The following is a 555,315-nucleotide window of genomic DNA, read 5'->3' on the forward strand; positions in this document are numbered from 1 at the left end:
TGCAAACTCCACTCAGACAGCCCCCAAGGTCAGGTCTCTGGCGCTGTGAGACAGCAGATCTACCGCTTCGCCATTGTGCTGCCCGAACTCTGTACGTAAATTAAACTGGATCTAATAAATGTATGCCATTTTCTTACTTGCCCTGTTGGCTAATCCTGGTATTCTGTGGAGATCTGCATACAAAAATCACCCCATTTCTCCATTCCTGCACTTCTCAAGGCTGTATCTCTTGCTTCATGCAACCTTTTATTTTTTTCTGACATGGCCATGGTTTGTGAAATTGCACCTAACGTATGCTCACCCATTCTGTCAGAACATCTGTATCCTTTTGAAGTATATTATCTAGAGATTTAGGCTTTAGAGATACAGCTCAGAAACAGGCGCTTCAGCCCACCGAGTCCACACTGACCGATGATCACCCCGTACACTAACATATACACATTAGGGACAATTTTACAACTTACCAAAGCCAATTAACCTACAAGCCTGTACGTTTTTGCATGTGGGACGATACCTGTGCACCTGGAGAAAACCACAAAGTCACAGGGAGAATGTACAAATTCCGTACACACAGTACCCATCGTTAGGATCGAACCGGGTCTCTGGTGCTATAAAGCAGCAACTCTACCAATGTGCTCCTGTGCTGCCCTCTTTGCTGACTATAATTTCAAGTTCCATATCATCTGTAACTCTATCCCCTGTGCACCCAGGTACAAGTCATTAAAGTGCAATGGGAAAGGCCATGACTTAAATCTCCTTCAGATTGTGCAGAAATAGGCTTCACCCCAGAAATCAAAGGCTGGAAGAGAGGAAGGACTGGACAAAGCATGGCAGGTAAAGGTTGATGCAGGTGACGGGGTGTTGGTTAATAGGCAGATGGTGGGCAAGGACCAGAGATGAAATAGAAGGTGTGAGATGAAAAGTTTGAAGAGTTACGAATTGTGAAGCTAGATGAAGGAATGTAGGTGGAAGGGGAGGGGAGAAATATCTTGATGTTTGTCAGCATCTTCCTCATTGCTTATTACATTTCTAAGATTTATGTCAACTAAACAATTTGAAATTATACCCTTTTCCCCCAAGTCTAGGTAATTTATTAAAAAAATTGTAGTGGTTGCAATGTTGACTCCATACGGAAAACACCACATACTTTCCTCCAGTATGAAAAACATTTGTTCACCACTTTTCTACATAATTTGCCAAACTTCTGTGCATGACGTGACTGTCACATGAATACTACTAGTTTCAATTTTGCTAACTTGCTATTAAGTTATACATTGACAAATGCCTTTTGAAACTTCATAAACATATCAATCTCAAGATCCCTATGAATCTTCTCTGACCTTCAACCGAGAACTCAAGCATGATTTACCTTTAATAAAACAAACTTTCATTTATTTGATCATTTTTAAATAATTGTCAGGTCATTTTGTCCCATATTATTAGATTAAAATGTCTCCACTTCTAAATTTAATGAGCTTGTCCTGCAGTTGCCATAACATCCTCACCCTTTGTGTGATTATTTTTTACCCCAGCCCCCTCCCAATTCACTACCCTTCACCCATTTATCGCAGTCACTGCCTCAATAAGCTGGCAGTATCATCAAAGACCCACACCATCCTGGCCACACACTCATCTCCCTGCTACCTTCAGGTAGAATGTACAGGAGCCTGAAGACTGCAACGACCAGGTTCAGGAATAGCTACTTCCCCACAGCCATCAGGCTATTAAACCTGGCTCGGACAAAACTCTGATTATTAATAACCACTTTCTGCTATTTGCCCTTTATCAGTTTATTTATTCATGTGTGTATATATTTATATCATGGTATATGGACACATTTATCTGTTTTGTAGTAAATGCCTACTATTTTCTGTGTGCTTAAGCAAAGCAAGAATTTCATTGTCCTATACAGGGACACATGACAATTAACTCATTTGAACTTGAACTTGATCCCTTACCACACATAAAAAACACAGTCTAAAAAGGGTTTCGACCCGAAACAGAGTCTGAAGAAGGGTTGAGACCCGAAACGTTGCCCATTTCCTTTGCTCCACAGATGCTGCCTCACCTGCTGAGTTTCTCCAGCATTTTTGTCTACCTTGTTATTTTATAACGTGTCTGTAAAGCAAACAGCCAACATGCTCTACAATGACACTTTGATCTGTATTTAAAATATAAATTAGCAATAAGGCAGGATCATCCTCTCTTATCAGCTCTTTCCCCCCTCTGGGAGAATATCAGAACTCTTCTCAGTATTCTAAGTACACCTACACAAATTCAAGCACTTGCTGCTACTCAAAGTGGGCAATACCAAGAAATATATTGTATATTAAAATGGGAGATGATCCAGTGTAATGAGCTCCAAACTTATTTTGTGCCACTGCCCTCCTTTACACTGCAAGAAAACTGGCATAAAGTGAAAGGAAAATATCTCCTTGAAGATCCCATGGCACCTCTTGAAGAAAAACAGATGTTCAAACAATTAAGCCAATATTCATACTTGAGAAGCAATATCTAACAGTGTTCTCCAGAGATGCAGCCTGATCCGCTGAGTTACTCCAGCCACTTAGTGTCTTATTTGGTTAACCAGCATCTGCAGTTCCTTGTGTCTCCATCTACCAATAGATTGTCTGGCCAAATATCTTGTCACTTTGTCAATTGCACCTATTTTTATTTTACCATAATTCGAATTAAAATTTCCATTTGTCTTTTGCTAGAATACAATTGCAGACAGACGGAATGGGTGAAGTTTTGTGGGTTGAGACCCATCTTCCTACAGAATATATATCCTGGAAGTATGGGATTACAAGCAGGGAGTACAAGTTCAACCAGGGAGTTTAAATTTGCTAAATAACAACTCATGCAGTTTTGCTCACCCCATTACAGGAAGGATGTGGAGGCTTTGAAGAGGGTGCAGTGGAGGTATATCAGATGCTGCAGGCATTAAGGGGTTTCAGCTACAGGGAAAGGTTGGAGAGACTTGGACTGTTTTCTCTGAGATGACAGAGGTTGAAGGGATACGATAGAAGTACACAAAATTATGAGAGGCAAAGATAGTCTAAACAGACAGAACTTTTTTTCCAGGGTGGATATGTCCAACACTAGAGGGCATAGCTATGAGATGAGAAGGGAAGGTTTAATGGTGATTTTATACAGAGACTGATGGGGACCAGGAACACATTGCCAAGGGTGGTGGTGGAGGCAGATATGATAGTGGAGTTTAAGAGGCTATTAGATAGGCACATGGGAGTGCTGGTAATAGAGGGATATGGATTATATACAAGCAGATGAGATCATTTTACTTGGCATAATGTTCGGCAGAGACAATGTGAGCTGAATGGCTCGTTCCTGAGCTATACTGTTCAATGTACTCTGTTCTATGTAAAATGTAAAAAGTAAAAAGCTTGTGTCAGCAACAGTGACCACGAAAAATCCTGCTAATGTTTAAGATCAAGTGGGTTACTTTGTCTTCCACCACAATCCCTGGGTACGTTCTGTGCTGCCATGGGGACGACGTTGCCAGATGTCCTGTCACATGATATACAGAGGGGAGCAGTGACCTCATGGGGTTTCAACACTGAATCCAGACCTCAAAGTCTGATGGCATTCGGTCAAATAAACCTTATGCTTAATAGCATTTTCTGTCTCACTCAGAAGATTAATCAGCCAAGGGGGAATTAGTAAAAGGGAGGGTGAACTTTACTGTTGCTATAGATCCAAGCAAAGTAAACACTCCCCACACAAACACGACTTGTCAACATAGTTCTCATCCTGTTGTATTTCATTTCCTGCCATTGTAAGAATCTGATGCTCGAGTATGGGAGCAGAAAATGTTTAGTTTAGTTTATTATTGTCACATGTTCCAAGGTACAGTGAAAATATTTTGATTGCATGCTATCAAGTAAAAGAAAAGACTATATACAGGATGCTTACAATCAAGCTGCCAACAGTGCACAGTGTAAAGTATAAAGTGTACAACATTTAGTACCATGTAAAGTCCGATAAAGTCCAATTAATGATAGTTTAAAGGGCTCCAACAAGGTGGATGGGAGGTTAGGACCGCACTCTAGCTGAGGAGAGGACCATTCAGTTGCCTGATAACAGCTGGGAAGAAACTGCCCCTGAATCTGGAGATATGCATTTTCAAACTTCTGTACCTTTGCCTGATGGGAAAGGGGAGAAGAGGGAGTGTCTGGGGTGAACCCATCCTTGATTGTGGTGGTGGACTTGCTGGAGGCAGCGTGAAGTGTAGATGGAGTCAATGGAAGGGAGCTTGGTTTGCTTGATAGTCTGGGCTGCTTACACAACTCTGCAATTTCTTGAGGTCATGGACGGAGCTGTTCCCATGAACATAACATGCTTTAGCATCCCAGCAAAGTTACCTTTAACACCATTGGCACCCATCATTCACAAGCATTTATTATAACACACATATTTATGTCTCATCTTTGCAGCCTCCTTGCAGAGAACACCTCACATTCAATAGGTTCAACCTCACTATTAACTCTCTTTACATCCTCCTCAAACTCAGCTTGTACATTAATATCTCCCCACAAATATTTTCACTGTTGGAATTTTGAACATTTGATGACAAGCTGTGTGAAAAGAAAGGCTTATTTAAGGCAGTGACTGGGGTGGGCCTCGAACGGAGATGAGGAAACATTTTTTCACACAGAGAGTTGTGTGTCTGTGGATTTCTCTGCCTCAGAGGGTGGCGGAGGCCGGTTCTCTGGATACTTTCAAGAGAGAGCTAGATAGGGCTCTTAAAGATAGCGGAGTCAGGAGATATGGGGAGAAGGCAGGAACGGGATACTGATTGTGGATGATCAGCCATGATCACATTGAATGGCGGTGCTGGCTCAAAGGGCCGAATGGCCTACTCCTGCACCTATTGTATATTGTCTATTGTCTATTTAATAACTAAATGAAAAGCACATTATTATACAAGATAATGACAACATTTATTTGGCTCTGCGGAATCGAACACAAAATATATTTCAGTGTGCCACAGGATACTTTGCAATACAACACACAAATAAATATGCAATATTTTCAGTGGTGGAATTGGAATACATGTTCAGGAGATAATTATGCCTGAAACTAATTGCCCCATCCATCACCAAAAACGTTCTTGTCGTTAAAATAATGTGAAATGTGAGGGGATTTCCAGCAATGAAGCAATATCCTCATCTGTTGGAGAAATTCGGAGCCACTGCTGGGAGAGGAAAGAAAATCGCATGACTATTACACAGCAAACAATAAAAGCGAGGTGTGTGTAAGAAAGAACTGCAGATACTTGTTTAAACCAGAGACCAACACAAAAAGCTGGAGTAACTCAGCAGGGCAGGGAGCATCTCTGGAGAGAAGGAATGGGTGACGTTTCGGGTCAAGACCCTTCTTCAGACTGGTTAGGGATAAGGGAAATGAGTGATATAGATGGTGATGTGGAGAGATAAAGAACAATGAATGAAAGGCTTGCAAAAAAGTAATGATGATAAAAGAAACAGGCCATTGTAAGCTGTTTGTAAGCTGACCATAAGAAGCAAAGATACTAGAGGAGCTAGATCCTCTAGTATCTTTGATGAGAAGCTAGTGTGACTAGGGTGGGGGAGGGATAGAGAGAGAGGGATTGCCGGGGCTACCTGAAGTGAGAGAAATCTATATACATACCACTGGGCTATAAACTGCGGAAGCAAAATATGAGATGCTGTTCCTCCAATTTACATTTAGCCTCACTCTGACAATGGAGGAGACCGAGGACAGTAAGGTCTGTGGAGGAATGGGAAGGAGAATTAAAGTGTCCAGTAACCGGGAGATCAGAAAATGGAAAGAAAGTTAATTATTTTGAAAATAATCAGTCTGATATATTGTATAGGAAGGGACTGCAGATCCTGGTTTAAATCGAAGGTAGACACAGAAAGATGGAGTAGGTCAGTGAGTCAGACAGCATCTCTGGAGAAAAGGAATGTCACATTTTGGGTACAGACACTTCTTCAAACATTACCTATTCCTTTTCTCCCGAGATGCCGTTTGACCAGCTGAATTACTTCAGTCTGATATACTCTTATTTTTAAATGGCGGAGGATGGTAGAATTTTGCTATTACAAATTTATTTACAATATACTAGACTAAGTGAGACCCATTGGGTCCCAGCATCACACGGGAGGGCTGGTCCCTCAATGCAATATTCCACCTCACCACCAATTCCAATATTGGTGGCCAGTGGGGGGGGGGGCTTTCTGGAGCACTAGTATGGGTGTTTTTCTGCTGAAGGGACTGGTTTCTGGAGGGCTAGTATGGACATTGTAGGCCGAAAGGAATCTTGGGCTGGCGGCTCAGTCACTCAAGCCTGTTGTGCTAGCAGCTCACTCACTCACGGCTGGTGGGCTCGCAGTTGACTCACGGGTATTCCTTGAAATTTCATTTCAAGCAGGTTGCAAGGACACCAAATTCAAGTGCAGTTTCATACCATTTCAACCAGAGTACAAGGCCACTAAAGACAGCGAGTTGTGACCTCTCCCTCCCCCATCTTGCAGAGACTGAGCCACGCATACACTTCTTGATTTAATAGTACCTCCCCCCTCCCACCAGAAGGAGCGTGGCCTTCATGGCGTGAATGACAGGAGAGAGAAAATCTCAAAATTATTTAAACACTCTTTTATTTTTCATCGATGGGAAAAATCCTCGGCACCTGATGAGCGGAGGGGGACTCTGAGTAAGATGGGCAAAAATCACAGCTGTACGTGGCAGCGTTTTCTCTAAAATCAATGTAAAGCGCAAACAGGAAGGGGTCAAGATTAGGCTTTTAATTATATAGAAGGCAAGGCAGCTTTCATTAGGCAAGGCAGCTTTAGCACTTTCAAACCAAAGGCAACGCAGCTTTAGCACTTTTAAACCAAAGGCAACACAGCTTTAGCACTTTCACACCAAAGGTAACACAGCTTTAGCACTTTCACACCAAAGGCAACACAGCTTTAACACTTTCACACCAAAGGCGACACAGCTTTAGCACTTACAAACCAAAACACACTTTTGCATTTTCCAAACCACAGTAAGGGCACTGACAGGTCAATAAAACCACACAGTTTAGTAGACATGTGTTCAGTGTTATTCACAGCTCAGACTGAAAATTGTGACCTCTTGCACCGCCATCTTGCAGAGAACTGAAGCACCTCCACACCTCCGGGTTTTATAATCCCTCCGGAAGGGGTGTGGCCTTCAGGAGAGAGAATCTCAACATTTTAAAACACTAATAACTCTTTTAATTTTCATTGATGGGAAAAATCCTCTTGTCCTGCGCAGTGGAGGGGGGCTCTGAGTAAGATGGCCAAAAAACACAGCCATAAGTGGCAGCTTTTTATCTAAAATCAATATACAGTGCAACAGGCAGTGGTCAAGATGAGACTTTTAGTAATATATAGATAACCTGGCACTGGTATAACACCTTTCTGGTCTCTTATATTCCTCATATTATGACATAAAATGGAGGCCATTTGGCCCATTGAATCTATGCCGTTTTAAAACAATCCCATTTCCCCACTAATTTCCCTTTAATCTAATATCCCTCAACTGAAATCTGATTATTCTAATATCCACATTACTCTATGGGTAAATTATATTCACCCCACTAACCTTCCTTTTCAGGATGTTTCAAGAAACCATTGTGCAGCTAGTATTGGAATGCAAGGAATTATATAACTGGTGTCTACAACAATAACAAAAGTGTTAACGACTGACAAACCTTTTTCAGTAATGTTGATCGAGGGATCATATTAAACAAGATGCTGGTCTTCAATGTAGTGACATAATATCTTGTACATCAATCATTTGAAATAGCAGACAGAGCCTCAGTTTCGTATCTCACCTGAAAGATTCCACGTTGATAAAGCAACCTTCCCTCTGCATGAATTTCTGAGATCAGGTCTCTGGAGGGGGAACTGAAATGTACCACTTTCTGGCACAGAGGTGAGAGCATTACAACTGTTAAAAAAAATTGACAAAGTTCTGAAAGATATGCTGAGCTTGACGATGTGAGATTTTCGACATTTCTTGCCACAGATCCCACCTTACTTGCTGGGTATTTCCAGCCTTCTTCATTAACCTGTCCACCTATTTCGACACTTTCCAGGAAACATGCTCCTGTGCTGTCAAATCTCTCTGTTCTGCAACACTCTCCAGAGCTTAACCATTTACTGTGCAAGCCTTGCCCTGATTTGACATACCAAAGCGCAACACCTCACACTTGTCAAAGTTAAATTCCATTTGCATTCCTCGGTCTACCTTCCCAACTATCTAGTTCTTGGTGTAAACTTGGATCTCAGCCCATCAGGCAAGAGGTACAGAAGTTTGAAAACACACACCTGTAGATTCAGGGACGATATTTTCCCCAGCTGCTATCAGGCAACTGAACTGTCCTCTCATTACCTAGAGAGTGGTTCTGACCCCCCCCCCCCCCCCATGAATTGGACTTTACAAGACTTTATCTTGCACTTATCATTAAACCCTTTATCCTGTATCTGTACACTGTGTACGGCTTGATTGTAATAGTAGTCTTTCCGCTGACCGGATAGCACATGACAAAATGCTTTCCACGTGACATTAAACTAAACTAAATGAGATAACCTTCCTCATTCTCTATTATACCATCAACATTAGTGACATCTTGCAAATTTATTAACAATGTTAACTGTATTGTCCTCCAAATCAGTCATGTATATAAGAACCAGTAGTGGACCTAACACCGACTCCTGTAGCCCTCCATTGGTCACAGCCCCCTTATCAGAACAGTAACCTTCCACAACTATCCTTTCATTCCCACCTCCCAGTCAAGTTTGAATCAAATTGGCGAGCGCACCTTGAATTCCATGCACTTTAACCTTCCAGACTAGCCTACTATGGTGGGACCTTTTCAAAAGCCTTGTCAAATTCCATATAGACATGGTCCACTAACAAGCCCTCATCAAACCACTTGGTGACCTCTTCAAAAAACTGACTATCCTTAATCAGTCCATGTCTTTGAAAGTGTTGGTAAATCCTGTCCCAAAGAATTCTCTCCAATAACTTTCCCAGCATTGACATCAGGCTTACAGACCATAGTTCCCTGGCTTATCTTTGCTGCCCTTTTTAAATAACGGTACAACATTAGCCATCCTCGCCCTGAACTTTACCCGTGGCTAAAGAAGATGCAACTAACTCTGCAAGGGCTTTCTCAATTTTTTCCCTTGCTTCTACACAAGGTCGGAGAATGTATAACATCAGGCCCTGGGAATTTATCCACCTTGTTGTGCTTTCAAGTTGCCAGTACTTCCACTTTGATAATTTGTATATGATCTAAGATGTCACAACTCATATCCCTCGATTCATTGGCATTCATGATCTTCTCCTCAATTAAAATGGATGAATAGTATTCATTTAATAGACAATAGGTGCAGGAGTAGGCCATTCAACCCTTCGGCCCTTTGAGCCAGCACTGCCATTCAATGTGATCATGGCTGATCATCCCCAATCAGTACCCCGTTCCCAATATCTCCCCAACTCTTGTGGCTCTACACAAAGATGGCAATTCTGATCTTTTAGGGACCTATCCTCTCCCTAACCTCCATTTATAACCTCCATCAGGCTATTAAACACCATAACCTCCAAATAAGCTGTGAACTACATAAACTTGGGGACATTGTTTTTGTCTTTGCACTGGTAGACTAAACTTTAGAGATACAGCGGGGAAACAGGCCCTTCGGCCCACCAGGTCCGCACTGACAAGCGATCACCTCAAACACTAGCACTATCCTATACACTAGGGGAAATTTACAAATTTACCAAAGCCATTAACCTAGAAACTGGCAAGTCTTTATAGTGTGGGAGGAAACCGGAAAACCCACGCGGTCACAGGGAGAATGTACAAACACCGTCACGTCAGCACCCATAGTCAGGATCGAACCCTGGTCTCCGGCACTGTAACGCAGCAGCTCTACTGCGGTGTCACTGTGCCACCTGTATTACTATTTTTTTTAATATACGTTTAAAAAATATATATATTGGGATTTATTTTGGTATTTACAGAGTACAATGTTTACACATGACAATAAAACACTCTTGACCCTTTATGCATTGATGGTGAACATAGTGCAAGCTCCACTTCACGTCCTCTGTTAGCCTGCCTCTTGCCTTCTTAAGTTGACACCTACACTTCCTATACTCAAGGACAGATTCATTTGACCCGACTGCTTAAATCTGACACATGTCCCCCTCATTTCCCCTTATCACAGCTTCAATTAACTAAGATTTAACTTTGCACAGGCATTCAATGTCCGTGGTGTAGGAAGGAACTGAAGATGCTGGTTTAAACCGAAGATAGACACATAAAGCTGGAGTAACTCAGTAGGTCAGGCAGCATCAATGGAGAAAAGGAATGGGTGACCATTCCTGTCGAGACCTTTCTTCAGACTGAAATTCCTGAGTCTAAGAAGTGTAGGAGTGGACTGAGCAATCAAGAGAAGTGCTAAAAGACGACTTGAAGTGGAGCCTGCATCATGCTTACCACCAATGCATATAGGCTCAAGAGTGTTTTATTGTCATATGTAAACATAGTACTCTGGAAATATCATAACAAATCCCAAAATATGAAGTCTGAAGAAGGGTTCCGACCCAAAATAGCACCCATTCCTTCTCTCCATAGATGCTGCCTGTCCCGCTGAGTTACTCCAGTTTTTTGTATCTTTGTTCGATATCCATTGGTAGGCTGCCAACATTGCTGTGTTCTATTGCCAGAACAAATTACCCTGTGTTGAGATGTGTAACATCAGTAAGTGCACACATTATTGTTAGTGAGTGTGGTCGCATGAATGTGTGTGGCAGTGCCAATACAAGTGCAAAACTGGTGTCCCATGAAGGCCACTATATTTTACTTCATAAAAAAGTATTTATTTGTACGAAACTTTACACTCGCCAACAAGTTAGAAAGGAATTGACGCTCACCAACTGCTCCCACATGCAAGTAGCTGGTTTACACATTGGTAAAAGGTAGCGTAAAGATAAAAGAGCATGGGTTTCTCCAGCATTTTGTGTACCATGGGTTTCCAGAAGACTGGTTTTCCTAATGAGGCAAGACACCTCTCATAGCTGGGAACAACCTCATCCTTCCCTTTGGACTTGGGCAACTTTGGATCTTCCCAGCGGTGGATCTCCAGTTCACACTGACTTAAGCATAAATTCAGCAGAATACTCCCTAAAATGTCCTAATTCCCAGGATTACAAAGAGATTTCTAATTTGGAGATGGTACAGTCACAGCTGGTCACAGATTTAGACTCTCAGGAATTTGGTGGAAGCATTAAGTTAAACCACAGCAATTATTGAGGGTATGTTCTCATGCGTGTTATCCTACTCTTTGGCACAGTGGTAACTCCTGCATTAATGCTTTGACAAGTTAATCCACCAATGCAGCTGGATTACCTCAAATCGTCTTGGTTTTGTTAACATGTGTTTATCCAAGCCATTTTGAATTTACATAATGTTTAAGTTTTAGCTGAGAATTATAGGTCAGGGGTCAGTTTCAAAAGTCAACAGGATAGAAACAAAAAAAAAACAAAGCAGTGCAAAGAAGGCAAACTCAATGCTAGTATTTATTTCAAGAGGGCTTGTATACAAAACAGGGATGTAATGTTGAGGCTCTATAAGATGCTGGTAAAGCTGTATTTAGAATATTGAGAGCAATTTTGGGCACCATATCTGAGGAAGGATGTGCGGGCTCTGGAGAGGGTCCAGAGAAGGTTTACAAGAATGATCCCAGGAATGAGTAGGTTTGTTGATGAGCTAAGATGAGCAAGCGTTTGTCGGCACTGGGCCTGTACTTGCTGGAGTTTAGAAGAATGAGGGGGGAACTCATTGAAACATACAGCATAGTGAAAGGTTTGTGGATGTGGAGAGGATGTTTCCACTAGTGGGAGCGTCTAGGACTCAAGGTCATAGTTTCAGAATTAAAGGTCATGTTTTTAGGAAGGAGATGAGGAGAAATATCTTTAGACAGACGGTGGTGAAGCTGTGGAATTCTTTGCCACAGAAGGCTGTGGAGGCTGTCAGTGGATATTTTATGGCAGAGATAGAGATTATTGATTAGTAGGTTATGGGGAGAAGGCTGAAGTATAACGATGGAGAGATAGATCAGTCATGATTGAATGGCGGAGAAGATGGTGGGGCGAATGGCCTAATTCTCCTTCCATCACACGACTTTATGAACAGTGGATAATGCAAAGGCTATTTAGTCGGACAACATCCTACCTGTGGCAGTGTTCTGACTTTGAATGAGCCGCACAGAGACTGGAGCTGCAAATATTACACGTCGTTGTTTCTTAAGCTTGAACAGACAGGCAAGGAGTAAAAACAAGGAACTGCAGATGCTGGTTGACAAAAAAGACACAAAGTGCTGGAGTAATGCAATGGGTCCGGAATGTGGAAAGGTGACGTGACGGCTGATTACTGCTCATGTGATACATTGGAAATAGTTTAAAGAAATTATTTGAAATAATTAAGAGTTGAAATAGTTCTCCTTTGTTTTTATGGCTGCTCCAAGCTTCCCCCCGATTGTTACATTTTATCCCTAACAGTTCAAAATCTGAGTTCCACAGCCAGCAATACCTCCAGTCTAATGTTCCAGTTTAGTTACAACACTGAATCTATGCTTCAATGGTACTTTATTATCATATACATCGAATTACAGTGCAATTATTTTTTCCATACGGTTCAGTAAAAGCATTACATTTCTGGATTCATCCATTTTTCTAGCCACCGACATTAGGCTAAAAGATCAGCAGTTCCCTCTTTTCACTTTCTTTCCTTTCTTAAATAGTGAACTTGCTTACTTCCAATGCACAGGAACAATTCCAGAATCTATTAAACCCTAGAAGATGATGGTTAGAGCATCAATTATACCTAAATCCACCCTCTTTCAATGCCCTGGAAGGTACATGGTGCCATGATACATTATTGTCGCTTTACATATGGAAGTACAGTGGAATTCATTTCTGCAAACAATTTAGAAACATAGAAAATAGGTGCAGGAGTAGGCCATTCGGCCCTTGAAGCCAGCACCGCCATTCAATATGATCATGGCTGATCATCAAAAATCAGTACCCCGTTCCTGATTTCTCCCCATATCCCTTGATTCCATTAGCCTGAACAACTATCTCTCTTTTGAAAACATCCAGTGAATTGGCCTCCACTGCCTTTTGTGGCAGAGAATTCCACAGATTCATAACTCTCCGAGTAAAAAAAGATTTCCCTCATCTCATTCCTAAATGGCCGACCCCTTATTCTTAAACTGTGACCTCTGCTTCTGGACTCCCCCAAATGGAAAATGTTTTTCCTGCATCTAGCCTGTCCAATCCCTTAAGAATTTTATATGTTTCTATAAGACCCCCTCCAATCCTTCAAAATTCCAGTGAATATAGATCCAATCGATCCATTCTTTCATCATATGTCAGTCCCACCATCCTGGGATATAACCTGGTGAACCTAAGCTGCACTCCCTCAATAGCAGGAATGTCCTTCCTCTGTTCACGAGACCAAAACTGCACACAATACTCCAGGTGACGTCTCACCATGACCCTGTACAACTGCAGCAGAACCTCCTTGCTCTTATACACAAATCCTCTCGCTATGACCGCCAACATGCCATTTACTTTCTTCACTGCCTCTGTACCTGCATGCTTAGTTTCAGTGACTGATGTACAAGGACACCCAGGTTCATTGCACCTCCCCTTTTCCTAATCTGACACCATTCAGATAATAATCTGCCTTTTAGTTCTTGCCACCAAAGTGGATAACCTCACATTTATCCACATTTTACTTCGGAGTCACGCTAGTGACTACGTGAAGACCCCGCCAGCACGCATGCGCGACATAGCTTCTCACGAAGTGCAACAGCGACGGACGGGAGCACGAGCTCTCCCAACAAGTTTTAAAAAGGGGACCTCCAGGTAAGTAAACTTACTCTGAGGTCGTATTTTGGAACCCTTGTTCTGCTTTACCTTACAGAAATATGAACAAGGGAAGACAAACAAAGAAGGTCGTACCCCGTCCGGCTGCGATGGCCCAAGAGGGTCCTAGCAGTGGGAGGCGACCGGCGGCACCTGGACCGCACTCGCTGCGATCCACAGTCACCGACGAAAGCTCTGTACAGCCAAGTCCAGTGCCGCTAGTTGCACAGCTCGAACAACCACTGGAGGCTGGAGGCAAGGCTAAACAGAAGTTGGTCCGGCTGGTTCTCTTTGATGAGTCCGGCCCGGAAGACTCACCGCCCAAGAGCGGCAGAGGTGACCGTTTGGGCCGCATGGAACGGCTCATGGAGCAAATGCTCCAGCGGGACTTGCTCAGGGAGATGGGGCAAGCCGTCAAGAGAGTACAAGCACTCCCACTACAGTGCATCACCAAGCACTGGCCATCACATTACCCTCAGCATAGGGGAGCATTGGCGACCAAGACTGGGCTGGTCAAGAACAGGGGGTCAGTAGCTGAAGAACACGATAGCATGCTGGGGGTACAGGAACAGGAAGAGCTGCTGGGAGTGGTAAACCACTACGATGCAACACCACGAGCGGGACAGTCGTTACAGCCCAAACTGGCGAATAACATTGACTACCTGTCCTTTAATCCACTCCAAGAACAGGTAGTCAATGAGGCGATGGAACTATACATGCCTCCAGAAAACTGTATATCGCTCAATGTACCAGCTGTCAACAGCCAAATCTGGGGGTATATTGGGCTGGGTATCGGAACCCAAGGACTCAAACTACAGAAAATACGAAAGCTCCTGACGTCGGCAATAACCTCATACGCTCGTTCCGTGGACGGTGTCGATATGACAAATAATCAACAGGACACCCTGGCTCTGCTGTGTACCACACAGTATGAAATAAATAATCTCTGGAAAGAAGCCATAAGACCTGCCCTCAACCCCAAATTCGCAGGACTGTGCAAAACTCTGACCTCACAGCCACAAATCCTGATATTTGGCAAAGATCTACCAAAACAAGTGAAAGATCTGGACGAAGAGTCCAAAGCATTTGGCCTCATGAGGGCAGGCCCCGGAACGAGCAAGACCACGCAACCCAGACGGCAGTACCCCCACGCGTCCACCAGTAGGCGTCTACAGCATGGTACTGGTGAAAGTTCGGGGCCTGCATATCATCCCCGGAAGTCTTTTTAGGACAGGGCCCAGAGCGGACCCCATGGAAGATGCGCCACCCCCACAGAGCACCACCTCAACAGACACAGAACCTCAAGCCCAAGAAATGAATATTCTACCAGTAACAATGGAGGTAGGTGGGTCTGGTTCCTTCCAGAACATAGAAGGTGCAGGGCCCTTACTAACAGGAGGGAGGTTACACCTGTTTTTGGAAGCTCATTCCCGATGTTGGGGAAGTCCAGAACTAGGGGTCACAGTTTAAGGATAAGAGGGAAGTCTTTTAGGACCGAGATGAGAAAATCATTTGTTACAATGGTGGTGAATCTGTGGAATTCTCGGCCACAGAAGGTAGTCGAGGCCAGTTCATTGGCTATATTTAAGAGGGAGTTAGATGAGGCCCTTGTGGCTAAAGGGATCAGGGGGTATGGAGAGAAGGCAGGGATGGGATACCGAGTTGGATGATCAGCCATGATCATATCGAATGGCGGTGCAAGCTCGAAGGGCCGAATGGCCTACTCCTGCACCTATTTTCTATGTTTCTATGTTTCACCACGATGAAGGTCTGAGCTATAGTACAATCAATTGTGCTAGGAGTGCACTGTCAGCCTAATTGGGGAAGGCACCAGGACAACAGTCCATAGGCTCTCATCCTCTGGTGGCCAAATTAATGAAAGGCATCTACAATACCAACCCCCCTAGACCTAGGTACACCCAGATCTGGGATGTCAGTGTCGTCCTGACATATCTAAGGGGATGGCCACCAGCCAGATCCTTCACTCTGGAACAGCTTACCCTAAAAACGGCAATGCTGATGGCTTTGGTCTCAGCACAAAGGGTCCAGTCCATTCACCTACTCAGACTGGACAACATGGTCATAACATCTGACCAAATAACTTTTACTATCCAGGAGCTGGTAAAACAGAGCAGACCAGGAACTTCAGGACTAATTATGGAATTCCGGGCGTACCCACCTGACCCCCGTTTATGTGTCATGATACATCTACTACAGTAACTCAACACAACCAAAGATTCCCGAGGGAGAGGAAAGGTCTATGGGTCAGCCACAAAAAGCCACATGTTCGGGTGTCGGTTCAAACCATCTCTAGGTGGCTCAAACAGGTATTGGGAGCTGCTGGGGTGGATACAGATATTTACACATCTCACACCACCCAGGGCAGCATCTACATCGGCTAAGAAAATGGACGTAACATTGGACCAAATCCAGGCAACAGCGGGGTGGTCCACGGAAAGCACTTTTCAAACGTTCTACAATAAACCGAATATAAAACCCGTGTCATTTGCACAGAGGATTTTAGACTCTGCAAATATATAATTTAAGCCCGCGGGAGCATTATTTTCTTTATTATTGTGTTAAAATAAATATTGTTATTGTTTTAAACCAGATTCATGTTTAATTACGATAATATACTTCCTCCCATGGATGACTTCGGCAGTGAGTGAAGCATGGACTGTTCCACGGTTTGAAATCACAGAGCTTTAAAATCTTCATGTAGTCACTCACGTGACTCCGAAGTAAAATAGTAAGATTAAATGAGAACTTACCAGTTTGAAGTTTGATCTTTATTTTGTGAGGAGTTACGATGAGGGAATACGTGCCCTCCGCTCCCACCCTCAATTATAAAGGACAACTGGTATCTGAGTTCTCCTTATCTTTACTATGTTTATTTCAATTACTGTGTTTTTCTGTGATTCCACACCGTGTTTTGAAGAATGTCACGCATGCATGCCGGCGGGGTCTTCACGTAATCCCTCATCGTAACTCCTCATAAAATAAAGATCAAACTGGTAAGTTCTCATTTAATCTTACTATTATACTGCATCTGCCATGCATTTGCCCTCTCACCCAACCTATCCAAGTCACCCTGCAGCCTCAGAGCATCCTCCTCGCAGACCACACTGCAATCCAGCTTTGCGTCATCCGCAAACGTGTAGATGTTAATAAAAATATTACTATACATTAGCATAATGTTAGATTAAGTACAAGTGTATATGATTAGTACACTGAGGCAGCATACAAGAGACATCATGATTTGGCACCATTTTCAAGTCCAAGTTGCTATAAGTGTAGAGTTATTATCCTGGACATGAAGGTCTGTGGTCCTGGCAGCATTGCAGAGTCAGCCTGGCCAAGCAAAGCTGGGCTCCACCGTGTCCTCGACTGCTGCTCCACTGCTCAATGCCGCTGCAGGTCACGTCCAGTCCGCGTACCCAGTCTCTTGGATGGGCGCCTGATCCAGCCGAGCCCCAAGCTACTGCAGGGCCTCCAGCGGCCCACTCCACTGACTCTTTGATCTGCATCCACACATCAGCCAGCAAACCATCATTCCTTGCCTCACCCGGCCACCGTTCAGTCTTTGTGCACCGTGGGCACCTACAGGCAGCCAACCTCATGGCGTTCAGCGCACATTGAGGGAGCGTGAGGTAAGACACCAGTTCCACTTACCAGCTCTTTGTTTCCTTACGTCCGCCGCTGCCACCATCTTGAATCTCTTCACCCTCCTCTCCAGCCCTTGGGGGCAAGCTGGGCAGTGCTCTGCAGTTGCCTCTAGGGGGCGGGTTTCCTGGCTCTGCTGAGACCAGAAAACTAATTCCTTTGCTCCATAGATGCTGCCGCACCGGCTGAATTTCTCCAGCATTTTTGTCTGCCTCTGCTGAGAACAAGCCAGGCTAGTTGCCGGGGGAAAGACACGATACCAGGGTCTGCCAAGTGACACCATGGTCACTAATATATGAAAAAATGTCTGGGTGTGCCCTGTTTACAAAAGGTAGGAGAATGCAATCTGGTATGATTGGTCTGCTATCAATTGATAAAATATACTAGAGAACACCATGACAGTGTTACTTACTTACATTCTTATTAATGGCCAATATGTGATTCATCAGGAGCACTCAACTGAGCTGTCATAACAATTGGATCAGGGAGATGAATCCCAGAGTTAACACAGAGACAATAAACAGTGGGCCCAACACAGATCCCTGTGGCACATTACAGATCACTGGCATCTCTTCAGAAAAACAATCCTCCATTCCCATCCGCTGACTCATGCCACCAGGCTAATATTGTATCAAGCTGGCCATCTCACCCTGGATACCACGTGATCTAATCTTCCAAACAAGTCTACCGCCTGAGACCTTGTCAAAGGCCTTGCTGATGTCCATAATGCCTACAATGCCCACAGCCCCACACTTATCAATCCTCTGGAGTGAGGTTTAAGTTATTTTCTTGCCAGGCTAACATACGGTTGCAAATCGCCATAACATTGTCAAGTACATGTCAACAATTTTAAACCTCTTACATTGTCTCTCCGTTATATTTTTTCTTTTTATATTGAAGAAATAAAATGCATTCATGCTCTCTTTATTTTGTAATGGAATTACCTCAGAATAACACGCAGAATACAAATCCCTCATCGAACAATGATCTTAAAACAAATATTGTTCTGAAACCTACTGGAAAATAGTGACAAGTACGAAGCAAATTGCAAATGTTTTTCAGCCTTGGAGCTTGAGATTCCTTTTCTTGTTGCCAGCTTTCAAACTACATTTTGCCTCTTGTGTCGAGCAGCAGTTTCCCAGGAGCTAAGCTGGGGAATTGGTCGCAAAAAATAAATCGCAATCGCCATCGCCAGCCGGGGGCTTTGACTTTGACTCTGACATCGGGGGGGGGGGGGAGAGTGCAATGGAGAGATAAGTTTATTTGGCCTTCCATCACAGCAATGTGATGGATGTTTATGTAAATTATGTTGTGTCTTGGGTCTATTTGTTTGTAATGTATGGCTGCAGAAACGGCATTTCGTTTGGATCTCAAGGGGTCCAAATGACAATTAAATGTATCTTGTATCTTGTATCTTGTATGAATCTGACCTAGACAAACTTGGCACAGCAATAGCGAGTGCATTCATTTCAATGGAATGGCACAGCTGTGAGGAGACTATGTTTATATCAGGCAATTTGTATTCTTGAAATTAATTTGGTTTGATATTTAACCTTACAATTTTTTTCAAATTAAAAAAAAGGGTGCCTCATCGATGTTTTAAAGTGATATTTTGCACATTGCTGACTTTCAGGATCATCTCTTGACATTGGCAGATTGGACATCTGGCAACACAGGAGTTGAAGCAAGCTGGCAAAACCTTTATCCATATCCAGCTGGTTTATTAGTAGCACTTGGTCTGGCCCACCCATAAACTGACATTTTGCTGCATAGCAGGGGTGACGCATTAGTACCAGAATATAGTTGTCTTTTGCTTATATTCTGCAACCAACTTGCTGATCAATCTCAAGCTGCCCTACAGGTCAATGCCGTTCAGCAGCAGCGGCCCAACAACTAAGTCAAAGCAGTTTTTAGAGGTATGATGAAGAAGGATCCCGGAACGAAACGTTGCCTATCCACATCCTCTTGAGATTCAGCCTGATCTGCTGAGTAACACCAGCACACTGAGTCACTGGGATGTGAAATAGCATAAAGACATTGGCTTTTTCCCAGCACAGCAGAGGACTCCAAGCAAGACTCATTGGCTGAAGTGTGTTGCAGTTTTCTGTCACCATCTCCTGGATAATCTGTTTCCAAAGACTGCTTCTCAGCCAGATGCATTTGTAAAGATAATTAAGTGTAACTCTACAAGAGCGCTTCTCTCCATCCACTGTTCTATAGAACACCTTCAACCAAAAGAGTTGGTTTAAATTATATTTGTAGATTATAAACCCAGCCAAAGGCATTACCAGTTCAATGGCTGATTACACTCCTCTCTGAACAATGGTGCTCCGTTGCGTTTTCATTGAAGATGGTGGACTTAGTAAATTTCCCATGCATAAAACTCATCGTGGTCAGCGAGATCATCACAGCCCAGTTTGGTAAGGCATTGGTAAGAATAAGCAGTGTTGCGTGATGATTAACTTCACCAATTGTCGACTCTGCACACTCCTGGTGTATACCCACAATGCACATGTTACTGCCCTATCCAACTTGAGAGGTTGCGGGATTCATGCAAACATATCTGCTCCCACAATTTGCAAATTCAAATGCCTCCACTTGTAGTACTGCAAACAACAGAGATACACAACTTATTTACACACCCTTGGCCTTCCTGTTTCATTGACTACATTGTACAGTGACACTTCATCAGTTAATTCACAATACAACTGCAAATTATAGAAAATATAGAGGGCAGAATTAATCAAATGCCCCATAAAGCATCAAGGGATGTTCTGCACCACAAATTCCCTTTGCAGAACTTCATCTCCTTCCACACCTATGGCGTTAATACCAACATGAGCCAGGATTTTTGACCACTCACTTTCCCCTTTCAGAAGGTTCTGCAGAGGACAAAGTTTTCCGTAAAATATCCCCTTCACCCTTTTAAACCCCTGACCATGATCCCACTCTCACTCTAAGTCAATTGCAATTGTTAACATGGGATCAGGAGACATTGCCATGACATATTTAGTTTACAGTAGGACAGGCATCATCTCTGGATAGAAGAAATGGGTGACGTTTCAGGTAGAGACCCATCTCGACCCAAAACGTCACCCATTCCTTCTATTCAGAGATGCTATGGGGTGGGAGATTGCAACCTTCACGTGGTCCGCCCTGTTTCGACTAATGCAATCAACTCGACGTGCACAAACGGAAGATCAAATAGAAAAGATTGTCCTACAATTTTAGGCTGTGCACGCCACACGAAAGAAGAAGAAGAGATGCTGCCATCCCACTGAGTTACTCCAGCATTTTGTGCCAATCTTCAGTGTAAATCAGCATCTTCCTTTCTACACATTTTTAGTTTAGTTTATTGTCACACATACTAAGGTACAGTGAAAAGCTTTTTGTTGCATTTTATCCAGTTAGCGGAAAGACAATAAATGATTACAATCGAGCCATTCACAGTGTATAGATACATAAGGGAATATCGTTTAGTGCAAGATAAATCCAGCAAAGTCCAATCAAGGATAGTCCAAGGGTCACCAATGAGGAAGTTGCTTAAACTTTTCCCAATTCATTCCATTTCAATTCAACTCATGCACAAAATTGCCTTTACTTAACAATAAACTTCACACTGATTTTCACGTGAAGAAAGTCTTATGGCTGACTCATAGGTTAATTTCATACACAAACTGCAACATGTCATAATGGTGGACAGATGAGTAATAACAAATTGCCTTTGAATCTATTTTTAATATCATAGCTCAACATTGATAAAATGTTCATCCATGTCTGTAACATTGATACAATTTGTGCTATTCCCATTGCAATTATGTTTCTAAAATAAATAGCTTTGATCCTAATCCTATTGTCACTCTGGGTTCATGTGTTTGCTGCTAATATTGTTGGTTCTTTCTTCAAGCATAAACCCTCTTCAAATTTGCAATTGTCATTGTGTCAGGTACATATTTTGATCCCTCGGTGCTTCATTACAAGCTGTTTCTCATATCTAATCACCATTTTCCTCTCCCAAGTTCTTAAACAGGGCAGCACATAGATTCCATTGTGACCTCTGGTGGTCTCTGTGTAGAGTTTGAACTTTCCCCCAATGACTGTGTGTTTGTACTAATGCTCTGCTTTCCTGAAATGTCGCAAAGTCATCATGGTAGGTTAATTGGCCACTGTAAATTATTCCTGGTAGGTTACAGGAAAATCATAGGGAATATGTTCAAAGTTTGCATGAAATGTGTGTGAATGGGATTGATTGGACTGCTTTAAAACTGAACATGACAAATGGTTTCCTTCTGTGTTGCAAGGGTATATGTAACAAAACAAAAACTTTGATCTTGTTATCTTCCGGTTTGTGCAGTCTTTCTATTTGCGAAAAAACATTCCGCGTTCACTCACCATTCACTCAGCAGCCCGGCCCCAAGCAGCCCAGCATTGGAGACCCCACATCAGAGATCCAGCCCAGTGTCAGAGACCCTGCCCAGCCCAGAGTCGGAGATGTTGCTGATGTCGCCAAAAGGAAAGCCGAGATTCTGATTCCGGCGATGAACGACCAGCGACCAGCACCCGCTGTGAGTCCCCATCGCACCGCAAATTCCAGCCACTACCTCTCTGGTCCCCCTTGCTGGCTCCTTACCCCCGTGATGCCTCCCTCTCGCCCATTGCTCTTCCCGTCTTTTCTTCAAGCTCACTCCTCCCTGCCCACACACACCCCTCTTCCACAAATTCTACCCCGCTCACACACCCACCCACCCCCCTCTCGAAGATGAGGGGAATTAAGCCGCGCCTGTGCAGTTAGGGGCTGTGGTGAAATATTGCATTGGGGGAACGGTTTGCTTTGGGGGAATGGGCGAGTGGTGGAATATTGCATTGGGGAATGGGTTGCATTGGGAGACCAGGCCTCCCGTGTGACTGCGACCTAACGGGTCGCACTTAGTTTAGTATGTAATAAAAATAAGGACATTCACAACTCATTGACAAAACTGCATATTCTTATACAACCCTGTATACAACCTGATTTCTGTGCCCGCTCGTTATTACAATGTCTCTTATCAAAGGCACATCCTGTGTTTGACTTTAATAATAACTCCTTCCTCATAGACAGTAATAAAACTTGACTGCTAAAACAACTGGTTTTCCAACTGCTCATCTTCCCCTATATAACCAGACTGATAACTTGTATTGGCAATAAAAAGGTTTGGTTCTATTAAATAACGCCAAACCATTATTTCCAGTCTCTGCAATGAACTTCATTCCCAGTTGCTGAATCCATTCCCAATCCATGGAAACTGACCGAGCAGAAAAAATAAACTTTACAGTTTTTGTGACAATTGAACAATGGACTTTGAATCCATATCTTTACTAAGACCATCTACTTTACACCTCCATAACATCAACTGACAATATTCCTCCTCCAGATCAATTGGATGGCAAAGTGGTGCAGCAGTAGAGATGCAGCCTTACAAAGCCAGAGACCCAGATTCGACCCTGACTACGGGTGTTGTCTGTACAGAGTTTATACATCCTCTGCTGTCTGTATGCAGTTTGCACCTTCTCCCAGTGACTCTGCGGGTTTTCTCCGGATGTTCTGGTTTCCTACCACACTCTAAAGATGTACAGGTTTGTAGGTTAAGTGGCTTTGGTAAAAAATAGTAAATTGGCCCTAGTGTATCATATAATGCGAGTGTACGGGGATTGCTGGTTGGCACGGACTTGGTGGGCCAAAGGGCCTGTTTCCACGCTGCATCTCTACACTAAATTAGACTCACCTGCCTCTAAATCACTTGCTAATTCCTCTGTTATCTCTGATGTTACTACTACAACTCATTCTAGATGGCTTAAGGCTTAAATAGGCCTTGAGACCAGATGGATCCCTGCCAACCTTTGCCCATCTACACTAATCCTATCTACCTGCATTAAAAATGGATCCTTCACTGCCCGACCTGAAGTGCCTGTGCAAATGTCCTTAAATGTGATGATTGTATCCGATTCCACAAACTCCTTGAGACACAGGTTTCCAATACAATATGCTTTTTGTGTGGTAAACAAAACAAACCTTCCCCTGTACAAACCTTTCTCCCCTTAAAACCTCCTCTTCTCAATTTACATCCTCTCACCTCTGTCCTCTCATTTCTAAAACGTCTACCACAGGAAATAAGCTTGGATTACTTACCCTGTCTGTGTAGCTGATCATCTAATATGCCTTTCAGCTCAATGCAAGCCACCATGCACTAGTGAAAACAGGCCTAACTTAGCAAATTCATCCCCTTTACTAGATTCTTCCAATTCAGGCAGCTTCCTGGGAAATCTACTTTACACTGTCTGCAGCTCAACCCCATTCAGCAGTGTGGCAAACTGAACTGAACATGCTGGATTTTGAGGGGTTTTTACAACATTTTTAATATTAACTTTCACTCTCTCATTTACCAATCAGTTCTATACTGGAAGTAATAAGAAGGAACTGCAGATGCCGGTCTAAACAAAGATAGACACAAAATGCTGGGGTAACTCAGCGGGACAGGCAGCATCAATGGAGAAAATGGGTAGGTGATGCTTCCAGTCGGGACTGTGCTGTATGGTTCATTTTAGCTCCTGATTAAATAAATCCCGTTTTACTTTCCGAACATTTGCCTGTTCATTTCTTCAGCCTTTTAACCCTCTGAAGTTAATTCCCCCCCCCTCCTCTAGTCTGTTCTTTTTATCAGCTGTAATATGAATCACTTCAGGAGTGCCTAAAGCTGACAATATCCATGGATTCAACCTGATTGTTAATTGCCATTACAATTCAGTAATCTAGAAGAGTTTATCAAACTATGGGAATTGTATGTTATTGTTAGCATGATTCTCCATCACTTTTGATTTATCAAACAATATTTTCTTGTTTTGGATCTCAGTCTTTAAAATATACGCTCCTTTATTCCAGAAAATACATTCAAGAACTCTCAATATTTTTACTTTATTTACCGTTTATAAAATGAAATGAAGCACCTGTATACCTTGATTCAATTGATTCAAGGAACATGCTGTCTTTGGCATTGCAACATTTGGTAGTTGGTTCAAAAAAAGTTGGATTTTTCAACCTAATATCTTGCATACCAATTCTAAGTACTTACAGTTCATGATTTTATTGATATATTTATGACACAATTATGAACTGAATATTTCCGTCCAACTGATTTAACTAAGGAAAATGTGTTTCTCCCACCAAGATTCTGAGTTTCTTTCAGACATCCAACATTGTTTTTCTGAATTCCCCAACTGTATCCAGCGGAGATCAGAGCAGAATACTGTTCTGTATCTCAGACTCCTCCAAGCTCAAGTTTTCCATTTGATACATGTCCAATAAGTATTGGCATCAATAGGTTGTACACCAATGCAGTACGTTTGTTGGAATTGGTTCCAGAGCAAAGACAGGGTAATAGAAAAAGAATTTGCATGCCTAATTTCAATATCAGCATGTTATAAAGGAAGTCTAAGCAGTTTGGCCAGAGTAAAAGTCTTATTCATTTTTTCTTCATCTCTTCAAGTTTTTTTTCCACTGTTTAAAGAATTGGATCTGGCCAGCCTCTCCTGCCTCACGGAATTCTTTGCTTTCCTGGAAGGAAGGTTCCTATCATGACACACCAGGAGGCTCTTCATCATTAGTTGAATTGCTGCCATAGCAGCAATAGAAAGTTGCAACAACCAGCATTGCTGGTCAGCCAGATATTTGTCCTAAAGAAATTCCCTTTCGGCAAAAAGAGATGGTACAGAACGCTACATCCTGTTTGTGTTTGAATGCTGTTTGACCCACTCTGCATTGCAAGGATACAATTTTTCTGAACATTGTGCTATCGGCATTAAAAATTGCTAATGATAGAGTTCTGCCAGCAGTAATCTGTCAAAATGAAGCCACTTCTTCATGTTCTACCTGAAGTTAACCCACTCTGGTGAGCCCGTGAGATTGCTTGTAAATGGGATAATTAATCAAGCTTGCTTTACAATCTTTTCCCATCTAACTGAAGAGCATCATGATGATCTCTTAACAGATGAACTACACACTGCTAATATGTTTTTCATAAAGTGTTTTCAAAAATCTCTCAAGCTCTTTGCCAGTATATTTGAAACACTGCTGTCAGCACTCCACTATAAATCAACCCTTGATCCTATGATCTTGCAATGACAATACTTTGCAGGTGAACTGAAACTGAATTAAATGAGGCTAAGCCAGAAGAGGCTCAGAAGATAAGTTTGATCTTTATTTTGTGTTTTCCTGTACATCAGTCAAGTCGTGCATACATCTCTAAAGTAGACTTGGTTTACCCTGCAACAGAATACTACTAACTCAACCTTCACGCGCTATCTCCAACTGCAAACCCCTTGACCTCGTTCCCTCAAGGCTCAACTCAGTGCAGAAAGAAAAGGCTGCATGAGGAGATGATGGAATTCAGCAGTCACTGCTTACACCCTAGCAGTATGAACATTGACATCTCCAACTTCAAGTAACCCTTGCTTTCCCTCTCTCTCCATCCCTCCCCTTCCCAGTTCTCTGACCAGTATTACTGCCTACGACTACATTTTATCTCCGTTTGCTTTGTTGTTACATTCTCCCAGCTAACAATGAACTATTCTACGTGTGCCTTGATCGCCATTCCTGTTTTCACACCTTACACTTCCTTATCTATGTATCTCCCTCTCCACTAACATCCGTCTGAAGAAGGGCCTGGACCCGAAACGTCACCCATTCCTTCTCTCTAGAGGTGCTGAGTTACTCCAGCATTTTGTGTCTATCATCCATTTAACATCAACCTCAAGTATTATAATGTTTCATATATCCATAATCACACACAAAAATCAAGAAAATATGTCTATATTTTATGTCCTTGACCTATTAGCATCGCAACTCCTCATTGTGGCATTGGCTGATTTTTGTCTGAGATTATGGACATTTATAGTACTTGAGGCAGCTGTTAAATTGATGGTGGCTGAAGGATTCCATCATCTCTTCATGCAGCCCTTACTTCCTGCACTGAGCTTAGACTTGAGTCTTGGGATTTTAGACCAGCAATCACCCTGTACACTCGCACTATCTTGCACACTAGGCACAATTTACAATTTACTGAAACCAATTAACCTACAAGCCTGTACGTCTTTGGAGTGTGGGAGGAAACCAAAGCACCTGAAGCACCAAAGCACGCTGTCACAGGGAGAAGGTACAAACTCCATACAGACAGCACCTGAAGTCAGGATCAAACTTGTGTCTATGGCATTGTAAGGCAGCAACTCTACCGCTGCACCATTGTGTCACCCCAGTATTCATATTATTAATTATTGTGACGTGCACCAAGGTGCAGTAGAACTTTGTTTTACATGGAATCTAGGTAACTCTTACCGTATGTGAGTACATCAGATAATGTAAAAGAGAAAATAAACAGAGTGCAAAATAGTGGTGTAGCTTCAGAGAAAATCCAGGTTAAAAAAAGTGCAAGGGCATCAAAGAGGTAGATTGTAAGAAGACAGAAACTTTTGGAGCGCAACTCCCTTAATTTTGTTTGTATTATGTAATTTATTGAATATTTAAACTTGGTTTTGACCTCATGTTTTCTGGTTTATAAATCTATCAGAAAGTAAAGGATTGATGATCTGCAATAGAAGGCTTTTGGCACATTGGCCTTCATCAGTCAGAGTATTCAGTTTAGAAGTTGGGAGGTCATGTTGCAGTTGTATAAGACGTTAAGGCTGAATTTAGAGTAATGTGTTCAGTTCTGGGCACCATGTTATAGGAAAGGTGTTGTCAAGCTGGGAAGGGTACAGAGCATATTTACAAGGATGTTGCCAGGGCTAGAGGCTCTGAGCTATAGGGAGAGGTTGAGATGGCTGGGACATTATTCCTTGGAGGGCAGGAGTCTGAAGGTGATCATATAGAGAGGTATAAAATCACAAGAGGACTATATCAGGCAGATCCAGAGAGTCTTGCCCAGAGTAAATGAGTCTAAGACCAGAGGACATAGGTTTAATGTGAAGGGGAATAGATTTAATAGGAATCTGAGTGGTAATATTTTCCACACAAAAGCTGATGGGTGTAGGGAGCAAGCTGCCAGAGGAGGTAGTTGAGGCAGGGACTGTCCCAACATTTATGAAACAGTTAGACAGGTACATGGACAGGACAGATTTTGAGGGATATGGACCAAATGCATGCTGGTGGGACTAGTGTAGCTGGGACATGTTGGCTGGCGAAGGGCAAGTTGGGCCGAATGGCCTGTTTCCACACTGTATCACACTCTGACTCAAAGAAAGATAAGGAATGGCACATTTGGGTGGTGTAGTTGAGATTTTAAATTACCACCATTAAGATAATTCATTACGTAATTTTGTAGAAATTATTTATAAAATCACAATTATGTTTGCGCCATGGACAGTGGTGCACTTGCCCTGTTTTATGCAGCAGTTGTAACTACAGCAAATGTGATATTTCATTTCAGTCTTTGGTAAAACTATGTAATGGTCGTTGTTTAAGTTGAGAAAGAGTACTTTTGAGTCCTGGCACATGTTCTTTCTGTCAATACATAGAAACATAGAAATTAGGTGCAGGAGTAGGCCATTCGGCCCTTCGAGCCTGCACCGCCATTCAATATGATCATGGCTGATCATCCAACTCAGTATCCCGTACCTGCCTTCTCTCCATACCCCCTGATCCCCTTAGCCACAAGGGCCACATCTAACTCACTCTTAAATATAGCCAATGAACTGGCCTCAACTACCCTCTGTGGCAGAGAGTTCCAGAGATTCATCACTCTCTGTGTGAAAAAAGTTCTTCTCATCTCGGTACATTTACAATACATTTTCTCTCCTCCTCTTTCTTTGCAAACAGCATGCCTTCCCTGCGTGGCTATTCACCATTCCCGTGGTCTGGATCAATTCCCAGGGAAACCCTGCCAAAGCAGCCATGCCCTGTTCAATTTATTTTATGACAAGATTTTATTTGAATAAATATTTATTTCAGTGCAGCAAAAATTCTCTCTGTAGACTATACAAAATGTGTGCAAGTCTAGGAAACCATTATTCATGCAGATAATCCTGGTCAGAAATAATAATCCAGCAATTAATCCCATAAGGGGAATCTCACAATCTTCTAAATAGCACCATGAGGGAGGTCCTTCAATCCATTTAATTAGATAAGGTACAGCATTGGCTCTATTATAGGCTTGGAAGGTTGCATTGCATATTGAAGACTGACAGCATGCTGCCAGCAATGTACAAAGACCTTTCTATTTTTACCTTAAGGGCATCTTTAGTTTAGAGATACAGTGCTGAAACAGGCCCTTCAGCCCACCGAGTCCGCTTCAACCAGCGATCCCCACATATTAACAATAACCTACACACGCACTAGGGACAATTTACATTTTTATGCAAATTAACCAACAAACCTATACGACTTTGGAATGTGGGAGGAAACGGAAGATCTCAGAGAAAACCCACTCGGTCACGGGGAAACACGCAAACTACCCTTGCCAATGGATCTTATTCCTCTGTCCTGCTCATTATTTCACCCCGGTAATTTAATAGATTGGTGAAGAGAATTCAAGGAATTCCATTTTGAAACATGTTAGCTGCTCAAGGTTAATATTTATCACATTACAAAGCTATTTTGATGTAATGATTGAAAAATAATACAACTGGGACCAGCAGTGTGGGGCCTAATTATGGAACTACAAATGTATTTTAATATAATTATTCTAATTAATAATATTCTAGTAATATTCTAATTATTTGGAATATTGTGTTCAGTTCTATAGGAAATATATCGTCAAGCTTGAAAGAGTTCAGAGAAGATTTACGAGGATGTTGCCAGAACTAAAGGGTATTTTTGTTTAAGAAACAGTTAGACAGGTACATAGATAGGACAGGTTTGGTGGGATATGAACAAAGGAGGACAGGTGGGATTAGTGTAGCTGGGACACGTTGGCCAGTGTGGACCAAAATTGGACCAAAGTGCCTGCTTCCACACTGTAACACTCTATGACTCTAAACATTTCCACAAATCTATCTTTATCTATAAAAATTAGTGGAAACTACTGCTTACCTTTTTGTTCCTCAATGAGCCAATTAAATTCACCGGTCAGCACCGGCTGCAATCTACGAGAAACTAAGAGAACCTTCGACCTCCTGACAACCCACTAGGACCTCCTGGCAACCCAGCTACAACCCAATTACTCCAGCATTTTGTCTATCTTTGACTTTAAAATTGCAACATAAAGGGAGTGGTGTCTACCGATAAGATGTTCTCATATCAATCAGCCAAATGAAACACAATGGGGGCATATTCCGACACCTACTTTAAACCAGGCATCTTCAGCTCCTCAAGTGGCAATTTTCACAATTCACAACGGCCTTGGAAGATTTGAAGAGTTTTGATGATATTGGCCAGAGATCTACAGATGGAAGCAAAACCCACATCTCCTCTTCCTTCAGTTAATCTCTGCGTTGGATTTGAGAGTGCTTCATGTTGTAGCCCATTTGGTGCATAAACATTTGTTGCATGTCAATTGATCCATCTGGAACAAACATGCTTGGAATACTTAGAGAAAGAGGCATTAAATCTCTGACTGTTAAGATTGAAATGGTATTTAAAATAAACTTTCTAATGTGCAGCATGTATTTATGCAGATCTGTCTATTGAATCCAAGTGGCACTATGGGGGGTTGCTTTGGACAAGTATTGGAAAAATAAATTAAAAAAACAGAAACAGTATTGCTAAATTGATGCTGATGCAAGAATATTGTTTAATATTGCTTTGCTTTGTTTTATTGAAGAGCTAGTGTTAACATGTAATTATTTAGCACGCTAAACAATACTGTGACTGAGTTTGATGTCAGTGACAAAGGAATAAAAGTCATTGTTGAAGGGTTTCGGCCCGAAACGTTGCCTATTTCCTTCGCTCCATAGATGCTGCTGCACCCGCTGAGTTTCTCCAGCTTTTCTGTGTAACCTTCGAATAAAAGTCATTGTCAGTTACCATCAGGGTATTGTGCAGATTAGCCAGTGTACAATTCCAGCATTCTGCTGCCAATTAATTGCAGGATTCTCTGCAGGGAAATATGTTGTTCATGATGTCTTCAGCCGATCAGCATTATAAAGCAAATAAAATAAAATTGATTTATGTCACATCCAGAACACAAAATAAAATTTGGGAAATAAAATGAGATTAAAGAAGCTGATTAAATAAAATCTGTCATAATATTCAACAAAAAAAATATTGCAGCATTTATTATTGTGAGTGTGAATTAAAATCTGTGCCTGTAAAAGGTAAATATTCAGGACCGTAAAGACTGGGTGAGAGAAACAGAACTCCTAAAGGGCTTGTCCCACTTTCACGACTTATCCAAAACCTCTGCCGAGTTTAAAGGACCTAAAAAAAAATCGTGGTAATCTACGAACTGCTACGACCTTCCACGACAATGTTCACAAACTCCTACGAGTATATCTACAAATTCCCACGATTATTTTGATGCCCTCCTTACGAGTAAAAAGTTGCAATTTCTTTCATCCCGACCATTTTTCTTTTACTCGTGGACATTTAAAAAAAAAAAATAAATAAAAAAAATCGGACTGGAAAAAACGTCCCGACTTAACTGATGCCATGAGCAACTACGGCTAGTCGAGCCACTACGATCTATCTATGAACTCCTACGACCTCCTACGGACTCATTACTAACATTCTGCGAGTTTGAATCAAGGGGAAAACTCAGCAGAATTCGTAAGTAACTCGTGAAAGTGGGACAGGTCCTTAAATATGAAAGCACTAATTTAAAAAAAAAAAAATTTTAATGCCATAAAATGGGTAATTAGTCTAAGTTTGCACTATCACAGCCACTTCAGCACTAGCTCTTTCATTGATTACAGCAACATCAGTAACTGTGAAGAGCAGGCCATGAATGCAAACAACTTGTAGGTTTCTGTGTTTAATTGCATATGTCAGAATCCTAGAAGCTGCTGTCAAATTTACCGTGCAAAAGTGATGAGACTAATAGTTTGTTATAACAACAAGTAGAGGATATCTCAGTACACATTAGAAAGCAGACTGAGATGATGACAGGTTTTTAATGGAAAGCAACTAGACTTATGATTGCCCAGATACACTTGGCTGAACAGTAATTGACCATCGAGTGTTTGCAGCATGAGAGAGTATAACTGTTACTTCATGATAGAAATTTCAAAGATACCAGAGTGTTACCTTTGTGAATAAAAACCATTCCCTAGTTGTATATCTTTTCATGTAGTAAGATAGACACAAAAAGCTGGAGTTGCTCAGCAGGACAGGCAACAACTAGAAATACATACGTAAAGCCCTAAGGATACAGATGGATTGCTCATGGCTTGGAATGCTAAGTAACATAAAGAATATGGGGTACAAGACATATTTAAATAATGACAAGCCATTACCTGGGTTTTTTTTTTTTGAATTTTCTGAAACTGAGCTAGCAGCATGCAACTTCACTGAGGCTGCAACTTCGCTGAAGTAATATTGGAAAAGCAATAGTGCATCATCCCTCTTTCCCCTTTGGTGATAGTGGCCATTGTCTGATGTTTCACTTCACATTTCCACCTTTCATAGGGCTATCCATGGCCATTTTGAATGAGTCCATTTTGTGAGGGTGGTTGTTTAATGAAGCTATTAATCAGCGGTTGCTAGCATTGGGGTTGCTATTTGAATTGCATAAAAATTGGCAATACATTAAAAAAAAACCAATAAGGTAAAAATCCTTGTTGATTATTGTTATGCTTGACATTTTGTTTTGCCTGTTTGCAAATTGTTTAAATCACATTACAGGAAGAAAATAATTGCATAAAAGGGGCTAACGGACAAGAATAGACGCGCTCAGCCGAGAGAGAGACAGAGGTAGAGAGAATCAGAGGGAGATGGTGAGGAAGCCTGGCTGACTAATTCTGGCTAAGTCATTTTTGTTTGTATGAAAATGTTTGCTCAATGACAATCCTGCTGGATGAAAATTACTCAACAGATTTATATAAATAGATGTGCCTCACATTGCCAAGAAAATACTTTATGGTACTTAATGTATCATGTTTATACTTAATGTGTATAAACACGTCTTAAATAAAATGATGGGTGCACACAAGCCAGAAATATTTAATAAAAAATAGCAAATTAATTTAGGAAAAGTTTAGTAGGTTGGATGTTGGGAGTTCATGGATAAACAGTAATGTTCAATTCACTTCTTTCGTATTGTATTGATCTTGATATTCGTGGGAAGTTTAACATAGAAACAGAAAATAGATGCAGGAGTAGGCCATTCAGGCCTTCAAGCCAGCACCGCCATTCAATATGATCATGGCTGATCATCCAAAACCAGTACCCAGTTCTGGCTTTCCCCCCCCCCCCCCCCCCCATATCCCTTGATTGCCTTAGCCCTAATAGCTAAATCTAACTCTCTCTTGAAAACATCCAGTGAATTGGCCTCCATTGACTTCTGTTGCATCGAATTCCACAGATTCACAACTTTCTGGGTGAAAAGGTTTTTCCTTATCTCAGTCCCAAATGGCCTACCCCTTATTCCCAAACGGTGACCCATTCTTCTCGATTCTACCAACATCGAGAACATTTTTTGTGACTACACCGTGTCCAATCCTCTAAGAATTTTATATGTTTTTATAAGATACCCTCTCATCCTTCTAAATTCCAGCTAATGCAAGCCCAGTCGACCCATTCTTTCATCATATGTCAGTCCCGCCATCCCGGGAATTAACCTGGTGAACCTAAGCTATGGAATTCCTTAGCCAGCATCTCTGGAGAAAAGGAATTGGTGACGTTTTGGGCTGGAACCCTTCTGGAACAATAGGCCGGTGAGCTTAACATCTGTAGTTGGTAAGTTACTGGAGAGTATTCTGAGGGATAGGATATACAGGCATTGGATGGGCAAGGACTGAGCAGGGATAGTCAGCATAGCTTTGTACGTGGGAGGTCGTGTCTCACAAATCAGATTTTTTTGAAGACGTGACCGAAAAGGTTGATGAAGGCAGAGCTGTAGATGTTGTGTACATAGACTTCAGCAAGGCTTTCAACAAGGTTACACATGGTAGGCTGCTCTGGAAGGCTAGATCGCATGGGATCAAAGGAGAGATAGGTGAAAGGATAGCAAATTGGCTCCATGGAAGGAAGCAGAAAGTAATGGTGGAAGATTGCTTCTCAGACTGGATGCCTGTGACTAGTGGTGTGCCTCAGGGTTCGGTGCTGGGCCTGTTACTGTGTGTCATCTACATCAACATAGGGGAGGTCATTTAAGACTGAGGTGAGAAACATCTACAATAAAGGAGAGGTCATTTAAGACTGAGGTGAGAAAAAACTTTTTTCACCCAGAGAGTTGTGATTTTATGGAATTCCCTGCCACAGAGGGCAGTGGAGGCCAAGTCACTGGATGGATTTAAGAGAGAGTTAGATAGAGCTCTAGGAGCTAGTGGAGTCAAGGGATATGGGGAGAAGGCAGGCACGGGTTATTGATAGGGGACGATCAGCCATGATCACAATGAATGGCGGTGCCGGCTCGAAGGGCCCAATGGCCTCCTCCTGCACCTATTTTCTATGTTTCGATGTTTCAATGATTTGGATGAGAACCTAAGCTTTGGAATTCCTTGATCACCAGCTTTCTATGCTCTTAGATAGACACAAAATGCTGGGGTAACTCAGCGGGTCAGCCAGCATCTATGGAGAGAAGGAATTGGCGACGTTTTGGGTCTAGACCTTCGATTGTTCCAGCATCTGCTGTTCTTTCTGAATGATAGAGAAGGTCTGTACAAAACAGGGCTGGCAACAGAAGACATCAGGAAGGGTAGAGTCCATTGTTGGATTATACTCTTGGTTCATTTACTGGTTGTTTAACATCAAGATAATTAAGGACTAATTAGGGACCATATTTTATTTAAAGACAGATGCTGACTTAAAAAAAAATAAACACAAAGGACTGGATATTACTTTATTATGAAGATTGATGGTGTCCATGTGAATCACTTCCAATCCCGCCCAATTTTGTTTCCTGATGACTTGAGTTTACTGTGCATGTGTTGCCTATAATCTAGAAAACAAAATCATAGATTCATACAACACAAGTAAAGGACCCTGAACCCACCCAAGTACACATTGCCATCTTCTGCTTTCTCCCCTGACTCTTGTTTGAAGAAAGGTCTCAATCCAAAATGTCACCCACTCCTTTTCTCCAGAGGTGCTGTCTGACCCGCTGAGTTATTCTAACTTTGTGTCTATCTAAGTTGCCATCAATTACCTGTCTATATTAATCCCATTTGTCAGCATATCATCTGTAGCCTAATAATGCCATGGTGATTCAAATGCTCTTTCAGATGCTTCTTAAATGTTGTGGAAGTGTTGGCCCCCATCCCCTTATCAGGCTGTGGTTCCCAGATTGCAAACACCCTCTAGGTGAAAAAAAATCTTCCTCAGATTCGGTCTAAATGTTATATTCCTCAGCTCAAATCGATGTCCTCTGGGGTACGACCTGGGGGATTGTTTGTTTTACTATCTCATATTTTATGTGCCTCCAAGTTACGAGGGCAATGCCAGTGAGATTTATGCACTTTTGGGAGATCAAATTAACTAAGGAAGCTAATCAACAGACTGCTTATGGAAATTATTTAGGTACATGTTCTTCAAATTAGAAAAACTGCATTGTAGAATTGCGTACATTTGTATAAGCCACAAAGTCAGAGAACGTTATAGTCATAAACGCTATAGGAAGGGAATTCCTTGCAGTAGGGTTAAAACAAAAATGCTTAGTTCTAGTTTCCATGTCCTGCAACAGTTATTATAACTAGAACTTTCAAGAGGTCCGGCAGAGTCTAGAAGTATTTGAGCTACGTTACCTATTATTTAGATGAATGCCGTCTCCCTGGAATACATTGGTATGTTATGTTATGTTATGCTGTAAATCATCAGGCTCTCTGAAGTGTAGGCTAAGTAGTTATGGTCATCCAAGGACAGGAGCAAGACCAGTGTTTCCTTCCATGTACAGAGAGTGGCAGCACCAGCTGCAACACACCAGACTGATATGGGGAGAATATTTTAATCAATAGACAATAGGTGCAGGAGCAGGCCATTCGGCCCTTCGAGCCAGCACCGCCATTCAGTGTGATCATGGCTGATCGTCCACAATCAGTACCCCGTTCCTGCCTTCTCCCTGTCTTTGCAGTTCAAGCAGACTTATTGTTCACAGTTCCCCATATACTCATGTTTATTACTTATTTCCTTATGACATGGAAGGGCATTCTTACACTCAAGTCGACAACAAATCTCCGATCAATTTCTCTCCTGCCCAACAACTCTTCACCCATCTACACTGAGGGATTTAATTTAGTCATTTCACATATAAACCAAAATTGATTCACTTGCACAGTTTAGGTGGTCTATTTTTGTGTGATCAGACATAGCCAGAGATCGTGGTAAAGTACATCAGGAATAATTTATTGCAACAATGTCAGAATGGGCCAACTGTTGACAGAGGGGTAGTTGACACTGGCCAAAAGAACACATTGAAAGCATCCAAAAATATGGACACTCAAAACTTAATGATTATGAAACGTTAAATTTAAAATGGCACATACCACCACATTTGGAAATGAAAATTTCTTGATTACTCTAACAATAACCTTTGCACCATAATGATCTATTTCTGGCACTTTAATCACTGGCAAAGTGTATTTCCTTTTAGAATTCTGGCTAAATCTTCACTGTGTTGGCGTTCTTAGTTACAGCTTGTGTTTAGCATCAGCTTGACAATGACTTTCCCTGAACTTGGCCATGTCTCAGTTATCTGTGCTACCATGGAGATAAACAAGCAATACCTGGAAAACAAACTGGTTTGGGACTACTAATGTCTGGTTGTGTGCCATTTAAATTTAAGAGAATATGGAGGAAAACAATATCTTTAAACCCATTACAATCTGTGTTGTTACAGTTTCTACCCAATTATATCCCTTAAGGAATGGTGTGGCAAGCTCCTTTAACCCCATAGTTTATCCTACATTCTGGGCATTTTCAAGGTAACAGCTGTTCATATGATATGATACGATATGATAGAACTTTATCCCAGGAGGGAAATTGATCTGCCAATAGTCATAAAAACACAAAATACATGAACCATTAAATTAAAGTGATGAATCAAAAGGATTGGGGGTGTGAAAAGATTGTATTGGGGGGGGGGGGCAGTCAGTCTCAGTCTATTGTTTCTATTGTATTATACTGGTATCAGATCCAGGGTAAGGCGGGAGAATGACAGTCAGAGCAGTGTACTGTTCTGGATGTCAGATGTGGGAGGTCATGGTGTCGGAAGGCCCTCCAGACGTCCAGCGAGATGGGGCTCCTAAGGGACCGTATTAGGATCCTGGAGCAGCAGCTAGATGACCTCTGTCTGATCAGGGAGAGTGAGGAGGTCATAGAGGGGAGTTATAGGGAGGTGGTCACTCCAAAACCATGGGAGAGAGACATGTGGGTCACGTTAAGGAAGGGCAAGGGGCAGAGGCAGGAACGAGCGAGTACTCCAATGTCGGTACACCTCGCAAATAAGTACTCCTGTTTGAGTACGGATGGGGGTGACAGCCTGCCCGGGGGTAGTGACAGCGGACGGGCCTGCAGCACAGAGACCGGCCCGGTTGCTCCAAAAGGTAGGGAAAAAAAGAGGGCAATAGTAATTGGGGACTCTATTGTTAGGGGGTCGGATAGGCAATTCTGTGGACGCAGTCGGGAGACCAGGATGGTGGTCTGCCTCCCTGGTGCCAAGGTCTCGGACATGTCTCAACGCATCCAAGATATCCTTAAATCAGAGGGAGAGGAGCCTGAGGTCGTGGTACATATAGGTACCAATGACATAGGTAAAAAAAGGGAAGAGGTCCTGAAGGGAAGATTTAGGGAGTTGGGAGGAGAGTTAAGAAAAAGGGCCAAAAAGGTAACAATCTCAGGATTACTGCCTGTGCCACACGACAGTGAGAGTAGGAATGGAGCGAGGTGGAGGATAAATGCGTGGCTGAAAGACTGGTGCAGAGGGCAGGGATTCAAGTTCCTGGATCATTGGGACTTCTTTTGGGGAAGGTGGGACCTGTACAGAAAGGATGGATTGCACTTGAACCCGAGGGGGACCAAAATCCTAGCGGGGAAATTTGCAAAGGCTGCTGGGGAGACTTTAAACTAGAATGGTTGGGGCGAGGGACTCAAATAGCGAAAGCTAGTAGACAGAATGGGAGGCAGGAAGCAGAAAAGGGAAGCACTCGGACACAAGAGGAGAAAGAAAAAAAAGGAAATAAACAGAGAATAAGAGACGGGGGGTTTCTTAAATGTGCATATTTTAATGCTAGGAGCATTGTAAGAAAAGTGGATGAACTTAGAGTCTGGATTGACACCTGGAAGTATGATGTTGTGGCGATCAGTGAAACATGGTTGCAGGAGGGCTGTGATTGGAAACTAAATATTCCAGGATTTCGTTGCTTCAGGTGTGATAGAATTGGAGGGGCAAGAGGTGGAGGTGTTGCATTGCTAGTCAGGGAAGATATTACAGCAGTGCTTTGGCAGGATAGATTGGAGGGCTCATCTAGGGAGGCTATTTGGGTGGAATTGAGAAGTGGGAAAGGTGTAGCAACACTTATAGGGGTGTATTATAGACCGCCAAATGGGGAACGAGAATTGGAAGAGCAAATATGTAAGGAGATAGCAGATATTAGTAGTAAGCACAAGGTAGTGATTGTGGGAGATTTCAACTTTCCACACATAGACTGGGAAACACATTCTGTAAATGGGCTGGATGGGTTGGAGTTTGTAAAATGTGTGCAGGATAGTTTTTTGCAGCAATACATAGAGGTACCTACTAGAGGGGGGGGGCAGTGCTGGACCTCCTGTTAGGAAATGAGACGGGACAGGTGGCGGAGGTATGCGTTGGGGAGCATTTCGGGTCCAGTGATCACAATACCATTAGTTTCAATATAATTATGGAGAGGGTCAGAACTGGACCTAGGGTTGAGATTTTTGATTGGAGAAAGGCTAACTTTGATGAGATGTGAGATGATTTAAAAGGAGTGAACTGGGACATTTTGTTTTATGGGAAAGATGTAGAAGAGAAATGGAGGACATTTAAAGGGGACATTTTAAGAGTACAGAATCTTTATGTTCCTGTTCGGTTGAAAGGAAACAGTAAAAATTGGAAAGAGCCCTGGTTTTCAAGGGAAATTGGACATCTTGTTCGGAAAAAGAGGGAGATCTACAATAACTATAGGCAGCATGAAGTAAATGAGGTGCTTGAGGAGTATAAGGAATGTAAAAAGAACCTGCCACATTTCCTGTGCCAAGTGAATTATGTAATACTTCCTCATATAAATATGAAAAGAATACTGCCACATTTCCAGATACCACTGCCATCTAGTCATTTATCCTGCTTATATATCCACTCAACAACATTTATGCAGTTTGCCCTCAAAAGGTTAGCATTTTAAGATAGCATACATTTAGACTGGTTCATTTAATTGGCACTTTTAAAATTAGATAGAGTTTTATGAAACCTCATATAGAAACAGCAACTTCTATTGGCATCAATGCAAGAAGAAATGCAATAGACAATAGGTGCAGGAGTAGGCCTTCCGGCCCTTCGAGCCAGCACCGCCATTCACTGTGATCATGGCTGATCATCCACATTCAGTACCCCGTTGTTGCCTTCTCATCATATTCCCCGACTCCGCTTAACAATCTTAACAACAGAAGAACCATTAACAGGAAAAGAGGTCCAGAGGATACAGTCTCTCTTGGACTACAATCGGCTCTGGATCACTTTGACAAATCTCCAGTAGGTCCAAAATGTCAAGCACGCCCACCGCAAATGTCGATGGGACCCGTGCTGCGAGAGTGAAGAGAGACCCGTGAGCAACCGAGGGGCGGAGGGCCGTCGGATATCGAGGAGCGCCGTTGGAGATCACAGAGGGCCATCAGAGAGCGAGTGGGTCTAGAGAGCTGAGGGACAGCCAGAGAGCGAGGAGGACCGGAGCTCAAGGAGGGCCACCACAAACGAAGGTGGTCACCCAAATCACATGACAATTTTGCACCATTCAGCGGCTTTGCTCGTTGTTGTAATTGTTGTTATATTTATCATTGCTCCTATGAATTTCCATTTAATTGTAATTATTTTCACTGTATATTGTCTACTCTGTGAGCTTCATGTGAAGAAGCAATTTCATTGCATCCTGGTGTATTTGAAAATAAACTAACCTGAAAGCAAATATGAGCTGTTTTAGAGTGGAATTTAAAGTCCATGTTCACACATGATAAAGGAAAGCTAGAATTCTATTTGATTTGTTCTTTTCATACCTCTTCAATTTCCATCTCCCCTGACCCTCAGTCTGAAGAAGGGCCTCGACCTGAAACGTCACCTATTCCTTGCCTCCAGAGATGCTGCCTGACCCACTGAGTACTCAAGCATTTAGTATCCATCTTCGATGTAAACCAACATCTGCAATTACTTCCTACACAAAGTGTGTATATTTTCGGGTCACATGAAATTTGAAAGACTGTTTCTCAGCAGATCTTCCCAAAGAATATGAAGGAAAAAAAAAGTAGTTTAATTAATTGAGCAACAGAAAAAAGCTACTTGAAGGATGAAATGGACTCAAGGTCATCACCTTTGAATTCAATGAGTTTTACAGCCACTTTACTAATAAGGCTCTATCATTATTTTACAGATACAGGTGCACAACCTTTTATCCGAAGATCCAAATAACGAAAACCTCCGAATAGCGACATTTTTTCAGTCCTTGAAAAAAGGTCCTTGAAAACGTTCACGGAGGGCGGCCCGCAGAGGTGACAGAGGAACCTCCGGTCGGTCCTCGAAGAAAGGGGAACTAAATCCCCATCCATAAAAGAGAAGGTGAGGGTATATTGCGCGGGAGGGTTAATAATTGACAATATGCTGCTGTCTGCCCGCTGAGTTAAAAAAGTTCCCACGGTAGACTCACGATACACAGTGTATCGTGAGTCTTGCGTGGGAACTTTAACTCAGCGGGCAGGGAGCTGCAGATTGTCGCTCCCTTCAGTTTCACCCCACCTACACCCCTCTGCTTCCCGGCCATGTGTGTGACCCCTTCCCTCCCCTCTCCAGCTCCCCGCCCATTGCACCGGCGTGGGGGCTTTGCACTGTCTTCACGTCGGCAATGCCAGTCACCGGAGACGTCAGGACCAACGGGACACCGACCCCCAGGCCCACTGCAAGCACGGAGATCCCAGAGACCCACAGCCAGCAGCAGCCCAGCCCCGTTCCAACTCCAGAGGAAAACTGCGAACTAGTGGGAGACATCGAGACCACCAGGAGCCGCTCCCCGATGGGCCGCTACGGCGACAAGTGGCAGTTCGCCCACAGCCCGAGCTGTGCCCCCTCATCGGGACACCGACCCCCAGGCCCACTGCAAGCACGGAGATCCCAGATCAGCAACTCCAGCCCAGCCCCGCTCCAACTCCAGAGGGGCAGAAACTGATGGTGCGCAAGGTGCGTCTTGTTCTTGAGGTCGCGCACCTCTGGCTGTGGGCGAACTGCCACTTGTCGCCGTAGCGGCCCATCGGGGAGCGGATTCCTCTGGAGTTGGGGGTGGGGGGGGGAGGGGGGGGGGGGGGGGTATTGTGCTGTTTGATCGCCCCCCTGCTATCCCAGGGACAGGGAAACAGGACGTTCACCGAGGGCGGCCCGCAGAGGTGACAGCGGAACCTCCGGTCGGTCCTCGACGAAAGGGGAACTAAATCCCCATTCATAAAAGAGAAGGTGAGGGTACATTGACCGGGAGAGTAGGAATCCCAAGACAAAGTTGAGTGAGCGTTCACCGAGGGTGGCCCGCAGAGGTGACAGCGGAAACCTCGAACGGTCCTGGAAGAAAGGGGAACTAAAAAGAGAAGTGGAGGGTATATTGCGCGGGAGGGTATATCGCCTACCTGGAAGAAACCAGACATTTTTTCCAGGATGTCGTCTGCACACCAAAGCTCACGTTTGGCGTCTCTGCTGCACACGGATATAAGAGTGTGAAAATGTCGCCTTAGGCCGCCTTAGGGCATGAAGCCCCGCTAGGGTGACATGAGTGCGGGAGGTGATTCAATGCTGCGGTCACATTTACAAATTCAGGAATTTATTCAACACACGTCATTTCATACAGACATTTATTCTGCAAGAAAAAAACTACACTGAAGACTCAAACTCGCGACCGAGGAACTGCCGGGATCAAGGCGCAAACTCGCGACCTTGCGGATATGAGCCGGGCACTCTACCACTGAGCCAGCCATTAAAATCTACGCTAAAAAATTTCCATTCCGAAGACCGACAAATTCCAAATTACGAAAAGTGTTTGGTCCCAAGGCTGTCGGATAAAAGGTTGTGCACCTGTACATATTCACTGTTTCTCTCTTATTTATTTTTTATGAACAGCTTCCATTGTCTTTGCCCATAAAAGTCTAGTCCATTTAATTAAAGATATAGGTGAAGTTAGCACATGACATTTTTACACGTGCAAATATTAGCACTCACTCCATTATAATTCATGACGCAATCTCAAACCATCAAGCTGATTCAATCCTTGTGGTTCAGGATAACTTGTGTTCACTCCTGTTCTGTAGGTACTGAGGTCACTAAATATTTATTTGTGGGATTTCCAGACCTTGCAGCAGGTTGGGAACATTGTAGTCGATGGAGATGTGGGTGTTTGGGATGTTTTGATTTCTTGGGATATTTTGAGCTAGGCCACCATGAATTTCTCCATAAAATACTGTCCCTCATTTTCGCATGTTTAAGAACAAACTGCAGATGCTAGTAAAATCGAAGGTAGATACAAAATACTGGACAAACTCAGCGGGTGAGGCAGCATCTATGGAGAGAAGGAATTGCCAATGTTTTGGGACCCGAAACGCGAGGGGTGGTGGGGAGGGTAAAGAGGAAACCGCTTTTGATCGCCTCCTCCACGGAGAGGCGACTTTGTCCATGTTGTCTCTCTCTCTCGGCCTAACAGCATGGATTGGAGCGTCCTTTCCTGGAGTCAGGCCTGGAGCATTGGCAGCGCATTGTGGACTTTTCATTGCGGAACGGGCAAACCCTTGCCGGGGGTCGCCAGAGAGGAGTGCTCCGATCGCCGGCTTGGTGACTTTGACATTGTTGGGCTGTGATCTGCGGAGCATCTAGCCACGGGCGGGGCATGGATTTATCATCCGGAACCCGAGATCCCTTGCCAGGGATCGCCAGAGAAGAGCTCCGACTGCCGGCCTACGGCCTATAACATCCTGAAGCCATGGCCTGCGGAGCTTCTAGCCGGAGTCTGGGATCTCTTGCCTGGGATCGCCGGAGAAGAGCTCCGACGGCGGCCTATAACATCTTGAAGCCGCGGTCTCCGGTAGGAAAGTGCCGATTCGGGACCTCCAAGGTTGTGTCCGACGTGTGTCCGACCGTCCCGACGTCAGAGTTCCAATCATCCCGACAAGAGGGCCTGTACATCGGACCATCCGTAGCGGCGACTACGGAGGGTTCATGGACCCGACCACGGGTGATCAAGAAAGAGGACTGGCTGAACTTTGTTGCCTTCCACCACAGTAAAGAATGCTGTAGTGGATCTTTGTGTTAAATTCTATTGTGTATTGCGTGTTATTTTTAAGCGTATCAATGCTGGTAAATTCATTTCACTGCACCTTTGGGTGTATGTGACGAATACAATTGACTTTGAATTTGACTTTGACTATTTTCTAAATGGAGAGAGGATACAGAAATCGGAGGTACAAATTGACTTGGGTGTGCTGAGACAGGATTCCCAAAAGCCAAATTTGCAAGTAAGGAAGGCAATTGCAATGTTAACATTTATGTTGAGAAGACGAGAATATTAAAAACTGGGATGCATTGCTGAGGTTTTAAAGTGGTCTGGTCAGACAACATTTGGAGTATTGTGGACAGTTTTGGGCCCTCTATCTGGGCCTGGGTATAGTGGATACGGAGAGGATGTTTCCATTTGTGGGAGAGACTAGGACCAGAGGGCCTAACCTCAGAATAAAAGGAGATGAGGAGGAATTTCTTCAGTCAGAGTGTGCTGAATTTGTGAAATTCATTGCCGCAGGCAGCTTTGGAGGCCATGATTGGGTATTTTTAAAGTGTAGATTGACAAGTTCTTCATTAGTACGGGTGTCTATGTTTGTGGGGAGAAGGCAGGAGAATGGGGTTGAGGGCAAAATCAGACATGATTGAAGGCAGAGTTGAAATAACCCGATTCTGCCCCAATAAATTATGAACATAAAATTGTTATAGACTTATACAGCATGGAAACAGGCCCTTTGACCTAACTTGCCTGTGCTAACAAAGATGCCTATCTACACTAGTCCCACCTCCCTGCATTTGGCCCAACCTTTCCTATCCATGTACCTGTCCAAATGTCTTTTAATTATTGTTATGATACCAAAAATAATTTTAGATTATATTGTTCAGATAAAAGTGAGGCACCTGTTTCTTTAGTGATAGATCTTTGCAGGGGGGGGGGGGGGGGGGGGGGGGGGGGGGGGGGAATCTATCCATTATGTTTTCGTTATATTTAGAGATACAGCGCGGAAACTGGGCTTTTGCCCCATCGAGTCCACACCGACCAATGATCCCTGCACATTAACACCATCCTACACGCACTAGGGACAATTTATAGCAAGCCAATTAACCTACAAACCTGTACGTCTTTGGAGTGTAGGAGGAAACCGAAGTTCTCGGAGAAAGCCCACACAGGTCACGGGGAGAACTAACAAACTCTGTACAGACAGCACCCGGAGTCGGGATCGAACCCGGGTCTTTGGTGGTGTAAGGCAGCAACTCCACTGCTGTGCCACTGCACTGCCCAAGATATGTTATCAGCAAGTCTCTGAAATAACTAAGGCACAGAAACGCAGGACATTCATTACCTTCATTTCCAACCACCAGGCAATTGCAATGTTAGCATTTATTTCGAACAGAGTAGAAAATAAAAACAAGGATGTAATGCTGAATCTTTATAAGACACTGGTCAGACCACTGGCCCTTTAACATTGTTTGATGACCATCCCCTGACAAGACATATTCATTTCTCTGGGTTTTGGCCAGAACAGATAATGACTGGTGCGTGTACCTACTTCACACAGAGTTCACAATTTACAATTCCGCGTTCTTTGAAGAGTAACCTGGATACTTGGCTATCACCTAAACGCATTTCAGATTTCCTAATAACAGGGGGCAGCACGGAGGTGCAGCGGTAGAGCCACTGCCTCACAGCGCTAGAGACCCAGGTTCGATCCTGACTACGGGTGATGTCTGTACAGAGTTTGCATGTTGTTCCGTGGCAACGTGGGTTTTCTCTGGATGCTCGGGTTTCCTCACACATTTCAATGACGTACAGGTTTGTAGATTAACTGGCTTCGGTAAAAGATTGTAAATTGTTCTTAGAGTGTAGGATAGTGCTAGTGTACGGTGGGACGAGTCTCTAAACAAAATTAAAATAAACTAACTAAAGAAGGCCACTCTGCTCAGACTCTATGCTATTCCTCAGATTAATCCCATTTACATCCTTTATTTCCCTGTATTTGTTTCTCACTACCTCCGTACCAATTCTTTGTGGGAGCCCAATGAGTGTTTGTTCAAAATTGATAAAAGATGGCACAATGGTAGATTTGCTGCATTACAACGCCAGAGACCCGGGTTCGATCCTGACTACGGGTGCTCTCTGTATGGAGTTTGTATGTTATGGTTTTCTCCAGTTTCCTCCCACACTCCAAAGACGTACAGGTTTATTGACATGATACAATTGTAAATTGTGCCTAATATGTGTAGGATAGTTTTAAGGGCCTGTCCCACGAGCATGCAACTCCATGCGGCAAGCACGACCTAACGTGGTCGCTTGAGCCGTATGGCCTCGCGGGGCCGGTCCCACTTCGATCGCCGGAGCCGTATGGAGTTGTGCGGGGCTGGTCCGGACATCGCGCGGGGCTCCGAAAAACTGACCATGCTCAAAAATTCCGCTCGGCAACGGCCTGCCAGCCCACAGCCGCCTCGATGCCGTAAACACCGCCTCGACAGGCATACGCACCGTCTCGACGCCAGACGCACGTCTTGACGCCGTATGTCACGCGCGGACTTTGCGCGAACTTCACGTCACTCACTCGACCTCCGCTCGGCCCCCGTTTCCGGTTTGGTCACGCTTGCCGCATGCAGGCACATGCTGATGGGACCGGCCCTGTACGGGGATCACTCGACCTCCGCGTGGCCCCAGCTTCCGGTTTGGTCGCGCTTGCCGCATGCAGGTCACATGCTCGTAGGACAGGCCCTTTAGTGTGCAGGGATTGCTGATCGGTGTAGACTCGGGGGTCAAAGGGCCTGTTTCCGCGTGTGTCTCTAAAGTCTAAAGTGACGGATTGATATACACCAGAGGTTATAACCTATTACCCACCTTTAAACCTAACTAAACAATAAATGTAAATACTTTCTATTCTCAAATCGTCGATATTGATGCACATTTTTGAGGAGTGAATTACAAAAATGATAAGGAATGCGCAATTAGCAACTAATAAATATTCATTTAAACTACCAATGTTATCCTTTGATATCTCCATGTTTATGCATGGCCAAAACAGAAAAATAAAAGATTTTATGCTTGAACTGCATAAATAGAAATAGAAAATGATTAAGGAGCACCTCGTGTTAATTAGCATTCAGAGAGAAACCTGATAAATCTGTTGGGAATAATTATTTTTGGTGAAGAGACAGACAGCTTGGTAAACCGTTGACATGGAAATACAACTCCAGGTTGCCAATGATAAATGGGTAGGATAAAAATATGTAGATAGTCAGCATTTGAAATTATCAATTAAACCTTCTCCATTATAAAATGGGCATAACCTCAAACTAAAGCAACTAAATTGAATTTAATTTAGAGATACAGCGCAGAAGGCAGCAACTCCACCGCTGTGCAGCCCTAGAATTTGGGATGGAACTGAGAACTACGAAGTCACACCTCAGAAACACATAGAAGTCCTTTGTAAAGGACCGAAGAACCATAGTACCTTGACTACCTACCACTTGCCATGTTTGTGAAGGGTTTCACAGTCCCACATTAGCCGAATTAGCCACTTCAGAACCTCCAAAACCAGAGTGAAAACACATTTGATTCAGAGCGACTTTCTCTATTTGCAGGGTTTGGTTGGGGCTGGTGGCGAGTACAGCTATGGTAGACAATTACATCTGAAGAAGCAATATTCCCAAACATTTAGCTAAATTATATCATGTAGGAGTAAGGCACAGACAACAGGAACTCGAGCACTCTGCATCTAGCTAGTGGATGTGTTCTCACAAGATGTGTGGGTGAGTGAAAATTCTGCAAAGCAGACACCACATCTTGGTAGAGAAGACCATTACTTAAGTGGAGACGAAAAGAATATGTCTGTAATAGGAGATGGTGTAGTCATAGGTAAAGCTGACGTTCTCCGCAGCCAAGTCTGAGAGTTCCGGTTGCATTTCCTATCTCATGCCAGGGTTAAACCCATTACCTTGTGGCTGGTAAAGAACTTGGTATAAAAGAGAAGGTTCCAGTTACTGCGAACAGAGCAATGAATGAATTGCTACTTTAAAGAAATAGGTTCCAAATTACAATTAAATCTGTCCTAGGGTCACCTCTGGAATATTACATATGTCACGAGAAAAGCTGGAGAGATGAACAATTAGAGTGTTCAGCCATGATTAAAAGTGTGGAATATAAGAGGTTTGTTTCAAGGTACTGAACTACTGATGCTTGGGAAACAAGGTGATGATAATACAGAATATTGCCAGTTTTCCTGGTAGGGTCTTATTCTCTGTTGTTCAAATGGAGAGTGAGGATCCATATCTCCACAGGAAAAAAGCTCTCTCAAAACTGAGTCTCTCAAATGAACGAAGGGTTATTTCTCTTATCGTGCAAGGGCGATACAGGGGTGCAGCTGGTAAATGCAGCGTCAGACACCTGTATTCGATCCTGATGTGGGGTGCTGTCTGTGTGGAGTTTGCACTTTGTTCCTGTGACGTGAGAGTTTCCTCTGGGTGCTCAGTCATCCTCTCAGACCCAAAGATGAATGGATTTGTAAGTTAATTGGCCTCTAGACTAGAGCATAGGGAGTGAATGCGAAAGTGGTATAGCATAAAACATAACGGGGCTCATTGGTCAGTGACTTTCCATGCTATATCTTTCAATCAATCAATTCAATCAATTTATCACTGCCAATGGCTTCTCATTGAACTGCAATTGACTCCCATGACCACTGCTTTAGGGTGGGAAGTGCCATTTGCATGCACACAGTTGAGGACTGGTAATGAAAGTTGCCCAAGGGCAATCCATTGGGATTAGAATATGCTTCAAGCTCTTCTGTTTTATTCTTGTCCTGAGTTAAATTAAAGATTAGAGGTTTTGATCCTGGAAAGTAAATTTGTAAATTTGAATTGCGACTTCAAGCTATGAACCAAAGATTTTACAACTGTATTTTAATTGGAAATAAATTCAGTTTAAAAAATAAAACTTCTATTTATTTTTTCTCCCACCCAACTAACAGACAAAATTGACTGACTTGGAAACTACTAACACCTAAGGGAATTTAATGACTAACTCTGGTTACAGTTACTTTGAAAACTCATTGCATATTTTCCCAGCCACCATAAATAATTCATTCCATAATGATCAATGGCTCTGAAATACTTAATCACTTTAGCTCTTCTAATTGTTCAATCACTTAACCAGCCAGTTGTAAATAGCCCTCCTTGATAGCCAATTCCCCTGTGCAAAATCAGCCTTTGCGATCCCGATGTGGGGTGCTGTCTGTGTGGAGTTTGCACTTTGTTCCTGTGACGTGAGAGTTTCCTCTGGGTGCGCAGTCTTCCTCTCAGACCCAAAGATGAATGGATTTGTAAGTTAATTGGCCTCTAGACTAGAGCATAGGGAGTGAATGTGAAAGCGGTATAGCATAAAACATAACAGGGCTCATTGGTCAGTGACTTGCCATGCTATATCTTTCAATCAATTTATCACTGCCAATGGCTTCTCATTGAACTGCAATTGACTCCCATGATCACTGCTTTAGGGTGGGAAGTGCCATTTGCATGCACACAGTTGAGGACTGGTAATGAAAGTTGCCCAAGGGCAATCCATTGGGATTAGAATATGCTTCAAGCTCTTCTGTTTTATTCTTGTCCTGATTTAAATTAAAGATTAGAGGTTTTGATCCTGGAAAGTAAATTTGTAAATTTGAATTGCGACTTCAAGCTATGAACCAAAGATTTTACAACTGTATTTTAATTGGAAATAAATTCAGTTTAAAAAATAAAACTTCTATTTATTTTTTCTCCCACCCAACTAACAGACAAAATTGACTGACTTGGAAACTACTAACACCTAAGGGAATTTAACGACTAACTCTGGTTAGAGTTACTTTGAAAACTCATTGCATATTTTCCCAGCCACCATAAATAATTCATTCCATAATGATCAATGGCTCTGAAATACTTCATCACTTTAGCTCTTCTAATTGTTCAATCACTTAACCGGCCAATTGTAAATAGCCCTCCTTGATAGCCAATTCCCCTGTGCAAAATCAGCCTTTGCAACTTAAACCGAAGGAGCTGTTCATATTATCAATATGCACAGTATTGATTGTATCTTCATTAACGAGGAAAAAGCCTTATTAAGATTCCACCATGAAGTAGTATTTTAATTTCTGGTATCACCTCTGGCAGGGTCAGTGTTTATTTCTTATCTATAATTTTATTTGTGCAAAAATGTACTTTGTTCATGAAGACGGGTCTCGACCCGAAAAGTCACCATTCCCTCTCCCCAGAGATGCTGCCTGCCCCACAGAGTTACTCCAACTTTTGTCTATCTCTTGTTAATGAAATGTTTAAATATATAATACAGCACATTCATTTATAGCCATTCATTGATGTTTTGTTCCATTTGCTTGCATTAGTACATTCTATCACCATGCCATGTATTATTCTCAAGTGTATTCACTGAATGATAAGCCTGAGATGTTTTTATACAATTCTAATCTCGTAGGATAAGGATCTTCATCCATGGCTATTACCTAGAGATACTTAGCATCAGCTGCACCAGGCTTCAGTGGATCTCTCCATAACAATCTGCAACTTGGAGTATCCCTGTTAGATCGCAGGCAACTCAGTCCTGGAAGACCAGCAATTTTACAAAGCAGGCTAAAGTTCACCTTTCACTGAGTCTTCCATCAGCAGCTCATAATTTATATCTGCAGGAACAACCAAAGGAGCTCAGAGTCCTTACACTGGATGAACATTGACAAGCTCACTGTGAAAGAAGGAACTGTAGATTACAATGCAAATAGACACAATATGCTGAAATAACTCAGAAGGTCAGGCAGCATCTCTGGAGAAAAGGAATAGGTTTTGGTCTGAGACGCTCTAACTTATTCCGGCATATTAAGATCACTGCATCCCTTTCTCAACGTTCTTGCCAACTTCCCCTTTGCAACTGTTGTTGATCGGCATAGTTATTTCAGAAATTTTCATTTATAGCCAAGAATGGATCGACTGGGCTTGTATTCACTGGAAATTATCAGGATGGGAGAGGATCTTATAGAAGCATAACATTCTTAAGGGATTGGGCAGGCTAGATGCAGGAAAAATGTTCCCCATGTTGGGGGAGTCCAGAACCAGGGGTCACTGTTTAAGAATAAGGGATAGGCCATTTAGGACTGAGATGAGGAAAAACGTTTTCACCCAGATAGTTGTGAATCTGTGGAATTCTCTGCCAGAGAATACAGTGGAGGCCAATTCACTGGATGTATTCAAGAGAGAGTTAGATTTAGCTCTTGAGGCTAATGGAATCAAGAGATATGGGGAGAAGGCAGGAAAGGGGTACTGATCTGGATGATCAGCCATGATCATACTGAATGGCAATGCTGGCTCAAAGGGCCGAGTGGCCTATTCCTGCACCTATCTTATCTTAATTACTAAAACTCTGTTCTTGACCGCTTTTGGCGATCTGTGCTGCGATGTCCGAGAGAACGCCGCCACCTATGGCCGTCATTATTGGCCACCTCGCTCAGAGCCCCCCTCCGCCGCATGTGTGCCGAGGATTTTTCCCGTTGATGAAATATGACAGAGATATTAATGTTTTTACAAAATTCCCCATTCTCTCTGCTGCTCCTGCTGGTGGGATGGGGGAGGGACTATAAAACCAGGAAATGGTGTGCCTCAATCGCTCTGTAAGTGGTGTGCCCCAATCATTCTCTGCAACATGGAGGTCTGAGCTCTGAATGACTGAACAAATGTCTACACAGATGTGAGTAAGTACCCTTAATTTGGTTTGCAAATGAAAATATGGTTAAGGTTAGTTTGAAGGAAAAAAGCACTGCCTACAAATGGTTGTTTGGGGGGTTTGGGGTTCTCTCTCTCCCCCCCCCCCCCCCCCCCCCCCTCTCTTCTCCCCCCCCCCCCCCCCCCCCCCCCCCCCCCCCCTCCCCCCCCCCCCCCCCCCCCCCCCCCCCCCTCCCCCCCCCCCCTGCCCCCCCCCCCCCCCCCCCCCCAGTTCTCCTCCTCCCCCCCCTCCTCCCCCTCCCTCCCCCCTCCGGGCCCCCTCTCCCTCCCTCCCCCAGTGTCCCCCCTCTCCCCCCCCCGTCTCCGGTCCTCTCCCCCCCGTTCCTACCCCTCTCCTCTTTCTCCCCCCCCCCTCTCTCCCCCCCCTGAGCCTTCTCTTTCTCCCCCTCACTTCTAATAAAAATATATTTTTTAAAAGGAGCAGGTCCTTCAGCCCACAATGTCTGTGCTAAACATGATGCCAAGACCAAGAAGGTAGGAATGGGGTACTTATTGTGGATGATCAGCCATGATCACATTGAATGGTGGTGCAGGCTCAAAGGACCAAATGGCCTACACCTGCACCTATTTTCTATGTATCTATGTAGCTCTTATCAGCCTGCCCATAATCGTTATCCTTCCATTCCCTAAATATCCACATGCCAATTCAAAAGTCTCTTAAATGCCACTATTGAGTCTGCCTCCACCACCACCCCTGGCAGCACATTATAGGCACTCACCAACCCGCGTAAAAAATTTGCCCTGCACATCTCCTTTAAGCTTTGCCCATCTCACTTTAAACCAATTCCCTCAGGTATTTCGTTTTTCCATCCCGAAGAGAGAGGTCCTGACTGTATACTCTATATAATTGTAAGTGCCTCTCATAATTGTAAAAAGTTCTATCGTCTCTCTGCAACCTCCACCACTCCAGAGAAAACAACCCAAGTCCCGGGGAACTGCACACGCGGTGTGGGAGTATCTCGGGGAACCGTACGCGGCCCATAGAGATTGAGGACTCGCACGCGCCATGGAAGGGGTGGAAGGGGAAAGAACAATGGAGGACCCGGTGTGGGGGTCTACCATGAGGGAGAGGAGAGGGACAGCGGAGAACAAAGGAGGAGCCAGTGGACGTTTAGAACTTTGTCAACGCCATTCATGTGGCGATTATTTGCATACCTGGGATACGCAAGCAAAGAATTTCACTGTACTTTGCCACATGTGACAATAAAGCATTCTATCCTTCCATTCCAAGTCTGTCCAATCATTCCAGCCCTAATCTAGGCATAATTCTGATAAACCTCTCCTGCATCCTTCCTGTAATGAGGTGACCAAAACTGTACGCAACACTCCAAATTCAGCCAAAACAAAGTCCTGTAAAGCTGCATCATGACATTCCGACTTCCATACTTAATGACCCAACCAATGAAGCCAAGCATACCATACGTCTTCTTCAACACATCTTACCACAATGGTAGGTCCTTTACCATCCTACCAGTCCCCTGACTCCAAGCACAAATTCCCACCTTCATACTCGAGCAGTCCTACCTTCTCCCTGGTTATCCCAATGTTTTTAACATCAGCATAACTAACTTTGAGATTTGCTTTAATCTACATTGCCAAAGCTATTTCATGGCCCCTTTTAATTTCCCACAAGTTATTTCCATTCTTCATATTCCTCAAAGGCCCTCTCTGATTTGTAGTTCAATACTTTGATGTTTGAAGTGTTTGGAAGACGTGATACTTGGAAGACCAAATCCTATAAGATGGCTGGCCTGTTGCTTTATCGTTATTTGAAATATGTTTTTAATATTGGAGTAACTATATTGTTCATTATGGCAAGTAAGCATCCTGACATTCCCCTCAAGCCAGGAAGTGTTTGAAAGCTTCAACGCTTGCATAGAGTTAGCTAAAAATAAGGAGCAATAAGGAGAAGCACATGTTGATAAAATCCTGGAGCTTTTTGTGGCGTTTCCAATCAAAAAAATAACTTAATAGCACATGGTGTAGACAACACAAAGCATTCTCCACTATCTCTACCCACGTTTACAAAGTACAAGCAGTTTGTCACTACCACTGCCTGGAGAGCTAATAAATGGCATACTATATTTGCTGACTTTGTAATGATCTACATATACACTATCTTGTATGTGTATGTGACAAATAAAGTTGACTTGACTTGATATACATTGGGGGATTGCAACAACTGAATCAAATGGTGAACACTAAGATTTCTGATATTCTTTCTGTGTCATGAGCACAACCTATGGACATCCTGGTGGTCAACCTACAGATGACCTTGTGATAGACACAAAATGCTGGAGTAACTGAAGGGGACAAACTGCATCCATGGAATGAAGGAATGGGTGATGTTTCATTTCTAGACCATTCTTCAGACTGAGAGTGAAGAGAGAGAGAGAAACGAGATATGGAAGGGTACAGAGAACATGCAAGGTGTGAAAAGAACAGATCAAAGCAGACGCCAAATAAATGAAATGTACAATGGTTCTTTGTTGGATGAGGGGTATTAGGGGGGGCGCCGTCCTGTGTGGTATGGCTGCCCAGCCTGCAGTTGTCTGTTTTTCATCTTTTTAGCTAGTTGAATGTTTTGTTTTTAGGAGTTCTAGCCTTTTTATGTGGGGGGGGGAAACTGCTTTCTAGGGTCTCCTACCTGGTCGGAGAGGCAGCTTTTCTGCACAGCAGCACAGCGCTGGAACGCTATCGTGGAGCGGGCGATGCCTTGTCGCCGCGCTGGAGCTCCGGTGAGCTGAAGACCACCGAGAAAAACATCGCGGAGCTGCGGGTCTGTGGAGCTGCCAGCTGCGGGCGACGGTGCTGAACTTAAACATCACGGAGCCTGGGATCTCTCACCGAGGTCACCAGTTGTGGAGCTCCATCCAGCATGGCCTTGTTGGCTTCGGAAGCCGGGGCCTCCAGTATGGAAGTGGCTATTCCAGGTGTCCCAAGCCGCTATGAGGATTTTCCCGACGCCGGAGCTACATCATCCGGCGAGAACGGCCTGGAACATCGGGCCTCCGTAGAGGCGACTGTGGAGGCCTCAATAGGCCCAACTATGGGTGAACTGGGGATGGGGGCTGGACATTGTGCCTTCCCCCACAGTGGGAAACATTGTGGGGGGATGTTTTTACGTTTATTGTTAAATCTCTTTAATGTTATGTCTAATCTTTATCTGTGTGCTACATGGCAAGACAAATTTCACTACACCATTCGGTGTACGTGACAATAAATGTCCTTTGTCCTTTGGGTAGGTGACAACGAGGCTTACAAACGCTAAAATTAATCAGGAGGACTGTGAAACTAGTCGGAGAACTAGGATGGGGAGGGATGGAGAGAGAAGGAAAGCAAGGATTACTTGTAGTTAGAAGTTAATATTCATACAGCTGGGTTGTAAGCTGCCCTAGCAAAATATGAGATGCTGTTCCTCCAATTTGCATTTGGCCTCACTACAACAATGGAGGCAGCCAGGACAGAAAGGTCAGTGTGGGAATGGGAGAGGGATCTCCCAGTGTTTAGCAACTGGGAGATCAGATCAATTTAGGTGGACTTACCAGAGTCATAACAATGGTATAACAGATACCGGACCCTGAAGTACAACAGTGTTCAGTGAAACAGTCTAGGGTCCTTCTGCTGTGGACATGGGGGGCACGGTACGGTATGGTGGAGACCTCAAATTAAATTAAGGGAAGGTATCCCACACCAGGGGGCCACATGAGTGGCACGGGTGGGGGACATTTTTGTGGAATTTAAAAGACATAAACTGTATTGAACAGTCTCGATAGCCTACACTCGATAGCAGTGGATAGATAAGTTTTTTTGGCCTTCCATCACAGCAATGTGATGGATGTTTATGTAAATTATGTTGTGTCTTGGGTCTATTTGTTTGTAATGTATGGCTGCAGAAACGTCATTTTGTTTGGACCTCAAGGGGTCCAAATGACAAATAAATTGAATCTTGAATCTTGAGTGGCACGGGTGGGGGACAGGTTTGGTGGAATTTGACAAATGTAAAAATATTGTACGGAAAAAAATTTGTATAGTCTCCGAAAATGTCGGATGAATTTTTTGTTCGAATGGTTCATGAATTGTATATATTTATCAATTGAATAAAGTCTATTTTGAAATAAATTTTTAAAAAAGTGTTCAGCGATACTATCGCCCCGTCTGCGCTTAGTCTCGCTGATATATAGGAGCCCACACCTGGAACTGCAGATGCAATAGATGAGGTTAGAGGTGGTGCAAGTGAACCTCTGCCTCACCTGAAAGGGATAGCAAGTTGATGTATTTTCTCTGGTGCCACGCCTTCTTGACTCGATGGCCATTGTGGTTGAGCACTCCTGTCTATACTGGCCAGTCTCCATTTTCTCCACAGCTGCTCTTAATTCTACATTCGTAATGATGTGACCTCGCACCTGGAAAATATTAATGTTTTCCATCCCCTTCACTCCCCTCCTCTCTCGTGCCCCCATTCACCCATCCATCCATCCCATCCCCCCCACCCCCCTCACTTATCTTAACCACCACCCCCCACCGCCTCTGCCTCACCAGCCATCATAACCAACTGCTAGAGAGGCTGCAAAGCTTCTTTGTTTATGTTCAAATTCAGGTCAAACCATCTTGCCCTTGGGTCAACCTCATATTTATCTTAATGCATTCCGATAGACTATGTAAGCACAGACAATGAATTGCAAAATTGTTGGTCTGTGTTACGTACAAATTTTACAAATTTCTACAATTATAAGTCTCTTATAATCATGTGAGAAATGCAATTGGGTGACTATCATTTATTTCTCCAGACAAACAATTGCACTCCACTTCCCACTACATCTTTTACACCTTGGTCCTGTTTGTTGCTAGTCCATGAATTGGATGAAACAATCCATCATCATTCAGGGCCTGTCATTCTGTTTGATGCTCGGCCATTAGTGTAGTGAGCATTATTTGAGGGGAAAATATCTTGAGTTTATCAGGATTGGGAAAGGATAGTAAATAAGGTTTACCATTGAGAAATTTCTGACATTCACCATTTAATGTGGTCGCTGAGAGTTCTAAATTTGGTAAATTCATGATTGTTACTTATCCATTGACATCTAAATCTTGTTAACTGCCAAAACTCAGAAAATCAATATATGGTCCAATTACTCTCCATTCTGTCTGTGTGTGAATGAATAGCCCTTCCAGCATTTCCTTCAGTTACTGTTTGAAACGTTTGGCGGGGTGGGAGATTGCAACCTTGTTCACGTGTCCACCCTGTTCGAAGAATGCAATCAACCTGGCGTACACAATCAAATAAAATCAAATAGAACAAGTTGTCCTACAACTTTAGGCTGTGCACGCCATATGCAAGAGGAAGAAAAGTTTGTCAAAAAAACTTGTGTTCTCTCACAACATCCAGGGATATGGTTGACTCGGTCAATATTTATGTGGGAGTGTTACAAAAAAGCTTTTAGTCCAGCTGCCTGACCTCCCTTAACATGCTTCTCTAACTTCAAGTAACCACTGCATTCCCTCACTCTCCATCCCTCCTCCACCCAAGTCTTTTGTTCCCACCTTGCTACATATAACAATGACCCGTTTCCTTTATCATTGTTACTTTTTTGAATATCTTTCATTCATGTGTTCTATATCTCCATCTATTTCCTCCGTTCCCCTTTCCCGTGACTTTCCGTCTGAAGAAGAGTCTCAACCTAAAACCCATTCCTTCTCTCCAGAGATGCTGCCGATCCCGCGGAGTTACTCCAGCATTTTATGTCTATCTTTGGTTTAAGCCAGTTCCTTCCTACACCTGTCCATCTCTCTTAACAATGGTTTATTTCAACTAAATGTGGAAGCGAATCTGAAGCAAGAACAACACATGGAGGATTTATTGCACAAACTTTGGACTAATTCCTTCAAAGTCATGCACATTTGGGGAGAAATCGGAAAGTGCTGGCTAGGATAGACAAAAATAAGCTTAGTAGCTTCAGCCTATTCCTTTTTCGGTCATTGATTATGTGAACGTTGTGTGAAAGGGATACAGTGTTGGTTCATATTCAGATTGTAAAGTTTTGTTCTTTTTAATGTATGACCGAAATAAACCATTCATTCATTACGTATAAGGATTACAATCCACCACACGCCAAAGCCCAATTGTTAAATATAACAGACAATACAGCACAGGAACACATTGCCCCTAAAGTGTAGGGAGTGGATGTAAAAGTGGAACTAGGGTGAACAGGCAATTGACATTTGGTGTGGATACAGTGGGCTGAGGAGCCTGCTTCTATGCTGTATCTCTTTGATAAACTACAATAAAAGAGACTCCTGTTTCGAGACTATGGTACAGAGCATACAAGGTATACACACACTGCTATATTGGGCTTTCCGAGCAACAGTCTTTATCGGCAGTGATGTGACATTTAGTGGGCAGACTCCAACTAGTTGCATTGCCAGGACTGCTCTGCCCATCAGATTTGTATTCAACTCCAGCACCAAACCTCGGGAACATTACAGTTCATCATGTGACCCTCATCCTGTTTCGCCCCCTGCCTCCTAGAGCAATATCAGCGGGGCCTTTGATGTTTTGTAGTCAAGAGGAACTAATTCCCTCTCCATTTTCAACACTGATGGAAGCCTTGCTCTATGGACACATAAATTTCCTGGCATTGTCAGCTTTTCCAATGCTCAGGTGATATTTGACTGCACGTGGAACACTGGCTCCATTTCGAGCTCTATATGATAGGCATGCAATTCCTCACCTCCATGATGACCTGGAAAAATGTAGGTCATCATTATAAGAAATCCAGGAAACTCAGACAATATTCTTATTTGGTGCAAGTCCACTCTACAGGACATTGTGCATGGAAAACATGGCACAAGTACTGAATTATAGTTAATAAGGCCTACGCTGACTTTCCAATGCAGTCCCCTCTCAGTCTTCTAAACTCCTGTGCTGTCAAACACTCATCATATGTTCACCCACTCATTCCTGGAATCATTCCTGTAAACCTCCTATGGACCCTCTCCAGAGTCAGCACAGCCTCAGGTATAGGGCCCAAATTTGCTCCAAATGTGGCTTCATCAGCATCTTACAGAACATTACTTCTCTGCTTTTGTATTCCAGTTCTCGTGATATAAATGCTGGCATTTGCCCGAGGGACCTTGGCAAGAAGAGGAGGAATCACGACAAGAAGAGGAACATTGACAATAGGCACGACACACACAAAGTCTGCTGATCATGGCACTCACCTCAGGAGAGAGGCGATGACTGGATTTCCAGATCCGAATGGCCAGAAGCTTCACTTGAGTACACCGCCCTACTCCCACACAGCTCACCATCAAAACCACTCTGTTGTTAGTCTGCATGCCTGGCCAGCACAATGCAACTAATGATTCCTAACAGTCATCTGATAAAGCAGAAGGGATGATTGAACCCAGCCAATAATCCCTTAAAGCAAAGTCTCACCAGGTCAAAGCTAATGGGGCACCTTGTTTCTGAAATGTCAAAGGATCATGGCCTCACACTCTGCATTACATGCTTCACAGTAAGACTGCGGGCATGCACTCAGTTTTTTGCATCAATAAGGATTCAATAATGCCTATATGATCTGATGGTGAATGGGAGACTGCTGAGAATATCAAAATGAAAATTCCTTAGCTTAAAGAGTTTCAAAAGTAAGTTCATCAAGGGCAAATTACAGCAGCTGTGTTCAATCAATATTTGTTTCTATGGGGGTGATTGCCTCATTGTGATCAGCAGTGTGTTAAGGGTCTCTAACCAATTAAACCTGTGTAGCTATTTCACAAAACAGTGACAGCATAGAGGATGGCCATTTATGCCGTCAATTTGTATCCGCTCCATACAAGTGGAACCCAAATAGTCTTTAGCTCCCCTATCCTCTACCCTTAGCCCTGGAAATTTATCTTTGTGTACTTTGTCAAATCCCACTTGAAAGCCGCATTTCATCTGTTACCATGCAACAGTACACCCCAGACCCCATCCAAATGTCACATCATTCTAGGCACAATGCTGCTTTACAACAAAAAGCCTTATTTCATCACTTTGTGTCTTTTGCCGAATTTTCTTCCTCTTGCCTTCCTAACCTTTGACTCAAATCATCAAGATTCGACAAGCATCTAACAATGGGAGCACCTTTAGTGAAACATGGTCTACACACATCAATTACCGGTTTGTCATAAAGGGTCATTAATAGCACATTTAATTGCTGCAGTTGGTGCCAGCTAACTGCATAATGAACATCAATTAATCATGTTCATATAAATCATTCCCAACTATGAGTGTGCTTTTACCGCTAATTAAATGGATATGCAAGTTGTGCACGGAGCCCTGGGAAATTGATCTCATAGGGCTTGCCTTTTTAGTGTCATACGGGACAATTAAAGAATCTAATCTAATCTAATCTTTTTGCTGCTCCAGTCTGTGATATCTGGCTATGGTGAAAAGGTGAACATGTTTTCAGAGGGCCACTGGTAGAACGAGGAACAGTACTGACTTCTTAGGGGAGTAACAATGGGGTGATCCAAAATGCCATCAGATCTACAATTCTGATTGTCATGCATGTAGTTGAATCAGTACAAGGACACCACACAATGGTTATTTAAAGCTGAAACAAATGGAGCTAATGAACCTCTAGGTAACTACCATGCCAATGCAATGGTAGATTTTCCATTATTTCCTATACTGCTCCTGCAGAGTCAGTGATGGAGGTTACCAGCAGAACCCATCATAATCCCAGTTATAAAATCATGGTCCACACATCTCCAGGTCAATGCCTCAAATCCAAGCAATAGTCAGTGATGTGTGTATAGGAAGGAACTGCAGATGCTGGTTTAAACTGAAAATAGACAAAAAGCTGGAGTAACTCAGTGGGTCAGGCAGCATCTCTGGAGAGAAGGGAAGGTCTCGACCCAAAACGTCACCCATTCCTTCCCTCCAGAGATGCTACCTGTCCTGCTGAGTTACTCCAGCTTTTTGTGTGTATCAGTGGTGAAGTATCACAGGTTTGCATCTGAAGTCAAATATGCTTCCAATTTGGGGGAAAGAAAATTGGCAAGGATAGAGCAGTCAGGAAGAAATATACAATCAGGTTTCCATTGAATACCTTCCTGCTGTGAATAAATTAAGCTGCAAGTGATGTCTCGGCCTGGAAGCTGCGAACCGTGGCCTGCAACTGTTGATTATTTGTTCCCCAAACTTCTGCAAGCTGGAGACAGAGGATCCAGCTTGTCAGCTGCATCCAAGATCTCAGCAATGAGGTCTTGATTTGATTAGTGAAGTGATATCTGGTGGCAGGACCACACCCCACAAACTCCTCTGGCAAACTGTGAAATGACTAATGGAACTCGGTCAGTAGCTTTGAGACTTCTATCTTTTCCACAGACTCTGTAAAGTTATGCCCCTGTCCCACTTAGGAAACCTGAACGGAAACCTTTGGAGACTTTGTGCCCCACCCAAGGTTTCTGTGCGGTTCCCAGAGGTTTTTGTCAGTCTCCCTACCTGCTTCCGCTACCTGCAACCTCCGGGAACTGCACGGAAATCTTGGGTGGGGCGCAAAGTCTCCAGAGGTTTCTGTTCAGGTTTCTTAAGTGGGACAGGGACATAAAACTGCTATTTATATGAGAAATGGCAGCGACCCTGTGGAGCTACCAGCATTCCTTGGGCTGAAATTTCTTTTTTTCCCTCTTCTTTTCGATACCCAGTCTCCAACTTGAAATGTCTAGAGAGTTATCTCGCCCACCTGTCAAGGAATTGAGAGAAAGAATTGCAGAAACCTCGATGGGATGAGTTAGATTAATGATGACCTTACAGGTAAATGCATAGTTGCGTTTTTTAACAGAGGAAAGATTTAGACCATAGAACACAAAACAGCACAGCAACAGGCCCTAAAGCCCACAATGCCCATGCCAAACGTGATGCTAAATTAAACAAATCATCTCTGCCTGTATATAATCCAGAACTTTCCATTCCATTTGCCTGTCCAAAAGCCTTTTAGAGGACAATATTGTATCCGCCTCGACCGCCACCCCAGCAATACATTCCTGGTACTCAACTTTAAAAATAAAACTTGTGTTGCACATTTCCGTTAAACTTTGACCCTCTCACCTCAAATTATGTGCTCCACTCCTTAACATTTCCACCCTGGGAAAAAGACTCTGACTGTCTGGCCTAGCAATGCCTCACATAATTTTATATACTGCTGTCAGGTCTCCCCTCTGCCTCCGGAGTCCCAGAGGAAACAATCCAAGTTAATCCAATCTCTCCTTAAAGCTAATACCCACTAATCCGGGAAGATTTGGTTCATATTTGCAGCTCTTGGGTGTAATGGTAAAGATTAGCACAGTCAAATAGAGCAAGAGTCAAGCTCTCAGAACATGAGAAATGGTCTTTTAACATTTTGGTGGAACTAAAATATATTTAGTTCGAAAAAAAATATTCTACAAGCAGCCACAACAGCAGCTCTCTCTGCAAGTTAGGTGATCACAGCTGGGTCATGTGGGTGCAGTGATGGGGAGCGGCATTGGTTGTGATGTGGGATGCTGGTTGTACAATGCTTTGGAGCAGGGGTGGGGAACCTGTGTCGCATGCGGCCTCCTAGGCCATTAAGTGCAGCCTTTTGAATGAATCTGAATTTTGTAGAACAAATCCTTTTATTTTTACTAATTTACTAATGTTTTTGTTCGTCTTTTATTATTTTAATCTTAAAATGAACGTATTTAAAATACCAAAGAGTAAAATAAGATTTAACGAAATAATCCTCCCCGACTGACGGCCACAATTAAAACATTAGTAAGTCATGAGGGCTATTTTAACACCTGTTATGCTCATGATTTAGTTCTAATGTGACTCTAGAATGTACGTTAACCTCCGTGCCTGACTGGCGCCACCATCGCCTGAGGCTGGTTGACAAGACGGAAAATGTCGGGGAGAGTCCGCTGGTCGTCTAGTCTTCAGTGTTATCAACTTTTGTTAGCGGTGCTTTGTGATACTGCAATATCAATATGGAAGAAATTCAATGCTCATCAGCATTATGCCACTCATAAGGACCACAAATATTTCAAATTGGAGAGTGAGGCGCGAAAGGTTGCATTGCAGAAATTAAAAGATAAAAAGCAAAGTCAAAGGCAATTATTTCAAGCAGCGGTTAGACCCAGAAATAATGCTACTGAAGCGACTTATAAAGTAGCTTATATACTCAAGAATAAAGGGAAGCCATTTAGTGATGTAGAAATCGTAAAAGAATGCATTACCAAATTTGTAGGATGCTTAGACCCTGATAAGGTTTCAATGTACAAACAACTGCCTCTTTCAAGGAGAACTATAACTGATCGGTAGCCCTCAACGTAACAGAACAACTTCACGCAATACTCCTAAAGGAAAATATATATTATTCAATCTCTTTGGATGAATCAACTGATATTACTGACTCAGCACAGGTTTTATACTTCATTCGGGCCATAACAGAAGATTTTCTTTACTACGAAAAGTTACTCGCTTTGGGCACTATTACGGGTAGAATACGAGGATTAGATTTCTTCAACAACTTTCATGATAAATGTCGTGAAGTTCGACTGGATTTGGTTAATTTAGTAAGTGTATGTACAGACAGTGCACCTTCCATGACAGGAAAACGTGATGGGTTTATTGCACAGATAAAAAAGGTCTTTATGTCCCTGTTCGGTTGAAAGGAAATAGTAAAAATTGGAAAGAGCCATGGTTTTCAAGGGAAATTGGACACGGTTCGGAAAAAGAGAGAGATCTACAATAATTATAGGCAGCATGGAGTAAAGGAGGTGCTTGAGGAGTATAAAGAATGTAAAAAGAATCTCAAGAAAGAAATTAGAAAAGCTAAAAGAAGATATGAGGTTGCTTTGGCAAGTAAGGTGAAAGTAAATCCTAAGGGTTTCTACAGCTATATTAATAGCAAAAGGATAACGAGGGATAAAGTTGGTCCATTAGAGAGTCAGAGTGGACAGCTATCTGCAGAGCCAAAAGAGATGGGGGAGATATTGAACAATTTCTTTTCTTCGGTATTCACCAAGGAGAAGGATATTGAATTATGTGAGGTAAGGGAAACAAGTAGAGTAGCTATGGAAACTGAGGATCAAAGAAGAGGAACTACTGACACTTTTGAGAAATATAAAAGTGGATAAGTCTCCAGGCACGGACAGGATATTCCCTAGGACATTGTGGGAAGTTAGTGTAGAAATAGCAGGGGCTATGACAGAAATATTTCAAATGTCATTAGAAACGGGAATAGTGCCGGAGGATTGGCGTACTACGCATGTTGTTCCATTGTTTAAAAAGGGGTCTAAGAGGAAACCTAGCAATTATAGACCTGTTAGTTTGACATCAGTGGTGGGCAAATTAATGGAAAGGATACTTAGAGATAATATATATAAGCATCTGGATAAACAGGGTCTGATTAGGAACAGTCAACATGGATTTGTGCCTGGAAGGTCATGTTTGACTAATCTTCTTGAAATTGATGAGGGTAAAGCAGTGGATGTTGTATACATGGACTTCAGTAAGGCCTTTGACAAGGTTCCTCACGGAAGGTTGGTTAAGAAGGTTCAATGGTTGGGGATTAATGGAGGAGTAGCAAGATGGATTCAACAGTGGCTGAATGGGAGATGCCAGAGAGTAATGGTGGATGGTTGTTTGTCAGGTTGGAGGCCAGTGACTAGTGGGGTGCCACAGGGATCTGTGTTGGGTCCACTGTTGTTTGTCATGTACATCAATGATCTGGATGATGGTGTGGTAAATTGGATTAGTAAGTATGCAGATGATGCTAAGATAGGTGGGGTTGTGGATAATTAAGTAGATTTTCAAAGTCTACAGAGAGATTTATGCCAGTTGGAAGAGTGGGCTGAAAGGTGGCAGATGAAGTTTAATGCTGATAAGTGTGAGGTGCTACATCTTGGCAGGACAAATCAAAATAGGACGTACATGGTAAATGGTAGGGAATTGAAGAGTGCTGGTGAACAGAGGGATCTGGGAATAACTGTGCACAGTTCCCTGAAAGTGGAATCTCATGTAGATAGGGTAGTAAAGAAAGCTTTTGGTGTGCTGGCCTTTATAAATCAGAGCATTGAGTATAGAAGTTGGGATGAAATTTGTACAAGGCATTGGTGAGGCCAATTTTGGAGTATGGTGTACAATTTTGGTCGCCTAATTATAGGAAGGATGTCAACAAAATAGAGAGAGTACAGAGGAGATTTACTAGAATGTTGCCTGGGTTTCAGCAACTAAGTTACAGAGAAAGGTTGAACAAGTTAGGGCTTTATTCTTTGGAGCACAGAAGGTTAAGGGGGGACTTGATAGAGGTCTTTAAAATGATGAGAGGGATAGACAGAGTTGACGTGGATAAGCTTTTCCCACTGAGAGTAGGGAAGATTCAAACAAGGGGACATGACTTGAGAATTAAGGGACATAAGTTTAGGGGTAACATGAGGGGGAACTTCTTTACTCAGAGAGTGGTGGCTGTGTGGAATGAGCTTCCAGTGTAGGTGGTGGAGGCAGGTTCGTTTTTATCATTTAAAAATAAATTGGATAGTTATATGGACGGGAAAGGTATGGAGGGTTATGGTCTGAATGCAGGTGTATGGGACTAGAGGGGAATACGTGTTCGGCATGGACTAGAAGGGTCGAGATGGCCTGTTTCCGTGCTGTAATTGTTATATGGTTATATGGTTATATGGTATTATCAGATCAAGATGCTCTCATTTCTTTTCATTGTATATTACATCAGCAAAATCTCTGTGCTAAATCTACTATTTTAAATGACATTTTGCAACAAGTTATGAGTATTGTTAACTATATTCGTGCAAAAGCAACACAGCATCGTCAGTTTCGTAATATGCTAAAGTTGGATGATGAGGCATTCAGTGTGGATTTGCCGTATCATTGTATAGTGCGTTGGCTATCGCAGGGACAGGTGTTAAGGGCTGGTCCCACCAGCATGCACCTGCATTCGGCAAGCACAACCTATCGTGATCGCTAGAGCTGTACGGCCTCGCGGGGCCGGTCCCACTTTGATCGCCGGAGCCGTATGGAGTTGTGCGGAGCTGGTCCCGACATCGCGCGGGGCTCCGAAAAACTGACTGTTTAAAAAATCCGCGCGGCAGCGGCCTGCCGGCTCGCAGCCACCCTGACACCATGTCACTCACTCGACCTCCGCGCAGCTCCCGCTTCTGGTTTGGTCACGCTTGTCGCATGCAGGCGCATACTGGTGGGACCAGCCCTTTAGGTCGCTCTTGCCGCATGCAGGTCACATGCTCGTGGGACAGGCCCTTTAGCAACATTTTTATCTTTGCCAGAACAGATAGTTAAATTTCATGAAAAACAGAATCAGCAATGTGAATTATTGAGAGAAGATTTCTATAGAAATACTGCATTTCTGTGTGATATCATGTCAAAGCAAAATGACTTGAATGTTTCTTTGCACGGTAAAACTAAAACTATATATATGTGGCAAAAAATCCAAGCTATCTTTTTTCAAAACTCCTCTTCTTCAAAACAAAATTTCAGATGAACATTTTCCCCAGTTAGCGAAGGTCATTGATGAGCAGGAGGATTCATGCGAATCATTTGAAGAATACACAGCTGTTCTAGACTTATTAATTAAAGAAAACAATGAAAGGTTCACTGACCTTGAGAAACATAACATCACACTCAAATTAGCATTTCAACCTCACCTAGTTGTCAAGTCAAGTCAAGTCAAGTTTATTTGTCACATACACATACGAGATGTGCAGTGAAATGAAAGTGGCAATGCTCACGGACTTTTGTGCAAAAGACAAACAACCAAACAAACTATAAACACAATCATAACACACATATACCTTTACATAATAAATAATGGAAGGAAAAACGTTCTGTAGAGTTAGTCCCTGGTGAGATAGGCATTTACAGTCCGAATGGCCTCTGGGAAGAAACTCCTTCTCAACCTCTCTGTTCTCACCGCATGGCAAAGGAGGCGTTTGCCTGACTGTAGCAGCTGGAACAGTCCGTTGCAGGGGTGGAAGGGGTCTCTCATGGTATTGTTAGCTCTGGAGTTGCACCTCCTGATGTATAGTTCCTGCAGGGGAGCAAGTGAAGTTCCCATAGTGCGTTCGGCCGAACGCACTACTCTCTGCAGAGCCTTGGTCTCCAAGGCTCCTAAAGAACTACAGATGGAATTGATTGAGCTCTCAGAAGATGACATTTTAAAGTCCTTATTTGACGCTAAGAAAGTTCCGATTGAAATCTGGAAAAAATCAATAGAATACCCACATCTTCGGCAACATGCACGAAAAATGCTTTCTTGCTTTTCAACCACATTGCTGCGAATCTACATTCTCCTACCTAACCCAAATCAAGACGCCCTTTAAGGTCACAAATAACAGATACCCATCTGGAAGCTCAGCTGAAACTGCATACCTCTGCAACCAAATATTCAAACGCTTTCCCACAAAAAGCAGTCACAACAAAGTCAAAGTTAGTTAACTTTAGAATTAACAATATTTTTATTTTCTTGAAGTTAGTACATAGTAGTTAAATTTTTACAAAATAATATGCATTTTGAAGTATATCTAATTGAAGTTTCTTGGATGCGGCTTTATTAGATAACAGCTAACTTAATGGGGCATTCCAACATGTAGAGGTTCCCCACCCCTGCTTTGGAGTGATTTGAACTGTGCACAACTACAACATTATACAGTAATTCCTCTCAGTATTCTCCTCGCAGCACGAACCCCCACACAGCCATGTATCATTAGCAGCCTTGAACGTACTACACTTGGTTCCCACCTCCTGATCATTACTATATAGTTATTCATCAAATGTCTCACTACATGTAGTTTGGTAACTCAAAAAGATTGGGTAAAACTCATTAAGGATATTTCAGCACAGCATATTTCTATAGGCAAAGATTAATGCCATTCATTTCAGGGACAAGTTATTTTGTAAATCAGAGACACATCAATTGTGTAGGAAGGAACTGCAGATGCTGATTCAAACCAAAGATAGACACAAAAAGCTGGAGTAACTCAGCGGGACAGGCAGTATCTCTGGAGAGAAGGAATGGGTGATGTTTTGGGACGAGACCCTTCTTCAGCCTGAGAGTCAGGGAGGGGGAGGGGGAGATAGCGAAGTGGATGGTGTGAGAACAAGACATCAAAGGGGGTAGAGATCATAAAAAATGTAGAATAGATCATTGTTAGATACGATAAGGTAATAACAAAGAAAACAGAGATAAAATGTAAGGTACACAAAAATGCTGGAGAAACTCAGCGGGTGCAGCATCATCTATGGAGCGAAGGAAATTGGTGACGTTTCAGGCCGAAACCCTTCTTCAGAGATAAAATGTAATCAGGGTCTGTCAGACTGGTCGGAGAACTGGGAAGGTGGAAGGATGGCAAGAGAGGGCCAGAGCTACTTGAAGTTAGATAAGCCAATGTTCATACCGCTGGGGTGTAAACTGCCCAAGCGAAATATGAGGTGCTGTTCCTCGAATTTGCGTTGGGCCTCACTCTGACAATGGAGGAGGCCCAAGACAGAAAGGTCAGTGTGAGAATGGGAGGGTGAGTTAAAGTGTTTAGCAACCAGGAGATCAGATAGGTTTAGGCTGACTGCGGAGGTGTTCAGCGAAATGATCACCGAGCCTGGAGAAGTGTTTATTCCTATTGTTTTCTGTCTGTTAGATAATCTTTAACCTATGCAATTGTCATGTATTTTAATTTAAAATGTACATTTACATTTGTAATCAGTCCCTTCAAGTATTTCCCAACTAAATGAAAACAGCTAAAGTCATACCAATACATAAAACTGGAGACAAACATGTACTTTCAAATTACAGACCCATTTCATTGCTTCCACAGTTCTCCAAAATACTGGAAAAAATATTTTACACAAGACTGGATGAATTTATCACCAAACATGACATGCTGTACGAACAACAATATGTTTTAGAGCTAACAGAATAACTTAATTTGCAATTATTGAATTTATAGAAAAAATTACTAAGGCAATAGAAAATAAAGAGTATGCAGTAGGGATTTTTTTGGACTTAAAAAAAACATTTGACACTGTAGACCACGAGTTATTAATAAAGAAACTACAAAGATATGGCATTAGAGGCATCGCACTATCATGGCTATCCAGCTACCTACAGAACCGGGAACAATATGTTGAAATACAAAACCATAAATCACAATTACTGCAGGTTACGTGGGGGGTGCCCCAAGGCTCAGTGTTATGGCCATAATTATTCATATTGTATATCAATAATATATGTGAAGTGTCAAAAACTCTTGAAACTATTCTCTTCGCTGATGATACTAACTTACTCTGCTGTGGAGACAACTTGGAACAGCTCCTGGATAGTATGGAAAAGGAATTGAGCAGGATGAAGATCTGGTTTGATGAAAATAAACTCATATTGAATTTAAGTAAAATTCTAGTTTTGGGAGGTTACAATCGTTCAAAAATTCTGAAGCTTTATTATTGTCTATTAGCGTTTTCGATGTGTATAAATTCTTATAATATTGAGCAAATCTTTTATTGATATCATTAGGTAGTGTTAATAATTCCCCTCTATCTGATTTAATCTTTAAAATTGCATGATCTTTTTCCCGTTTTTTCAGTTGGCGTGCAAAACGTTTATGGGGTTTATCCCCAAATTCAAAACGTTCTTGTTTAGTAATTTGGAATAATCTTATAATCTTCTCTGATAATAATTTATTTAGCTTAAATTTCAGAATTAAAAATTTATTATGTTTATCCATAGTTGAATCTTTAGCATTATCTATATCTAGTTGTCTGTTTTGTTCTTCTAATTATCTTTGTTCATTTTTATTCTTTTTGTTTTGAAAAGCTTGATACGAGATAATGACTCCTCTAATAAATGCTTTGAAGGATTCCCATAATAAAGTAGGCGAAATATCTGGTGTATCATTTATCTCAAAAAATAGATCCATTTGTTTTTTTAGATATATACTCCCTTGTGGGTCTTTCAAAATTTGCGAGTTAAACCTCCAGAATGATTTGTTCGTAGAGATTCCTTCCAGTTTTAAAACAAAAGATAGCGGGGAATGATCTGAAATCGTATTGGTGTGGTATTTGGGGTTAAGGGTATAAGGAATTAGTTTTGAATCCACTAGGAAATAGTTTATACGTGAGTATGTTTTATGCACCATTGAATAAAACGAGTATTCCCTTCCAGTCGGGTTCGAGATCCTCCAAACGTCTGCTATATTTGTATTTTTTATATATGTATTTAAGAGTTCACTAGTTTTAGATTTCATCTTACCTCTTTGTTTTTGCGTCAATTTATCTAATGATCTAAACGGATCTAAAGCACAGTTGAAGTCTCCTCCAATTATAACATTTTGGTAGTTAGATTCTGCGATTTTATTCAGAATATTATTAAAAAATTGAGGATTATCAAAATTGGGCGGATATATGTTTACCAAGGTGATTGGCATAGCATAAATCTCTCCTGTGACCATAAGGTATCTCCCTTCCTTATCTGATATAATATTCTTTGATTTGAATGGTATTCCTTTGCGAATAATAATTGCGGTGCCTCTGGATTTCGATGTGTATGAGGAGTGAAATGTTTGGCCTATCCATTTCGCCCTCAATCTCATCTGGTCTTGATGTTTAAGGTGCGTTTCTTGTAGAAAAGAAATGTCCGTGTTATATGATTTCAACTGAGCTAGTATTTTGCCCCTTTTAATTGGTTCATTAATACCCCTTATATTCCAGCTACACAGTGTGATTCCTCCCATTTTCTTTTGTTTATCATCTTGCATTTTCTCTGATTTTAGTACCTTTATTTATTACGGTGCATCCGTACCTCAGGACTCTGGATAGTTGGGGGGCGTTTATATTATTAACTTCCTTGGTAGATCCCTTTTGCGATTTTCCTTGAAAAAAAAACACATAATAGTGACATATTGTGATAAAAAAAAAATTTGACAGGTAAAATTACAGTGTCTGAAGTGTTCGATACTGTAATGCGTGTCCCACACGTCTGTGGGGTCCGACATTTATTCGACTTCCGAAATTGATGATGTGCTGTTAGCTCTGCTCTTTTTATTATTCTGTCCCTAAAAAGGCGGTGCCATTTCAAATTCAGCTAAATTTCACCCGTTACCTTATCTATATCTGTATATATATATATATATATATATATATATATATATATATACAGCTATAGATATATATATAGATAGATATATAGATATATATATATATATATAGATATATATATATATATATATATATAGATATAGATAGATATAGATATAGATATAGATATATATATATATAGATATAGATATAGATATAGATATATATATATATATATATTCATTAGCCAGTATCCGATCTGTGTTCAGCTACTGTGAAATTTATTTATCTAACACTTTCATCTACTAATTATTTATAGTTAGTTATATCTTTGATAAAAGTAAGCTGTTAGCTGTAAGGGTTGACCAGAAACAGGCTCCTGGAATTGTGCCAGGTGCCTGAGTCTTCTCCCTTCTTCACACGAACTACTTATCCCTTATCATTTCAATGTTATCTACTTTAATTCTAAAATTAGTCATCTCTATATATGAACTAGTCAGCCTTATAAGCAGATTATTACATTTTACCCATTATATAGTTCAGGTTAGTTTCCATTTATATTTCTATATTAGTATTGTTAGTTATTATTAATTCTCTATATTTTGTAAAACTGTTTTAAAATCTTGATTCGCCATTCGACCTTGGGGTGTTTTCCACATTCGGCTCTGATGTTTATCTTTGGTTAGCTCATCAGTCTTTCCTTCATTCTGAACAAAGGATGTCCTTGAGTTGAAGGAACAAGAGGAACTGGGAGCACAAATTACAGATAAGGAAATAGAAGACACAATAAACACACTTAAGAACGGAAAAACACCAGGACCAGACGGATTCAGCAATGAATTTTATAAATGTTTTTACGATACAGTGACCCCACGTCTACAGAAAATGTATACATTTGCTTTTAAAGAACAAATCTTACCTGAAACACTAGCAGAATCAACGATCACACTAATACTTAAAAAAGATAAAGATATAGAAGAGCCAGGATCATACAGAGCTACTGCATTGTTAAATACGGATCAAAAAATATTAGCGAAAATACTAGCTAGAAGACTAAGTCAATATGTCAGTAAATTAATAAATAAGGATCAGACGGGATTTATACCTAAGAGACACTCATTTAATAACCTGAGACGTCTGCTTAACATAATGCACTCTCACAAATCTCAAGAACAAGAGTTATCTATCATTTCAATGGACGCAGAAAAAGTGTTTGATCAAGTAGAATGGGATTATATGTTTAAAGTATTGCAAAAATTTCAAATGGGAGAGAGCTTCATCGCATGGATAAAATTATTATATAACAAACCCACGGCTAGAATATTAACTAATAATATACTATCTACGAAATTCCAATTAACAAGGGGCAATAGACAACGGTGTTCATTATCACCGCTATTATTCACTCTGGAAATTGAACCTTTAGCTGAAAAAATTAGAACACATCCTGACATCTATGGTTATAATACAAAACATTCAAATAACAAAATATCCTTATACGCAGACGATGTATTACTGTATATCACAAAACCCCAAATCAGTATACCAAACATATTAAACACAATCGAGGATTTCGGATCTTTCTCAGGATACAGAATAAACTGGAACAAAAGTGAAATTATGTCGATAAAACCGAAAGACTCAACACATCTTTTGAAATTCCCCTTTAAAATAGCTACAGAAAAATGTAAATACTTAGGAATTGAAATCACTAGAAATTATCACGATATATTTAATGCTAATTATAACCCCTTACTTAAGAAATTAAACAATCTAATTAAATTCTGGAAACCGCTGCCGATGTCTTTAATAGGTCGAATAAATGCTATAAAAATGAACTCCCAAAAAAGTTTTTCAAAAAATTGGACTCAGACATTACAAATTTTATATGGGATTATAAATCCCATAGAATACAAATAGCACACCTTAATAAACGAAAAGAGCTGGGGGGTCTAGCGCTCCCTAATTTTATGTATTATAATTGGGCAGTAAATATTAAAAATATGATTCACCTGCTGGACAATTCTGCCCAGCAGGCGGACTGGATGGTAATGGAAAAAGGGGACTGCTCCCCGAGTAATATAGGAGCGACCATCCTCTCACCAATAAATTTGAATAATAAAAATTATAATAAAAATCCAATTATACATAACACAATTAGAACATGGAAACAAATAAAACAGAATTTAAAATTAAGAAACCTATCTCTTTTAATACCAATAGTCAATAATCCATCATTTAAACCATCAATCATAGACAAATCATTTATACAATGGGAAAGAATGGGAATCAAAACGCTCGAAGATCTGTATGAATTGGGGAAATTACTATCATTTCAACAACTACAACTGAAATATAATTTGAAAAATAACCAATATTTTAAATATGTTCAAATTTGTGATTATCTGAAAAAACACACAAAGGACTATCATAATATGCCTTCCGACTTATTGGATGAAGCAATGAAGACAAAGGCGGAATCAGCTAATTTAATATCGTACCTATATAATATCATTTTAAACATAGAAATACCCACAACAGATGGAATTAGAAGAGATTGGGAACAAGAATTAGCTATAAAAATCTCAAAAGAGAGCTGGGATAATCATTTACTACAGGTGCATAAATGTTCGATCAACGTACGACATACGCTCATCCAATTTAAAACATTACATAGATTATATTATTCAAAAACTAAATTAAATAAAATCTTCCCTAATGTTTCACCAATCTGTGATAAATGCCTGTGTCAAGAAGCTACCATAGCGCACTCTTTTGTTTTTTGTACAAAAATCCCAAAATTCTGGTATGAAATATTTGATATTTTTTCAAAATTAATCAAAATAAAACTGGTACCAAAACCAGAATGGATTATCTTTGGAATATCGGAAGGTAACCCTGAACTAAACGTGTTTCAGAAGAATTTATTTAATTACGGGCTAATAATGGGAAAAAAGCTTATACTTAAATTCTGGAAAAATGCGCCCACACCAACAATAAAAATGTGGATATCAAATATGTTTGAAACATTACATCTGGAAGAGATGAGATTCCTCTTAGCAGGTAAAGCAGACCAATTCCAAAAGACGTGGTCTATGTTTCTGGACCTATTACAAGTATGAGGTGCAATAGTAATTTAAATAAATAAATAAATGGTATCAGGACCTGGTAACGGGAGGTAAAACAACAAAAACAGACTTGGTTGGTAGTCCCCTTTCTGCGGAGTTTAATGTTATAATAGAGCAATTGTTCCTACCTTCTTTCTCAAGAAGGCTCATCAGCGTCTCTTCTTCCTGAGGAGACTGAAGAAGGTCCATCTGTCTCCTCAGATCCTGGTGAACTTCTACCGCTGCACCATCGAGAGCATCCTAACCAACTGCATCACAGTATGGTATGGCAACTGCTCTGTCTCCGACCGGAAGGCATTGCAGAGGGTGGTGAAAATTGCCCAACGCATCACCGGTTCCACGCTTCCCTCCATTGAGTCTGTCCAAAGCAAGCGCTGTCTGCGGAGGGCGCTCAGCATCGCCAAGGACTGCTCTCACCCCAACCATGGACTGTTTACCCTCCTACCATCCGGGAGGCGCTACAGGTCTCTCCGTTGCCGAACCAGCAGGTCGAGGAACAGCTTCTTTCCGGCGTCTGTCACTCTACTCAACAACGTACCTCGGTGACTGCCAATCACCACCCCCCCCTGGACACTTATTATTTTTTTATTCAAATCGTTTGCTATGTCGCTCCTCAAGGGAGATGCTAAATGCATTTCGTTGTCTCTGTACTGTACACTGACAATGACAATTAAAATTGAATCTGGATTTTTCTTTCTTTTCTAGGGTCTATTTTCTCACTTTACTTCCTTCTCTAACTTCTTTTCTAACGGCTTTCTTTTCCCAACACTCTTGCACTTCACGACTCTTGCGCACTTTCTTTACTTTCCTTACTTCTATCTTTTTCTTAAAGCTCAAAAAAAATGAAGCGGTACAAAAAATGTATTAAGATATATGTGTTGTGTAGTATTGTAATTTACCGTACTTCTAATAAAAATAAAATAAAAAAATAAAAAACTGATCTTTTTACCACAAATCCTATATTTATTTCAATCAATTCCAATATATCTTCCAAATTTTTTTTTCAAAAAATTAGACTCAGACATCACAAACTTTATATGGGATTATAAATCCCACAGAATACAAAAGAGCACACCTTAGTAAACCAAAAGAGATGGGTGGTCTAGCGCTCCCTAACTTTATGTACTATAATTGGGCGGTAAATATTAAAAATATGATTCACCTGCTGGACAACTCTGCCCAGCAGGTGGATTGGATTATAATGGAGAGAGAGGACTGCGCTCCTGGTAATACAGGAGCGACTCTCCTCTCACCAACGAATTTGAATAACAAACATTATAATAAAAATCCAATGATACATAGTACAATTAGAACTTGGAAACAAATAAAACAGAACTTAAAATTAAGAAATCTATCTCTGCTAATGCCAATAGCCAATAACCCTTCGTTTAAACCCTCAATTATAGATAAATCATTTACACAATGGGAAAGAACGGGAATCAAAACGCTCGGAGACTTGTATGAATTAGGGAAATTATTACCATTTCAACAATTACAACTGAAATATAACTTGAAAAATAATCAATATTTTAAATATCTTCAAATCCGTGATTATCTGAAAAAATATACAAAAGACTATTATAATATGCCCCCAGACATTAGATGAAGCCATGAAGATAAAGGCTGAATCAGCAAATCTAATATCATACATATAATATTATATTGAATATAGAAATACCTACAACAGATAATATTAGAAGAGACTGGGAACAAGAACTAGCTATAAAAATTTCAAAAGAGAGCTGGGATAAACACATTATATGTGCATAAATGCTCGATCAACGTACGACATACTCTAATCCAATATAAAACATTACATAGACTATATTATTCAAAAACTAAAATAAATAAACTTTTCCCCAAGGTCTCACCCATTTGTGATAAATGTCAGTCACAAGAAGCTACCATAGCGCACTCTTTTGTTTTCTGTATAAAAAATCAAAAATTCCGGAACGAAATATAGAAATCTTTACAAAATTATTTAAAACAAAACTACTACGCAAAGTAGAATGGATCATTTTTGGAATATCGGAAGGTAACCCAGAATTAAATATGTTTCAAAATAACTTACTTAATTATGGGCTAATAATGGGAAAAAAGCTTATACTTAAATTTTGGAAAAATGCTCCAATACCAACAACAAAAATGTGGATTTCAAACATGTTCGAAACACTACACTTGGAAGAGATGAGACTCCTCCTAGCAGGCAAAGCAGATCACTTCCAAAAGACGTGGTCTGCATTTATGGAACTATTACAAGCATAAGGTGCAATAATAAGTTAAAACATAAAGGCTACCAGGACCTGGTAATGGGGGGTATAAAATAAATTTTTAATAAAAACACGGTTGGTATATCCTTTTTTGCAGAGTTTTGTGTTACAATAGAGCGATTGATTTTCCTTTCTTCTTTTTTTTCTTTTCTTTCTAGGGTCTTATTTCTTTTCTTTACTTCCTTCTCTAATTCCTTCCCTAAGGGGTTCTCTTCTCCCAACACTTTCCTGCACCTTCACGATTCTTGCTTACTTTCCTTACTTCTTTTATTTCTATCTTTTTTAAAGCTCAAAAAATGAAGTGGTACAACATAATGTAATAAGATATATGCGATGTATTAATGTGATTTACTGTACTGCTAATAAAAATAAAATTTGAATTTAAGTAAAACAAAATTCATAATATTTGGAAATCGATCAACCAACACAGAGAAAAAGCTCATGAAATGCCACAGAAATAGAAAGAATATCTGAAATAAAATTTCTTGGAGTATTAATTGACAACAAATTAACTTGGAAACCTCACATAAATTATATTAAAGCCAAAATATCCAAATCAATTGCAATACTGAATAAAGCCAGAGACCTACTAAATCAAGCCTCCCTGTATATGTTGTACTGCTCCCTCATACTCCCATACATGATCTACTGTGTGGAGGTATGGGGGAACACATACAAAACAAATACACATCCAATCTTCATCCTCCAAAAAAGAGCAATACGAATTATACATAAAACCACCTACAGACAATCAACAAAACCATTATTTATCAGACTAAAAACATTAAAATTTCAAGATCTGACAGATTATAAAACTATCCAAATTATGTTCACAGCAGCTAATCAGCAATTGCCTTGTAATATCCAGGTTGTTCGAACGGAGAGAATGCAAACACAACCTGAGAGGAACCTATATATTCGAAAAACCGGCAATAGGAACAAATGCAAAACTCCATTGTGTTACAGCAAAGGGTGTTAGTCTCTGGAATAACTGCCATGATGAGCTGAAAAATTGTAAGACTCTATTCAAACTTAAAACACACTTCAGAAACAAAAGATTGAATGGTTATGAGCTGCACCAGTGATTTTTTCTTTCCTGTTTGGTTATTTCTTGTTTGTGGACTGTTCAACAGATTTTAGGTCCATTTGTTCCCATTATTTTGTTTTTCCATGAAAATGTATAGAAAATAAGAGGGGGTAGGACCAGAACAGTTTTCGAACTTCTTCTTACCCCTTTTGAACATGAACGATATTCATTTGTATTATTTGAGTTATTTTTTTGTTTGTTTTATTTTCTTTTTTAATTACTTACAAGTTTATTTTGTGTTTGTATTTTTTAACATGTTCAATAAAATGATGGCCATCATGGCCAAGAATTAAAAAGTAAAAAAATAAAAAATAATTTTCATTTAATAATCTTTCATGGAACATTATCAAATTCCTTCTACATCTAATTACATCCCATCTACTGCTTCACACTCATTTATTTTACTAAGTACATTAAAAAATAGACGTCAAATCAGATATCCCTTTCATTACTGCTTAATAACTCTACCTGAATCAAAGTGTTCTATTACCGCTTTCCTAAGCGTAGGGTATAGCAATTTTTCCGGTAATCATTGTCACACCAACTGGCCTATTGTTCAGCTCTGCAGAAGCTTGACTTGACAATCATGACCAATGGGCAATATATGGATTGACAAGGACCTTGGGCTTCCTAAATGTGTAGAATGATATTGTTCATATGCATTGCATTGAGAGCATCATATTTGAATGCCGAGATGTTCTGCAAGATCCGGCACGAAGCAGGATACGTGCAGCAGCGCCAGAGACCAGGGTTCGGTCCTGACCATGGTTGCTGTAGGAATGTTACAAAATTTTGAGATTTTATAAACCAAGCCTGTAATTTATCCCATCAGATAAAGCGTAAAAATAACTTTAATTTGATACCCAATTCACTTTCATATATTCAGTATGAAAAAATTATGGCCTTTTTCTTACCCGGAAATTAGCATCTTGTAACGCAAACTTCCAGCAAAATTTAAAAAATACCCGCGAACGGAAGCACGATCGATTTTTCTTCATCAGCTAGCAGCCCAAGGAAATCCCTCTCTGACAATCAATACAAACCTGCACTTTAATCCCACCCCTCAAGACTCCGGAATCGCCCCCACAGGCAGTGGCAGATCTACAGCGCCGCTGATGGTAGGTTTTGTAACATTGCTAGTTGCTGTTTGTACAGAGTTTGTACATTTGTAATAGGCTTCTGTAAATTGTCCCTAGTGTGTAGGATAGAACCTATCACACGGTGGGCAGAACAGTGGCACAGCGGTAGAGTTGCTGCGTTACAGCGCTTACAGCTTGATCCCGACGACGGGTGCTGTCTATACGGAGTTTGTACATTCTCCCTGTGACCGCGTGGGTTTCTCTGAGATCTTCAGTTTCCTCCCACACTCCATAGGTTTGTAGGTTAATTGGCTTTCTATAAAATGTAAAGTGTGCGTAAAATAGTGTTAGTGTGTGCGGATCGCTGGTTGGTGCTGACTCAATGGGCCGAAGGGCCTGTTTCCGCGCTGTATCTCTAAAACTGAAAACTAAATCTCCACTCGGAATGTGCAGCAGGTCTGATTTCATCCCAGAACATTATGATAATTACCACCTAAAACACGGAGCATTTACCTTTTTCCTGTACACTGTGTCTCTAATGTTACGACAGGCGAATGGGAGATGACAGCTTTGATTATACCTCCTGCTTCTTGATTGCAGAACAAAATCCATACATGAGCAGAATGTAGCACAGTCTAAAGCAATGCTGGCACCTGTAACATCATGGAGGAGACCTAACACGTAATTAATAAAGTTCCTGTTGTCTGGAAACACCCTACAACATTGTGTTTGCCAGCCAAATGCTCCAAAAGCTGTCCATATATCTGCAAGGAATCCACTAATTCCAGTAATAAGGAACTTGACCTTGAAAGCATTAAAATGAAAGCTGGCTTCAATCCAAACTGGTTAGGTCTTTGTGAAATTGGGCTCTGGGCTGATGTGCTAAACAACAATCAACAGTTTTAGTTCTGGCTGCATGTTGAATTCGTGAACATGCGCAGGTGGTGAACATCTTGAATATGGTGTTAAGTGAAGCATGTGTATTGTTTTTCCAATACATAATTCCCAGAGCTATCCAATTTGGATTCCTGAATGACAAGAATTAAATTGCGTTGAAAGGTTTAACTTGGCATGAATGACATTTGAGATATCCAGCAGAGTAGATTTAGACTTTAGAGAAAAAACAACGCGGAAACAGGCCCTTTAGCCCACCTAGTCCATGCCAACCAGTTATCCTCCCATACACTAGCATTATCCTACACATTGGGGACAATTTATAACTTTTACCAAAGCCAAATAACCTACTACAAACCTGTACGTCTTTGGAGTGTGGGAGGAACCCGGTGCACCTGGAGAAAACCCACATGGTCACAGTGAGAGCGTATAAACTCCATTCAGACGTATAAACTCCATACAGGTTCAATCCGTGGTCAGGATTGAACTTGGGTCTCCAGCGCTGTGCCAACCTGGATGTACAAGCCATTTCCTTCGATCAGTGGCAGAGTCTCAGATTTAGAGCCCCTTTAAGTAGAGTGCGGGAGGGAGTAGTGTAGATAGGGAATACAATACTTTGTCAGCCAATGTGGGATCTAGCAAGTATATGGAATTAGGTCACAGTTTGGTCATGACCTTAATCAACAACCGAACATGCACAATGTGTATATAGTTCAAAATGTAAAAACAATGACCTGCGGATGCTGGTTTACACAAATTGACACGCAGTGCGGGAGTAACTCAGTGGGTCAGGCATCATTTCTGGAGAACATGGATTGGTGATGTTTCCAGTTAGGAACCTTCTTTAGACTGATTATTGAGGGTGGAAGGGAAAAGCCAGGGTGAAAGGAGAGGCAGGACAAAGCATTGTAGGTTATAGGTGGACACAGGCAAGTAGATAATTCAGAAACAAAGAACGACAGATGCTGGTCAATACACAAAAGGACACAAGGTACTGGAATAACTCAGCACGGTCAAGCAACATCCCTGGAGAACATAGATGGATCACGTTTTGGGTTGAGACCTTTTAGAAGGATCCATATTCAGGTAGATAAATCATTATTCATAATTGTGAGCCCAGTTCTCATAATTAGAACTGGGCTCACAGTTCTGCACTGCATAACATTAATAAAGATGTTAACTCACCCTGGATTACTGCCTAAAGAGCCTGTCCCACTGCGAGTTTAGACGAGTTTGCCCATGACTCAAACTTGCAGCATGGTCAACACGTGGTCCTAGGAGGTCCTATGAGGTTATTGGAAATCTCCTTCATGCTCGAGGGAAGTTCCCACATACTCCGGGCCTCAGCTAGGTCACGAAATATTTTTCAGCATGTTAAAAAAATTTCCGTGAATAAAAATTGGTCGGCATGGTTCTTTTTAACTCGTAGTGCAGTGGAGTGGGGTCGCTATGTAGTTACAAACAGTCGGTGGCAACAGTAGGCAATCTCCTTCGCTGCCTGGCATTTTAATTGGCTCTTTGGAGTTTTCAGGACCAGGAAAAGCCGACAGGTAGGTTCAATGCCGGTTAAACCTACCGGCATTAAACATTGTCTGACTTCTTAAAAGTCTCTCCCCCCTTCTCTCTCTCCCCCCCCCCTCTCCCCCCCCCCCCCCCCCCCCCCCCCCCTCTCCGCGCTCTCTAAAGGCCTTACCATACACTGTGGCAGCCGTCTTTTACCTTCAGGTGAGTAGGTAGGTGGAAGGGGGTGTGTGTGTGTGTGTGTGTGTGTGTGTGTGTGTGTGTGTGTGTGTGTGTGTGTGTGTGTGTGTGTGTGTGTGTGTGTGTGTGTGTGTGTGTGTGTGTGTGTGTGTGTGTGTGTGTGTGTGTGTGTGTGTGTGTGTGTGTGTGTGTGTGTGTGTGTGTGTGTGTGTGTGTGTGGTCGGTCGATCCAGCTCGCGTTTCATTGCTGACGGTCGATCCAGCTCGAGGTTTTCCAGGCGAGCGCCCTCGAGCTTGAAGGTCTTCTTAACTGGTGGATTAGGTCGCCGCAGTGGGACAGGCCCTTAACTTGGCAAGTTTAGTTAGTTTTACTGCATGTTACTGTACAGCTTGCAGAAGAAAACATCTTGCGAATCTTGCATCTCTTATTTAATTTATAACCTGTAGCATTATTTGTTTCTCCTAGTCGCCATAAAAAAAGATGAAGCGATTTTTAATCAGTGTTGGAGAAAGAACACAAGATTCCAGATTGATGAAGGCTCTCCAAGGGATTTCTAGAGTGCCTTATTTGGATGAAACAGGGTACACTGTCTTTTTAGTGAAAGAACTGTTTCACCTTCAGCAGAACACAGCAACCCAAGGCTGCAATAAATTTTGCCTCATTCCATAAATCTGTCAAAGACGGAAGAACCAAATGAATCTTTAAAAGTAGTCTCTCCACCTGTAACTATAATGGCACCTTCATCTTAATGAGTCACCTTTTAATTCCCACCTTCAGAAGATAATGGTTCTAATTATATTCCTTCCTGCTTCAAAGATGATATAACTTGCTGTTTGGATTGCAGGATGTGCTATTTATGCAAAAGGGTAAAATTTAATGCACATATACGTGCAATATTTGGCCAGGTTTATTGTGCTTTAAAAACATTTTTAAATCCACGTTGCAAGTCTGAAATAAATGCAAAAATGGCTAAAAACTCGGGTTGGGTAGTATCCAACTAGTTGATGTTCCAGGTCAATGGGTCTTCTGATGAAGATATGTTGGAGCATTGATTGTTTCTCTCTCAATGAATGCTGCCTAATTTATTTAATATTGTCAGCACTTCCTGGTATGATCAGTACTGTGTCTAGCAGGGAGATAGAAGGAACTGCAGATGCAGAAAACCTGAGCAAAACACAAAGTGCAGGAGTAACTCAGTGGGTCAGGCAGCATCTCTGGAGAACATGGATAGATGATGTATTTGGGTTAGCGCCCTCTTCAGGCTGAAAAAGGGTCCCGATGCAAGATATCATCTCTCCATGTTCTCCATCGATGCTGCTTGAACTGCTGAGTCACTTCTGCACTTTGTGTTTAGCAGGGAGATGACCTGTAATTATTTACTTATTCTATTCACATCTGGGTTGATTTGAAATGAAAATTTAGACTGATGACAATTGAGAAGGTATGATTTGTTGATTATGAAATTTAAGCAGGAAGCTAAAACTTTTCAACTGTACAGTTACAAATACCTTGAACTGTCTTATTTATTCTCGGTCGTCATGGGAAAACTTAGTGCTAAATGCTTTAGTATTTACTCATGAAGATATTTTGAAACTTTGCAATCTTCGTTTCTTTATTTGGGCTTCCATAGTCCAATCCTACTACCAATCTGAGGACAAGAATGATCTGGCACTGCACAGTCGGATAGAACATTAAACCAAAGCCTGGATTCCTCAGATGACCAGAGTAGTTTACCCCAGAATCTGGGGCTTTATTTATCCCTGAAATAACTAAATAAGATGGAGTGGATGATCCCTTTTACATTGCTGTTTAGTTTAGTTTAGAGATACAACATAAACAGGACTTTCCACCCTCTGAGACCATGCTGACCAACCATCTCCCATGCACTAGTTGTACGTAACTTTATATAAACAGCAACCTTGCTCGCAACGTCAGTAAGACCATGGAGCTGATTGTTCTGGCTGTGGATCAATGAGCCTGTCCTTGTCAACAGGTTGGTGGAGGAGAGAGTCAATGACTTCAAATTCCTGGGTGTGCATATCTCTAGATTGGTCATGGACCCAGCACATTGATGCAATCATAAAGAAAGCCCATCAATGCCTCTACTTCCTGAGGTAATTCGGTATATTGACAAATACCCTTTGAACTTCTACAGATATACAGTAGAGAGCATATTGACCATGTGCATCATGCCCTGGTTCAGCAACTCAAATGCCCAGGAACGATGAAGATTATAAAATCTGAACACTGCCTAGTCCGTCATGGTGCTGACTTACTTCCCCATTGAAGGCATCTAGACCAAACAGCCAACCAGCATCATCAAGAACTCACACCATCCTAGCCACATTCTAAATTCATTTGTGCCTTTGGGAAGAAGGTATAGGAGTCTGAAACCAATGACCTCCAGGTTCAGAAACAGATTCTTCTCAACAGCCATCAGGTTATTAAACGCTACAAACAACAACTAAACTTTGAACAACTAACTGTCTTTGTTGCACTGGGGACTTTGTGTTTTTGGTGTGAATTGCAATAAGATGTTTTTTTTTTTAATTTATTGGACTTTTTAGTTTGTTATATTATGTTATCTATTGATTACTGTGTTTACAGATCTGTTATGCTGCTGCAAGTGAGAATTTCATTGCTCCGTTTCGGTTTGCATGACAACTAAACACTCTTGCCTTGGCTCTTAACTCTTGACTAATAAAACACAAGAATGCTACTTAAGTAACAAAGTGGAAAAAGTGTTTTGCCTCTAGGGGTCAGTATGAACCTTTTTTTCCAGAATTAATGCTGTCAAATACTAACCTAATTCTGATTCACTCTTCTAGCCTTCTTTCCTCTCACCCCTGAAATCAGTCTGAAGAAGGATTCCAATCCGAAACAGCACCTATCAGTGTTCTCCAGGGATGCTCTTAATTTAACACTGAATGGCATAACATTATGACATTCTCCTTCAAATGAGGTTTAAGATTATGTTCGAAACATAGAAAATAGGTGCAGGAGTACGCCATTCAGCCCTTCGAGCCAGCACCACCATCCTATATGATCATGGCTGATCATCAAAAATCAACACCCCGTTCCTACTTTCTCCCCATATCCCTTGATTCCGTTAGCCCTAAGAGCTAAATCTAACTCTCTCGGTTTGGACAGGCATTGGCATTGTGAAATTCAAGAGACTATACATGCTCTATTGCCATATTTATTGCTGTCATTGAAACTTGCACAGGTCCTCGACAATTTTTACAAAATAACCTCAGGATCATCTATCCACTCACTATAATGTTTACAAAGTGAGGATGTTAGGTGTTTAAATATGTGGACATCCCGGTGAGATATTTGCAAGCTGGATGTTGTATCATCTAATGCAAAAGATCAGTGGCAGGATGGACAGAGAATTTATTTTAAAGTTTACCGTAAGAAGTGATAAATTACTTTACTCCAGTTCCAATGATTGTAAACAGTAATGCTTCCACAGGGCTGTACGTTGTACATTGGTAAACGACAACATAGGTGTGGAAGGCTAGTAAAGGCCAGTAAATGGTGAAGAGGAAATTCAGAGATTACAAGATTTACCAGAAAAAGGTAAAGAAGACAGAGAGGGCCTATCTTTAAGATGAGAGAGGAAGGATTTACTAGGAGCCTGAGAGGCAGACATTGTAACATGGAGGAGGTGGGAACATGGACCGGCAAAGTAATTGGGGCAGGTACAATAACAATACTTAAAAGATATTTGGACAGATAGATGGATAGGAAAGGTTTGGAGGGAGACACAGGAAAATGGGACTAGCTTAGATAGTCATTGTCATCAGCTTGTCCAGATTTGGCTGAAGGGCCTGTTTCTTTTCTGGGTGACTCTGGCTCTAAGCTGTTAGGACATGTGAATAGCTGTTAGGATTGGGGAGTGATGTGAATAGATTGTTGAGTCGAAAAAAACAACAGAGCTTATTGTGTAGGGAGTGATGAGTGGAAAAGCAGATGGAATTCTTGGATTCCAGGGAAGGGATGGATAGAGTGCGCCTAAAAAGCTAATTGGGAGGCTAAGTCTTTGAAAAAATGACATGTTGAAGACCTCCTCGACTACGAAGACCTCCTTACGGAAGACCAGACAGCTACAACTGTGGAAAAGGGAGGATGGAGAGTGAAAGTTGGACTAAGAGGATACGAACTTTAGAAATTTACTAGAGCCGGTGACCTCCAGACCTGCGAGAGGATTGATTTTTGCCTGAAGGGCCTTTGTTTACTCCAGGCATTTTTTTCTAGCTGAAACGAGGAGACCACTCTTGAGCATGAAGATGAGTTACAAAGACCTCCTACGACCTTGTGTCAACCATGCTATGAGTATGAATCGGGGACAAACTCGCCAGAACTCGGATTAGGTCGGGGGAGCCCTGTGCCAGAACTTGTTTCTTACTAAGTGCTGTGAAAGGATTTGTTTGATATTTGAAGGAGTTTTCTCCGAGAGTTTCCTCCCACACTCCAAAGTTGTGAGTAGGTTTCTGACAATTATTCCTAGTGGAGCTATTCCCATCACTGGATGATTTCCATGCTGTTTTCTAAACTAAACTAAGGGAACTCTGGGGGAGCTGAACTTGTTTCTTTATGGACCAGATTTGAACAAAATATACCAAGGGAATGCAAAGCTAAACTTTTGCACCACGAGGACAGACTTGTGGACTGAAAACCACTTCCTGGAAGGATTTGGAAATGGTCAGTTCAGCTTTTAGGAGGGAATTACAAATCCACGAGGGAAACACAAGCTGTCAGACCAGAGAAATAGCGGGAGGATGTGACTGGTAGGATAGTTCTGTTAGGAGAGGAGCTGTTATAATTAATAGCCGAAGCAGCCTTCTCCTGGCACAATAAACTAACCCTTTACTCTGCCCTATTACATACCATAATTACTCATCAATATGACCTTGTATTTCATTTGCTAATGAAGATCATGTTCAATCTTATCTGAAGCTTCACTTTAATTCTTTCTCCGTAGGTTAAAACGGGATGTTCATAGATTATTTTGAAGTTGAAAAGACAAGGAAGTGAGCAATGTTTGAAGGGACTACATGAAAGGCTGAGTTAATAAATCCTGAGCATGGCACCATCATAGATAATAGAATCAGACAGTATTGAAACAAACCAGCCCACTGCATCCATGATGACAATCAAGCATTCATCAACTCCAATCCCATTCCCCACACGCATCTTCACCAACACCTCCCTTCCTGTCCACCCCCACACACCACCACCAATGATGTTTTCTACTACTCATCTACATTATGGATGATCTACAGAAGCCAATTAACCAAACAACTCAAGAAGACATTGGAGCGTGGCAACTCTATGCATGCTGGTCCCAGAGAGTATCTATTACCATCCGATACAATTGCCACATTGGGGTGGGAGATTGCAACCTTCACATGGTCTGCCCTGTTTCAACAAATGCAATCAACCCGGCATGCACAATCAAATAGGATCAAATAGAACAAGTTGTCCTACAACTTTAGGCTGTGCACGCCGTACGCAAGAAGATGATTGCCCCCACTCTTTTAAATCTCTCTTTGATTTGCTGCTTCCATGGCTAAGAAGCTGCTAAGTAACAATGCTACAGATTTTTGGAAAGAAGTGAGAGTTCTTAACGTCTGCAAAACATGTCTACCATGCACTGTAGATGGAATCTCCGGAATAGTTAATATTGCGGAGTTATGGCGACAGCATTATAGTACTCTATTCAACTGTGTGCAAAGTGATTTGTATAGGGTGGACAATATTGAGATTAATGATTCAATGGTGATTATGTCACATGAGGTGTATCATGCTATGAACAAGCTGTCCAACAACAAAGCAAGTGGCTTAGATCATATTTCTGCTGAACATCTTAAATATGCCAGTATGAGGATAGCTCCTCCCCTTGTTATTTGTTTTACTGGCTACGATTCATGGCTTGTTACCAGACTCAATGTTGTCTGTTCTGTTAGTGCCGGTCATTAAGGACAAAGCTGGTAAAGTAGGCAGTCTAAATAATTACAGACCAACAGCTTTAGCCAGCATACTATCAAAAGTCCCAGAAATAATTATGCTGGATAGATTAAATGATAACCAGTTTGGTTTTAAAGCTAAACATGGCACTGACTTGTATATGTATGCCCTAAAGGAGATTGTAAACAAATATAGAGGTAAAAACTCATCAATTCTTATGTGTTTTATTGATGCTTCCAAAGCCTTTGATCGTGTTAATCATAGAAAGTTGTTTGTTAAATTGAGTCTAAGAGAGGTGCCTAAATACATTCTGAGAATTCTGGCATACTCGTATGCCCACCAGCCTATGCAAGTAAAATGGAGCAACACGGTCTCAGCCCTATGTGGGGTTAGTGATGGACAAGGAGGAATTTTGTCCCCTGTTCTTTTTAATCTCTATATTGATGATCCGTCCAAGCAATTGAAAGCCTGTAATACTGGGTGCAAGATTGGTAATACTTTAATGAACCATATTATGTATGCAGATGATCTTGTGGTCTATAGTCCATCCAGCGCTGGCCTCCAGCAGCTCCTTACTATATGTTTTGTGTATGGTGTGGAACATGATATTAAATATAATGCTGGTAAGAGTGCTGTGGAACCAAAGAGGATAAATGTCTAAAATTTCCTGATTTTAAATTGTCTGATAATAATCTTAGTGTCTGTAATAAGGTAAAATATCTTGAACATTTTATTACAGAACAAATGACAGATGAGGATATTTAAAGGCCACACCATATGATGTATTCACAAGCAAACATTCTCTTACACAAGTTTAGTGCGTGTACAGATGGAGTGAAGCTGTCTCAGTTCAGAGCATATTGTACACCACTCTATACTGCACACCTATGGTCAATCTACAGAGAAGCAAGCTTACAGAGACTTAAAGTAGCTTACAATGATGCCATGAGAATATTACTTAAGAGACCTAGATGGTGTAGTGCAAGTGGAATGTTTGTGGCCGCGGTAGTCAATACATTACAAATTGTCTTAAGAAATCTTATGTATAAATGTATTTGCTGGATTAAAGACTGAAAATGAAATCATCTTGGCCTTATCAAACATAAGGTTTGGCACCAATCCCAGCTGTGGAGACATTGGTACAGTTGGCTCCTTGTAGGATACTGTTTTTTAAATTCTTGATCTTAAACCATGTGTTGTGTTTTTGTAGGTAATTTATTGTGCTTTTGTTTTGTAAGTAATTTATTTTGTTTTTGTATGTAATTTATTGTGATTTTGTATGCAATTTATTCTATGTAATGTCTTGTCTTTTATCTGGACTTTGAGTGTAATAAAAGTAATTATTACTAACTATATTCTGCACTTTGCTATCTTTCTCTTCACTTGATCTTGTGTGTTTGACTTGTTTTTATTTGTGTACAGTAGTATGTGATTTGATGGAAGAGCACACAAACAAAACCTTCTCACTGTACCTCGTTACATGTGGCAATAACAAACCTAGAGCTCACTGGCCCATTTATGCCATGTGGTCACCGGGAGAATGTCTAAATTCCACACAGGTCAGTGTCAAACCTCAGTCTCCAGGGCTGTGATGCTAGAGAGCCAATTGATGTGCCACTGTGCACGTTGGTCATAAGATAGTAAGAAAATTAACAATAAGTTTTCCACACATCCCAATGGAGGAAAACAAGTTTTAATAGATAGACACAAAATGCTGGAGTAACTCAGCGGGTCAGGCAGCATCTCTGGAGGAAAGGAATAGGTGATATTTTGGGTCAAGATGAGAGGGAAACAAGAGATATTCTTCAGACTGAGAGTCAGAGGAGAGGGAAACAAGATATATGAAAATATACACAGAACAAGTGAATGAAAAGTATCTAAAAGGACAAATCAAAACCAGCAATGGTGATCTAGGAAAGGTGAAGCTCACAATAGACTATTGTTGGCTGTGTTGAAGGTGATAACGAGTGGTACCAACAGTAAAACTCAGCGGGACGACTGTGAAACTAGTACAACGGTGGGGTAGGGACAGAGAGAGAGGGGGAATGCAAGGGATAGATCTGTAAAGCCATTCAGCAGCATTTGTAGAATATTTATAAATTACAGAATATTTATACCTTTTCCTCCTAAGGCCAAATTTTCTATCCAAGATAGAGCAGCAAGAATATTATCTATGTTTTATTTGTCTCTTTTGCATGGAGTACTGAAACCCAAAATGGAAAGAGCAGAAGAACTTGAAAATACCATAAATCCGTTGCTGATATTTTGCTTTTCTAGCAGTTATCTTTCCTTTCAAGATTTTCCTTTCAAGATTTATCCATAGGTTCTTAAAAGGATTTAAGCTTCTGGCTGCTACAATCCCTCTGTGAGTTAATATTGAAGCATGGAAATGGCACTTAACACTGACTGTGATAGAACATACTCAGCACTTCTTCCGAGCCCTCCAACTGAGGTACTGGTTCAAATGTATTCATAGAAGTCTTTGTGAGACCATAAACACGTGGCCACATTCAACTGCAGCACAATGCCCAAACTTACAGATTCAGATTCAGATTTCAATTTTAATTGTCATTGTCAGTGTACAGTACAGAGACAACGAAATGCATTTGTTTTGTGTTGTGCTGAGCTTTACTTTGGAGATGCAGTGTGGAAACCGACCGTTCGGCTCACCGAGTCAGTGCTGGCCAGCGATTGCCCTGTACACTACCACTATCCTATACTAAGGACAATCTTTACAATTTCCAGAAGCCAATGAACCTACAAACCAATACGATCATCACCTTTACATTCAATTAGTTTTACAGCCACTTTACTAAAAGGCTACATCGTTATTTTACAGTGAAGTATTCATATTTTTTATGAACATCTTCCATCATCTTTGCTAATAAAAATCCAGTCCATTTAAATAAAAAATATAGTTGAAGTTGGCAAATGAAATTTTTACCCGTGCAAGGGTCAACACTCACTCTATTATAATATTTTAAACTTGTGAGATACAGAGTGGAAATAGGCCCTTCAGCCCACTGAGTCCGTGCCGACCAGCGATCACCCCGTACTCTAACAGTATCCTGCACACTAGACAGAATTTATCATTTGCAAAAGCCAATTAATCAACTTTGGAGTGTGGGAGGAAACCAGAACATGGAACATGGAGAAAACCCACAAGGAGAACACACAAACTCCATATGGACAGCACCCGTAGTCAGGATCGAACCAGGGTCTCTGGTGCTGTAAGCCAGCAACTCTACCGCTGCGCCATTGTGCCACCATTTTTTTTTTACAGGGGGACAATGTGTAAACTTAATTTAATTAAATGGCTAACTTATCTGGATGGAATGTTCAAAGAAAAAAATAAAATTCAGCACTTCAGGCAAAATCAGATTAACTTCTTTGTTTGAGATGCTCAGAATTTCAATTATCCATAATTGGGCTAAACGTCACATATTACAGATTGCAAATTTGCTAAATTATATGGATCTCAGACATAATCCTTAACTGAAACTGATTTGCACAATTTGGTCATGGCAAAAGTATGAGGGGAAAATTAAAATTGCATCAGCAAAATAGTTTAGCCAAGACAGAGGAAGAATATCAATCTGTTTAGTGGAGGAATGTGCAGCTGGTGGAGCACTGCTTCATTTTGTTCATGTCTCAGAGGATTGGCCATAAATGGGAAAGTAAATTAAGTTGGTCGTGTCAAACCTGGCAGCTGCAAAAATCAAATAAAGACCCTGTCTTTCTGACCTTAACCCTTCACAAATCCTTGCTGATATACTCACAAAATGAAGTAGCCTGGAGAAGACCATTGTGTTGGGAGGAAGCCTGTCATTAAGGGCAGATTAGTTTCAGGTGATAGCAGTTCAAGGCTCACAGTGTTAAAGAGGCAGGTCATCATTTGATTAATTGTGGGCAGATTGGCCCATGAAAGTCAAGCTACCTGCCTGTAAGGTGGTGGCAGAGAGTTGGAGAAGAAGGTGAAAACTATTCGGGTCTGTGCAAATTGCCCACTAGAGTCAATGGGTGGATAGGATTCTGTGTGAGCCCTGGAGGAAGCAAGGATTCATCAATCTGAAGGTGGCCTGACCTGAAATGTCACATATCTATGTTCTCCAAAATTGCGGGACAGGCAGCATCTCTGGATAGAAGGAATGGGTGACATTTTGGGTCGAGACCCTTCTTTGACCTGAAACATCACTTATTTCATCTGTCCAGAGGTGGTTAAGTAACCACTAATTCACTCCTGCATTTTGTGCCTGTCTTTAGTGTAAACCAGCATCTACACTCTTCTTCAAAGATGCTGCCTGACCCACTGAATTACTTTGTGTTAATTTTCTCAAAACCTATAACCTTGTACTAAATTTACACATTCATGTCCTGAATCTTTGAGTGAGCTTGGCCTTTCTGATAATCAACATCGCAGCACTAAGAGTGTTACACAAATCAGTAGAGAAAGACTGAAGGGTTAATGAGGGAGAAAACTGATAATGAGCGAAATCTAGGCAAATAATATCAATACAAACAGCAAGGTCTATGGATATAGAAAAGGAAGAGGCTACCTGAACTATAGGTGGAACCCCGAGTAAATGAGACTGAAGTGGCAATAGCTGGAAGTAAGGGAATAGCAAATAAGTTGACCTAAATTTCGCATCAGTCTTCACAGTGAATGGCACCATAAATATCTAATTTCTGATGGGCTTTTATCAAATAGTATGGACAACTGGGTCATCACTCACATGGGGAACAAGGTATTAGGAAAACTAATGGGACAAAGGCAGACAAGCTGCCAGGTTCCAATAGCTTGCACCAGGCCATTTTAAAGAAAGTAGCTTAAAGAGTGTTCTTCAAAATTTTCTTGAGTTCCAGCAAGTTACTGGCTAATTTGAAAACCATTAACGTGGCTCCATTGTTCAAGAAGTAATTAAGAATGGGTGGTAACAGAGCTGTTTGCTTAACATCCATTGTCAGTAAAATGCTAATCTACAATCTGGATAATGGGACCCTCCTTCAGACCCGACCTGAAACATCACCCTTTCTTTCACTCCAGAGATACTGACCCACTGAGTTATTCTAGCATTTGGTGTCTCATCTTTGTGTATAAACCAGCATCTGCAGTTCTTTGTGTAGGAAAGAACTGCAGATGCTGGTTTAAATTGAAGGTAGACACAAAATGCTGGAGTAACTCAGTGGGACAGGCAGCATCTCTGGAGAGAAGGAATGGGTGAAGTTTCAGGTCGAGACCCTTCTTCAGACCACGGGTCTGGGTTAAGAAGTGGTCATAGAGTCGGAGGGCAGGAGGAATCACAGAGAGGGAGCAGTGAGAGGATATTGCTGCACTCTCGTCAGAGAGAGAACTTCAAAGTAGAAATACCATGAGGAGATTTTGCAGTGGTGCGGACAAAATGTGTAGGAAAGAACTGCCGATGCAGGTTTAAATCAAAGGTAGACACAAACAGCTGGAGTAACTTAGCGGGACAAGCAGCATTTCTGGAGAGAAGGAATGGTTGACTTTTCGGGTCAAGACCCTTTTTCAGACCTTCTTCTTGGTCTGAAGAAAGGGTCTCGATCTGAAAGGTCACCCATTCCTTCTCTCCAGGGATGCTGCTTGGCCCGTTGAAATTACTCCAGCAATTTGTGTCCATCTGCAGTTCTTTGTTTCTCAAACTCAGTTAAAATGGTGTTATGAAAAGTAACTTTTGATACATTTGATAGCGTTCTTTGCAGATTTGACAAACAAATATTTGAAGATGGAAATCCGTAGCTATTTAGATTTCTGGAAGGCATTTGAGAGGGCTGGAGGTTAGGAAAAGGGAACTATTGATACAGTTCTGAATACACATTCTGAGCACAGTACTCTTGTCCTCTTCTTTAAGAAAGGATAGGTTGGCAATTGAGATAGTCCAAAAGAGATTTATTGGGCCAATTCCTGGGATATAAGATTGTCTTATCACGAATGGCTAAAGAAATTTGATCTATATTCTTTACAGCTTAGAAGGATGAAGAGAGATTCCATTGAAATCGAAGATACTGAGGGGGCATGAATTGGTACATGTTGAGATATTCACACTGGTGGGAGAACCTTTAATGAGAGGACATTATAGCAAAATTAGAGAGCGGTCATTTAAAAACTGAGGTGTGTAGGAACTTCTCAGAGAGGGCAGTAATTCCCTACCATCTAGATATAATCGAAGTCAGGTCATGGGGGTGTGGTTTGTATTTAAAGAGGGAGTAGATATGTTTTTGAAAGATCAACAAGTTAAAGGCTCTGGAGAACTAGCACAGAAGTGATCATGGTGCAGATGAACCATGATCACATTGAAGGCCAAGGCAGACATGAGGATCTGAGTTGCCTCCTACCCTTTATTTCTTTACATGGCCAAAGAGCACAGTTGAGAAGAGGAAGGTCCACGTCTGCTTTGTGTGGGCTCCTGATCTAAACTTTCATCAGGAATAGTGGTCAATTACGCTCCAATATTGTATTGCCAACCCACCAGCTGAAAATCTTGGTTTTAGTTTACATTCAAAAGATTATAAAAAATAGGCAAACTGACTTATCTTCGCACGACACTTGTGTATACCATTTAACGGAACACAAACAATAGTCAGTGTTGTATTACATCAATGCATGTGAAAACATGAGTCGTGATTACTGAAATTTATCCTCTCCTAAATAACATTCCTTCTGGGGTGTTCAAGTGTGAGAATGTTGGTCCAGTTAATCCCAAATTAATACGAGATCAAATAACCCACGAAAATCAAATGTTCCCCAGTCAAACCAAATTGCAGTTAATTCATTGTTCTGATGAGTGTTTACTAATATCTGTATTAGTAAACACAAGAAAAGCTTAAACAATATAAAATTGCTTCAACATTTAATTTTCCTATTCATTGCTACTGTTACATAACAGAAGGTTCGGTAAAGCTCAGATAAGTAAATAGGTCTTACAGCAAATTTAAAAACAGAGGCTCTCTTCCATAGGTATGGCAGGCAGCGTTCTGTGTACGCATCTCCGACTGGAGTGATTTTTGCACCAAAATAAAGAGAAACATATAGTTATAATAAATGAATCATCTGGAGATTTAAACCCCCATCAAATCTCTTTAATTTGGCACAAAAACCTTTTCAAATAACATGTTGCAAAAAGCATTTGTGATAAATTTTATTCAGCCTTAAATGAACAGCTTAAAGTATAACCGAGTGAAGGTAAAAGTACTGAGATAAAAGACATTAAGTATGCAAAAGAAAAGTGTGGAGTAATGAGGAAATGCAGCCTTGTAAAGTAATTGATATTAAAAAAAGGCCAATTTTGTGTTCTATAAACTGAAATTGCCAATTGATTGTTCGATTGAATGCAGATGACTTTTCTAGTGTGTAGGAACGAACTGCAAATGCTGGTTTAAATCGAAGGTAGACACAAAATGCTGGAGTAACTCAGCGGGACAGGCAGCATCTCTGGAGAGAAGGAATTGGTGATGTTTCGGGTCGAGATTAATAATCATGCATATACTATAATTACTGGTTCATTACACAAAAGCAGTGATGTTAAAATGAAATTTCTGGATGAATATGACTTGTCTTGATATATTTGTTGATGCAAAAACATATTTTCTAATTTATTTTAATTTCTTACCACTAAATAATGAATGTTTTCACTGTTTTTGAGACCTGTATCTCTTTCAACATACATTGGCCACAGGGTTTATTATCATTAGGACTAGTACTACTGCTTAAAAAGTGAACCAGTCATACTATTAGATGCCTTGTTAATGCCATGTTTGGTTAATTACAAGTTTACAATCATTTACTGGGGTGGGGGGGCAGGGGGACATCAATTAATTCAACCATAGGTGTTTCTGTTTTCCTTGTAAAATGGTTGTTTTTATTGGCGAATTAAAGAACATTGTTGAAGAGATAAAGAAACATTGCAAAATGGATTTGCCTACATGTTTTAACTTTCAAGACATGCAGATCATTCTATCACTAATTGAACTAAGAGATGAGTTAAGGAACACCATTCATACTCAAAAAATGTTGACACAACAGGAATAATAAAATGCCGATTGACATGGCATTGTGTTAAGGGGTCTCCTGCTACTTCATCAAAAGCTTAAAGGAAATAAGATCTTTGTAACTAGCACCGTCATTTCTTTACTCTGTCTCCTGGTTCCGTAAACAAACGCAGAAGGAAGCCCTGGAGATTTTAGCACCTTGGAGAAAAAAAATGAATCAGACAAGCATCAACACATCCTAGCTTCTGAAAGAGATGAGGTAGCTTAAACTTGGGGTACTTTTTTTTTAACTGCATCTGTTAATGTACGTGTGGTAGGAAAGCTTGATATTAAAGTAACCTCTATAATGAATAGATAATAGGATAGATTTTACACACTCATCAGGGAACAGAGCTGATGGGAAGCATGGCTCAGAAACCCTAGGAGATGAAGCTGTGGTTCTAGCACCCAGGCTTACTGTCAGTTTGCTAAATCGTTCCCAGCAAGCATTGTATGGAACATTCCCAGATGTGAACATGTCGGAATTTACATTTAATACTTTAAAGTTTTAAAAGTGAAAATCATAACTGCTCCCAATCCTGTTACAAAAGAACCAATAGTTATTTACTGTACTTAAAAACTGCCCTATAGTTTCTACAGTTTTTAAATCACATTTTAATTTTATCAACGGGTTCATATGAACAATAAATAATTGTTATGAAGGGCTGGAAAATTCTAAGTATTTATATATACAGTGCTGATTTGATCAGCCGTTAATTCAAGAGTCCAGGAATATCTTCAAAATCTCCATGTCCTTTTATTTTACAAGAAACAAACAGGGCCAATATCAAAGCCAAATTCCTGATCAGGACCCCCAATATCCAAGGGTGCAATATCCACAATGGGCAGTCGTGCTGTGTTCTGCGTTCGATATTCAAAGACCGTCTTGCCCCAACTACCACTGTGTTTCTGTAAGGTAAAAATAAACAGGATTGCAGAATGAATCTGTTGTAACCCGTCTTCACATTAATGTTCACCTCAGTCATGAATTGCATACACACATGTTCACCACTCTCAAATTATAGATTGCAAGAGATTTTTAGTCGTGTTCGGATCTGTTATTATTTGGTTAAGATTTCTGCTGCGGGGCAATGTTGTTTTCTAATTCGCATGACATACATCATCATACCAAAACACAAAGTGCTGGAGTAACTCAGCGGGTCAGGCAGCATATGCGAAGAGAATGGATAAACGATATTTCAGGTCAGGCCACTTCTTCAGATGGGACTGAAACATTCCCTCCATTCCCTCCACAGATGCTGCTTGACCTACTGAGTTCCTTCAGTACTTTGTGTTTGGCTCGACATTTTGGCATCTGCAGTTTCTTGTCTCCTCTTTATGTAATCATAAAATGTTCATTTTAATCTATTGACCAAAACTTTAAATTAAACATCTTTAATGAGAAATTAATCCCATCAATCTTAGTAAATGTATGATCGAGTGGACCTTGCACCTTGCACCTTGCTTTCTTATTGCAGGTCTGGAGTTCCTACACTGATGTAGATGATAGTGGGTCCTGCCCTTCCTGCAGTCATTTTCCTGACTATGAATTTGCGAGAGAGTCAAGAGTAGCATTGTGAATATCCGCCAGGCAGGCTTGCTTTCATAGGCCAACCATTGAATACAAGAGTTGGGGCATAACATTGCAACTTAACAAAACACTGGTCAGTCCACTATTTTAGTATTCTGCACAGTTCTGGTCTCCAATTCGGGAAGATGTGGTCATGCTGAAAAGAGTACGGAGGAAATTCACCAGAATTTTGCCTGGCTTGGAGGACTTTAACTATGGAAAGAGTTAGGATAGGCTAGGTCTGTTTCCCCTGGCACAAAGAAGGCTGAGGGGTGACATGATAGAGGAAGATAAAATCACAAGAAATTCAGACAGGGTAGATAGTCAGAATATTTATTTACAATAGTCGGGATATCAAAAACCCTCGCATTTATTTCAAGAGGGCTTGTGAATAGTGAAAGGCTTAGACAGAGTGGATGTGGAGAGGATTCCACTTGCGGGAGAGTCTAGGACTAGAGGTCATAGCCTCAGAATTAAAAGATGTTTTTTTAAGAAGGAGATGAGGAGAAATATATTTAGTCAGAGGGTGGTGAATCTGTGGAATTCTTTGCCACAGAAGGTTGTGGAGACTGTCAGTGGCTATTTTTAAGGCAGAGATAGATAGATTCTTAGTACAGGTGTCACATTTGATGGGGAGAGGTGGGGTAAGGAGAGGGAGATGTGATCGAACGGCAGAGTAGATTTGATGGGCCAAATGGCATCATTTTACTCCTATCACTTATGACCTTATAAAAACGAGAAGGAATAGTTGGAAAGGGAAGTACGAGTTTTAAAGGGAATTTGAAGGGCAAAGTTTTTATTATGACTAATGGTTGATATCTAGACTGTTGCCAGATGTAGTGGTAGATTAAGATACAATTTCATTTTAAAGAGGCAGTTAGACAAACTCCACGTAGACTTGGCAGACATTGAAGGTTCCAAGTGTACATGAGGATCTGTAGATACTGGAGTCTTGCAGAGGACACGAGTGACTGGAGTAACCCAGCAGGTCTGGGAAGCATCTCTAGAGCTGGAACAAGGATAGGTGATGTTTCAGTCCTGAGGAAGAGTCCCTACCCGAAACATTGCCTATCCATATCCTCCAGAGATGCTGCTGCATGACTGCGAGTTTGTCAATATGCATGCAAACTGAATGGAAGTCCAGTGAAACAGTTAATCTCCATGACAATATATAACAAAGGGGTTGTTTGCAACGTTACTCCAGCACCTTGTGTTCTACATAGACGGTTCCAATGGACACACATGGGCTTAGTGCAGATGGGCAAGAAGGCTGATGTGGACTCGATGGACCAAAGAGCCCATTTCTGTGCTTTACAACCCTGACTAACTTGTGGTGTAAAACCACACCAGATTAGACCAGCCGCAAGACTAGCATTGTCACCGAGAGACTCTGCTGCTTGAATGAAAAGATGATGATTATTTAAATAGTTGCAGATTTTTACTTTAAATAGACAATGCTTCTTAAAGGAGAGATGGAATTCACCCCACAATTCACTCCTTTGTCTTCCATTTCACCATTCCTTTTGTTTCTCTCTTCCCACTTAGAAATATAGACATAGAAAATAGGTGCAGGAGTAGTCCATTTGGCCCTTCGAGCCAGCACCGCCATTCAATATGATCATAGCTGATCATCCAAAATTAGTACCCTGTTCCTGCTTTCTTCCCATATTCCTTGATTCCGTTAGCCCGAAGAGCTGAATATAACTCTCCCTCTTCTTACCTTCCTCACATCTCCATTCCTTCCCACTCTCCCTTTCATTTTTCTTCTTGTGGTTCACTTCTTCTACCTGCTTCCTAACTCGTCTTTCTATTTTTACTCTTTATCTTCATCAAATCCAGTATCGTATTGAATGTTCACTCTAGGTACCATTGCAAACAAACCCTTTGTTGTAAATTGTCAGGGAGATGACCTGTTTCACTGGACTTCACTTCGGTTTGGATGTGTATTGAGAAACCCACAGTCATGGCCCGATTTGACCTGTTCCAGCCAAACTCAAGTGGCAATCCGAAAAGGCGCTCTTTTAGAAAGGAGGTGAGGAGGATCTCCTTCAGTCAGAGGGCAGTTAATCTGTGGAACTCATTGCCACAGAGGGCTGTGGAGACCAAGTCAGTGGAGATAAACAAATTCTTGGTTAGAACGGGTGTCAAACGTTATGGGGCAGGAAAATAGTAGGAGGCAGAGATCAGCCATGATGGAATGGCGGAGTAGACTCGACGGGACGAATGCCCTAATTCTACTCCTGTAACTTGCGAACTTGTGAACGTTTGACTAGGGAGATTACCTGATTATATACTCTAAACCAGGTTCAGCTATTTCAGGCCTGTATTACATAATTCCTATATATATCTACGGTGGATGCGATCTCGCTGGCCCTCCATTCCGCTCTGGACCACTTGGACAACAAAAACTCATATATCAGGCTGTTATTCATCGATTACAGCTCGGCATTTAACGCAATCATCCCCTCCAAGCTGGTTACCAAACTCGCAGAACTGGGTCTCTGCGCATCCCTCTGCAATTGGATCCTCGACTTCCTCATTTACAGACCACAGTCTGTTCGTATTGGTGGAAATGTGTCAGCCTTCGTAACAATCAGCACGGAAGCACCTCAAGGCTGCGTGCTCAGCCCCCTGCTGTACTCACTCTATACCCATGACTGCGTAGCCAATCACAGTGCGAACTCCATCATCAAGTTCGCTGATGCCACCACTGTTGTGGGGCGTATCACTGATGGGGATGAGTCGGAGTATAGAAGAGAGATCGAGCAACTGTCCATATGGTGCCAGCGCAATAACCTGGCCCTCAACACCAGCAAAACCAAGGAACTGATTGTGGACTTTGGAAGGAGTAGGAGGGGGACCCACAGCCCCATTTATATCAACAGGTCGATGGTTGAAAGGGTCAAGAGCTTCAAATTCCTGGGCGTGCACATCTCTGAAGATCTTTCCTGGTCCGAGAACACTAATGCAATAATCAAGAAAGCTCATCAGCGCCTCTACTTCCTGAGAAGATTACGGAGAGTCGGTTTGTCAAGGAAGACTCTCTCTAACTTCTACAGGTGCACAGTAGAGAGCATGTTGACCGGTTGCATCGTGGCTTGGTTCGGCAATTTGAGCACCCTGGAGAGGAAAAGACTACAAAAAGTAGTAAACACTGTCAGTCCATCATCGGCTCTGACCTTCCTTCCATCGAGGAGATTTATTGCAGTCGCTGCCTCAAAAAGGCTGGCAGTATCATCAAAGACCCACACCATCCTGGCCACACACTCATCTCCCTGCTACCTTCAGGTAGAAGGCACAGGAGCCTGAAGACTGCAACAACCAGGTTCAGGAATAGCTACTTCCCCACAGCCATCAGGCTATTAAACCTGGCTCGGACAAAACTCTGATTATTAATAACCCATTTTCTGTTATTTGCACTTTATCAGTTTATTTATTCATGTGTGTGTATATATTTATATTATGGTATATGGACACACTTCTCTGTTTTGTAGTAAATGCCTACTATGTTCTGTGTGCTGAAGCAAAGCAAGAATTTCATTGTCCTATACAGGGACACATGACAATAAACTCACTTGAACTTGAACTATCTCCGACACACCCTCCTTTGATTGCTGCTTATTTTCACTCTTTTTTTTTGCTTTGCCTTCAGGCCAAATACTGTGGATGGTGGAAAGTGGAGCAAGCAACAAATACAGACTGGAGAGATGCTTCTTTTGACACAGTTAACATCCTGGTGGATGATCTCCCTCCACAGATGCTTGCTGACCTGCTGGGTATTCCTGACTTTTGCAACAGAGAGCACTGCATTCAGTGGTAAACAAGTTACAGGTTAATACTTACAGTGCAGCCATCTTCCAGGACAGAATATTTAAATCTGTTGTTTCCTTCAGCTTTGATTTCAATATCGTTGGCACTCTTCAGAATCAATGCTTTCCTCAGTGTGCCAGTCTGGTCATCCATATAAGCAATGCTGTTTTTACAATGGTAGGTGATATTTTGGGAAGCTTCTTTTGACAGAAGACGGAGGAATGTTGTTTGAATCATGACAGTATTTGGGGAATGTTTCTTGTCACCGTAACTGAACTGTGGAGCAAGAGGAAAAAAAACACAAAACCGTGAGTCAATGAAGTCTAATCTCCATGGTCATCAGGAACGAACACATTTGTCATGTGTTGACAGATCAGTAGGACAATGGTTTGTCTCATATTGGCCCATGTAAAACACTTTGTGGAAGATGGTCAGAACCACATTGGTAACAGCAGCTCAGATTTTGGCATCACATGTCTGCTGCCTGCAATCTCCACCCATGCTCATCCCTTTTCCACACATATTGGATGTATCCTGCTATTGCAAAGTGGTACGCATCTCATGTGCGTGGGCAGAGAGATGGAAAGCATTCCTCCAAGCTCTGCTGGCTGTCAATGCTTTCACAATTTCTAATGTTTATTTTTTAACACTCTGTTTTAAGAAAAAAGGGTTGAAGAGAGTTGTTTATTCTTGGTGTGTTTCAATGTTTTACTATTTCTTTTTTGACAAATAATTTATTTTTGGTGCCGTTCTTAGAGTCATAGAGTGATACAATATGGACCTTAAGCCCAACTTGACCACACCAGCCAAAATGTCTCAGCCTCAACTACCTCCTCTGACAGCTTGTTCCATACACCCACCACCCTTTGTGTGAAAAGGTTACCCCTCCGATTCCTTTTAAATATTTTCCTCTTCACCTTGAGCCTATGTCCTCTGGTCCTCGATTCACCTACTCTGGGCAAGAGAGTCTGTGCATCTCCACAATCTATTCTTGCTCAGCATCTTGAAATCCCCATTGAAATCACCTGAGCCACAGAACCTGCACCAGGTCTGACCTGATGAAAGAACTGAGAGCTGACTCTCTGGCAGATCTGTTGGAGTATCTCCAGAGAATGGTGCTCAGTTGACAGAGTCCATTGGGGAGACAGTTAAAATGCATTGCCAATTAATGATGAGTAAGTGTGGAACTTCTGCCTTTTGCAGAGAGCTTGCTGAAAACTTGGACCGGAGCATTTACCTGCAAAACCCAGGCTGTTGATTTTTCTCAGCAAAAACAACTAGAAGGCTGGAAGAACTAAATGGGCCAAATGACATCCGTGGAAGGAAATTGACAGGCCATGTTTCAGGTGGGGAACCTTCTTCAAACAGGGTCCTCAAACAAAACAGTGACTATCCACAGATAGGAACAAAATGATGGAGTAACTCAGCAGGTCAGGCAGCATCTCTGGAGAACGTGGGTATGTGACATGTCAGGGTGGAATCCCACAGATGCCCCCTGACTCTGAGTTCTTCCAGCAGTCTGTATGTATTTGCTCAAGATTACAATATCTGCAAAAATACAAGTCTCCGGTGTCTCTATTGATTTTCTTTAATTTGTTTGCATGGTCTGATCAATCCTGTAATCTCAGAAAGCATCGATTCAATTCTCTGTGCTTAGCCAGTCATGGCAGTGATTCATTATTGCTTTAATTAGCCATGTCCATATCCTAAAGGAATGTCTTACGATGCTCTATATTGATGAGGGTAAAACTAGGTAGTTTTCACACACACTGCTGATTTGCTGTTATACCAGTAGATGGTAGTGTTGCTCTGCTTAACACAGTGGCAGAAATCGTACATGATCCAACAACACCATCTGCTGTCTGTCGGCTGACACTGCAAGACTCTTGCTACTTGTTAAACAAGGAAGGGATGCATTCCTTCGATTCTTCGAGTGATGATTGTATATTATTTTGCTAATCCAAGCTTAACTTTAGAAAACCTGTTCCAATTTTTTTTTATTGCATCAGTTATCGGAATTAGGTTTTTGAAGTTTAAGTTTTAGAGATACAGCATGGAAACAGGCTCTTTGACCACTGTCTCCATACTGAACATCGATCACCCGTTTACAATAGTTCTATGTTATCCCACATTCTCATCCACTCACTTCATATTGAGGCCAACTTTATTTACAGACCGATTAACCTACAAGATGGTGCTCAACCTTTATGGTAAATGGGTTAATGTTCACAATGGGGTTTTTTAACCTGCTGCCAGACATTTTGTCTAAGGTGTCCAATTACATTCTAGTATTTTCTTTAGAGAGAAAAGCTAACCAATAACAAAAATTGCACTCCCTTTATAATTATTGGATTCAAGGTTCCTGTGCAAACTTGTTAAGAAATGTTGAGCATATAATATCTTCTGCAGGCTGTCCGAAATAATTTTCTATTGTCAGCACATTAGATTAACATTCTGTAAGTTGGAAGTAACGTATCAAATATGAAAAAAATAAATTAAATTAGACATTCAACAAATATTCTCTGACCTAAAAATTGAATTTTGCCCTCTCTTGTTAAACTTTGTTCAAAACGCCAATACTAAATCAGGGTCACAAGAATTGTAGAGCTGGGATGTGCTGGATTTAAAAAATCATTATTGTTCATAGGCAGCAGAACATTGAATTGAATTGAATTGGAATACATTTTATTAGCCAAGTATGTATACATACAAGGAATTTGCCTTGGTGCTTTGCCCGCAAGTAACAAAGTGATATACAGTAAACAATTAAAAATATAACATTATAATTTAAATATGAAGAATGAAATAAAATACTAGAGCAAAAGGAGGCTACAGACTTTTGGTTATTGAGTAGAGCTTCTGCTCGTGTAAAAAAAACCTGTTTTTTTGTCTGGCTGTGGCAGCTTTGACAGTCCGGAGTCGCCTTCCAGAGGGAAGTGATTCAAAATGTTTGTGGCCAGGGTGAGAGGGGTCATAGATGAACTTACCCGCTCACTTCCTGGCCCTTGCAGTATACAGTTTGTCAACGGGGGGGGAAGGTTGCTGCTAACAAACTTCTCGGCTGATCGAACGATGCGCTGCAGACTCCGGATGTCGTGCTTGGTGGCTGAGCCAAACCAGACCATGATGGAGAAGGCGAGGACAGACTCTATGATGGCAGTATAAAACTGGATCATCATTGCCTGTGGCAGATTGTGTTTTCTCAGCTGCCGCAGGAAGTATATCCTCTGATGGGCCTTTTTGGCTGTGGAGTCACATTTAAGGTTCCTGGTGAAGATGGTTCCAAGGAACTTAAATGACTCCACATATGTGATTGTGGTGTTGTTGATGGTGAGTGGGGGGAGGGGAGGGGGAGCTCTCCTAAAGTCACAGAAGGCAGATGCTGTATCAGCGATGCACTGATTGCTGAGACGAGAATAGAACTCAATTAAAGTGTGGACAGAAAATGCTAGGGTAACTCAGCAGGTCAGGAAGCATCTCTGGAGAAAATGGATAGGTGACGTTTTGGTTCGGGACCTTTCTTCAGACTGATTGCAGGATGAGGGGGTAACTGGAAGCAAGGAAAGACCAGGAAAAGTAAGGATCGGAAACAGATGACCTCTAGGGTTGTTCCCTGATAGGCCAATTGTTGGCTAGGGACGGTGTGATTTCCAAGAGGGATATTCCAGCATTTTGTGTCTATCTTTGGTAAAAACCAGCATCAACAGTTCCTATTTAATTAAAGTGTGTTTTAACAGAAAGGCGGGAGATAAATGTACCTCGGATTAACAGAGCATCGGAGAAGGTTTAGTTGGTGTTTGAAAGTATGCAAGAACCATCTGTTTAAGAAGGAACTGCAGATGCTGGAAAATCGAAGGTAGACAAAAGTGCTGGAGAAACTCAGCGGGTGCAGCGGGTCTATGGAGCGAAAGAAATAGGCAACGTTTCGGGCCGAAGAAAGAGGACATTTCCCTACCATTTCTTGACCTCACTATCTCCATCGCAGGTGATAGACTTCTGACCGACATCCACTATAAACCCACTGACTCCCATGGCTATCTAGACTACTCTTCTTCCCTCCCTGCTTCCTGTAAGGACTCCATCCCCTACTCCCAATTCCTCCGTCTATGCCGCATCTGCTCCCAGGATGAGGTGTTCCACACCAGGGCATCGAAAATGTCCTCATTCTTCAGGGAACGGGGGTTCCCCTCCCCCACTATAGATGAGGCTCGCACCCGGGGTCCCTTCCATACACCGTAGAACTGCCCTCTCTCCCCATCCCCCCACTCATAACAAGGGCAGAGTCCCCCTAGTCCTCACCTTTCACCCCACTAGCTGTCACATACACCAAATAGCCCTCCATTATTTTCGCCACCTCAAACGTGACCTCACCACTCGCCACATCTTCCCATCTCCCCTCCCGTCCGCTTTCCGCAAAGACGGCTCCCTCTGTAACTTCCTTGTCAATTCTTCCCTTCCCTCCCGCACCACCCCGTCCCCGGGCACTTTCCCTTGCAACCGCAGGAGATGTTACACATGTCGCTTTACCTTCCCCTTCGACTACATTCAAGGACCTAAGCAGTTGTTCCAGGTGCAACAGAGGTTCACCTGCACCTCCTCCAACCTCATCTATTGCATCCGCTGCTCTAGATGTCAGCTGATCTACATCGGTGAGACCAGGCTTGGCGATCGTTTCACCGAACACCTCCACACAGTCTGCATTAACCAACCTGACCTCCCGGTGGCTCATTCCCCCTCCCATTCCGAATCCAACCTCTCTGTCCTGGGCCTCCTCCATGGCCAGTGAGCACCACCGGAAAATGGAGGAGCAGTACCTCATATTCCGTTTGGGCAGTCTGCACCCTAGCGGCATAAACATTGAATTCTCCAATTTCCAGTAGCCCTTGCTGTCTCCTCCCCTTCTCAGCTCTCCCTCAGCACTCGGGCTCTCCACTTCCTTTTTCCTTTATTCTCCCCACCCCCCCACCCTTCATCAGTCTGAAGAAGGGTTTCAGCCCAAAACGTTGCCTATTTGCTTCGCTCCATAGATGCTGCTGCACTCGCTGAGTTTCTCCAGCACTTTTGTCTACCTGCAAGAACCAACTGATGTCAAAGTACCAGAATCTATCCACAAGAGTTTGAGATTATTTCAGTTAAAAAACATTTTCATTGGAAACCGTTCCTGATCTTGATGACAAATGAAGGAAGCTTGAAATATAGTTTGACACAATGAAAAATACAATTTCTAAACTTCAAACTTACTTGTAATCCACCATTCATGGATTCGCCAAACCACAAATGTCGATCATCATCACTATTCCTTTTGGTCCACCAGGACTTGTGTGGAATTTCAGATGGGTCAGCATGTATACAGGTGTCCCCAGTGTCCATGTTGCAGTATACTTCAATAGCATCCTCAACACAGCCCTGGTTTGGATCAATCCAGTACTTGCCTGTAAAATAAACTAATTTACTCAAGTTCAAGGTAACCACGTGTGAATTAACCACAAGAAGTCAACCTTCCCTGTGCCCTGGTGTGAGAACGGATGGCACAGTGGCACAGAAGTAGAGTTGCTGCCTTACAGCGCCAGAGACCTGGGTTCAATCCTCACCACAGATGCTGACTGAATGGAGTTTGTACGTTCTCCCTGTGACCGCGTGGGTTTTCTCCAGGTGCTCTGGTTTCCTTCCCACCCTTCCAAGAGCGTACAGGTTTGTCGGTGAATTAGCTTCGGGAAAATTGTAAATTGTCCCTAGTGTGTAGGATAGTGCTAGTGTACAGGGTGATCGCTGGTCGGCACAGACTCGGTGGGCCGAAGGGCCTGTTTCTGCAATGTATCTTTAAAACCTAAAGTAAAGACACATCAAAAGTCCCTCAAAGTTTAGGTGGTCAAAACGTCCATCTGTAGGCCCCGTCATTGAATACCCTAAAAGAAGGGTGATAAAACCTTCTGAGGATTTCAAAGATAATTTTAGAGATACAGGCCCTTTGGCCCACCGAGTCCATGCTGACCAGCAATCACGCATCCACTAGTTCTATCCTACACACTAGAGACAATCTATAGAAATCAATTAAATTACAACCCTGCACATCTTTGGGATGTGGGAGGGAAATGGAGTACCCGGAGACATCTCCACTCAGTTAATCTGTAATTTTCTTTTCACCTGACGTTGCCATGGTCACAAGTGGTTGAAAACATTTATACAGTACAACACATGTGGACTTTGGGCCGACAATATCTCTGCCGAACATGATAAAGAGTTAAATTAACTTCCTCTGCCTGCATGTAATCCATATCCCTCCTTTAGCCATATCCCTCCATATTTATCACCAAGTCTGCCTCTTAGTTTCAGAAAGGCAGTCTGAGCTGATGTAAGTAGCAATACTATTTCCCTGCCACATTTTTATAACCTAAATTCGATTTTTTTGTGGGGTGGGGGGAGAGGAATTACAGCACCCCCTCCCCCCAATGTCTTCATTAACTTGAGCAAGGATTTGCACATTCCTTAACGATTGTTTACAATGTACAATTATGGCTCATGCAAATAAAAGTGTCAAGAAATTTACAGACAGTTCCACCGATTCTAACGCACAACTCCATTCTTAAATGATGGTTCCTTAAAAAAATAACTATTTGGCAAAATATTAACCGGATCTGGAGAGATGTTCACCCATTCATTATGATTCTTGGTGATTGAGGAGCTTGCTCATCTATAAAATAGTGTCAAAAGTCCCAGGTAGAACAATAACATCCCAGATAGTACTCTGTAAACAATATAATAAACAAGAGAAAAAAGTTCAGTATATGTATACTGTATATGTATACTGAACTTTGTTTCTCTCATTATTATATTGTTTACAGAGTACTATGTATATATATATATGTATATATATATATACACACACACATACATACATACACATATAATATATTACTAGACCAAGCGCAGACCTGCAGAGAGTGAGGGCAGAGAGAGAAGGGGCAGTGACACAGAGAGAGAGAGAGACAGAGACACAGAGAGGGGCAAGAGGGATAGGGGGGTGGAGAGGAGGGTAAGAGGGAGGGTGGGCAGACGAGACAGGGAGACAGGGAGAGAGAGGAGGGGGGAGGAGAGAGAGAGAGAGGGTGAGAGTGAGGGGGAGAGAGGGGGTGCTGAGAGGGCGTGCTGAGAGGGGGGTGAGGGGGAGTGGTGGTGAGCAGGGAGGGGGAGGGAGAGGGAACGGTGGAGGGAAGAGCGTAGGGGGTGTGGAGGGGGAGGGGGTTTAGGGGAGGGAGAAAGGGTGGGGGAGGGGATGGAGGGGGGAGGGGGAGGGGAGGAGAGGGGGTGTGAGGGAGGAGGGGAGGGTGAGATGGTGGGAGAGGGGGAGAGAGAGGGTGTTGCTGAGAGAGGGGGGGGAGCAGGGGGAGGGGGGAGCAGGGAGGGGGGAGGGAGGGTGGAGGGCAGGGGGTAGGGGTGTGTGGAGGGGAGGGGGAGTGCTTTTTTACTTCAAACTAACCATATTTTCATTTTCAAACCAAATTAAGGGTACTCACAGTGCTGTAGACATTTGTTCAGTGTCATTCAGAGTGACAGAGACTAATTGACAGAGCTCCAGCTTGCAGAGACTAATTGAGGCACACCACTTCCTGGTTTAATAGTCTCTTCCTCTGCCTCCAGAGGGGGCAGCAGAGAGAATGGGGAATTTTGTAAAAACATTAATATCTCTGTCATATTTAATCGACGGGAAAAATCCTCAGCACACATAGGGCGGAGGGGGGCTCTGAGCGAGGTGGCCAAAAATGATGGCCGTAGGTGGCGGCGTTCTCTCGGAAATTGCAGCACAGATCGCCAAAACCGGTCAAGAACAGAGTTTTAGTAATATATAGATATATACACATATATATACACACACACATACTGTATATGTTTGCACCATTATTGTTTGCTTAACACATGCACAGGTATAAAAACAGATCGTTCTGCCTTATCAAGTATGCAGATGATACAACGGTGATTGGCCTCATCAGCACCAACGATGAGTTGGCCTACAGGGAGGAGGTCCAGCACTTAGCAGCATGGTGCGCTGACAACAACCTGGCCCTTAACTCCAAGAAGACCAAGGAGCTCATTGTAGACTTCAGGAAGTCAAGAGGCGGCACGCACACCCCCATCCACATTAACGGGACGGAGGTGGAACGTGATTCTAGCTTCAGGTTCCTGGGAGTCAACATCTCCGGTGACCTCTCTTAGACCCACAATACCTCAACTCTGATCAAGAAGGCTCACCAGCGTCTCTTCTTCCTGAGGAGACTGAAGAAGGTCCATCTGTCTCCTCAGATCCTGGTGAACTTCTACCGCTGCACCATCGAGAGCATCCTTACCAACTGCATCACAGTATGGTATGGCAACTGCTCTGTCTCCGACCGGAAGGCATTGCAGAGGGTGGTGAAAATTGCCCAACGCATCACCGGTTCCTCGCTCCCCTCCATTGAGTCTGTCCAAAGCAAGTGTTGTCTGCGGAGGGCGCTCAGCATCGCCAAGGACTGCTCTCACCCCAACCATGGACTGTTTACCCTCCTACCATCCGGGAGGCGCTACAGGTCTCTCCGTTGCCGAACCAGCAGGTCGAGGAACAGCTTCTTCCCGGCGGCTGTCACTCTACTCAACAACGTACCTCGGTGACTGCCAATCACCACCCCCCCCCCCGAACACTTATTATTATTTATTCAAATCATTTGCTATGTCGCTCTTCCAGGGAGATGCTAAATGCATTTTGTTGTCTCTGTACTGTACACTGACAATGACAATTAAAATTGAATCCGAAATTGAATCTGAGTCTGAATCTGAATCTTAATGTAATAGTTGCATTCCTGAGGAATCTCGGCTCAGCAGAAATCATGTTATAAAAACAATTGTCAATGGGGAAAAGGGGCTTGGGGGTTAGAGTTTCAGAGTCGCAATAACAATGTTAGTCCCACATGGGCCTGTCCCACTTGGCGACTTTTTAGGCAACTGCTGGCGACTGTCATGGTCATAGCAGGTCTCTGAGAAACTGGCGACAACCTACGTCAGAACCCATGTCAGGAGAAGTCAAGCTACGCTCATTGGCGTCAAACCCACTGTCGCTGAAAAATTTTCAACATGTTGAAAATTTAGCGGCGACCGGAAAGACGCTACGACTTTTTACCCCAGTGAGGAGACTACTCCCGGCGACCACCGGCGAACATGTGGCGACAAATTAGCGTGGACCACTGACTCTGAACCCAGTTCTGGCAGTGGCCGTGACCCGGCACCAGCTCCGCTCTGGCCGGGCCCCCCGCCCGTCCCGTGCCCCCCACCCCGCCACCACGGGCCCTCCAACGCTGCGAGGGAGGGAGGGAGGTGAGAGGAGGGGAGCGGGGTGGGAAAGAAAGAGGGGGAAGGGGGGGGGGGGATAGAGAGGGGGGGGGGAGGTTGAGAGAGAGGGGGGGGGAGAGAGAGAGGAGGAGAGAGAGAGGGAGAGAGAGAGGGTGGGGCAGAGAGAGGGGGGGGGGGGGAGAGAGAGGGGGAGGGGAGGGGGTGGAGGAGAGATGGAGGGGGAGGAGAGAGGGAGGGGGGAGGGAGAGGGAGGGGGAAGGAGGAGGGCGAGAGGAAAAGGGGGAGAGGGAGGGGGCCGTCACATCCCAGTAGTTTAGTTTAAAGCTACTTAGAGGCTAAATGGTAACTCACATTTCACTGTACCTTAATTGGTGCATGTAATAAATAATTTTCATTGATTGATTGTTGTATTGAGTTATTTGTGGCACTGTATTCCAGGCACACACTACACTGAACACACAATATGCATAGCATGCAGGCTAGGCTAAATCATGTATGTGCAATGTGCATAATGCCTTGCATTACATTGTGCAAGTGAGTAACAGAAGAAGGCAGATACAGTGTAGTTACATAGATGTGTTTTGCCTTGTTCTTCTTTGTGTTGTTACCGTGTGCCCGCGAAATAAAAACAACAACAACAAATTGCACGCAGCAAGCATTTTTGAAAATTTCAGGAAATACCATCAAATTCCATGTCTTAATGAAATGGAATGAAACAATTTGTTCCCCCCCCCCCCGTGCTGCTTTAGTCCAAGACTGCTTTATTTCTGCTTGTCTACTTCCAAGGGTTTAAGTGGTTTTCTGGTTCTCGTGTGAAGTTATGCTGTAACCAAGTTAGCCTGCACAATGCAAATAGCGTTCCCCAATTCATCACTTGCGTTACGTCCAATTTGCCTTCTGGGACCATGCATTGCAGCAGAAACTACCCATAGCTAGAAACTTGCAGGACAGCAAAGCACCTGTGCAGATACGTACCGCTTTTCTTTTCTGAATGACAGAATAGAAGATCCTGGCACGTTCGAGCTGGGTTCTTCCTCGAACCGTCTGGGCTGCGCATGGTTTCCAACTGGCTGCTCAGGGACTTCAGAGTGGCGTCCACCCCCGAATCCACTGGGATGGTGGCAGACGTCTCATCGGCATTGAGCATATGCAGGGTGTCATCCATGAAGCCGTAGGCGCCCATCCTGTCATCATATGCAGCCGTCGGAGGTCCAGGAGGCCCGGGAGGACCACGAAGACCTTCTTCACCCTGAGGACCCTACCAGGAAGAATGGCACAAAAAGCTGGAGTAACTCGGTGGGTCAGGCAGCATCTCTGGAGGAAAGGAATAGGTGGCGTTTCTGGTCAACACCCTTCTTCAGAATGAGAGTCGGGTGAGAGGGGAATGAGGGATATGAAGAGGTACATAGACCAAAATGAAGGAAAGATATGCAAGTCGAATCGGTAGTAAAGAAAGCAAACTCAATGCTAGCATTTATTTCAAGAGGGCTTGTATACAAAAACAGGGATGTAATGTTGAGGATCTATAAGGTGCTGGTAAGGCTGCATTTGGAGTATTGAGGGCAATTTTGGCACCATATCTGAGGAAGGATGTGCTGGCTCTGGAGAGGGTCCAGAGGAGGTCTACGAAAATGATCCCAGGATTGAGTAGGTTAACCTATGATGAGCGTTTAACGGCATAGGGCTGGGGTTCAGAAGAATGAGGGGAGACCTCATTGAAACATACAGAATATTGAAAGGCTTGGATAGAGTGGATGTGGAGAGGATGTTTCCACTAGGGGGAGAGTCTAGGACTAGAAGTCATAGGCTCAGAATTAAAGGGCGGTCTTTCAGGAAGGAGATGAGGAGACATTTCTTTAGAGGGTGGTGAATCTATGGAATTCAGTAGATATTTTTAAGGCATAGATAGATGGATTTTTGATTAGTTCAGGGGTTATGGGGAGAAGGCAGGCAAATGGGATTTGGAGAGAGAGAAAGATCAGCCATGATTGAATGGCGGAGTAGACCTGATGGGCTGTATGGCCTAATTCTACACCTATCACTAATGACATGACTTTTTGATATGCAAAAGGAAAAATGTTGAGGGCCAGTTAATGATTGTTAATTATCATGTTCTATGCTTGCACGTCAAACAAACCTCAATCATTTTCATAAGCAAACTGTTCATGTGTCAACTATCACTGCGGATGTTGGAATTTTATGCAACAATGTTGAGAACCTTCTTTCTTCACTCTGGTATTCTTCTCATTGCTCTACATGTTGTTATTGTATATGGATTGATTAGATCCATGTATATTATTATTGGATAGCACGTACACAAACTAGGTGTGACAGTAATAAATACCTAAATCTAAACCATTTCTTCAAAGCTCATCCCAAAATATTTTGCAGCCGCTCTGCTCAGTAAGTGGTGGCTGACTTGCCCGGGTGCAGCAAGGTTCAAGTCCCACCCTGGGCAGTGTTACAGGAGTGATACATGGATACATAGACAATATGTGCAGGAGTAGGCCATTCGAGCCATCACCGCCATTCAATGTGATCATGGCTGATCATCCACAATCAGTACCTCATTCCTGCCCTCACCCCATATCATTCTTGAAGGTACACGATGATGCCTTAACTAATTCCATGTCCAGCCTTCCAATATCCCTGTCTATTGTGTGTAAGGATAAGATTCCATGTTACTCCCTGAAGGACACCCTCTTCACCCCTACTCCCTGGATCAAGGTCATTGAAGCGGATTATTTGGTTCTTGTCACTATTGTTGTGGGAACCAAGCCCCTCTCCTCTATCCTTGACAGGCTTTGTCCTGCCCCTACCGCTTTTCCAGATTTCATCCCCCTACTCTACCAGTCTGAAGAGCAGTTTCAAGTCATCATCTGTTCATCCCCTTCCCAGCTGCTGCCTGACCCATTGAGTTCCTCCAACACTGCATGTTTTACTCAAGATTCCAGCATCTGCAGTTTCTGGTCTCTTTCTCTCTAAGCAAATGCAAGTTCTTCTTCCTACTGTTGAAATGTGGCCACCCTTGATACTTTGTGAGATGCAGCAATCAAAGTGCAAGGAGAAAACTCGAACAAACAGCAATATTAGCCAGAAAGCCCAGGTAGATTTGTTTCTCTTCTGGTAATGCTATGGGAGTTTGTGCATATATATTTAAATAGTTATGAAAAATGCTATAAAACTTAGCTGGCCAAGTTCAGACAGTTTTGATGAAATCTCATTGACCTGATACTTTAGTTCTGTGTATTATTCCAGTGTTTTCTGTTTTAATTCAAGGACAAAATTATTAGCCTTATATGGAGAGATAGATCAGATATCTTTGTGTCCTTCCAATTTCATAGATCCAGTTCTAAAATCTGGACACATTGCTACTGTTTGCAGTATTAATGTTTACAGTACTATCATGTTTATGGTATTTGCAATGACTACATAGCTTAATGTTAGTCAGAACACAAGCAGGTAGGAGCAGGAGGAGGCCATCAGGCTCCTTAAGCCTGCCCCACCTTTCAATATGATTATGGCAGATCAATGCCGGCCTCATATCATCTATTTCAAACATTTATCTATCTCCACCTTAAACATAATCCAATGATCTAGCCTCCATCACCCTTGGTGACAGAGAATTCCAAAGAGTCACCATCCACTGAGAGAAGACATTTCTACACACCCCAGTTTTAGTAATTGTGGAAACAGGCACTTAGTCCCAATTTGCCCACACTGACCAACATGTCCCATCAACAATAGTCCCATCTGCCTGTGTTTGGACCATATCCCTCCAAACCTGTCCTATCCATGTATCTCTCTAAATCTTACTTGAACATTGCGATAGTTCCTGCCTTAACTACCTCTCTTGTTCTATATACCCATCACTCTTTGTGTGCAAAGGTCACCCCCCAGGCTCCTATTAAATCTTTCTCTGCTCACCTTAAACCTCAGTCCTCTGGTTCTCGATTCCATTACTCTGCGCAAGAGACTGTGTAATTACCCGATCTATTCCTCTCGTTATTTTGTACACCTCCATAAGATCACCCCTCATCCTCCTGCTCTCCAAGGAATAGAATCCTAACCTGCCCATTCTCTCCTTCTAGCTCAGCCCCCCTCCCCCCACCACCCACACGAGTCCAGGCAATATCCTGGTAAATCTTCTCTGCACCCTTTCCAGCTTGACAACATCATTCCTTTGACATGGTGCACAGAGCTGAACACAATACTCTAAATGTAGCCTCATCAACATCTTATGTAACTGCAACATGACCTCTCAACATTGTTACTAAATACTTTGAATGATAAAATGACTATTTTCTTTTTGTTCCTTTCTGACTTCCTCTTTGTCCACGACTCTGCACTTGGAGAAAATATCTCCACATCTACCCTGTCGAGGCCCTCTATGATCAGATACATTTCAATCACTTCACTTCCCATTCTGCCAGACTCCCAAATCACAATTACCAGAACTCTTTGATTGTAGGTATTTCACGATTTTGCTGGCATGGGTAAACTACCGACATGGCACTCAACACTCCTGCGGGATAGCATTGTGCACCCTTACCCCAGGACCAGTCTCTCCAACAGTCCCACGCGATCCAGGTGGCCCAATGGGTCCAGGGAATCCAAGATGACCTTCTTTTCCATGAGGTCCAACTGGACCAGGAGGTCCCTGAAAAACAAAACAACATGTTGTGGAGTTGGCAATGATTTGAAACTCATGCATTAGATCTTTCAAAATGTACAGGCTGAAGCAAGATAACTATTATTTATTACAACTTGAGTCTTCCAATCTGGGTACTGTAAATTGTTCCTCACACACTTGACTGTCTCACTGATTTAGTATTTAAATAGTATTTTGTTTTGGAGGTTTAGTATTTTTATATGGGGGTGGGGGGGGAAGGGGAAACTGCCTTTCCTAGTCCCTACCTGGTCGGAGAGGCGGCTTTCCTCCGAGCGGCATCTTCGACCCGTCCTCGCGGCCTACCATCGGATCTGGAGTGGCTTTTCCTGAGGGGACTGGATAGAACCATGGCTTTGGCGGCGGCACAGCGCTGGAGCGCTATCACGGAGCGGGCGATGCCTTGCCCGGGTCGCCACGCTGGGACCGCCGATGAGACCGCCAATGAAACATCGCGGAGCTACGGGTCTGTGGAGCGGCCGGCCGCAGGCGGTGGCGCTGACTTTAACACCGCGGAGCCTGGGATCTCTCGCCGGGGTCGCCAGTGGTGGAGCTCCGTCCAGCGCGGCCTGTTGGCTTCGGATGCCGCGGTCTCCGGTAAGGAAGTGGCCGTTCCAGGTATCCCAAGCCGCTGAGAGGGTTCTACCGATGCTGGAGCGCCATCATCTGGCGAGAAGGGCGTGAAACATCGGGCCCCTTAGCTGCGACTGCGGAGACCTCAATAGGCCCGACTATGGGTGGACATGGGGATGGGGACTGGACTTTGTGCCTTCCCTCATAATGGGAACTATTATGGGGGGGGGGGGTTTTTATGTTTAATGTTAAATTCCTTTATAATGATATGTTGTATTCTTATTAATGTGCTGCAATGGCAACTCGAATTTCACTACACCAATTGGTGTATGTGACAATAAATGAACCTTTGAACCTTTGATTTTAACCCTCCGACCCCAAGAATTGAACAACCACCCAAAACAAAATGATACTACTTTTGTGGAAAGTAACATTACTGGTTAGCAGTGACAGAACTTGTATCCTGGGATGCAATAATTCTGAAAAAACGTAGAAATCTGATTGTGAAATCTACAGTATGTCAAAATTTAAGAGCTCTACAATACAAGAGCCTTTGCGTATCCTTTGACATGGAGCACAAGCTTCTTGATAGACATCCCTTGATGCGCAGCTAGCTATAACTGTACATCTTAAGGTCCTTGAGAGTTATCTTTACAAAGATTAAATGGAAATAGAGGATTGAATAGCATGTCGTTTTTATGATAGATTAGTGCTTTTAAGAACATATTGTGATAGGCGATAAGGAATTAGAGAATACGCAAGATTTCAATTGATCAAACTCAGTGTGACAGTTGACATTTCCTAGCAGAATGTTAGAGTAGTAAGGTGACTGGTACTGCTCTTGTCTCCTTGTGCACAAGTAAATAAAGTGTGTCTGGAAATGAATGCAAGTAGTCCAGTTGATCAGTGATGACAATATGACAACCAATTGAACAGCAGAGTTATTTTTCTTTGGTTACTTATGGTTAATGCATATAGTGTGATGGCTTCTGATTATCTCTTGCATTGACTCCAATGGAACCAGAAGCTGGCATTGTATGTATAGGGGGCAATTATATGTTAGAAAGATCAGCAGCTTTTCAGCGAATGTAATGGGCCTGTTCCACTTACGTGACTTTTTCGGCGACTGCCGGCACCCGTCATGGGTCGTTGCAGGTCAGCGAAAATTCTCAACATGTTGAAAATTAAGCGGCGACCAAAAATACGCTACGACTCTTTGGACAACTAAGGAGACTACTCATGACCATACAGGCGACACCTGGGCGACATGTCGCAGGGTGAAGCCTGTATGGTCGTGAGTAGTCGCCCAAAGAGTCGTACCATGTTCTGGTCGACCGCTGGATTTTCAACATGTTGAACATTTTTGGCAACCTCTAACGATCTATGACGAGTGCCGGCAGTTGCCGAAAAAGTCGCGTAAGTGGGACAGGCCCATTACACTAAGATGAGGTGTTGATGCGTGAAATCAAATATGCAAGGGCAATGTTGCAATGCAATTCATGTGTATAAAGATTTCCACAGATATAAAATTATACAATTCTCTATTAATTTCTTTGCGCACAGGTTGTGGATATCAAGCACATTTATTGTCCACTCCTGACACGCTCTGAAAGATGGAGGTTGGTTGTTTCAGAGGGCAAGGTGGGTAACGGCAGCAAAGTGTGTAGGGTTTGACAATGACCCACAAGTTTTATCATCTCTTTGGTTGGGGTTATTCTTTTTATTCTAGATTTGCTTAGCTTCTTGGATGTGTAGTCCACATGTGCCTTGGTATGATTCAAACTATCTGGATCCATCACTGGATTGTGATTAGGAAGAAACTTATGAGATGTTTATTTTTCACATTCTACTTATTCTGTTTGTGAAATTGCACATATTCATCGTTCATAAGCGATAAGAACAGAAATACGCCACCCGGCCCATCTCTGCTGTTCAATCATGGCTGATTTATCTTTCTCTCTGAATCCCATTCTCCTGCCTTCTCCCCATAACCCCTGACACCTGCACTAATCAAATTATGTTGAAATACACTTACTCTGGGACCAACTGGCCCGGGAATTCCTGAACCACCCTGTTGACCAGAAGGACCCTGAAGAGAGAAGAATGGATTAGTTTAATCCTTTGAATTGTAGAAGATACAGTGGCTAGGATGTTCACACTTCCACATATTCATTTCAATAACAGCAATATGATAGGCAGGTACAGTGAGAAACCATGGCTTGCTACATTTATCAAGTAAATAATATTTTTTCTGATACAGGTCCACCACCTGTTCCAGCAACTGATGATCCAGTGCCTCCTTTAATCAGGAGAAAATCACAAGAGCACACTTGAAATCCCCCCTGGATGTTCCCCCGAAAAATGTGGCTCCTAAACAGGATGAGGCGGCCGATCTCGACCTCATCGGAATTTCCGTGCCGATCGGCGGGTTGAATTTCCCCTCTGCAGCCGGGGCTCTGGAACTCCGGCCTGGCTGGAGCCGGCAGATTGGTTCCCATAGCCAATATCTGAGGCCGACTTTGCAGGCTTGTATCTCAGTCCCTCGGCAGCCTAAGCGGACTGTTCAAGTAACGTTGGACTCGACTCAAAGGCCATGACCTCTGTTGGCCCAGCAAAATGGATAATCCAGATAGGCTCTAGAACCAAGGGTGCCAGAAAATCAGTGGTGGACCTGTATTACCAAGTGAAATATCTTTTAGCGTAAAGATAGGGAAACCTGCCTGAAATGAGAGTAATGAAAAGGCAGCTACTTACAGGAGGACCAGGAAGACCTTGTAAACCAGTAAATCCACGATGACCTTTCTGACCACGTTCACCTTGAATTCCATTCTCTCCTTTGTCACCACGGGGACCTTGAGGGCCCTACAAAAGTCAATTCAAGTTTAAGGTTTATTTTAATGTTAGAGAAAATCATTTGATAACATTCAAACAGCTTCAGTAGAGGGTCACCAAACAGATACGACAGACTTTTTTTTAATGTTAAATATGCCAAAGCTACATACATTCCTCAAGCATTTATCAGGGTTTCACCATCATTTGTATTAGGTTAATAACCCTTGCAATAGAAGTCCACAAAACTGGGAATGCCCCCAATTCATGTGAAGTATCGAAGTGCATCTCCATATGTGTCCATTTGCAGACATCCAAGGAATTAAAGAAAAACAAGTCACTTTATCCTGGGTACAATCTTTTGTAAAAGAACATTTATTTGATATTTTTATAAGCTAATTACATAAATAGAATTGATAAACTAAGCAGAATTATTTACTAAAATGTTTTTTCAGGCATTTAAAAGCAGATGGCACACAGATGGTGAAGTCGGACTGATTTAAATTAGATGTAAATACATCCTGAAGATAGCGGTGTTAGACTGCATTGCTCCAAAATTAATTCCATTAAATTCAAAACACAGTGACCCAAATGTGCAACATGTTTAGCACATTAACCACAGATGGATTTCTGCAGTTTTATTTTGATACATCCATTTCCAGCTGTCTAATCAGGTTAAATCTATTAATGAATAATTTCAAAGCAAATCTGGCTAAATTAGAATATTAAACTGAAGACCTTTCTTCAGACTCTACCCAACATATCACTGATCCATTCCTTCCAGTTTTGCTCACGTTTCCAGAAACTGCAGTTCCTTGTGTTTCTGAATGATACCTTGTGATTGAGATACATTGAATTATAGCAATTTCCTTAATTCAGCATCGTGACTGCACCACTAACTGTTCACATTGCCTAATTCTAAATGCATTCTTGCCTATGATATGGTCCCAAAAATGGAAACTAAAAATATATTTTTATAACTCAACATTTCAAATCACTCTATTAGTATTTTAATCCGGACATTGGTATATATTTTTAAAACTCGTTTGGAGTTAATATCTCTACTAAACCAGCATGGAGACAAATTTCAGATGTTAATTAGTATATTACAGGTATCACACTGCAAGTAGACAATTAAGCTTTGTAATGATCCTGTATGAAATGCCATGCATTGGTAAGATGCTACTGATAGAAAGAGGGTTCTGAATAAATGCCTGTACATATATATTTAATTCCAAAATTATTAAAAAAAAATAAAGATTCTCCTCTAAAGATTTGCAAGTTTGCAGATTTTATGCATATGAATTTGTGAAAAACTATTGTGAAAAACATTTTATTCAAAACAAAAGCTTCTCACAACCAACATCAATTTGTTTGGAAGACTGGCGATTGTCTCCGTGGCTGAAACCCATAGTACTTGCCTCTTAACATGGGCAGGGAAGAAAGCAAATGATCACAAATGTGCATGTGCACTCTTATTACCAAAGATCCCATAGCGGAGCAAGATAGACCACTCCTTCTAAATGCAATGGGCTGATGTGTAGTACACAACGTAGTGGAACGTTGGCTTTTTGTTCATCCATTTCAGTAACCCGACCCGACCCGCAGCGTAATCAACGTTGTGGGGGGACAATTTGTGTTAATAAATTATAATTCTGAAAATGAGAAGATTTTTACCAAATAATTTTAATTTTTACGAGGATGTTTCCGTAACCGGCTTCAGTCTCCGCACTAGTATCTTTGCTCCGCTGTGGGATCTTTGGTGCGGAGACGGAAGCCGGTTACGGAAATGGGGCCGAAAATTACCCATGAATCTGCCCATGACCGTACTATGTCTTTTTCGTCGAGTGATCTATCTTGCTTGCTATAGGATCTTTGCTTATTACAAACCAGCAGCCAATGCTGATGCGTCAGCAGTCAATGGTGAAACCGTTAAGTCATGCAGTTTGGGGCTGGATTTACATCAGAATTAATATAGTTTATTCCAACTATAAATTCTTGACATCTCTTGGAGTCAACATGCTGTGACTATGAAAGCATAAATAAAGAATAGTGACCAGGACATATCTGAAATGCTTGCAAAATTGATCCTATGAATATATCGTTTTTATTATGTGTAAAACCTACAATTTTTAACATTCTCCTTAGATATAATTGTCTTTATATTTTATCAAATCAAAATGAATGGACAAAGATGGCGACTGTAGGTTGAAATTAAAGTAAATAAATGCAGAGACTGAAAATGTAATGGCTACTAAACCACATTTAATGAATTTTGTCTTAAAGATAATCAATAATCTCTTAAATTGCTTACTGGTAATCCGCGACCCCCAGTTCGACCAGAGGTACCCAGCGGTCCACGGGAACCCTGAGGGTGAAAAAGAGAGGAAGTGAGTTGGCTTTGATGTGCAAGAATAGTGATATTGCTTAATGGAAGAACACACAAAGCATGAAGGATTTTTCATGTTCATAAATTCTAGGAGCAGAATTAGGTCATTCAGCCCATCAAGTTTACTCCGCCATTCAATCATGGCAGAGCCATCTCTCCCTCTCAACCCCATTCTCCTGCCTTCGCCCCATAACCCCTCACACCCGTACTAATCAAGAATCTGCAAATCTCCTCCTTAAAAAGATCCATTGACTTGGCCTCAACAGCCGTCTGTGGAAATGAATTCCACAAATTCACCACCCTTTTTTGATAAAACCTGGGTAGTTTTAACTGGGTAGTCATTAGGGAAGTACTGGTGATGATTGTGTGATTGCCCAGGCTGAACCACGTCTGTTCGAATAAAGCAAATTGAAGTTATGTGTATGTTTACCAGCCCATCTTTTGCTGCCTGCTCCTTTTGCTGTGTAGAGGGATGGGTCTACCTGCTAGGGTAATGGTTTTCAGTGAATTTGGCTGTGTTTGGTTTATGTGAATGACAATAAAATATGGCAATTTGAAACCAATGTAATTAATAGCTTTGCTAAACAAATGTTATGTCAGATGAAGGGTCTATCACCCAAAACATTCATTATTTCTCCTTTCTCCGATGCTGCCTGACCTGAATGTTTCCAGCATTCTAGTTTTACACCTAGGACACATGTGATTGGGATCTGGAAACTTTTACCATGCGCATCTTAATCAGTTTATCTCCTGCCCTCAGGCCAGCTCTCAGTGCCAGGACCCACCCATATATCCCAATGAAAGACCCACACTGACCCAATCTACAGTAGATTGCTCATGGAGTTCAATGGTCTGAGGTGGACCCTTCACAGAAAAAGTCAGCAGTTCACCCAGCAACCCCAGCCCATAAAATAGGAGGAACCAGTGGATGGGAGTAAGGTAAGAGAACATAGAGTCAAAGAGTCATAGACTGATACAGTGTGGAAACAGGCCCTCAGCCCAACTTGCCCACACCGGCGAATGTGTCCCAGCTACCCTAGTCCCAGCTGCCTGCATTTGGTCCATATCCCTCCAAATTTGTCCTATCCATGTACCTGTCTAACTGTTTCTTAAACGTTGGGATAGTCTCAGCCTCAACTACCTCCTCTGGCAGCTTGTTCCGTACACCCACCTGTGGCAGCTTGCTCCATACACCCACCTCTGGCAGCTTGTTCCATACACCCACCTATGGCAGCTTGTTCCATCTGGCAGCTTGTTCCATACACCCACCTATGGCAGCTTGTTCCACACACCCACCTATGGCAGCTTGTTCCACACACCCGTCTCTGGCAGCTTGTTCCATACACCCACCTATGGCAGCTTGTTCCACACACCCACCTATGGCAGCTTGTTCCACACACCCGTCTCTGGCAGCTTGTTCCATACACCCACCTATGGCAGCTTGTTCCATACACCCACCTCTGGCAGCTTGTTCCATACACCCACCATTCCTATTAAATCTATTCCTCATCGACTTGAACCTTTGTCCTCTGATCCTCGATTCCCCAACTCTAGGTAAGAGATTCTGTGCATCTACCCGATTTATTCCTCATAATTTATATTATTCTCATAATTTATAAAAAAAAAATATTTTAATTGAAAATACAGACTGTTTTAGTGCCTGATTTTTTTTTAAACATTTCCATTCTATAATATTATTTTGTAACTTTAGTGTAACTAACTTAAAGTTACTGAATGAAAAGCTTAACAGCCTTTTTCTTTCAATAGCCCTGATCATGCTGAGCATGGCAGCAGGTAAGTTTAAGTGAAGGATCTATCTGTGAGTGTAGCTGTCTGCCAGTGTAACATTCACCCCTGCTAGATGCATCTTCCAGAGAGGTTCCACACAGGGTGGTAAAGATGCAGGCAGTTGAGGCTTCAGAGCAACAGAAGATCTGTCCAAGTCAAGCCAATTGGAATAATTAATATGATTGTCAGTCAATCTTTTGCTACCTGCTGCTTATGCAGTATGGAGGGGTGGTCTACCATGTCCTCCACAATCCAATGAAATCGTTGCACTCAGTGTGACCACTGTAAGCGAATGCAAGCAATGTGAGTGAAGAAGACTGTAAAAAGTGGTGAACACTGCCCAGTCCATCACAGGTACTGACCTTCCCACCATCGAAGGGATCTACAGGAGTCGCTACCTCAAAAAAGTAGCCGGCATCGTCAGAGACCCACACCACCCTGGCCACACTCTCATTTCACTTCAGCCATAGGGACGAATATATAGGGGCCTGAAAACTGTCATGTCCAAGTTCAGGAATAGCCATCATGCTCTTCCCTAAAGATTTAGGTTATGAAACACTGCAACCTCCAAATAAGCCCTGAACTACATAGTCTGAAGAAGGGTTTTGATCCGAAACGTTGCCCATTTCCTTCGCTCCATAGATTCTGCCTCACCTGCTGTGTTTCTGCAGCATTTTTGTCTACCCTGAACTACATAGACTTGGGGGAAATGGTTTTGGCCTTTTGCAATATTATTGTTTGTTAGTTTGTTTTTTTGTGTGTGCGTGTGTATGTTTCTGTGATTATATATTTATATTTATACACAAAAAACAAACAATAATATTGCAAAAGGCCAAAACCATTTCCCCCAAGTCTATGTAGTTCAGGGTAGACAAAAATGCTGCAGAAACACAGCAGGTGAGGCAGAATCTATGGAGCGAAGGAAATGGGCAACGTTTCGGGTCGAAACCCTTCTTCAGACTATGTAGTTCAGGGCTTATTTGGAGGTTTTGTACTTTGTGTTTAAATAGTTTTTATATATATATATATATATATATATATATATAAAACTATTTAAACACAAAGTACATGCTATAGTACAGTTTTAATAGTAGTTATATATATACATATATATATAGAAGTACAAGCACATAACCAATATAAAAAATAATTTAAAAAGTTCAAAGAAAAAAAGTGTATATATCTGTATTGAACTTTTTAATTCATTTATTATATTGTTTACAGTACTATGTTTACACATTCCGTTGTACTGCTGCAAGTAAGCGTTTCATTGTTCTGTCTGGGATCTATGACAATGACACTCTCTTGGCTCTTCATATGTTCGGTTGTATCTAATGTATGGTCCACATTGTCCTTTGGTGCCCGGATGGAGCCATATTTTGAGTCTCCTTTTTGTTGATTTTGCAAAAACATCTATAATTTGAGTTCATAGCCAGTTAGTGCTAAATAGAAGACTGTGTTGTAATATGTATATGTTTAACGTACTGTCTCCCCTCTCGGCCCTGGTTCTCCAGTTGGACCAACGGGACCAGGGGCTCCAGGTCCACCCTGCACGCCGGAAACACCTGCAGGTCCTGGATCGCCACGATCTCCCTGCGCAGAGAAGACAAGGCTGGTTAGCAGAGGAACACGACCATGGACCGCTTGAAAAGATGACCATGGGACCGACAAAGAAACAGATCAATTCATTGCTTAGCGATTAATTTGCTTTGTTTTACCAACTCTCCTTCACGTCCATCGCGTCCAGGGGTGCCATCGACTCCTGGAAGACCCTAGGGAAGAAAGATTAACTAATTACCAAGAATACATATCCAACATGCAAGTGAAGTTCATATTTTCTAGCAGCAGAATTAGGCTATTTAACCCATTAAGTCTTCTCCGCCATTCAACCATGGCTGATCTATCTCTTCCTCGCAACTCCATTCTCCTGCCTTCTCTCTGCAACCCCTGACATCTGTATTAATCAATTAAGTCTGTCAATCTCCGCCTTAAAAATATCCATTGACTTGCCCTCCACAGCTGTCTGCGACAATGAATTCACCATCTGCTGACTAAATAAATTCCTCCTCATCTCTTATCTAAAGAAAGAGATAAACTTGTCACAGTGGAATAACTCTTACACCCAAGTCAGGAGGCTGTGCATTCAAGTTCCCTGGCTGAAACATCATGTATGTTGGCGCTCCCTTTGTGATTGGGGGCTGTGCTACCCTGTTGAAATTGCTGTTCCATTCAACTCTACATAAAGGATCTCATGCACAATTTTTGGCCGTGAGATTTTGCTGTGCAGTCACAGGTCATACACGACAATACCCCAGTAAGTATGTTAGAAATAACGAACTGCAGATGCTGGTTTATGCCAAATTTAGGCACAAAGTGTTTGTCATGTACATCAATGATCTGGATGAAGGTGTGGTAAATTGGATTAGTAAGTATGCAGATGATACCAAGATAATGAAGAGGATTTCCAAAGTCTACAGAGTGATTTAGGCCTTGGAAGAATGGGCTGAAAGATGCAGATGGAGTTTAATGCTGATAAATGTGAGGTGCTACACCTTGGCAGGACAAATCAAAATAGGACGTACATGATAAATGGTAGGGAATTCAAGAATACAGTTGAACAGAGGGATCTGGGAATAATCGTGCATAGTTCCTTGAAGGTGGAATCTCATATAGATAGGGTGGTAAAGAAAGCTTTTGGTATGCTAGCCTTTATAAATCAGAGCATTGAGTATAGAAGCTGGGATGTAATGTTAAATTTGTACAAGGCATTGATGAGACCAATTCTGGAGTATGGTGTACAATTTTGGTCGCCCAATTATAGGAAGGATGTCAACAAAATAGAGAGAGTACAGAGGAGATTTACTAGAATGTTGCCTGGGTTTCAACAGCTAAGTTACAGAGAAAGGTTGAATAAATTAGGTCTTTATTCTCTGGAGCGCAGAAGGTTAAAGGGGGACTTGATAGAGATCTTTAAAATGATGAGAGGGACAGACAGAGTTGATGTGGATGAGCTTTTCCCTTTGAGAATAGGGAAGATTCAAACAAGAGGACATGACTTCAGAATTAAGGGACAGAAGTTTAGGGGTAACATGAGGGGGAACTTCTTTACTCAGAAAGTGGTAGCAGTGTGGAATGAGCTTCCAGTGGAAGTGGTGGAGGCAGGTTCGTTGGTATCATTTAAAAATAAATTGGATAGGCATATGGATGAGAAGGGAATGGAGGGTTATGGCATGAGTGCAGGCAGGTGGGACTAAGGGAAAAACGTTGTTCGGCACGGACTTGTAGGGCCGAGATGGCCTGTTTCCGTGCTGTAATTGTTATATGGTTATATGGTTAAAGTGCTGGAGTAACTGAGCCAGTCAGGCAGTATCTCTGGGGAAAAAAGATGGGTGAAGTTTTGGGTTGGTACCCTTCTTCAGATTTCAGGTCTAAAGAAGAGTCCTGATCCGAAACGTCAGGTCTGAAGAAGGGTTCCAACCCGAAACATTACCCATCCTTTTTCTCCAGAGACATGTTGAATTACTCAGGCACTTTGTGCCCATCTTTAATACTAATGTAAGTACTCATGACTGCAAGGCATTTTGCACTTTGGGACTTACTATTAATATAATTGGTCATTTCTTTCCAATGAGTGAAGATGCTACATTTATGGTAATAATATTCCAGCTATTGATAGTCAAACAACGTGGATTTTTACTTACATCCTGACCAGCTTCACCAGGAGGTCCACGTGAACCTTGTGCACCCGTTGGGCCTGAAGGGCCTCGTTCACCGGAAGAGCCTGTCAGTCCTTGTTTGCCAGGTTGACCCTGGAAAGGCAACAGTACAGGAGCTGTCACACTGCGCGGCACATAGCATGGTACAGGTTGGACCATGATAATTAGAAATAAAATATTCCATAACTAAATGGAAAAGACTCTTGAACTTTCAGTACTTCAGAATGTTACCAAAGGAAAAATGTGATGTTAATTTCTACCAATTCTTAGAACATAGAACTGTGCAGCATAGAAACATGCCCTTTGGCCCACAATGTCTGTGCAAATATGATGCCAAGGCCAACTCTCATCTCCCTGCACATAATCTCTATCCCTCATTCCCTCTATATGCTCATCCACAAATCTGTTAATTGCCATTATCGTGTCTGCCTCCACCACCCCCAGCAGCATGCTCCAGGCATTCACCACCATCTGCCTAAAAAGAATTGTCCCACCCACCTCCTTTAAACATTGTCCCCAACTTCTTAAATATCCATGCAAACGTTAATATCGATTAAAATGCAATTTACCCGCATCGGTCAATTCCTGCTTTTCCCAGCCATGTGGGTCTTTTATCGACCCATTATCTATACGGCAGCTGACATATGAACTAAGCGTTGGCTGGCTGATATATCCAGCCAGTGTAGATTGAGGAGCTTGGCGATTTAGGAGCAAAAGTTCTTACTAATTAACCTCTGTGACACTCATATTCTCATTACCTCACACGAAGGGCTTAACTACAACTTCGATCTTGAATGACAAGGTGGTGAATTCTCTGCATTGCAAGAAAGAGTCTTGCATAATGGTTGGTTAGGTATGATTCCACTTCCTTGGGTGCAATAAAAAGCTGTGCAAGGGCCACCAATCACTCTCAAGAGCTGGAGTCACAGTTAACTTATTAACATGGCAAAAAAGATTGAATTGATTACATGACCTAACCAAATGCGTTTCGATTATCCTCTGCATGAAGTATGTTCCCTTACAATGTACATATCGATCCATCAAAGAATTAATGAATTATGGACAAACTTTTGAAGAAAAATAAGCAAAGCAGATAAATCCAGTACTGAGTAATCCTGACAATACTTCAGCCTTGATATCAGTTTGTGGATAAATGGAAATTACACGCTATTTAAAGCAATGCAAGTTGTGATTGTTATCATGTATAAAGTAACACAAATCTTCATCAAAGCTGTGCTGTACAAAAATAGACCTAGCAGACCACCATATGTCATAGTCACAGAGTCATACAGTATCGAATCAGGCCCTTTGGCACAGCTTGCCCATGCTGACAAGATGTCCCATCTACACTTGTCCCAATAGTCTGTATTTTCCATGTACATAGGCAGAAAAAAACTTCCCTATCCATGAACCATCTTCCAAATGCCTTTCAAATATTTTTATAGTACCTGCCTCAACTACTTCCTCTGGCAGATCTTTCCATACACCCACCACACTGTGAAAATGTTGCTCCTCAGGTTCCTATTAAATCTTTCCCCTCGTACCAGTAACCTATATCCCCTGTTTATTTTATTCCCTGAAAGATTCTGCATTTACACTATATTCCCTTCATAATCTTAAAAACCTCTAAAAGATCACCTCTCAACCTCATCTGCTCCAAGGAATAAGGTTGCCTGCCAAACCTCTCCCTTTAACTCAGGCCCTCAAATTCTGGCAACATCCTTATAAATCTTCACTGTACTCATTCCAGCTTAACAACATCCTTCCTATAGCAGGGTGACCAACGTTTTATAATTATCTGCACAGGCACTTTTAAAACACAGCTTTATGAAGTCCCGGTTTTTGTTAGGCTATGCACAGGTAAGAATGATAAGTGTCCCAACCTACATATTATAATAAAAATATCAGGCCCAGCTGCCATTTTGAGACAACATGCACTCTATAATGTACACAATAGTCCTGTGGATTTAATGCAACTCCCATCTCAAGCCACAATTGTTTGAGTAAATTAATCAGAGAATGAGAAAACTATAAAAATAAATAGCTGCTGATATAACTAATGGGCTTCAGTCAAACCGTTGGTGTCTACATCATGCTCATCAGTGAATGCATCAAATGAACTGATTAACTTATTGTAGTCTAATCAATATTAATCTAAATAACATAAAGGGAACTCTAAAAACATCCTAAAAGTTAAAAACACCCAAATGCTCAGTCAAGATTTCCTGCCATTTTGACTATTCCCTATTAAAATGTTGCATAATTATTGGTTTGGAACAATGTGAAACCATATGCGCAAAATCATTCCCTTTAACATGGAATATACAATCATCATATATACCGTTGAAAATATTTAACTGCATTCTTATTATTTTATATGTGTCATTCAGTTGGTTGAAAGCAAGTTATCTTAATGTAATTTGAAACATACTTCACCATGATGCATCTCATATATTCTTTGGCAATCAGGATAATACTTTACTTTATATCATCCAAAATAAAACAAAGCAACAATACACAAGCATCTCTGATTTTGTTTAGCACATCATCCGTGCCAAAAATATTGAACAAAACAGCTTGAAATAATATGATGCGAATCATAACTCTGTGGTTAAAATTATGAGAAAATCTATACAATTACATCTATATTGGTTAGAGAACAAATCGTGTTAATAATTTCAGGCAATGATGTAAAATACACGCTTTTAGAATTGGTTACACCTGTGAGGGAAGCAATGCATTTCATCAAATCTGTGTCTGTTGATAGCCCATCCACCTCATCCCCACACCTCTTGCCTGTGTGCCAGTCGAATTCATAGAACATAGGGCAGTACAGCCCAGGAACCCACAATGTCTGTGCTGACTATGATGCCATATCCCTCTACTCCTTCCACTTCCTTGTGCTAAACACTTAAACACTACCTGCGTCACCACTCCTGGCAATGTGCTCCAAGTCCCTAGCACTTTCCATGTAAAACAAACCTGCCCTGCACATCTCCATTAAACATTCTCCCTCTCACCTATGCCTTCTGGTGTTGGACATTTCCAGCTTGGGAATTGGTCATATTTGAAGAAGCTAACTCTGTTTCCACTAACTTCACAACCAGTTAATCCCATTCTGAAATTACCCTGAGTGCAAGGAGGTTCTTTTTACGCTTTGTGCAATTTCAATGTGAACGTTTAAAAAATGGATTTGTAAAATGTTTTGGAGGCTCCCTTCACTGGGCCCACTGATAGAGATTAATTCTGTCATTTAACATCTCCACAATCATCACATCATGTAACGGTGGCAGAGTGGCGCAGCAGTAGACTTGCTGCCCGACTGCACCAAAGACAGGTTTAATCCTGACTATTGATACTGTCTGTGCAGAGTTTGAATGCTCTCCCTGTGATTTGGTGGATATTCTCCAGATGTTCCTGTTTCCTCCCATATTCCAAAGATGTGCAGGTTTGCAGGTTAATTGGCTTCTGTAAAATGTCTCTCTTGCGTTGGTTTGAACTAATGTATGGGACATCATTGGTTGGCACAGACTTGTGTGCCTTGAGGCCTGTTTCCATGCTCTATCTCTAAACTAAACTAAACTTCTAAGCTAGAAGAAGTCAAACCAGATGAATCGTGCCTTTGTTTTAAATGTGCCATGATATTTTTTCATCTGTTAACACATGCATTAATATTCAGAACACAGAATTTTCCATTTATATGAAAGAGCGATTGAAAAGACTTTGATACGAGTTTCAATGCTACGTTATAAGAGTAAGATTAACAGCAAATCAACAAATTCCCACAATCACTTTTTTGCCAATGTTTCACGTATCAGAAATGTGTTTATCATTGCCTCTGCTAAGTAACCTATCGACTGCCAAACATTTAAAGCCTTTTACGAGCATTGAATTTAATATTGCGAAAAAAGCCTTGTAATGAATTGTAATTCAATTGACAAGCCCTGAAATTTGGTCAAAGATTACAGTTGTCACAATACAGTGTTCGGATTGATTAAAATGTCTACAGCTTTGGTTATTCCTGAACTTTAGCTAAACTACATAGCCCTTGTCATTGGGATGAAGCAACTCGGAGAGCAACACTTACAGCTGGGCCTGGCAGACCAGGCATGCCTCTTTCCCCACGATGGCCTGGCATTCCTGCAAGACCTCTTTGTCCTGTTGTACCTTGTGGACCGAGAGGACCGTCCGGGCCCTGGAAGTCAGAACAGAGACACGTTGCTTCAGATTGCAATTAAGGTATAGTTGTGAGAATAGACATAGTTAAAAATAAGTTTGTCAAGTTTCTTCCAGCTGCATCTACCACATGTGGAACACTACCTAAAACATCTGTGCTTAACAAGCAGCAGAGGACTGTCACTGTCTCGATGGTAAGAGAGGTTCAGCTATTTTTTTTGGAGGAAATTTATGCAAACTGATTAAAATCATATGTTAACGAACATTCCATGTCAATCTCCTCATTCTAAAACACTCTGCTCTTTATGTAAACAGCCTCATGTTGTATGCAAAGGATCAGTATGTTAATTACACCAGCACTGGTATAGATTTATGCCCTGATTTTAGGCATTCCGGAGATATTAACGGCATGGCTGCAATTCTTGTGCATCTTATCCACTGTTGAAACTCCCATTATACTGAACCAAATTGCAGTGAATCCCACTGCCTCACAACTTTATAAGACTGCTGATCACTGCAATGTGTTCAGATAGACCAAGCTGCAGGAATGGACCTCTGATGGGCACATCCCTGTTCGGAAGAAACACAGCCACAAAAGAGAATTGGTTGCGGCAAAGGCAAGGAATTACTGCCTGTTATCACCACTGCAACCTGATTCATTTGGTGCTTGGTTGACAACAGGACAATAGGCAGGAAATTGGCTTCCATTGGTAGAATCTGGATGTAATCTTCATATCAATGATATTTTGGTCATCAGTCTGGCTGTCCACTGCAACAAATATTTTTTTTTTTCGTACATGGAAATAGATTTCAGGTTTTGAATTTAAATAATTACTAAGACTAAAATAAAATTTGGTCAATAACACAATTGGTTCCTACATCACTCACAATGTTATTTTATATATTTGTAACTCATAACTCACTTAAATTATTTTTATCAATGCAATATCACGATAATATTTATTCTCTATTTATTCTCTACCTGTGCCCCGCTCACGTGTTGATAAATCCTACAATACACACAACGGTTTCTAGTCAATAATTTAACTTGTCTTTTCATTATAGTAATGTGATCATAAAGTGTGGTATTGATGAATTAAATATAATTTCCAGTAGTGTGGAAATGCATGGTGAAAAGCTAATAATACCATTTAATAAAGCCACCAAATAGATATTTCAACTTAGAAAATAACAATTCCCTGCAATTTTGACTTGGCAACTTGTTTTGCTCTTTATTTTCACCCTCCATTCTAATCTCGCCACTTGTTGAGATCTAGATTGTTGTATTTTCATTCCCATGTTGTCAAGGGACATATTCTACGTCAAACTCTCATACCTTGAATGTTGTGGTCATGGCCCAACATTCAACCCAATTTGTTCAAGCCAGCCAAATAGGAAACAGGAACATTGCTCCTGTTTCCGGCCTGTTGGACTCCAACTTATGGATTTTGACCCTTCAAATATATTTTTCTTGGAAGTGAGGAATGTTTCTGCCTCCACCTCCAGCACTCACTGGGTGGAAATCCACAAGATCTCATCCACATCTGCAGACATTGGCTTTCTTCCACCCATCATCATGACCTCCAAGCAATTCTTATCTCATGAGTCTCAATCAATGATGGTAGTTTTCATCTCTTGTTTCATCACATCTTATATTGATACCAGATGCTATTTTTGTTCCTTTTGCTAAAATTGGTAATCATCAAGGTATTGGTAATCATCAGCATAGATTCCTTCTCTCCAGAGATGCTGCCTGTCCCGCTGAGTTATTCCAGCATTTTGTGTCTATCTTCCTATAGATATTTTTAATTCAGTCAATTCAATATTAAAAACATATTTATTAAACTGTTCAGCAGCATATTAACAAAATTGATAAACCACATCATTTTGAAGAGCGTGCATTTTACAAGATGAATTTTATACAGCTATCTGGTTGCATGATTGGCTTATCATAGGAATTTAATTTTTAACTATGGTGAAAATAATATTGCAACTACATTCTATTTCATTCAGACGTTTGTTTCAAGCTTCACGTTGAGTTAAAACTCTAATTGCACTTACGGTTGGACCATCATCTCCAGGTTCTCCTTTATCACCTGAGCTACCAGTTGTCCCTGGAGGACCAGAATCACCCGTCTTCCCAGGTGACCCAGCGTCACCTCGCAGACCATGAGGACCTTCCTTCCCAGGAGCCCCTAAGGGACCAGCAGGACCTGCTTCACCCTACAAGAGAGAGGGGAGAGATGAGGTCATCATCTTATTATTTTAACATAGATCAAGTCTCACTGTTGCTAATGTTTTCTCCTTGCCTCAAATTTTTCTTTCATTTGATGTAGAGGCGATTTTGATAGAAGTACAGAACTTGTATTTTATAGATCATATTGCGACATACTAATTTTTCACATGCATCAAAAGTCTTCTTTACCACCTGTGATGCCACTTTCAGGGAACTGGTCATCTGTACTCCTAGATCCCTCTGTTCTACAGCACTCTCCAGAGCCTTACCATTCATTGTGAAGGTCCTGCACAGGCATATCTTCCCAAAATGCAACACTTCTCAGTTATCAACATTAAACTCCACTAACCATTCTTCAGCCAACTTGCCCAGCTGATCACGACTCTGTTGTAATTTTGATAACCATCTTCACCGTCCACTATACCACCTACTATAGTGTCATCTGCAAACTTACTAATCATGCCTTGCACTTTCTCATCTAAACCGTTGATATAAACCACAAACAGCAATGGGACCAACACCGTTCACTGAGGCACACCACTAGTCAAAGGCCTCCAGCCCGAAAAGCAACCTTCCACCAGTACCTCTGCTTCCTTCCATGAAACCAATTCTGTAACCAGGCAGCTAGCTCTCCCTGGATCCCATGTAATCTCATTGTTGTCACTGAATCAATATTGTCCATTAGCATTATGCCAATATCATCATTAGATTAGTGTAGCCAACAGGCATCATATTTACCATGCAATGCTCTTAATGCTAGTTTAATCTGTTATTAGACATTATTGTGGATTCCCATCACCAAATTATTCTGGGGAAAATAGTTTCCAGAGGAAAGAAATTATTACATTATCTCAAGATAAGCAGAACAAATGGCTTTAATTAACTCTTGAAAACATTTACATTGGTGTTTGATATATGGAAGCAGATTATTGTGCTCTTTATTAGATTAATACAAGATGCATCACGCTTGTGACCCAACAAATGTTTTTATTTTCCTGTAAACCACTACTCACAGTTGGTCCTGGAGGTCCAACTCTACCTGCAGGGCCAGGAAATCCAGTGGGACCCTATTATAAAGAAAACAAGGTTAAATCGCAGCCAGGATTCACTTAATCTAGATTATCTTTTGAACAGTTATGTTAATTGATCTGCAACACTCAATGTGGTCAAAATTAAACACAACGATCATAAAGTTCTATAAATGAGTGGAACACTAGTACTGGATTGACATGGATTTGGCGTGAGTTTGGAAGAGAAAATTAGTGATTCTGAATGGCTTTAAATAAGCTGAGGGTGTGGTTGGAGGAGGTGGCACAGCATTGGCACAGAATACCTAGCGTGCCCATACATAGCAGAAAGGCAGGACAACAAGGAATGCAGAAATGTGACCCTGAATCAGTTAAGCATGTGTCCAAGGAAGTTGCACAGGATTCTAGTCAAGTGACACCTGAAGAAGGTTCTCAACCCAAAACATCACCCATTCCTTCGCTCCATAGATGCTGCCTCACCCGCTGAGTTTCTCCAGCATTTTTGTCTACCCAGAACCTGGTCTCAGTTTGGAGTAGTGGCACATTGCGTGGTTACACTCATTAAATAATACTCAAATGTCTAAATGTAAAATAATCAGACTTGGTTGGCCGTTCTCTAAATTTAAACAACATGTTTTCTTAATTATATGTGGACAATTCAAGTTAAATAGATACATCAATAATAAGTAACATTTTTAAAACTTGTTTCTGAATTAACAAAATTCACACATGGAACACATTTTTGACTTGCTTTCGGGCAGTGGTTTCGTTTTCGATTTTGAATCTGTGATTTGTATGTCAAGATGTTTGGGAGTTACAACACTTTAGGCATAATTGATAATAATGTGGCCCGAGAACCCTGAATTTACAACAACTGGTACTTGAAATTGGCGCCAATCTGGAGACAATATATCCTATCTCAATGTACTAGGCTGTACACTTGTACTGTGTCTGAGATGCTCATCTCAGATGTATCGAAGTACTTACGTAAATTGATACTTGTACAGAGCTGTATACAAAAATGAATTTCACTGTACCTCGGTACATGTGGCAAGTAAAGTACAATTAAACCATTGAATAATAATGTAGCAATTTTAGTTTAACATGGCCTTTTCTGTGTTTAAACCTCTGATAGTTTACAGTTTACTGTTTAGTTTATTGTGACGTGTAACGAGGTATGGTGAAAAGCTTTAGTTACGTGCTATCCAGTCAGCACAAAGGCAAAACATGATTACATTTGTGCCATTTACATCGTATATAGATATATGATAAGGGAATAACAAGATAAAGCCAGAAAAGTCCAATCAAGGATAGATCGAGGGTCACCAAAGAGGTAGATATCAGTTACATAGTAGTTCAGCACTGCTCTCTGGTTGTAGTAGGATGATTCAGTTGCCTGGTAACAGCTGGGAAGAAACTGTCCCCGAGTGCCAATCAGTGGGTTGCAGAATAAGAATGCAGAATTAACAGAATAATGAACAGTCATTATGGAGCTGATGATTAATAATTGCTAGTAATGGGAAGGTGTTGGCACAGAGTACCTACAGTAGCTTTTTTAGTTTAGTTTAGTTTAGAGATACAGCGCAGAAACAGGCCCTTCGGCCCTTCCAAATCCACACTGACCAGTGATCCCCACACACTAACACTATCCTGCATACACTCGGGACATTTTACAAATTAGCCTACAAACCTGTACATCTTGGAGTGCAGAAGGAAACTGAAGTACCCGGAGAAAATGCACGCAGGTCACAGGGAGAATGTACAAACTCCTTACAGACAGCACTCATTGTCAGGATCGAACCCGGGTCTCTGACGCTGTAAGGCAGGAAATCTACCATTGTGCCCAAACACAGCAGGAAGGCAGGGTGACAAGGAGCTGGCTGATAATTAACTGCACTAAAATTCCAAAAGCAAGCCACAGTGGACGTTCGAAACTAATAGTAATCTATGCAACTACATAATTGTGAAATTAAGTCATCCATCATGTAGAGAAACACTTTGTAGTGTTTGAGAAATACGAGAATTCATAACATTAAAACATTTCCAGTCTCTTAATTGAGCACATTTAATACATTGTTCCAGAAAGTAGTAAGAAAGTGAATTATTCAAAGCAAATAGAAACTTGAAAAAAAGATCTACAAAGTTTGAAAAACATACGTACAGGTGCACCCTGAGTACCACGTCCACCTTTAAGTCCAGTAACTCCAAAAGGGCCCTAGGAAAGGAATTAGGAGCATTACGATGAATAATCGTAAATAACCATGAACTTTTTAAAATTTCCATTATCTCTGCTAGTGATGTACTTACTGCAGGGCCGGGAGATCCTGCTAGTCCCTGAGGTCCCGGGGAGCCAGCATCACCCTTCTGACCGGGCTCACCAGTCTCACCTTTGATTCCAGGCTGTCCATCGTTGCCCTGTTCAGAATGCAATTGGGTATTTTAGTGGGGATCTAATTATGAATTAGTGAAGAAAATCACCTCACATATATCATCGATATTCATCTAGAGAGAATTTCACTATGCCACAACTATCATGCTCAAAGCAGTAACATTATGATTTATGCTTAGATTACAGGAGCTTTTTCAGTGTGATTAATAATTCCTTGTGTGATTTTCTCCCCATCGTATAACAAAGATTATTCCTTTTAACAATGCCTGGTGAAGGTGATGTAAATTGGCAAGTAACAGTAAAATAATCAAGTCCAGCCCAGTGATGTCTGATACATCTCAGTCATTAGTTTAAAAAAATCAGCAACTCTTTTTGGATAAAAGCACAATAATCAGTCTATCCAAAGATCCTCCCTATGATCCTCCCAATTATAGGAAGGATGTCAACAAAATAGAGAGAGTACAGAGGAGATTTACTAGAATGTTGCCTGGGTTTCAACAACTAAGTTACAGAGAAAGGTTGAATAAATTAGGTCTTTATTCTCTGGAGCGCAGAAGGTTAAGGGGGGACTTGATAGAGGTCTTTAAAATGATGAGAGGGATAGACAGAGTTGATGTGGACGAGCTTTTCCCTTTCAGAATAGGGAAGATTCAAACAAGAGGACATGACTTCTGAATTAAGGGACAGAAGTTTAGGGGTAACATGAGGTGGAACTTCTTTACTCAGAGAGTGGTAGCGGTGTGGAATGAGCTTCCAGTGGAAGTGGTGGAGGCAGGTTCGTTGGTATCATTTAAAAATAAACTGGATAGGCATATGGATGAGAAGGGAATGGAGGGTTATGGTATGAGTGCAGGCAGGTGGGACTAAGGGAAAATAATTGTGCGGCACAGACTTGTAGGGCCGAGATGGCCTGTTTCCGTGCTGTAATTGTTATATGGTTATAAGGGGAGGTATAAATTAATCAGCACATCCTTCCACTGTAGTTCACAATAACATTTTCAAGATATTGCTGTAATTTGATCTTGTGATATGATCATCACAGGGCAGGTCAATGGTAATTGTCCGTTCCTAATTGCTTTGAGTCTAACTAGAACATTTCAAATGATAGATTATGGTCTATCTCATCCCTATGGGTCTGCAATCACTTTAGAAAATAGGCACAGGAGAAGGCCATTCAGCCCTTCGAGCCAGCACCGGCATTCAATATGATCATGGTTGGCCATCCAAAATCAGTACCTTGTTCCTGCATTTTCCCCATAGCCCTTGATTCCGTTAGCCCCAAGAGATAAGTCTAACTCTTTCTTGAAAACATCCAGTGAATTGGCCTTCACTGCCTTCTGTGGTTTAATTTCCTTGGCTGCCATAATGCAATATGAATATGCATGTTATGGATAATTAATCCAGTTATCTGTACTTCTCGTCACATAACACAGCGTCTGTCTGGCCGCACCCCAGCAAAACATTTGACTGGCTTGCATTTCATAGATCGACTGTCAATAGAATAAATGAAAGAGAAGCTTGAAAGCAGCTTCTTTGCACATAGATAACCTACTGGAGGTCCAGCGAATCCAACAGCACCAGTGGTACCAGTCTCACCACGAGAACCCTGGAAAAGAAAATCAATGGAAGTCACCATCAACACAAATACTTGTGAGCTTGTGCCAGATTACAGATACTGTTGCTCATCTAAAAAGTATTTGCTGTTCTATTAAACAAGTCAATGAACCTTAAGAATCAGATAGAGGGACATCCAACGAGTGTGACTCCAATTAATACATTTCAGACTCGTCTTCCTCTAGCCACAAGGGTTCCCAACCTTGGGTAAATTTACCCCCCAGGAGGTAAATTTGTTGATTCTGGATTTGTACATATTTTTTCTTATTGACTGACTGTGTTTGGTTCTGGTATACCGGTATCTGTTCATCATCGGTTGATCATAAATAAATGAAATAACATTGTTATGTGCTATTAAAGTTGCCAGGGGTAAACGGGATGAAATAAGGTTGGGAACCATAATCTCTTAATTTCTACTTTCTCATTCAGCAATGTGCAAATATATCTCCCCTGATCTCATAACTAATAGCTACATCAATGGATCTTACTATGAAAACTTCCCACAACTTAATTGCTTGCAATAGTTTTCACTCAATTTGCATTAAGGAGTTGCTTCACATTTTGCATTGCATTGACAGATACATAAACCATTTGCCCTATTACACAATCTTCTTCCTTTATTCTTTTCAGATCCCTTTATTGCTTTCAAACATACCTGGGTCTTACTAACAGAAAGTAATGAGGTAGAGATTTCCTTTTAAACACTGTGACAGTAATTAATCCTTGTGCTGACTGTCTCTGAAAGAAGCATGGATCCATAAATTATTATAGAAAAAAAGTAATAAGACTTCTGAAAACTTATTGTCAAAACAAAGCGAGGGCGAATTAAGTAATACCAAAAAAGGACTGGGGTTTGTAATTAACCCATGCCTGTGAGATACACTGCAGACAGCACAGCAAGTTCAAGCTGACTTTTCATTGCATTCATTACGTAACATAAGCAGCTCTGGCTGTGCTGTTCATTGGCTTTTCTCCTCAACAGGGGGCCCATACATGAGTCTTGAGTCTATATAAAGTCAACATGGTCTGTATGAGACAATCCAGACTCACAGACAGAAGGTAGCAAAAATAAATCATTCTGACAGTCAATGCTAGGAGCGAAGCCCCAAAGACCTGGATCCAACAAACCCAGATGTTGAACAACGTGCCTAATATCAATGAATTGCATTTTCAAATCCCCATCCTATATACTACTGCAGCAGCATCACATGGCTCCGTTTACCCTTCTGTAATTTCTCACTTACTGCCAAAACTCGGTCAGGTAGGTCGAGGTTTGTTGGTAGACACCCAACATTGTTGCTGGCCTCCATAAACACATCTCACAGTCTTCACACATTCATGTATTACAGACGTAAGGTTATGTCACCTCATAGAAAGAGGCCATGTGGCTGATCTAGGTCAAGTCATTTCCTATTACATCAAACCTACCACCATTCCTTTGCTTTCTCCACATCGCTCTGAACATTGTTCTTTCTCAACTTCTGATCCAATTCCTTAATTGATTCTATTTCCACCACCCTTACAGACAGTGAACTACAGGTTATATATTTTTCTCTGAAATAACAAACATTCTTACATAAACTCTTTATAAGTTTGGTCCAAAAGTTAAAATCAGTGTCACCGGACCTTCAACTAACCACTAATAGGATTATCAGCTATTCATTAATAAAAGGGACCTCACTTAAAACCATTCTGCGCCATTCACTGACACTAATCCCTTTGTCAAGCAAGGACATGTGATGTACAACCAGAGGTGGAACGGATATTACTACATCACTTTAACACCAGAGATGTGTTATCAATGACACCGTTGCTTGCCAAGAGTGAGGCAACAAACCATAATTCTTTTATGATCTTCACCTCCACACCAAACCAAAGGCTCTGCATTGTTAGAACATTTAACATAGATATGAGAGGCAGAGACAGGGTAGACAGTCAGAACCTTTTCCGTCAGGGTGGAAATATCCAACAGTACAGGGCATAGCTATAGGTGAGAGGGGTAGAAGTGAGGAGCAAGTTTTGTTTTACACACAGAGAGTAGTTGGGGCCTGGAACGTATTGGTAGAAGTGGTGGTGGAGGCAGATACGATCGTGGTGTTAAAGACGCTTTTAGATAAGCACATGGAAGTGCAGGGAATAGAGAGAGATGGATCATGCACAGGCAGATGAGATCAGTTTAATATGCCATCATGTTTTGTGCACAAACATCATGGGCCGAAAAGCCTGTTCCTGTGCAGAACTGTTCTGTATGTTACATGCTCAAACAACACACAGCATCTGGTTCACTGTGGAGATGGAGATCATAAGAGATTATAGACACAAAAAGCTGGAGTAACTCAGCGGGACAGGCAGTATCTCTGGAGAGAAGGAATGGGTGATGTTTCGGGTTGGGACTTCAGACTGATATGGTATGTTCATATCCAATCCTCCTTTCCACATTCCTATTCTGTATAATACAGTGTCTCTCTGATTCATAAGCTCTGTGTGTGAGCTAAGTAGGTGTGTGTATCTCATTCCTCCATTGCCTTCAGAACTATATGTTCTTCTTTCAGATAGACAAATACCTCAACCTGGCCTGGCTGTGGCAGGAACATGAGAACAGACTGACAAGGAAAGCACTGTACCACTCAATTTAACAGTTGAATTCTCACGTTCAGACTCCAATGCTCTGCATAATATAAGGGCTCTTTTTTAAGGGCGAGTGTTGCATAATGTTAGCCAGTAGGCGTGAGATGCTTTGAGACAGAGCAAATGTAAAGGATCATGTAGCTGCCTGATCCCCTGAGGCCACAATCTCATGCAGATGTGTAGAGGATCCAGATGAATAATCCAAGCATCTGGGGTATGGCTGATGGGTGTGGCTCAGTACATTCTGGGAAAGCCAGCGTGCAATGCAAAAGAGCATGGGAGAGTCCAATAACATTGCACAAGGCGAAGGTTATAGTGACATAAAATATTTAAAGCAGAATAGCCCATTCAGTTGCTTGCGCCTGCTTCCTCATTTAGCATTAGAGATTCTATTTAATAATTGTGACTAAACTTTTACCTTGGCATCACTCTCTTCCATGAACTCTATATAGTTTAGTTTAGTTGATTGTCACGTGTACCGAGGTACAGTGAAAAGTTTTTGTTGCATGCTAACCAGTCAGTGGAAAGACTATACATGATTACAATCGAGCCATCCACAGTGTACAGAAATATGATAAAGGGAATAATGTTTAGTGTGAAGTAAAGTTCAGTAAAGTCCGATTAAAAATAGTCTGAGGGTCTCCAGTGAGGTGGATAGTAGCTCAGGACCACTCTCGAAATGTTGATAGGATGGTTCCAAGGAACTTAAATTACTCCACAGATGTGACTGAGGTATTGATGGTGAGTGGGGGGAGGGGAGGGGGAGCTCTCCTAAAGTCTACAATCAATTCCACTGTCTTAAGAGCATTGAGCTCCAGGTTGTTACAAAGGCACCAGGACGCCAGCTGTGTCACTTCCTTTCTGTAGGCAGATTTCTCCCCATCCTGGATCAGTCCAACAGAGTTGTGTCTCCCGCAAACCTGAGAAGCTTGACAGAGGAGTTTGTGGAGGTGCAGTCGTTGGTGTAGAGAGAGTAGAGGAGAGGGGAGAGTACGCAGCTTTGTGCTCCCATGCTGAGGGTCCGAGATGTGCTTACCCACATGCTGCTTCCTATCTGTCAGGAAGTTGGTGATCCACTGACAGTAGGGTTCAGGCACAGTCAACTGGGAGAGTTTGGAGTGTAGTAGATCTGGCACAATGGTGTTAAATGCAGAGCTAAAATCCACAAACACAATCCTTGCATCGGTCCCCTGACTTTCTAGGTGCTGGAGGATGAAGTGCAGGCCTAGGTTGACTGCATCATCCACTGACCTATTAGCCCGGTATGCAAACTCCAGGGGGTCCAGCACAAGCCTTTGTGATATTTTTCTGGTGGGCCAGCAAAAGCCTTTCAAGGGTCTTCATGATTACAGAGGTCAGTCCGACAGGCCTGTAGTCATTAAGACCTGTAAACCTTGTCTTTTTGGGTACAGGAACAATAGTGGAGACATTGAAGCAGGCAGGGTCAGTGCAGGTTTGCAGAGTGGTTTAAAATGTCTGTGTAGACTGGTGCCAGTTGTGCAGCACAGAGCTTGAGGGTAGAGGGGGAAATATTGTCCAATCCTAGAGATTTCCGGCTTTTCTGTCCCCTGAATAGCTTTTCCACCTTCTCAATTTCTATCTTTTCAGGTGGAATTCACTGACACAATTCCCTCCCCAATGCAAGGTCAATAAAGTGCATGCAACCTGCAAGTGATCCAATGTTTAGTTTAGAGATACAGCGTGGAACCAGCCCCTTCGACCCACCGGGTCAGCTCTGATCAGCGATCCCCGCATATTAACACTATCCGACACCCACTGGAAACAATTTTTACATTTACCAAGCCTATTAACCTACAAACCTGCACGTCTTTGGAGCGTGGGAGGAAACTGAAGATCTGAAGATCTCAGAGAAAACCCCCGTAAGGTCAAGTGGAGAACATACAAACTCCATACAGACAGCACCCGTAGTGGGGATCGAAGCAGGTAGCAACTCTACCACTGCGCCACCGTGCCGCCTCAATGGAACCTCAGATTTCTATCCTGCAATTGTGTGCAACTTTTAGACATGCATAAGATCAGGCTGCTGTTGTAATGGTGTCAGTACGTTGAAGTACTGAGGAAATTCAATAGAACATTGAGACTCATACTCTCAAGTACAAGGAGTCTCAATAACCTAGCAATGTAATCTCCAGTGGACAATTATAATGACTGAGCAATTACCTCGATGAGCAATTAGCTCTGCGAGCATATTTTAGCAAACCTCTTTTCAGATAGCACCATTAATGACCCCACTGCTACCCCTCTGTCTTGTTCTTGCTGTCACTTTTCCAACCAAATGCTTTGGACTCATGTTCCCTAAGCTGAGATGGTCCTGTCCAAGTGTGAAACCCCTTGAGGTTTCTCTCCAAGGCAACTTGCTCCTTTCTTCATTAAAAGCCAGCAGCCGTCCACCAGCTATAATCCAGTCACAAACATGACCTTGCATGGGAGCACCAGGTCAGACAGAAGCACCCAGAAGGCAGGCACTAAGGGAGCACACAAGTCCGATAAGATGAATTTTGTTCATAAATCTCACATAATTTTCATTTCGTGGTACTCTTTTGTTTTGTTGCCAAGCAGATTTCAGCAAAAGAAAGGGCGGATGACAGTTCTGACATTGAACACATGTAAATGATTGAGAAAAGGTGTTCGCTGAAATGCATAGCATCAACGTTAGTTCCAAAATAACAGAGCTGGCAAAAGATTGGCATTGCACACTGATGACATCTTTACGATCAGGCCACTCCTCACACTACCTCTGGACATCTTGATGTAGGGTGTAACCCATGCCGTCAGCATGCACATACAAACACAGTGCCACTCTGAAAGGAGGAGAGGTTGCCTTGGAGGGGAGTATGCTCCTCAAACAGCAGGGCATCTTGGACAATACAGCTCCCCTTTCCCCCCCTCCTCAATCTTTGCTCATCCCCAATCCTGGAATTTCCACTTGTCACTTTAATTTCATGTTTCATTGTGTTTTATGACTGCTGGCAGACCAATTTTCCTCATGGGATAAATACAGTTTTATCACATTGTATCGTATCATATCGAAACTAATCTACAACCAATAGCATCCAACTAAAAATTTTGTATTAAATCTAAATCTTCCACCCAAAGTGGCCACATTGTTGCACAGTCAAATTTTTCCATCAGTTTCTGTTTTCTGCACTACATTTCATGGCTCGGGATTACAAAATTAGCCAAATTAAGGCTAATTTTAGTGATATACTACATTCCTATTCAATTGACTGGATTCAAGAAAGACTAGAAATAAAAGACCAGAGAAATAAAACCTTTAAGCTGAAAGGGTCTGAAGGTGGATAAGTCACCTGGACCAGATGGACTACAACCCAGGGTTCTGAAAGGTAGATTTAGAGATTGTGCAGACACTAGTCGTGATCTTTCAAGAATCACTAGAGTCAGGAGCGATTCCAGATGATTGGAACATTGCAAATGTCATTCTACTGTTCAAGATGGGAGCAGGGCAAAAGGGAAGAAACTATAGGCTGGTTAGCCTGACTCCAGTGCTTGGTAAGATTTTAAAGTACATTATTAAGGCTGAAGTTTCTGAGGACCTAGAAGCACATGATAAAATAGGCCGATGTCAACCTGGTTCTTTGGAGGGTAGATCTTGTCTGTCAGAGTTCTTAGAGGAAGTAAATAGCAGGATAGACAAAAGAGAATCAGCGGATGTTGCTTAGTTCCATTTTCAGAAGGCCTTTGATAAATAAGGTACCGCTCCTGTGGCTGCCAAACAAGATGATTCCATTGTATTAGAGGGATAATACTGGCATGGATAGAAGATTAGCTGAATGGCAGAGGCAAAGAGTGGGAATAAAGGGGGCTTTTTCTGGTTGGCTGGCGGTGACTAGTAGTGTTCTGCAGAGGTCGTTGTTGGGTCCACTACATTTCATGCTGTATATTGATGATTCAGATGATGGAATTGAAGGCTTTGTGGATTACGGATGATACAAAGATTGGTGGAGGGGCAGGTAATGTTGAGGAAGCAGGGACTCTGCAGAAGGACTTGGACAGGTTGGGAAAGGGGACAAAGTAGCAGCAGATGGAATACAGCGTTGCAAAGTGTGCGGTCATGCACTTTGGTAGCATGATAAAGGCGTAGACTATTTTCTAAATGGGGAGAGAATTCAGATATCGGAGATGTAAAGAAGTTGGGAATACTAGTGCAGGATTCCCAGAAGATTAATTTGCAGGTTGATTTGCAGGTAGTTAGGAAGGCAAATGCAATGTTAGTATTCATTTCGAGAGGACTAAAATATTAAAATAGGGATGTAATGCTGAGGAATTATAAGGTGCTGGTCAGAACATATTTGGAGTATTACGAGTAGTTTTGAGCCCATATCTGAGGAGGGATGTGCTGGCATTGGAGCGGGTCCAGAGAGGTTTACAAGAATGATCGCAGGGATGATTGGGTTAATGTATGATGAGCGTTTGATGGCTCTGGGCCTGTGTTCGCTGGGGTTTAGAAAGGTCTGGATAGAGTGAATGTGGAGAGGATGTTTCCATTAGTGGGAGAGTTTAGAACTGAACGGCACAGCCTCAGAATAAAAAGAAGTAGCTTTAGAAATGAGATGACGAGAAATGTATTCAGTCAGAGGGTGGTGCATCTGTGGAATTCACTGCCACAGAAGGCTGTGGAGGCCAGTCATTGGGTATTTTTAAGGCAGAGATAGATTCTTGATTAGTACGGGTGTCAAAGGTTACAGTAAGAAAGCAGGAGTTGAGAGGGAAAGATAGATCAGCCATGATTGAATGGTGGAGTAGACTTGATGCACCAACATTTTGATCTGATGACTTATGAACTTAAATCATCTCTGTTAACATACTTTAAGACCAGACGCTACTGGTAAAAAGGTAACAGTGCTGCATTTTCCATTCGATATGCTTCTAGCTTTTACTTACAGGAGATCCACGGGAACCCAAAGGCCCAGGACGTCCGATGGAGCCAGGCTCACCCTATATTTTTTGATTTAAATTAAAAGGTAGTTATGGTCAAGGAGACAAAAACACAGTAAATTCAAAATATAAATTCAAAGAATGAGCAAATCACCAAGCAACAAAAGATTATCTGGCAACTGAAATTATATGGAAGTTGCACTTTTTGTAATTTGATGAGAAAGCTTGTCTGAATTACCTTATCTCCTGCAATACCAGTACTGCCAGTTGGACCAGGAGAGCCAGGCAGACCCTGTAATAAACAACACAACAGCAGAGAAAATGTCATTCACACAGGATCTGATATTATAGACTGGTTTTTTGTCAAGGGGGGGGGGGGGGGGGGGGGGGGGGGGGGGGGGGGGGGGGGGGGGGGGGGGGGGGGGGGGGGGGGGGGGGGGGGGGGGGTGGATAGATAGGGTCATTGTCCGATGCTGGGAAGAAAGTGGAAAGAGGTATTTTCAGGCAGAAAATTGTGAGGCAGGGATTTCTTATACATTTATCATTCTTTATTGGTGAGCCTATTTATTTAAATTATTCACTGTGTTTCCTTCCTGTCTGCTGGGCAACAAGGACAGTGGAATTTCTCCCTTTTTCTAAGTCACTTTGGGGCTATGAACTCCGCTTTGAGGAATTACACCACGGCATTTTATAGGAATGAAACAGGTCACGTCTTGATGGGTCAGTGCTGGATTTAGTGGCCCACACGAGCCTCTTAAATTGCACGGGCTCAGAATTTACTGCATGCACTTGGTAAGTTTCGAACGAGTTGGCAAAAGTGCCTTTTCCAAGTTGGAGGACGGTGAGAGAAGGAGGGACAAAGGGTTAAATCCATTTTGCATTGGTTAAATGGTACAATGTGACACATTTATCACATTAATATCCCATTATCTTATTTCCTATCCAAATCTAACAGCACAGCAACCTAAATACCAATCCACTTGGTACAGCATCTTACAATCTATTTGAGGAAAGCACAAACTGCTGGAGATACTCAATGGGTAGGGCAGCCACTGTGGAGGCAATGGACAGAAAAACGTTTTGGGGCGGGCCACTTTGCTTTGGGGGAGCAGTGAAAGAGGGAGTCATAAAAATCTAATTGAGAGGAGAACTTCTTCAAAGTAGGCATACTTTGAGGAGATTTCACAGAGGAGCAGTAAAATGAAGACACAAGGAACTGCAGATGTTGGAACCTTGCAGAAAGCACAAAATATTGAAATAAACTCAATGTCAGGCAGCATCAATGGAGGAAATGCGCAGATAACATTTCGGGTTGGGACTCTTCGATCTCCAATATTCCAACACCTTGTGTTTTGCTCAAGATTGCAGCATCTGCAGTTTCTTATGGATCCAATCTACTTCAGCAGAAAAGCGGAAGGTAAGTGTGTGTGTCATCCAACTGGTTTTAGATATAAGAACAGATAAAAGTTGAAGTGTTTACTTACTCTGGCACCATCATTGCCTGGATTACCTTCAGATCCTTTTTCACCTGCAGTACCCTGTCATTTGAAAAGAGATTGCATCATGTAGGAGCGTTGAACAGCTTAACTGAACTTTGCATTCATCTGAAAAAGTGGGCACATATGTTTACTCACTCTGTCTCCCTTAGGACCTGAAGGACCAGAAGCTCCTCGCTCCCCTGGCATTCCCTGAAGACCTGGTGGACCTAGGTCTCCAACATTCCCAGAAGGTCCAGGAAGACCCTGAAATATAAGAAGTGCAATCACCAAAATTAGCAATGAACAGGATATTAAAATGCAGAGGAACTTGAGGAAACGTTTCTTACAGGTCAGCTAAATTGTGGGCCCTTACAACTTTATGGAATAACTAGACAAGCTTCATTTGTCTTAAAATGATTTACCACCATATCATGTTGAGATCAATATGATAGCACTCTTCAAATTAAAATTGGATCATTAAGAATAAATATATTGGATCATGTAATAAAATGTCACAGATTGTGGAACTGCCACCGGTTTCCAAATTCCTTGTCCTGCTCTTAATCTTTTGATTCACAACTAGCTTTCATACCCAAAGCCCAGGGAAAGGAAAATAATCAGCAAGAATTCCGCATGTTTCCGCTGGAGTCGGGATTAGGCATAAGTACACCAAATGAGGAAATTATTGTTCTCAACTGTCCAGTCTCATTTTGGGATCACACATGAAAAATAGCTAGTTAAATGAGGCACAACTATGGGAAACCTGGTGTGAGTTACCTTCTTCAAGAGAGCAACAGAGAAAGTTCGGTGGAAGATTTGCATGTATTCCACGAATGCTTGAAATGCGTGTTTTTTCAATAATACTCTGGTCTAATTACTACTGAAGTTTAATTTACTTGTTCCCATTATCAGAATGATGCACTCAAATTTTTGCCTGGCACCATATGGCAGTGTAGTGCGTGCGGTGCCTGACATATGATTGATTTACACGCTTATTGATTTATGCGCTGCTTTTCATGCACGTAACCCCTGCGTAAAACACGAGGTGCCTGGAAATCTTACTCCACTATCTACCCAAACAGCGCAAATTGCTTGCAGGCCAATTACTTACTACTGAAAGGAAATTACCGTTGTTGTCTAGACAATGAGTGAGCAAAATGTACATGATAGATCTAATCAGTGCTTAACAATACCTTAGGTCCATCTTTGCCAGCACCTCCTGGGATTCCTTTTGGACCCAGAAGACCGGGAGGTCCAGGCAAGCCACGTTCACCTGGAATTCCACGTTCACCCTGCAATAATTCATAATTTAAGATCAGCAGTGTTCTCTTATCTCAGATAGATAGCATATATTTTACAATGTTGCAATTGTACTTACTCTTGGACCTAGATGGCCCATTGGACCAAGGTCACCCGGGATACCCTGTCAACAGATAAATGCCAGCAGTGAGGACAAGAACTTGAGAAATGACAACAATCAATTTTCCAACATTACACTTCTCTTCACTTCAAATACTTGAGTATTCATAGCTTCAGAACTGCTCTTAATAAAATGCACATTTGTTTTATGCCTAAATGTATCATAAATATTGTATGAAAAAGAATGATAAAAGTTGTAACATTTCTAAATCTTAAATCTTTGATGATGCCAACATTCAGAACTTCTATTATTTTACTTTCTGTGCTAGGAAATTTCAGACAGACGATCTAAAGATTAGATAAGCAGGACTATCGGCCTGTTCACATTGGTGTTCAAAAATGTGCTTCTCCTGTTAAGGATGATATAAAGATCTAACATAAACAAGCCTACATTGAATTGTCAAATTACAAAAGTGCCACAGAAACATTTGCTAAATTTGTGATTCCGGAAAGGAACCTTTGATCATTCAACATTCAAACTATAATCCAACGTTCTTAAACTTTCAGTTCTGAAAGTTGTTAAGGTTTGTCAGAGTTGGGACCCAGTGAGAAAAAAAAATGATATTTGCTTCATGCCTCTCAACTGGCTAGCGATCAACCACAGCAGCTGCTTATCTTAAGTTTATGTGGGTGCATTCCTAGATGAAATAAAAGGAAATTAAAAGATTGTCATTCCAGAGCGTGTGTTTTGAGGTCAATCAATTCCCCAGATTATATGGGTTTTAGGCAACATCTGGTTACTGATGAACCCAGCCCAGGATCACTTGGTTAGTTTGTATTGTTCAGTATTCCAAACTATGTCTAACTTCTCAAAATACGTAGGAAAGTTGCTGCTATTAAAAAAATTCAGCGACCATGAGAGTCAGATATGAAAATAAAAACAAGTGAATATTGTTGAACAATTTCAACTCAAGTTAAAAGCATAAAATATAAGAGTAGATCATATCTTTCAAGCCTGCTCCAACTTCAAATATAAAGCATTCTGTCTGACAGTTAACCAAAGCATATCAAATAATAGTAATAGAAATATAGAAACTTAGAAAATAGGTCCAGGAGGAGGCCATTTGACCCTTCGAGTCTGCATCGCCATTCATTGTGATCATGGCTGTGGTACGGATCCACAATCAGTAACCCGTGCCTGCCTTCTCCCCATAATCCCTTGATTCCGCTAGCCACTAGAGCTTTACCTAACTCTCTTTTAAATTCATCCAGTGACTTGGCCTCCACTGCCCTCTGTGACAGAGAATTCCACAAATTCACAATTCTCTGGGTGAAAAAGTTTTTCTCATCTCAGTTTTAAATGGCCTCCCTTTTATTCTTAGACTGAGGCCCCTGGTTCTGGACTCCCCCATCATTGGGAACATTTTTCCTGGATCTAGGTTGTCCAGTACATTTATAATTCTTAACGTTTCTATAAGAACCCCTCTCATCCTTCTAAATTTCAGTGAATACAAGCCCAGTCTTTCCACTCTTTCATCATATGACAGTCCCGCCATCCCAGGGATTAACCTCATGAACCTACGCTGCACTGCCTCAATAGCAAGGATGTCCTTCCTCAAATTAGGAGTCCAAAACTGCACACAACACTCCAGATGTAATCTTACCAGGGCCCTGTACAACTGCAGAAGGACCTCTTTACTCTGATACTCAAATCCTCTCGTTATGAAGGCCAACATGCCATTAGCTTTCTTCACTGCCTGCTGTACCTGCATGTTTACTTTCAGTGACTGGTGTACAAGGACACCCAGGTCTCATTGCACTTCCCTTTTTCCTAATAGTGGATAACCTCATATTTATCTAGATTATACTGAATCTGCCAAGCATCTGCCCACTCACTCAATCTATCCAAGTCACCCTACAACCTCCTAATTTGCTAGTGTTACTTTTAATCTCATCATCTAAATCATTAATATATATTGTAAATAGTTGTGACTTCAGCTACGAGCCTTGCGGCACTCGACTCGCCACTGTCTGCCATTCTGACAGGGACCTGTTTATTCCTACTCTTTGTTTCCTGTCTGCCAACCAATTTTCTATGCATGTCAATACCCTACACCCAATACCATGTGCTCTAAATTTGCCCATTAATCTCCTGTGTGGGACTTTATCAAAGGCTTTCTGAGTCCAGATAGTCCATGGAGGAAACAACCTCTGAAGTCAGGAAATATTAAAGTAAAATAATATATTAATTGACAATATAATGCTGAATATTAAAAAATTAAATTTTAGATTAAAAAAGCAAGTCTAAACTTGAGAAATCCTACTACAATTTCTAAAGGTTGATCTCCATGTGAAGGAAGGAACTGCAGATGCTGGTTAAAACTGAATATAGACACAAAAGTGACACAATACAGATCCACAGAAGACGCCATCACCGTAGCTCTCCACTCTGTGCTGAGCCATCTGGAGCAGGGGCAGAGCTACGTCCGGATGCTCTTTGTGGATTTTAGTTCAGCCTTTAACACAATCATCCCGGACATCCTCATTGGTAAACTGGTCACTCTCGGCCTCCCCACTGTCACATGTGCCTGGATTAAGGATTTCCTCACAAACCGGCCCCAGACTGTGAGACTTGGCCCCCACCTCTCCTCCACTCGCAGGTTGAGTACCGGTTCCCCACAGGGCTGTGTGCTAAGCCCCCTCTTATACTGTCTCTACACCTACGACTGTAGTCCGGCCCACAACAACAACCGCATCGTCAAATTTGCTGACGACACTACTGTGGTCGGACTTATTTCAAAGGGAGACGAGGCAGCCTACAGAGAGGAAGTCCTGAAGTTGACAACCTGGTGCTCAGAAAACAATCTGGCTCTGAACACCAGGAAAACAAAAGAGCTCATTGTCGACTTCAGGAGGCACAGCACCGACTTAGCCCCCCTACACATCAACGGCGAGTGTGTGGAGAGGGTCAACACCTTCCGGTTTCTCGGCGTCCATATCGCGGCTGACATCTCCTGGACGGACAACACGACAGCGGTCATCAAGAAGGCTCAGCAGCGGCTGCACTTCCTGAGGGTCCTCAGGAAGCACAACCTAGACTCTAACCTGCTGCTGACCTTCTACCGCTCGTCCATCGAGAGCCTGCTGACATACTGCATTACAGCATGGTATGGCAGCTGCACCATGGCAGACAGGGAGAGGCTTCAGAGGGTAACCAGGACAGCGCAGGGGATCATTGGTTGCCCTCTCCCCTCCCTGATGGACATCTACACCTCCCGCTGCCTTAGCAGGGCAAAGAAGATCACCAAAGACAGCTCCCATCCTGCGTTTGGACTGTTCGACCTGCTGCCCTCTGGAAGGCGCTATAGGTGCATCAAATCCAGGACAAACAGACTCAGGAATAGCTGCTTCCCGAGAATTATATCTACCATGAATTCAAATCCACACATTCACTGACTACACCGCCCAACACGGACTTCCATCTGTATATATGTATATATGTATGTAGCGCCGTAGAATTTGTGCACCTATTCCCCCCCCCATCTCCCTTCTGTTTTGTTTTCTGTTTCTTGTTTTTTGTGTAAAATTGTATGTATGCACTGAGTACGAGCAGCTTTCAGTTTCACTGTACATGTATAGTGACAATAAATGGCATATCTATATCTATATCTATAAAAAGCTGGAGTAACTCAATGGGTCAGACAGTATCTCTGGAGAAAGGCGTAGGTGACGTTTCAGGTCGAGACCCTTCTTCAGACTGAGAGTCGGGGAAAAGGAAACCTGAGATATAAAGACGGTGATACAGAGAGATATAGAACAAATGAATGAAAGATAGGCAAAAAAGTGACGATGATAAAGGAAACAGGCCATTGGTAGCTGTGGGCTTGGTGAAAACGAGTTACAGACAATGTGACTCAACAAGACGATTCTGAAACTGTGAATGTCAACACATCAAATATATTATTGTCCTGATTTGCAACTCTTGGGAGAAGCAGAAATACAAGAATATTATTGACTCCATCATCCCATGCAGGATACACGCTTCCACTTTGATAATTTTGTTCATTTCTTCACCATCTCCTGCATCAAACTTCTGAAAACATGAACCACCATCTCTCATACGATTATAGGATCCCAATCAAAGATTTAAGAGAAAATCCCTCTACAATCTCTTGGGAAAAACAGGAAGATGATAAATGTTGCATTGCTTATTTGACTTAAATCCTGGTATCAAATAAGAAAAAAAGGTAAAGTGGTTATATTAGATGAAATCTATTTTTCCACAGAGCAGAGGAATTTGAACAGATACCATTGAAAAAGAGCAAGGATCAATGAAAGGAAGTTAACAAAATATGTTGTGTAAGAGTAGGGCAGGAAAATGCCAAGAAGAAATGAATAAATGAAAGAACGGGACACCTAACGAAAAAGGGATGATATCACACAATGCAACCATTCCAAAGTAAAGACTATAAAGACAGAAATAGCAAATGCATTATGAAAAACTGCACTCATACAATGGTAAGTCATAAGCTGCCAGAAAATGTTGATAATAAATAAATACACCTATAATTCACATGAGAGTAGCAACTTCTTACACTGTCAAACCCCTTTAGAATTTAGTGGGATCCCCATTATTCTTCTGAATAGGAGAGAACATATCAGTCTACTTAATCAAAAAATCGATTTATACTATATTTTGCAGCCTTAGGTAGCAAGTTAGGATAACTTATTCATTGCTTTAGAATTGTCCTATTAGTCAGCATTTATTACATGGCTATTATAATATATCTCCATTATCAAACATTTTTTGTAGCGGCAGCGGTGCAGCGGTAGAGTTGCTGCCTTTACAGCACCAGAGACCTGGGCTTGATCCTGACTACGGGTGCTGTCTGTACAGAGTTTGTACATTCTCCCTGTGACCGCATGGGTTTTCTCAGTGCTCCGATTTCGTCCCACATTCCAAAGACGTGTAGGTTTGTAGGTTAATTGGCTTCTGTAAATTGTCCGTAACATGTTGGATATAATTAGTATATGAGTGATTGTGGTCAGCACAGAACGGTGGGCCAAAGAGCCTGTTTCCAGACTGTATCTCTAAACTATTTATTTTTGCTTCCATAATTAGAAAGATTACAGGATAGGCATTTGTTCCCTTTTTGTAAAAATATACAATTTGAGTCGTAGCTTTTTGCTACATATTTAGTTTTGTATAAATATTAGTGTGTAAATGGATTTTTTTTGCATAATTGGGAGATCACATTGTTACTTACACATTTACCTATCACATCTAAACCCAGGCATTAACAAGTAACAATATCTGGTTCTGTTAACTACAACCAGTGGAAGTTCAATCGTGACAACAAAACCAATGTATTAATATGAAGAAAGACACAAAAAGCTGGAGTAACTCAGCGGGGCAGGCAGCATCTCTGGAGAGAAGGAATGGGTGACGTTTCAGGTCAAGACCCTTCTTCAGACTGGTTAGGGATAAGGGAAATAAGAGATATAGACGATGATGTAGAGATAAAGAACAATGAATGAAAGATATTCTCCCCTTAAAAGCATCAATTAATTGACCTGTACAATAGCCATGCCAAACAAATTTTGTACCTAAGCTAATCCCATTTGCCTGCATTGGGCTCATACCCTTCCAAAACTTATCTATCCAAGCACCTGTGCAAAATTAAACATGGTAATTTTCCCCACCTCTACAGCTACCTCTGGCAGCATGGCCCACCACCCTTTGAGTGAAAACTTTGCCTCTCATGTCCCTTATAAGTATTTTACTTCTCACCTTAAATCTATGCTCTCTAGTTTCAGACACTCCTACCCAATCACTAACATCTTCCTAAGGTGTAGTGAGCCAGAACAGTTGCATGCACCAACAGCTGTACAGTTAAAATTGTATTTGTTTTTTTTCATGTATCCATTTTACAGAATCTTAGGGATGCAGGCAAAGCCAGCTTTTCTTGCCGATCCCTAACTTTAATGGTAGTATGGTAGTGGTGAGCCACCTTACAAGGGACTGGCTTGGTAGACTGTATTGGAGAACATCTTTGAGGGCATTTTTTTTAAAGAGTGAGTCTGGAGATGCAGGTAAACCAGAAGGGTGGGAAAGGATGGCAGATATCTTCCCGTGAAGGACATAACTGAACCAAGTGTTTGTTTGAGGGCAAATCAATGGTTTTTGTGGTCGTCATTCCTAGTGATTAACACTTGGTTTACAAAGACCAGTTTTTTAACTGACTTTACATTTCCAAACATGTGGCGTCTGGATTCTTAGTGTAGATCTCTGGTAACTAGACCTACTGATTACTGATTTACTGGTCGATCACCAATGAAAAATGAAATTTGTACAAAAGGTAAAACTGGTCCCTGCTTCACCATTATTCATTCATGTTTAATTCCGGAGACTCCATGCATGTTAAATGGATTCCATTTTCACTTTTAAATGACTCGCTGGACTGTAAATGAAAACATTCATTGTTCTTTTCTTGGTATTATTCTCAGTTTCAATGGAATGCAATGGATTACTAGGCTTAGCCTTGTTATGCAAGCACATGTTTTTATTGGTTTTATCTAGTTTAAAATATAATGACAAAATTACATTAATGTGACATGTTTATGTTCATGTGGACAGGCATGTTCTTTCCATTACTTAACAATATATAAATGATATATATCCAACAAATTGAGAAAATGTTAGCAAACTTCATCTTACCTCACTTCCAGGTTTGCCAGATTCACCAGGAGGACCAGGGGGTCCAGGCAGACCCTAGAGCATTCAGAGGTTGAAATTAAATTAACATTCAGTGTGATTCACTTATCACTATCTATGGATTACTGAGTAATGTTTATTACAGATGTATTCACCCTCCGTCTAAACAGTGCGTATATAAAACAGAATTTTGCATTCAAGAAGGGAAATCCATCTTCTGTCACTAGTATTAAACGCGTACATGGTTACCAGTAGCAGTACCTCTATACAACTGGTTCCATTGAAATCAATAGAACTGAGTCTATGTATGTGAAGTCAAGATTCCATCAACATCAACCATCTATTTAGCATTGGTGACAAGGGCGGCCAATCTGATCCTAAATCCTAAAGTAATTTGATTGCTCTGATTTAATTTCCCATGTTCTATGTTCAAAGATGCATACATTTATGTAAACTAGTACCCCATCTAGCAATATCCATGATAATACTCGTGGGCTTGGTTGAAAAATATCAGTTGAAGCTAATGAAAGTAAGGTAAATAATTTGTCAATTGACCAATGAGAAGCAAAAAAAACAATTATTGATCAGCCTACAAGAGTGCAATGGTATGTTCTGTTGTGTTTATCAGCAATTCACCTGCTACTATTCCCATGGTATTGCGAAAGAACAGATTAAAATATTGGAGCCCAGAATGTCTGGAAGAAATTGCAGCAAATTGTGGATGCAGCCCAGATCATCACACAAACCAACCTCCCTTCTATTGATTCCATTTATACCTCACGCTGCCTCGGCAAGTCCAGCAGCATAATCAAGGATGAGTCACACCCTGGCCACATCCTCTTCTCTCCTCTCCCATCAGGCGAAAGGTGTAGAAGTGTGAAAGTGCACACCTCCAGATTCAGGGACAGTTCCTTCCCAGCTGTTATAAGGCAACTGAATCACCCTACCACAACCAGAGAGCAGTGCTGAACTACTATCTAATGGGGCTGTCCCACTGTACGAGCTAATTCAAGAGTTCTCCCAAGTTTCCCCGATTCGAACTCAGAGAATTACAGTAATAGCCGCAACCGAGCTCCGACGTACCCGCTCCGTACATTCTACATGCTTACCACAAGTTTGATTTTTTTTAAAATTCGGGAGAGCTCTTGAATTAGCTCGTACAGTGGGACAGCCCCTTAACTCTTTGATGTCCCTCAGAACTATCCTTAACCGGACTTTGTTGGCTTTACCTTGCACTAAATGTTATTCCCTTATCATGTATCTGTGCACTGTAAATGGATTGATTGTAATCATGTAATGTCTTTCTGCTGACTGGTTAGCACGCAACAAAAAGCTTTTTACTGTACCTTGGTACACGTGACAATAAACTGAACTGAACTGAAGAAGGTCAGCACCTAGTTGTGAGGGTAGGGTGTGTATTATGTTGAGAAAGAGCAGCGCTTTGGATGAGACAATTAAGGAGCTGTAACAACACAGTGTTCATGTGGAGACTAACAGCTAAAACAATAGTTGAAAGAATTCTGAATACAGCAAATTTGTTGAAATCTTCACAAAGACTGTGGAGGTAACAAACAGATCTATTTTCTGAGTGACTCAGATAGCAGATGCAGCTCAGCGTAGAGAATTGTTCAAAATGATATCTCCTCCTACAGAGAAATGCTTTGTGAGGGGAAGAGACAAGGAAGACAATTAATGCTGCATCTCTTTTCTCAAATGGAATGGGAACAACTTAGACCATCTTCCCAAAAGGATGAGCCTGCCTCACCTTCCGGTTCCAACCTTTTCTACCTTCTTTATTACTCCTATTTTACTCTGATATACCGTGGGCTCATAAATATTGTATATAATCTCACTGTGTGTGCATTGTTCAAAAAATAATAGACCAATATTCTATGTTTACCCTCAGTGGCTTCCTCTGGTTCTTTAGTAACTTGTCAGTTTCTTTGTTGAACTAAATTAAGGCGCATGTTGCAATCAAAAGCGCTTGAACAATTGGTTGGGAAGAAAGCCAAACTGTAAGAAAGACGACTGCGCCTCCTTTTCAAGAGCAGCCAGCTCTTGCACGGTTCGGTGCCAAAGCATCAACATGACCCTTAAACGTGCTACCTCGGAGGTAGAAAATAACATTGTGTGTAGGAAAGAACTGCCGATGCTGGTTTAAAGGGAAGGTAGACACAAAATGCTGGAGTAACTCAACGGGACAGGCAGCATCTCTGGAGAGAAGGAATGGGTGACATTTCGGGTCGAGATCCTTCTTCAGACCGACATTTAGTTATCTTAACTTTAACCGTTGAATCTTGGTGGAGTCAATTACCTCCGCTATTGACATCTAGCGTGATTCCATGACATTAGATAGAGCACATTAATGTTGTACAGTACATCCTTATAGTTTTTAGTTACTTTAATGATTTATTGTGCCAATTCATTGAACATGAATTATTTCATTGACAGATTTTTTTAAACATAGTTTGAATCGGTTCAGCAGTATTTTGGAATATATAAATCACAAAGATATGCAAAAAAGTAACAACGATAAAGGAAACATGTCATTATTAACTGTGGACTAGGTGAAAATGAGTTACAGACAATGGGACTCTAGTGAAGGATCTAGATGAGGATCTAGTTAAGACATTATCTTAACTAACCTTGCATATTAGATGACAAAAATGTTTCAAAAATTATTCACCAGAAAAGTTACAACCAAAATGTATTTATTTACGTACCTGGAACCCTGGAGGGCCAGGAGGACCTTGTTCTCCTCTGTCACCTGTTTGACCCTGTCCAAAAAAAGAATAAAAATGCATCAGATTTACTTGGTTTCCTATTTATTGACAAGTTACAATTACTTTCTTTAAAGATGCATTATTAATTTAATTACAGATAGACACAAAGTGCTAGAGTAACTCAGCGGGTCAGGCAGCATGTCTGGAGAAAAGGAACAGGTGATATTTCGGGTCAAGACGCTTCTGCAGACTTTAATTTCATTAAGAGTGGCACAATGATAAATTGTTCTATGTGCGTAAAATTTGCTTCTACACTATGAAATTAAATGGAATCATTGAAAATAATCTTTGAAATATGACTACATTAAGCCCTGTTTGGTGTTTTGCATTTTGGTCACCATTATCTTTGGATTTGTTCAAAATAAACATATTCAGAGAAAGGAGATGTAACATGCTTGCTGTTACTGCAATTTCACGAGAGGACATTATCTTTCAGTTGGTACACAAAAATGCTGGAGAAACTCAGCGGGTACAGCAGCATCTATGGAGCGAAGGAAATAGGTGACGTCTCGGGCCAAAACCCTTCTTCAGACTGTTTAAGAGGGAACTGCAGATGCTGGAGAATCGAAGGTTACACAGAAAAGCTGGAGAAACTCAGCGGGTGCAGCAGCATCTATGGAGCGAAGGAAATAGGCAACGTTTCGGGCCGAAACCCTTCTTCAGACTGATCGGGGGTGGGGACAAGAAAGGGAAAAGGAGGAGTAGCCAGAAGGCTGGAGGGTGGGAGGAGACAGCAGGGGAGCTGAGGAAGGGGAGGAGACAGCAAGGACTAACAGAATTGGGAGAATTCGATGTTCATGCCCCGGGGGTGTAGACTCCCCAAACGGAATATGAGGTGCTGTTCCTCCAATTTCCGGTGCTGCTCGCTGTGGCCATGGAGGAGACCCAGGACAGAGAGGTCGGAGGCGGAGTGGGAGGGGGAGTTGAAGACTGATTCTTCAGACTGATCTGTATGTATAATGTATAATGTGCAATGTATAGCTAATTATCTTTCAGTTGTTCTGGTTCTACCTCATGCTGACAAAAATAGAATCATCACTCTTAATTGGAACATGCTTTGATTTTAGTTAATACATTAAAGCAGAAATAAATAAACACAAACTCTTTATTAATCTACTGCATAGTTTTGATCTTAATGATGGAAATTAACTGATGCTTTTATTAGTTATTAATGCTGAGTTATTAATGCTGAAGCGTATGTATCTAGTAACAGGATTATAAATACACATAGATATAATTCAGTTTAGATGCTTGGATTCACCTTTGGACCAACATGGCCTTGAGGTCCAGCTTCTCCATCCTTGCCGTGTGTGCCCTATTATAAAAGAGAAAAATAGCAAGAATTCAGAATAATTGGTTTTCGATATAGTGATTTTACATGAGCATTTTGTCAACATATTTGTAAGGCATTAAAATATGTTACTTACCCGTTGACCTGGAGCACCAGCAGGCCCTTTCTCACCAGTCTTACCTGGATCACCCTGCAAGCAGAAGTTTATTAGCATGAATAGTTAATATAGACAATACTTGGCAGCTCTATAGAACCATAGAAAAATAGGTGCAGGAGTAGGCTATTCGGCCCTTCGAATCAGCACCGCCATTCAATATGATCATGACTCATCATCTAAAATCAGTACCTCGTTCCTGCTTTTTACCCATATCCCTTGATTCTGTTAGCCCCAAGAGCTAAATCTAATTCTCTCTTGAAAACATCCAGTGAATTGGCCTCCACTGCCTTTTGTATACATCACAGCACAGTGCAGGGATGATGCAGATTCTATATTTGGTCACGTGCTTTGTTTTCTGAGTGAACCACAGCCCATTTAAAAAATTTAAATATTAAAGATTTTTTATAATAGTTAGGGTTTGAATTTTCAGTTTTAACTGACTACAAAATAAACATAATATACCTTTCCAAAACCCAACATGGAAAATTCATTTTAAAAATATTATTTCCCTGTAGATATAACTCTAAATGTCAACCGCGTGGAAATTACATTTCCAGTCAGTTTTGCCTTAGGAATGTTGTACATGTTTCTGAAAATGTGGATAAAGGCTGGTGATCATTTGCTTTTGTTTGTGCAGTTTGCTGGTCAGTGGCGTGTTGGTGGTGGCTTGGTGAATAGCAGATGAGTTTGACGATGCACGCAAACAGAACACAACGTGCTGGAGGTACCCAGCAGGACAAGCAACATCTGTAACAGAAAATGGACGGCTGATGTTTCAGGTCAGGACCTTCTTCAGACCCGTACCCAAAACATTGTCTGCCCATTTCCTCCACAGTTGCTACCTAACCTGCTGAGTTCCTCCAGCACTTTGTGTGTTGCTCAAGGTTCCAACATCTGCAGTTCCTTGTGTCTCCTCTGGAATATGTGAATGTTGTGATTATCACCAGTTTCAACATAGTTTCACTTTTATAAGGTGGAGTGTTGATACATTCCCCTTACTGAAGATTCCTTAACATCTGACAATATTTTGAAGGTTTCAAGAAAAACAGGAAAACAGCTCCAAACTGAAACAAAAGTAAAAACTGAAACACTCAACCCCTTTCCATAATTATCAATGTATAGCTAATTATCAGCAATGATATTGGTTGAGATTTTACTTTGTAAACTAATCAAAGCACTTGAATGGAAATTTTGATGAAGTGTAGCCAGCATAAGAGTGGTTCAGTATAAGTTACAGGGTTGCGGAGGAAAAGGGTATGAATGAGTTTAATTCAATCATCCTGCTGAGAGCCAGATTGACCCAAAGGACTGAATGGCCTACTGGTGTGATAGTTAAATATGCTTGTTCCTTATTTCAAGAGCACATACAGAAAATCAACCCTTATTTTAGATTTTAATTCAATTAACAACTGAAATAGATATCTGTGACATTTTATGCCAGTATATTGTAAGCTGAAAAGCAAATGTGTACTTACAAAATGACCCCTCGGTCCTACGATACCCATTGAACCAGGTGAACCTCTCAGTCCAATTGGTCCTGATGGGCCTGGACGTCCATCCTCACCTGAAGGTCCCTGGCAACACATCAACATTGGTACAAGTAAGTCAACCATGACTTGGAATGTTAGTTCATAATCCATATGCCCTCACTATAAATGTAATCAAGAAGCACAAAGATGGCAACTTAAAAATTATTCAAATTGTTCTCAAGTATCTCTTCCGAAATAAGGGGGAACAATTGGTCACACTGGCAAATGAACATTTTTTTTCTTAAGGAAGCTACACAGTATAAGATAATTTAGCTCCTTGTGCCTCTGAGAAAATCCTACTGAATCATCGAAACCAGCATCTGCAGTTCTTTCCTGCACATACTGAACCATCGCTCACCAGACTTACAGGACACTGGCAAAACACTGAAAGAATAGACGATGAAGCTACAGTTTCATGGGCAATGTAATAACCAATGTTCCTTCTTTTTAGTATTCATAGCATGTTGACCCAATAAAATTTAAAAGCCAAGCGATTAAAATTTAAAAGCCAATCAACTTGTATACAGGAGGTGATACCATAATATGAATTTATTGAAAATTTCAAATTGAGGGGGAAGGTAAATAAAATTAATTTACTAATGGTCAGTAAAACCAGGCAAAATATTATACAGTGCTAACTCAGTCCATTGCCCGGGCAAAGAATGAAAAGATTTGATAAGGGTGTCCCAACGTTATCTATCATCACAGAGGCAATGGGCTCCGTTCTCCTTTGATGCTGCAAAGTGGTTCTCCAAGAAATAGAAACAAGAGTATGTTAACCGTCCCCTCAGTACTGCTCAGTCATTCAACAAGAACAATGCTGATTTTCTAACAACACCGTTTTCCTACCCTCTCCCCACATCCTCTGATCCTGTTAATATCTGAAAATCTACCAGAATTGTGATTTTGAATGGAATCAATGGCCATCTCAGCTGCCATCTGTGGTAGAAAACACTAAAGATTCACCATCCTTTGGGTGATGAACGTTATCCACATTTCAGTCCTCAATGTCATGCTCCTTATTTTGAGACTGATCCCTAGATCTAGACTCCTCAGCCAGGAGAACCATTCCCCATGATTCCACCCTTTTGATCCCTTTAAGCATGTTGTACGTTTAAACAACGTTCATCTCTCATTCTTCCAAATATTAAAGAATCGTGGCCCAGTCTAACCTGTCCCTCTTCATGTGGCAGACCTGCCATTCGAGGTACCCATCTCATAAACCTTCATTGCATTCCCTCTGTAGGAAATCTCTTATTAAATTAATTATTATCTTAAATAAGGAGCTCAAAATTGCATAGATCTTGCAAACATAAACCTGAGAGCATACAGTAGATTTAGTGCTTCAGATGCCACATCAAACATAATCTGGCTCACACTTAAAGAACTTTTGTAAGCAAAAAACACAAAGTGCTGGAGTAACTCAGTGGGCCAGGAAGCATCTTCTGTAGAACATGGATAAGCAGCATTTTGAGTTAGGGCCCTACTACAGAATCAAATTCTAAAGATTCCTGCTCAATATTCCAGCCCCTGCAGTTTATTGTGTCTACTAGGCTATACATTTTTATAAATTGATCCAGCAGAACCAAACGTAGATTGTCACGCAGAGTGAATGCCTGGAGGCTATAGCTAACACTGTAACATGAAACATTTGGTCATTAGTAATTTCCTCTTGGCAATATTGCTTCGCTCAAAGACTACCTCTCCAAAGAATCATTTATTTGGGTTAAAAGCCAACTTCCTTAACAACATTAGTGCCTTCTTAAGAAAAAATGGAACTAAATGATCAAAATATCATATTAGCTCTGCTGTGTGGGTATGCAATTAGAATTGCATTTGTAATCTAATTCTGTGAAACAACCATAAATTAATGCATTATAATAACCAAGGGCACAGAAAAAGCAACTCTAAAACAAATCAAAACAACATCCCATTGAACACCATTCCATCCCATGTTACATACTGATTTAAATACATACCGCCGGTCCAGCCTTGCCTTCTGGGCCTGTGACGCCTGAATTTCCTGTTAGACCCTGTAATTTTAATGGAAATCTATGACATCAATGTATTGGTTGAATTTTACCATTAAAATATTCATTAAATACCATGTAACAGGATGCAGATGAATCCTGTGACTATGTGACTAGTCTGCCAATTCATGTCAATACTTCATCCAAAAAATATATATTTTTGGGAAATTCATTTATTACACAATTTCGTTTCACTCTTCAGTTTTAGTTTTTGCAATATTTCAATTAAACTTCTTACTTGCCTAGCCAATTGAGTTAGAAATTCACATCGGTTTAGAATTGCAATATCTTGGCAAGTTACAAGAAAAATATTTTTTTCTTATTCTCATCCCCGTGACCATCTTCTCTGTTCCTTTTTTCTTACATCAAAAATCAACTTTTGCCACTAAACTAGTTAAATAGAAAACCATGGACGAGACTGATGGAACATACGGGACCTTGCCCCCCCCCTGCAGTTGTTCTTTGCACATATGATTCTGTTCCTAGTTCATTTATACTACAGGGAAGAAACTGTTTTTTTTAGAGACAGATCTGGATTATGCAAAGTCAGTCACAAAGGAAATGTATTATGAAAAGGGATATAAAATAAAAGTGGAGATTCTCTTAATGTTTCCTAAATTTCAATTTTTTTTAAACTGGGATAGAGAATTTAAATACACAAAAACACCCACAAAAAACAAAAGGAGTAAAAAGAGTCAAGATGTTAAACTTTCATTTCAAACAAAAATGTGACTTTTGTGTTAATTTAAGTAAAAATCAAATTCAACAAAGTCAAAATTTAGATTTTATATATTTTTCTTTAGATGTTATTTTCAGTATTTACAGTATTTACAAAACTATTTGTAACATTGATGGTTTCTAATATGAGATAAATATCCATTGTATTAATCTTTAGTAAACTGGGAAAACATGCCAAACATGCAGCCATGGAACCAAATATGTTACTTTTCCCTCTAATTACTGTAAACCCTCACAACAACAGACCTCCATATAGTGGATTTTGGATTTAATTGAGTGATGCTTCCGTTGCACCCTTCACTTCCGCCAGGTTATCTTATGAGCTGGTGCCACGTGGCGTGCTTCTGGTTGCAGGAACGGCACCCCTGCTCTGCAGGAACGGACAAAGCCTGCACATCCTTGTCCCTGCAATTGTGGGCCAATTTGTTTAAACCCCCCCCCCCCCCCCCCCCCCCCCCTCTCCCCAACACTGCATTTCTTCACTCCGGTCCCGGGTAAAACTTTGTCCCCCCTCCCCCCTCATTCGGTTATGACAGACAATCGGCAATGACAGACAACAGCCACCCCCCCCCCCCCCCCCCCCCCCATCACCTCCCCCTCCGTGGATCATAATTGCGATGGTTTACTGTATTGCGAATGTCAGTGGGACACTGTCACACCATTCAAATCCTACGTTACTGTATGCTCTTACCCTTGCTCCTGGGAGACCACGATCACCAAGGCGGCCAGGATCACCAACCGATCCCTTAGGGCCTGAAGGACCTGTGATACCACGCTGTCCTTGTGCACCCTGGAGGTGTAGAAAGCACATTTGTTGAGCAGAGGTCCACCACAGAAAGCTTTGAATTATCGAATACATGCCATATATGCCTTTTAATTCATTGTATTAAAATGGCTACATACCTTTGGACCAGGTAACCCATCTTGACCTGGAAAACCACGATTACCTGGGGAACCCTAATTGGAAAGAAGATGAGATGTCGGCATTTAAATGGCTAAAGAATGTTCGGTGATTTTGAATTAAGTTTTAGCCTTTTTAATTTCCCTATGTGCTCAGCTCCATGAACATTGACTATGCTTGGGTAACATTCCTCACTGGCAACGTGGACACTGTAAACAGTTGAATTTCAGAATACATTATCATTAGTCTTGATGATACCATCACCCATACCGATCTATGCAGTACCAGGTTGGGAATGATGATAACCATAGGAATAAATGCCTCATTGATCTTGTGTAATGCAGAGCCTAAAAAGCTCCTGTGACCCTCTATAGGGGTAAATAGGTGAATCATATAGCGTGCTTTCTTTAATCTATCTATCAAATGATTATGAGCCATCTGTCATATTTATTTCAATACCATACAATATTCATTAATTTAACATGCACATTGAAAAGTTACCATTAAATTAAATCTTTTTTTTAAATGGGTGTTCTGAATGCCTTCCAAGGCAATTGAATAATTATTGAAGTCACATCTGATTGCACATATAATCTCTGTCATTATCTTACTCTTTCTCCAACTGCCCCAAAAGGACCAATTGAACCAGGGTCACCGCGGAGTCCTCTCTTGCCTTCTTCACCCATTGGACCAAGAGTTCCCTGTGGACCAGGTGAACCCTAGATGGATCAAAGTAGAAGAAATATGTTGTATGATTATCTGCATTTGAACATTTGCACAGATCATTCCCTTTGAATCATTCAAAGCATTTTAACCACATTTATTTCACAGACCTCGTACTGGATATGAAGTGTATTCGGTCAGTAAGGGAAAATAATAATGGGTCTAATATTTAAAATGAGTTATAAAAGCAAAAAAAAACTCAAACTGTTGTAAATGCCAGATGAAATGTATTACAAAGTGATGCGATACACTTGGAAGGAAAAGTGAAGATATTGTTTAAATGGTGCAATGCTAAAAGAGGTATGTCAACAATGAATATGGGATTCATATACACAGCTCTTTGAACCTGGAAGCACGGGATGATACATTTGTAATAAAGGCCTATAGGATTGATCTGCTGCTTCATAGACCACATCTAGTTAACATGCAGGTGAAGAATTTTGGAACGATGATGATGCAGCAAGCCACTTGTTTAATATATTCACCCATTTCCTGATTCAGCTCCAATCTCTAAGGGATCTCATAATTCACATTATTCCCATCTTTTTCTCCTACTTGTAGATGTATGTAGAATCTATTTATCTTATTAATTCCCAGGAATTATCTTTCCTCTCTCCCAACAATTTTTTGGATACAATAAGGCACACTACAAACATTGAACATAGGGAGTTATAGGGAGAAGTTCAGCAGGCCAGGACTTTATATGCAGAAGGATGAGAGATTATTTAATAGAGGTGAATAAGATCACGAGGAGAATAGATAGGGTAGATGCACAGAGTCTTTCACCCAGAATTTCACATAGGTTTAACGTGAGAGGGGAAAGATAGGAACCTGGGGGGTAACTTTGTCACATATTGGACAAGCTTGCAGAGCAGATAGGGCAGGCAGGAACTATACCAACATTTAACAGACATTTGGACAGGTAATGGATAGGAATGGTTTAGAGGAATACGGGCCATGTGTGGGCAAGTGGGATTAGTGTAAATGTGGCATCTTGATCAGCATGGGCAAATTGAACCAAAGCGCCTGTTTCCATCTCTTTGAATCCAAGATCAATTTTGGTTATCCATGGATGAATGACATTTTGCTTCTGTTTTCAGTTGGCATGGGAAGTGATTACCAAGTGGACAGAAGAAAAGATTCAAGGATGCACTCAAAGCCTCCTTGAAGAATGTTGCATCCTCACTGATTACTGACCCCCGACAACTTAAAGCAAAGATGAAGTATTCGGGACGGTATCGAGAACCTCGACCAAACATCAGGATGGCAGATTCCATGAGAAGTGGCGGAAGGTGCACATTTCTGAACAGACTACCCACCCACCCTGTCAACCATCTATCCCATTTGTGGAAGTGTTCCCACGTTGGCCTCATTATACATTTCATATCCTGGATGGACGTAAATTATTCTTGATCCCTAAGGACTGCTTAAGAAGAATATATTTCACTTTGAGCTTATATTTCTTCATGGAATATTTTTTTTTAATTGTTTCAGAATATAGCTAATGATTTACTCTTCAACACTATTGCCCTGGAGAAGATGGCAGAGTACTATAATTTTGAAGCTCTGCAGCTATTCTCTTGAGTAAGAAATTTCAACATTTCCACCAGCGATGACAGAGGGAATAGAGGCCTGGAAATAGTGGATGTGGAGAGGAAGTTTCCACTAGTGGGAGAGTCTAGGATTAGAGGGCACAGCGTTAGAATAAAAGAATGTTCCTTTTGGAAGGAGATGAGGAGGAATTTCTTTAGTCAGCAGGTTCAATGCCACAGACAGCAGTGGAGGCCAAGCCATTGGGTATTTTTAAGGCGGAAATTGGCAGGTTCCTGATTATTACGTGAGTCAGGGGTTATGGGGAGAGTGGGGTTCAGAGGAAAAGATAGGTCTGCCATGTTTAAATGATGAAGTAGACCTGATGGGCCAAATGGCCTAATTCTGCTCCTATCACTTATGAACTTATGACTATGACATATTTCCAAATCAGGATGGTGTGTGACATGAAGGGAAACGGGGAGGTGCCGATGCTTTCATGCACAGAAAGCCTTTGTTATTATTGATAAAGGTTGCAGATTTGGGCAATGGTGTGGACAGGCAACTACCATGCTATATGTAGATGGCACGCACGACATCCACTGTACACCAGTTGTTAAACAAATGAATATTCTCAAGTGGTGGGTGGTGCTGGTAACGCATTCATCTAGCCAAGTGTAGAGTATTGCATCACAGTTCTGCTGCGTGTTAATGATGGTGAATAGGATTTGGAGTGTCAGGGGATGAGGCACCCCTCACACGGTAGCCAGCCTCTGGCCTGCTTGTGTAGGCATGGTGTTGATGCGGCTGGTCCAGTTTTGATTTTGGTCATTGATAAACCCCAGGATCTTGTTAGTTGGAATAGTAATGGCAAAAATAACATTGTTGAATGTCCAAGATAATTGTTTGGAGTTTTTCTTGTTGGATTTGGTCCTTGTCTGGCATGTTTGTGCCACAAATGTTACTTGCCATTTGTCAGCTCATGCCTGAATGCATGCAGGTTCAGATGTTTTAATTGCTTGGGAGTTCCAAATGGAATTGAACATAGTGCAAAGATCAGCCTTCATCCACACTTTTGACCCAAAAGATGGAAGGAAGGTCCATGATGAATTAGCCAAAAGTGGCTGGATCTAGGACACTGCTCTGATGAACTTTTGAAGAATGTTGATTGACTTCTTACAAACACAATCATCTTCCTTTGTCTCAGGTCAATCATTGGAGTATTTCTTCCTTGATGTTCATTGATATCAGTTCTACCATTCTCCTTGGTGCCACATCCAATATTACTTCGACATTAAGAGCACTCACTCCCACATAACCACTAAAATTGGACCAGTGCTTGCTTGGACCAGTGTCCTGAGAAGGTCTGATACGAAAAGTTCCAGGCTAAACCCAAACTGTAACCGATTAGTAGTTTACTGGTGAGAAAATCCCACACGTAGTACTGTTGATGTTATCTCCTTGAATTTGCTGATGATTGATTGTAAACTGATTGAGAAATCATTGGGCAAGTTGGATTCACACTGATTTTGATGGACAGGGCATATCTGTTCAATTTTCTATATTGCCTTGTCATTGCCGGTGTTGCAAATGTAGTGGAACTGTTTGGCTAAAGGCATGGCTAATCCTGGACCAAAGGCCTTCCATAGTACTGCCAGAGAAAGAGGAAACTGCAGATGCTGGAAATCTTGAGTAAAATACAAAGTGCTGGAGTAGACACAAAATGCTAGAGTAACTCAGCAGGTCAGGCAGCAACTCTGTAGAAAAGGAATAGGTGGTGTTTCAGATCGAGATCCTTCTTCAGACTCAGGACATCTGAAGAAGGGTCTCGACCCAAAACGTCACCTTTTCCTTTTTTTACAGAGATTCTGCCGGACGCACTGAGTTACTCCAGCATTTTGTCTCTTTCTTCGGTATAAAGCAGCATCTGCAGTTCCTTCCTACATAAATACCGGAGTAATTCTGTGGGTCGGGCAGCATCTGTGCTGGTTGTGGATGGATGACATTCCAGGTTAGGACCCTCATGAGCCACATATTGAGTCCCATAGCCTTGGCTGTATCCATTGCTATCAGCCACGAGAAGTGAATCAAATTGCCTAGTGGCGGCGGAAGTGGCGGCGCTGTTAACAGCTGCGGCTCGCCTGCAGTCCGTCTGTCTTTACTTTTTTCTGTTGTTTTTTTTTTGTCTTGTTTTGGTTAAGTTTTAGTTTGTTGGGTTGTGTTAGAGGGGGTGGAACATGTTCTCTGTCTCTTCCTTCGGGGGAATGCGACTTTTTCATGTCGTATCCCCCTTCTCTGCCTCCGTCTGCGCTGAGGCCTAATGGCGGAGCTGGCGGCCTCCAGCCTGCGACTGACCCCGAGGCTCCGGAGGCAGAGCCAGCCAGGACTTACCAACGAGAAGCTGGCCGTCTTCGGGGCTGAGCAGCGGTGGCCCGACTTGCTGGTGCGGCGTTCTGGCTTTCGGCGGCGGCCTGGGGCTGATGCAGCGGGACTCGGAGCTGAGACTGCGGGACCCGAAGCTGGGGCGGCGGCCTGGAGCTGGGGTGGCTGCCCAGAGCTGGGGCAGCAGCCCGGAGCGGAGACTGCGAGACCCGGAGTTGGGGCGGCGGCCCGGAGCGGAGACTGCAGGACCTGGAGCTGGGGCGGCGACCTGGAGCTGGGGCATCGGCCTGGAGCTGGGGCAGCGGCCCGGTGCGGAGACTGCAGGACCCGGAGCTGGGGCAGCGACCTGGAGCTGGGGCATCGGCCTGGAGATGGGGCAGCGGCCCGGTGCGGAGACTGCAGGACCTGGAGCTGGGGCGGCGGCCCGGTGCGGAGACTGCGGGACCTGGAGCTGGGACGGCTGCCCGGAGCTGATGCTGTGGTGGGCCGTCTCGGAGCGGAGACGGCGTTCTGGCTTTCGGCAGCGGCGACATCACCACGGAGGTCCGCTGGACTGGAGAGCGGCATCTCCGGCCTGGATCGACCGCCTCAGCGCAGAGGGAGAACAAGGAGGGAAGAGATGGAAACTAAGACTTTGCCTCCATCACAGTGAGGATGTGCTTGGTGAACTCACTGTGGTGGATGTTTAATTTGTGTTTATTGTATGTTTTGTTATTATTGATTCTGTGTATGACTGCAGGCAACATAATTTCGTTCAGACCGTAAGGTCTGAATGACAATAAAGGATCTATCTATCTATCTAGACGCTGGCTTTGAGATGATAGAGAATCTCAGAAGGAAGCGGAGGCAGATTAACCACCCAGCACTTTTGAATGAATGTGGTTGTGAATTTATCAGCCTTGTCATTACCATGTATGTCTTGGGCCCTGTCATCATTGATGATGGAGATGATCATGCGGCCTCCTCTTCTTGGTAGCCGTTTAATGGTCTTCTAAGATCATCATTCCCTGTGACACATAGCCATCTACTGAATGCTCTATTTACTGGTTAGCATTCATATAGTCCCGCCTGGCAACTTCACAACAAGGAACCACAATTTTCATACAACTGATCTGGCTCCTGACCAGTCCTCCACTCTTAATGAGCCAGAGTTGATAGTCTGACTTCATACTTGGATATGTTTCTGTTGCTGAATGTCCATGATGTTTCATAGATGGCCAGCTTTGAGCTGTTGGATTTGTAATGAATTTATTCCATTTGGTATCATTGCAATAACACAGAACATGATGGAAGTCGTCCTCTCCATGAAGATGAACTTCAACTCCACGAGAAAAGTATTGTGATCATTTTTATCAATACTGTTAAGGGCACATTCATCATCCACAAGTAACTGCTCATGACAAGGCCAATTGAACAACAGCAATTGTATCACATGATGCTATGGTTAATTAATCTTCTGTTTCTCCAGTTTTTGTTTCCATATATATTCTCCTCCATATCATTGAAACACAAACTAATAACTGTAGTTGACAACTGATTGTCAGATAAGAATCATACAATATGATCCTTTGGCCAACTCGGACATGCCGACCAAGATGTCCATCCACGCTGGTACCAAGAGAATAAAGGATGTGAATAAAATTAAATTATTTACTTCCTATTGTTTTTAGTTAACATTTTAAAAATATTCATGACATCTATAATAAACTAGACAGAACTCTGTAGTCATTATCTTTCATGCTTGTTTAGTATTGAAATTTGGTGGAACTTACCTGCTCGCCTTTGGCTCCAGGTTCTCCTTTGTAGCCGATTTGTCCCAAATTTCCCTGAATTAGAGAAATAATGTTATAACCACATGATGAGTTACCAAAAATAACAAAGTTTTTTTTATCCAGAGCATGGTGAATCTTTGGATCTGTCTTGCCAAGAAGGCTCAGTTACTAATTATAGAGAGTAATTCATTTTCAACACTTAGGGAATCAAGAGATTTGGGAGACTGCAGGAAAGTGGCACTGAGGTAAAAATTCAGCCACAAACGTAACGAGTGGCTGGGCTGACATGAGGGTTGGCCTCCTCTTTCATTCACATTTGATCAAAACTGTCAACCCGCCTCTGTGTTTAACCAATTTTAAATCACTTGCAAAAAAAGTCACTGAAACATTTCATTGAAGAAGGGTTTCGGCCCAAAACGTTACCCATTTCCTTCGCTCCATAGATGCTGCTGCACCCGCCAAGTTTCTCCAGCATTTTTGTGTACCACTGAAACATTTGAATGTTTTATAGTAATTTTCCTAAAGGAGTGAATCTTCCTGGCGGAGGTCAGTGGTCCTTATGAGCAGCCCTGGCTTGCAGCCATATAAACTGAGGAAAGTCCTGGATTTATGTGTACGTACTGTGCATCCAGGTCTTACTGGCAGAAAACTGGCTAGATCTATCTGTTCACTCCACCAGTGGATTCACCGTAGAGTCCAACAGTAGCATCCAGTCTTGTTTGGGATTCACTGAGGATTTATTTCTCAGACGATGCATCGATCGGAGGATCTGAGACAACATTAATTTTACTGGGGACTCCAGACTTCCAGATTGAGAGACCAAAAGGAAGTGATTTTATTTATTTACATAATTTTTTTGCTTCACTTTACTGTTTGAAATAATTTGAAGCACATTTATTAGGTATGTTACAAAGCGTACCTGAAGCGTCGCTGAAAATCTGTCCCAGCCCGTGTGCGCGATTTTGGCGCCGTTTAGAGGGGGGCGGGTTTAAAACGCGATTTTCCCTAGGCTGTTCAAATCGAGGATGTTCAGCCTAGTTAATTATTAACGAAAAATCGCTGGAAGATTCCGTCGCTTTAGCTATTATTACTTTTAAGGGCTTTATCTAATTGTTATAGTAGTTTAAAAATTAACCTCTAAACCCCCGACCGCCGGCAACCGGCCGGATCTCATACAGGGGACAACAGAAGGTAGGCTGTTTATTTTTACATTAAAAAGGGCTTCTTAAGATCCCTTTATACAAAGTTTAATGTTGCGAATAGCTCATATGGGCCCCATTATAGCCTTTGGGCAGTATTTTTCTGGGCATTTGGGGCACAAATCCACCGCAATGTGAACGTTCTAAACCAGCGCGTTCACAGGATCCCACTAGAAAGCTGATTTAAATTGACTTTAATTTACAGCAATTGAACACTAAATTCCTTCCATTTGGCCTATAAATTAATGTAAATGAGATTTAAAAAATCATGTTTTATTGTGAATTATTTGTGAATATTATTTGGACACTTAGGCTATTTTAAAATGTTAATCATTTATTAAGAAATGGATAGATGTTTAGATCTAGTAATTGAAGTTTGAAATTACCTACAATTGGGTAACTAACTAATTATATGCTTTAATTTCAGGTCATCCAAGTAAGATTGTTTTCTATTTGTTTCAGAATGCATCAATCTATGATAACTGAAAATTTCATTCAGTTCTCTTAATTTTTAAGAAAGTTATGGGCTTTTGACTGTCCACGATCACAGCTTTTTTGTTATGTCCATATAAAATCAATAGGGAACAAGATGCTAATTTCCGAGTATGAAAATGGCCATAACTTTTTAAATACTTGAGATATGAAAGTGAATTGGGTGTCAAATTAAACTTCTTTTTATGCTTTATCTGATGGGATAAATTGCAGACTTGATTTTTAAAATCTTAAAATTTTGTAACATTGCTACATTTATGTTTTTACTTGGTTTTGTTATCATTTTTTAATGTTACGATAATTTTTTTTAGATAAAGTATTTCAATTTTAATTTTATTCATCTTTTCTGAATAACAGACACCATTAAAAGTTCTTGAAAATATTGACAGATTTGAAAGGGGACAAAGCTCAGGCTTCAAAGTTTGTCAGGGTCATCCAGGGAGCTGGGCCTGAGCATTAAACTGAGGCCTAGTTGCCATCCAGACCAGGTTGCCAGGCTTAAAGAGTGGATAACCACTGAGATCAGCTCTCCATATCCATCTCCAGGCTTGCATGAGAGCTACATCGGTGATGATTCTCTGTGGCAAGAGAGGACAGGCAGGTGGGCAGAGAAGGGGGGGGGGGTAGCTCTTCTGGTGAGGAATGGAATTCAGACCCTTGCGAGGGAAGACATTGGGACTGACGAGGTAGCGTCACTGTGGACTGAGTTGAGGAATTGCAAAGGCAAGAAGACACTAATTGGTGTTATCTACAGACCTCCAAATAGTAGCCCGGATGTAGGGTGTAAGTTGCAGCAGGAGTTATTTCAATATGCAGGTAGACTGGGAAAATCAGGTTGGTTCAGGACCCCAAGAAAGAGAGTTTGTAGAGTGCTTCCGAGATGGATTCTTTGAGCAGCTTGTAATGGAGCCGACCAGCGAAAAGATAATTCTGGATTTAGTGTTGGCCAATGAACCAGATTTGATAAGAGAACTCGAGGTAAAGAACCGCTTGGAGGTAGTGATCATAATATGATTAGTTTTAATCTGTAATTTGAGAAGGAGAAAGGAGAAAGTTAAATCAGAAGTGTCAGTGATGCAGTTGAACAAAGGGAACTATGAAGGCATGAGTGAGGAGCTGGCCAAGGTAGACTGGAAAGGGATACTAGCAGGAATGACAGTGGAACAGCAACGGCAGGAATTTCTGGGCATAATCCGGAAGACCCAGGATCATTTCAATCCAAAAAGGAAGAAAGATTCTAAAGGGAATAGGAGGCAACCGTGGCTGACAAGAGAAGTTAGGGATAGAATAAAACTAAAAGAAAAGATGTTTAACACACCAAAGAGTAGCCGGAAGCCAGAGGATTGGGAAACTTTCATAGGACACCAGAAGGAAACAAAACGGGCTGAAAAGATGAAGTACGACGGGAAGCTGGCCAGGAATGTAAAGAAGGACAGTAAAAGCTTCTTTAGATATGTTAAGGGAAAATTAATAGCAAAGTCAAATGTGGGTCCCTTGAAGGCAGACACGGGTGAAATTATTATGGGGAACAAGGAAATGGCAGAAGTTGAACAGGTACTTCGGATTTGTCTTCACTAAGGAAGACACAAACAATCTCCCAGAAGTACTGGAGGACAGAGGATCTAAGGGGGTCGAGGAACTGCAAGAAATTTTCATTAGGCGAGAAATAGTATTGGGTAGGCTAATGGGACTGAAGGATGATAAATCCCCAAGGCCTGATGGGCTAGTTCCCAGGGTCGTCAGGGAGGTGGCTCTAGAAATAGTGGACGCATTGGATGCTATCCAATGTTCAATAGATTCTGGATCAGTTCCTGTGGATTGGAGGATAGCTAATATTATCCCACTTTTTAAGAAAGGAGCGAGAGAGAAAACGGGGAATTACAGACGTTAGCCTGACTTCAGTGGTAGGAAAGATGCTGGAGTCAATTATTAAAGAGGTAATAATGGGGCATTTGGATAGCAGCAAAAGGATTAGTCCAAGTCAGCATGGATTTATGAAAGGAAAATCATGCTCGACTAAACTTCTGGAATTATTTGAGGATGTGACAAGTAAAATGGATGAAGAGGAGCCAGTGGATGTAGTGTATCTAGACTTTCAGAAAGCCTTTGATAAGGTCCCGCACGGGAGACTGGTGACTAAAATTAGAGCACATGGTATTGGGGGTAGGGTGTTGATGTGGATAGAAAATTGGTTGGCAGACTGAAGCAAAGAGTAGGAGTGAACGGGTCCTTTTCAGAATAGCAGGCGGTGGCGAGTGGAGTGCCACAAGGCTCGGTGATGGGGTCGCAACTGTTTACCATATATATTAATGATTTGGAAGAGGGAATTAGGAGCAACACTAGCAAGTTTGCAGATAACACAAAGCTGGGTGGCAGTGTGAACTGTGAAGAGGATGTTAGGAGGTTGCAGGGTGACTTGGACAGGTTGAGTGAGTGGGCAGATACGTGGCAGATGCAGTATAATACAGATAAATGTGAGGTTAACCATTTTGATGGCAAAAACAAGGGGGCAGATTATTATCTCAATGAAGTTAGGTTAGGTAAGGGGGAGGTACAGCGAGACCTGGGTGTCCTTGTACACCAGTCATTGAAAGTTGGCGTGCAGGTACAGCAGGCAGTGAAGAAAACTAATGGAATGTTGGCCTTCATCACAAGAGGATTTCAGTATAGGAGTAGAGAAGTTCTTCTGCAGTTGTATAGGGCTCTGGTGAGACCACATCTGGAGTATTGCGTACAGTTTTGGTTTCCTAATTTGAGGAAGGACATCCTTGTGATTGAGGCAGTGCAGTGTAGGTTCACGAGATTGATCCCTGGGAGGCGGGACTGTCATATGAGGAAAGATTGAAAAGACTAGTCTTGTATTCACTGGAGTTTAGAAGGATGAGGGGGATCTTATAGAAACATATAAAATTATAAAAGGACTAGACAAGCTAGATGCAGGAAAAATGTTCCCAGTGTTTGGCGAGTCCAGAACCAGGGGCTAGAGTTTTAGAATAAAGGGGAGGCCATTTAAGACTGAGGCGAGAAAAAACGTTTTCACCCAGAGAGTTGTGAATTTGTGGAATTCCCTGCCACAGATGGCAGTGGAGGCCAAATCATTGGATGGATTTAAGAGAGAGTTGGATAAAGCTCTAGGGGCTAGTGGAATCAAGGGATATGGGGAGAAGGCAGGCACGGGTTATTGATTGGGGACGATCAGCCATGATCACAATGAATGGCGGTGTTGGATCGAAGGGCCAAATGGCCTCCTCCTACACCTATTTTTTATGTTATATATTATCAATAATGTAGATATCTCAACTTGAAACATTAATTCTGTTTCCTCTCTCTATACAATATGCCTAACCTGCTGTCTGGATTTCTACTTGAGACCTAACCACAAGCTGCTGGGGATCAATGTTCACACTGGGATAGACACAAAATACTGCAGTAACTCAGCGGGACAGGCAGCATCTCAGGAGAGGAATGGGTGATATTATGTGTCAAGACCCTTCTTCACACTGCGAGATGGATGCATACCACTTGTAAAATTTGAAAAATATTTTTACTGATTCTTTCCTATCTTTCTCATTGTTAATCAATGTTACATAAAGATCTTAATTATGAATTTAAATCGTTCATTGGAAACCATATTTCAAGAGTGAACCTAGTGTGTTCACAATTCATCCATATTAAATAAAAGAATGGCTATTAATTTTAACCTCCATTTTGTGGCTGGCTTGACCAGATCTTCTGTACGGCAACCTTTTAGATCGGAGGCGTTAACCCAATAATGAATCGTTGTGAATTAAACTATATTATTTTATCCTGAAATTTATTGGCCAACTCTGCACTATCGTCAATGGCAATTTGCAAATGTGATTATCGTTAGCATGAGTCAATTCCAGTTAACGGCTGGGCACAGAATGAAAGGATAACTTAAACAACGAGAATAAAGGCAGAAAAAAAAAATCAAAGCCGTTTACACATAAATCATATTCATTTTATGTGAAGTAAAAGTAGAGTTAATGCTAAAATCATATTGTTAATATAATTAGTAAATAAATCTCGTACCCTTTGACCTTTGATTCCAGGAGGTCCAGTGCTGCCTTGGGGACCATGAGACCCAAGAGGACCTGGAAATCCAGCGGGACCCCCAAGGCCTGGTGAACCCTGTACAATGGATAGAAGACAATTAGGTGTTGGTGCAATGAATCAACATGATTTAAAAAGTCACAACTCTCTTCACCGAGCAAGGGAGAAGGCCAGCCAGAGAGATTGACTGTGAAGAGACGCTACAATTCAGAGCAAGGGACTCGTATGAATTCAATGTGTTGGAGGTACCAAGCAAGTGTTTTTATATTGCCTGAGAATGGAGTAAAAAATAGAAGAGGGGCTCAGCCATATATTTTTAGTTTAGTTTTGCTTAGAGATACAGCATGGAGACAGACCTTTTCTAGGCTGGTTCACTGGACCACTTAAATGTGTGGAGACCCAGTTCAAGGCTGCTTTACCAAAGGGAGCTGCGGCAATGCTCTGTGTTAAGACATGGCTCACCCCCTGCTCCCCAGACTCAGCCATCCATCCACCATATGGACCGTATGCAGGCATCTGGGAAAGGGAGAGGCGGGGGAATCTGCCTCATGGTCAACTCTTCGTGGTGCTCAGACGTGGCAGTTCTGCCTAACTCCTGCTCTCAGCACCTGGAACATCTGGCGGTGAAGTGCCGCCCCTTCTACCTCCCGAGGGAATTCACCTCCATCATCCTGATTGCGGTCTACACCCCACTCCTGGGAGACGTCCGTCTAGCATTAGAGGAGCTGCACGCCGTGGTCAACAAGCACCAGGCAACGTACCCCAAAGCCTTTTTCCATTTTCCTTTTTTTACCAGAGCCGGGGACTTCAACAAAGCCAACCTGAAAAAAATCACTCCCAAACTACCACCAACATGTCGCCTGCAGCTCGAGGAATAAATACCCTCGACCACTGCTATACGACCATCAAGGATGTCTATTACTCTATCCCCCACCCTCACTTAGGGAAATCCGACCATTCAGCGGTGGGGGGGGGGGGGAAACTATTTTTAATCTCGTACCTCGACAGAGGTGCGATTTTTTCCCGTATCGTATCTCCGTCCGCACTGCGGCTTAACATCGAGGAGCTGGCGGCCTCTTGATGGAGACCGATTTTGGGAGTTCCAACCATAGGAGCCTGTGGACTTTAACCTCATGGAGCTCACGGAGTTAGAGACCAACTGGGATCCCCAAGGCACAGGAGCTTCGACCGCCGTTTGCGGGAGCTTCGATCGCCCCGACGGATGGTTCGACTGCCCCAACCGTGGGAGAATAAAGATGAAGAAATTTGGACTTTATTGCCTTCCATCACAGTGAAGAATGTGGGGAATCCACTGTGGTGGGTGTTTATGTTAAGTTTTATGTAGTTGTGTGTCTTGCTGCTTTTTTGTTAGTATGGCTGTATGGCAATTCACATATCACTGTACCTTAATTGGTACACGTGACAATAAAAGACCTTTGAAATCTTTGATATTGGAAGAACTCAGCACATCAGGTAGCATCTGCATAAAGAGAACATTAACTTTCCATGTCAAGGGCAGTCTGTTATCTCTGACATTTCTGACTGAGGGTCCTCAACTTCAAACATAGTTTCTCTTTCAACAGGTGCTGCCTGACCTGTTGATTGTTCCAATTATTTATGTTCAGATATCAAATTTCTAGCATCGTTTTTCAATGTAAATATATTCTCAGTTCAGAACTATTACCAGATGGCATTAAAACATGTCATCATCCATACAAAAGTGAGTCACGGCGTTAATTGGCCTCTTTTACATTCTTGCAGTCCATAGTTGGGAATCCATTAAAGATTTAACTGCATTGATGCTGGGAGTGAATGAGGGTTGGTTACAGCAAATGTAATGGAAAGAGCCTGTGTGGAAGGTGGGCTCCATCCAGTGAGGCTGCGGGAAGACAGGAGATCTGTATCCATGTCTCTGGAATGTTGTCAGCCTGCTTCTTAATCAGAAAGACATTTCGGGATTAGCCATCCAGATTTCATTTCGCTCTATTCCTGAGCATTTTAAAAGTTTATTTAAACAGAGCTCTCTGGACATCAAATCCACATTAGAAGTAAATTTATTCCAGCTCTGTGTGTAGACAACTAGGTCATAAATTATATATTAGTTTATTTGGATGGGATTTGCTCCGTGGGGAATTTAGAATCTAATCCAGTGAATAGAATATAAAAGAAAAATGCTCTCCACTCCTTTAAGCAGCATAGTTGATCCAAACTATACCAATCTGATCTTTTTCTAAGAATAAAAAGGAAGGGGGAGGAGACTGAGAGAAACAAAATTCGTCATGTTGGAACTTCGAGGTCCCGATAAATCTTGTAGACTTTGTTTGCTGCTCCCTTAGACATCATGAAATCCTGTCCAACTCCTGGCTTCCTCCAGATGTATTATGGTCTCAAAAAATGGCTTTATTGCACATGGACCAGGCTTGTGATTTTATTGCACATAGACCAGAATTTAATAATGTCCACTTAGACAATAGATCACATATAATCGTTCACTTCAACATCAATTAGATACACGTAACCATTGCGTCTCGATGAGGGGGGGGGAATGGAGGGGGGATTGGTTGCATTTCAAGAAAATGGTCTGTATAGTGATCTTCTTAAGATAAATCATTTGTGCATGGATCAAGAAATGTGAATTTACAAGATCAATTTTGTGGTGATTTATTGAATCAACACAAACACTGCAAGAGTGAACTTTACTTCACATCTCAAATTTCTGGGCCGTGATTTGTGATTTCCGTGAGGGCGACCTTTCGTAACCCAAGTAGTCATAGCATGGGGCATGTCTACATTTTTTCAGAGTGGCCTTTCGGTGCTGTGAGTGTTCTACTGATCACATATACATTTGTAAAGAGCTTGTTTTTACGCTGAACTTATTGACAAAGGAGAATGCTGGCCCAGAAGAACTGCCTAGCTTGCTTTTACTACTCCAAAAATAGCTAATCATATGAATTCCCTGGAGATATTCCAATAAACACATTCCTTACTGTTTGAAACATGTTTAAAGATGGTAATAAATAGTTTTTTTACAGGATAATTCGGCAGTTTGTAGTTTGGTCTATTGTGGGCATTCTTTCTAAAGTGTGCAATTTTTGAGCAACGTATTAACTTTTTCAAGGAAAAAGAAGATGTGAATCGTTTCAAATATTATTATGAAAGAGGAAACACCAAGGAAAGAAAAGAAAGGAAAAGAAAATGATTGTGGACTTGAATGGAAATGTATATCTAAAATATCATGATTACAGTATAATGACAGGAATAAAATAAATAATGAGGAAATAAATTGTTTAAAAAATTGGTGTGCCTCAAAAATACTTTACTTTAATTAGTTACCAATCAACTTCATCAATTCTCTATGAAGGAAGTTGGCTTCTTAATCAAGGCCTAAAGTTGGCAAAGAATGTTTATTTCTAAAGGAAACTCACCAATGGACCTTTTGCACCGAAAGTTCCATCAAGCCCAGGTGGCCCCTGGAAACAAAGCAAAAGGCAGATTAAAGATGTACTTTAGCCGAATTTTTTCATTGAATCAAAGCCCTGAGATGATTTCCACAACTTACGACGGTGCCTGTTGGTCCAGTTGTACCCTGACGGCCAGATGTACCTCGTTGTCCCTGGGGTCCTTCAGGCCCACGGACACCTGTTGGGCCAGGTCCACCCTAGGAACAAATGCAATAGAAAATCAATTAAGTTCTCAGTCTTGCCAAGTGTATTTAATTATTTACTTTAAAAAATTATTCGCCCACTGAAATATTCACTGGCATGCAAAGGTGAATTAATATTCACATGTTTCCAAAATCATAAAATGTCAGCAAGAAGTGGGATGGATCAAGCCTTGAGCAGGTGGAGATAACTGACAATAGATGATTGACCAATACATGTTTATAACCCATGGATAGTAAATGAAACACAATTTCTTTCAATTAAGGATGCTTCAACAATGACAATTGCCATTCTATAGTGCCATTAACGAGTTAAACTGTTCACATGAACAATATCAATTAAATATTGATGCCAAGTTTTGAGGGGAAATTGGGCCAATTATTCCTCATACCGACCCAGTGTTCACACCTCCAAACCTCTAATTCAATGGCCACTCTTACTGACTGTGGCACTCATAGGATGGGCCATGTAAGAGGCTTCACGTGTACAGTAAAACATATATTCAGCTAAACATACATTAAACATTGGAAATTAATTTAGAATATAAATTATAGAAAATGTTTTAAAAAACACTTATATAGTTTTTTCTTTAGGTCAGAGATTTCAGCAAATGATTGAGAAATGCATCTGGACCCAGAGCCAGCACGATCACAGCACCAAGTCAAGTCAAGTCAAGTCAAGTTTATTTGTCACAAACACATACGAGATGTGCAGTGAAATGAAAGTGGCAATGCTCGCGGACTTTTGTGCAAAAGACAAACAACAAAACAACCAAACAAATTATAAACGCAATCATAACACACATATTCTTTTACATAATAAATAATGGAAGGAAAAACGTTCTGTAGAGTTAGTCCCTGGTGAGATAGGCGTTTACAGTCCGAATTGCCTCTGGGAAGAAACTCCTTCTCACCCTCTCCGTTCTCACCGCATGGCAACGGAGGCGTTTTCCTGACCGTAGCAGCTGGAACAGTCCGTTGCAGGGGTGTAAGGGGTCTCCCATGATTTTATTTGCTCTGGAGTTGCACCTCCTGTTGTATAGTTCCTGCAGGGGGGTGAGTGAAGTTCCCATAGTGCGTTCGGCCGAACGCACTACTCTCTGCAGATCCTTTTTGTCCTTGGCAGAACAATTCCCAAACCAGATGGTAACTGCCCAGACAAGATGACCACCGCATCGTAGAAGCACTGGAGGTCCAGAGACACTCTGAATTTCCTCAATTGCCTGAGGTGGTCCAGGCGCTGCCATGCCTTACCAAAGTGCTTGCGTGGATGCTCATGTCAATCCTCAGAGATGTGGACTCCCATGGTTCCCCCATCCCAGGTCATCCAGCCAGGAGTGTACGTCCTGATGGTGCCCTCCTGGTCCATGATCAGCTCCTTCGTTTTTTGATGTTCAAGAGAGGTGAGGAGACTGCTAGATCAGCCACCTCCTGGTAGGCCTTCTCATCGTTGTCTGAGATCAGGCCCACCACCACAGTGTCATCAGCAAACTTAATTATTGAATTGGAGCTGAACCTAGCCACACAGTCGTGTGTGTACAGGGAGTACAATAGGGGGCTGAGGACGCAACCCTGGGGCAATCCTGTGCTCAGGGTGAGGGACTCCGATGTATTCCCTCCCATCTTGACTACCTCTGGACTGCGTGGCAAGACCAGCATCAGTGCAGGAGGTCAGCTCACCTACATCTGACGTCCATCACACATGCATGCCAAAGACTTGCTGGACATCAAGGGTAGAGATTGCCCATGGAACCACCACCCAGGTCAATCCAGCCAGGAGGATTGAGGTTTGGTCAAAGAGTCACTTAAAGAGGTGAGGAGATGGAAGGAGTGGATATTTCAGAGCTGAGATCACACAGCCAAAGGTTCATAAAAGAAGAAGGGCTGAAACATAGAATCATAGAAAATAGGTGTTGGAGTAGGCCATTCGGCCCTTTGATCCAGCACCCCCATTCAATATGATCATGGCTAATCATCCAAAATTAGTACCCCATTCCTGCTTTTTCCCCATATCCCTTGATTCCTTTGGCCCGAGGAGCTAAGACTTAGATGATTAGAAGGTTAATTATTTGGAGAAATAGAAAGTGGTAAACAGGGGAGAACAGTTTAATTTCAAGCAGAGGTTTAACTGGGTGACAATGTAAGTCAGCAAAACCATGGGATGACTTGGGACTTGATATAAGTTCAGTCATGGCCAAATCAGCATGGAATCATGGGAACTTAACACAGAATAGGAGGGGATCAGGGGGCAACCAGGACATTATTAAAATAACCAAAAGGCACAAAGTGCTGGAATTACTCTGCCGATTTAGGGCAGCACAGTGGCACAGCAGGAGAGTTGCTGCCTCACAGCACTAGAGACCCGGGTTCGATCCTGACTGCTTGTACTGTCTGTACTGAGTTTGTACATTCTCCCTGTGACCGCATGGGTTTTCTCCGGGTGCTCCAGTTTCCTTCCGCATTCCAAAAGCGTACAGTTTGTAGGTTAATTGGCTTTGGTAAATTGTCCCTAGTGTGTCAGATAGCATTTGTATATGGAGTGATCGCTAGTCAGCGCAGACTCAATGGGCCAAAGGGCCTGTTTCTGTGCTGTATCTCTAATGTCTAAAGTAAAATCTAAAAGGCCTGTCCCACTTGAGCATCATTTGCGCGTCATTTATGCAATATAATTTACACGTCACGACGCATGACGCGCACGTCATGGCGTGCACGTGATGCGCGCATGGTGTGTGGTGACGTAGATAATGACGTGACGTGCAAATGACGCCCAAGTGGGACAGGCTCCTAAAGATCTGGCAGCATTTTGAGATAACATGGATAGGGGACGCTTCAGGCCGAGATCATTCTTAAGTCTGGATCTCGAACTTTCTCCTACACATGATCACCAAAGATACTTCCTGAACAACTGACTTACTCCAGCACTCTGTGCCCTTTTGTGTATTAACCAGCATATGCAGTTCTTTATTTCCAGAGATAAAAGACAAAAGTGAGAAATTCAGTAGCAGGTGAGCTGAGGCAGATGAAGGCTTACGTAGAATACAGTTAAGAATGTGTCAAATTAATCTTTCTTGTCTTTGGGATAAAGCTTTATCCTCTATTTGAAATATGTGGCATTCAAAGGGTCAAATCCATTCCAGATCCAGCATAGGCTCCCGCACTCCCTGGCTTTGTTACATAATCCATCAAGACTTCATGTTCAATTAAACAGGAAGGAGAGGTGACTGGAGGACTTGAACTGGACGTAGTGCAGCAGGAAGACACCGAGAGAACAAGGCCCAGTATAAGTAAATAGCACATAGGTGCAAATGAAATATTTGGACCAAATGTTTAATTGCCATCCCAGCCAACAATGGGACCTTCAACCTATCCTATCTCTTGCCAGGATTCCAGCATTTTGCAGCTCAACCATGCTTGGCAGTTAAATTAACATCAGAGTGAGGTCTCTAACCTTCTCACCCACAAGTTTGAATGGAGCCCCTATTTACCTTTGACAATCAATGCCAATGCTGTTGGAAACGTAGGAATTAAAATGCATAACATGGAAAAGCAACAGGAATATTCTGTCTATAAGTACAATCACATAGCTGCTCCATTCCTGCTGCTCAGTCAGTTAAAATTAGATCTGAACTTCTCTTATACCCTTGACAATATTATTGCAAAGAAAATTTTCTAAAAACATGTTTTCTTCCATGCGATTCAAACAGACTTGAACTCTTTTCTTTTAGCAGATTTTTGATAATAAATTGTATTGCAATTTGATATACATTAATTTCAACTGACAAGAAAGTGACAGCATATGTTTGGCACGGCAAAATCCAGGGCTGGGCTGTGTTAAAGCCAAGCAATTTAGCTTCTCGGATGGATCATTCCATGTTCTTTGGACTTGAGCGGAATATAGTGAAAGGTTTTAAATGTGCCAAAGGGGATGGTTGAACTTGATGAGCTGCCAAAGTTTTTAATTTCTGAAAACTTTGAACCTTTCAGGATGCGAAGCAGATCTGTGCACATGCATGCAGCTGTCTCTTCTGTCATGCAAAATACAATGCAAACTTCATATTAACGGGACTCCCATTTCTATAGTGCGGAACAAAGGAGTGCAGGAATATGAGGAGATCATTCAGACCTTGAGCTGTTGCTGCAATCGATGAGGTCATGGCAAATCTGCAGTCACTTTAACATGTTTCTACCAAAGATCCTATAGCATCTTTGGTTTCTACAACTCTATGCATTTGACGTCTCATTGAGAAGCAAGAATCTAGCAAAAATCTAGTTAAAAATTAGAAATTAATCCATATCAATTAATTGCAGTTTGTAGAAGGTAGATACATAAGAAAGAGTTCATTTAAACAACAGGATTTACTGGGTTCAAATTGCACATTTCAAGCATTCATATAAAGTGGCCCACAGTATATTCAAGTTGGTAGTCATGTGCATATCTTGGGTGTTCCCAACATAACATTATCACTACAATTTGCCATACTTGTCAGTTTTTGTGTCAATTTTTTGATTGAACTTAAGACAGAGTCATTAACTACTTTCCAGTTACGTTTTTTTAAAATGATCTTGTCACTGCCAGCAAGCCCAACATTTATTCTCCATGCTTAAGATACGAGAAGGTAGTGTTGAGCCTTCTGGTGAATGTTGGGCTGGGAGATTCAGGATTTAGGATCAGTGATGAAAAAGGGCTGGCAGTCTCTTTCCTGTATCTTCATTTGGTGTTGATCATTCAAACGATTAACACCACCTTGTTGACTGAAATGCACTGGTTACCATCTAGCACGTGTTAAAATTCCTGGTACAGGAGAATGATCAGGAGACCAGATCAGGTAGAGCTGCTGCTTCATAGTGCCAGAGACTCGGGTTCAATCTTAATCTTTGGTACTGTCTGTGTGGAGTTTGCACGTTCTCCCTGTGACTGTGTGGGTTTCCTCTGTCTGCTCTGGTTTCCTCCCACATCCTAAAGACTCGCGGGTTCGTAGGTTAATCAGCCTCTTTGAATTGTCCCTAATGTGTAGAGAGTGGATGTAAAAATTGTCAGCATGGACTCCATGGGCCGAATAGCCTGTTTCAATGCTGTATCTCTAAAATTAAAATCTAAAACAATGCAGCAGCCAATGAACTCTAATTCTTGCCTCATGAAGCAATCTGGGACACAGATGTCTGTGTAAACACAGCCAAACATTTCAGAAGGTAACATCCATCTCATGACATGTACTTTACTTCCCTTTAAATGCATGTAATTGGCCTAAATCTAATTAGTTTTGTTAATTCATATATTGGCTTTAATACTAAATGTAGTCTTTTTGAAGACTTAACACTTAATCACTCGAATTCTTGAGGTAAACAGTGAAAAACCTTGCATTCTTCAAGAATGGCATCAACAATTTTACGGGTGAATTCGAGCTACCAATTGCCACCTCTAGATGCAATCATAGCCAGACTATTTCTGGTTAATTTTCTCCCATGTCTGACTGTGTACACGAACCTTACAAAGATTTGTAAGTGGCAGCTTGAATTCGATCGTAAAATTATTTATTGTATGTCTTTCTTGAAGAATGCAAGGTCTTGCTTAATTTACCACAAGAATTTGAGTGATGAGGTGTTAGCTTGGTATCATGAGCATACCATAGGCACGATTCCATGGAATATAATAGTACCATTTTTTTTATTCTTACCAAACTCAAATATTAAAATCATGAGTAAAACCGTTTCAATATATAACCTAGTTTTCATAACTGCAAATAAATTCAACCAGGTCAGCTCACACTTAATAGCCACTGTTCAAACCAGCAACAACAGCTGGATGTCTAGAGTGGTACGTTATTGAGAATTAAACCTTTATTAAGATGCTCAAATAAACACTTCATATTCAAGATGCACCATTTCATTGAAACATACCTAAACAAGTGAGGAATTTACATACTTTTTTTTGTCCATCACAGAATTCAATTTTGTATTACACTATTTGGCATTACTTGCTTTTGTCTGTATATCAAATATTTCATCCTTCTAACAAGCATCTCACTGATGCTTTATCCGCATGCCTAATGTCCTGAGGGTATTGACTCATGATTGGATATGGTTCCACAAGCAGCAACTTTCCATTACTATACACATCCAGGAGGGTTAAACGTAATCAGTAACAGGCTGCTTGATTTTCCCATTTAATGTGGATAATCCCAGTGCTTCTCAGTGTCGTTCAGCAAGCTCAGCAAAGGCAAGGGGTAGACCCAACATATTCATGGCCTTCATTACTCACTGATGCCAAACAGTAGGGTAGTCAGCCCTACTACCTGCTGCGGGAATTCACTTTGGCTATCCTCACTGCTGTCTACATCCCACCAATGTGGACGGGGAGCTTACATTGGAGGTACTATACAGCGGTATCAATGAAGTACCCCAAGGTCTAGTTCATCATAGCTTCAACCAGGCCGACCTCAAGTGTGTGTTACCAAAATACTACCAAATATGGCTCCTGTCCAGCAAATGCCCCAAAGGACATCTACCATCATGAAGTACTTCTAGAGGCTGATCATGGTGCACATTAATTGTGGGCTCTCAGCCAGCCTTGAGCCCCTGCAGTTTGCCTACTGCCACAACAGGCCCATGGCAGACCCTTCTCTCTGACTCTCCAGTTAATGAAGACACTTATTTAAGATTCCTATTTATTGACTATAGATCTGCCTTCAACGCCCTAATTCCAACCAAACTCAATTCCAAACTCCTGAACCTAGATCTCTGTATCTCCCTCTGCAAATGAAACCTTGATTTCCTGACCCACATCCACAGCTAGTGAGGAGAGTGGACAAAACACCCGCCATCATAATTCTCAATAATAATGCCCCACAAGGACACATTCTCAGCCTCTACTCAAATTCCATCACAACTGTGCGGCCAAAATCTGCTCTAACTTCATTTTCAAGTTTGCAGGTAACACCAGCGTTATGGGTTGGATTTCAAAGTACAATGAGACAGAGTATAGTGTAGAGATCGAGAGCTTAGTGGCTCAGTGTCCAGATGCCAACCTCTCCTATGATGTCAGCAAAAGAAAGAAGCTAGTCATTAACTTCAGGATGTGGAGGAATACATGCCCCAGTCTGCATCAGTGGTGTTAAAGTGGAGATGGTCCAAAGCTTCAAGTTCCTAGCTGTAAATATCGCCAACAATTTGTCCTGGTACAAATACATAGATGCTACAGACATGAAAGTACACCAATGTCACTATTTCCTCTGAATAGTAAGGATACTCAGCATGTCTCCAATGATTCTTACCAATCACAGAGAGTTGTGAATGCTGTCAGTCTATCACACAAACCAGTCTATCCCGCCATCTACTCTACTGCCTCGGGAAAGCAACCAACATAATCAAGGACCATTCACACTCCAGTCATTTCCACTTCTCCTCTCTTCCATTGGGCAGAAGATACAGAGACTTGAAAGCATGTGTCAACAAATGCAAGAACAGCTTCTCCCCTGCTGTTATTACTATCTTGAATGGACTTCTCAGATGCTCATTATATTGCTGATCCAAATATGAATTCCAAACCTTCCAATCTATCCCATTGTGGGCTTTGCACTTTTTATTATCTGCACTTTGTCAGTAACTTTAATTCTACAGTCTGTTTCTTTTCTCCTTTCTGCTACCTGATGTGCTCATGTAGGCTATGAATTGCTGGATAGCACAACTTTTTTCACTGGATGCCAGCACACGTGACGATAATAAACCAGTACTAACATTTACATTCAGTTATATATGTTAATCCTGTTTATACATGACCACACATATGCTGTACTCTGCTTCCAAAATATGCGTACACTAAATTGTATACAATAGTCCAGATGCATTCTCATCTGGACTCTCTACAATTGGAACAAGATATTTCACACTAACGCTCAAATCCTCTTGTAATAAGAGGTCAGCAGATGATTTGTTAATCACTTGCTGGACCTTCATGCTGACTTTCAGGGAACTGTCTACCAGGTCATTTAGGTTCCTTTGAACACTAAAAACATTCATTGTTTGTCCATCTAGAAAATATTCCATCTTTCTACTTTTGCCACCAAAGTGGACACTATCACATTTTTTCACACTACATTCAAACTATTGTGCTTCCCCTTTCACTGAGTCTGTCCATTGCATTTTGAAACATTCCTGCCATCTCTTCACAGCCCACACTGTCAACCAAAGTTTTATTAGGGGCAAACTTGTATCTATTGCACAAGATCCCCTCATTCAAATCATCCCACTGGTCTCAGCCTCTCAATCCTAAAATAATATATTTATTCCAGCTCTGTTTTTATCCATTAACTAATCTTCAATCCATTCCTGTATGTCATCTCAAATATCATGAGTACAGTATATCATAGGTCTTCCAAAAGACCAAATAGGTTATTTTGGTTTAGTTTAGTTTATTGTCACGTGTACAGAAACAAAATCAGCAAATTGCTCATTATCTATTCGATGATTTTCAATCCCCCAATAAATTAAATAGATTTATCAAAATGATTTCACCTTCAGACAACAATGTAACTCTTCCCAATCCTATTATTACTTCCCAATCCTGGGTTTGCTTCCAACAAGAGCCGTGTGTCTGATGGGAATGATGGTAGACATGTAACCATTACCAACCCTCATCCCCATTGACAATAGATCAAGGCATGTGCCTGGTTGGGAGTTGAGATGCAGGGTCAAATAAAGGAGAACTGCTGGAGGAACCCAGCAGGTCACCCAGCATCCATGGAGACAAATGGACTGTTGATATTTCGGGTCGAGACCCTTCATGAGTACTGCTCCATTTTACTCTTCCACTGAGACCCCTGACAGTGATCTGCCCACATAAAGACACAATGCCAGAAACAACACACAACACTGTATGCATTGGAAAACAAGGCAATTAAAAAAGCAGTAAACAATAAAGTGCTTCTTCCGTGATCTACTGCAATCCTTCTGGAGTATTGCTTTGAGAGACGTGGAATTTGTTGCAAATTCAGTTGCTACAGATTTCTTCATGAACTTATTTTTTTAATTGCCGGCTGGAAACCATCTCGAGCAGTGGAGCATGCTGCTCAACTTTCCCACTAAATGAGCCAGCTTTGCCTGTATTTTCCACTCTGTCTTAGTGTTAATGATTTCACAGAACAAGCATGCATATCTGCCTTGTTGAGGAGGCTGAAGTCAGAATTGCATTGACAGCTGTTCACCCAAAGGAAAAGTTAGTGCCAGGCCGTGAAGTTTAAGACTGTAGTTTTCATTCGTCAGATCTCAAGGGAATTGTACTCTTGGACTGTGCCAGAACAGCTAATGTTTTCCTTCACTTCATGGACTATAATAATTTAATTTTGTCTGATTCTTCATATGATTCAAACAGCTATTAAAATTTGACAAAAATTCAGAATAATTAAATGACACTAATTATTCTGCTCCATGGAAAGGCTCACCATTAAAACAATGCTTTAAGTATTGAGATACTGTAACAGAATAAAAAGGAATCAATTCATTTTGAGGAGTTAAACAACATGCTGATTTTTTTTCTCTCTTCAATGGTGCTGTTAATAGTCAAATATTGGTTTAGCCCTCAAGGTAAGCAGCAGTGTTGGGAAAATATAGTGTCCATCCTGTTTTTAAATCAAAGCCTGCTCAGCAAAATAAAATCTGAAGGGTCTCAACCTGAAACGTCATCTATCCATGTTCTCCAGAGATGCTCCCTGACCCGCTGAATTACTACAGCACTTTATGTCTGTCTGTGTAAACCAGCACCTGCAGTTCCTTGTTTCTACAAAATAAAATCTTGTTTGCTTGTGATAATAACCATGTTGAATTTCTTGAATAAAGGCAAAGTTTTCAAAGAAAGCATCTATTAGCCAGGGAGCATTAGCAGATAATCACACTCCCCGAGAATGGGCTGTGAGACTGGAAGCAGGCTTTCTTTTCTAGAGGGCAGCAGTAAACTTGTTGCATTTCCCTGGCAGTGCAGTGATCATTTGGTTTAGTTGACATCAACACTGCTGGGGTTGCAGACGGTGAGGAAGACTGCCAAAGTATACAGCGGGATATAGATCAACTACAGAAGTGGGCGGAGAAATGGCAGATTGAATTTAATCCAAGCAAGTGTCAGGAGTTTGATTTTGGGAGGTTGAATGTAAGGAGATGGTATACAGTTCATGGTAAGGTCCTGAATAAATGTTGTTGCCAATGTTGAGGTATCTTGGTGTCAGTCCATAGCTCCGTGAAAGAATCAACACAAGTAGATCAAGTGGTAAAGAATGCATATGGTAAACTCACCTTCATTGGTTTAGAGCATTGAGTATAAGAACCGGGAAGTCAAAATGCTTCTCTATGAGTGTAGGAAAGAACTGCAGATGCTGGTTTAAATCGAAAGTAGACACAAAATGCTGGAGTAACAGCAGGACAGGCAGCATCTCTGAAGAGAAGGAATGGGTGACGTTCCGGGTTGAGACCCTTTTCCAGAGATGCTGCCTGTCCCGCTGAGTTACTCCAGCATTTAGTGTCTATCTTTAAACCTTCGATTTAAACCAGCATCTGCAGTTCTTTCTGCTCCACTGCAAAATCACCTCAAGGTATTTTTACTTTGAAGAAGTTCTCCTCCTCTCTCCAATGAGAGTTCAGCAACATCCTCTCTCACTGCTCCCTCTCTGTGATTCCTCCTTCCCTCTCGACACAATACATCACCCATTCCTTCCCTCCAGAGTTGCTGCCTGTCTCTTTGAGTTACTATGGCATTTTGTTTCCACCTGCTTCTCTATAAGACTATGGTTAGGCTGCATTTGGAGTATTGTGTGCAATTCTTGCTACCTTATTACATGAAGGATGTGGAGGATGTGGAGGATGTTAGGAGGTTGCAGGGTGACCTGGACAGGTTGAGTGAGTGGGCAGATGTGTGGCAGATGAAGTATAATATAGATAAATGTGAGGTTATCCACTTTGGCGGCAAAAACAAGGGGGCAGATTATTATCTCAATGGGGTTAGGTTAGGTAAGGGGGAGATACAGCGAGACCTGGGTGTCCTTGTACACCGGTCACTGAAAGTTGGTGTGCAGGTACAGCAGGCAGTGAAGAAAGCTAATGGAATGTTGGCCTTCATAATAAGAGGATTTCAGTATAGGAGTAAAGAGGTTCTTCTGCAGTTGTATAGGGCTCTGGTGAGACCACATCTGGAGTATTGTGTACAGTTTTGGTCTCCTAATTTGAGGAAGGACATCCTTGTGATTGAGGCAGTGCAGCGTAGGTTCACAAGATTGATCCCTGGGATGGCGGGGCTGTCATATGAAGAAAGATTGAAAAGACTAGGCTTGTATTCACTGGAGTTTAGAAGGATGAGGGGGGATCTTATAGAAACATATAGAATTATAAAAGGACTAGACAAGCTAGATGCAGGAAAAATGTTCCCAGTGTTGGGCGAGTCCAGAACCAGGGGCCACAGTCTTAGAATAAAGGGGAGGTTATTTAAGACTGAGGTGAGAAAAACCTTTTTCACCCAGAGAGTTGTGAATTTGTGGAATTCCCTGCCACAGAGGGCAGTGGATGCCAAATCACTGGATGGATTTAAGAGAGAGTTAGATAGAGCTCTAGGGGCTAGTGGAGTCAAGGGACATGGGGAGAAGGCAAGCAAGGGTTATTGATACGGGACGATCAGTCATGATCACAATGAATGGTGGTGCTGGCTCAAAGGGCCGAATGGCCTCCTCCTGCACCTATTTTCTATGTTTCTAAGGTGAAGAAGAAGTTTCCCAAAATGTTGCCTGAATTGGGGAAAATTAGCTAAAAGGAAAGGTTGGACAAATTTGGATAGTTTTCTCTAGAACACCAGAAGTTGAGGCAATACCTGATAAAAGAATATAAAATTATGAGAGGCACAGATAGGGTAGAGTCAGTATCTATTTCCCTGGATGGAAATGTCAAAGGCTAGAGAGCAAAGATCTAAGATCAGTGCGGCAAAGGTTAAAGAAGATATGCGGAGCAGATTCCTTTTTACACAGGGTAGTGAGTAATATGACAGGGGTATTTAAGAGGATTTTAGATAAGCACTTTGATATGCAGGGAAGAGGAGAGATATGTATCATGTACAGTCAGAGGAGATGGGCTTATCTTGGCGTAATGCTCGGCATAGTGGGCTGAATATGTGCCTGTGCTGTACATTTCTATGTTCTGTGTTCTAATTTCAGCCATAACACCAAACTTACTGAGAGATTTGTATTTATGACCTCATTGAGCAGACCACAACCAAATAACTTGTTCTACAATAATCGAGCAACAATTCTGTATGAGAGTACATGAATAAAGCAAAGCAAAAACACACTTAAAGTAGTCACTGAAGTAGAAGCTAAAGTAGTAATAAACACATCAATGGACTGTAACAAATTACTCCTGGACGTTTCCTTCCCTTGGGCTTTGTGGAATGTATATTGTGCTGTTTACTTTGAAAGACCTCAAGAGATAGGCAAGAACATATCTATCCCACAGCTCAAAGAATTCAAAAGATCATCATTTAAAAGATGCATAAGATTTTAGGTGTAGCATTCCAACTAAATTAAACCCACACTAGTTGGCAATTACATTTATAATTTGACTGCAATTGATACTGCTTTGGTGAGAGATATTCTGTTAACTTCAATCAACCTTGAGTTTATTAGTTTTCAATGTGCAATGGCGCAAGGTCAATCCCCATTGTAAAGTGAAATTCCTGGAATATCTAAGATCATGTTGATTTCATTTGACCAACATTTAATGTAATCCTGTGCATCAGAATTCAGCATCAGAACTCAACTGTTCAGGAGCTAAGTATAGACAATAGACAATAGACAATAGAAAATAGGTGCAGGAGTAGGCCATTCGGCCCTTCGAGCCAGCACCGCCATTCAATGTGATCACGGCTGATTATCCCCAATCAGTACCCTGTTCCTGCCTTCTCCCCATATCCCCTGACTCTGCTATCTTTAAGAGCCTATCTAGGAAAGTATCCAGAGAACCGGCCTCCACCGCCCTCTGAGGCAGAGAATATAATTATCATCACATGGAAATCTTTACATTTGATTCAAAGCTGGAAGCAGTACAAAATGCTTAAAGCATCTTTGCGAACAATTTTAACCTGGGAAAGTCAAATCATTGGGTATGTTTTAGGTGCAGATTAACAGATTCTTGATTAGTAAGAGTGTCAGTGGTTAGGAGGGAAGACAGGAGAATAGGGTTAAGAGGAGAGACAGATCAGCCATGATTGAATGGCAGAGTAGACTTGATGGGCCAACTGGCCAAAATCTGCTCTTATCACATGAATTTATGCTACAAACAGTGGGCGAGGTACACAATAAAAAGTTGATGCCGTGCAGAGTTCAACTTAAGGGGAGGGCTAGCTTAACTCCGGGCCTTTCTTAAATTGTGCAGCTCCATTCCCTGTGGGATAGAGGTTACGTTTAACAGACAAAATAGGAGGACGCCAGGAGATTCTGGGAAACAAGGGAACAATTCCAAGCATGAGGATCGCACTGATGTGGTGTTCTGGCAGAAAACGCCAGTGTGGGCAGAGCAGGAAAAGCCAATGACTACTTATTGGATCCAGGAATGTACTTCAGCTCCTCTTGAACCACAAAGAATCCACAGGAAAAATACCATTCAAACATTTGCATTCACAAGTTCACGTTATAGGAGTAGAATTAGGCCATTCGGCCCATCGAGTCTACTCCGCCATTCAATCATGGTTGATCTCTGCCTCCTAATCCCATTTTCCTGTCTTCTCCACATAACCCTTACAAACATTCCAATCAAGAACTTGTCTATTTCTGCCTTAAAAATATTCACTGACTTGGCCTCTACAGCCCTCTGAGGCAACAAGTACCACAGATTCACCACCCTCTGACTAAAGAAGTTCCTCCTCACCTCTTTTCTAAAAGTGTGCCCTTTAATTCTGATGCTATGACCTCTTGTCCTGGACTCTCCCACCAGTGGAAACATCCTTTCCACAACCACTCTACTATCTATGCCTTTCTTATTCAACTTGCTGAATATTTAAATTCCCCTTTCCCTTATTGACCTTTCTGTCCTGGGCCTCCTCCTCCAATGCAGAGCAAGGCCGCGCACAAACTATAGGAACAGTGCCCCATATTTTACCTGGGTAGCTTACAGCCTAATGGGATGACTATTAAATTCTCCACTTTTAGGTAACTGAAGGGCCTGTCCCACTTACGTGTCCTTGGCATGCAAATTACGCCACCGCATGGTCGCGTTGAGCCGAGACGGTCCCGCGAAGGTCGGGCACGATTCCATGCATACGCACAGCCATCTGGAGCGTGTGACATCATTTGAGGATGGACAGAAAGCCGCAGTAACTCAGCGGGACAGGCAGCATCTCTGGAGAGAAGCAATGGGTGACATTTCGAGTCGAGACCCTTCTTCGGTCTGAAAAGAAGGGTCTTGACCCGAAACGTCCTGGAGAAAACCCATGCAGAGAAGAACGTACAAACTCCGTACAGCCAACACCCGGAGTCTAGATCGAACCCAAGTCTCTGCCACAGTGAGGCAGCAACCCTACCGCTGCGCCAACGTGCCGCTCGTTTGTGTGTTTTTTTTGGTAAACTAGCATCAGCAGTTCCTTGAATTGATGTGTTTGCATTCACCTTTCCTGGCCTCTCTGTTGCCTAAATTCAGAATATTTATACTGCCTCATGATAAACCTTTCTTAGTGCTCAGACGTAATGATCCTGTCCAACTTTTGCGCTCCACACCTGGAACATATGGTGGTCAAGTGCTATCCTTTCTACCTCCTGAGGGACTTTACTTCCATCAGGCCCTGTGGTTTGGACTACACAGAGCTGGTCAGGGAAGGCAGCGGAACTCCAGGATTGCTCTGAGGGGTCGCGAGACTTGGGGGATGTTCGAGGACTCAGCAATGGACCTGAATGAATATGCCATGGTTGTTACTGACTTCATCAGGAAATGTTTGGAAGAGTGTATTCCCACCAAAGCCATCCAACTGTACCACAACCTTTGAAGAAGCCTTGAATGAACCAGGAGGTCCATATTTAGTGAACTTGTTTTGTTTGTTTATTACGTTATCTATTGACCTGTTATGCTGCTACAAGTAAGAATTTCATTGTTCTATTTCAGTACCTATGACAATTAAATTATCTTGACCTCACAGAAACATTACTTTCATACTTTAATCAGGGCGCAGCTTGACTAATATTGAAACACCTAGTACGCGACTTTCCCAACGTGCAAAATAAAATCAGGTTGTGCTTCAATAGACAGTAGATGCAGGAGTAGGCCATTCGGCGCTGCGAGCCACCACCGCCATTCATGGCTGATCATTCACATTCAGTAACCTGTTTCTGCCGTCTCACCATATCCCCTGACTCCGCTATCTTTAAGAGCTCTATCTAACTCTCTCTTGAAAGCATCGAGAGAATTGGCCTCCACTGCCTTCTGATGCAGAGAATTCCACAGATTCACAAGTCTATGGATGAAAACGTTTTTCCTCATCTCGGTTCTAAATGGCATACCCATTATTCTTAAACTGTGCCCCTGGTACTGGACTCCCCCAACATCGGGAATATGTTTCCTGCCTCTAGCTTGTCTAATCTTAGTAATCTTGTATGTTTCAATAAGATCCTCTCTCATCCTATTAAATTCCAGAGCGTACAAGCCCAGCCGCTCCATTCTATGAACATGTGACAGTCCCGCTATCCGGGAATTAACCTCGTGAACCTACGCTGCGCTCCTTCAATAGCAAAAATGTCCTTCCTCAAATTTGGAGACCAAAACTGCACACAATACTCCAGGTGTGGTCTAACTAGGGCCCTGTACAACTGCAGAAGGACTTCTTTGCTCCTATACAAAGGAGCAACGTGCCATTAGCTTTCTTCACTGCCTGCTGTACCTGCATGCTTACTTTCAGTGATTGACAAACAAGGACCCCCAGATCGCTTCGTACTTCTCCTTTTCCCAACTTGACACCATCTGCTTTCCTGTTTTTACCACCAATAATCTACCTTCCTGTTTTTGCCACCACAGTGGATAACCTCACATTTATCCACATTAAACTGCATCTGCCATGCACCTGCCCACTCACCCAACCTGTTCAAGTCACCCTGCATCCTCATAGCATCCTCCTCACAGTTCACACTGCCACCCAGCTTTGTATCATCTGCAAATTTGCTAATGTTACTTTTAATCCCATCATCTAAATCATTAATGTATATTGTAAATAGCTGTGGTCCCAACACTGAGCCTTGCGGTACTCCACTAGTCACTGCCTGCCATTCTGAAAGGGACCAGTTAATCCTTACTCCTTGCTTCCTGTCTTCCAACCAATTTTCTATCCATGTCAGTACCCTACCACCAATACCATGCGCTCTAATTTTGCCCACTAAATCTCCTATGTGGGACCTTATCAAATGCTTTCTGAAAGTTCGGGTACACTACTCCTGATCTACCTCAATACCATTTTCCATCCTGAATCCCTTAATTTCTAAATAACTATCAATCTGTGTCTTGAAAACATCTAGACACTAAGCCTAGAAAGATTCACTGCCAACTGGGTGAAAAAAATATTTTCATGCATGTCAAGAAAGTACTTAAACTCCTCCTGTAACACAAAGAATCCAGAGACAAAAAAGTGATTTAAACATTTATCTTGCCTTCCCGGCCTCTCAGCTGCCTAAACTCAGGATCTTTAGACAATCTCACAGAATCATGACTTTCCTATTTTCTCTTCTTATGCTGAGCTTTATATTGAGACTGCAATGCCTGCTCTTGGCACCAAATATGGGAAGGTTTGTATGTTTCAATCAAACTACCTTTCATTCTTCTAAACTGCCGAAAATCCAGTCCCAAATCCTTTTTGGGACCAATCCTCCATTGAGGTCATCGATCTTATGAACCTCACTCCAGTCCCTCCATCTCACATAGGTTTAAGGTGAAAGGGAAAAGATTTAATAGGAATCTGAGGGGTAATTCTTTCACACACAAAGGGTGGTGGGTGTATGGAACAAGCTGCCAGAGGAGGTAGTTGAGTCAGGGACTATCCCAACATTTAAGAAGCAGTTAGACAGGTACATGAATAGATCAGGATTGGAGGGATATGGACCAAATTCTGGCAGGTGGGACTAGAGTAGTTGGGACATTTGGCCAGTGTAGATAGATTGGGGTGAAGGGCCTATTTCCACATTGTATCACCCAATTACTCTGGAGCAGAATACAGTAATCCAGCTGAAATCCCACTAGAGCCCCATATCATTGTAGTGGAGTTTCTTTACTCTTGTACTCCAAACCTTTCATAATAATTTTTTTAAATAAATGAAATATGCTGTTTCCCTTCATATTTGCTTTCTGGATGGAGATAGAAGGGATGGCACATCACCACCACGGCCATGGTGGCACAATGGGAGAGTTGCTGCGCCGGAGACCCAGGTTCGATCCCGACTACGGGTGCTGTCTGTACGGAGATTGCACGTTTTCCCCGTGACTGCGTGGGTTATCTCCGAGATCTTCAGTTACCTCCCACACTCCAAAGATGTACAGGTTTGTAGTTTAATTGGCTCGGTGCAAATGTAAATTGTCCCTAGTGTGTGTAGGATAGTGTTAGTGTGTGGGGATCACTGGTCAGTGCGGACTCGGGGGGACCAAAGGGCCTGTGTTCGCACTGTATCTCTAAAAATTAAAAAAACTTTAAAATATGTTCCAGGTGTGGAGTGCAAGAGTTGGGCAGAACCATCACATTTGAGCACAATGAAAAGTCTATCATGAGGCAGTCTAAAGATTCTGAATTTAGGTAGCAGAGGTCAGGAAACGTGAATGCAATCACATCGATACAAGGAACTGCTGGTGCTGATTTACAAAGAAAAAGACAATGACGTGCATATCCTGGTCTCACACAACACAACACCTTTCAGTTTCTCATCATTTAATGTTTAAAGGAGAATAATGAGGCAGGTTTTCTTTACACGGAGGGGTGGTAGGTATCTGAAACGCCCTGCCAGGGGAGGTGTTAGAAGCAGAAATTATAGCAACATTTTAGAAGAATTAGGGCAGACACATGATCAGGCATAGAGTAGAGCAGACAGATGGATTTGTTTATATTGGCACCATGGTCAGAGCCAAGGGCCCAGTCCTGGACTGTTTTATGTCCTATAATTCATGCCATTGCCCATGCCCATTCACCACCTGCTTATATCCTCTTGAAGACATCCACACCCTCCTCCACACAATCTACAAAGCCACACAGCTTTGTACTATCAGCAAACTGGAATATATTAGTCATGTTCCCTCACCAAAAGCAACTAATATTGATCATCATCTCTGCCATTAGAAACTTTGGAAAGGAGATGAGGAGGAATTTATTTATTCAGAGGGTGGTGAATCTGTGGTATTCATTCCCACAGAAGGCTGTAGCGGCCAAAATAATGCATATTTTTAAGGCAGAGATTGATAAATTCTTGATTAATACGGGTGTCAGGGGTTATGGAGAGAAGGCAGGTGTAGATCAGCCATGATTGAATGGTGGAGTTGACAATGGGCTGAAAGACCTAATTCTGCTCCTATAACGTATGAACTTATTAACTTTGATCAACATGACTGTCATGAGATACTGGACTTGTCAAATCAATTCAAACTGGACTTGTGCTGAAAGGCTCTGTAGCCAAAGTGATCCTTGCGATTTATTCACTCAGCATGCTGAAATTGTATGTGTCTCATGTCATTTCCAAGCTGCAGCACACAATCTGTTTCAATAAAAACCTGCACCGATTGTGTAATGACGTCATTGCGTTCAGGATGGCGTGGCTGACTCGAATGCTTTTCTGAGGCTGTTGTAACTGCAGATATCAGAATGTATCACAGTTAGTAACAATGGTCAATCCAGCCAACCAGAACCTCATGGTAAGTTAATAAAATGCTTCCGAGAATAACTGCTCTTACGAGTGTGAGGAAATGTCTCGACACGAAATGTCACCCGTTCCTACTCTCCAGAGATGCTGCCAGGCCTGCTGAGTTTGTGTCTATCTTCGGTTTAAACCAGCATCCACAGTTCCTTTCTACACATTTTGTCTGCTATTATAAAAAATGTATAGAGCAGGATACTGGATTAACGCCCAAATGAATTGTTGTCAGAGGCCACTGTCTGGTGTCTGTCATGTCTACGTGGGACAGTGCTGGATAACGTGGGTCAGGTCTGTGAACAACTTATGTTCTTTCGCACCAGTGCAGGAAGCACACACAAATTGTACAGTAGAAATCTTAGGATTAACAGAAGCCGACAACATAAGAGACCTTTCAATTCAACGTGCCCATGCCTGTTGTAAAAGAGGCACACACCATTATCTCATTTTTCAACAATACCTCCCTAGCCCTTAAAATCACAGTTTCAAGTTTACACCTAGGTACTGTGTGAACGTGATAAAGATTCTGCCTCTATTATTCTCTCTAAAAGTGAGTTCCAAACTCCAACCACCCATTACCCTGCATTACAAGAAATCAAACATGGGCATCTTCCACACCTCGTAGTGAAGTACGGGGCCTGCAATATCAAGAGCAACCGTAATAGCAATAGAATATCGCTCTCTGAGATGGCCCGAGAACTCAGATGTATTGACACCAACATCAACACTCTGCTTGAGAATAGATGGCCAATGCTAAGAACAAGGTTATGCTACACCTTCATCTGGATGAGCAAACTGGAAGAAAATATTTGCTTCATGATGTGGGCTTAGCCATCACCAATGAGCTAGACTTGCAATACAGCAACCTATCCCTGTGAGAAAGCCAGTGTCAAATGACCTTCATGGACAACCCAATGTGGAACTATAACACACTATTGTCAACAATGCCACAACCATGGATCAAACACAATGGACTTTGTGAAGAGCAGGTGGAAATCAAGCCTAAATTGTGGGAGGTGAGCACCACCGCTCTAACTTCTCTCCCACTCCCATGGTCTAGCAAGCACCTCTGGCAAGGTATCTGTGGTAGAATCATCAGGTCCACGATCATAATGTCAGACATCTCACAACCAACAGAATTAGGCTGGAAGCACATTACCCTGGACCCTCAGGATCTGAGATGCAAATCAGCGGCCATTGCAGCAAAACAAACATATTACATGGCTGGATTTTTAACATCAGTGATTTTTTGAGCAGGATTTCATTGGAAAAGCCGTACATTCAATAATGCTGTGGCATGACAGCTCTGGGTACACGTGCAAGTAGTGGAAGAAGATTTGATTCCACAGCAAACCGACTCAACAGAGGCAAAAACACGACTAATGCAGCCAAGCTGACATAACTAGGAATCACTGACATTTCTCAAGCTAAGCTTCAGCAAAAGAAAAACATTCACAGCAAGTATCTGGCATGGAACACAAAACAAGTCAGTCAAGAGATTTATTTCCCTTGTAACAAATTCCACAATGTAATCCCGGTAATAGATCATCATTTCATTCATCTCTCTTTCAAAAAGAATATTTTGCAAAAGACTCCCCCGATGTATTCACAATTTGGCACCAGATTTCAAACATCAGAAATGCTTTTAACAGAAGCCGATAACTATCATGATTAGAAATTAAGAAGAGCAGTCAAAAATGTTCCTCAGAAAACACACAAATGTTGACAAAAGCAATGTGTGTTAAAGGAGTTTCTGCAGATCTACAGACATTGCAAATTAAACACGTTTGCAAAAGTTTCTGTTTTAGGATGATCTTTCTTGACGTAGGTTATGTACCAAGGCGAGCAGCGGGAAGGAAAAACAAAGTGTGAGAGTCAGGACCTTATCTGAACAGCTCTAATGAAGAGAGTTACAAACACATTTTTATAATTACCTTAGCACCAGGCTGGCCTGGGAAACCTGAAGCGCCCATTAAACCAAGTGGACCCTAAATAAAATAAACATCATTACATACAACTGCAATTATGAAAGACCAATAATGTCCCCTAGAAGATTTATTGAAGACTCCAAGTACTTGAGCCTCCCTACATTAACTGGAGAAGTGATGGCTGATGCTCTCAGTACTGTATGTTTACTTAGGGCAGCTATCAAGAATCAAATTTACATTAATGAGGTTTGTAAAAGTAGCTCATAATCAAAATCACAAAATGTAAAATCAAATATTTCTATTATGCACCGTGATGGGAAAAGCATAGCGTAAAGATAGCAATGAATCAATCTGTTTAGGAATGAATGTTTACTTGATTCTCAAGAAACACCATACCAGGAAACAAAAGTCATAATAAATAGATATTTTCCTGATTTTTTTTGTGAACTTAATTTTAAAAAGAAACTTAAAGCTATTCTGTTGTTGCTTTGTTTGCTAGCAACTACTTTGAAAATTGAAGCCAAGTATAAAAAATGGAAACGGATCCAAAGAGTTTGGCAACTATTACAAACCTAATGAAAGTTAGTGAATACATTGTAAAGTTTGCCATGACATCAGCTCAGGAAAATGGATGGTTTCTAGCCTGGTTGGTATACGACACATTATCTATGACAGTTTAATTATTGGCAAATAAAGTATGATCCTTTCTTTCATTTCATAATTAATACCGTTTGCAAGCAGATTCTGCCTAGATGAGCAGTGGCTGTGCAAAATAAGAGGTAGCCAAAAAAACAAATCACATTTGGTTTTGCATTGAAGAGCCTTCACTTATTAAACCACTGGCTTCAAAGTAATGCTGAGAAATCAAACAAGGGTGGCAGAAGGGTGCTGCTGGCAGAGCTACTGCCTGATGGCACCAGAAACGCAGGTTCCACCCTGATTTCAGCTGCTGGGGTGGAGTTTGCACGTTTTCTCTGCGACTCCATGGGGTTCCTCCAGGTTCTCCAATTTGCCCCCATGTCCAAAAGGACATGTGGGTTTGTTAAATGACCTCTGTTAATTGCCCCTAGTGTGTAAGAAATTATTAAGAAAGTGAGATAACACAGTGTGAACGAGTGATTAACGGTTGGCATGGACTGGGTGGACTGAAGAGTTAATTTACATACTCTGCGAAACTAAACTAAATGGGGTCATGAAAGCAGACATGATATTACATCTAACAACAGGGCAAATACAAAATACAAAATGTCACTCACCGTTGAACCTGGCAGACCAGGGGCACCAATAGCCCCGCGAGGACCCTGAAGACAAAACAAAAAAAATTTCAGAAATCTTTTGATGCTGGTGTTTTCTCTGTATCCATTCATAACACCACATGCCGCTGTGTACATACGTCTCTGTGCAAGTTAATTTTCAATCGCAGTGTATTGCCCATTGATTTGTATGACTTGTTTTCCAAATGAAAATTTAAATTCACAGTAACAAGTGGACAGCTCATGCTAACTCTGCCCTCTGGAGTGCTGCACCAACTTGGCCTCTAATTTGTTTCTCAATTTGGAATGTGCAATCGACGGTATAGACTGAAATCTAACTTTCGAAAAATATATTTTTCACAATAACATGATTTACAATGACAATGAATTATCTTCTGCTTCTTTCAATATGTCGATGAAATGTCTCTTTGAACCCCACAGTCTTTACCAGAGTTTTTGCATTCAATTCACTCAGAGCAATGGAGTTGTGAACTGAATTTAGTTTCAATTTAGTTCATTGTCACGTAGTACCGATGCACAGTGAAAAACTTTTTGTAGGGTGCTAACCAGTCAGCAGAAAGATGATACATGATTACAATCAATCCATTTGCAGTGTATAGATACATGATAAGGGAATAACATTTAGTGCAAAGTAAAGCCAGCAGAGTTAAATTAGGAAATGTTGCTGTAGGAGTACGGATTTATTGTGGAGTGATTGTAATGTGAGTTTGCAGATCTGCTTCTGTGGCTAGCACACAAATAATCGCCTGTGTTGGGCGCCATCTTAGAAGCAGATCTTAGAAGCAGAATTTAGATTCTAGTCAGCCACCATTAACAGCTGTATTCAATAACACTCCTTCTTTAGCTATGTCTGGGTCCCATTGTAAATAATTCCCCTCTAACATTTGATCTACATGCAATGGCAAGGTGGGCAAGGAAAAGAGATTAGTAATGACTTGGCTTTCGATTTCATGAGAGGTGAACACGTTCTGCATAGTTTAGCCTCGAACGCAGACAAAATGTCTGATAAGAGATGATTTCTATAGAAACATGTTGGGAAATGATTACAGATTTAAATGTTTATGCACTCTGGCATCACATTTGTTTACAGGAGAAGGATTTACACCAAATCTGATCAAGTAAAATAGGGTAAACCCTGACAAATGCTAAAGCTCTAAGCTTCTGATAATTCCTTTCAACTTTTAGATAAATCTTTAAAGTAGGTTTCTGAATGAAATGGGGAGTGAGATCTAGACATATGCTTTGGCAGGATGAGATTAATTGATCCGAAGGCCCAAACTGACAAGCTTATTTGTATCCTTTCAGCTGAGGATCAAAGGGTGATGGATAGAATGTCTTACACGTGCAGCTACTTGCAAAAGCATTAATCTTTGCCACGTGAACACTCTGACGCTTATGAATAAGGGAATAATTCAAGGTATTGTGTGGAGAAGTTGGCAAACTTCAGAACAGGTGCTGGTCTGCGAAGATAGATGGTGGCAGGGAGGAACGTTGCCCGAATTAACTTCTCTGACTAAATCTCCACGGTCTATGTGTGATTTCCTCTCTAACTGGTGGATCAGGTCCACTAATTGATCAACCTTGTGATCGGGAGAAATGGGGAAGCACGATCAGCTAAATGCTTGGTCGTGAAATAACTTCAGAAAGGCTGAATGCACAATGATAACAATTAAAAATTAATTCTCGTTGAATATGAATAATAAATTATATACTAATAATTATAAAAATAATAATAATAATAATAATAATGGAATCATCTGATAGATAATAACAGACCAAGCAATGTGAATTTTAGACATAGTGCACATAGTGCACAACTAACCTAAAGTATACCTCATCGAGTCAAGACTTAACTGAATTTCACACTTTATTGTTTATATTTGTTCATTAAATTTGGTCAATAGATGATTTGTTTGCAATATTATGAATGCACAGCCATTCCTAAATTATATAATAGATCCAAGATAAGGGGAACAGAAATATATAAATAAGTTATGGAGATCATTTATATTTTGAATCTGGTCACAAACATGCATTGTTTCACCAAACCCAAGTCTCTCTTTTCAGTAATTAACCAACCTGATCTCCCAGTAGCTCAGGACTTCAACTCCCCCTCCCATTCCGAATCCGACCCTTTCTGCCTGGCCTCCTCCATGGCCAGAGTGAGGACCACAGTAAATTGGAAGAGCAGCACCTCATATTTCGCTTGGGCAGTTTACACCCCAGCGATATGAACATTGACTTCTCTAATTTCTCTAATTGACTTTTCTAATTTTTCTCCTTTCTCCTCCCCTTTTCAGCTCCCACTCAGCCCCCCACCCTCACATCAGTCTGAAGAAGGGTTTCGACCCGAAACGGTGCCTATTTCCTTCGCTCCATAGATGCTGCCTCACCCGCTGAGTTTCTCAGCATTTTTGTCCACCTTAAATGTATATAACTCTCTTATTTCTACTCTCTACCATCTATTTTTCCACTCATTCCTCTTTCTATTGTTTTCTTTTTCTTGTCCTACTTACTTCCTTCTCATAACATAAAACTAGAGGTTGTACATAGAATGGATTACGGTATGACATAGTTGGCACCTAAAATTAGGTTCCACTGTACTGTTTTGTACTGTATTAACCTAATAAAATAAACAAGATTTTTTTTTTAAATAAATAAATAAATAAAATTAAAAAGATGTATATAACGATAATTTATTCAGGATTCTCTAATTGTCGATGTAATTTTGAGGGAGGAAAATTAGATACAAAGTGCTGGAGTAGTTCAAGGGTCAGGCAACATCTCTGGAGAATATATATCCATCGTCCTCAGGCAACGTTCAGGGTTGGGACCCATCTTCAGACTGATTGTTGTAGAGAAAAAGCTGAAAGAGAGGCGGGGCTGGATAAAGCCTGGCACGTTATCAGCAAAGATCCTCTAGCGAGCAAGATAGTCCACTCGACAAAAAAGACATAGTACAGTCATGGGCAGATTCATGGGTAATTTTCGGCCCCATTTCCTTAACCGGCTTCCATCTCCGCACCAAAGATCCCATAGGATAATAGTGCGGAGACAGAAGCCGGTTACGGAAACATCCTCGCAAAAATAATTTTCAGAATTTTAATTTATTAACACAAACTGTTCCCCCGCAACGTTGATTACACTGCGAGTTGGGTCGGGTCAGGTCAGGTCCGGTTACGGAAATGGATGAAAAAAAGGCCATGTTCCGCTCCGTTGCGTACTACACATCAGCCCATTGAATTTAGCAGGAGTGGTCTATCTATATAGGATCTTTGGTTATCATTAGATACAGGTAAGAGGGGGTTTGATTGGGCAGATGGTTGGACAAAGGCCAGGGATGAAATGACAAAAGGCTGTTTGATAAGGAGATAAGGAGAGAAGGCAGGAAATATGAAGCCAGAGGAAGGCGGGATGGGGGGTGAGAAAGGGGGCGGGTTTGTGGAAAAAATGGGTGAGCATCCAAGTGAGGCACTGAGAACAGAGGGTTGGGAAAAAGGTGGGGGAGGGGGTGGTTGCTGATAAATAGTGCTTGTGGATCTTGCATGGAAGATGAAGTCCAAGCTGTACTAAACAATTGCAAGAAGTCTCATTATTATTTAACCCGTTAGCCACGGGAAAGAGTCAAGACTCCCCTGGGATGCGGATATTGGAGTAGTTAAGTAGTGTATATGCTTAAGTAGTGTGTAAATCTGTAGTAGTGTGTATCTGTACTTCAGAATGACCGTGATACCTTGGGCATGAAGCTTTGCACTGGCGAGTTCTCACTGGTAATGTGGCAGAATATTTGTTTGTAAAGATTCTCTTCAGGCATTTGGTGATATGGTTTAGATCATTTCCAATTACCCCAATTTTCAGATGTCGCTAGTTGGCTGTTCCTGATCAGATCTCACACCAAACATGCACTCACTGAATTCCCCATTGAGTGCAATTCCATCCACCCCGGCCTCCATTGCCCAGCCCATTCCTGGTCTCCTGCATCCCATTCAGTAGCATCCCTGCAACATCCAACTGCCCCAATCCATCGTCCTCTGGCAACTTGCCAGGTTTTAAAGCAGGAAATCTGTTGCGATCACCGTAAGCAGTTTCCGCCTTTCAATTCAGCAGGACCTGTATGAAACCCTCACTTTGTAACCTTCCTGACCCTGTGTCCTCCACTCAGTTTTCTTGCTGGTTCGAAATTATTATCGGTCCGACCAATTATTGACCTGTTTTACAGTGAAATATGTGTAGCGGCCATTTGGCTTTATTTTGTGTGTCATTAATTATGGCATTTGCCTTTACATTTTAGTCTGCCCGTAATTATGTGAGTTGGATTTATTACAAAGTCGATGCCGTGTTTGCTGCTGGGCTTCTTGCGCAGAAGCTGTTAGCTAGTTAGTTTAGTTCGGAGGACCATGGCTGAGAGTTTAGCTTTTGACCATGAGAGGTTTTCTATCGTTTCTAAGCGATAAGCTGAAGTTTGACGAAGTTTAAAATGTACGAGTAAAAGAAAGCTGGATGGATGAATATCTTACTGTTTTTCTTCAACAATAAAGAAACTGTTAATCAAAAGTGTGTTATGAAGATTTATCTTTCAAGAAGCTTTGAACCTGAAGGACGTGGAGAGCTTACATGCGTTACGAAACGACATTCTCCTGATACCATGTTTTCTCCAGAGTGGCTAGAGAGATAACGGAGCGATCTCTTGAACAATATAATAATCTGCCACTGCAATATGTCCGGGACATTAATTGCCCAGGGACATGAGGGATTTGGTCATACTTCCCCTTCTATTTAAATAAATCAACAATCAGTAGACCAATAGAAAGTTTGAGTGATCAAAGTAAGCAAAGGTAGTAACTTCAATATTGTACTCACGGTAGATCCTTGAGGTCCTGATCGACCTCTTTCTCCCGAAAGACCTCGTGGACCCTGTAAACAAAATAAGTGTTACAACGATTGCCTGTGAGGAAGATGACAAAGATCGTGGATAAGAATCCAAATATGTTTCTTCAGCAAAACTCCAATCTGAAAACCTACGAAAGTACATAAAATAACATTCTCCCTAAAATCCTTGATATCCCATCAAGTGTCAGGATTTTATCTTCCATAAAGTGAGCTAGCTTTTCTGTTACTCTATATATATTAGGGCATCACTCATTTTAATCTGTTCTTGATTTACTTCCCTCTTTCATAAAAATTGACGTGAAGCATTAGAAATAGCTATCCCCACCAAGCTCTGTCTCACCAGCTCACCATCTTCACCATAAATGGATGGAATATACTTGGTATTAAAAGGCATCTTTGGCGATTTCCCTCCTCCCACCATCTCCTTGATTTTGTTAACCCTTTTAATCCATGTTGTTATTTCCATTTTACGTCTCATTTATTCATATCCTTTTCTTTAAAAAAAATATTTTCCACCATATATTCACACTTGGTATCCTGTAATCCATTTAAACACTTCATTTTTAATTGCATTGATTCCCTCTGCATCATTATAAATGTTATATCTTTTAAACGTAGCACTGTAGATCTGTCAGTTTTTGTGACAGTATTTCTTCTCAATGCATTTAGTTCAGTCTCTACTTTTATAAAATCTGTGCTGGATTAAATAAGGGATGAAAAGTGGAAATAAAATCTCAGCTGTTAAGGAAATAAGCTAAGAACCCAATTCCCAGCAGGACACTCACCAGAGAACCCGGAAGACCCATTGCACCAACAGAACCGTGATCACCCTACAGCAGGTGAATAAAAACAGGATCAGATAACAATGCCATCATTCGTTAAACAACTATTGATTTACACATAACCAAGATCTGGTTTTCTGGGATTGCATGGAAAATGCAACATTTAAAAGTAAAACTAGAAACAAACATATAAATTGAATTGAATACTTTGAATTTGAATTGAATACCAATCACAGTGGAATTCTTTGTTTGCATACCCAAGGTATGCAAATAGTCGCCCATAAAGGTTGTTTACAAAGTTACAAATTACCCCCCACCCCCCAGTCCCATGCCAGGTCCTCTTTTGTTCTTCCCCCCCCCCCCCCCCCCCCCCACCCCTCTCCCCTCACTGCGGCTCCCCCACTCCGGGTCTTCCTTTGTTTCTTCCCTCGGCAAAGCTCCATTAATTATTTTATTGATTACAAAATAAATATGGTGACCCTTGAGATAGACGTCAGTGTTTGCTGCACTAATCAATACTCAAAATGATCTAATTGCAACTTAATAAATAGTGAAAGGCCTGGATAGCGTGAAAGTGGAAAGGATATTTCCACTAGTGAGAGAGTCTAGGACCAGAGGCCAGAGACTCCGAATATAAGGACGCACCACTAGAAAGATGAGGAGGAACTTCTTTAGTCAGAGGTTGGAGAATGTGTGGAATTCATTGCCACTGACAGCTGTGGAGGCCAAGTCAATGTATATTTTTAAGGCAGAGATTGATAAATTCTTGATTTGTACAGGGGTGTCGGGGGCTACGAGAGGAAAGCTAGATTGGCGATAATTGAATGGCAGGGTGGACTTGATTTGCCAAATGGCATAATTCTGCTCCTAGAACAAATGAACAAATGGTGAACTATTGTTTGACACAATTGGGCATTATTCGAGATGAACTATTAAATTACGACCCAAGGTCAAAGCTTTGTGATTCTCCTTTGGTGCTTAGTAGTTGCAAAGTTTTACTGCAGAACTTTACTCAATGTTCAATAAGTACAGATTTAAGGATACTTCCCTCAAGTTACCCATCCATAAATGCTTAATGGGTGTGCCTGAAATTCCTCCAAAAATAATTTAATAAATACATTAATAACTGCTAAACCTGGTGGACAAAAAATTCTAGGCAAATCTAATGGCCATATATTCACAGACATTAACTGCATAACATAACATTGTACAGTTCAGTCAAGTGGCACATCATTTCACCATGAGATTGTCACCTTCTGGCCAAGAGCTCCAATTTCACCTTTTCGTCCTTCAAGACCAAGATGTCCCTGTGATTAATAGTTTAAAAAAACAATAGTGAAATACTTTACATTGAAAAACTATTTATGTATCACTAACACTGTAGTTTAAATAAATGTTATTGAAGCAAAAGTGATGGCTCACATAATGGATGCACAAGCTAACCCATTGTAACACAGATAAACACTGCCTTATAGTTACTTAATAAATGCACATGAAATGAAGAATAGTTGTGTTTGTTTTATGCTTACTTACCCTCAAACCCTTGATACCAGGGAAGCCAGGGGCACCTGGGAAACCTCGAGAACCCTGAAAGCAAAGCAATAATTTAACATCCCGGAGTGCAAGTAGTGTGCACTTAGTTTAATCACACAGTTTATGTATCTTGGACAATCGAGAAGGAGAAGTAACAGTGAAAATGATATAACCTAGATCATCTGTACCTTGACAAGAAAAGATCTTGTGTTTATTTTTTATCAACAAGATACTTCAGGGTCATTTAATTTTATAGTATGGTGTTTGTAAAATGGGAAAATTGCAGCTAATTTACTCAGAGCAAGGCTTCATAAGCGATAATTAGACAAATTAAGAAATAATGTTGATTGAGGAAGATAGATAGACAGACATGCAGACAGACAGAGACAGACAGACAGACAGACAGACAGACAGAGACAGACAGAGACAGACAGACAGACAGACAGACAGACAGACAGACACAGACAGACAGACAGACAAACAAATAACTAAATAAATAAATGGTACAATCATACAGTAATGTGTGATTTTTTAATATGTGCCTGAAAAGTTCATTTGATTATTCTATCAACAGATGCTGCCTGAACTATTGAATATTTTCCATTTTTTAGTATCAAATCACCTATTGGTTTAGCCATCCATATATAGATTTATTTATGTGTAGGAAAGAACTGTAGATGCTGGTTTAAATCAAAGGTAGACACAACATGCTGGAGTAACTCAGCAGGACAGGCAGCATAACTGGAGAGAAGGAATGAGTGACGTTTCATTGGTCAATTTCATTGACCAGATTTATTTATCTGGTCAATTAAATATTAATTGTGATCAAAGTCCCTTTCATCATTCAAAAGATTACTAAGAAGATACCAAAATCAATGTGAGCAGGTCTTGTAATAATATAATTATTGCTCCGACGAAGGTATGTTGGCTCGTCTGGGAGGTTGTGTTTGTCCAAAATTTGGCAGTTATATGAGAAACCAATTTAGTTGGATCTTGCTGGATTTAGTCCATTGTCTAATATTGCCACGTGGTTTTGGCCTTCTGCATTTACCTGGAGTTTTTGATCATATTGACCTTCTGCACCAGGTGAACAGGCAGTGAGGTAAGTAGACATAAGGCCCAGTCCCCAGAAAGATCTGACAGTTTGAACAGGAGGTGAGGCAAGGTAAGGGTAAGGATGTTATGCTCAACTTAAAACGGTCCTTCTTTTGATCTCACAGAAAAAGATTATAAACTTGTCGGTTTGTTTTAACAACCCATCTTTCCTAACTTACAACAGGTGATGCGGCATGGTGGCGCAGCAGTAGAGTTGCGGCCTTACAACGCCAGAGATCCGGGTTCAATCCTGACTACGGGTGTTGTCTGTACGGAGTTTGTACGTTCTCCCCGTGACCACGTGGCTTTTCCCAGGGTGCTCCAGTTTCCTCCCATAGTCCAAAGATGTACAGGTTTGTAGGTTAATTTAGCTTTGATAAAAATGGTAAATTGTGTGTAGGACAGTGTGTGTAGGACACTAGTGTGTAGGACAGTGCTAGTGTGCGTTGGTCGACGCAGACTCTGTGGGCCGAAGGGCCTGTTTCTGCACTGTATCTCAGAATTAAACAATACTAAAAGATATCCCATGTACCTCATTGGTTAGCCTGCAGTAGACCCTTAAGAGTCAATATCCATTGAATTACATATTGAACTGGAACTGGAATTATTTCCTAGTTATTTTTACTACATTATCAGCTCTTCACACCTAGATTGGAAAGAATAATTTCCTTGAGTCTTTTAATCTTGTTACCTATGTTTTAACTTGGATCCAGTTTGGGAATAAAAAGTTTCATTATGCTACTTCAGCAGTCCTAAAATACATTATCACGCAACAAATGTTATTACTGTCATCAATATTTAAGATAATTTGTCATTTCAGTGACCTGTGTCAGGTATACATTTTTAAAACATCCATCTTCTCTACGAGATCTTAATTTTACAAAACAACATACAATCCTTTAAATTCAATGTCAATTTTTCCACTGAACAGTAATACATAAGTAAATAAATAATCATTTAAATCAGATTAAGTCAGTCATCAGATCTCAGTGTTATTCCAATTTGTAAATCAAGTTTAGTGATGTGCCATATTACCTGTTGCCCCATGAATCCCTGCTCCCCACCTCGTCCTGCTTTCCCGGATTCACCCTGGGGAAGAAAAGAAATTCAATCCAAAGATGAAAATAGTTAGTTAGCATCCGTCCATCTGTGACAGATAATCGTGCAGCTTTGGTGTTGCCCTGTTTGGTGAGGTGAATGTTGCATCAATGTTTACACATCCTGCCTTGGCTGCTTGGCCTATCCTTGACTGGCAGACCCACTCACAGCTTAAGTTGTCTCTGGTCGGTGGCGGCGCTGCGATATGGCTGCCCTGCCAGCAACGTGTCCGTCATTTCTACTTTTTTGTTTCTTTTACTGTGTCCAAATGCTTGTTTTGGTGTCTCTTGGTTTGTCTTGTGTGGGGTTGGTGAGAGTAGGTAAGGGGGGAACCGCTTTTGGTCGCCTCCTCCACGGAGAGGCGACGTTTTCCATGTCGCCTCCCTCGTGGCCTTACAACATGGATTGGAGCGGCCTTTCCCGGAGTCGGGCCCGGAGTTTCAACAGCGGGCGCAGCATGGACTTTTCTGCCGGGGTCACCAGAATGGAGTGCTCTGATCGCTGGCCTATCGTTACATCCTGAAGCCGCGGTCTGCGGAGCTTCTAGCCGCGGGCGCGGTGTCCGGAGCCTGGGATCCCTCATTGGGGATTCCCGGAGAAGAGCTCCGATCGCCGGCCCATGGCCTATAACATCCTGAAGCCGTCGTCTGCAGAGCTTCTAGCCGCAGGCGCGGTATGGACTTATCATCTGGAGCCCGAGTTCCCTCGCCCGGGACAGCCAGTGAAGAGCTCTTACCACCGGCCTGTGGCCTGCAAGATGCTGAAGCTGTGGTCTCCTGTAGGAAAGCGCCGATTCGGGACCTCCAAGCAGCGGAGTGTGTTCGACTATCCCGACGAGAGGGCCTGTACATCCGGCTGTCTGTAGCGACGACTGCGGAGGTTTATGACCCCAATCACGGGTGAACAATGGAGGAGGACTGATTGAACTTTGTGCCTTCCACCACAATGCTGTGGTGGATGCTTGTGTTAAATTCCATTGTGTATTGAGTGTTCTTTTTTGATTGTACCGCTGCTGGCAAATAAATAATTTCATTGCACTTATATGGGTATGTGATGAATAAAAGAGATTGATTGATTGATTGGCCGTTGGACTGGGGAGTGCTTTGCCATTGCAATTGATCATTTCACGGCGTTTGGTACATGGCCTCCAGGGTTGTGAAACACGTGCTGTGTGGTGCATCATACCCGCCTGGGGTTTCTTCCACCTCCCCAAGTCCTCAGCAGCAGCATCCCAACAATGTCAATGCCAATGTTAAAATCTGCCATATCTCTTTTAATCTTATCCTTGTTGTGAAGCTTGGATCTTCCTCTTAGCAACATTGTTGGGAGATGGGGATTGGATTCCCTTGACTAAATGCATTTGCTTAATCACATAATATGTGCTACGAGCTATCTGTCACTCCCATCTAAACTCCTCCAAGCTCCTCCTGCAGAATGAAAGTAATTGTTTTCAGATGAGATAGGGTTGGGTGATAATTGGGTGACCTTACAATTATTCCCAACGGTTTGAGAATATTAGTTGCAGAAATTCAGTAAATCGTGGTAGACTATGTTCACTCCACTTTCTGACCACATTTGTGGCCCTTCCAAAATTAAAATGGGCAATTCAAACAATCACCATGGAAATTGGTATTAGATTATAATCTGATGCATGTACAGAGAAACAGTGAGAAACTTTGTTTCGCAAGCTATCCAAGTAAATCTAGCTACATTAACCCTTCTACTGCACTTCCTTTTCTATTACCTATACAATTGATTCAAACTACCTCAGAAAGGTTATGCAAGGGCAAGCATATGTCCAGTATGTGAGGTGAATTAAGGTGACAAAACAAGGTCCCAAAAACTCCAATCTTACTAGTTGGCATTTTTCTAAACAGTTCATTGTATGACTCTCGCATTTTCACGTTTACTCATAGCATTGACCATGAATTGCACACTAAACCTTGGGAATCGCCCATTAAGCCTAGGGAAAGGTGTACAATTTGGGCAAAAGCTTCCCAGCTTCTGCCCGAGTAAGCAATTGACACTAACCATTGCTCAATAGTTTATCACAGAGAATTATAAGGATGCATTTAAAGAAATAACGTGTATATACTTACATCTTCACCAGCCTTTCCAGGTCGTCCTTCAGGGCCACGGTTTCCAATTCCACCCTGTAGTTAAGAGAGGGGAAAACTGTTATCCTTTGCATAGAAAGATAGTTGAGTGCACTGATTAAAGAAACAGAATGACATAATTTTAGTAACATGTCATCACGTCATCAATGTCAATAGTCTTAAGGTGTACAATGCAGATGTTAATGATAATGTTGATAGTCTTACCATTGGCCCCAAGTCACCAAGTTCTCCAGGAGGACCAGCTTGACCTTTAGGCCCCTAATTGGACAGGAGAGAGTGAAAAAAAAAAACGGATTAAAAGGGGAATTGAGACCTTGGTAGGATTACTGAAAACATTTATCTTAAACTATCAGACGTGTAACCTAAAAGAATGAAGTTCCGAGATAATCCCACAGTCATTTGCAATTCTGGAGGAAATCATTGCACCTCTGCTAGTGATGGCATCTCAGCTGAAGTTAATTACTCCACCCTATTTTCCAGCCAGGTTTCTAAACTCTTCTTTCTGAATAGTTAGCAAACATGCAAACCTTCTGCCTGCATTTGGCTATCCACGACTAGGTGGAAAGAACAATTCTTTAGTTTCCCCCCTCCATGCATCTGCTGCAGTGTAATCAATACAGCATCAGTAAAAACTGTCTTTCAATACTCAAAACTTTCTATTGAAGATCTTTATTTGGGCTCATGTTAACGTTCTCTAGCATGATCTCTCAATATAAACAGCAGAGGATCAAGCCAGCAATAGCACAAACTATTATTTGGAGTTGCTGCTCTTTCACTATTTGCCTGCATGCTCTCTTTTAGTGAGGAAATCCTTTATCTGCTCATTACAAAGCAATTACTGCAAGAGTCGCAGGAACATGGACCCAGTTCAGGCCATTCATATGTTTATGTCTGTTCTGTCACCCAGTTAAACCATGGTTGACATGTATCTCACTCGTAACAGACTGAACAGGCCAAATAACTTCAGACAAGACCTGTAGAAATTCACCACTCTTCTTCTCAAACTATACCGGTAGAGTGAGAGGAAATGGCAAGGGATACAAAATAATAACGTCCAAGGCTTGACACGTAGTAGTGGTGAAAACTATTGAAATAATCTTGCTGTCCGCATAAAACAAAGAAATCAGAACATTTTGGGACTCATAATAACAGGAAAGAAATGAAGGGCAAAAGCTGAACATGACTTGGGTTATCACTCCTTTGAATCTGCTTATTGTTTTACATAACAGTCAATTCCTTCAGAGATGGTTAAGAGACCAAATTAAACAATGCAAAAATCAATTTGTGATTCATTGGATGTTTCAAATATATTACTTTCACATATATTACTGAGAAGAGAAAACAAAATGGTGGAGAAACCGACTAATTCCGGGAACGATTGACCTTCATGAGCCTGTCCCACTTAGGTGATTTTTTAGGCGACTGCAGGCGACTAGGCTGTCGCCACATGGTCACCGGGGTATTGCCTATATGGTCTTGAGTAGTCCCCTCAGTCACCCAAAGAGTCGTAGCGTCTTTCTGGTCGCCGCTGGATTTTCAACATGTTGAAAAATTTACGGAGACAGTCGGCGACAATGGGTTTGACGCCAAAGAGTGTAGCTTGACTTCTCCTGACGTAGGTGCTGTTGTAGTTGTCGCCAGGTTAACGTAGGTTGTCGCCAGGTTAACATAGGTTGTAGCCAGGTGACGTAGGCTCTCGCCGGTGCTGACTTTGTTTTTTTTGTTGTTAAAGAAATTATTCTATTTCAAATTTTATGTCGAGTGGAGGTCCAGTCGCCGGTTTGTCAGCGATCTGCTATGACTATGACATTCGCCGGCAGTTGCCTAAAAATAGCCCATGTTGGACAGGCCCATTACAAATCCTATCAACATGTAGCTGAATTTAATGGAACGGTCATTTTAAGCAACAATAAAATATTTTTTCTTGGTATTCTTTGTGCAGGCAATTGCAATATTTTAACGTGTTTAAACTCCCATTTATGTCGGTGAATCCTGAATAATAAAAGGGATTTGCTCCCTCTAATTGGAATAATTAATCAAAAATACTCACTTGTGCCCCCATGGCTCCTGGAGATCCTCTAGATCCAACTTCACCCTGGAGAATAAAACAAAAAACTGTCAACAATGTTCTAACCAATTAAATGAGGATTGATTGTGCTTTGACATTAATCAGCACAATCTGCCCTTTGTACCATTCCTCATTTGGGGGTACATCACAAATTGGCAGGTAGCTTTATGGTTAAGGTACTTATACAGTTTTGTACATCTTGGTTCAAAGTTTCTGCCTTCATCATCTTCCCAGAAATTATAGTGCAAACCCACAACTTCATGAATAAGAACAATTTATATCAATTGTCCTCTAACCTAAAATATATGTTGCCTCTCTTCTGAAGGAAATGGAACCTTCCAGTCCCTCGCATCTTGATTCACGAAAATTATAATCAGCTTGAATAAATGTCTCAACTTCCATTGTTCCCCAGAACTTAACCCTAATCTAACCATTCTATTTTCATACATAAAATTCCGGTTCTCATTCCTGGAAGCATCTTGCTTCCCTTGAATAGATGAAGAAGTGTTTCAGTTCTAGCCAGATAGCTCCCCATAGTATTAAAAAAGGAACCAAAAATACCCACTACTCCATCAATTGATAGAGAAAATAATCTAATGACAAAAAAATCAGTAGTTTGCAATCCATTTTGGCAAAATTGGCAGATGTTTGTTTCAGGTGGAGGAGTCCTTCATGCCATTTAACATCATGTTTAGTGAGGCATGAATGGGAACTTGGAATATAGGGCATCGATTGATCGCACTCTTCTCATGCTGCTTGCGGCTAGCAATCATGAGGTGCAAAGTGCAGTGAAAAGGTGCATTGTGTCTGGTCCACTTCCCATCAGAAGAGTCAACCCACTGTTGAGCATTCCGAAATTCACCTGCACTTTGATCCAAGTAGTACAATTATGCACGCATCCCCGAGGACCTTTGTTAAGATTGCCTGCTCATTTTTGGGAAAGATATTCTTGTTTGTTCACATGCTTTTCTGGCATCAAATTTACCCAAAAGGTATTAAATCAATCAATCACATTCAAAATTCATAATTTGCAAGATTTTTAATCACATTGTTCAGTATAGACAGTTGCATTTGGTCACAGAAGAGTCCGTTGTGGATTGTGTTTCATGTTGCATTTGCTATTTAATATGCATGCTTTCCTATAGTTGAAGCTTCACAGGGCATCACCACATTTCTGGGTATCCCTGATGCTACTCCCAATGTGACCTTCTGCGTTGCTCTTTGAACCACTTGATTCCCTGCTTTATCTTATAATTGTGTGTTAGGTATGCTGGAAAACGAGTTTATGGATTGTCGTAGTGTATATTTCTGCTGTTTCTGATGAAACAAAACACTTCCTGGGTGCTGACTTTTAAGCCATCAGGTCCATTGTAAGTTGATCCCATTAAGCACAATCTAGATCCATCCAACTTGATGGAGGATTGTCTTACGAAGATTAGCCTTTGTCTCCTCAAGCACCATGGAAGCGACTTCTACCAATATTATTATGATCAGATGCAACCTCCATGGGTAGATTGGCAAGGGCGAGGTCAGGTATATTTATTTTTAGTTTAGTTTACTTTAGTTTAGAGATACAGCGAGGAAACAGGCCCTTCGGCCCACCGAGTCCGCACTGACCAGTGATCCCCATGCACTAACACTACCCTGCACAAACTAGGGACAACTTACACAATCGTCAAGCCAATTAACCTACAGGCCTGTACGTCTTTGGAGTATGGGAGGAAACCAGAGATCTCGGAGAAATCCCATGTGGTCATGGGGAGAACGTACAAACTCCGTACAGAGAGCACCAGTAGTCGGGATCGAACCCGGGTCTCCGGCGCTGCAAGCGCTGTAAGGCAGCAACTCTACCGCTACGCCATTGGAGGAGCAGCACCTCATATTTTGCTTGGGCAGTTTACACCCCAGCGGTATGAACACTGACTTCTCTAATTCCCTGCTTTCTCCTCCCCTTCCCAGCTCTCCCTCAGCCCATTGTCTCCGCCTCTTCCTTTCTTCTTCCTGCCCCCCCCCCCCCCCCCCCTCCCCACCCCCGCCCTCACATCAGTCTGAAGAAGGGTCTCGACCCGAAACGTTGCCTATTTCCTTCGCTCCATAGATGCTGCCTCACCCGTTGAGTTTCTCCAGTATTTTTGTCTACCTTCGATTTTCCAGCCTCTGCAGTTTCTTCTTAAACATTAAAAACCTTCATGTCATCAGACTTTGTGGGGTTTGTAATCAGTGTTGAGGACCTAAGTGATGCTCCCTTCTACCTAGAGTTTAGAAGGATGGGGATGTTTTCAGTTGAGTCTAGAATCAGAAAGCACAGCCTCAGAATAAAAGGATGTAACTTAAGAATCGAGATGAGGAGCAATTTCTTTAACCACATTGTGTTGATTCTGTGGACAGCCGTGGAGCCCAAGACATTGGCAATTTTTAAAGTGGAGATTGATAGGTTCTTAATTTAAGGATTTCAGAGATTATGGGGAGAAGCCAAGAGAATGGGGATGAGAGGGAAATGGATGCCAATGTTAATGGTAGGTGGTCCACCAATTATATTCTTCTGCCACTTCACTGTAGCTCTTGCAATACAACTATGTGCCATTTCAAGGGGCAATTAAGAGCTCACACTTTGGATTATCTGCAATCACATCCAAAGCACCCCAAGGAGGGAATGTTCTTCCTTGTACGACATTTGCAAATTACATAGTCTTATTTGAGAATCTGTGGCCATTATTATTATTGACTAGATTTTCTGAATACCATGTTATTAGTTAAATGTAAATCCCATGAGATTTGAACTGAATGGCCTGTGAAGCATCTAATGAAATCACCTTTCTTATCTATGTGCTCACAAAATCTGTTACCCTTTTAAGTGTTTCATATTGATGATTGCAAATGGAAAATTAATGTTACAGTTTTTTCTCCACATTATTGAATTTATAAATTCTCCCATCTAAATTCATTTACCTACATTAAATAATTTCCCACACAATACTTGATCTTACCTGATCATGGATTCATAAAAATGATGATTATAGACCTATCAGTTTACGTTTACAGTTTATCAGTTTCTGGGCATCGTGATTTTCATGAAAGATTTAAAACAATGTTCCTTTGTGCTTAGACATATTTCTCCCACATTAGGTATATATAGTTACATCCAAAAATAATCCACAAACTGCTGAGATACAGTAACTCAAGGGGTCAGACAGCATCTCTGGAGAACATGATCAGCCGACGTTTCCCAACCTGAAATGTTACCTATCCATGTCCTCCTCTAGTGTTGCTGCCTGACCCCCTGAGTTACTCCAGCACTTTGTTTTGTTTTTTAAACCCAGCATCTGCAGTTCCCAGTTTCTATTTAATTACATCCATATATGCTTACAAGGTATGATATTCCTAATATTGCAGCAAATTATTGTATTGCTTCTGGTTTACTTAGGTCATCTATTCTCTGAAAACAATTATCTTGTGCACTCTTCGCCATAACCAAGCTACATTGAAAACAGTTTGCAAACATTTTAACAACGGACTTACCGAAACTCCCGGCACCATTCCTATTTGGCCACGTAAACTTGACTTTTCACCACCAGCCATTTGGGATGCAAGTTGCTGTGTGAGAAGAAACAGAGCAGTCACGCTAATCCTCCATGTGAACAGGAAATACACAACTCACAACTGGGCAACGGAGAATAGTAAAATGTATTCAGGAGAATGGCTGAGTAAGCCACCTCTGATGGAATCATAGATAGACACAAAAAAGCAGGAGTAACTCAGCGGGTCATACAGGATCGCTGGAGAAAAGGAATAGGTGATGTTTCGGGTTGAGACCCTTCTTCAGACTCATGTTTGAGATATTAATTTCCACCATGAAATAATTATTACTTGCCATTATTATCTATTTTGTGATGGGATTATGCTATATCAGATGGAAAATTACAGTTAAAGCTCTTAAACTATTTGTTCATAATAGGCCAAAAAGCTTAAGGAGGCTTTAACTCCCATTTTATCAATGGTCAGTTCAGAAATAATAAGTGTTCATGATTAAATAAATCCATGATTCTGCAGGTAACTGTAAAATTCATCAACAATAATTAATTGATTGAGTGATTAGTTGATTAATTGATTGATTTATTTTATTGTCGCATGTACTTGGTACAGTGAAACTCATTGTTTTGCAAACAAAACACAAGTATGCAAAAAGTCACCATGTATAGGGCATCGACACAGTGCGCAGAGTGAGAAGCGAAGTTCTGTATTGGCTCTAACGAGCCTGTAAATGTTTACCATTAATAGGCACTCTACAAAGACTCATATAGCATCCAGAGACCAGAGAATCAGGTTTACAATGCTGCAGCCTTGCTTCAATTACATGGATAGTAGAATAATGAAAACAGAAGACAACAATTTGTTATTGACTTTCTTTTAAAAATCAAAACTTGTCTTTAACGGTCTATTGTAACCTGTAACGAAAATGTAAATGCAGAAAATTTGCTTCGGGTAAATGCTTACTAAATAATATATAAATATTGTGCCTTTTTCAAATGCTTTAAATGTGGTACACAAAGGCTAACATCATAGGCTGATGTTGTTTCAAGTGGAATGATATATAATGAACAATTGTTAGATCAAACAAATCAGGCAGACCTGTTTTATGTTCATGATTAGGAATTTACAAAAACGAGAAATTCAGCATTTTATTTTATAAGGCCGTTTCAGTATCATTAGATCCAGATTCAGTGTTATTAAAATTCTTATTTAGGGTTTCCCAAACACAAACACGTCTAAATGGTTAGGATAAAGGCCTACACTTTTAAATATAGAGGCAGACAATTTGTGTATTTTCTAATGATAGATACAAAATGCTGCTGTAACTCAGTGGGTTAGGAAGCATCTTTGGAGAAAATAGATAGGTCTGAAGAGGGATCCTGACCTGAAACGTCACCTATCCATTTTCTCCAGAGATGCTGCCTGACGTGCTGAGTTACTCCAGCATTCTGTGTCCGCAGTTCTTCTTTGTTACATTTTGCTTATTTTCTGAATGCATTTCCTTGTTGCAATGTGTTACAATTATGCGGAGGGTGAAGTGAAATGGAACAAAACCTGTTGCTTGATCTTGCATGATCTTGTAAAGTCTAAGCTGCTGTAAGTAGATCAAACAACTTTGGAAATGTCAAAGATGATGAAAGACAACAATGATCATTTCCGCTGCCCGGTAATTAAAGTGCAAAGTCGTGATAATTATATGAGCTGTTATACTTTCTGTGAGGAACTACTGAAAACATTAGGCTTTGAAGTACTTACACTTTGAAAGCCAGGATGAGTGGGATGTCCAGGTGGCCCTGGGGGACCAGGTTGTCCAGGAATTCCAGGCACACCATCACCTCCAGATGGACCAGGCACACCCTAAAACCAAGGGTTACATTCAAGTTTCAGCAAAAGGTACAATGCTTTGATTTAATTTGTAGGCTTACATGGTATCACCTTGCATGAACTAGCTTTATGACCGATAAGCAACATAATGACAGATCGCCAGCTAATAGAAATCTTTCTGCCTAAAATTAGACACTGATTGAATTAAAATAAAAACACATATCTTTCCAAATTTTGGTTGCATTGCCAAAGTAGTTATTATTCCCTATAGAAGTCACAACTATCGCAACGTTTAAGAAACATTTGGATAGGTACATGGATAGGACAGGTTTAGAGGGGTATGGACCGAACACAGGCAGATGGAACTAGTGTAGATGGGACATGTTGGTCGGTGTGAGTAAGTTGGGCCGAAGGACCTGTTTCCACGCAGGATAACTATGACTAAGTAAAGTTCTTTCTTACAAATAGAAAAGTAAGTGTTACAAGTCTTCATTCGGAAGGAAGCTTTTACATGCTACGCAAAGTGGATCAGCTTATCAGTATGTTATACTGGAAATGTACAGCATGTCAGGTAACATCTGTGGAAAGAAAAACAGAGATAACATTTCATGTCAAATACCCTTTGTCCAATGAAACATTTGAGTCTTTGACCTGAAACATTAACTCTGCATCTCTTTCCACAGGTGTTGCCTGATCTGCCCAGTGTTTTCATCCTTTTCTGATTTTATTTCAGATTTCCATTTCCATGAAATATCTTGAGTACTTTTAGGAGTCAGTGCTTTGCTCGAAGTGGAGAGACTAAAAATGATTTGTAAACTTTGGAATGAAAGACAATAAGGCCATTTCTATAACTTCAGCATGAAAGTATTGAAGCTTACAGCATTCCTACATCCTGGACTGGGTTATCCAAAGAATGGCTAAGTACAAAATGGCTCTCATAGCAGCAGATGTGGAACAATGGTGCTGAAATATGGATTTAGAGAATATAATGGCAATATCTCAGTTCACATTTACACTTGTGTTGCTATCCTACAATCAACTTGGGTGGGATCAGAGCAGAGATTAATCATTCTATATTTTGCTTTCAACTACATTGCTAGCTTTCATTCTGATAGCTTCCCTGACTCCTGGTATTCTGAACTTGGTCATGAGTCTACAGTATGGTATATTATTGAAATCCTTTTGAAAATTCAGATACATTATACCTGCTGCATTACTCATGTCTATCTTTGTTAATTATGGAGATAAAGATAATAGTGATTAAGCACAGCTTCAGTTTGTAAATCCATGGTAATGGCTCTATATTATGTTTTCAGTTTCAAAATATTATTCTATTGCATGCTATTATTTAGTATAGTTTAGTTTAATTTAGAAATACAGCGTGGAAACAGGCCCCACGGCACATCGAGACGATGCTGACCAATGATCATCCATACACTAGTTCTATGTTATCCCAGTTTCGTAGCCCAGACACTTGGAGCAAATTTATTGAAGCCAATTAACCTACGAATCTGCATGTCTTTGGAATGTGGGAGGAAACCAGAGCACATGGAGAAAACCATATGGTCACAGGAAGAACATTCAAACATTGTGCAGACAGCACCCGTAGTCAGGATCGAACCTAGGTCTCCGGTGCTCTACTGCAGCGCCACTCTTCTGCCCTATTCTATTTCATCTTCTTTTATCCATCCTGTCAGTGACATTACACTATTTGGTTTACAAGACAATGAACTATTTTTTTCTGACTTTAATATGCAAGAACAATCTAAGATGGCAATTTTCCACTTTTGAATCAGCTCTCATGTGTGTGTAATAATGGGGCAGGCCATTCACTGCCAGAGATCAGGAGCCATCAGTAAGCAGTACCATGCGGTGGACTCCAGTATGGTCCAGACTCCATCTTCCACTGACAGTGCAAAGATCGATTGTGCTGCCAGAATAGCTTTGACAGTCGGTGCAGCCCCACCCCTGGCCTCACAGGCTGTCAAACCTGCCCTTTAAACTGAACATATGTCAATGCCAGATACATTCAAAACATCCAAAATTACCTTGGACCCGTTAAGATTTTTACAAAAGCTAAAACCATTCAGAAACATTTAAACTATAGTTACCCATGCACATATGAAAGCAATTAAAACATTTAAAGTATCATAATTAATTCAAATTAAACCTATTCCTCATTTTATTGGCAATGGGTGGTATCCCCCCCCCCCCCCCCCCCCCAACCCCCCCCCCCCCCCCCCCCCCCCCCCAGCCATACACTTGGATGTGCTTGTTGTGCTGATGCGAGCTTATCCTGGTACAGGCTCTCAGTGGATGGAGTTCCGAGTCTGAGAAGCAGAAATTGTGTGGACATTCGTGCTGTCCTGTTAAACCTATGAAGAGATCAGCAACAGAAGCAACCATTGCACAGCTGGTCCCCATGCCCTGTGCAAAGCATTTTCCACCACACCCCCACCCTAGGAATTATCCAACTGGTGGATCTGCTGGCTTGCAGCACCAGAGACCCAGGTTCGATCCTGACCTCGGGTGCTGCCTGCGTGGTGCTTGGCCTTTTCCCAGTGACCGTGTGGAGTTCCTCTGTGGATTCCTGTTTTCCTCCCATGTGCCAAAAACATGAGGGTTTGTACATTAATTGGCCCCTGTAAATTGCCCCTAGTATGTAGGAAGTGGATGAGAATGTGGGATAACATAGAACTAGTGTGAACGGGTGATCGATGGCCAGCATGTACTCGGTGGGCTGAAGGGCCTGTTTCCATGCTGTATCTATCAAGCCATCAATATCCGTCAGTAAATCTATGGAGGTCTTGGTAGATTTACTCCTTTGCCTCTGCTATTTTTTCCCCTAACTTGAATACGGTTGCATGTAATTCAGATCACTAAGTTCAATTTTTGACCTTATCAATAATCTCCTTTCATAATTATTTTTAAAATTTTCTTTTTGATTCTTCTTCTCATCATCTGTCCACAATTTTATATTACTTGAATAACATAATTTTGTAATATCTTACCGGCGTGACGTTAACTGTGCGAATGGCACTTAATATGACTATTTTTATGGTCATGATCATAACACTCATTAAATCTGGGCTCAAAGTGTTTAAAACATTACTCACTGTTGGTCCCTTTGTGCCCTCCCTTCCTCTTGGTCCATTTGAACCTGGTGGACCCTATAAAAATAAATGTTACAATTGTGAAAAGCAAGTTCAGAGCTAAGATTAATGCCTTTGAATTGTTGGAGAAATAAGCATTGAGAATAAGGTCCCTTAAATGCATCTTCTTTCATTTTAGCATTTATCTGTTAAAATGATAAATTGAATTGTTAACTAATCAACACAATTAGTCCAAACCATACTTATACCAGAAAAATGGCATTGATGTTAACTATAGACCAAAGTAATTCTTTTAAACACAATACAAGTATCATACTTATGCTTTTTATTCTTCAGAACAAGGATTAGTAATTAATGACATTTACAACCATTCAATCCATTGTGACCATGTCCACCAAAACTACAGTTACTATGATTACTTCCAATTCCAATTAAATGGAATATACTTTTTTTTCCCCACAGCAGTTAGCCACCTTTCTTCATTAACTAGGGTCTTAGTTGCCTTTCCTAATTTCACCATCTCTACATCAATTTTGTGCATTTATTAATAAATATTCAAGAATGCACACAATTGATGCAGATATGGTGAAATGACCATAGAAATATTTCAATCTTTCCAAAGAGTGGCCATTTCTAAGTGAGTCAGGGATTAATTTATAAAGCAGAGGCGGCCAGTGGCCAACATCAAAGTCAAGAAGCTCCACAAGAGAAACTCCAGACAGCAGGTGTCCTATTCTCATTATGGGTGACACATTGTGCTGTCATTTGTCTTTCTTTTGAATGTATCCCGGACAGCACTGCTAGTCCTAATTTATCATCCATCCTTCATTGCACTTGAACTAAATGTCTTTTCAGAGGCCAAATTCACTTGTGAGAAATTTTCAGAGTATAATTTCACAGACATTGCTGTCGACTAGAATTATTTGTAGAATGGATAAGAATTATAGATTTTGTTCCTAATGAACTTCAGGAGCATCGAACTACCCGATCACAGGAGATTCGATCGCCCCGACGTGAGAGCTTCGATCGCCGGCTTCGGGAGCTTAGATCGCCCCGACTGCGGATGGTTCGACTGCCCTGACCGTGGAAGAATAGAGAGGGAAGATTGGACTTTATTGCCTTCCATCACAGTGAGGAATGTGGAATCCACTGTGGTGGATGTTTATGTAATTGTGTGTCTTGTTTTTTTTTGGTATGGCTGTATGGTAAATCGAGTCTCACTGTACCTTAATAGGTACACGTGACAATAAACAGACTTTTGAAACCTTTGAAAAAGATGTATTTTTTAAATCAACAATCCTTGTCAGCTATGAGAAGAATTCGTTAATTAGCTGTACTTATGTTCCCCATAAAACCTGTGCCTCCAGATCATCTATCCAGATTCCTCAATTACTCATGAAGTGGTATAAGCATTGAACTACCGATATAGTTTGTAATGATTCCGTGGACCTACATCTTTAGATGCAGATATTGTGTGTTTTTATGAAACGGGGGCAACAGAGGGCAGAAGCTGTTGTCAATCTCTAGTACTTCATGAATACCTAATTTCTATCTGAAGAGATAGATTATTTAGAGGTATTTAGAATGTTGAGCATTGTCTAATTTGTTTTGGAAACCCTGCCAGAATTATAGAAAAAAATGGTAGGAATTCTTGCATTGTACATACAATCTGGCGCAAACATGATCACCAAACTGTGCACAAATTGCACTGGAGTTTTGTGCTGCTGTTCATATATGGAATGCTCAAGACATTTGCATTACTCACAAGCAAAAAATATTGCCATCAATCACTGCAATAGGCCATGGTAAATGAACATGATTGTGGGCCACTGTTTTCCTTGAAATAAATAAATGCTGACAAATTCAAGAATATTAACGGTGTTTTAATAATATAGCCGAAAATAGGTTTTCCAAATATTATATTTTAGTGCAAATCATTCACAACTTGTATGTGACCTAATTTCAAATCACCGAAAGTGACTAAGAAAAATATTATTATTTCTTCAAAGTTCTCAAGTTATTACTATTTCAATGTTTATTTTATAACTTTCAGGATTTATGGAGGGTGATTTGTTTGCCTAAAGCAACTAAAATTGTAGAGCTTCCTCAAATAATGACAGTCAACCTCAATCATGAATATATTTCCATCAGATTCATGAAGGCTCCCTTTAAATTGCATCGATGCCGAACAAGGTGTGTTCACCCCCTCATCTTCACCATGGATGTCCAATCACTCTACACCTCCATCCCCCACCAGGATGGCCTCAAAGCCTTCCGGTTCTTCCTCGACCAGAGGAGCAACCTATACCCAGCCACTGACACTCTCCTCCGCCTAGCGATGCTGGTCCTTACCCTCAATAACTTCATATTTGACTCCTCCCACTTCCTCCAAACACAAGGCGTAGCTATGGGCACACACTTGGGCCACAGCTACGCCTGCCTCTTTGTCGGGGACGTCGAACAATCCTTGTTCAATACATACCAGGGCCCCATCCCCGACCTCTACCTCCGTTACATCGACGGCTGCTTTGGGGCCACCTCCTGCACCCACACACAACTGACTGACTTCATCCACTTCACCACCAACTTCCATCCGGCACTGAAATACACCTGGACTATTTCCGACACTTCCCTACCATTCCTTGACCTCACTATCTCCATCGCAGGTGATAGACTCCTGACCGACATCCACTACAAACCCACTGACTCCCATGGCTATCTGGACTACACTTCTTCCCACCCTGCCTCCTGTAAGAACTCCATCCCTTACTCCCAATTCCTCCGCCTACGCCGCATCTGCTCCCAGGATGAGGCGTTCCACACCAGGACATCTGAAATGTCCTCATTCTTCAGGGAACGGGGATTCCCCTCCTCCACCATAGATGAGGCTCGCACCAGGGTCTCTTCCATACCCCGCAACACTGCTCTCTCTCCCCATCCCCGCACTCGAAACAAGGGCAGAGTCCCCCTAGTCTTCACCTTTCATCCCACCAGCCATCACATACAACAGATAATCCTATGTCATTTTCACCACCTCCAACGTGACCCCACCACTCGCCACATCTTCCCATCTCCCCCAATGTCTGCCTTCCGCAAAGACCGCTCCCTCCGCAACCCCCTTGTCAATTCTTCCCTTCCCTTCCGTACCACCCCCTCCCCGGGCACTTTCCGTTGCAACCGCAAGAAATGCAACACCTGTCCCTTTACCTCCCCCCTCGACTCCATTCAAGGACCCAAGCAGTCATTCCAGGTGCGACAGAGGTTCACCTGTATCTCCTCCAACCTCATCTACTGCATCCGCTGCTCTAGATGTCAGCTGATCTACATCGGTGAGACTAAGCGGAGGTTGGGCGATCGTTTCGCCGAACACCTCCGCTCGGTCCGCAAGAACCTACCTGACCTCCCGGTGGCTCAGCACTTCAACTCCCCCTCCCATTCCCAATCCGACCTATCTGTCCTGGGTCTCCTCCATTGCCAGAGTGAGCAACACCGGAAATTGGAGGAACAGCACCTCATATTCCGCTTGGGGAGCCTGCATCCGGCGGGCATGAACATTGAATTCTCCCAATTTTGTTAGCCCTTGATGTCTCCTCCCCTTCCTTAGCCCTCGAGCTGTCTCCTCCCATCCCCCAGCCCTCGGGCTCCTCCTCCTCCCTTTTTCCTTCCTACTCCCCGCCACCTATCAGTCTGAAGAAGGGTTTCGGCCCAAAACGTTACCTATCTCACTCCATAGATGCTGCTGCACCCGCTGAGTTTCTCCAACATTTTTGTGTACCTTTGTGTTAATAAAAGTTGCATTGTGCGTGACTGCCCTCAGAAACAATGACAACATATTTTTTCCAGCAACTCGCTAAAGGTGCATCACATCAGAATGTTGATATTCCAGAACCTAGGTCATTTACGAATGGGACGAAGACAAACTTTTTCATCCAGAGAGATCTGAACTGTGGAATTCTCTGCCACAGAAGGCAGTGAAGGCCAATTCACTGGATGTTTTCAAGAGAGAGTTAGATATAGCTCTTAGGGTTAATGGAATCAAGGGATATGGGGAGAAAGCAGGAACGGGGTACTGATTCAGGATGATCAGCCATAATCATATTGAATGGCGGTGCTGGCTCATAGGGCCGAATGGCCTACTCCTGCATCTATTTTCTATGTTTCTATATCAGGTTCATATTTGTTAACACAAATGAGACATTCTCACATTCGCCCTTAGATGATCTTATTTCACTCCTGAAAGGAAATCAATTTTTATAACACTAAGTTAGAAAGATATGACTTACTGCTGGGCCTGGAGGTCCTCTTATTCCAACCACCTGTTAAAAGTGAAAAAAAGTAAACCTTCAGTGAACAATGAAATTGAGGATAATATCATCATTTTAGTTATGTACTGGGCATTTTCCCACTGTCTTTCATTAATTTTATTCAAATTTCAATTGTTGTTTACTTAAAATGCAAGCTCTTACATTTAAATATCCAGCTTTGAAAAAGTGTTGCTGCCAACAGCATCAAAAATAGCCATTCCAAGAAAGAGATAAAATCCAGTGAGAGTGAAAAGAGACTAGATTAAAATTACTTACTCTGCGGACATCCCCTGGTTCACCTTTCTGTCCCTGTAAGCGAGGGAAAATATTAGTTCAAATTGGAAGGACCAGGTAAATCAATAAACATTTAAACTTCAAAGCATTACCCTTTCTACAGAGCTGGAAACCAACTAAGCTTTCTGTGTATTATCCTATAATGGACCTGATATATGAAATACATTGAATGTGTCCCTATCTATACAGGTTTACAACTAAGGCTACAAACCTACTATCTTTTCTAATCATTCTTATTTTGATTTTCTATATATCCACACAATATTTTAAAATTATAATAAATAAGTATAAATTTCTGTGTGAATGCTTTTATGAATTTCGACACCGGTGTCTCTAAGTGATGCAATTAAATAAAGGTTGAAAATAACACATGACTTTAATATTTGTGTTATTTTGACCAGAGCAATGCGCATGAAATGAAATTTATTTTGAGTGCTGGCATCAGACGGTCAGTTTAGTTTAGTTTATTATTGTCATGTGTACCGAGGTACAGTGAAAAGCTTCTTTGTTTCGCCATCTAGTCTCACACTATAACTGATTTTCTTTAAACATTGGCAGAATATTAAATGGACTACATATGCACCAACACCTCCCTTGTATTGCTTCTAAGGACAAATCTAATTCCCAATATGTTTAAGCAAATGTCACAAAACAATACAAATCCAATTCTTGAAATAATATTGCATTTCACTGATTTAAATATGTTAAAGAAAAGTTCTTACCCTCTCTCCTCTACCGACTGCAAAAAGAAAAAAAAATTAAATTAGACCACTCCTCACTTAATTACTCGATATATTTTCTATATGTATTACTGACTATTATGAGAACATCTATGAATGTATCGAATACTTACATTTTTATTTTACTTACTTGCAATTATTTTCGTTATTATTCAGAGAACTATTGTGATTATAAAGCCAAAGTCTGAATTTACCATTGTTCCTGCATTAGCACCGAAAGATTGAAAGTTTATTCAATAGCGTGTTGATTTCTCTTTACTTGTGTCCCTCCCAAGTCTGTGTGCCACTGCTGGCTGACACCTGCCAACTGGACTTACCCAGGTGTCAGTTCTATTTTAGAACTTTCCAAGGCCTTGCTGAACATATCCTCCAGCATCTAATCCTCCAACAATTTCTCCACCTCCAACGGGATCCCGCTACTATATCTCATCTACATCCCGCTACATCTTCCCATCGCCATCCCTTTCTGCTTTCCACAGAGACCGTTCCCTCCATAACTCCCAGGTCAACTCGCCCCTTCCCTCACAAACCACCCCCTCCCCAGGTACTTTCCCCTGCAACAGCAGGAGAAGCAACACCTGTCCCTTTACCTTCCCCCTCGACTCCATCCAAGGACCCCAACATCTTTCCGGGTGAGGCAGAGGTTCACTTGCACTTTCTCCAACCTCTACTGTATCCGCTGTTCCAGGTGTCAACTTCTCTACATCGGTGAGAGCCAAGCACAGGCTTGGCGACCGTTTCGCACAACACCTCCGCTCAGTCCATATTAACCTACCTGATCACCCGGTGGCTCAGCGCTTCTACTCCCCCTCCCATTCCCAATCTGACCTTTCTGTCCTGGGCCTCCTTCATTGCAAAGTGAGGCCAGCGCGAATTGGAAGAACAGCACCTCGTATTTCGCTTGCGTAGCTTACACCCCAGCGGTATGAACATTGACTTCTCTAACTTCAGATAACTGTTGGGTTTTTTTTCCATCCCCTCCCCCTTTCCAGTTCTCCCTCTAGTCTTACTGTCTCAGACTACATTCTATCTTTGTCCTGCCGCCTCCCCTGACATCAGTCTGAAGAAGGTTCTCAACCCAAAACCATATAACCATATAACAATTACAGCAAGGAAACAGGCCATCTCGGCCCTACAAGTCCGTGCCGAACAACTTTTTTTCCCTTAGTCCCAACTGCCTGCACTCATACCATAACCCTCCATTCCCTTCTCATCCATATGCCTATCCAATTTATTTTTAAATGATACCAACGAATCTGCCTCCACCACTTCCACTGGAAGCTCATTCCACACCGCTACCACTCTCTGAGTAAAGACGTTCCCACTCATGTTACCCCTAAACTTCTGTCCCTCAATTCTGAAGTCATGTCCTCTTGTTTGAATCTTCCCTATTCTCAAAGGGAAAAGCTGATCCACATCAACTCTGTCTATCCCTCTCATCATTTTAAAGACCTCTATCAAATCCCCCCTTAACCTTCTGCGCTCCAGAGAATAAAGACCTAACTTATTCAACCTTTCTCTGTAACTTAGTTGTTGAAACCCAGGCAACATTCTAGTAAATCTCCTCTGTACTCTCTCTATTTTGTTGACGTCCTTCCTATAATTGGGCGACCAAAATTGTACACCATACTCCAGATTTGGTCTCACCAATGCCTTGTACAATTTTAACATTACATCCCAGCTTCTATGCTCTGATTTATAAAGGCTAGCATACCAAAAGCTTTCTTTACCACCCTATCTATATGAGATTCCACCTTCAAGGAACTATGCACGGTTATTCCCAGATCCCTCTGTTCAACTGTATTTTTCAATTCCCTACCATTTACCATGTACGTCCTATTTTGATTTGTCCTGCCTAGGTGTAGCACCTCACATTTATCAGCAATAAACTCCATCTGCCATCTTTCAGCCCATTCTTCCAAATGGCCTAAATCACTCTGTAGACTTTGGAAATCCTCTTCATTATCCACAACACCCCCTATCTTGGTATCATCTGCATACTTACTAATCCAATTTACCACACCTTCATCCAGATCATTGATGTACATGACAAACAACAAAGGACCCAACACAGATCCCTGAGGCACCCCACTAGTCACCTGCCTCCAACCTGACAAACAACCATCCACCATTACCCTCTGGCTTCTCCCATTCAGCCACTATTAAATCCATCTTGCTACTCCTGCATTTATACCCAACAGTTGAACCTTCTTAACCAACCTTCCATGAGGAACCTTGTCAAAGGCCTTACTAAAGTCCATATAGACAACATCCACTGCTTTACCCTCGTCAATTTCCCTAGTAACCTCTTCAAAGAATTCAAGAAGATTAGTCAAACATGACCTTCCAGGCACAAATCCATGCTGACTGTTCCTAATCAGACCCTGTTTATCCAGATGCTTATATATATATTATCTCTAAGTATCTTTTCCATTAATTTGCCCACCACTGAAGTCAAACTAACAGGTCTATAATTGCTAGGTTTACTCTTAGAACCCTTTTTAAACAATGGAACAACATGCGCAGTACGCCAATCCTCGGGGCCTATTCCCGTTTCCAATGACATTTGAAATATTTCTGTCATAGCCCCGGCTATTTCTACACTAACTTCCCTCATTGTCCTAGGGAATATCCTGTCAGGACCTGGAGACTTATCCACTTTTATATTTTTCAAAAGTGTCAGTACTTCTTTTACTTTGAAACTCATAGTATCCATAGCTACTCTACTAGTTTCCCTTACCTCTCATAATTCAATATCCTTCTCCTTGGTGAATACCGAAGAAAATAAATTGTTCAATATCTCCCCCATCTCTTTTGGCTCTGCAGATAGCTGTCCACTCTGTCTCTCCAATGGACCAATTTTATCCCTCCTTTTCCTTTTGCTATTAATATAGCTGTAGAAACCCTTTGGATTGACTTTCACCTTACTTGCCAAAGCAACCTCATATCTTCTTTTAGCTTTTCTAATTTCTTTTTTTAAGATTCTTTTTACATTCGTTATACTCCTCAAGCACCTCATTTACTTCATGCTGCCTATAATTATTGTAGATCTCCCTCTTTTTCCGAACAAGATGTCCAATTTCCCTTGAAAACCAGGGCTCTTTCCATTTTTTACTGTTTCCTTTCAACCGAACAGGAACATAAAGATTCTGTACTCTTAAAATTTCACCTTTAAATGTCCTCCATTTCTCTTCTACATCCTTCCCATAAAACAAAATGTCCCAGTTCACTCCTTTTAAATCATTTTGCATCTCATCAAAGTTAGCCTTTCTCCAATCAAAAATCTCAACCCTAGGTCCAGTTCTGACCCTCTCCATAATTATATTGAAACTAATGGTATTGTGATCACTGGACCTGAAGTGCTCCCCAACGCATACCTCCGCCACCTGTCCCGTCTCATTTCCTAACAGGAGGTCCAGCACTGCCCCTCCTCTAGTAGGTACCTCTATGTATTGCTGCAAAAAACTATCCTGCACACATTTTACAAACTCCAAACCATCCAGCCCATTTACAGAATGTGTTTCCCAGTCTATGTGTGGAAAGTTGAAATCTCCCACAATCACCACCTTGTGCTTACTACTAATATCTGCTATCTCCTTACATATTTGCTCTTCCAAATCTCGATCCCCATTTGGCGGTCTATAATACACCCCTATAAGTGCTGCTACACCTTTCCCACTTCTCAGTTCCACCCAAATAGCCTCCCTAGATGAGCCCTCCTATCTATCCTGCCAAAGCACTGCTGTAATATCCTCCCTGACTATCAATGCAACAACTCCAGCTCTTGTCCCTCCAATTCTATCACACCTGAAGCAACGAAATCCTGGAATATTTAGTTTCCAATCACAGCCCTCCTGAAACGTCATCCACTCCTTCTCTCCAGAGATGCTGCCTCACCCGTTAAGTTACTCCAGCATTTTGTGTCTACCTTGGTGAACAATCTGCATCAGGCGTCCTTACTTTGGTAAATTAGTCCAATGAGCCTCAGGCATCAATCATTAGTCCAATGAGCCTCAGACTTTCAAGCATATGTTGCAACACTTTATTAGTTACCTGGTGCTGGACTTTCAGAGTGAGACAATTTCTCAGTATTACAGCATGGAAACAGACGCTTGGGCCCAAACACAATACGCCCTATTCATATGCGTCCCTTTACCTACATTTGGTCCATATCCCTCTAAATCTTTCATATCTATGTATCTGCCCAAGGATCTTTTAAATGCTGTTATAGCACCTGCCACAGTTACCTCCCCTAGCAGCTCATACCATAAACCCAACATTCTCCCAGATAAAAAGTTGCCCTTCAAGTTTCTATTAAATCCTTCTCCTTTCACCTGAAACATGCCATCTGGTTCTTAATTCCCCCACCCTGTGTAAAAGACTGTGCATTCTGTCTATTCCCCTCATAATTGTATTCACATCCATAAGATCACCCCTCTGCCTCTTGCATTCCAAGAAGTAAAGTCATATTCCAGAATTAAACAATAATATAACTTATGCATAGGTCTCTCCTGTTACTATGTTTTGCTGTCAGTTGTAGAGAATATGAGAATCAGAACATTTTTGAGCCATTCATTCCATTGTACCCGCTCGACCTTTCAGGCTCTTAATTTACCTCAGCACCACACCTGTCCACTAACTACAAATCTCGTGATTCATGGAAAATTACAAAGACACACTGATCTCTGTCTAAAAGATTCTCAGTGACCGAGCTCCCCCAGTCCTCTTGGGAAGAGAATTCTAAAGATTCACTTCGCTCTGGGTAAGGAAATGTCTTTCCATCCCTGTCCAGAAACACCAAATCCTTTTTTTATGGGACAGTTAGCCCTGCAGCCGAGAGAAATATTGTCCTGACATCCACAGTCCAAATCCCCATTAGAATTTGGTTTTATTTCTCATTTCTTCTACTTCTGGAGAATATAACCCATTGATATAAACTAATTAATAACTCACTTTTAATATTAACTATAATTAATTTAATATAAATTAATATAATTTAACAATTTCATATAAATGAATTTAATATTTTAATAATTTAATTAATAATTTAATATAAATTAATAATAGCCTGAAGCAAGGTCCCTATTAATGTTCTCCAGAGATGCTGCCTGACCCACTGAGTTATTTCAACATTTTGTGACTCTCAATGGTGTTGTTTGATATAGGGAGATTTTTTGAAATGGAAATGCCTTATTTTGATTATATGCTAGTGGAATCAGAATCGGTGGTAACCAATCCACTATGATCGGAAAGAATTATTCACCTAAAATGAGTATTTATTCAGGAGAACACAAAGTGCCTGAATAACTCAATGGATCAGGCAATATCTCCAGAGGAAGTGGATAGGACCTTTCTTCAGACTGAAAAAATCTTCCAACCTGCAACCTGGCGACAGGGTGAAGTCTGTATGGTCGTGAGTAGTCGCCCAAAGAGTCGTACCTTGTTCTGGTCGCCGCTGGATTTTCAACATGTTGAAAATTTTCGGCGACCTGCAATAATCTATGACAGGTGCCGGCAGTCGCGAAAAAGTCGTGTAAGTGGGACAGGCCCATTATTCCAACACTTTGTGTTTTACGCAAGACTCCAGCATTCACAGTTCCTCATGTCTCCATATATTCAGGAAATATTGTTTGCATTGCCTTTATAGTCTATTTATACAGTGACTTTAGATTCTATCAACAATTCCAAAGTGAACTCCTGAGGTGGACCAAAGCTTTAAAACAGGTTTTTACTTCAGTCAGATTGACAAACATTTTAGTTTTAAAGAGTCTCTTTGTCCTTACATCCAGGATAACTGTTGAAAACTCAGAAGCTGGATGCTTCTCTCATTTAGCAGTAACATTGAGATCCTACAGCTATAACCCAATATGTCTGTGCAACCATTGCAGGTCTTTGGAAGCTTTTTTTCAGCTGTTCCACTCCTTTGAAGATCAGAAAGTAAATAAGTTCTTACTGTAATTGCATGATGTTTAAAATAGGTTTAGATTTACAAAGAAAAGTTTGGACACAGTAAAAAACTGCACAAATTCAGAAATATGTGTAAAAGTTTCATGGAAGTTAGAATAATTAACCATTTAAGAATTATATGCACTACTTTGTACCTTTAGGTAGTAGCTTTTACATTCATTAAATCTCTTCAAGTTTCCACCTAATTTCTCAGTTTCATGTGCCTTCATTAAGGTGATTGCTTCTCATTTTTGCTCTGCCTAAATTACAACAGTCCTAAAATGTTTATAGTTGTGGTGGAATGTTAATTATGCTCATGTAACATTCACCCATTAGCTATTTTAGCATGCCTTAATATTATGTAGATTTTTGTGTAAAGCTGTAGGCATGTCCATTAAAACCACAAGAGTTACCGATTGGAATGTGCCTGGCTTGTTAAAAGGAATGTTTTCCGATAAACTCAGTTTACTGTTCACTGTTTTTCTGAAAACAACAGGCGGAGAATGTAAAAACAGCATTCTTCGATGTAGATAATCACTCAAACATGTCTTGATCCAGTAGAATTAATGTCAAATGTTCAAAGATATGTGATGGATTACATGGATAGGACATGTTTCGAGGGATATGGGTCAAATGCGGGAAGGTGGGACAAGTGCAGATGGGGCCTGTTGAGGGTGTGGCCAAGTTGGGCCGAAGAGCCTGTTTCCATGCTGAGTGACTCCAATACTATAAATATTCAGGGGAAATATTTATTCAGGGGCGTATTGGCCAATTACAATATAAAGTTCACATAAGATCATATCCAGACTATAGTATGCACGTCTGAGAATTGTACCTTAGAGATTCAACAGAGTGTTACCAGAAACCCAAGCATTAGATATTGAGTAGTAAAAATATAAGGTAAACATGAATTCCCTGGGGTAACAAAGGTTACCAGATAATGCAGGGTTTTTTTTTTTAAACACTTGAAAATGAGTACACAGTTATCCATTATGGATCAAAGACGAACAGGTGGTTAGGTACAAATGAACCTTGTACAGCAGCGGAATTGAATGATCTGCTCCTAAGCATTAAATCATAGAACAACATAGAACAGTACAGCACAAGCACCTGCCCTTCGGTTCCCAATGTCTGTGCTGAACTTGATGGAAAGACCATTGCCTAACTATCTGCACATAATCAACATCCTTCCATTCCCTGCATATCTATATACCTATCCAAAGTCTCTTAAATTCCACCATCATATCTGCCTCAACAACCAAACCTGTAGCATGTTCCAGGCACTCACCACCGGCTGTGGAAAAATAGTCGCCTCACATCTCTCCTTTAAATTTTGCTCCCCTTACCATAAAGCTGTGCCATGGAGTATTTGACTTTTCCATCCAGGTGTAAAAGGTTCTGATCGTCTACCCTATCTATGCCTCTCATAATTTTGAGTACTTCTATTAGGTCTCCCCTCAACCTCCGGCTTAACAGAGAAATTGTATTAAGTTTGTCACAAAGCCTGCTGGCCTATGGTAGGATACAAATATTTGTAGAGGAAAAAAACCATATTTTTCACGTCTCAAGTCAAATTTTTCAGACATTTCTTGAAATGCAAATAAGATGCGAATCAACTGAACAATGCAATCACTGAAGGGAAAGGAAGCTTATGTCCATACATTTTCTACTAAATACAGTGCAGGTTACCTACTGCATGTGTACTCACCTCTTTCATCAGTTTGACATACAGGACAGCAAGTTCCAAATGGGATGTATGGTCTTTCGCAGTTATGTAGATCCTCACAGGTGATCTCATCGCACAATATTATTCCTTCGTCACACACACAGATTTTACAGGGCTCTGGCTTCCAAACATCTTTATTCTGGTAGGACTGGCCATATTGAGTGCAGCTTGAAGGATCTAGAGAAAACAGAGGGAGGGATAAAGAGTGTGAATGATTATATGAGATTCATGTCAGTTCAATGCAAAGCATACATCAACAATACTGTTCAATTTCATTCATTTATATCATAGTTGCAATGCTTTCATGATTGTTTTAGTTTCGGGATCCAGCATGGAAACACAGGCTCTCTGCCCCACTGAGTCCATGCCGGCCTTTGATCCGCTGTTCACATGTGTTATCATCCTCATCACCTCCCTAAACACTATAGGGAATTTGCAGAGGCCTATCAACCTACTAACCGGTATGTCTTTCGGATATGGGAGGAAACCAGAGCACCTGGGGGAAATGCACAGGATCACAGGGAGAACGTTCAAACTCCACACAGACAGCATCCGAGGTCAGGATTGAACCCGGGTCTCTGGTGCTGTGGGGCACAGTTCTACCAGCTGCATCACTATGCTGCTCAAACAAAGATCGGAATAAAAAGGAACATGCACACCACTGGTAATGAGAGAAAAATCGTAGTTACTTTCAACTAGGCCTGACACTTAGTTCCACGAAATGGAAAGAAATCTGCAATTGACACAGCTGTAGTTAATGGAAAGTAGTGATGATGCGGCATTGAATTATCTAACATGAGCAGGAGTAAGAGAGATACAATCATTCATTGACTTTATTTATGAACAGTGAAATGTACTTAAATAATTGGTTTTAAGAAACTTGGTAATATAGTAATCTGGAACTGCCCAGAATGGGCTAACATTCTATGCTAAATTGTACAGCTTTGTTACAATTATCTATATTCATGGCCTGGACCCTCTCCCTCCTCTCCCTCACAGATTTGAGACAACGGATCATAAAATCATCCATCTCCAAGTTTGCGGACAGAAAGACATAACATAACAAATGGGTGGGGCATAGTGTTAGCTGTGAGGAGGATGCTAGGAGGCTGCGCCGCCCCGGATAGGATGGGTCCTGACGTGGGCAAATGCATGGCAGATGCATCTCCATCTCCAATTTGGATAAAGCTGGGGTGCAGGTTATCCACTTTGGTAGGAGGCAAATACGGGCAAAGTGGCAGACTGTTATCTGATAAATGTGGTCCCGATTAGGAAAAGGGGAGACTGATGCCATTCCACGAGACCTGGGTGTCATGGTACACCAGTCATTGAAAGTAGGCATGCACGTGCAGCAGGCAGTGAAGAAAGTGAATGGTCTGTTAGCATTCATAGCAAAAGGATTTGAGTATAGGAGCAGGGAGGTTCTACTGCAGTTGTAAATGGTCTTGGTGAGACCACACCTGGAGTATTGCATACAGGTTTGGTCTCCTAATCTGAGGAAAGTACAGAGAAGGTTCACTAGACTGATTCCTGGGATGTCAGGACTTTCATATGAAGAAAGACTGGATAGACTCGGCTTGTACTCGCTAGAATTTAGAAGATTGAGGGGGGATCTTATAGAAACTTACAAAATTCTTAAGGGGTTGGACAGGCTAGATGCTGGAAAATTGTTCCCGATGTTTGGGAAGTCCAGAACAAGGGGTCACAGTTTAAGGATAAGGGGGAAATCTTTTAGGACCGAGATGAGAAAAACATTTTTACACAGAGAGTGGTGAATCTCAGGAATTCTCTGCCACAGAAGGTAGTTGAGGCCAGTTCATTGGCTATATTTAAGAGAGAGTTAGATGTGGCCCTTGTGGCTAAAGGGATCAGGGGGTATGGAGAGAAGGCAGGTACAGGATACCGAGTTGGATGATCAGCCATGATCATATTGAATGGCGGTGCAGGCTCGAAGGGCCGAATGGCCTACTCCTGCACCTATTTTCTATGTTTCTATGTTTCTATGTGCTCACTCAACCCATCATAGCTCCTTCAAGCAGCATGCAAATTCCATATATTAATATGCTCTCACAAGCAGTCAAGGAAATTACAACATCAAACCAGCCACTATTAACGTAATGGTATTTCCAGCAACCAAGAAGTTAATTGAATCAGCCACATGGATACCAGGGTAACAAGGGCAGGTGCTTTGCTCTTTTTTCCGCTCAGCTTTCAGCTGCATGACAGAAGTTGTCATCGGAGCTATCAAGTACCACTTTTTCCCATTATGCCACTTATTGATGCAGTTTGGGTTGCTGCTACATCGTGTGGAGCAGTGAAGTGAGATGAAAGTAATTGCCTTTGCCATAAAGGCAACATTTGAGAATGTGTTTTATCAAGGAACCCTGGTAAAACCATAATCAGTGGGTATCAAAGGGACAAAAATCAAGTTGTTGGAACTAAACTTCACTCAAGAAAGATGGTTATGGGGCTCAGAGGTCAATTATCCCAGTTCAGGACATCACTGCAAAGGTTTATCAGGGCAATATCTAGGTATGTTACAATACTTACCTTCAGCAGCGCTGCTATTCTGCCACTGGTCGTGTGCGCGATTTTGGCGCGTTTGAGGGGGTGCGGGGTTAAAACGCGTTTTTTTTCTGACCTGGACCTGGATTATATTTGTTGGAGTGCAAGATTTTGCTAAAGAATCGTTCCGACGGCCGTTCTGTGTGTGTTTTTTTTTAAAATTCACCCGACAAGTTAATCGCTGGAGCGATTTTAAAATGCCGTCAATGCCGACAACAGGTCCGGATTTTATGTATGGGACAGGTAAAAGAAAGTAGTTTATTTTTATGTATAAAAGTGCATCTTAAGATGCATTTAATTCACATGTTAAGTTGCGAAACGGTGATTATTTTCCCCGAAGAACCGGCAGTGTATTTGCTGCCGATATGGGGGACTAAAATCACCGCAACCTCAACGTTCCAAATGGTCGCGTTCCAGAAAATCCCACAGGCAAGTTGATTTAAATGGGCATTAATTTACAGGTATTAAACATTAAATTCCTTCCATTTGGCCTATAAACACATGACAATGAGATTTAATAATTATGTTATATTGTGAATTATTGTGTGAATGTTATTTGGACACTTAGGCTATTTAAAAATGTTAATCTATTCTTAAGAAATGGATAGATGTTTAAATCTTATAATTGAATTTTGTAATTAGCTACAATTAAGTAACTAACTAATTATATGCTTTAATTTCAAGTCATCTTACTTAAAGATTGTTCTGAATGCTTCAATCTACAATAACTGAACATTTCTTTTAGTTCTCTTAAATTTTAAGAAAGTTACAGGCTTTTAAATGTTCTCGATCACAGCTTTTGTGTTAAGTCAATGAAAAAAGCAATAGGGAACAAGATGTCAATTTCGAGTATGAAAATGGCCATAACTTTTTTAATACTGAAGATATCAAAGTGAATTAGGTGTCAAATTAAACTTCTTTTTATGCTTTATCTGATTAGATAAATTGAAGACTTTATTTTTAAAATCTCAAAATTTTGTAACATTGCTACAATATCCTCAGCTCCATAAATGTCAGCTTCTTCATGAAGGACCTTCTTCTATTATAGTCTTCAAAGAGGGGATACTTGACGATGATTGCACAATGTTCCATTCCATTCTCAACTGAGGGCGGCACAGTGGCGCAGCTGGTAGAGCTACTGCCTCACAGCACCAGAAACCCAGGTTCGATTCTGACCTTGGGTACAGTTATGTGCAGTTTGCACATTTTTCCTGTGACCATGTGTGATTTCTCTGGGTATTCCAGTTTTGTCCCACATCCGAAAGATGTGCGGGTTCGTAGTCTAATTAACCTTTATAAATTACCCCCCCATTTTGTAGGGAGGTGATGCAAGAGCGAGAAAACATAGAACTAGTGTGAATGAGTGAGTGATGATCCACATGGACTTGATGCTTCCATATTGTATCTCTCTAAACTCCATGGCAAATTAAACAGTTCATATCTGCCTACACCAAGGTATCAACAACATGGAGTATTAAGTAACCTTCATGCACAAAGATATCCGACAATTATCGTAGAACATAGAAACATAGAAAATAGATGTAGGAGTAGGCCATTCAGCCCTTCGAGCCAGCACAGTCATTCAATATGATCATGGCTGATCATCCAAAATCAGTAACCCGTTCCTGGTTTCTCCCCATATCCCTTGATTCCATTAGCCCTAAGAGCTATATCTAAATCTATCTTGAATACATCCAGTGAATTGGCCTCCACTGCCTTCGGTGGCAGAGAATTCCACAGATTCACAACTCCCTGGGTGAAAAATATTTTCTCATCTCAGTCCTAAATGGCCTACCCCTTATTCTTAACCTGTGACCCCCGGTTCTGGACTGCCAGAACATCGGGAACATTGTTCCTGCAACTAGCCTGCCCAATCACTTAAGAATTGTAAGTGGGAGTTCCCATTAATAGAACAGTCTGCCCTAAGCATTCAATTCCTTCTCTATTGAATGAGTGGGTGCAATGTGTGCCCTTCACAATAGTCAAGTCAAGACAAGTTTATTTGTCACATACACATACGAGATGTGCAGTGAAATGAAAGTGGCAATGCTCGCGGACTTTTGTGCAAAAGACAAACAACAAAACAACCAAACAAATTATAAACACAATCATAACACACATATTCTTTTACATAATAAATAATGGAAGGAAAAACGTTCAGTATAGTCCCTGGTGAGATAGGCGTTTACAGTCCGAATTGCCTCTGGGAAGAAACTCCTTCTCAACCTCTCCGTTCTCACCGCATGGCAACGGAGGTGTTTGCCTGACCGCAGCAGCTGGAACAGTCCGTTGCAGGGGTGGAAGGGGTCTCCCATGATTTTATTTGCTCTGGAGTTGCACCTCCTGTTGTATAGTTCCTGCAGGGGGGCGAGTGAAGTTCCCATAGTGCGTTCGGCCGAACGCACTACTCTCTGCAGAGCCTTCTTGTCCTTGGCAGAGCAATTCCCAAACCAGATGGTAATGTTCCCGGACAAGATGCTTTCCACCGCCGCTGCGTAGAAGCACTGGAGGATCCTCGGAGACACTCTGAATTTCCTCAATTGCCTGAGGTGGTAAAGGCGCTGCCTTGCCTTACTCACGAGTGCTGAGGCGTGTGATGCTCATGTCATATCCTCAGAGATGTGGACTCCCAGATATTTAAAACAGTTCACCCTATCCACAGGATCCCCATTTATCCTCAATGGAGTGTACGTCCTCGGATGATGTGCCCTCCTAAAGTCCATGATCAGCTCCTTCGTTTTTTTGATGTTCAAGAGGAGGCTGTTGTCCTGACACCAGAGTGCTAGATCAGCCACCTCCTCCCGGTAGGCCTTCTCGTCGTTGTCTGAGATCAGACTGCAGAGGGTCCTGACTGGAAACATTACCTATACATGTTCTCCACAGATGCTGCCTGGCCCATTGAGTGACTCCAGCATTTTGTGTCTTTCTTTGGAAAGTTCCTTGTTGTACCAATAAAACAAATATCTTGGCTCTGTAAATACACTGGTGCTCCTTGTTCCAGCTACTCGGACACCATTCCCCAAACCTTTGACCTCTATCACTAAGAAGCACATGGACAAAGGGCAGCAGGTATATGGGGACTATCTGCTGAGTCCCCTCCAAGTTGCACTCTATCCTGATTTACCTTCATCATCATTATATCTGAAGCATCAAACACACTACTAAACAATGGAAGTACCTTTCCTGATTCACCTTCATCATCATTATATCTGAAGCCTCACACACACTACTAAACAATGAAAGTACCTTTCCCTCAGCGGACTGAAAAAAATTTTGTTACCATGCAATCAAAATAGCCAACACCTTATTGACTTAATCAAAAAGTGACCATTATTCTCAGGAGAAACCAAAGGTCATACTGTACTTGGGTCTGTTGGATTCATGGAACATTACCTATTTTAAGAAAGTGATCAAAAGAAGTACAAGTATTGAGCATTAACTGTGTAGGAAGGAACTGCATATGTTGATTAAAACCGAAGATAGACACAAAACACTGGGGTAACAGCAGGGCAGGTAGCATCTCTGGAGAGAGGAAGAGATGATGTTTTGGGTTGAGATCCTTCTGCAGACTGCCCACGATTTTAAAAATACCTTACCCTTAAATATATTACAAGGGGCCATATTTGTTAGTGAGTAGAAGAGTTACATTTGTTCTTTCAATTTTCATGGTTTTATTAATTCAATCTTGATTCAAGAATCAAAAAACAATTTTTTTCAGCTTTTGCTGCATGAACATAACCACAACATTTATTGGTGAAGGGAGCAAAGGTTGGACCATGTATTAGGGTTGAGGTTCCTGTGTGAAAGATGTGCATGCCAAATCACCACATGTGGCATTTTATGCACGTCTTTTACCTATTTAAAACACTTAACTACTATGTTAAAAGAGGTCACATAGTCATTTAATTTAGGGAGATACAGTTTGGAAACCAGGCCCTTCGAGACCACACCAACCACCAATCACCTGTACACTAGCTCTATCCTACACCCAATTACAGAACCCAATATTGGTATATAGACCATTTACAGAACCCAATTAATCTACAAACCTGCACATCTTTGGAGTGTGGGAGGAAACCGGAGCACCCAGAGAAAACCCCCGTGGGTACAGGGAGAACGTACAAACTCAGCGCAGACAGCACCCACAGTCAAGATCGAACTCTGGTATCTGGCGCTGTGATGAAGCAATTCTACCGCTGCACCACCGTGGCACTCTTTTAACCAATGGATGTAACAGGGGTAGATTTTTCCTGTTTGCTTCAATAATATCAACATCCTTTCATCTCAATCTACATTTGACAATACAGAGGAGCAAATAGCAACCTTCCTTTGGTGAAAGGTATCAGTATAGTGGAAATTGGAGATAAACGCACTTTCAGATTGTTTAATTTGCCAGGAATAATACCCTATGCCCAACAAAACAACTGCTATCAGAGTTTTATTTACAATAATTAATAATACACCGACACAAACAATCTTCCTGATATAGTAGTGGCCAGAGGATCTGGGGTAACAGAGGAACTGAGGGAAATCCACAATAGGCAGGAAATGGTGTTGGATAGACTGATGGGACTGAAGGCTGATAAATTCCCAGGGCCTGATGGTCTGCATCCCAGGGTACTTAAGGCAATGGCTCTAGACATCGTGGATGCATTGGTGATAATTTTCCAATGTTCTATTGACTCCGGATCAGTTCCTGTGGATTGGAAGGTAGCTAATGTTATCCCACTTTTTAAGAAAGGCGGGAGACAGAAAACAGGGAATTATAGACCAGTTCGCCTGACATTGGTGGTGGGGAAGATGCTGGAGTCAATTGTAAAATATGAGATAGCTGAACATTTTGTTAGCAGTAACAGGATCGGTCCGAGTCAGCATGGATTTACGAAGGGGAAATCATGCTTGACTAATCTTCTGGAATTTTTTGAAGATGTAACTAGGAAAATGGACATGGGAGAGCCAGTGGATGCAGTGTTCCTGGACTTTCAGAAAGCATTTGATAAGGTCCCACATAGGAGATTAGTGGGAAAGATTAGGGCATGGTATTGGGGGTAGAGTGCTGACATGGATAGAAAAGTGGTTGGTAGACAGGAAACAAAGAGTAGGGATTAACGGGTCCCTTTCAGAATGGCAGGCAGTGACTAGTGGGGTACCGCAAGGCTTGGTGCTGGAACGGCAGCTATATACAATATACATCAATGATTTGGATGAAGGGATTCAAAGTCACATTAGCAAATTTTCAGATGACAAAGCTGGGTGGCAGTGTGAGGAGGATGCTATGAAAGTGCAGGGTGACTTGAACAGGTTGGGAAAGTGGGCAGATGCATGGCAGATGAAGTTTAATACGGATAAATGTGAGGTTATCCACTTTGGCAGCAAAAACAGGAAGGCAGATTACTATCTAAATTGCATCAAGTTGGGAAAAGAGGAAGTACAACAAGATCTGGGGGTCCGTCTACATCAGTCTATGAAAGTAAGCATGCAGGTACAGCAGGCAGTGAAGAAAGCGAATGGCATGTTGGCCTTTAATCAAGAGTAATCGAATATAGGAGCAAAGAGGTCATTCTGCAGTTATACAGAGCCCTAGTGATACCACACCTGGAATATTGTGTACAGTTTTGGTCCCCTAATTTGAGGAAGGACATTCTTGCTATTGGCTTGTACACTCTGGAGTTTAGAAGGATGAGAGGTGATATCATTGAAACATATAAGATTGTTAAGGGTTTGGACACGCTTGAGGCAGGAAACATGTTCCCGATGTTGGGGGTGTCCAAAACCAGGGGCCACAGTTTAAGAATAAGGAGTAAGCCATTTAGATCAGAGACGAGGAAACACTTTTTTCTCACAGAGAGTGGTGAGTCTGTGGAATTCTCTGCCTCAGAGGTGGTGGAGGCGGGTTCTCTGGATGCTTTCAAGAGAGAACTAGATAGGGCTCTAAAAATAGCGGAGTCAGGGGATATGGGGAGAAGGCAGGAACGGTGTACAGATTGGGGATGATCAGCCATAATCACATTGAATGGCGCTGCTGGCTCGAAGGGCCGAATGGCCTACTCCTGTACCTATTGTCTATTGTCTAATAATTTAATGCTAAATTCAAATTATAGTATTGCCAGGATCCATGTTACAGTGAAAGTATTTTGATACTGCAATGGACAGGGGATGTTTGAAATTAGTTGGCTGCTGTTTATCACCACCATCATCTGGAGAGTTTTTGGATGGATTTTTTGTAAGGTACCCCTGAGTTTTGTCATTCCATTACTTAGCTTCCTCAGATGGGTTCCATCGTTTGGGGAAAGGAGGTGAGTTAACAGTACTTGCGGGTATTTCCTTTAAATGTCAATGTAATGAAGTCTCTTATGCATTCATATTAGCATCTGAATGATGGGGCAAACCCACATTCTGACTGACAACTGAACACACACGTGTTTAACCTTCAGTTTGGGCTTAGCTTGAAAACTGGGGTAATCGGCCATCTGTTTCGAATCCTTTGATTTTAATAGAAAATAAATTCTGGTGTCCCATACAAATAGAGCTTAACAAAAACTGCTGTTTTCGACTCGAATCAACATATTGCCTCATGTCGATTGTAACTTAAAGAAGTAAGCCTCACTATCTGCAGTACAAATGAAATGAGGGGGCGCCGCCAGCATCTTTTTTTAAATCTTTTTTGTTATTTTTAGTGTGTTTTAAAAAGTTTGTGTTAATGTTCTCTGGTTTGTTTTAGGTGAGGGGTGGGGGGGGGTGGGGGAATGGGGTGGGGGGGTCAGGGGGAAACTTTTTTCAATCTCTTACCTTGCCGGAGATGTGATTAATATCTGGATTGTATCTCCGGTCGCTCTGCAGCCTAACATCATGGAGCTGGTGGCCTTGCTCAAGACTGACTTTGAGTCCCAATGCGGGGCCGTGGACTTACCATCGGAGCCTGCAATCCCTTTCCTGGGATCGACGCTCCAACCACGGCCTGCGGATTTCACCATCGAGGAGCTCGCAGTCTCGGGTAGTGACTGATGTTGGGGAGTTCCAAGTCGCAGAAGGTTCGACCAGCCCCGACCTGGAGTCCGATCGCCCGGCGTGGGGAGCTAAGATCCCCCCGATGCGGGAGCTTGATTGCCCCGATGCAAAGGGTCCGATCGCCGGCTACGGGTGAGAATATCACCCTGACAACGGAAGGTTCGAGGCCCCCGACCATGAGAGGACAAAGAAGAGAAGAGATTTAACTTTTTGTTTTCGCTTTCCATCACAATGAGGAATGTGGAGGAGTCACTGTGGTGGATGTTTATGTTAAAATATATTTTGTGTGTTGTGTTGCTTTTTATTGGTATGACTGTATGGCAAATCAAATTCCTCGTATGTTGCAAAACATACTTGGCTAATAAAGTATGATTACAATTATGAAAAGCAACATCACCATGTGTATCAAATGCACATCAAACATAAATCAATGAGATTGTTCTGTTTTCTGCTCAGAGAATAATGCCACGAAGGATATAACAAACTGGACCCTGTAATTATTCACAAATGTTCAGTCTTTAACTGCAGAACCACAAAGAAATATGAATATAATAGCCTAATTGATTGAAATGTTTGATGTAACAACGTTTGAGGATGCATAAGAAAACAATTAATCATTGGCATAATGCTCATCTAAGTAGAATTTCCGCTTTCACGGTTTCAATAGATTTAAAAAGTATCTGGACATTTCATAAGGATTGAATAATCTATTTAATCAGAGTCTAGTACCTTCTGCATAATGGATGAGGGGAAAGAGTGAACACAGATGTTGATGGAATTTATGGAGACGAAAGGGTACTCATTTCAAATGAGTTGATAATTTTGCTTCTCAGCGCAGAGATAACATTATCTTCCAATTAGGCCTCTTTGTTCAATCTGCCTGTGTGCAATTTTATAAACTGCCTCACAAATGCTGTACTTTGAAAAGTAGATTTCACTTGAAGTATTATTTTCATATTCCACTGCTGACTTAAGGTTAATTTATTTTGAAAACTTTGTTGACTTGCAGCTGTATTAAATAATTTGTTCATATATAAATAAGACACTGATACCCTCAAACGTCATCCTGACTATCAACGGAAAAAAGCAATTCATCCTGAGTTTAGGTTCATTTTTTGGACACGCGGTTTAACCATGATATCAGTAGAAGATCCTTAAACAGATCAGAAGGAGCTTTGGAAACACAAGGAACTACAGGTGCTGGTTTACAAAAAAAAAAAACACACAAAGTGCCAGAGCAACTCAGCAGGGCAGGCAGGAGAACATGGATAGGTGATGTGTCGAATCGGGACCCTTCTTCGGACTGACTGTAGAAGGGGGGAGAAAGCGGGAAAAGAGGTGAGATGGGACAAAGCCTGGCAAGTGATAGGTCGACAGGGGTGGGGTGTGGGGCTCTTGAACGGCAGACTGGTGGACTAAGGCTCGAGATGAAAAAGAAACACAAGGCTGTCAGATAAGGCGAGAGGAGGATTTAAATGTAAAGCCAGAGGGATGGATATAGGTGGAAAGGGACATGTGGAAGTGTAAACAAGGGTGGGGAGCGGGGGGTGGGTAGTGGGAGAAATTAGTTAATAAAGATATTTTGTTACATAAGATTTAAGATTTATATAAGATTTAATTAAATAGATTAAGATACAATGGAAAATTATCCCCTGGCCACAAAAACATTGGGTACATGATCCAAGCTAAATTAGTTCCCAGTTTTATCACTCAATCATAAACAGCAGTCTGCAGGCACAGTACCAAGATGGCAAAGGGATCAAAGTAATCTGCGTGAGTCCCAGCATTCACTTACATGAACTGATGTATCAAGGAGAGCTGAGTGTAATATTCAAAGTGCATTGCAACCAGCATGGTATGAAACCTCACTATGATTTTCGGGGGCTTTTAGAGGTTAAATTTACAGCCGCATATTTCATTAGATGTTAGACATTCAGGTGCACAGTTCCCCAAGTGCTCACACTGTATGCTTGGAAGATATAAAGATGGAAGAAGCTGCAAACACACAGCAGGGCAGACAGCATCCACAGAAAGAGAAACAGATCATGTTTCATGTCCAATACCAGGGTGACATGGAGGCACAGCGGTGGTGGTGCTGCTGCCTTACAGCGCCAAAGACCCTGGTTCTATCCTAACTACGGTGTTGTCTGTTTGGAGTTTATAAGTTCTCCCGGTAATCGTGTGGGTTTGCAAACTAAACAAACTAAACTATCCTAGTGTGTAGAATAATTGTCCCTCGTGTACAGGGTAGTGATAGTGTATGGGAGGATCTTTTGTTGGCGGGGACTTGGAGGGCCAAATGGACGGTTTCCACACTGTGTCTCTAAACTAAACAAAAAAAATTGTAAATGAAATATGTAAATAAATTGTTGTCTGCCCTGCTGTGTTTTTACAGGTTTTCCTGTTTTCATTTCAGATTTCCATGCAGTGCAGATGTTTTTCTTAAATTTTCAGTCTCAGGCGATGTTGGACTTTTACATCTCAGTGTCATAGTCATACAGCGTGGAAACAGGCCATTTGGCCCAACTTGCCCACACCGGCCAGCATATCCCAGCAACACTAGTCCCACCTGCTTGCATTTGGCCCATATCCCTCCAAACATGTCCCATCCATGTTCCTGTCCAACTGCTTCTTAAACGTTGGGATAGTCCTTGCCTCAACTACCTCCTCGGGCAGCTTGTACCATAAACCCACCACCCTTTGTGTGAAAATGTTACCCCTCAGATTACTATTAAATGTTTTCCTCTTCACCTTAAACCGATGTCCACTGGTCCTGGATTCACCTACTCTGGGCAAGAGACTCTGCGCATCTACCCGATCTATTCCTCTCATAAATAGATATGCACTCTCTCTATGGCAATAATGTCAATTCTCTGCACTCCCTCTATGGCAATAATGTCCTTCCTCAGAATTGGAGACCAAAACTGTACGCAATACTCCAGGTGTGGTCTCACCAAGACCCTGTACAACTGCAGTAGAACCTCCCTGCTCCTATACTCAAATCCTTTTGCTATGAAAGCTAACATACCATGAAGAAAGCGAATGGTATGTTAGCTTTCATAGCAAAAGGATGTGGCCCTTGTGGCCAAGAGGATCCGAGGGTATGGAGAGAAGGCAGGGATGGGATACTGAGTTGGATGATCAGCCATGATCATATTGAATGGCGGTGCAGGCTCGAAGGGCCGAATGGCCTACTCCTGCACCTAATTTCTAGTTTTCTATGTTTCTATGTCTCAAGTGATTACCAGCAGTTTCCCCACCAATAGGACTGGCACACATTAGCCACCGCTTGTACTACCTCCCAAACCTGCATCATAGCATTCACTCATTTGGACAAAATCTTACGCCTCTTACATAATAAAACTATGAAACATCAGATAATAAAAACTGAGGTTTATAAGCAACTGCAATGCCATTGATCATCCTGTTAGTTGAATACTCCACAAACTACACATTTATCTGGTTGAACGATCGAAGGTAAATCAACGTGAACTGAATACATTTTGCGAGTAAATTTAAAGAGAGAAAATATATTTCATAAATAATTAAATTTCCAATGTAATTATGATGTATTAATTGAAACGCCAATAAAGGTAGCATTTTAAAAAGGCAAACGTAATCTAAGGCTTTATATTTGATGTGATGCAAAAAGTACCACTTTGTAGAACTAAATTTGCTGATGGTATCACAAAATTGCCCATGGAGAACCATCAACCACCACATTTGGAGAAGGGCAGAGAGGGAATGGGTGACGTTTTGGGTCGCGACCCTTCTTCAGACAAACTAACCCACTGCACTATCACCATAGATTTAGGGAAATGCATGATAATTATATTTGTATTATGTGTACATTTGTGTTGATTTGTGATGAATTCCCAAGATCAATTTGGGCATGGTGGGGGGGGGGAAGCTGCTGACAGGAAAAGCCTTGGTATTTAAACAATCGCAGACACAAAACGTTGGAACAACGCAGGTCTGTTTCCATAATCTTCGTCACTTTTTTGCATATCGTTCATTCATTTGTTCTATATCTCTCCACGTCACCGTCTATATCTCTTGTTTCCCTTTCCCCTGACTCTCAGTCTGAAAAAGGGTCTCGACCCAAAACATCACCTATTCATTTTCTCCAGAGGTGCTGTCTGGCCCACTGAGTTACTCCAGCTTTTGGTGTATCTTTGGTTTAAACCAGTATCTGCAGTTCCTTTCTACACTTAAATAATCATGATAGGCATGACTTGTTTGGAGAGAACAAATATAGCGAAACCTATACCCAAGGATCAAGGACTTGTAGGCTGTGGGCCGAGGAGCTTTATTCCAGTGACCCAAGTCACCAAACTACATGAAATTTTCACATATTGTGTAAAAAAGCTATATAAATCACCCCTGAAACTCGTCATGAACAAGACTTGCTCATTTTTTATTAAATTAGAGAAAAACCAGAAACATTTCGGGTATTTTTAGTTCAATCAAAGGACGTTTAACATTGAGTTGTCTGCCAGTTGGCCAATCACGCACTTTGTTTCAGGGCTTCACTGATGCCTGTTTTACTGGAGATTCCGATGAAGGTTCTTTGTCATGGAAACTTGCAGCAGGGTAATTAAATTTAGTGAGAAAAGCATTAAGAAGTCTGAAAAATGTGCAGCTAAGTGGATAGAAGTGGAAGAAAGTCTTGAAAGCAAAGTCCCTGCTGAGGTGCTGCTTTGTCAAACTTTGTGAATTAACGAACTGAAAGGTAAGATCTAAAGTCTGAATTTATGAAAAATTCATCTGTATGGACTTTAATTAATTTAATTGCACCCTTTATGTGAAAAAATTAAGTTTTGGGGCTGTACATTCACTCATTCATGCCTTCATTCACTCACTCACACATTCACTCACTCAATCACTCATACATTCACTCAATCATTCACTCATCATTCATTCACTCATTCACTTATTCATTCATTCATGAAGTTGAGGGCCTAAACTATATGTATTAATAACAAGGTAAATTAAACATTTTCACTAATGCCAGCTTGTTGTAGAGTAATAAGTCTTAATCATCTAATCTCGGAGCTGCCTGCGATAACTTACCGGGAAAAGGTGCTCCGATCGCGGGGCCTATGTATTTAACATAGTGAAGCCGCGGTCTCAATTAAAAAGCGGCCGATTCGCGAGCGCGGAGCCGCGGATCTTCTCCGCGGGGGGGGGTTACCTAGTGTCGTCCATAGCGGCCGTTTCCAGGAAAACGGAGGAATATATCTATCTGGAATATATATAGGTATAATAATATATTATATGCCTGACCCGCTGAGTTACTCCAGAACTTTGTGTCTAATGTCCACAAATGAATCTTCTTTACTCTGCATGCTCTCCAATGCAGTCATATATTTCTTATAGTGCAGTGACCAGAACTGCACACAATGTTCCAAGTGTTATTTATATCATGTTTTTTAAATAATATATTATATTATTATATTATTATACCTATATTACTATCTGGAATATATATAGGTATAATAATATATAATATAATATTATTATACCTAAATATAATATTATTATACCTATATTACTATCTGGAATATATATAGGCATAATAATATATAGTTTAAATGGACTGCAACACGGAAATAGGCTGCCCATCATGTAATATGGGCATTGGCCACTAGATGGCGCATACTTTCTCAATCTCATTTTCTAATTAGTTTAATTAATTAATGTGCAACTTTCGGCAATGACGAGTTATGACATCCTTCTCAATTATATTTCATCTAAATCTGTGGAAAATGTCATGTAGTTTGGTGACTTGGGTCACGAAAACTGATTTCTAGACACATTTTTGATGCTCGGCCCACAGCCTATTGGGGGGCAAAATACACAGGAGTGATATGAGGAAAAACATTTTTTTGAAACACATAGATCAGTTATTATCTTGAGGGGTGTTAGAAATTGTGCACTTGAAAGGAATTTGATAGGACACCTCAGGAAGATTAATTTGCAGAAAAGAACAAATAATTGCTCTTCCGGGAACCAGCATTGACTCATTGAGCTGAAAGACCTCCTTCTGCGCTAGGACTATTTAGTCTGTGTCAGATAAGCAAATAAGTGTGAATAGTAATTCAGGGAAATCACTACTGCCCTCAGTACAAGAAGGAAAGTCACCATGTTTTCATAGAGGAAAAGGTTACATATCTGTTTATTGAATGCGGACAGAAAGTCTGTGAGATTTTACACAGTCCAATAACCCAAAAGGGATCTCACCACTCTGTGTGCATGAGATTTGAAGGAGTTGATGGCACCCATGAACTTGTGCCCCACAAGGAAACAAATGGATGTAAAGAACAGGGAAATTAGTACACTCTTGTTAATGAAAGCACTCCTGAAATCTCCCCATAACATAGTCATTGGCTTTATCAAGATGCACTCTTGAACAAAGATAATGAACACAACCACCTCATACCACCCCTAGCCTGCATCCAGCCCTGAACAAGGCAGTTCATCTGTTTCCCCACCCTCTGCCCTCCATCCCATGACTAATAAAGTGCCGCTAGGGTAATGACTGGGCCTGCAGTTCACTAGTGATAAATGTAACAAATAGACCACTTCCCCATTGCCTGTTATTTTACAACCATGCAACACGAGCCTTAGCGGAACCACATCATGCATTTATCTCCATCTTCTGCTCCACTCTTTTCAGCCGCACCTCTTAGTGAGGCACATTTCCTCATCGTTTCCCACAGTTAATATGTCACATATCCTGATTAAGGCATTTAGCCTGTCAAATTATCTGTTTTTGCATAACATGTGTGATCAAATTGTAGATTTATCACCTTATGGCAAACATTTTACTTCTTCCTGCAAGAGTTCAACGTGATTTAAGACTGAAGTCTAGAAATGGTATAATTGTCTGCCACACACACACTGGATTGAATTACCTTCCTCTGTGAGTGCTGGTGTAAAAGTTCCAACTGCCTCTACACTGCAGTAATGAAATTCCAATTAATGCAATTGGTCACAATTTAAAAAAAATAACAAATCTACAGTTCTGAGACAATGCGTCATGCAAAGGTTATATTTCCATACATCAGCATGAACATGAGTAAGTTCTGAATAAACTTTGATCATCATCCACAGTGGAATTTCAAACCACTCTTCATAGTTAACCTTGACATAATTTGTTTTTAAAACATGTTTAAATTTACATGAAAACATTTTTTTATTAAATATTAGTTTTAATGGGAAATTCTGGTTGAAATTTGGCTTTTGACTATAGACAATAGACAATAGGTGCAGGAGTAGGCCATTCGGCCCTTAGAGCCAACACCGCCATTCAATGTGATCATGGCTGATCATCCCCAATCAGTACCCCGTTCCAACCTTTTCCCTATTTCCCTTGATTCTGCTATTTTTAAGAGCCCTATCTAGCTCTCTCTTGAAAGCATTTTTTTTTATTTCAAATTTTTCAAATTTTGAATTTCCTTTCTGAAGCAATATATAGCATCCATCAATATTTTCTAAAGGACAATTAAGAGCCGGAATGTAAAACGTTATGATTAGAACTTAATTCGCAGGTGAGCTCTAAAATTATATCACTGTAGACTGTTGATTGATTTTAAAAATGCTTTAGACCAAAGTTGGACCCTTGACGACCGAAAAAGGTGAATTTATTATGGGGAACAAGGAAATGGCAGATGAGTTGAACAGGTACTTTGGATCCGTCTTCACTAAGGAAGACACAAACAATCTTCCTGATATAGTAGTGGCCAGAGGATCTGGGGTGACGGAGGAACTGAAGGAAATCCACATTATGCAGGAAATGGTGTTGGGTAGACTGATGGGACTGAAGACTGATAAATCCCCAGGGCCTGATGGTCTGCATCCCAGGGTACTTAAGGAAGTGGCTCTAGAAATTGTGGATGCATTGGTGATAATTTTAGAATGTTCTATAGACTCAGGATCAGTTCCTGTGGATTGGAGGGTAGCTAATGTTATCCCACTTTTTAAGAAAGGCGGGAGGGAGAAAAGAGGGAATTATAAACCAGTTAGTCTGACATCGGTGGTGGGGAATATGCTGGAGTCAATTATAAAAGATGAAATAGCCGCATATTTGGATAACAGTAACAGGATCGGTCCGAGTCAGCAAGGGAGAGTCAGTGGATGTAGTGTACCTGGACTTTCAGAAAGCATTTGATAAGGTCCCGCATAGGAGATTAGTGGGCAAAATTAGGGCACATGGTATTGAGGGTAGAGTGCTGAAATGGATAGAAAATTGGTTGGCAGACAGGAAACAAAGAGTAGGGATTAACGGGTCGCTTTCAGAATGGCAGGCAATGACTAGTGGAGTACCACAAGGCTCGGTGCTGGGACCGCAGCTATTTACAATATACATCAATGATTTGGATGAAGGGATTCAAAGTAACATTAGCAAATTTGCAGATGACACAAAGCTGGGTGGCAGTGTGAACTGTTAGGAGGATGCTATGAGAATGCAGGGTGACTTGGACAGGTTGGGGGACTAGGCAGATGAAGTTTAACGTGGATAAATGTGATGTTATCCACTTTGGTATAAAAAAACAGGAAGGCAGATTACTATCTAAATGGCCTCAAGTTGGGAAAAGGGGGAGTACAATGGGATCTGGGGATCCTTGTTCATCAGTCTATGAAAGACAGCAGGCAGTGAAGAAAGCGAATGGCATGATGGCCTTTATAACAAGAGGAGTCGAGTATAGGAGCAAAGAGGTCCTCCTGCAGTTCTACAGGGTCTTAGTGAGACCACATCTGGAGTATTATGTGCAGTTTTGGTCCCCTAATTTGAGGAAGGACATTCTTGCTATTGAGGGAGTGCAGCGTAGGTTTACAAGGTTAATTCCCGGGATGGCGGGACTGTCATATGCTGAGTGAATGGAGCGGCTGGGCTTGTACACTCTGGAGTTTAGAAGGATGAGAGGATATCTTATTGAAACATATAAGATTGTTAAGGGTTTGGATGTGCTAGAGGCAGGAAACATGGTCCCGATGTTGGGGGAGTCCAGAACCAGGGGCCACAGTTTAAGAATAAGGTGTAAACCATTTAGAACGGAGACGAGGAAACATTTTTACTCACAGAGAGTTGTGAGTCTGTGGAATTTGCTGCCTCAGAGGGTGGTGGAGGTCGATTCTCTGGATGCTTTCAAGAGAGAGCTAGATAGGGCTCTTAAAGATAGCGGAGTCAAGGGATGTGGGGAGAAGGCAGGAACGGGGTACTGATTGGGGATGATCAGCCATGATCACATTGAATAGCGGTGCTGGCTCGAAAGGCCGAATGGCCTACTCCTGCACCTATTGTCTATTGTCTAAAATAGCATCTATTAAAACAGATGTATTGTTAAAAGGCTCATGTTTAATTTCTCCAGTCCACCCTTAAATATGACTGATTTCTTGTGTGGAACAAATGTATGTCTGTAATGCAAATACCTTAGAAGCATAAACTTGATTTTAGTAAAATTACCAAATTATCAAAATCATAATCGTAATTTATTAGTCAAGTTTTTGTTTTTGCATCATACGAGGAATTTGGTTTGTCATACAGTCATACCAAAAAAGCAACAAGACACACAACTACATAAAAAATAGACATAAACATCCGACTCCTCCACATTCACCACTGTGATGGAAGGCAATATAGTCATGGTTGGCAACAAGAAGAGATAATCTATTTAGAGACCGTGAGTGTAAATCAAACAAACAGATATTATAGAATAATAAAATTGTTCCAGTTCTGGACGAGACCGTTCAGTTCACCCAGTTGGTTCTGCCGCCCTGTAGAGTGCTCACGTTGGTTCCAATCCCCTGCTCTTTAATAGGTTCAGAAGTTCAAAGGGCAGAATTAAGCCATTTAGCCCATCATGGCCACTCTGCCATTCCATCATGGCTGATCTATCATTCCCTTTCAACCCCATTATCTTGCCCTCGTCCCGTAACCTCTGACACCCGTACAAATCTTCCCTCGCATTATTGCAACTTACACTTTCCCACATGCTGATCCAATTCACTTTTCAACCCCCTCCCCTCACCCTCCATCTCCGCCCTGTGCCACACATGTCTCTCATTGTCTTGACCCCCTTTCCCCATTCCCTCATCCTCTTTCACCTATATCCCCGCCTCTGGCTTTACATTACACTCTTCTCTCCTCACCTAACACCCGTTTGTCTCCTTTTCATCTCTAGTCTTTGTCCACCCATCTGCCAATGAACTCCCCCTCACCCCTCACATCACCTGTATCTACCTATCACTTGCCAAGCTTTGTCCTGCCTGCCCCCACTTCTTTTCCAGCTTCCTCCCCCTACTACAATCAGCTTGAAGAAAGGTCCAGTCCCAAAACATTGCCTATGCATGCCCTCCAGAGAAGCTGTCAGACCCGCTGAGTTACTCCACCAATTTGTGGGTATATTTTGAAAGAATTGATAGATTCTGTTTCCAGCAACAGATTTAGTTTAGTTAAGTTCAGTTTAGAGATACAGCATAGAATCAGGCCCTTCAGCCCACCGAGTCTGCAACGAGCAGCGATCCCCGCACATTAAAGGGGCTGTCCCACAGCAGCGACCTAATCTGCGAGTTTAGACAAGTTTGCCCTTGACAAACTCGCAGCATGGCCGACACGTGGTCCTAGGAGGTCCTATGAGGTCACTGGAACTCTCCTTCATGTTCAAGGGAAATTCCCGCATACTCGCAGCCTTAGCTAGGTACGGAAATTTTTTCAACATGTTGAAACATTTTCTGCTAGTAAAATTTGGTCGGCATGGTTCTTTTTGACTTGTAGTGCAGTGGAGTGGGGTCGCTATGTAGTTACAGGCAGTCGAGGGAAGCAGTAAGCAATCTCCTTCGTTGACCGGACATTTTGATTGGCTCATTGGAGTTTTCAGGACCAGGGAAACCGACCGTTAGGTAAAATGCCCGCTAACCTTTATTATACTTCTTAAAAGTCTCCACTCCTTCTCCCCCCCTTCTCTCCCCTTCTCTCCCCCCTCGCTCTCTAAAGGACTTACCGTACACTGTGGAAGCCGTCTTTTATCTTCCTCTTCATCATGGGTGTGATTTTCAGACAGCGCTGCCTGCTTTCCCTTGCCCCCGCCTTTCCGATGTGTTTGCATTTGTGTGTGTGTGTGTGTGTGCGGTCGGTCGACCCAGCTCGCGGTTTCAACGTTGACGGTCGATCCAGCTCGAGGTTTTCCAGGCGAGTGCCCTCGAGTTTGAAGGTCGAAGACACTATTCTGAACTCGCGGATTAGGTCGCCGCAGTGGGATAGCCCCTTAACACTATCCTTCACACTATCCTACAAACCTGTTAGTCTTTGGAGTGTGGGAGGAAACCGGAGATCTCGGAGATAATCAACATAGGTCACAAAGAGAAAACACAAACTCCGTAAAGATAATAGTCGGGTCTCCAACGCTGCAAGCGCTGTAAGGCAGCAACTCTACCGCTGCATCACCATGCCACCCAAACGGATGATTGGGAAGGGTCTAATTTTCCTTGAATTCGACATTATAACTACTCTTTGCTTCATCCCTTTTAGCCCAACATCGTAAATCTGTGTCCCTGATTTTGGAACCATTGCTAAATGGATCAGCTGGTCCCCATCTTCTCAATATAAACCATTCATGAACTTCTTCTTCTCGTCTCAATCTTCTTTGTATCAAGTTGAAAAAATTGCATCCTCTGGGACCCAACATTCAAATTCAAGCCCTAATTCCTGGAATCGATTGGGGGGACAAGAGGGACCAGAGCACTGAGCTCTGAAGCAACAGCAATAAGACGCCCATTACTTAGTATAGCTTAGACATAGAAAATAACTGCACAATATGGAGCATAGAACAGTACAGCAAAGGAACAGTTCCTTCAACCCACAAAAATGTTTGTGCCAAATACGATGCCAAAGCAAACTAATCTCCTCTACTTGCACATGATCCATATTCTTCAATTCTCCATATAGTCATGAGATTGCACAATCTGGGTTCTTGTGATCCACAAATTGCAAAGTAACATGGCTTTAACTTTAAAGAGGCTTTAACATAACAGAGACATCTTCCTTTGCAAGTCACGCCCATTGGGAAATTGGACATAGAAAAATAAAAAGTAGGTGCAGGAGTGGGCCATTTGGCCCTTCGAGCCAGCACCCCCAGTCAATATGATCACAGCTGATCATCCAAAACCAGTACCCCGTTCCTGCTTTCTCCCCATATCCCTTGATTCCGTTAGTCCTAAGAGCTATATTCAGATTCAGATTCAACTTTAATTGTCATTGTCAGTGTACAGTACAGAGACAACGAAATGCAGTTAGCATCTCCCTGGAAGAGCCACATAGAATATGATTTCAATTAATAAATTTATTTACATGCATACAGTCATAGTGTTTTTCCTATGGGAGGAGTGTCCGGGGGGGGGGGGCTGATTGGCAGTCACCGAGGTACATTGTTGAGTAGTGTGACAGCCGCAGGGAAGAAGCTGTTCCTGGACCTGCTGGTCCGGCAACGGGGAGACCTGTAGCGCCTCCCGGATGGTAGGAGGGTAAACAGTCCATGGTTGGGGTGTGAGCAGTGCTTGGCGATGCTGAGCACCCTTCGCAGACAACGCTTGCTTTGGACAGACTCAATGGAGGGAGTGAGGAACCGGTGATGCGTTGGGCAATTTTCACCACCTTCTGCAGTGCTTTCCGGTCGAAGACAGAGCAGTTGCCATACCATACTGTGATACAGTTGGTAAGGATGCTCTCGATGGTGCAGCGGTAGAAGTTCACCAGAATCTGAGGAGACAGATGGACCTTCTTCAGTCTCCTCAGGAAGAAGAGATGCTGGTGAGCCTTCTTGACCAGAGTTGAGGTATTGTGGGTCCAAGAGAGGTCATCGGAGATGTTGACCCCCTAACTCTCTCTTGAATACATACCTGGACCAGGCACTTCTGGGTACAATTTACTCTCGAACGGTTGACATTTTTTCCAATATCATTTGACACAATGACAACAACAAAAGGCAAAATGCTTATTTCAGTCTTGCCAACATAAGTTGAGAGCTACAACTTTATTTTTAATACCCGGTTAGAATGGAGCAAAGCCTGCAGGAAGTCACTGAAGGAACATGCATTTAACGGGTCAACAAAGGGATAGTGAGTTGCAGCTTACTGCATCAGCCTGGCTACATTTCTGAAACTGTTCACATTGGCTTCATCTTTGCTTATTGCAGTCGTTCACAGTCATGGCATGGCCATGCTGCTCTGTCAGCCTGATTGCAGTGACTTGGGACAACTCACAGTAGGGAATTCAATTTGTGCGAACGATTGCGAGTTTCAATTTAGTTTAGTCTATTGTCACGATGTACAGTGAAAAGCTTTTTGTTGCATTCTAACCAGTCAGCTGAAAGACTACATGATTACAATGGACCTATCCACAGTGTAGAGAAACATGATAAAGGGAATACCATTTAGTGCAAAATAAAGCCCAGTAAAGTCCAATTAAAGATAGTCCAAGGGTCTCCAATGAGGTAGATTGTAGCTGACCACTCTCTAGTTGTTGATAGGATCATTCAGTTGCCTGATAACAGCTGGGAAGAAGCTGTCCCTGAATCTGGAGGTGTGCGTTTTCATACTTCTGTAGCTCTTGCTTGATGGGAGAAGGGAGAAAAGGGGGTGACCAGGGTGAGACTCATCCTTGATTATTCTGGTGGCTTTGCCAAGACAGCGTGAGGTGTGAATGGAGTCAATGGAATGGGAGATTGGCTTGTGTGATGGCTGGCTGCAACCATAATTCTCTGCAAATTGTTGCTGTCTTGGAGAGAATTGTTGGGCAGGACCCATGAATAATTATTTAATGCAGGTTACATTTATTTTCTCAAATAACAATAACATCTAATTTCTTGGAAAATTACTTTTTGGAACCCTGGGTGTGCAATGAAAATTGCACACATCCAACAGGGAGATATGTACAAGCCTGTGGCACTGCTTCGATGTGGGAATCAGAGCTTTCAATCCAAGCAGATGAGAATTGCAACCAATTGAGAGTTGGGAGGAGGGAGAGGAGGGGGTAGATTTACAATCTAGGGATTTCATAAGACTGTTTGGAAAAGGAGAGGATAAGAGACTGTGAGGAGCAATGTTTTGGTTACATTTGGAGTGCGAAGTGAGGAACAGGGATGTTGATTTAATTGCACCTATTTTTATTTTACCATAATTCAAATTAAAATTTCCATTTGTCTTTTGCTAGAATACAATTGCAGACAGACGGAATCAACAGTTAGAAGATTAATCAATGGCCTTCCATCTTTACCGTGCAATATTGACAGGGCCTCCCTGCCCAAACTTTACAAAAACAATTAAAAAAATGCATTTTTGAGGACTGTGATGGAACTCACTAAATACCCAATGACCAAACGCGGTTATCTTCTTTGTGCTAAAATTATGAGGTTTTCTGTTTCTGTCAACCATGACTTAAGAAAATAGGAGCAGAAGTAGGCCATTCAGCCCCTCAAGCCTGCCCCAGCATTTAAGATGGTCTATCCCAGGCCTCATCATCTCTCCTGTGTGAGTCCTCTATGACCTTCAGTTCTACTTCCTCTTTAAACACCCTCAATGAACTAATCACCAGGGAAAAGCAATCCAAAGATTCACCACCTTCTGCGAGAAGTTTCGTTGGACCACAGTTTGAAATCACCTCACATACTCTTGTAACTACTGCCCCGTATTTCAAAATCCTTCCACGAGCGGAGACAATGGCAATGAAATGGCAGTAAGTCAGAAAATGTAGCCGCGTGTGAGCGGAATCACACTGGGCTTGTGGCCGCCATGCAGTTCTATTGCAGACAACATGGAATCTGCTGACTTCACTTTAAACACTAATAAGATGGATGGAAAACCTCAAATCTCAGACAGGAGAACTGTTCCAATAAAGGCATTTTCTTTGTGCTCATATATGGCTAAAGAGTTAAAAGATACATATTTGATCCATGACTCACTGCTGAAGCGAGCTTTAGTTGGAGCCAAGGGGCCTTCTATATATTATTCCAGGCTGGAAGGGGCGGAAAGTGCTAGGGGGCGCGGAGGGGGGTGTTTAGGGTGGGCAAGAGACATTGGCCAGGAGACCAGTGAACCTCACAGGAAAGAAATTGCAACAGCTGAATAATAACATCTCTTAATGTAGAAATTTAAACGTTACGACCACAAATTCAGACCAGATGTGCGTCATTTAAAAAAAAACACACTAAAATCCATATTTTAAGAACGGAAAAAAAAACATGGAAAAAGATAGGGTCACTCTTTTTATCAAACTCTTTGCAGGTCAATTATAATTAACCCCATCATGCCTTATATACCCCATCGTGCCATTGTACCCCATCCACTCTGCAGTGGATCATGACAAATCATTCTTGTGCACAGTAAACACCCAGAGCCTTACAAATTCACCATTGCACAATTTATCTTGCGTGACCAAAAGAGATGTCTTACATGCTCCAGTATTACATGTTAGGGTAACTGGACTATGGTAAAAATTAAAGCCAAGGAATTGGTCACCAGCTCCTAAGGAATGAGAGTCAGACTCTTCGCAACAAGCCACAGGAGATGCAGCATCAGTCCTTTCAATATCACCATCCGGGGACTCAAACAGTCATAGACAATACAGCATAGAAGCAGCCCCTAAAGCCCAACTCGCCACTCTGACCAACATGCCACATCTGCACTAGTAACACCTGCTTGCATTTGGCCCATATTTCCCTAAACCTATCCTCATTGTGATAGTACCTGCCTCAACTACTTCCTCTGGCAGCCCGTTCCATATACCCACAACCTTTTGTGTAAAAAAAGTTGCCCCACAGGTTCCTATTTGATCTTTCCCCCTTCACCTTAAACATATGTTCTCAGGCTTTTGATTCCCCTCCGCTGGGTAAAGGACTTGGAGGTTCACCCAATCTATTTCTCTCATAATTTTATACACCTCTATAAGATCACTCCTCATCCTCCTGCACTCCAAGGAATAAAGTCCTAGCCTGCTCAACCTCTTCCTTTAGCTCAGGCCCTCAAGTCCTGGCAACATCCTCGGAAATATTCTCTGCACCCTTTCCAGCTTAACAACATCTGTCCAATAACAGGGTGACCAAGACTAAACATAATACTCTAACTGTGGCCTCACCAATGTCTTAGGGCTATAGATATCTGTGCTGAACATGCTGCCAAGTAAACATAATCTCTTCCGCCTGCACATGATCCATATCCCTCGATTCTCTTATATCCATGTGCCTAACTAAAAGCCTTTCAAATGCCAATTTCTCAAATTCTCCAATTTTAGACAGACCCATCAGTTGAACATTCTGACAAAACACAAACAGCAGTATTGAATGATTTGACATCCACAAGAATGAGGGATAGAGGGCGTTGCCATAGTGGGAACAAACGGGGTGGTGCTGAAGCATTCAGTTGTAGGATTGGATTCACAAGCTTATGTATCATAGATGTTACTCCCATGTCAATACAATGAGCATGACATTGCAGTGTACACATTCAATAGGTTCATGCATAACATCAGTACACAGCTTCACAAACAATTGGTTTGGAACGTTGCACACGGCCAATTTTATTGGAGCACATTTTTTGTATCAGTTCTTAAAAACAAGTGAACGTCATTGCAAGCCAGGAACAAAAAAAAGAATAAGAATGTAAGAAGTAGCAAGCGTAAAGCATATGCCCCTCGCTCTTGCACCATCAGTCAATAAGATGATGGTTGATCATTTTATTTTAGATTTCCTATTCTAGTACCATACCCCTTCATTTACTTAATAACGAACAGTCTATTAAACTTGAATATATTCAGCAATTGACCCTCCATAGTTCAAAAGAAAATAAATTCAAGAATCCTTTCTCCATGGGATGAAGAGATTTCTTCTCATCCCAGTCCAGGATAGTCAACCCCTTATTCTGAAACAAAGAAAACAAACTGCTGGAGGAACTCAGTGGGCCAGGCCAAACCTGTGGAGGGAAGTGGACACATACAATGTTGTGGGTCAGCACTCTTCGTCAGACTGATGGAATGGCGGAGAGATAACCTGGTAGAAAGAAGTCAGGGGAAGGAGTGGGTCAAGAGCTATCAAATGGTAGGTGGAAACAAGGAAATGAAGATGATGGTTTACAAAAGAAGACACAAAGTGCTGGAGTAATTCAACCAGTCAGGCAGCATCCCTGGAGAACATGGAAGATGACATTTCGGATTGGGACCCTTCAGACCCAGTGTGATAAAGGGTTCTGACCCGAAACATCACCTTGATGCAAGCTGAAGCATTGGATGGTCTCAATTTTAAAGAATGGAGAGTGGGTGTAAGGTGGGAAAGTAACAGAATGGCCAGGCCTGGAGATAGTTAAGGCAAGGATCACAGGATTGCATTTTGCTACAATATCCTGACAGTGGGAACACCTTCAGCCAGTCACACAAATGTAGCAGCTGCACAGGCAAGTTACCAGAGGATTGCTTTTTTCCAACTAAACTATTTATCCATATCCATAGGGAACTTAGAGATGACATGTTCTGATCCGATTATTGCAGAATAACAGAATTAGATGATATTAGCAGCAAACCAGTAAAAATGTCCAGCTTTCATTATGTTTAAAACAGTAGAATGTTTCATTAGGAAATGAAGAATAATAATAATAATAATAATAAATTTTATTTATTGGGCGCCTTTCAGACATCTCAAGGACACCTTACATAGATTAACAGGAATATAAACATATAATCAGAATAAAATAAATAATAAAGTCATCACAGAAACACAAATTAAAAACAGAATTCAGTCCAAAAACAAAAAATCAAAAACACAATGTGAAGAGAGAGAGCAGCGGCAGCTAAAGCGCGCCAGCGTCCACTCTCCCTTCACGGCAGCCATCTTCGAAGCGCTCTTCGAAGATATTCCAATATTTGTTGTTGTAATCCTGGTCCAATTGTTCTATTAGTTAGCATTACATTAACAGTTTAATAACTTTTTTCACGTCATATGCACATATCCATGCACAATGATCACTTTGGCTCAAACTCACAGCATGTATTATTGTCATTACATGGTTTACCTGGTTGCTTATAATTTCCTTGTGCGCACATCATAGTTCTTGAAGAGTACTGAGCAAAAATGCTTCCTCAGTGCCAACTGTGTCCTCCTGCTTAATGCAATGGTGCCAAAAGCACCAGGTACTGATCTCCCATCATTCTTTGACAGCCTCCACTCATATTTAATTTAGTTTAGAGATATAGCATGGATAGCTCACTGAGTCCACACTGACATCGATCACCTGTTCATACCAATGCAATGTTATCCCACGTTTGCATCCACTCTCTACACACTAGGGGCAATTTATAGGGGGAAGTTAATCTACATATCTGCACATCTTTGGGATGTAGGAGCAAACCAGAGTAGCCAGAAAGAAAGGCATCCAGGGAGAATGTGCAAACCCCACATAGACAGCAACCAAGGTCAGAATCGAACCCAGGACTCTGGCACTGTGAGACAGCAGCTCTACCAGCTGCACCACTGGGCTGTCCCGGCAACATCAAATGGAAGAACTGGCAACATGAAAACTTAAACGTCTACATCCTCCGTCTATGCCACATCTGCACCCAGGATGAAGTGTTCCACACCAGGGCATCGGTGATGTCCTCATTCATCAGGGAACGGGGGTTCCCCTCTTCTACTATAGATGAGGCTCTCACCAGGGTCTCCTCTATACCCCGTGACTCTGCTCTCACTCCCCATCCCCCCACTCGTAACAAGGGCAGAGTCCCCCTGGTCCTCACCTTCCACCCTACCAGCCGTCACATACAACAAATAATCCTCTGACATTTTTGCCACCTCCAACGGGATTCCACCACTTGCCACATCTTCCCATCTGCTCCCCTGTCTGCCTTCTGCAGAGACCGCTCCCTCCGTAACTTCCTGGTCAATTCATCCCTTCCCACCCGAACCACGCCCTCTAAGGGCACTTGCCCTTGCAACCGCAGGAAATGTTTCACATGTCGCTTTACCTCCCCCCTTGACTCCATTCAAGGACCCAAGCAGTCGTTCCATGTGCGGCAAAGGTTCACCTGCACCTCCTCCAACCTCATCTATTGCATCCGCTGCTCTAGATATCAGCTGCTCTACATCGGTGAGACCAAGCGTAGGCTTGGCGATTGCTTCACCAAACACCCCCGCTCGGTTCGCAATAACCAACCTGATCTCCCGGTGGCTCAGCACTTCAACTCCCCCTCCCATTCTGAATCTGACCTTTCTGTCCTGGGACTCCTCCATGGCCAGAGTGAGGACCACCATAAATTGGAGAAGTAGCACCTCATATTTCGCTTGGGCAGTGGTATGAACATTGACCTCTAATTTCAGGTGGTCCCTGCTTTCTCCTTCCCTTCTCAGCTCTCCCTCAGCCCACTTTCCGCCTCTTCCTTTCTTCTTCTCGCCCCCCCCACCCTCACATCAGTCTGAAGAAGGTTTCGACCCAAAACGTTGCCTATTTCATTCACGCCATAGATGCTGCCTCACCCGCTGAGTTTCTCCAGCATTTTTGTCTAACATGAAAAATTAAGCTTGCCACTCCAGTATATGTGTAAACAGGCAGAAAACCTTTGGCTGGAGATGTAGTGAACTAGTTATTCTGGTAACAGTAAATGGTTACACTTGATTAAAGTGAGAACAAAAGACTGAATCAGGAAAGGAAGACCATTAACAATTTTGCACACCTTTTAGGTATCTGATAATTTAACTATCAATAAGAGAATTTCCTGAATAATCAACATCCCACATTACATAATGTAGAAACAAGAAACTGCAGATGTTGGTCTATAAAAAACGTACATGTGGATGGGTGACATTTTAGGCTGGGACCCTTCTCCCAAGGAGGGTCGCTCCCTGAAGCCCCACTTATCTATGGCCTCCAGAGATACTGTCTGACCCGTTGAGTTACTCCAGCACTTGTGGAAGTTTTTTTCATAAACCAGCATCTGCAGTTCCTTGTTTCTACATGAAGCAATGGGGGATGTTGATTATTCAGGAAATTCTCTTATTGGTAGATAGTTAAACTTATCCGATAATTCTCAAATGTGTCCAACATTGTTAATGTTCTCCCTTTCCTGCTTCAGTCTTTTGTTCTCACTTTAATCAAGGCCTTTCCACGTTGCATAATGTTGCAAGGCGGATAACCGAGATTTCTAAAATCGGATAAATGTTTTGGTCGTGGATGACTCCAGCAATGTCAGCATTTATCGCCCATCCCTAAACGATGATGAAAAGGTGGTGGTGAGCATTTTCCATGCACCACTGCATTACGAGTTGTGAGGTTGCTTACATGGTGTCTCTGTGGTAGGGATTTCCAGGAAAAAGTTGACTCCTGCCTGGCCCAGTTCTCTTTTTGTGCAATCAGTTAACCCTGTTTCTGCGCGGGGAAATGTGTGCATTGAACTACGAGATTTTATGCCAATGTATGTGGTCCTCTTCTCCAACTTCACATAACTCTGTGGCAGAGAAAGGCAGTGGATGCCAATTCACTGGATATATTTAAGAGAGTTAGATATAGCTCTTAGGCCTAATGGAATCAAGGGATATGTGGAGAAAGATGGAACGGGGTACTGATTTAGGATGAACAGCCATGATTATATTGAATGGTGGTGCTGGCTCGAAGGGCCGAATGGCCTACTCCTGCTTTCTATGTTTGTATGTTTCTATATCTCATTTTTTTGCACTGCTGTATTTTGCAAGTAACTATTTATCAGTTATGGAACTATGCACTACAATGCACAATTATTTCAGCGCTCAAGAGGCAGTAAAATGGTATGCCATTAGAATTTAGCTAAATCCCAATTATCATTGTTTTCAGGGGAGATAGATGTGGGAACACAAAATTATAAAACTTCAAACAGTTTTTAATGCAAGGTAAAAATGGTTCGAAAATCATGAAAAAAAGGCACTACAGGACTGTTATTCATTCCTTCATGCTAGTACACTTGGTGGAACATACACAAATAAATGCAAGTAAGTCCATGCAAAACTACTGTTTCTTTTCAGCAAGTTATAGCCCAAGAATTGCAGATGAGTTTATCATAGAAACATAGAAACTAGGTGCAGAAGGAGGCCATTCGGCCCTTCGAGCCAGCACTGCCATTCATTGTGATCATGGCTGATCGGCCCCAATCAATAACCCGTGCCTGCCTTTTCCCATTATCCCTTGATCCCAATAGCCCCAAGAGCTCAATCTAACTCTCTCTTAAATCCATCCAGTGATTTGGCCTCCACTGCCCTCTGTAGCAGGGAATTCCACAAATTCACAACTCTCTGGGTGAAAAGGTTTTTCTCACCTCAGTCTTAAATGGCCTCCCCTTTATTCTAAGACTGTGGCCCCTGGTTCTGGACTGGCCCAACATTTTTCCTACATCTAGCTTGTCCAGTCCTTTTATAATTTGATATGTTTCTACAAAATCCCCCTCATCCTTCTAAACTCCAGTGAATAAAAGCCTAGTCTTTTCAATCTTTCCTCATATGACAGTCCCGTCATCCCAGGGATCAATCTCCTGAACCTACACTGCATTGCCTCAATCACACGGATGTCTTTCCTCAAATTCGGAGACCAAAACTGTACACAATACTCCAGATGTGGTCTCACCAGAGCCCTATACAACTGCAAAAGAAAGCCCTATACAACTGCAGAAGAAGGACAAAGGACAAGGACAAAGGACATTTATTGTCACATACACCAATTGATGTAGTGAAATTTGAGTTGCCATTTGCAGCACACCAATAAAAATAAAACATAACATTAAAGAAGAATTTAACATTGAACATAAAAACATCCCCCCACAATGGTTCCCACTGTGAGGGAAGGAAACAAAGTCCTCTTCCTCTTGTTCACCATGTGTTCGGGGCCTATTTGAGGCCTCCGCAGTCGCTGCAACGGCGGCCCGATGTTTCAGGCTCTCTCGCCGGTTGATGGAGCTCCGGCGTTGGAAGAACACTTTTCAACAGCTTGGAGTGTCTGGAACGGCCACTTGCTGCCAGAGACCGCGACTCCCGAAGTCTACAGGCCGCGCTGGTCGGAGCTCCAACACTGGCGATCTTGGCGAAAGATCCCAGGCTCCGCGGTGTTCAAAGTCAGCGCCGCCGCAGCTGGACGCTCCGCAGACCCCACAGCGCCGTGATGTTGGAGTTGGCCGTCTCAGCACTCCAGAGCTTACCACACGGTGAGGTATCGCCCTCTCCGCGATGGTGCTTCAGTGCTGCGTCGCCGCTGAAGCTGAAGATTCTGTTCGGGTCCCGGCAGGAAACGTCGCTCCAGTCCAGGTGGTAGGACGCGAGGAGGTGGCGAAGATGCGGCTCAGAGGAAAGACGCATCTCCGACCAGGTAGGGACTGAGAAAAACATTTCCCCCCTCCCCCACCCAAAAAGACCAGACCTCCAAAACAAAAACATTTTAACATACTAAAAATTAATAAAAGGGTGAAAGGCCGAACAGCTAAGCAGTTGTATAGGGGCGAAGCCCTATACAACTGCAGAAGAAAGCCCTATACAACTGCAGAAGATCCTAGGACTGTGGCTAATTCATGTCAGTTCTAGTAATTTCCCTTGTTCATGAAGCCTTGTGGACACAGTGAACCATTGACAGCAGCTTAAGGACTTCTGCATTAAACCACATGTGGATGGAAACCCACCAATTTTGGATCACAGGGAAATTTTCCACAAAAGGAAAATGACAAGTCCAAAAGTTTTTTTTTTATCAAGACTCACATTCAAAACAAGTAGAAGTATGTCACTCCCATAGTCAAATGTGCCATAATGGCATCCTTGTGCAAATATTTGCAGATGTTAGACCAGCTGTTTCTCTATGCAAATCTGCAGAACATAACTGAATTTGGAAAATTCGCTACACAATATGTGCTTCTCTAACTAACAAATAAACTAGGCACCTGTCTTTTCCATTGGATTTTGGTTTACTTACTCCCTAGCTTAAAGCACATTATCTCATTGAAATGCCTCTTTGATGACCCTCGGACTATCCTTGATCGGACTTGCTGGCTTTACCTTGCACTGAACATTATTCCCTTATCACGTCTCTATACACTGTAAGTGGATCGGTTGGAATCATGTATTGTCTTTCTGCTGACTGGTTAGCCCGCAACAAAAAGCTTTTCATTGTACCATGGTACACGTGACAATAAACTAAACTGAACTGAACTGCTGTGGCATCTACAAAGTCATATTTTCCTGGGCTCAAACATCTCACACTGCCCAGTAAAGCTCGACAACTGAAGGAATTGATTTCTGAATTTTGCAGAAAACCTTCCTGACAAATACTGGCAATCATTTTCTGACTTTTTATTGAAAATTGTGGCATTACTATACTGCACCAGAATCTAGATCCACATCTAGTCTCATGGTTCCTTGGAGAGTTAATTTACTAAACAACATCAGCCAAAGATTTTAAAAGGCATTGCTAAATACCATTCTTTAGAATAGATAATAAGATCTCATAACTTTAGCATTTTACTTTCCACCGGCAAAACAAGACTTTCACTTGGGGTCTTGGAGTCAGTCATACAGCACAAAAGTAGGCCCTTCAGCCCAAGGCATCCATGCTGACCCAAGATGACTCATCTAAACCAGTTCTCATTGCCGACATTTGGCCCAGATCCCTCTAAACATTTCCGATACATGTAACAGTCCAAGTGACTTTTAAACTTTGTGTACTATGTCAAAACTAAAATATCATTCTAAATTAGATCCTGAAAATGGTATTTTCCAATTTTTTTTTATGAGCAAAAAATTGTCTAATTAAAATCACCTGAATCATTTACAAATGTCTGTGGTTCATTGGTATCTTCATCCATAGAGCGCAAATAGGTTCACAGTAAAGAAGAATTCCACTCCATATTAAATATTATAAAGGATAGTTCAGGGTGAATGATATTTCAAAGACCTTTATGCGTTCAGACAACATAAACTTAAGCGGGTCATCCTGATTTATGACAAATTCCAACCTGTGTGTTATTCAAAATGCACAATGATTGTCACTCAATGCTTTCAATAAATTACATGTCTATGTCTAATTGTCATTTTCACACTTTGGATTATATGACTATTCTAGATCTATCTTCGTCTGTTATTGAAAAGACCAATCATGTTACTAGCGGTAAAATTGTGGATTGTTCAAATCATCTCAAGACAACTAACAAATATTGAACGAGAACAGATTAAGTTTTGGGAAGCATTTCTTTCATTGACAGGCATTAGCTTCTAAAGAATCCGTGGTGTCTTTTGTAACATGCTAGGGTTGCCGACTATGACCCAAGAATCCTAAGGCTAACATGCAAAGATGGTGCATATTTGATGATCAAATCTGGAAGATGGAGAATATCTTCTGAAGAAGCATGAGAAAAGTTGCAGTGCTACATTGCAGAATAACAAAAAAAAACATGTTCCACCACACAGGTATTATTAGCATCCTCTTTTAAGAATACTCAAAAGTTAAGTGTATAGTCTTTGTGCTAAAGTCTTAAAGGGGCTGTCCCACTTGGGCGACCTAATTGGCGAGTTTAGAAGAGTTTGAAAAAATGTCATGTTGAAGACCTCCTTCAACTATGTAGAAGATTTCCTTCGACCTCCTTCGACTATGTTGAAGACTAGCTTTAACTCGCTACGACTAGCTACCACTAATTTTGGGAAAATTGGACACCGAATAGTAAAGAGTGAAGACCACCTCCTTCGACCTCCCTTCGACTATGATGAAGACTACCTTTGATTACCTTTGACTTTGACTACCCTCGATTACCTACGACTAACATGCTGACCTACTACGACTAAACCTACAAGTAAAGAAAGTATCGATTATTTCCTTGGCGACCTTTTTTTACTCGCAGGCATTTTTCAACATTGAAAAAGACGTCGCGGCCTAGCTGAAGCCTGGAGTACACGGGGACAACTCTCGAGCATGAAGGAGAGTTACAAAGACCACCTACGACCATGCTGCGAGTATGAGTTGAGGGCAAACTCGCTAAAACTTGCAGATTAGGTCACCCAAGTGGGACAGCCCCTTTACTGTGCTATAATAACAAAATTCCTATATTTGCGCATGTGCAGACTCTACATCTAATTTTCTAGATTAAGGTTCTGACACAGTTTTTCCATGTAATGATTTAACATATTCAGTCACTATGGTTAACCTTATCAAATTAACTTGGAGTGAATTCAGTTCATTTCTTGCACCGAGAGGTAAATGAGTTACATGGAATTAAATATTGTGGATATAAAAGCAGATCAAAGACTGGGTATCCTGGAGCCTGGCCGTAAGGCAGTAACTCTAATGCCCCTGTTCCACTTAGGAAACCTGAATGGAAACCTCTGGAGACTTTGTGCCCCACCCAAGGTTTCCATGCGGTTCCTGGAGGTTGCAGGTGGTTGCCGGAGGTTGCAGGTAGTGGAAGCAGGTAGGGAGACTGACAAAAACCGTTTTATTTATTTATTTATTTATTAGACGTAAAGTACATTACAATAATACAAGTCAAATATAACTTAATACATTTCTTGTTCCACTTCATTTTTTAAGCTTTAAGAAGAGAGAAAGGTGAAGAAACATAGATAGAATCGTGAGTGTGTGAGTGTTTGGATTTTCACAAGGCATTCCACAAAGTGTCACATAAAAAACTAGTGTACTAGATAAAAACTCAAGGTTTCTTGATCAGTACAGGCATTAGAGGTTGTGGGGAGAAGGCAGGAGAATGGGGTTAGGAGGGAGAGATAGATCAGCCCTGATTGATTGGCGGAGTAGACTTGATGGGCCGAATGGCCTAATTATACTCCTATTCCTTATGACCTTATGACCTTAAGGTGTGAGGCGAAGGTTGAAGAAGTTATTGCATTGAAGATAGTGAGTTGGAATAAAAGGGTCTTTTCAAGCTGGAAGGATTTAATTAGCAGAATGTTCCTCTTGTCATTTCTTGGCCCTCGATTCATTATTATTTTAAATGATGACTTGGAGTAGGAAGCAGCATGCAAGTTGTCCAAGACCATGCTCTACAGAGAAAGATTTCAGATGCGTATAGAGATAGCCAGGTGTTAATGTGAATGAACTGCAAAAAGTTAGCAAGCAGGTGGTGCAAGTGTGAGGGAGGCAAGTGGCACTTTGGTGCTTTTTGCAAGGGGAATGGAGTTTGGAAACAGGGAAATATTGTTGCAATTGGACAGGATATTGAGGCCACACCTGGAGTCCTACACACAGTTTTAGTTTAGTTTAGAAATACAGTGTGGAACCAGGCCCTTTGGCCCACCGAGACTGCGCCGAACAGCGATCCCTGTGCACTAACACTATCCTACACACTTGGGACATTTGATTTCTATTCTTTAACAGTGATCTGATTAAGACATATAAGAACATGACTGTAATGTCTTGAATGAGGGAACATATTAACAAAAGTAAGGAGATGCCATTTAAAGCTGAGATGTACAGGAACTTGGCTCAGAGGATGGTGAGATTATTTGAGATATTTAAACAGGTGGGAGAATTTTTTTGCAAGATCAGAGAATTGAGGCTTGTGGAGAACTGGCATAGCAGCAGAGTTGAGGCTGGGGCACATCAACCCTGATCATGTGTGGCATACTTCTGTTCCTATTTTCTCAAGTTCTTATTTGAGTACACAATAGATATTTGGATTGGGAATAAGTATGCTAATTATATTGCTCGGTGGGGAAAACCATTTGATTTCAATGTTTTAATTTTTTTTTAATTACTTGTGCCCCATCAGTGAATAATTCCCTTCAGATGATATTCTTACCAATAAACCCAAGCTGATTAAAGCAGATCAAGATATCAAACACTCATGTTAACACGCTTTAGGAAATGTAAAAAATTCTTAATATCAGTTGAATGTCCTCCCATTAAAGGGTTGGGGTGTGTTGGCACGCACTCCACACTACGTATGTGTTTCTCAAGTAATTTTTATTAAACATTTCTATACTTTGCCCATGATGGAATGAAAATCAAACTGAATGTATTCCTCCAGATACTAAATCTGCCTCTAAATAACACTGAAGTCCCTCCCATGTCTCTCACTGGTTACCCTGGAGCTGGACATGTAACACTTTATTAAGCAAGAGCTGAATTTTCATTTTCATCAAAATTCCCAGACCATGAAATGGTTATGTTTCATTATACTTCATTAGACCAGTGCAGATAATTTCATGCCAAATATTTTTTGTTGATGCATTTGTAGTTGTTCTTCACTTGTATTTTGCATCCCATTTTAAATCATCTTAAATGGTTTAGTTTTACATATAAATTAGGAGCAGAAATAGGTCACTAGGCCTCCAGAACATGCTCCGCCATTTAACAAGACCATGGCTGATCCCCCACATCAGTTCCCTCTTCCTACACTATTTCAACAATTCCCGATACACCAAATATTCAGAGATCTATCCATCTGTTTTGGAAAAATATCTTAATTATATACTTTAGGAAAGTAAGAAAGGCAGACACAAATAAGCATGCAGAAGTTGAGATCTTGAGCAGGGCAGGCAGCATCTGTGGAGGACATAGATAGATGGCGTTATGGATCGGTACTGTTCATTAGACTCAGGAAAAGCAGTCCATCATTTCCTATTTGCCTACAGTATATAATGAAGATATTTTTCCAAAAGATATTAGAAATGCTCAGTTTTGAAGATCTCATGTTACATTTACTGATGTTCTGACAGCAAGTTCAAGATTAACTCTCAAGAGTTTAGAAGTATGAATTGCAGTTTCATTGAAAAATAAAAGAAAATCGTATAGGTCTTGATGCGGTGGATGGGGTTGCATGTTTGCCCCGGGTGAGAATACTGGAGATCATATTCTGAGGGGAAAAAGACTGGGATGAGGAGAAATTTCTTCACAGCGTGGTGAATATTTGGCATTCTCTGACCTGGAGGGGTGTGCAGGTACAATTGAGTACATCCAAGCAGGTGGATAGATGTCTGAATATTTGCTGTATCAGGGAGTGTTGGAACAGTGTGGGAAGACGGCACTGATGTGGGGGGAGCATTTGTTACATGGCGGAACGGATACACGAGTAGAAAAGTCAATCAAAACTCTGGCTCAAGCTATTTTTTTTTAAATGCCGTGACTTCAATGATGTTAGCAAGTACAAAGTGACAAGATATTTGGCCAGACAATCTACTGGTAGATGGAGACACAAGGAACTGCAGATGCTGGTTAACCAAATAAGACACTAAGTGGCTGGAGTAACTCAGCGGATCAGGCTGCATCTCTGGAGAACACTGTTAGATATTGCTTCTCAAGTATGAATATTGGCTTAATTGTTTGAACATCTGTTTTTCTTCAAGAGGTGCCATGGGAACTTCAAGGAGATATTTTCCTTTCACTTTATGCCAGTTTTCTTGCAGTGTAAAGGAGGGCGGTGGCACAAAATAAGTTTGGAGCTCATGACACTGGATCATCTCCCATTTTAATATACAATATATTTCTTGGTATTGCCCACTTTGAGTAGCAGCATCTGCTTGAATTTGTGTAGGTGTACTTAGAATACTGAGAAGAGTTCTGATATTCTCCCAGAGGGGGGAAAGAGCAGATAAGAGAGGATGATCCTGCCTTATTGCTAATTTATATTTTAAATACAGATCAAAGTGTCATTGTAGAGCATGTTGGCTGTTTGCTTTACAGACACGTTATAAAATAAGAAGGTAGACAAAAATGCTGGAGAAACTCAGCAGGTGAGGCAGCATCTATGGAGCAAAGGAAATAGGCAACGTTTCGGGTCTCAACCCTTCTTCAGACTCTGTTTCGGGTCGAAACTCTTCATAGACTGTATTTTTTATGTGTGGTAAGGGATCAAGTTCAAGTTCAAGTGAGTTTATTGTCATGTGTCCCTGTATAGGACAATGAAATTCTTGCTTTGCTTAAGCACACAGAAAATAGTAGGCATTTACTACAAAACAGATAAATGTGTCCATATACCATGATATAAATATATACACACATGAATAAATAAACTGATAAAGCGCAAATAGCAGAAAGTGGTTATTAATAATCAGAGTTTTGTCCAAGCCAGGTTTAATAGCCTGATGGCTGTGGGGAAGTAGCTATTCCTGAACCTGGTTATTGCAGTCTTCAGGCTCCTGTACCTTCTACCTGAAGGTAGCAGGGAGATGAGTGTGTGGCCAGGATGGTTTAGGTCTTTGATGATACTGCCAGCCTTATTGAGGCAGCGACTGCGATAAATGGGTGAAGAGTAGTGAATTGGGAGGGGGGGCGGGGTAAAAAATAATCACACAAAGGGTGAGGATGTTATGGCAACTGCAGGACAAGCTCATTAAATTTAGAAGTGGAGACATTTTAATCTAATAATATGGGACAAAATGACCTGACAATTATTTAAAAATGATCAAATAAATGAAAGTTTGTTTTATTAAAGGTAAATCATGCTTGAGTTCTCGGTTGAAGGTCAGAGAAGATTCATAGGGATCTTGAGATTGATATGTTTATGAAGTTTCAAAAGGCATTTGTCAATGTATAACTTAATAGCAAGTTAGCAAAATTGAAACTAGTAGTATTCATGTGACAGTCACGTCATGGACAGAAGTTTGGCAAATTATGTAGAAAAGGGAGAAAAGTGGTGAACAAATGTTTTTCATACTGGAAGAAAGTATGTGGTGTTTTCCGTATGGAGTCAACATTGCAACCACTACAATTTTTTAAATAAATTACCTAGACTTGGGGAAAAGGGTATAATTTCAAATTGTTTAGTTGACATAAATCTTAGAAATGTAATAAGCAATGAGGAAGGTGCTGACAAACATCAAGATATTTCTCCCCTCCCCTTCCACCTACATTCCTTCATCTAGCTTCACAATTCGTAACTCTTCAAACTTTTCATCTCACACCTTCTATTTCATCTCTGGTCTTTGCCCACCATCTGCCTATTAACCAACTGCATCAACCTTTACCTGCCATGCTTTGTCCAGTCCTTCCTCTCTTCCAGCCTTTGATTTCTGGGGTGAAGCCTATTTCTGCACAATCTGAAGGAGATTTAAGTCATGGTCTTTCCCATTGCACTTTAATGACTTGTACCTGGGTGCACAGGGAATAGATTTACAGATGATATGGAACTTGAAATTATAGTCAGCAAAGAGGGCAGCACAGGAGCACATTGGTAGAGTTGCTGCTTTATAGCACCAGAGACCCGGTTCGATCCTGACGATGGGTACTGTCTGTACGGAATTTGTACATTCTCCCTGTGACTTTGTGGTTTTCTCCAGGTGCTCTGGTATCGTCCCACATGCAAAAACGTACAGGCTTGTAGGTTAATTGGCTTTGGTAAGTTGTAAAATTGTCCCTAATGTGTATATGTTAGTGTACGGGGTGATCATTGGTCAGTGTGGACTCGGTGGGCTGAAGCGCCTGTTTCTGAGCTGTATCTCTAAAGTTTAAATCTCTAGATAATATACTTCAAAAGGATACAGATGTTCTGACAGAATGGGTGAGCATACGTTAGGTGCAATTTCACAAAACATGGCCAAGTCAGAATAAAAGGTTGCATGAAGCCAGAGATACAGCCTTGGGAAGTGCAGGAATGGAGAAATAGGGTGATTTTTGTATGCAGATCTCCAAAGAATACCAGGATTTGCCAACAGGGCAAGTAAGAAAATGGCATACATTTATTAGATCCAGTTTAATTTACGTACAGAGTTCGGGCAGCACAATGGCGAAGCGGTAGATCTGCTGTCTCACAGCGCCAGAGACCTGACCTTGGGGGCTGTCTGAGTGGAGTTTGCATGTACTCCCTGTGACCACATGGGTTTCTTCCAAGTGTTTTAGGTTACCTCCCACATCCCCAAGACATGCGGGTTTGTAGGTTAATTGGCCACTGTAAATTGCCCCTACTGTTTAGGGAGTGGATGAGAAAGCAGGTTGACATAGAATTAGTGTGAATAGTTGATTGATGGTCGGCATGGAGTCGGTGGGCTGAAGGGCCTGCTTCCATGCTGTATCCCTCTATCAATTCATTCAGTACAAAGGTAAGATGTTATATTCATGAAAAATTAACTTTGTCACCACTGAGAATTGTTTTGAATTTGATCAGGGTGTAGTGAAGATTTACTGGAATAGTTCCAGGATTGGGAGGTTTGTGTTGTGTGGAAAGGCTGGAGAAACTGTGATCCTTCTTAGAACAGAGAAGGTTGAGAGAATGTGTGATAGTAGCCAGGGGTCTAGTCAGAGAGAAACTGGTGCCATGGATAGAAGAGTTGAAGGCCAGAAGTAATTGGCAAAAGACCGTCGGTCGACATGAGGAAAAATGCAGCCAGCAGTTAACATCTGGAACGCATTGCCCTGCGGGCTGATGGAGGCGGATCCAATTGTGACTTTCAAAAGGGATTTGGATTAATACATGAAGGAAAAGAAAATTGCAGGGCCACGAGGAAAAGGCAGGGGGATGGGAACAGCTGCTCTCCCCAGACGACAAGCCAGCTGAGCCTCACAGGATGAAAGACACCCTTTCAATGCTGGTACCATGCTATGATGTTACACAGGGCAGGTTTTGGTGGTGCAGCAGGTAATGCTGCTGTCATAAATTCGTAAATTATAGCAGCTGAATTAGGCCATTCAGCCCAGAAAAGCCTACTGCGCCGTTAAATTATGGCTGATCACTCTCTCCGTCTCAACCCCATTCTCCTGCTTTCTCCCCATAATGCTTGACACCCATACTATTCAAGAATCTGCCGATCTCCGCCTTAAAAATGTCCATTGACTTGGCCTCCACAGCCATCTTGGATTCCACATATTCAGTATCCTCTGGCTAAAGAAATTCCTCCTCATATCCATTCTAAAGGTATGTTGTTTTATTCTGAGGCTCTGGCCTCTGATCCAAGATATGCTAAATAAATGCTAGATAAATATTAGCATTGCATTCACCTTTCTTACCACCTATACCGCTCCGGTGCTTTGGGTTCAATCCACAACTCCACTGCTGCTTCTGAATGGAGTTTGCACATTATCCCGGGCAGTCCTGTTTCCTTCCACAACCCAAACATAGGAGATAGAACATAGAACAGTACAACACACGAATGGGCCCTTTGGCCCACAATGCATGAAGCCAAGTTAAACTGATCTTATCTGTCTGTACATGGTCCATATCCCACTATTCCCTGCACCTCCATGAGCCAATCAAAAACCTTCTTAAACCCAACTATTGTATCTGCCTCCATCACTTTCCCGGGCAATGTGTTTGAAGCCCCCACTACTCTCTGTATAAGAAAACTTGTCCTGTTCATCTACATTAAACTTTCCCCCTCTCACCTTATAGCTATAGTGTTGGACATTTCCACCCTGGGATAAATGTTCTGACTGTCTACCCTATCTACGCCACTCATAATTGTATATACTTCAATCAGATCTCCCCTCAGCCACCGACATTCCAGAAAAAACAATCCAGGTTTGCAGATTTAGTTTGGTTTAGTTTAGTTTAGATATACAGCGTGGAAACACGCCCTTCGGCCCACCGGGCCTGCGCCGACCAGCAATCCCCGCACATTAACACTATCCTACACCCACAAGGGACAATGTTTACATTTACCAAGCCAATTAACCTACAAACCTGTACGCCTTTGGAGTGTGGGAGAAAACCGAAGATCTCGGAGAAAACCCACACAGATCACGGGGAGAACATACAAAGTCTGTACAGACAGCACCCATAGTCAGGATCAAACCCGGGTCTCCGGTGCTGCATTCGCTGTAAGGCAACAACTCTACCGCTGGGACACCATGACCACCCTGCAGGTTTGTAGGTTAATTAGCATCTGTAAATTGCCCTTTGGTGGGTGGAGTTGATGGCCATAAGAGAGAGGGGGGGAGGATATGTTGAAATGAGATGAGGTGAGATACATTCATTGTTACATGTGACATGTCACAGTGAGATGCTTTGTGTTGCACACCTAGGCACACAAAGTTTCACCACGTAAAGGGTGCCAACCAAGTTACAAAGTAGCCTTTTTTTTGCCCCAATGGTCCCTCCTCCCTACTTTAGTTCTCAATGCCCTCCCCACCCCCTCCCCTCCACGATCCCCCTTGGTTTTTGGCAGTCCCCCCATGCTGGGACCCCCTCCTTTGTTCTCGATGACCTTGTTCTAGGGAAATAAGTGAGAGGGGAGAGATGCGTTTGCTCTGAGAGCTGACAAAGGCGCAATGACCCAAATGCAATTCTGGGTGTTCAGAAAGAACAAGAATCGTTGAAAAAATATTAAAAAGCAAGTAAACTGCCATTTCTTGAGCTCCCGGCTGCAAGCCATTTCAACACCGCTTTGCGTTCCCATAGTAACCTGTCTTTGGCCTTCTCCGCTCACTGCCAGAATGAGACCCAATGAGAACTATAAGAACAACAACTCAAGATTGGCCTGGGTGGTCTACAATCCTGTGGTATGAGCACTGAAGGTTTTCAATTTCATGTAGCGTGTGTCCCCTGTAATCATTACCACTCTTCTGATCCTGAGGTCAGGGTCTCCATTCCCCCATTCCTCCCCTCCCTCAGTGATTTTCTGAACCTACACCCACCCCACATCAACTTCCTACCATGCTGTGCACCCCACTCTCCTTAATCCTTTCTCACCATCTTCTCTTTATCTGTCTACATGGCCTTCACCTAATCCCCAATTCAAGTGCATCCAAACTCTCTTTGGAGCGAATACCATCTAATTCAGGCAGCTTTCTGGAAAAACTTATTCTGCATCCTTTCCAAAGCCTCCACATCCCTCCAGTGATAGGACAAACAGATATGCATGCAGTTCTCTAGATAAAACCTAGCCAAAGTCTCATAGAGTTGCATCATAACCTCCTGACTCTTATATTCAATGCCCCAACCAATGAAGGCGAGCATACCATAGAGCTATAGAGGATCAGGAGGCTATGGCATTGAGTCCGATTTGTCATTGGAGCTCATCCACATGAACGTATATATAAGTAAGTGTGTGTGTGTGTGTGTGTGTGTGTGTGTGTGTGTGTGTGTGTGTGTGTGTGTGTGTGTGTGTGTGTGTGTGTGTGTGTGTGTGTGTGTGTGTGTGTGTAATATATATATATACCCACACGCACACACACACATACACACACAATTTCCCTCCTGGGAATAATAAAGTTCTATCGTATAGTATTGTGTGTGCAGGAAGGAACTGCAGATGCTGGTTTAAACTGAAGATAGACACAAAAAGCTGGAGTATCTCAACAGGTCAGACAGAATCTCTGGACAAAAGGAAAATATTACGTTTTGGGTTGTGTCTGAAATAGGTTCCAGCACACCTTTGGAATGTGGAAGGAAACAAGAGCACCCAGAGAAAACCCATGCAATCAAAGGGAAAAGGAGCAAATTCAATACAGACAACACCCATATTCATGATCAATTCCGGGTCTCTGGCACTTTTGGGCAGCAACTTTATGACCAATGTACAGCCCCATATCTTTAACTTAATTAAAACGACAAGTGTAGCATTTCCTGCGGTTGCAAGGGAAAGTGTCAGGAGAGGGGGGGTGGTTTGGGTGGGAAGGGACAAATTGACCAGGGAGTTACAGAGGGAGCGGTTTCTGCGGAAATCCAACAGGGGAGGAGATGGGAAGATGTGGCCAGTGGTGGGATCCCAGTGGTAGACAAAAAAGCTGGAGAAAATTAGCGGGTAAAGCAGCATCTGTGGAGCGAAGGAATAGGCGCGTTTCGTGCCGAGACCCTTCTTCAGATTGATGTCGGGGGGGGGACGGGGGGGACAAAGAAAGAAGAACTGCCTGTGCACAAAGAAATGTTGGCTTGTTTCTGTCCCGAGTGGTGAACAAGAGATCCTCCAAATCTAAGCTCACCGGTCCCCAGGTCAAAAGTGTTGTAACCCTTTCAGAGCTGGATGCATTTCAGTATGCTCACTATTTATTCTTCTAAATTCTAAAGACGTCCACCCAATCTACTCAATTACCTGCTCTTTCCCTTCAGAACTGGGTGAAGAAAATAACTCGAAATGAGTGATGTTGGCCAGCCTTGAATTGTTTGATGTTTGAATTTTAAAACATTGACAGCTGGGAGGTGAACATTTGGCACAGATGCACTTATTTTCCAGTGTAATCGTTGTCACAATTTAATGCATTCCAAAAGAAGCAAAGTTATTTTCCTGGAACAAAATGTGCTCAAGTTGCAATCGCTTAAAGGTTTACCCAGTCTTACTGCTGACATTTAGGAAAGGGCTCGTAAAGGGTTAAAATTCCTGTTTGATTGCCCGGCATTAATGCTGAAGAAATTATTGATCACCAGTTGTAGTTACTTCCACACATTAAGTTCCACTCGTGTTAAAGCCATAATTATGGGAGAGCAGTACAGTTGACCATTGGTAGCTCACTTGCATTAATCACTAACAATAATAGACAAAGTTCTCCCATAAATACACCTTGAATGAATTAGAATTGTGGAATATTTATAATGAATAACCTGCAAGATTTGATGCAGCAACGTCAAATTTAGTTGAATGCATTCCAATGCACGTCCGAAGAAGGGTCCCAACCTGAAACATCATCAATCCATGTTCTCCAGAGATGCTGCCATAACCACTGAGTTACTCCAGCACTTTGTGATTTTTTTTGTAAACCAGCATCAGCAGTCTGAAGAAGGGTCTTGACCCAAAACGGTCTCCACTCATTCATTCTCTCCAGAGATGCTGCCTGTCCCGCTGAGTTACTCCAGCACTTTTGTGTCTACCATCAGCAGTTGCTTGTGTCTCTCTGCATGTATTTCTGGGGTTTTCGTTACATGAACCCCCAACAAATATTCAATGCTGTCGTTTCTCCTCCCATCCATCTCCCACAATTAATACAAACAATGGGTCAAATAAAATGTTAAACATGGATTTGTTAAAAATTCTCTGTAATTCTTTATCCAAGTTGCATTCAGCGTAGACCAGGAGGTTAAACATGGATTCATATCGTCGAGAATAATCAACGTGTTGACAGTTCCATAAGTAAACGAGGATTGACGTCATAGGTCATCTACGCAAGTCCAATAAACCCTCTAGTTTTAGACTTGCCTACACTGGAAAAAAAAAACTGTCACCATGCACCATATCTATCCCCCCTTTGGTTTAATGATACCCTCAGCCTCCAATGCTGCAGGGAATGAAAACACAGCCTTTCCAGTCTTTTGTTATAACTTAAGTTCTCCAGTCCCTGTAACAACGTTGTAAATCCTTTCTGCACTTTTCCAGCTTAATGTTAGCCAACCTATAGCAAGATGACCAGAACTGCACAAAATACTGCAAGTGTGATCTCATCCATGTCTTGTACAGTTGCAATGTGATGTTTCAATTCTTGTATGTAATGCCTTGACTGGAAAAGGCAAGTGCAACAAATGCCTTCTTCACAACCCTGTCTATCAGTGTTGCAACTTTCAGGGAACAAGGTCCTTGTTCCCCTGGGTCTCTCTGCTCGACGACACTCTCCATTGACAGCCATTTACTATGCCAGTCTAACCCTGTTAACTGTTTACCAAAATGCAACATTGCATTAGTCCGAGTTAAATCTCCTCTTTCTTTGCCAACATTCTGCATAACTGAAACATCTTCTCTACTTTAGTATTCATTTCACCACGCATGTATAAATAACATTCTGTTAGCCTTCCTAATTATTATCTATACCTGCAATCTAGCCTTCTGGAAATCGTGCACCAGGAGACCCAGATCTCTCTGCACTCATAGAGCTGTATCTCTCACAATTTGTTTCTTTTTATTTAATATATTAATTTTCTTTTTTCCTGCCAAAATGGACAATCTTATAGCTTCCCACATTAAAAATATGCTCATATCCCTTTGTAACCCATATGCAATCTTGACAATTTACTTTCCTACCTACTGTACGTTTGGCTTGTTGGGAATTTAAGCAGACCATGCCTTCAAAACCTTTGTCCAAGTCATTTATATAAACGTGTAAAAAAATTGAAGCCTAAGCACTGAAGATAGACACAAAATGCTGGAGTAACTCAGCGGGACAGCCAGCATCTCCGAAGAGAAGGAATGGGTGACATTTCAGGCCAAGACACTTCTTCAGACTAAGCACTGATTTGTGTGACTCAGTACATTTTGAAGATGAGAAAAGACCTATTTACACCAAATCTATTTTATTTGTCCGGCCACTCTTCCATCCATGTCAACATGTTACTTCCTACACCATGAGCTTCCATTCTCCGCAACACCTTTGGTAACCTAGACGTAGTACATCCATCACCTCCCCATTATTCACAACACGCGTTACTTCAATGAATTTGTCCAATATTATTTCCTTTTTACAAAATCATGTTAACTTTACTTTATTATCTTGATTTGGTTTCTGAGTTCCCTGGTATAACATCTTTAATAATAGCTTATTCTTACATTCTCCCGATTGTAGATGTTTAACTAACAGGCTTGTAGTTTCCTGCTTTCTGTCTCCCTCCCTTCTTGCTATTTTTATGCCTTGGCTTAAAGTTTGAAAAGTCATCTACATACTTTAAGCCATTTTGATAAACAAAGAGATAAAGATTATCTTGGGTAATAATCCCATAACTATTTCAGAGGCATTCCGAGCCTTGTGTGAAAGTATAAAGTGAGCAAATGGATGAGCTTGTGTAAAACCGCAGTGAGAAAAGCTCTGTGTGATTGCTAATCCCACGTTCATCATCTTTGAATGAAGTCCAAATCAACAGGAATTTTGCAAGGAGGCTGTTGGAATGCCCAAGAAAGATTCTTCAAATCGTTAGACATCAGATCATTGGCAGAACATTGGTTCTTGAGACAACACATATCTAGCATCTTAATTGAAATGGTAAAGATAATTCATACAATGCAAGAGAATTTTATTTTAAAACTAAATTTATGTTCCACAGAATGGTTCAATTGTGCTTTATAGTCACATGTGTACTGCACAGTGTAAAACCATACAGCGTGGAAACAGGACATTCGGCCTAATTCGCCCACACCAGCCAAAATGTCCCAGCTATACAGGTTCCACCTGCCTGCGTTTGACCCATAGATAGACACAAAGTGCTGAAATAACTCAACGGGTCAGGCAGCATCTCTGGAGATAAAGGATGGGTGACGTGTCGGGTCGGGACCCTTCTTCAGACTGAAAGTAGGAGGTGTGGGGGTGGAGGAGAAGAGCTGGAGGATCTTTATGGTGTTAGCTTGGCTGTGATTAATTACTTTGTCAAAGGATCCATCCAGTCATGGATGTTTCAAAAATTTGAAATAAAACTATCATTGTATTTACTTTGCTGAAGTGACCTCAAAATCAAGAGTTTAGATGAGCTGGGCAGTAAAAGTCCTTTCCTGTTCAAGAAATTAATGTTCCAGCCATTTCAATGCGCATAAAAACGATTTGGGAAGCAGTCCAATCAATTCAAAAAATCTTTTATAGTAAATTTAATTTTATTGCTCTAACTAAATATCCGGTACTGGATCAGATAGCAAAAAGGAAATTTAACAATATTGGGCAGCAGATATTTAAATGCTGACAAAGAAATTTAAAATGCCAATACATCATTTCATTCGTAACAAGGAAAGTTACCTAAAAACTATGACCCAATACATTTAATTTTAGTGTGAGAGGGAGTGATTAATGATAATGCCAAACTTAATAGAAATCTAGTGAAGTTCTTACTATCAGTTGGACAAACTGGACACCACTCAAGCCCAACATCTTGAATATAGACCCAAAATGACCACCGGGTGGCACCAGCAATGGCTGTCTCGCCAACAAGCTGTCTGTCCTCTGCTTCTTTGTGTTTTAATAGTATGTGTTAAATGTATATTTTTAGTGTTCTTTAGCTTGTTTTATGTGGGGGAGGGGGTGGGGTTGGGGGAAACTGTTTCCAATCTCTTAGCTCGACGGAGATGCAAATATTTTCAATATCGCATCTCCATCCGCACTGCGGCCTAACATCGAGGAGTTGGCGGCCGTTACTGGAGACCACTTTTGAGAGTTTCACCACGGTTGCCTGCGGACTTACCATAGCGGAGCTCAATATCGTGGAGCTCACCATCACGAAGCTCACGATCCCTTTGGAGGGGTCCAACCGTGGGTGCTTGCACAATTAACATCACAGTGAGGAATGTGGGGAATTTGCTGTGGTGGATGTTTATGTTAACTTTTATGTAGTTGTGTTTCTTATTGCTCCGTATGGCTGTATGGCAATTTGCATTTCACTGTACCTTAATTGGTACATGTGACAATAAAAGACCTTTGAAGCATTGAAAAATGCTGGAATATGTCAGATAGTGTCAGTGTGTGCGGTTCACTTGTTGGCACGAATTTGGCAGGCCGAAGGACCTGTTTCCACGTTTTTCTCTAAACTAAATTAAACTGGTCTGATCCTCCCTATCCCACACCCCTCCCGTCTCAATTTTATTCCTGACACTCACCTCTTTATTCGTTGACCCTTTCTCACTGATTCCAATGGACTCAGAACAGAAATGCAATCCCCCAGAACTTGACTGGCATTCGGAGAAAGTTATCATGGAATCATACAGCTCAGAAATAGGCCGGTTCAGCCCACCTTGTCCATGCCAACTGAAATGCCTACCTGCATATACCACGGGGTGGCGCCGTACATGGCAGTCTCGCCAACAGCCTGTCTCGTCCCTTTCTTCTTTTGTTGTTTTTAGTCTGTTTTTACATGTATATTTTAGTGTATCTTTAGTTTTTGTATTATGTGCGGGTGGGGAAACTTTTTTTATCTCTTCCCACGAAGGAGATGCAAATTTTTTCACATCGTATCTCCGTCCATGCTGTGGCCTAACATCGTGGAGCTGGCGGCCCCTTTGTTAGGGATCGACTTCGGGAGCTCCAACCGCAGGAGCTTCGACCGCCCCGATCGCGGGAACCTCGATCGCTCCGAGGCGGGGGCTTCAATCGCCGACTTCGGGGTTTAAATCACCCCAACTATGCGTCCTATCTGTGCCACTCATAAGGTCACTTGAAGGTCACCCCTCACCTTCCAACATCCAGTGAGAATAAACCCAGTTTATCCAATCTCTCCTAGTATCTCCAACCATCTATTAGAGGTAACATTCTGGTGAACCTTTCCTGGGTTCTTTCTTTCACTACCATTACATTACTGTAAGATGGCAACCAGAACTGTACACCAAGTGCAGTCTAACCAATACTTTTGTGCAAAAGTGTCCAGGGATACTCACCATGGACAAGTATGAAGCAATAGATTTTCCAAACAAAAAATGGAATATATATTCATTCATATAGTTCAGTCTGAAGAAGGGTCTCAACCCGAAACGTCACCCATTCCATCTCTCCAAAGATGCTGCCTGTCCGGCTAAGTTGCTCCAGCATTTTGTGTCTACCTTCGGTTTAAACCAGCATCTGCAGTTCCTTCCTACACAATATATATGTGGTCTTGATAGGCCAAAGGGTCTGTTTCCATGTTGTATCTTGATTGATTGAATGATTGATTGATTGATTGATTGATTGATTGATTGATTGATAGATAGATAGATAGATAGATAGATAGATAGATAGATAGATAGATAGATAGATAGATAGATAGATTGATTGATTGATTGGAAGATACAACATGGAAACAGACCCTTTGGCCTATCAAGACCACAGTGACTATCCATCAACCGTTCACACTAGTTCTATGTTATCCCACTTTGTCATTCACTTTGTCGTTACATACGAGGGTCAATTCACAAAGGCCAGTTAACTCACAAACCCACATGACTTTGGGCTGTGGGAGGAAACCAGAGCACACAAAGGAAATCCACACCGTTTACTGGGAGAACGTGCAAATTCCAAATAGACGGCTCCCAAGGTTGGGATCGAATCCATGTCTCTGGTGGCGTGCGGCAGCAGCTCTACCAGCTGCTCCGCTGTGCCACTCTATACCATATTTTATTTTTAAATGTTGCTGAACTATGCATTTGATAGGGAGACCAATGATTAAAGATGATTACTACTTTTTGTTCCACGTAGAATTCTGTTTCCATCACTGTGGTAACCCCCCTTAATTAAACCTCACATTCTCCACCGTATGATGTGTGTGATGCCCATTTCCAATGCCCACCATTTAACACTGCCTACACAGTGGTACAATTAAATATTTTTATTCCTATAACTGTAATTTAGTTAGTGCAACACATTTTTCAATGTAGACAGCCTGGATACCAGACCCACTATTTCCAAGTGCTCTGCCCACACTCTCATTTTTTAAAAATAATCTTAATTAAATAAACAAAACCAATTGCAAGCCAAAGAACTGAGAGATTCTGTCTGAAATCCCTATTGATATCAGCATGGAAAATATTCAATTTTTTGAACAGTCTCACTTTGGCATGTGGATTGGTCTGGAAAATAACAATGCAAATCTTTAAAAGGAAATATTTGGTAAATTGTTTATGACAAAATGACAGCTGCATCGAGGAAAGTTAAATTAGAGTGATAAATCTGCAGTTTTTGCAGATTATATAAAAACAGATCTGCTCCTTTCGCATATTAGACCAACAGCTTGGTCCACCCCCGTAGGTTTTCTCAGAGATCTTTGGTTTCCTCCCACACTCCAAGGATGTACAGGTTTGAGGGTTAATTGGCTTGGTATAAATGTAAATTGTCCCTAGGATGTAGGATAGCGTAGAATGTAGGATCGCTGGCTGATGCGGACTCGGTGGGCCGAGGGGCTGTTTCCGTGCTGTATCTCCAGACAAAACTAAACTTAAAAGTTTAAAAATTAAGAAAATGAATTGACAGATGGCTGATCTTTTTTATTTGCAAATTGTGTAAAATCACAATTTAACCTGGGTTAGTGTATTAGAAATGATTTTGCTGAGGAAATTGCAGCTATTGAGAAAATGGCATTGACACATCTGTACACAAGGCACTCGAGCTTGTCTGATGTTTTTTCAATGTCATTTGTGAGTTCACTCATCACATGTTACCTGTATCAACCCTTATCATTGGAAAGTGGAGGTTTTGATTGCAACCTCTTTATTGAACACTGAGTACAACTAAGATTAAATCACTCCACCTCACTCAGCTTTTTTCTATTTAAAGAAACACTGCAATGTCATCTGAAGACCAATCAGAGCAATTTTAGGACTGTCTCCAGACTGATCAAAGACCCAAAGTTCACAGACCACTAACATTACCTGAGAAATTAACGACATGCTTTAGTTCAGCATTTAGTTGCTCAGATAGTCAATCAATGGGTATTTCACGTGGTATTTCATAATTATGGCAGTGACTACTCATGCCTATCATCAATGTACAGAGGGATCTCGGGGATCAAGTACATAACTTCCTGAAAGTGCAACACAATCAGATTGAGTGCTAAAGAAGGCATGTGGTATGCTTGCTTTCATATGAAAAGGCATTACGTATAAGAGTCAGGAAGTCATAAAGTAGCTTTATAGGACTTTAATTAGGCCTGATTTGGAGTATTGTATGCAGTTCTGGTCACAACTTTACAGAAAAGATGTGGAGGCTTTGGAAAGGGTGCAGAGGATGTTTACCAGAATGGGTCTGAAAAAGGGTCTTGACCCAAAACGTCACCCATTCCTTCTCTCCAGAAATGCTGCCTTTCCCGCTGAGTTACTCCAGCATTTTGGGTCGACCTTCACCCAAGTAAAGGCAGCCACCGCCTATGTGGCTCATAAGGGCTCCCATTAATAACCCAGACATCAACAACTGAATTAATTTTTGTCTCTGTGAATTGTCAGAAGAATTTCCTCCTCAATACCATTCATCCAGTGCACACATGACTCCAATCGCTTCAGAGGCTGAGTTGTTGTCTGGGCAGAGGGATAGATTCTGTGAGACAAAAACCTCCCTCTACTTCCATCCCTTCTCAATACCAATTAACTTCCCAACCACAGCAGCTAAATGCTACAGAAAAAAGCCCAAATAAATATCCGAACCATTGTGGAAAACACCGATGGCATACTCAAAATGAGATTTGGTGCCGACATCAGTCCAGGGAAACTCGGAATTTACCTAATGATTCAGCATGATTTGCTGCATGGTGCATAACCCAGCCAACTAAAGGCGGCTGCCTCACACTGACCCAGGGACACATGGCTGAAGAACAGAGGCGCAAAGGGAGCTAGGACAAGTCCCAGCAGAAGATGCAATATCATCAGAGACCCACACCACCCTGAGAACACACTCATTTCACCCCTGCCATCAGAAAGAAGATAGTCTGAAAACTGTAACGTCCAGGTTCAGGAACAGCTTCTTATATGTATATGTTTATGTATATATATATGTAGATATATATATGTGTGTGTGTGTGTGTGTGTGTGTGTGTGTGTGTGTGTGTGTGTGTGTGTGTGTGTGTGTGTGTGTGTGTGTGTGTGTGTGTGTGTGTGTGTGACCACACACTGAACTTTTTTTTCTCGTTTATTACATTTTTTACAGTATACTACGTTTACATATTATGTTGTGCTGCTGCAAGTAATAATATCAATGTTCACTGGGGCATATGACAATAAAACACCTTTGACTTATTTCTCTGCAGGTTGGTTATTAAGGGACAAGAGCTATTTCTCGCAGGGCGCTTTCCAAATGACAGCGCCAATCCAGACATGGCAACTCTCTCCACCCTCAAAATCTTTTACACCAACATTACTGATGAATAATAGGAAAGATTCCAGACAATGTTCAATAATGCCTAAGATAGACACAAAAATGCTGGAGTAACTCAGCGGGACAGGCAGCATCTCTGGAGAGGCGGAATGGGTGATGTTTTGGGTCGAGTTTGTTGCTGTTATTTAGGTGACATGGGAAGTGATGATCTCAGACTGCTGTCAAGTCCAGTTATTGTGCATGGTTCAGAGGGTAAACCGCATGTCAAAGCTCATCGAACTGAAACATTATCTCTCTCCACAGAAACTGCATGAGCCTGCTGAGTTTCTCCAACATTGGCTATTTTCTGTTTCAGATTTGCTGAACCTGTGGTTTTCTTGCTTTTGATAAGCCACCAAAGTGCTGCTTCTAATACATTTGCAGACAGTTTCACAATTTCTTTGTCAGGGTTCCATTTGGTATTCTTGCAAATCACGGCTTGCAGTTCCTTCTTAAACATATACACAGGCATCTAGTTAAAATAGACACATGGAATTGCAGATGCTGGGAATCCTGAGCAAAAGACACAAAGAGCTGGAGTAACTCAGCAGGTCTGGCAGCATCTGGAGAACATGAATAAGCGACGCTTTGGGTTTTGGCTAAAGCCAGTTTCAGCAATAGACAGGCAGGGAGGAAAAGTGCTGAGAAACAGATCATTTGCAATGGAGTGGGAGTGCGGAAAGAGGGAAGAGTTAGGAAACATGTACTTACCCAAATACAAAGCTTTACCAAACCATGTCCAGCCTTGTTCAACTGAAAATACCTATATAGAAAGGTTTGCTGGGACAGACAGAGGATGGATCTGTTTAGATTCCACATGTTTGTTTTAAGCTATTTACTTGTAAAATCCACCACTAATGACTTTTAGGAAGGAAATGTACTGACCTTTTAAATCACTAAATATAAGATAGAGAAACAGAAATATTTTTATTTTACTGTCCATGATCTGCAACAGCTTAACTTTGCTAAAGATTTTATCTGCAAGATTTTCACAGCATCAAAAAACTGATTTCGATCCTGGCCTCGAGAGCTGTCTGTGTGGAGTTTGCCCGTTCTCCCTGTGACCGCATTTTCTCCATGTGCCATGCAGGTGTGCAGGTTAATTGGCCACTGTAAATTGCCCTAATGTGTAGAGAGTTTACAAGAAAGTGGGATAACATGGAACTAGTGTGAACAAGCGATTGATGGTTGGCATGGGCTCAGTGGGCTGAAGGGCCTGTTTCCATGCTGTATCTCTAAACTCTATACTAAACAACTACAAATGAACATTAAACTACTAGAAAGCTAAGAGAGCAGCTAAGGTTCACTGAACAGTTTCGAAGGTCATGTACATCTTTCTTTCTGTACATATTATGCTCAGTTTTCAACTGCTGGATGGGGATAGAAAGTTAGCTGGCAGACCAAACTCTGCTCTGCCCAACACCAGGCCCTATGCCTTTCATCTGCCACTTCTCTCCATACTACCAGTTGCTGAACCTAGCAGCCAGTTTTAAGCAGTTGCAACAATGGGCGCTGAACCAGACCATTTAATTGATAGGAGTAGTGGTCAGTTGTAGATAATATGGGTGGAATTAATGCATGGCAGGTATAGAAGATGAACGTACATGGATGAATACTGACTCTCAACATCTGCAGTATTTAATAGCAGAAATACTCATGCTTCTCGTGACTTCCCAAAAACGTTTTGGACTATTTTAGGAAATGCCTGCAGAGGCGAGGTCCCTTTAAGGATTTTGCAGGATGTTTTCTCTCAATAGTATTACTGAGTGCCGCATCTGCTGGTTCACGGCAGTGGTGGGAGTGCGGGGGGAGGCACTTAAAAGATTGCCTTGACGGTTTCCAAAGCAAATCTTGGGTAGCCAGCAGCTGCACGTGGAGACAGGAGTGATTGCAGATGCTGTAATCTGGAGCAAAAAGCAACCTGAAGGCAGGAAGGCAATGGTGATAGATAAAAATCGACACGAAGAAAGGAAAAATTCGTAGATGGAATGGTGGGGTGAGGGAGAGGGGGATAGGTGTCAACCTCTTGTGTCTTATTTTACAACCTTCCTCCCTTCAGTTTGAATGGATATGTACACTCATAGACAAAAGGTGCAGGAGTAGGTCAATCGGTCCTTCAAGCCAGCACCGCCATTCAATGTGATCATGGCTGATCCTCCCCAATCAGTACCCTGTTTCTGCATGCTCCCCATATCCCATGACTCCGCTATCTTTAAGAGCCCTATCTAGCTCTCCCTTGAAAGTATCCAGAGAACCGGCCTCCACCACCCTCTGAAGCAGAGAATTCCACAGACTCCATAATCACATATCAGATAGTTAAGATAATTCAATAATAACTCACGACAAATAACAGTTGTAATTAAATATGTATGAGAACACCAGCCTTTGATAAAATATTACGGTTTAGGTTTAAAAAATTTGCACTGAACCTCACCATCCCGCTTCAGAAATCTTGAAGGTAAATAATACGGATAACTTTTTAGTTTAGCTTAGAGATACAGCATAGAAACAGCCTTCGGCCCACCGAGTCCATGCCGACCAACAATCACTATTTCCGTCCTGCACACCGGGGGAAATTTACAGAAGCCAATTAACCTACAAACCTGTACATCTTTGGAATGTGGGAGGAAACCAGAAAACATGCATGGTCATAGGGAAAATGTACAAACTCCATACTGACAGCATCCGTAGTCAGGTTCAAACTCAGGTCTCCGGTGCTATAAAGCAGCAACTACCACTACGCCATCTTGCCGCCCACAAACTCAAATAAACCGATAAGTCGTGCTCCAAAAGCATGTTGTCTGTGCATACATCAGGAAACATAACTTGAAATAAAATTAAAAATTTGTTGATTCTTTTGCATTTTGTGTTCATTTAATATTTTCCCCATGAAGATCCCATAAGAGCAAATTTAATTTGGTACCCTGGATATTTGGGTGGCAAGTTGTGAACTCCAGAGGGAGCATTTCCATAACCCCAATGGCTTTAATACAGGGACCAACTGCACTTAATTTATGTTTTGCTTATTTATTTCCGCCTTTCGTGAATGTAAACTATTTACAACCAGTAACTCCAGCAGCATATAAGTACCAGCACTTAGTACCGTGAGTCATATGTACTCACGAAAAATAACAACTTCAAATTTTAGGGCGGCCAAGGTGGCGCAGCGGTAGAGTTGCTGCTTTACAGCACTTGCAGCGCCAGAGACCTGGGTTCAATCCCAAATACGGGTGCTGTCTGTACTGAGTTTATATGTTCTCTCCGTGACCACGTGGGTTTTCTCCGAGATCTTTGGTTTCCTCCCACGCTCCAAAGACGTACAGGTTTGTAGGTTAATTGGCTTGGTGCATGTGTAAATTGTCCCTGGTGTGTGTAGGATAGTGTTAATGTGTGGGGGACGCTGGTCGGTGCGGACTCAGTGGGCTGTAGGGCCTGTTTCCGCACTCTAAACTTCCGCACTGTATCTCTAAAATTAAAAAACTAAAGTGTACGTAGATTGAAAATCATGACCACGTCAATGTTAGAAAAATATTGTTATTTTGATGGATTCTTTAACCTACTTTTAATTATCCCATTTAAAAAGTTTGCATTGCAACTAAAGCTTTTAAAAAGGAAATTCAATCATTACTACTTAACCATATAACCATATAACAATTACAGCACGGAAACAGGCCATCTCGGCCCTACAAGTCCATGCCGAACAAATTTTTTTTCCCCTTAGTCCCACCTGCCTGCACTCGTACCATAACCCTCCATTCCCTTCTCATCCATATGCCTATCCAATTTATTTTTAAATGATACCAATGAACCTGCCTCCACCACTTCCACTGGGAGCTCATTCCACACCGCCACCACTCTCTGCATAAAGAAGTTCCCCCTCATATTACCCCTAAACTTCTGTCCCTTAATTCTGAAGTCATGTCCTCTTGTTTGAATCTTCCCTATTCTCAAAGGGAAAAGCTTGTCCACATCAACTCTGTCTATCCCTCTCATCATTTTAAAGACCTCTATCAGGTCCCCCCTTAACCTTCTGCGCTCCAGAGAATAAAGACCTAACTTATTCAACCTATCTCTGTAACTTAGTTGTTGAAACCCAGGCAACATTCTAGTAAATCTCCTCTGTACTCTCTCTATTTTGTTGACATCCTTCCTATAATTGGGCAACCAAAATTGTACACCATACTCCAGATTTGGTCTCACCAATGCCTTGTACAATTTTAACATTACATCCCAGCTTCTATACTCAATGCTCTGATTTATAAAGGCTAGCATACCAAAAGCTTTCTTTACCACCCTATCTATATGAGATTCCACCTTCAAGGAACTATGCACGGTTATACCCAGATCCCTCTGTTCAACTGTATTCTTCAATTCCCTACCATTTACCATGTACGTCCTATTTTGATTTGTCCTGCCAAGGTGTAGCACCTCACATTTATCAGCATTAAACTCCATCTGCCATCTTTCAGCCCATTTTTCCAAATGGCCTAAATCACTCTGTAGACTTTGGAAATCCTCTTCATTATCCACAACACCCCCTATCTTGGTATCATCTGCATACTTACTAATCCAATTTACCACACCTTCATCCAGATCATTGATGTACATGACAAACAACAAAGGACCCAACACAGATCCCTGAGGCACCCCACTTGTCACCTGCCTCCAACCCGATAAACAGCCATCCACCATTACCCTCTGGCTTCTCCCATTCAGCCACTGTTGAATCCATCTTGCTATTCCTGCATTTATTCCCAACAGTTGAACCTTCTTAACCAACCTTCCATGAGGAACCTTGTCAAATGCCTTACTAAAGTCCATATAGACAACATCCACTGCTTTACCCTCGTCAATTTCCCTAGTAACCTCTTCAAGAAATTCAAGAAGATTAGTCAAACATGACCTTCCAGGCACAAATCCATGTTGACTGTTCCTAATCAGACCCTGTTTATCTAGATGCTTATATATATTGTCTCTAAGTATCTTTTCCATTAATTTGCCCACCACTGAAGTCAAACTAACAGGTCTATAATTGCTAGGTTTACTCTTAGAACCCTTTTTAAACAATGGAACAACATGCGCAGTACGCCAATCCTCGGGGACTATTCCCGTTTCTAATGACATTTGAAATATTTCTGTCATAGCCCCGGCTATTTCTACACTAACTTCCCTCAATGTCCTAGGGAATATCCTGTCAGGACCTGGAGACTTATCCACTTTTATATTTTTCAAAAGTGTCAGTACTTCTTTTACTTTGAACCTCATAGTATCCATAGCTACTCTACTAGTTTCCCTTACCTCACATAATTCAATATCCTTCTCCTTGGTGAATACCGAAGAAAAAAAATTGTTCAATATCTCCCCCATCTCTTTTGGCTCTGCAGATAGCTGTCCACTCTGTCTCTCGAATGGACCAATTTTATCCCTTCTTATCCTTTTGCTATTAATATAGCTGTAGAAACCTTTGGATTTACTTTCACCTTACTAGCCAAAGCAACCTCATATCTTCTTTTAGCTTTTCTAATTTCTTTCTTAAGATTCTTTTTACATTCCTTATACTCCTCAAGCACCTCATTTACTTCATGCTGCCTATAATTATTGTAGATCTCCCTCTTTTTCCGAACAAGATGTCCAATTTCCCTTGAAAACCAGGGCTCTTTCCAATTTTTACTGTTTCCTTTCCACCGAACAGGAACATAAAGATTCTGTACTCTTAATATTTCCCCTTTAAATGTCCTCCATTTCTCTTCTACATCTTTCCCATAAAACAAAATGTCCCAGTTCACTCCTTTTAAATCATCTCGCATCGCATCAAAGTTAGCCTTTCTCCAATCAAAAATCTCAACCCTAGGTCCAGTTCTGACCCTCTCCATAGTTATATTGAAACTAATGGTATTGTGATCACTGGACCCGAAGTGCTCCCCAACGCATGGAGACTTACCTACCCATTCCTCTCAACTCTCCTATAGATGAAAAAATGTCCACCCCAACACTGGATAGATGAATATTTCAGCCACTGTAATAACTGTAGGGATAGTGAATGCCAAAGGTGCATAATTCTCTAGGAAAAGTAAATTCACCCATTTCTTTCTTAAATGGTCGACCTCTTATTCTGAATCCATATCCCTCATTCTAGATTCCCAAAAGAGGGATATATCTTCACACTAGCCAACTACTCAAACACCCCAGGTTCTTAAGCATTTCAATAAGATCCTCTTTCATTCTTCTAGACCCCAATGAGTAAAAGTGCAAGCTGCACAGCTTCCCCTCAGAAAACAATCTTCACTCCAGGGATTAAACTAATGAATTTTCCTTAAACTGTCTAAAACGTAAACATATCCCTCCTTAAATATGAGCTAAGCTGGATACTGTACTCAATCTGTGGTTCATCAATGCATGAAGACTTGGAGACACTCTCCTCTTCGCAATAAACTCCAATATCCTACATGCACTCCTATATACTCACTGCACACTTACACAAACTTTGGGTTTTATGTGCAATGACAGCCAGATCCAAGGATACTGTTTATTATTCTGACCTCTGCTTCTCAGTCCTTCCATTTACTATCTATTCCCTTCCCTTGTTAACTCCCCAAAATACACATTCTGATGACCCAGTAAAATGGTAAAAGTAAGATGGATATAAAAGCAGAAAATCAAGGGGGAGGGGTAAAAGGTTTTTGTGCTGAAATATTAATTCTGTTTCCTTTCCCACAGATGTAGCCGAACTGCTGAGTATTTCCAGAATTTGGAATTTTTATTTTTGATGTCCAGCATCTGCAGATTTTTATTTTTATTTCAAATCCCACTGACAATGCCGTTTGGACAGAATTTCTTTATTAAAAGCATGAAATTGAATAAGCTATAGCTTATTTTGCTCAATTAGAATCATAAGCAAAGCAGCACAGTGGCACAACTGGTAGAGATGTTGCTTCACAGCGCCAGGGACACAGTTGCTTGGGTGCTGTTTGTGTGGAGTTTGTATATTCTCCATTTAAACATGTGGGTTTCCTCTGGGTGCTCTGGCTTCCTCCCATATCCCAAAGACGAATGAGTTTGTAGTTAATTCGGTCTGTAAATTGCTCCTCGTTTGTAGGGAGTGGATGTGAAAGTGCGATAACATAATGTAGGGCTGGTGATGGGTGATCAATGGTCATTGTGGACTCATTGGGCCAAAGGGCTTGTTTCCACGCTGTATTTTTAAATCAATTTAATCAAACGAGTTCCAATGTACTCAATTTCTCTCCATTCTGGGAATATTGAACTAGCGTGCCTGGCCTCTTAAAGCCATGCCTCATTAATAATCCTGAATCAATTCCAAATGCCCTCTAGTCATTTGCCTTGAAATATACTGTATATATTATTTATTAAGCAAAGCACAACCTGTGGTGCTGTTGCTGCAAGTGAGAATGGTGTTGTTCTATTTTGGCACAAATGACAATAAAACATTCTTGACTCTCTTGTAAAAGTCCAGTTCCCAATGGCAGGAGTGTAACATAAATCTTAGTGGAAATTAAAAAAAGGAACAAAAACATTGAAAAATGGTAGGTTAGGTCTTGAAGTAATTTGCTGACTGGGATGCAAGCAGAAGCCTCCACGTGGCGCATCCCGGGCATTGGTGACGACAGAAACTGTACCACAGTGACTGACTGAAGTAGCCAATTCTGCAACCGCCGACCGTCAACCGTCACTGACCGACCGGAAATACGTGATATAGAAGATGGCCAAAGAAGATTTGCTGACTGAGGACATATCTCATAAATTGAACAAAACCATGAGTAGTAGCATGAAAATAGACTGGGTTAGAGAATGGAATACGAAGAAAGATTCTGGCTGAAGTTGAGTTCATTCCAGGCTAGATGAGATACATTTCAGTCGAGTTGTTGGGCAGACTAAGGAGGGGTGGGTGGTTTGGGGTGAAACCTGAGATTGCAACCAAAACAAATGGGAGGCAAAACTGGCAAAATAGAAGACACTGATTTAGCATTAGCAAGAAAACTAATATTTACATTGCTTCATAAATGCTACATACTTCAAGGCATTTAAGAAGGAACGGCAGATGCTGGAAAATCGAAGGTAGACAAAAGTGCTGGAGAAACTCAGCGGGTGCAGCAACATCTATGGAGTGAAGTTATCGCACTTTCACATCCACTTTGGCCCAAAATCAACGTTTTGGGCCGAAACCCTTCTTCAGACTTAGGTAACGTTTCGGCACGAAACGTTGCCTATACCCTTCGCTCCATAGATGCTGCTGCACCCGCTGAGTTTCTCCAGCACTTTTGTCTACATTCTTCAAGGCAAATGAGTAGAGGGTGTGTTTGGCATAGTTTCAGGCTATTCATGAAGCATGTCCAGTTCAAAGTTTCTGGTTTCAGACCACTCAGAGCAGAGAGAGGGAAATGTGGTTAATGGACCAGGTACAGCTGTGAGAAAAAATATGACATTCAGATAGCTTGGTTGAGGAGTGGAACCACAACCAAGTAATTTATCACTTACAATTCTCTATTTGAAGAGATGTTGTTGTTACTTATTCTCTATCATGCATGTCTTAGCCCAGCTTGTAACTCTTCCTGTGCCCAGTTCAATAAATGCAGTAGAAATCCCTCTGGATACACACCTCCTAACTGTCGAATACTGATTGCCTTGGAGCATATGGAAACAATTAACAGGGGTGAAATGCTGTAAGGAACATTAAATAAAGCCATATGAGTTGAGACGCAGAACAAAAAAACAAGTAGTCACACGGCTGGAATACACTACAGAGGCCAAATGGCTAGAGGGACATATATGAGAAAATATGCAGGCAAATTCTCAGGTGCAAGAAACACCACCTCAGTAGTTACATGAGATGTGAATTATACTAGTGTTAACTGAGATAGAATCGATAAAAGGTGAAGAAAGTACTGAAACTTCAGGAGCACCAATACCTAGCAAGTCCAAGAAGAGAAGCTGGAAAGAGTGCAGAGAAGATTTACGAGGATGTTGCCAGGACTTGAGGGCCTGAGCTCTCGGGTGAGATTAGGCAGGCTTAGACTTTAATCCTCCAGAGCAGAAGAGGCTGAGGGATGATCTTATAGAGGTTTATAAAATCACGAGGGGAATAGATAGGATAAATGCACATTATCTTTTCCCCCCATGGTAAATAAATCAAGAACTAAAGGGTATAGGTATAAGGTGAACACAGGAACACTTAATAGGAACCTGCTAGTTAACATTTTCACCCAGAAAGTGGTTGGTATATGATACGAGCTGCTAGAGGTGGTAGTTGAGGCAGTAACAGTATGTATTGGGCAGGCACATGGATAAGAAGAAGTTAGAGGGATGTGCGGCAAACACAGGCAAATGGAAATACATAGATGGAGGGAGCATCTTAGTGGGCATGGAAGAGTTGGGTCAAAGGGCATGTTTCCATGCTGTACGACTATACGTGAAACGTTTCTACTGGACTTTGTTTTAAGAATTAAAGCTAAGGAAAGCAATAATATTGTTTGAGAATATTTTGATGGTATTAATCTCATACAATTAAATTTACCAATTACTGGAAGTCTGAACTATTGATCTGGAGACGTGAATTTGAATCCCATGAAATCCCATAAATCCCAGATAATCAAACAATGGGTAGCTCTCGGAAACTGATGTTTCTAACTTGGAGAAATCAGCTTATAGACAGTTACTCAGAATTCCACTTAAAATGCAATAATTGACAAAAAGTATGAACAGTGTGAAGAATGCCAAATAATATCATTAAATCCACAACAGAGTTTTCTTTTCCAACCACACTAATAGGCTGGAATGAATTTGAAATTGGTGCTGTGCAGAATTATATCTATATGTGATTCATAGCAATCTTCCAGTTCATTTCTCAGCTCAGTTCATTTCAGTTCAGTTCATTTCTCAGAAGCCTAGTGTAATGTGGGATGGAAGAAATTACTGTGAATGGGTGGGATGAGGCCACAAGAGAGTTTTAAATTAGTTTGAGGGTTTTTTTAAACATAGAACTGCAGTTAGACTTGTAGCCTGCACAGGCCACTAGGCAAAGGGTTAATGGGGAATAGGACTTGGTATGAAATAACTAATGGCATTCGAGTTTGGGATGAGGTCAGGTTTAGAGAGATTGTGTGTTGGAAGGTTTGAAATGATCATCCCAAGGTAACTGGGTCATGCACATTGATTTCAGGCAGGGTAAAGATGGCTATTCCTAACCATCCGAGTACTGTGCATTTAACACAAGCAACCAAGGATTAGTTTACTCTCTAGAGTTTCTCAGAAAAAGCATTCTAAATCCAACCATTTCATCAAAAGTTCAGAGTGGAGCCGTTCAGTATTTGCTGTAGACTGTTCAGCTCAGTTCCAAGCTGTTCTAACAATTAGCCGATCCAATTTTCCATAACATCCTGAACTGGGTTGACATACAGGAGGAAGTCACATCTGCACTGCCATGACCCCTTGTCCTTCAATGGTACCACCACTCAATATATTCTCCATTATCTATCTCTGGGGATTGTGAAAACTTCATTAATAATCAAGAATGTGCTTGAAATGCTCCCAATTCATGTGGATGGATGTAGCCACAATAACAGTAAAAAGGGCTTGGCCTTATCCAAACTGTAACAGTTAGGAATGGCACAGTGGTGTAGCAGTAGAGCTACTGCCTTGCAGCACCAGAGACTCTGGTTCGATCCCGACTACGGGTGCATGTATGTATGGGCTCTTTCCCAGTGACCTGCGTGGGTTTTCTCAGAGAACTTCGGTTTCCTCCCACGTTCCAAAAGACGTACAGGTTTGCAAGTTAATTGGCTTGGTATAAAATGTAAATTGTCCCTAGGATGTGTAGGGTGATGTTAGTGTGTGGGGATCGGTGGCCGGTGTGGACACGGTGGGCCGAAGGGCCTGTTTCCACGCTATATCTCTAAAACTTGACTGGGATCTTTACATTCATTCCATGTCACCCAATCAATTATCAGCACTGTCTCTGCAGTCTGCAGATTGACTGCAGCAACCCATGAAGGATACGTCAATTATACCTTGTTCCCCTGCAATCTTTACCACTGAGAAGGATTATAGTGGCATTTCCTCCAACGTGCACGCCAACTGGTTAAGGACACACTTTATTATCCTTCAATGATTCACCATCCTAAATGTCAGGCTATTCGGAAGCCATTTTACCGCAGGGACATGGAGCAGGACTATCATCAACATCTCACAGACAATAGGAATTTTAGACTTAACACTCCAGTCGATGTAAGAGAATAAAGGGAAAGAATTAACCACAAGCAATGGACACATGGCAAATAAACCACTGACTATTTGCTTTTTCTTTAAAACCATTTATTACTATGCAATCCATTAAATAGCAAGTCTGGGTGGGAAAGTCTGGAAAACCTAAGGATAACTGACATAAATTCCACAGATGTCTGTGGAATTCTCTGCCTCAGAGGGCGGTGGAGGCAGGTTCTCTGGATGCTTTCAAGAGAGAGCTAGATAGGGCTCTTAAAAATAGCGGTCAGGGGATATGGGGAGTAGGCAGGAACGGTGTACTGATTGGGGATGATCAGCCATGATCACATTGAATGGTGGTGCTGGCTTGAAGGGCCGAATGGCCTACTCCTGCACCTATTATCTAGATCCCAAAGACCTGTTTTTTGGATTAATTTGGAATCTGGTTTTGGAAATTAGTATAAATGTTTCTATGAATGTATTTTACAAAATTATCTTCTGTTTGTTTCTTGCATTCATTTGAAACCGGACACTCAATCATTCCACATTTCCACGTGGGTAAATTATTAATTGTTAGGAAATTTTCTATTGAGCCATTTTCTAGATTAATTGAAGTCCATGTTTGATTCTGTTGATTGGAGTTTTAGTTATGAAGGTACAAAGGTACAAAGAAAACAGGCCCTTCGGCCCACAGAGTCCACGCCAGCTGGCGATTACCCGTACGCTAGTTCTATCCTTCAAACGAGGGAGAATTTACAGAATCCAATTAACTTACAAACCTGCACGTCTTTAAAATGTGGAAGGAAAACGGAGCACTCGGAGAAAACCTATAAACTCCATACAGACAGCACCAGTAGTTTGTATTGTACCCGGGTATCTTGGGCTGCGGCAGTAACTTTGCCGCTTGCGCCACCTTGTAGTGTACTTTGAGAAAGTTCCAGTAAATGCAAGGCAAGAATTGCAGGCAATTCTTGTGCCAAATTTTACTCATGATTGGAGAAACTGCGAAAAATATTTTGGTTAAAGCAACTCAAACTTTTCTGAAACAGTTGATACGGTCCACATATGGACTAATCTCGTGATGCCTGGAGATATGTTAAGGTAGTTGGAATGATAGGGAATTCACATTGGATTTGATTTTAAAATGAAGGGGTGAACATCAAGCAAGAGCTGAATAAACCCAGGGAGTTTAGTTTAGTTTATCGTCACGTGTATTGGAGAACAGTTAAAAGCTCTTTTGTTGTGCTAAAAGAAACCAAAAGCAATTGGTAATTGTTCCTAGAGAGGAGGGCTTAAGAAAAGTGAACAAACTAGTAGTCTAATAATGAAAAAGAAAGTTTCAGTGATGAATACTTTGCAAAATCAAAGCTCAGCATCACGAAGAACAGTGAACAAAGCCTGCTGTCGTCAATATGAAGGGCTATGGGCAAACAGCCAGATTTAAAATGCAGAAGAGCTTTGAAGATTTTTCTTTACCATATTTGCAAAGTCAAGCCTAAGCCTTTCAAGTATAATGAATCAAAATGGAAGAAATGAAGATCTCTCCCAGTCCCACACAAAGTGTGGAGTTATCACTCATCTTACCCTAGACCTAGCATCTCCTTTCATCTGGAATAGTGAGAAGGCCACCTGCGAGGAAATTATACTAAAAAAGATTGTTTCCTCCCCATGCAGTGAGATATAGTGTACAGGGAAAGGAGTGGCCAACGGTGTTATCACCAAGAACAGGAGGGAAGAAATGCACAGCAGCACAATGGTAGAGTTGCTGCCTTACAGCATCAGAGGCCCAGGTTCGATCCTGACTACGGGTGCTTGCCTGTACAGAGTTTGTTCGTTCTCCCCGTGACCTGCATGGGTTTTCTCCGGGATCCTCCCACACTCCAAGGATGTACAGGTTTGCAGGCTAATTGACCTGGTATCATTGTAAATTGTCTGTTGTGTGTGTAGGATAGTGTTGGTGTGCGGGGATCGCTGGTCGGCGACGACTCAGTGGGCCAAAGAACCTGTTCTCGCATTGTATCACTAAACTAAACTAAAGACTGCTGCATTTACAGCCATTTACAAACTGAAAATAAATGGTGTATTTGTATTGTATTGTACTACATGTTGCATTTAACACCAGTTCCTGCCTTGTTGCACCAGAAGTATACAATCTATTTCTGCAATACAAAAGGTACCATGTATTTTTTATCTCATGCATAATCTAGATGAGCTACACTAGGTTCGTCATTTTACCAGAGTCAATTACGAATTTGAATTCAGTGAATCCAGTGATAGTGGAAGTGGTGCTGGAGATTTTAATGACAGAATTCTGTGCATTATTGATGCCCCATTTAAACCATGGCCCATCTACTCACGTGGATGTGAAAGACCTCTTCTATTATGAGCAAGGAATTCTTCCAATCTTATTCCTAAACTAGGATCTGAAGAAGGGTTATGTTCAGAAGATGTAGGAGCGGAATTAGGCCATTCAGCCCATCAAGTCTACTCTGCCATTCAATCATGGCTGATCTATCTTTCCCTCTCAACTGTATTTTCCTGCCTTCCCCTCCCCCATAACCCCTGATACTTGTACTAATCAAGAATCTGTCAATTTCCACCTTAAAAATATCCATTGATTTGGCAAGTCCACACCTTTCTGTGGAGCTCAACTCAAAACGTCACCTGTCCATTCCCTCCTAGATCATGCCTGACCCGCTGAGATCCTCCAGCACTTTGTTTTTCCTCATAAATAATTTTCACCAAAGCAGATGGTTTAGCCATTTATTTCATGCCTGGTTACTGAAACTTGCAGAACATATGCTGGGAATTTCACTTCCTACTTTACACTGACAGCACTTCAAGGCTGTTACATTGGCTGTAACACATTTAGGAACAATTCAAGAATGTGAAAGGAGGTATTGTAATATATTTTCCCCAGATGTTTTCACAAATATAACCAAAGAGATGACATTGATCCTTGGTGGAATTCTTAGCTTAATTAACACAAAAGACCAATTTCATGACTTAATGTGAAATGCAGACAACTTTAATAGAATAAATAACAATAATCCTCTGTGCATAATTGCCATTTGTTTAAAGTATCAAACATTCAACCTATCTTTCGATCAAAAATTCAGCACACCAATATTTCCTTCAAACAACTTGAATCTACTAGACTAACACCAAAAAGCATCCTCTATCGCAGAAGTGTAATCAAATGGTACGGAGCCAATATTGGTTTAGACTAGTTTAAGAGGTACAGCATAGAAACAAGCCCAGTCACCCACCAAGTCCATGTCGACCCTCATTCACCTGTTCACACGTTCAAAGTAATACCACTTATTCTTGCATTCCTTACTCACAAGAGGCTTTTTTTCCCCCAGAGGCCAATTAACCTACAAACCCACGCGTCTTTAGGATGTGGGAGCAAACTGGAGCACCCAGAGAAAACCCACACGGTCACAGGGAGAACGAGCAAACTCCACACAGACGTCACCTGAGGTTAGGATCAAACCCAGGTCTCTGGCGAAATAAAGCTTAAAATCAAGATCGAAATGGCATTAAGGAAAGAAAAGCTAAGATTCAGTTTCCAACACTGCATAGGAAGAGTTGGCCAGGTAGAGTAATATTGTATTCCAGCAAATCAGATAGAAACAATGGTTGACGTTTATAGCCAAGCGGTCCCAGTGAAGCACAAACTAACCAACAATGAACAGATTAAAGTATTGCAAGTGCGTCTTGATGAGTTTCTACCACTTTGCTTATGACTAAGTGTGGACTAAATGGGTGATAATTAGCCAAATTGGATTTGCACTGGCTTTGTGAACAAGACAGACAATGTTCCACATGGTTGGATAGATGCCCATGTTGTAATTGTGCTGTATTGGAACAGCTTGGCTAAAAGCACAGCTAGTTGTGAGCATAGCTCACTAGCACTACATCTGGGATGTTGGTTGGCCCCATAGCCTTTGTTCGACGCAGTATTCCAAACTGCGTTTTTGCCGCCTCTGTATCACTTGCCGGATTGGAGAAATGGGTGCAACCAGGGTGAGACTGGTCCTTGATTGTGCTGATGGCCTTGCCGAGGCAGCGTGAAGTGTAAATGGATTCCATGGAGGGAGGTCGGTTTGTGTGACGGTCTTGGGCTACGTCCACAATAATCTGCAATTTCTTGCGGTCTTGGATGGAGATGTTCCCAAACCAGGTTGTCTATCACCCAGCAGCCAATATCATCCCACTCCATCCCTCCCTCTCTTTGTTCCATCATCTCCCTCCTCAGCTGATTCCATTTATCACCGACTAGTCCCTGCTTTACACTACCTCCGTCTTAACTCTTTATCTCCTGTCCAATGTCTCAATCCTAACACAGGGTCTCAATCTGAAATGTCCATTGTCTCTTTGCCTCCACAGATCCTCCAGAAGTTTAATTCCTCCAAGTCTATATCATTCAGCACAGCTGGAGTACCACACAACACATTACATGGGTGCATTTGATGTGAAAGCAATGATTGTGTGATACCACTTATATCAATGTTGTCGTGCCAGAGGTAGACCAGCGAGACCGAGATCCAGAAAGTTAATCCTTCATGTTGGACCACTCACTTCTGCCACAGATCCAATCTGGCAGTGATATCCTTCTAAATATCCATAAAGTAAATAGCCACAACTAATGTAATTATTAACACCTGCAACATATTAAACAAAAATGCATTGAAGATGTCAGTACACGTTTGACCAAACTTGACTATTTTAAAATACATCTTCAGCTTGTTGTCATTAATGACTTGTTGTAATACACAATATGATGTTTATAACTGCATTAGAGATTGTTTGTGCCTGCAAACAAATCTATTTGCCAGGGACTTGCACTTCCTCAAAAAGTAAAGACCAAAATCTGACTGGATGAAGTATGTGTCATGACATAACTGGCAACAGTTCCTTTTCACTTTAATGAGTAAAGCTCCACGTCAATGAAAAACATCTGTAAAGCATTAAGTGTGTAATGCATTTTCTACCAGTGGTACATGTACTGTTCCCTTTGCCGTGCAATCTCTGACCTTCACTGCACTTGGTCATGAGAACATTTAAGGAAAAGAATCTCACTCTCTGCAGCGTTAAAATTAGCAAACTATTTGTTAAAATGCACCTTGCAAACAATTAGAAGGCAGGATTTGCTAAGGCCCCTAAACTTGCAGAAAATGTACAACAATGCTAAAGTGCTTGGCTCCATAGATTAGCGTAAAGAGCTTTAAACCTTCCTCAATGTGTTTTCAATATGCTTTCCAGCTGAGATTATGACACTGAACATGGCTGATGGCTGTTTATACTTGGCCAGATGAAACCTGTACAGATCCACCTCTGGTAACAACATAAAAGATCCATATGATTTCTGCCAGACTTCATGATTTCGCATGTGTTTGCAAATGAAACAGGATAGCCTCTGTACATTTTCATACAGAACATATTCCAGTCAACGTTCTCAAACTCTTCTAACCGGACCCGATCATTGTAGAGCTATGGTCATTACTATATAACTGAATAGCCCAGAATCGACAAGTCAAATAGTGAAAGGCCTGGATAGAGTGGCTGTGGAGAGGATGTTTCCACTAGTGGGAGAGTCTAGGACCAGGGGCCATAGCCTCAGAATAAAAAGACGCACCTTTAGAAAGGAGGCGAGGAGGAATTTCTGTGGAAATCTGTGGAATTCATTGCCACAGATAGCTATGAATGCCGTCAATGGATATTTTTAAGGCAGAGATTTACAGATTCTTGATTAGTATGAGTGTCAGGGGTAATGGGGAGAAGGCACGAGAATGGGGTTGAGAGGGAAAGATAGATAACCATGATTGAATGGCATAGACTTCATGGGCCATTTGGCCTAATTCCGCTCCTAGAACATAACATTGAAATCTGCACATACCATCACCTTTACATGTGTTCATTCTCATGGAGCAAATGCAACTATATTAGGCAAAAAGCAAAATAAGACCAATATTTATTCATTTAGCACTTGGTTAAAATGCTCCAAAATCTCTTGCATTTGACATGCCATTAATTCCAATCTTGATAAGCTGAAAAAAGACATCAGATCACAGTGCTCCTCAAATGCCAATCTTCTGTAAGGTTGCTGGGGAGATTGGGGTTATGTTGCCAAAAGGTTTTATAATTCAGAGAGAGCTTTGTATTCTCACAGTTCAGAGCATGAGAATATTTCTTATATTGACATATCCTTAGTGAAAACTAAGAATCACAACTTATGACATGAGATACACAATAAAAGCCATGCAATGTGATGCAATGAATTCTCAAGAAGGGTTTCGGCCCGAAACGCTGCCTATTTCCTTCGCTCCATAGATGCTGCTGCACCCGTTGAGTTTCTCCAGCATTTTTGTGTACCTTCGATTTTCCAGCATCTGCAGTTCCTTCTTAAACAATCTCTCCTACATAATGGATAAACATTTTAATTGTGAAGAAAATATCCTCTGTCGGTTACAATGGCCACACAAGCTGACAATATTGATAGATCCACAAAGGCTTTTTAAAAAAAAAAACTGTTTGTCATCTATATCAATGATTTGTATGAGAACATTCACAGCGAGATTAACAGGTTTGGAATATGACACAAAAGTGGGTGGTTTTTCAGATAGTGAAGATGGTTGTGAAAAATTGTAGCAGGATCTTGATCAATTGGCCAAGTGGGCTGAGGAATGGTTGATGGAATTTAATGCATAAAAATGTAAGAGGTTGCATTTTAGGAAGTCTAACATGGACAGGATCTACACAGTAAATGGTAGGGCTCTAGGTAGTGTTGTAGGGCAGAGGTAAATAGGAGTGCAGATGCATGGCTTCCAATAGATGGAGTCCCAGGAAGATCAGGTGGTCAATAAAGCATTTGGCACATTAGCCTTCATCAATCAGACTATAGAGTATCGAAGTTGGGAGATTATGTTGCAATTGTATAAGATGCTGGTGAGGCCACATTTTGAGTATTATGTTTAGTTCTGGGCACTGTGTTATAGGAAAGATGTCGTCAAGCTGGAAAGGATACAGAGAAGATTTACGAGAATATTTCCAGGACTAGCAGGACTGAGCCGTAGGCAGAGGTTGAGTAGGCTGTGACTCTATTCATTGGAGTGCAGGAGGATTGAGGGGTGATCTTATAGGGGTGTATAAGATCATGAGAGGTAGATGCACAGTCTCTTGCCAGAGAAGGTGAATCGAGGACTGGAGGACATACTATAGGTTTAAGGTGAAGGGGAAAAAATGTAATAGGAATCTGAGGGGTAATCTTTTCACACAAAGGCTGGTGGATGTATGGAACAAGCTGCCAGAAAGGTAGTTACAATACGATACAACTTTATTCATCCCCGGGGGAAAATTTGTTGAGGCAGGGACTATCCCAATTTTTAAGAAGCAGTTAGATAGGTACATGTATAGGACAGGTTTGGCGGGATATGGACAAATGCTGGCAGGTGGGACTAGTGTAGCTGGGACATCTTGGCTGGTGTGGGCAAGTTGGGCCGAAGGGCCTGTTTCCACACTGTACCACTCTATGACCTTAAAACACAGTTTGAATACATTAAATGATCATTTTGCTTTCTCTTTGGCAATATATCATCACTCGTACATCACTTCACCCAGAGATATTTCTGCTGCCCAGCATCCAGTAATAACAAACTTGAAAGGTCACGATTGTCAGCATCCATCAAGAATCTGGTTTATGTATCACTAATTCAATTGACATCAATCACCACAAACATTTGCAAAGTAATGGACTAAAGGAATACTCTTGTCACTAAAAGTATTTTGGATAATTGGCAAAGTATTCCATGGTGTTAATGCTACAGGTTTTGTGTTTCACCAGAATGAAGAAGGTAGACACAAAATGCTACAGTAACTCAGCGGAACAGGCGCCATCTCTGGCTAGAAGGAATGGATGACATATCGGGTCGAGACCCTTCTTCAGACAGAGTTTTACACAGAGACTTTTGTTGTGTTTCAAGGAGTGAGCATAAATGGGACAAGTTTAAAAGAGTTATTTTTTAGTTTAGGGCTAGATATATTCCTCCTGAATGGATTGGCTGGGAGAGAGGAGAACACGTTAATGATTCAGATATGGCTACCCATGACAAGTAAGAGAGAATGTGGGAATTGCGTGAATGAGATGGGTGAATTAGATAGGTGCAGCATGATAGCACCGTATAAATGTAAAAAAAGCACTGGATGGGGAGTAAAAATGACCACCATTCACAGATTCTTTAGATCTGTGAAAAGTTTCTTGCAAACCATTGCAAGAGTTGGTCTCAAATACCCAAGCACTGAAACAAGTTAGATTCATAACCAACTCTGAGAGAACATTTCACTTCACATTCCCTGTGCTTGGTGCAATACCCTTCACCCACTAACCAGCCTCATTATTCATTAACATTCCTTATTTATGAGGAGGGATTGGAAATTATTGGAGCAGGTAGGGATTTCCTACATTTGGCACGCTTAGTTTACTTCCTGTGCCCGAGATGAAAATGATTTACTTTCACCTTTAATTCTGTGTCAGATTCCTAGTCTGTCTTCAAAGAGGTCGAGAAGATCACATGCAAGAGGCAGCAGCCATCTTGTGGCTTTCATATTGTTACATCTGGAGTTTGATTATCATGTTACTGGGAATTAGGCACACTTTTGATACAGGATACTTTAATGAATATCGAGTGTGAACGGTTCCAATGAACCTACAAGAACATATCTTGTTGCCAATCTCGGAGTGCTAAATAGTAGCCTTTTTTTTAATTAAATTCAAAAATAATCTGCTCTCAAAACTTTCATCTGCAAGCAATTTAACTTGTTTTTCCTGGAAAATGTTCATTTCTCCTTGCATATTCTTTAAATACATCAAATAATGTTTAGTGTAGTTTCGAGATACGGCGTGGAAACTGGCCCTTTAGCCCACCAAGTCCATGCTGACCAGCGATCCCCACACACTAGGGACAATTAGCCTATAAACACGTACGTCTTTGGAGTGTGGTAAGAAACTCTGTACAAACAGCACCCGTAGTCGGGATCGAACCAGGTTCTCTGGCGCTGTAAGGTAGCAGCTCTACCACTGCAACACTGTATTGCCACTATGATGGCCATTATAATAGTGATAGCAATCCATATTTTGTTTTTTCATTGCCCCTCATGAAATGAATCAGTCACACGCGTGATTTATTTTTGGATATGTTCTTGCATGAAATAGAAGCCCCGCTGACAAGAATACAGTTATAGCCCATTCCCAAGCACCCATGAGAAGGACCAAGTGAGCTGCCTTCTTGAACCAGTGCCAGTTCTTATGGGAAAGGCTACTATGCAGTTAATTGCATTCTACAGCCATGAAGGAATGTCAAAATAACATTAGTTTTATTATTTCCTCAAATCCTGCATGACCATATTGGTTGCGGGAAAAGTATTGGCTAAGAAAGGAAGTGAAACATCAAAGCAAACATTATGTTCTTTGGATTTATCTTTTGTCCAAAGAATGAATTTATTTGTATACCAAATAACCAGTTGCTCCATACTTAACAGAGAATATAAACACTTTGGTTTAGTGTCTGACCAGTTCCTCTCAGTTGGTTGGGATCCAGTACCACCTAAACTAACATTGAAATATTTTCCTGCCCACAAAAGCTCCATGCAATGGAACATGCTCTGGTGCTCATGATTGAAGGTCAGCCTCTGCAAAACCAGATGTTAGAGACGTTGGTTATGCCATGTTTGACTTTCTCACTGCCATCCCTTCAAGCAAAATTTAAAAAAACGCATGTACCCACTGCAGTTATATTTTATTATCAACAATTCAAAGAGAGTACCCCACCTTATTTTATTTTCTTCTGCCACGGACAACGTAATTTCACAGAAAATTGTGAGTGTGAACTTGATATGAGGGGCTGGTAACATTTGTAATTAGAATCAGCAGACTTTTTATATTCAGCTACATTCACATTTCATCTCCTCTGAAGCCAAAGAAAGAATTAACCAAAAATAAGTCCCTTTATGTAGTGTGTTCGGGATAAAGGCCCGCTGTCATATTATGGTTCGATAGAAGAGTTGGGATGGAAGTCAAATCTTGCTAAACCTATTTGCAGTTGGACAACCAGCAACTTGCCCCACACATTCAAATACCAACATGCCAAGTCTCAGAAGATAGATACAAAATGCTGCAGTCACTCAGCGGGTCAGGCAGCGTCTCGGGAGAAAAGGAATAGGTGACTTTTTGGAGCAAGACCCTTCCTCAGACACTACTAAGTCTCAGCCATGTCCAGCCAGATGTTAGGCAGGTCTGTGTTGAGCAAACCAACATCTGTTTTAAGACCCACTTCAAAATGTATACATTGTGGGAAGGAGCAGGAATTTATTCTGCATTTCCAGTATGATTACCATGTATCAACGCACTTGAGAAACATGGAAACAGTGCATTCAGCAAGCTGTGCCTCTCCCTCTGCATTGTATGACCAATGAATAATGTTGGCTGCACTTGCCTCTCCCACATCATTGGCACGAACACCAAGGCTGTTTCGCTGTAAAGGAGGTCCAAAACTCTACTTAGCAATGCAGCATGTAGGTGGGTGGTCTGCATTATTTGCATCTGAGTTTTGGCTCATTTTCAGCTATTGGCTACCATTAGGTACAAACCAAGACAGTCAGGAATACCTAGTCAAATTGGTCAATGTCCAACATGTCCATTTTGATTCCATTCTCACTTTTGCAAAGGTCTGTTTTATATTCTGTAGCAACAATACCTGTACTTTAATTATTCCAATTATCCCTTGGCAATATTTCCTCTCACAATTAACAGGCAATGATCATCTCTAACAAGAGTTTCACCACCTGCTCTTGTCTTCCAATGTTTTTATCATTGCTGAAACCTCCAAGAACTTGGGACATCAACTGACCAAAAACTAAACGAGATGTGCGGCATAAATACAAAAGCAATTCTGCAAGAGCAAGTCAGAGTCAGGTATTGTTGCTACAGAATATATAATGGACCAACAAGTGGCTCACCTCCACCTCCCCAAAGCCTTTCCACCAATATACCAGTCAAAAGAAAAGAGCATGATAGAATAACAACACTCACCTGAATGAAGGTAGCTTCAGCAACATTACTCAAGCTTAGCGTTATATAGGAATGGTCCCCATTCACTTACAAAACATTCACTGGTGCAGAAAAAGGCACACGGTGCTAGAATAACTCAGCAGCGGTGTCGGGCAGCATCTCTCGAGTCTTGGGTCAGATCCCTTCAACACTGGTGCAGCATGGCTACAGTATATACTTGCTTGTATTGCTTTTGTATTTATGCCGTGCATCTTGTTTAGTTTTTGGTCAGTTGATACCCCAATCTCTTGGGGGATTCAGCAAAGATAAAAACATTGATACAATATATACAATCCATACAATGCACTGGGGCTATTCGTTAAGACTACTTTTAACACCAAGACTGACATGCACCAACCTCCCTCCAGGTTATACACCATGCCGATGTGTAAATATATTCTCATTTTCTCATATCATTGAATCCTTTTCTGGAACAACCAAAGCAACAACACAATGTGAGAATAACCTGGCCCGAAGTCCATGATAAGTCAATAAGGAGCGTTAGAAAGGCGATTAGAGTTAAACAATGAATGTGGGTCTGATCAGTGATAATCCAGATTGCTGGGGGCTGCGTTCACCAGCAGCCTGCGTGTGTGGAGCAGACCAGCAAACAGCGCAGCACCTCATTTTCGACTGTGCTGTCCTCCGCCCCCCTGGTGAAGGGGTAGACCTCATGGCCCTTGACAACAGGACATTGAATTGGCTACAGTGCCTACATAACCTCTGCTTTATCACAATGAAGGTTAAATGCAGTCATTTTGAAGAGAACTATTCTCTGTTTCCAGGTATTTTGGCTGAAGGGTTCAGATACAATTTATGTCTTTGCAACGCACCACACAATAAATTTGCCTCACTCAGTTAAGCGAGGAGTGAAAAGTGAGGAGAGCAGGGCCAAAAAGGTGCGAAACATGATCATGCTTTAATGTCAGAAGACGAACAGATGCTTCTTGTACCATCTGGAGACGACGGGCGAGGGCAGCCGACTACCCCCAGATACAGTGCATTGCAGAGTAATCAAAGCCGGGTGGTAACAAAAGGCATGGATTTACCGTCTAAAGTGCTCCTTAGACCAAAAAATTAACAACAGCCCTCACAGACCTCAAATCTCAGGGTCTTTTACAAAGGCAAGACAAAGAGAATCAACAGAAAACCAAGGATCAACTTGATTTGTAATTATCCAGAACGCAATTAATTTTCTGTGTTAGAAAGGAGATGAGGAGGAATTATTTTAACCAGAGGGTGGTGAATCTGTGGAATTCATTGCCACAAACGGCAGTGGAGGCCAGGATTGGGTATTTTTAAAGCGGAGATGGATACGTTACGGGAGAAGGCAGGAGAATGGGGTTGAGGAGAAAAAGGGGATCGGCCAGGATTGAATGGAGGAGTGGACTCGATGGGCCGAATGGCCTAATTCTGATCCTACCTTTAATCGTCTAATGGACTAACAATTTCCCCGAAGTACAGGCTTATGGGGTTGTCCCACTGTGCGAGCTAATTCAAGAGTTCTCCCAAGTTTCCTCCGATTCGAACTCGGAGAATTACGGTAATAGCCGCTCGTAGGTACTCGGGGCTCTTGTGGACATTTTTCAACATGTTGAAAAATCTTCACGAGTCTCCATGAGCTTTCCCGAGTACCATGAACAGGGTGGAAGGGCAGGTTTCTTAATCAGGGTTGTACTACTGCATGTTAAAAAGTGCGATTAACAAGCCGAGGACGAACTGCTATTAACGACAGCGATAACAGATGGTCCTACAGTGGGCAATCCTGAAACAGCCGTTAGGAAACATCTTCGGAGAAACCAGGAACGAGATCACAGAGTCATGACAAACAGGGGTCCTGACCACCAATGGACAAAATGAATCCGTGCATGAACAGAAAGGGGGTCATAATCGATTGAGGGGTTTCAGAGGACTAACACACGTCACTACAGCAGGGAAACGGCCTCCATATCGTTACGAGCCGCTAAGAAACGTCCCGAGCTCCGGCGTACCCACTACGTACATTCTATGTGCTTAGCACGAGTTTGATTTTTTTTAAACTTGGGAGAGCTCTTGAATTACCTCGTACAGTGGGACAGGCCCTTTAATCCTACTTCCCATGTAACACAGGCCAACATTGCTGGAGGGATGAAATTATTTACAAAAATGAAGGTTAAACTATTCATACGCAAGAGTTCAAATCACACTATTGCTTGCTGGGTATATAGGAATAAAGGCAATTAAATAGAATAAAAAGCTTTTTTTGGGTAAACTAATCATGATTTCTATTAAATGGAGATGGCATCTTGTTCACCACAGTGCTTCAACCTGGTGACTTTTCTGGGTCAGGTCTACAAGCAAATCAATATCACAGGCTTTTAACTGACCGCTGAACTGGCTCAGCAAGCCACAAGTTAAACACAGTTTACAATGGGGCATGAATACCAGCCTTGCTAGAGACCAGCATATCGTACAAGTGAATAAATAAACCTCCTTCATTAGTCGCAGTTTCTACTGGACTGGTGCCTGCAAATACAAACAGATGATGCTAATCATTCATATTCTATGTTAACAATCTGTTGACTATGGGTTAAAATTCCATACATGGATGACTGATTCAGACAGACCAGTTATACACCGTGAAGTGGCAGGTCCCAATCCTTTGATTATAATGAAGCAATCAATGCCTTCACTTCTATTTGGTAAGACCTTAGTTTAAAAAAAGTAGGGCTCAAACTTTTGGAATACCGAACATCCAAGCTTTCCTAAGAATCGGAAGCTGAGCAGATGCATTTTGGAGATAAAACATATATAGCATTTAATCTACTGGCAGCAGTAGATTAAATAACACTGTCGGTGCAGATGCAGATCATGAACCCAAGATTTAGAGACTGATTGGGTTTTCATCAATCAGTAAACCAACCTCACTTTTACTACCTTGATGCTGGTAGATGCTGCTGCACCCGCTGAGTTTCTCCAGCATTTTTGTGTACCTTCACTTTTACTACCTTGTTCTCCCTTTCGTCAGTCAAGCATCCTTGTTTCTTCCATAACGGCATATCAAGTATACTTACATCATGCAGGGGCCAAGATAACTTTAGGCCTATTATATTTCCTCACAGTCTTTGGCAAGATCAACATTGCATTTAAGTAGAGTATGTTTATCAAGTCTTTCATAGTGCCTTGAGATAATGTGGGTGAAGTTACTGCTCAATACACCTTGAAGTAAATGATGTGTTTTTCCGTTTTTTTTTTAAAGTGAAGCAGTGTAAAATTGTGAGCATCAGTGATAGGATGAGAATTTTTATACTGACGAATTGTAATGTTTATGTTCGCCTAAAATAGGACACCTTGATAGTGTCCTCTGTGATGTTCAAAGGAAAGACTCTGAACTCTTGAAGTACTCTTCATTCCCTCTTTTATCATTTTATTGATTTTGCAATTAAGAGAAAAGTTTTGTAACAACAATGCTTCAGAAAAAAAGCATTGTTGAAAATGGAATACTGAGCAAAAATACTCAAAGAGAGGTTTAGGTTTAGGGTTTTCATTGCCACATGTACCGAGATATGGAATAAAAGCTCTGCATTCCATGCTGTCTAATCAAATCAGATAATATTAAACATAAAATATAATCAAGCCAAAATTTACGTATAATAGGTAGATCGAAGTGAAAGATACAGAGTGCAGAATATATTTCTCGGTAAAAGAGTCCAATGTCCACAATGAGGTAGAGGACAATCAGAAGATAGACACAAAAAGCTGGAGTAACTCAGTGGGTCAGGCAGCATCTCTGGAGAAAAGGAATAGATGACGTTTCGGGTCGAGACCCTTCTTCAGACCCATCTCGACCTGAAGTCACCTATTCTTTTCCTCCAGAGATGCCATCTGACCCGCGGAGTTACACCAGCATTTTGTGTCTATCTTCAACTTGAACCAGCATCTGCAGTTCCTTTCTACACAGAGGAGAATCAGACTTTAAAATGAACCAAAACGATTTGTTTCATTTTGAATCAATAGCTTCAAATAAATCTTACTTAAGATATGAAAATATACTCGATCAGTGTCAGCACCACAATTTGACAGAAACATCAGGATTGCAACTTTGTCCGTTCTATAATGTAGCTAATACAAACATTCAGTGCCCCTGCCTATTCCCAAAGTCCCAAATTATTTGCGGATGTTTCAGCTGAAATGGTATTTAAGACTCTGCAGGCTATAATAACATAATTACGACTTCAATGTCTCGTTTCCATGGCAACACTTGCAGCAACAAACAGCCGCAGTGCAGGACGACCTCTCTCCGTCACCCACGTAGGATGAGATTTTGGTAGTCCATTTAGCATTAGGTCACCATTTCCTGAGACACTGAAGCCTTTGGTGTCTGGCCAATCCACAGATCAGACTCAGAACTTCTGTGCAGACTCTTGTTAGTAGTCCATCAGAGTGGAGGGCGATTCGCTTCCACTCCAGTTCTCTGCATTCAGAGGTGACTGGCGATAACAAAATGGCGACTGCAGACTCACAGGTGCTGGAGGGGGTGGGCAGACAGCCAGGGAGGTGGGGTGCTCCTTCGGCTCCTTAGACTGGGTTGCTTCATGCTCCTAATGCATGGGCCCACCCCCAATGCTTCTTGTCCACTCTGACAACTTGTCCATGTCTACTCCAGCATTTGCAGGAGTCTGTGAGCTTGTTTCATTCCCTCCCCACCCCCACACAAAGAGGCTTGAATACATCCCTCAGGTTCTCCTCCTGGTTTAACTCTGACTCCCGTTCCTGTTCCCATACTGACCTTACTGTCCTGTACCTCTTCCATTGCCAGAGTAAAGCCACATGCAGATTGAGGAACAGCACCTCGTATTTTGCTTGCGTAGCTTACAACCCAACAATGTGATCAAGGAATTCTTTAATATTGCATAACTTCTGCAAACACCTCCTGTCCCCCTCCCCGGCCTCGTCCTCCCTCTCCTCCCTCCTCCACTAAAAGTCTATTAAACAGCTCCAAAGTTCCCAACTATGTAACCTTCTTGGGCTCACACCTGTCTCTATCCAACAATCGGTCTATCAGAGAACCTCCTTGCCCAAGGTCATCTGTTACCGGCCCTGATTTGTCCTGGGTTTATTCAATTCCAGTTTTCTTCCCCCTCTCCTGACTACATCAGTCTGAAAAAGAATCTCGGCCTGAAACATCACCTATCCATTTTCTCCAAAGATGCTGCCTGACCCACAGTGTTACCCCAACATTTTGTGTCTATCTGTGAATACATCTGTGAATACATCCTTCAAACTGTACTGAGTCATGCAATGGTAGCCAACAATATTATTTTCCAAAAAATTATTTATCAAAAAAATATATGATTTGCGGGAGAGAGGGCAGATGGGTTTTACCAAAATGTTGCTGCATTGAAAGACAGTTGAAGGGAGAGATTGGATAGATATTGGGCTTGTTTTCCCTGGAGTACAGGAGGCTGAGGGGTGAGCCAGATAGGGGTATAAAAGTGTATGAGAGGCATAGGCAGGGACGGTCCGGATCTTTTACCCCATGGTTAGTGTATCAAAATAAAAAGTGCATAGTTTTAAGATAAGTGTTTTGATAAGAGTTTTAAGATAAGTGAGATTTTTAAGGGGATCTGAGGGGGAGGTTTTATTTGTATAGACAGTGGTTGATATCTGGAACATGTTGCCTGAGGAGCTGGTGGAATCAGACACAATTACCACATTCACAAGGCATTAAAACAAACACTGGGAATCATAGGGTTGTATTGCACAAACAATGCTTCAATCATGCTAACCAAGATGCCAATCCACAATAGAAGATAGACGCATAAAGCTGGAGTAACTCAGTGGGACAGGCAGCATCTCTGGAGAGATGGAATGGGTGAGGTTTTGGGTCGAGACTCTTCCATCACAACCTGAAACGTCGCCCATTCGTTCTCTCCAGAGATGCTGCTTTTCCCGCTGAGTTACTCCAGCTTTTTTTGTCTATCTTTGGTTTAAACCAGCATCTGCAGTTCCTTCTTACACACTCAGATTAAATAGGCAGGCCACAGAAGGACATCGTCTTTAATTGGGCAAATAGGATGAGTGAAAATGCAAAAAGGTTGGCCAAAGTGCCCTGATTCTGTGCTGCATGACTATGAATCTGAGCAGGAATCTATGTTCCATTTTGCACTTGAGGGTACAAATATTAACACCAAAATTGGAATACCAATAGGTTTAGGTGACGTTTCGGGTCTAGACCCTCCTTCTTAAGAACGGTCTCTTCCTTTAGAGATGCTGTATGACCCGCTGAGTTACTCCAGTATTTTGTGTCTATCTTCGGTTTAAACCAACAGTTCCTTTCTATACATACCAATAGGTTTGCTCCGCTTGACATCATAATTGCAGATTTACTTACTGGTGTTAACGATAAGAGAACTGTATTAACATGGCTATTTCCTGACTGGTGAGAACGGATGGAGGAATTGTGCATTAGCTTCAATAAGAAAAAGCTCGATGTCTCCAAGTCAATCATCGTCAGTTTGTGTGGAATATTGGCAACTGTCAATATTTGGTAAGCAGTGGTAGTTTTTTTCTAATCTTTTCAATCCAATTCCCCGACATCTCTCATTGTGCTTTAACATGTCTCTCTCTCACAGCCTCGACTTCATCTTTGGAATACTCTTACTTAGTCGACATGAAAATACTTTTGTTAAAACCTGCTCACCTTTTAATTGGATAGTGTGGTTGTGGAGAAGATGTTTTGACTAGTGGGAGAGTCTAGGACCGTAGGCCATAGCCACAGAATTAAAGGACTTTCCTTTAGGAAGGAGATGAGGAGGAATTTCTATAGTCAGAGGGTGGTGGAATTCATTACCACAGATGGCTGTGGAGACCGTTAATAGATATATTTAAGGTAGAGATGGATAGATTCTTGATTAGCACTTGTATCAGGGTTTATGAGAAGAATGGGGTTAGGAGGGAGAGATAGATCAGCCATGATTGAATGCGGAGTAGACTTGATCGGCCAAATGGCCTAATTCTGCTCCTATCACTTGTGAACTAACATTCTTTTCCCTTTGGCAAGGAAATTGGAATACTCACATAGGTACTAACGGTTAAATTCTTCAGGTTTGGGATTCAATGAAAATGGTTGAGGAAAAATATATGTTGCAGACCTTGGATCTAATAAAAAATATTCATGTTTTGCTGAGACTGCTCAGATTGGGAAATATGTTCCATTCAATGTAACTCTCATGTCCAATACACAGCTTCATCAAATAAAAATAATCACAGGATACCAAAAATATATTGGTAATTATAGGATTACACGTGGTGGAGAATTAAGCCTCCTCCCACATATCCTAGTCTATATCCATCTGCATGGCTTTATTCCCTGCTTTCTCAAATGCTAGTCAGGTTTCCCATCAGGTCTTCTGCAGAGACTGCTCCCTCCGTAACTCCCTCGTCAATTTGTCCCTTCCCACCCAAACCACCCCCTCCCCTGGTACTTGCCCTTGCAACTGCAGGAAATGCTACACTTGTCGCTTTACCTCCCCCCTCGACTCCATCCAAGGACTCAAGCAGTCTTTCCAGGTGAGGCAGAGGTTCACCTGCACCTCCTCCAATCTCATCTATTGCATCTGCTGCTCTAGGTGTCAACTGCTCTACATCGGTTAGACCAAGCGTAGGCTTGGCGATCGCTTCGTCCAACACCCCCGCACAGTTTGCATTAACCAACCTGATGTCCCGGTGGCTCAGCACTTCAACTCCCCGTCCCATTCCGAATCCGACCTTTCTGTCCTGGGCCTCCTCCATGGCCAGAGTGAGTCCCACCGCAAATTGGAGGAGTAGCACCTCAAATTTCGCTTGGGTAGTTTACACCCTAGCGGTATGAATATTAACCTCCAATTTCAGGTCGTCCTTGCTTTCTCCCTCCTTCCCCTCCCCTTCCCAGTTCCTCCACAGACCACTGTCTCCGCCTCTTCCATTCTTCTTTCCGCGCCCCCCCCCCAGTCTGAAGAAGGGTCTCGACCCGAAACATCACCTATTCCTTCGCTCCATAGATGCTGTCTCACCCGCTGAGTTTCTCCAGCATTTTTGTCTACCTTCGATTTCTCCAACATCTGCAGTTCTTTCTTAAATGCTTCACTCCCACCATCTGTTTTCTCTCTTGAGGCCATTTTGGCATTGAGTCTTTGTCCTAGAGCGTGGAAACAGGCCCGTGAGCCCAACTTGCCTGCAATTGACCCATATCCCTCTAAACCTGTCCGATCCATGTTCCTGTCTAAATGTTTCATAAAAGTTGCATTAGTACCTGCCTCAACTACCTCTTTCGTTCCATACACCTTCCACCGTTTGCATGAAAACGTCACCCTTCGGGTTCCTATTAAATCTTTCCCCTCCTCACCTTAAACTGGTCCTCTGGTTCTCGATTCCCCTACTCTCCGCAAAGACTCTATGTGTCTACCTGATCTATTCACCTCATCCAAACATATGTACAACAGGAATTTGAATGTCACAGAGATTAATGGAACTATTGCAGTTGGGAACTGAGTGTAAATAGGTGCTCCGAGTTAAAACATTTTTTCTCTAGCCTTGATTTCCTCTACATTTCCTGCTTCCTATCCCTTCCTTTCCCCAAACAACAATTCTTTCCACCCCCACCTCCTATCCCATTCTGACTATTTGTGCCCTGACCCTAGTACCTAATAGAAGTCTGCATCGGCAGGCTCTCACACAAAGTACTGATATTCTGCCAAGCACCACACGTTCCTTGTGCCTTTCCCAGAGTTGAAGAACTGTTGATCTATTATCTATTAAGCCATTACCAGATTCAGCTGATATGTGGCAGACCATGCTTGTTCATGTGAACAGGAGTTTGACAAGATACAAGAGATTAAAAACCAATCAGTAAACTTGCAAATTTGAACTCAATTTATGCCTACTCAGATAATTCTATCCAAGCAAGAATCTGCACCCTAGAATATTTAACGTGATTATTTTGAACAGCAAGTTTATTCTTAAAAGTAAGGAATCAAACGTGAAATAAATTAGCGATGTTCCATAGACTTAGCAGTAGAATTTTGGCTTTAATGATGCCAAATGGAGTGAAATGTCGAACATTCTATGCAATTGCTGCCACCCTGGAATTTAGCAAGTGAGCAAGAAAGGATTTCTAGTACACCCTCCCTCACAATGCACCATAAATGGTCCAGTTTATGTCAGGGAATATAATGCATAGGGGTAGCTATTTCTATCTGGGAAGCCAGATATTTAATGAAGAACAGAGACACCGTAACTTTGAGCAGCGTTTGGGAAACCGCCAAGGTGCCATGTTCAGTCCTACAGACACATGCATCCAATCAGCAACACTTCGCAGAGCCAATAATCCAATGGCTCCAATTACGACACGGAGATTCTAAGTATTTCGACCTATTTATTTTTAGGAGGAAACAGAAAATGTAAAGCACTGAGATTACATTAAAATCCAAATAGCTAGAAAAGCAAATTACCCTGGAACTGTGGAAATAAACCACCATTCAAAAGACACAGATTGTCTGAGCTCTAATCAAGACCTTTATTGCTCTAATCTCATTCCATGCTAACAAAACCAGCACACTTGTGTAAATTCAAAGCAGCTTGTTAAAGTACCTGATTTTTGTACTCTCTTTTCCACATTTATTCCAATCAGTAAGTCAGGGGAGCTCTTAAGAGATGTGGATGATCAGCACTGCAGCAGAAAATTAAACTCATCCACCCACTATTGCACAGTCATATATGTGTAGGAAAGACCTGCAGATGCTGGTTTAAATTGAAGGTAGACACAAGGTAGACAGAAAATGCAGCATCCTTGGATAGAAGGAATGGATGATGTTTTGGGTCAAGACCCTTCTTGGGAGGGGAAGTTAAAGTACTGAGCAACCGGGAGATCAGGTAGGTTAAGGCAGACTGAGCACAGGCTAAGCGATCGTTCGGCTGAGAAACCAAGCGCAGGCTCGCCGATTGTTTCGCTGAACACTTCTGTTCAGCCCGCCTTAACCTACCTGATCCCCTGGTTGGCCTTATTCCTTGTGACCCAAGAGAAAGATGCATCAACAAATCATAACATTCAAGCAAAATCTACTCTGAAAGAATGCTTGGGATGGTTTGCAAACTGTCTGCTGAGGAGAATCTCCATTGTTAATGGCAGCTGCCTCCAGAGATCACTAAAACAAACATAAATATTTATTTCCATGGCAGTCATGAGACAACAGCAAACAAAGTGTCACAGAAAGCCTTCATTTTTTGTGACCCCACGATCAACTATTGTCATTACTGATCGAATCCCATGCTCCAAAATGGTCACATCCCAGTGGAAGAAAGTGCTATTAAATCAGGCTGAGATGACAGCATATCAGTGAAAGACTCCAACATGTACAGCAAAATGCATTAGTGGTTACAGTATCAAGAACCCAGGCAGGCAGCTACTTGATATTGTTCAAGTCCAGACCCTTCAATGCATAATCCCCTCGATGGCTGTCGATGGGGTTTGATTCTTATTCATTTGGGAATTATAAATGTAAATTGGAGGTGACCCATTTTACTCCATTTTCTGTCAGTATGGAGTGATTAGCCTCACAGACTTCAATGACATTATCAAGTGTATGAATGATACAGGAAAATCATCAGTTACGCTCAGATGAATCGCATCTGGAAGTTTGAGATCCAATTTCCCGAGAGCCGGAACTTCCTCCAGAAATGGTCATGATGGCAACAAAACATGCATGATGCAGCTTGAAGCAGGAACGGTGAAAAAATGGTCTCAATTTCCAGCCACAGAAGTAAATGCTCACGGTTGTACAACAGTCATTGAGACTAAGGTATGATTTAGTAGACGTGGATTAAAAACACTTGCCTTAAAAGTAAATCAAGAGTCAAAAGTAGCAGATGTCTTTGAAAGTGGAGATGGTGCAGATTGAAACAAATACTGCATAAAGTTGGGTTTCTGTATCTAAGACCACCTGGATTTGAGGAAAGGATAAGGCAATCAAAAATAAAGGGGACGCTCATGTTAAACACCTTGGAAAATACAACAGAAAGCTCAGAGCATAGATTGCAGGAATTAAATAGGACAAAAGGAGGAGGCAAAACCTGGCAAGAAAAAAATAAATGACAAAAGGAAAACAAGGAAACCCAAAAGAAGTTTTTTTTTTAATTAAAGAATAGTCCAGGGGCATAACTAACACATAGAAAGTCCCTGTTTAATACAAAAAGGGTAACTTTTCTGCAGGAGTTGGAGGTATGACTACAGTTCTTTAAAAATATTTTGTTGTCTGCACAAAAAAGTGCAGGCATTGTGTTTTGGAGCAATAATGTGAAATATTGAATAAAATAAATAAGGAGTGACATTGAACAAGTTTTTGATGATTGCAACATTGCTTGCAACTAGTTCTGTAATGTTTGGTGATAGATGCTGTTTGCCAATAGTAAGCTTTTAGATAAAATCAAGGGACATAATTAAGACTTTTGCAGATGGTGCCTAAATTGGTCAAATATTTAAACAAAAGAAAGGAAGGTTTAGAGAAGCGGAAGATATCACTGGGCTGAGAAGGTGACATGTCAAAGTGCAACCAAAGTGGGGAACAAAGCAATATATTTGGGGAGAGAAAAATTCAAGGCCAGAAAATACCCGATCTAAATGCAGAAATTATAGAGAAACTTCAGGACAAAAGTGCAGAGAAACAAAGTTCATGAGTTCATGCACACAGAGTCTTAAAGTAAACAGGGCACACGAGTAAGATAGTTAAGAGAACTTAATCTCTTTGATTGAAAAGCCAAGTTGCAGATAGGAAGTGATGGCAGAACTATACAAATTATGTTAGATTACAGCAGAAATTTCTAATGATCTTATCATACAAAGATAACTAAGCTATGAAGCCTATACTTTACAGGCCCTTCGGCCCACCAGGTCCGCACTGACCAGTGATCACCCGTACACTAACTCTATCGTATACACTTGGGACAATTTACAATTTTTGCCGAAGCCAATTAACCTACGAATTAACCTACAAAACCTGTACATCTTTGGAGTGTGGGAGGAAACCGGAGCACTCGGAGAAAACCTGCATGGACACAAGGAGAATGTACAAACTCCGTACAGACCCGTAGTCAGGATTGAACCCGGGTCTCTGCGCTGTAAGGCAGCAACTCTACAACTGCACCACTGTGCCACCCTAATGGAATGGAAGACATGAGGATGTTACAATGCTGGAGAAGAAAATGAATAGACAGAGATTGTTTTCTTTGGATGGTGTAAAGTGAAGGGAAAAAAATTTATGAGAAGCCTAGAAAGAGTGAATAGTATTGAGTTAACCCTCTTAACTGTGAGGCAATAACAGGGGGAAAAGATTGAATGTAATGGGTAAAAGAGAAGGTGAAGAGCTGGGGAATAATTATTCAGTGCAGAATTCCTGGTGGAACTAATTTAAACGTGCTTGGATGAGCACATGCAGAGCTGTAACCTGCAAAGCTGAAGGAAGTGGGAATAGACTGGGCAGTTCATTCCCCACCAGCAGTGAGGAGGAAAATCAAACGGCATCAGTTTGTGTCGTAAATCTCTTTGAATCTTATAATCCTTTCCTTCAAGGTAGAATCTGATCTCATCCTCGTAAACCATTTCATACAGTTTCTCTCAATTGATAGCAGGGAGTTAAGAACTGCGTATCCCAGCACTCTGAGGATGGAATTGTAAAAGTTCAATTTCATTTAAACTTTGCTTCTCAGTTTTTCATTTCCATCCCTCAGGAATAGAACCTTGGTGTTGTTCGAGTTTTAATGGCTTTATAAATTTTTCTTAAGGGCCCGTCCCACTTTCACCACCTAATTCACGACCTCAGCCGAGTTTGCCCTTGACTCATACTCGCTGCATGGTCGTCACGAGGTCGTAGGTAGGCCGTAGCAAGCTGTGATGCTAGTCGTAGGTACTCGTGGCATCAAGTAGGTCGGGGCGTTTCTCTAGCATGATGAAAAATGTCCACGAGTAAAAAAGGTTGTGATTTAGGTCGTGAAAGAGGGACAGGCCCATTACTATTTTTATGGATTCATGCACCCTTTCAATGCACTCCTTATTCTTCCCACCAAAAACCTCACACTTTGAGGTATATTTGACAACAATGTGTCTTTCTAAGAACAATGGCATCCTATATTTGTCGTTATGGAGGATCCCGTAGAAAACCCTCGCAGGTCAACGGGAGAACGTACAAACTCCATACATACAGCACCCGTAGTCAGGATCGAACCCGGGTGTCTGGCGCTGCAAAGCAGCAACTCTACCGCTGCACTGCCATGCTGCCATTGCCAGATACTCTTTTCCTCCTCGCCCCTCCCTTCCGCCCCTCCCCCCGCCCTACAATCTGTCTGAAGAAGGGTACCGACCCTGAACATCATCTATTCAATTTCTCCAGAGATGCTGCCCGACCTGCTGAGTTACTCCAACAGTTTGTGTCTTGTTCACATGTCCTCCTGTGGCCATGTAATGTTGCTCAGACACCATCCAAACATATAGGTACTACCATAATATTTAACCACAGCACATTAAAGCCAAGGATTCATAGTGCAGCTTTCCAAACTGCCTTATTTCTGTTTGACAGAACACAACACTGTAAAACATGCTCCAATATGAAAATCAAATCACAATCTGTTAGCAATTTCTGACTCCAATTTATTGGCAGGCATTTATCTTCCATATGTCTTTACTCCCCATGTTCCTTGCTGTTTCTTGGGCCATAATGCATGAACATTTTACTTCTCTTTCCCACTGCCAAAATGCATCTTAATATACTTTGAGGCTGGAGGATGAGAGCGTTTCACCATCTGGAAGTCATAGGCCCTTCCAATAGCTGACTGGATTTATTTCCCCTCCCACAAATACCCTTGAGGCTCATGCATTTAAAATACCATAAAACTAAAATGAAATGCTCAATTTTACCCCCAAAAGATCAATCGCTTTTGATCATTCCACCGCTCGCCTTTAGGATCACCCCAGCTCAGAAACTTCACCCACATAGTCTTGGCAGGTTAGGTTTGCGATACACTTTTGGGGTGCCCAGCTCTCAGCAATACATGAAAGAGAAATGCAGATGAGATGGAGATAAAACGATGAAACGCTTGAGCGAAAACCAGAGCAGAATCAAATAAACTTGCAGCTCAACAATCAGTTTTATGAGCCCACAATGATCAGTCAATTTCTTTGAGTATGGAAGACTCTTTGAACAAACCCAAGACTGGTTATCATCCCAAGTGATAGGAGCAGAATTAGGCCATTCGGCCCATCAAGTCTGCTCCACCATTCAATCAAGGCTGATCTATCTCTCCCTCCTAACCCCATCCTCCTGCCTTCTCTGCATAACCTCTGACACTTTACAGTATTAGAGATAAGGTGTTACTATAGCCTCTCCTTATTAGAAAGTAGAATATCCTGGGTTTGGCTGTAATCCGGTGGAAATGATGTCACCTGAACTTCGAATCCAACATACACATTGTTCTGTCGAGTAGGAAGTGATTTAAATGCGGATTGAAAGGCCATCCCCAACCACAGGGAACATGAAACCCATCAGCGTAATCCAGGATGAAGCTTGCTCCATTTTTCCTCCACAAGTTCCAGAGAGAATGCAATGGAACAGAAAAGGCTTGTTACTCATTTAAATGAATAGAAAGGACAGGAAAGCTCTCTCACCGGGGACAAGAAATCATGATCGAATCACACTTTTCAATCTTTGACATAAATTTGGTCCAACTTCTGTTCTCTGACTCACTGTAAATTATAATGTCATTACCTTCAGCGGCCCCGAAGTTCAATCCCTGAAGAGATTTAAATTGGCTTTACAAATGAAAAGCCAGATTTTCAATCTTAGAGGCAAATGAATAGCAGGCTACAGAGAGAGACAAAGAATGACAGATGCAAAAATCTTATGTAAAACAAAGTGTTAGAAACTAATTGTGTCAGGCTACATCTCTGGGGGACATGGATAGGCGACGTTACTGAAGAAGGGTCCCGACCCGAAATGTCACTTATTCGTGTCTAGTCTGAAGGAGGGTCCCAAACCAAAAAGTCACCTATCAATGTCCTCCAGAGATGTTGCCTGATCTGTTCAATGACTCCAGTTCTTTGTGTTCATTGCTAGCCATACATTACAGTTGCACCACTTTACAGACATTGGGGCCTCTTACTCAGCAAATGTCAACGGTCTATCATCTGTGAGGTAAATTTCAGCTGGAATAATAAATTTAACAGTAAATCACAAGCGGGACATCAAAATAAAGATAAAGAAGCCCAGATGGGATAAGAGATCAAGACAACCCTAGCATTTATATCCACCACTGATTGCCCTGAAGAAGGTAGTGGTGAGCTGGAGCCTTGAACTGCTGCCGTCCTTCCAGGAAAATATTCCCACGGTGCTTTGGGGAAAGGAGTTTCAAAATCTAGACCAACGATGATGTAGGGGGTGATGCATTTCCAAGTTACAATACATCATGGAGGGGAATCTGCAGGTGATGGAGTGTGTGTGTGTACCTGTCATTTAAGTCCACAGGTTTGGAAGTTGCCCTGGAATTGACTAGGAGAGTAACGTCCATGGAGTTTGTAGAAATTACACACTGCATCCACAGCAGTGGTGGAAGGAAATAATATTTTACGTGGCAGATGGCTGCCAATCAGTTGAGCTGCGTACGATATCTACTGCATCTCCAGTTGCCTCCCACACTCCACAGAAGTACAGGTTTGCAGGCTAATTGGTTTGGTATAATGCAAATTGTCTCTAGTGTGTGTAGAATAGTGTTGGTGCGCGGGGATGGCTGGTCAGCGCGGACTCGGTGGGCCGAAGGGCCTGTTCTTGCACTGTATCACTGAACTAAACAAAGTGGAGTGTATTTCTTCATGCTCATGCCTAATACATTGGGTCACCTCCTGCGGAACACCTCCTATGGCATGCTGTCTAGCCATTGTATTTAGGAGGTTGGGTCTGTTGAATATTTCGGAAATGTGTACTCTGGGATGTTGATGATGGAAGATGATAATGTCTTTGAATGAATACACCCTCTTTTATTGGTGGGCCATTGCAAGGCACTTTTCTGGCATTCAGCCCATGTCTGAATGTTCTTTAAATCTTGATGCACGCTGGCATGGACTATTTCATTTGCTGACGAGTTGGAATGGAAGTGAACATTGCGCAATCAACAGTGAACATCCACACCACTGATCATTTGGTGGGAGGAAGGTCTTTCATGAAACAGCTAAAGATGGTTAGGCCCCAGACACGGTCTTGAGGAACAATTGCAGTGATGTCCTCTGCAATTCAGGTGCAGAGAGATCGGACAGTAGATTTCTATTATAACATCTCCAATTCCACAAAAGGTCCTTCAAAATGCAGATGGCCACTTCATAATCAGATGATTCTTAATTCACAAAGAGGATAGTGCTCCCCAAATCTGCACTGTAGAGCAAGTGGCAAATCAATATCATAGTTGTGACATTGGAAATGGTCATTAATCATTACATCAACCACTGCACTTGCTCAACAATGACCAAAATTATAAATGGGAGATGAATTCATATTAACCTCCAGTTTGAAAGGTCTTGACCCGAAATATCACTCATTCCTCCTATCCAATGATGCTGCTTATCCCGCTGAGTTACTCCATCATTTTGTGTTTAACCTCCAGTGATACATGCCACAGAGAAGCTGCCGATACCATGCGTTATCAGGAATGCATTTCATTTAGATGTAAAAATGAATGAAAATTAATAATTAAGTATCATCTCCCCCCCCCACTACAATCAGTCTGAAGAAGGATCCCAACCCAAAATGTTGTCTATCCAGAGATGCAGCCCGACCCGGCAATTTGTGTCTGTTTTTGTCAACCAGCAGCTGCAGTTCCTTGTGTTGACATATTACAGATTGCATCTTGGAACAATATTGAACACATTCACCTCTATCCTAGCCTAAGGAGCTGAGCATGTGGGAAGATTCCAGGGTGCAATCCTCCCATTTCTAAACACTTTCATTTTTTGATGACAAAGAGGTCCATGATGTTTTCTACAGTTTTCAAGCTGAACCAGCTAAACTACAATAGGAAAAGCACATTACATAAAATGTAGCATGTTTACACAGAGGTTTACACAAAATGGTTTCTTTGCTGGCTGCCAAAACATTCCAAACTGGTCTCCTCTCACCGAGTCAAAATTGTAATCCATTTTTCATTAGCTCTATCGGGCCAGTTTATATTCTGCAGCTGCATGATGAAACAGCAAATTTATTTTTGGATTAATTAAACTATAACCTAGATTGCTTGAAGCATATCTAATTTAATTGATTTGCCTCCCAATATTATTTCTCGTGTTTCTTTGTTGGCAAAACTGTTATCCTTTAACTGAACATGCGCATTGGTAACATCGCAGCATCTCTCTCTCCAAATCCAATCTAAAGTCAGCTTGTAAAACTCCATCAAACAGCAGAATAATACACTACAATCTGTCAGTCAGATTGCAACATCACGCATGGTCTGAAGAAGGGTCTCGACCCGTAATGTCACCCATTCCACCTCTCACGACATGCTGTCCGTCCCGCTGAGTTACTCCAGCAGTTTGTGTCTATCTTTGAGCAAAGCACGAGTTGGGTTGGCAGATCCAAAACTGGAAGTAATGACAAAGGGACTGAATGACAAACTGGGCCTAAACATATTACAATGTCCGCCGTTGTGTCGTGCAATGAATGACTTCCGTGCACTGGTGACACTCACTTCCAGACATCTGGCTTCATCAGACATTAACAGAAGCAACATGAAGCGGAGACTGCAACTGATGGGAAATACTGACACACATCCATATGACCAGCGGTGACAAGCTTCACCACATTATTTCACCCCTTTATTACAACAAACATACTTTAACCCTCTCTGGCTTCTTGCAGAATTTAAAGAACTGAAAGGGGCAGGAAGCCACCAGATACCCTTTTCCCAACCAGGTCCCAGCTCTTTACTAGAGAAAACATCTGGTTTGTGTCCGAACAGACCACTGGAATTTAGAGGAGTGCTGTATAATGTTACACATCATCGCCCTTTGCTCATTTAAATAACTACATGCTATTTCCGCCACAATTCTAGACAGTCTAACAGAGTTAACTTAGGGGGAGAGAAAAGGAGAGAGAAAGGGGGAGAGAGAGAAAGGGCGAGAGAGAGGGGGGGAAAGGGGAGAGAGAGGGGGGAGAAAGGGAGAGAGAGAGAGAGAGAAAGGGGGAGAGAGAGGGGGGGAAAGGGAGAGAGAGAGAGAGAGAGGAGAGAGAGAGAGGGAGAGAGAGAGAGAGAGAGAGGGGGGGAGAGAGAGAGAGAGAGAGAGAGAGAGAGAGAGAGAGAGGGGGAGAGAGAGGGAGAGAGAGAGAGAGAAAAGGGGGAGAGGGAGAGAGAGAGAGAGAGAGAGAGAGAGAGAGAGAGGAGGGGGAGAGGGAGAGAAAGAGAGAGACGGTGAGAGACGGTGAGATAAAGATAGAGATGGTGAGATAGAGAGAGACGGTGAGAGAGACGGTGAGAGAGACGGCAAGAGAGACGCTGTTTACCCGGTGAATTACCCCAGCTTTTTGTGTACAACCTCCTTTATTTGTTGGATTATTACAAACCCTCTTAATCTCTCGATAAAAGGTTCTGCAGATTTCTCCCAACCCCCCATTCCCAGCCTCATGTCAGCTGCCTGATAACCGGTGTGAGACCAGCCTTGCCTTTCCCCCTTTCTGTTGTGACTTGCTCACAGTTTTCCGTGGAATATTCATCTGCACCCAGTTTAAAGCAAATCAAGATCTCACGCTGCCAAGCATGCAAGGAAAATTATAGAAAATTGGTCCACTCGCCAAGTTTTTCAGTTTCACGATCCTGGTGATGACAGAAGTAATGTGCATGAGATCCCAGGCTAACAGTTTAAAACGCTGTTTGCAACATAATCAGAGCCTGCCGGCGGCACAGTGGCGCAGCAGCGGAGTTGCTGCATTACAGCGCTAGAGTCTCGGGTTCGATCACGACCACAGGTGCTGTCTGTACGGAGTTTGTGCGTTCTCCCTGTGACTACGTGGGTTTCCTCCCACACTCAGAAGACATGCAGGTTTGTAGTTAATTAGCTTCGGTAAAAATTGTAAATTGTCCTTAGTGTATAGGGAAGTGCTAGTGTACAGGGTGATCTCTGGTCAGCACGGACTCCGTGGGCCGAAGGGCCGTTTGCATGCTGTTTCTGCAAAGTCTAAAGACTTCTTTATGATACAACTCATGCAAGTTGCATCTGTTCTGAGCAAAAGTACAAAGTGCAGTCTGAAAAAGGGTCTCAACCTGAAATGATACTTGTTCTTTCTCTCCAGAGACGCCAACTGTCCCGCTGAGTTGCTCCAGCATTTTGTGTCTATCTTCAGTGTAAAGCACCTCCCTGCTGTTTACATTCCCACACTGTTGAAAGACAACTTCCACATAGGCAGAACATGCCTCATCAGAACTCAATTGCTTTGTCTCAGCCTTGCAACTCTATACAGATCTACAATGCTTTCATGCTGCAGGGTGCTTTGATGGCCTTAGCCAGATAATTGTGTTCAAGAGGTAATGTTTTTACTTTTGAAACTTGATAGTTGGACATGAAATGCGATTGACAGAAAATGTGGGAGGAGCAAATAGATAGTGTGGGAGTGGGGCTGAGAGAGAGTGAGAGAGAGAGAGAGAGTGAGAGAGAGAGAGGGAGGGGGACAGGGAGATGTGGGCACAGAGAGAGAGAGAGAGAGAGGGGGGTGGGAGAGGGGGGGGGGGGGGGGGGGAGAGAGAGGGGGGGAGGGGGGGGGGGGGAGAGAGCAAGAGGCAGGCAGAGAGAGAGAGAGAGAGAGAGAGAGGAGAGAGGAGAGAGAGAGGGGGGGGAGGGGGGAGAGAGAGAGAGAGAGAGAGAGAGAGAGAGAGAGAGAGAGAGAGAGAGAGAGAGAGAGAGAGAGAGAGAGAGAGAAGAGACAGAGAGAGAGAGACAGAGAGAGGGACAGCAGGACGAACAGATAGGGTTATAGGCAGCAGATTCAGATTCAGATATAGGCAGCAGAGCAGGGCAGACAGTGGAAGAAGGGACAAAGAGTGCAGATGGGGACAGGAAAGGGGCAGGGAGGGGGCTAGAGGTGGTAACAGTAAGAGGGGGAGCAGAGGAGGTGATGGGGTCAGAAATGGGAGCAAGTGGGGGCAGAGGGGAGGGTGTGGGAGAGGGGGGGGAGGGAGGGGGAAGGGAGGGAGAAGGAGGGGGAGAATGGGCGAGAGAAAACATGAAAGCGATAGAGAGCTGGTGGAAGGGAGAGCAAGGAAGAAAAAGAAAGAGGTGAAGAGAGAGAAAGCAGTTGTATGCAGAACAGGAGGAGAGAGAGAGTGCGAGAAAAGAGAGAGAAGGAGCAGAAGAGATAGACAGAGTAAGAGAAGACAGTGATGGGAAGGTATTGGGAATGGAGGGGGGAGAGAAAAAACATTATGCACCTCATTCACAAGTCCTTATCCCAGGGAACGGGAAGATTTGCTGTTGTGTCTACATTAGACATTCAGCTGGGCACCTTCCGGAATGAGAAACCACAGCCTTTACCCAGCAGTGAACTGCAGTATACTCTTGCTAATAATAGCAGCAACATACAAGCGACACACACAACACCCCTTGTTTGTTGTTTGCAGCCTAAATCCATTTAAAATCCAAGCATGCCCTAGTTGCCGCCTACAAAGGAATGCCACACAAGCATGTTAAGTATTTATCTGCTTTTGACATCAACAGTAGTCAGTATCGCAACTCACACAAGAATCATTTATTTCAATCCCAAGCATTTTTCCTGCTTCTTCTGGTGCCATTCACCTTCCCGTTGGGTTGGGAATGTAACTGGAGTTGGGAACATGGGACAGACTCGGGATGAGGAATATCAAGGAACGGTATTGACCATCGCAATACCATGCTGTTTTCAAATCACGGATTGCTTTGACATCAATGCACGCCGGGCAAGAGATGGCCAAGTTAAAGAACAAGGTGGTGGGTACCACCTCTTCCAATGGGGAAAACATCACAATGTTGTCTTTCGCCTTGAAACATCAGCTGACCTGACGTCCCAGCCTCTGGGGAATTTGCAAACACCTTCAACACGAGGCCCTGCATTGGAAGCACAGAGTTGTTCCTCGGACTCGAGGGCCAGAGCTAGAGGGAAATATTGGCCAAGGACTAGGACTATTCCTTGGAGTGCAGGAGGATGAAGGGTGATCTTATAGAGGTGTACAAGATCACGAGGGGAATAGATCGGATAAATGCAGTGAGTTTTTTTACCCAGAGTGGGGAAATCAAGAACCAGAGGACATAAGTTTGTGAAAGGGGAAAGATTTGATAGGAACCCAAGGGGCAGCTTTTTCACACAAGCAGCCAGAGGATATAGTTGAGGCAGGTACTATCACAACATTAAAATCCATTTGGACAAGTATATGGACAGGAAAGGTTTAGAAAGATGTGGGCCAAAAGTAGTCATTAGTTTAGACATACAGCGTTGAAACAGGCATCTTTGGCCCACCAAACCCATGCCCACCAGCAATCTGGGTTACACTAGCACGCACTACACACCAAGGATAATTTACAATTTTTACCAAATCCAATTAGCGTACAAACCTGTAAGTCTTTGGAGTGTGGGAGGAAATCGGAGCACCAGAGGAAAACGCATACGGTCACGGGAAGAAAGTACAAACTCCATACAGACAGCATCTGTAGTCAGAATCGAACCCGGGTCTCTGGCACTGTGAGGCAGCAACACTACTTCTGCACCATCATGCTGCCCAGGTATTTGGGGCTACACTAGAGACCCAGGTTCGATCCTGACTACGGGTGCTATTGGTACAGAGTTTGCACATTCTCCCCATGACCGGAGTGAGTTTTCTCTGGGAGCTCCGGTTTCCTCCCACACTCCAAAGGCATACGGGATTGCAGGTTAATTGGCTTAGTAAAATTGCAAATTATCCCTAGTGCGTGTAGGATAGCATTAGTGTGCAGGGATCACTGGTCGGCGCAGACTCGGTGGGCCAAAGGGACTGTCTCCACGCTGTATCTCTAAACTAAACTAAAATGTAACAAGGCTACTCAATAGCACCAGGATTCAAAGTGTTAGAGTAACTCAGCAGGTCAGGCAGCATCTCTCTCTCGAACATGGATAGGCAACGTTTCAGATCAAGACCCTTCTTCAGACTGATTGTGGAGGGGGGAGTAAAGAAAGCTGGAAAAGGGAGAGGCAGGACAGAGCACGGCAGGAACTAGGTGGGCACTGACGGGAGGGGGGGGGGGGGGGTTGAAATGGATGATCTACCCTCAACTACCCTCTGTACCCACCACCTTGTTCTTTAACTTGGCCATCTCTTGCCCGGCGTGCATTGATGTCAAAGCAATCCGTGATTTGAAAGCAGCATGGTATTGCGATGGTCAATACCGTTCCTTGATATTCCTCATCCCGAGTCTGTCCCATGTTCCCAACTCCAGTCACATTCCCAACCCAACGGGAAGGTGAATGGCACCAAAAGAAGCAGGAAAAATGCTTGGGATTGAAATAAATGATTCTTGTGTGAGTTGCGATACTGACTACCGTTGATGTCAAAAGCAGATAAATACTTAACATGCTTGTGTGGCATTCCTTTGTAGGCGGCAACTAGGGCATGCTTGGATGATCAGCCATGATCATATTGAATGGCGGTGCAGGCTCGAAGGGCCGAATGGCCTACTCCTGCACCTAATTTCTATGTTTCTATGTTTCTATGAAAGGCAGGTGGTTACAGCCTGGGACAAGGCCTTGACCATCTATCTTGCTAACAAACAAGAAAATGGCCAGGCACCAGCAAAAAAAAGACTCAATGACACAAATACTAGCTGCTACTACGATTACACTCACCCACGGTTAGTGTCCCAGACTGTTAAGTTTTATTCTGACATTAATTGTACACTTATGCCATTGCTTTCTTCTCCTCAGAAGTGAGGCTTCTGAGCTCACCTGGCATCTGAATAAACTCAATACCTGATCTGATCATGACCTTGTGGCCCTGCTCCCAATTTCTTTCCATTCGGGTGAAAAGTCATCACCTAGCAGATCCACGTTCAATGTTTTCTCCAAAATTAATTCTACATTGATCTGAGATTAATTGTTCTGAAAACATCAAGGGATGTCTCTCTAAATTCCTTCACCATACTGCCACTTTAAACTCATAATGCAACCCTCCCGGTACGATTCCAGACATAACCTTCCCGATTCCCACTCGAGTATTCGGAGTATTTAGTGTTTTTAAAATATCTTCAGTGTCAAGTGGTGCCGCATTGCCAAAGACATTCTCATAGAGTCTTAGTCATAGAGCACGGAAACAGGCTCTTTGGCCCAACTTGCCCATGCCAACCAAGATGCCCCAACTACACTAGTCCCAGCTGCCAGCATTTGGCCCATATCCCTCTGAACCTTTCCTATCCATGTACCTATCCAAATGTATTTTAGTATCCGACTCTACTACCTCCTCTGGCAGCTCGTTCCATACACCCACTGTGTGAAAACGTTGCCCCTAAAGTTCCTGTTAAATATTTCCCCTCTCACCTTGAACCTATATCCTTTGGTTCTTGATACCCCAACTCTAGGTAAAAGACACTGTGCATTCACCCTATCTCTTTCAAGTTGAAGACACAATCCCGGTTTTCATTAAACACCAAATTTGTTTCTGAAAAAAACATTTATGATGAGTTTCAGTTCCTTCCTCAACGGTGCCACTTTGATTATTATTCAGTTATATATTCTGCTTTGCAAAAATGTAATCTTGTAAAAAGAGTAGCCTTGTTACTAAATAATTATACATCTTCACTTTCCATCATCAAGTAACATGTAAACTCTAAATGCGAATGGAACCAAGTGATACAGTGCAATCTTTTCATTTTATTAGCATACCAGTTTTAGGGGGGAAAAAAATACAATAATCACCTTTGAAGTGTAGGAACCACGGAGTCTTACAGCACGGAAACAGGCCCTTTGGCTCAACTCATCCATGTCGATCAAGATGCCTACCTAAGCTCATCCTTGTGTCTGGCCAATACCACTCCAAACCCCTCCTGTCCTTGTATCGGTCGAAGTGTCTTTTTAATATTATTGCACCTGCCTCAATCATTTTCTCTGATTGCTCATTCTATGTACTCACTATTTCATGTTTCCGCTCAGGTCTCTTTTAAATCTTTCCCCTCTCATCTCTCTAGGTTTTGATTCCCCTTCCAAGGAAAAAGACTGTTCGCATTCACCCTATGTATGCCCCTCATGATTTTATACTCCACAATAAACTCCTCAGCCTCCTGAGCACCTAGCCTGCACAACCTCTTCCTATAACACAAGCCCTCCAGTCCCAGAAACATTTTTGGGAACCTTTTCTGCACCTTTTTCAGCGTGAATGACAATCTTTCTAGAGCAAGAAGTTTAGAATGCACACAATACTGCAAGTGTGGTCTCACTCACATCTTGTATAAATAACTGCAACAAAAGTCCCAACTCTTTGACTCATTGCTCTTACTGAAGAAAGCCATCATGCCAAAAGCCTTCTTCACCTAAAACATCACCTTCAGGGAACTATGTAATAGTGCGGGAAGAAACCGCAGATGCTGGATTAAACCAAAGAGACACAAAATGCTGGAGTAACTCAGCGGGACAGGCAGCATCTCTGGAGAGAAGGAATGGATGACATTTCTGACTGAAGAAGGGTCTCGACCCGAAACGTCACCCATCTCTCCAGAGATGCTGTCTATCCCGCTGAGTTACTCCAGCATTGTACAGGTATATGTTCTTGTACTCCTAGGTCCCTCTGTTCTATAACAATCCTCAGGGCCATACCATTCACTGTAAAAATCTGCCTCGGGTTTAAGTGTATGTGTTCAAAGGTATTTTATTGTCACGTGTACCAAATAAGGTAATGGTGCATTAAAATTATACTACCTGTTCTTGAAGTGGTTCTTAATGTTCTCCAAATAAATTAAGAACTTTGCTCAATTTCTATTTTACATCCAACCACCAGGGGGCTCTGTGCAGCTCTATAAAATTATGACATCATGAAACTGTTCTCCCAACTCCCAAGATGAGCATTTGATTGCACGCCCAACAACAGCTAAAAATTCGTTCAACTCCAAAAAATCTGTTATTCAGTAATCTTGTGAATATATAAATGGTGCATTTCTTAGGTTCTTATGATTTCAGCTTATTAACATGTTTTTTTAAAGCAATTGCATTGAAGATCAATTGGTAAAGATATGATACTTGTCAAACAATAATCAAACCATAAAAGCTTTCTCCCTCACATCTTGTATTCATTCTACATTATGCACCAATCACATTTTTGGGCACTGGTTCAGAAATTGACTTTGGAAACAAGAATGAATCGGCTGGGACTCAAGGCCATTTAGCTTGCCTGAGAGTTACCAGACCGTCAACTTGACAATTCAGGACTACAAAACTCGCTCCTTCACAGAAACAAAACCAGGAGAGAAACAGAGAGAAGATAAGAAGGAAATAGATTTTCACAACGTTAAATTGAGTTAAGTTAAATTAATTCCAAAGACGTACAGATTTGAAGATTAATTGGAATTGGTAAATTGTCCCTAGTGTGTGTGTGTGTGTGTGTAGGAGAGTACTAATGAGCGGGGGGAACGCTTTTCGGTGCAGACTCGGTGGGCCAATGGGCCTGTTTCCACGATATATCTCTTAAAAAAAGGTTCATCCATCCTGATAAATAAAAAAATATGAAGCGAAGAATATTCTTTCCAAAATCTCATGTGAATAAAGTTTCTGTTAGTGTTTTTCTATGGGACTAATAAAGATAACTTATCTCTGTAAAGCATTGTTTTTTAAACCAAACGACTGGCATGTGTCCACATCCACACCCCCCCCCCCCCCCCCCCCCCCCCCCCCCCCCCCATTCATTTCCACCCAGTTCTATGACTTTTTACTTGTTTAAAATCTTTGCTCGTTAATCTCTACGCTAGAACTAAGCAGAAACTTCAGAACTGCCTGATGTTTGATGTGGATTTTACTTGGCAAGCATACTTTGCAATGACGTGACCTGTATTCCATTTCCCTGCAGCTATATATCATAGTGGAATAAATTAATCAGGCAACTTATTTAAGTTTGGTTAGTGGAAAAGTGTAGGAAACAGATTTGGGATCATTGTATAAGCTTTTCCCTCAGCTTCATACCAAATGAACTTCAAGTAATTGAAGGTTTGCTTGTACCTTTAAGAAACACTCATATTTTAAAGAATGGTCAAAATATCTATGTTAGTGTTTAGTCGCTGTCTATAATTGCTCCGTGATCCCAGTGAAAGAGATAGCCAACAATATATTCCAGAAACAAACCCTTGAAAGAACATAATCAAACATCAAACATAATCAGAACATCTTTAGTTCTTCACAATTCGTAGTATAACTACAAACAGTTATCGTTTATAGATCAGCAAATTTACAAGTGAATATCGTTGCCAAACAAGAAACATCTGCGTGGTTTCAAATACCCTTTACCATTTATCTTTTGCTGTTAATAGGTCACACAACACAATTGCAACTCTTAGAAATCGACATTGCAAAACATTAGGATTATTTCATGCCTTAAACTGCTTTCATTAAGTTTGTCAAAAGTAAATTCCCAAATGTCGAAATAGCAAAGAAAACAAAAGAATCCAAATTTGTTTACAAATTGAAATTCCTGCAGATTGAAATAATTTTCCTAACTGTTCCATGTCAAAGGGAAACGTACAGCATTTATGCAGAGGCAGTTTAGTTCTTTACGAATCAGAAATGGGTGACATAATGCTGGAATTTGAAGATTTAAACACAAGAATCTGGGCTGGATCAGATGCTGTCAATGTAACATGGAACAAAAGCTAATGCATATGTTCATTTATACAACGTGGCAAACAAGCCATCTGCCTCTTAATCTATCCCTTTTGCAACTCAGGGGGCGACTTTGCATTTCCGAGGGAGAAAAAAAAAGCAATGAAGTACAGAGGGCTGAGCCTCAAAGGGGTGAACTCCTGATGCTCACCAGGGTGAAGATTTGATCAACTTTTCTTCACGCAAATCCCTGGATTTGAACCAAGAGACTATATTGCTGTTCCACAACTCGTTTCCTTGTGAGTCCAACTTTGTTTTGTCAGGGAAAGGCTTGTTTTGTATCGAACAGGGATCTCAATACTCTGCTGACAGCAGTTTCTTCCCACTGATTCTGATCATTTAAAACTGTATGGATTTGCAATGGTATAAAGCCCTAAACTGCCTTGTGCTTTGGCAAAACAATATACATCTGCTAAACATTCTCATTGAAACAAATCATGCGGTGTAAAACAGAAAAACATGCTGAGACAAAGAGGAAAAAAAGGGTAGTGAACAATAAGTCTACAAAACACAAGCCAGGAATAAAACTTACCGATATCTGTTTCAGCCTCCTGATTCTTAACCAGTCTTAATTGTGTGAATGTTATGGCAAAGAGCAGCAAAGTCCCCATATGCACCAGGTATCCCATGTCTAAACTCCAGACATGGGAGTCTGTGCAGATCTGTGGTGGAGTTTCAGCACTCGAACATCAAATCGGGGTCCTTCTCCTCCCTTTCAGTGCCAGGCCCAGCTGAAGCTCTGCAATGTTCCTTCAAGTGGTAAAGATTTAAAAGGGATAACTCTTGGCAGCTCTCCTTTTCCTGCCTCGTCCCTGAAATCCGAGCCTCAGATTGGTCCTCGAATGTTCAGGCTCGGATTTGATTGATTCCAGTTTACTAAACGACACACCCACATTGTTAAAAGGGAACCAGACTCTAATTATATTGAAACTATGGTGCTGAGAATCTCATACATATCCTTCCCAGTGAAATGTATTTATTACAGCATTTAAAATCCTTCGACTTCAAGAAACAATAAATAGATCACAAAGTAGAGACTAGGATTTAAAAAAAACATGATATCATTATTAAATGTTATGTTTGCTGGATAAGGAATGGGGGGGTCTCAAATACATGTGCCATGATTATATACTCGGATGGGAGTGGTGGTGGAGAATTGGGGTGGGGTTTAATTGACAAATTAAATTATTTGTCCAGAATCTGTAGATTGTCAGCAAGATCCTCCAAAGAAGGAACATACAACATAGAACTACAGCACAGCACATGAATTGGCCCTTCGGCCTACAATGTCTGTGCTGAGCACGATGCCAAGACCAACTCTTATCTGTCTGCTCATATTTCATACCCCTGCATTCCATGCATATCCAAAAGCTTCTTAAATGCCACTATCATATCTGCCTCCACCGCTGAAGGGTATTCCAGGCACCCATCACTCTCTGTGCAAAAAACTAAAGGGCCTGTCCCATGAGCATGCGACCTGCATGCGGCTAGCGCGACCTAAAGGGCCGGTCCCACCAGCATGTGCCTGCATGCGGCAAGCGTGACCTAACGTGGTCGCTTGAGCCGTACGGCATGCGGCAAGTGCGACCAAACCGGAAGTGGGAGCCGTGCGGAGGTCGAGTGAGTGACATGGCGTCGAGGCGGTTGTGGGCTGACTGGCCGTTGCCGCGTGGAATTTTTAAATACGATCAGTTTTTCGGGACCAGCTCCGCACAACTCCACACGCTCCGGTGATCGAAGTGGGACCGGCCCCGCGAGGCCGTACGGCTCAAGTTAGGTCGCGCTTGCCGCATGCAGGCGCATGCTGTTGGGACCAGCCCTTTAGGTCGCGCTTGCCGCATGGAGTCGCATGCTCGTGGGACAGGTCCTTTAATCCACAAAGTTTAATTATTTAGAATCAGAATCACACTTTATTCGCCAAGTATGTTTTGCAATATACGAGGAATTTCATTGGCCAGGTCAGTCATAGAATTAAAAGTAACAGATCACTCAAAAACTCATTTAAACATGAACATCCACCATAGTGACTCCTACACATTCCTCACTGTGATGGAAGGCAAAATAAAGTTCAAGTCCTTCCCTTAGTTCTTCCTCGGTCATGGGCCTCGAGCCCCCGTTGACAGGACGGTCTTGACTTCCGTAGCCGGCGGCGTTTAGGCACTCCATGTCGAGGCAATTAAGCTCCCGCATCGGGGGCGATGTCAGCTCCGGGCAATTGAACTTCGCCTCGGGGCTGGTCGAACCTTCTGCGTCGTTGGAGCTCCCGACTCGGCCTCATCCGAGACTGCGAGCCCTTGGTGTTGGTTCCGCGGTGGGAGCAATCCCAGGCAAGGGATCAGCTACGATGTTAAGTCCACGCCCCGCGGTGGGGCTCACGACAGTCCAAGGAGGCTTCCAGCTCCATCGATGGAAGGCCGCAGAGTCCGGAGAATGTGATTCTAAAATCAATCACATCTCCGGGAAGGTAAGAACCTGAAAAAAAGTTTCCCCTGATCCCCTCCCCCCACATAAAACAAACCGAAGAACATTAAAACTAAAACTTTTAACAAACTAAAAAATAACAAAAAGAGTGAAAAGCCGAACTGATTGCCGTCAGAGGCTTTGCTCCTCTCCCTTTAAATTTTGCTCCTCTCCCCTGAGGTATTTGATATTTCCATCCTGAAAATAAGGTTCTCATTGTTTACCCTATCTATGCCTTTTATAATTTTATGTACTTCTATCAGGACTCCCCTCAATCCAAGTCTGTCTAATTTCTTCTTGTAGCTAATACCCTCTAATCCAGGCATCCTTCAGTTAAAACCTCATCTGCACCCTTACCAAAACTTCCACATCTCTTCAGGATTCGAGCGACCAGTACTGCATGCAATACTCCAAATGCAGTGGAACCAGAGCCCTATACATCTGCATTGTGACTTCCTGACCAATAAAGGTAGGCATGCCATATGCTTTCTCTGCCATTCCATCTACTTGTGTTGTCATTTTCAGGCATGTTACCACTAACTTCCACATTGCCATCACATTGCCATGGACGATCTCTGACAACTCTCTCAATTTTCTTGGTCTCTCTGCCTCCATCGCAGGAGACAGACTATCGACTGACTTCTACCACAAACGCATCAACTCCCACAGTTTTCTGGTCTACCCCACCTCCAACCCTGCCTCTTACAAAATGATACAGAGTTGCATGTGCACCTCCTTTAACCAAATCTACCATATCTGGTGTTCCCGATGAGGCCTCCAGTACATCGTCATGACCATGCGTAGACTTGGCCACCATTTCGACCAACACTTGTGCTCATTCTGCAAGGGCCTGCTGGATCTCCCATTTTCTAACCTTTTTAATGCTCCTTACCATTCCCAAATTGACTTTTCTGTCCTATGCCTCTTCCACTGCCAGAGTGAGGCCACATGCTAACTGGAGGCACAGCACCTCCTATTCCGCTGAGGTAACTTACAACGTTTGAAGATGGGTCACGACCCGAAAGGTCAGCCATTCCTTCTCTCCAGAGATGCTGCCTGTCCCGCTGAGTTACTCCAGCTTTTTGTGTCTATCTTCAGTTTAAACCATCATCTGCAGTTCCTTCTTACACAGTACGAACACCACCACTGTGGTGAGGATCAGTGGCCTATAATTCACTGGATTCTCTCCCGTTCTCTTCTTAAACAAAGGAACAACATTCCTACTCTCCAGTGTTCTTGGACCTTGCCTGTGGATAGGAAAGATGCAAAGATCTTCATCATGGTTTGTACAATCTCCTTGTCTCTCTCAATAACCTGGGATAAATACCATCAGGCTCTGGGGATTTATCACCTTAATCCTCTAAAAACCTCAACACATTCTACTTAATCTCAAACTGCCTTTGCATATTAGTATTCTCCACATTGATCTAACTATCCGCCATGTCCTTCTCCTTGGTTGAAACAGATACAAAGTAGTTGGTTAGTAGCTTCTCTACTTCCCCTGACTCCTGACACAAATTCCCTCCTTTACCCTTAAGCAGTCCTAGTTTTTCTCTGGTTATCTTCCCTTTTGAATGTAGGTATAAAAAGCCTTGGGATTTTCTTTAATCACCAAAGTCATTTCATGGTCCTTTTTGACCCTTCCAATCTCCCATTTGAGTTATTTCTTCCTCGAAGGCACTGTCTGATTTCATCTTTTAAATCTTGTATACTCTTTTTTTTCTTTTTGAACAAATTTACAACTTCTCTGGACATCCAAAGTTCCCTTACTTTGCCATCTTTATCCTTCCCCCTTTCTGGTACATGCTGGCTCTGAACTTTGACCTTAAACGACTCTTACATGTCAGATGTGCTTCGCCAATAACAACTGCTCCCAGTGTACCGTCCCGAGATCCTACCAAATAAAGTTGCTTTGCTGTACCTCGATTTGCCGTACCTTCCTGCAAGATCGTCATATTCCTGCTCTTAAAACTTGTGGTGTGATCACTATTACCAAAATACACTTCCACTGAAACACTAGTCACCCGGTCAAGGCTCCTTTCCCAACACAAGGTCCAGTATGTTCCCTTCTTGGGTTGGACCCTCCACTTACCATTTCAGGAAACACCTAACAAATGCTGCCCTATCTAAGCCCCATCTAAGCCTTTGGTGCCAAGCAAATCCCAGACAATATTGGGGAAATCAACATCACCCAACAAAACCACCCAGTAACTTTGGCATTTTTCAGTAATCTGTCAAGCTGGCCAGACGTGTCCCTCTCACAGCCATCTTTCTGCAAATGGTCACAACATCATACCACAGCTTCAACCCAAGCTCTAAATTCACCTGCTTTCCCCACAATACTATTTGCATTGAAATAAACACACTTCAGCCCATCAGCATCACCAAATGTTTCATCTATCCCCGACTGTTCTTCATTTGAGACTTACTAGTCCTAACCTCTACTTTCCCATCATTCCTTCCAATTGCTGACTAACCCACTACTCTGGTTAACCCCCACCCCACTGCCCACTCATCCACTGCCCCTTTAGTTTAAACTCTCCAGAGTAGCACAAACAAACCTCCCAGCAAGGATATTGGTTCCCCTCCAGTTCAGGTACAACCTGTTCCTCTTGTATAAATCACCTCTGCCCCAGAAGTGCTCCAAAAGGCCAAAAGATCTGAAACCCTGCCCTTTGTACCAACTCCTGGGCTATGAATTTGTCAATCCTATCTACCTATTCCTAAAATCACCAGCTCAGGAGTAATCCAGAGATTAATAGCCACCAGGTCCTGCGTTTTAATCTTTTGCCTAATTCCCTCTCATCATTCCGCAGGACCATCCCCCTTTCCTACCCATGGCATTTGCGCCAACATACACAATGACTTCCAACTGCTCGCCCTCCCCTTGACAATGTTCTGTAACCATTCAGAGATATCCTGTACCCTTGCATCAGGGAGGCACCACACCATCCTAGAGGTAGCCACAAAAAGCTAGAGTAACTCAGTGGGTCAGACAGCATTTCTGGAGAAAAGGAATAGGTGACGTTTTGAGTTGAGACCCTCCTTCAGATACTCCAGCTTTTTGTGTCTATCTTTGGTTTAAACCAGCATCTGCAGTTCGTTCCTGCGCACACTGTCCTGGAGTCTCGTTTGCTGCCACAGAATTTTTGTCTGTCCCTCTAACTAATGAGACTCCCATCTCCATAACGCTGTCTTCAAAAGAAGATTTAAATACAGCTAAGGTATATTGCAACCTTCAGTCAATGAACTTCTTTTCAGCACAGAAGTTTTTACCAAATTCTACTTCAGAGCAGACTTTTAATTTAACTCTGTTTCCACTTGTAATTCTGAACTATTTCAGTGTGTTAATAAAACCTTATGATCTTTTTGACGTTGACATCATATCAGCACCAATAACTGATGACTAAGTAAGGGTTCGATCCCGACTCCGGGTTCTGTCTGTACGGAGTTTGTACGTTCTCTCCGTGACCTGAGTGGGTTTTCTCCGAGATCTTCGGTTTCCTCTCACACTCCAAAGACGTACAGGGTTGTAGGTTAATTGGCTTGGTAAATGTAAAAGATATCCCTAGTGGGTGTAGGATGGTGTTAGTGTGCGGGGATCACAGGTCGGCGCAGACCGGGTGGGCCGAAGGGCCTGTTTCCGTGCTGTATCTCTAAACTAAATTAAAATTCACTAACCAGCGTGTACTACGTCCACAAGAAATGACAGAGTTGTGGACGCAGCCCAGAACATCATGCAAGCCACCCTCCCTTCCATTGACTCCATCTGCATTTCACGCTGCCTCAGCATGGTCACAAGCATAATCAAGGACTAGTCCCAACCTGATCACTCCCTCTTCTCTCCTCCCCCATCAGGCAAGAGGTACAGAAATTAGAAAACGCATACCTCCAGATTCATAGACAGTTTTGTCCCAGCTGTTATCTGGCAACTGAACCGTCCTCCCACCAGCTAGAGAGTGGCCCTAATCTCCCATCTACCTCATTGTAGACATTCAAACTATCTTTAATCGGACTTTAATCTTGCACTAAACATTATACCCTTTATCCTGTATCTGTATGCTGTGATTGGCTTGATTGTAATCATGTATAGTATTTGTTGTCTGGATACCATGCAACAAAAAGCTTTTCATTGTACCTCGATACACATGGCAATAATACTAAACTATATGTAAAACAAAGTGCATAGCAGTGTCTACATGGTTACAGTGATGGTCTGTAAATGTTGGTACACCCTCGTCAATGTGTGAAGTTGAAATTGTTCTGTTTCTGGGCTGCTCTTGACGGACCGCGCAGCCAGAAGGCTTCCCTACGGGCTGTGGCTGTGGACTGGGAACGCGGCCGGAGGCCATTATCGAGGCGCCGCGGTCTCGATGCCTCCCGGATCGCCACGTAGAAACCCGGGCCGGGGCCTCTCATGTAGAAGCCGTGGTCAGGCGAAGCGGTCGACGGAGCCTGCTGCTAGGGCCCGGGTCGGCACCACGAGGCGTGAAGTGGGGCGTCGACAGCGCTGAAGCCTCGTGTCGATGGGGCCTCGGCGGTGGTGAAGCCTCGCGGCGGCGATGCCTCCCAGGTCAACGGGCAATGAGAGCATGGAGGACTGCCGTGAGGGGAGGGGGGAGGAATAACAATGGAGGACAGGGCGTGAGGGGGGGACCGCCGTGATGGGGGAGGGGGAGGACAAAGGACAATGGGGACCCGGCGTGGGGGAACTGTGGGGGGGGGGGGGGGGGGGGGCAACAAAAGGGGGAGCCGGCTTAACTTTGTCAGCACCGTAGGTGGCTGCTTTTTGTATACATTCTTTATGCAAGCAAACACAAAGTATACAAGTTCTCCAGCCTCAATAACGACACAATCTAGGCAAAACCAAAGCATTTGCAGCCAGGAATACTGAACAGATCCACATTACCTATTCATGTCCTTCAGAGATGCTGCCTGGCCCACAGAGACAGTGAATTGATGGTCATTTGAAGAGGGGTCTCGAACCGAAACATCACTCATTCCATCTATCCAGAGATGCTGCCTATTCTGCTAAGTTTCTCTCGCAATTTGTATCTTTTTCATGTCCATACTGGACAAATAGATATAAAAGGAACTGCAGATGCTGGTTTACAAAAACGAACACACTGCTGGAGTAACTCAGTGGGTCAGGCAGCATCTCGGGAGAACATGGGTTCATTTTTTTTAATATTGAATTGATGATCTATTCGAGCTGTCTTTGGAAGTTCCAGTAGCCACAAAAGATAGATAATCTCTACCAATTTATATTCACAGTTTATGTATAAATAAATGGCCATGTACCAGATTCGACGGAAGATATTGGTCACAACAATATCCCAGGTGTATTCAAACACTGTTCCAAATTAGTTACACAGAAAGCCAAAATAGCCATAGAACTATCACCAATCAGACAGAGTGAGATGTTGCCCATATCTGTCGTGTCCTCATCAATTAGAAAAAGATCTAAGGTGGCATATTATCAGTCTATTTTCAAACATGGCAATGTGGCACAACGATAGAGTTGCTGCTTTACAGCGCCGGAGACCCGGGTTTGATCCTGACTAAGGGTGCTGTCTGTATGGACTTTGTACATTCTCCCTGTGCTGACATGGGTTTCCCCAGGTGCCCAGGTTTCCACCCACACTCCAAAGATGTACAGACTTGTTGGCTAATTGGCTCTGGTAAAATTGCAATTTGTCCCTAGTGTGCGTAGGACCGTGTTAGTGTGTGGGGAATCGCTGGTCGGCATGGACTTGGTGGGCTGAAGGGCCTGTTTCCGCACTGTATCTCTAAACTAAACTAAAAAAAAAAATCACAGCGATGAAAGATGCCTTTGACATTGTTACTGAGTACAGATCAGCAACATGATCAGTCACCGAGGCTGCTGGTGGACCCATCAGATCCAGACCTCATTACATCTGGATATTTCAACAAGACCACCATTGCCAAATACCCACATCCTGGACGGTGTATGGGAAATATTGAACATTTATCAGACCCACAACTTCACTAAAGGATTTGTAGATGCTGGTTTAAACCGAAGAGAGACACAAAATGCTGGAGTAACTCAGCAGGGCTCGCAGCATCAGAAGAGAATGAATGGGTGACGTTTTGGGTTGAGACTCTTGACTCAAATCTTGAATAAGGGTCTTGACCCAAAATGTCACTCATTCCTGCTCTTCAGATATGCTGCCTGCCCCGCTGAGTTGCTCCAGCATTTTGTGTCTATCGTCACTAAAATACTGTGTCTTTTAGCTCCATAAGTCTCACTTCCATCTGGAAAGCACATCAGGGATGTGCTGAAATGCATTCCAATTACCTGATGAAAACATCGCCAACAAATGTCAAGCAACTCAACGTTATCCAAATCAAACAGCCAATTTGAATGTCAGCCACATCCACCAACGTAATCAAACAACGGCTGAAGTTGTAACACAGTTAGTAATCCTCAACTCTGACTCAGAGGTTGACGGTTCAACTCACACGCCAAAGACTCTAGCTCAAAAACTTAGGCTGATTCTTTGGTATAATTCTTAGGAGCATTACACAGCTGGAAATGTCATACTCAGTCTGCATGTTAAACCAAAGACCCTGCTACTTTCGTGGGTGTCAATTACTAAAATCATTGCATTAACTACAATTGCATTTGCTCGTATTTATTGCTAGACATGGTCAGTGCTTGAACTCGGGTCATTATCTGTCTCATTTGTTATTCACAGAAGCATGTTGTGTGCAAATTGGTCAGCTGCATTTTCTACATTTTAAATAATGAACATTTAAAAGCATTTAATTTGGAGGAAATTAGTTTGAGATGCATTGAGATTGTGCAGCCACACTCCTCCAATCATCAGGTCCTTGAAACAACCTGCACAACCCTAATCCCACCTCAGCAAATGACCACGACAGATCACCTCTTACATTACCATGGTTTTGTTTATGTATTCTGTTTTTGCACTCATGTCTCATTTACAACACTTTTTGTGAACCACCATCACCAATCAAACACTCTTGACCACTGCCACTCCACCATCAGAGATGCCCATCACTCCTTACCTTGCCTGCACTTTGGAATATCAGACCAACTGGCTGTGCTCTCTCTTCCTGTGTAAAAGCAGCAACTGAAGAATGCAGATTCGGCATAGATACTTGTACAGAGTTTAGTCTAGTTTAGTGATACAATGCAAAAGCAGGCCCTTTGGTCCAATGAGTTTGCACTGACCAGCGATCCACATACACTAGCACTATGCTACACACTGGGGACAGTTTATAATCTTTACCAAAACAAATGAACCTGTAGGTCTTTGGAGTGTGGTAGGAAACCGGAGCACCCGGGAAAAACCCACGTGATCGTGGGGAGAATGTACAAACTCTGTAAGGGCAGCAGCTGTACTCAGGTTCGAACCCGGGGCTCTACCATTGCATCACTGGGCCGCCCTGAGCCGGTCAATGGAGGCAGAGGAGTAACCTCATGACTGCTTGGACTCAGTACCCTGCACAAATGTTCAAGGACTCTTCAACACCATCATACCTTCCAAACACAACACTCAAGGACAATATCTCTGCTCCTCCCAGTGCATTGGATTCTCGACTTCTTCATCGGTAGAATGAAGGTGGGGAGAGGGTGGGGAGGGGGGGGGGGGGGGGGGGGAAGGGACAAATGTGCATGCATAATGAGCTGCATGATGGAAACAATTTAGTACTCTTAGCAATCAGATGTTGAATGCTACCGGGCCAGGTTTTTTTTTTTTTTTTTTTTTTTTTATTAGAAGTACAGTAAATTACAATAATACACAGATATATCTTATTACATTTGTTGTACCACTTCGTTTTTCGAGCTTTAAAAAAGATAGAAATAAAAGAAGTAAAGAAAGTGAGCAAGAATCGTGAAGGTGCAGGAAAGTGTTGGGAAAAGAAAGCCCCTTAGGGAGGAAGTTAGAGAAGGAAGTAAAGAAAGGAAATAAGACCCTAGAAAGAAAAGAAAAAAAAGGAAAAACAATCGCTCTATTGTAACACAAAACTTGCAAAAAAGGATATACCAACCGTGTTTTTTTTTAAAATTTATTTTATACCCCCCGTTACCAGATCCTGGTACCATTTATATTTTAAATTACTATTGCACCTTATGCTTGTAATAGTTCCATAAATGCAGACCACGTCTTTTGGAAGTGATCTGCTTTGCCTGCTAGGAGGAGTCTCATCTCTTCCAAGTGTAGTGTTTCGAACATGTTTGAAATCCACATTTTTATTGTTGATATTGGAGCATTTTTCCAAAATTTGAGTACAAGCTTTTTTCCCATTATTAGCCCGTAATTAAGTAAGTTCTTTTGAAACACGTTTAATTCGGGGTTACCTTCCGATATTCCAAAAATGATCCATTCTGCTTTTGGTACAAGTTTTATTTTAAATAATTTTGTGAAGATTTCAAATATTTAGTTTCAAAATTTTGGGATTTTTATACAAAAAACAAAAGAGTGCGCTATGGTAGCTTCTTGTGACTGACATTTATTACAAATGGGTGAGACATTGGGGAAAAGTTTATTTATTTTAGTTTTTGAATAATATAGTCTATGTAATGTTTTATATTGAATTAGAGTATGTCGTACGTTGATCGAGCACATATAGTAAGTGTTTATCCCAGCTCCCTTTTGAAATTTTTATAGCTAGTTCTTGTTCCCAGTCTCTTCTAACACCATCAGTTGTAGGTATTTCTATATTCAAAATAATGTTGTATAAGTATGATATTAGATTTGCTGATTCAGCCGGGCCAGGTTTTGAGGCAGGAATATTAATAGCAAGCAGCAAATCTTGGGGAGAAAAAAGCCACATAATTCAGCAAATAATTTGCATAATTAGTGGATGCAGTTGTGTTTCTGAAAGGCTTTTTAAGGGAAAGCCTTAAGACGTAATGAAAGCCTTTCGACGGTTCAAAAGCTATGATAAGCCAACAGCAGCTGTTAACATGAGAAAGTGGGTAAGGGGCGGGCGGCAAACATCCCATGCACAGGCAAGGGTTTTCAGGTCATCGACCATCCCACTTGTTTGATGGCTGAAGTGAAAACAACACCACACGAGGCAGCTGCAAGTGAAAAGAATTCTACACAAGGCAGCTTCGACCAGGGCCACCCTCTGTGCATTCCACCATTAGAAGTCTAGAGATGATAAGCAGCAGTAACCAAAACCAGAGGACTTGTCTAAACAAGCAGGTAGTTATTTGGATGTTGAAATGTTCAAGGCACGACAGATTCCTGTCCATGTGACCATTACTACTTGACCTATCAAAAGGACCAAGTATCACCAACCAGACAGAGTGAAATGTTGCCCATATCTGTCTTATCCTCATCAATTAGAAAAACATCGAAGGTGGCATATTATCCGTCTATTTTCAAACATGGCAATGTGGCGCAACGATAGAGTTGCTGCTTTACAGTGCCGGAGACCCGAGCTTGATCCTGACTAAGGGTGTTGTCTGTATGGACTTTGTACATTCTCCCTGTGCTGATATGGGTTTCCCCAGGTGCCCAGGTTTCCACCCACACTCCAAAGAAGTACAGGCTTGGAGTGGAGTGGAGACAACTTTTAAGAAGCCAGAGATACACGTCGGCAGTTGTGAAGTTCGGCAGATTAATATTACCGGTCGTTTATCCTTGGTTCCGAAAACTACTGCTTACGTTTTTTTTCCCAATGAGCCAATGAAATTCACCGGTCAGCACTGGCTACAACCTACAAGAACCTTCGACCTCCTGGCAACCCACTAGGACCTCCTGGCGACCTACCTACGGCACGAGAATTCTCGCTACTCTCCATGGGAGCTTCATTCTAGTCAGCACTAATTTGTCAACATGTTGAAAAATTTGCACCGACCATAATGAGGTCGCGACTAGTTCTCAGAATGCGGGAACTCCTCAAGACCATGAAGGCGACTCCCCGGCAACCACCCACGAACATGTGGCAACCATGTGGCGACTGCATAGTCTCCTGCAGTCGCCTAAAAAGTCGCCTAACTGGGACAGGCCCATAGCTTTCACACACAGGGTGGTGGGTGTATGGAACAAGCTGCTGGAGGAGGTAGTCAAGGCAGGTACTATCACAAACTTTAAGAAACATTTGGACAGGTACATGGATAGAACAGGTTCAGAGGGATATGAGCCAAATGCAGGCAGGCTGGACTAGGTAGCTGGGACATGTTGGTCAGTATGGACAAGTTGGGCTGAAGGGCCTGTTTCCATTGATTCTCTCCATACAGCGAGATCCCTAGGTATTATCATTATCTTTGGTAAAAACAAGCTTTATAGACCAGTTGTTCAAATGTATACAATCTTGCAACTGAAGTAGAGGCAACATTGCCATTTCCCACTATCCAGGGATCAAAACAAACCATCCAGTTGAAGCAGCAATTCACTTGCACTTCTTTCAACCCAGTGCATTGTACTTGTTGTTCATGATGAAGCCTTCACTACACCAGAGAAAACAAACGTCCACAGGAATGACTCTGAGCTTTTCATTGCCAGTCACCATAACAGTACATCCGACCCCCACTCTGATCTATCAATCTGTGGCCTCCTCCATTGTTACAACAAGGTTCACCACAGCCTTAAGGAACATTGAGTATAAGAATCAGGAAATCATACTGCAGACAGTTATACAAGACATTGGTGAGTTCACATTTGGAATATTGCATGCAGTTCTGGTCATTCCATTACCAGTAAGGATGTGGAGCTTTGAGAGGATGCAGGAGGTTTGCCAGAATGCTGTCTAGATGAAGAGGTATTAGCTCCAGGGAGAGGTTGGACAGACTTGGATTGTTTTCGCTGGAACACTCGAGGTTGAGGGGTGATCTGATAGAAGTGTATGAAATTATGCGAGGCATGGACAGGTTGATCAGCCGGAACCTTTTTCCCAGGATGGAAATGTCAAAGACTAGAGGGTATTCCTTTAAGGTATGAGGAACAAAGCTTAAAGGGCCTGTCCCACTTACACAATTTTTTTGGCGAATGCTGATACCCATCATAATCGCAGCAGGTCCCCAAAAAATTTCAAAATGTTGAAAATTCAGCGGCGACCAGAAAAAGATACGACTCTTCGGGCAACTATTCACGACCATGACCCGCGATGTCTTTGAAAATTTTCGGCGACCTGCTGCGACTATGATGGGTGCCAACAGTCACCGAAAAAATTGCATAAGTGGGACAGGCCCTTTAAGGACATGTGTGGGGCAAGTTTTGTTTTTATGCAGAAGGTGGTGTGTGACAATAGATAATAGGTGCAGGAGTAGGCCATTTGGCCCTTCGAGCCAGCACGACATTCAATGTGATCATGACTGATCATCCCCAATCAGTACCCCGTTCCTGCCTTCTCCCCATATCCCCCGACTCCGCTTTTTTAAGAGCCCTATCTAGCTCTCTCATGAAAACTGATTGTGGCTGGAATGTACTGCCATGGGTGGTGGTGAAGGCAGTACTAGTGGAATTTAAGAGGCATATGGATATGCAGGGCATGGAAGGAGATGATTCATGTGCAGATAGATCAGATTAGCTTATCTTGGCATCATGTTCAGCACAGATATTGTGGCCTGAAGGGCCCGTTCCTGTGGTGTACTGTTCTATGTTCTATGCTAACATTGCCTCATTTTCCATCAGGGCACAATGAAAATTCAAAATTGAAGTATTCAACTGTAAGCATTTCTAAAGGCAAGGACTGTGCAGGAAAAGTCAGTGTGAAAAACCACGTATTTGCAGATTTGATTCAATTTTATGATGAGGGTGACACTGTGGATAGAAACCAGGGAGGTGGGGGTGGTTTTTCTGTTAAAAGGGACCTACGATGGTGGGGGAGGGGAGGTTTGCAACACTACAGTCAGGTATGGTATATACCTACAGATTCATATAATTCTCAGGTATTTAGGTTATCTGATAGGATTTACTCATGCCCAATAACCACAGTACAACATACACCATAAGGCATTTTGTACTTACATAAACCAAACACTCCATGGAACATTAGAATTTGTATCAAACATATTATTAAAAAATAAAATAGAGAATGCAGGATTATCTTTGATTTTCAACCCCTAAACACATTCGTTCAAGGATATTCATTTTTAGATGGATTTAGTACGATTAAAGAAGGATGAGGACGGGGCAGTCCTGTCTGGTGAGCTACTCTGGAAGGTTATGTCACATGGGATTCCGTGTGAGGTCGCCAACTGGAATCAAAACTGGCATGGCGGAAGGTCAGAGGTCGATGGTGGATGCCTGTATTATATTGGAAGCCTGTGAGCAGTGGTGCTCGTCACAGGTTGGTGCCAAGTTCATTGTTTTTGGTCATCTATATTAACAATTTGTATGACAATGTTGTTAATGTGGTTTGTACGTTAGTTGAAGACACCCAAATTGGTGGTGTTGTGGAAAGAGAAGAGGATTACCTAACATTACATCAGGATCTTAATGGGCCCCACTTTGCGGGGCTGGAAACTGGAAGTATCCTGAGCTAATTCTGCTACCACCATCATCTACTGCGACAAGTGATGGCTTCCACTGATTGTCAACGGAAGCTTGCGTCAGGCAGTTGTGAAGCATGGACTCGTTCAACGGCATGAGGTCACAGAGCTTTGAAATCTTCACGAAGTCACTCACGTGACTCCGAAGTAAAATAGTAAGATTAAACGAGAACTTACCAGTTTGAAGTTTGATCTGTATTTTATTTCAGACGGACGATGACAGCGATGACATGAAAGCAAGGCCCAATTTGTAACAAGATTGACACGAAAAGATCAGGATCTTAATGAACTGGTGAGTTCCTCACCATCCAGGCCATGCCTTCGTCACATGAAGCCTGAGTACCCACACCACTGGGTTCTGGAAACAGCTACTTTCCTGCCACCATCAGGTTCTTGAACCAACCAACACACCCCTGACCTGACCAGGCAATAGAATATTATGGACAGCTCTTACAATACCACAGACTTTTTTTTCCAATTGCATTTTGCACTAATGTCTTCTTTTTTACATAGTCTTTTCCTTTTCATTGCCTTGAAGAATTTAGGCACAATTTACATTTTTGTGTTTTATCTGAGTTGAGTCCATGTGCCTGTGCTGCAAAGAAGATTTTCAATTTACCCATACCCCATTGCACTCATACATATGACAATATATTCTTTTTTTTTTCCAATTTATTAGAAGTGTACAAAAGATATAACCAGCGGCATATGACATAATACAGTTATTGTACAGCTTCAATTTTGACTTTTAGCCATAGTTAAGAGAAAAGAAGAGAGAAAAAGAAAGAGAAAAAGTGGAATGTGTAAGGATAGAACCCCTAGACTACCAAAGTGGTGGAGCCAAAGAGTGAGTAAGTAAAAGAAATAAGGAAGATGTAGAGAAATAAAAAGACAAAAACAGAAAGAAAAAAAGTGATGATATACCTGCCTCGCATCCCTCCCCACCCATCACCCAGCCCATAAATAAATTCAATTTGATTTGAAAAACTCCTTCTGGCAGAGATAGAATATGTAAAAGTCACTTTTTCTCTTCAAAACGCAAATGCCAACTGTTAAATCATACTAAACTAATTACGTGTTAGGAAGTACCAAGCGGGTGGACTCAGTAATTCACTCATTTTATTATGTATTTTTGAAACAATGTAAGTGAAGTCAAAGTAATCCGATTAAATCCAAGTTCACAAATGTTCACCTCAGAATGAAGCAAATGTAGATCCATTCTAATCTAAATACAAAACTGCCTAAATCATTCTCAACACTTGTTACATTTAAACAAAACAAAATCATACCAATACCAGGAACAGTTCAGGCTCTGTAGTTATGTTTCAATGAATCGGAGACAATTAATATCTGCATAATTCGGCTTTGAAGTATAGGTCTACCAAAAATGTTGTAGTAACTGATGGCACCTTCTTTAGCACCTTTTATAGCACCTCCTTTAATCCAGACAAAATTACGAGAGCGCACTTGAAATCAACCCCGGAAGTCCCCCCCCGAAAATATCACGCCTAGGCTGGGTGAGGCAAACGATCTTGACCTCAACGGGACTTCCACAGCCAATCTGCCCCCTGCACCGGGGCTCTGGAACTCCGGCCCGGCCGGAGCCACCAGTTCTGTCCCCATAGCCGACTTCCCAGGCTGACTTTGCGGGCCGGTATCTCGGCCCTTCGGTGGCTGAAGCTGACCATTCGACTCCTCGGGGGCTCACAGCCGTGGGGGGGGGGGGGGGGGGGGGGGGGGGGGGGATACCGTCGATCCGATCCACGTTGGGACTTCCGAGGGTAACTCATTTACTGCCGCCCAGCTGCCCTTGCAAGAAATGCAAGTTTGAAGAAGGGTCTTGACCCGAAACGTCGCCTATTCCTTTTCTCCATAAATGCTACCTTACCCGTTGAGTTTCTCCAGCATTTTTTGTCTACCTCCCAAAATTTGAATTTGTTTGATGTGAGTTTCTTACAGTGCATGGTGGTTGAGAGACATGGGAGGGGTCTCATTAGAGGATCAGAGATGTATTGTTTTATCATGATTATGTGAACTTTGTTGATCTGGCAAGACGGATAATCCAGCAAGACTCTGGAACCAAGGATGACGTAAAATCAATGGTGGACCGGTAATTGGAGAATTCTCAAACAGAGGAATTGATCTTAATTAATGTCCCTCTTAATTGCTTTCAATCATCAGGACGTTCTTTGAGGAAGGAGATGAGAAGAAATGTATTTAGTCAGGAGGTGGTGAATCTGTGGACTTCTTTGCCACAGAAGGCGGTGAAGGCCGTCAGTGGATATTTTTAAGGCAGAGATTGTTAGATTCTTGATTAGTACGGGTGTCAGAGGTTATGGAGAAAAGGCAAGAGAATGGGGTTAGGAGGGAGAAATAGATCAGCCATGATTGAATGGCGGAGTGGACTTGATGGGTCGAATGGCCTAATTCTGCTCCTATTCCTTATAACATGACCTTAATCGTCACCTTCACCTCTTTCACCTCTTTGAATCACTTCCCTCTGGAAGGCGACTCCGGACTGTCAAAGCTGCCACAGCCAGACATAAAAACAGCTTTTTTTCCACGAGTAGTAGCTCTACTCAACAACCAAAAATCTGTGGCTTCCCTTTGATCTGGTATTTTGTTGGTTCACATGCTTGATCAATGGTCTTTTATCATTAATGTTTTATTATTATTAATAATGTTTAGTGTTTACTGAGTCATTCGTAAAACTGTCACTGTATGTCATCTTGTTACTTGTGGGCGGAGCACCAAGGCAAATCCCTTGTATGTGAATACTTGGCCAATAAACTTACTTACTTACAAGTTCATTCTGTTACTGGCTATAATAACATTCCAAAAACATCTTGGTTTTATCCTGCATCCACAGATGAAGGAGTTGGATCTGTATGCTAACTTCCCTTTGTGTACTGAAAAGTTCAAGCCTTAAATGCATTGAAAATCAGCACATGCTCTTAGGGAGCTCAGCTCTGCAGGTTTCTGCGGGACCTCAGTAGGACCAGAAGATTAAAACCTGCACTTATTTTTGTCAGCAAACACTGACAGGCTGCAGAATATTGTCTGCCTGGAAGACTGATGGATGATAAGTACTTGTTGATAAACCCCAACTGGAAACAAAGGACTCGTTGTTCTTGAAACCAGAGATACATCATCATTGGAAGTGTGGCATTGCAATCATTGCAGACTTTCGGCCGTTGCACATATCCAGCAAACTCTTTTAATAGGGCAACAAGTGCATAGAAGATGGATGGAAAGCAACTGCAGATGTTGGTTGCTGGTACCAAAGATAGATACAGAGTGCTGACCTCAGCGGTTCAGGCTGCATCTTTGGAGGAAAAAAAGAGACCTGTTCCTTTCGTCACTACAACCTTGCTACTAACAATGCGTCTATTTTAAAATCCCAATCTCCTAGTAGAACTGCCGGGATGAGATTTGTAAGGATGAGAGGGATGAGGGAAAGGGATGAGAGTTGAAAGTTAATCACATAATGATTATGTGACCTCTGTTGATCCAGCAAAACAAATAATCCGGCAAGACTCCGGAACCAACAGTGCCGGAAAATCAATGGTGGACCTGCCATTGAAGAATTCTCAAACAGAGGAATTGATCTCAGGATTTTGCTTCAATATGGCAAATGTCACAGCAGAATTATATTATCACCATTATACGTGGGTGCTACAATGATTATGTTAAAATATAAGGGAGAACAATAAAGTATGCATTCAATGTAGCCACAGTGAATGATGAATATTATTCCTCATATATGGAAGAGAGTGCATTTACTGTAATGCCTAATTTTTCTTCTGAGTTTATTTTAGCTGTAGATTTATGAACATACACTCACTGTCCCCACCATCTTACTCCACTTGCAGGCTTCTTCCACTTTCTCAGTTTGTGCACTCTCGTGCTAAACAATCTTTGCCGTCAGACATCAAATAGTAATTTAGTTTGCTGCCAATTTATCAGGTCAATAATTCTTTCATGCTATACCTGTTTTTCACAATCTTTGGGCTTGGTGGGTGGGTCTCTTTCAGGTCAGAGGAGGGCAGTGGGAATAATGGTAGTTGCTAGATATTCTATGCACTTAAGATAGACACAAAGTGCTGGAGTAACACAATGGACCAGGCAGCATCTCTGGAGAAAATGGATGGATGATGTTTCCCGAAGGTTCCCGACCCGAAACGTCACCCATCCATTTTCACCAGAGATGCTGCCTGACCCGCTGAGTTACTCCAGCACTTTGTGTCTATCTTCGGTATAAACCATCACCTGCAGTTGCTTTCCATGCATCTTCTATGCACTTGTTGCCCTATTAAAAGAGTCTGCTGGACATGTTCAATGGCAAAAAGACCACAACGATTGTTTAATAACATCTATTGTTCACAGGGCCAGCAAACAACAAGGATCTCAATCCTGAAGCAGGTCTCAACAGAATGGTCGAAGCTTGCTTTAACCTTATTTATAGGCCATGTCTTTATCTTTAAAGTAATAATTCCATCTTCCTCCAGGGAGGCATCTCCTTGAACCTTTCTAGTGAATAGAGCTCCAGATTCCCAATATCTCATCCCAGCACTGCCTGATATCGGATCATCTCACCAATCCTTCCCCCACCAAACACTTAACTTTCTCCACATCCTTTATGCAATGTCCTCATCCCGAATCTTGATTATGCCAGCAGCATAATGAAGAATGAGTTGCACCCTGGCCACTCCCTCTTCTCCCCTCTCCTATCAGGCAAAAAAGTAGAGAAGTATGAAAATGCACACGTCCAGATTCAGGGACAGTTTCTTCCCAGCTGTTATCAGGCAACTGAATCATCCTACCTCAACCAGAGAGCAGTGCTGAACGACTATCTACCTCTTTGGTGACCCTCGGATGATCCTTGATCGGACTTTGCTGGCTTTACCTTGCACTAAACATTATTCCCTTATCATGTATCTGTACACTGTAAATGGCTCGATTGTAATCATGTATTGTCTTTCTGCTGACTGGATAGCACACAAAAGCTTTTCACTGTACCTCAGTACACTTGACAATAAACTAAACTAAACCAATACTTCACTTCTATACCATGAGTGATGTTGAAAACTGTTCAATCCCCTACATTTTAAAGAATGTCTTCCCTGTATTATATTCCTAATGCCAGTCTATATACTTATACAGTCCTTCAATTATACAGCTGCATAATAAGCAATGATGTGAAAACTCAGTCAGATTGTGCCTGACTGATGATAGAAGTCCTTGGGTCAAACGTGACTAAATTTCTCCCAGCAAATCTCCAAATGAGTAATACAAAGTTGCATTCCTAGCCCCTTCGCATACTCTTTATTTACTTTGCAGTCTCATTCTGCCCCTAACACCATTTACAAGTTTGCAGATGACACCACATGTGGTGGGCCAGATCTCAAACATTGAATACAAGGATGAGATAAAGCTTAGTGTCAAGGCAACAACCTCTCCCTTAATGTCAGCAAGATGAAGGAGCTAGTTATTGACTTCAGGGAATGAGGTGGTGAACATAATCTAATCAGCATCAATAGTGCCAAATTGGAGTGGTAAAAAAAAATCATGTTCCTCTGTGTAAATATTACCAACAATTTGTCCTGGACCAACCACTTTGAACCTAGAAAGTAACTGAGGGGGTTAATTGGCAAGTTCAGAGTCCGTAGTGGGCAGGCCGGGCCTACAGGGTGGGTCCTACGCCCTCGGTGAGCAAGTCCTTGGCTTGCCATTGACATTACAAAGGAAAAATGTCACTAACAATTAATGAAAGAGGTACATGATTGAAAGTTACATTTCCAGTGTACATTCTTCAAAGATTAGTCATAAACAGTGAACTAGTAGCTGAGTAGTTTGTTTAAGAGTTCCCAGGCCTAGACAGAAAAAATGAGTAGATTGGCAGCGATATGCTGTGTGACAAAGTGGGGATTGCAGTGGAGGAGTAGGCAAATATATTTTGACCACAAGGATGTATGAGACAATAAACCAAAAAAACATCGTTATTCATTCCAACTGCTTCAGTGGTGAAGACTGAAGGGTCTCAACCCGAAACGTCACCTATTCCTTTTCTCCAGAGATGCTGTCTGGCCCGCTGAGTTACTCCAGCTTTTCATGTCTACCTTCGGTTTAAACCAGCATCTGCAGTTCCTTCCTACACGTGTTTCAGTGGTGATATGTTTGTATCCATGGAATCTGGAAATTCCAGTGCATTAAACCAAAATATGTTTTAAATGATCACAGAGGGTTGTTAACCCACTGTATTAAATATAAAGGTTCTATACATTCCTTATTTTCTGGGTTAATCTCTTGTTAATTGTCACTACAATTTAAGAACATGACAGAGCCCTGTAGTAACTATGGCTGACACAATGATGCAGTGGTAGAGTAGGTGCCTATAACCCCAGAGATCCGGGTTCAATCCTGACCACAGGTGCTGTCTGTACGGCGTTCGTACGTTCTCCCCGTGACTGCATGGGTTTTCTCCAGGAGCTCCGGTTTCCTCCCTCACTCCAAAGACATACAAGTTTGTATGTTAATTGGCTTTGGTAAAAATTGTAAATTGTCCCGAGTGTGTAGGATAGTGTCGGTGACCGGGGTTTGCTGATCGGCCCCGACAGGATGGGCCAAAGGGCCTGTTTCAGTGCCGTATCTCTAAACTAAACTAAAGGAAAGTTCTCCAAACTGTAGGAGTTGGTTCCATGCGGTATGGGACAATTAAGTTTTGGTGCCATTCAGCCAATGGGCAACTTAAAAGACAGAACAATATATGGCTAAAGGTTAGGTGTGGGAAGGAACTGCAGATGCTGGTTTAAATCAGCTGGACAGGCAGCATCTCTGGAGAGAAGGAATGGGTAATGTTTTGGGTCGAGACCCTTTGTTCTATATCTCTCTACATCACTGTCGATATCTCTCGTTTCCCTTTCCCCTGACTAGTCTGAAGAAGGGTCTCGACCCAAAATGTCACCCATTCCTTCTCTCCAGAGATGCTGCCTGTCCCTTGAGTTACTTCAGCATTTTGTGTCTATCTATGGATAAAGGTTGTTTTGCAGCACAGGTAAAGATGAATAGAGAGCAAATATTGTCTGACGGTGGTTATCGCTGTACTGTGGATCTCGTTTACTTCTGATAGAAAACAGATCTCCCTTAGGGCATTCTGAAATTTCTTCCAGGGAACATGCATTTTACTGCGAGTATGTTTCACAGAAATCCATCTCAGTTCCTTACAAAGAAAATAATTTGTCCAGCTCAAGTTTGTTTAAACTACAGGATTCCATATCATCTTAAATTTTTTGTTTATTTAGTTATGAAAATATGGACAACATAAAACCAAGCACCAACCGCAGTCAAAGTGTAGAAACAAGGAACTTCAGATGATGGTTTACAAAAAAAGACATAAGTTGCTGGAGTAACTCAGTGGGTTACGGAAAGCATCTCTGGAGAGCATTGGATCAGTGACGTTTCGGGTCGGGACCCTTCGGAACTTCTATACACGTTCTCCAGGGATTCTGCCCGACCCGATCAGTCATTCCAGCACTTTGTATCTTTTTTGGTCACCCACAGTCTGAAGACGGGTCTCGACACAAAATATCACCCATTCCTTCTCTCCAGAGATGCTGCCTGTCCCGCTGAATTACTCCAGCATTTTGTGTCTTTTTTTGTACTATTTAATAACTGTTCGCAGTGCTGTGTTTGTAGCAAAGCAACAGTACAAACAGTTTTAAAAAATGGACAAAATAGGAGCACAGGAATCTCAAACAAAGATTTTCATATAGCATTATTAAATGCAACTCGGGGGTGTCTGACCATTTCATTAATAAATCGTCCTTTTAAGTACACAAGTAGCCAACTGCAGGACACCATTGTTTGTTTTAGATGTTAACGTATGGAAAATATATTTTTACAAAATAGCAAGTTCTTTGTTTTAAAAAATGGTCTAGTTAAGCATTACAATTAATGGCTGGTATCTGTCAAGACCTTTCAGCCGTGTTTGTGGAGTTTGTGTTGGTGCACGTATGCGCAATCAGACAACTGCAGAGCTAAAGCAGAACATTCTTTATTGAAGGCAATGACTCTCAACTACAGTACAGTGTCCAAGCACTACAGAGTACAGCGTGTCAGTCTGCTATTGTTAGCTCCCATAGCTGTTTTTTTCCGACAGGGTGGTGATCTATCCCTGCATTACCCACTATTAGTTGCATTGTAGCCAGCAAACTTCTGTTTTCTGTCCGAGCTGCTGTGTGCACCTCTGATTCACCAGAGTCTGTTATTTATGGACTTATTGGCAGGGACAGGACTAATATTGGGCTCTATGAATCTTCCAAAAAAAATGTCCTTCGATCCAAGAGACTTAACGCAGTCTACTCCCGTGTTCACTGGCACATGGTCATGGGCCACAGCCATGAGAAGCCACAAGGAACTGGGTATACAGGGCATAGCTTCTACATTTCTAAAAAGGGTGGCACATTGGCACAGCTGGAGACCAGAGTTTGATCCTGACCTCAAGTGCTGCATGTGTGGAGATTCCACTTTCTCCCTGTGACCGCATGGATTTCCACCGGCAGTTCCGTTTCTTCCCTCAGCCCAAAGACATGTAGGTCTGTGGGGTAATTGGCCTTTGTAAAAATTGCCATCACAAGTAAGTAGATGAGAAAGTGGGATACCATACAACTAGTGTGAATGGGTTGTTGTGGATTCAGCGAGCTGAAGGGCTTGTTTCCATATTATCTCTTAACTAATACAGGACCCATCCTCCCTGCTGACCTCCCAGCAGTTCATTCATGATACAGAGAGACCTGACTTAGTGACTGCCCAATGCTGTCCTTCCACCCAAGAAAAAGGTGATGGAGATATTTTAAATACATGCCCTAACCTTCAACACACACACACACACACACACACACACTTACAGTCCAATGGCGCAACAGATCTGGTGTATAAATCTTGCAGATATTTACATATTTAAAACGATATTTACATTATTATTTACATAACATTATTCCCTTTATCATGTGTCTGTGCACTGTGAATGGCTCGATTGTAATCACATATTGTCTTTTGGACGACTGGTTGGCGTGCAGCAAAAGCTTTGCACTGTACCTCAGTACACGCGACAATAAACTAAACTAAACTTTACTAGATAAACTGGCACTATATGTAGCTTCAACACTCTCCTCAGTGGTCTGATGGATACTATTAAGCATTCCCATTTCAGCCACCTTTTAGTAATACCTCGAGTCCATTGCTCAACAGGTCTGTTGTATGAATCTGCATCCATTCATCTGAGGTAAAGTAAAAATATCATCTCTAATGCCTACAACCTTCTTCAGGAAATTGCACCACAGTGCAATGAGCCCAGCGGTGGCAGCTGTACTACTGGGCTTGTTTTAATGAACACAGCTGGTAGGTGTGATAGTATGATGACCAACTGATTGCAATGCCCATGAAACTCAGCCACAATGAAGATAACTATGCTGCCGTTACATTCTCTATGGGCCCGAATCTTAGAGAGAGAGTACACTCTCACTAATAATCCATCGGCCATCTTCCTATAAGAATTCCTTTCAAAGCATAGCCAGTTTTGCCTGACTCGGGCTGAAACATTGCCTTCAACATTTAAAGGCCCACTGGGGACCTTGGAATTTATATTGGTCCCATTGCACTTTAGCACGCAGAGAACAGTCAGATGATCCTTGCTCCAGAGTTTCCGCTACAGCGAGCAAAACTGCATTCTTGGTGGCTTCACTTTTTATAACCCCTCGTTCTCTTGGTTTTGTCACCAGCCCATTATCTGCAGCTAAAATCAGACACTGCTCCAAGTTCTCAGGCAACCGGCCGCAAAAGGGCGTAGCAGATCTACTGCCTTACAGCACCAGAGACCCGGGTTCGATCCTGACGATGGGTGCTGTCTGTACGGAGTTTGTACGTTCTCCCCATGACTTGCATGGGCTTTATCCGAGATCTTCGGTTTCCTCTCCATACTCCAAAGACGTCGAGGATTGTAGGTTAATTGGCTCAGTATACATGTAAATTGTCCCCCGTGTGTAGGATAGTGTATGGGGATTGTTGGTCGGCATGGACACGGTGGGCCGAAGGGCCTGTTTCCGCACTGTATTTCTAAAATAAACTAAAGAGCCGTGTCTCCGGAACGTGCGATGGGTGAAGATGGGCTTGCTGGTTCACATTGTGAGTCGGGACTATGGTTGGAAGCCGGGGCTCCAAATGGTGCGAGCCAGGGATGGGTCGGGATTCAGTTTACATTTTATATTTGTTTTATTTAGGTTTCTGCCACTCCATGGGGGCTTCAGAAATATGGGAGGGGTGCATTGCCATTCCATTATCGTGACCTCTGTTGGTGCAGAAAAACAGAATGGCTCTGGAACAGAGGATGCTGGGAAATCAGTATAACTGTAGTAAAATGGGTCTGTGAAGAAAGTGAGGCATGTGGACGCCTGTGCACAAATCTCTGAGGCTGACAGAATAGATAAACAGAACACTTAATAAAGCATATGGGATCCAGAACTTACAAATTGTGGCACTGTGAATGCCAAGAAGTTGTGCAAACACTTGGAGCAAGCAGCGTTCCAGAGTGGGAGAGGGAGAGCCTCTTATACAAAATGGAAAAATATCCAAAGCTTGCCCAGTGCTAAGCTTTGCTTTCAAATCTCTTTTAGATTCTCTCTTATGTTTGCGCCAAGATGTGTATAATTGCTGGTGAGTGAGCCCCGAGTGTTTCCTTTCTCCCAAACCTTTCGAATTTAAAGTAATATCTTTATGACTTTTACCCCAGTTGTTCCTATCCTAATTGTCACCAAATAATACGTTAGAAATAGGCCATTTGGCCCCTGAAGCCTGTCCCGCCATTTAATACGATTATGGCTGAACTGCCCAGTGCCGCCATGTTTTCTGTGCCCAAACTACACCACTGCATGTTAGGAAGGGCACCATTCTGTGCGGATCTTCTGGGCACCAGCTGTTAGAGCTGCTGCCTCACTGCATTAGAGATCCTGGTTCAATCCCGACTTTGGGTGCTGTCTGTGTGGAGTTTGCATGTTCTCCCTATGACCAGATGGGGTTCCACCAGAGATCCCCATTTCATAGAAACATAGAAACATAGAAAATAGGTGCAGGAGTAGGCCATTCGGCCCTTCGAGCCTGCACCGCCATTCAATATGATCATGGCTGATCATCCAACTCAGTATCCTGTACCTGCCTTCTCTCCATACCCCCTGATCCCTTTAGCCACAAGGGCCACATCTAACTCCCTCTTAATTATAGCCAATGAACTGGCCTCAACTACCTTCTGTGGCAGAGAATTCCAGAGATTCACCACTCTCTGTGTGAAAAATGTTTTCCTCATCTCGGTCCTAAAAGATTTCCCCCTTATCCTTAAACTGTGACCCCTTGTTCTGGACTTCCCCAACATCAGAAACAATCTTCCTGCATCTAGCCTGTCCAACCCCTTAAGAATTTTGTAAGTTTCTATAAGATCCCCCCCCTCAATCTTCTAAATTCTAGCGAGTACAAACCGAGTCTATCCAGTCTTTCTTCACATGAAAGTCCTGACATCCCAGGAATCAGTCTGGTTTCCTCCTACATCCCAAAGGAGTGCAGTTTGCAGGATAATTGGCCCTCTGCAAATTGCCCCTAGAGTACAGGAAGCAGTTGAGAAAGTGAGAAAACGTAAAACTAGTGAGAACGGGTGATGAATGGTCGGCGTGGGCTAAGTAGGAAGTAGGATCTGTTCCATGTTGTATCTAAGCAATGCCCTAGTTGCTCATAAGATAATAGAGCAGGGGGCACATGGAAACATTCACAGAACCTCCAAAACTTTCACAGAAAGCTGCGGCAAGAGACAATAAGTGCTTAACTTCAGAAAGAATGGCATCAAAAAGTTATTGTGGGAAACATGCCCGCTGAAAAAAAACAATCAGGATTCAGGGCATAGAGACACAAGGAACTCTGAAGAAGAGTCCCAACCCAAAATGTTGCTTACCCCTGCCCCTCTACAGACACTGCCTGACCTGCTGAGTTGCTCCAACACTTTGTGTTTAACTCAATTTAACTTATTCTGTAAGTTTCAATGAGGTCACCTCTCAACCATCTAAACTCCAGCGAGTAGAGACCCAGTGCAGTCAAATGCTCATCATATGCTCACCCACTCATTCCTGGAATCATGCTTTTCAAAGTTCTCTGGACCCTCTCCAGAGCCAGCACATCCCTTTTCTGATATGGGGCCCAAATTTGCTCACAATATTCCAGATGCGGCCTTACCAACGCCTTATAGAGCCTCAGCTTTACATCTCTTCTTTTGCATTGCAGTCCTCTTGATATAAATGTTAGCAGTGAACTTCCAGCCTTCCAGCTGGTCTTCGCTGATGCAATTCAGCGTAACAAAGAGAAACTACCATGCTTCAGTCAGTGCATATGTGAATGCAGAAATAGGAGAGCTGTTGCCAGCAGTTCCACGTTGACCACAGGCTGAGCTCCTCATGCAGTCAAAGTGGGAGCAGAAACTTGCTCCAACGCAGTGAGAGAAGCATGTTTAGACTAATGTTTTGCTGAAAACTGTATTTTTAAAGTGACTAACACAAAGCCTTTCCTCTTGGTTTCTCAGCAGACCATTTCAGCGACGTTTTTAGAACAAAAATACTACTTTTAATCTTATTTATAGTTTTTTCTTCAAACATCTGTAATGAGCGGTGAATTTGGGTTCTTTGAAGTTTTTAAAGCATTTTAATATGTTTGTGGTAGAAACATCTGATTATTTAACCTTTAATGTCTAGCAATTGGATTTCCCAGTCTACACAGTGAGTTTGGGGGATTCACTTTCACTGTAGCATCAAACTTAGTTTGGGCAGCACGGTGGTGCAGCGGTAGAGTTGCTGCCTCACAGCACCAGAGACCCAGATTCCATCCTGACTACGGGTGCTGTCTATGCAAAGTTTGTACGTTCTCCCTGACCGCATAGGCTTTCTCCAGATGCTCCAGTTTCCTCCCACGTTCCAAAGACGTGTGGGTTTGTGTAAATTGGCTTCTGTAAATTGTCCTATATATGGAAGGTGCAAAACTGGGATAACATGGAACTAGCGTGTACAAGTGATCGTTGGTCAGCACAGACTCAGTGGGCCAAAGGGTCTGTTGCCAAGCTGTATCTCTGAAATAAACCAATTGAAAATATGAGTTGCATGCAATCTGGGCAATGATTAATTGGCCCGACTGCTCTTTATGTCTGATGGCTAATGTAGGGACCACAGAGTCCAATAACCTGGACACCATTCCTGGAATTTTTAATTACCATAACCCTTGACACCCATTCTAATCAAAAACTCTGCCTTAAAAATATCCACTGACTTGACCTCCACAGCCCTCTGTGGCAATGAGGTCCACAGATTAACTACCCTCCTGACTAAAGACTTACTCTCAAAATTTTGTCGGGATTATTGGGGTGGGTAGACCATCAGTTGCCAGAAGGAGAGAGGGGGGAAAAAACGGTGTTCTGCATGTATTTGGCAAACATCACATCTCCTTATTTAAAACAAAACTAAATGTATTGCGGCAAACTTTTCACACCAAATTTTATAAAACCTCACAAATCAAATCTGCATGTCCTCACTGTTTTCTACTCTTTGAAGTTTTATATCATCTGCAAATCACCACCCTCCCTTCGCCTCACCTTCTCTCGTCTATAAGTCACTGAGACATTTCAAAATGATAGTGGTTCAAGTCTAAAACCCTGGGGGTGCCTTATACATCCCTCCCATCTGAAGAAATCCCATTTGGAATGGAGATGAGGAAAAACTTTTTCACCCAGAGAGTTGTGAATCTGTGGAATTCTCTGCCATCGAAGGCAGTGGAGGCCGATTCTCTTGATGCATTCAATAGAGAGTTAGATAGAGCTCTTAAAGATAGTGGAGTCAAGGGACATGGGGAAAAGGTAGGAACTGATTGTGGATGATCAGCCATGATCACAGTGAATGGTGGTGCTGGCCATTGGCCTTCTCCTGCACCTATTGTCTGTTGTCTATTTAAACAATTCACCCAATCTCTGATTTTTATTTTTATTTATTTATTTTTAGAGATACAGTGTGGAAACAGGCCCTTCGGCCCGCCGACAAGTGATCCCCGCATATTAACATTACCCTGCACACACTAATGACAATTTACACATAAAAAAGTTACTGTCAAATAGGAAACTATTATAAATACAGGGCTCACACAAGGTTAAGTTTGGAGGCTCAGAAAAGAACTAGAGTATAAACTCCGTGAAATCTTCCAATTTATGTCAAATACATTATCTGGAAATAAAGATAATAACAGACTAAACTTGCTTTATTTGTTTTTGAAAAGAAAGGAAGTATTTTACCAAGAAATGTGAGTACTCCCATAGTTTATGATTTATATACAATTACTTTTATAAATAAGATTAAAATGTCTTTGGCCTAAAAATGCTGCCAACAAGAATAGCTTCCTTCCTTTGTGCTTGAAGCTATAAAAATTATGGTACATAGACACTGAGGAATACGTTGCTCTTAATCAAAAAGGCGGTTGATTTTCAGTGGGTCTTATGATGCAGCTGCCTGACAACTAGGATTGCCAACTTTCTCACTCCCAAATAAGGGACAAAAGGTCAAAACAAGGGACAAATTCCCGACGGCAATTTGTTGACTGACTGGCTGGGTGAATGATGAGTTGGCCCGGGTGCTGGGCTGCATACAAAGCCCAGCCGGCGGGCCAGTGAGGAGTTTTGGCCCGGACACTGGACTTTGCGCGCGACATCGGCCATGGGAAGGTGGTGTGGTGATGAAGGTCCAAAGGTCGGCTGGCTGGGCTACCGACCGACAGGGCCACGGACGAGGCGCTGCTGCTGCACTCCATGGGCAGCACTACGTCGGGACGGGTGAGGCGGGGTCGGACGTGGCGCTCCGACCCGACAGTCCCCTTGACCCGAATAGCAGTAGTCAAATAGGTCCCGAATGGGGCAAACCAATCTGGCCCAATATACGGGATGTCCCGGCTATTAGGGGACAGTTGGCAACCCCACAACATTGTGCATGTTGCCCACATCTTGCTGGCCCATCCCCCATGACACCAATCCTCCTACCACTCACCACAACCATCTCATCAGTTCAATCCTGTTAGGGGTCTGCGCATTTTACGCATAGCTGATTTATGAGTTTTTAAAATAATGCCCTCGTTCCTTTAGTACAAAAGCCTGATTTACACGCTGGTATTTTCAGAATACCACACTCAAATTTACTGCTGACAGCTTCGTCGCCCCAATTTTTAATTTACCCATTTCTGAATTACGTGATGTTTTCCAAGCACATAACCTGCATGTAAAACATGAGGAGCCTGTATATTAAAACATCACTCTGGCAATTTACGTGAAACATTCATTCATAACAATTCAGCTAAAAGCAAAAGGGGGCAAGGCCTAGGTCCCAGTAAATTGACAGTGTGAGTGTAATTAGTTTACTTTAGAGATCCTTCGGCCCACCCAGACTGAACTGAGCAGCGATCCCCACACATTAACACTCGCCTACACACACTTGGGACAATTTACACATACACCAAGCTAATTAACTGACATACCTGGACATCTTTGGAGTGTGGGAGAAAATCGAAAATCTTAGAGAAAACCCACGCAGTCATGGGGAGAACATACAAACTCCGTACAAACAGCACCCTTAGTCAGGGTTGAATCTGGGTCTCCAGCGCTGTAAGGCAGCAACTCCACAGCAGCCCTTTGCTGGCAACAAAACTGAAGATGGCCATAGATATTGACCCTAGACCTATGCATGACAGAAAGTTTACATTTGTAAACATCACTTTTATTTTTGGCTTATGTTTTTAACCCAGCAAATGTGTTCCTTTTCATAAATAGTGATTTTATTTTGAATAATGCAACCGACCTGCAGTGAAGCTTGCAATTGTAATTGTTTGGCACATATGTGTGGTGTATGTCCATCCCCAGCCTCCAATACAAATTATGAAGTATCAGAATAGCTTAGGTAGTGCACACAAAAATAAATAAGTGCAGGAGTACCACCGTTCAATACAATCACGCTCGATTCCATTATGATAGTCAGCAGACACAAAGTTAAAATCCCAAAAAATAAACATGAATCTCAGTTATACTTCTGTGTAATAAGAAAATTAATTCAGTAATCCTGTGCATGCTTCATTTCAATGTGATATTTAACCAAGTCTGAAATAATTCTAGGGAATAGTAAAGTTCCCAAGACATTTGAAGGGCGTTGCCTTTGTGTTCCGACCAACATTCCTTCCTCAACCAATACCACAAAAACTTTTCCAATTATTCATTCAACGTCTGGTTTTTGGACAATATCTGAACAAGTGCGGCAAGCATGAAGAAACCCAGTTATTCCCTCCCCCCCCACGAGCCATTTATCTTGCCTGGAACATCTCAGATGAGGCAGCCACGCTTGAGAGACAGCATATCTAAATATCCCCGGGAATAGCTCATCTCAGAGGCCAGCAGACTATACGGCCTTCAGGCATAGAGTTCAGGTTGGAATTTCAACAACATTCACTGAGGGTACATGACATGCACTGATCTGCAGAGTTCTTGACTCATTAAACCACCAGCACCTCTCTGATATTTACCTCTACACAGCACTGACCCTCAACACAGCCACTCGCTGCTTCACTACCTTGCCTTATTTGCTGCTCAATTGACCAGTTTGATGCTGCAACCAGTTCAATGGTTACCTTTAAATTGCCTTTATCTATCTATCTATCTATCTTCTATCTATCTCTCTATCTATCTTCTATATATATCTATAAAACTCTGGGGCTATCCGTCCGGCTGCCGTCCGGATCCCTTTCTGCCTTTTGATTCGTACCCGATACTCGCAGATGTCCAATCGGAATGGCCGATGCTCGCAGATGTCCAATCGGAATGGATGCATTTGCATGTATCCATTTGCATGTACGGCTGCCGGCTGCATTTCTTCCTTTGATTCATTGCCACGCCCAATCCAGACGCTCAATCTCCGAGATCTTTTCCATTTCGGTAGAGATTTCGCTTTTCTTTCTAAGTATCCGCTCCTCATTACATTTCGTCGTGTTGAAGTACACGTTTTTAATCAAATCCTTCCCCCCCCCCCCCCCCCACCACACCCCCCCCCCCACCCCCCCCCCCCCCCCCCCCCCCCCCAAGTTTTTCAAAAATTGGCTGGCTTCTCCATTTACATAAGAAGGGTTTCGGCCCAAAACGTTGCCTATTTCCTTCGCTCCATAGATGCTGCTGCACCCGCTGAGTTTCTCCAGCTTTTTTGTGTACCTTCTCCATTTACATGTCAGCTTCCAACACACTTCGAAACAAAGTTGCAAGACAGGAACACTCTGAACTTTTCACTGCTGCAGCAGGCAGGGTAGGTGCCATTGGATTTTTTTTTAAATCCACTGCTGAGGGAGGCAGGGCAGTGCTGGAATCTTACTTTTGAGAACGGCTTCAGTTCCATTGGAGGAGACGGGTGCATGGTGGAATATTGGGTTGGGGGATCACACCATTGGGGGAGCAGACCCAACGGGTCTGCACTTAGTCTAAATTGCCATGCCTCTTGCCTTCACTGCCTTCTGATGACTTGTGTAATTGCTCTGTTTAAACTCTCCCATCCATTGCAAACTGAAAGGTCAAGGACTGGCACCACTGACATTTTAAGCATTTCCCTGCTTGAGAGCCATTCCTCACCCTCACTGCCTTCTGCTGACTTGTCCAATTACTCTGTTTAAACTCTCCCGCTCTTTTTAAAAATGAAAGGCGAAGGTAAAAGAGGAGGGGGTGTTGCGTTATTGGTGAAGGAGGATGTAGTGGCAGTGGTCAGAGGTGACATTGTGGATGGTTCATTTAGTGAGGCTATATGGGTGGAGCCCAGGAACAAGAAAGGGATGATCACCCTATTGGGGGTGTACTACAGACCCCCAAATAGTCAACGAGAATTTGAAGAGCAAATGTATCAGGTGATTGCAGGCAGCTGCTGGTCTAATGGCTAGTTTTCACGGGGCGACTTGACGCAAGATGTAGCCAGAGTGGAGTGGTCGTGGTCTAGCACGATATCACACGATATAACGGGGGTAGAGTAAAGAGTTCCCACGGTACTCGGCAATTCTGTCATTTGTGCGAGTGACTTGTCCGTCTCCCGATCTTTCCCGAATGAACATCGTGGACTGTAGTGTAGTTAATCACGTGGCACAAATGATGTTACTTTGTTGTCACACACTATATTGTTTTTTTTCACCCGAGCTCTTTAATGAGCTGAAGAATAATCTGTGTTTTTTTAGACAAATGTTGTTTGGTGTGATGCACCTTCTCTCAATATGTGCAAGAAGTCGTCTTTTTATTTTGTCAAATATGAATAAACACTGTATCTCACATTGACCGTGATGATTGTGTTATTTTATGATCTACTGAGAGGTGAAACTTTCAGTCTGAAGAAGGCTCTCGACCCGAAACGCCACCCGTTCCTTCTCTCCAGAGATGCTGCCTGTCCCGCTGAGTTGCTCCAAGCAACTGGTGTCTATCTTCAAAGGACTGACCAGGACTGCCTCTCTCTCTCTCTCTCTCTCTCTCTCTCTCCCTCCCTCCCTCTCATACAGGCATGAATGGATGAACTCCACGGGCCAGGCAGCATCTACGGAGGGAAATGGACAGGCGACCCATTCTTCAGGCTGCCTTATGTCTCTCTCCCCCCCCCCCCCCCACCCCAACGCCCACCCACACCCACGGATGCTGGAGAAACTCAGCGGGTGCAGTGGGGCTGAAACGTTGTCTATTTCCTTCGTTCCATAGATGCTGCTGCACCCGCGGAGTTTCTCCAGCATTCGCGTGTGTGGGTGGGAGTTGGGGGGGGGAGAGAGACATAAGGCAGCCTGAAGAATGGGTCGCCTGTCCATTTCCCTCCGTAAATGCTGCCTGGCCCGCGGAGTTCCTCCATTCATGCCTGTGTGAGAGGGAGGGAGGGAGAGAGAGAGAGAGAGACACACACACAAGGTGGATGCGAAATCTCACCTGCCTGTTTCAGTGACAGACACCCACCGCCAGTAAATGAAGACTGTCTCCCCCTCCTCTCCCTCGACTCCCCCACTTTTCCCTCCCAACTCCAGTCCCGTCCCGACCCCCTGTAATTAAAGAGTTCCCACGGTAGACTGTAAAACTGGGACCCTGGTTCTGGACTCCCCCAACATCGGGAACATTCTTCCTCCATGTAGCCTGTTCAATCCCGTAGATACGATTAGACAGGTATCTAGTTATTTAATTCAATTAATGATTTCTATCGCCCAGCCTCTCATCTTTCATTCGGGTTCGGCCAGGAAGGAACTGCAGATGCTGGATTAAAACGAAGATAGACACAACATGTAGCTCAGCGGGACAAGCAGCATATCAGAAGGGTCTCGACCCGAAATGTCACCCATTCCTTCTCCCCAAAGATGCTGCCTGCCGTCGAACTCATTCTCTTTAAACTGGCATCTGCTGTTCCTTCCGACACATACACAAGAAATAAGCAACTTTTCGGGCCGAAACGTTGCCTATTTCCTTCGTTCCATAGATGCTGCTGCACCCGCTGAGTTTCTCCAGCATTTGTGTGTGTGGGTGGGAGTTGGGGGGGTAGAGAGATAAGGCAGCCTGAGGAAAGGCTCGCCTGTCAATTTCCCTCCGTAGATGCTGCCTGGCCCGCGGAGTTCCTCCAGTTAGAAACTGCTTTCAGACAAAAAGAGACACACTGACATTAATGAAATGCTTGTTAGCTAGTTTTATTAGATTTGTATGTAAATAGCAAACTGGCTGGATTCACTCTATCCAACTTCCGGGTTCACCGTTCGCAGGAGTTCCCACGGTGACCGCAAGAGTTACTACGGATATCGCACTGGCCACTACGTTCATAAAATGTTGCAATGCTCAACCACAAGTGTACAAGTCACTCTTGGACAAATTCAAACATGTTTGAATTTTCTCCCGAGTACCCAAGTTACACGATTACCTGCCGTTAGCGCCACGGTGGTCCACGAATGCCGTACTGTTACCGCACGAGGTTCCCACGATGTTAAACTCTGGTTACCTCTTGCGTCAAGTCGCCCCGTGAAAAGGGGGTTTAATAGGGCTGTCACAGTAGGGGATTTTAACTTTCCCAACATTAATCTGGGAATGTCAGAGTGCGAAAGGTTTAGACAGGGTGGAATCTGTCAATTGTGGCCAGGAACGTTTCGTCCAACAATATGTAGAGGGCCACGCACGAGAGAGGCGAATGATTGTCATGGGGAACTGGGAAGGGCAAGTGGATGAAGTGTTTGTGGATGAGTCTTTTGGGACCAGCGACCATTGTTCTATTCTAGACTCACCACCTCTCCCCCAACTTATACAAAGGACACAACAAAACAAGCGTAAAGGTAATTAAGCCTACAACTAGTTAAAAAAAACATTGGTAAATAATAACTTCTTATACATACCTCCATATCTCTCTACTTAAGATAAAATATCTTCCCCAAGTTCCCTCTCCCCTGATTCTCAGCCTGAAGAAGGGCTTCGACCCGAAACGTCACCTATTCCGGTCATAATGTACAGGTTTGTAGGCTAATTGGCTTATTATAAGTGTAAATTGTCCCTAGTGAGTGCAGAGTAGCGTTAATGTGCGGGGATCACTGGTCGGCACAGACTGGGTGGGCCGAAGGGCCTGTTTCTGCCCTGTATCTCTAAACTAAATTCATTTAGGATCCTGGAAAAGGATCTTCTGGTGATTCGGTTTCCTCCCACATACTAAAGATGTGCGGGTTTGTAGATTATAAATTTTATTTATGGGCGCCTTTCAAGAGTCTCAAGGACAAATTAATTGGATTAATTGGACTCTATAAATTGCCCCCTACTCTGTAAGGTGTGGATGCGAAAGAGGCATAACATAGAACTAGTGTGACCAAGTGCAGGCAAGTGGGACAAGTGTAGATGGGACATTGTTGGCCGGAGTTGGGCCGAAGGGTCTGTTTCCACACTGTATCACTCTACGACTCTATGAAAGAGGCATAACTTAAAACTAGTGTGAACGGATGATCATATAGGAAGGAACTGCAGATGCAGGTTTATCCTAAAGATAGGCATAAAATGTTGGTGTCATTCAGCAGGCCAGACAGAATCTCTGGAGAAAAGGAATAGGTGATGTTTTGGGTGGGAACCCTTCTTTAGGCTGAGAGTCAGGGGAGTGGGAATCAGAGGGAAGGCCAGAACAAAACAGGGCAGGCAACAGATACCTCGGGCTGGGTAGAGTCCATAATGGGCCATTATGTTGCCTGACCTGGTGAGTTCACCATCTATGAACGGGTGATCAATGGGTGGCATGGACTCAATGGGCTATAAATGGATAAAAATTGCACCTTCACTATAATCAGCTCACTCCTGTCACACACCTGTAGTTAAAGACCAAGTTGTGTGAATTGCAGCTATAACTAGACAGCCTCAAACTGAGTCATACAATCTTGTGTAGACACAGGAAACCTAACATTCTTTTGCTGTGAAAGCATTTAGCAGTCTGGAGAATGTTCGAACATGGAACAATTCCGTTGAGAAGATGCAGTTTGCATGACCTTTCATTGTTATAACACCCTCCATGCCACAATGCCCTAATGTCTGCGGTATTCTCATGCTGCCTGCTGTCCATCACCCAAAGGCAAAGCTGACTTAATTGACCAAGCTATTTGAAGTGCAATTGCCATTGAGAAGTATTATTCACTTTTTCTGCTACCAAGGCAGATCTGAGCGGCACGGTGGCGCAGTGGTAGAGCTGTTGCCTCACACCGTGCTGCCGGAAACCCGGGTTCGATCCTGACCTTGGGTGCTGTCTGCATGGAGTTAGTATGTTCTCCGTGACCATGTGGGTTTCCTCCAGATGCTCCAGTTTCCTCCCACATCCCAAAGACATGCTATTGACAATTGACATCTGATTGCTGTTCCCTCCTGTGTATGATGAGAAAGTGGGATAACATGGGTGACATGGTGGCGCAGCAGTAGAGTAGCTGCCTTCCAGCACCAGAGACCGGCTTCCATCCTGGCTACGGGTGCTGTTTGTACAGAGTTTGTACATTCTCCCCGTGACCGCGTGAATTTTCACGTATGAATTTCTTACCGCATGAACGTGCTCCGATTTTCTCCCATGTCCCAAAGACATGCAGGTTCATAAGTTAATTGGCTTCGGTAAAAAATTGTGAACTGTGTGTTTTTGGGTGAAGGGTGTTTTTCATACTGGAGTCCTGCAACTAGTGGTGTGCCTCAGGGATCGGTTCTGAATAGGACTTGCAACGAATCCTGCATTCAAGCATTGCACCTTTGTACGTGATTGAGCCCAACAACCTTCCCAGGCAGTGATGTTTTTGCCATGTGTTTTTAAATGGATAAGAACTCCCACCCAATACTGCCACACAAATTGGGCAAGAATCTCTTCCACCAAAGAATAGGCAAAGTTGGCATTGTGTCAACGGCTCCTCTGGGTTGTAGAGGATCACGAGGAAGGAGTTTTATTGAACAAACAACAGACACATTGTGATCCAGTGCGTCAGGAATTACACAGGCTTTTTTTCCGAGGTACTGAAGCCAGACTTTCCTGACAAAGGTACACAGGAAGTCTGAACTATAAAGCACGATTTCCCCAACCTTTCAAGGACTATTAAATATTATAGACATTATCAGCTGATGCAGCTGCTTCACACACTGGTGCCCAATTTAGTTTAGAGATACAGCATAGAAACAGGCCCTTCAGCACATTAACACTATCCTACCCGCACTAGGGACAGTTTTTACATTAAGTTTTTACATTAACCAAGCCAATTAACCTACAAACCTGGACGTCTTTGGAATGTGAGAGGAAACCGAAGATCTCGGAGAAAACCCACGTACAAACTCCGTACAGACAGCACCCGAAGTCAGGATCGAACCAGGGTCTCCGGCGCTGCATTCGCTGTAAGGTAGCAACTCTGCTGCTGTGCCACTGTGACTGCCGTGGGATAGCTGTGGCTTTAATCGGGGAATGGGAGATAGGATTGGGCATCACCTATCTCAGATAAGCACTCATTTCACCCCTGCCATTGCGAAAAAGGTACAGGAGCCTGAAAACTATAATGGTTCAGGAACAGCTTCTGGCCTACACCCATAGGCTATTAAACACTACAACCTCAAATAAGCACTGAACTACATAGACTATTATTGTTATTATTATTGCACTATTATTGTTTGTTTTGTGGGTGTACATATGTGTGTGTGTGTATATATATATATATATATATATATATATACACACACACACACACCAGACACGTGCCGTGAGTAATTAGTCAGGGTAGGCAGTAGCTTTTAAAAATCTCCATCTCCCTCTCTTCACCCCTCTTCCTCTCCTCCCCCTCCTCCTCCCACCCCCATCCCTCTCTCCCCACCCCCCCTTCCCTCTCTACCCCACCCCCCTACCCCTCTCCCCCCTTCCTGCCCTCCCCACTCTCCTCCCACTCCCCACTCTCCTCCCCCTTCCCATCCCCCTCTCACTACCCCTACCCCGCTTTGCTCTCCCTTCCAAATCTCTCCCATTTCCTCCTCCCCCTCTTCCCTTCCTCCCCTCTTCTCACCATCCCCTCTCCCCACCCCGTTCCCACCCCCCCCCCCCCCCCCCCTTACACCCACCTGTGTGTTTGGGGGGTGATCAGTGTGAGTGTGATGCCGCAGCTCCTCCCTCCCTCACGCCCACCCTCCCCCCGCAAACGCGCGTTGGGGAAACAGACCCAACGGGTCTGCACTTGGTCTAGTACTTAACCAAAACTCTGATCTTATTCTCTTCCAGTTTGCGCATTTTTTCTATTTGTGCAAAAACAGTACACTAGTCTCAGGGACGAACAGGGTTGTTATCAGTAACTGCATTCCTTATTCAAATCCTGCACTGGATTACTTGGTGGAACGTGTATCGTGCATAATATATGTGGTGAAGTTTATATTGACAGAGATTAATATGGTTGATCTACACCATCCCTCTCTCACTCCCTCCCTCTCCCTCTTCCCTTTTTCTCCATCTCTTTCCCTCCCTCTTTCCCACCCTCTCTTCCTCTCTCCCTTCCTTTTTTCCCTCCCTCCCTTCCTCCCTCTCTCTTCCCCCCTTCCGTCTCTCCCTCCCTCCTTCCTCTCCCTCCCTCCCTCCCCTCTCCCTCTCTTTATTTCCATCCCCCTCTCTCTCTCTGCCTCTCTCCCTCCCCCTCTCTCTCCATCTCTCCCTCCATCCCTCTCCCTGTCTCCCAGGAGAAAGAAGCGGGAGTGTCAAGAGGAGTGGGGTGGAGTGCTGGGGGATGAGGGGGAATGGAGGAGGATAGGGGTAGGAAGAGAGATGGCGAGGTAATGGAAATATTAAATGCAAAGTTATTCACTTTAACTTAACTTCTGCCTTTAGTGCGGAACCATCAGCCGATCATGCGCAGTTGGGGGCTAAGGCTTAGTTGTGGAATATTGCGTTGGGGGACCAGGGCTCCCGTGTGACAAAGGGACCCATCGGGTCCCACTTCATCTAGTATGACAATAAACACTCTTGACTTTTGACTCTCATCTTGCTTCAAGGTTAGCTGTCCTACCTCAAATAAAGGACTAGCCTGTGAATGATGTTAAGAAGACCTGTAAAAACTCCGCAGCGCGGCACAGTGACGTAGCGGTAGGGCTACTGTCTTACAGTCCCGGGTTTGAACCTGACTATGGGTGCTTGTCTGTAAGAGTTTGTACATCCTCCCCTTGACCAGCGTGAGTTTTCTCCGAGATCGTCGGTTTCCTGCCATAATCCAAAGACGTACAGGTTTGTCGGTTAATTCAGTTCAGTATTCAGTATTCAGTATTTCTTTAATATCATTTTCACTGAGTAATCACATACACAGAGGAAACGAAAAAACGTTGCTCGATCAGTTTCCATTCAGTGTAGGAAATAAAAAAGGATAAATACATAGCTTTAAAAACAAATTAAAATTACCATGTCTAAAAACAGAAAGTAGGCCTAAAATATACAATAGAATAAAAACAGACATTCCGACCGACAGTAGCTTTACAGTCGCTTTACTTTGACAGGTGCCTAACTGTCAAAGTATGGACGAGGTTGAATGTGTTGGTGAGCGATATTTGGGGAGGGGACAAAGTCTGTTAATCAGTCTTATTGCCTGTTGGAAGAAGCTGTGGAGCATCCTGCTTGTTTTGCAGCTGACGCTCCTGTACCTCTTCCCAGATGGCAGAATAGAGAAGATGTGGTGTGATGTGTGGTAGGGGTCCTGGATGATGGAGATGGCTCTACTGATGCTCCGCTTCTTGTATATCTCCAACAGGAAAGGGAGTGGGGCACCAATAATCCTGCTGGCAGTCTTCACTATCCTGTTGAGTTGATATTGTTTGTAAGCCTTGCAGCTCCCGAAACAGGAAGTGGTGCCGTAGGTCATTATGCTTTCGATGGTGCCCCTGTAGAAGGTTCTTAGATGAGCAATAGGGAGCCCTGCTTTCCTTAGTCTCCGGAGAGGGTGGAGCCGCTGCTGGGCTCTTTTGACCACTGCTGTGGTGTTGGTCGTAAAGATCAGGTCATCCGCCAGGTGGAGTCCTAGGAACTTCACACTGCTGTCCCTCTCCAGAGCAGCTCCATCAATATGCAGCGGAGTGTGATGTTGTTTTCCAGCCCTCCTGAAGTCGATCGCCATCTCCTTAGTTTTTTCCACATTAAGAGTGAGGTTGTGGGATCTGCACCATCCTGTGAGCAGCTCCACCTCCATCCTGTACGCCGACTCATTATTGTCACTGATGAGACCCACCACTGTTGTGTCATCAGCGAACTTTTTAATATAGTTGTTACTGAGTCTAGCAGTACAGTCATGTGTAAGCAGACTAAACAGCAGGGGGCTTAGGACACAGCCTTGGGGTGAGCCAGTGCTCATGGCGATGGTTCTTGATGTCTGAATGCCCACCCTGACTGTCTGCTGCCATTGTGATAAAAAGGTAAGGACCCAGTTGCAAGTGCCAGTATCCACCTTTAACAGCTTCAGCTTCTCCACCAGCTGCTGTGGGATGATTGTATTAAAAGCGGAGCTGAAGTCTATAAAGAGGATCCAGGCATAGGTATTTTTCCGGTCGAGATGTGACAGTGCGAGATTGAGTGTTGTGGAGACTGCATCCTCTGTGGACCCGGTGGCTCTATAAGCAAACTGCAGTGGGTCTAGGTTGGCAGGGAGACAATTTTTAATATGCTGCATAACCTGCCGCTCAAAAAACTTCATTAATATGGGTGTGAGAGCCACTGGACGAAAGTCATTGAGACAGGCTGGGTTGGGTTTCTTCGGGACAGGAACGATGGTGGCACTTTTAAGACAGTTGGGCACTACTGCCTGGCTGAGTGAGATGTTAAAAATGTTTGTAAAGACATCTTTTAGTTGCTCAGCACAGTCCCTTAAACCATATCCAGGGATGTTATCCGGCCCTGCAGCTTTGCGTGGATTGATGCTGGCAAAGGCCTTTTTAACTCCGGCTGTGGACAGCCTGAGTGACTGGTCGCTGGGTGATGGCAGGAGTGCTTGTATCTGGGTGGTATTTTTAACCTCAAACCGTGCGTAAAACTCGTTCAGTTCATCTGGTAGAGAGGGGTCGTTTTGGCATATCCGCAGCGGGGGGGGGGCTTGTAGTCAGTGATGGTATGAAATCCTTGCCACAAGCGACATAATTGGATTGGTGTGATTGTAAAATTGTCCCTAGTGTGTGTAGGGTAGCGTTAATGTGCGGAGATCGGTGGGCCGAAGGGCCTGTTGTCGCGCTGTATCTCTAAACAAAACTAAACTCCAGGACTCATTCCTACATGCTACAAATTCCTATTATTTTTCTCCGGAGATGCGGACTGATCCATTGAGTTACTCCAGCATTTTGTGTCTATCTTTGACAGAAACAGTCCATTCAGCCCACCTGACCTTTTTGCCCATCTACATTACTCCCATTTGTCTGCATTAACTTCCTGTCCTTCAATGCCTTGCCAGTACCTGGTGAAATGAAGGCATTCTAGCTCACAGAGATGCAAACATCTCATGGTGTGATGCAAGTTGCAAATCAATGTTCTTTTGGTTGGTCAAAGTTTCAGATTTGAGAGGTGTTGATACAAAAACCTGATTGAAATTGCCTGAGACTGTACTAGCTTGTGAATTGGACTACTCAGAGCATATTCAGCCCCATTACTTCTTCATCAATGTTTCCCAAGAATGAGGACACTATTGAGGTGATATAATGTGTAATAGTTCAGCAGTCACGGTTAGGACTGCTTCTCATTACTGTGCACAGCTTCAGGTCTTTTCTGAATGAGTGTCTTTACATGTATAACTAAATTCTTAAAACACAAGAACATTGGCTCGAAAGTATTAAAAAAAATGTTCGGTGGGAAGTCTGAGTCAAACATGATTCATTGTTTTATTATCTCTATTGGCTCTCTGCTGAGTGCACAGATGGCCGCAGTCTCTTAAGACAGAATCCTTGCCAGGTTCAGTGTATCCAGTGAAGGAGAGGACTATTATTTCCTTCCCACCAGCTGAAGTTAAAGATCCAGTCATGATGTTAACTACAGACATGTTAGTGTTGGCTGGAAGCTCCAACCTTTACTTTTAATGGCACCACTTCAAGACCATAAATACTTTTCCATCGACTGAATTAAGAAACAGCTTGAGAAACGGCTGCAAAGTAAATCACCTGTCTTTCAGAAAGAGCATGCAATACAGCTGTTTCCTCTTGCCATTTAGTTTTTAGGTGAGCAATGCATTTGACTCAGCAAATGTCATAAACTCAAAGCAAAATTAGCAGATTCTCAAAATCTGAAATGAAGACCAAAAAATGGCAGAAATATTCAAGTCAGGTTGCATCTCCCCACAGATATCGTGAAGACCCAGGTATTTAATTAGAAGGATATTTTATTTTACAGGTATACAAATAAATCATGTGTCATAAATCATTCTATATGCAGCCTGGAGCTTCATGGAGGAAAGTAACTGTTTTTAGGATGAAAAACTGAAAATGTTGGGAATACTTACCAGGTCAGACAGGATCCGTGGAAAGCGAAACACTGGTCATGCTTTTGATTTGAAACATTCTGATGAAGGGCTCACAAAACACTTTCCACAGACACTGCCTCACCATCTTAGTGTTCCTGTCATTTTTGTATTTCAGATTTACAACATCTACAATTTTTATTTACATTTAGTGCATTTAGATTCATTAGTATTAGGGTCACATAGCAGATTTAGATCTTTAATAATAATTTATTTTCACATGAAAGAGAATAGGTTACTCCCCTTGCCATGGAAGTCCAGCAGGAGGGGGAATGAGGCTTGTGTTGCATCAGGGTTTTGGGGGGTTTTGATTTATTATTCTTACTAGTACCAAAACACTGTGAAAAGCTTGTGTTTGCATGCTATCCAGTCTGATCAAATCATACTATGCACAAATAATCTCAAGTCCCAGGTACAACAGGTAGTGCAAAGAGAAAGAGACCAGAGTGTACAATATGGTGTTAAAGCAATACACCATATTACTGTAATTGTAGCATTACAGTTACAGAGAAAAGGTCCAAGATGGGCAAGGTTGGACTATACCCTAGCTTATGAGAGTAGTCTGACGACATTGGGGAAAACGCTGCTCCTGAATCTGGTGGAACCAGCTTTCAAGATGTTATATCTTCTACCTGACAGGAAAGGGGTGAGGAAGGTTCTTAATTATGTTGGCTGCTTTCCCCCTCAGCAGTGTGAAGGGTAGATGAAGTTGATGGTGAGGATACTAGCCTGTGTGATGGACTAGGCAACATCCACAATTCCCTGCAATTTCATGCGGTTTTGGGCAGCACTGTTCCCAAACCAAGTTGTCATCCATCCCGATAGTATGCTTTCTACAATGAATTTGTGGAAGTTGGTAAGTATTATTGGAGACATGCCAAACTTCCTTAGTCTTCTGACGGACACTGTGTGTTTTCTTGAATGTGAAGAAGAAGAATTGATCTCATTGAAACATACAGGCTTTTGAGGGGTGACAGGGCAGGTGCTGAAAGGCCTTTTCTTCAGGCTAGAGAAAGGATTTAGGGCAATATAACAGGATAAAAAGCCATCCAGTTCGGACATGGAGAACAAATGTCTTTACTTAGTGGGTTGAAGGTCTTCGGATTTCTCTCCCAGCGGACTGTGAAGTAAGTATTTGTAAGCTGAGACTGAGATGTGCATTTACACTAAATACATGAAGAGGCAAGGGGCCTGAATAGGAATCTGGTACATCATCCATAATCTTCTTAAATGACTACAGATTCGACACCCAACAAAACCCAATATAATATGTACTGCAGTGGCTGAAAAATAATGCATTAAAAACCCAGCAGAGAATGTTGACATATTGTGGACCATGTACTCTAAACAATTGATCCTCTTTCCATGATAGAAACATATAAAATAGGTGCAGGAGTAGGCCATTCGGCCCTTCGAACCAGCATCACCATTCAATTTGATCATGGCTGATCATCCAAAATTAGTTCCCCGTATCGACATTCCCTCCATATTCCGTGATTATGTGAGAGCCTATAAGCTCTTGAATACATCCAGTGAATTGACCTCCACTGCCTTCTGTGATTTATGTGATAGGCAGAACAGACTATGTTCCTTATTCAAGCAAAGCAAAGGATTCATCCCCCTGTGGCTAAAATAGTTTCATGTTGATCAAATTTTAATGATCTTCAGATTGCTAGAGAAAATCTATTCAAAACCATGTAAGCAGTTATTTTCATAACAAAACAAGATGGGTTTTTTTCATGTGCCATGCAACACCCATTAAGTTTCATGATCAAAAAGTGAGAAAAGACTGACGCCAGGTGAAGATACATTTGCTAGGTTGTTGAGGTAGCATTGACAGATGCTCTTGTATTAATACATGTAAACGTGGCTATGTTTGCTGCATCAAATGTGTCACGAACAATGTTCAGAAATATTAATTATACGTTCCTTAACCTTGTCTCAAAGCTGGTATTGATGTTGGAGTCCCAAGGAATTAGGAGTTTGGGATAGTGAATGAAAGTGTCTGGGATAAAATGCCAAAGGCAACAGCACAAAATGGCACTTAAGCCTGTCAAACAGATTGCCAGGTATGGACGTTGGACAATAGGAGGCATCACAATACGTTCCGACAGGGATTGAAGGATGATGATCAGAGAAAAAAGAGAAAAAACATAGGGTAGACACAAAATGCTGGAGTAACTCAGCAGGTTAGGCAGCATCTCTAGAGAGAAGGAGATTGCCCTTCTGAGGAAGGGCTCCGACCCGAAACGTCCCCTATTCCTTTTCTCCAGAGATGCTGCCTGACCCGTGGAGTTACTCCAGCATTTGTGTCTAACTTTGGTATAAACCAGCATCTGCAGTTTCTTACTAAACAAGAGAAAAAACATGTTCTGTTTTCCTGTGAAATCGAATGTTTAATATATTGGCACCATAACAGTCTTAGTTGAAACCTGCGCTAACCACAGATGAGATAGTTCCTGCAGTTCACATTGGTAGAGGTTTTACAAACATTGATCATGTTTCTGTCAGGTTGCCTCAGAGGCTCCGATTACTGTGGTATGAGGAGAGAGAAAGTGATTGAAAGGAAACCACCTCCACCAAAATTATTTGTTAAAACATGCAGGAAAAGTCCTGCATGTGCAGAATTATTTTTTGATTTATTTAGCCCTGGTTTGACTGCCAAAATGCAACACTTCACAATTATCTGACAAACTCCATTTTCCATTTCTCTTGCCTAGCTGACTTTTTGATCGATTTCCAAAAAATATATACTTTTACTTGATATAAAAAATAATAATGTTTAGTTATAAAAATAGAGAATAGCAAATGACAAAAAGTTGGAGCAATAATGAAAGCTTCACTATATGGGGGTTTAAAATCAAGTTCACTGATTTACAAGTCAAATAAAATGTTTTACAAAATGATCTCCTGGGATTTTTACTGGTAGATTAACAATTTAATTGCTTGATACTTAATATTACACTGCAGATGCCGGGAGTAGCTGATTTCTTTTTAAAAATGGGGAATTAAAATACACAAGGTATGCATTTAATTTGAGGAAATACATTCTTGCTATTGAGGGAGTGCAGCATAGGTTCACAAGCTTAATTCCCGGGATGGCGGGACTGTCATATGTTGAAAGAATGGAGTGACTGGGCTTGTATACACTGGAATTTAGAAGGATGAGAGAGTATATTATTGAAACTAAGATTATTAAGGGTTTGGACACGCTAGAGAACATCATATTCCTGATGTTGGGGGAGTCCAGAACCAGGGGTCACAGTGTAATAATAAGGTGTAGGGCATTTCGAACGGAGATGAGGAAAAACTTTTTCACCCAGAGAGTTGCAAATCTGTGGAATTCTCTGCCTCCGAAGGCAGTGGAGGACAATTCTCTAGATGCTTTCAAGAGAGAGTTAGATAGAGCTCAAAGATAGCGGACTCAAGGGATATGGAGAAGGCAGGAACGGACTACTGGTTGTGGATGATCAGCCATGATCACAGTGAATGGTGGTACTGGCTCGAAGGGTCGAATGGCCTACTCCTGCACCTATTATCTATGGTCTATTAACTAGCAGATATTTTTATTACAATCCAGGTCCCTGTGTTTAAGCAGAAAAAGCAAGATGGCTACAAAAATATTTTCATTGATAAATGGAGAAACATTATGGGTGATTACTATTGATACAATGCAATTTTCTTTGTAAAATTACAAAAATATATCTCTTAACAGAAATTTTGAAATGGTTAATGTGACGCTTTGAGGACCACCCGCCTTACATAGTCATAGAATCTTACAATGTGGAAACAGGCCCTCCGGCCTTACTTGCCCACACCAACCCAACATGTCCCATCTATACTCGTCCTACCTGCCTGCAATTGGCCCATATCCCTCCAAACCTGTCCTATTCATGTACCTGTCTAAATGTTTCTTAAACATTGGGATAGTACCTGCTAAAACAACCTCCTCCGGCAGTTTGTTCCCTACACCTCGATTCCCCTACTCTGGGCAAGAGACTTTGTGCGTCTACCCGATCTATTCAGTTGGAGGTGATGCTGGATGTCCTAAAACAAAGGTAGATACATCTCCCAGGCCTGATCAGCTACATTCAAGGACACTGTGGGAAGCTAGAGACAAAATTGTTGGAACCCTGGTTGAGATATATGAATCATAATTAGAAACAGAATATAGCTGGTGTTATGCCTATATATAAGAAGCGCTGCAATGAAAACCCTGGGAACTATAACCAGTGAGCCTAACATTTGTGTAGGAAAGTTACTAGAGAGAATTCCGAGTGATAAGATATACATGCATTTAGAAAGACAGGGGTTGATTAGGAATAGTCTGCTGTGACAGTGAAGATGGTTATCAGACTTTGGAGTAGGATCTTAATCAGTTAGGCAAGTGGTCAAGAAATAGCAAATTGAGTTTAATTCCGATAAGAGCAAGGTGTTGCATTTTGGAAAGTCAAACCAGGACAGGATCTTCACTATATGCCCCAGGAAAGCAGAGAGTGATCTAAGACTATAGATCTATGAGTATTTGCATAGCAGAGAGAGATCTAGTACAGGTGCATAGCCCCCCTGCAAAAGATTTTGCAAGTAGGAATAGTGGTGTGTTTTGGCCATCAGTCAGGGAATTGAGTGTAGGTGTTCTTCTTCTTCTTCTTCTTGCGTATGGCGTGCACAGCCTAAAGTTGTAGGACAACTTGTTCTATTTCATTGTGCACACCAGGTTGATTGCATTCATCAAAACAGGGCGGGCCACGTGAAGGTTGCAATCTCCCACCCCCAATGTAGATGTTGGCACATTCTGTTACAGTTGTACAAGACATTGTGTTGATTTTTATTGATATTTTTCAGTTTTCGCTTCAGCTTGCTTTCCTTTCCCTGCTATTCAAGGTTTTATCCTAAATACACTCCACATCACTATCCAATGCCTTTATATCCTGGCTCTGCACTGCTCTGGAACCTTTACTGAATGCCTTGCAAGAGACTGACCTAACTCTATCACATCAACATTGTGGCTGCTAAAGCAAGCCAAAAACTGGATATTTTGCCATCTCCAAGGCGGCACGGTGGCGCAGCGGTAGAGTTGCTGCCTTCGCCAGAGACTCAGGTTCGATCCTGACTATGGGTGCTGTCTGTACGGAGTTTCCATGTGACCACATGGGTTTTCTCCGAGATCTTCGGTTTCCTCCCACACACCAAAGACGTACAGATTTGTAGGTTAATTGGCTTGTTATGTATAAAATTGTCCCCAGTGGGTGTATGATAATGTTAATATGTGAGGATCACTGGTCGGTGCAGACTCGCTGGGCCGAAGGGCCTGTATCCATGCTGTATCTCTGAACTAAACTACACTTTACATACTCATTCCATCTGCTGCTGCACACACAGTGGGTGAACAAGTCCTATTGCTAAGCGCATTGCCAGAAATTAGCAAGACTATCATAGCAGTTTCCAAATATTCAACCCACACCAACTGGAAGGGCAACATGTGCGGGCGAATATTGCCAATTGCAAGCTCCCTTCCAAGTTGCAGAACTATTCTGCCGTGGAAATGTCAATGGCTGGTTTGAGAGCACTGCTAGGTCCAAATACTAGATAACACAAACAGCTTGATTTCACCACGAATTGTACACTTGATGGTGCTCCTCACTAATTGTTCTTGAAAAGATAGTAGCGTGGATAATAAATGCTGGCACTGACAGTGAAACCTACAAATCATGAGTAACATTACTTCTGCAACAAGTTTGCAAAAAAAAAAATCACTGAAAGTGATAAATAGTGCCGAGACCAAAAACTGGGGAACACCCTGAAATGGGAGAGTCCAACTTACTTTCAGTCAGTTTTAACATTCACATTTTCAAACTATAACATTTACATGTATCTATCCTCATTTCAAGTGCCAGGCATCCATTGCCAATAGCACACATTTTTGAAATAGTTTGACCCATTCCAGATAGCAGAGGATGCTCATTCGTCACAGTTACATGGAACTGCATTTTAAGATCCATTATTCAGCCCGTATAATAATCCGAATCCTAAACTTATAAAGGAACAATGCACATTTTTTGTATTCCAAACTCCATCAGCTATCTTTAAAATGTTACAATTCATTACTTTCAAGAGCCAGTTTCTGGAATAATAGTCCTCACAATTTGATACTTTGAACTTGCATTCCGAATATTTAACGTACCATTTTGATAAAATTGTTAATTTATTTATGATAAAAAATTGATATGCCTTTCTTAAAACACCAAGTAGATTTTTAATTATTTCAATCTGCTTTCTTCAGCCAGTTCCCAGTAAACAGACGAAGGATGTTGGTGTGACAGTCTTGGGGGAACTTGCAGTTACTTGATTACCCACTGCTTCAGAGACATGGTGATTGAACGGATGTGGAGATCTCCTCACTCAGCAGGAATATTTAAAAATTAGGAGAGAGAGAGATTCTCCTGCTAACATTCGGAGGATTAAAAATAAATTCAGAAAGTCTCCGGAAGATCCAGCAAACTATTTGGTGCTTTGGGAGTCATGTTCCAGTCAGACAAAACCACATTTCCATTGTGTGGTTCTTTCCTGGCTCACAATACAACTATCCTGACTATGATATACATCTGCACAAATGTTTGATGGTCTATGTGGTCTTGGTGAACCGAAGGGCCTATTTCGGTGCTGTATCCTCCCATGATCAGGACTTTACTTTCTCTGCATGGATCAAGGTAAAACACAGATGGAAAGTACACTGCTGAAAATGGTAAACAGCTAGGAAAAAAAATAACAGCACAAATAGCTGATTTAAAAAACAAGTCTGACACCGAGTTTAATGCAGGGCTGCCAACTTTCACGCTTTGAGCGTGACACTCACGCATTTCAGCCAATTCTCACGCCCTCACGCTCAAGACAGAATTCTCACGCTGTCTTCAGTCCCTGCACAGCAAAGATCCAATAGCAGAGCTATAGGATCTTTGCTGCACAGTTTGTCTCTTTGCGCCGCATGACAGCGATCTGCACGGATTGGGGAAGCGCGTCGGTCCCGGGCAGCGGGTGTCAGTGCTTTTATGCGCCGTCTGCGAGCGCTATGATTCCGGCTGCCGTGGCAACCTCGCTCCCTCCCTCCCTCCTGCCCTTCAACTCACACGGCAGCGCCAGCGCCGCCAATCCACGCTACACCATGCCCGCCGGACTCCCCATTGGGCAGCCGGGGAAAGAGAGGGAGGGAAGAAAGAGAGAGAGAGAAAGAAAAAAAGGGAGGGATGGAGGCAAAGAGAGACGGGGAGGGATGAAGGGGATGAAGGAATAGGAAGGAGAATACAAAGGGGATGAAGGAAGGGAAGGAGAAAGGGGAGAAAGAGGAAGCGTGAGAAAAAAGAGGGTGAGGAAAGAGAGGGAGGGAAGGAAAGAGAGGGAGGGGGAGGAAAGAGGGAGGGATGAGGGGGGAGGAAAGGGAGGAGGGAGGAAGGGGAGGAAAGAGGGAGAGAGGGGGAGGATGGAGGCGGGGGGAGGAAAGGTGTGTGTGTGTGTGTGTGTGTGTCTGTTTCGCTGTGTGTGTCTCCTTGTGTGTGTGTGCGTGTCTCTGTGTCTCCCTATGTGTGTGTGTGTGTGTGTGTGTGTGTGTGTGTGTGTGTGTGTGTGTGTGTGTGTGTGTGTATCCCGTGTGTGTGTGTGTCTTCCTGTGTGTGTGTGTATCCCTGTGTGTGTGTGTCCCTGTGTGTGTGTGTGTATCCCTGTGTGTGTGTCCCTGTGTGTGTATGTGTGTGTGTGTGTGTGTATCCCCGTATGTGTGTCTGTGTGTCTCCCAATGTGTGTCTGTCTCCCCATGTGTGTGTGTGTCTGTCTCCCCATGTGTGTGTGTGTGTCTCTCTGTGTGTGTGTGTGTGTGTGTCTGTCTGTGTCCGTGTGTGTGTGTGTGTGTGTGTGTGTGTGTGTGTGTGTGTGTGTGTGTGTGTGTGTGTCTGTGTGTCTCCCTCTGTGTGTCTGTGTGTGTGTGTGTGTGTCTCCCTGTGTGTGTGTGTGTGTCTTCCTTTGTGTATGTGTCTCCCTGTGCATCTGTTGTCACATCCTGGCCTTAGACAGGGCTGCCAACTCTCACGCTTTGAGCGTGAGAGTCACGCATTTCAGCCAATTCTCACGCTGATGACAGAATTCTAACGCTGTCTTCACACCCTGCACAGTTTGTCTTTTTGCGCCATATCACAACGATCTGTGCAGTCTGGGGAAGCGCGTCAGTTGGCGGCTGTGAGTGACGTCGCATCTCTTCTCGTCTCTTCTTTCTTGGTTGGATGTGCAACCGCCGACAACATGAAGCAGCCGGAGATAAAACTAACCAGGTGAATCGGTTGTAAAACATGGGGAGGATCACAATAAGGCCAAACATCTAGGACAGGGTTCGGCAACCTACGGCACACGGGCTGAATCCGGCCCGTAACCCGAAAAAACACGTTTTTTTTCAATTTGTTTTCGCAGGGTCGGGGCAGGCGATCCGACCTGAGAACTGCAGCCACTCCCTGGGCATGCAGAATGCCAACTTGATCATTATGGACAAATTGGGCCAGCCACGTACATGTTGTATAACTCTGACTAGATCTGAATGGGCTTCGAATGACCATTTAAGCAAAATTGCCCCCACTTTCCCCATTTTGATTCTTGATATTAATATCCCTTTGCTCTGTTAACAGCGTTAAAGTACTCATGAGCGAGTCAGGAAAGGGAACATGGTATTTCTTTTTAGTTTGTTTTAATTTGTTAGTTGATTGTTTGTTGAGTGCCACTATTTCTGAAATAGTCTTAAAGTAACTTAACTGTGATAAAGCAGTAATGTGATTTTTGTCCAAACAATTGGAACTTGCATAAAATGTTTGCATTATTAGCAGGGCTGCCACCACCCACGCATTGAGCGTGAGACTCACGCATTTCACAAAATTCTCACGCTCTCACGCTGATCACAAAATTTCTCATGCTCAAATATCTGCGGGGGCTGAAAGTTCAAAATAAAGTAAAAATTGTTTTAGAGGCGAGTAAAAACCATGAGGGGAATATCAGGTGAATGCATAGTCTTTTTCCCAGGATGTGTGATTCAAGCACTAGAGGGGATTGGTTTAAAGCAGGGCTATCATACTACCGGCCTGTGGGATGATCTTGGGGGAAAGAAAAGTAGTTTAGTTTCTCCCATGCAGATGGTGTGATAGGTGAGACACGGCGGCGGTGGTCCCAGCACCAACCCCCCTCCCCCTCCCCCCCTGAGGCACGGCACACACCTCCCACCCTCACCTCCGGTGGCTCTATGTCCGGACCCCATGGAGGTTTAACCCCGGCCCGGAGCCAGGAACGGACCAGATGAGTGGGTGCGATGATGCCGCCTCCGGAGCCTACTATGGGAGGGGGAACGCCCCCTCCCCCCTTGGTCGCTACGCTCCCTCGCAATTCCTCTCTCAACTCTCACCCAATGTTGGCAGCCCTGTTAATGTCAGCCATTGCGTTACCTCACACAAGATCCAGATGCATGGAGGGCCTCTGGTAAACTCTATATCAAAGAAAAGTGGTAGCCATATGATCAAAGGTAGACACAAAATGCTGGAGTAAAGGGCCTGTCCCGATCTAATTCACGACCTCTGCCGAGTTTACCATTGACTCATACTTGCAGCATGGTCGTCACGAGGTCGTGGGAGGTCGTAGGTAGGTCGTGGTAGGTCGTGATGCTAGTCGTACGTATTCGTGGCATCAAGTAGGTCGGGGCGTTTTTCTAGCCTGATGAAAAATGTCCATGAGTAAAAAAAGGTTGTTAATTAGGTTGTGAAAGTGGGACAGGCCCTTTACTCAGCGGGCCAGGCAGCATCTCTGGAGAGAAGGAATGGGTGATGTTTCGGGTCGAGACCCTTGAAGGGTGACCCGAAACATCACCCATTCCTTCTCCCCTGAGATGTTACCTGTCCCGCTGAATTACTCCAAAATGTTGCGTCTACCTTCGATTTAAACCAGCATCAGCAGTTCTTTCCGAGCCATATGACCCACTTTGGTTAAACCATTAGGATAGGTATTTTAATTAATCTCAAAAAATATCCCAGTGAATATTAAAACTTAAGATAATGCAAGGATTTCTTGGTATTGTAGAGATAATTGCTGTTCAAACAAGATGAAGGGTGAAGAGATAATCAGACAATCAATTTGTAGCTGTTCCTAATTCATGGGCTCACTTTGTTTCTCTTTTTTTCCCCTCACAGGCTGGATTTACTTAAACATCAGTATCAATAACACAATACATTTTTCTTTCTACAGCAAGTAGCTTGTATGCATTTGACATATTTGCTCACCACATTACAAACTATAAATCAGAAGAATACAACAGTGTGCTAAATTTTTGTTTTTATATAAAAGGCAGGAATGGGGTACTGATTGTAGATGATCAGTCAACGTCACATTGAATGGCGGTGCTGGCTCGAAGGGCCAAATGGCCTACTCCTGCACCTGTTGTCTATAAAAGTGCATGAGAAAAACACAGTGAAGTGATCAAATTCACGTGGAAAATCCTCACTGTTCCAACACCACCCATTTTGGGACCTTTTGAGTGCACGACTTGCAATTTAGTGCTGACTATAATTCCAAATTATAAATAGCTTGACATTATGCACTCCTGTCTACTGGAAAAAAAGTGACGCGATTTCAACTCATTTCTAAGCTAAGGGAATTTTATTCTGTCAGTCTGGGTTGGATTGGAATCATAGCCCCAGGACAATTTTACAAACTATTCAAATTTCACAATCTTTCTTTCTTAATGATCTTAACAGAAGTTCTCTGTTTCAGCTCTCTGCCTCGAGAAATAAAGACTTGCTGTGTTTTAAGTGAAACATAACAAGAGACTCTTCCGACATATTGGCGAGGATGTTATGGAATGTTGTTAAAATTCCATATCATTTCAGAATATTACAACAGGATCTGTTCTATTCCACAAAACGCATAACATACAATATTGATATCATATTATACAAGTTCATAACATAGCCCTGGAGACTTGATAAAGTTGTGTAAAGTCATAATGGCTTTAGATAGGGAATACTCCTTTTTTTTTGCTGTAACTGGAGAAGGTTCAAGACCTACAAGACAGTTTCAATGGAATGGGTAAAAGCATCATGGTTAATGGGAAGGAAATCGTGTTCAAAATTATGATTTCAAATTAATGTGGTGGAAAATTATGACAGCGTTTGAAAAGATAACAGCAATCGTATAGGCATTTAACGAAAAACAATTTACATGGCTATTAGAACTGTGGTACATATGTACTACTCTATAAGCTCATAAGTTGTAGGAGCAGAATTAGGCCATTCGGCCCACCAAGTCTACGCCACATTTCAATCATGGCTGATCTATCTTTCACTCTCAACCCCATTTTCCTGCCTTCTCCCAACACGCCTGACACCCGTACTAATCAAGAATCTGTCAATCTCTGCCTTAAAAATATCCATTGGCTTGGCCTCCACAGCCGAGTGTGGCAATGAATTCCACAGATTCACCACCCTCTGACTAAAGAAATTCCTACTCATCTTTCTAAAGGCACATCCTTTTATTCTGAGGCTATAGCCTCTAGTCCTAGACGCCCACTAGTGGAAACATTCTGTCCACATCCTCTCAATGTATACGACGTCAATATGGACTTGATGGCCAAGTACCCCCCGTGTGTCATATGATGGATCAAGTTATAGAAACCTAGATCTTACCCACAATGAACACCCACAAACTCCTGTGTTCAAGAAGGAACTGCAGATGCTGGAAAATCGAAGGCACACAAAAATGCTGGAGAAATTCAGCGGGTGCAGCAGCATCTATGGAGCGAAGGAAATAGGTGATGTTTTGGGCCGAAACCCTTCTTCAGACTGATAGGGGGGGGGGGGGGGGGGGGGGGGGGGGAGAGAGAACGAATGAAAAAGGGGAGGAGGAGGAGCCCGAGGGCGGGGGGGATGGGAGGAGACAGCTCGAGGGTTAAGGAAGGGGAGGAGGCAGCAAGAGATAGCAAAATTGGCAGAATACCAAGGTACCAAGGTCTAAGCGGAAGCTCAGAGGGGATAGAGCCTTTTCTGTTGCTGCTCTGGAACTCTGGAACACCTTGCCGTTGCACATCAGACAGGCCCCCTCACTGTCCATCTTCAAATCCACCCTAAAAACTCATTTTTATTCTCTGGCTTTCGACACTGGCTGAGACATTGCTCCTGTTTTTAGTGCTTTTAATGTCTTTTAATTTTTACTGTTTTATAGTCCTTTGTTTTACGGTTTTTAATGGTTTGTAATAACTTCTTGTCCATGAGTTCTCATGTACAGCACTTTGTGGCAACTGCAGTTGTTTAAAGTGCTTTATAAATAAAGTTATTATTATTATTATAGAATTCAATGTTCATGCCCGCCGGCCACAGGCTACCCAGGCGGAATATGAGGTGCTGTTCCTCCAATTTCCTGTATTGCTCACTCTGGCAATGGAGGAGACCCAGGACAGAGAGGTCGGATTGGGAATGGGAGGGGGAGTTGAAGTGCTGAGCCACCGGGAGTTCAGGTAGGTTCTTGCGGACTGAGCGGAGGTGTTCGGCGAAACGATCGCCCAACCTCTGCTTAGTCTCACCGATGTAAATCAGCTGTCAGCTGGGGATCGCCAGTCGGAGCAGGCCTGGTGGGCCAAAAGGCCTGTTTCCGCGCTGTATCTCTAAACTAAAACGTCGAGGGAAGACTTGACCTGTGGCAACATGGACTTTCATTCAAATTTTTGAACTATCCGATGTCATAAATTTGTCAAAAGTGTACTTTGCAAATTCCCTCTAAACAACGCACACAACAAACACCATATGCTATAAATTAGAATGGGGATACGAGGCGGAGAGGGTCAAAAGCTTTGAATTCCTGGGAGTACATATCTCTGAAGATCTGTTCTGCACCCAGCACATTGATGCAATCATAAAGAAAGTCCATCAAAGCCTTTACTTCCTTGCAAAATGGAGGAGGTATGTTATGTCAACAAATACTCTCTTGAACATGTACAGGTGTACAGTAGAGAGCATATGGCATTGCGGCCTGGTTCATAAGGTCATAAGTAATCAAAATTAGGTCATTCGACCCATCAAGTCCACTGCGCCATTCAATGATGGCTGATTTATCTCTCCCACTTAACCCCATTCTCCTGCCTTCTCCTCATAACCCCTGACACCCGTATTAATCAAGAATCTATCTATCTCTGCCTTAAAAATATCCATTGACTTGGCCTCCACAGCCTTCTGTGGCAAAGAATTCCACATATTCACCACCCTCTGACTAAAGGAATTGCTTCTCATCTCCTTCCTAAAGGAAAGTCCTTTAATTCTGAGGCTATGACCTCTAGTCCTAGACTCTCCCACTAGTGGAAACATCCTCTCCACATCCACTCTATCCAAGCCTTTCACTATTCTGTATGTGTCATTGAGGTCTCCCCTCATTCTTCTAAACTCCAGCGAGTACAGGACCAGGGCCGTCAAACGTTCATCATAAGTTAACCCACTCATTCCTGGAATCATTCTTGTAAGCCTCCTCTGGACGCTCTCCAGAGCCAGCACATCCTTCCTCAGATATGGTGCCCAAAATTGCTCACAATGCTCCAAATGTAGCCTTACCAGCGCCTTCTGAGCCTCAGCATTCCATCTCTGTATTCTCACTCTCTTGAAGTAATTGCTAGCAATGAGTTTGCTTTCATTTTGACTTGCAGATTAACTTTTTGGGAATTCTGTACCAGCACTCCCTAGTCCCTTTGCACCTCCGATTTCTGGACTCTCTCCCCATTTTGAAAATAATCTATGCCTACTAACAAAATGCACGACCCCACACTTTGCTACACTATATTCCATCTGCCACATACCTGCCCAGTCTCCCAAATTGTCCAAGTCCTTCTGCAGGGTCCCTGCTTTCTCTGGAGTACCTGCCCTTCTGTGGTGTTTGGTGGAATGTGTAGGGTGGGAGGACCAGTTGCTCCTCCCGTGGAGCAGGTGGCGCTGCACAGGACAAAGGGAGATGTTTTGTATATAGTTTTTTCTGTCTGTGGACAGTGTGAGTGTGCAGGCGTTTTGAGTTGTTTGCTGCCAACACTGAGTAATGTAAAAAAGACTTCTATTGTACCTAGAAGACTCTCACATTGTATGCAGACCTAGAATAAGAACACAAAACCTTCCATCTATTTTCATATCATCCACAAACTTGGCCACAAAGCTTTCAATCCCCTCATCCAAATCATTAAGAAGCAACGTGAATAGAAGCCAGCACCGACCCCTGCGGAACTCCGCTAGTCACTGGTTTGGTATTGTGAACACCCAGGAATGAAGAAGGTTGCAAAAAATGGTGAGCACTGGCCAATCTATAACAGGTACTGACAAACCATCAAAGTGATCTACAAGAGTTACTGCCTCAAAAATGCAGCCAGCGTCATCAGAGTCCCACACTACCCTAGCCACACATTCATTTCACTCCTGCCATTGGGAAGAAGGAAAAGAAGCCTGAAAATAGTAAGATCCAGCTCAGAAACAGCTTTCTCCCTGCAACCAGGGACAGGGGGAGGGACAGAGGGGGAGAGGCACAGAGGTGGAGAGGGTCGGAGAGGGAGAGGCGGAGAGAGAGAGAGTCGGGGAGAGAGAGAGAGACGGAGGGAGAGACGTGGGAGAGACGGACAGAGGGAGAGAGAGAGACGGAGGGAGATATATATATATATGTATAGTGTGACTTTATGTTAGTACTATGTACTAAACACACCTGTAGTATGACTTTTTAGTTAGTACTATGTTTACATATCTGCAGCAAGTAAGAATTTCATTGGTTAATTTTGGGACATAATAAGACATTTTTGAATCTTGAGGTTCACACAGCAAAGATGTCAACATGCTATGAACATCGATTTCTCTGCTCTCTCCACACGTGCTGACTGGTCTGCCAAGTGTCCTCAGCTTCTCTGTTTTTGCTTAAGAATCAAACCCCTTGATTATATGCCAGAAAAAAAAATAGTTCCATTAAAAGTTACCTCAAAAGGGTATAAGATTACTTTAGCTATCTGCCTAATTCGGTTAGCCAATCTGTTTTGGGGAATAAAATGAGTATCGTTAAAGTTTCATATCCCTGCAAAGTGATAAAAATTGTTAAACATGCAACAAGCACAATACAGATTATACAATCATAAGTCAGACTCCTCTAATCCAAAAATTACCTTTCGACTAATGTTTAGCAAATGAACATCCGTAGACCCAGTTCAAAAGTGCATTTAGATTTAGAGCAAATTAACTGTACTTGTTAATGCTGCATTCCTTTGATTATTCTTAGGTAACCAGTTTTCACATGCAGAAGGCTTTAACACTTTGTTTTTAAAGCTACGTAATCATGTGTTCCTTTGTATTGATGCAGGGAGCAAGGCCATTCAAGTCCTACATATGCCTGTTAATATTGTGGTCATATATTGTGGTCATATTAAGAGGTAGAGGCATTTATGAATAGAAACATTTATTATTAGGAGAGGTTTTACATGACAGCTAACTAAAAGCTCATACATATTTTTTTTTACATAATTCTGGGGCAATCAATCAGCCTTGAACAGCTCATATGGTCTACATTTATAATGGAAGCATATACAGTTGACACTTATTCCCTGAAGTTATTTTAATTCAAAGCAGCATTTCAAAACTTATAAATGAATTTACTCACTTTTCAGATTGTCTGATGTGAGCAAGTGCCAAATGAATGTATTTGTTGCCAGTTTTGATTAAAATATCATCCACTTCTACCTCATTGGATTATCTTTGATCGGACTTTACTGGACTTTATCTTGCACTAAATATTATTCACGTTATTCCCTTTATCCTGTATTTGTACACTGTACATGGCTCAATTGTAATAATGTATTGTCTTTCCGCCGACTGATTAGCACGCAACAGAAGTTATTCACTGTACCTCAGTACACGTGACAATAAACTAAACTCAACTAAACCAAAATTAAAAAGTACAGCAATTGAAAAGTGGTTAACACAATTTTATTAACATTAAATAAAGTTAGCATATTTCAGATCATAAAATCTGTTATCCTCCTAAATACAAGTTAGAATATTAATCATGAGCTAGTATGATTACTTTAAGAATTTTGCAAATACAAAGCTGAATGGCCAAGGTTGCATAGAACAGCCACAAAATTAGGCAATGTATATTTTATTGCACATCTACTGTATGTTTCCCTGTATAAATGTAATGACAAATCCAGGTTACATTTATTATCTATTTTTTACTAAAATGAACGAATTCCTGATTACATCTCCGGACACCAATACTGCTATATCTCTCCAACCATGTTTCAGCATAGAAGGATCCATCCCTTCAAATCTTGCAGTGTCGATTCCAGATATAAACATTCCCTCAGTTTGAACTGTTATTTGTTTGCCCATTTAAGTTCTCGCTATTGATTTTCTTCTTAACAATGAATGTTTTTATGTCAGAGCTGGTCCTAAATACATTGTTTTTTTGCCAATTTGTGACAACATTGGTAATTATAATTTGATTGCATTTAGTAATTACTTTACAAATACAGCATGGAAAGAGGCCCTTCGGCCCAACAAGTCCACAACGACCATCAATCACCCATTCACATTAGTTCCATGTTACCCCACTCTCTTATCTCCTTCTTACACACTAGGTGCAATTTACAAAGGCCAATTAACCTACAAACAAGCACATCTTTGGGATATGGGCGGAAACCGGAGCACCTGGAGCAAACCCACTTGGTCACAGGTAGAACTTGCAAACTCCACACAGACAGCACCTGAGGTCAGAATCAAACACAGGCCTCTGGCACTGTGAGGCAGCAGCTCTACCAACTGCACCATTACACCATAATCATTAATATTCAGTAACAACATATCAAATGTAACAGGGGACTCAAATCTAGCCCTGGATAAGAATTTAAAATGAGAAAAGAAACAACAAAAAACTGCAGATGTGGGAAATCTGAAATAAGATATGGCGTAAACAAGCCGTGGAATCATCTGTGCAGCATTAAACCTAACAAAAAACATATGAAATAAGAGAGAATCTATTCCAACCTTCCCTCTCGACTTCAAGACAATAACAACTCATTGGGATTCTGGTGAATCCTATGTAACTACTGTAACACAGCTTCCAAAAGTATTTCTGCACAGCTCTATATGGAAAGGCTGATCAGTGGATTCCAAGCTTTTAAAATTCTGGGTAAAGCCAAAAAAAGGAAAATAAGATGGTTGAAGGGTCGCAAGATAAATGTTTAGAACCTTAGAACAGAGTGAGAGGTGGAGCAATGGAGCCTAAGTGGTGGTCACAGATCCATACTTCAAGTTCTCAAAGTTGACACACTACTTTTTGAAGTTAGATAATGAGACAAGACATCGAAGATGAAATTACACCATTTTCAGACGATGACGTACTGCACTGGCTTGGAGAAGGCAGTTCATAAATGGAGAATGAACTGCCAATATGTAAACTGAGACATATATATAGAAGATAGATACAAAAAGCTGGAGTAACTCAGCGGGCCAGGCAGCATCTCTGGAAAGAAGGAATGGGTGACGTTTTGGTCAAGACACTTCATCATACGTATGCCTGAAGAGTGAGAGAGTGAGTGAGAGAGTGTGTGAGTGTGTATATACTAGACTAAGTGGGACTCATTGTGGTCATGGGAGGGCTGATCCCCCAATGCACTATTCCACCTCTCCACCAATTCCAATATTGGTGGCCGGTGGGGGAGGGGTTCTGGAACGCTAGTATGGGTGTTGTGGGCCGAAGGGACTGGTTTCCTGAGGGCAAGTATGGACATTGTGGGCCGAATGGATTCTTGGACTGGCAGCTCAGTCACTCAGGCCTGGTGGGCTGGCAGCTCAGTCACGCAGGCCTGGTGGGCTGGCAACTCAGTCACTCAGGCCTGGTGGGCTGGCAGCTCAGTCACTCAAGCCTGGTGGGCTGGCAGCTCAGTCACTCAGGCCTGGTGGGCTGGCAGCTCAGTCACTCAGGCCTGGTGGGCTGGCAGCTCAGTCACTCAGGCCTGGTGGGCTGGCAGCTCAGAAACTGCCAGAAATTCTGCCCAAAGCAGGTAAGAGACTGTGTGAGAGAGAAGGGGAAGAGGGTGGAGTATCAATTTTAGACATTTTTCATCTTTTTCTGCAGATCACACCAATGAAGGAGGAAAGTCTATCCTGGCCTGGATCTCACAGGGAGCCAATGAAGGGAGGGAGAAAAATACTGGGGTGAGGATTAATACTTGCAGGGGGAATAGTTACTGATGGGTCGAAGGGAGTCCTCCAGGGCTAGTATAGGCTTGATGGGCCTAAGGGGTTCTTTAAAAAAAAAAATCTGCGTGAAATCTCAGTGAAAGGCACTTTTTCTGTACTTTTCTTGGCCTGGGCTAATACGGGCATTTGGGGCAAAAGCGACTGGTTTCTCAGCTTATAGGGTCCTTGTGGGCTGAAATTAGTGGTTTCAGGCAGGCCAAACAACTCATTTCATTTCCATTGCAGTTTCAAGCACAGGGCAGGCCAAACCAAACAGCTCATTGCATTTTCATTCCATTTCCATATCCATTGCAGTTGCAAGCCCAGGGTCAAGCACAGGGCAGGCCGAACAGCTCATTGTATTTTAATTTCATTTCCATTGCCATTGCAGTTTCAAGCACAGGGCAGGCCAAACAGCTCTTGCATTTTCATTAAGGGCTATCAAATCATTTATTGCAAGTACATTGCACACTCACAGTTTAGTTGATTCACAGCTTAGAATGAGAGTCGTGGCCTCTCCCTCACAAACTTGCAGAGTGACTGAGTCATGTCCAGGAATCCGGGGTTTTATAGTCCTGGCCCTCACCCCCCCCCCCCGGAAGTGGCGTTACCTTAATTGCGGTGATTGACAGTTGAGAGGATCTGAAGGTTTTTTAAACACTCATAACTTTTTTATTTTTCATCGATGGGAAAAATCCTCGGGGCCTGCTCAGCGGAGGAGGACTGTGAGTAAGATGGCCAAAAATCAAAAAACGATATATGGTAGCGCTTTTTCTAAAATCAATATACAGCAAATGCAGGAGGTGGTCAAGATGAGACTTTTAATTATATAGACATATATATATATATATATATATAAATATATATATATACACACACACACACACACACACATATATATATATATATATATATATATACAGTGGCTTGCAAACGTTTTCATACCCCTTGAACTTTTTCATATTTTGTCACGTTACAACCACAAACGTAAATGTATTTTATTGGGATTTTATGTGATAGACCAACACAAAGTGGTGCATAATTGTGAAGTGGAAGGATTATGATACATGGTTTTCAATTTTTTTTTACAAATAAAAAACTGAAAAGTGTGGCGTGCAAAAGTATTCAGCCCCCCTGAGTCAATACTTTGTAGAACCACTTTTCGCTGCAATTACAGCTGCAAGTCTTTTGGGGTATGTCTCTACCAGCTTTGCACATCTAGAGACTGAAATTTTTGCCCATTCTTCTTTGTAAAATAGCTCAAGCTCAGTCAGATTGGATGGAGAGCGTCTGTGAACAGCAATTTTCAAGTCTTGCCAGAGATTCTCAATTGGATTTAGGTCTGGACTTTGACTGGGCCATTCTAACACATGAATATGCTTTGATCTAAACCATTCCATTGTAGCTCTGGCTGTATGAATAGGGTCGTTGTCCTGCTGGAAGGTGAACCTCCTCCCCAGTCTCAAGTCTAACAGGTTTTCTTCCAAGATTGCCCTGTATTTGGCTCCATCCATCTTCCCATCAACTCTGACCAGTTTCCCTGTCCCTGCTGAAGAAAAGCATCCCCACAGCATGATGCTGCCACCACCATATTTCACAGTGGGGATGGTGTGTTCAGGGTGATGTGCAGTGTTCGTTTTCCACCACACATAGCATTTTGCATTTAGGCCAAAAACTTCAATTTTGATCTCATCTGACTAGAGCACCTTCCTCCACATGTTTGCTGTCCCCCATGTGGCTTGTGGCAAACTGCAAACGGGACTTCTTATGGCTTTTTTTCAACAATGGCTTTCTTCTTGCCACTCTTCCATAAAGGCCCGATTTGTGGAGTGCATGACTAATAGTTGTCCTGTGGACAGATTCTCCCACCTGAGCTGTGGATCTCTGCAACTCCTCCAGAGTTACCATGGGCCTCTTAGCTGCTTCTCTGATCAATGCTCTCCTTGCCCGGCCTGTCAGTTTAGGTGGACGGCCATGTCTTGGTAGGTTTGCAGTTGTGCCATACTCTTTCCATTTTCGGATGATGGATTGAACAGTGCTCCGTGAGATGTTCAAAGCTTGGGATATTTTTTTATAACCTAACCCTGCTTTAAACTTCTCCACAACGTTTCCCGGACCTGTCTGGTGTGTTCCTTGGGCTTCATGATGCTGTTTGTTCACTAATGTTCTCTAACAAACCTCTGAGGCCTTCACAGAACAGCTGTATTTATACTGAGATTAGATTACACACAAGTGGACTCTATTTACTAATTAGGTGACTTCTGAAGGCAATCGGTTGCACTGGATTTTATTTAGGGGTATCAGAGTAAAGGGGGCTGAATACGTTTGCACGCCACACTTTTCAGTTTTTTATTTGTAAAAAAAATTGATAACCATGTATCATTTTCCTTCCACTTCACAATTATGCACCACTTTGTGTTGGTCTATCACATAAAATCCCAATAAAATACATTTACACTTGTGATTGTAACGTGACAAAATGTGGAAAAGTTCAAGGGGTATGAATACTTTTGCAAGCCACTGTTTATGTAAGAATATCATTGTTCTGTTTGGGACATATGACAATAAAACACATGATTCTTGCCTCTAAGGTACTTTCGCAACATTTAAGAAACATTAGGACAGGTACGCGGATAGGACAGGTTTAGAGGGATATGGGCCAAACACAGGCTGGTGGGGCTAATGTAGACAGGATATGTTGGCAAGTGTGGGACGAATGGCCTGTTTCCACACTGTATCACCATGACTCTTGACCAGTTGCAAAAAAAATTTGAATGGTAAAGATTATGTGATTCACAGGAGGAGGAATGTGGTTGATATTCACTCCATAAATGGTGTTGAATAGCCAAAGTTGATTTACTGCTTCTGGCAGATTCAATGTCAACACAGACCAATAACCAACAAAAAATGCAATAAATTATTTATGTACGCAAAAAACAGGAGTCAGAAGATGCAGCTATCAAACTTTAGTACTCAATTCAAGCTAAGTTCTTAGTACTGTGAACATTTCTTTGCTTATTCCCAAGGATGGACAGATGTCAGACTTGGAGTAAATGCAGTGAAGAGCCACAATTAACTAATGGCTGATGTGGAATGCTGTGCAGCAAATTCACAGCAGCTCTGTTCAATTGAGTGAGGACATAGATACCCCACAAGCAACACAAGGTGGGGTGGTGGTGGGGAGTGGTAGTGGGGAGTGGGGACAGGGGGAGGGAGGAGGAGGGGGAGGAGGGGGAGGAGGGGAGGGGGGGAGGGGGAGGGGGTGGGGGGGGGGGAGGGGGGGGGGGGGGGGGGGGGGGGGGGGGGGGGTAAGCAAGGACCTGAACCATTTGGGGGAATGTCTGAGGGGTTTCTGGCAATTTCCATGGTTTAGCTAGATCAAGGGAAGACTACTACCCTCCAACCACTATTCCTTGTGGAAAAACTGACAAATGATTCCAGCAATGAAACTTTAATGATCAATCATTAGTGCTGGACGATGTACCATGGTTCTATTGCATAGGTTTGAAATCTAGCAACACCCAATATTACTGCTGAACCAGAGCACTGATTATTGGTCTGAAGAAGCGTCTCGACATGAAATGTTGCCCATTCCTTCTCTCCAGAGACGCTGCCTGTTACTCCAGCATTTTGTGTCTACCTTCGGTTTAAACCAGCATCTGCAGTTCTTTCCTCCACTGATTATTGGTGAAGAGACAATGAGAGCAGCTCTGGATAAACACAGACTCGGATTACAAGTAAGGGATACTGCAAAAGGAAATGACTATAAAACACAACCAAATGACAAACATTATTATTTATTGATATTAATTAATAGACCTTTGAAAGCTATAGGCTGACAAGTTCCAAATGTTATTTTTTCTCAATCTGTAAACTTTGAATGTATAAGCTTTGAGAAAAAATGTTAGAATCGCATACCCATAGCATCTTTCACGATATATGGCCATTCTTAAAGCACTTCACAACCAATAAATATATATAAAAACTGGATTGCAATGCTATTCAAAGCATTTAGCTCTAATCACATCCAGGTTCCCCACAAAATAGTTTCAGGTGCCTTTGTGGCCAATTTCACAATACACAATGGCACGTTAGCGCAGCGGTGGAGTTGCTGCCTTACAGTGCTTGCAGTGCCAGAGACCCGGGTTCGATCCTGACTATGGGTGTGTCTGTACAGAGTTAGTACGTTTTCCCTGTGACTGCGTGGGTTTTTCTCCATGATCTTCAGTTTCCTCCCACGCCATAGACATACAGGTTTGTAGGCTAATTGGCTTGGTGTTTGTGTAATTTGTCCCTAGTGTGTCGAGGATAGTGTTAATGTGCGGGGATCGCTAGTTGGCATGGACTCGGGGGACCGAAGGGCCTGTTTCCGTGCTGTATCTCTAAGCTAAACTAAAAATTAGGGTGCTTTATGCCTGGGAAGGTGCTAAAGCAGGACCTGCATGTTTCCTCACTCCATTGAGCAGAGCTGCTGTGAACTCACTGTGCAGCAACATAAGTCAGGCATTCGCACTCTCCACAAGGCAGCCAAACACCAGACCCGTCATGGAGGAGAGGGAGACTGTAAGAGAGAGGTCGACCACTACAGAACTCAAGAGACCTAGCCTGTGGGATTTATGCAGAGAAGCAGCTCCAACAGGCACAGGGCAGATGACCCATCTAGGCCATGACTAGATCAGCCTGATGGAGGTGCCAACTTACCTTATCTGGGTGTGAGAATCCACGAGGAATTAGAATGTAGAACAAAGAACAGTACAAGAACAGGCACTTTGGTCCACAATGTCTGTGCCAAACGTAATGCCAAGACCAATTCTTATCTGCCTGCATATAATCCATATCTCGCCATTCCCTGCATGTTGATATGCCTCATCCACCATCTCCTGGCAGTGCGTTTCAGACTCTCACCACCCTCTGTGTCAAAAACTTACTCCACACATCGTTTTTAAACTTTGCCCCTCTCACCTTAAAGCTATGCCCTGTAGTATTTGTTTTCCCCATCGTGGGAAATAGGGTCTGATCATCTACCTCTCATCATTCTATATACATTTTTCAGGACTCCCCACAACTTACAGCATTTCAGAGAAAACAACCCGTGTCTGTCCAACCTCTGCCTGTAGCTAATATCCCCTAATGCAGACATTATTCTGGCAGACCTCATCTGCATCTCCCCAAAGCCTCCACATCCTTCCGGTAATGGGGTGACTAGATCTGCACAGTTACAACAAATGGCTTTATCTTTCCACATCAAGATGCAGGCACACAAGAGAAAGAACACAGGGCCCAGTGGTGAGTGTAACTCCTCAAGACTATTGTCCTCATGTGTAGAGGGACCACTGAGGCACAAAGTCTTACAAAAGAGACACACAAGTGAGTCTGCTGAGTGTGCTCCCCAATGTTTTATTGTGATTACTGTTGACGTCCAAATTACCATTCATGTCACTGCAACCCTTGTGAAAGCAAGTTAACTGCAAAAGATTAAAACGTGTATAAGATCCCAAGGGGTCATGGCAAGTTGCATGAAGAGAGGATGTTTCCTCTTTTGGTAGAATCTAGAATTGGGAGAGGGTTGCCATCTAAATGTACAAAAAATACCAAATAAGACAGACGATGTGATTATTTTTCTCTCAGAACATCAGCTTTGGAATTATTTTCTTCAAAACAGCAGTTAAGCAGAATCTTTGAATAATTTAAAGATGGATGGGGTCAAAGCGCACAATATGTGGATGGGGATGCTGAACAGAGGTCACAGTTAGATCGACCCTCATTTTAGTCAGTGGCACAGTAGGCTTACAGGATCGAGTGGCCTAGTTCTGCTCCAATTCCTGTTCCATACATTTACACGTTGCTAGTTCAACTGTCACGGATTGAGACTTTTTAGGGGACCAGGAGAAACCACCTGACATTTCCACCAGTGTGTCCGTCAGAGGATGTTTCTACTAGTGGGAGAGTCTAGGACCTGAGGGCACAGCCTCAGAGTAAAGGGATGCACCTTTAGAAAGGAAATTATGAGGAATTTCTTTAGTCAGAGGGTGGAGAATCTGTGGAATTCAACACCAAGTCATTGGGTATTTTTAAGGCGGGGATTGACAGATTATTGATTAGTAAGGGTGTCGAGGGTTAAGGGGAGAAGGCAGGAGAATAGGGTTGGGAAGGAAAGGTAGATCAACCATGATTAAATGGTAAAATAGACTTGATGGGCCAAATGGCCTACTTCTGCTCCTGTGACATGAACTTATGAACTGACCCCAGGGGCAGAGCAAAAGTGAAGAATGAATGGAGAAAATGAAGAGTGAAGTCTGCCATGATAAAAAACATCTGTGTGAGAGGTCTATCGGTCAGATCAGAATTGGGTTTGGAGAGCGAAACAAAGGTGATGCAATCTGGATTACAATAGATTGTGTCCCCTTTGGCCACCCCATCACCTGTTAGGCAGGGTCAGAATAACAATATCCCTGTTACTAAGTTATTAATTTGTACTGCCATGCCCAACACAATCTTGCGGGCACCACACTCCCCTGCCCCACAGCCAGTCTTCCCAGAAAGTTCCTCGAAATGAGCTTGGTTGGAATGTGAGCAACTTGTCGTGAGATAAGTGAATATCACACAACCTGCTGGGTCACTCCAACATGAAATCACCACTCTCCGATCAGCATACACACACCAACCCTGGAAGCCATGGATGCAGTTGAGGAGAACTTCCATTCCAACATTACAGAGAAACAAACCCTGACTCACATCTCAGGAGGCACCTAATCATCCAGGTGACTTCATTACCAGAGTTAGATAAGAAACAGTGTTCCAAATAGGAAATCATGAAATCTACCCCCAATGGAGTCCCACTCCTAACAAATTAATTCATGCACGTCCTTGTCATAACCAACATTGTTTTGTCAGGGATGCACGACAAGACCTCAAAGCAAGGCCTGGGAGCATTAGCAACCCAAAAAGATACAGCAAGGCCATCCACATCACAGTTCACTATTTGCCTAATCTACTGTTATCTGTGGGCCTGGAGCAGAGCCTGGAGCTCGGGTGAGGCGATGACTGCCACCTAGAGGTGGGTGTTGGAAGGTTGAGGAACTGCGGAGTTATTAGTGGAGGCCTGGGAGTAAAGTTTACCTCTCCCTGACTCTCAGTCTGAAGATGGGTCTCGACCCAAAACGTCACCAATTCATTTTCTCCAGAAATGCTGTCTGATTTGCTGAGTCACTTCAGCATTTTGTGTCTATCTGCTGTTATCCCCATCAGCATGGCCCCTCAACAATAACAACACAAAAAAGTTGTCATAAAAAAAAATCAATGTGTAGGATCTCACATGATAGCACCTCACATGCAACTTGATGACTGCCAATTGATAAAACCACAGAGCATCCATAATATCTAGACTGAATTTCCATTAGTCCCCCATCATCGATACTCGTGAAGAGATCTTTGGCCTTTCCAAAACCAATCCAGCTGTTTTCTGGTAGAATTGTCCAGGGATTCAAGAACCAGGTATCCAAAAGCTAGGTTTGAGTTACAAATGCAACATGCTTCAAGGGAAAATAAACTGTGACCAGAAGAACATTTAGTGCGAGGAAAGAGCACGGGAAGTCCAGTGACTCAGTGATAACCATGACATGCACAGACGTTAATGCTTTCAAGGATATCTGTGGTTTCAACATTCAGGACTCATTCTACCAAGAGCTAAGGAAGAAAGTAAACCTCACAAGCACAGAGACAGCAAACATCCATTAGCAGGATCTCCTCAAAGATCCCCTCAATGTGACCTTGACTTGAGCATTCTGGTCCATCCCTCAAGCTATCCAATCCAGCCTCACAGACAATCCAGTCTGAAGAAAGGCCTCAACACAAAATGTCACCTATTCCTTTTCCCCAGAGAAGCTGTCTAACCCATTGAGTTACTCCAGCTTTTTGTGTCTATCTTCAGCCTCACTGCTACCCTGACAACAAGGCTCAAATTAAAAAAACTAGGCCCTGATAAATTGTAAAATTAGGCAGTGGAGATCTTCGGTTAAAAATTAACAAGCACACTACCCATGAACTTCAAATATGCCACTATCCTGATCACCTTTTCCAAAAAATAAACATTCAACTAAGTTCATATGGAAGGTCATTGCGGGGTTCTTCTGAAGAGCTGCTCCCCAAACCCTAATGTGGATGTAATCAATCCAGAAAATACTTCATGGGAAATGTAGAAGCTGCATCAGTCATCAAATGTGATTTGTTCTGATCTTACTGAACTGCATCCTTATCAGAAACTTGCCCCTTTGAAAGGAAGTTTTGAAAGTGTTTTCCCTTAAAGTTTCCCTTGAACTGCATTTCACCAGAAAAAAAAACAATCAGACTAATTGGCAAATTCTACACTCAGAAGGAATCTCTGCTCCAGCCAGTGTGGGTGGATAAGGTCTCCAATGCTGTAGTTCCGAGGCTAAATTTGGGGGCATTGCCCGATGATGATTAATTTGAATTCCTCTCCATTCCCCTAGAGTCTCAACGTCCATCCATGAAGAACATTGTCCATATTTGCATCTGAGGAAGATGCTGTTATGGGTACATTTTATAACCTGCCAATATGGATTAGAAATCTGGCAGTTTTCAAGATGTGAACATTGGACCTCTGATTTTATCATTCTAATGCAATCTAATCCTTCCTTTTCTTCCCATGCTCCCCACGTTGCAGTAGTTAGCCTTCCGTCAATTTGACTTACTCAACTTTTCTTATTACAGAGTGAAATAAACTCCTGCAGACATCAGTATAAAATCCTGGCTATGGTACAGATGACTAATGTCACGTGGACTGAATGACTCAAAGGCACTCAAGTTGTGGAGATGAAAGTCTTTATTAATCAGAAGAGGCAAATATTCTCTTGTAGACCATCCCAGACGTGTCTTTTAAACTTAAAGTGGATCAAGCTTTTATACTGGAAAGATCAGTGATAACATCAGGTGATTCAATGCAATCACAACAGCTTCAATGATAACATTTACTTTGATATTGGGTCTGACAAATGGTTCTATTGAATTACACATTTACAATGAGAGCATGCTGTAACTCAGTGATTCCCAACCTGGGGTCATATCCATAGCAAATTTCAGGGGGGCCACAGAAAAAAATTGGGATTTAGGGGGCCACAGATTCAACAAAGCTACCTGGTGCCTCCTAAATTTCAGTTCTAAGAAATTTAAATCTATGTAGTTGAAATAGTTTTGATGTTTGTGGAATAGAATAAAAGAGAATATATGTGCAATTAATAGATACTGATATTTTTATGGAAGGTGTTATAATATTGAAGTACCTGTACTTTTTTTCCGCTAATAATGTCAGGGGGGGGGGGGGGGGGGGGGCACAGAAAAATTAAAAGATCCCAAGGGGGCCATGAGCTAAAAAAGGTTGGGAACCACTGCTGTAACTGATGAAACATCTCTGATTTTTCAGACACTTCACTGGGTCCAATAATAACTTAAATTTGTTCAAAAACATATTTCAATGGTGCAGCAAGGAAGATACTGTACCGATTGCTTCAGCTAATGATTATACGCTGCGCAAGGTATGTGTGCGTGTAGTGGATTATTCCAACAAATGAAAACAGGCTTCACATTAAGAAGTTCAAATTGCATATACTGTAATTTATTGAAAGGCTCATGTGTGTGAATTTCATGGCTCACAAGTTACGAGAGTCACTATACTGGCTTTTTTACAAGGAATGCACTCCCTCCCCCGTTCCCCAAACATGGGGATCTCCTGTAACGGGAGACCACATCTTTGAAGTCTGATAATGTGAAGAGTTTAAAACAATTTAAAGGGAAAGAATAATGTGTTTTGAATCAGTCGATTTCCAAAGTCACTATAAAGCCAACTCTGAACTGGTCAAACAAAGTGTTGTATCTGACCTCATCTACCCAGACTCTACCATCAAAAGCCAATGTTTAATATTCCAAAGACAGGGGTTCGGCAGTTTAAAGTAGTTTGATCATAATAATTCATGATGATAACTACAACTGTGTTTTGTTTCTTGGGTTTAAAATTCTTTGTGTCAAAAAGGTTTTGTAAATTTTATTGGTTGGCATATATTCATTCATCGTGTTTTCTATCTGAGCCAAATCCTTGAAGCAATCTGTGGTTTAAATCTATGATGAATACCCAATTTATTATAGATTCAAATCAAAGAGTGCTTTGAGAGTTTAGCTTGTAGCCTTGGATTTCACCTATCTGTGCCTCTCTTTGGGGCATTTAATAGGGGGTATTTGATCAGATTAATCCCAAATAACAAAGAAAAGAATGAATACAGTTTTAAATTTTGTGGCCCTCCAATTTTAGGAATTGCTAGACTAAGTGGGACCCGTTGGGTCCCATGATCACATGGGAGGGCTGGTCCCCCAATGCAATATTAAACCTCTCCACCAATTCCAATATTGGTGGCCAGTGGGGGGGGGGGCTTCAAGCAGGGTACAAGGCCACCAAATTTAAGTGCAGTTTCATACCGTTTCAAGCAGGGTGCAAGGCCACTAAATTCAAGTGCAGTTTCATACCATTTCAAGCAGGGTGCAAGGCCACCAAATTCAAATGCCGTTTCATACCATTTCATGCAGGGTGCAATGCCAGCACATTCAAATGCAGTTGTTATACCATTTCATGTTAGGGTGCATGGTTACCACATTCAAATGCAGTTTCATACCATTTCAAGCAGGGTGAAACCACCATAAAACCACACAAAACACCACACTCACAGTTCAGTAGACATTCAGTGTGTTCAGTTCCCTCCTCTCCCCCTTCCCCCCACCCCACCCCGATCTCCCCACCCCCAGTGCAGTTGCCGACAGCTCCAGCAAACCATTTGATCTTAATCTCTCATGCTATTAGTATGGAATTTCTATGTTCTCCTATCAGATTACACCCAAGGGCTCAGATTCCAAACACAATCTCAAAGATGTGCAGGTTCCCGAGTTAAATCTGCAGATTACTCTGAGCTAGAGTGTAGTGGCGGGAGAATCATGGATTTGATAGGTGCAAGCACGAGAACAATGCAGGGAAATAAACAAGATTACTGATCCAGCAGTGGCTCGGGTATATGGCCTCCTCTTATGTTGTGCAAAAAACTGAAGCATATTTAAATTATAAATACCATAGACAAAGTATTAAAGCCAAGCTCTTATCTGATTATTAATTTACAAAATATATTCCAGTGCCATTACTTCACCCAGTGATATCTAACATGCTATGTTCATAAGCCCGTAAAGGATCAATCTTGACTTGGGGAATTTTCTATTCCTAACCAAAGTAGCAAATTAAGAAGAGTGCCATAACTCCAGAATTTTACGCTTTGTTTAATAACATACAAATTGCCCACTGGCAGTCAAGCAATTTCATCCTAGGTGTAAGATCAGGTACTTCAGTCTCACTCATGGAAAGAGAAAGCATATTTCACCCAATGTTACAGTAAAAGCAGATTAAAGTCAGTATCGTGTAACTTTGAATCATTATTCACAGCAAAATAAAAGTCTGAAACATTGCACTGAATTAAGCCTCATCCATCTTGCCTAGTTTAGAGATACAGCACGGAAACAAGCCCTTCGGCCCACCGGGTCCGCGCTGAACAGCGATCCCCGCACATTAACACTATCCTACACCCACTAGGGACATTTTGTACATTAACCAACAAACCTGTATGTCTTTGGAATGTGGGAGGAAACCGAAGATCTCGGAGAAAACCCGCGCAGGTCACGGGGAGAACGTATAAACTCCGTACATATAGCACCTGTAATCGGGTTCGAACTCGTGTCCCCGGCGTTGCATTCGCTGTAAGGCAGCAACTCTACCGCTGCGCCACCGCGACTTCCTTGCATTAACTAATAAGCTTCTTGTGCACCTCATCGACATTCTACATTTTTCTCCAGCCATGTTAAGCTCATAATTTGACCATATGTGTCATAACAGATTTAAAATCAACACAACTGCCTAATATCCCCCTGCTAATGCAGTTTAGATACACTAATGATATACAGCTCTCGAGGGAATAACTATTATCATTGGCCATCAAATTAGGAACAAAAACTTGTCTTCCTTCGAAAGCCAAAAACAGACAACCTTCACAGACTCCATGAACTGGATGCATTTGCACCATTTCATCCAAGATGCAAGCAATCAAATATGTATTCTGCTGATGCATACATATTTTTAAAAGCCACTATTTTGAATCATTCTGGACATTGACCCTTTCCAGCGGAGAGAATTCATCACATTATTTTTAGGCAGCATAAGATATTAGGTAGGAAGATAAATGGGAAATCAATTGGTGTACTGTAGATTTCATAAGTTCTAGGAGCAGAATTAAGCCATTAACCCCATCAAGTCTTTTCCAGCATTCAGTCATGGCTTATCTATCTTTCTCTCTCAGCCCCATTCTCCTATCTTTGTCCCATAACCCCTGACACCCATACTATTCAAGAATCTGTCAATCTCTGCCTTAAAAATACCCATCAACTTGGTCTTTGCAGCCGTCTGTGACCATGAATTCCACAGACAAAATAAATTCTTCCTCATCCCCTTCCTAAAGGTACATCCTTTTATTCTGAGGCTGTGGCCTCTGGTCCTAGACTCTCCCAGCAGTGGAAACATCCTCTCCACATTCACTCTCTCCAGGCCTTTCACTATTCTGTGTTTCAATGAGGTCTCCGTTCATCCTTCTAAACTCCAGCGAGTACAGGCCCAGTGCCGTCAAATGCTCATCATATGTTAATGCAATCATTCCTGGGATCTTGCCTCTTCTGGTTACGGGCCAATTACCATACCTGGACAACCTTTTGAAGGATCGTCTAGTAGTGAACATTTTGAAGTAATTGAGCTGCCAAACTGATGACAACTTGCAAGTTAAATATCCTCTGGATGCAACATCAATAAAATGAAATACGTGACATTTCCTTTGCAATTCCAGTGTGCACTGATAAATTGCCTCAACAATCAGCCAAATCTTGCCATTCGTCTAGCGCGTCATCCAAGAGATACAGAAGATAGGCACAAAATGCTGGAGTAACTCAGCGGGACAGGCAGCATCTCTGGAGAGAAGAAATGGGTGACGTTTGGGGTCGAAACCCTTCTTCAGACCTTCAGAAGGGTCTCTTCCCAAAACGTCACCATTCCTTCTCTCCAGAGATGCTGTCTGTCCCGCTGAGTTACTCCAGCATTTTGTGTCTATCTTTGGTTTAAACCATCATCTGCAATTCCTTCCTACCCAAGAAATACTGTCAATTGACCTGACCATTTAAAAAAAAAAAATCATGCAGCTGTTTTCCCTCACTCATCACACTCCCTAATCGAAATCTCACACTCCCTCATTCATGCCCTAATTGAAATCTTACACTCCCTCACTCATTCCCTAATTGAAATCTCACACTCCCTCACTCATTCCCTAATCGAAATCTCACACTCCCTCACCAAGTTTGGCTTCTACTTTATCAGCTTTGCTTTCTACGATTCTCAGATTCCCCTCTTTTTTTTTAAACTTTCAATGAGATTTAACTATTTCTGTGAAATCAAAATAAATTACATTTAAAAGCTTTCATTCCAATGCACGAATTAGAATTGTTGAAGTGACAGTTTGTGAATTTGCTGCCAGGATGTTATATCAACAGTGTGCACCCATGAACGTGCCGTGTTATTGGATGTAATGCTGTACCAATAATTTGCACATATCCCCTCTACCACCAGAATTTATTTTCTCTTAGCTGTGTTTATAATCATTTGACACAGGCAATAGAGATTGAACTGTTGCTGCAGCTAACTCGCTCATGTTATAGCAATGCCAGTTGTTTTAGGATTAGCAACATTTTTCTCGGATTGTGCTTCACAATGTAATGCCAAATCTTTAAGCTGTTCAGCCACAGATCGCAACGAATCTCATCATCAAAATACCCTGCAGCTTATTATTGAATCAATGATACCCATGCTCAAATATGCTGATGCACTAGAACTTTGTGATGAGTCCATGGTGATGAAGTGCTTTGATAGGTTTCAGTTTAGTTTAGAGATAGTGTGGAAACAGCCCTTTCGGCCCACCGAGTCCGCGTTGACCAACAATCACCCGCAAACTATTTCTATGTTACCTCACTTATGCATCCTATACATTAGGAGCTATTTACGGAAGCCAATTAACCTGCAAACCTGCACAACCTTGGTTGGTTATGAGGCACAGTATCTCCTGCCTTAGTAAGGACCGGGACAACTACAACTTACCTACAGGCTCAAAATATCTAAGAATTTAGTCTCTCCCATTCTCTGATTTGCACTGGACACCTTGTTATTGTGCAAGTTGTCCAGTGCAAATCAGAGAGTGGGAGAGATGGCATTCTCTGATATTTTGTGGCGGTAGGCGACTAGTAGTGGTCCACATATGAAACATAGTGGCCCACATTGTTGTAGTGGACCACATACTGGTGTTCAAAGGTTCAAAAGTCTGTTTATTGTCATGTGTACCAAGTAAGGTACAGTGAAACTCAAATTACCATACTGTCATACTAAAAAAAAAGCAACAAGTCACACAACTACAGAAAAGTTAACATAAGCATCCACCACAGTGGATTCCCCACATTCCTCACTGTGATGGAAGCCAATAAAGTCCAATCTTCTTCCTCTTTATTCTCCCGCGTTCGGGGCAGTCGAACCATCCACAGTCGGGACGATCGATGATCCCACAGTCGGTGATCGAAGCTCCCGCGTCAGGGCAAGCAAAGCTCCTGCAGCTTGGAGCTCCCGAAGTCGGTCTCTAACCAGGGATTGTGAGCTCCACGATGTTAAAGTCCGTAGGCTCCTGCAGTTGGAGCTCCCAAAATCGGTCTCCAGCAGAGGCCGCCAGCTCCACTGTGTTAGGCCGCAGTGCGGACGAAGATACGATACGGGAAAAAATCACATCTCCGTCGATGTAAGAGATTAATAAAAGTTTCCCCCAAACCACCCCCCCCCCCCACCACCTAAATCAAGCTAAAGAACACTAAAACATACATTTAACACATACTAAAAAACAACAAAGAAGGAAGTGACGAGACAGACTGCTGGCGAGGCGGCCATTGCTGGCACCACCCGTAGTTATTGTTCATTAGCTGCAGCTCAACGTTCGTCACCATTATCCTCTCTAAACTTGTTATCAAACTCCGGGAATTGGGTGTTTATGTAATCGGATCCTCGACTCATCCCTGTGCAATTGAATCCTCGACTTCCTCATAGGCAGAGGACAAGCAGAATGAATCGGCAACAACACACATCCTCAATAACCATCAACACAGGAGCACCTCAATCCTGCATGCTCAATGGCCTGCTCTATTCTCTGTATCCCTATAATTGTGTAGTCAGACCCAGCACAACACCATCTTTAAATTCACTGCAATAACAGTATTGTTGGACAAATATCTGGGCAATGTTGAGTCAGAGTGCTGGAGGGAGATAGAAAATCTGATTGAATGAAGCTAGAGCAACAAGCTTGCTCTTAACATCAGAGTGGCAAAAGAGCTGCTAGCTGACTTCAGGATGGGAAAGCTGAGGGACCATGCATCTGTCTTCATCAGCAGGATGGCAGTGGTCAACAGCTTCAACCTCCTGGGCATGCATATCTCTGAAAATCTGTCCTGGGCCCTGCACATCAATGCAAAATACCTCAAAACCTTATCAATGCCTCTACTTCCTCAGAAGATGGTGATTTGATATTTTGACATGCACTGTAGCACACTTCTAGAGGAGTACAGTAGAGAGCATACTGACTGGTTGCATCACAGTTTGATTCAGCAACTCAAAAACCCAGGAATGTAGGAGATGACAGTGTGAGGTAGACATTACCCAGTCCATCATGGGTACTGGCCTTGCCATCATTGAAGGGATCTACAGGAGGCACTGCTTCAAAAAGGCAGTCATTATCAAACACCACCCTGGTGCAAATCTTTCCTGCACTCTTTCCAGTTTAACAACATCCTTCTTATAACAGGGTGATCAAAACTGAACACAATACTCCAAATGGGGCTTCCCTCCATCTTGTGCTTCTTGGCCTCTGAACGTGAACCCAAAGTTCATGCACGCATGTTTCCCACAAAACTCTTCCCACTGCTAATCCCAAGCCAACTAGCCTTGCCCCAACTCTGAACTCTCAGCCCAATGCCCCAATTACTCAACTCTCTGCCCAATTACTCAACCCTTTGCCAGCTCCACAGCCCAAACAAACCCCTATTACAGGTATCTCTGGAGTTTCCCCTGAGGTTCCAACACCCAACTCCACCAACCCGGCAGCACTCTAGCCATAGTTGTTATTTATTTTGATGCTGAAGTTCTTGGCTACCACTGGTGTAAGAATACTGGCACTGGCTAGTAGTTTAGTTTAGTTTAGAAAAACAATGCAGAAACAGGCCCTTCGGCCCACCGAGTTCACACCGACCCCCGTACACTAACATTATCCTACACAAACTTGGGACAATTTACAATTTTACAAAACCAATTAACCTACAAACCTGTACGTCTTTGGAATGTGGGAGGAGACCGGAGAAAGACTAACATAGGTCACGGGGAGAACATACAAACTCTGCACAGACAGCACCTGTAGTTAGGATTGAACCCAGCTCTCTGGCGCTGTAAGGCTGCAACTCCACCTCTGCGCCACCATGCCACCATTGACATAGCAGTTAGAACATTTAAGACTCCGATTTAAAAAAAAGGCATTGTCTTCTAGACTACACCAAGGTTCTGAGGCCTTCCTATTTACTCAATATTAGGATGAAGCCTATTAAATTACTTGATGTGATGTAATTATAAATAGCTCTCTCCAAATCCTGGCCAAGATTCTTTCCACATTATTTGAGATATTTTTAAAAAATGACGATTGCAACATGGAAAGGTTCTCATCATGAACACCTCTCAGGAAAGGATACCAGTCATAGCCTGAGGACAGCCTGTATTGGAAATACTGGATATCCATTGGGATATTATAATCACGTGTGTAGAGATACAGTTAAATCTCTAAACTAAACTTCTAATTCCTGCTGAAAGAGAAATGGCTTGCCAAGGTTCAAGTTGTGAGTCGCCGTAGGTTTGAATGAAGATGCCTATACCTAAATAGAGGCATCACACTTTGCTCTGCTTCCAAGTAGGTTCTGAGTAGGATAGTTGCTGGCACCTCGGTTACTGAGAATCTCTAATTCGGAGAGCTGCCTCCAGCACCTCTGTTTATGCTCCCAGATGCATTGTCAAAGCAAGTGGCACGTCAATTAACCCAACTGTGTATTTGAAGATTTTGGACTTACCACAAGTTTTCAATCTGATCAATTCTCAAAAACTCATATGTATAGACTTGTTCCAATAAGGAGAGTAAACAAACATTAAAAAATAAAACCACCAGCAGAGAATTTATGATTCCTTTAGTGCTTTAGTTCAGTTTATTGTCAGGTGTACCGAGGTACAGTGAAAAGCTTTGGTTGCATGCTAACCAGTCAGCTCCATAGAAACCCGCTGAGTTTCTCCAGCTTTTTTGTGTACCAGCGGAAATACAATACCTGATTCCTATTGAACCATTCAGAGTGTACAGATGTTGTACATGATAAAGGGAATAACGCAAATAACATTCAGTGCGAGATAAAGCCAGTAAAGTCCAATCAAAGAAAGTCCGAGGGCCTCCAATGAGGTAGATAGTAGTGCGGGACTGTTCTCTAGACTGTTCTTTAGTTGTGGTAGGATGGTTCAGTTGCCTGAATCTGGTAGTGTGCGTTTTCACAATTCCATACCCTTTGCCAGATGGGAGAGGGGAGAAGAGGGTGTGGCCAGGGTGCAACTCGTCCTTGATTATTCTGGTGGCCTTGCCGAGGCAGTGGAAGGTATAAATGGAGTCAATGGAAGGAAGGTTTGTTTGGGTGATGGTCTGGGCTGCGTCCACCATTCTCTGCAATTTCTTGTAGTCTTGGAAGGAGCTTTTCCCAAACCACGCTGTGATGCATCCCGATAAAATGCTTTCTACGGCTCATCTGTAGAGGTTGGTGAGAGTTGTTCGGGACATGCCAAACTTCCTAGGCCATCTAAGGAAATAGAGGCGTCCGTGTGCGTTCTTGGCGATTGCTTCAATATGGGGTTGATATAAATAGCACTGATGAGGAGCGTTCTCAAGTGCTCAACTTTTTATTCAAGGACCAGAGGAGATCAGCCTCAGAAACGGTTCTGCCAAGGTTAAATCAGTTTGCTGACTGACTGACTGACTTCATGATCAGGGAACATTTGGCAGATTTTCAGCAAGCACAAACCAGCACTCTCACCAATACGACATTTGGCTCAACTTACATTACAAGTTTACACATCTGCTTCACAAACACAATTCTGAACCTCCTAGAACTCTAACAGCGTTTTGCTGCTGAAACTTTTTCTGGTCACGATCTTCTGTTAATGCAAGAGAATAATTCAAACTTTAAGGTTCATATCGATGAATGTATTGATTGAAATTTTCTGAAGGATATTTGACAAAGTACAAACTACAATTTTGCACATTCATAGATTAAGCCCAGACTCACTACATAATGGTATGAATGAGCCTGCTTTGAAAAAAATGTAGAGGCTATTGAATCATTTTGTTCAAGGGAGCTTTTGAAAGCATTCAAAGAAGGATATGGGAAACATTCATGACATTGTATATGTTAGAATTGGCCATAGAAATATTTTAAAGTACTCTTCCTCTGAATACCAGAGTAAAATGGACTGGACAATTATGCATAGAGATCCTAAGTGTCCTTTCAATAATGGAATATGTAGTGAAAAATTGCATAACTAGCCGAGTAGCTCCATTTATTTTCTATATTTGGCATTCATGTAAAACTTCATATCCGTTTAAGCTCCAGCTGGTTATCATAAATCGTATTCCACCTCTGGCAAACAAACAATGAAAATAAATATTTTGCCATTACTATCTGGAGATGGTGTTCATTCTGGCCAAATTGGAGTTAGAAACATAGAAACATAGAAAATAGGTGCAGGAGGAGGCCATTCGGCCCTTCGAGCCAGCACCGCCATTGATTGTGATCATGGCTGATCGTCCCCTATCAATAACCCGTACCTGCCTTCTCCCCATATCCCTTGACTCCACTAGCCCCTAGAGCTCTATGCCAGGACATTTAAACCGTGGACAGCCATGCCATTCCAAGAGCTGACTTTCCCTCGCTTTGGTTGGAGAGGGTATAGAGCTGTTAGACCTGATCAATGTTACAACTGTGGGGAATCAGGACATGGGAGCCGATCTTGCCCTGCGAGGGAATACCAAGAAGAAAGGGGGCCAAAGAAGAGGGCCACGGAGATTAAGAAGTCAGTGGATCACTAGCGGTTAAGGGGACACTTGGGACCCCAAAGGTAGAGGAAGAGGACATTAGCCAGAATATCAGGGGGCAGGGACATTCTGGCAGCCAAATCCATTCCGGTAGCCCTGATCTGGCAGATAATACAAAGTATGAAATCTGAGGGCATCCTCACATGGCCCAAAAATAATAATAAATTATAAGAACAGGAAAGAACACCACCCCTTCCGAATCCCTGGAGGAGTCACAAAGAATTGGGAACAAGGAAACTCACTAAAAAGGACTACGAAACGGAAAACACAGTAGCTGGTGTCAAAGACAATAAGGACCAAAGGAAACTGAACTGGCACCAGGGAGAGAAGAAATTAACTTATTGTGCAGGAGGTGCAGGAGTAGGGATACGAGTCATTAAATCACTGTTAAAATGATCAATAACTTGTTATTAAGTTTGTGCCTGCAGGACAGTATAATCCACAGCATACTACTATCTGGGGAATGAGGTAAAGAGTATGTGGACCCTTGAGAACGGGCAGAAGACACAGCTCAGGTAAGATAGCTCCCCAGAAACAAAGACCAACAACAAGGAAGAAATGATACTGTCCTGTCCCTTTAAGACACATCTGGAAAGGCCAACAGATAGAGAGGGCTTAGTGTTTAAGAAGGAACTTCAGATGCTGGAAAATCAAAGGCACACAAAAATGCTGGAGAAACTCAGTGGGTGCAGCAGCATTTATGGAGCGAAGGAAATAGGCAAAGTTTCGGGCCGAAAACCTTAAAGAAGGGTTTCGGCCCGAAACGTTGCCTATTTCCTTCGCTCCATAGATGCTGCTGCACCCGCTGAGATAGAGAAGGCTGCTCCTCAGTATCTCTACTCCTTTGAAACTAGCATAGAGGAAGAAGACGAAGATACCTACCCTACTGCCCAACTTTAACATCATCTAGCTTTTGACACCAGTGAAGGAAAAAGAAAATAACACCATCCAACCTTTTCTAAAAGATACAGACAACCTATGACGACTATTGGAGCAAGCTCTAATTTGAAGAATTGAATTTAAATTTGAAAATAGACACTCCTCTGTGGTTTGGGGCAAAATACCTACTTTGCGTCTTAATTATAGTTATTAGAAATAAATTGATAACATTTTGAATTTGGTCTCTAAATTGTATGGTAATGAATTGGAGGAACTTTAAAGTTTGAGATTTGGAACTGACTTGTGGGATTTGATTTAGGAGTATTTAAAGTTTGATTATTAATTGGGTATTGTTATTGTCTCATCCCCAGACAGGCCGCCAAAGATGGGAAGGATTATTCAGAGAACATCAGGAAAGGATGGAATTTGGGAAGATCTGGTAACCTGGAAGAATTATTCAGGGAAAATGAGAGTTCGAATTGGAGATAGTAAAAAAGAGTAACTGTGAACAGCAAGACTTCCCTTTGAGACCAGAGTTAGCATACTAGAAAGTTACTTAGAGGTAAAAGGAAACTATTTATAAGGAAGAACCCCTAAGTACTGGAGAAGTCTATTGAATTAGAAGGAGGAATAAGGAAATGGGTGTTGAGATATCAGAGTCGATGTATCTGACCGGTGGATCTAAATTTGTTTAACCCTTGATAGTAAAGAGGCTTCTATTATCAAGGTGGAAAGAAATTGTCCATAGATTTGGCATTCTTGATTATAATGAAATTGACAACAAATGGAACTTGATTGATTAAATTAGAACAGCTGGGAATTCCACAGGAATTGGAATGGAATTGTGTTATCGACCACACAGCTGTGGAATGAGAAGGATGAGAAGGATCCTGAAAATTAAAATATTCAGCTGAGACTGAATTTGGTTAAATTGAAACATTCTTCATGGTTTGCTTTAAATAAGAGTCATGCCTGTAGGGAAATCTGGACTGAACCCAGCTGATATTTATATGAGAAACCATCATCAGATATACATTAAGGAACATCGTGGGAATACAGAGAGGGCTGATCTTAGAATAGTAAATAGTAATAAGAATACATTGATAGAGCAGAATATAGTAGAGATATTTATAGTGAAATGGAAAAAGGATAGTATTGACAGAACAGAATTACAGTGAATGTATGGGAAAGCATTAGTGCATGAATGGTAACTTGCTTTGTCCCAAGTTTTTCAGTAATTATAAGTTATAGGTTTGACTAGGGAAAGGGATGGAAGAATGGATAACACGGATGGAGGGAATTCGTGCCCATGAAAACTCCTGAGGTGAAGACTCATCAGAGGGAAATTGTGAAGCTACGCCCACGAAAACTCAGGAAGCTTAATAAGATTCTGCGAAGGAACATCATCGTCTTGTTGTTATTGTTAATAGATGGAGAATGCAATAGTCACACACATGTATATCTGGTTATCTGATCATTTGGTTATCATAAATGATGATTTATCATATATGATAAAAGGAAGGAATATTAATTCTGGCCAAATTGGAGATGTCAGGACATTAAAATTGAGTAAAGGTTTCTGGACTGCTAGGCCATATGGTCAATTTAAATGTGCCTTCTGCAGAAATGGGACAAGCTGCAGAATGGTGCCAGCTTGTCTAGCGCCTAGATAAGAGTTGCAGGGAAAGAATGGGACATCTGCAGGTTCTTACAATTAGGTGTAAATTGCATGAAACGGATTGGGTGAATGCAAACCAGACATACACATTGTAAATATTGTTGCAAAGCTTTACTTTGCTAGATGTTGATTGGGTTAAGTGTTGAGCCTTGTCTGGGTTTCTTGCATATCCAGGCACATGTTGCATAATTCATCTCTGTTAACTTGCATCTAGAAACTTTGTCAGATACATTATATTAGTTACTGTATTATTGGGTTAGGGAAATGTCTTTCATGTACTGTGTTAATCGATATCTGTTATTGGACTGTATAGAGACCACCCCCATGTGGTTTGGCCCCTCAAGGTTCGGGGACGTATAAAAGACCGCTCCCAAGAGGTCCTGTGTCAATCTTCTGGGAGAACCCTTAGGACTGCGTGACCTTTTGGAGTGTCTCTGCTTGCACAAGGCTAGGAGGGCTTGGCCAGGATCGAACCTGCGGTGGTTAGGTATAGTAGTGGGGAACTGTTATTGTGTTTTCCAAAATAAAGTTTAGTAAGTGCTTAACTCAGTATCTTATTGACTGAAACTAGACTGGGGGGAAGCTTAGAACGAGCTATTTATAACGGTGACAGAAAAAATCATCAGGAGCAGATTGGTTTCTTTAGACTTTAGAGATACAGCACAGAAACAAGCTCTTCAGCCCACCGGGTCTGCGCCGACCAGCATACATACCGTACACTAACACTATCCTACACACTAGGAACAATTTACAATTTTACTGAAGACAATTAACCTACAAAAATGTAGGTCTTTGGAGATTGGGAGGAAACCAGAGCACCCAGAGAAAACACACATGGTCACAGAGAGAACATAGATACTCAGTAATGACAGCACCCATTGTCAGGAGCGAACCCGGATATCTGGTACTGTAAGGCAGCAAATCTACTGCTGCATCGCTGTGCGGTTTCTTTTAAAGGAAGTTCGGGACACCAGCAAAAGATATAAAACAAAATACATTCTAGATGTTCTCTAGAGCATCTCTAGAGCACATGGATGTTTCGGGTCAGGACCATTCAGTCGTGGCGACAGAATTTAACTTTACCGGACCCAGCAGCAAACATTCACGAAGGATGAACTCCACACCTGAGATTCTGGGAACGCTGGCTACTGCTCATTAAAGTTGTCATTGCTGGTGATTTTGTGTTTGCACGTGATGGAATTAAAGTATAACTTTTCACAAGCTGTCAGTGGTGTGCCTCGAAAGACCAGTGTGAATTGGACATCAAAGTCAGCCTCAAACAGTTTGCATTTAATAAAACCCTTTCAAGTGATTTTCAAGTTTATTTTACTGTTTAAGTAGCCCCAAAGTTCGATGGCCATATTCTCACATTGATATATAGAAAAAATTAATGCCAATGTATACGTTAGAACTGAACCAATCTTCAATGAGTGTGTTAATGGAACAGAAAGTCCAAGATGCACGTCTCCATCATTTGACCATAACAGATTATTTAACCATTCATAATAAATTATCCCTGGCCGAGTATGTTGTATAGATCTAACTCTGATAAAATTAAACTCATGACAGAGATTTGTAACAAGAGCATGACAGCAAACATCTAAAAATTCATCCCAGTACCAACTTGGAACATTTACAATGCAGGAGCCATTCCCCCCCATTACGCTTACTCTGGTCAAAAAAGCTACCCATCTTAATCCCAACTCCAGCACTTGGCCTGTAGTCCTACAGATCATGGTTCTGATTGCATATGAAAATACATTCTGAGGAAGGGTCTCGACCCGAAACGTCACCCATTCCTTCTCTCCAGAGATGCTGCCTGTCCGCTGAGTTACGTCAGTTTTTTGTGTCTATCTTCGGTTTAAACCAGCATGTGCAGTTTCTTCTTACACAAAATAAATTCTACACTTGACCCATCTACTGAGAGAAACAGATCGCTCTTGTTTACTTTATTTAGAATGCTCAAGTCTCCCTGTGTTCCAAGGAAAACAACCCGAGTTCACTCAGTCTTCTCTCACAACTAATTTTCCTGTCCTGGCAACAACACATTTCCTCTGTACCCTCCACAGTATAATCACATCTATCCTTTAATGTGTTGACCAGAACCGTATGCAGTATTCAGGCCAAACTTTAACTCATACATTTCCAGCATAACCTCCCACGTATTCTGAGGGAACTTCTAAAGGAAAGCATCCTGCAGGCTCTTTTCTAAATAGTAATTGTATTAATTAATGCTGGCCCATGCCTGGATCTCAGCATGTACATGATCTGTGATCTGATCTTCCACACCACTCTATATCCTGCCATTTACAGCATTATCCTTTGTTATCCTTCCCCCCTTCAAATGGAGTATCAAACAAATTTCTAATTTAAATTCCATTTATTCCCTGTTAGAGAATGTTAAGGAGCTATAGAAACATAGAGAAATTGAAAAATAGGTGCAGGAGTAGGCCATCCCGCCCTTCGAGCCTGCACCGCCGTTCAATGTGATCATGGCTGATCATTTAAAATCAGTACCCCGTTCCTGCTTTTTCCCCATATCCCTTGATTCCTTTAGCCCTAGAGTTAACCTTACTCTCTTGAAGACATCCAATGAATTGGCCTCAACTGCCTTCTGTGGATTATGTGGATAGGAGATATTTATTGAAATAAGAACCAGTCTTCAAAAACAGTGCAACAATCTGTTCATAAGTTAACTTGCGCAGATACCTTAGGCCTGGGGTTCCCAACCTTTTTTGTCCCGTTTACCCCTGTCAACGTTAATAGCACATAACAATTTTATTTCACTTATTTGTGAACAACTAATGATGAACAGATACCAGAACCAAACACAGTCAGTCTATGAGAAAAAATGTACAAATCCAGAATCAATAAAATTACCCCCTGGGTAGGTGAAATTTACCCCAGGTTGGGAACTCTTGTCTTTGGCTATTGAAACCAGTTATCAGGTGTGGGACTTTCTGATCAATGCCATTGAGGACAATAGATGAATGTTCATGATAATTGGCCCTCATTGAAACCTCCATTAAGTTGCCATTTCGTGTATGAAGATGTATCCTTGCCTTCAAATGCACTTGCAATTTTAATATCAACTGCAAACTTCATGTTTATGCTCCTTCAAATCTTTATTGTTAATATGCAGCAAAAATCAAACTACCAAGCACTGAACTTATGGATTTCCATTGGTAGCAGCCTCGGTGTCACATAAAAATTGTCAAATTCACTTTGACTTCCTATTTGACATGTCATTATGCACTTGCTTTGTTAAAGCACAAGGTTAACAATACACATTCAGATTTGCTTAAAAAGTAACTTTTCAATATGCCAATCTTAATATATACACTGCAATATTAAAATGATATAAATGTAATCGTAATGTAAGCAGTAGAGTTGCTACCTTACAGCGCCAGAGACCCGGGTTCGATCCCGACTACGGGTGCTGTCTAGACAGAGTATCTATGTTCTCCCCGTGACCATTTAGGTCACCTCCGAGATCTTTGATTTCCTCCCACACTCCAAAAACATTACGATTTGTAGGATAACTGGCTTGGTATGAATGTAAAGTGTCCCTAGTATGTGTAGGATAGTGTTAATGTGCGGGGATCGCTGGGCGGTGTAGACTCTATGGGCCAAAGGGCCTGTTTCTGCACTGTATCTCTAAACCAATCCAGCTAAAATACATGATGGGATGAGTTTTACGCTTCAATTCTGTCTATTTAAAACTTTCATGATGTTAGAACTTGAGAACCAGGACAACAGATAAGGGGAAAGATAGAGAAAAGCCGGATGGGTTAGAAAATTGGACATTTGGAATGTGGGTTCGTGGTACTGCGGAGAATAGTCAAGGAGGGGTTGGGGGTTATTAGATCAGAGTAGGGTCATTGCTTGAATACAATGTATAGTGCTGGTCATTTTGTCCTGGTCTACATGCAGGGTATTGGAAATCTTACGGAGGGTACATGGGGTAGACAGAAACCATCACATGCCCACCTGCAAGATCCATGCGAACATATGTTAATTGTCAATCATCTGCATCAATATCAATCATGTACAAAAATGGTATTGCGAAGATATACCGGCAGGGGAATGGGTGCAAGAGCAGAGAGACAGAGGGGTGTAAAATGAGGGTAGAAGCAATAGGTAGCAAGGTGAAAAGTAAAAGTGGCAGGCAGACAAATCCAGGGCAAAAATCAAAAAGGACCACTTTTCAACATAATTGTATAAGGGGTAAGAGTGTTGTAAAAACAAGCCTGAAGGCTTTGTATCTTAATACAAGGAGCATTCGTGATAAGGTGGATGAGTTGAATATGCAGATAGTTATTAATGAATATGATATAATTGGGATCACGGAGACATGGCTCCAGGGTGACCAAGGCTGGGAGCTGAACATCCAGGGATATTCAATATTCAGGAGGGATAGAGAGAAAGGAAAAGGAGGTGGGGTAGCGTTACTGATTAGAGAGGAGATTAATGCAATAGAAAGGAAGGACATTAGATTGGAGGATGTGGAATCGATATGGGTAGAGCTGCAAAACACTAAGGGGCAGAAAACGCAAGTGGGAGTTGTGTACAGGCCACCTAACAGTTATAGTGAAGTTGGGGATGGCATCAAACAGGAAATTAGAAATGCGTGCAAAAAAAGTAAAACAGTTATAATGGGTGACTTCAATCTACATATAGATTGGGTGAATCAAATTGGCAAGGGTGTTGAGGAAGAGGATTTCTTGGAATGTATGCGGGATAGTTTTCTAAACCAACATGTAGAGGAACCAACGAGCGAGCAAGCTATTCTAGACTGGGTATTGAGTAATGAGGAAGGGTTAGTTGGCAGTCTTGTGCGTGGCCCCTTGGGCAACAGTGACCATAATATGGTTGAGTTCTTCATTAGGATGGAGGGTGACATTGTTAATTCAGAAACAAGGGTCCTGAACTTAAAGAAAGGTGACTTTGAGGGTATGAGATGTGAATTGGCCAAGATAGACTGGCAATTGATTCTTAAAGGGTTGACGGTGGATATGCAATGGAAGGCATTTAAAGACTGCATGGATGAACTACAACAATTGTTCATCCCAGTTTGGCAAAATAATAAATCAGGGAAGGTAGTGCATCCGTGGATAACAAGGGAAATCAGGGATAGTATCAAAACAAAAGATGAAGCGTACAAATTAGCCAGAAAAAGCAGCCTACCAGAGGACTGGGAGCAATTCAGAAGTCCAGCAGAGGTGGACAAAGGGCTTAATTAGGAAAGCAAAAATAGATTATGAAAGAAAATTGGCAGGGAACATAAAAACTGACTGCAAAAGTTTTTATAGATATGTGAAGAGAAAAAGATTAGTTAAAACAAATCTAGGTCCCTTGCAGTCAGAAAAAGGTGAATTGATTATGGGGAACAAAGACATGGCAGACCAATTGAATAACTACTTTGGTTCTGTCTTCACTAAGGAAGACATAAATAATCTGCCGGAAATAGCGAGGGACCGGGGATTAAATGAGATGGAGGAACTGAGTGAAATCAAGGTTAGCCGGGAAGTGGTGTTAGGTAAATTGAATGGATTAAAGGTCGATAAATCTCCAGGGCCAGATAGGTTGCATCCCAGAGTACTTAAGGAAGTAGCCGCAGAAATAGTGGATGCATTAGTGATAATTTTTCAGAACTATTTAGATTCTGTAGTGGTTCCTGAGGACCGGAGGGTAGCTAATGTAACCCTACTTTTTAAAAAGGGAGGGAGATAGAAAACGGGGAATTACAAACCAGTTAGTCTGACATCGGTGGTGGGGAAGATTCTGGAGTCAGTCATTAAAGATGGGATAGCAGCACATTTGGAAAGTGGATAAGGGAGAACCAGTGGATGCATTATATCTGGACTTTCAGAAGGCTTTCGACAAGGTCCCACATGAGAGATTAGTATGCAAACTTAAAGCACATGGTATTGGGGATGCAGTATTGATGTGCATGGCTGTCCAAAGGGGGGGTGCGTTGGGTGCGACCACACCCCTCTTTTTTCCCCCTAAGAAAAAATCACCCTGGGGGGGTCAGCTTCCCCCTACACCACCCCCGCTGACCCCCGCTGGGCTCATGCCACCCCCGCTGGTGTTCATGCCATCCCCGCTGGACCCTCACCACCCCCGCTGACCCCCGCTGGGCCCACGCCACCACAGCTGGGTCCACGCCACCCCCGCTGACGCCCGCTGGGTCCACGCTACCCCCGCTGACTCCCGCTTGGCTCACGCCACCACCGCTGGGTCCACGCCACCCCTGCTGACCCTCGCTAGACCCACGCCACCCCTGCTGGGCTCACGCCACCCCCGCTGGGCCCACGCCACCCCCCGCTGACCCCGGCTGGGTCAACGCCACCCTCGCTGACCCCCGCTTGGCCCACGCCACCCCCACCACCCCCACTGTGCCCACGCCACCCCCGCTGACCCCCGCTGGGTCCACGCCTGGGCCCCTGCCACCCCCGCTGGGCCCACGCCACCCCTGCTGGGCCCACCCCATGGGCCCACGCTGGGTCCACGCCACCCCTGCTGGGCCCACGCCACCCCCGCTGGGCCCACGCCACCCTCGCTGACACCCGCTGGGCCCACGCCACCTTCATTCCCCCGCCCGCCGGGGTCGCGCCACCCTCATCTTCGCCCCCCCCACCGGAAAGAAGGGGGGATTTGAGAGGGGGGAGGGGGAGAGAGAGAGGGAAGGGAAGGGAGGGGAGAGAGAGATGGGGGAGAGGGAAAGCAGGGATAATCTTTAGTGAGATTGCAAACTTAAATTATGTTTTAGAGCTATTATATTTTCTCCTCCATATGAATAATATTAAACAATATCAAATAATATCAAACAATTGGAACTGCTTTCTTTTCCTTGATAACAATACTGAAAAATATGAATTGCATAGTTTGTGACATAAATACACATTTTAATGGGATAATTATATACAGATGTAACATTTCCATTTCGAGATGGGGGGGGGGGGGGGTTGGGGGCAAATATGCGTCAAGCCGATAGCCTAATAATTCAAGAGGTATGAGATAGCCTAATCGATAAATAGCTGAGAAGGGCTGAGGAATCAGAGCTGCCAAGGTTAGGTACTCTGAGAAGTTGAGGCGCAAGTTCTCAGCTAATGACTCTTCTTCAGTTTGGAAGGGCATACAAGAAATCACCAACTACAAGAGGAAAGCCCCCCCGCTCTTTGGACAATCGTCAGCTGACGAACGACGTGAATGAGTTTTACTGCAGGTTTGAAAATCAGAAACGTAACCCTGAAACCCCCTCCACAACAAACACAGCCAGACCCCTGATTGGACTGATCCAGGATGGGGATCTCTGTACTCTTTTCAGTTTTACATCTTTCCTATAACATGGTGCCCAGAACTGAACACAATATTCTAAATGCGGTCTCACCAACGTCTTATACAACTGCAACATGACCTCCCAACTTCTGTACTCAATACTCTGACTGATGAAGGCCAAAGTGCCAAAATACTTTTTGACCACCTGATATACTGACCACCTGATATACCTGCGACACAACCTTCAAGGAACCATGCAACCATCAACCATTCCTCTGCCCACCTGGCTAATTGATCCAGCTCCTGCTGCAATCTTTCACAACCATCTTCACTATCTGCAAAACCACTCACTTCTGTATCGTCAGCAAACTTGCTAATCTTGCCCTGTTCTGTGACATTTCACAGAGTGCTGGAGTATAGAAGTTGGGAGGTCATGTTGCAGTTGCATAAGAAGTTGGTGAGGCCGCATTCAGGGTATTGTATTCAGTTCTGGGCACCATTTTATAGGAAAGATGTCATCAAACTGGAAAGGGTACAGTGAAGATTTACGAGGATGTTGCCAGGACTAGAGGGCCAGAGCTATAGGGAGAGGTTGAGTAGGCTGGGACTCTATTTCATGGAGCACAGGAGGATGAGGGATGATCTAATAGAGGTGTATAAAATCATGATTTGAATTGATATGGTTGAGTCTTTTGCCCAGAGTAAGTAAATCGAGGAGCAGAGGACATAAGTTTAAGGTGATGGGCAAAAGATTTAATAGGAATCTGTGGGGTATGTTTTTCACACAAAGGGTGGTAGGTGTATGGAACAAGCTGCCAGAGGAGGTAGTTGAGGCAGGGACTATCGCAACATTTAAGAAACAGTTAGACAGGTACATGGATAGGACAGGTTCGGAGGGATATGGATCAAACGTGGGCAGGTGGAACTAGTGCAGATGGGACATGCTGGGCCGAAGGGCCTGTTTCCACACTGCATAACTCTATGACTATTTCCCTCTCAAACACATTATCCTGCCTTCTCCCCATTACCTCTGACACCCGTATCAATCAAGAATCTATCAATCTCCTCCTGACAAATGTCCATTGACTTGAGTTACTCCAGCACTCTGTGAAACGTCGCCTGTTCATATTCTCCGCAGATGCTGCCTGACCCACTGAGTTACTCCAGCACTTTGTGACTATTTTCCTTCACCCATCTGCCAAATCCCACTCTCCTCCCTCCTTTCCTATGTTCCTTTCCACCCATAAACCTCTCTCTGCCTTTACATTTCACTCCTCTTTCAAATCTGCTCTACTTATCTACATGCATTTTTCTTCTTCACTTTTTAGTCATAGAATGATGCAGTGTGGAAATAGGCCCTTCAGCCCAACTTGCCCACACCGACCAACATGTCCCATCTAAACCAGTCCCACTCACACGCGTTTGGCCCATATATCCATCTAAATCTGTCCTATCCATGTAAGTGTCCAAATGTCTCTTAAACATTAGGATAGTCCCAGCCTTAACTACCTCCTCTGGCAGCTCGTTCCATACACCCAGCACCCTTTGTGTGAAAAAGCTACCTCTCAGATTCCGGTTAATTTCTGAAATATTGGTCATAAATTTGGTGCAAAAATGCTCCAAAATAAGGCTCAGAATGCATCAGAGAGCATCTAAAACCCTTGCTTCCACCCTAAGGGCCCTGGATCGAGGGACATCATGCTTGTGATAATTATTTCACATTGTTTTTTATAGTCTTGTCATGCCACCCCCCTTTTTGAAAAGCTTCTTACGGGCCTGATGTGGATAGAGAACTGGCTGGCAGACAGGACGCAAAGAGTAGGAGTAAACAGGTCCTTTTCAGAATGGCAGGCAGTGACTAGTGGGGTACCGCAAGGCTCAGCGCTGGGACCCCAGCTATTTACAATATATATTAATGATCTGGATGAGGGAATTGAATGCAACATCTCCAAGTTTGCGGATGACACGAAGCTAGGGGGCAGTGTTAGCTGTGAGGAGGATGCTAGGAGGCTGCAAGGTGACTTGGATAGGTTGGGTGAGTGGGCAAATGCACGGCAGATGCAGTATAATGTGGATAAATGTGAGGTTATCCACTTTGGTGGCAAAAACAGGAAAGTAGACTATTATCTGAATGGTGGCCGATTAGGAAAAGGGGAGATGCAACGAGACCTGGGTGTCATGGTACACCAGTCATTGAAAGTAGGCATGCAGGTGCAGCAGGCAGTGAAGAAAGCAAATGGTATGTTAGCATTCATAGCAAAAGGATTTGAGTATAAGAGCAGAGAGGTTCTAGTGCAGTTGTACAGGGTCTTGGTGAGACCACACCTAGAGTATTGCGTACAGTTTTGGTCTCCTAATCTGAGGAAATACATTCTTGCCATAGAGGGAGTACAGAGAAGGTTCACCAGACTGATTCTTGGCATGGCAGGACTTTCATATGAAGAAAGACTGGATAGACTCGGCTCATTTTTTACACAGAGAGTGGTGAATCTGCGGAATTCTCTGCCACAGAAAGTAGTTGAGGCCAGTTCATTGGCTATATTTAAGAGGGAGTTAGATGTGGCCCTTGTGGCTAAATGGATCAAGGGGTATGGAGAGAAGGCAGGTATGGGATACTGATTTGGATGATCAGCCATGATCATATTGAATGGCGGTGCAGGCTCGAAGGGCCGAATGGCCTACTCCTGCACCTATTTTCTATGTTTCTATAATCAATTCTGATCAAGAGGCCATCAATCACATTCACACTAATAGAGACTTGCTCTGTCTGTTCTAGAATAAGTCCAAGACTAACACATTGCAACGGTGAGGAAATGCTGCCTTATTGAAGCTCCCCTATGCTGATGGATGGAAGTACATTGCAAAGCAAGGAAATTTAACCCCTCACTCACTGAGTGACCTGGTCAATATTTAACCAACATTACCTTCGCTAATTTGCCAAGCACAAATTTCTAAACTCTTCTTATTATAAAACTAACTAGGCAATGTACAAGTGCAGCCTAAATGCTGATGAATAATGTTTCCAATAACAGCTGGATTGAGTCCATTATAGACTGTGTTGTCATTCTACGTTGTCATTCTACCTAAATTACTGATAAGAAATCAGGAATCTGAAGATGGCCCTTTGGAAAAAATAGGATAAAAATATCAATTTGTTGATGGTCACATTTTAATAAGGATGCATGAAGCATGGAGGAACTATGGGAATATAAATAATTAGTTGCTTATCAGTAGAGACAGTGCATGAAGCAGGTAATGGCTGTGGTCACAAACCAATTGGACAGGATGGAATGTTGTTGTGCAGAATGGAGGAGCATCAAGTAATGCGCAATATTAATCTAGCACATCTTGCATCAAGTTCAAGTCCAAGTTACATTTATTGTCACATGCACCAATTGGTACAGTGAGATTTGAGTTACCATACAGCCATATGAATAAAGAAAAGAACACGATACACAATAGAGTTTAACGTAAACGTCCCCCCACAACGGAATCAACGTTTCCCACTGTGAGGGAAGGCAATAAAGTTCAGTCATCTTCCTCAGTGTTCAACTGTGTTCGGGGCCTTTGAGCCCTCCGCAGTCGGCGGCCCGATGTTCAGGCCCTCTTGCCGGGATGATCAAAACCAACATTCAAGGGGAAACCCATCAATTTATGAAGGCATCTTGCAAATTCGTCCCACTGCACTATTCATTAAGATGCAAAAACTGTAGAGCACAGGGCGGCATGGTGGCGCAGCAGTAGTGTTGCTGCCTTACAGCCCTTGCAGCGCCAGAGACCTGGGTTCGATCCCGACTATGGGTGCTGTCTGTACGGAGTTTGTATGTTCTCTCTGTGACTGCATGGGTTTTCACCGAAATCTTCGATTTCCTCCCACACTCCAAAGATGTACAGGTTTGTAGGTAAATTGGCTTGGTAAATGAAAAAATTGTCCCTAAATTGTCCCTATTGTGTGTAGGATAGTGTTAATATGCGGGGATCGCTGGTCGGCATGGACCCGGTGGGCCGAAGGGCCTGTTTCTGCACTGTATGTCTAAACTAAATTAAACACTGTGATACAGCAGCAAAAAGCAATCAGTCATCCCTTCATGACTCCTCAGTAAAATCATTCTGAAGAAGGGTCTCGACCATAAAGGTCACCTATCCATGTTCTCCAGAGATGCTGCCTAACCTGCTGAGCTACTCCAGCATGTTGCGTGTTTTCAGACATTAAGGACTTTGACAAAGAGTCAGTGTTTCGAGGCGAAGTCACAGCTGGTGGGGCATGTTAACGACTGTTAACGGCTTTGCTGAAGTGAAAGCTGCACTGTGTAGGACCTCTTCTTAAAGCCCACTCAAGAGATGGCCTCTTGCAAAGGGCCCTCCCGTTCCTTCCAACTAAGCTGCTCTTGGCTGCTCCTTCAGCTCCGCCAGTCAAACTGACTCCCTTGACTGTCACAAGCGGCAGCACTGCTATTTGAAGTCAGACCAAAACAGCCCCTATCAGTCAGAATATTTTAAGAGATCAGGGCTTTGCTGGAGAACAAAGAGACAGGAAATAGTTTACCAATAATTTAAACATTTTTGCTCTACAGTAAATACCAACACTGGATTAGTTGAAATGATGATAGGCCAACTTGGCCATGAAATCCCATTGACTCATATCCACAGCATTCAACAGAGAACAAGCTGCCGAGCTGTTGCACAAACCAGCTGCCGGCATGTTACTCTACTCCTGCTGCAAAACAAACTTCCTGAAATAAGAAGGATATGCAATTACATAAAGAGTTTAGAACATAGAACAGTACAAGAAGGTGCTTTGGCCCACAATGTCTGTGCCCAACAAAGTGCCAAGACCAATTCTTATTTGTCTGGACATAGGGTAACTTCAGACTGAAGATGGCTCCTGACCCAAAATGTCACCTACAGAGCCAGAGATGCGGGTTCAATCCTGGCTACGGCTACTTGTCTGTACGGAGTTTTACGTTCTCCTCGTGACCTGCGTGGGTTTTCTCTGAGAACTTCGATTTCCTCCCACAATCAAAAGGCGTACAGGTTTGTAGGTTAATTGGCTTGGTATAAATGTAAAAGTTGTCCTGAGTGTGGGGTAGAGTTAACGTGCTGGGATCGCTGGTCGGTGCTGGACTCGGTGGGCCAAAGGGCCTGTTTCCGCGCTGTATCTCTGACCTAAATTTAAATAACGTGCGCCAAAACAGCATTGACAATGGAAGTTTGGATCCGATTCAGGTGACCAGTATTTAACTTTGAGAGCCGATTTAACTCTTTCCTCAATCCCCGTTTCACAAGATGAATGGTTGATGGCTTTCACGACATCGTAACTCTAGGAGTTATGCAAAAGCATGAACTGCAAACACAATATGGAATTATCAGCATTCAGCAAGTCTGACCAACATATTGCGTGGCAACACAATTTAACAATTTTAAGTTGAACTGCTCAACTATTTTTTATAAAGTTTGTAGAAATGCCAGATCAACTATGATAAAGGCCTTGCACACTCCAACCAAAACATCTTTCCCACAAAAGCTGGCATGACTTGTCGCTTTAACTAAAATAAAAACTTCAAAAGAATTGAGGCCACAACCCAGGATAAAAAACGAATGCCTTCTCCCACCGACACAAAATTCTCCATTTAATTCCAAGGTCTTGGGGCCTCAAATAAGGGCGACAAAAGATTTACAATCACTCGGTCTCAGTCTCAAAAAACACCCCCGCAAGGAGAACTTCATCCTGCACAGGAAATGGGCTTTTACGGGACTGCAACAGCATTCCTGTCACTAAAGGACATTTTTTGAATATATGATTTAATTTCCACTGAGAATGTAAACCACAACATCCACTTTTGCACATTAGCAGTGAAACTCTTTAAATAAAGTCTGCAATTGTCAGTTCTGAAGATCCAAAAAGTGCAGTCCCTTTTAATAAATAGTCCCCCCAAAAATGTAGGTAGTTACTCTGCAAGAGTTCTACCCAAGCAGTTTTCCCAGTATTATAAAATTAATTTCAGTAATGATGGATCAGATGAATCAGCTGGAAACAATAGTTCACACATTCAAGGGGGTATCTGCAATGCTGGGAGAGGAGTAAGTACTGATATGTTAAAGGATAACCAAGACAACTGTTCGAGCCAGACTTGAGACTGATAAATGGTCTCTTTGTCCGTCCGTCCGTCTGTCTGTCTGTCTGTCTGTACATAACTAAAACTCTGATCTTTGCACAAAAACAGTTTGCGATATTTCCACGATTTTTCACCAGTTCACTCACCGTTCTCCTGTGCTGCGAGTGCGCCAAGTTTCGTTCCAATCGGTTGAATGTCGTAAAAGTTAGCGAGGTTTAGAAATTGTCTAAACCGCATGTGTGCAGATCGATCTCTTCTCCTGCCAGTCGGCGCCACGCAGATTAGTCTCTTCCCCGTCACTCCCCAGGACGGTCCGCCCCTTCCAGCGCCATTGGGTCTTTACTGGAGCTGAGGGTGGCCGGCGGAGGTTTCTAACTGGACTTTCAGAGGGACCTGAAGCAGCCCCGCCCCGAGCAGCCCAGCCCCGCCCCGAGCAGCCCAGCCCCGCCCCGAACAGCCCAGCCCCGCCCCGAGCAGCCCCGCCCCGAGCAGCCCAGCCCCGCCCCGAGCAGCCCAGCCCCGCCCCGAGCAGCCCAGCCCCGCCCCGAGCAGCCCAGCCCCGCCCCGAAAGCCCAGCCCCGCCCCGAGCAGCCCCGCCCCGAGCAGCCCCCCAGCCCCGCCCCGAGCAGCCCAGCCCCGCCCCGAACAGCCCCAGCCCCGCCCGAGCAGCCCCGCCCCCCGAGCAGCCCCAGCCCCGCCCCGAGCAGCCCAGCCCCGCCCCGAGCAGCCCAGCCCCGCCCCGAACAGCCCAGCCCCGCCCCGAGCAGCCCAACCCCGCCCTGAGCAGCCCAACCCCGCCCCGAGCAGCAGCCCAGCCCCCCGCCCCGAGCCCAGCCCCCAGCCCCGCCCCGAGCAGCCAAACCCCCCCCCCCGAGCAGCCCAACCCCGCCCCGAGCAGCCCAGCCCCGCCCCGAGCAGCCCCAAACCCCGCCCCGAGCAGCCCCGCCCCGAGCAGCCCCGCCCCCGCCCCGCCACGCCCCGAGCAGCCCAGCCCCGCCCCGAGCAGCCCAGCCCCGCCCCGAGCAGCCCAGCCCCCCCCCCCGAGCAGCCCCGCCCCGCCGAAACAGTCCAGCCCCGCCCCGAGCCCCCCCCCGCCCGAGCAGCCCCACCCCGCCCTGTGCAGCAACCCCGCCCCATCCCGAGCAGCAACCCCGCCCTGCCCTGAGCAGCCCCGCCCCGCCCCGCCCCGCGCAGACTCTGATCCCTGTGGATGAGAAGACCAGCGACGAGGGCCCACTGCGAGTCCCCATCGAACCCCCAATTCCAGCCACTACACACTTTACTTCCCCTCGCTGGCTCCTCCCCCCCCCCCCTCCCCCCTCCCCCGTGATGACCCTCTCCCCCATGGCTCTACCCCGTCTTTTCTCCGAGCTCCGCCCCCCCGCCCCGCCCACACCCCTTTCCGCGCCACAACATCCCCCGCCCATACATCCCTCCCCCCCACCTACCTCCCTGCCCAGACCCCTCCCACCCATACACACACCCCCTCCCCCACACACACCCCACCACCCAAACGCCCCCGCCCTGACCAGGCTAGAAATTAATGCATAGTGTACCATTGCACAGCACAAAAGGATTAAAGAGCTGACAAATAAGCACAATCACATCCTTTGTTTGCAAATGGCAGATTTTTCAAAAATAGTTTCTGATGCTGCCATCCTTACCAGATGTGAAACCGCACACCATGTAAATTCTGGCTGCACTTATGGATATGTAAAACTTAGAAACACAACGCAGCCAAGTTGAATTGAAAGATACAGGGTGGAAACAGGCTCTTCGGCCCACTGCCCCCATGCTGACCACCGATCACCCATCCACACCAGTTCTATGTTATTCCAATTTCACATCCACTTCCTGCACACAAGGGGCTATTGACAGAGGCCAACTAACCTGCAAACTCACACGTCTTTGAAATATGGGAGGTAACTGGAGCACCCAGGGGAAACCTACGTGGTCACAGGGAGAATGTGCAAACTCCACACTGACAGCACCTGAGGTCTGGATCAAACCCAGGTCTCTGGTGCAGCAAAGCAGTAGCTCCACCAGCTGCACCACTATGCCACCCCCATGTTTCTGTGTTAGTTAAGGAGAACCAGCCTCACCCAGCCCACAGGCAGGCAACCCAAAAAGTTGGTACCCTAGCAGATAGATTCTGATTTTGGATTTTAAGTGTTTACCCAAAGGCAAAAGATATACCCTCCTATATGTCGGAGAGACCAAGTGTAGATTAGACGACCGTTCTGCCGAACACATGCACTCAGCCAACCAAGGCCTGCTGGATCCTCCGGTTGCTAATCATTTTAACCCCCTTTCCCTTTCCCACACCAACCTTCCTATGCTGGGCCCCTTCCATGGTCAGACTGAAGCCAAATGCAACATGGAGGAACCACACCTCATATCGCTTAGGTAGCTTACAACCCCACCGTACATTAGAATTCTCCAGTTGTGAGTAATACCCCCTCTTCCTTCCCTGAGCCACACCCCACCCTGGTGGACATCTATTTCTCCCATTATTCCACCATAATTCCACAACCCTTCCTCTTAATCACCTCCTTCCGGCTTTACATTTCACTCCTCGTTGCCTTATATGACACAGTTTTCTCTGTCTACCTTGTATCTCTAGCCGGTCACTACCACCAGCCATTTGCCAATCAACCCCCACCCCCCTCCCCCATCAACTGGTATCAATCTATCACTTGCCAGGTCTTGGCCTGCCTTGACCTCTCCTTGCCAGCTTACCCCCCTTCTACAAATCAATCTGGAGAAGATTCCGCACCTGTCTGTCCATTCCCTCCACAGATGCGGGCTGACCCACTAAATTATCCTTGGTTTGATTATCCTATGGTGCATAATTGCTGTCTTACAGCAGCATTAGAGATCCGGGTTCGATCCTGACTATGGGTGCAGTTTATATGGAGTTTGCACCGTGTGCTCCGGTTTCCTCTCACATTCCAAAGACGTGCAGGTTTATAGGTAAATTGGCCTCTGTAAATTATCTCCAGTGTGTAGGATAGAACTAGTGCATGGGTAATCAATGATTGGCATGATTTCAGTGGACAAAAGGGCCTATTTCCACGCTGTATCTCTAAACTACAACCATGGTTTGTTTGATCAACAATCTCCAAATGCAAATAAGAGCTAAACGAAAATAAAATCTTGATTGTCATCTTCAGCAAGTTTCTGGAGGAAGGAGTCTTATACAAAGTGGTATTAAATGATACCTACACTAATTCCTTGCCCTCCATGCATGCACCACTAGCTGTGTTTAAAACAAAGGCAGGCATGAGGGCAATTTGCATTCACACAATACTCCTCCATTCCAAGTCCCGAAGCACATCTGACCCACCTTCCAGCACTTTAGGTGATGTTCAAGGACCACCCACTCTCTAATGCAGCAAAGTAACTTCATGTTTGATTTCACTTAATAGCAAGTGCCAAAAATGCAAATGTCTGCCTTGTAAAAAGTGTTGCTAAGCTACAAATCCAGGAAGCAGTCAAAACATAGACATGGAAAAATAAGTGCAGGAGTAGGCCACATCTCAGTTCCAAATGGCCTACCCGTTATTCTTAAACTGGACTTTGGACTCCCCCAACATCGGGAACATGTTTCCTGCACCTAGCTTGTACGATCCCTTAATAATTTTATATGTTTCTATAAGATACCCTCTCATCCTTCTAAATTTCAGTCGTTCCATTCTTTCATCATATGACAGTCCCGCCATCCCAGGAATTAACCTCGTGAACCTACGCTGCACTCCCTCAATAGCAAGAATCACCTTCCTCAAATTAGGGAGACCAAAACTGCGCACAGTACTCCAGGTGTGGTTCACCAGGGCCCTGTACAACTGCAGAAGGACCTCTTTGCTCCTATACTCAAATCCTCTTGTTATGAAAGCCAACATCACTGCCTGCTGTACCTGCACACTTACTTTCAGTGACTGATGTACAAGGACACCCAGGTCTCGGTGCACTTCCCCTTTTCCTAATCTGACACCATTCAGATAATAATCTGCCTTCTTGTTCTTGTCACCAAAGTGGATAACCTCACATTTATCCACATTATACTGCATCCTCTTCACAGTTTGCACTGTCACCCAGCTTTGATTCATCTGCAAATTTGCTAGTTACTTTTAATTCCTTCATCCTAAACCATTAATATATATTGTAAATAGCTGTGGTCCCAGCACCGAGCCTTGCGCCACCCCACTAGTCACTGGCTGACATTCTGAAAGGAACTCGTTAATCCCTACTCTTTATTTCCTATCTGCCAACCAATTTTCTATCCATGTCAATACCCTACCCACAATACCATGTGCTCTAATTTTGCCCTCTAATCTCCTATGTGGGACCTTATCAAAGGCTTTATGAAAGTCCAGATACACTACATCCACTGGCTCTCCCTTATCTATTTTACTTGTTGCATCCTCAATAAATTCCAGAAGATTAGTCAAGTAAGATTTCCCCTTCATAAATCCATGCTGACTTGGACCAATTCTGTTACTGCTATCGAGCAAAACAAAAACGCAAACATGGAAACACTAACATTAAGGGCATAGTCGTGTTAAAATTGGAGTGTCCAGATAAAGGGGAAATAGTGCTTGCTCCGCAGGAGAATTTGGGATTTGTAGAAAAACTAAAACTTTACCCATACTTCCAGATGCAGAGATCAGAACTCGTTTGCTGAGTGATTTTCTAGCTGTTCGGAAATAGCCACATAAAAAATGTAATTCAAGTCATGAAGAGCAACAAAATGTATTCCTTAAAGTAAAAATTACCAGCTGCAGAAAGGAATGTATTCTGGCAAATCTCGTCTTTCATTTAAGGACATACATGGCAGACAATCAATAAGTTTTAATGCTTTCTTCCGGCTGTTTTAGAACATGCCCATGGACAATGGATCTTTGGGATTAAAACTTTTCCCATAAAAAATAATTTAATTTGCCCTGGCAAATCTTGAGCTGTGAAAAGATCAGTCATTGTACATTTTTTAATGAAAAATAGAAACAGAAAGTTAATTTACATTAGGAGGGGGGTTTGCACCACAAGATTAGGTCCGAATGCATCAGCCTTTTGCCTATTCCTGTTTAGATTCTCCTTTGGAATACTTAATAATAGGACATGTTTAGTACTCAGTAGACTAAATCAACACATGACATGATGCGGCTGGGGCCTAGTTCGGCACCATGGAAGCATCTGGAGGGGACCCAGTGGCGATAGTGGAGAGGTCGGTGCGGCGGTCGATGATAGGCCGACCGACGGACGATGACGGACATGTGGAAATGAGGTCGCCACTACCGGGAGAAGGAACAAAGGGGGACCCGACTTGGGGGGGTGGGGAAACCGGCGTGAGGGAGGGGACAGGGGGTAGGAGAACAAAGGTGGACCTGCCGCGGGGGTTGACATCTATGTTCCAGGTGTCAAATTCTCTACATCGGCGAGACGAAGCGCAGTCTAGGCGATCGTTTCGCTGAACACCTCTGCTCAGTCTGCCTTAAACCACCTGATCTCCCGGTTGCTCAGCACTTTAACTGGGTCCTGGGCCTCCTCCATTGTCAGAGTGAGGCCCAGCGCGAATTGGAGGAACAGCACCTCATATTTCGCTTGGGTAGCAGTATGAACATTGACTTCTCTAGCTTGCCCTTGCTTTCTCTCTCCATCCTCTCTCCCTTCCCAGTTCACCCACAAGTCTTACTGTCGCCAACCACATTCTATCTTTGGCCTGCCCCTTCCCCTGACATCAGTCTGAAGAAGGGTCTTGGCCCGAAACGTCACCCATTCCTTTTCTCCAGTGATGCTGCCTGTCCCGCTGAGTTACTCCAGCATTTTGTGTCCACCTTAGTTAAATGTTTGACAGGCGCATTGATGCCGAACACAAATGTACAATCATCAATAATACAATAAACAATATAATAAATTAATAATAAGCAATACTAGATAACAGTATAGTACAAAACCAAAGTACGTGGTGCAACCAAAACAAATTCCATAGCAGCCCATTGCTGAGGTAGGGTTGTGGGTGGACGGCGCTGTTCAAGTCTAATCGTTGCAGGGAAGAAGCTATTCTTGAACCTGGAGGTCACAGTTTTCAGACTGCTGTACGTTAGGAGAGGCATAGAGTCATAGAGTGATACAGTGTGGCCCAACTTGCCAACACCAGCCACCATGTCCCAGCTACACCAATCCCACCTGCCTGCATTTGATCCATATCCCTCCAAATCTGTCCTATCCATGTACCTGTCCAACTGTTTCTTAAATATTGGGACAGTCCCTGCCTCAACTACCCCCTCTGGTACCTCGTTCCATACACCCACCACCCTTCTTCCTGAAGGTTGGGGCAAAATGAGAGCATGCCCAGGGTAGTGCAGGACTTTGATGTTAATAGCTGCCTTTTTGAGTCAATGTCTCCTATAGATTCCTTTGATGGAGGAGAGGGCAATACCATGATCAACTGGGCATTATCTACCAGTTTCTGCAGCCTCCGTCATTCCTGGGTCTTTGAGTTACCAAACCAGCCATGATGCAACCAATCAGTATGCTCTCTAATGTACAGCAAACATGGGAAAATGAACAAGAGGGTAATATTGGATCATTGAAACTTTATGTTCTCCTTGTGACCATATGGGTTTTCTCCGGGGGCTTCAGTTTCCTCCCCCACTCGAAAGAGGTACAAGTTTGTAGGTTAATTGGCTTCAGTAAGATTGAAAATTGTCCGTAGTGTGTGCAGGGTAGTGCTATTGTATGGGGTGATCGCTGGTCGGCGCAGAAGCGGTGGGCCAAAGGGTCTGTTTCTGTGCTGTATGTCGAAAGTCTAAAGAGCCCTATGGATCAAGCCGCATCTGAAATGGAAATGGACAGCTGGTGTTTCAGGTTTGGCCCCATTCTTCAGACAGATGTGGCTAAGGGGAGAAAGCCTTGGCAAGTGAAAGGTGGATACAGGCAAGGAGGGACAATTATCAGAACGGGGGAGATAATGAAAAAGGCTTGAGGTGAAATGGAGTCAAAGAGTTCCAGATAAGGAAAGAAAACTGAACCTCCTCGTCCTTTTTTTATCTGGGAGCCTTGTCTCTATGTCATCTCTTGTCTTTGTTGCTATCTCCACAATTGGATCCAAAATTGGCTTGATAATAAGAGGCAGGAGGTGATAGTGGAGTGTAGCTTCTGGCATTAGAAGCCTGCGACCAGTCGTGTTCAAATGGTGTTGGCCCCTAACTTTGTGAAATACATTTACAAAACAGATTTGCATACATGTGTGGTAGGTATGATTACATGTGGAAAATAAATGAATATTATTGGCATTAGTATAGTTTAGTATATACAAAATTGAAACAGGTCCATTGGCCTACATTCTATCTTTGTCCCACCCTCCCCTGGCATCAGTTTGAAGAAGGGTCTCGACCCGAACCATTGCCCATTCCTTCCCTCCAGAGATGCTGCCTGGCCCGCTGAGCTACTCTAGCATTTTGTGTTTTTAATTGAGATACTCTAGCATTTTGTGTTTTTAATTTTAATTGGCAAACGCAGTTCTTTCTAACACACTTTGGCCCACCGCATCCACACCGACCATTGATCATCCATCCACACAAAGTCTATGTTATCCCACTTTCTCACCTACTCACTACACACTAGGGGCAAATTACAGGGGCCAATTAACCTACAAACCCACACATCTTTAGGATGCGAGAGGAAACCAGAGCACCAGGAGGAAACTCAAGCGATCACAGGAAGAATGTGCAAACTCCACACAGATAGCACCCGCAGTTAAGATTGAACCTTGGTCTCTGGTGATGTGGGGCAACAGCTCTACTAGATGTGCCACAAATGCAGAGGATACAGGAAGATATTAAGCAGTCGGTAAAATGGGCAGACCAATAACAGATGGAATTCAGAACACAAGGACATAGGAACCAGACTAGGCCACTCAAGTCTGATGAAGTTTCTCCACCCAAAACGTCACCCATTCCTTCTCTCCAGAGATGCTGCATGTCCCGTTAAGTTACTCCAGCATTTTGTGTCTATATTCAATTCAATGCCTGCCTCACCATTCAATAATTGATCATGGCTCATCTGCTCCAGAATTGTGTGACCTACACAATTCTTATGTGCCAGTTCCTTATTGTCTTCAATTAATCTTTAAAAAATGTACCTACCTCCTTTTTAAATAATCGCAACAACCCTATAGGAGAGAACATTCATAACCCTCTACAAGATAATAATAATAATAATACATTTTATTTGTTGGGTGCCTTTCAGACATCTCAAGGACACCTTACATAGATTAACAGGAATATAAACATATAATCAGAGTAAAATAAATAATAAAGACATCACAGAGACACAAACTAAAAACAGAATTCAGTCCAAAAACAGAAAATCAAAAACACAATGTGAAGAGAGAGCAGCGGCAGCCAAAGCGCGCCAGCGTCCACTCTCCCTCCACGGCAGCCATCTTGGACAAAGACTGACAGGATTACATTACAGACAAAAAAAAATCATCCCCCCAACAATGGATACCACTGTGGGGGAAGGCACAATGTCCAGTCCCCACCAAGTTCACCCCAAAGTCAGGCCTATTGAGGCCACCGCAATTGCCTCTACGGAGGCCCGATGTTCCTGGCCATTCTCACCGGGTGATCTTGCCCCGGCGTCGGGAGAGTCCTCTCAGCGGCTGGGCCACCTGGAACGGCCGCTTTCTAGTTGGAGACCACGGCTTCCGAAGCTGACAAGGCCGCGCCGGTTTGGACCTCCCAGGCTCACGATGTTGAAATCGGCGCCGCCTGCTCACGGCGGTCTCAGCTCACCAGCGCGTCGATCCAGCGTGGCGACCCAGGCAAGGCATCGCCCGCTCCGCTCCGCAAAAGCGCTCCAGCGCTGTGCCGCCACTGAGGCCGAGGTGCTGGGCGGTCCCCGCCAGGAAACGGCGCTCCAAGCCCGCTGGTAGGCAACGAGGACGGTCGACGGGCAGCCTGGAGAAAAAGCTGCCTCACCGACCAGGTAGGGACCTAGAAGTAGAGTTGACACCTACCCCCCACATTAAAAAGTCCATATCCCCTACGAACGAAAAACAGGACTCACTGAAAACTATTAAAAAGCGATTTAAAACTGACGGCTGGTGGCTAGCAGCCGTTCCTCAAGATGGCTCCTCCTCCTCCAAGATGTTCCAATGCACCTCATTTTGAAATAACAGTTCCCTATTCATGTAAATACTTTTGTCAATTATAGATCTCTTATTAACTGAAACATCGCCATCTACTGTCACTCCCCCAAGGGGTCTTGTTTGCTCTATTAAGATCACAGTATAGGAAGGAACTGCAGATGATGGTTTAAACCAAAGTTAGGCACAAAATGCTGGAGTAACTGAGCGGGACAGGCAGCATCTCTGGAGAGAAGGAATGGGTGACATTTCGGGTCGAGACCCTCCTTCAGACTCCGACTCAGATTTCAGAAACGTCACCCATTCCTTCTCTCCAGAGATGCTGCCTGTCCTACTGAGTTACTCCAGCATTTTTTTAAAGATCGCTTTAATTTTCTCTAATCTCAACAGAATACCAATCTAATTTCTTTAGATCCTGTAACAGGATAACCTAATTTTTGTGATTTACCTGATATGTGCAAGGCAGTTCACTTTGAGAGTGCTGACAAGGGTGTACAAATCCAAGGATCCCTCATGATGTCAGCAGTGGTAAGCATGGTAAAAGCAGCATTAAGGATACTGGCCTTTGTTAACCATGACAGAATCCAAGAGCAGGAATGGTACAACTTTATAAACCATTAGTTATGCCAAAGCTGAAGTAATAAATAATGTTGGTCTGACCACCACTCTACAGGTTATAGGAAGATCTTTCACCAGAATTCTACCTGGATTAGAGCATTTCAGCTTTAGGGAAAGGTTGGATAGACTTGGATTGTTTCTCTAGAACGTTAGAGTTTGAGGGGAGTCTTGACAGTATATAAAATTTGAGAGGTATTCATAGGGTTTAACATTAACAAAAGGTCAGAACCTTTTTCCCCCTGGTTGGAAATGTCCAACACTAGAGGGCATAGCTGTAAGGTGAGAGGTGGAAAGTTTAATGGAGCTGTGCAGGACAGGTGTTTTTTACACAGAGACTGGTGGGAGGCTGAAATGCATTGTCAGGGGTGGTGGTAAAGACAGATGCGGTAGTGGTATTTCAGATGCTTTTAGACAGGCACATGGAAGTGCAGAGAATTGAGGGATATAGATCATGTACAGGCAGATGAAATCAGTTTAACTTGGCATCATGTTTAAGAAGGAACTGCAGATGCTGGAGAATCGAAGGTTACACAAAACAGTCTGAAGAAGGGTTTCGGCCCGAAACATTGCCTATTTCCTTCGCTCCATAGATGCTGCTGCACCCGCTGAGTTTCTCCAGCTTTTTTGTGTAACTTGGCATCATGTTCGGCACATACATTGTGGGCCGAAGGGCCTGTTCCCATGCTGTATTGTTCCATGTTCCATCATCCATGTTGTAAGAATTGCATTGGAAAGGGTACAGAAGAGATTCATCAGGATTTTTGTCTACAATTCAATGGTTGAATTGTGAGGGGAGAAGAGATAGGCTATAAATTGCAATTAAAACACAAAGTACATGCTATAATTCCAGGATAAGCGTTCAACTAAGAAAACCAAGCCCAAAGCCAAACTGTTATCTAACTAAATATACCAACTTACAAAAAATATCTCTGCACGCTAAATACAGCTACCTACATATTAACTAACTCTTTAAAATAAACTAATCCTGTAGATACAAGTATATCATTGGGGTTATCAAGTGGGCACCTCCCCTCCCTGTTTATATTTTCCTGATAATGGGAGGAAAAACAATTATTTAAACATTAATGTCCTCAATAAAATGGTCAATAGCCCCCAGTCAAGCACACTAGAATTTATTCAATCATGTCAAGTAAAGACAGGAAAAAGGTGAACAGCCAATGAATATAGGCGAAAACAAAAAAAAGGAGTAACTTTGGACACCATGTTCCCGAACTGCAATCCAGACGATGGAAAATGTTAGTATATTTAATGCATTCAACCATTTCCTGGCAGCCACAAAAACACTGCTGAAGGAACATACAACATCACAAACTCTAGTTTTAAATAAAACAGTGATTTCCATTTTGGTCTACATTATCAATCGCTCTTCCCTTTTCAATGCAGCAGATCCTGGAAATTAGCAGCCCATCCAAAGGAGCTAACCAACCAGACGTCTGAAACAGAAGGTAGACAAAAATGCTAGAGAAACTCAGCAGGTGAGGCAGCATTTATGGAGTGAAAGAATAGTCGAGACCCGTCTGAAACACATTTCCACCTGTACACTGAACTGCATTGGATTCTCCTGCCAGATTGTTGCAATACATTTTGCACTGAAGAATACAGAGTTATAAAGGCACAGGAAGCCATTTAGTCTATCAAGTTCATGCCATCTCACAGGACAGCAATCTAGTTTAATTCTAGTCCATTCTCCCCAATCCATCTCTGTACCACTACAAGTTTATTTTGAAGTCATCCATTCACCTCTGCTTCCGTCATCCTTCTAGGCAGCAAGTCATTTCCATTTAGTGCATTGAACAATTATTCTTCAACTATATCCTGTTCTAAACCCCAAATCTGTACTCCTACATCGTCTTCCATCATCTCACACAAACAGCTATTCAATGCCGAGCAGGCAAACCCTTTTACGCCCCCCAACAAATCTCACATCAACTTCTTATCTCTAGAAAATGTAATTACACTTCATATCCTCCTGGAAGTGTTGTGGCCATTGCCAGATGCTATATTCTAGATGCAGCCTAACCAATTTACCATTTCTGTACTCCATATTTATGAACGTCAGAATCCTCAATGGTTTGTTTTTAAATCTCACATCTCAAAATATCATGAGGCCCCAAAGATCAACAAGATCGATCTACACACCAATCCACCCCCCCCCCCCCCCCCCCCCCCCCCCCCCCCCAAGGGTCCAGTGTGTCCCTGCATTCTTCAGAAACCTGTGCTAATAGGACTATATAGTCTCTCTTGTCACCTTCTGCCACATAACTTCATGAGCTTTGAACATTCTACATCAGAGGAAATTAGAAAGCAGCCATTATACAGAAGCAATACTTTACCTACCTTTTGGAAGATTCAATGAAAGTCATAGAACAATTATTTTTTTTACCATCAGATTGGGTGATCTGGACATTGGCAGTCACACAATGCAAAGTTGAGTACTATAATAGTAAGATTAAATGAGAACTTACCAGTTTGAAGTTTGATCTGTATTTTATGAGGAGTTACGATGAGGGATTACGTGAAGAACCCGCTCAGTGCGCAGGCGCAGCATACTTCGAAGCAGCGGTGTGGAATCACAGATAGACACAAGTATTTGAAGTAAACATAGTAAAGAAAAAGAGACATCAATTTATCAGTTTGATCCATATAATGAGGGTGGGAGCGGAGGGCACGTAATCCCTCATCGTAACTCCTCATAAAATACAGATCAAACTTCAAACTGGTAAGTTCTCGTTTAATCTTACTATTTTACTTCGGAGTCACGTGAGTGACTACGTGAAGATTTCAAAGCTCTGTGATTTCAAACCGTGTAACAGTTTTATTCACTCACTGCCGAAGTTCTTGAGGGAGGAAGTGTTATCATAATTAACCAATGAATCTGTTTTTCAAGAAACAAAAAAGGTATTTATTAACAATAACAAAAATTAAATTGCTCCCCCTGGCTTAAATTAAATATTTGCAGCTTCTAATATCTTTGCTGCAAATAAATCAGGTTTCATCAACGGCTTATTGTAAAATGTTCTGAATGTTGTTTCCCTCGACCATCCTGCTGTATTCAGAATGAGGTCAATAGGTACATCCATTCTTGCTGCCGTTGATGTGGACGCTGCCCTAGTGGAATGAGATTTAAAGGTATTAATATCTATCCCGGCAGCTTTCAGTACCTGTTTTAGCCATTTTGAGATGGTTTGGCTTGTTACCCGGTCATGAGGTTTTTTGTGGCTGACCCATAAGGCTTGTTCACTCCCTCTGATGTTGTGGGTTGTGTCTATATACTGTAGTAGATGGGTCACCACACACAATCGTGGCTCTGGTGGGTAGGCCCGGAATACCACTAGTGGATTGGATGTTCCTGGCCTGCTTTGTTTCACCAGACCTTGTAGAATGAATGTGATCTGATCTGGGGTTGTCACCATGTTGTCCAGCCTCAATTTGTGTAGTGACTGGACCCTCTGAGCGGATACGAGTGCCATCAGCATGAGCGTCTTCAGTGTTGATTGCTGGAGGCTGAGGGATCTAGCTGGTGGCCATTCCCTGAGGTATGTCAGGACGACACTGATGTCCCAAATATGGGTATACCTGGGCTTGGGGGGCTTAATATTATAAATGCCCCTCATAAGTTTTACCACCAGTGGATGGGATCCCATTACCTGATGTCCTACTGGTTTGAGGTAAGCGGAAAGAGCACTACGTGCTGTGTTGATGGCACTGTAGCTGATCCCTTCATGATGGTGTAGATAGGCCAGGAACTACAATACGTTGGTTACTGTGGCTGTTTCATATGTTGTCCCTGTTTCCTGGCAGTACTTTTCCCATTTTTTGATGCTGGTTAAGTACTGCCTTTTGGTGGATGTTCGAAGGGATGCCGACATGGTGGTGATGGTTTGTTCGGACAATCCCAGGTCCAGGTAAGGTCTGTTCAGAACCTGCAACCCAGGAGTTTAATGTCAACATGGCATGGGTGGCTTATGCCTGATACTGGGTGAGTTGATAGTCCTGGATCACTGGGAAACATCATAGGCGATTCTACCACCATGTCATGTAGTACTGGGAACCATGGCTGTGTAGGCCAGTCGGGCACCATCAAAATACCAGAAGCAGAGTCCATCTGTATTTTGCGAAGTACCCGACTGATGAGGCAGAAGGGGGGAAAGGCATAGAAAAAGAAATTTCCCCAATCCAGCGTGAAGGCATCTACCGCTGCTGCCTCTGGGTCTGGTTCCCAAGCGACATACATAGGTAACTGGTGATTTAGTCTTGATGCAAATAAATCGATATCTGGCGTTCCATATTGCTTGATAACTTTAGCAAATACTTTAGGGTTTAACATCCATTCGATGTTGTCATTGAATTTGCGTGACCTGGTGTCTGCCACTGTGTTTAGCTTACCTGGTAGATAGGTAGCTGAAAGCCAAATATGTCTTTCGACACACCATTGCCAAATCATATTGACCAATTTGTCGCATGATAAAGATTTTATGCCGCCCATATGGTTAATATAAGCCACCACCGTAGTATTATCAATTTGTAACCGAACATGCAAGTGCTGCATATTGGATGCATATGCTTTTAAACCATAAAAGGCGCCCAACATTTCTAAATAGTTAATGCCCAGTGTAGATAGTAATGATGACTCTGGGTTAGTCCATCTACCACCTGTGCTGGATATGGAGTTAGTTGCTCCCCAGCCTTGAGCACTGGCATCTGTCTGAAGAACTAAAGTAGGGTCAGTGATGATAATAGGACTGAAGTTATGCCAAACATTTTGTGTCCACCACTGTAGCTCTGATATTGCTTCCGTGGGTAATATCATGACACGATCATAGTGACCTCTATGTCGTTTTAGTGCCTGTACCTTTGCTCTTTGTAAATTTTGATAGTGCAAAGGTCCAAATTGTGTAGCCGGAAATGCTGCTACCATTTTACCAATCACTGTTGCTACTTGTCGAATAGTTGGTCTTTTGTTGACCATTAAATTATTGCATGATTGTGCTAATCCAATCATTTTCTCCCTTGGCAGGGTAACAGTCATATGGACTGAGTTAACTGTGAAACCCAGGCAGTCCATGATAGTGGATGGATTTAATTTAGATTTATCTGGATGTAGGACGAACCCCAGAGTTTCAAGGAGCTGTTTTGTAGCTGAGACTGCTGCCACAGCCAGGTCCATTGTTTTCCCCACTATGAGGATATCATCCAAATATGCCATGACAATATGTTTTTGTTTCCTTAGTATTGCCATGGCTGGCTTCAATATTTTTGTGAATAATATTGGGGCTGAAGTGAGCCCATTAGGCGATGCTTTGTACTGCCACAGCTGCCCCATCCAGATACATTTTAGGTATTTGCTATGATCCTTGTGTATGGGTATTAGATAGTAAGCATCTTTAAGATCAATGCTTGCCATGTAGTATCCTTTGGAAATCAGTTGTCTAGCAGTAACAAATGTTTCCATTTTGAAATGTATATACTTAACAAACTTGTTTAGTGATGTTAAGTCAATGATGATGCGACATCCACCATCTTTTTTGGTTTTGGTGAATATATTGGATACAAATTCCAAGGGTTCATGTTTGGTCTTTTCTATGACCCCCTTTGTGATAAGTCTCACCAGTTCAGCTTGTCCCTCCCGTTGCTCTTTGACGGAGGGAGAAAATACCCTTTGGGGCCAATGTTGAACTGGTGGCGTTTTTTCTGATATAAACTGAATTTTATATCCACTAATGCTGTTGAGTATATACTTGTCACTCGTGACCATACCCCATGCTTCTTTAAACAAGTGTAATCTCCCCCCTGTTAGTAAAGCACCCTTATTCTCTATATGCTGGTAGGAACCAGACCCACCTACCTCCATGGTTATTGGCGATTCTGTTTCTTCATTTTCCTGAAGGTTCTGTTCTGACGTGCTGGCGATGTTGGGGGGAGGCGCATTTTCCAGGGGGTCCGCTGCGGGCCCTGATCTAAAAAAGATCTTTGGGGATAATGTGCGGACCCCAAGCGTTCACCAGTCCCATATTGCGGACGTCGACTGGTGGATGCCGTGGGGTGCTGCCGCTTGGGTATCGGAGGTCTTGGTTTGCTCGTCCCGGGGCCTGCCCTCATTAGGCCGAAGGTTTTTGATGCTTCCTCCATCTCCTTCAGTTTTTTATTGAGATCTTTCCCAAATAGCAGCGCGTCCGTCTCCGCAGCTGGGGCTTTACACAAGCCAGCAAATTTGGGATTGAGGGCAGGTCTTATGATTTCCCTCCGGAGATTGTTGATCTCAAATTGTGTGGTACACATTAATGCCAGCACATCCTGCTGGCAGGTATCCATCTCCGTGGTCTCCACGGAACGAGCAAAGGCTGTGATGGCCGACGTCAGGAGCCTTAGGATCCGCTGTAGCTTGAGTTCTTGGGTCCGGATGTGTGACCCCACATGCCCCCAGATTTGGCTGTTGACACTTTTTACTTTGAGGGCCTCACAGTTTTCTGGTGCTGTGTGTTGTTCCAGCACCTCAGTGAGCACCTTTTCCAGTAATGGTTTGTTGGATAGATGGTTGATGCTGGCCGCCATTCTTGGTTCCAGCGATGCTCCAGCCCATGGGGTTGCTACAAAGCGGTCCACCACACCCAACAGCTCTTCCTGTTCCTGCACCCCTGGCATACTCCCGAATTCGTCCGCCTGCCCCTGTTCCAGACCAGCCCAGCCCTGGTCACCAATGCTAGCCTCCAGTGATGAGGGAGCAGAGGGCAGTGCACAAGACACTGTGGAGGAGGTACCTGTCCTTCCTCCCCAGGAGCGCTCTTGCTGCGTGTCCCGGTGGAGCACCTGCTCCAGGAGCTGCTGAATGCAGCTCAGGCGGCTGTCTCTCCTCCGCTTTGGTGGAGACATGTCCCCCTCCGACGAATCGGAGATGACCGGCCGGTTGGACTTCCTGGCCGCTTTCCCAGTCCGCCGTGCAGGCTTTGGCGAGACTGGGCTTGGCTCGGTCTCGGGGATAGCGAAACGCTCTGAGAGCGACGCTGCCGGCGGTTGCTGCCCCGCTGGAATAGAGCGCTCCTCTGGTGGAGTTGAAGCGGGGGCAATTCTCTTTGAGAGTTTTCTATGTTGTGTCGACATTCTGTAAGGCAAACACAACTCCAACTCTCCTACGTTAGTGTTTAAGAAGGAACTGCAGATGCTGGAGAATCGAAGGTTACACAAAAAAGCTGGAGAAACTCAGCGTGTGCGGCAGCATCTATGGAGCGAAGGAAATAGGCAACGTTTCGGACCGAAACCCTTCTTCAGATGTTAGAACCCGCACCGTATACATACCTGACGGTCCGTTTTTAAAGTGCAGCTGGAGAGCCTGACTCCAGCTGCTGCCGCTGTTGCACTGCTGGCGTAATGCCGCGCCTGCGCACTGAGCGGGTTCTTCACGTAGTCACTCACGTGACTCCGAAGTAAAATTGTAGTTAACTACAGCATTCAAAAGGGAGCTGGGTGAACAATTTGTAGAGCAGTGGGGATGTGCAGTTTGAGTGTGGCTAACTACACTGCTTTAACATGTAGCCTGTAGGAACTTGATGAGTCGAATGGCATTCTCAATTAATTATCTGTACTGCTACTAAAAATAAAGCTACTAAAAAAAAGTTTTTTCTTCAAAATCATGAAAACTGCATGTCAATTTTACTGAAAATTAATTAACTAAAGTCCATCATGACCTTAGGAAAATCTACCATTCTAGGTATACTAGATCACCCAGGAACAGGATATTAAGAATATCTGGGCAAGGAAGTATTGCTCATGCCTTTTACAGGGGCCTCAGTTTATTGGGCATAAATAATAATTAAAACTACATTAGGGAAGGGCTGCAAGAAAGCAAATCTAATCATTGGTGGACCACCAAAATATTTAATGGAATGCAAGTGATCTCTATCCGTCTCCTCCTGCATGTTCTCTCATTTTATTGCCAATGTACATCAAAATAAGCTTAATTAACAAGCTCAGTAGAGCTATAATTAACCCAATAAACTTTAATGGGCTGATTTCTGGCTAACAAACCACCCATATGCACCCCAGTCTGGTGAACTGTGGAAATAAACGGAGCTATGTACAAGTTGTGGTGACAAATTAGGTCCATTCTGAGAATACAGAAGATTATATGAAGCAAAATAATATTGCATGTCTTAAACTAATAGTTTATGTGATACATTTTAAAATCTCTTGTGGAGATATGATCTGCTTCGAATTCTCTGATTCCAATGTTTCTTCATGGCCCGACTCTGCTTTTAAGGTTGCATTCCTTTGTTTTCCTGCTACGTTCACCGCAGATGGCCATTGAAGTCGACAAGCGATTGTTGTATTGGCACTTACATATTAAACATTGTAATGTATAGTCTTTAGTATTTTTAGCTTGAAGTAACAAAACAAAACATTGCTATTGAAAAGGACATTATTGAAAATGCTATGAACTAAATATTTTTGTTGCATGTCCGATACTCTAGCCCCAAATCCCCTTTTCCTCATGACACAATTGTGTTTTCTAATGTGATTTTCTATAACACAGGGTACCTCAGGAGCCCAACCATGGAATTATGTCAGATCTGCCTGTATTTAATCCAACATTCTGCTATCAGTTCTTCTAAAACTTCCCAATTAATCTCATATCCCTGCAATGAGTCCTTAATCAGTGGCCACATAAGTCTGTGATTGCTATATTTTGAAGGTAATTCATTCCAGATCACAGCAGCTCCGCAAAAAAAAAATCTAATTTCACCGTATACTGTTGACCTTGCATGGATTTTGGTCATTTGTTTCAACAGCTTTTCCCTGTTCACTTCATCAAAATGGTCATATTTGTCAAGCACATTGAGCTTGGCTGCATGGAAGGAGAACAAAGCCTACTTAGTCAGAGCTACACAGCATGGAAACATGCCCTTTGGCCCACCTTGTTCTATGCTGACCAAAAATTGGCACACCGGTCTAGTCCCATTTGTCTGTATCTGGCCCAGAGCCCTCCTAAACCTTCCTATCCATATATCTGTCCAAATTGCTTATAATAGATGTAATAGATATTCCAGTCTTTTAATGCTTTGCCACATGAACTGAATCTCTATGCCATTTAAGAAAACCTCAAGTACCCAACAAACCTTCAACATTCTTCTTAAAGAATGAACCCTGCAATTGAAAATAATGCACTCATTTCTTAGACATGGTATTCATCTAGCCAATAAAGACATTCTTTACACCTCAACTTGTCACCTTCAATACTTCAGGTTTACTTCACACTTCTCATTTCGCTAAACATCTGGATTACTTTGCCCTGCAAAAGGTTAAAATTTCATTGCAATATACAGTATATACCACCATTAAGAATTTGCCCAATTTCTCCTTGATTCACAACAGAATGACTCTTTACAGTTTTCAGTTTAAACATTTATTATGTAAAGTGTAACTCTTTTGACATTCTCAATTTACCTGTACATATTTGTTTAAAGAGTGTTTTGTAAGTCAAATGAAATAAAATGTTTTTGAATGTTTTTGTTAACTACTTATAAAGTCAATCAGGATGGAAACAAACCCTTCGGCCCAATTTGTCTATGGCGACCAAGATGCCCCATTGACACTAGTCTCACTTGCACACCTGTATGAGAAAACAACAACAGTACCATGCTAAGGTGATGTATGATATAATAAAGCTATCATTTCATAAACTGGTCACCTTGTAAAGTCATAGGTAAAGCTTGTTACTACATGGAAAGTGCAAGACGAAAAAAAGTTTAAAAAACAAATTAATTGCATTTACCTGGATAGAAAGCAGGACCATTTCTTCCAAAACTAGTAGATTTGTTTTTAAGTGCATAAATGAAACAAAAACGACGATGGGGCAAAAATCTGGAGAAATATAAAAAAAACAAATCACTAACAGTTTAAAATAATGTCATAAATGTTTATGGCTGAAAATTTAATCACAACAGTAGGAGGAGCCAGAGCCAAAGTTGTAATATTAAATGAATAAACAATCAAGCAACTGCATTATATTTATCAACCATGCATCATATGGAGAAAATGCCAAAATGAGATTGAAATGAGACAGGGAGGAAAGTTATGTGATTTGCTTTTCATTGGGAAGAAAGTAAGTACGAGATTGATTTCATGCAGATTTAATGATGTTATTGGTGAATGCTGTTTATGAACAATCCATTCCTGCCATAGTATACCACAAGGCTTGTTTTTAAGTGCCATCAATCTCAAATCAATTAGGGCGATTGATTAAGAAAGGGGTTTTTTTTGCAACTTTTAGTTCCATGATTCATGTTTTATCGGCTTTCAAAGAATGAGGGGTGACCTCATTGAAACAAATTGTATAACAGGATAGATGCAGCAAATATGAGGCCAAGGAGTTGGAATCTGGGACTGAAACTAGTGGGATTATTTATCTCAGAGGGCCGTGGAGGCTAAGTCAGAGGAATAAAGAACGGAGAGTTGGGCAAGAAAAATCGAGTGAGATGGAAGATCAACCATGCTGTTATGGAAAGGCAGATCAAGCACAAGGGACATCATCGCCTCCACTATCAATAGGCTAAGCACAGTTTTCTCCCCATAGGTCAGGCCCTCAAATCCTGGAAACATCCTCGTAAATCTTCTCTGCATCCTTTCCAGCCGAACAACATCCTTCCTAGGGCAGTGACCAAAACTGAACTCCAAATGTGTCCTCACCAATGTCTTGTGCAACTGTAACATACTGAGCATTACTAGAGATCCAGTTATTCTCATTACAAATCACATAGATTGAACTAAAACCCAATTGTTGATTGAGTCAATAAGTGCCCCTTGAGTGCTTCCCATCTGTTATTTATTTGTCCTCCTCATTAGTATATCATTGAAAACGTTAATCAATGCTATCATGCCTACATCCGCAGTTGTGCTCTGCAGATTATTATCAGAAGGAACTGCATATGCTGGTTTATACCAAAGCTGGAGTAACTCAACTGGTCAGACAGCATCTCTGGAGGAAATGGATAGTTGACATTTCAGATTGGTAGAAGCACTCTATGGATTTCCTAACTCTGTCTAGGTTTCCGGCCTATTGACTGGTTCATTTTTATTGTCTCAGAATATCCCAGTAGACTTTCTTCAGCTGCCAAATGAGTAACATGTGCTTACCTCCGATGAGGTGTTGAACACCAATGAGATGTTCAAATATATTTGTTACAAATTAGATTGGACAGTCTGAACTCTGAACAAAATAGTCTTTGAAGTCAGGATTTCATATCTGTATTTAATTATATCATTTAACCACATGAAATAAATTCAGGCCCTTTAGCTATTCCACAATCATTTCCCCATCCTATTTTCTGTATCAGTATTCTTAGAAATAATAAAACATAGCAAAAAACTATTTTATTTCATCTTTGAACAAAATTCCTGAATAACATATTGTCGGAAATTTGGAAATTATAAGGAAGATGAACTGGTTATAGTCTGTTTAACCCTAGAGCTCACATTCTGGGGCAGCATGATGGGAAAATGGCTAACACAGGATGTCAGGAAGGTAATAAATAGACGTGCCAATCTATTTAGCTTTCACATCACACCTTAATTAAAATAGCTGAAACTAATACATTGATGAAAAAGCAGGCTTCTTTGTCTATTGAGGTGGGATAGTTGTTTACAGTCCTGTTTAGATTCTAATCCATTGCAACCTTGAGAGTACAGCTGCTCTTTGTGTCTATACCCAATAATTAATTGCTTTTATTTAAAATACTGACCTCATCAATTCTCCACAGGGGAATACTGATATTTTTGGTACAAATGAGGATTGGTAAACTAAATAACAGGAAACATAAGGTTAGAGGTAACTTTGGGTAAAGACAAAGATGAAAGGTTACAGAGATTTATTTCAAATCCACGTAAGCATTGTGCCATGAACATACAGTATAGAATGCTGCAAGTACTGTGAATCGTTGAAACACTTTGGGTCTTTCCGGAGCACACTGTTAAGGCCTTCAATATTTGATAGTCGACGTATTCAATAGACTCACCACTAATCTACAAGCTATTTTATTTTGTGTTTGTGCCTATCTGAGTAAAGCCAGATACACGGTACGGGTATAGCACAGAATTCCCATCTACACAAGATTTTTTTTTAATGAAGTGATTCCATCTGACGTTCTTGAATTGATTTTTTTTTTTCATACCCAACTCAGTTATGCTTGTGCTGGAACTTTCTTTATTGTGCTTTTCCTCTTCAATGGTGTTGATGGGATGTCCTCACCCATTCTCCCCGAGGTACAGCACTTGCAATCCGCACGTGGAGAACTCTCCCTTTAGCTCAGCTGCAGATGCAAGTTTATTAATTGGATGCTAAGCACAGCTTCCTGTGGGAGAATAACAGCAGTAGTGGAAACCCTGTGAGGGGAAAAGAAAAACATCATTCTGCACAAAATGTTCAGGCTCACTCAACCTCTTCCCAGACCTGACAGTTGTCTCCTCCATTGTCAGAGTCAGGTGAAGGGGTAAAGATTTAATAGGAACCCGAGTGATAACTTTTTCACACAAAGGGTGGTCGGTGTATGAAATGACCTGCCAGATGAGGTAGTTGTGGCAGGTACTACCGCAACGTTTAAGGAACATTTGGACAGGTACATGGACGGGACAGGTTCAGGGGGATGTGGGCCAAACGCAAGCAGGTGGGACAAGTGGAGATGGGACATGTTGGTTGAGGTGAACAGTTTGGGTCACATGGTAAGACTCTGTGACTCATTGATGCAGGTAAACTGTTTGCAATGTTTCTTAATATTCCTTAACGTTTCAAAGTCAACTTAAGTATAGAAAGTCATAGAGTCATACAGCACAGAAATACGTGCCTCATCCCAACTTGTCCATGCCGACCTAAATGCCCCATCTATGCTAGTCTCATCTGTGTTTGGCCCATATTCCTCTCAACCTTTCCTATCAAGAACCTATCCATGCTAAATGAGTATTTACAACATGCTTTCCAAAGAGGAGAGCTATAATTTATTTTCAAATAATTTTCCATTTCTCTCACAAGAGCCATCCATCTCCATTGCAGTTTTCTTTCCTTTCAGTGTATGCCTAAAGGGAAGGGTGGGAGTGTGGACATGTGAGAAATGGTGGAGAGATGGAAAAATAAATGGGTAGGAAGGAAAAGGAGAGTCGAAAAGAAATAGAATGGAAAATGTCTGTGAAGTGAACAATATCAAGACAAACAAAATTGCCTCAACATTTGTCTCCTGGAAGTATTTTTGATAGTCATAATCATCTAATCCTGATTCTAAAGTGGAAGAAAATGCCGGGCAAAGTAGCTTTTGATGGTTAATCATAAGACTTAATTTCTCAAAGTTTTTGTCCTCTCAATTACAATTCCCCAGTGATTGCAAAATACCTCACTTTCTAATGATTCCCAGCCACGAAGTACCAACACATGGTAAACCATTCACAATCTCATGTAAAAATGGTCATAAACCAGGTCCCTCCCCAAAAAAATACAGAAACTAGTTATTATCTTACGTCTTGCTATGTTACCATCTGAGGAGGAGTAATTAAATATGTAAATTAAAGAACTGCAGATGCTGGTTTAAACCAAAGATAGACACAAAATGCTGGAGTAACTCAGCGGGACAGGCAGCATCTCTGGAGAGAAGGAATGGGTGATTTTTGGGGTCAAGGCCCTTCTTCAGACTGACATCAAGAGGAAGGGATATAGATAGATAAAATAAGAGATTAAATCTGTCAACACCAATTACAAAATGGCATGGTCATAGAGCAATGCAGCATGAAAACAGGCCCTTCAGCCCAACCCCTCCAGGCCGACCAAGTTGTCTAACCAAACTCATCCTGTTGGCCTGCACCTGGCCCATATCCCTCCAAACCTTTCCAATGCCCGTACTTGTCCAGATGTCTTTTAAATGTCATGTTACCCACCACTGCCACTTCCTCGGGAAGCTTGTTCCACGTACCCTCTGTGTTAAAAATCACTACCTTTTCCCTTTAATATAAATTAAATCATACAAGCTTTCATAAAGCAGAGGAACAAGTTTAAACAAGGTACCATATTACTTTCTCAGCACCATTAACAGGACTAGACCTTCGGAGCAATTTCCAAAATATTCCACTTTTCAAATCTTCCAAAATTCGAATCCAAGCATCTTGCTGTAAATGAATAACTGCAAAGTAAATCGAGAATCCAATAATGCTAAAGTAATCCATGATATCAAGCACTGACCTTTAATAATATCCGCTAGAAGGGAACTTATTGGTGAAATTCCATCACTTTCAATTTTGAATGTAGATTAGTTCCATATTTTTTTCCAAACTAATAAAAAAATATTTGCTTCCCCAGAGCAAATATTATGCAAGTTACATGATCATTTTCATGCAAACTACCAAATGAAAATGCATCTGGTGCACACATTGTCGAGTGGAATTTGTTTTTCGACCTGAAATTCAATTCAATCCATTTACTACTGGCCAAGTACATTCTCACACAGATTTCAGTACATTGTCATTGTTTTTAGCAATAAATATAGATCATATTGCATGGAAACAGGCCCTTCAGCCCATCAAGTCTGCGCTGACCATCAAGTACCCATTTAGTAATCCTACACAGATCCTATTTTATTTGTCCCAAATTCAAATCAACAATGCCCCAACCCATTCACTTCCACAGCTCACTCACACGAGGGACAATTTGTGGTAGAAATTTAACCTACCAACCTGCATGTGGCTGGAATGCGGGAGGAAACCAGAGCATCTGGAGGAAACCCATACAGTCACAGGTAAAATGAGGTCATGGTCATGGTTTAATAGTTTTCCAATTGAACCTGGCTCTCTGGAGATCTGAGGCAGCTGCACTACCCGCTGCATCAGTGTGCCCGCCCATGGTTATATGTACTGAGATAACAGTGAAAAACCTTCCCACAGCATTGTCATGGTTTAATAGTTTTCCAATGACCAAATATGTAATACGACGAGCTGTGGTCGAGAACTTTATTGTACAAGTTATGTTCAGATCTACTCAAATTTATACCAGTCATATAAAAAACTTGTGGCAAATATGGTGTTTCCAAAATTTACTTTAGTTTCCAGCCAACATCTGCTTTGTTAATTTATTACCAATCAACATTAGCAAAGTCAACACTGAAGATCTTCCTTGAAGAAACTTTTGTCCATATTATTCAAATCAAGCAACTGCAGTTAACATCAGCTTTAAAAGTTGTAACTTACTACAAGCGATGAGTTATTGGGGATAATTCAGAAGAGAGAGAAGGAAATCTGAAGCATCGCCAGCTCTTACAAGGTTATTCTCAGACACCATGCAATTGCCGCAGTGACTTATACATAATCTTACGGCTTCATTGGAACAATGGCCTAGGAAGAACATAAGAAATAGAAGCAGGAGCAGGACTCCTCGATATGATCAGCTAATGAACTGCCACAATACTCTTGGGTAGTGAATCACAGAATCACTGGCTCTGGTTCTAGTAACTGTTGAAATCGCTGACCTTATTTTAGTCCCAGCAAACTCGGCCAGGGGAATCATTATCCTTCCATTTACTCTATCAAACACCATTAAAATATCAGTCCGAAACGTTGCCTATTTCCTTCACTCCATAGATGCTGCTGCACCCGCTGAGTTTCTCCAGCTTTTTTGTGTACCTTCGATTCTCCAGCATCTGCAGTTCCTTCTTAAACACCATTAAAATATTGTATGTTTCAATTAGATCACAATAGACAATAGACAATAGGTGCAGGAGTAGACCATTCGGCCCTTCAAGCCAGTACCCGCCATTCAATGTGATCATGGCTGATCATCCCCAATCAGTACCCCATCACTTTTCATTATTCTAAATTATGGATAGTATAGATTTAGTCTGATTTAGATTTAAATCCTGAGGATCATCCCTGGGATTTGCCTATACATTTACAGTTTTATATTGCCTCTATTTTAATAGTTTTAATTTGCCTATACATTTATAGTTTTAATTATTTTCTAGAATTTTTAGGTATTTAAATGACATTTAAAAATATTTTAAACACAACAATCCATCAAGGCGTTCTGGAGGTAGGTCGTCAGGATCTGCCATCTGAGGATTAGTCACAAATAACAGCCCATCTCTTTTAGGCGATAAACAATAGACAATAGGTGCAGGAGTAGTCCATTCGGCCCTTCGAGCCAGCACCGCCATTCATGGCGATCATGGCTGATCATCCACAATTAGTACCCATTCTTGCATTCTCCCCATATCCCTTGACTCCACTATCTTTAAGAGCTATGTCTAGCTCTCTCTTGAAGGCATCCAGAGAATCAGCCTCCAGAGGCAGAGAATTCACAGATTCACAACTATCTGGGTAAAAAGGTTTTTCCTCATCTCTGTTCTAAATGGCTTACCCCTTATTCTTAAACTGTGGCCCTGTATAACTGAAGAAGGACCTCTTGGCTCCTGTACTCAACTCCTCTTGTAATGAAGGCCAACAGTAGGAAGAGTCTGGCTCAGGTCGATTGATACCACTGAGACACAAAAGCTAAGTAAGTTTGATAGAAGAATTACACTTGATTAGCACCATACACCTTTTGTCTATACACCATGACTTTAACTTCCTAACCCATTTCTCAGTCTGAAGAAGGGTACTGACCTGAAATATCACCTATCCATTCCTTCCACAAACGCTGCCTGAACTACAGAATTGCTCCAGTACTTTGTGTTTTACTCAAGATTCTAGCATCTGCAGATTCTTATGTTTGCAATCTATATCCACATCAATTGTGTGATAGAATAGAATAGAATGCAATTTATTGTCATTCAAACCTAGGTTTGAACGAAATATCATTTCTACAGTTTTTTACATTACAACACAATCCAAGACCCACACTTAACACAGTTTACATAAACATCCATCACAGTGAGTCTCCAACATCTCCTCACTGTGATGGAAGGCAAAGTCTTTATCTCTTCCCTTTGTTCCTTCTCCCGTGGTCCAGCAGTCCAACTGCAGTGTCGAGGCGAACTGGGGCTCCGATGTTAAAGCCCCCGGCGGGCGATGGTAAGTCCTGAGGCCGTTTAAGCCACGCCAGGCGATGTTAGGCCCTGGCTCCATGTCCTTAAACCCGCGATTCCAGCGGGAGAAGTCGCCGTTGCGGAGCTCGGAAAAGCGATCTCCCACCAGGGACCTGCGAGCTCCCGATGTTCCCGTCCACCGGGTCTGCGGCCGGTGCCTCCGAACTCCAAAAGTCGGGTTGCAGCCGCGCGCCACCACAGCTCTTCCCGCTCCGAAGTTGACCAGCTCCGCGATGTCCGTTCTGCAGGCTCTGCAACTGGAGTCCTCAGGTTAGTCCCGGCCGGAGGTCGCCGCCGGCTCCACGATGTTAGGCCCAACGACATCCGAGACCCGACAGGGAATAGTCGGGTCCCCGCACAGGGAAGAGATTTAAAACGGTTTCCCCCACAGCCCCCCCACCACCCCCCACATGTACACAGCTAAAACAAAATAATAAAAACTCTCAAGACATACATTTAACAAGATGCCAAGCTTGCTAATCACTAATCGCTTTGAAGAATTCTCAGACAGCACTAACAGAAGAGAAAGTAAGCACAATTTTTAGTTTGTTCTTGGAATATTAAGGAAGAACTTAAAATGCCTTCTAAAATCATTTAAATCGTTGCATTTTATCCGAGAGAATAGCACTAGCTCTCAAAATCATGACCTCTACAACTCTACAAAATAGACACATAAAGCTGGAGTAACTCTACCGGGTCAGACAGTATCTCTGGAGAAAAGGAATAGGTGACATTTCAGGTTGAGACTCTTCTTTGGACTGGATTTGAAGAGTCTGAAGAAGGATCTTGACTTGAAACATCACCTATTCCTTTTCTCCAGAGTTGCTGTCTGACCCGCTGAGTTACTCCAGCTTTTTGTGTCTATCTTCGGTTTAAACCAGTACTGCAGTCCCTTCCTACACACCTCTACAACTGAGACAGATAGAGCAGAGGTGGATGAAAACAGCACCACATATTGGTTCTCCAACTCACACAATCCTGAGTTAGGAATACATCACTGATTGTCACAGCACGCAATTCCTGGAACTTCCCATCCACCAGCATTGTGGAACTCGCATCACCAGAAACACTGCGGCAATTTAAGCAGATGGCTCAACACCACTTTCTCAGGGGCAATTATTGATGGACAATGAATTCTGGTCCAGCCAGTGATACTCAAGCACACAACAATTAATTTAAAAAATGTAAAACGTGTCTACATAAAATTAGTCCTGGAGGCTTGTTCAGCAGTAATTATGGTTATATATGGCAATAAAACTCACTTATGCAATAAAATGGAACATGCTTTGGGTATTTTACAGCAAAAATACTGCATAAAGATCTGAAATTCTCACAGATTTTCCTTAATCATGCTGGAGAAAGTTGCAAAACAGCATAACCTGTGACATGAGCCAAATCACCGACAGCAATGAAGAGTTTTCTATATAAAGCTCCCCATGCGCAGAAATCTGTGAGCTGTTTTTTCAAACTGTAAAATTCAGGGCAATACACAGACCAACCACCAAAAGCCAATATTATTTTAAATTAGATGCCAAGGAGGGCACAGTTGTAGCAGTCCTGCCTTCCAGATCGGAAGGCTATGGATTCAAAATGCCAGAAATCTGGCCATAAAATGAGCCCGACATGATATTACAGAAGCAATGTGGTCCACATGGTTTTGCAGATAGTGAAGATGGTTGTGAACAATTGCAGCAGGATCTCGATCTATTGGCCAGGTGAGCGAAGGAATGGTTGATGGAATTTAATACAGAAAAGTGTGTGGTGTTGCGTTTTGGGACGTATAATAAGGGCAGAACTTACACAGTAAATGGTAGGCCTCTGGATAGTGTTGTAGAGCAGAGGGATCTAGGAGTACAGGTGCATGGTTCCTTGAAGGTCAAGTCACAGGTAGATAAGGTGGTCAAAAAGGCTTTTGGCACTTTGGCCTTCATCAGTCAGTGTATTGAGTATAGATGTTGGGAGGTCATGTTGCAGTTGTATAAGACGTTGGTGATATCGCATTTAGAATATTGTATTCCGTTCTGGGCACCATGAAATAGTAAAGATATTGTCAAGCTTGAAAGGGTACAGAAAAGATTTACGAGTGTGTTGCCAGGACTAGAGGGTGTGAGCTATAGGGAGAGGTTGAGTCAAGAGTCAAGAGTCAAGAGTCAATTTAATTGTCATTTGGACCCCTGGAGGTCCAAACGAAATGCCGTTTCTGCAGCCATACATTACACACAAATAGACCCCAGACACAACATAATTACATTTTACATAAACATCCATCACATAGCTGTGATGGAAGGCCAAAAAAACTTATCTCTCCACTGCACTCTCCCCCCCCCGATGTCATAGTCAAAGTCAAAGCCCCCGGCTGGCGATGGCGATTGCCCCGCGGCCATTGAAGCCACGCCGGGTGGTGCGAGGTCGCACACCGGGTCTTGGTGTTGGAGCCCCCGGTGTGCGCTCGCAAAGTCCCGCGGCCATTCCAGCCGCGCGGGGCAGTGGTGTCAGGCCCCGCTCCAGGAGCTCTTCAACCCCGCAACACGGGCGGGAGAATTCGCCGTTGCAGGAGCCCCGAAAAGCGGTCTCCCTCCAGGGATCCGCGGGCTCCCGGTGCCGCCGTCCGCAGACCCGCAGTAGCAGCCTCCGCATCAGCAGCAGCAGCAGCAGCAGCAGCGGCAGCAGCAGCAGCAGCGGCAGCAGCAGCAGCAGCGGCAGCGGCAGCGCTCCTCCACCGCTCCACCCGCTCCGGTCTCAGCCAGCTCCGCGACGGTGAGGTGAGTCGGCACCAGAGTCCCCGGTCTCTTCCTGTTGGAGGCCGCTCCTCGTTGCGGCCTCAACGACACCTGAGACCCGACGAGAAAAGGTCGGGTCTCCAGTGCAGGGAGAGATTCAAAAGTCCCCCCCCCCCCCCTCCAACCCCACCCCCGCCCCCCCCCACACACACCCCAACATAAAATAACAAAAACTACATATAAACACAGACAAAAAATAATAAAACGCGGACAGGCTGCAGAGGCCGCTGCTGGCCAGAGCCGCGCCGCCTACCGGTCGGCTGGGTCTCTATTCCATGGAGCGCAGAGGATGAGGGGAGATCTTATAGAGGTATACAAAATCACGAGGGATAGATTGGGTAGATGCGCAGTCTTTTAGCCAGAGTAGGGGAATCGAGGATCAGAGGACATAGGTTCAAGGTGAAGGTGAAATGATTTAATAGGAAGCCGAGCGGTAACTTTTTCACACAAAGGGTGGTGGGTGTTATGGAACAAGGTGCCAGAGGAGGTAGTTGTGGCTGGGACTATCCCATCGTTTGAGAAACAGTTGGACAGGTACATGGATAGGACAGGTTTGGAGGGATATGGACCAAGCGCAGGCAAGTGGGACTAGTGTAGCTGGGACATTGTTGGCTGGTGTGGGCGAGTTGGACCGAAGGGCCTGTTTCCACACTGTATCACTCTATGACTAACCACTGGTAAAGGAGGTCTCTCTCACAGAAGGTATTAAATGGGGGCCCTTTTGCACTCAAGTGGATGTCTGTCACACTGTTTTGATAAAGAACAAGGTTGTTCTTCCTGACATCTTTCACCTCCTGTTTCCAAAACTGATTCTCCACACATTATTTAATCACTGTCTGTGGGATCTTGTTCTGCACAAATTGTTTCTCAGACAACAATTTCAAAGTACTTTATTGGTTGATCTTCTGAAAGGCACGAGAAACCACTTGAGAAATGCAAAACAATTCCTTCTTCTCCATCAGTAAGTCAACATCCACCATACAAAATGTTTTCTTTGACTGCCTTTATTGTGGTTTTCTTTATAACGTGTAAAGAGATGACGCGATTTGCTTTACAATACGTTAATAAGATGGGGCGCTACTAAAGAAAAAACATATGCCTATGTGGCATTGTGTACGTCCAGGCAGAAAATTGAAGATTCAGTAAAAATAAATGGAACTGATACTGGGGAATAATTTCCAAACATTCTTTGTCTTCAACAACCCATCTAACAGCCAGGATAAACGTGTTATAATATATTTGTTTTTAAAAAGGGTAGGTAATATTTACACAGCTTCAGTTGGCTCCTTCTGTAATATTTATAGAAAGATCTCAACTTTAAGACTACAAATGTGTCTCAACTTGTTATTAACACAACATACATTGCCAAATCCTTTACCCCATGCGGGTAAGCATTGGGAGCAGGACATAAAAAACATTTGCTTTAACTCACATTTTTTAAATTTGCTTCCTGACTGTTTTATTATACACAATTTAAATCAGCCATGTACTAAAGTGTATGATGTTGAGATAACTGGGTAAATTCCTATCCATAACTTAATTAAATTTTAGGTGCAAAGAAATGAAAAAAACAACCTCAGGCTAGGTCTTGGATCTGTTTCAAAGTAAATAATTTAACCAGTTTTTTATTATTCTCAGCTCTAGTGTAAAGTTCAACTAGAATGGCCAAAATGGGTTTGAAATTCAATGTTTTATTTTAATTTGTCATTAAAATTAGAGAAAGGGGATAATATTATCTTAAGCATGCTTAAATTCAGTGCCGTCAAAGGTATATAGGGTGGTCAAGAAGGCTTTTGGTACATTGGTCTTCATCAGTCAGGGTATTTACAGAAGTTGGGATGTTATGTTACAATTATACAAGACGTTGGTGAGGGACCTTTGGAGTATTGTGTTCAGTTTTGATCACCCAGCTGTAGGAAGGATGTTGCAAAGCTGGAAAGATTGCAGAGAAGATTTATGAAGATGTTGTCAGGAGTTGAGGGCCTGAGCTACAGGGAGAGGTTGGGCAAGCTAGGACCTGGAGTGCAAACGGATGAGAGGTGATTTTATAAAGGTGTACAAGATATTGAAGGGAATAAATAGGGTTGATGCACAGAGTTCCCTACACAGAGATCTAGAAGATATAAGTTTAAGGTGAGAGGGGATAGATTTAAGGTGTGAGGGGTTACTTTTGATAGTGGGTATACCGGGGGAGGTAGTTGAGGCAGGTACTATAGCAGCATTTAAAAGGCATTTGGACAGGTATGTGGATTGGAAAAGTTTAGAGAGATAATAGCCAAACGCAGGCAGGTGGGACTAGTGTACATGGGGCATCGTCAAGTTGGGTCAAAGGGCCTGTTTCCATGCTGTATGACTCTATGGAGCACAAAAAAATTTAAAAAATCTTATCGATGGATGACCTATAAGAGGAAATTTTCCATCATTTGACCCAATGCCATGAGACATGGGCAGCACGGTGGCACAGCGGCCAAGTCACTGCCTCCTAGCATCAGAGACCCGGGTTCGATCTTGACAATGGATGTTGTCTGTCCAGTGTTTGTGCATTCTCCCCGTGACCCGCGTGGGTTTTTCCCGGGTGCCTCGCACACTCCACAGATGTAGAGGTTTGCAGGTTAATTAGCTTCAGTAAAGATTGTAAATTGCCCCTGGTGTCTAGGTTAGTGCTACCGGGTGGCACCCGTAATGGCCACCTCGACAGCAGTCTGTCTTGTCCCTTCTCTGTTTTTTTTATTTTTTAGTATGTTTTGAATTTTTGTTATAATATCTCTTGGTATGTTTTATGTGAGGGGTGCGGAGGGGGTGGGGGATCAGGGGAAACCTTTTTCAGTCACTTACCTCAACAGAGATGTGATTTTTCGCCGTGTCGCATCTCCCCCACCCCCCTACAACGTGGAGTGGTGCGGTCTTTCCTGGAGACCGGCCCGGAGCTTCAAGCCGTGGGTGCAGCGCGGACTTACCATCGCGGATGTTTATGTTAAATTTTATTTTATGTGCTGGGTCTATTTTTGCCTTTTACTTAGTATGGCTGTATGGTAACTTAAATTTCACTGTACTTTAATTGGTACATGTGACAATTAAATTGAATCTTGAATCTTGAACAAGGATCGCTAGTTGGCTTGGGCTCAGAGGGCCGAAGTGCCTGTTTCCGTGCTGTACCTCTAAATTAAACTAAACTAAACTAAACCATGGAGCCTAGAGTCAATATACCTGTCCATCTATTAAACCGAGTTATTGCAAAAATGCCAGCAAAGGATGATTTTGCCGATATCACAGGAGGTTACAGAATCAGTCATAAAGTATGGAAACAGGCCCTTCACCCCATCCAGTCCATGCCAGCCATCAGGAATTCATTTACACCAAACCAACACATCCATTGTATTCTCCTCAAGCCCGTCCCACTTTCACGACCTAATTCGCGACCTCTGATGACCTTAAACGGCCTAAGAAAATCGAGGTTGCGGTAGCCTAAGACCTCCCACGACTATGTGTACGGCCATCTACAACCTTCCATGACTATGTCTACGACCTCCTATGACTATATTGAGGACCTCCCACGACTATGAAGACCTCCTTCGAATATGTTGAAGACTGGCTTTGACCATGTACGTTTTACTGCTGTTTGCAGTAGCTCTTTTAAGAAAGGCAGAAGGGGAAGAGCAAGGGTGAAGAGGAAGCACAAGAAGAGGTCTCAATGGGTGAATGGAGATGATGTGATGGACTGTCCCAGTACACCAGATTACTGGAAGAGAGTGGCGCTGGGCTTTGACAAAAGATGGAACTTTAAGCACACATGTGGGGCAGTGGATGGCAAGCATGCTATTCTTGTCCCTGTCCCTGTATCCCTCATTTACCTTTTTCGTACAGGATGGCATTCTGCTGGAACCATTCCTCAAGGTCCCCCTCCTGCTGCCTGGTGAAGGTGTAGGGCATAACCTTCCTCCAGCCCTCCCTCACCACCAATGGGGTATCTGCCTCTGATGCTGTGTCAGTCACAGGAGAAAGGGCTGCTTTGCTGCCTTCAAATGAGGCAGTGAAGGATGGGGTGGTGGTGGGGACATATACTATCTCCCTGGTCTCCTCCTCCAGGGGTCTCTCATGCAGGGCTATCTCCTCCTGCACTATCACCTCCTGTGACATCACCTCCTGCCACTCCTCCTCTTGGGTGGGCAACAACTGCATGGCCGTTTTTTTTAGGGTTGTGCCCTCCCCCTGCGCTGCTGCCTTTTTGGTGCCATCTCTAAAACACAAGTCTCCTCTCCAAAAAACTCTCCAGCTATGAATGAACATATCTTGGAGTGACAGAGGTGACGTTCTGCTGTTTAAATAACCTTTTTTTTCTACTGACCTTTTCTTCACCCCGGAGCTATTACCTCCGACCACCAACGACCACCTACGACTAGCATCACAACCTACTACGACCTACCTATGACCTACCTACGAGTAAAAAGTATCGATTTTTTCCATGCCAACCTTTTTTTTTACCCGTGGACATTTTTTATCAGGCTAGAAAAAACGCCGCGACCTACTTGATGCCACGAGTACGTGGAGTCCACTCATGAGCATGAGGATGATCTCCTACGACCTCGTGCCGACCATGCTGCTAGTATGAGTCAAGGGCAAACTTGGCAGAGGTCGCGAATTAGGTCATGAAAGTGGGACAGCGGCTTCACATTTCCATCCACATCTTTACAGATTATAACACTCGTCCTACATTGTTTGACGAGTCTGTGGTACAGTGCTCCTAATTGGAAATCATCCTATGGTTGCTTGTAAGGAGGTCTTGATGAGGTCAACCAAGATTGGCGCAGCTTTGCCTATCTAGATTCAGTGCTCAGGTTAAACAAGGGGAGTGTCAATTACAGGGGGTGGACCCTTTGTTCTCTTCAACCATCGCTCTTCTGTGCAACTTCAACCATGCCTGTTCAGAATGCTCACAATTCTGAGAAAAGGACATCAAGATGAAACATTAACTCTGATCCACCTTCCACAGATGCTATATGGCCCGTGAAGTGGGCGCATGTGCGCATGTGCGGGGTATTTCGGGCAGGAAAGGCCTGCAGCATCAACCACGTTTGCCAGACGTTTCTGAGTTTATGTATTATAGAAATGAGTTACTTAAGGCTTAACTAAAGTTAGTAAATTACGAGTAGTATAAAGTGTCATTTGCCTCACCACAATTTAAGCAACTCATTTTTAGAAGTCATGCAGTGCGACATCGGGATGGAGAAACTATTGAAACCACAACGCTTGGATCTGCATCCCAACTCACCTGCTGCTGCAAAGGATTGGAAGCACTGGCTTCGTATACTAGATCACCTCTTTGAAGAGTGTGGCAATGATGCACCAGACAGACTCAAGACATTAATAAGCTCCATCTCTTCTGATGTATATCATTACATAGAGGAATGTACAACGTATGATTCTGCTATTGATGTACTAAGCAGACTCTTCGTTAAGACACCCGTGATATTCGCTCGACACCTCCTTGCTACTCGGAAACAAAAACCTGGTGAGTCACTTGATGAATTTTTACAACTTCAAAGACTTAGTAAAGACTGTGCCTTCAAAGCAGTTACGGCTGATCAATATCGACAGGAACTTAATCGAGACTCTTTTATCAATGGTTTGGCATCGCCTTTAATACGAGAGGCTATTAGAAAACAAAACCTTGGATTTACAGTCAGCTTACAATCAAGCTTACTCATGAGATTTGGCTCAGAAAAATTCAGATGCTTATGGCTCATCTAATGTGTATTCTGCTGCAACAACTACAAAAGAATTTCACCCAAGTACTAATATAGAGCAAGCTGAAACAATTTCTACTGATAAAGTTGCCCTTGCTGCAGCATATTCAAAAAGGAAGTGTTACTTTTGCGGGGGTAATATTCATAAGAGAGAGATGCCCTACTTGAGAGGCAGCTTGTAATAGTTGTGGCAAGAATGGACATTATTCTAGAGTATGCAAGTCCCCAAAGCAATTATTAAAATTGTGACTGCTGCCATGTATATGCCTTCTTTATGTGCAATTACAGCTGCATTTCTTCAGAGCTTGTCTCATGCAGCTACAACGGTATCCATCACTGGCCAGACACTTAATGTACTACTTGATTCTAGCAATTCAGAAAGTTTTATGTGAACAAGTTGTGTCTCGACTAAATCTAACTATAATTCCTTCAAATAGAGAAATCTTGATGGCTCTGACAACTCTCAATACTCAAATTATTAGATCTTGTATTGCAGACTTTATTCTGAACAAAACTAGCTATGAATCTGTATGTCTTGGTATTTTGAAAAGCTTGTGTAGCGATATAATTCTAGGTCAGGATTTTCAGAAACTGCACAGATCACTTCAAATAATGTATGAAAGAACTATGCGATGCATATCCATTACCTCAAGTTCAAGTGAGTTTATAGTTATAAGATTAGTAATAATCTTTCAAAACTCTTTAGGTTCTGGAGTAGTTCCTGAAGATTGGTGGGTAGCAAATGCAACCCCACTTTTTAAGAAGGGAGGGAGAGAATGGATTTACGAAAGGTAAATCATGTCTGACAAATCTTATAGAATTTTTCGAGGATGTAACTAGTAGCGTGAATAGGGGAGAACCAGTGGATGTGGTGTATCTGGACTTCCAGAAGGCTTTCGACAAGGTCCCACATAAGAGATTAGTATACAAACTTAAAGCACACGGCATTGGGGGTTCAGTATTGATGTGGATAGAGAACTGGCTGGCAAACAGGAAGCAAAGAGTAGGAGTAAACGGGTCCTCTTCACAATGGCAGGCAGTGACTAGTGGGGTACCGCAAGGCTCAGTGCTGGGACCCCAGCTATTTACAATATATATTAATGATCTGGATGAGGGAATTGAAGGCAATATCTCCAAGTTTGCGGATGACACTAAGCTGGAGGGCAGTGTTAGCTGTGAGGAGAATGCTAGGAGACTGCAAGGTGACTTGGATAGGCTGGGTGAGTGGCAAATGTTTGGCAGATGCAGTATAATGTGGATAAATGTGAGGTTATCCATTTTGGTGGCAAAAACGGGAAAGCAGACTATTATCTAAATGGTGGCCGATTGGGAAAGGGGGAGATGCAGCGAGGCCTGGGTGTCATGGTACACCAGTCATTGAAGGTAGGCATGCAGGTGCAGCAGGCAGTAAAGAAAGCGAATGGTATGTTAGCTTTCATTGCAAAAGGATTTGAGTATAGGAGCAGGGAGGTTCTACTGCAGGTGTACAGGGTCTTGGTGAGACCACACCTGGAGTATTGCGTACAGTTTTGGTCTCCAAATCTGAGGAAGGACATTATTGCCATAGAGGGAGTGCAGAGACGGTTCACCAGACTGATTCCTGGGATGTCAGGACTGTCTTATGAAGAAAGACTGGATAGACTTGGTTTATACTCTCTAGAATTTAGGAGATTGAGAGGGGATCTTATAGAAACTTACAAAATTCTTAAGGGGCTGGACAGGCTAGATGCAGGAAGATTGTTCCCGATGTTAGGGAAGTGCAGGACAAGGGGTCACAGCTTAAGGATAAGGGGGAAATCCTTTAAAACCGAGATGAGAAGAACTTTTTTCACACAGAGAGTGGTGAATCTCTGGAACTCTCTGCCACAGAGGGTAGTTGAGGCCAGTTCATTGGCTATATTTAAGAGGGAGTTAGATGGGGCCCTTGTGGCTAAGGGGATCAGGGGGTATGGAGAGAAGGCAGGTACGGGATACTGAGTTGGATGATCAGCCATGATCATATTGAATGGCGGTGCAGGCTCGAAGGGCCGAATGGCCTACTCCTGCACCCAATTTCTATGTTTCTATGTTTATTGTCATGTGTCCCTGTATAGGACAATGACATTCTTGCTTTGCTTAAGCACACAGAAAATAGTAGGCATTTACTACAAAACAGATAAATGTGTCCATATACCATGATATAAATATGTACATACATGAATAAATAAACTGGTAAAGTGCAAATAACAGAAAGTGGTTATTAATAATCAGAGTTTTGTCCGAGCCAGGTTTAATAGCCTGATGGCTGTGGGGAAGTAGCTATTCCTGAACCTGGTTGTTGCAGTCTTCAGGCTCCTGTACCTTCTACCTGAAGGTAGCAGGGAGATGAGTGTGTGGCCAGGATGGTGTGGGTCTTTGATGATACTGCCAGCCTCTTTGAGGCAGAGACAGCGATAAATCCCCTCGATGGAAGGAAGGTCAGAGCCAATCATGGACTGGGCAGTGTTTACTACTTTTTGTAGTCTTTTCCTCTCCAGGGCGCTCAAATTGCCAAACCAAGCCACGATGCAACCGGTCAGTATGCTCTCAACTGTGCACCTGTAGAAGTTAGAGAGAGTCTTCCTTGACAATCAGACTCTCCGTAATCTTCTCAGGAAGTAGAGGCGTTGATGAGCTTTTTGATAATTGCGTTAATGTTCTCGGACCAGGAAAGATCTTCAGAGATGTGCACGCCCAGGAATTTGAAGCTCTTGACCCTTTCAACCATCGACCCGTTGATATAAATGGGGCTGTGGGTCCCCCCTCCTACTCCTTCCAAAGTCCACAATCAGTTCCTTGGTTTTGCTGGTGTTGAGGGCCAGGTTATTGCGCTGGCACCATATGAACAGTTGCTCGATCTCCCTTCTATATTCTGACTCATCCCCATCAGTGATACGCCCCACAATAGTGGTGTCGTCAGCGAACTTGATGATGGAGTTCGCACTGTGGTTCGCTACGTAGTCATGGGTATAGAGTGAGTACAGCAGGGGGCTGAGCACGCAGCCTTGAGGTGCTCCCGTGCTGATTGTTATCGAGGCTGACACATTTCCACCAATACGAACAGACTGTGGTCTGTGGATGAGGAAGTCGAGGATCCAGTTGCAGAGGGATGCGCAGAGACCCAGTTCTGCGAGTTTGGTAACCAGTTTGGAGGGGATGATTGTGTTAAATGCCAAGCTGTAATCAATGAATAACAGCCTGACATATGAGTTTTGTTGTCCAAGTGGTCCAGTGCGGAGTGGAGGGACAGCGAGATCGCATCCACCGTTGATCTGTTGTGGCGGTACGCGAACTGCAGTCGGTCCAGGTTTTTGTCGAGGTAGGAGTTGATTTGCTCCATGATCAACCTCTCAAAGCACTTCATCACCACCGGCGTTAGTGCCACTGGTCGATAGTCATTGAGGCACGTCACCTTACTGTTCTTGGGCACCGGTATAATTGATGCCCTTTTAAAGCAGGTGGGGACCTCAGACCTCAGAAGTGAGAGGTTGAAAATGTCCGTAAAAACTCCCGCCAGTTGGTCCGCACAGGTTTTTAGAACACAGCCGGGTATACCATCAGGACCAGGTGCTTTTCGGGGGTTCACCCCTCTGAAAGATTTCCTGAAATCGGCCTCTGTGACTGAGACTGAAATGCCATCTAGAAGAGATTATCAATACATTAGCAAGGTATAAGATATTCTCTACTTTTGCCAAAAAAAATGCTTACTACCAAATTCCTTTGAAAGAATCAGAGAAGAAATACACTGCGTTTGAAGCAAATGGGAAATTATATCACTACTGCAGAGTTCATTTTGGTGTAACTAATGGCGTGGCTGTTTTTCAGAGAGAGATGGACAAACTTGTTGAACAAGAAAACCTTAAAGATACTTTCCCTTATCTTGATAATATAACTATTGCAGGAAAAGACCAAGCTGAACATGATGAAAATGTACAACGGTTTTTAGATGTTGTACATTCTAAAAATCTAACATTAAATGAGGCTAAGTCAATAACATCAGTGTCATCAATTAATATTCTTGGTTATTGGGCTGGAAATGACATAATCAAGCCTGATCCAGAAAGACTCCTGGCCACTCAAAGAGATACCTGTTCCAGCTACATTAAACTCTCTACGTTCTTGGGATGTTTGCATATTATGCTAAATGGATACCAATTTTTTCTGACAAAATTCAACCTTTGATTAGTGTAAAATCTTTCTCCCTTGACTCTACAGCAATTGGTGCCTTTACTTCTTTAAAGAAACAATTGGAATCTGCGACATTACACGCCACCGATGAGGATCTCCCCTTTGTTGTTGAATGTGATGCCTCTGATTTAGCAGTATCAGCAACATTAAATCAAGGAGGACGACCAGTGGCTTTCATGTCTCGTACTCTCCAAGGTAGTGAATTGCACTACCCATCCGTCGAAAAGGAAGCTACAGCAATTATTTAAGTAGTGAGGAAATGGGCTTCACTTTGATAACAGATCAGTGTTCAGTAGCTTTTATGCTGGATAATCGGAAATGAACGAAGATTAAAAACAGTAAAATTCATAAATGGAGGATTGAATTATCTGCATATAGTTATTCAATTGAGTACTGCCCTGGTAAGGATAATGTTGCTCCGGATACATTAACTCGAGCATTTTGTACCTTTGTTCATTCTTCTGCACTCACTGATCTTCACTATGGGCTGTGTCATCCTGGAGTCACTTGTTTGTTACACAATGTTCGTTCCAAAAACTTACCTTTCTCTACAGAAGATGCGAAGACGATGTGTGCTTCATGTAGAATCTGTGCTGAATTAAAACCAAGGTTCTTCTGTCCTGAAGAAGGAAGATTGATCAAAGCTACTCAACCTATGGAACATTTGAGTATTGACGTCAAAGGGCCTTTACCATTCTCTTCTCGAAATGTTTATATACTTACCTTAGTTGATGAATATTCAAGGTTTCCATTTGCTTTTCTTTGTCCAAATATGTCAGCTGCTACGGTTATCAAATGTTTAGATCAACTGTTTTCATTCTGTGGATTTCCAAGTTACATACATTCTGATAGGGGCACCTCATTCATGTCAAAAGATTTAAAAGACTACCTTTCTAATAGAGGAATTGCAACAAGTAAAACAACACCATATCATCCTATTGGAAATGGTCAGGTTGAGAGGTAGAACGGAATCATTTGGAAAGCAGTGAAACTGGCTTTAAAGTCAAATGACATACCAGGTCAGCAGTGGGAATGTGTTCTACCAGATGCATTGCACTACATCAAATCTCTGCTGTCAACTGCTACCAATACTACTCCACATGAGCGGTTATTTAACTTCAAGTGGCGTTCTTCTAGTGGTACTTCCCTGCCATCATGGTTGACTAGCCTTGGGCCTGTGATGCTTCGTCGTTATGTCCAATCAAATAAGAGTGAGCCTTTTGTTGATGACGTTGAACTGACTGATGTCAACCCTTCTTATGCAACTATCAAGAATTAGGATGGGCATCAGTCAACTGTGTCATTTCGTGGCCTTGCACCATATCCGTCTTCTCCATCAGCATCAACTTCTTGATAACATTAATCGAGAACTTCCTCCAACACTCCCATCACCCTCTATGGAAACTTCTAAAAGAAATTCTAAAATTGTAAATCTAAATAAAAATATGAGTTAAGTTGATGATCAAGCAATATATGTCCCACCAGCTATTGAAACACCGTTATCTCCTGAAGCTCCAGTGCTGCAGCGGTCATCAAGACGTACTAAACCTCCTGACTGTCTGAACATATAAATAGGAGGGGAGAATAAAGTGGGCGCATGTGCGCGACTTTTCTAGAGTGTGCGTATGTGCGAGGTATTTCGGGCGGGAAAGGCCTGCGGAATCAGCCATGTTTGCTAGACGTTTCTGAGTTTATGTATTATAGAAATGAGTTACTTAAAGCTTAAATAAAGTTAAGTAAATTACGAGTAGTGTAAAGTTTAATTTGCCTCACAACAGCCCATAAATAAATCCTGTGGTTCAACATGAAAACAAAAAGCCACTCATCCCTCGAGCTTGCTCCAGCATTCAAGAGTCAAGTCAAGAGAGTTTATTGTCATGTGTCCCAGATAGGACAATGAAATTCTTGCTTGCTGCAGCACAACAGAATATTGTAGGCATAAATACAGATCAGATCAGCATTCATGATGGTTCTGATCATATTATTCCCATTACTTATGGTAATTTTCATCCGCTTGCTTTTAAATAATCTATTTTGCTTAGTTTAGTGATGTACGCATGTGAGCAAGCTCTTCGGCTAACTAAGTCCACGTCGACCACCGATCACCTGTTCACACTAGTGCTATGTCATCCCACTTTCATTGCAAAAGGATTTGAGTATAGGAGCAGGGAGGTTCTGTGGTGAGTGGTGAATCTCTGGAACTCTCTGCCACAGAGGGTAGTTGAGGTCAGTTCATTGGCTATATTTAAGAGGGAGTTAGATGTGGCCCTTGTGGCTAAGGGGATCAGGGGGTATGGAGAGAAGGCAGGTACGGGATACTGAGTTGGATGATCAGCCATGATCATATTGAATGGCGGTGCAGGCTTGAAGGGCCGAATGGCCTACTCCTGCACCTAATTTCTATGTTTCTATGTTTCTATGTTCTACTGCATTTGTACAGGGTCTTGGTGAGATCACACCTGGAGTATTGCGTACAGTTTTGGTCTCCTAATCTAAGGAAGGACATTCTTGCCATAGAGGGAGTACAGAGAAGGTTCACTAGACTGATTCCTGGGATGTCAGGACTGTCTTATGAAGAAAGACTGGATAGACTTGGCTTGTACTCGCTAGAATTTAGAAGATTGAGGGGGGATCTTATAAAAACTTACAAAATTCTTAAGGGGTTGGACAGGCTAGATGCAGGAAGATTGTTCCCGATGTTGGGGAAGTCCAGAACAAGGGGTCACAGTTTAAGGATAAAGGGGAAATCTTTTAGGACTGAGATGAGAAAAACATTTTTTATACAGAGAGTGGTGAATCTCTGGAATTCTCTGCCGCAGAATGTAGTTGAGGCCAGTTCATTGGCTATATTTAAGAGGGACTTAGATGTGGCCCTTGTGGCTAAAGGGATCGGGGGGGTATGGAGAGAAAGCAGGTACAGGATACTGAGTTGGATGATCAGCCATGATCATATTGAATGGCGGTGCAGGCTCGAAGGGCCGAAGGGCCTACTCCTGCACCTATTTTCTATGTTTATATGTTTCTGTGAGAAACATATAAACATTCCCCATATTTTAGGAGCAATTTTACAGAGGCCAATTAACTTACAGACCCGCAGGTCTTTCGGATGTGGGAGGAAACCAGAGAACCCAGAGAAAACCCACGCAGTCACAAGGAGAACGAGCAAACTCCACACAGACCGATAATGATGATTAGTTACAGTGAACTATGCCACTGTGCACTATTTCAAACAATTAACCACTAATCATTAAAACTGAAGGGAAATATCTCCCATTCAGATTCGTGACATGTTAATAAGAATAAGAAATTCAGCAACATTTGAACCAATTTTAAAACCATATCGTTCTGAAATCTCATGTCACCATTCTGGGCATTAATTAAAAAAATAGTTAGGTTTCACATGCTGCACATGTTCACGTTAAATCTTTAAAATCTTTCTCAAAGGAAGTCCAATGGTATGCAATAAAATCAATGTCAGTTTTACTGTGATAGCCAATTGCTCTTGATTACTATTGAAGAAAAGGGTTGAATTGCTGGCTATCTACACCAAAAACAATGGACTAACCCACCCAACAGTGGGCAGCTGCCCAAGTCAGTTCAGCCTGCATTTGCAAACAACATTCATTGTGCCTGTGCAGAGACCATGATCCACATTTAGAGATACAGCCCTGCGAAACAGGCTTCGGCCCACCGCTGATCACGCCACACAAAATAGTTTCTACTGCAATTTACCTACAAAAACAACGTCTTTGGATATGGGAGGAAACCTGTGCAGCCCCAGAAATCCACGTAGCCAGCGAATGTGCCAACCTTCACATACCAACACCAAGGTCATTCTGCTGACCTATGAAGTTGTAAGACCCGGCAGTGAGCAGCCTCGTCTTCCACATCTGGGAAGAGGTGGAGATGTCAGGGAACTCAGGAACGTAATCATATATCTGACTGGGATTAAGTGCAGATGGGACTCTTTGCAGGGCAGCTGCAGCCACTAAAGTGCATTTGTAAAGCCTGTGACTGTCAACCAAGAGGGACCATTGAGCATGCTCAAATTTGGCTATCTGGAGAGATTTTTCCCCATCCTACCTTTTCTTCACTGATGTTAACCAATAGAGCACAACAGAGCCAATCTTGGTGTAAACCAGTGTTAAGCAAGGCTGATTCACAGGTCAATCACTTTTTCCAATAATTCTGATAATAAGGCTGCACTTCAACTCTATTAAGTTCCTGCTAATGTACAGGACTAATGAAAAACTGTTCAATCTACTGTAAATATACTCCAATCCCAAAGTCATCCCAATGTCAATATTCAGCCTGCAGTATGCAAACAACATTGCATTTGTGCCTGTGCAGAGACCATGCTCCACATTTAGAGATACAGCATGGAAACAGGTCCTTCGGCCCACCGAATCCATGCAGACCATCGATCACCCGTTCACACTAGTTCTATGTCATCTCACTTTTGCATCCACTCCCTGCACACCAGGGGCAATTTACAGAGGCCAAATAACCTACAAACACACACGTCTTTGGGATATGGGAGGAAACCGGTGCAGCCACAGGAAAGCCAAGTAGCCAGAGGGAGAATGTGCAAACTCCGCACATACAACACCCAAGGTCAGGATTGAACCCGGGTCTCTGGCACGGTGAGATAGCAGCTCTACTGTCATTGAGGACACGTACATTAAAAAATACCACAGGATTAGCCCGCTTCCCTGTAACCATAAAATAAAGGTCCTCCATCGTTCTGCCCTCACAGTAGACATGGGACAACAAAGCTTCAGAGTCTCTGGAAATAGACACTTCCCTTATTTCAGGGGCCACATCTCACCGTTAAGCTTATAGGACTTGATATTACAATCCCTACCATTGGCACCTTCTTGAGTGGGGGAGCAGACTTCATGGGGTCATTGCTGGTGTTTCGTTGTAGGCATGCCTCCGCACCAGCTGGTGTCCTAGGTGGCTTCCCTCCGTTTTAACCCCTCTCTTGTCTGCCCAGTTGTCCAGTCCGCTTCGCTCGGCAGCCTCTGACAGCAACCTGACGGCTTGCCGGAAGGCCTGTCCTCGAACTCCCATTCCCTTCAGGAGTCTTGCTGTATAGCCTCCGATGGTGTCCACTTCCTCCCAGTTGCCAATCTGGGAGCAGCTGCTCGTACCGCATCATCTTGAGACTCGGTCAGGGTCATGTCCAGCCTAATTTTGGTGCATTTGTATTCTTCTGTGAGGCTAGAGACGGGCAGTTCCCAAGAGCTCTGGTGTCCAAGCCATATGTATGAACTGACTGATCCATTGCTGAGGCTAGACCGTCAGAGGCCACAACAGATGGGGGAGTCCAAGCCACACAGTTTTCTTGATGTACGGGTCAACTGGTGACTGTTGACTGGCAACTCTCTCCAGCTTCTCGACTTTAGCTTTTCCAGCAGGCGCTTGGTACATGCAATGAAAGGGTTCACTATCGTCTTACGACCCATGTGTTAAACCATAGCGGGGAGCTTTTGGTTATTCCCACTTCCGAAGAGATGTGGTGTATTCTTGTGAAGATTAATAGCTGACCAATGGTCTTTGTCACATGGAAGCACACTCATCATGATCTACCAGCTATCAGTGATCTCTGCGGTCCTTTGTACTTCTGAAATCTGGGCCAATTACAGCAAGCAGTTCAAAGGACTGGAAAGATACCAGCAGCATTCACTCTACTCCAAGCTCTTGTCATGAAAAATATTACCAACTGATAGGCCATCCACCTTACTCAAATCTTTGGTTGGTTGTTGTACCTTGATTTCAGATGGTCTCCATTCTCTCTTTGACGTTTGGCTGACCCGCTCTGAAATATTCAAGGTGACCTCATAACCCTCCTTGAAGAAATGCACTGGAAATCTCCCTTGTGTGTAGGAATTCCTGACCCAAGACCATTCAGAATGGAGGAAGATTATTTGAGCTAACACTGAGAATTTCAAGCATGTCTTGGGAGCATACTGAGGCGCAGTATAAATAATCTCATCATCTTCCAAACCACTAAATCCTCCTTTATGTCAAGCAATTCGGCACAGTGGGGCAGTGGTAGAGGTGCTGCCTTACAGCGCCACAAACCCGGGTTCGATCCTGACTACGGGTATTGTTTGTTTGGAGTTTGTACGTTCTTTCTGTGACCGCGTGTGTTTTCTTTGGTTTCCTCTCGCATTCCATAGATGTGCAGGTTGGTATGTTTATTGGTTTATGTAAATTGTAAAGTGTTCCTAGTGTGTTACTGTATGGGGGATCAAATGGTCGGCACAGACTCGGCGGTCGAGGGGCCTGTTTCTGCAATGTATCTCTAGAAAAACACTCTTGCCGAAAGTGTGGAATCAGTCACCTCAGAACTCATACAGTCAGAGTGGAAGTACATGATCAACTGAAGATTGATGTGATAAGTCAATAACTATCTTTCGCCAAAGTCATATTCTGTAGGGTTGGACAAGTTCCAGGGTCGGTCACTGTCTGTAAATGTTAGGATGTTCTTGCCTTTTAGAAATAATAAGACTGTTAAAATAATTGAAAAAGTAAAACTCTTTAAAAAATGTAAAATTAATGCATTGAAATACATTTAAAACCCTTGTAAACAATTTAAGAAAACATTTTGTTAAATTAATTTTAAAATGTAAATGGAAAATATTCACTCAACTCTATGGAACACTTAACCAGGTCCCCAGCTGGAATTTCACTCCGCTGAAACATGAACTGAATAAACATTCCTGCATTTCGCCTTAACCTGGTGTAAGTGCAGGAGAGTGGAGCTAGTTTGCCCTCTGCTGTGGTCCATGAGAACTCCAAAGCAGGACTGCAATTGGGTGATCACCAACATGGACTTAAGCTTAGTTTCTTCATCCTGAACCTGGTTGAATTTCCTAACTAGTTTTGCTCCATTATACACGAAGAGAGGATATAAAGAGATAACTAGAGTAAATCATTGTTCAGGGTTTAGGATCATGTAATTTTCCCACTATCCTCTTCCTTCATCACCCCAAAACCCCCTCTCGTTGCTGCCCCACAATCCCCTTGTACCCCATCTGAACTTGCATCCATTTCCCTCCCCTTCCCCATCCACTTACATTCCTTCCTCGAGCTTCAGGAACATTGTTCCTGCATCTAGCCTGTCCAATCCCTTAAGAATTTTCTATAATTCTATAAGACCCTCTCATCCTTCTAAATTCCAGTGAATTTAGCTTGTCAGCTATTCCTCAAATATACTTTCATTTACAACAATGAACATGAAAAACAGCCTCCAACAGCTACAACAGGGCAGCATGGTGGCACAGCAGTAGAGTCGTTGCCTCACAGCGCTTGCAGCGCCGGAGACCCGGGTTCAATCCCGACTCTAGGTGCTGTCTGTACGGAGATGTACATTCTCTCTGTGACCACATGGGTTTTCTCCGAGATCTTCGGTTTCCTCCCACACTCCAAAGACACACAAGTTTGTAGGTAAATTGGCTTGGTATAAGTGTAAATTGTCCCTAGTCTGTGTAGGATAATGTTAATGTGTGGGGATTGCTGGTTGGTGGGGATTCGCTGGCCAAAGGTAGCAATGTCACAACATTTTGAGATTTAAAAAATCAAGTCTGCAATTTATCCCATCAGATCAAGCATAAAAAGAAGTTTAATTTGATACCTAATTCACTTTCACATCTTCAGTATTAAAAAAGTTATGACCATTTTCATACTCGGAAATTAGCATCTTGTTCCCTATTGCTTTTCCATTGACTTACCACAAAAGCTGTGATCGAGGACAGTCAAAAACTTTCTTAAAAATCAAGAGAACTGAATGACATTTTCAGTTATTATAGATTGAAGCACTCTGAAATCTATCTTACTTGGATGACTTTAAATTAAAGCATATAAGTAGTTAATTACCTAATTGTAGCTAATTACAAAATTGACCATTGTGGCGGAAATAATAATAAACGCCCAGCCTTGAAAATTAAAAAATGTGATATTCTCAAGATCAGAACTTTAATATTATTGTATTATATGCTGTAAGTCTGTAACAGATAGGTAAATACATTACAATTTCTAGCAATAGACCAAGTCTTCATGGGGAAGATCAGTTGCTAGCTGGTACATTGGCATATCATAATCAGTAGCATCATCATACTCCTCAGATTGTAACCAATATGCAACTCTGTACACCTTGTTTTTCCTCAACTTTTCAATTTTGGCATTGTAAACTACAAGTTTTTGCTCTTCAACCACGCATGGCATACCTTTCTGCCCACTACTTTCCCATTGAGAATGACCTGTAGATTCCATTTCTTAAGAAAAGGATACTTTTTTTAAATAGCCTAAGTATCCAAATAATAAACTAATCCCACTCACACAAGAATTCACAATTTAACATGATTTTTAAATCTCACTGCCATTAATTTATATGAGTTGCTGTCAAACAGCGCCAGAGACCCAGGTTCGATCCTGACCTCGGGTGCTGTCTGTACGGAGTTTGTACATTCTCCCCGTGACCTGCATGGGTTTACTCCAGGATGACCGCTTTCTTCCCACAGTCCAAAGACGTACAGGTTTGTAGATTAATTGGCTTGGGAGAATTGTAAAGTTGTGGCGGCATCTGGTGGTAAGCCACTGGTACAACGAACCCTCGGCTCTGGAGGGAGGCGTCTCAGTGTGGGAGGCGCTAATCACGGGTTTGTTACCGGAGTGGCTATTTAAGGCCGGGCAACACCCGTGACCAGTGAGGAGTTGGGAGCTGTGCTGTACAGAATAAAATACGTCTCGTGCACGCAACTTGTGTTCCGTTTGGGTTTTGGCTGGACTCCTGTGAGTCCCCGCTACACTGGTGACCCCGACGTCCAGGAGTATAATCCTGGAAGGAAAATTTCAAAAGGAAATGCAATCCACCGCTGCCGCCTACGTGGCCGAACTCAACGCCGTCTCCCTGAAGCTGCCTACATTTTGGACTTCGCAGCCAGGGGCATGGTTACGACAGGCCGAGTCCCAGTTCTACATCCGCGGCGTAACGGTCGATGAGACCCGTTATTACCACTTGGTAAGCGCTTTCGATCAAGAAATGGCTGGTCGGGTCGTACTTTACCTGGACAATCCACCGGCGGTGGGGAAATATACAGGCCTCAAGGAGCTGCTGCTCCGGATCGACAGGCTGAGCCGAATGGAGCGAGCGTGTCGGGTCCTCAACATGGGCGGGCTCGGCGACCGGAAGCCTTCGGCCCTCATGAGCGAGATGCTAATGCTCAAGGGCGACCACCAGCCCTGCCTGCTGTTCGAATTCACTTACCTGCAGCAGTTGCCGTGCGACATCTCTCGGGGGAGAGCTTCAAGGATCCGCTGAAGCTAGCGGCGCGTGCCGACGAACTGTGGCTGACAGGCAGAAGGTGGGTGCACTAGAATCCCTGGACCGGATCAATTCAGCGCCCTGGAAGGCACAGCGACCCAGGACTACGCCAACTAGAGGCACGCGACCACAAGAGCCACAAACTAGACAAGTGGCACAGGAGAGGAAGATGGCTGAGCAGGAGATTCAGGGAAAAGGATGTGGTGTTTTTACCACCAACGCTGGGGTTTAGCAGCCCGCCAATGCCGCCAGCCGTGTTCGCTTCCGGGAAACACCGGTGCCGGCCGCTGATAGTCATCGCGGTGGCCAGCAGAATCTATTGCCTGTATGCCTGGGACCTGGGCTCAGGTTCTTGGTAGACACCGGGTCGGAGGTCAGCATTTTGCTCCCATCCGGACTGGACACTCGTTCTGGTAAAAGGGCCCCTCCCCCCCCCCTTAACTGCAAAGAGTAGCAGTCTAATCCACACATATGGCATCTGCACGGTTCCCGTCATATTTGGCACATGCCATTTCACCTGGACGTGCGTCATCGTGGTTGTGGCCTAGCCGCTGCTGGGCGTAGATTTCTTGCAGGACCAGTCACTCCTCGTGGACTTGAGGGGCCAACGCCTCGTCCATGCGTCAACGTTCGAGAAGATCTCCTTGCGCTGCACTTCGCCCGCCGTGCCGGTCAGCAACCCCGTAGCGACAGTATGACAATGTCTACGCCTCCAGGTACTGGCCGAGTTTCCGGACATTGTCACCCCCAAGTTCGGCTCAGCCAGCCTGAGGCCGCTTTTCCAGTTGCTGACAGGCAAGCAACAGGAGATACAGTGCGACGCTGTTGCCATGGCGACATTTGAAGGGGCGAAGTAGGCCTTGGCTCGGACGAATATGCTCGTGCATCCGTCGGCCGATGCCCCCACAGCCCTTACCGTGGATGCCTCGGACTCTGCGGTCGGCGGCGTTTTGGAAAAGTAGGTTAACGGCTGTTGGCGACCTCGCGCCTTCTTTAGCTGTCAACTGAGCCCTGTGGAACAGCGTTTTCGACCGGGAGCTGCTCACCTTACACCTCTCGATGCGGCACTTCTGGTACTTCCTGGAGGACCGTTCCTTCGTAGCCTTCACGGACCACAAGCTCCTCACATTTGCTTTCGCCAAGGTTTCGGATCCTTGGTCCGCCTGCCAGCAGCGCCAGCTGGCAGCTATTTCGGAGTATACGACGGACGTCCGGCACATCGCTGGGAAATGCAGCCTCGTGGTGGATGCTTTGTCCCGTCCAGCAATTGCAGCCATTCTTAACCCGGCCGCTGGAATATGTCACTCTGCCTTGGCGGAAGCCCAGCTGGCGAACGATGAGATGACAACGCGATGTCTGGCTTGGTTCTTGAGGATGTGCCGTTGGGTCCCTTGGGTTCCATCCTCTGCGACGTGTCCACGGGTCAGCCGAGGCCTATCGATCGGCGGCCTGGCACTGTCGCGTGTTTAAGATGTTCCATGGGCTGGCCCACCCATCTATCCGGGCCACGGTCGCTATGGTGGCTGCAAGGTTCAATTGGCATGGACTTCGGAAGCAGGTTGGTCGCTGGGCCCGGGTGTGAATCCCGTGCCAGACATTGAAGGTGCATCGACACAGCCAGGCGCCCGCCCGTCATCAGTGCTGATTCGCTTGCTGGGGAGGGTCAGCGCCCTATCTCCCATCCCAACGTCGCGTCATGGAGTGGCTCCTTCCTATGTGTCACTGTCGCTGATGGGCTGCCCATATGTTTTTCTTCACCGTGACTCCCACAGGTCACCCTTGCAGCGCCCGTATGAAGGTTCCTTTCGCGTGCTGTGGCACGGGCCTACTACATTTGATTTGGACATGGGAGGCCGGCGCGAAACTGAAGCTCGTTTGAAGCCGGCCCACTTGTGTTCCGCTTGGTTTTTGGCTGGACTCCTGCGAGTCATTTGGGAAAACTTGTAAAACAAGCAAATGCTTATGTCTGTGGGCTGAATGAAATGTAGATGAAGTTATCTCTCCTTGAGAACTGAATTTGATTCCACGTCCCTAATATCATAATTTTTCGGCAGTGTCAGTCTGAAATGATTCCGAGACAAGGAAGCTGAGAATGTCACTGACCTCAAAATCCAAGGATGAAGAAGTCAATCCCCATGTGTGAGGTTGTATATAATGCCACTTGAAAGTCATTGAGTTTCAGTGAGCAGAAATAAAAGAGTTTGTGCATTTGCCCTTTAAATAGCAGGAATCAGTGGAACCAGAATTAGTAAACCCTAGTTGTTCTCAAAATAAATAAATCCTGTGTATCAGGCTGTTTAAAAAATAACCAGGAACAAACAACCTGCAACCTGCTAAGAAATGAGGGTTTGATTTACCCATTGTGCATTTTGACATCGAGAATTAATCTACCTTTACTAGTTTATCCCTATTTTATTTTTCTTTGAAGATGTGTAAGTGAATTTCTAGTCTTAACATTTTAAAACAATCAAAGGGGGATGCAATTCTGCCCTTTTGTATCCCGGTATCAATTATTAAAATATGCAATGAGTAATATGACTATTCATTTTCACAGCTTGCTTTTACCAGTGGTGGATATAAGCCATCACACCAATCAATATTGATTTAATATTCCATTCACAGAAATAAAGAAACACGATTCTTTGGCAGTATATTTTAAACAAATAGCTAGAAGCAAGGAACTGCAAATGCTGGTTTTCAAAATAAGACACAGAGTGCTGGGCTAGCTCAAGGCGTCAGGCATCATCTCAGAAGAACGTGAATCTCTGAGATGCTGCCTGACCCACTGAGCTACTCCAGAACTTTGTCTTCTCCTTAACAAATAACTAGACGTGTTTGGATTTTCAAATCGTCACATTATACCTACTCAAAAATGTTTTTTTAATTAAATTATAAAATAGCCTGTGTATATTAAACAAGAAATGAAAGACCATTATTAATATTCAGCTATTATGCCATTGAAAGTAATTGATGAGAAGTCATTGATTCTGCTTCTCACACCAATGAACTTGCTGTATGAGCAGACATGGCAGAATCTTTGTTCCTATCAGTCTTAAAATTCATGCCAATTCACACCTGGCAATATTCAGCTATTTTATGCAAGCACCCTATAATATTATTCCACTAGAACGTATGGGAACATTATTCCATGTTAGATGGGAGCACATTAAATCAATTTCAGATATTAGATAAGTTAATTTGCAGCTTTGTCTGGTAAGTGAAACAAAAATTAAAAGGAGAAATTGTGAATCTGCACAGCTATACATCTTACTCCCATCTGTGCTCATTGCGAACAAGCAAACATTCCATCAGTATCTCTGGCAGTAGATCTAAAGACTGAGGCCATGTGTGTGGTGTGCAAATTAAATATAGTTTTAGGCAAAGTATGTGCTCTATGGCTTATGTGGGTCTTATGCCAACTTAGCAAATTTAAAACAGAGGGCTGAACCAGACTTTAGATGTGCATCCATTTCCAGTAACAAAATACAATTCTCTTGTACCAGTCAGAAACTCGGGATACCCCAAATCACCACAGAAATGTTTTTTCCAAGTGTAAGCGCTGATGTGAAGTACGAAACACAGCTGTAGTTTGCTCTCTGCGAGCTCCCTTAAAAAGCCATGAACTAACAATCTGATAATGTTTTCGAACAAATAACATACAGCAGTGCAGCACAGCGCAGGAACAGGGCCTTTGATCCACAATGTCTGTGCCAAACATAACGCCAAGATAAACTAATCTCATCTGCCTACACATCATCCATGCCCCTCTATTTATTTACGTTGCCCCAAATAAATATTTGACCTTGACACTAGACCCTGCTCTTCTTTCAGTTAGTGCACAGGGATCGTACAATTGTAAACGAGTAGCCAAACAAGGCCATGATATAACATCTTTACTGAAAAATAAAAATCTGACCATCCTAACAGTAAACTGGAAAATCCACCTTAATCGCGTGATCCAGTTATCAACAATCTCTGCTCAACAGTCAGAGCTCCACCACATGATCTGGGCCTGACACATCGCATAGGAAATGAACGCAATGTTTATATAATGTAATGCCATGTCTAATTTGTCACTGAAGGCATTAAAAGGTAGTTTGAACTTGGTTATTTTTTTCAAAAAATATGTACACCGCCCATAAACATTATTCAGCAAGGAAGATCATAAATGTTTTATGCTATGTAGAGCAAATCAAAGGAGAAACTAAAGTTGTTTCCAGGGCATTATGTGTAAGAAATATTATACACCTTCCCCCTCCCCACTAACACTCCTCCTTTCCCAACTTCCCACAAGAATCAGGCCTGGTTAAAAAAACATACCACTGGTTCCTGTTCGACATAGTTGTTGGAGGGAACTGGGACTTCTGCCAGAAGTAAATACATATGCAAACCTTTGTCCTATAAATTATATTTGATATGGAAAGTATATCCCAAACAAAACTGAATCTGCAGGAAAAAAATACCAGGATTGGTATCAAGAGGCCAACTTAAAGGGTTTATATTATGTTTATAGGTGGATACTCAATTGAGATTTTTTTTCAATTATATAATTTATTCTGCCTGTGCAGCCTTATTAAGTATATATTTTTTGGAGAATAGCCTAATTGGTACTTTAATCGTGTTTACCGAAGAAGACAATCAAACTGAACAGGAGCATTGTACGTAGAGATTTTCATTGCTCCTCAAAGGTAACATGGAAAATTGCTTTGGGCATTAAGAAACATGGGTCTCCAAGGAAGGAATTTAGAATCAGCAGTATCCCTCATGCCATCTTACGATGAGCAGCGGTGGGAGTTAAAGTTCCCCCCTCAACCTTTGTTCATCAATCTAATTTCATAATTTACTTTGAGATAGACTTTCAACTATATTGGGAGTACAGGTAAGCTTTAACCACAACTATAGCTACAACATTCCAGGAGCGTATGTACATCAATACAGATTCATTCTGAAGATTGGCTTTCATAGTCAGTTTAAGTGCCTCAGCTGCATACTTGTCTCTGACATTATTTTAGTTTCTTGAATTGGAGAACAAACAGCCTCTTGGCTTAACTAAGTTGTTCTGCGGCTCAAGAGTAGCTAACGCTATGTCAACACCAACATTACATTCATTAATTATTACACGTCGTTCGAGAAGCTTCATCTACCACCCTGCCGATCTTCCGATCTGCAAGAACATTTCTGATCTTATTCCCAATCATTCATAGGTACCTTTTTGGATCGCAGAATAGCACCATTTTACCAAGATCATATTGCTCAATGTTCATGAAGAAGGGTCTCGAACCAAAACGTCACCCATTCCTTTACTCCAGAGATGTTGCCCGTCCCGCTGAGTTACACCTGCCTTTTGTGTTTATCTTTGGTGTAAACCAGCATCTACAGTTCCTTAATACACATTTCTCAATATTGTACTTGCTCGCCAGTGAGGGACTTTTTTCACTTTCTCCTACAGAGTTCCCTTTCTTTGCCTTGTGCGATTGTCTTTTGATTCAATGAACAGTGCTCTATTCAACAAACACTAACTGCTGGTCGAATTCAGTGGATTGAGCAGCATCTGTAGAGGAAAAGAAATGGTCCACATTTTGGTTCAAGACCCTGTTGCAGGGTTTTGTCACAAAATATCGACCTTTCCTTTCCCTCCACAGATGATGGCCTAACTCATGGAATAGTTTCAGCAACTGCAATCTCCTGTCACCAACACTTCTCTACTTCCTCCTCTAGATTAGTTTAAGTCTTCATTTTGACATTTATAATGGCTGGTCCACCCTCTCAGAATGTGTTTGGAGATCTCTTTTAGGAGTACATCTTGTTCAGTGAGATGTGTAATCTCTGTGGGTGGCTGAGAAATTCCCATCTACAAGTTTAGTTTAGGTTAGACATACAGCAAGGAAGCAGGCCCTTTAGCCCACCGAGTCCGTGCCAACCAGTGATCCCCGTACACTAACACTACCCTACACACTAAAGATAATTCACTTTTTTTTTACCAAAGCCAATTAACCTATAAACCTGTTTATCTTTGGAGTGTGGGAGGATACTGGAGCATCAGAAGAAAAACCCATGGGGTCACCAGGAGAACGAACAAACTCCGTACAAACCCGGGTCTCTGGCGTGTACGACAGCAACTCTAACGCTGTGCCATCGTGCCGCCCCAAGTTGTAAAGTGATCATCATACTTTATCCATTGATGTCAAGATTTCAACCTTTAATCAGGAATTACATTCATGCTTGACTAATCTACTGGAATTTTTTTAGGATGTAAGAGGCAATAATGGGGCATTTGGATAGCAGTAAAAGGATTAGTCCAAGTCAACATGGATTAGTCCAAGTAAAAGGATTAGTCCAAGTCAACATGGATTTATGAAAGGGAAATCATGCTTGACTAATCTACTGGAATTTGTTGAGGATGTGACAAGTAAAATACAAGATACAAGATACAAGATACAATTTAATTGTCATTTGGACCCCTTGAGGTCCAAACGAAATGCCGTTTCTGCAGCCATATATTACATTACAAACAAATAGACCCAAGACACAACATAATTTACATAAACATCCATCACATCGCTGTGATGGAAGGCCAAAAAAACTTATCTCTCCACTGCACTCTCCCCCCCCCCCCCGATGTCAGAGTCAAAGTCAAAGCCCCCGGCTGGCGATGGCAATTGTCCCGCGGCCATTAAAGCCACGCCGGGTGGTGCGAGGTCGCACACCGGGTCTTGATGTTGGAGCCCCCGGCGTGCGCTCGCAGAGTCCCGCGGCCATTCCAAGCCGCGCGGGGCGGTGATGTCAGGCCCCGCTCCAGGAGCTCTTCGACCCCGCAACTCGGGCGGGAGAAGTCGCCGTTGTGAGAGCCCTGAAAAGCGGGCTCCCTCCAGGGACCCGCGGGCTCCCGGTGCCGCCGTCCGCCAGACCCGCAGTTGCAGCCTCCGAATCTCCGGAGGTCGGGCCGCAGCAGCAGCAGCAGCAGCGCTCCTCCACCGCTCCACCCGCTCCGGACTCGGCCAGCCCCGCGACGGTGACGGTGAGTCGTCGGCACCAGAGTCCCCGGTCTCTTCCTGTTCGAGGCTGCTCCTCGTTGCAGCCCCAACGATAACGGAGACCCGACAGAAAAGGTTAGGTCTCCCGTGTGCAGGGAGAGATTTAAAAGTTTCCCCCTCCCTCCCACCCCCCCCCCCCCCCCCCACACACACACCCCAACAAAAAAATAACAAAAACTACATAGAAACATAGACAGAAAATAATAAAAACGCGGACGGGCTGCAGAGGCCGCTGCTGACGAGAGTCGCGCCGCCTACCGGTAAATGGATGAAGTGGTGCCAGTGGATGTAGTGTATCTAGACTTTCAGAAAGCCTTTGATAAGGTCCTGCACAGGAGACTGGTGACTAAAATTAGAGCACATGCAATTGGGGGTAGGGTGTTGACATGGATAGAAAATTGGTTGGCAGACTGGAAGCAAAGAGTAGGAGTAAACGGGTCCTTTTCAGAATGGCAGGCAGTGACGAGTGGAGTGCCGCAAGCTCGGTGTTGGGGCCGCAACTGTTTACCATATATATTAATGATTTGGAAGAGGGAATTAGGAGCAACACTAGCAAGTTTGCGGATAACACAAAGCTGGGTGGCAGTGTGAACTGTGAAGAGGATGTTAGGAGGTTGCAGGGTGACCTGGACAGGTTGAGTGAGTGGGCAGATGCGTTGCAGATGCAGTATAATATAGATAAATGTGAGGTTATCCACTTTGGCGGCAAAAACAAGGGGGCAGATTATTATCTCAATGGGGTTAGATTAGGTAAGGGGAACGTACAGCGAGACCTGGGTGTCCTTGTTCACTGGTCACTGAAAGTTGGCGTGTAGGTACAGCAGGCAGTGAAGACAGCTAATGGAATGCTGGCCTTCATAACAAGAGGATTTCAGTATAGGAGTAAAGAGGTTCTTCAGCAGTTGTATAGGGCTCTGGTGAGACCACATCTGGAGTATTGTGTACAGTTTTGGTCTCCTAATTTGAGGAAGGACATCCTTGTGATTGAAGCAGTGCAGTGTGGGTTCACGAGATTGATCCCTGGGATGGCGGAACTGTCATATGAGAAAAGATTGAAAAGACTAGGCTTGTATTCACTGGAGTTTAGAAGGATGAGGGGGGAATCTTATAGAAACATATAAAATTATAAAAGAACTGGACAAGCTAAATGCAGGAAAAATGTTCCCAATGTTGGGTGAGTCCAGAACCAGGGGGCACAGTCTTAGAATAAAGGGGAGGTCATTTAAGACTGAGGTGAGAAAAAAAATTTCATCCCAGAGAGTTGTGAATTTATGGAATTCCCTGCCACAGAGGGCAGTGGAGGCCAAGTCACTGGATGGATTTAAGAAAGAGTTAGATAGAGCTCTAGGGGCTAGTGGAGACAAGGGATATGGGGAGAAGGTAGGCACGGGTTATTGATAGGGGATGATCAGCTATGATCACAATGAATGGCGGTGCTGGCTTGAAGGGCCGAATGGCCTCCTCCTGCACCTATTTTCTGTTTCTATTTCTGCCCTAATGTTTCAGGTTGATCTTAAACTCTGTTACTCATCCCACAGATGCTTCCTGATCTGCTGTGTATTTCCAGCATTTCTTGCTTTTATTTTAAACTTCTAAGGTCTGCAGTTTTTTGATCTTAGCAATGCAGTGAGTGTTGTTTCCACACATCATTGTCCTGCTGCATCAGATTTCAGGTGGCAAAGAAGCTTTCATTAAAAGCATCCTTCCCACAACTGCTTGTACTGCACACTAAAGTCAGGAACAATAATGGCACTGCATTGCCCCTGCCATGCGGCAGCCACCCATCGGTTTGTTGTTTCAGCTCCATTGCAGATGTTACATTGGATAATGCAGCATAAAGGCATCATGTCCACGGTCAGGATATCAGGCACTGAACCCACAGTTTTGCTCCTTCTGACCATGTATCAACTGGAGTTGGAAGGAGTTGGATCCCCTCCAATTCCAGTCGAGGGTAAAGTTGACTAAGTGGTAACGTTCAGGGTTAAACAAAGGATTTTTTCTGATGGAATGAAGACACATGTGTGCAACCCACAGGAATGCCCTGGAGTTGGTGGAATTAAAACATAAGCTTCAGTGGCCGGGTAATATGTTGGTGATGTGGTTTTTGTATACTGGGACACGCCCAGCTGGCCTTTAGATACACAGAGTACAACTAAAAGTCAAGCAGAAGTGGTTCTGAAATAGACAGGAAAAGCATATTATTGAAAATTAGAGGATTCAATATTGAATTTAGAAGGCTGTAATGTTCCCAGAGAGAAGATACGATGTTGTTCCAGAGCTTGCTTTGTGTCTCATTGTGTCAGCGCCGGACACCACAGAGGGAGAGATCACAGTGGAAGTGGGATGGTAATTAAAATTACAGGCAACTGGAACCTTTGTTCCTACATTTGCCTCGACAGCCAAGGTAAAGCAGTTATTGCCCTGTTCTGTGGTTGCAGGTGTGGCTCCAGCCAATGGCATATGTTAGAGTGGAGATACTTTCTGAAGTGCTGAAATCTCACACCTTGTGTTTCAGTAACAGGAACCACTCTAGACACAGAGATTGCTTTCGCAGAGAGAGCTCTTGCTCTTTCTGTAGCTATTTCCCGTTCTATGTGCCTGCTGCTCATTCACCAACTCTTGCTGAATTCTGAAGAGGATGCCTCCCAATGTAGTGTAATCTGGAAGAAATGGGTTTGTGCATAAATGCCCCCCCTTCCCCCCATTTCTCCCCCAAAGTCGCCCTGCTCCGTTCTCTTCCTTCATACACTCATCAGCCAGCCTTCAGCCTATTATCCTCCCTGGAGGGTGAGAGAATTAATCCTGGTCGTCACTTAATGGAAAATTCTCAATATGTCGTTCTCAATATGAGAATCCGACCCACCGCTGAATTACTCCAGCATTTCATGTCTATCTTCAGTGTAAACCAGCATCTGCACTTCCTTCCTACATACTCTCTTTGAACAGGTGTGAATACATTTTGCAATCTTTAAAGAGTTTTCTGAAACAATGCATAATTATATCCGATCACCCGATAATAATAGCAGTTAATTTTCCAAGCCACGGTATTTAATGCACAGCATGCTTTAGTTGTAACTATTGAACTAACATCATGTCATAAAACAAAAAGTGTAATAAAGGGAGCTCAGTAAATAACAAATGTTGTATAGATGGCCATAAATAGAATTGATTGTTTTAAATTTAGAGTATGAAAATACAAATGTTATTTTTCTTGCAGTTAGTCAAATTAATTTCATGTTATTAACACGATTGACAATCAGATTCAGATTCAGATTCAATTTTAATTGTCATTGTCAGTGTACAGTACAGAGACAACGAAATGCATTATGCAATCTACTGGTATATTTCTTGAAAATGGACAATTTGAAGGTGATACAACAAAGCAAACTTCAACCGTATGTGTCCTTGACTTTATTTTGCTCGATTTTTGCTTCAAAGGTTTCCCGCGGTCGGGTCAATCAAACCATCCGTCAGGGCGATCAAAACTCCCGCAACCCGCAATCGAAGCACCCGGGTCGTGGCGATCGAAGCTCCCACATCGGGGCGGTCAAATCTCCCGCATCAGGGTGGTTGAAGCTCCTGCGGCTTGGAGCTCCCGAAGTCAGTGTCTAACAAGAGAGCGCGAGCTCCACAATGTTAAAGTCCGCAGGCTTCTGCAGTTGGAGCTCAGAGGTCGATACCCGTTAGGGATCGCGAGCTCCACGATGGTAAGTCCGCTGGCTCCCACGGTTGGAACTCCCGAAGTCGGTCTCCAGCAAAGGCCGCTAACTCCTCCATGTTAGGCCACAGTACGGACAGAGATACGATACGGAAATAATCGCATCTCCGTCGAGGTAAGAGATTTTTTTTTAAGTTTCCCCCACCACCACATAAAACAAGCTAAAGAACACTAAAAACATACATTTAACACATACTAAAAAAACAACAGAGAAGGAAGGGACACACAAGCAAGTCACCACAAGTAAGATTTTACAAATAAGTTTCACTTAGTTTATGTTATAGCTTATGTGCCACTACTGCCTCCTAGTGTATAAAACAACTAACAATCCACAAACAATCAGGATATTTTGATCAACCCACTTATGGAAATGCTCAAAGCTAAAGCTGGTGGATATTAATTTATTGCTAGTTTATTGCTCAGCACCATAAATATGGACATTTTGCGGCAGCAGAGGCATCATCTGACACAAATTAGGCGATGTATTAAAAATAGGAAAGAAGTTACATCCTTTAAATCTAAAACATTCCTTTGTGCTTTCAAGGCGAACAGAATTTGAACATAGTAGAGTGACATTTTACTGACCTCTTCCTCTATCAACCATTTTACATTTTACATTTTACCAGACATTTTACTGCCTTCTTCCTCTTCCAGCCACTACACAGCAACTCCTCAAGCACAACACAACCCCAACTGTTCAGGAGCCATCACAAAATGCCCAACCACGAAACGTTGACTGTACATTTCCCTCCATAGATGCTGCTCGACCCGCTGAGTTCCTCCAGCATGTCCTCTGGATATTTGTTATTGCAGATTCCAACATCTGCTTTCTCTGGTGTCTCCGTGAAATGGAAAGTTTTGTTAAGATATAAAGATATGTTAAGGGGGTGTGGATGGGAATGAGTTTAGCACAGATTTCATGTAAATGGGTAATTGATGGTAGACATGAACTCAGTGGGCCCTGAACCTGTTTTTGTGCTGTATGAATCTATGACTGTTTGCTCAATTGCTGATGAATGTTGTCAGATAATAAAGGGAACAAGTGATGATGTGCTACCAATGTCTTCAGTTTTGAAAGAGGCAAGCAAATTTGGAACAGAAACCTGCAATGGCCACTGATCCTCACATGACACAATTTACCCAGTCAAAGCAAACTGACTTGATTGGCCTATCTTCTGAACAAATGTACTATGTCTCTGGACTGAAAGTCAACTGCTAAAGGCAGGCAAACCGCATGTAAGTAAGCACATCAAAATCAAGAATGTCTCTCAGAACCTTCTATATTGAATGACCTGATGCAGACAATCACAGCAGATAGACCAAGGAAGGATCCAATAACGTGACCATGTTTGGAGGCCAGTCTAGAGTCCGCACATTGGGACTGAGCTTCAGTCATGAATGTTATTCCATGTATGTCCACACAAAGAGAAAGTGCAGAAGCACCATTTAAAATGCAATAATAATAGATGGATTTTTTAATTAATACACTGAACTGCAAACATAAGCACACCTGAGCCAATACATTAGATAATGAACTTCTCATGCCCGTTTCAACATTTTGTTGGAACAGGTAGAACCAATTTCACTGACTTACCGTGCTCCCATAATACTTTGTATTTTTCTCTTACTTCAAATGTGTGCAAATGTTCTTTTAAAAGTTACAATAATTTCCGTCTTTCTCATTCAATTTGATTCCTATTCTATAACAATACATTTTCACTACTTTTGAAAATCACTGCAAAAATATTTTAAAGAAATTTATGATATGCTCCCATTAGTTAACACATAAGTTAACACAGGAACAATAATCTCCTCAGTTCACTTGTCCATGCTGACCATTGATTACTCGCTTACACTAGTTCTATGTTATCCCACTTTTGCATCCACACCCTATACATTAGGGACAATTTACAGAGGGCAATTAACCTACAAACCCACTGTCTTTGAGTTTTGGGAGCAAACCGGAGCACCCGGAGTAAACATGCAAATTCTGCACATAAAGCACCCTTGAATGAATGAATGAATGAATGCTTTATTGTCACATGTGACAAGTCACAATGAAATTCATGAATTCCAAGGTATGCAAATAGTTACCACATAAAGGGCGCTTACAAAGTATCCGCGCACCAGTTCTACCTTAGTTGTTCCCCCCTCCCCATCCCTCACAGTGATCTCCCCACGCCGGGTTCTCCTTTGTTCCTTCGCCCGGCAGCGGTGTCCTCACTTCCACTTGTCTGTCCTCGTCCGTCATTCGGCACCACCATTGACCATCGCACCGCCCACTCGACTATTGCCGCCAGGTCCTCTCCGGGTGCCTCTGTGGCTCCAGACTCCGTCGGCCCAGACTCCGTCGGCCCAGACTACGTCGGCCACGGGCTCCGACCCGTGAGGCTCCGGCCTCGGCTTCACCACGGCCTGCCGGGAGGCGTCTGCCACTGCGGCCCATTGGGAGGCGTCTGATTGGCACTCAACCTATGATCAGGTGCGAACACGGGTTTGGGCTGGGCTGCTGTGGCCCCAGTAGAGCTGGGCTGAAACAGAGAGAACCCACTGGTGCACCAGCAAATGTTGGTCTTTCTCTTTTCTCAGTACTTTGACTATTGATTTGTTTCTGTCCTGATTTAATCCCAATTTAGCTTTGTCGCCAAAAATCTTTCTGCATCTTCTAAAAAGACAGAACGTTTGTTTAAAACATGGAAATGTGCTGTCTTCAAAGCAGAGCCAGCAATAAGTACACCTAACTTGCCAAATACATGAACAATGAGAGTCTTTGTGGTAACTCCCGGACTTTGCACTGAAGCACTCAAAGTTGTAACCAGACGTTAACATGCACCACACTGCGTTCCAATCAAAACACTTTGGTGTAACAACATGACATAAGCCAATTAAGAAAATGAGTGGTGGTCTATATTTAGACATTTCTCAGCATTGGTAGATATCAGGTTATCACCTTTGGTGCGTTATTGTGTTCATTGGCAATTCTTCATGTTCGGAAGCAGATTGGTGTGTGAATGTTTCATGAGTGTAGAGACAGTTTGCAGCCGCAGATCAAGTGTGAAATGTCAACTGATTATCAACAATCACAGATGGACTCGGGACGATTCTTTATTATAAACAGAAATGTTATAATTCCAAAGAGGAGTGAATTGCATGCATTTTTTTCAGCATCCAAATGAGTTTAATTTAGAGATACAGCTCGGAAACAGGCCCTTCGGCCCACCGAGTGCGCACTGACCAGCACATTAACAATTTACACATATGCTAAGCCAATTTACCTACATACCTGTACGTCTTTGGAGTATGGGATGAAACTGAAGATCTCGGAGAAAACCCACATGGTCACAGGGAGAACGTACAAACTCCATACCAACAAGCACCCGTAGTCAGGATCAAACCCAGGTCTCCGGCGTTGCAAGCTCTGTAAGAGAGCAACTCTACCGCTACACCACCATGCCACCCTGAATTGAATTGAAATGGAATGAACAATTTGAAGCTGACCAGAATGGTTCATTCCAAGAAAAAATATTTTCTGCAACAGCGGTTTGAGACACAAAGCGCATAAAACAATGAGAGCACAACTTTCCCTTACCTTCGGAAAAAGACTGTGATCATCCATGATTTTATATAACTCACCTCTTAGCCTCTTGTGCTCCAGGGAAAATTGCCCCAGTCTATTCTTGTAGCTCAAGCCCTCCCATCTTGGTAACATTCTTGTGAATCCTTTCTGTACATTTTCCAGCTTAATGATGCCCTTCTATATCTGAGCAACCAGAACTAGACACAATATTCCAAATGTGGTATCACAAACAAGTTATACAGTTGTAACAACTCCTTTACTGAATCCCATAACCAATGAAGGTAAGCATGCCAAATACTTTCTTTACCACCCTGTCTATCTGTGTCTCCTTTTGCAGGAAACCCAGTACCTGCACCTCGAGGTCTGTCATTCTACAACGCTCGCATTTAGCACCTCAGTCCTGATCTGGTTTAACTTACCAAAGTGCAGCACTTTGCACTTGGCTGAGTTCAAGTCCATCTGCCATACGTAAGCTCGCTTTCCCAGTTGATACAGATCCAGTTGTAATCTTGGATAACCATCTTCGCTGAAGACTACACCACCAATGCTGGTGTCATCCACAAACTTATGAACTATGCCTATTACCTCTCATCCAAATTGTTTGACAAACAGTAGGCACACCACAGAAAACAGAGACAAAGCACTAGGCACAGCTATCCTGCCTGAAAAACAGAAATCCCACCCCCTATTTTCAGTCTGAGGAAGGGTTCCGACCCAAAATGTCACCCTACCTATCCATTGCAGAGAAATGTGAGATGTTGCATTTTGGGAAGTCTAACATGGGCAGGATCTACACAGTGAATGTTGTAGAGCAGAAGAATCTCAGAGTGCAGGTGCATAGTTCCCTGAAGGTCGAGTCACAAGTAGATAAGGTGGTCAAAAAGGCTTTTGGCACGTTGGCCATCAGCCAGAGTACTGAGTATGGAAGTTTGGAAGTCATGTTGCAGTTTAATAAGACGTTGGTGAGACCGCATTTGGTGTATTGTGTTCAGCCTGGGCACCATGCAATGGAAATATGTTGTCAAGCTGGAAAGAGTACAGAGAAGATTTACGAGGATGTTGCCAGGACTAGAGGGTCTGAGCTATAGGAGAGGTTGAGTAGGCTGGGACTCTATTCCTTGGAGCACAGGCCGATGAGGGGTGATCTTATAGAGAGAGGTATATAAAATTATGAGAATAGATCGTGTTTATGCACAGAGTCTCTTGTCCAGAGTAGATGAATCAAGGAACAGATGACATAGGTTTAAGGTAAAGGGGAAAAGATTTAATAGGAATCTGAGGGGCAACTTTTTCACACAAAGGGTGGTGGGTGTGTGTGGAACAAGTTCCCAGAGGACGTAGTTGAGGCAGGGACTATCCCAACATTTAAGGAACAGTTAGACTGGTACATGGATAGGAGAAGTCTGGAAGGATATGGACCAAACACAGGCAGGTGGGCGAGGTGTAGCTGGGACATGTTGGCTGTTGTAGGCAAATTGGGCCAAAGGGTCTATTCCACACTGTTTCACTCTAAGATTTTTCTTCTAAGATGCTGCCTGACCCCGCTGAGTTCCCCAAGCAGTTTGTGTTTATCCCAGATCTCTCTGTTTGTTTAGGGTGGTAAAGAAAGCTTTTGGTGCGCTGGCCTTTATAAATCAGAGCATTGAGTATAGAAGTTGGGATGTAATGTTAAAATTGTACAAGGCATTAGTGAGGCCAATTCTGGAGTATGGTGTACAAAATAGAGAGGGTACAGAGGAGATTTACTAGAATGTTGCCTGGGTTTCAGCAACTAAGTTACAGAGAAAGGTTGAACAAGTTAGGTCTTTATTCTTTGGAGCGCAGAAGGTTAAGGGGGGACTTGATAGAGGTCTTTAAAATGATGAGAGGGATAGACAGAGTTGACGTGGATAAGCTTTTTCCACTGAGAGTAGGGAAGATTCAAACAAGAGGACATGACTTGAGAATTAAGGGACAGAAGTTTAGGGGTAACATGAGGGGGAACTTCTTTACTCAGAGAGTGGTAGCTGTGTGGAATGAGCTTCCAGTGAAGGTGGTGGAGGCAGGTTCGATTTTATCATTTAAAAATAAATTGGATAGTTATATGGACGGAAAAGGAATGGAGGGTTATGGTCTGAGCGCAGGTAGATGGGACTAGGGGAGAATACGTGTTCGACACGGACTAGAAGGGTCGAGATGGCCTGTTTCCGTGCTGTAATTGTTATATGGTTATATGGTTATTTAGTGGATAAGTACTGGCCTGCTTTCACTTACCCGACTGCAACACCTCATTCGGAGTTGCAGAGTTGCTTGTCAGAGTTAAATTCCATTTGGCATTCTTCAGACTGGGAGTCTAACATCAAGTTCTTGTTGTAAATTTAGATATCTTTCCTCATTGCCTATTCTACCATCTACGTTGGTGTAATCTGAAAATTTACCAAGAATATTAACGGCATTTCATCAAAACCACTGATGTATACAACAAACAGAAATGGGCCCAGCAGTGACTTGCATGGCACTACACTGGTCACAGGCCTCTAATCAGAAAATACTCTCTGCATCGACTCTTTGATTCCTTCCTGCAAGCCAAATGTTAGTCCAATTGGCAAGTTCACCTTGGATCCCATGCAATCAAACCTCCCCGAATAGTTTACCATGCAGTCCGACACAGTGGCGCAGAGGTTCAGCTGCTGTCTCACAGTGTCAGGGATCTGGGTTCGATCCTGGCTACGAGTGTTGACCGGTTGGAGTTTGTATGTTCTCCCTGTGACCGCATGGATTTTCTCTGGGTGCTCCAGTTTCCACCAACATTCCAAACACATGCAGGTTTGAAAGTTAATTGCCATCTATAACTTACCCCTAGTAAGATGCGAAAGTAGGATAATATGAAACAAGGTGATAGTCGGCTTGTACTGTATGGCCTGTTTCCAAGCTGTATCTCTAAAACAAATTAAACCTTATCAAAAGCCTTACTAAAGTTCATTGAGGCAATATCTACTGCCCCACCCTTAACAATCCTACTAAAAAAACAGATTTGTAAGACATGATTTATCCACGCACAATCCAACCTTCAAAAGATCCTCTGAGAAAGGTGAATAAATGCAGGGCTGCCAACATTGGGTGAGAGTTGGGAGTGAGAAATTGCAAGAGACTAAGCCCGAGGGAGTGTAGCAACCGATTGGGGGGGGGGGGGGGGGGTGTCCCTTCTCCCATTGGTACGGAGCTTTTGCATTTTTCAGTTTGAAATTGTGCAATCGGGCGCATACTTTCCCACAATTTCTCATCCATAAAATTATACTCACTCTGCTGTATAAGTATTGTTACAATTTCTTTCATTTTCCTAACAAACTGTCCTGGTCATTTTCACCCCCAATATTTTCAGTACTTTGCTGTCTTCCTCTCAGCTGGGACTTTTCCGAAATGCAAAGTCCAATAACTATATATTTAAGCAATATTATTCTATTAAATGTGATCTTTAGAGTACATAACATTTTCTGTGATATTCATAACACAACAATGATAAAAAGATCTTTGTTTTGATTGCACTTACCAACATGCATACATTATTATATTACAGTTAATATGTACCGAGGGCACATTTTTGTTCCAATGCTCCCCATTCCCAATTACTTTTACATTGAAGTGATTGAAATTCACTTGAAGTTTAAATGGCATCAGAAAAATAAAACCTCCAGAATGCGTGATATTCATTACATGGTTGGTTGGAGTCAGTATCAGCACAATTGCTATATTAAACTATATTACCATATTAAACTTTGAATCTTCAGATGTTCTGGTTCAAGCTAAAACTAAAGACAAATAATAACCTCCTCACACATTCCCCTGCAAGTATCTCTGTCACTCCTTAAAATATATATCACAATAGTAAGTTACTGGAGAACAACAAAAACAATATTAAAAATACATGGAATGTATTAAATGCCATAATTAAAAAAGGAAATGGAAAGGCACAATACCCAAACCATTTCCTGTCCAAAAACAACACAATAATCACTGATATGGCCTCAGCTGCAAACGAATTCAACAATTTATTTGTCGGTGTTGGTCCTGATTTGGCAGGAAAAATTGCAAAGACTGGTAGCAGCGATGGTGTAGAAAGTAAAGAGATATATGTAAAGGATACAATATTTATAAGAGGGACTGAAGACAAAGAAATTATTGACACTGTAAAAAAACTCATGAGTAAGAAATCCACAGACTGTCATGATATTGACATGTTTACAGTTAGAAACATTATAGAATGCTTAGCAAGACCTCTGACTCACATTTGTAATCAGTCCCTTCAAACCGGTGTATTTCCCAACAAAATGAAAACAGCTAAACTCATACCAATATATAAAACTGGAGACAAACATGTACTTTCAAATTACAGACCCATTTTATTGCTTCCACAGTTCTCCAAAATACTGGAAAAAATATTTTACACAAGACTGGACAAATTTATCACCAAACATAACATACTGTACGAACAACAATATGGTTTTAGAGCTAACAGAACAACTTAATTTGCAATTATTGAATTTATAGAAAAAATTACTAAGGCAATAGAAAATAAAGAGTATGCAGTAGGGATTTTTTTGGACTTAAAAAAAGCATTTGACACCGTAGACCACGAGTTATTAATAAAGAAACTACAAAGATATGGCATTAGAGGCATCGCACTATCATGGCTGTCCAGCTACCTACAGAACCGGGAACAATATGTCGAAATACAAAACCATAAATCACAATTACTGCAGGTTACGTGGGGGGTGCCCCAGGGCTCAGTGTTAGGGCCATTATTATTCATTTTGTATATCAATAATATATGTGAAGTGTCAAAAACTCTTGAAACTATTCTCTTCGCTGATGATACTAACTTACTCTGCTGTGGAGACAACTTGGAACAGCTCCTGGATAGTATGGAAAAGGAATTGAGCAGGATGAAGATCTGGTTTAACGAAAATAAACTCACATTGAATTTAAGTAAAACAAAATTCATAATATTTGGAAATCGATCAACCCACACAGAGAAAATGCTCATGATAAATGGCACAGAAATAGAAAGAGTATCTGAAATAAAATTTCTTGGAGTATTAATTGACAACAAATTAAGTTGGAAACCTCACATAAATTATATTAAAGCCAAAATATCCAAATCAATTGCAATACGGAATAAAGCCAGAGACCTACTAAATCAAGCCTCCCTGTATATGTTGTACTGCTCCCTCATACTCCCATACATGATCTACTGTGTGGAGGTATGGGGGAACACATACAAAACAAATACACATCCAATCTTCATCCTCCAAAAAAGAGCAATACGAATTATACATAAAACCACCTACAGACAATCAACAAAACCATTATTTATCAGACTAAAAACATTAAAATTTCAAGATCTGACAGATTATAAAACTATCCAAATTATGTTCAAAGCAGCTAATCAGCAATTGCCTTGTAATATCCAAGGGTTGTTCCAACGGAGAGAAAGCAAACACAACCTGAGAGGAACCTATATATTCGAAAAAACGGCAATAAGAACTAATGCAAAACTCCATTGTGTTACAGCAAAGGGTGTTAGTCTCTGGAATAACTGCCATGATGAGCTGAAAAAATGTAAGACTCTATTCAAACTAAAAACACTCTTCAGAAACAAAAGATTGAATGGTTATGAGATGGACCAGTGATTTTCTTTTCTGTTTGTTTATTTCTTGTTTGTGGACAGTTCAACAGATTTTGGGTCCATTTGTTCCCATTATTTTGTTTTTCCATGAAAATGTATAGAAAATAAGAGGGGGTAGGACCAGAAAAGTTTTCGAACTTCTTCTTACCCCTTTTGAACATGAACGATATTATTTGTATTATTTGAGTTACTTATTTGTTTGTTTTCCTTTGTGTTTTATTTTCTTTTTTAATTGCTTACAAGTTTATTTGTGTTTGTATTTTTTAACACGTTCAATAAATTAATAAAGTAAGTAAGTAAAATATGCCCCTTCATTGAACAAGCTCTTAAACATCGCATCTGAAGCAGTTTCCATCTGATTACACTCCTTGAGGATGTTCATCTACATGTTCAATTAATGAAACGAGATTGGGAATATTTCTATTCAAACTGTCAAAGCAATTTGGGGGGGGGGGGGTTTAGAAATTGTCAGCGAGGTAAACAAACATCATAGTTGAGTGGCAAATGACATTAGTGCTACCATCCAAATATTTAACTGAAGAAAATGATGGGTTATCGGGGCTGTATGTTGTGACGGACAGCCTGACACCTTGCATGTCATTTTAATATTACACTTATCCCATCCTGCTGGATATTCCGGATTAATAAATTAAGGTTTTGTCAACTAATTACAAATCAGGCTAATTACAAATCAATAACATTAGTCAACTCCGAAACACGAAGCGCTGAGCATTGGGATCCAGACATCACGGACAACTGGCCATAGTTTCCCGCTCACATCTGGCAGTGCTCTCTGTCTGAACCAGGGGCCACGGAGCGTTTTTGAAAGTGGGAAGGCTGAGCGATCACTGATCATTGGCCTTGGGGGTACCCGGCGATGGAGTGGAGGAACCGAGTGGAGGGAAGGTGTGGGACGAGGGTGTTCCCCCTCCCATGGTAGGGACTTTTTGAAATTTGATGTATTAAAATCATGTTTTAGTGCATTGTTGAAGAATGATTTCAATGTTTTCTGCTTGAAGTATTTTTAAGAGGTAACTTTTTAAGGGGTAACTTTTTCCACACAAAAGGTGGTGGGTGTATGGAACAAGCTGCCAGGGGAGGTGGTTGAGACAGGGACTATCCCAACATTTAAGAAACAGTTAGACTGATACATGCATAGGACAGGTTTGGAGGAATATGGACCAAAAGCAGGTAGTGTAGCTGGGACATGTTGGCGGGTGTGGGCAAGTTGCGGCAAAGGGCCAGTTTTCATACTGTATCACTCTATGACTACATTATACCTCCACCATGCATGAATGCTTCAAAATCAAGTGGACGAGTTTTATTGCAATATACACAAGCATAGAAACATAGAAAATAGGTGCAGGAATAGGCCGTTCGGCTCTTCGAGCCAGCATTGCCATTCAATATGATCATGGCTGCTCATCTAAAATCAGTAACTCTTTCCTGTTTTTTCCCATCCCTTGACTTCGCTGGCCCCAAGAGCTAAATGTAACTCGCTCTTGAAAACATCCAGTGAACTGGCCTCCACTGCCTTCTGCGGCAGAGAATTCCACAGATTCACAACTCTCTGCGTGAAGGTAGTTTGGCCCCATGTCAATCCTAACTGGCCTAACCTTTATTCTTAAACTGTGACCCCTGGTTCTGAACTCCCCCAACATCGGGAACATTTTTCCTGCAGTTACAGTAAGTGAAAATCTAGAAGGCAAGCAGGATGCTTTCTCCAACCACTCCCATTTGAAGGCCACTATCTTCCATCGCTTCTACCCAATGCTTGGTACTTACTTCCAGCAGCCACTGGTTGTCCTCCAGGATGCACCGAGCTGCAGCCTGATCCACGCCGGTCACCAAGGCGAATTTGGCGCAGAGATTCTCACGGCAGCGGCACAACGCTTCCGACACCTCCGACAGCTCGGGAATCTTGCACTGAGGCTGCTCCATGGCCGGAGCTGCAGCGAGCGACTCGCCAGCCCGGCAAACACTCGCCAGCCCCGGCTCCCCGTCCGCATCTTCCCCCACTGCTGCTACTGCTTCCATCCCTCCCTCAGCCCCGGCTCTCCAACACCCTCGGCCCATGCAGTTGATACGAGTTTTGAAATTTTCGTTGATCACAGAATTTCTCACGATAGAGCGTGAGAAATTTGTGATCTGCGTGAGAGTGTGAGAATTCGGCGAAATGCGTGATTCTCACGTTCAATGCGTGAGAGTTGGCAGCCCTCTTCTGAATGACAGCGTTCTTTCTCTGGCTAGCATCTCCAGGACAAATAATCTCCAAGCAAAGAGTGAAAAGCACTTTCTGAAAGCCTCCCAAAGAAAGTGCAACATCAACTAGCTCAGGAGAGTTCATGGTGAGCTCGTCACTCAAAATGGCAGTCAAGCATTTGGATGGGCAGTGAGTCCTTACAACAAGAATATGTAAAATAAACTGTAAACAGTATCCAGCCACCAGTCTTTTCAGCTAGCACCTCAGAATACGTAGAGCCCATGTAAACTCGTGCATGTTCTTCTACATCATTCGGGATAACCAAATCTACTAAATGTTTTCTGCAGTCATCTGCAAAGCAAACCCGACAGCCTCTCCTGGCCACTCATACCCTCTGACTCGCCCTTTTGGACTCACACTCCATTCCCCCACCACTCTCACGTCCACCATTCCTCACTCTGCTCAATACCAACACTGTCCACTGCCCTTCCCTCACCTTCACACATGCCCCTTCCCTTTTACATTCCACTGCCCTGTATCTCCTCTATCACTCATCCCACCGCTCTGCCTCTGCTGGTCACTTATGTTACTCCCCTATGACCGCTGCTATTCCACCCCTGACATTCGCCCCCTCTGTCAGTGTCAACCTCCTCTATCACTCTCAGTCCTCTGCCCCACCCATCTTTGGTAATCTCACCTCTCTGTCCGCCCCTATTACTCCCTGCTCCACCCCTGCCCTGTCACTCTCACCCCTCTGCACCGTCCCATCCTGCGTCACTCACCCCTGTCCTGCCCTCTTCTATCACACTTAATCCCCTGCCCCCCTCCCCCCCCCCCCTCAGACTGCCCCTCCTGTGTCACTCTCACTGCTCTATTTAGGTATGTTGCAAAGTCTACCTGAAACGTGGCTGAGAATCTGCCCCAGCCCATGTGCGCGATTTTGGCGCTGTTTTGAGGGGGCGGGTTTAAAACGCGATTTTCACTAGGCTGTTGCAATCGAAAATGTTCAGCCTAGTAAATCATTAACGAAAAATCGCTGAAAGACCCCGTCGCAAAAGGTATTATTAGTTTTTATGGCCTTGTATAATAGTTATAATAGTTTAAAAATCACTCTCTAAACCCGCGACCTCTCGCAGCCCCAGGGTTTTATGCAGCTGTATATTAAAGGTATGTACCTTATTTTTACATTAAAAGGGGCTTCTTAAGAACCCTGTATATAAAGTTTTCTATTGCGAGTAGCTCATTTTGGGCTCTTTATATCCCGCAGTGTTTTTCTGGGCATTTGAGGGCACAAATCCACTGCAATGTGAACGTTCTAAACCAGCGCGTTCCACAGGAACCCACTGGAAAGCTGATTTAAAATGGACTTTAATTTACAGCAATTGTACACTAAATTCCTTCCATTTGGCCTATAAATTAATGTAAATGAGATTTTAAAATCATGTTTTATTGTGAATTATTTATGAATATTATTTGGACACTTGGGTTATTTAAAAACGTTAATCATTTATTAAGAAATGGATAGATGTTTAGATCTAGTAATTGAAGTTTGAAATTTGCTACACTTCAACTAACTTCAAGATTTCAAGATTCAATTTAATGTTTTGTCAGAATTTGGATTTCATTCCCTTGAGGTCCAAACGAAATGCCGTTTCTGCAGCCATACATTACAAACTAAAATAGACCCAAGTCAAATTAAACTTATTTTTATGCTTTATCTGATGCGATAAATTTACATAAAACATCAAAATCACATGCTACTCTGTGATGGAAGGCCAAAAAAACTTTTCATCTCTCCCCTCTGCACTCCTAACACCCCCCCCCCCCCCCCCCCCTACTTTCAGAGTCACCCCTCTGTCGTCAAAGCCCCCGGCTGGCGATGGCGATTGTCCCGCGGCCATTAAAGCCACGCTCGGGTATGAATCAAGGTCGCACACCGGGTCTTCCCCTTCCCTCTTGTACTTAGCCCCCGGCTGTGCGCTCACCCCTCGCAGAGTCACCGACCCGGCCACTGCAAGCCCGCGCGGGGCGGTGATGTCTGGCCCCCTTTCCTCCAGGAGCTCTTCTTTCTTCTCACCCGCAACTCGGGCTCCACTCCAAAGCAAAGATCCTAGAGGAGCTAGATAGACCACTCCTCCGAAATCCAATGGACTGACGTGTAGTACGTGACGGAACGTCACGGTCGCAGTTGCAGGAGTCCTGAAAAGCGGTCTCCCTCCAGGGACCCGCGGGCTCCCGGTGCCGCCGTCCGCCAGACCCGCAGTTGCAGCCTCCGAATCGCCGGAGGTCGGGCCGCAGCAGCAGCAGCGCTCCACCAGGCATTACTAACTTACTTTTGATGAAATTCAGCGAGCAAACGCGATAATTCCCGATATTTTGGATCTTAAAATCACCACGGCAAATGTCAGCTGTTCACTTCCGCCGCATACATATGGATACATTTTCTACCTTCAGTACACATATACCCTCTTGTAATTACCTCACTTTCTATCATTTTTTTTATGATGCCTGTGTAAAATTTAGGTCGCTGTGCTTCACGGGTCACCAGTTAGCCCCGACTAGCAGAGTAAAATTTCAGTCCTCAACAAATGATTTTACGGCATTTAAGCCCTTCCATTTTTTCTGGAATATGTAGGAAGTTTTTTAACCGGGCTACATGGGAAAGTGGTGTTTCCCCATTCAGTTACCATGAAGATGCTTTTTTGCCTCTAATATGTCAAACTGAGAGATTGTCCTACAAAGACCAGTTAAAATTTTCGAGTCAACGTGAGGGGGATCTACGAGATCATTTCGAGAGAAGAGAGGGGACCTTTGGTGAAATCACCCTATAGAGCAGAGAAGGGGGAGAGGGAGAGGGAGAAGGGGAGAGGGAGAAGCTCCTCTAGTATCTTTGATTGCCACCGCCGCCACCGAACCCCCCGACCCACCATTGCACCCAAAGATGATAGGGCAGAGTTGTATAATATTTGATTGCACCCTTCTTCACGGCGGGTTTGTGATCTTTGCTTGTGATGCCTTGACAATTCGAGGGATATAATGGGTAACAGCCGCCCATTCTCGGACTTGAATCTGAGCTCGAAAAATCTCCTGGTCACTGGACCTGATGTGTCCCGCGGGCCATATTGTGGAGACCAATCCCTTACAAGAACAAAACCAAAAACGTACAGAAGTGTTAAAATTGTCTTTATTATTATGGTAAGAAAAGATCTATTAAAAATAAGTCTAATAACTTTCTAATGTACCGACAAACCCAGTTTCCCAATGGCCGTTGATGGGAGAACAGAAAATAACATTCTCACGACAGAATATCGACTGAAAATAATAAAAATATTTTCTCACCTTTCTTTTTTATTGGGGAACCTAAAGAATGACAGGTCGGGTCGTTTAGATTTACGATTAGAATAATTGATAGCAGAGCAGTGAGATGAAATTTAGATAAGGACGCCATGACAGTGTGGGGGAAGCCCAATAAATGCCTCAAAAAATGGCGTCGACGATCACACACGTGATACTACGCGTTTTTCGAGGAGTGGTCTATCTTGTTCCTCTAGGATCTTTGCTCCACTCTGCTCCTCCTCTCCCCCCCCGGCCACGTGACCCTCTCCCCCCCCCCCCCTGCCACGTGACCCTCCCCCTCCCCCTGTGTCCCTCCCCCCCGGCCTGTGTCCCTCCCCCCGGCCCTGTGTCCCTCCCCCCCGGCCCTGTGTCCCTCCCCCCCGGCCACGTGACCCTCCCCCCCCCCCCCCCCGTGACCCTCCCCCCCCGGCCACGTGACCCTCTCCCCCCCCCGGCCACGTGACCCTCTCCCCCCTCCTCCCCGGCCCTGTGTCCCTCCCCCCCCGGCCACGTGATGCGGTGAGGTGAGTTCAGGGGTCGGGGGTGTAAGTTCAGGCAAGATGGAGGAAGCGGCCTGTCCCGGTGTCGCTGCCGTTGCCGCCGCCGCGCTGCCGTCGGTGCGCCTGGTCCACCACGGCGGCAGCAGGATCACCTCCTGCAGGCCCGTCTTCTCCACGGACAGCAGGTGAGTGAGTGAGTGAGTGAGTGAGCGGGAGGGAGGGTCCGGTCCTCTCCGCTCCTGCAGCCACGTGGGGAACGGGGCTGGAGCTCAGACCCGCCTCCTTCAACCTGGGTCTCCCTGCACCAAACCCCTCGTAACATCTGGTGAATTGAGAAATCATCTCATTCAAACTTTAAAACGTCTCTCAGGTTCTGTCTGCCAGGCTCGATGCTGGGAGGAGGAGGATCCCTCCCGCGGTGGTTGAGGAGTCTGGAATCTGTCCACTCAGTCGTAGAATAAGCAGTTCAAACTGCAGCGATCTTAATGTAGATCTTAATGTCCATCTCTCCCTCTCTCTCAGGTCCGAAGGGTCTCAAATCCAAAACGCCACCCATTCCTTCTCAGGAGATGCTGCCTGTCCCGCTGAGTTACTCCAGCAGTTTGTGTGTATCTGCTGGGGGGGAGTCTGAAGGAGGGTTATAGTAGAATTAGGCCATTCAGCCCATCATGGCTGGTCTATCTTTCAATAATGGCTGGTCTATCTTTCCCTCTCAATCCCATTCTCAAATCGAGTTTTATTTGTCACTTACACATACAAGATGTGCAGTGAAATGAAAGTGGCAATGCCTGTGAATTGTGCAAAAAAAGTACAGAACAGAATAGAACAGAATCAATATTTATATATTAGAGAAAGAAGAAAGAAAAAAACCCAGCAATTTTAATAAGACACAATACAACAGCAAATTGGTACAGTAAATTAGTCCCTGGTGAGATAAGAGTTTAGAGTCCAAATGGCCTGTGGGAAGAAACTCCATCTCATCCTCTTTGTTTTCACAGCATGACAGCGGAGATGCTTGCCTGACCGTAGCAGCTGGAACAGTCCATTGCTGGGGTGGAAGGGGTCTCCCATAATGTTGCTGGCTCTGGATCTGCACCTTCTGATGTATAGTTCCTGCAGGGGGGCGAGTGTAGTTCCCATAGTGCGTTTGGCCGAACGCACTACTCTCTGCAGAGCCTTCTTTTCCTGGGCAGAGCAGTTCCCAAACCAGATTGTGATGTTGCCATTCAAGATGCTTTCTACAGCCCCTGAGTAGAAGCACTGACGGATTCTCAGAGACTCTGAATTTCCTCAGCTGCCTGAGGTGGTAAAGGCACTGCCTTGCCTTACTCACCAGTGCGGTAGCGTGTGATGTCCATGTCAAATCCTCTGTGATGTGGACTCCCAGGTATTTAAAGCAGCTCACCCTGTCCACAGTAGCCCCGTTTATCTCCAGTACCGTATATGTCCTCGGATGTTGTGCCCTTCTAAAGTCCACAATCAGTCCTTAGTTTTTATGACATTCAAGAGGAGTGCCAGATCAGCCACCTCCTCCCGGTAGGCCTTCTCATTGCTATCGGAGATCAGGCCCACCACCACAGTGTCATCAGCAAACTTGATTATAGAGTTGGAGCTGAACCTGGCCACACAGTCATGTGTGTACAGGGAGTACAGTAAGGGGCTGAGAACGCAACCCTGGGGGAGATACTGTTTTCAGGGTGAGGGTGTTCAATGTATTTCCTCCCATCTTGACTACCTGGGGCCTGGCGGTGAGAAAGTCCAGGACTCCAGGCACACAGGGGCGTGTTTAGCCCCAGTTCCCGCAGCTTTTCAGCAAGTCTGGTGGGGACTATTGTATTGAAGGCTGAAGTCAATCAACAGCATCCTCACATAGCCCCCCTTCTGGCTGTCAAGGTGAGAGAGCGGTGTGCAGAACCTGGGAGACCGCATCGTCCGTGGTTCTGTTCGGACGGTATGCGAACTGTAGCGGGTCCATGTTGCGAGGGAGGAAGGCGCAGATGTGGTTCTTGACCAGCCTCTCGAAGCATTTCATGACTTCCGAGGTGAGGGCCACTGGTCGGTAGTCATTCAAGCAGGCTGGAGAGGCATTCTTTGGTACAGGTACAATGAAGGATCTTTTGAAGTGGGCAGGGACCACGGACCTGACCAGGGTGAGGTTGAATATTGTAGTGAGCACTGCAGCTAGCTGAGTAGCAAAAGACTTAAGTACTCGCCCAGATATACCATCTGGGCCTACAGCTTTCCTCATGTTCACACGTGTCAGAGCTCTCCTCATGTCATGCTCGGACAGCGAGAATGTGTGCACATCCCCAGCGGTGGACCTCTCTCCAGCCTCGCTAGCCAGCGCACTGGCGGTGTTGTTGTTAGCCGGCGAGCTGGGGGTGAGGTTGCCCGTCTCGTATCGTGCGTAGAAAGAGTTTAGGTCATCAGTTAGGAAGGTGCCGGCACTTCCGGTTGAGGGGGTTTCTCCGGTAGTTAGTTATGGTCCGTAGCCCCTGCCAGAGGTGTCTGGTGTCCTGCGACTCCATCCTGTCCCTGTACCTCCTTTTTGCGTCCACCGCCCTTCACAGTCGGTAGGACTCCACCTTGTACTCGTCCATATTTCCGGATGCCAGGCCAGAGTTGTAAGCAGCGGTGCGAGCATTCAAGGCAACGCGAATGGACCTGTCCACCCAGGATTTTTGATTAGGAAAGATGCTAACCCTTACCGTGGGGACTATGTTATCGGCTGTTGTTGCAATGAAGTCCGTGACCGCTTCTGCGAATTCACTGACGTCTCTAGAACTTGCTTGGAACATATTCCAGTCGACATCGCTCAGTACATCTTGCACTCTGACCACGGCTTTACGTCCCTCGTCACTGCCGCTTCCCGTACTATCCATTGTTTATACTCCGGCAGCGGGAAAATGGCAGCGTGGTCAGATTTTCCAAAAGGAGGGAGTGAACGGCCTTGTAGCCTAATTACTGACCTTGATTGACAAAATGCATTAACTATTTTAAATGATGAGAGAGTGGATAATGGTGATATTCAGAGAGACCTGGGTATCCTTGTTTCAAGGCACTGAAGGTGAACACAGGTACATCACGTGATGAGGAAGGGGAAATTATATCCTCAGATTAAGTCATAACAGAATATGAGGATGTGAGTAAAGGTAACTTGCTGCAATTATACGGGGTGGTAGTGGATCTGCACCTAGGATATTTGTACAGTTTTGGTTTCCTTATCTGAAATATCCGGTGAAATAAAATACATTATTTTCCATGGAGGGAATGGGACAGAAATCTCTCCTGGCACTGGAGACCAGGGGTAACAAGTTTGCCTTGGAGGCAAGATTGAGTACAACTAAGCCGGGGACTGTTGGTGTTCAGAGGAATCACCGTGCGGGGCTGGCCGAGTCCGGAGCGGTTGGAGCTTTGGAGGAGCGCTGCTGCTGCTGCTTTGCTACCGGTTGAGGAGTCTGCAACGGCAGGTCTGTCGGGAGCCCGCGGCTCCCTGGAGGGAGACCGCTTTTCAGGGCTCTCGCAACGGCAACTTCTCCCGCCCGAGTTGCGGGGTTGAAGAGCTCCTGGAGCGGGGCCTAACATCACTGCCCCGCGCGGCTTGGAATGGCCGCGGGACTCTGCGAGCACACGCCGGGGGCTCTAACAGCAAGACCCGGTGTGCGACCTCGCACCACCCGGCGTGGCTTTAATGGCCGCGGGACAATCGCCATCGCCAGCCGGGGGCTTTGACTTTGACTCTGACATCGGGGGGGAAGAGTGCAGTGGAGAAATAAGTTTATTAGGCCTTCCATCACAGCGATGTGATGGATGTTTATGTAAATTATGTTGTGTCTTGGGTCTATGTGTTTGTAATGTATGGCTGCAGAAACGGCATTTCGTTTGGACCTCAAGGGGTCCAAATGACAATTAAATGTATCTTGTATCTTGTATCTTGAAATACATTATTCCCATGGAGGGAATGTGACAGAGTTTCACTGGACCAGTTCCAGGGGTAACAAGTTTGCCTTGTGAGGCAAGATTGAGTACACTAAACCTGTTGAGTTCAGAGGAATTGCAAAGCAATCTCATTGATACTTTTTTTTAAAAAGAGGGTTTTTTTCTGGTTGAGGAGTCTGGAATCTGCACACTCAGTCCCAGAACAAGCAGTTCAAACTGCAGTCATCTCAATTTGGATCTGAACTCCCTGCTATGTTTTCTCTCTCTCAGGCCTGGTCTCGATCAAAAATATCACCCATTCCTTCTCTCCAGAGATGTTGCCTGAGTTACTCTAGCATTTTGTGTCCATCTTCGATGTAAACCAGCATCTGCAGTTCCTTCCTACATACATTCTCTCGCCTATGTGCTTGCTGATTTCTACTTATATTCCCAACTCACTCAAAGACTGAATTTAAAGTCTCAATACACATATTAAATCCGAGATCGCTCCTCGCTCTATTCCAGCTTTCCAACCACTTCAACATCCTTTAATTCCTTCATTTCTGTGCATGCTTTTTTCTTCGCCAAACTCCGGAATTTATCCATAAAAGGCCTTTGGCTCTGCTGTGTTCTCCGTGAATTTCAAAACTTACCTTTTAAACTTACATGGCCGCCAATATTTAGCCATTGTTGTGAATAAACTTTGTGTTAAATTTTCACCCGCTACGGAGCAGTGTATGCCGATTTCTATATTAAATACATATATTATATGCAAGAATAGTTCTTATTGTTTCTGTATGATGTTATTTTTCTGCTTCTATAAACATTTTTACATTGGTCATACTTGCACAGCAAGGAAATGGGCCATTTGGCCCACCCGACCAATATCCCCTATTTAAGCTAGTTCGATCTCCAAGAGTCTTTTAAATGCTATTACAGTAACTGCCACAACTACTTTTGCTGTCAGCTCGTTCCATGTACCCGCCAGCTTCAGTGAAAAAAGTTGCCCCTCAGGTTACCATCAAATCTTGCCCCTCTTGCCTTAAACTTATGTCCCATGATTCTTGATTTCCCCCACTCAAAGACTAAAATACTTTGTGCATTCACCCTCACAACTTCCTTGGCTTCAAAGAATAAAGTCCTAGCCTGCTCGTTCTCTCCTTATAGCCCAGGCTTTTGAATCATTGCAATATCCTTGTAAATCTTTCTGCATTTTTTCTGAAGAATGGTTTGAAGATGTTTCCTAAAGCATTGGTAGAGTGTGAACTATCTTACTGCACAGAAAATGACTGAACATTCTGTATTAATGTGTTAAAAGTACCTTTGCCTTTTCACTTCAGTGATTGTAATCATGGCATGACATGATATATAGTTACGTGAATATGAAAAAGTTGAAACAGAAGAGATGACTGGAACATTGGTTTACCAATCTTTCACAAGTTTAAAAAAAACATTTTTTTCATTTTGCAGATATTTGTTTTGTGCATCAGGAGACCATGTGAAAATATATAGTACTGCCACAGAGGAATGTATACACGTATTACAAGGTCATAAGGATCTAGTGACAGGGATTCAGCTTAATCCTCAAAATCATTTGCAGGTAAGGAAGTTTTTTGTTTGTGATTAACTATTCGTTACAATGCCGAAAAAACAAAACACAGAATAGAAAAACAGTATATAGTGCACTGTATGTAGCACTTAAATTACGTGGAAGATTTGATCATTTTACATGGGATGTGGAAAACCCGAGAAACGAATTCAAGTTTTTAGCTACAGGTAACTTGGCTAAAAATGAAACAAAAGACTTATCTGTGGCTTTGCTTAAGTTCCATTTGGAATATCCCAATGTCCTTTACAGTCAAGGTAGTACTGAATGAACTGTAGTCACATACACAGGACAAGAACTCAAATGATCTATTTGCACACGATGAGCTCCCTCAGCAATACCTTAACTGATGACCAAATTTGGCTAACATTTAGTTGCGACTTCTAATTCCAGAAAATCATCTTTATAAGCAAAAGATGCAGGACAAATTATTGAACCTACCTTTATTTAGCTCGCATGACATGATGAAAAGCAATGACCAAAGGCTATTCAGCAACATTCGTCATTGCTCACACAACATATGGCTGTGAGGTCAATTAATATAAAGGGAAGGGATAATTGAACATGTCCCAATGCTATCCAGTTAACCAAGATAGTGTTGTGATTAAAAGTTATTTACCTGAAATAAATTATCAATAGATAGTTTGATCTTTGAGAGCATTATTTGTGTATGAAATAGGTAATTAATTACTTTTTAAATATTCTCTCCTTTTTAAACCACAGTCGTCAAGTCGAGTATATGTTATATGCTCAAATACAGTGAGGCACAGCGTTATGAAAATCTCACCTGCAGCAGTATCACGGGCACATAAACAGACATCGTAAATAATTAAATTATACAGAAATTACACAAATTCTGCAAAGCTGTTTTAAAAAAAAAAAAAAAAAAAGTGTCTTAAAATATCAGGATGTTAGTGCCAACTCATCATCATCATCATCGTTGAAAAACATCAATGGGCACGGTGCCTTACAATGCCGTGTATGACAGTGATCGCAACTTCTACTGAAGTGTGGATGGCCATTGGCTCGCTAGGAGCTCATCTGCCCTTTGACAGGTCTTGTTTTTGGTCCTGCTGGGGGCCCACAGCCTCCTCCTCACCTGGCAAACCAGGTGGGGGAGACAGTTTAGTCGCCGACTATCCGACCATGGAGCAGGTAGCACGGGATTACATGGTACCCGTGGCGGGTGGAACTCTCCCCCCCCCCCGACCTGAAAAATCTGTGAACATAAATCTTTTGTCGAGATTGATTGTCCTTTAAATTTGTAGCTAATGATTGATTTGTTGGCAGCTATACTCTGCATCGTTGGATGGCACCATTAAGCTTTGGGACTTCACTGATGGAATCTTAATGAAGGTAAGTGGTGCAGCATTATGAACGATAGAATTAAGAATCGTTTTATTTTGTCAACATGCCTTTTTTAAACTACGTTTTCTCTCCCATCTAGACATTTTCAGTGAATGTTAAACTACTAGCTTTATACACCCCCGCTGGTGATGAAAACACCGTCTTTGCTATTGTTCCAAGAGACAAAGGTAACAGAAACAATTGAAAATTATTTCTGAAAATAATTTATTTTCTTGCTTATTGTATTATACATGTAGCTCTAAACACTATAACAGACCGTGGGGGGGAGGGGGGAATGGACACCATTATTTGTCGATTATCTGCTATAATAGAGTGAGGGATTTGCTCCGCCCACTTAGTGGTCACACTGAAATGATGAGTTGCTTTCAGGCACAAAGTTCTTTTTAACTGCTAAAAATGTATTTTTGTTACTGCAAGGTTGTTTGTTACATTGTTTAATAGAGTTGTGTTGATCGGAGCAATTGTTTGTCAATTTTAATGCCATGTCAATTTCAATAACCTATACAGTGTAACGAGCAGCCTGGGTTCTAAGACAGTCCGCTATAATCGTAATTTATAGAGGTCTGTAATAACAAGGGTTAATGTATGTACAATTATATTTAACCCAATAAATTTAAACAATGAAACAACTTTATCTTGACTCCAGTGCATATGCATTGCAATGCAGAATTCAGACACTGGCTGTGAGTTGGGACAACTGGTGCTAAACTCATTGCTGAGTTTGAGGGCAAGTGTCGTGAGCTAGGTTGGATGTATGTACATGGATACATGTATACCTGTATCCTCAGATCTTAATTGAAAATATAAATGCAGTTAGTTTGTTTTGATGATTACTCATTCATTTCTGGGCATCTTTGGTACATTTTTAACATTTTACGAAATGTTAATATACTTGTTTAAATCCTTCTGATATGTCTCTAATCTTTGGTACTTTGATGCTGTTAAACTATCTAAAAGTGATCAAGGTAAATTTTGGCTTGAGAACTAGTTGATGCTCACAAGCTACTCTGTCTCACTGGACTGATGTGGCATTGAGCATGACAGCACTTTGGAGACTGTAAAAGTAACCACGACCTCAGAGATAGCAAGAGTAGCGAGTTTGGATGAGTTCACTCAGCCCCTCACTTTGCTGGAAAAGATTGTGGTCCCCTTGCATCAGTCAAACAATTTTAGAACTGGTATCATGTATGCATTTAGAATGTACATTAAAGTCCCTTTTTAATTTTGAGTCTTTTAACCTATTTTAATTTAGCAACCTGCTTTGATCAAATAAGACTTTGTATCTGTTTGCAAATAATTTAACTGTACTCGTCAATGGGGAGGTTTTGAAGGTAAACGTTTTGATGTGCAGTGTTGTATTGGAAAGTTCACCTTGAGCGGTATACTAAATGATGGAACTGCAATCTGTATTGTGTAGGATTATTTCAATTGGTCTCCATCAAACTTCCCAAGTCAACTGCTCAAGAAGTCGATGCACAAGATTTCTCTGTCATTTTGGAAGATGTCTGTCAATCACCAAAATCAACAGCTTTTGGAAGAGAGGTACAACCCTTTAATTGCCCATTTGAAAAGGTGTTACCTATTATGCAATTTTAAACTATTTTTCAAAATAGTACATCAAAGTTTTTAAAATGTGTAGCAGTTTATGATTTGTGTTGTTCTGATGGTAATCTTTTTGCATTTCATTATAAAATAGTCTGATTTTTATGTGAGGAGTGGAAAAAGTTTAATTTATGATGCTGCTTTTTCTGCTATGAAAGCATTTCGCAAACAGAACAGTGTAGGAAGATTTAACTCCATTTACTGTTTACTGTGAGTGAATTATGAGATCTGCAGTGGCTTGGGGCTGGGCAGTGAGCTGCAAAGTAAGGAAAAATACAGTATTGGCAGTTCCTGTACCTTTGGTACAGGTCTGGTTATTTATTGAGGTGGCTGCAGTGGTGTTAAAATATCATACATGTCAAAGCCAATTTTACATGGTAGGTTTTAAACCACAAATTTTCTTTAAGCTGGTCTGAATGTAAATGTTGGCTGATTGCTTAATGTTCACTTTCGTTTTGCAAGTCTTTAACAACTGAAGCGGTTCATGCCTGCATGCAGCATGACCCAGACAGTTGGGAGACTGGCTGAAAAATGAGATATATCATTGTGCCATAAAGGTCTCAAGGCAAAATTTTCTAGAAAGGGAGAGCCTGATCACCCTCAATATCCTGCTGGTCACTACTAACCCGAAACTCAACTGAAGCAGTTGCAAAAAACAATGGCCAAAAGAGCATCTGGGTACCCTGGAGCAACACTTGCCTATATGGCACGAGTCAGGAGCATGCTCCACTTGCCTGGGCCAGTACAGCACAAACAACACACAAAAATGCACCATGCTCCGTTGGACAAAGCATCCAGTTTGATTAGCATATCGATAGTCACCTGTAACATTTGTTCCTCCACCACGATGCACAGTTGTTGCAGTGTATACCATATACTAAATGCAGTGCAGCTGCTTGCTCAGACTGATGAAATAGCATCTCCTGAATCCAAGACCGCCAAGATGAGTGAGGGTAGGAGGCACCTTGGAATGCCATCGTTATCAGATTCTCCTCCAGGTTGCACTCCACTTTGACTTGTAAATATATCACTGCTATTTCGTCTTTGATGTCTAAATCCTGGTATACTCAACGCAAACAGGGTCATCAGCAAGATTGCAGGGAATCAAGAGACCCATCTTGCTGCCACCTTCTCCAAGATAGGGACAGAAAATGAGTAAGGCCCAGATCCTGAAACTGATGAAAGCATTTTGTTTTATGGATTACTTTATTTAAAGAAATTTATTCTAATTCACAGGGCAGATATGTTGCTTCTGTTAAAACACTTGAGCTCCAAGTGTTTTTCTTCAAGAAGAAAAAGTCCTTCAGGTAACCCTTAATTCATATTACATGACTTTGCAAACGTATTATTTTTAACACGCTGTTGCTAATTTGCAAAGCAGTGTTTGCAGATGAAAGCAAAATAATTATGCTCTGTTTTAAGGTTTCCCTTGAGTTTCAAACAAACCAAAGGATCTAATAATGCATTCACGTGCGTAACGTGTCATCCAAAGGAAGACTGCATAGCAACGGGTCACCAAGATGGCAAAATCCGTCTCTGGTAAGGCATTCTTATTACATGGAATTTGTTAATTTTTGAGAACCTGCATGCAACTGGACCTGCTTTTGGTATCTGCTATTTGTTATGGGCCATTCTTTGTACATGATGAAATCAGAACTTTTATTTTTGATTTTGTTATACATAGCATGCAGAGGAATATGTTATTGCATCTTTCTTTGTGCATTAGCAAAAGTGTAAGAAAATTTTTCATTATGTGCGCCATTACTGATTTTGCCCTAAATGTTATTGGCAAATGGCTTTAACCATACAGGGACTTGGGTAAGTTGCATGCAAGTCAAAACTTTTTCTTTGAAACTAGTGAACAGATGTGATTTTGAAGTTGAATTCTTAAATTTGCAATCAATGTGACTTTTTTTCATGACTGACTTTAACTATCGTAGAGAACTACCTCTGGCTATAAAATGGCCATTAGAAATCATAATTAACGGCGCGTCCCACCGTACTTTTTTTTAAACAACACTTAAACCTGAAAGAGTACAAGATTTCACACCCTATCTTTGTAAATACTGCAAAACATTTAATTTGTTGAGAGAATCACTATCCAAAATACTCTGCAAAAGTACATCATACTTGATCGACAGAAAAAAAAAGATGTTCTAAAGTTTTAAATGGGGAACAGATGCTAGGATGCCTTGTTCAAAATGCCACAACACCATGTAAAGGTAGAAATAGGGGCTCCTCTAATGCTTTTGATAATGAAGCTTAAAATATCTAATTTTGTTCAGACTGTAAATCTAGCCTGCAGTATTCTGGCCTGCTGAATATATTATTACGGTGTGCAAGTCTTCGGAACTGGACTGCATCTCGCCAAATGCCCCATAATACTAGTGATGTGAATCAAAGAATAGCCAGACATTTTATGTTATGATGATGCATTTTTAAATATTGTTCATATGATTAATCAGGTCATTTGTGATGCACACTTGCTACAAGCTGAACTGTTCCAGCTTCAAAATGTTGATTTGTTTTCTTTATTCGGTATAATATACCAAGAGTATATATTATCTAAAATTTAGATTCCTCTTCTTTCAACAGAATAAATGTTTTTTGAACTTGCTTGACTATATTTTATAATTCACAGGTGGAAATTCACCCACAAAAAGGAGTATACATACTCATCACAGCATTGGCACTACGAAGCTGTGAATGACTTGGTCTTCTCCACAGAAGGTAAGAAAAATAGTTCAAATAAATTAAGTCAGAGCTGTACAGCATGGAAACGTGCCCTTTAGCTCACCTTGTCTATGCCGACCGAGGTGGCATTCTGAACAAATCCCATTTGCCCACGTTTGGACCTTATCCTCCTAGCCCCATCCTATCCATACATCTGTCCAACTGTCATTTGAAACTCATTGTACCTGCTTCTATAGATTTTTCTGGTAGATCATCCCAGATACAGACAACTCATCTGAGTGAAAATTTGATCCTGAGGTCCTTCTTAAATCTCTAACCTCTCATCTTAAGTCTGAGCTTTCAGAATTTTGAATCCTCTCTCCGGGGGGAAAAAAAGATCGTGCCTCAATAAAGTCACTTCTCAGCCCTGTATGTTCCAACAAAAATAGGTTTCAGCCACTCCCTATAACTCAAACCCGCAAGTCCTGGTGAATCATTTCTATACCCTGTTCAACTTAATGACATCCTTCTTGTGTGTCAGAAACTTAATGATGTCCTGCAGTGCTCCAAGTAAAGTTGGAAGTTGGAAAAGAAAAGTGCTTAATACCATAAACCTTTAATAAAGTATGATGATAAAGGAAAATAAACCCATTCCTTTAGCTTGCAATTTTGATCCAATCAATTAACTCCATTCACAAGAATATCATTTAATACATATAATGCTGGAGTTTAGCTTTGGATCTGCATCACAGCGCATCCAGTCCCCTGAGTGGATCATTTGAGATGAATCCAGTAACCGGGCAGTAGGTCATGCACTGTCCCTGGCCTCCAGCTTATCTTGAAGCTCTTTGTTTTAGTGCGAAAGTCAGCAAGAAGCTGATCTGCAAAGTGGAAGATACTGTTCCCTGTTGACCAGTTCGTCCTTGAAAGTATATCAAAGCCCAATTATGTTCTTAGGGACAAGCCTGCTTGTCCCTAAGAATGACATGTTTTTGAAAGGCAGAAGAAGCTGCATGGAATGTGGGATGTGATATGAATCTTTATTTATAATTTTGTGGGATGTTTTGTTGCAGTTTTGATTTTTTTTTCCCATGGTAGTTATTTGTAAAAGGCTTGCAAAAGTTGTTCTCATCCAATTGGTATTCTTGTTGCATTTGTTTTGATAGGTACCAATTTGCTAAGTGGTGGAATAGAATCTGTGTTAGTTCAGTGGAGGTTTGGATCTGAAGCAAATAAAGACTTCCTGCCTCGACTTGGAGAGGCCATTGAACACATTGCAACCTCTCCTGATGGTTTCTTCCATTCTACATCCCATAGTGATAATAGTAAGAAACTCTAACTTATTGTGTATACGTAAAATTGAAAGCTTTTGCATATAATATTGACAAACAAATTCTTGAAAATTGTCAATTTGCCAAGTTTTAAAATAGTATCATTGGATATGCTATATTTGTATTTGGATTATTGTTAATATTTTGCTGTTTGCCCTTGACTGGAATTTTTATCTTGCGACTCACAGATATATTTTGATTGTAACCCTTTTATAATGTAACATAACACTCCATTTAATTGAAAATATTTTGCGCACATTTTTAAAACAAGGCCACACGGTCAAAATGCTTTTTTTTTTTTTTTTTTGCTTTCACGATTAACATGAAAGCATTGGGCAGATTTTGGGCAGATTAACATTGGGCAGATTTTTTTAAACTTGAAAATGTTGTAGCTGGATTTCTGAAGTAGCAAAGGGCTGAAAGTATACGTATAGGCCGGGCACTATCAGTGGGATGAAAAACAGTTAATGTCATTCACTGACCTTTCGGGTTGATGAAAGGTTAACAGACCTGATAAATCATCTCTGTTTTTCTCTCCACTGCTGCTGCCCAATCCTTTGATTTTTTTTTTTCAGCATTCATTGGTTTTACTTCACAATTTCACCAACAGTTTTGTTTTTGTTGAATTCTAGATAATAATAATAATAATAATAATATTTTTTATTGTCATTGCACATAAGTGCAACGAGATTTGGGTATGCAGCTTCCATCCGACATCATAACTTAAGTTACTACTAAAATTTAGGTTTAGATACCCCGAGAACATGGTTTGTACAATGAACATTACAACAGTAAAATAGTCAAAACAAACTAAAGTGCAGATGTGTCTGTGCGATGTGACCATCCGAGAGAGACAGTCCGTGGGGGTGGGGGGCACTCAGCAGTGCCGGTTCAGAGCAGCTATAGCTCTGGGAAAGAAGCTGTTCCTGAGTCTGGAGGTGCGGGCGTAGAAGGCCTTGTAACATCTGCCGGAAGGAAGTAGTTCTAACAGTCCATCACAAGGGTATGAGGAGTCTTTGTGAATGCTGACGGCCTTCCTGAGGCACCGTGTGTGGTAGATGCCCTCCAAGGCTGGTAGCGGTGTCCCAATGATCTTCTGCGCTCTGTGGACGACGCGCTGAAGAGCTCTCCTCTCCACCTCCATGCAGCTGAGATACCACACTGAGATGCCATACGATAGTATGCTCTCTGTCGTGCAGCGGTAGAAGGTTGTCAGCAGCTGTTGGGGCAGAGCAGTCCTTTTCAATGTTCTCAGAAAGAACAGTCGTTGCTGTGCCTTTTTGACCAGCACAGCGGTGTTGGTGGACCATGTGAGGTCCTCTGAGATGTGAGTGCCCAGAAACTTAAAGCTGGACACTCTCCACACTGTCCCCGTAGATGGAGATTGGGGCGTATTCCCCCTTCTGTGACCTCCTGAAGTCGATAATCAGCTCCTTAGTCTTGGAGGTGTTTAGTGACAAGTTGCTACGTGAGCACCAGTCCTCCAGGTTCTGCACCTCCGCTCTGTAGTTTGTTTCATCACCATTGGTCATTCATGTTAAATGTAAAAAAGGATGTAAATGTAAATATCGTCTTTTGTGGACAACTACTTTCCAACTTCTTTCAACAAAATGTAAAGTGCTTGCATTCCACGACAGGTTTTCTTACTCGATATAATATCTCCGCCACACTACTGGCAAATTAATGCTGTTGTACCCCCTCGCCCAATGATTGCTTTAAATTTCAGCCCTGTGGTGGGCCAGTTATTTGTTCTGTGGTGCTGCTCAGTGAAGAACAGTCATCAACTAGGCCATATGACTATGAGCAATGATTGCTCTCTTTCCCTTCAATGTGTTCAGAGCTCTGAAAGTAAAATATTGTGTTTAGGCAATTGTGTTCACTGCCAAACATATTTTACAAGACTATTTGAGCAGCATAGTAGCACAGCTGGTAGAGTTGCCACCTCACAGCGTCGGCGGCCCAGGTTTGATCCTAACATCGGGTGCTGTCTGAGTGGAATTAATACGTAGGGAGTAGATGCAAAAGTGGGATAACATGCAACTAGTGAGAAAAAGACATTTGTCTGCCAACTAGTGTGATTGCAGTTGGGGAGGGGATTCTCAGTAAACGTGGGTCCCAGTTCTCCAGAATTTTTCATTTCGTGGTATTCTGAAGCTCCCCATCAATTTTGAGCTATAGGGAACTCTATAATGCCATAGATGCTTTGGGAAAAAAAATTGTGTTGTAGAAAAAACCATGAGGAAAGGGGAATTAAGAGCTCGAAAGTTTCGGAATTACAATTACAAAGTTAATTCTCCCACAGAATTCTCCTTGATATTTTCATACATTCACAACTTTCCTATATTATTTCCAAAGCTCACTGACTGCCCAGTTCTTTGTATGAATTGTAGCTTTATTTTAAATTTACATTTTGATTTTTTTTTTTTTTCCTTTTAGAAATAGTGATTATCAAAAGCAATCTGGAGAGTTCTGCTATAATTCAAGGTTTGGTTAAAGGTATGTATATTTATATAAATGACTAGACCAAGTGGGTCCCGTCCTCTAAACGCGCGGTTGCGGGCGGGGGGGGGGGGGGGGGGGGGGGGGGGGGGGATGCGGCCTGCGGCGTCACATACGAACTAACCACCCTCCACACACTAACCACCCCCCTTGATATGATATTAATATTATTCATTCACTCCTTTTACCCCATCCCCCGCCCTATCCACTCACACATAGCCCCTAACTTGCAGGTGCGTCTAGAGAGTGAGGGGGGGACAGAGAGGGGGGGGGACAGAGACAGAAAGGGGGGGGAGAGGGCAGAGAGAGGTAGAGGGCGGACTTGAACTCGGCGAGCAGGGGCGATCGCTGAGCAGGCGGGGCGGACAGCCACGGTCGACGACCAAAGGACTGCGAGTCGGGGGGGGGGGGTGATGTCACTCGCAGCGTGTGGCCACAGCGCAGCAGGCCGCGCGGAGCAGACCCAATGTGACGTCATCAGCGAGGCCATCTCATTTATTTTCAAAGTTATTTCTGATTTGTGAATATTTTCATAAATAACTCGAGAAATAAAGCTTGAAATTTTCAGATAAGGCCATTTCGGACTCCAGGGGATAAATTTCTATCAGAATATGTGAAAGTTTTACCGTTAGTGCGTCGTTTTTTCGAGTTGCGATCTCGCGCGCACGCACACACACACACACACGATCAGAGTTTTAAGTATATAAGATTTCTTCATGCTATAATTTCATGAATGCTGTTTTTTTAATCTCTTTCATAGGTCAGGATGTTTCGACTGGTATGATGATTGATCCAAGGAGCAAAGCTTTGGTTCTAAATGGAAAACCGGGGCATTTGCAGTTTTACTCACTTCAGACTGACAAGCAGTTATACAATGTAAGTGATGCAGTCATGTAACCATTACACTTTTTAAGAATCAAGCTGTCACATGTTAAGTAATGCAGAGACAAAGAACTGCAGATGCTGGTTGATGCCCAAAAGGATACAAAGTGCTGGAATAACTCGGCAAGTCAGGCAGCATCTTTTGAAGGTCTTGGCATGAAACATCACCTATCCATGTTCTCCAGAGATGCTGCCTCAGGTACTCCAGTACTTAGTGTCCTTTCGCACTTTAAGTAAAATTAGTTCTATTGGCTGTGACAGTGGGGGACAATGATTTACTGTATGAAATTTCCATTGTTTAGATTCCCGACTTGCTGTCTATGAATTTGTTTTTTTCTAAAAAAAGGACATGCATTTAAAGTCATTGTGTGGCACATTCTAGGTAGCTTTAAGAGATATATGATAATTCTTTTTAAGTCAAATAATGGGTTTAGTTTAGAGATACAGCACGAAAACAGGCCCTTTGGCCACAGTCCGCGCTGATCAGCGATCCCCGCATATCAACACTGTCCTACACATGCTAGGGACAATTTACAATTTAACTGAATCCAATTAAGCTACAAACCCATACGTCTTTAGAGTGTGGGAGAAAACCGGAACATCCGGAGAAAACCCGCGCAGGTCATGGGGAGAACGTACAAACTCCCTACAGACTGCTCCCGTGATCAGGATCGAACCCAGGTCGCTGGTGCTGTAAGGCAGCAACTCTACCACTGTGCCATCATGCCGCCCCTAATGGTTACATGACAGTTATGATTTGTACATAAGTGTGTTTTGAAACATAAATTGCATGATTGTAGATTTAGTGCAGTTGCCGTTAAGCTGATATATGAATGTGATATTTTTAATAGTCTAAAGATTTCAACAATGCTTGAGTTTTGAAGCCGTTACTGAGTTATGGAATTTACATAATTTAAGATGTTTTATATTGCCCTTGATTAGATACAAATTATAGATTAGCTTGGTAGTACTCAATAAACTTCAAACATTGCAATCCCAAGTAGCTTCTAAAGAAGCAAAACAAATAATTCAAGGAACTCTGTGGGTCAGGGAGCATCTATGTCGGGAATGGACCGATGACGTTTCCCCTTTTGTCTCCTCCACCATTTTTTATGTTGTATATGCCTCTATTGGTAAAGTTAATTGGTGACGTGCCTCTTTGGTGCTAACAAACAGTATAGGGTGATTTCACGAAAGGTCACTGGAGCGTAGATCCGCACCCACGTGACCGAAAATCTGGTGGAGTACATGCTATACATCCAGTACATGTTAGTGAATGGGAAGACACGCACTTTCACACCCGTTAAAAACATCGAAAACGGCCAGTTTTTGAGCTGCAATTTACTGTGCCAGTCGGGGTGACCGTGAGGCAAAGCTACCTAAATTTACAGTCCAAAAAAAAGATAGAAACTAAGGTAAATTCAAGAGGGAGCTGAAGGTGCAAATCCAGCGGAAATGACCAGCGGACATTTGCCGTGGCGATTTAAAGATCCAAAATATCGGGAATTATTGCGTTTGCTCACTGCATTTCATCAAAAGTAAGGCATTATTGACTTTTTTGATGAAAAGTTTTAAAATGCAGCGAGCAAACGCGATAATTCCCGATATTTTGGATCTTTAAATCTCCACGGCAAATGTCCGCTGGTCATTTCCGCTGGATTTGCACCTTCAGCTCTTGAATTTACCTTAGTTTCTATCTTTTTTTTGGACTGTAAATTTAGGTAGCTGTGCCTCACGGTCACCCCGACTGGCACAGTAAATTGCAGCTCAAAAACTGGCCGTTTTCGATGTTTTTAACGGGTGTGAAAGTGCATGTTTTCCCATTCACTAACATGTACCGGATGTATAGCATGTACTCCACTTCAGATTTTCGGTCACGTGGGTGCGGATCTACGCTCCAGTGACCTTTCGTGAAATCACCCTATTCCTAGGCACTTACTAAATATAAAAATGTTAATCATTTACTAAAATTCAGTATAGTAATTTTGTATTGCTTAATTTCACAGCTAGACATTGTGCAGCAGGAATACATTAACCAATCGGGGCTAAACCAGATCAAGATAGTCAAGGCAGCATTTGACTTTCATGGTACATGGTTAGCCACTGTGGAAGAAAGAATGGATGATGAATCTGAAATTGAGCTGCGGATGAAGCTTTGGATCTATAATGAGGAAAACCAGAGGTGAGGTTTCCCAGAATCTGGTCCAAAATTGAAATGTTGAAACTCATTTTGGCTTGAATGAAGGATTGATCCTGGATTGAGGATTTCTTTATTTATCACTATTATAAACATGCAATTGCTTTACCTATTTTTCTGACAATACCAGAACACTTGAACATAGATATAATTATTTAGCTCTAGCTATTATAAATTAGCTTCTACATTTTTTGGTTGACAACAAGGAGACCTTGAAGCCGAGGATTACCACAGATGTTGTGGAAGCCAATTGTTTGGTATTCAATTATGGCATTTGTCCATCCTTAATGTATCTCAGCAAAGGACCTGATGTGTAGAGCACAATTTAAAGACAGCTTAACGAGTTAGTGAATTCTGGTTGCAAGAAGTTTTAGTGGCCCTCTTTGAACTTATTTATACTTGTGTGTCAAAGAATAGTTATTTTTTCAAAGGGGTTACCCCCCCCCCCCCCCCCCCCCCCCCCCCCCCCCCCCCCCCCCCCCCCCCCCCCCCCAGAAGGCTCTTTATTACACCAGCAAGCAGCATTTATCACAACCCTTTAAATAGTCCTTTTGTAGCATTCTTCATTCTATTTAAATTCTTTTTTTTATGGTATGAGGTCAGCAGAAATGTGCAGTTGAAAATGGCAATGGGTATCTTTCTATCCGTAGTTCACACTAATTTGCGTTATCCTCTTGTCATTCTGCCTGCTACTGTAAAAACACTCGAACCCTTTTGATGTTGGCAATTTCTCATTGCATGTACACATATTAATTTCAAATGTATGGCATGTAAACAAAATGAAATTCATTCTGTGACCCAATTCCTCCTAGGCCTGTATCCAATCTGATTTAATATTTCTCTCTCTATAGTTTCATCCTAAATACCACAATTTGCATGCCACATGAAAACCACATTGCAGCCCTATGCTTTGGAAATTTCAATGATTCCAGAAGTCCACCTACTTTGGTAACAGCTGGCCTGGACTGCCAATTTAAAGTCTGGATTCTGGGGGATGATTCGGATATATACAGTAAGTTTTCTCTCTGATGCTGCGCTCTCATTCTGACTCGATCATCTTTGAAATGGATGTTTTCCATTTGAACTATATTATGAAGTTTCATTGTCGTAGTGTTGGGAACATTACATTTTAAACCACGCATCTGACCATGATTTGCTAAGATTTAGGAACTGTGTGTAACTAAAAAGGAAATTTTATAGAAATATTTGTTCTTGATCAATCTATGATATTAAATCTAAAATAAATGTAAAAGAGAACCAAGTGTAAAGCCATATTACCTTTGGAGATAAGTTATCTTCAAGTCTGGTTGTCTACTAAGTAGTATAACATGGACAAACAATTTGTATACCTTAATGCAGTGGTCGATTTAAAAGGATTGTATCATTTTGATGACAATGGTAACCCACGTTTAACTCATTTACAATGACTTATGAAGATAATACCTGCACCTAATGATATTTTGTGAAGTTGGCCACATTAACATCAGGAGAACATCAGGAATGCTTTGTAAAAGCCACAGATTCAACAGTAGAAGGTGCTATTGCATTGCTTCACATTTTGAGGCATTGAAGCCATGAAAAAAAGTAAGACTTAACCAATTTGGCAATGCTTAGAAAATTTTGTTAAATAAAACGTGAACCCGATTTAGTGTTTTTAGTTTAGTTTAGAGATACAGCATGGATACAAGCCCTTCAGCCCATGTAGTCCGAACCGACCAGCGATCCCTGCTCACTAACACTATCCTACACTCTAGGGCCAATTTATAATTTTTTACTGAAGCCTACAAACCCAAGTCTTTGGAATGTTGGAGAAAACCAGAAATCCTGGAGAAAACCCACGTAGGTCACAGGGAGAACGTACTAACTGTACAGACAGCACCCACGGTCGGGATCAAACCCGGGACTCTGGCGCTATAAGACAGCAACTCTATCGCTAAGCCACCCATTGAAATCATATGACCTACCTTGTCCTTAGTTAATTACACACTTCGATAATTATTGGCGAAGGAAGGTCATATATCTATGTTTTGTAGTCTTATACTCAGAAGCATTCAACTAATTTTTTGAACTATTGTGTATCACCGTGAGTGATATGAAATTGCAATATGTTGTTGACATATAAATTTCCATATTTGTAGCGCAATATTTAAAGATCAGAGGGTATGTTTCCATAGTTTGTTCTTATCGTACACCCTGAAAATTATTTTCCAGGAGAAAGTATATGCTGGACGTGTGACTTCGTGGGGACGTATCATAACCTGCAAGCCACAAATTGTAGTTTCTCCGAGGATAGTTCCCTGCTTGCCGTCAGTTTTGAACAAATCATTACTCTATGGGATGCAGATACATGGGACCTGAAATGTACTTTCTGTCAACCACCTGGCAAGATACGGTAAATATTACAAGCCATTATTTGCAACGTGGCAACATGTTTACTGATTAAATCAATGCCTGGTAGTGCAGCTACATTTGTTCCTTGGCTCAAATTTCAGAAATAATGTTTCACTCTGCATATTGAGGTCAAATGTTCCATTAATTAAAGAAAGTTGTGTAAATTCCAACCAGTTGGTGGCATTGTACAGTGGCCATATTTACATTGCTATCTATAGGAAGGAACCTGCAGATGCTGGTTTACACTGAAGATAGACACAAAATGCTGGAATAACTCAGCGGGACAGAATCTCTGGAGAGGAATGGGTGACATTTCGGTTCGAGATCCTTCTTCGTTCTGAAGAAAGATCTCATCACAAAATATCACCTATTTCTCCTATCCTGTGATGCTGCCTGTCCTGCTGAGTTATTCCAGCATTCTGTGTCTATTTACATTGATATCCATGAGCGTCAAAATACGGTCATTATTTTCTGCATAAACTTTTATTTTTGTAGAGTGAAGCAAAGCTTCATTTCTGAAAGCCCAGAGGAAAAAACACTTTTTTTACGTTGAATCCTTAAAACTGAAGTGTATATTGAACATATTAATACTTTTGGATTCTTGGGAAGGAATAGTTGTATAAAAGGATTAATGACTACTTATACTCATTAATATTGTGCATCGTGCTTGAGTTAGGTAAACGTGCTAATGTCCAAGGCAGATTTAATGATCTATGGAAAAAAATACAATACAAGCATTTTATTAAATTCCGCATGCTCTTCAAGCATGCTTTTGATAATTTAATAACAGTTCCTTTATTATGATAAATATTTAATAAAACATAAGTTGAGGTCATTATTGTTCCATTTTATCCTTTCAGACATCTGGCCTTTGGAAGATTTAGTTGTTCAAAGTACCTCCTTGCTACAACTGATAATGGGTTTCTCTGTTGCTGGAACCTTCTGTGTTGCAGCTGTGAGTATGAACCTTTATCACCAACAGTTGCTTAGTTTACAATTATCGAGCATGTTGTGAGTTGCTGGTTAAATGGTCCTTTGCTTTACAGTGGAATGGAGCGCTCAGCTGAATGTAAAGGCATTGCAGGTTGATCCTCTCTCTGAGAATGTTGCTGTTTTCTCTGAATTTCACAGGTGCACAGACTGTAAGTATGGTGGTCATTTGCATCGACTATTTATTAAATAAGCGCAAACTAATAAATTAATTTGGCATTTGAAAAGATCGTGCGGTTCATGCATTTCTGGTCACGTTGCCTTTTTCATTTAGTCGTAGAGCTGTACAACACGGAATGGGCCCTTCGGCCCAACTCATCCATACTGTCCAAGTTGCCTTAGAGCTTGTCCCACTGGCCTGTGTCTGGCCCATATCCCTGTTCTTGAGACCTTACCAGGCCTTTCCAAGTGTCTTTAAATGTTGTAACTATATTCACCTCTACCACTTCCTCCAGCAGCTCTTTCCATGTATGCACCACCCTCTGTGTTTAAATAATGCCCTTTGAGTCCCTTTCAAATCTTTCCCTTCTTACCTTAAACCTATGCCCTCTCATTTATGACTCTTCTACCCTGGAGTAAAGAATTTGACTATTCACCCTAATTGTGCTTGTGATGAATTTAGCTGTAACATGACATTCCAACTCCTGTACTCAGTACCCTGACCAATATCTCAATCCATTGGTCTGAATTGTATACTCCTGACTGAGGAAGAAGGTTTCCAATTACGTTGGACAGTTCCCCTGGCTCAACATGAGGAAGAAGCTGCCAGAGCCTGTGGCATTAATGGCATCACTTGGCAGAACACGAGGCAGAAGAAGCCACAGCCTACCTGTAAAACTGCTTAAAATAAATTGGCTGTCTAAGTACTGCTAAAACCTACTATCAGAGCTGTTTATGAAAATGGAACACTTCTTATACTCAGAAGCATTCAACTAATTTTTTGAACTATTGTAGTTTTCAAAATGTAGTTGAAAGTGCTCATGTTTATGATAGTCTCTCATGGCCTTGTATCTCAATTGAAGTCAACAAGTGCATCAGACATATAAAATTCTTAAAGGATTGGACAGGCTAGATGCAGAAAAACAATTGCCGATGTTGGGGGAGTCCAGAACCAGGGGTCACAGTTTAAGAATAAGGGGTAGGCCATTTAGGCCTGAGATGAGGAAGAAAATCTTCATCCATAGAGTTGTGAATCTGGAATTCTCCGCCACAGAAGGCAGCGGAGGCCAATTCACTGGATGTTTTCAAGAGAGTTGAATTTAGCTTAGTGCTGAAGGAATCAAGGGATATGGGGGGGAAAGCAGGAACGGGGTACTGATTTTAGATGCAGCCATGATCATATCGAATGGGCAGGCTCGAAGGGCCAAATGGCCTATTCCTGCACCTATTTTTCTGTGTTTCTATTCCTCCTTCCAAGTAGTATGAAAACTTTGCGTTCCCATAGTAGATTCCATTGTAGAACCCATGGAAACCTGTGAAATACTAATCGACCATTCTTCCTCGCCCAATAAATCTATTCCACTGCCTTCAATACAATGTTATTTCCCAACTATTCACTTTCATAGAACAAATGTAGTAGGCTTGCAACTATCATCATAGAAATTATAATTTATTCCCTTTTTTTAAAATAATTTATTCAGTTTTTCATTTTACATACCTTGATTTGCTATCATTTACTTTAAATATACACACAGCGCGGTGACAGGCCCTTCGGCCCACCGAGTCCATGCAACCAGCGCTCCACGTAGACTAACACTATCCTGCACAAACTAGGGAAATTTACATTTATACCAAACCAATTAACCTACTAATCTGTACGTCTTTGGAGTGTGGGAGGAAACTGAAGATCTCGGGGAAAACCCACACAGGTCATGGGGAGAACGTACAAACTCCATACAGACAGCACCCATAGTCGGGGTCGAACCCGGGTCTCTGGCGCTGTAAGGCAATAGTTTTACTGCTACACCACCTTAGTGCTACACCACACTTTAGTCTCTGCAATGTCAATGTCTGAATTTTGGTTATCTTTTTAGTGTTTGTTTTTAAGCCTAACGAGCCACGGCCTGTGTACATGCAGAAGAATGTGTGTGATGTTCGAGTCAGGTGGGCTCTCTTTGTTCCAAGAGAACTGGCTGAGGATTGCAATTCAGACAGCCAGCAGTGGTTGGCCAGATCACAGCTCTACTTCCTCACAGATTCACAGGTAAAGCATGCAATTAAAGACTAATAAAATAAGCAAGCGTGGCTAATTTATCAAGTAATTAATGCTTTGTTCAATATCTTGATTTCCCCTTGCAGGATTTGATGACATTCAGTACAAAACCAGTAGAAGAGAGACTAACGTTATCCAGCAAGCAGGTACCTACCATGTGGTTAACACTAATATGATCAAAGGAAGTAACGTTCATTTTGATAGGATGGCCTAAGGTTACCATGAAATATCTTGGCCACCGGCATTTGTCACTAATCTAAACGTATCTTACTGCACCTCTCACTTGGTATAAACATCCACTGGCCTGATCAGAAGGCCGTGAGCAACTGGTGCTTTGAAAATTGTCAGTCCTACATAAATGCTACTGTGAACAATGTAGCCATGCCACAAGCTAAGTCAGGCACGAAGCTTCAATTCTATTATTAAAAATTAAATACATATCTTTCAATGATTATAATGCACTATACGCTTGGGAACCAGCAAAATTAAATACACCTATTTAATTTAACCGTGAGCCAAAATAAATATAATTTATTTGATACAATTGCAGAAGAGCATTTTCATATAGGGCCAGTTGTGGAGCAATTAGCATGGTCTTGCTTCATTATTCAACATGATCATGGCTGTTATTCTAATAACACCATTTTCCTGTCCTGTTTTCACATACTTCGATTCTAATATCTAGAAGTTTATCGGCCTCTGAAATCAATGACTGGGCGTACAGTGCATCTTACTGGGAAATCCACTAAAACTAGTGTAACTTTATATGGGTGAAGTGATCATACAGGAATATAATGTGTACTTTTGGTCTCATCAAAGTCTTGTATTATTATATGATGACATTTCTTATACATGTATTCAATTCCCCTTACAGTAAAACCAACATGCCATTTACTTGCTCAATGAACCTGCATTTAAACTTCCAATAATTTATGTACAAATATCTTTGAGCAGCCACATTTCCAATTTTTCAACAATGTAGTCAAGTCAAGTCAAGTTTATTCGTCACATACACATACGAGATGTGCAGTGAAATGAAAAGTAGCAATGCTCGCGGACTTTGTGCAAAAAAACAAACAACCAGATAAACTACAAACAGAATAATAATAATAATAATAAATTTTATTTATGGGTGCCTTTCAAGAGTCTCAAGGACACCTTACAAAAATTTAGCAGGTAGAGGAAAAACATGTAAGGGAAATGAAATAAATAGTAGAGACATGACTAGTACACAAAGTAAAGACATAATTAAATTCAAACACAATATGAGGCAATTAATGCACAGATGAAAAGGGAGGGGGACGTGGGGCTAAGGATAGGCAGAGGTGAAGAGATGGGTCTTGAGGCGGGACTGGAAAGCGGTGAGGGGCACAGAATTGCGGATCAGTTAGGGGAGGGAGTTCCAGAGCCTGGGAGCTGCCCTGGAGAAGGCTCTGACCCTAAAACTGCGGAGGTTGGACTTGTGGATGGAGAGGAGACCGGCTGATGTGGATCTGAGGGACCGTGAGGGTTGGTAGGGGGAGAGGAGGTCAGTGAGATATGGGGGGGCCAGATGGTGGAGGGCTTTGTAGGTGAGGATCAGGATTTTGTAGGTGATCCGGTGGGAGATGGGAAGCCAATGAAGTTGTTTGAGGACTGGAGTGATGTGATGCCAGGATTTGGTGTGGGTGATGAGTCGGGCGGCTGCGTTCTGGACCAGTTGGAGTCGGTTGATGAAGCTGATGCCAAGGAGAAGTGAGTTGCGATAGTCCAGTCGGGAGGAGATGAAGGTATGGATGAGTCTTTCAGCAGCGGGAGGTGTGAGAGAGGGTCTGAGTTTGGCGATGTTTATAGAATGGAACAGAATCACATATTCTTTTACATATTAAATATTGTGGGCGGAAGGAAAAAGGGAAAAAAAAGCATTTTTTTTTAAAAATCAGTAAAATGGTACAGTAAAGTTAGTCCCTGGTGAGATAAGTTTACAGTCCTTATGGCCTCTGGGAAGAAACTCCTTCTCAACCTCTCCGTTCTCACAGCATAGCAACGGAGGCGTTTGCCTGAACTTAGCAGCTGGAACAGTCTGTTGCAGGGGTGGAAGGGTCTCCCATGATTTTATTGGCTCTGGAGTTGCACCTCCTGATGTATCTGTCACAAAGTTGTTCATTCACTTAACTTGGCTCCATTATCATCTTCTCATCACTAGTTACATTCTCATTTTATCAACAAGCTTTTATTTGCTCCTCGTCATAGGTTGTATTCTATTTCTGTTTCCTATCTGTTAACCACCTCTCAATCCACACTGGTTTAACCCCCAATTCTATGTGTTTTAACCTTGTCCACAAACTTTTTGTACTAAGTTTTTTTAACATTGGTAGTTCTATTCGAAAAATAAAAAATGTTTTCAAGTACTGTTGAATTATCTAATTCTGACAAGAATATGACTCTGGAAAGTTGCACATCATCAATATTGTAACAAAATTCTATTTGCTTCTAGCTGGCGACGGACGAAAATGCTCCCATGACTCCATTCCATGTGTTGCTGGGAAAGCACAGGCAACAACGAGAAAAATCTGGGTTAGAAGGAGAACGAACCGCACTGCCTGAAGGATCGGCTACAATTAATGAGGTAATTAATTGAATGATCTGCATTACAAATATGGGATTGTAAACTTATTTAACATATTTGACAGAAAGCTTAATTAACAACAAGTGTTGTTTTTCTTCAGATGCTTCACACACCAGCTCACGTTCTGCCAAATGCTTCATTTCTCTGTTTAATGTTTATGAATTCGCTACTGATTCCTAAAATGGGCGAAAGGTAAGATTATGAATTGATATTTCAGTTTTGTTTGCACGCCTATATCTGGAGTTGGCAGCCCAAAAAAATAATTCAAGTTTTTTTTCAAATGTTCAAATTTGGTAGTTGAGGCAGGGGCTATCCCAATGTTGAAGAAACAGTTAGACAGGTGCATGGATAGGACGGGTTCGGAGGGATATGGCCCAAACGCGGGCAGGTGGGACTAGTGTAGCTGGGACATGTTGGCCTGAGTGTGCGTTGGGCCGAAGGGCCTGTTTCCACGCTGTATCACTCAATGACGTGTCCAACTTGCCTGCGTTTGGCCCATTCCCCTCTAAACCTGTCCTATCCATGAACCTGCCTGATTTCTTCTTAAACGTTGTGATAATCCCTGCCTCAACTACCTCCTCCAGAAGATTGTCACATACACTCACTACCCTTTGTGTGAAAAAGTTACCCCTCTGATTCCTATGAAATCTTTCCCCCTTCACCTTAAACCTGGGCAAGTGGCTCTGTGCGTCTACCCGATCTATTCCACTCATGATTTTACACACCTCTATAAGATCACCCTTTGTCCTTCAAGGAATAGTCCCAGCCTGCTCAACCTCCCCTATTGCTCAGATCTTCAAGTCCTGGCAGCATCCTTGTAAATTTTCTCTGCACATTTTCCAACTTGACAACATCTTTCCTATAACATGGTGCCCAGAACTGAACACAATATTCTAAATGAGGCCTCACCAACGTCTTGTATAACTGCTGCGTGACTTCTATACTTAATACTTTGACTGATGAAGGCCAATATGCCAAAAGCCTTTTTGACCACCCCATCTACCTTTGACCCACCTTCAAGGAGCTATGTACATGCACTCCTAGATCCCTCTGCTCTACAACACTTCCCAGAGCCGCAGCATTCAATGTGTATTCCTGCCCATGTTAGACTTTCCAATATGTAACACCTCACATTTCTCTGTATTAAATTCCATCCACCATTCCTCAGACCACCTGGTCAACCGATCAAGATCCTGCTGCACTTTTTGACAACCAATTGTGGGGGATAGCTGGGGGAAATAAATCTTATGCCTCGAGCTCCAGTTTCCAAACCACTGTGCAATGTCATCAGGACAAATGGAATCACTGTGCAATCACTGATCACTTCTCTAAAGAGTGGCTCTGCTGGGAATTTGTGGCCTCTACACTTCTTTCTCCATCAGATAAGGGAGGACAAATTACACATGACTTGTATGTGCTCATGCATTTTTGTGTGTAAGATTCATCTCTGTTCAATAAATTAGATGCACTGACAGTTTTTAAAGTTGATGGCAGTTTCCCTTGTTCTTTCTTTCTATTTCTGCCGTAAAATTTAAAAGGCATCACCCTGCACCTTTCACTCAGTGCATTCTTGAGTTCGTGAATTCGATTGATGCATTTCCCAGATAATGCTAGAAAAACAGTGAATCTGTCCTGCACTGTCAGCAATTATGTTACTTAGGACCTCACGAGGGACAGGAAAAGGAAATAAAGTATTGTGAGCAGAAACAAAAGGGGAGCAATTGTTAGGAACCAAAGAAACCCAAACAAAAGGACTAGAATAAGATCTGTTTTGTTAAGCTACTCAGCGTTTCATGTAAAATTAAATTAAAAGTCTGGGGCTATTGTTTTTTGGTTTTTTTTAAAGCAGTGAATAAGTAAATTATAAGAATATTCTCAATTTCACCTGCAGGGTAAACATTGTTCTTGCACAATTTAGGATATTAGGTTATTTAGGATATTAGGATATTTACATATTTAGGATATTTACGATTTAGGATGTTTACAAAGAGGTGGAGTCTGAATCCAGCAATAAACCGATCTAAAGTTGTCAAATATATTATGATTGGGGCGGCAGTAGAGATAATGAAGGGAGGAAAAGGATGTGCAGGTGTTAGATTAAGTTCACAAATGGAAGTATTTTCTTGGTCGATGAGCTATTTTTTTGTTAATCGCATTAGGAGAATTAGAAGGAAGCCAACAAAGACTTGTTTTTTTAAACTGCTGGAAAAAAACTCAGCTGGTTAGCCAGCATCTGTGGAGGGAAATGTACAGGAGACAATTTGGATCAAGGCCCTTATTTAGGGTAATGGAGTAGAGGGGAGAAAGAGGTATGGGGAAAGGGGTGGGACTAGTGAAAAGTGGATCCAAGTAAACGGGTTGGTTGGCAGATGAGTTAGAAGGAGAGAAGGGTAGAGATAATAACCAAGACAAGAGGTAATGAGTGGAGAAGAAAAAGGGGTGGAAATGGTGGAACCTTATAAGAAAAGAAGATGGGGAGTGGAAAGTAGAACTGTGGCGAGAGTTGGTGGGTAGAAGGGGGGGGGGGGGGGGGGGGGTTATGGGAAATACTGCAAAAGTAAGAAAAGAGAACATAAATAGATAATAATTTTAAAACTGATAAAGAACCGAGTTCTAGGTTACAAATGTTTTTCACAGCTGAAACTGGAACGGGTTAGAGACAAATTAATTGATTTTGATTAAAGTAGGTTGGAATTTATAAGGCAGGAGCTCAGAAATAGACCAGAACGTGGGTTTGCTCCGAGTCCCCTGGCTTCCTCCCACATCCAAAAGATGTGCTGGTTTGTATGATAATTGGCCTCAGTAAATTGCCTCTGGTGTGTCGGAAGTGTGATAACATAGAATTAGTGTGAATGGGTGATTGATGGTCCACTTGGACGGTGGAGGAAGGGCCTGTTTCCATGCTGTATCTCTAAAGCTAAACCACAGACAAAGTGACCATTTATTTATGTGCTGTTAATTTTTCTTATTACTCAATCGATTTATTTGGTGATATCTTCATTTATTTTGTACAATGAAAGATTTGCAAATCATTATTAAAACTGTTATCAAAATAGAATTCCAACACTTTTTACTTCAGATTTCAAGCATCTTCGATTTCTTGATTTTCTGAAAATTGACGTTTTTTAAAACATTTTTGGTGCACTGGCCTCCGGTTGAAGTAATATATTCTACCTTCCACCCTAAATATTCAATGGAAAAAGGAGAATCTAATATTTCTCTTTCTTTATGATCTTTCACACCAGCACAAATGAAAAACAAGAGGAGGTGGAAATAGAGAGTGAAAAAGATGAAGATGAATCTGACATCGAGATGAATCTTATTGAAGATGAGCAAGAGGTGAAAAAAGTGTATTCGTCAGAGGAACTGTTACCGAAACTGACCAAATCTGAGGAGAAAGAACTGAAAAAGCTACAGAGGACTAATTATAGCTGGCTATTTGCAGTATAGACTGGAGAAATTGATTTTGGCTGGCAGTCAGAAGAAATGCAATTTTGTATTAAATATTTTTTAAACATATTTGCATATGAGTAACTATAAAGTTTTGTTTTAAAGAAAATATACCATTTGTGTTTCTTGTAATCAAACCACATGGAAGAGGCAGTACAGGTGCACAACCTTTTATCTGAAATTCCAAATAACGAAAAGCTCCGAATAGCGGACATTTTTTCGGTCCTTGAAGAAAGGTCCTTGAAGACGTTCACCGAGGGCGGCCCGCAGAGGTGACAGCAGAACATCCGGTCGGTCCTCGAAGAAAGGGGAACTAAATCCCCATTCATAAAAGAGAAGGTGAGAATATATTGCGCGGGAGGGTTAATAATTGACAATCTGCTGCTGCCTGCCCGCTGAGTTAAAAAGTTCCCACGGTACTCACGATACACAGTGTATCGTGAGTCTCGCGTGGGAACTTTTTAACTCAGCGGGCAGGCAGCAGCAGATTGTCGCTCCCTTCAGTTTCACCCCACCTACACCCCTCTGCTTCCCGGCCATGTGTGTGACCCCTTCCCTCCCTTCTCCAGCTCCCCGCCCATTGCACCGGCGCGGGGGCTTTGCACTGTCTTCACGTCGGCGATGCCAGCAGGTCAGTGCCAATCACCGGAGACGTCATGACCAATGGGACACCGACCACCAGGCCCACTGCAAGCACGGAGATCCCAGAGACCCACAGCCAGCAGCAGCCCAGCCCAGTTCCAACTCCAGAGGAACACGCTCCCCGTAGGGACAGGAGCTGATGGTGTGCAAGGTACGTCTTGTTCTTGGGGTTGCGGATGAGGGGGCGTAGCTCGGGCTGTGACGTCTCCGGTCACCCCCCTGTACAGGAGCTGAGACGTCCTGTACAGGGGGGTGGCCGGAGACGTCCTGTCAGCTCCTGTCCAGGGGGGTGGCCGGAAACGTCAGAACCAACGGGGCACCGACTGCAAGCACGGAGATCCCAGAGACTCACAGCCAGCAGCAACTCTAGCCCAGCCCCACTCCAACTCCAGAGGAACCCGGACTGTGGGCAAACTGCCACTTGTCGCCGTAGCGGCCCATCGGGCAGCGGGTTCCTGTTGGTCCTGACGTCTCCGGCCACCCCCCTGAACAGGAGCTGAGATGTCAGGACCACCAGAAGCCGCACCCCGATGGGCCGCTATGGCGACAAGTGGCAGTTCGCCCACAGCCCGAGCTGCGCCCCTCATCGGGACACCGACCCCCAGGCCCACTGCTAGCACGGAGATCCCAGATCAGCAACTCCAGCCCCGCTCCAACTCCAGAGGAACACGCTCCCGTAGGGGCAGAAGCTGATGGTGTGCAAGGTACGTCTTGTTCTTGGGGTGGCGCAGCTTGGGCTGTGGGCGAACTGCCACTTGTCGCCGTAGCAGCCCATCGGGGAGCGGATTCCTCTGGAGTTGGAGGGACAGGGAGACACAGCGGCTTTTGAGAATGGTGGGCAATCACTTCCAAAGTTCTGCCCATCCAGTCAGTACACCTCCTACACTTGTCTCCCGCACTAAGATCATCTCGCAGAGAATGATCCCAGCCTAACCCTCCCTATTCTCTCCTATTCTGCAAGAAAAAACTACATTGAAGACTCAAACTCGCGATCGAGTAACTGCCGGGATCGAGGCGCAAACTTGCGACCTTGCGGATATGAGCCGAGCACTCTACCACTGAGCCAGCCGTTAAAATCTACACTAATAATCTTCCATTCCGAAAGCCGAAAAATTCTGAATTACGAAAAGTGACTGGGCCCAAGGCTTTCGGATAAAAGGTTGTGCACCTGTAGCAGTAATGGGGAGATTACCTTTTTCCAAATGGATCTGGAGGTGGGGATAAGGACTGTTGTTCAACAACAACTCCGACCCCCGACGCATGTGGCAAGGCATCCAGGCCATCACGGACTATAGACCCACCAACACCACCCCCACATCCAGCGATGCCTCCTTCCTTGAGGAGCTTAACCACTTCTATGACGGCTTCGACAGGGACAATCTAGAGACAGCCATCAAGGCTGTGCTCCCTGCTGATCACCAACCCCTCACACTCACCCCCTACGACGTGTACGTGGCACTGAGTAGGACTAATGCACGTAAGGCTGCTGGCCCTGACGGCATCCCCGGGCATGTCCTCAGGGCCTGTGCTGCGCAGCTGACAGATGTCTGAACTGACATCTTCAACCTGTCACTTGCCCAAGCAGTTGTCCCCACGTGCCTTAAAACCACCTCCATCGTGCCGGTGCCAAAACACTCCACTGCGGCGAGCCTCAACGACTTCCGCCCAGTTGCACTTACTCCCATCATCACCAAGTGCTTCAAGAGGCTGGTCCTGGCACACCTCAAAGGCTGCCTACCCCCCACATTGGATCCCTATCAGTTTGCCTACCGCAAGAACAGGAGTACGGAGGATGCCATCTCAACTGAACTTCACTCCGCCCTCTCCCACCTCGACAACAGATAAACTTACGTAAGAATGCTGTTCATCGATTACAGCTCAGCATTCAACATCATTATACTCTCTAAACTGATCACCAAACTCGGTAACCTGGGCATCGACCCCTCCCTCTGCAACTGGATACTGGACTTTCTAACCAACAGACCCCAGTCTGTTAGGTTAGACAAGCACAGCTCTTCAACCCTCACCCTGAACACCGGCGTTCCACAGGGCTGTGTGCTGAGCCCCCTCCTCTACTCCCTCTTCACCTGTACATGGTACTAACACCATCATCAAGTATGCAGATGATACAACGGTGATTGGCCTCATCAGCAACAATGATGAGTCAGCATATAGGGAGGAGGTCCAGCTCCTAGCAGCATGGTGCGCTGACAACAACCTGGCCCTTAACTCCAAGAAGACCAAGGAGCTCATTGTAGACTTCAGGAAGTCTAGGGGCGGCAAGCACCCCCCCATCCACATCAACGGGACGGAGGTGGAACGTGTTTCCAGCTTCAGGTTCCTGGGGGTCAACATCTCCGATGACCTCTCTTGGACCCACAATACCTCAACTCTGGTCAAGAAGGCTCACCAGCATCTCTTCTTCCTGAGGAGACTGAAGAAGGTACATCTGTCTCCTCAGATTCTGGTGAACTTCTACCACTGCACCATCGAGAGCATCCTTACCAACTGTATCACAGTATGGTATGGCAACTGCTCTGTCTCCGACTGGAAAGCACTGCAGAGGGTGGTGAAAATTGCCCAACGCATCACCGGTTCCTCGTTCCCCTCCATTAAGTCTGTCCAAAGCAAGCGTTGTCTGCGAATTGCGCTCAGCATCGCCAAGGACTGCTCTCACCCCAACCATGGACTGTTTACCTTCCTACCATCCGGGAGGCGCTACAGGTCTCTCCGTTGCTGGACCAGCAGGTCCAGGAACAGATTCTTCCCTACGGCTGTCACACTACTCAACAATGTACCTCGGTGACTGCCAATCACCCCCCTCCCCCCCCGGACACTCCTCCCACAGGAAAAACACTATGACTGTATGCATGTAAATAGATTTATTTATTGAAATCATATTCTATGTCGCTCTCCAGGGAGATGCTAACTGCATTTCATTGTCTCTGTACTGTACACTGACAATGACAATTAAAGTTGAATCTGAATCTGAATATTGTAGAAATAATTACAACCTGAAAACTTTGAAAAACATTGCAACATCTTCACTGTCTCCTGGTAATCCCTGGCCCATGACCATGCAAAGTAGAGAAGGGCCATTCGAGTTAATACTGACAAACTAGAGTTTGTGTATTGGCATGGTTCAAAACCCAACATAAAGAATGGAATGAGCATGCTGACTAACACACCCTGCCGACATCTCGTCTCTCCTGTAGTAATATCTTCAGGTCCTACCTGCTTCATTTGTCACTGCAGAACTTGTAACAGTAACACAATATTTGCACTATGGCATTTATCTTTTTGCACTGTGTTATACCAGTGTATGACTTGATTGGAATCGTGTATCGTATGACTTTAACTGCAGCGAGCAAACAGCTTTTCTAAGATCATAAGACAAAGGAGTAGTATGAGACCATTCAGCCCATCGAGTCTGCTCCACCATTTGATCATGGCTGATCTTTTTTTTTTCCCTCAATCCCATTCACCTACCTTCCCTCCGTAACCTTGGATACCCTTAATAATCAATCTCGCCTTTAAAAATACCCATTGACTCTGCCATCTGTGGTAATGAATTCCACAGATTCGCCACCCTCTGGCTAATGAAAATCCTCCTCAGCTCTGTTCTAAAGGTATGTCCTTTTATTCTGAGGCTGTGCCCTCTGGCCCTAGACTCTCCCACAACTGGAAACGTCCTATCCCATGTCCGCTATCACTGTATCACAGTACACATGCCAGTAATAAACCAGTACCAATCCTAGAAAGTGCTGAAGGTCTAGGGTGGTACCATTACTTAAGTAGTACAACCAGCCCAACAATTAAAAAATAATTTGCCACGGGGATGAGAATATCATGCAGTCAATCTGTCAAATTTACATAAATGCTTAACCATTTGGTGATTGGAAAATCTGTATTGGCTTATTTTTATCACGTGTACAGGAATACAGTAAAAATTATATTTGTAGGCTATCCATTCAAATTTGTCTGCTTAGCCACAATAGATCTCCACTATCTGTACGGTAAATACCAGAGTAAGATTAGTTTATTTGTTAGGATGCAATGAAATCCTTCGTTCCTACATGAAGCTCGCAGTGGAAACAGTATTTTGTAAAGATTGATTCAATATCAATGAATACAACAAGGAAGTGCAAGAAAATACTGATGTGCTGCAATGGAATAATTGAATGAGTTAGAGTTAAGAGTAGGTGCACATGGCAGCAGTTTTGTAAAAGGGCTGTGAAAGGTGTTTTTCAGGAGTCTAATAGCTGTGGGAAAAGCTGTTCTCAGAAGAAGTCGGGATGTCAGGGCTTTCAAATTCCTGCATCTTCTCACAGAAGATAGAAGAGGGAATGGCCAGGATGAAAGATAATTATTGGAGTCTCCCCTTTGCTTTTTTGTATTTCATATCACACTTATTTTTTAAGTGATTCACATTGCTCCCAGCAATCCTGTTTTCTAACACAATTACAGTAAAGGAGTTTCGTCCATCCTTTGCGATATGTTTTCATCCTCCCTTTTTGTAGCTTCCCTCTTCATCTTATGTTCATAGTTGGTAGCTTTGTGGCTTTTTTCTAGGCTTTTCTTCCTGTTGGTATTCTTCATTGCCATCGTCATACTGTACAGAAGCAGGCCCTTTGATCCTACTTGTCTATACTGACCAAACTGCCTCATCCAAGCCTGCCCCATTTACCTCCCTGGGTCATCTCCCTCTAGACCTTTCCTATCCCTGTAGCTGTCAACATGTCTTTTAAATGTTCTTATTGTACCTGCCTCAACTACATCTGGCAGATTGTATACTCATTGGTGAAAAAGTTGCCCCTCAGGTTTTGTTAAATATTCCTCCCACTTTTTGCCCGTTGTTTTGCTAAAAGAGGAAAAGGATACTTCGCCTGAAGGTGTTGAACGTCCGAAAATCACCTCTATTGCAACCCCTTCACCAAGGTGCTGCCACATACTCTTACCCTTAACTCTATCTCCTTTGTGACCATGTTTGTTGTAACTGCCTTTGACTGCTTGGATACTCGGAAAAATACCTGCAGTGTAATTAATGAAAATTGAAGTCTCTACGTCAACCTAATTTTACACATTTCTCTCTAGCTGAATTGAATTATTCATTGTGTAAGGAGGAAATGCAGATGCTGGTTTAAACCGAAGATAGACACACAAAGCTGGAGATTGAGCTGGAAACTGAGATTCAGCCTGAAGAAGGTTCTCCACCCGAAACGTCACCTATTCCTTTTCTCCAGAAATGCTGTCTGACCCGCTGAGTTACTCCAGCTTTTTGTGTCTATCTTTGAATTATTCATTGTATGAATGATTCCAATATTTTCCTTGATAGTTGGTCCTATAATTAAATGGGAGGGGCGGGGGGATTAAGGAAATTAGAGTGGGCTTCCTGTGAGCCATCACTTCCTACTGCGAACGGGTCAGGATCTTCACCTATTCCCCAAATATAGTCTGCCACAGATCTTTCTTGGTTTTATATCATGTTCCTAGCGTCCAATAGTTAATACTTTGGTTTCAGTTTAATTCATGACACTCCTTCAATTAACAATCAGAATTCTCTCTGCATATCGACGGGTGAGGTGGTGAGAAACTCTCAGATTCACTGATGTTCTTTTTCTGACCCTTGTCAGCAGCCACTGGCCTGTTTGCTTTTCTCATCGGGCTCTAGTAAGCTTTTGTTTTTGCTGCATTTTTTGTTGGATGTTATTCATCACCATGTGTGCTACTCTGGTTACTTCCTGCTAAGTTGCGTGTGTAAGCAGTTTAATATTTTGGCAGAAAGGGTAGGAGTTTTTGGCAGTGGGGGTTGTGATAGCTGACAATGTTTGCAATGAGTTGGCAACCAGCAAGAGAACCACTATTTCAGCCTGAGATTTACATTTGAGTCTGGCAATTGGCATGGTGATGACGTCCATCCTCATCAGGCTGATCAAGTTGGCAGGTTGTGGGCCAGCTAATTACAATCCCTGCTGAGCATACTTGAAGCAGTTGCCTATTGGCGAGATCCTTATTTCCTTAAAACCTAGAGCTATGGCACTGAAGTAGATGAAAACGCAACAGGTTGTTATCCACACCCTTCCCACTGCCACCAATCAAACATATGGTGCTTGAGCAGATATTTTAAACTAGGTTTGCAAAATTAGAAGTGATTGAAATACTGAGTTTAAAATGAGCAAACTGTAGTTGAATTTGTGCTGAGTTGTAGCTAAGCTGAGGGTGTCTGTTTGCAACCCCAAACTTTCGAGTGCCATAGGCAAAATGAATTCTTGAAAGAGTTCTTTCCATGTTCACCAGAATAAACTGATCAATTAACAATGGAAATCAACTGAACAACATATTAGCTAATTATTTTCATGTGAAGTCATATATACTTGACGGAAATAAAACTAATAATAGTTATTTTATCCTTGTGATAGGGGATTACTGCTAGTGTCATTAATATCATTTAATATAATTACATATGTTTTCATAAATTCATATAATAGGAGCAGAATTAGACTATTCAGCCCATCAAGTCTACACTACTATTCAATCATAGCTCATCTATCCCTCTCAACCCCATTCTTGTGCCTTCTCCCCAAAGCCCTTGACACCCTTACTAATCAAGAACCTGTCAATCTCAAAAATACCCAATGACTTGGCCTCCACTGACATCTGTGGCTATGAACTCCGCAGATTTACCGCCCTCCACTCTATCCAGGCCTTTCACAATTCAGTAGGTCTCCCCTCATCCTGGGATCATTCTCGTAAACCTCTGGACCCTCCCCTATGCCAGCACATCCTTCCTCAGATATGGAGCCCAAAACTGCTCGCAACACTGCAAAAGCTGTCTGACCAGCGCCTTATAGAGCCTCGGCATTAAATCCCTGTTTTTATATTCTGGTCATGCTAACATTGCATTTGCCTTCCTTTCAATTCAACTTGCAAATCCTGCACCAGCACTGTCCCATTGCACCTCCGATTTCTGAATTCTCTCCCCATTTAGAAAATAGTCTTCGCCTTTATTCCTATGACCAAAATGTATGACTCCACACTTTGCTACACTGTATTCCATCTGCTACTACTTTGCCCACTCACCCAACCTGTCCAAGTCCTGCTGCAGAGTCCCTGTTTCCTCTACACTGCCTGCACCTCCACCTATCTGTGTGTTATCAACAGATTTGGCCACAAAGCCTTAAATTCCTTCATTCAAATCATTAATCAACGTGAAGAGTAGCGGCACCAGCACCGACCCCTGCGGGATATGCAAGTCACGGACAGCCAACCAGAAAAAGCCGCCTTTATTGCCTTCTGCCATCCAGCCAACCTGCTATCTATGCTACTATCTTCCCTCTAATACCATGGGCTCTCATCCTCTACAGCTTCATGTGCAGCACCTTATCGAACGCCTTCTGAAAACCCAGTTAAATAGCAACCACTGACTCTTCTTTGTCAATTCTGCTATTCCTCAAAGAATTCCAACAGATTTGTCAGGCAAGATCTCCCTGAAATCAAGGAGCAGATTACGGTGAGAGGGACATCTTTTATACTCGGTGGGTATATGGGATGAGTTGCTAGAAGAGGTAGTTGAGCATGTATTCGGAAGCCTCATCATTTATAATGGATTCTAAAATCTTGCCAACCACTGAAATCAGGCTAACCGGCCTATAGTTCCCCCTCTTTTGTTTCGCTTCCTTGAACAGCGGAGTAATATTTTTTTGTTTGAATCTTGTTTTCCAAATGTAATAAATTGTCAAAACTAGTTAAATTATGAACATTGTGAAGTATTGGATTACAGCCATTGCAGTTATTTTATGTAGATTGTTTCTATGGTTTTTGTCCAATAATGTTATTTGAGTTTAAAGAAAGCTGCTTCTTGTAACTTGAGTCCGAAGCTTCTGTTGTGATGAATGTACTTAATCTCACTTAGTAGCTGATAGTTTTATCTGGTTTTTTTTGCGGCTTAAAAGCATGAGGACCGTAACACGGTATCACGACATGGGTAACTGACAATTTTTGATCCATAATCTGACATTCTTGCCAAGCCAATCAAATTTTGAAACCCAAAAACATCTGATTTATTTTATTTACCATTTACCAAATTAATTAATTTGGGTAAGCAGAGAGTAGTTTAAACTCTGTAGGTACATCTTTAACTGTGGGAGAAGCTCTATGCAAATAAAACCTGTAATCAAAGAAGAATGTGAGAAAAGTGTAAAACTGGGAGATTCCACAACCTTCTTTTGCAAAATTGTGCCAACTCGATAGAGTTGGCACAATTTTGCAAAAGAAGGTTGTGGAATCTACTGCCTTGACCTTGGGATAATCTGTTACAGAAGGGAAATAAATGCTGAGTAAGCCCCACTAATAACTACTCGGGCACGAGTTCTGCTTTCTCTCCAACTGGGGTCATGCAGCGAATGGATTACCAAGATTGCTTACGTCTACATCCTCTTTTTTTCCCCCTCTAATCCCAACCATACTGAGCAAACTTGCTAAAACCGAATGCGCCAACTCTTTTCAGACAAGTGCAAAGTACAAGAAGTCAAGGTCAGATAGGGTAGGTGCACTTTTTTACCCAGAGTAAGGGAATCGAAAACCAGAGGATGCAGGTTTAAGGTGAGAGGGGAAAGATTTAATAGCAACCTGAGTTGCAGCTTTTTCACACAGAGGATGGTGGGTAGATGGAACGAGCAGCCAAAGGAAGTAATTGAGGCAGGTACTATATCTACTGTACATTTAATATAATAATAATAATTACTATAATAACTTTATTTATAAAGCACTTTAAACAACTGCAGTTGCCACAAAGTGCTGTACATGAGAACTCATGGACAAGAAGTTATTACAAACCATTAAAAACCGTAAAACAAAGGACTATAAAACAGTAAAAATTAAAAGACATTAAAAGCACTAAAAACAGGAGCAATGTCTCAGCCAGTGTCGAAAGCCAGAGAATAAAAATGAGTTTTATGGGTGGATTTGAAGATGGACAGTGAGGGGGCCTGTCTGATGTGCAACGGCAAGGTGTTCCAGAGTGCCGGAGCAGCAACAGAAAAAGGCTCTATCCCCTCTGAGCTTCCGCTTTGACCTTTGCACCTCAAGGAGCAGCTGATCAGCTGACCTGAGGCACCGGGCAGGAGCGTATGGATGGAGCAGCTCAGAGAGGTAAGGCGGGGCGAGCCCATTCAACGATTTAAAAACAATTAAAATAATTTTAAAATGAACTCGAAAGTGCACTGGGAGCCAGTGGAGGGAGGCCAAAATTGGCGTAATGTGCTCCCTCTTTCGAGTTCCGGTTAAGAGGCGAGCGGCAGCATTTTGAACCAGCTGGAGACGAGCCAATGAAGCTCGTGCGACTCCAGAGTAGAGCGCGTTACAGTAATCCAGCCTAGATGTAATAAAGGCATGGATTACTGTTTCAAAATGCTGCCGCTCGAGAATGGGCTTCACCTTTGCCAGCTTCCTTAGGTGAAAGAAGCTGGACTTAACCACCACGCCTATTTGTTTATCTAGTTTAAAATCACCGTCCATCCTAAAACCCAGGTTTAAAACTGTTGGCTTTACGGACAATGCCAGTGGACCCAAGTCAACAAAGGGAGGTTCACAGCAGCCATTGGGGCCAAAAAAAATCACCTCTGTCCTTTTTTCATTAAGTCCCAGTATTAATTTTAAAAAAATACTTGGACAGATAGATGTACAGGAAAGGTTTAGAATAAATAGTTTAGAGCCAATTGTGGGCTGGTGGGACAAGTGTACCTGGGGTATCTTGGTTGGGATAGGCAAGTTGGGACTAACGGCCTGTTTCCATGCTGTCTGACTGTATTACAGAAAGGTGGGAGGGGGGCAGAAAATTAAAGTGAAGATAACCAAAAGCTGAGGATTGTGTTTACGATTGGATTAGTTGGGCTGAGGGGCCTGTTTCCCTGCGGTATGACCCTATGAATGTGTTCCTCAAAACAACTCATAAACAGGCATTGGAACATGAAAAATACCTTCTCAACCTTCTGAATTTTGTAGTCGATAGTACTGTATATCGCCAACTTGGACAATTGTACATTTTTATCAAGCCAATTAATCAAGCCAATTACAAATCTGTACGTCTTTGGGGGAAACCGAAGATCTCGGAGAAAACTTACGCAGATCATGGGGAGAACGTACAAACTCCGTACAGACAGCACCCGTAGTCGGGATAAATATGTTACGCTTGTACAAAACATTGGCGGGGCTGCATTTGGAGTATTGTGTTCTGTTTTGGTCACCCTGTTGTAGGAAGGACCCTGTTAAGCTGGAAGGAGTGCAGAGAAGATACACGGGAACGTTGCCTGGTCTCGAGGGCCTGAGATATAGGAAAAGATTAGACGGCTAGGACTTTATTCCTTGGAGTGCAGGAGGCTGAGGGGTGATCTTATAGTGGTGTATAAAATCATGAGGGGTATTGATAGGGTGAATTACCCAGGATTGGGGAATCAAGAGACAGATGATATACATTTAAGGTGCGAGGGGCAACCTTTACACTCAGGGTGGTGGGTTTATGGGGTGAGTTGTCAGAAGAGGTAGTTGAACAGGTACTCCAACAGAAGACATTTAGAAGACATTTGGGCCAGTACATTAATAGGAAACGTTTAGAGGGGTATGGATCAAATTGAGGCAAATAGGACAAAATTTGTGCTCTATGACTCTGTACATAGAAACAACAGAAAGTCATTCAGCCCCTCGTAACTGAGCTTGTATCTCTGTGCCACACTCCAGCACCAACAACAGATGAACCTCTGCAGCCTGCTTGGGTGGAGAATTCCAGAGACTCGCTTCCCTCTAGATGAAGAAACCTTTCATTGTGCCAGATGTAAACATCGCTGCTGCTCTGAACTGTGGCTATGGAACTCCGAATAGTGGATATGTCTCTTACTTTAGGCTCACTTACTTTACAATAAATTACTGCTCTGGGATGTTAAAAGAAAAAAGCAGCTGAGAAAATCTCAAACAAAAACAATTAGTCTGAAATATATATTTGCCAGTGGTTCTATGGTGAACTGTTAGGGGCAGGCTGTGGTTTGGAGAGGAACATTAAAGGCACCATTCCCATGTTGCAGTTGGACATCATGCTGCATGTTACTTTCCTGAATACACTACCCTGTAACCATTTCCCTACCCGTTTCCATCCAGAGATGCTGCCTGACCCTCTGAGCGCCTGCTGATATTTTACTTTTTTGCTATTGCGACGTTCAGAGTTCAAGATAGTTTATAGAGTCTTGTTTACTGAACTGCTAAAGCTAAAGCTCGCAACGGGTAGAAAGAAAAGTACAGAAAAAAATTGTTCACGATTCAAATCTCTACATCATGATCTTTGAGGGCAGCGTAGTTGCTCAGCAATAGTGTTGCTGCTGTAGAGTTGCTGCTGTACAGTGCCAGAGACCCAGGTTTGATCCTGACCTCTGGTGCGGAGTTTGTATGTTCTCTCCATGACCGCATGAATTTTCCCCGGGGGTCATCTATCCAAAGACATACAGGTTAGTAGGTTAATCATAAACTGTCCTTAGTGTGTAAGATAGTGCTCGTGTGGTCGGTGTGGATGGTGGCTGAAAGCCTTGCAGCATCTCTAAAATAATCTAAATTAAATAAAGAGACTAAGAATTTTTAAAAGGACAGATGGCTTCCATGTCCCACTGCCCAAAAAACATTTGTCCACAAAGCAGATAACAACAAATGCCAATGGCAGGGAGTCTGGCACAGTGAACAGGAGGCAAGAACACAACTTCATATTCAAAGAAATTTAAGGATTTTGTGATGAGCAGAGGGAAGACTGAAATGAATGATGAATTGGAATAGGTGTGCTTTATCTAAAATCATGTATGGAAAAATGAAAGGGGAAGAAATCAATAGATTGAATTAAAAGAGACAATAATGGAGTTTCGGGTAATAATTTGAGAATCAATGATATGAATGAAGTAATGAAATACCACACCTTTTTTGGTTTCTGAATAAGGTATAAGTGACAGAGATTGGCGATGATCAGATTGTCGGCAGGGTACTGGCACGATCCATGACAACTTCTTGTGAGATTAATGGTCAACTAACACGCTTACATTGCAAGAAGGGAAAGATGCAGGCAAGGTAATGTCTTTAAGTTACGCAACAATTTCCAGCAATCAGCAATTGCCTCATTGAGCATTGCAAACAGATGTAAGATCCTTAATTAGAAGTAATGGTAATGTTAAAATCATAACATTTAAAAATCCAAATACAACGAAGAAAGATATCAACTTCATATTTATAACATTCACCGAGAAATAACAATAAACTACTTTCCGAAGAAATAAGTTTATTTATGTTGTTGTTCTCATGGTTTGTGCTGTGAACTTCACTAAATTGCAGGTACATTGGAAGAATTGCACAACATCAACATTACAGCAGCCAGAGGCCCAAAACAGTGCATGGCTTATGGGCCTGTCACATTTGGACGACCTAATCCATAAGTGTAAATTGTCCTTTGTGTGTGTAGGATAGTGTTAGTGTGCGGGGAACGCTGGTTGGCATAGACTCGGTAGGCTGAAGGGCCTGTTTCCCCACTGTATCTCTAAACTAAACAAAAAAAATCTATATTTTATTTGTAATAAGTAATGATATGTATACGAATCTTGAAGTAATAAAACATCCGAAGGACTCCACTGGAATGTTATCTTAAAGTTGACACCAAGTCTGAATAGAAATATTCGAGTTCATGACCAACATCTCAGCGGACTGAAGTGCTGAAAACTTTCAGAAATGGTGATGTTATGAAGGGATTTGTAAACAAGATTGGGAACATTGATATTGTCATTGTTCAACAGGAAGCCAGGGAAGAGCAGCAAGCCGAGGTTATTGCTGAATGGAAGATAAACACAAAATGCTGGAATAACTCAGCGGGTTAGGCAGAATCCCTGGAGAAAAAGAATAGATGAATAGATGATGTTTTGGGTCAGAACCCTTCTTCAGACTGAAAGTAGAGGGGGGGGGGGGGGGAGAAACAGGAGGGGAGGAAAGTATAGTTGAAGGAAGAACAGACAACATGTTGTTCATGTATAATTTTGGTCTTCTTTCTATTTTTTTGACCGGACAGTATGGAAACAAAATCTTCTCATTGTATCTCGGTGCACCTGACAATATTAAACTAAACTAAAGGCATGTGTTGGCATGCCAGTACTCTGGCAAGGGTGGAAACCTGATTGGAATCATTTTTAAATGGTGAACATAGATTTGAGAAAAAATAACACTCAGAAATAACATCACATTGGACCTCAGGGTGGGAGGTGTGGGGACTTCTTTATCCCTGTGGAGTCTCAGTGTGTATTTAATTCAGAGGTCAATAGATTTCTGAACAATGAGGGATTCCGGGGATACGGTAAGAGTGCAGCAAAATGGTGTTGAGGTAGAAGATCAGCCATGTTTTGCTAAATGGTGAAGCAGGTTCAAAGGACCAAAGGGCTTCCTCCTACTGCTGCTGTTCACAAGTCTGAAGAACGGTCTTGACCCAAAACATCACCCATTCCTTCTCTCCAGAGATCCTACCTATCCTGCTGAGTTACTCCAGTATTTTATGCCGATCTTTGGTGCAAACCTGCATCTGCAGTTGCTTCCTACACATATACCTTTATAATAAGTTTGGCCTCCTGTATATTTTGGATATGTTTCCAGCAAGGGGAGTTTGTGGTTTTAATGGGAAGAATGTTCATCCATCTTGGGGGAAGGGAATGTTTTAGTGCTTAACTGTCCTCCCACTTGTCTTGTCAACATTATCTCAAGCACTCCCAGCTGGTATTTGTTTTTTAAAGCACATGACTCTTGCAGGTTTTAGCTCGTGGACAAAGGTCACAATTGGCCATCTATTCCACAAACTAAGTAAGCAGAAGGACTTGGAAACAATAAACACTGACGGCGAACAAATGGCAACTCCCTGCGACAATTCTGTACTAAATTCTCAAATTCACCTCCCATAACTTTTTTCCCCCCCCAATTATCAGCATCGAAATCCACTCTGCAATCTGTGTCAACAAACCTAGCTGATGATACCTGTTGGCACATTGTGTATGGACTGCTGCTGAAATTATCCTGAGCATTATCAAATTACAGACCAATGGCTGCCATTATGTGCACAGTGTACATGACTCAGCTAATTGTAGTTCTTCCTCGTGACCGCTTCTCTGATAAGGATCCTTTTAGGATCAGAACTTTTGTTTCCTTCTGCAAATTCATATTTAGATTCATTGCTATGCATTGAAATTTTTGAAAGCTCCAAAAAAATGTACTTTCTTAAATTGAGAAGAAATCTTTTAAGTGGTTAAGTATTTGTATTTTTGAGCAACTATGTCACCTTGCAGTTTATGGACTGGAGGATTAGTTCGAAATGTTTCCATAAGCAATCGGTGGCAAGACCGTGATTTGTGATCCCAAATAGGTCACTATATTTAGTTTAGAGATACAGACCTTTGGCCCACATAATCCTTGCCGACCAACAGTCTCCTGTGTCCTACACACTAGGGGCAATATATAAAGCCAATAAACCTACAAACCTGCACGTCTTTGGAATGTGAGAGGAAACCAGAGCACCCAGAGAAAACCCACTTGGTCACAAGGAGAACGTACAAACTCTGTACAGACAGCACCCATAGTCAGGATTGAAACCAGGTATCTGGTGCTGTAAGGCAGTAAAGGGCCTGTCCCACGAGCATGCGACCTGCATGCGGCAAGCGCGACCAAACTGGAAGCGGGGGCCATGCGGAGGTCGAGTGAGTGACGTGAAGTTCGAGCGAAGTCCGCGGGAAGTTCGCGCGTGACGTACGGCGTCGAGACGCTGCATATGCCCGTTGGGGCGATGCGTACGGCGTTGAGGCGGCTGTGGGCCAGCAGGCCGTTGCCGCGCGGAATGTTTGAACACGGTCAGTTTTTCGGAGTCCCGCGCGATGTCGGACCAGCTCCGCCAACTGCATACGGCTCTAGAGATCGAAGTGGGACCAGCCCCGCGAGGCCGTACGGCTCATGCGACCACGTTAGGTCGCGCTTGCCGCATAGAGTCGCATGCTCGTGGCACAGGCCTTTAACTCTACCGCTGAGCCACTGTGCAGCCCTAATGATGTCTTCAGGGGTGCATATTGTTGAGTGGATTTCACGGTGCTATGACA

The 555,315-nt window shown here is 42.5% G+C and overlaps 2 protein-coding genes across 2 annotated transcripts; one reads left to right on the forward strand and one right to left on the reverse strand.

Annotated features, from left to right (window-relative positions):
- Positions 1 to 93,083: 93,083 nt before the first annotated feature.
- Positions 93,084 to 339,072, reverse strand: LOC129698622 (collagen alpha-2(V) chain-like). Its single transcript, XM_055637740.1, has 54 exons — positions 338,832 to 339,072; positions 235,874 to 236,068; positions 228,202 to 228,218; positions 227,462 to 227,494; positions 227,165 to 227,197; positions 222,885 to 222,938; positions 219,700 to 219,801; positions 217,933 to 218,007; positions 214,396 to 214,440; positions 212,550 to 212,603; positions 212,328 to 212,381; positions 210,166 to 210,219; positions 208,036 to 208,089; positions 207,756 to 207,809; positions 206,506 to 206,550; positions 205,691 to 205,744; positions 200,813 to 200,857; positions 199,563 to 199,616; positions 178,640 to 178,738; positions 178,506 to 178,550; positions 175,060 to 175,158; positions 169,316 to 169,369; positions 163,520 to 163,627; positions 162,911 to 162,964; positions 162,699 to 162,797; positions 161,219 to 161,272; positions 159,186 to 159,284; positions 157,690 to 157,743; positions 157,524 to 157,577; positions 156,203 to 156,256; positions 153,483 to 153,536; positions 146,784 to 146,828; positions 146,599 to 146,697; positions 145,562 to 145,669; positions 145,412 to 145,465; positions 144,166 to 144,219; positions 143,934 to 143,987; positions 136,321 to 136,374; positions 134,687 to 134,794; positions 134,541 to 134,594; positions 132,365 to 132,418; positions 131,177 to 131,338; positions 129,027 to 129,134; positions 124,925 to 125,032; positions 122,942 to 122,995; positions 122,709 to 122,816; positions 119,361 to 119,414; positions 116,972 to 117,079; positions 116,253 to 116,306; positions 113,528 to 113,635; positions 109,951 to 110,233; positions 104,899 to 105,089; positions 99,691 to 99,933; positions 93,084 to 95,186 (listed from the first exon to the last, which is right to left on the reverse strand). The coding sequence occupies exons 1-54, from the start codon at positions 338,926 to 338,928 to the stop codon at positions 95,040 to 95,042; spliced, it is 4,458 nt and encodes a 1,485-aa protein (XP_055493715.1). The 5' UTR covers positions 338,929 to 339,072; the 3' UTR covers positions 93,084 to 95,039.
- Positions 339,073 to 509,824: 170,752 nt separating this feature from the next.
- wdr75 (WD repeat domain 75) lies at positions 509,825 to 539,642 on the forward strand. Its single transcript, XM_055637741.1, has 21 exons — positions 509,825 to 509,991; positions 515,195 to 515,324; positions 516,621 to 516,686; positions 516,778 to 516,865; positions 518,116 to 518,240; positions 519,537 to 519,607; positions 519,723 to 519,839; positions 520,942 to 521,030; positions 522,140 to 522,298; positions 524,741 to 524,800; positions 525,564 to 525,679; positions 527,692 to 527,867; positions 528,734 to 528,894; positions 530,094 to 530,274; positions 531,134 to 531,228; positions 531,320 to 531,415; positions 533,297 to 533,466; positions 533,562 to 533,621; positions 535,952 to 536,083; positions 536,184 to 536,275; positions 539,329 to 539,642. The coding sequence occupies exons 1-21, from the start codon at positions 509,867 to 509,869 to the stop codon at positions 539,531 to 539,533; spliced, it is 2,514 nt and encodes an 837-aa protein (XP_055493716.1). The 5' UTR covers positions 509,825 to 509,866; the 3' UTR covers positions 539,534 to 539,642.
- The last annotated feature ends 15,673 nt before the right edge of the window (positions 539,643 to 555,315 follow it).

The sequence above is a fragment of the Leucoraja erinacea genome, chromosome 7 (assembly GCF_028641065.1).
Source record: "Leucoraja erinacea ecotype New England chromosome 7, Leri_hhj_1, whole genome shotgun sequence".
Lineage (NCBI taxonomy): Eukaryota > Metazoa > Chordata > Chondrichthyes > Rajiformes > Rajidae > Leucoraja > Leucoraja erinaceus.

Coding starts and splice junctions, on each gene's coding strand:
- wdr75 (XM_055637741.1), top strand. CDS start 509,867: ATGGAGGAAGCGGCCTGTCCCGGTGTCGCTGCCGTTGCCGCCGCCGCG. Junction 518,241..519,536: donor CAACAGCTTTTGGAAGAGAG/GTACAACCCTTT, acceptor TCTAATTCACAG/GGCAGATATGTTGCTTCTGT. Junction 531,229..531,319: donor GAACCTTCTGTGTTGCAGCT/GTGAGTATGAAC, acceptor TTTGCTTTACAG/TGGAATGGAGCGCTCAGCTG.
- LOC129698622 (XM_055637740.1), bottom strand. CDS start 338,928: ATGGGATACCTGGTGCATATGGGGACTTTGCTGCTCTTTGCCATAACA. Junction 207,810..208,035: donor CTGGTATCAAGGGTTTGAGG/GTAAGTAAGCAT, acceptor TATTAATCACAG/GGACATCTTGGTCTTGAAGG. Junction 99,934..104,898: donor CCATGAATGGTGGATTACAA/GTAAGTTTGAAG, acceptor CTTGCTCCACAG/TTCAGTTACGGTGACAAGAA.